A 540,375-nucleotide genomic window follows, 5' to 3' on the forward strand; every position below is an offset into this window, starting at 1 on the left:
TGGATGGTGTATCAATACACCCAGTCACTACAAAGATACAGGCGTCCTTCCTATATCAGTTGCTCGAGAGGAAGTAAACCGCTCAGGTGTTCACCATGCGGTCAATGGTGACTTTAAAACAGTTACAGAGTGATAGGAGAAAACTGAGGATGGATCAACAACATTGTAGTTACTCCACAATACTAACCTAATTGACATATGAAAAGAAGCAAGCCTGTACAGCAACAACGCACAAGGAAGTAATACTGCAAATAATGTGGCAAAGCAATTAACTTTCTGTCCTGAATACAAAGTGTTGTGTTTGGTGCAAATCCAATCCAACACATTACTGAGTACCACTCTCCATATTTTCAAGCATAGTGGTACAGTAGCTGCATCATGTTAAGAGTATGCTTGTAATTGTTTAGGACTGGGGAGTTTTTCAGGATAATAAAGAAATGGAATGGAGCTAAGCACAGGCAAAATCCTAGAGAAAAACCTCGTTCAGTCTGCTTTCCACCAAACACTGGGAGATGAATTCACCTTTAACCTAAAACACAAGACCAAATCTACACTGGAGTTGCTTACCAAGAAAACAGTGAATGTTCCTGAGTGGCCAGTTTTGCAGTTATGCATTAAATCTACTTGAAAATCTATGGCAAGACCTGAAAATGATTGTCTAGCAATGATCAACAACCAATTTGAGAGTGCTTGAAGAATTTTGAAAAGAATAATGGGCAAATGTTGAACAATCCAGGTGTGGAAACCTCTTAGAGACTGACAGCTGTAATCAATGCCAAAGGTGCTTCTACAAAGTATTGACTCAAGGATGTGAATACTTACAGTACCAGTCAAAGGTTTGGACACACCTACTCATTCAAGGGGTTTTCTTTCTTTTTTACGAGAAACGTACATTAGACCGGTGGAAATCTGTCCTTTGGTCCGATGATTCGAAATTTGAAATTTTTGGTTCCAACCACCGTGTCTTTGTGGGATGCAGTGTAGGTGAACGGATGATCTCCGCATGTGTGGATCCCACCGTGATGCATGGAGGAGCTGGTGTGGGGGTGCTTTGCTGGTGACAATGTCTGTGATTTATGTAGAATTCAAGGCACACTTAACCAGCATGGCTACCACAGCATTCTGCAGTGATACTTGGGCTTAGTGGGACTATCATTTGTTTTTCAACAGGACAATGACCCAACATACCTCCAGGCCGTGTAAGGGGTATTTGACCATCAGATGACCCATCCTCCACAATCACCCAACCTCAACCCAATTGAGATGGTTTGGGATGAGTTGGACCTCATAGTGAAGGAAAAGCAGTGCCCAGCATATGTGGGAACTCCTTCAAGACTGTTGGAAAAGCATTCCAGGTGAAGGCGGTTGAGAGAATGCCAAGCGTGTGCAAAGCTGTCATCAAGGCAAGGGTGGTTACTTTGAAGAATCTCAAATATAACATATATTTTGATTTAACACTTTTTTGGTTACTACAAGATTCCATTTGTTATTTCATAGTTTTGATGCCTTCACTATTATTCTACAATGTAGAAGGCAGGCACATGTACAATGTACATGTGACAGGCCAGTACATCAGGAGACGTGGAGAAGGCCGTAGGAGGGCAACAACCCAGCAGCAGGACCGCTACCTCCGCCTTTGTGCAAGGAGGAGCACTGCAAAATGACCTCCAGCAGGCCACAAATGTGCATGTGTCAGCATTTGGTCTCACAAGGGGTCTGTGGATCTCATGCACATTTGTGGCCTGCTGGAGGTCATTTTGCAGGGCTCTGGCAGTGCTCCTCCTTGCACAAAGGCGGAGGTAGCGGTCCTGCTGCTGGGATGTTGCCCTCCTACGGCCTCCTCCACGTCTCCTGATGTACTGGCCTGTCTCCTGGTAGCGCCTCCATGCTCTGGACACTACGCTGACAGACACCGCAAACCATCTTGCCACAGCTCGCATTGATGTGCCATCCTGGATGAGCTGCACTACCTGAGCCACTTGTGTGGGTTGGAGACTCCGTCTCATGCTACCACTAGAGTGAGAGCACCGCCAGCATTCAAAAGTGACCAAAACATCAGCCAGGAAGCATAGGAACTGAGAAGTGGTCTGTGGTCACCACCTGCAGAACCACTCCTTTATTGGGGGTGTCTTGCTAATTGCCTATAATTTCCACCTTTTGTCTATTCCATTTGCACAACAGCATGTGCAATTTATTGTCAATCAGTGTTGCTTCCTAAGTGGACAGTTTGATTTCACAGAAGTGTGATTGACTTGGAGTTACATTGTGTTGTTTAAGTGTTCCCTTTATTTTTTTGAGCAGTGTATTTTACCTCTTGGGGATGTCATCCGGAAACAAGGCAAGGGCTGATTTCAAGGTTTTACTGCAAATCTACAAAGCATTACATGGGCTTGCTCCTACCTATCTTTCCGATTTGGTCCTGCCGTACATATCAACAACATACGCTACGGTCACAAGACGCAGGCCTCATTGTCCCTAGAATGTCTAAGCAAACAGCTGGAGGCTGGCCTTTCTCCTATAGAGCTCAATTTTTATGGAATGGTCTGCCTATCCATGTGAGACGCTGACTCAGTCTCAACCTTTAAGTTTATTGAAGACTCATCTCTTCAGTAGGTCCTATGATTGAGTGTAGTCTGGCCCAGGAGTGTGAAGGTGAACGGAACTGCCTGGCCGGTTTACCTCTCTCCAATGGGATTCTCTGCCTCTAACCCTATTACAGGGGCTGAGTCACTGGCCTACTGGTGCTCTTCCATGCCGGCCCTAGGAGGGGTGCGTCACTTGAGTGGGTTGAGTCACTGACGTGGTCTTCCTGTTTGGGTTGGTGCCCCCCCTTGGGTTGTGCCGTGGCAGAGATCTTTGTGGGCTATACTCAGCCTTGTCTCAGGATGGTAAGTTGGTGGTTGAAGATATCCCTCTAGTGGTGTGGGGTCTGTGCTTTGGCAAAGTGGGTGGGGTTATATCCTGCCTGTTTGGCCCTGTCCGGGGGTATCATCGGATGGTGCCACAGTGTCTCCTGACCCCTTCTGTCTCAGCCTCCAGTAATTATGCTGCAGTAGTTTATGTGTCGGGGGAGCTAGGGATAGTCTGTTATATCTGGAGTATTTCTCCTGTCTTATCCGGTGTGAATTTAAGTATGCTCTCTCTAATTCTCTCTCTGAGGACCTGAGCCCTAGGACCATGTCTCAGGACTACCTGGCACCTCTTCAATAACTCCTGACTCCTTGCTGTCCCCAGGCCACCTGGCCGTGCTAACCTGTTGCACCCTCGACAACCACTGTAATTACTATTATTTGACCATGTTGGTCATTTATGAACATTTGAACATGTTCTGTTATAATCTCCACCCGGCACAGCCAGAAAAGGACTGGCCACCCATCATAGGCTGGTTCCTCTCGTAGGTTCTGGCCTTTCTAGGGAGTTTTTCCTAGCCACCGTGTTTCTACACCTGCATTGCTTGCCGTTTAGGGTTTTAGGCTTGGTTTCTGTACAGCACTTTGAGATATCAACTGATGTAAGAAGGGATATATAAATTTGATTTGATCAAAATCACAAACTGAATCCCACTGAAATGTGGACAATGTGGTCTCTAATGCAGGACACAAAGCTGAAGTGCTTTAGATTAAGGATATGAGGTATCAGGTGTTGTGTGTATCTTTCTGTACTTGTCTGTCTCACTACTGTAAAAGAAGCATTCCTTTCATAGAGAAATTATCCGTATAAATTGTCAAAAATAGCTTCCTTTCCTTCATCCATATTAATATTTGAAGTATTCTGACATATTGGCTTTACTGTGTATTCAGTTCAGCAAAGATGGTGTACGAGCCCTACTGAGATTTAACACTTATGACAAGGAAGTTTCTAGAATGTTTCTTGGGTTCTAGGAAGGTCGAACTGAAACTTTAAAAACAGGTCTAGTGAGTTCCAATGGTACTGATGGGTAACAAACTTAACAGGTCTAGTGTGCTGTGGGGGGAGGGGAGCTGTGGTGTAGAATTATTAGAAACAATAAATTGTTTGAGGGAGCAGTGTTTAAAACTTGTCTACTATAGCTGAAATCTGTGGATTGTAAATGTATATTTAAATGTGATGTCATAATGCTTTCTGAAACGTGGTCATTTCCAGGGTTTTGTCAGCTTCTGTTCAGATGAACTTTATTGCATAGCAGAGCCAGTACTTTCTTATGAGGAAGTAGATTGTGTAAAGAAAATATGAGAACAAAATTAAAAGAAATACTGTAATATGAAATGTGTTTGAAGGGTCATTTCATGTGAGCTCCTGCAAATGTTTTGAGACACAAACTTGTGTGTATCTTTCTGTACTTGTCGGTCTCGCTACTGTAAAATAAGCATTCCTTTCATAGAGAAATTATCCTTATGAATGGTCAAAAGTAAGGTCCTTTCACATGAGCTCCTGCAAAAAACTTTAATTCATCCATAAATGTAATTTATTTTGTACAGATATTCAACATTTAAAAAGTTAGGTACAGAAATTCATAAGCATTATACCATCTGTTTACAATATTTTATTCTCTTAAATGATTTAATTAAGCAATGTTCTTGTCAAGGCCACTTAAAAAAGAACCAAGGATTTTAAACTGAGGAGAAATAGAGTGTGTGCAGTCCTTTAGGTTTGTTTAGCGGTTTCAACCTTGACCACGATCCCACTGTCCCATTCTGCCGAGGTTAGGTCTTTTTTACTGAAAGTCAACCAGCGTTGGGTTTCACTGTTCCAACACTTCCAGGCAGCAGGAACCAGCCATGCCCCTCTGCATACCTTTCCACCACACAATTATCACACAGACAAGGCAACCTTTTTCAAAGTATAAAGTATGCTCAAGCTTAAAAAAATAAACTATAGCCTTTCATCTTATGCACACTGAAGAGGATAGCAAACAAACCGTGGATTTTATTTCAACACAAGTCCTTTACAATTCCCAATTAAAACCTTTTATCACAATACATATGCACTCCTGCACCTTTTACCAGTCAATGATGTGAACATAGTGTGGGTAGGGATAATTACGTTTATTGTTTTGAGAAAACATTCTCCCATAAGAGCGCTTAGGGGCTTGAGTAAGGGACTTTCTCCACAAACAAACAAACATGTGGACAAACCCATACAGTAGAGAACTCATGTGAATTTGATGTGAATTTGATTCATGTGCAAAAGTTGAGATTGTGCCAAAGATGGTTCTCGAAGGCTTTAGATTAGAAGGTCTGGTCGTCGTTACAGGAGTCAGTCCAGTGGCCAAAGGCCTCACAGATGTCACAATAAGCTCTCTCCTCATCCTTACTGCCGTGGTAGGTGGTGTGGGGTGGGGAGTCCGGCATCTGCATCTGAGTGGGACAGTCTTCTGTATCATGGAGGTCGAAGCAGTCACAGATGTCACAGAAGAGCCTTGGTGGGACCTTCTTTTTTGAGGGGCCTTTGTTAAAACCGCTGAGAAGATGGTGGGAGACATACAGGGTCAGGGTGTCAGCATGTACATTAAACTAGACAAATGGAAAAGTACTTTACAGGGGAGGGGACAAACTAAGACTGATGAAATGTTAAGATAGAAATAATGCTTCATGCTCTGAACTAGCTTCATGTAATTAACAAAAAAAAAAGCATGAGGTTAGTTTGGGCTTTAACTTGTCTGACTCAGGGTTACAGTTTAAGAGCATCGGAGAAGGCTGACCCATCATAGTTGTCAAGCTCGCTTGCATTATTCCCATTGAGGGCAGCCTCTGCCATCTTCTCCAGCTTGCCTGTAAGTTCCTCATTCTTCATCTGCAGGTCCACGATAACCGAGTTCAGGAACTCAATCTGTCCCAGACAAGACGGGATATCACAGACATTGCCACAGTTCAGTAAAAAATAAATGTGACATGTAACTTACAACTATTGGACACATGAACAACAGGTCATCCAACTGTATCCACATCTCATTGAGTGCCAATATCACACAAGCAGTTAGTAAATTCACCCCTTTCCCCAACCCATCATGCTACAAGAACAGTGAACCACAACCTTCACCAGTTCCTATGTTGTGAAAACAAACCCCACATCCTGGCTTGAGCATGGGAAAGGGTAATGAGGGCGACACTGAACAGTACAACTCTGGATCATCCACCATGAGAAATTGTGGCATCAAGGCATGTCAATTTGCTGGAAAGCATACTCTGATAAATGTCCTTCTTGAATAGGATATGAGAAAAAAATGTAACCCCTGAAAGCTATTGTAAATAAATCCTTTGAAGTTTTTGCAGAGGTTTTAGTCCGCAATTTTACATCCAACTTAGATGTTTAGTGCAGTATTTCTCAAGTGAAAACATTTGCAAAGAAACGAGTAGTCTCTCGTTGAATGAAAACAAACAATTAAAGAATGCCTAATGTTGACCAATCACCAACGAAGGGGCATATACGTCGGCTTCAGAACTTCTGCTTGCCTCAAGAAAATAACACAAACAGCAAAAAAAATTTTTTTTTTGCCGAAAACCAAAACAAACAAAAATATCACAAAATGTTGTCATAACATACACTGGAGTGTACAAAACACCTGCTCTTTCCATGTGTTACGGGATTTTTGTGTTTAATGACTAAAATATGTATACATTTGACTTATTATAACCAAACAGAATACTACTATATTACTGTAAGAATGAATCTTATTATAAACATAAGGTTGAATGTTATGTGTTCCTTGTTAGAAAGAATGGGTTTATCTTCAGACAGGCTAGAATGATGTCGCTACACAGGGAGGGGAAAGACCTTGGGTTGGTTGCAGATAGTTTAACAGGTGGCAGACAGTAATGAGAACTCTAACTGTATTGCCATTGTATTCTAGAGGAGGATGGACATTAAAACCTATGACATCATCTTTATTATATAACCTGATGTAAATTTTACTATGATTCAGTACTCTCGAGAATAAACGCTATTGATTGATTGAAAGACTGGTTTCTGTCCATTTAATGCTGATAATTATCTTACAAATTCTTATTTATGGGCAGAGTGTTTTAATTGAATTGGTTGATAAACATAGGAATTAAATTCCTTTAACACCATGACACACAATGACCAGGTGAATCCAGGTGAAAGCTATGATCCCTTATTGATGTCATCTGTTAAATCCAATTCAAAACAGTGTAGATGAAAGATAGGAGACGGGTAAAGAAGGATTTTTAAGCTTTGAGACAATTAAAACATGGATTGTGCATGTGTCATTCAACTAGTGAATGGGAAAGAAAATATTTAAGTGCCTTTGAACAGGGTATGGTAGTAGGTGCCAGGTGCACCGGTTTGAGTGTCAAGAACTGTAAAGCTGCTGGGTTTCTCACGCTCAACAGTTCCCTTTGTGTATCAAGAATGGTCCAATACCCAAAGGACATCTGGCCAACTTGACAACTGTGGGAAGCATTCGAGTCAACATGGGCCAGTATCCCTGTGGAACACTTGACAACTCGAGTCCATGCCCTGACGAATTGAGGCTTGAAACTGTTTCGAATGGGAAGTATGCGGACGCCTTTAGGAGACGACCAGAAATGTAAATCAACAGGAACATTCAGGAATAATTTTTCAGAACATAGAACAGCACAGACAGAACAGGAACCGAGGGGAAATCTACAGACAAATAGACATGCATGAGTGGAGCTGATGAAAAACAGTAACAAACCGCTGCCTGATTTCCGGGTAGCATGGCCAACATCAGTGACAGAGGAGGAAGGAGGTAAATGAGGAAGTGGAGATGGAGGAGACAAAACAGATCAAAATTAGGACCCACCTAATGGCAGACAATAGATTCAAGTCATCACTGACAGATGTAAAAATACTAAAACAACCTAAGAGATAAGTGGGTAGGCAAGCATTACAGCTTCATCACTGTACAACCTCTGACAAACCTATTCAAAGCCTGTGACAGTAAGTTAAGGGATAAAGACAGATCTACATGGTAAGCAACTTCAGTGCTCATTATTGTTTTTGGTTAAAGCTGTTTGAGGCATCTCAGCACACCTGTGATAAAACAGCTTCCTAAATCAATTGTCAGAGGTTCTCCTGTGAGTTGAAATAAATTCTGTACACTGCCAGTCATGGACTTTGCAGACATTGACATGAGCAAAATTGCATTAATTTAGAGGGAATTTCCATACCACTGATAGTATGAAAGTTGCCATTGTCGTAGTATGCTAAGCAACCACAGCATGTCATATGGCAATAGTATGGAAACATATCTTAAATTAATGCACAAGTACGACTTAGGTTAGGTACTTCTTACACAATCTTGCCAAACACACAATGAAACACTGTACATATCAATAAATAACCCACTGAATGACATACCCAAGCGGTCTCTTATTCACCCGTTTTTTCTAAATTGGTCCATTATAAAAGTAATGTATACCTGGCTTTCTGCAGTCTCCTTGTTCTCCCTTAGTTGATTCAGAGCTGCGTCACCTGAAGGGAAAACATGCATATAAAGCATTCAGTGACAGTGAAGTTCAATCTGTAGACATGAGTTAAGCTTCAACTACCCAGTCATACCTGAGGAGCTGGTAACAGTCTCCTGTCCTCCTGAAAGGCTCTTCTCCAGGCTCTGAACATGCTCCTGTAGCCGCGCCTTGTCCTTCTCCAGTAACTGGACAGTAAACTTCAGTGTCTTCGCTGTGGCGATCTCCCCACGCAGCACTGATAACTGCTCAGAGGTTAAAAAAATAAAATAAAAATGTCATATACATTAGACAATGGATATACAGTTGAAGTCGGAAGTTTACATACACTTAAGTTGGAGTCATTAAAACTCATTTTTCAACCACTCCACAAATGTCTTGTTAACAAACTATAGTTTTGGCAAGTCGGTTAGGACATCTACTTCGTGCATGACACAAGTCATTTTTCCAAAAATTGTTTACAAACATTATTTCACTTATAATAATTCACTGTATCACAATTCCAGTGGGTCAGAAGTTTACATACACTAAGTTGACTGTGCCTTTAAACAGCTTGGAAAATTGCAGATAATGATGTCATGGCTTTAGAAGCTTCTGATAGGCTAATTGACATAATTTGAGTCAATTGGAGGTGTACCTGTGGATGTATTTCAAGGCCTATCCTCAAACTCAGTGCCTCTGCTTGACATCATGGGAAAATCTAAAGAAATCAGCCAAAACCTCAGGAAAAAAATTGTAGACCTCCACAAGTCTGGTTCATGCTTGGGAGCAATTTTGTTAGTCTGTACAAACAATAGTATGCAAGTATAAACACTATTGGACCACGCAGCCATCATACCGCTTAGGAAGGTTCTGTCTCCTAGAGATGAACGTACTTGGGTGCGAAAAGTGCGAATCAATCCCAGAACAACAGCAAAGGACCTTGTGAAGATGCTGGAGGAAACAGATACAAAAGTATCTATATCCACAATAAAACGAGTCCTATATCGAAATAACCTGAAAGGCCACTCAGCAAGGAAGAAGCCACTGTTCCAAAACCGCCATTAAAAAAGCCAGACTACGGTTTGCAACTGCACATGGAGAAAAATACCGTACTTTTTGGAGAAATGTCCTCTGGTCTGATGAAACAAAAATAGAACTGTTTGGCCATAATGACCATCCTTATGTTTGGAGAAAAAAGGGGGAGGCTTGCAAGTCGAAGAACACCATCTCAACCGTGAAGCACGGGTGTGGCAGCATCATGTTGTGGGGGTGCTTTGCTGCAGGAGGGACAGGTGCACTTCACAAAACAGATGGCATCATGAGGATGGAAGATTATGTGGATATATTGAAGCAACATCTCAAGACATCAGTCAGGAAGCTTTGTCGCAAATGGGTCTTCCAAATGGACAATGACCCCAAGCATACTTCCAAAGTTGTGGCAAAATGGCTTAAGGACAACAAAGTCAAGGTATTGGAGTGGCCATCACAAAGCCCTGACCTCAATCCTATAGAACATTTTGGGCAGAACTGAAAAAGCATGTGCGAGCAAGGAGGCCTACAAACCTGACTCAGTTACACCAGCTCCGTCAGGAGCAATGGGCCAAAATTCACCCAACTTATTGTGGGCTACCCGAAACATTCAACCCAAGTTAAACCGTTTAAAGGCAATGCTACCAAATACTAATTGAGTGTATGTAAACTTGTGACCCACTGGGAATGTGATGAAAGAAATAAAAGCTGATATAAATCATTCTCTCTACTATTATTCTTAAAATAAAGTGGTGATCCTAACTGACCTAAAGACAGGGACTTCTAACTAGGATTAAAATGTCAGGAATTGTGAAAAACTGATTTTAAATGTATTTGGCTAAGGTGTATGTAAACTTCAGACGAAAAATATAAATGCCCTAATCTATTCTCTGAAAATGATATTGAGGCAGATTATGGTACAGAAATGAACATTCAATTCTCTGGCAATAGCTCCGGTGGACATTCCTGTAGTCAGCATGCCAATTGAACGCTCCCTCAAAACTTGAGACATCTGTGGCATTGTGTGACAAAACGGCACATTTTAGAGTACCTTTTCTTGGCCCCAGCACAAGGTGCACCTGTGTAATGATCATGCTGTTTAATCAGCTTCTTGATATGCCACACCTATCAGGTGGATGGATTATCTTGGCAAAAGAGAACTGCTCACTAACAGGGATGTAAACAAATTAGTGCACAGAATTTGAGAGAAATAAGCTTTGCGTGTGTATGGAACATTTTGGGGATCTTTAATTTCAAACATTGGACCAACACTATACATGTTGCGTTTAGATTTTTGTTCAGTGTAGTATGCAAATGAAAAACAATGTGCTGAAAATGAACTCAAGTTCGAATAAGACTAGTCCAATGCTTTTTGGCTTAGAATTAGTGCCAGGGAGCCTGCATGAGGCTAGGGAATTAAAATGTCTAGAAATAGGGAAGAGCACCAATTCTTACCTCACTCATCAGGGTCTCCAGCTCCTGATCCTTCTCAGAGATCAAGGCGCTGCTTTTATGGATGGACTTCTGGAGGGAGGCTTTCTCCTCATCTAACTGTTTCTTCATTGTGGTCTCTCTGTCAAGAGCAAAACAAAATTATGATATAGTCATGAGTTTAACCACTACAAAAGGGAATAGTGAAGCATTGACCATGCATAATCTGAGTGAACTCTAATGTCTACTGGAGTACCACCAGCAGCCGACTGGTTTCTTAAGTTCGGTTAAAAGGTGCACTATGAAGAAATCCCTCCGCCATTTCCTGGTTGTAAAAATTCTAATAGTTTGCTTAATTTCAGTTTATGTGACAATGGGAAGCATAGTAATAGTGCACATAGAACAGTTACCACTTCTTAGACTTGCTTTCAAAGAGAATGACAGATCTATAACTCACATTTCTATGTGAATTTGGTCGGGTCGCCCAAAACGTTGCTGCTTTAAACTCCATCTTTATATATACACATAGAATTGTGCTTTTGAAACTTTAATTCAGAAGCACGGAATAAAAAGGTGAAAATCCCCCCCCCCCCACATCCCAACCAGAAGCCATGGATTACAGGCAACATCCCCACCGAGCCAAAGGCTAGAGCTGCCGCTTTCAAGGAGCGGGACACTAATCCAGACGCTTATAAGAAATCCCGCTATGCCCTCAGAAGAACCATCAAACAGGCAAAGCATCAATACAGGACTAAGATTGAATCCTTCTACACCGGCTCTAACGCTTGTCAGATGTGGCAGGGCTTGTAAATTATTACGTACTACAAAGGGAAACCCAGCCGCGAGCTGCCCAGTGACGCAAGCCTATCAGACAGGCTAAATGCCTTTTATGCTCGCTTCGAGACAAACAACACTGAAACATGCATGAGAGCGTCAGCTGTTCCGGACAACTGTGTGAACATGCTCTCCATAGCCGATGTGAGCAAGACCTTTAAACAGGTCAACATCCAACAGACATATTACCAGGACGTGTACTCTGAGCATGCGCGGACCAACTGGAAAGTGTCTTCACTGACATTTTCAACCTCTCACAGACAGAGTCTGTAATACCTACAAGCAGACCACCATAGTCCCTGTCTGTAGCCATGAAGTGCTTTGAAAGGCTTGTCATGGCTTACATCAACACCATGATCCCGGAAACCCTAGACACACTCCAATTCGCATACCACCTGAACAGATCCACAGATGAAGCAATTGCACTCCACACTGCCCTTTCCCACTTGGACAAAAGGACCACCTATGTGAAAATGCTGTTCTTTGACTACAGCTCAGCGTTCAATACCACAGTCCCCTCAAAGCTCATCACTAAGCTAAGGACTAAACACCTCTCTCTGCAACTGGATCCTGGACTTCCTGACAGGCCGCCCCCAGGTGGTAAGTGTAGCCAACAATACATTTGCCACGCTGATCCTCAAGACTGGGGCCCTTCAGGGGTGCATGCTTAGTCCCCTCCTGTACTCGCTGTTCACCCACGACTGTGTTTCCAAGGACGACTCCAACACCCTCATTAAGTTTACTGACAAAACAACAGTGGTAGGCCTGATCATTGACAACGACGAGACAGTCAATAGGAGGTCAGAGACCTGGAAGTGGGATGCCAGGACAACAACCTCTCCCTCAACGTCATCAAGACAAAGAAGATGATCGTGGATTACAGGAAAAGGATGGCCGAACACACCCCCATTAACATCAACGGGGCTGTAGTGGAGCGGGTCGAGAACTTCAAGTTCCTTGGTATCCACATCAACAAACTATCATGGTCCAAACACTCCAAGAAAGTCGTGAAGAGGGCACGACAACGCCTTTTCCCCCTCTGGAGACTGAAAAGATTTGTCATGGGTCACCAGATCTTCAAAAGGTTCTACAGCTGCACCACCGAGAGCATGCTGACCGGTTGCATCCACTTGAATGGCAACTGCTCGGCCTCCGACTAAGGCGCTGCAGCCAGTACATCACCGAGGCCAAGCTTCCTGCCATGCAGGACCTATATACTAGGTGTGTCAGAGGAAGGCCCAAAACATTGTCTAAGACTCAAGTCATAGACTGTTCCCTCTGCTAACGCACTGCAAGTGGTAGCGGAGCGCTTGCCGTGCGGGAAGTGCGGTCAAAAAGGCTGCTTAACAGCTTCCACCTCCAAGCCACAAGACTGCTGAACAATTAATCAAAATGGCCACCCGGACTATTTACATTTGTTTTTAACACTGCTGCTACTCGCTGTTTATTATCTATGCAGTCATTTTACCCCTACCTACATGTACAAATGACCTCGACAAACCTGTACCCCCGTACATTGACTCAGTACCGGTACCCCCTGTATTTAGCCTCATTATTGTTACTTTTTATTTCATTTTTTATTTAATTTGGTAAATATTTTCTTAACTCTATTTCTTGAACTGCATCGTTGGTTAAAACCTCTTAGGGATCTCTTAAGCTCGAATCCCGCTCGAATCCTGTTACCGGGATAGATTTGACAACATCCGGTGAAATTGCAGCGCACCAAATTCAAACTACAGAAATATGAATATTTAACATTCATATAAATACAAGTGTAATACATCAAAATCAAGCTTAACTTCTTGTTAATCCAGCCGCTGTGTCAGATTTCAAAAAGGCTTTACTGCGAAAGCACACCATGCGATTATCTGAGGACAGCGCCCCGCATACAAAAACATGAAAACCATTTTGCAACCAGGCAGGTGCAACACTAAAGTCAGAAATAGCAATATAATAAATGCCTTTTTTTGCAATCCCAAATGTCTCACAATCCCAAATGTGACACAATGAATGGTAATTTTGTTTGATAAATTCCTTCTTTATATCCCCAAAATGTCCATTTATTTGGCACGTTTGATTCAGAAATACACCGGTTCCAACTCGCCCAACATGACTACAAAGTATCTAATAAGTTACCTGTAAACTTGGTCCAAACATTTCAAACAACGTTTCTAATCCAACCTCAGGTACCCTAAAAGGTAAATAAATCACTAAAATTTAAGACGGAATAAACTGTTTCCAAAACCGGAGAAAAATAACAAAAGACTGTCTGAGTGACACATGGAAAGAATAGGACTACTTCTTCATTTCTCAAAGAAAAACATCGAACAATTTCTAGAGACTGTTGACATCTAGTGGAAGCCATAGGAACTGCAAACTGGGCCCTAAAAATCAGGTTTCCCATAGAAAAGCATTAGAAAACACAATGACCTCAAAAATAAAAATTCCCTGGATGGATTGTGTTTCACCTGCCAAATCAGTTCTGTTATACTCACAGACATTAATTTAACAGTTTTAGAAACTTCAGAGTGTTTTCTATCAAATACTACCATGCATATCCTAGCTTCTGGGCCTGAGTAACAGGCAGTTTACTTTGGAGACGCTTTCATCCGAACATGAAAATACTTCCCCCTAGCCCAAAGAGGTTTTAAGGGCTTGTAAGAAACATTTCCACTGTAAGGTTGTATTGTTGCTGTTGTATTCGGCGCATGTGACAAATCAAATTTGAAGTGGTTTGGACTCTACCATTTAGCTTGAAAAAATATATATAAATACAGTTCCCTTAGAAAGTATTCATACCCCTTGACTTACTCCACATTTTGTTGTTACAGCCTGAACTCAAAATGTATTATTTTCTCACCCATCTACACACAATTCCCCATAATGACAGTGATTCTTTTAAAAGAAATTTTAGCAAATTTATTGAAAAAGAAATACAAAATCTCATTGACATAAGTATTCACACCCATTGACTAGGATACTAAAAAATGTGCTCAGGTGCATATCATTTCCTTTGATCATCATCGAGATGTCACTACAACTTGATTAGAGTCTACTTGCGGCCAATTCAATTGTTTTGACATGATTTAGAAAGAAACACACCTGTCATTATAAAAGGTCCCACAGTTGACAGTGCATGTCAGAGCAGAAACTATACCATGAAGTCCGAGGAACTATCCGTAGATCTCAGAGAGATTTGTGATGAGGCATACAGTGCATTCGGAATGCATTCAGACCCCTCTACTTTTCCCACATTTTGTTACGTTACTCTTATTCAAAATTGATTAAATTGTAAAAAGCTACGCCACCCCATTGAATTCTGCCAAAAGGCACCTAAACGGCTCTCAGACCATGAGAAACAAGATTCTCTGGTCTGATGAAACCAAGATCGAACTCTTTGGCCTGAACGCCAAGCTTCACGTCTGGAGGAAACCTGGTACCATCCCTATGGTGAAGCGCGGTGGTGGCAGCATCATGCTGTGGGGATGTTTTTCAGCGGCAGGGACTGAGATACTAGTCAGGATCGAGGGGAAAATGAACGCTCCCCATCAAACCTGACAGAGCTTGAGAGTATCTGCAGAGAAGAATGGAAGAAACTCCCCAAATACAAGGGTGCCAAGCTTGTAGCGTCCTACCCAATTTGACTTGAGGCTGTAATCGCTGACAAAGATGCTTGAAGAAAGTACTGAGTAAAATGTCTGAATACTTATGTAAATGTGACATTTATTTTAATAAATTAGCTAACATTTTTTAAATCCTGTTTTTGTTGCGTTGTATATAGATTGATGAGGGGAAAAAACAAAATCATCAATTTTAGAATAATGTGGAAAAAGTCAAGGGGTCTGAATACTTTCCGAATGCACTGTATATCTGGGGAAGGGTATAAAACAACTTCCAGAGTGTTGAAAGTTTCCAAGAGCACAGTCGTTTCCATCATTGGGAAATTGGAATAATATGGAACTACCCAGACTCTGCCTAGAGCTGGTTGTCTGACCAAACTTAACAACCAGGCAAGAATGACCTTGGTCAGGGAGGTGACCAAGAACTCAATGACCACCAGAACTACAGAGATCCTTAGCTGAGATGGGAGAACCTGCCAGAAGGACAACAGTCTGCAGCACTTCACCAATCTGGGCTTTATGGGAGAGTGGCCAGACAGAAGCCACTCCTGAGAGAATGGCACACGACAGAGCGCCTGGAGTTTGCAAAAAGGCACGTGAAAGATAGTCTGATGAGACAAAACTAACTCTTTGGCCTGAAAGGAAAGCGGTATGTCTGGAGAAAACCAGGCACAATTCATCACCCGTCAAACACCATCCCTACCGTGAAGCATGGTGGTAGCAGTATCATGCTATGTGGATACTTTTCAGTGGCATGGACTGGGAGACCGGTAAGGATAGAGGGAACAATGAATGGAGACAAATACAGGCAAATCGTTGATGAGAACCTGCTTCAGAGTGAAAACGACCATAGACTGGGGGCAAAGATTTACATTCCAACAGGACAATGACCCCACGCATACAGCCAAAGCAATGCTGGAATGGCTTCAGAACAAGAATGTGAAAGTCGTTGAGTAGCCTAGCCAAAGCTCAGACATGAATCCCATTGAAAATACGTAGACATACTTGAATATTGCTCTTCACTGCCACTCCCCATCTTATTTAACAGAGCTTGAGAAAATCCCCAAATCCAGATGCGCAAAGATAATACAGACATACCCAAGACGATGCAAAGCTGTAATCGCCACCAAAGTTGCTTCTACAAAGTATTGACTTAGGGGTGTGAATACTTATGTCAATTATATACTTCATTTTCAATACACTTGTGAAAAAAAAAAAAAATGTAATCCATTTTGAATTCAGGCTCAAACAACAAAATGTGGAATAAGTCAAGGGGTATAAATAATTTGAAGGCACTGTAAATATACTGTGATGACAAAAAGCAAGTGAATTAGAGGGATTACTCATTAAACAGCAACCTCTCTATGGTAACAGAGTCAAAACATGTTAGAATCACCTTTGGGAGAGATTACAGCTGTGAGTCTTTCTGGGAAAGTCTATAATAGCTTTCCACACCTGGATTGTGCAATATTTGCCCATTATTCTTCTCAAAATTCTTCAAGATTTGTCAAATTGGTTGTTGATCATTGCTCGACAACCATTTTCAGATCTTGCCATAGATTTTCACGCAGATTTAAGTTAAAACTAACTTGGCCACGCAGGAACATTCACTGTCTTCTTGGTCAGCAACTCCAGTGTATATTTGGTCTTGTGTTTTAAGTTATTGTCCTGCTGAAAGGTGAATTAATCTCCCAGTGTCTGGTGGAAAGCAGACAACCAGGTTTTCCCTCTAAGATATCTGTGCTTCGCTCCATTCCGTTTCTTTTTTATCCTGAACATTCAGTCCTTAGCAATTACATGCAGCCATCACTATGCTTGAAAATAGAGAGAGTGCTACTCAGTAATGTGTTGTATTAGATTTGCCTCGAACATAAAATGTATTCAGCACAAAAAGTTAATGGCTTTGACACATTTTTTGTAGTATTACTTTAGCACCTTTTTATTGTGTACAGGCTTCCTTTTTTTCACTCTGTCATTTATGTTCACAATGTTGTTGAGCCATCCTCAGTTACCTCCCATCACAGCCATTAAAAACGCTAACGGTTTTAAAGTCCCCGATGGCCTCATGGTGAAATCCCTGAGCGGTTTCCTTCCTCTCGGGCAACTGAGTTAGGAAGGACGCCTGTATCTTTGTAGTGATTGGGTGTATTGAATCACCATCCAAAGTGTAATTAATAACTTAAAACATGCTCAAAGGGATATTCAATATATGCTTTAAAAATTTGTTTTACCCATATGTGCCCTTCTTTGCGAGGCATTCGAATACCTCCCTGGTCTATGTGGTTGAATCTTTTGTTTGAAATTCACTGCTCGACCTTACAGATAATTGTATGTGTGGGGTACAGCGACGAAGTAGACGTTCCAAAATCATGTAAACACTATTATTGCACACAAGAGAGTCCATGCAACTTAAGCAATTTTTTTGTCCTTAACATATTTAGGCACGCCATAACAAAGGGGTTGAATACTTATTGACCCAAGATATTTCAGCTTCTCAATTTAAATTAATGTGTAAAAAAAGGCAAAAGAGGATGTTAGCAGACAGAGTATGTAGACAGAGCACAAACATTACATGCCACGTTGATGAATGGAAAAGTGATGCAAACATCCATGCTTAATTGCAGAACTGTTGGGAGTGTCTATTTTCGACTAGAAACGGCAAACAATTTTCGGACACTTGATTTGGATGGAAATGAAAACAGCATTATAGACACGGCTAGCTAAATACACCATGTTTCTACACAGTTTCTCACCTCTGCTTCATTTCTTGCAACTGTTTATTGAGCTTGGACCGCTGAGCTTCCAGCTAAGAAAAAAGAACATACATTATAGGATGAATTGCTTGGTTGGAAAGTTGTAGTAATTCAATGTAAAATGTTACATTCTTAAAATCTAGAGGCAGTTTGAGGGAGGAGGTAACACATCAGTAGTCCAGTGGTGGTACCTTCTGCTGGCCACTGGTCTCCTTCTTGCTGCTGCCAAGCTCCTTGGTCAGCTTGTTGTTCTCCTCCTGTAAGGCCACCAGGGACTTCACAGAGGCAGCTTGCTTCAGCTCATCACTAAACACACACATTATTATAATTCAGTAAAAATTCGGGTCTTGAGGTTGGGTATGAAGACAATGTCTGACACTTCAATGTCTGAATATTTAAAGTCTGAAGACTGTTGAGAGCAATGAGCTACCCAGTGTGTGCATGTGTGTAATGTATTTTCACCCAGAATAAGAATGTCAGAGCGAGGACGATTAAAAGCATGGACTAAAGAAAGCAAGTTTGCATTTCTTTTAAGTAAATGTATTAAGAAAAATAAATAAATCAAGACAGGTTCAATAATTATCCTAGCGATCAACTGCATTTAACTGCTCCCTGCATCAAGGGTTAATTACTGCGATAGTACCCCCTCTGCCCCAACCCCGCTGTCGGATGTTGGCACTGAGCCAGGACCTGCCAGATAGATACACAGCTGACTATCAAGGCCCATCTGACAAAAATTGAGAAAATATTCAACAGGGATATTCCATTGATGACAAATGGAAGGTAGGGCTAGTAAGAAAATTATCTGGGCTGCTGTGATGGTCTTCACACATACAGTGCATTCTGAAAGTATTCAGACCTTCACTTTCTCCACATTTTGTTAAGTTACAGCCTTATCCTAAATGTATGTATGTATGTATGCATGCATGTATATATTTTTTTGTTGCCCTGATCAAATCTACACACAATACCCCATAATGACTAAGCGAAAACAGGTTTTGTGAAATACCTTATTTACATAAGTATTCAGACCCTTTGCGATAAGACTCGAAATTGAGCTCAGTTGCATTCTGTTTCCATTGATAATCATTGAGATGTTTCTACAACTTGATTGGAGTCCACTTGTGGTAAATTCATAAATTCATTTGAACAGGGCAGCACGGCTGGCCCTTAAATGTACAGGGAGAGCTAATATTAACAATATGAATGTAAATCTCTCATGGCTCAAAGTGGAGAAGATATTGACTTCATCATTACTTGTTTTTGTTAGAAGTGTTAACATGCTGAAAGCAACGAGGTGTCTGTTTAAACTACTAGCACACAGCTTGGACACCCATGCATACCCCACAAGACATGCCACCAAGGGTCTCTTCACAATCCCCAAGTCAAGAACAGACTATGGGAGGCGCATTGTACTACATAGAGCCATGGCTACATGGGGGAATGATGCATGCAGTAGAATCAGATAAGACACACACGTGCACATTGTATTGTAAATATGTAGTGGTGGAGTGGTGGCCTGAGTGAACACATTGAATGTGTTGGGTAAGGTGTTATGACAGTTACATACATACAGTTTAAAATACTACATGACATATGTTGCTGGATCCCAGGAAGTGTAGCTGCTGCATGGGGATCCATAATAAACACAAAAATGTAACCCGTTGGCCTGAATGCAAAGCGTTATGTCTGGAGAAAACCAGGCACAGCTCATCACCCATCTAACACCATCCCTACCATAACGCATGGTGGTGGCAGCATCATGCAATGGGGATGCTTTTCAGCAATGGGGACTAGTAAGGATAGAGGGAACAATGAATGGTCCAAACATGCGATATTTCTTTATTTCATTTTCAATAAAATAGCAAAAATTTCAAAAAATGTTTTCACTGTCATTATGAGGTATTGTGTGTAAATCAAATTAATAATTTTAATTCAGGCTATAACACACCAAAATGTGTAATGTGGAAAATCAAGGGGTATGAATACTTTCTGAAGACACTGTAGGCAAACACACACACATCACAGTATACTCACATCTCTTGGCACAGGCCGCTGATTTTCTGGTTCTCTGAGCTGAGCTGCTCTTTAGAAAGGTTGAGCTCCTCTTTGTATTTGGAATTCTGTTGCTTCAAGGAATCCAGCTGTGCAATAACAAAAAACATAGATCACTTCAAATGTACTGTATATAATACAGATTGTTTGAATCCTGTGAAAGTTGAAGTTGAGTGCATTTTTCTCACTATAGCTTTCAGTCCCTAGTGAACTTTACTTTTGCCGGTATGAGTATTGAGAGTACATAAAGGACTGATGCAATTTCTTATTTTATGTTGGGCAATGAAATGAACAAAAAAAAGAACATTTCAAATTGTATTTATCAAATAAAAAAATATGGGGCTGAAAAATCATGTTTAACGTGGAATTGGCTATGTGATCTTGGAGTGTGAGCATGCCAGCATCTGTGGCTAAAATTCTGTTTACATATATCACTCTATTATACTGTAAATACTAATTTATAAAAGTGGTTTGCAACCATTACACCCTGAAAGCAAACTTCTGTTAAGTTTACAAGGAGCCCCTTCCACAGTCCTTAGTGAGAGCCCTATATGACAGTGACAAAGCCATCATTCCTCACCCATACAATTTCAACAAATCTCCATACCTTATTGAAAATCCATGCTGCTCAACCACTATAGTATACCCCATCGGAGGCATTACATACTCCATATACCTGATTGGTAATTTCCTGCTTGGCACTCCTGAACTCCTCCAGCAGAGACTGGGCCTCAATCTTCTCCTGCTGCAGAAGGCCCTTCTCTTGTGTCAGCAACTCCACGACCTCAGCAGTCTTCCCTGAGGACTCCGCTGCCTAGGTAGTGAGGAAGAGGGGAGCATGTCAACCAGACATACATAATGAAATACCTGTAACTTACTTGGATAGGGGTTGGTTGAGGTGAACCCCTATGTCCTGAGATATCATCATTCGATGGAGCCTTATTTTACACAGCCCAAATCAACTCTAACCAGAGGATCACTAAAGGATCACTCAATTTTCTCATATTATGCAGAATTAATTTGCATGCTTTGCATGTCAGTCATCCAAATCATTCCAAACCGGATTTTGAAGCTCTAGTGGGTTAGAATGATTTTTTCTCCTATGCAATTAGTGTAATCCTCAGGAATCATTGGAATGCCCACATCTACTACTACTACTTACTATTTTCAAACCAAATTCTAAGGGAGTGGATGTAACCATCTACCCCAACCAAGGAACTTCTCAAATCATTCTATCGTTCTAAGCCCAAAGGAATTTACATTTCATAAATAAACTTTTCGCAATGGACTAGAAGCAAGAGAGCAGTTAGTAAAGGAGATTAAACAAACATTAAGGTAAATAGAAGACCGGAGTAGCATGCAGTGAGGTTGAAACATGACCACAGCCAGCTCAACGTGAGGGTTAGTTACGGGGTTTGTTAGTAATGGAGTACCTCAAGCTGCTTGGAAAGAGCATTTTTTTGTTGAGCCTCAAGCTGGGTGACCTGCTGGGTGGCTTTGTCCCTCTCCTTGAGCAAGGCATCCTTCTGGACCTTCAGGTCTTCCAGGTTGGTGGCCATTTCTTCTCTGACCTTGGTAGACACAGATGCCTCCTCCACAGAGGCTTTGTGCTGTCCCTCCATCACTGCCTTCTCAGCACGTAGGGCCTGGGCATCTGCTTCAAGCTGTGTCTGGGTAACTTGCAGCTTCTCTACCTCTCCCATGAGCCTTGAGTATTCCCCATCCCTACTCTCTTGGCTGCTGTGGAGGAAGGAAAGGTCTTGCTCCAGGTGGGATTGTATAGCTAGGAGGTCTACCTTCTCCTTAGCCAGGGAGGAGACCTCGTTGACAAGTTTCTTCAGTCTGGCAGACAGGCATACTTGGTCTCCAGCCAAGTCACCCTTTTCTTGGTCCCTCTCCTTCAGCTGTGCCTTTAAGTTCTCAACCTCTCCAGCCAAGGCTTTTCTCTCCACTCCAATATGCGTAAGGTTGGCAGACAACTCATCCATGGCCTTCTCTCTGGTGACAGATTGTTGAGTGAGGTCCTGCACTTTGACTTGCATCTGGGCATTCTCCTCAAGCAGACCCTGTCTCTCACCTAACAATCCAGTGTGGGTTGTCTTAAGTTGCCCTAAATCACTACGCAAACTATTTCTCTCAGAGGCCATTGTGTCTCTTTCAACACAAACAGAGGCAACCTCTGCCTTCAGGTTGGATTCAGACTGCAGGAGAGTAATCTTTTCCTGTGTCAGAGTGAACAACTGTGTCCGTAAGTCCTCTCTCTCTCTGGAGAGGTCATCCTTTGCAGAGGACAGTTTACTTCGGTCACTTGCTTCAGTCTGCTGCTGCGATTCAAGAAGCATTTTTGCCTTTTCAAACAGAATCACTTTCACTTTGAACTCCTGGACCTGCAGAAGCAGATCCTCTTTGTCCTTCTGCAGGCTCTTGTTAAGCTCAGTCTGCTGGGAAAGCAGGAGATCCCTCTTTTTTGTTAGGGTATCGTTCTGCTGAATGAGTTCCAAACGCAGCTGCTCAGAGTTGCCTTTTAGTTCATGATGCTCCTCTGCAAGTTCAGTTTTGCTTTTTTCAAGGGCCTCCCTCTCTGAGCAAAGCTTCTGTAACTGTGCCTGTAGATCAACCATTTCTTTTTTCAAGGAAGCTCCCTCAGTCTCCACCTTTTCTATCTTCTGTTTTAATTCCTCCAGCAAGGACGTGAGGTTGGAGTTGGCTTGCTTCAGGTCATCATTGGCCGTAGAGGAGCTGTCCAGCTGGTCCTTCATACGGCGGATCTCACCTGCTAGCTTGTCACGCTCTTTTGTTAGAGTACACTTTTCAGAGATCTCCTTTGTGTGCTTTTCTTCCAGCTCTTCCTTTTCATGTACCAAACGGTCACTCTCCATGTTCTGCTTTTCCAGTGTTAATTCCATAGCCATCTTCTCTTTGCGTATGGAGTGGAGCGCCTTCTCAGTCTCTGCATTCTGGAGACAAAGTGCTTCCTTCTCCTCACCAAAAGATGACAACAGCTCTTTGACTTTCTCCTTAGAGGTTGCCACTTCCTCTGTAGAAAGTCTGAACTTCTCCTTTAACTCTTCTCTCTCCTTGATAAGTTCATCTTTCTCAGAACACACCTTTCGCTGGGTAGCAAGCAGGTCCTCTTTCTCCTGCAGGAGGTGAAGCCTCTCAGAGTCGGTTACCTCACTGCTGGTCTTGGACTGGTCCAGCATTTTGGCCAGGCTCATTTTTGAAGCATGTAGCTCGACTTTGTCACGGACAGACTTCTCAAGATCCTTCTTAGTGATATTCAGCTGATTTTGAAGCTCTGCATTCAAGGCTTGGAGGGCCTCTTTGTCAAAAATGGCAGCATTAATTTGAGTAAACATCTCCACTTTATCTTTGCCCAAGGTCTCTGTCTGTCCCTGCAGCTGAGTGTTTTTCAGATAGAAGTCTTCTTTTTCCAAGCTTAAAGACTGACACCTTGCCTGCAACTCCACATTCTTTGCATCAAGGGATTTCTTAGCATTTCTGGCTGCATCCCTCTCCAACAAAAGGCTATCCTTCTCAGAGGTCAGCTTCTCCCTGCTTTGCTTGAGCTCCTCCTGGAGCTCGTTCCTCTCCTCACAGGTCTTCTCATAGACCTCTGCAAGCAGCTTCCTCTTAGTTTCCTGCTGCAGGATCTCCTGTTGGTACTTCAAAAGGACCTCATGCTTCTCTGCATTTGTCTTTTGAAGCTCCTCAATTTGGGACTGACGCTCCGCTTCAGATTGACTGAGGGATTTGTTATTGGCCTGTGCCTCCTCAACAGCAACTCTAAGCTTTTCCACCTCTCTGGATAGTGAGGCATTCTCTCCATCTAGCTTCCGGTTGGTGGTCCAAAGTTCCTCCTGCTCTTTTGTGAGCTTGTCCCTCAGTGTCAGAAGTTCTTCAGTCTTACCTGAGAGCTCCTGGTGACTAGCCTCCGAGGCTGAGAGCTTGGCCTCGAGTTCAGAGAGTTGATTTTTGAGACTTCCTTTCTGAGCTTTGAAATCTGAGCTTTCCTTAGACATGTGCGCCAGCACTGAGATTTGCTTCTCCAGGTCTGTGGACAATCGCTCAATATGCTGCCCGGACGAGTCGAGCTCATCAGAAAGAAACTGAGGGAAAAAAGTTGAAAGAAAAAAAATGGGCATATAAAAAGTGAAAACAAAATAAGTCAAGCATTTTATTACAAAAGTTATAAAATGCAATTGGAAAAGTTAAGCTTGTGCAAGCATAAAAGACAGTTGGGAGAAAAAGAAACTTAAAGCTGACACCATGAAAACTTGAGAAAACATTGAAAACAGAGGTATACCAATGGAGTGCTTATGATTGCATGTAGGTGTGTGTGCCTTCTAAGTGGGCTCTAATGATTCAGGTTTTCAATCAGTGTGCACCAGGTGAGGAGGAGTGTGTGCGTAATTGAGTACTTTCCATTGAGAATATATATATATATATTTTTACAAGTAGATAACCCTGTTTTAATTGTCTTATAATGTTTGTGCCACGAAATTCTGCCCTTTTGCATCCCTTTGATATTAAGTAGAAATTGTGCACCAATATTGCATTTTAAAATCCGTTACGTGACCAGAACTCGTTTATTATGGTCAAACTAGTGCAAAAGCAGGTGAGCTGGTTCTACACTTTTTGGCAATTTTCTGTTGTTTTGTGGTGTAAAACAGTGTGTCGAGCATAACACGTCAACCCTGTTACCCATAGATAGACAGGCAATTTAAAAATATATATATACAGTGTAAGTCAGAAGTTTACATACACTTAGGTTGGAGTCATTAAAACGTGTTTTTCAACCACTCCACAAATTTCTTGTTAACAAACTATAGTTTTGGCAAGTCGGTTAGGACATCTACTTTGTGCATGACACAAGTCATTTTTTCAACAATTGTTCACAGAAACAGTGAAATAATCTATCACAATTCCAGTGGATCAGAAGTTTACATTCACTAAGTTGACTGTGCATTTAAACAGCTTGGAAAATTCCAGAAAATTATGTCACGGCTTTAAAAGCTTCTCATAGGCTAATTGACATAATTTGAGTCAACTGGAGGTGTACCTGTGGATGTATTTCAAGGCCTACGTTCAAACTTAGTGCCTCTTTGCTTGACATCATGGGAAAATCAAAATAAATCATTCAAGACCTCAGAAAAAACTAATTGTAGACCTCCACAAGTCTGGTTCATCCTTGGAAGCAATTTCCAAATGCCTGGAGCTACCACGTTCATCTGTACAAACAATAGTAAGCAAGTATAAACACCGTGGGACCACGCAGCCGTCATACTACTCAGGAAGGAGACGTGTTCTGTCTCCTAGTGATGAACGTACTTTGGTGCGAAACATGCTAATCAATCCCAGAACAACAGCAAAGGACCTTGTGAAGATGCTGGAGGAAACAGGTACAAAAGTATCTATATCCACAGTAAAACAAGTCCTATATTGACATAACCTGAAAGGCCACTCAGCAAGGAAGAAGCCACTGCTCCAAAACCACCATAAAAAAAAAAACGGTTTGCAACTGCACATGGGGACAAAGATTGTACTTTTTGGAGAAATGTCTTCTGGTCTGATGAAACAAAAATAGAACTGTTTGGCCATAATGACCATCGTTATCTTTGGAGGAAAAAGGGGGAGGCTTGCAAGCCGAAGAACACCATCCCAACCGTGAAGCACGGGGGTGGCAGCATCATGTTGTGGGGGTGCTTTGCTGCAGGAGGGACTGGTGCACGTCACAAAATAGATGGCATCTTGAGGAAAGAAAATTGTGGATATATTGAAGCAAGACATCAGTCAGGAAGTTAAAGCTTGGTCACAAATGGGTCTTCCAAATGGACAATGACCAAGCATACTTCCAAAGTTGTGGCAAAATGGCTTAAGGACAACAAAGTCAAGGTATTAGAGTTGCCATCACAAAGCCCTGACCTCAATCCCATAGACAATTTGTGGGCAGAACTGAAGAAGCATGTGTGAGAGAGGAGGCCTACAAACCTAACTCAGTTACACCAGCTCTGTCAGGAGTATTGGCCAAAACTTATTGTGGGAAGCTTGTGGAAGGCTACCCGAAACGTTTGACCCAAGTTAAACAATTTAAAGGCAATGCTACCAAATACTAATTGAGTGTATGTAAACTTCTGACCCACTGGGAATGTGATGAAATAAATAAAAGCTAAAATAAACCACTCTCTCTACTATTATTCTGACATTTCACATTCTTAAAATAAAGTGGTGATCCTAACTGACCTAAAACAGGGACATGACATTTAGGATTAAAATGTCAGGAATTGGGAAAACTGAGTTTAAACGTATTTGGCTAAGGTATATGTAAACTTCCGACTTCAACTGTACATTGTGAAGCTTGTATTCAATTGCCCTTCCTTGTTGAACACAAGAAGATACCATTCCCCCTGTCACAAGGGGTTTATGGCTGATTTAAGATTAAATCGTCAACCCCGTTACGGTCAACTCTGTTACTTTCCTTGGCACTTAAAAATACACTTATTATAGTAAATGGGAAAACATGTTTTTTTTATTGAGTTGAAGATCTGTTCTTCATGACAGAATGTTAAAATTAGGTGAAATAAAAAGCTTTTTTTAAACAAATTACGCTACCAAAAAGGGATTGAAATTGTGGAACAACCCATAAATGGTGAGCACAGACTGAAGCCCTACACTTTACATACCGGCTACTCATCGTGAAACGACACTAATTAAACCACTAACAATTATGTGGTTACTACATCCAGTTAATCAAGATTATTGAAGCATGAATTAAAATGTCAACATCAGTTTTTTTTTTTATATCTAAGGTGTGCCTCTGCTTTCAAAGTAGGCCCAAAAACCACACCACAACATAGCCACACAGTCAATGCTGAAATGAAGATGGTGCATATATGACAACAAATATGATATATTACATGGTGCAATGGGCTTGAATAAACATTTATTATCAAAAAGCAATAATATGAGCAGATAAAACACTAACATGAATCTTGGGCTTAATGTGTTTTTTTTATGATTCAATTTGGTTTTAATGAATTCAAAGAATGAGGTCACTGTGCTATGCCATAATTGTTCTAACAGTCAACCTTTCATGAAAGTAATACGGACTTCAGCTACTTCTTACCTTCCTTCCTCCTTCCTACAGTATGATTACTACCCAGACATTAGAAGTGAGGTGGTCTAATTACCATCAAGTGAATATCAAACCTAACCATAGACCACTTCAGGAAACACTATTTGACTTGGAAACAACATAGTCAAATGGTAATGACATAATAATAACCAAGTCATTTCTGTACTGTAAAATAAGGTGCTACTGACATCTCTTACAGAAAGTGGATAGGACTACACTGGAAAAATTCTCTCACTTAATACTTCAGTCAACCTAAAGAAACCTAACGCGAAGCAGCACGATTTTTTTGTACAAAAAGGCAGCTCCTCCTGAGAACATTAAACATGGTGGTCCTGATAATTATATGGTGGGTGCTCACCTGAGCCTTCTCTTTGTAAGGCTGCAGCTCAGTCACCAGCCTCTCCAGCTCCTGGGCCTTCTCCCTGGAGACACTCAGCTCCTGCTTGGTCTTGTCAGCCTGACCCTGCAGCTCCTGGAGCTGCTTGGCATGGTGCTCTGAGGCCTCAGACAGGGCCTTCTGCTGGGAGGTTTGAAGATCCTTGGCCTGGGCCTCACCCTGCTGCAAACTCTTCTCCTACACACAACATAAAATGAAGGAGACAGTAACTAACAGCAATCATTTGCTGTTTGGTAGGGGGACAGTGGTAGATTATTTCAGTGTTTGGGTTAGAGACAGTAAAACGTCTATTTCTGAAAAATATAGGCCGTTTTACAACAAACCTCTTCTCTTTACATCTAATCATCTACTTTATCCCAATCATCAACATCTCAAAGCCATGTCTGGATTTTCAATCACCAGTTGTGTGATCTTCCCCTGCAGGTTGCTTAGCTGGCCCTGATGCTCGTCTCTGGCCCCCTTCAGCTCCCGCTCCTTCTGGGCAACTTCCTGCTGTTGTTGCTCCTCAGAACATGCAGCCCGCTCCTTCTCCTCTGTGAGTTGGGTCTGTAACTCTTCCAACCTCCTGGTAAAGGGGAAGGAGGGGGAGATCAATCTCTGACCAAATGAGACCGGTGGCATTCAAACAAACTGTGGCTTCATTGTAGAGGACAGATTCAAACCGTTTTAGACTGAAACTGAAGAACTGATAAACCAGGGCGAAGGAAAGGTTTTGTGCATTGTTGTCATACTCTCATTAAATATTGGCACTGGAGGAAACCGGATTGTGAATTTCTCAGATGAGAGTAAGCCATTTAACTACTTTAATATGTTTGAGAACACCTTTGTTTGTGACATTTCATTGTGTACCTTTCTTTCTGAGTGATGTCTTCATTCATTTTGGTAAGCTGTGCTGAACTGTCGCCTGATGACTTCATCATGTCTGAGATGTCACTTTGGAGCTTGGCCTTTTCGTTTGCGAGCTGATCAAGCCTCTCCTCTCCAGCCTTTAGCTTCCTCTCCAGCCCTGAGTGAGAGGATAACATAATTCAGTCATGGGTAACAAGCCTCAATCCACATACACAAGCACACATACTGTACACAGCCAATTTGTTACACAATATAAACATCATGACTAACTCAGACTCTATAGTGATTATTTTTGTAAAACATTGGTGATATTTTGTGGTGTTGGTCAGGGATAACTTTCTCAAAACAGGTTGTGGTTGCCCTTTTGATTCAGACATTGATTCAGTAATCACAACCTGGTTTATCTAGCAGAAACTCAAGACTACAAAAACAAGCAGGTTTGGAAACCCCTGGTGTAGGTTGCAAAGTTACATTATTGAATGTACGTAGGGAGAATGGTCATATTGAGCTGTGTGTACTGAAGGGTAGTGCTGGCCAGTGTTCTAACCTGCAAGTTGGCTTCTAAGAGCCTCTGAGTGGGGTGTGCACTGCTCTTTTTTTTTGCTAAGCTTCTGAAGCAACTCTGACAGAATTTAGACTGACACTATCAGCTTGCATCATTCAAGTTCTTAGCACTAAGCAAGACACAATTACATGCACTAATCTACTGTCTACTGCTTGGCCATGTGGACCAATATAATGAATTATTTGCAGAAAACCACATCGTTGCTCGTCATTAGATTAGCTTGAAGTCAACATTTTCTTTCTAGGAAAATATGTCTTGCAGATAAAAACCCACGTAACCCAAGTAATAAGAAAACAAAGACTAATGTTGTTACAGGTCAAACATCCTGTAACGTTGATACATGAAAAAAATATATATATATTTACCTTGAATAGTTTGTGTTGACTTAGCCTGATTGTCTGTGCTTTCTGACAGTTTTTGTTTCTGAGGAAATAAAACTTTATTGAATACATTTGTGCATGCTAAAGTCAAGAGTTTTCCATGACAAACCTCAAAATGATTGACAACTAATAATAATGTTCTACACAAGATATTTAACCAACATTTGTATTTAAGGATTATATCTTTGATGGTATCGTAAGTGTGTAATAGAAGGTAGATACTTTTTATCATTCCCATGAAAACAAAAAGCAAGAATTTCAATGCTATGCTCTTCCTTACCTGAGCTTACCTTGAGCTCTACAGTCCCATCAGTCATGCAAGGCCACCCATTCCCAACCCCTGGCGCCACAACACCAGTCATAAGTCCTAGTACTCACCAGGCTGCCCAGCTCTTGCTCCAAGGAGACCTTGTCCTGCAGCACAGAGGTCAGGCTCTGCTGCAAGGAGAGGAGCTCCTGCTGCTTACCCTCCAGCTCAGAGTTCAACTCACTGACCTACAGCCACAGTCCAGGGGGCGACACCATGGACATGGAGAACATTTTGAAGGGGGAAAAAATGATGAGTGACAAAATGAAGGAAAAGCTAATAATGAATAAAATGAAACAAAAGTAAATTGCTTTGAAGGTAGGGATAAATTATTACAACATCAAATACCACAGGTGTGTCTCACGCTTATTTTTCTGGAAAACTCACAAAATAGAAACTGAATATGGTCATGGACAATGGTAGTATGGCGTGGGTATGGACCTACCCTGTTGCCCTGTGAGCGAGCTTGGCTCTGGGCCTCCTCCAGCTGGGTCCTCAGGTTCTGGAGAGCTTGGTTACCTTGGCCTGCCTGGGACTGCAGGGCCTCCATAGCTGCCACCTGCTCCTGGACCTCCTTGGCACTGTCCTGGGTCTGCTGGACAAGCTTAGCTTCATGCTCCTCCAGCTCATTTACCTTCAGCTCAGCAGTGTGCAGTTTGCCCAGCACATCCTCCATCTCCACCAGGTGCTGCTCCTCAGCACTCTCCACACTGGACCGCAGGCTCTCCTCCAGGCACTCCTTCTCCTCCGACACGACCAGCAGCTGTTTGTTGAGCTCCCCTGTCTCCCGTGCCCGGGCTGCAGCCTCTGCCTCACACCTGGCTCCCGCCTCCTCCAGTGCCTGCTTGTGCTCCACCTTCAGCCTCTCCAGGGCACTCCTGGTCTCCACCAGCTCTGTCGTCTTGGAACCGGCCCCTTTACTGAAGGACACCTTCAGCTCCTCCATGGCCTGCTGGTGTGAGGCGATGGCAGATTCCAGCTTGGAGCGCCACAGCTCTATGACGTCTGCTTTCTCCTTCTCGTTCTGGCTGAGGCGCAGCTTCAACTGCTCGTTGTCTGTGGAGATCTTGGTGGAAGAGACTTGGAACTGAGACACTGCCTCACTGTGGGCCTTCTCCTCCGCTGCCAGCGTCTCCTTCAGCCCAGCCAGCTCAACCCGTTGCTGGTCTGCTTGAGAGGCCAGCTGAGCCCTCAGAGAGCTCACCTCTTCCAGGAGAGGGGGGGTGGTGGAGTCGGAGCCCTCCGTGCTTTGCTGGACCTCCAGACGCAGCCGCAGGTCAGCCACCTCCCTGGTCCTCAGCACCAAGTCCCTCTCCAGTTCCATGATGCGGGACTTCTCCGACACCGTGGCCACCTATGGGATGGCACAACTCTGGCTCAAACAAAACCATGTTCTTCAACCTATGGAAACATTGTGATTGTGTGTGTACTGGCAGGACAAGAGGGTAGCTGTTGAAGCTCCTTGTCATCAGACAGGTTTACATGGGTCAATATTTTTCTAAGAAAGTCCTTTACACACGTCCTTCATAGTTGCAGTAGTAGCGCAATGAAAGTAACAGTGCAGACCCACATTAGCATAAAATGCCCACAGTTGAAGTACTACACCGCCCTCTAGTGGATATAAGCTGGAACCATATCAGTCATCACACATAATTATTGTGTATTGAACTACTGTCCCCAAATGCTGCAGCTTCTACTGGTTTTCATCCTTACGTTTATATCAGGGGTCAATTTAGGCCAGAGAAACTTGATAGTTAAGACTCTCTCCCCCAACTAATGACGTCAAATGATTAATTAAGAACCAGGGGAAAAACTAAACCAGCAGAGACTATGGCCCTTGAGGATGGCAGTTTAATACTCTATCATTGGCTGTGAAACCCCTGACAGACGCATAAAAGCATTGTTAAGGGGTGGGAGCAGGAAATAGACTCGCAAGAGTTGGGGGATCCCAGATGGGCAGGACAATTGGGGCTGGTAGGATTGGGGGGGACAAAGGCCAACTGGGAGCAACGGATGGTTGGGTATAGGGGTGCTGTCTGGCTACCATGTTGCACCACAAAAGCTGTGGAGACAGTGGGCAGAAGAAAACATGGAGAAAGAGGCAAGTGAATAACCCCACGATGGAGAACCCTAATGATCCTATATGTAGTGGGGCCCTGACATGGCCAAAGTGTAAGTCTAGGTTTTACCCAGAAAACAGCAAATCTAAAAAGAACAGGATTGTATTCTAAATACAATTAATAGCAATTAATATTCTTAATTGCTACCAAGTAAAAAGATTAGTCAACTACACCATTCAATGTTTGCTTAGAGACATTCAAATGCAGTTAAATACCAACTCCCCATCCACAAGCCTCTATGGCAGAAATGGGCAGAAAAACAGCATATGGAAGCCAGTGCAACAGGTATTTGGAGATCCTCTGTAACCCATTGTACACCCTCCCAAGAGTTGCAACATTACCCCTGGTACCATCCACACTCCACCCCTCTTTCCAAACGCACCACTGTGCAGAGCAAGATCCATTACCCTAGTGTCTTCTAACTCTCTCTGGAGTTTCTCAGCTTTGGTCTTTTCAAAGAGCAGGCTCTGTTCAAGCTCCTTAATGTGGGCATGCTCCAGTTTGGTCTGCGTCTGTTAGTAAAGAAGGGGAGAGGAAGAGAACAAAACCAGTGCCACCATCACATGCCAGCCCAACGCAGACAGAGGAAGAGGGAGGGAGGGGAAGGAAAAGGGTACCCCATGCAGATCCCATGTCTAGCACAGGCGAGCATTGGGGATGTAGCTGGAGGTGGTGATAAGAGGATATGATAGAAGCAGCAGGGGAGATGTGCTATGCTTATAGATGTGCAGTTGTTGGTTGTGATTAGAGGAATCCATGCAGAATGACCTTGTGAACAACCAAAGGGAAAGACTAGGAAGGAATGCATAGAAGTATGTGTGAACTACTGAGTGAGTGAGCCAGCAAATGAGTGCAAATTGAAATGGACGTGACTGCACATAAAAAGAGAAAGCACTGTTGGCATGTTTTTGCCCCCCCCCCCCCCCCCCCCACCACTTTACTCTATGATTTTGAGGTCCTTTCTGCACATTTATGTGAACAGGAAAGGGAGATGAAACATAACTATTTACATGAAATGGCAATGCCGTGGCAGGTTGTAACAGCAACACTGCGCTCGCTCTCTTTTGTGATCACGCCCATTTGTTTAGTGAGTATAAGATCACTGATCAGCTGATAAAACAATATCAGAAACCATGTACATTCATTAAACTACTTAGAACAGAAATCAGTAAAAAAATATATATAATAACTGTAGAATGGGGCAAAACGTATTTAAAAAAATATACTAGTTCAACCCCAGGACCGATTCATTAAGTTTAACATTAAAATGCACCTAATTGAATTGCTACCAAGTGCAGAACATTTACTTCTGGTTTCAACAGATGGCAATAGGAAGGTTGGAGCTCAAGACCGTGACTAGGCTGTGAGATGGTGGAGGGGAGCATCTCCAGTGGTTCCATGCTTAGCACTGGGCCAACATGAACAAGAGGAGAAGAAAAAGAAGCAGTAACGTCACTGACTGAAGCAGTTACAGGACAACATTAGTACACTGTTAATTGCTTGAAATCAACAGAAAACATTTGCTGTGTTGATTTGGTTTGTTGTTGTTTTTTTTAAGCTGCATGCATGTGAAAAATATTTTTTTTGCAGTAAGTAGTACAGAGACCGTTAGTATGCAATCAAAGGAAGATAAAAAAGGGGTATTACTTCTAACCCTGTAGCACTCATTTTTAAAGATAACATTTGATGTGGGACGCCATCAGGGTAATTGGGATGGTCCCCTGATTGGAGTTGCACTGTGGGATAGATAATGACACAAATCCTTTGATCAGACGTGTACATATTAAACAGCCCCGGGTCCACTTGCTTCCCAGTCTCTGCTCCGTAAACAAAAATATGGTTAGCCAAGGGAGAGGCAGAAAAAGTAAGTTGTTTTCCAAGAAATAGCCCACATTTCCATCAAATAGCACTAGAGTGATGGTGAAAAACAGTGTGCAAACCTTACAGTCTGATGTGCCACTGACATTTCTTAGCAAGAGGGTAGCAGGAAATAAATAAACACCAACTAATTCCTAAAATTATCCTAGGCTCCTGTGTTTATTTCAAGCAAACAGTGTTCCAAAAACACGTTGGGAACATTCAAGCTGTGTTAATATCCACATGCTACATAATCATGAAATGAGGAAGACCTCCAGGTTTGTAAAGATCGGTCTAAGCAAGGCACTGCGCATATTTGGAAGAATGACAATACACGGATAATAGTTTAGTTATTTGTAGATCAGCGAGTCTGCACAGTGCCGTGCTCAGGCAGATCCTCTACAAAAGCATGACTTCATGGACACTAAAAGAACATCAGAGCCAGGCTCAGTCAGGTCTGATTCTGACAGCTCTGCTCCATGGAGGACCTTACTGTCACACGATAGAGAGAATGAGATTTCAGTCTTGTGTCTCATTTTACTGGGCATATGAGATGGCATCGATCATGCCATGCAACAAACCTAATAGGACTGTGGGCACTGGGCAGGACAGATCTCTGGTGTAGACAGACTGCAGAGAATATTCATGCTCAGTACTTGGCATACTAGATTAAGGACATGTCACTGACAAGGACACCAATCACTCACTTGCCAACTTAAAATCACAAGCCGGTGGCCAACCTGTTGATGAAATGTATACAGAGTAGCCAAATAGGGACCTTCAATAAGATTTATTCATTCATTATGTTAGAATCTAATGTATACCCTACCACTTTAATCTCAGGGATCGGGAGCAGGGATGTTGCGGAGTGACTTTTAATTCCAGAGATGGACTCTAGTCTGCACTCTCATCAGAACAGGATGCTTTTACATCAAAATGTCTCAGTTTGACAAGTCAAGGAGTTTCAACGGCAGTCCTGATGAGTTGCAGTGTTGGTGGATTTCTGATTCACCTCAGCATCAAATGGATTAATTCCAGTCACTTAGGGGGCGATTTTAACTTGAGATAGGGACATGTAAATCAAAGATGCTCCATAGCATTAGAAAGGAAAACTGTTTACATATTTTTGAGTTTGTGTAGAAGTGTGTGTGTGTTTACCTCCAGGTCTCCTTTGGTAATGCAAGCTTCCTCCACACGGAACTGGAGGTCTTCCACTTTCCTATCACACAGAGCACACTTCAGATTATAGTTCAGTAACATTTAACATAAGAGGTCTGAAAAGGAATCATGGATCAAGGGTTTGAAACAGGGTTTCAATCTGACCTACATAATTCATGTATTTTCCCCCTGTGATACTGTACTGATAACCTTATAACACACCATCAGAACATAGTTATACCCATAGTTAGACCCCATACCCCCTGGACTCCCTTCACCCCACACCCCTCTGAAGCCTCACCTCTTCTCCTCCTCCAGCTGATTGAGCAGCTCAACCTTCTCCTTGTCAGCAGCCTCCACCAGGGTGCGTAATTGGTCCATCTTGGCCTCCATCTTCACAACACATGAATATGCATTCATTAAAACAGATCATGAATATAAGTTGAGAGACACTCATGAAAAAACAACATTGTGGGAGGCCGCTATGCATCCGGCAGTTGGCTGTAAAAACAAGTGTTTTCTCATTGACAGCAGATGGCAGTGCAGAGGTTTTTGTGACATGAGTATGTGAGGTACAGCATTAAGGTGTTTTCATGGGTCCTCCTCACATTAGGTTTGTCATGGTCATGTATGACATAACACACTTTTGCAGATGAGAGTACAAGTTCCAAAACTGGAACGTCCTGAGACTTATGTGGGGAAATGTGTGTGTAAATAATCCTGAGGGCGAATGTTCGTGTGTGTGTAAACCATGAGGAGGAACTCGGTGTGTATTGACCTGCTCCTGGTCCTCTCTCAGCAGGGTCAGTTCCTGCTCCACCTCGCCCACATGGGTGGTTGCCTTGGCCACCTCTGCCCTCTCCATGTCACGCTCTGCCATCAGCTGCTCGATGTGCTGCTGTTTCTCCTTCAGCACCTCCTGAACTGCTGTGGTGCCAGAGATCTTTCTCGAGTACCGTGATGACGTTTCTGTCAGCTGTGGTGGGGGGGGTAGGTAGAAGAGTGTTTAGACTGGTTAATGGGGGGGGGGGGGGTTCTACTCAGGACAACAAAAGACAAGACCAATTAAAGAACAGACATCTTGTTGCTCTGCAGTTGTGTATGTGGATGCACTTATGAGTGTGTGTGCGCGCCTCACCAGGCCTGTGCGGCTGGGCTTGGCGCTGACGGAGGAGGCCACAGAGCTCATGGAGCTGATGGATGAGGCACTGGGGCTGCGTTTCAGGCTCGAGGGAGTGGCCACCAACTTCCGCACCGTGGTCTTTGCCTTGGCTGGCGTGGTGGAGGGGAAGCCAATGCGCGTGACCTTGTGGACTGGGGCAAACAGGCCATACTTGGGTTGGCATTGAAAGTATCTGAGGAAATACAAATGAAGGGGATAAGAAAAAAACATAATTGCGCCCCCCCCCCCAAAAAAAAGTCTTATATACAAATAACACCCATAAGACTTGGCGGTACTTAACTCTCTTTTAAACAAACTGGTTGCCAGAGTGGCATGTTTCTCAAGCCTGTGTGATAATCCTCTCTGGTCTGATTACCTGGTTCCTGCCACTGCCCCATCGTTCTTTCCCAGGGGCTCATCCAGTTCCACACCACACCACTCTCCCTTGGCAAAGTCTGTTTCACCAAGAAAGCGAACCACACCAGCTTTTGTGCCACCAACCTGCAGAGAATGTGCAAAGAAAGAGTTCAGAAAAGCCTAAAAAAAAAAAAAAATGCAAGCTGACATCTACCGCTCAGATTTGTTTTAAACAAGGCTAAAAAAAACGTAAGCCTATGCAACATTAACCTATTAAAAACAGTTCTGTAACAATTAGGTTTGTGCAGTAGGCTATAGGCCCAATACATTATCACTGCATATTGGATATGCTTGAATTACCCTGTTGTTCTTCTCAGACCATTTAGAAAATATTTGGTAATAGATCATTTGTTGTATTACTTGTGAGGCACAGCTAAGTGAGCATAATAATTAGCGTTATTATTTTTGGGGGACTGATCTGTCTGAGGGGAGGGAAGGAGCAGCAGTGAGGCTGCCTCTCAACCGACTCACCGTCCCACCGCTCTCTCTCCATTTGCTGAGAAAGGGGGACAGTCTTCCAGCTGATGGTGAAACAAGTCACACTGCCTCATGCACAAATTCATATGGTTACTCCTATGACCAGAGACAGTTAAATATTCATCAATATTAAAAAAGACAAGCTACTAATAATAACCCAAGCTTATCGGAACACTTGGCTATACTAATTCATTGCAGCTGCAATGATGATGATTGTAGCGTGAGTGGAAGTAGGAAGAACACACATTTTATGGCTTATAAAATCTTTGAACAAAGTGTTGGCAGTGTTGAATAACAATTTAAACATGACTTACTCATTAAAAACAGCAGCTCTTTGGTGTACTCGTTAAGTCTCTCTCTTGTCATGGGTTTGGAAGTTTTGAAATGTCAGTGTCAACTTTGCTGTGATTGAGGCTTCTTTTTACAGTCTAGGGCTTGAGGGAATTGTACAAACACGGTGATCTGAGCTACCTGATTGGCCAGTGGTAGGCCTATAGGTGCACGTGATTTGCTCTCTGGCCCTGCCGGGTAGGTGGAGTTCTCTACCTTTACACAAATGAAACTGTTAAAAATGGGAACACTTTGCCATCCTGGCACTAGAGCTGCTGAATCAAGTGCACCTAGCAACAACAGCGCAAAACAAATTAAGAAAATAGCAACGGAACGCTTTATCCTTCGTTTTTTTACAGAAACGTTTGGTGATCAACTAGTAATGCCTTGGGAGATCGACCAGTATCGCAATCTACCGGTTTTTGACCACTGCTCTAAAGGGAGAAGTGAGGAATACTGTGGTGAGAAAAGCACCCTCCCTTCCTGAGCGTGGGTGACACTTCCTCTTAACACAATGTGTTACACAGCCCGAGGCTGACGGAGAGAGAGAAAGAGGGGCCTTGGACAACACACTCAGGACGGAAGGTGCTCATACGAGGACAGAGCTTGGCTGTGAACAGAGGGACTATACACAGAAACTGAGCTCACTGAGGAGTGTTAGAACGGATGTTCTCATTGGTCAATGAGAAGTTGAGAAGGAGGTGGGAGGAGGTTGTGTTCCGCAGACACATTCCTGAGAGATTACCATGTTGAGAGGGAGGAGTGGTCAGTCGTGTGACTCTGAGACCAGCCTGTATTTACAGCATTTGTGGTCACACAAGGGGCAAGAGGGGGTGGGGATGGGGCGGGGGCTTAGACCTCTCTAACCTGGAACAGGGGTAGGAGGCGAGGAGGAACATTTGAGACAAACTTGCATAAATGGACGAGCAGGCAGGTGCTTCAGGATAAAAGCTACCTGATCCAAAATAACAGCTTCATTCAAAGTGTAAATGAACTAAGCCTTACCAAAACACGGTCTCCATTCTTCAGCTCCCTCTCCCCCTTCTTGACCGAGCTGGTGTCTGAGAGGTTGGAGATGGACTCGCTGTTTGTGCGTGCCAGGTTGGAGGCTGGAGTGACTGGCGTTGCAGTTGAGGCTTTTTTGACAGAGGGGGTGTGAGAGGCCAGGCTGGCGGTGGAGGGGGTGGGCGACCCAGCCCGGGACGGAGGTGCTGTCTGAGTCCCGTTGGCCTCGCCCTCTGTGTAGGACAGCTTGGAGGGACGGGTGAATATCCCTTTCATGGCCTCGCACTGGAAATAGCGCACCCCTGCCACCGAGCCATCGTTCTTCCCAATGGGCTCATCCAACACTATGCCGGCCCACTGTCCTGGTGCAAACTGAGCCTCCCCCAGGAACTGCACCACGCCAGGTTTGTTCCCATTCACCCACACTCGCTCCCCAACCTGGAAGTTCTCCCCGCCATCTTGTGTCCCAGCTGCACCGCTACCTGGAGTGGACTTGTCGGCTGCAGCTACTTTGGATCCGGCTGCATGGAAACAGGTGGAAATCCTCCAATTACTGCCAGTGTGCCAACTCCACTAAAGTTGGTCCATGGCAAGCTGAGCTAACAGGGCTAACATGAAGGAGTTAGCTCACAGAACATGACACCTTTACCCTGCTATTCAATAGTTCCAAGAGTGAAATATGTTACGTACAGTGCCTACAGAAAGTTCACACCCCTTGACCCCTTTTTCCACATTTTGTTATTAGCCTGAATTGATCATGTATTCATCTGCAATTGTGTCACTGGCCTTCACACAATAGCCCATAATGTCAAAGTGGAATTATGTTAGACATTTTTACAAATTCATTAAAAATGAAAAGCTGAAATGTCAAGTCAATAAGTATTCAACCCCTTTGTTATGGCAAGCCTAAATAAGTTCAGGAGTAAAACATTGCTTACAAGTCACATAAGTAGCATGGACTCACTGTGTGCAATAATAGTGTTTAACATTTTTTGACTACCTCATTTCTGTACCCCACACATACAGATAATTGGAAGGACCCTCAGTTGAGCAGTGAAGGAAGATTGTTAAAAATAAATAAATCAGACATTGAATATTCCTTTGAGCATGGTGAAGTTATTAATTACACTTTGGATGGCGTATTAATACACCCAGTCACTACAAAGATACAGTTGTCCTTCCTAACACAGTTGCTGGAGAGGAAGGAAACCGCTCAGGGATTTAACCATGAGTCCAATGGTAACTAAAACAGTTAGAGTTTAATGGCTGTGATAGGAGAAAACGGAGGACGGTTCAACAACATTGTAGTTACTCCACAACACTAACCTAAATGACAGAGTGAAAAAGAAGCCTGTACAGATGAAAAATATTCAAAAGCATGCATCTTTTTTACAATAAGGCATTTAAGCAAAACTGCAAAATATTAGGCAAAGAAATTAACTTCATGTACTAAATACAAAGCGTTATGTTTGGCGCAAATCCACCAACATCACCGAGTACCACTCATCATATTTTCAAGCAGGGTGGTGGCTGCATCATGTTATGGGTTATGCTGTTCATCTGCAAGGACTAGGGAGTGTTATTGGATAAAAATAAACGGAATAGAGCTAAGCACAGGCAAAATCCTTATGGAAAACCTCGTTCAGTCTGTTTTCCAACAGACACTGGGAGACAAATTCAACTTTCAGCAGGACCATCACCAAAAACACAAGGCCAAATATACACTGGAGTTGCTTACCAAGACGACATTGAATGTTCCTGAGTGGCCTAGTTACAGTTTTGACTTAAAGATGCTACACACAGGATTTCTTAGAATAATTGCATTGTTATTTCAGAAAATGTCCATAATATATCTGGCGCAAATAGTGGAATGATGGTGTTTCACAGTATTACTTACCCGTCAGTGTTGTAATTGGCTGTGAAATTCGCCTATTGATTTCTCCCGCCGGAGTGGCATCTGTTGTCAAACTGGGAAAGCTGTTCTGACTTTGTGGACGTGTTATCTAGTGGAAATCGTAATTTCCTGGTTGTTAAAATTCTACACTGTTTATGTGAGAAAACATGCACTAATAGTGTAGGGAATCATTGTACCATCAAAATCGTTGTGGAAAGATCTTTTTAATTACAAAAAATAATATTTCTAACAGCTTTTTGAAGCTGGTGGACCAAAAGAAAAGTTACTTTCGGTTTTGGTCCACCAGCTTCAAACCGCTGTAAAAATGAAAAACTATCTATTTTTTGGACGGCTTTAAAACTATGGCCAGACTTGAAAATGGCTGTTTAGCAATGATCAACAACCAACTTGATAAAGATTGAAGAATTAAAAAATAATAATAATATGCTAAATTTTGTACAAGCCAGGTGTGCAACGCTCTTAGAGACTTACCATTAAGACTCACAGCTGTAATTGCTCCCAAGGTGATTCTAACATGTATTGACTCGTGTGAATACTTACGTAAATTATGTACAAAAAACATGGGTGAGAAATATTCAGGCTGTAACACAACAAAATGTGGAATAAGTCAAGGGGTATGAATACTTTCTGAAGGCACTCTACAGTCAACATTTGATCAGGCCCAAAAATTAAGGTTGCCTGATTTTCTACATATAAATAAACTGGCTCATATGTTTACAGCCGAGCAATGCACAAAGAAATAGTTGATTGGATGACATTTACACGAGGCCAAACTACAGTCGCATTTTCACATGACCTGACTGTCAATGTTTTGAAACAAAATACCAGCACAGGGATCACATTTTACACAGCAAGCCTGCTGTGTCTAAAGCCTCTAGTGAACTCAATTCAACAAATTTCTCCTACTTAAAAATATAGTTAATCCATCATATTGGAGAGATTTTGGGGGTAAATACTATAGCCTACGGAATCAAAATGGCCAGTGACCGATCAGCATGTCTACATCAAATCTAGTCAAGCCGCATCAGCAGATCCAGACTGATGAAGCAGTAAAGCCCATTTTATTGCAACCTTAAGCTGATTGATTACATCAAAGTCAGAGGTTAGGTGCTGTAGCTACCACAGCCCTAATGAGAAGCAGCAAGGACAGGAGAACTGCTGGTGCTAAGGGGGACGAGGACCTCTTACCAGTGGAGGGGGTGGTCTTGGTGGCTGGCGCCCCAGTTGACCTACCCATCTTGCTGGGCGCTTTGAGCCCGCTGGGCTTGGTTGTGCTCATGTTTCTTCTCTGTGTGCTGTGAAATCTACAGGGCCTTTCTGTCCATCAGTGGGCGCCGGCTGACCCCAAATCATTGACGTAGTTGTGCTCAGACTTTGAGATGACAAAGTCACAGCACCAAAATAAATCAAACAAAAATAAAAATGTAGGAAAAGGGGTGAGGGAGAAAAAGATGCCCCTCAAAAAAGGACCCTGTTAAGAGAGAGGAAGACAAATTAGTGCAACAAACAGCTTTGTATAGTATGCATTTGCTTTAGCCTAGTTTTTTCATATTATTTACTTTGCATAGAAGACTACTAATGATAAAATCCTGTTCCTTTCAGGATATTAACAGAATAACCAGATATTTCAGTCTTCACTTAAATGGTAATTAGGAGGGAGGGTTGTTTCACTGGTCCAATTTTTCCTTTGTGGACATGACTATTCAAACACTGGCGTCTTATATTGATTTGTTCACTTGGTATAATTGGTTCCACCTCAACATCATGGGTGGCACTGACAAAGCTTATTGTTTAAAACAGATTAATGGTGAGCATAGATGGGCTGAATAGCCTGCCTTTGACATTCAAATTATCTTGTGTTCTTATGACAACAAGCAGTGCTCCCCCAACTGACTCATCACAGTGAGTCCTATACTAAAAATACTCTGTCACAAGCCAGGCCACATTCAAGTGTCTCTGTGTGTGCATGTATTTGTCACCACCATACAGAAACAAACTCTCGCTTTCCCTTTCTCTCCCTCACACACGCAAAGTTGATCAGTCTTCGATATCAACGAACCTAGTACCATTCAGAAACACAGGCAGGGAATTCTTAACGAAAGACCTGCGCATAAATACATTTCAACCCCAGACATGAAGACTCGAAGGCCCGCATGTCAGAGTACAATCATTTTGTTTTGCTCAATAACATTTCGTTCTACCCTCCCTGCTTTAATAAGCAGTTCTATTTAATAACATGTTTCCAAATTCGGGGCGGCAGGTAGCCTAGTGGTTAGAGTGTTGGGCCAGTAACCGAAAGGTTGCTAGATCGTATCCCCGAGCTAACAAGGTAAAAATCTGTTGTTTTGCCCCTGAACAAGGCAGTTAACCCACTGTTCCTAGGCCATCATTGTAAATAAGAATTAGTTCTTAACTGACTTGCCTAGTTAAATAAAGGTTAAAAATAAATAAAAATATCTCACATTCTCACCACCAGTGCTCTGCTGTATTAGTGTGTGTTTGCCAGGGTTTACCAATCAATCAGGCCTAGCCTATAGCTCTGTCCTCATCAAAAACAAGTCAAGAGTCTTAGGCCCTCCCTCTTCACCATAAACCGTAGAGCCAGCTCGTGTGAAGCTACAAACTCTAAGTAGAGAGGGAGGGATTAGTAAACAAACAGAAAATGATTAAAGTGTTAAGCACCCCTCCTACAGGACAGACTACTAGATTAGCTAATAGCTAAATATGCTACAAGGGTCTAGCCTACCTGTTATTACCAGACTGACAAAATGGTGGCCTTAGCATAATCCGGCAACATTTGTGTTGTCCTTCAAAGACTTCTCAATAAGGTTACCTGTTAATATTAATGTTTGAGAAATAGCATTAATAAATGTAGTAACTAAGGGAGCCTTAGGCCAAGGAGTGGCAACATATGTGTTCTACTGTTAGCTAGCAATGTAGGTAGACTGAATTTTATTGACAGTCTTTGCTCTGACTTGCAGCATGTTAGGGACTCCCAAGTGTTGAAATAATGCATGTGGTTGAGAGAGCCCAGAGCAGCAGGTGAACAGCAAGGCCTTCACATCAAGTTACCGCCTTACCCCTGGAGGTCAACCACACTCCACTGTTGCTATGGCAACACAAACTATTTTTTAAATTTGATTTCACATTTATTTAACCAGGTAGGCTAGTTGAGAACAATAACTAATTCTTCTCATTTACAACTTTGACCTGGCCAAGATAAAGCAAAGCATTGCGACACAGACAACACAGAGTTACATATGGAATAAGCAAGCATACAGTCAATAACACTATAGGAAAAAAAAGAGTCTATATACAGTGTGTGCAAATGGCGTGAGAAGGTAGACAAATATGTCATAGTAGCAAAATAATTGCAATTTAGCAGATAACACTGGAGTGATAAATGAGCAGATGATGATGTGCAAGTAGAGATACTGGTGTGCAAAAGGGCAGAAAAGTAAATAAAAACAATATGGGGATGAAGTAGGTCGATTGGGTGGGCTATTTACAGCTGCAGCAATCAGTTAGCTGCTCAGATAGCTGATGTTTAAAGTTGGTGAGGGAAATATAAGTCTCCAGCATCAGCGATTTTTGCAATTCGTTCTGCTGGAGCGCATACTACGGGTGGGTGTTGTTATCGTGACCAGTGAGCTGAGATAAGGCGGAGCTTTACCTAGCATAGATTTATAGATGACCTGGAGCCAGTGGGTCTGGCGACGAATATGTAGTGAGGGCCAGCCGACTAGAGCATACAGTTCGCAGTGGTGGGTGTTGATGAGGGGCTTTGGTAACAAAACGGATGGCACTGTGATACTCTACTCAGCAAACTGGATGTAGTCTATTGGAAGCTATTTTGTAGATGACATCGCAAAAGTCGAGGATCGGCAGTTTTACTAGGGTAAGTTTGGCGGCGTGAGTGAAAGAGGCTTTGTTGCGAAATAGAAAGCCGATTCTAGATTTCATTTTGTGTTGGAGATGCTTAATTTGAGTCTGGAAGGAGAGTTTGCAGTCTAGCCAGATACCTAGGTATTTGTAGTTGTCCACATATTCTAGGTCAGAACCATCCAGGGTAGTGATGCTAGACGGGCGGGCGGGTGCCGGCAGCGAACGGTTGAAAAGCATGCATTTGGTTTTACTAGCATTTAAGAGCAGTTGGAGGTCACGGAAGGAGCGTTGTATGAGTATTGAAGCTCGTCTGGAGGTTAGTTAACACAGTGTCCAAAGAAGGGCAAGATGTATACAGAATGGTGTCGTCCCTCGTAGCGGTGGGTCAGGGAATCACCAGCAGCAAGAGCGACATCGTTGATATATACAGAGAAAAGAGTCGGCCCGAGAATTGAACCCTGTGGTACCCCCATAGAGACTGCCAGGGGTCCGGACAACAGGCCCTCCAATTTGACACACTGAACTCTGAGAAGTAGTTGGTGAACCAGGCAAGGCAGTCATTTGAGAAACAAAGGCTATTGAGTCTGCCGATAAGAATACGGTGATTGACAGAGTCGAAAGCCTTGGCCAGGTCAATGAAGATGGCTGAACAGTACTGTCTTTAATCGATGGCGGTTATGATATCGTTTAGTACCTTGAGCGTGGCTGATGTGCCCCCGTGACCAGCTCGGAAACAGGATTGCACAGCGGAGAAGGTACGGATCTGTTCTTAGTTCAACATTTTTTGAAAGGGGCATGCGGGATGAGGTCAATATCCTTCCAGAATACCCGGGCAAGGAGTGTTTGACAGTGATGAGGGGTGGTCGTTTGATCGCGGACCCATAGCGGATGCAGGCAATGATTGCTGAGATCCTGATTGAAAGCAGCAGAGGTGTATTTGGAGGGCAAGTTGGTCAGGATAATATCTATGAGGGTGCCCATGTTTACAGATTTAGGGTTGTACCTGGTGGGTTCCTTTATGATTTGTGTGAGATTGAGGGCATCTAGCTTAGATTGTAGGACTGCCGGGGTGTTAAGCATATCACAGTTTAGGTCACCTAACAGAACGAACTCTGAAGATAGATGATGGGCAATCAATTCACATATGGTGTCCAGGGCACAGCTGGGAGCTGAGGGGGGTCTATAACAGGCGGCAACAGTGAGAGACTTATTTCTGGAAAGATTGATTTTAAAAATGAGAAGTTCGAACTGTTTTGGCATAGACCTGGAAAGTATGACAGAACTTTGCAGGCCATCTCGGCAGTAGATTGCAACTCCTCCCCCTTTGGCAGTTCTATCTTGACGGAAAATGTTGTAGTTGGGGATGGAAATGTCCAAATTTTTGGTGGCCTGTCTAAGCCAGGATTTAGACGCGGCAAGGACATCAGGGTTGGCGGAGTGTGCTAAAGCAGTGAGTAAAACAAACATAGGGAGGAGGCTTCTGATGTTAACATGCATGAAACCAAGTCTTTTTTGATGACAGAAGTCAACAAATGAGTGCATGGCGACACGCAGGGCCTGGGTTATGCAATACTGTATAGAGGAATGTTCTGAAAGTTGAACAGCTTCAGTTTTACATCTGGCCAACTGTTTAGGCAGCGGTGAAGTAACATCTGTAATGGAATAGGCTAGTTCAACTTCATACGTCCAGTCCCCTCACTACGCTGCCAGCAAAAATAAGTAATATTACATTCCAGCTATTGACAGAGGTCTCCCTGCTCTGAGTGAGAGCACCTAACAGTATCAAGATGCCCTGGAATACGGAAAACTGATAACTAAAGAAATTCTAAATGGATCTTGCTGCTAAGTCACAGACACATACCTTCCATTTCTCTGAAGACCTAAGCGCTATGTTAAATAAAACAAACTAGATCTCTCTAACGCACATCTACCTGAACGCAAAAAGGGGTTTCTCAACAGCACAGAATAAAGGGTGGGTCAGCAGCATTGACCCAATTTACATGCCGCACTCCAGTTTTCCCCCTCTGTGGCTGAATGACATCAATTAGTGCCTTGAGGTCAGGACCACGACCAAAGGCCCTCGAGGAAAAAGCACAGAAATGATTGATATCTTCATGGCAGTGAATCATCAGAGGATACAGAGTAGAGTAGAGGGTATCCATTGACATGCCTGTTCTATTTACGATAAATTCACTCTTCTCACTAATAGTGTACTCTATAAAAAAATAGAAGATAGCCGATTACAACAAATGTCCAGAACTATATTTCCAAAGCTGACTTAAACAAAAACAACCCCACAAAAAAATAGGACTATGCCTCCTCCATTGCTTCACAAACGTCATCTGTTGATTCCATGGCATTGTTTAGAGAAAGGCTAAAGTCAACTTGGGGAAGAGAGCGGGCTTTCCCAAATAGACCAGCAATTTCTAGACTTGAAACCGGAGCCTTACATCTATAATTATAAACTATGGACAGCTTTCAGCTTTCAGTTTAGCACTGGTGTAGTCAGCTGAAAATGATCATCCAATTATGCAGAAGGAGATGTTTCCCACTGGTAAAGCTAATCCTTTGCTCCAGACTCTCACTTTAATCTCTATTCAGGCAGACAGCCAAATACCAATGTTCTGTCAATGCAGGTTTTGGGCAATTCACTTATCCTTACAAACCCAAATGCCCATCACTGTCATGCACTGCACTACAGCTGTTGGCTAGCCTACTTCTGTTAACACTACAGTGATGAATGTGCACAATGACATGGTATTTTGGGAAAGTTACCATATCAACATCTTAAACTATGTTACTAGTCAGGATATTTTCCTAAAAATAATTCCCATCCACATTAGAGATGGAAATTTCGTTCAATTTTATTGCCGACTAACTGACCCTTATTAGCAGGTCAACAAACGGTTAAATTGTTTCCAAACAGTAGAATGACATGACCAACAGAAAATACTATTAGAGATCTGTATGCAAGGATGAGATGCTTATGTTTCCGCCCTAACAATGGGAGTCGGCCCAAGGCGGGAAGGCAGGCGACAAGACTAGGCCCAAAATAAACCCATAGAAACATATTGGGCTTATTTTGGACAGATTTTGGCGAGAGTGAAACCACTTGCTTTTGTCTCTTCCTCTCTTATACTATGCATGCATACAAGGACCGGATATTTCTCATTAAGAGCTTAAGGGAAACGTGTAGCAATAACACGCCTATCATCTTACAGCCTATCATTAAACACTCCTGTAATCAAGCAGATAATAAAACATAATTTTCAAACATTTGCCAAAATGCAATTTGTGGAAAACAGAGTTCTAAACCTAATGCGAGCAGTCGTGATAGAGATGAACATTTTCGTTAGAAATTTAGAAAGAGAGGGAATCTAATAGCAACAACTATGATGGATTGCTAATATGACTATTATCATTTCCTCTAAAGACACAAAAGACAATAATACAAGAAACAACACTTCTATTGACTCTCCCTCTACGATACGCACTTCCGGGTTGGAGTGAGTAGTTGCATTCCGCTTTGCTCCACAGGTAGTATTACATTTCATTTCATTACAGTACAACAGTTTGATTTGTTTGATCTTAGCTGGCTACATAGCCGTCTTTGTATCCAAGATAATTGTGTAGTCTAGAGTAATTGTCGAGGTTACCTAGCCAGCTACACTTTCTAGCAAAGTCAACAACGCAGCCACTGCTAGCTAGCCTATTTCACCAGCCAGCAGTACTATATCATTTTAGTCAATAAGATTTTTTGCAACGTAAGCTTAACTTTCTGAACATTCGAGACGTGTAGTCCACTTGTCATTCCAATCTCCTTTGCATTAGCGTAGCCTCTTCTGTAGCCTGTCAACTATGTGTCTGTCTATCCCTGTTCTCTCCTCTCTGCACAGACCATACAAACGCTTCACACCGCGTGGCCGCTGCTACTCTAACCTGGTGGTCCCAGCGCGCACGACCCACGTGGAGTTCCAGGTCTCAGGCAGCCTCTGGAACTGCCGATCTGCGGCCAACAAGGCAGAGTTCATCTCAGCCTATGCTTCCCTCCAGTCCCTCGACTTCTTGGCACTGACGGAAACATGGATTACCACTGATAACACTGCTACTCCTACTGCTCTCTCCTCGTCTGCCCACGTGTTCTCGCACACCCCGAGAGCTTCTGGTCAGCGGGGTGGTGGCATTGGGATCCTCATCTCTCCCAAGTGGACATTCTCTCTTTCTCCCCTGACCCATCTGTCTATCGCCTCCTTTGAATTCCATGCTGTCACAGTTACCAGCCCTTTCAAGCTTAACATCCTTATCATTTATCGCCCTCCAGGTTCCCTTGGAGAGTTCATCAATGAGCTTGACGCCCTGATAAGTTCCTTTCCTGAGGATGGCTCAACTCTCACAGTTCTGGGTGACTTTAACCTCCCCACGTCTACCTTTGACTCATTCCTCTCTGCCTCCTTCTTTCCACTCCTCTCCTCTTTTGACCTCACCCTCTCACCTTTCCCCCCTACTCACAAGGCAGGCAATACGCTTGACCTCATCTTTACTAGATGCTGTTCTTCCACTAATCTCATTGCAACTCCCCTCCAAGTCTCCGACCACTACCTTGTATCCTTTTCCCTCTCGCTCTCATCCAACACTTCCCACACTGCCCCTACTCGGATGGTATCACTGGACACCACTGGTGTCCCCCAGGGCTCTGTTCTAGGCCCTCTCCTATTCTCGCTTTACACCAAGTCACTTGGCTCTGTCATATCCTCACATGGTCTCTCCTATCATTGCTATGCAGACGACACACAATTAATCTTCTCCTTTCCCCCCTCTGATAACCAGGTGGTGAATCGCATCTCTGCATGTCTGGCAGACATTTCAGTGTGGATGACGGATCACCACCTCAAGCTGAACCTCGGCAAGACGGAGCTGCTCTTCCTCCCGGGGAAGGACTGCCCGTTCCATGATCTCGCCATCACGGTTGACAACTCCATTGTGTCCTCCTCCCAGAGTGCTAAGAACCTTGGCGTGATCCTGGACAACACCCTGTCGTTCTCAACTAACATCAAGGCGGTGACCCGTTCCTGTAGGTTCATGCTCTACAACATTCGCAGAGTACGACCCTCCCTCACGCAGGAAGCGGCGCAGGTCCTAATCCAGGCACTTGTCATCTCCCGTCTGGATTACTGCAACTCGCTGTTGGCTGGGCTCCCTGCCTGTGCCATTAAACCCCTACAACTCATCCAGAGCGCCGCAGCCCGTCTGGTGTTCAACTTTCCCAAGTTCTCTCACGTCACCCCGCTCCTCCGCTCTCTCCACTGGCTTCCAGTTGAAGCTCGCATCCGCTACAAGACCATGGTGCTTGCCTACGGAGCTGTGAGGGGAACTGCACCTCCGTACCTTCAGGCTCTGATCAGGCCCTACACCCAAACAAGGGCACTGCGTTCATCCACCTCTGGCCTGCTCGCCTCCCTACCTCTGAGGAAGTACAGTTCCCGCTCAGACCAGTCAAAACTGTTCGCTGCTCTGGCACCCCAATGGTGGAACAAACTCCCTCACGACGCCAGGTCAGCGGAGTCAATCACCACCTTCCGGAGACACCTGAAACCCCACCTCTTTAAAGAATACCTAGGATAGGATAAAGTAATCCTTCTAACCCCCCCCCCCCCCTTAAAAGAGTTAGATGCACTATTGTAAAGTGGTTGCTCCACTGGATATCATAAGGTGAATGCACCAATTTGTAAGTCGCTCTGGATAAGAGCGTCTGCTAAATGACTTAAATGTAAATGTAATGACTAGGATTGTGCATTTGGCTTCTGGACAACAAAAGAGAGTTGATATGAAAAACACTAGAACGGGGGAGAAATGCTGGTTAATGGCATGAGGAAGTCTTTATAAAATAAATTGCCTCCACATTTCTACGGATGGATTTTTGCAAGGCTACTTTGAAGCAAGGTAAGACATGCCTCATTATTTGTAAAGTAAACTTTCCGGTTTCAATTATACTGCCTCAAGCTCACATTGCAAAGTGGTGGGTGACTCGCTGATAGTCAACGGTAGGCAGGCTATGGCCTATACACCCGAAATGCGAATGGGAGGTGCGCTTTAATTACGAATTGAGATTGAGAAATAATTCCCCAAAATAATGCAAATTACCCATAGACCGATAAGCATGACCGGACATATGTATTTTCAGCAGCTAACCGAGTAACACCCCTATTATTTGAATGTAATTTGACTTGTTTCAATTTAACAAACTTACTTTCAGACCAGGATAATTTCCTTTAGCTGTTGGACCCACTTCCTGTAGTGTGCAGACATTAATTATTTGTGTCTAATTACATGTTTCCTATGGCTCTGGGTTCATGCCACCTACAAAATGTAAAGCTCTAATGACTCATTTGCACTATGAACTCAACATTACAGTTCCACCAGTGCATGCTGTAAATTTAGGAGAAATAAAATCCGATAGCTTGCTGCCATCCTTCAATATTATTGCTAAATAGTTTTTTAACAAAGCACACACTGTAAAAGGAAATATAACCTTACTGCTCTGTTGGGATACATGAAATGGGTGGGGACTGCCTATTTATAATTAATTTAGTGTGTTACCATTACCTTTTTTTATTTTGCTAATTTCTCTTACTTAAAAGCTTTGCATTGTTGGGAGAGGGCTTGTAAATAAGCATCACAGTAAAGTCCACACCTGTTGTATTCAGCGCATGTTACAAATACAATTTTAATTTGACTGGTCGAGGATGTGTTCTGTAAAACAGATTTAGTTCTGAAACCGATTTGAGGGCCCAAACCATAGAGATAATCGACTTTCATGTACGATTACTTGTGGCAGCAGCTTATCCACAGCATATCTGGTTTAGCTAAGCCATGCAGAGTAGGGAAGCTTCGCTCAGACAGACTGTATAGCTCTCTGAACGCAGGGAAAAGGCCTTTTTCTTCACTGTGCAATATACTTTTGCTGACGTCAGTAGTGCAAAAAGCCTCACTAAATGACATCTCTCATTTGCAATGTATTGTATCCTACACTTCCCTCTGACTTCCCCTTTCTTTTCCCCATTCCTTTCATTAAGGGCAAATAAAGTAATTCACTCTCAGCTAGTTGGAAGCACTTGGAAAATAGGAGAGAGTCGATTTGTCTAAGGGCAGAAATAAGTACCACTTGGTACTACAGACTTTGGTTTTGGAAGGTTAAAGAATTTGGCTATTTGAAGGTGATAACGTTCGAGGGGACATTTTAAATCCAAGGACAAGATCAAACTAGAAATAAAACAATTCCCGAAATTGGTTTGGTTTCTAGCTTGAATGGTTCAAGAGTTACCATTACTGTTGGTGGGTTAGTCTATGATGCTAATTTATGCAAATGTCAATAGTTTTACATTTATAGACTTGAAAATTATAGTTTTAATGTTTGCAGCTGAGATGGTAAAAGATCAGTAGCATTTAAAATGGTCTACCACTTTTTATGGTTGGCATTATTCCAATTTACGCAAATTCAAATTGAGTATATTTTAGAGGATCATTTGAAGTTAGGATAGCTTGAATGTTTTAAAGTTGGTCTTGTAGCTTAATTGGCTGAGGAGCAGGACCATTTTCAATAGCTACCACTGTATTCCTATGGTTCTCATTCAAACCCATGTTATTTATGCACATTTAAAATTGTTATAATTCAAAAAGTATAAATACTATCAACAAGCTGTATGCAAGACATCGAAGTTGAGTCAGTCTGCACATTTCAACATTGGTTTGGAGTTGATAGCTTACACGGTTCAAGAAGTAGCATCTAGAACTTTTAAAATGTTACCATTCAAGTCTATAGCCACTGAAATGCATAGAATTTTATGCAAATATGGTTGTAGAACAAAAAGTTAAGTATAAAAAATATTTCTCAAGCTACCTGCAGACAGCCAGTCTACAAGTTTTACATTTGTTTTCGTGTTGATAGCTTAAGCGCTAGAGTGAGGGGAATAATTAATATGTAAGAGCGCTAGAGTGGTCTTGTTTTCAGCAAGCACACTAAATACACTGCTCAAAAAAATAAAGGGAACACTTACACAACACAATGTAACTCCAAATCAATCACACTTCTGTGAAATCAAACTGTCCACTTAGGAAGCAAAAATGATTGACAACAAACTTCACATGCTGTTGTGCAAATGGAATAGACGAAAGGTGGAAATTATAGGCAATTAGCAAGACACCCCCAATAAAGGAGTGGTTCTGCAGGTGGTGACCACAGACCACTTCTCAGTTCCTATGCTTCCTGGCTGATGTTTTGGTCACTTTTGAATGCTGGCGGTGCTTTCACTCTAGTGGTAGCATGAGACGGAGTCTACAACCCACACAAGTGGCTCAGGTAGTGCAGCTCATCCAGGATGGCACATCAATGCGAGCTGTGGCAAGAAGGTTTGCTGTGTCTGTCAGCGTAGTGTCCAGAGCATGGAGACTCTACCAGGAGACAGGCCAGTACATCAGGAGACGTGGAGGAGGCAGTAGGAGGGCAACAACCCAGCAGCAGGACCGCTACCTCCGCCTTTGTGCAAGGAGGAGCACTGCCAGAGCCCTGCAAAATGACCTCCAGCAGGCCACAAATATGCATGTGTCTGCTCAAACGGTCAGAAACAGACTCCATGAGGGTGGTATGAGGGCCCGACGTCCACAGGTGGGGGTTGTGCTTACAGCCCAACACCGTGCAGGACGTTTGGCATTTGCCAGAGAACGTTCTGCTGTCTGCAACATCCTCCAGCATGACCAGTTTAGCGGTGGGTCAGTCATGGTGTGGGGTGACATTTCTTTGGGGGGCCGCACAGCCCTCCATGTGCTCGCCAGAGGTAGCCTGACTGCCATTAGGTACCGAGATGAGATCCTCAGATCCCTTGTGAGACCATATGCTGGTGCGGTTGGCCCTGGGTTCTTTCTAATGCAAGACAATGCTAGACCTCATGTGGCTGGAGTGTGTCAGCAGTTCCTGCAAGAGGAAGGCATTGATGCTATGGACTGGCCCGCCCGTTCCCCAGACCTGAATCCAATTGAGCACATCATGTCTCGCTCCATCCACAGACTGTCCAGGAGTTGGCGGATGCTTTAGTCCAGGTCTGGGAGGAGATCCCTCAGGAGACCATCCGCCACCTCATCAGGAGCATGCCCAGGCGTTGTAGGGAGGTCATACAGGCACGTGGAGGCCACACACACTACTGAGCCTCATTTTGACTTGTTTTAAGGATATTACATCAAAGTTGGATCAGCCTGTAGTGTGGTTTTCCACTTTAATTTTGAGTGTGACTCCAAATCCAGACCTCCATGGATTGATAAATTTGATTTACATTGATAATTTTTGTGTGATTTTGTTGTCAGCACATTCAACTATGTAAAGAAAAAAGTATTTAATAAGAATATTTCTTTCATTCAGATCTAGGATGTGTTATTTTAGTGTTCACTTTATTTTTTTGAGCAGTGTATATATAAATACATTAAAAAAATAAAAATATCGTCCGATTAATCGTTATCGGCTTTTTTTGTAGGTTATATAAGTATGCACGTCAGCTTTGACATCGGTTTTGCACATTGGCGTTAAACTAGACATTGGGCCTGAAGACTAATCACACTCTACACAGCCGATATGAGTAAGACCTTTAAACAGGTCAACATTCACAAGGCCACAGGGCCAGACGGATTACCAGGACATGTACTGCGAGCATGCACTGACCAACTGGCAAGTGCCCTCACTGACATGTTCAACCTCTCCCTGTCCGAGTCTGTAATACCAACATGTTTCAGGCAGACCACCATAGTGCCTGTGCCCAAAAACACTAAGGTAACCTGCCAAAATGACTACCGACGCGTAGCACTCACGTCTGTAGCCATGAAGTGCTTTGAAAGGCTGGTCATGGCTCACATCAATACCATTACCCCAGAAACCCTAGACCCACCCTAATTTGCATACACCCCCAACAGATCCACAGATGACGCAATCTCTATTGGTTGAGGGCTTCAAATTCCTTGGTGTCCACATCACCAACAAACTAACATGGTCCAAGCACACCAAGACAGTTGTGAAGAGGGCACGACAAAACCTATTCCCCCTCAGGAGACTGAATAGATTTGGCATGTGTCCTCAGATTCTCAAAAGGTTCTACAGCTGCATCGTCGAGAGCATCCTGACTGGTTGCATCACTGCCTGGTATGGCAACTGATCGGCCTCCAACCGCAAGGCACTACAGAGGGTAGTGCGAATGGCCCAGTACATCACCGGGGCCAAGCTTCCTGCCACCCAGGACCTCTATACCAGGCAGTGTCAGAGGAAGGCCCTAAAAATTGTCAAAGACTCCAGCCACCCTAGTCATAGACTGTTCTCTGCTACCGCATGGGAAGCGGTACCGGAGCGCCAAGTCTAGGTCCAAGAGGCTAGTGCGAACTGCCCAGTACATCACTGGGGCCAAGCTTCCTGCCATCCAGGACCTCTATACCAGGCAGTGTCAGAGGAAGGCCCTAAAAATTGTCAAAGACTCCAGCCACCCTAGTCATAGACTGTTCTCTGCTACCGCATGGGAAGCGGTACCGGAGCGCCAAGTCTAAGTCCAAGAGGCTTCTAAACAGCTTCTACCCCGAAGCCATAAGACTCCTGAACACCTAATCAAATGGCTACCCAGCCTATTTGCATTGCCCCCCCTTTTACACCGCTGCTACTCTCTGTTGTTATCATCTATCCATAGTCACTTTAATAACTCTACCTTCATACACATATTACCTCAACTGTACAGGTACCCCCCTGTATATAGTCTCGCTATTGTTATTTTACTGCTGCTATTTAATTACTTGTTACTTTTATTTCTTATTCTTAACCGTATTTTTTTTTTTTAACTGCATTGTTGGTTATGGGCTCGTAAGTAAGCATTTCACTGTAAGGTGTTGTAGTTGGTGCATGTGACTAATAAAATTTGATACCGATCTTGGCATTTTTAACTAATATCGACCAATTCCGATATGTTCACCGATATATTGGGCATCCCAAACCCTAATACTTAACAAACATGAAGCTGTGGGAAATCAAGGTGCAGAAAAAATGAATGGTTAACAATGAGTGGTTAACAATGGCATGCTGCAAAAGAGATTCAGGGACATGCTGGGACACTCAGCCCTCTCAGTATGGGACTCAAGGCTCATGGTCTAAAAGTAATCTCCTGAATATCACTTCACTAGTCTCAACTTGTGCACCAGCCAGTGGGCAGGTTTAGCCTATAGAAAAGTCTTGGCACCACATATCTTTTAGAGCCTGCCCTGGCAAGTGGCTTTAATCACAAACAATGACAGGAGCTGAGCTGTGTGCCCTTTGCACTCTCATTGGTTGTCTTGGCAATTTGTCTAATCATAAAGGTCTACTATGCCCCTGTTTGGCAGCACACAAGTCTCCCTCATCACTTACTAGTATTTGTACACTACATCTGCAGAAAGTGTGAACACATCACACATTCAAAACAAACACTCCCGCTGCCCCCTCACATATTAAGTGCACTAAAGACATGTTCCAGTTCTTCTCTTTGGACTAAACATCTGCTGGGGTCATTATATAGCCCCCCTAGCACTGGTAGCAGGCAGTGCAACAAAAAGCCAGGGTCTTTCCGCCCCCAATACCTCCCCACTCATAGCCTCTGATTGTCCAACACTAACACAAGCAGCCTTGTTCAGCACTCGTCTCCTAGAGCTCGAGTTGAGTTATGCCTAATGCCCCCCAAAACGTCAAAGTTTAGTTTTAATAGCTTGGTTGACAGATTTGTGAAATAATCATTACAGTTTCGTTTTACCTCCAACACTGAATTTACTTGAAAAACTTAGCAAGGAGAAAATAGCCTAAACTTTAAGACATTAAAACGCAAGCATTGTTGTCTAGCCTACTTGTCCTAACAAATACTTGTATTTTTGATAGGGAGAGCAGGTATAGAAGAGACAACTGACCTTCAGAGAATGGACAATTTGCTAACTGACACTTCATACACATCAACACAATAACAGCCACACAGCTCAGTTTAGGATAGCCTCAATTCGGATTCATCATCAAATGATTAACTATAGGCTAACTGTTTATAGTGTCTGGAAGCTTGTGTAGTGGTTTGTTGTGTTTGATGATATGGGTTTGCTGTAAATCAGTGGAGATGTTTGTCAACCACCAGACACAATGTCCTTGATATCAATCAATAATAATTTCTTATTTGCAAACTTTTTCTGTTACACATCTTACTCTAGCAATTCAAATGGATATCATAAGGTGAATGCACCAATTTGTAAGTCGCTCTGGATAAGAGCGTCTGCTAAATGACTTAAATGTAATGTAAATGTAAATGAGCCATCAGAGCAGGGCCTGGCACAGGACACAAGAGAATGCTAGGTTAAATCATCCTTGGTGCCCCTGCTTCCTTTACAGGGAGAGGCAAAACTTCTTGTTAGTGGAGTTGGATCTGTGCATAAAAAGGGTGCAGACACCTAAGCCCGAAGTTCTGTTTTGCTGAAATGTAGAAATTATGAGGCCAAAAACTATGCCGATTGTTCATGATCAAATGTTAACCACTACTGAATCATTTCTATTGAGCATTGTCAAACACACTGAAACCAACTCAAGGTCACAGTTTACACATAGCTAAATCATAGAATAGATTACCTTGACCTGAGTTTAGGTAAAAACTATAAAGTGAATTCAGTCACTAACATGTTAGGATATTTGGCAAGAGACAACCACTTATGAAAGGTATCTAGCAGAGCCAATTACTAAATATAATTTCCTTTCAGTTAGCGAGCAAGCTGACAGACATAGGGTTTGTTGAGTTTGCCGTGTTCTTCATGGGACAGGCAAAGGTGAACATATTTATGATTGACCAGTCGAAAGGTTCCCTGGGAGATTCCTACTGACGTATTGCATTCCATAGATTTTTAGTGTGGTCGATGAGGTGGCACATCTGGATATCATGACAGTAGTTGCGAATGGAGCTACTGTATAAAACTAACTTAAAGAAAAGTCGATTGGGTTAACAAACTCATGTCTAGTTGAAACAATCCAAATGTGTTAAAACACTAACGTGTCGGTGTCGCGGACTTCGCTAGCCAGTAGCCATATGGTTCATACTATTTGAGCTTTCCGAAGCCACATAAACATAGCACACTGACAAGGTCTTGTTGCTCGTATAGGAAAGCTAGCTAACGTCGAGGGAATTCCACAGGTCCGAACGTCGACTCGTACCACAATGTCGCCCCTGAATGACATGTCTTGAAAACTAGCGGTTTGGATCGCTTGTGATCTTTTATTTAAAATATAATCTCCAAGTCAAACCATGTTAAAAATGTGAGATCAGTATCTAGCCTTAAGGCCCAGACAGGTAGTGGCTGGCTAAACGCGGTATATACTAGCAGCTAGCTAGCGTTACGTGAGCTAAATTGGCGCTTAGTAACTGTTTATCCGTGGGTTGTGGGCTCCCTGCCTTGACTGAGGGCCCGCAGGGCTACCTATAAAGCAAACGTGAGATAGCCGGGTTCAAGCCTTTTCAACCAATCCTTACCTGTAGCACTCTCGTATGAATTGTTATTTGACGAACAGCTAGAAACAATCCCAAACAGGCACAACCCTCTTTCGAGTTGTCTTCCCAACCGAAGCCTTGTGTTCCGACGGACTCGCGTTCACGAGGTGCTGATTGAGCGAAGCAATGACGTAAAATGGTCTCGCCCCTATAGACTAGAGGGGGAAAAAATAACTAAACTAGTCTAAAACCCAAATTAAAAAATAAACTACCACAATTATAATATTAACACAAAGGTCATAAAATGCATTTGCTAAAAAAAAATCTACTAAACTTGAATTATGTCTGTCAAACTTATATTCAGGATAAAGATAATTGTATTACTTTCAATTAGAAACTATTTACTCAGATTTGTATCTTTCAGCATGCAATTTCTGTAAAAGATTAAGAATAAAGATTGCTTCAATACAGACAAAAGGTTGCCACCCGGGTACGGTTGTTCCTTTCCCTGTACCTGTTAACCAACCGAACAGATTTTGAAACCGTGTGTCGGCTTTGTGGAACTTGCTTATTTTTACCATTCAAATTTTGGTAAATTCAAATACGGTACTGACATGATTTGAATGGTGAGATTAGGAGTTGGGCGGCAAATTGGAAAGCATCCAAACACACTATACAGATCAATCATTATATTAAAGGAGGCTGTATTCGAAAAGCATACGTATTAGAGCAGGGCAGTTAATTAAAGTCACGAAATAGGACAGACAACGCTTCAGACCAACAGTCAATTTCCATCCAGCAGCAGCATGACACCACCCGAAACATCAGCCCTCCAAATGGTTTATAATCTTGAACACATATTTAGATTTAATAACAAAAACACGAGAAATGAATTTACCGAAGCCTTACTGTGTACTTTTAAATGGACTTCCAATGGCAAAACAACTACGGTGACAAACTCCGATTTGGAATAACGAAAACAAACCATTGCATTGTAAAACGTTGGTCCATCTCCTGTGACACTTCTCTAGAGACATGATGGTCTATCACTTCTTAGTCTTGTAGGAAGCTGCTATAGACTACCCAGTGCTAACAGTCGGTATCTGGATAACGTGTGAAATGCTTGATATATATTTTCTGGCTGATTTAAATATTGACTGGCTTTCATCAAGCTGCCCACTCAAGAAAACGCTTCAAACTGTAACCAATGCCTGCAATTTGGTTCAGGTTATCATTCAACCTACCAGGGTAGTTACAAACAGCACAGGAATGAAATCATCATGTATTGATCACATCTTTACTAATGCTGCAGAAATTTTCTTTGAAACAGTATCCAAATCAATCGGATGTAGTGATCACAATATAGTAGCCATATCTAGGAAATCTAAAGTTACAAAGGCTGGGCCTAATATAGTGTATAAGAGGTCATACAAATACGTTTTGTAGTGATTCCTATGTTGTTGATGTAAAGAATATGTTGGCCTACGGTCTGTAATAAACAACCAGACCCTGTACTTGACACATTTTTGAATTTGCTTATTCCATTTACTAATAACCATGCACCCATTAAGAAATGGGTGAATGACCCATTTCTTAATGAGTGAAAACTGTTAAATCCCTGTGGCTAGATGAGAAATTGAAAAATTGTATGCTTGAGAGTTGAGGCAAAAATAATTGCAAATAAAGTGCATTGGGAAAGCATTCAGACCTCTTGACTTTCTCCACATTGTTATGTTACAGCCTTATTCTAAGCTTTATTCAATCGTTTTTTCCCCCTCAACAATAAACACACAATAACCATAAGGACTAAGCAAAAACAGGTTTAGAAATACTTACACATTTAAAAAAAATATATATATATATCACATTTACATAAGTATTCAGACCTTTTATTCAGTACTTTGTTGAAGCAACTTTGGCAGTGATTTCAGCTTTGTGTCTCTTGGGTATGATGCTGCAAGCTTGGCACATCTGCATTTGGGGAGTTTCTCCCATTCAACTATGCAGATCCTCTCAAGCTCTGTCAGGTTGGATGGGGAGCGTCGCTGAAAAACATCCCCACAGCATAATGCTGCCACCACCATGCTTCACCGTAGGGATGGTGTAGGTCTCCTCCAGACGTGACGCTTGGCATTCAGGCCAAAGAGTTCTATCTTGGTTTCATCAAACCAGATCATCTTGTTTCTCATGGTCTGGAAGTCCTTTAGGTGCCTTTTGGCAAACTCCAAGCGGGCTGTCATGTGCCTTTTACTGAGGAGTGGCTTTCCGTCTGGCCACTCCACCATAAAGGCCTGATTGGTGGAGTGATGAAGAGATGGTTGGGCAAACATTCCAGAAGGACATCTCCACAGAGGAACTCTGGAGCTTTGTCAGAGTGATCATCGGGTTCTTGGTCACCTCCCTGACCAAGGCCCTGCTCCCCCGATGGTTCAGTTTGGCCGGGCGGCCAGCTCTAGGAAGAGTTGGTGGTTCCAAACTTCTTCCAATTAAGAATGATGGAGGCCACTGTGTTCTTGGGGACCTTTAATGCTACAGAAATGTTTTAGAACCCTTCCCCAGATCTGTGCCTCGACACGCCCTGACTCGGATTGCGTCAATTCCTTCAACCTCATGGCTTGGTTTTTGCTCTTACATGCACTGTCAACTGTGGGACCTTATATAGACAGGTGTGTGCCTTTCCAAATCATGTACAATCAATTGAATTTACCACAGGTGGACTCCAATCAAGTTGTAGAAACATCTCAAGGATGATCAATGGAAACATGATGCACCTGAGCTCAATTTCAAGTCTCATAGCAAAGGGTCTGAATACCTATGTAAATAAAGGTATCGTTTTTTTTATTTTATTACATTTACAAAAATGTCAAAAAAATTGTTTTCAGTTTGTCATTATGGGGTATTGTGTGTAGATTGAGGAAAATGTTTTATCTAATCCATTTTAGAAAAAAGCTGTAATGTAACGAAATTTGGAAAAAGTCAAGGAGTCTGAATACTTTCTGAATGCAATGTATGTCTGGCTGCACAACCGATTGGCAAACGTGCTGCAACTTGAGAAATTGTGTGACTAAACAATCAAAATACACCATACTATCAAACAAAGAGAAATTATAAAAAATAATGATAGTAAAAAGCATTGGAGCACCTTAAATTACATTTTGGGTAAAAAGGCAAACTCAGCTCCATCATTCATTGAATCAGATGGCTCATTCATCACAAAACCCTCTGATATTGCCAATTACTTTAATGATTTTTTTCTTTGGCAAGATTAGCAAATTCAGGCATGACATGTCAGCATCAAAACACTGACACTACATATCCAAGTATAACTGATCAACTTATGAAAGATAAGCATTGTAATTTAAAATTCTGTAAAGTGTAGTGTGAAAGAGGTGATTTTTTTTTCTCTATCAACAATGACAAGCCACCGGGGTCTGATAACTTGGATGGAAAATTAATAGCGGACAATATAAGATAATAACGGACGGCCTCCCGGGTGGTGCAGTGGTCTAAGGCACAGCATCGCAGTGCTAGCTGTGCCCCCAGAGACTCTGGGTTCGAGCCCAGGCTCTGTCGCAGCCGGCCATAACCGGGAGGTCCATGGGGCGACGCACAATTGGCCTAGCGTCGTCCGGATTAGGGAGGGTTTGGCCGGTAGGGATATCCTTGTCTCATCGCGCACTAGCGACTCCTGTGGCGGGCCGGGCGCAGTGCACGCTGACCAGGTTGCTAGGTGTACGGTGTTTCTTCCGACACATTGGAGCGGCTGGCTTCCGGGTTGGATGCGAGCTGTGTTAAGAAGCAGTGCGGCTTGGTTAGGTTGTGTTTCGGAGGACGCATGGCTCTCTCCCGAGCCCGTACGGGAGTTATAGCGATGAGACAAGACAGTAACTACTAACAATTGGATACCACGAAATTGGGGAGAAAAAGGGGGTAAAAAAAAAAAAACTGAAAACTTGAGCGTGCATAACTATTCACCCCCCAAAGTCAATACTTTGTAGAGCCACCTTTTGCAGCAATTACAAATCTGCAAATCTCTTGGGATATGTCTCTATAAGCTTGGCGCATCTAGCCACTGGGATTTTTGCCCATTCTTCAAGGCAAACTGCTCCAGCTCCTTCAAGTTGGATGGGTTCTGCTGATGTACAACAATCTTTAAGTCATACCACAGATTCTCAATTGGATTGAGGTCTGGGCATTGACTAGGCCATTCTAAGACATTTAAATGTTTCCCCTTAAACCACTCGAGTGTTACTTTAGCAGTATGCTTAGGGTCATTGTCCTGCTGGAAGGTGAACCTCCGTCCCAGTCTCAAATCTCTGGAAGACAAACAGATTTCCATCAATCATTTCCCTGTATTTAGCGCCATCCACCATTCCTTAAATTCTTACCAGTTTCCCAGTCCCTGTCAATGAAAAACATCCCCACAGCATGATGATGCCACCACCACACTTCACTGTGGGGATGGTGTTCTCAGGGTGCTGAGAGGTGTTGGGTTTGCGCCAGACATAGCATTTTCCTTGATGTCCAAAAAGCGCAATTTTAGTCTCATCTGACCAGAGTACCTTCTTCCATATATTTGGGGAGTCTACCACATGCCTTTTGGTAGAACACCAAACGTGTTTGCTTATTTTTTTCTTTAAGCAATGGCTTTTTTTCTAGCCACTCTTCCATAAAGCCCAGCTCGGTGGTGTACGGCTTAAAGTGGTCCTATGGACAGACACTCCAATCTCCACTGTGGAGCTTTGCAGCTCCTTCAGGGTAATCTTTGGTCTCTTTGTTGCCTCCGATTAATGCCCTCTTTGCCTGCTCCGTGAGCTTGGTGGGCAGGTTTGTTGTGGTGCCATATTCTTTCAATTTTTTAAATAATGGATTTAAATGGTTCTCCTTGGGATGTTCAAAGTTCCTGATATTTTTTTATAACCCAACCCTGACTTGTACTTCTCCACAACTTTGTCCCTGACCTGTTTGGAGAGCTCATTGGTCTTCATGGTGCCACTTGCTTGGTGGTGCCCCTTGCTTAATGGTGTTGCAGACTCTGGGGCCTTTCAGAACAGGTGTATATGTACTGAGATCATGTGACACTTAGATTGCACACAAGTGGACTTTGTTTAACAAATTATTTGACTTCTGAAGGTAATTGGTTGCACCAGATCTTATTTAGGCGCTTCATAGCAAAGGGGTGAATACATATGCACGCACCAGTTTTCTTTTTGAGAATCTTTCAAAACAAGTTATTTTTTTAATTTCACTTCACCAATTTGGACTATTTTGTGTATGTCCATTATATGAAATCCAAATAAAAATCCATTTAAATCACACGTTGTAATGCAACAAAATAGGAAAAACACCAAGGGAGATTAATACTTTTGCAAGGCACTGTACCTGTCTAACATAAGTGTTTTTTTTTGTTGTTTTTAAATTGAAGCTTCTCCAACATAATACAGGTAGAATCAGGAATTCCCCAGGGCAGCTGTCTAGGCCCCTTACTTTTTTTTCTTCTTTTCAATCTTTACTAATGACATTCCACAGGCTTTGCTTCTACATCTACATTGCTTGCTGTTTGGGGTTTTAGGCTGGGTTTCTGTACCTACTGATGTAAAATGGGCTTTATAAATACATTTGATTTATTGATGTATGAGGAGGACTCAACACTATACACGTCAGCTACTTTAGCGAGTGAAATCACTGCAACACTGCAGTTAGTTTCAGAATGGGTGGCAAGGAATAAGTAAGTCCTAAATCTAAAAAACTAAAAGCATTGCATTTGCAACAAATCATTCACCAAACCATAAACCGCAACTAAATCATGTAATAAATAATGTGGATTTTGAGCAAGTTGAGGTGACTAAGCTGCTTGGAGTAACCCTGGATTGTAAACTGTCATGGTCAAAACAACAGTAGCTAAGATGGGGAGACGTCTGTCCATAATAAAGCACTGCTCTGCCTTTTAACAACACTATCAACAAGGCAGGGACTACAGGCCCTGATTTTGTCGCACCTGGACTACTGTTCAGTCGTGTGGCCAGGTGCCAGAAAGAGGGACCTCGGAAAATTACAATTGGCTCAGAACAGGGTAGCACGATTGGCCCTTAAGTACAGAGGGAGCAAACATTCATAATATGCATGTAAATCTCTCATGGCTCAAAGTGGAGGAGACTTCATCACTACTTGTTTTTCTAAGACGTGTTGACATGCTGAATGCACTAAGATGTCTGTTTAAACTACTAGCACACAGCACAGACACCCATGCATACCCCACAAGACATGCCACCAAGGGTCTCTTCACAATCCCAAAGTCATGAACAGACTATGGGAGGCGCACAGTACTATATAGTAGAGGTCGACCGATTAATCGGAATGGCCGATTTCAATTATTATTATTTTTATTTTTTTTACACCTTTATTTAATCTTTATTTAACTAGGCAAGTCAGTTATTTTCAATGACGGCCTAGGAACGGCAGACAGATTTTTTACCTTGTCAGCTCGGGGGATCCTGCATTGATTACATTGCACTCCACGAGGAGCCTGCCTGTTAGCGAATGCAGTAAGCTAAGGTAAGTTGCTAGCTAGCATTAAACTTATCTTATAAAAAACAATCAATCAATGACTGTCATTGCTCCAATGTGTACTTAACCATAAACATCAATGCCTTTCTTAAAATCAATACACAAGTATATATTTTTAAACCTGCATATTTAGCTAAAAGAAATCCAGGTTAGCAGGCAATATTAACCAGGTGAAATTGTGTCATTTCTCTTGCGTTCATTGCACGCAGTCAGGGTATATGCAACAGTTTGGGCCGCCTGGCTCTTTGCAAACTAATTTGCCAGAACTTTACGTTATTATGACAACATTGAAGGTTGTGCAATGTAACAGGAATATTTAGACTCATGGATGCCACCCGTTAGATAAAATACGGAACGGAATAAACGTTTTGTTTTCGAGGTCATAGTTTCCGGATTAGTCAAAGGTATATGGTTTAGAGAGAAATAGTCGACGCGTTATAATTCCTGTAATAACTTGCGGCTGAATTTGAAAGGTGTTCCTTCGTTATTTTACCGTTCATGTCTTCCATAGAGAATGTCTTGATCTACTTCAAATAAGGTCTGTGTTTTGTGCAGGCTTAAACCGCCTCGACGTTTTGATACCCGTGTAAATCTCACTAGGATAAGGTAACGTTTGTCAACATATTTTCATAAATCCACTCTACAATTTTTTTTATCTTCGCTTATATTTAGCCAATATTGATCAGAGTTACCTTGTCCTATGGATATCTACACAGTTATAAAATTGGTACGGTGATGTAAGCCTACACGAAACACAGACCTTATTTTACGTGAATCTAAAAAATATCCCATGGAATAAATGAAGGAACCGCTTTCAGATTTTGCTAGGTATCATGGGAATTATGACTCGCACTTTCAATTCTTACCATGCCCATTATTAAAATAGGATTTCCTGCATATAGAAATTAAAGTTTGTTTTCAACATTCATCGCAGGTAACTTAAACTCTATTTTTATTCAAACAATTGAGAGTATTTGTCTCCTAAGCAGACTCTTCAGTATCATTGTCACTTCAGAGCTGTGTGCGTGTGTGTATTTATGTGTTATATTAAGTTAAAATAAAAGTGTTCATTGAGTATTGTTGCAATTGTCATTATTACAAAAATTTGTGTGTGATATATATATATATTTAAAAATATATATTTTTATTTTTTATTTCTAATAATCGGCCGATTAATCGGTATCGACTTTTTTGTCCTCCAATAATCGTTATCGGTATTGAAAAATCATAATCGGTCGACCTCTACTTCATAGAGCCATGGAACTCCATTCCACATCAGGTAGCTAATACAAGCAGTAGAATCAGATAAAAAATATATAAAAATACACATTATGGAACCGTGGGGACTGTGAAGAACAAACACACAAGTACACATGGATTTGGTATTGTAGATGTGTGATAGACTAGTGGCCTGAGGGCACACACTTAATGGATTGTGAAAAGTGTTATGTCATGCAATATTTTAAATGGTATATAACTGCCTTAATGTTGCTGGACCCCAGGAAGAATGGGGATCCTTAATAAATATAAATAGTCAAATGTAATGTAGTGGTCAAATGAAGTGTTGCTGCCATCTAGTGTCATTCTGTAGTAGCAATTAGAGCATAGATGTATTTGATGCTGACAGCAATGGTTGTTACTTAAAAATAAATCAACATCTAGAGAATCTGGGTTGAGCCCAGGCTCTGTCGCAGCCGGCCGCGACCGGGAGACCCATGGGGCAGCGCACAATTGGCCCAGTGTCGTCTGCGTTAAGCGAGGATTTGGCCGGCAGGGATGTCCTTGTCCCATCCCGCACTAGCAATTCCTGTGGCGGGGCGGGCGCAGTGCACACTGACACGGTCGCCAGGTGTACGGCGTTTCCGCCGACACATTGGCGAGGCTGGTTTCCGGGTTAAGTGGGCATTGTGTCAAGAAGCAGTGCAGCTTGGCTGGGTTGTGCTTCGGAGAACGCACGGCTCTTGGCCTTCGCCTCTCCCGAGTCCATACGGGAGTTGCAGCGATGAGACAAGACTAACTACCAATTGGACACCACGAAATTGTGGAGAAAAAAAATAGATACTTTAAAAAATATATAATAAACATGAGATTATGCACAGCCATATTGCTGTAGTGAGATTCTGAATGCAGAGACTCATTTCCTGTGTCAAGATAGAATTGTAAAAATCAACGAGTTTCAAATTAACTTTAAAAGAAGATCAAAATGAATGTCCTTATTTGATAAGAGTAGCCAATGGGAGGCTTCTTGAACCATGAGAAAAGGAGGCGCACCTAGACAGCAATGAGACCATGTAACTGTAAAATTATCAATTGATGGTAAAAACAGAAAGAGGAAAAACATTTTATAAAATCTTTACACCTAAAAAGTGCAATATGGATGTTGTCATTGCTACAAAAATGATTCTGTGAATGTCAAAACAGACACTACCTAAACTAGCAATGGGGTTTCCTGAAAGAAAAACCTTGCATCTTTAGACCCCAGCTAACTCATACACAGAAAAAACATTCAGTTTAGTACAAAAAATAAAATATTAAAAAGGATGTTTGAATGAGGTCACCAAACTGTTCCGCTCCAATTTCTGTGGCACACTTACAGAAAGGAAAGTGTATGAAATCAACAGACTTGTAAAAAAATAAAAAATAAAAAAAGGTTTATGCAAAATAATCCCTGGATTTGAATTCAAGCCAGTCTTTTCTCACTTTTTGATTTTCGCCATATTTCGGGGGGAACCTTTCAGCAAGTCTCGGATTCGAAGGTATGTCCCGGTGGCCTCAGCAACTTCTGTGAATTCTGGCGTGTCCTCAAAGGGAATAATGCCCTGTGCAAACCTACTCCGGTGAGGCACGGCCATTACATTCCCCAAAGAGTCAGACAGATCTCCCTCCATAGCATCTTGACCTGAGGGATCCGACTGACGACTCACTTGTTGCACTGGCGTTTGCAGCAATCTGACCTTCTGTGCAAGCACATTGCCTCCATCTGTGGCAGCTTCAGGGCTCTGAGGGCTCTCTTCTTCATCTGGTGATTGCAGTAAGCTGCTCTTGTCTTCAACCACCTTGCCTTTATCTTCAGCATCTTCCTCATAATCCTGACATTTGCTAGAAGATGTCTCAACACTGATCTGCACATCACTGTTGTGGCTGGCAGCCTCTATAAATCCCTCCTTTTCCTCATAATCTTCAGCCTCACCATCCTCCAGTTCAGTTTCAGTGTCAACATGGGCGGGTGTGGAGACGCTGGGCGAGCTGGGGAGGGGTGTTCCAACAGCTTGTGTCTCAGATTCACTGTTGGTGGCGGTGTCAGCATTTTCCAATGCTGCCCAGATCAGCCTCTGCTGCTCCTCCAGCTCTTCCAGTGTCAGCTCTTCCTCCCCCCCGCCTGCAGACTCCTCACTCCCTCCCACAGTGCGTCCCCGCAGTGCCCTTGAGCCATTAGTGGGCGTGGGGGGAGGTGTTCCCTTAGGAAGAGGTGGTGTGGGAGTAGCTGGCGGAGTACCATGAGGTAAGGGAGGGGGTGAACCAAAGGATGGTGAGGAAGGGGGCAGTGGGGGCTGGAACTGGAAGCTGTCTGAGCTCCGGTGGCGGCGGGGTGTAGTATCCTGGTCTGGAAACAGACACTGACAAGTGTTATGCACTGCCAGAGCACGGCCATTGCACACATACAGCATAAGTGACGCAAAATAATTTTCCTGTTTTTGCAGACAGAACGACCAGTCATAATGACAGTGAAAAGTTATGTAAAGCAGAATATATTCATCTGCTGGTCGCTATAGCGTAATTGTTTTCTCTTTGTGTTAAGACACCTGGAATTATAACACTTCTACCTGAATCAATGTCCATATCTGAACTCCTGGCATCAGATCTCCTTTTCTTTGTCTGCCGGGGAGTTGAGTTGGATTCATGTGGTCTTTTATTGCAGTTGGCACCAGGCTATTGGCAAAATATATTAATTTATAGTGCGCACACAATACAGTGGCAAAGAATTGATTAAAAAGTTAAATAGGATAATTTTTAACTTACCATTGGAAAATTGTTAGACAGATAAGCAGCAAAATTCTGCTTCATGTGATTATGCTGCATTGGAATAGAGCCATATAGCCTGTAGTCCTAAAAATCATGGGGGGAAAATGTCAGTGCAAAGGTTTACAAGTGGCGGCAAAGACCTCTGTGCTTGTACCTTAATGATGGCCAGATATCAAACTGCTTTCAAGGAGACTTACATCCTTCACACTAGGGGGTGAAGATATATTGAAGCCTGGGAAATCTACAAGCTTGGAAACATCATAGGAGATTTTTTGTCCATTGTCCCCAGTTGGTTCTTCATCACTTGAAACTATATAGTGAACACAGCAGTGCAATATGAATGAGAATCATGAAAGAGCAGTGCATCAACCAAAACTGAAAGGCTAGTGTTTGGTAAAGTGGCTATGGTCTCTCTGGGTGAAATCTTACCCTTCCCATCATATAGCATGAGACCGGAGTTCTCCATCTCTGCCTCCTTAAGCCAACCAGGTGGGTAGCCTAGCTGCCTCATGCGGTAGATGTGAGGTGGTAGTGTGTTCATATCAACTCCCAGTGCAGACAGCAGCTTCTCACTGTAAGAAAACACAAACCCCAATGGGTAAGAGATATGGGATATCAAAAACCCAAGCTCAACAACAACTTCACTTTAGCCCTGCAACAACAACTGATAACAAATTGGTATCTTATTATGTCAAGGCCATCAGACATTTTCAATCTGCCTTGCCTTATGAATCCAGGTTTGTATTTGGCAAATCGCTCCTCCACTTCCTCAGCATGGTAGCGCTGATTGCTCAGGTTTCCCTGGTTACCGTGACAAAACTCCTTCCGCTTCTTGTTGATTCTGGCCATGTCCTTTGGCTAAAGGAGCAAACATGAACAGAGCTGATCACGTCAAACCTGATTTTAAGCTCTTCTGTCTGGCCATAGTAAGTGAGCAACTTCCCTGTTACATGATGCACAATAAAGTCAAAAGTTATTCAAGACTTACCTGAGGACAGTCTCGAAGTTGATGACCATCCAACCCACAGTTGAAACAACAAGGCTTAGCTCTACAGAGTGGGCACAAACGGCACAGTAAGATATATTATAATTTAGATATTTCTTGCAATATTTTTATATCAAAAGAATGTCTGCTATACCTTTTCTCTTTCATCTGTACTTCTTGTCCATCTAAGGCAATGACCTGGCTGAAGATCTGCTGATATCTTTGCAACAACTCAGAAACTCAATAAATGATGCAACTGTAGTTTCAAAGTGGGTAACAAAACACACTTTTTTTTTTACTCATATAACGACTCCAACATACATTCATATACACACAATGAAAGACAAGGAAGATAATGGTTCAAGGTTCAAAGAGTGGCAACTGAGATTCCTCTCCAGTTGATTTTCTCCAACAATCAAAGCTTGACTCTACACTGAAATGTGTCATTGTTGAAGATGGGAGGGAAGGACAGAGGGAAGAGAAAGCAGTGTTGAGGATACTTTGGAACCTCCCATCCTTCTGTCTGCTGGGGGTTATCATTTAGCAGCGGCTGTCCAAGTTTGTCCAGACAGAAACTGGTGAAATACAGGACACTTCCCACCATCTGTGAAAAGAGAGAGACAAATATTATATCCAGACAAAAAAAGCATGGTCTGGACACTTAGATTGTCCCCATTCCCAAAAAAACTCACACTGAAGGCCTCCTTAATCTTTTTGATTCCACAGGAGGTCTTGGTCTTCTGATCTTCTTCCATAATGAAACTTGAAGACTGCATGGGGAAGAAAAAAGAGATGTAAAATATTTTAATTGTAATTAACTATTCCTTCTTTGAAGCTTGAGGAGGAAATCTGGAAATGCACCTGAGGGTTGACATTTCCGTAGGGATTTCCTTTTTCAACTACTCCCTGCTGCTGATGTTTCTGAACAATACTACAGATGTAGTCTTCAATTTCTTGACGGCATTGCCTGGGAAAAGAAGATTAACAGTTCACATGTTAATACCCAAAGATCATATAATCAAGTAAGAACATTTCTCCGATTATGGTTCTAAAGCCCAAAAAATACCTACTTTGAGATGTTATTGTTTGCAAAGAGGATGTGTAGAAGAGGACCATCAATCTTGATGTTTTCAACATTAATGCCACTGGAAGAAAAACATTTGAATGAGGACATTACTGTCAAAATGTATCTAGTCTAGTGAGTTGTGTATCAATAACTTACCTTGGCCTTGTCAACACTTTCAATTTTCTTTTCAACTCTTGGTGTGGACAATAGGTTAAGGAAAGAAGAGGTACTTCATATCAAAACAACATAGCTAGACATCAAACAAGTCAGTCTGCTAACGTTTGTTTGTTTGGAAAAGGTTCTGTCCTAGCCAAGCTATTTATAATTGGATGAATGGAAAGTGACTCTACTTCTAGCTATGTACATAAAATCTGCAGTGCTTCATTGAAGAGTGTGACCAAATCTAACATTTTTGGGTAACCATTCACTCCACCAGACTTGGGAGTTACTACAGCTTGGCAGATGGCAGGACAGAAAACATTACTTTTTGCATGGGTTCTAGCTAGTATAGTATTTAACTGCAATGACCAAAAGTATGCAAGGTAGTGATCTTAAATGCTCTCAAGGGGCACATCCAACCAATGACATACATTTTCTCTTTTGCTAGCTAGGTCCCTAGCTAATGTTAGGCCAGACCTGATGGTGGTTGTGACTTGGAGTACAGCTACTACCAGAAGTAACTTTTCGTAGCAATAGAGTCCCGAAGTATGAGTCATAATACCCATAAAACCTAGCGGTCAAACAAGGAAATGGTTCCAATCGTTTTTCTACCATTGTGTTTCGTGTAGGCTTACCCTGGCGTGACATTTTGATAACTGTGTAAATCTCTCTAGGACAAGGTGACTTCTATCAATATATTCACCTGTATTTACCCCACAAAAATTAAATGCTAGAAATACAAACGACATGATGATCTGGACGAGAATGCCGAATCAAGGCAAAAGGTAAGAATCTCTGGATTAACTATGAATAAATTGGCAATTCTGTGAACTCTTGTGCAAGCTTTACATTGACAGTCTTTTAGCAAAGGTGTCAGCTAGAGATTCCATGCAGGAGCTTGCAGGGATTTGTAGTCTTGCATAATATCTACTTTGATGTTAACATTTTTGAATCTGAACGTAAATTGAGACAAATATTGATAAGTCACCTTAACCATATAAATACGTATTGGACATCAAAACGTCATGCCAGGGTAAGCCCTACACGAAACACAGAGCTTCCGTGTTTCTAAATCCCTGATGGGGAAAAAGATTGGAACCATTTCCCTGTTTTACCGCTAGGTTTTATGGGTATTATGACACCTCCACTGTGGGGCTCTATTTAGGAGCGCACTTTAGACAATCCTCCTAATGGTGCTTTCAAGACAAATGGGAACTCTGGAAAAACGCAGTCAAATCATGACGTCAGTTGAAGCGCTAGAACAGGATTTGTTTTTTGCCCTAACACTACACAGCTTTCAAGCTGCAATATGTAACTTTTTGGGCAACCTGACCAAATTCAAATAGAAATGTGTTATAGCTCTGTCATTCATACTGAACGCAAGTCTAAGAGGCGGTAGATCTGCCTGTGAACTACTATGCTTCCCGGTCTTAAGTTTCGTTTTTGCGTCTTGCTTTTGTACACAAGCTTCAAACAGCTGAAAATACAATATTTTGGATGATGGTTAATATATTTCATAGCGCTTTAGATGATACAATGATTCTCTACACTGTACTTGTTTAGTCAAACTGAAATTACAACTATTAGAATTTGTGCTACCAGGAAATGGGAGCGATTTCTGTATAGTACATCTTTAAAAGAATAAATGCATGATGAGTTGGTTATTGAAATCAGCTGTGTAGTACTAGAGTAAAAACCAAATGTACACTCAGGGGGAGGACCCCAAAACCGAGTTTGGGAAACGCTGCTATAGAAAGACGCCCAAGTTCCCGACTTGACATTCTGAGTTGGATGACCGTTCAAAACGATTTCAGTTGGCACTCGTTTTTTCCCCCCCGAGTTCCCAGTTGTCTTGAACACGGCATTGGCTTTTTCCTAACCTGCCACGTTAATTATCCTAGGCTGTTGCGTACATTCTAACCTGCTACGAAAGTCACTACTGGTCTAGCTGTACTCAATCTAATTTAGAACCTATGACCGTGCCTAGCTAGCGAACACCTGCTAGCTTCTCACACACACAAGGATATTCTCTTCTATCAAACTCCGTATTGTTTCCTCACACTCCCCCAATCTTCCCTTGAGTTCAGAGCCTTCTTCTCCATCCTCCTCTTCCTCCGTGAACCGAATGTGAGTTGCAGTAGGCATACTCTCTCCCAATTGTTCAAAGAGTTCACTGTCACCAAAATCTACTTCGGCCATCTTCGCTCTGTTGCTTAACGTACTCCCGCACGAGCGTTGATTGGTTGTTTTATGTCACATGTTCAGGATGTTTCCTTTCACCAGCATTTCTCTTGTCGTCATCAACATTAAAGCATGAGAGGACCTGCATAATATTACAATAATGTTGTTCAATTGCTGTAACTAACTTTCTGGTTTATAATGTCAACATACACAACTATCCAGTTACCGTGTTGGGATGGTGGCAAGTTGAAAGTTCGCTTCATATACTTGTCAAATAGAAGCTCTTTCAAAGTGACGAGCTGTCCTATCGAGGTGAGTTACATAGCTGCATAGCTAACGTTAGCGAGCGAAGAGCCTGCGTCAGCTATCTCTCAGTACATTTAAAAATTGGGACTTATTTTTGCTCTTCTTTAGGGACCAATGGTTCCTCTCTTTTTAGGGGCTGATATCTTCTCAAACACTGATATCCGCACAGAGAACCATCCCAGATATCATGCAAAGTTTGCAAAGAAAGGATTGGCAACTAAACTACATTTCTCCTCAGGTAAGTTTTTATCCCCAGATACAGAACATCATAAAGCAAGTTGCATGGTTTATGGATATCATATCTTGTTTGCAATTCACAGCTTTTAGATTCCATGGACTGAGGGTACCCACTGCCAACAATTGCATGTGGTTCTACAGCATCCAAGGTGTTTTTCGAGTGGCCTTTGAAATGTATAGTAAACAAGAGCAGCTCTCTGTGTTGGAGAACTTTCAGGTAACATTTCAGACTCCTAGTTATATAACAAATCCACCCATAGAGGCTACAACCTACAATTTCAATGTCACCTGATGAATACTTGAAGTAGGCCAACAATGTAATGTACTGATACTTAATGGTCACTCATACTGTAGGAGGTATGGAAGTCCCGCCTAAATGACATCCCACTAAAGATGAACTACAACCTGAGTGTCCAGCTGGATCCTCCACCACCCCAGATCGTTGTGGAGATGTATGACCAAGACCTAAAGCTCAAACTGATGTCCCGGAATCCCCAAGGTTACCCATCTCAATCTGTGGAAATCCCAGAGGCAGACACAGGCCCTTCAGGTGACACTTCAGCAGACCACGATTACTGCTTTCTGACAAATGAGAGTATGCCAGCACAGCCAGTCTATCTATGTCCCTCCATCTTAAGTCAAAAACTGCAGGGCTTGGAGGAAAAGCTGAGCTCTGAGAAACAGCTGGGGACTGACCAGCAGGAGACCATACTGCTTCTGTTGGAGAGCATTGAGCGCTGTGTGAGCAGGCCCCTGGAGGAGAGGGATGTGGCGGACATTGTACTAGCTCTGCTAGAGGCTCGGAAGTGGGGCTCTGTGTACTCCAGCCACCTGCTTCACTCCATAGGCTGCTGGCTTGGCCAGCAGTTCCATGGAGCCAACAGTAGCATCAGCCAGCAGGTAGAGGGCTTCAAGGTGCGGCACATAGAGCGAATCACAGATCTGCCACCCGCAGAGGAATTGGCCTCAGAGCTTTTTCCAGAGGCCATGCGAACACTGCTGCTTCACTGGATGGGTCTGAGTGATGACTCATCCCTGTGGAAGAGACAGAGCGAGTACCCCATCCTGCTCCTAATCCTGGAGTTTGCCAACCACAACCTCATCACTGGTGTTGCACATGTGCTTTACTCAAGTCTTAAGGTGAATTTAGATTTAGCCAACTCAAAAGAGTTAAGTACCGAAGAAAGTAAAACTACTGTTGTAAAAAAACTACTCAAGTAAAAAGTAGTTAATTTAAAAAGTACTTAAGAGTAAAAGTAAATGAGTTACTTTTAAAATTAAAACATTGAACTAATTGATATTTAGCAATTGTTTTCTACCCGAATGTTGTTACCATAGAGATCATGTTGAATTTATATTATTAGTATTCTAGTTCCTAATTTGTTACACATGATCTTTTCCATGCAATTACTTTAAAAGAGGAATTGAATGTAAAATCTCATTAGAAATTTGTGTTTTTTGGTGTAACGTTATAGGCCTACAATGCTATGGTATGTATTATAGTCGGTTCTGTTATGTAAAATGCAAATTATCAATGTGATCTTGCAAGACATTGATTCAGCTTTGATCTAACTTTACTAATTGAGCACCATTGTGAGAAGTGATCTTCTATTTGTAATAATAATGTGAGTATGACTATTAGGCATAGGTAATAGATCTTGATTATGTCTTTTTTTTTTCTTTTTTTTTTACAGTATTTTTTGGAATTTCACAATTTTCACCCATATTAAAGAGATACAACAACAGAGACAAGGCAAAAAAAACAACAAAGAGAAACAGCACCCGCCTACACATACCTGCGCATACATATATATATACACATATACATACACATACATACGCACACCATCTCCCTCCCCCTGCTTCTCCCACCCTATCCCCATCATTGCGTCTCTCAATACACACATTTTAAACAAACTTACAAACCGAAATTAAACAAAAAAGCTCGGTTTAAACTAAGAAGTTAGGTTCCACACATGGAACATACAGTGTAATTCTGAGTACATAGATCACCACCATTCTAAGAGAATCCTTGCAGCATAATAGCTGATAGCTCAGGTTCTAGGTAATTTAGATAGGGTTCCCACACTTTGTAGAACTGATCTGTTTTAGAATGCAATGTACATGTCAGATATTCCAGAGGCACCCATTCAAAAAGTATCTTATGCCAATCTTTAATAGAAGGAACCTTATCACTAATCCACCGTAAAAGGATGTTTTTCCTTGCAGCAAAGGTAAGGATGTTGTAAAGCCTCCTCTTACTCACAGAAGTAACATGCCTACTAGGGAGACCTAACAGTAACGAAACTGGGTCCAATTCTAGATCAACCCCTAGGATCTTTTCAATTTCTTGCAGAACACCAGACCAGTATCGTTGTATTTTGGTACATGACCATAAACAATGTGTTAGGGTGCCTGTATCAGTTTTGCATTTAAGACACTGAGGGGAAGAGGAAGAGGGGCTAAAGGCATGTCTGCGATTTGGGGATATGTGCAATCTGTGTATTATTCTTAATTGGATTGCTTTAGTACGATTACATATAGATATTGTTTTTGCATATCTCCAAATGTCCTCCCACATCTCTTCGTCAATAGTCACAGACAATTCTTTCTCCCACACTTGTTTCACCCTCTGTGTGTTGACAGCAGGAAAGGACCTTAAAGCATCATAAAACAGACTTACAGACATTTTCCTTTGTGGAAAAAAAATCATTCTCTCAATGACAGACATATCAGGGTTACCAATTAAGGTGGTGCTCTTCACAATATAATGTCTTACTTGTAGGAAGCGGAAAAAGTCCTGCTTTGGGAGTCGATATTTCTCCACCATCTGCTCAAATGACAATAGAATCTTATCAGCAAATAAGTCATTTAGTCTGCGTATGCCCTTATTAAGCCAAAAGTTAAAGCCAGCATCCAGCAATCCTGGACCAAAATCTGGGTTGTTAAGAATTGGGGTAAGAGCAGAGGTTAGTTTGGACCTTCCCAGGAAGCGCTGAACTGACCTCCAAACCTTGAGTGTGTTAAGTGTAATAGGATTATTGCAGTGATCTTCTACAGACTTGAAACTTCTGAAAAATAAAAGATCCTGTAAGGGGTATTTTGAAAGAGAAGTCTCAATGTCTAACCAAATAGAGGAGTCATCGTTTGTGATCCAATCAGAAATATAACATAGGTGGGCAGACCACTGATAGAACCTGATATTGGGCAGATCCAAGCCCCCCATAGAACTTGTCAGCTGCAATATTGCCATCTTAAGCCTTGGCTTGCGTTTACTCCATATGAAGGAACTTAGCCATCCGTTTACATCCTTTATTATCTTATTGGAGAGTAATACTGGGATCATTTGGATTGGGTAAAGTAGTCTAGGTAAAATGTTCATTTTTAAGAGGGATATTCTACCCAACCAAGAAATCGGGAGAGTTCCAGCGCCCCAGATCCTGTCTTATTGTATCAAACAAGGGAACAAAATTGGCTTTGTACATTTGCTGGAATTTAGGAGTTACAAATATACCCAGATACGTAAAGCCTGAGGGAGACCATTTAAAAGGGAAGGGGGGAGAAGTATTAGGTACAGAGAGAAGGCTACCAAGTGGCATAGCCTCTGATTTAGTTAAGTTAATCTTGTAGCCTGAGAATTCGCTGAATAATTGAATAATATTAATAAGAGATGTAGTTGAGGTCTCGGGATTAGAGATGAATATCAGGACATCATCAGCATACAAGCTTATTTTATGGTGAACATCACCAATGAGCAGCCCCTGTATAGCAGGCGTTACCCTGATGGCCTCGGCCAGCGGTTCCATAGCGAGTGCAAATAGGAGGGGGGACAAAGGGCAGCCCTGTCTGGTACCCCTGTATATAGAGAAGCTATTTGACCTTAGCCCATTAGTAAGGACAGCAGCCTGAGGATAAATATAAAACTTTCACCCATAAAACTTCACCCAAAAAAATAAAACTATAAAACTTTCACCCATTTTATAAAGTTGTCCCCTAGACCAAATTTATTTAGAGCAAAGAGTAGGTAAGACCACTCCACACGATCAAATGCTTTCTCAGCATCTAGGGAGAGCACAAGAACATCCCTAGCACTTTGTTGGTAGGCTTGAATTACATTAAGAAGCCGCCTGACATTGTTGCACGACTTACGGCCCTTAATGAAGCCAGTTTGGTCTCTTTTCACAATTAGTGGCAGTGAGCCCTCTAATCTTGTGGCTAGAATTTTAGAAAGTAATTTTCTATCCACATTCAGAAGGGAAATTGGTCTGTACGAGGAACAAGACTCTGGACATTTTCCCTTTTTGAGAATAAGTGATATGTTGGCTTCCCTCAGCGTTTGAGGGAGCTGGTCATTTGAAAATTAGTGGTTAAACATATCACGCAATGGCTCAAGGAACAGGCCATGAAACTCTTTATAGAATTCACTACCAAACCCGTCTGGTCCTGGGGCCTTACCGTTTTGCAGATTCTTAATTGCGAACATTATCTCTTCCTCGGTAATAGGGGCATTAAGGAGAGACCTCTGTTCTTCGGAGATAGTAGGGAGCTCAATCTTAGAAAATAAATTCTCCATTAATTTGGGTGCGTCATTTGGCATAAAGATTTGCATAAAATTTCTTAAATGAGTCATTTATCAATTTATTTTCATATAAATGATTGCCATCCGAATCAGTAATAGTAGCAATTGACTGTGAGTCAGCTCTCTTTTTAGCTTGGTACGCCAAGTACTTTCCTGGCTTATCGCCATGTTCATATAGTTTTTGCCTGACAAATCCCATTTTCTTTTCAGCGTCCTGTGTTAGGAGAGAGTCCAACGTTGATCTGAGAACTGATATTTCCTTTAATAGGGCAGGAGTGGGAGTTTTAATGTAGTCCTTCTCTTTAGTTCCTAATTCAACCTCTAACCTTTTTTGCTTTTCATGCTTTTTCCGCCTCTTAGTGGCTGTGTATGACATAATCAGACCCCTGGCGTACGCTTTACAGGTTTCCCAAAGGAGCGAGGGATTATCTGTTGATTGAGAGTTAATAGAGAAAAATGCTTTAAACTCTGTAATAAAATATGATGTGAACGTATGTTCTTTAAGGATGGTTGTATTCAACCTCCAATGTCTTGACAGATTGAATGCCCCGTTGAGTTTTATGTCCAGGATCACCTCCGCATGATCAGATATGACTATGCTTCCTATCCTAGTGGATAAAACAGACTGCAAAGACGTCCTGGGCATAAAAAAGTAATCTATTCTAGTCTGACATCCATGAGGTGCAGAGAAAAAAGTGAACTCTCTGTTGGAGGGGTGAAAAGTTCTCCAAACATCAGCATACCCCAGATCATCACAAATAGCTTTAAGTGACTTAGCTCGAGGAGAGAGTGAAGCTATACCGCTGGGCAACTTATCAATAAGGGGGTTCAACAAACAATTAAAATCTCCTCCAACCACTGCAGTGTCTGAGTTTAATTCTGAAAAGTCTAGAAACACCTTAGTAAGGAAATCAGGGGGGTGGGCAGGGGGGAAGTAGATATTCATTATGGAGATGTTCTGCCCTTGTAAAGTACCATTAATTATAACAACGCGACCAAGTTTATCTTTCACACAATTCAAGACCTTAAGTGGTAAGTTCTTTTTCACAAGAATTGCTACACCTCTACTTCTGGATGTAAATGATGAGAAAAACACTTGACCAAACCCCCCTTGTTGTAATTTCAGATGCTCCTTATCATCCAAATGAGTTTCTTGCAACAGGGCAATATCAATATTTTCTTTCTTCAAAAAAGACAGTACCTTCTTCCTTTTAATGGGATTATGGCTCCCTCTAATGTTCCATGTACATACACGCAGTGTGTTACCTGCCATTGCACTTTGACCGTTTCATATTCAGACTGAATCCCACTGTAAAAATGGGGTGGTACCTTTTTCCATGTGCTGAACTCTCTTCTATCTCACCGAGCATAACCAAACGATATGAACCCTGAACTCTAACTATACCAAACCCAAAAATTAAACATGTAAAGATCCAAAAGGGGGTTTTCCCACTAGCTAACATGCAGGGGATTTCAACTTTCCAATGTAGACTCTTAAGTCTGCATTGCCACTCAATAGCCTCGTCCTTTATACATATGAAAATGAAAATCAATATATGAAGATTGAGGCTCTTCCACCTAAAACCAAGCCCGGGCACCAATATAGATTCACCCATGTCTCAGCCTGAGCTATAGCGGCAGTTACTTTAGCAAGAAAAATTATAAAAATACGAATATTACTGAACCGGAGCATGTGAGAACTCACACCACTGTTTCCTGATCAGATTCAAATAAGATAATAAAGTTATCCAATGCTGCGGCGGCGCAGCTTAAAGTTATTTACCCGAGAGAGTCAATAAACGCAGCAGCCTCCTCAGGTGTGGAGTTTCTTAGGCGATCCGTTGACCATAATCTTCAAAGTGGCCGGGTACAACAGAGCGTAGTCCATCTTCATTCTCCTGAGTCGAGCCTTCGCCTCATCAAACCCTTTGCGTCTTCGTACAACCGCTGTGGAATAATCATTGAAGAATGAGACCTTTGGACCTTTACGTTGACTACCGTCAGAGCCGATGTTTCTAGCCGCATCCATAACGCGCTGCTTGTCGGTGAAGTTGTGGAACTTTATAACCACTGGCCGTGGGCGCTGGTTGGGACCGGGTATCGGTGCTTGAGAGCGATGGGCTCTGTCCAGCTTCACACGACCAGCCTTATAGTGTCCATTTGTAAGTAGTCAGGGATCCATTCCTCAAAAAAATTTACTGAACGTGTCCCTTCAGAATTTTCTGGGAGTCCCACAACCCGAATATTGCATCTGCGTCCACGATTATCCAAGTCGTCAATGTGCTCCGCCATTTCGCGCACCTGTTTCTCAAGTGCTTTCATCTTAGCGTCCATAGATGTAGTTGAAGCTTCCACTGTAGCAATTCTTCCTTCCGCCTCATCGACACGTTTGACCACCCTCTGTAACTCAGCTGAATGGCCTGCTATTGCTTCCAAGACCGTTCTTATCTTAACATCGATCACTTTAGTAATGTTGTCCGTCATCTTTTGAATCACCAGGTCCATTGTGCCTGGATCCGTAACGGTGTTAGCTTCGCTAACGTAAGCTAGCTCCTCCTGTACATCTACAGGGATGGTGGTTTTGGTCGAGTTCTTAGTAGCTCTGCTGGGCATGTTGTCGGAGATTTTTGAGAAATAACCGTCAAGACTCATTGCAGGATAACTTATTTAGCAAATTCTACCATTTTTTCAAGCTAGAAGATTAATGAAAGAATATAAATTTACGAATGCCACGGGAGCTCGCTGGAACACAGTGTTCTCTCTACGGCGCCATTTTGTCCCCCCAGCCATTATATGTCATTTTAAGCAATTGGAGCACCCTTCATGGTGCTGAAAGGACAGCGCCAGGATCGCACTGTTGGGGAAAAATGGCTTTGTTAGTCTAATGCTATGTAAATGCTTGAATTGAATAGTACTTTACACTGGTAATTTTCCCTGCAATTGCTTCAATAAACTCTTATTGCTGTTTCCTGGAACAAGTTTTATTCAAGCAATTTACCCAGACAAAAAAAGTCCATGATTTATGGGATTTTCACAAAATGTAGTTTTGTTGTAATTGTTGACAAATACAGTGCATTCGGAAAGTATTCAGACCCCTTGACTTTTTCCACATTTAGTTACATTAGAGCCTTATTCTAAAATGGACAAAGTAAAAACTGGTTTTTACACATTTTTGCTAAGAAAAAAAAACAACCTGAAACGTCACTTTTAAATAAGCATTCAGACCCTTTACTCAGTACTTTGTTGAAGCACCTTTGGAAGTGATTACAGCCTTGAGTCTTCTTGGGTATGATGCTACAAGCTTGGCACACCTGTATTTGGGGAGTTTCTCCCATTCTTCTCTGCAGATCCTCTCAAGCTCTGCCAGGTTGGATGGGGAGCGTCGCTGCACAGCTTTTTTCAGGTCTCCAGAGATGTTAGATCGGGTTCAAGTCCGGGCTCTGGTTGGGCCACTCAGAGACATTCAGAGACTTGACCCGAACCACTCCTCTGTTGTCTTGGCTGTGTGCTTAGGGTCATTGCCCTGTTGGAAGGTGAACCTTCGTCCTAGTCTGAGGTCCTGAGCGCTCCAGAGCAGGTTTTCATCAAGGATCTCTGTGTACTTTGCTCCGTTCATCTTTCCCTCTATCCTGACTAGTACCTCAGTCCCTGCTGCTGAAAAACATTTATTTTATTTTATTTTTATTTTGCCGTTATTTTACCAGGTAAGTTGACTGAGAACACGTTCTCATTTGCAGCAACGACCTGGGGAATAGTTACAGGGGAGAGGAGGGGGATGAATGAGCCAATTGTAAACTGGGGATTATTAGGTGACCATGATGGTTTGAGGGCCAGATTGGGAATTTAGCCAGGACACCGGTGTTAACACCCCTACTCTTACGATAAGTGCCATGGGATCTTTAATGACCTCAGAGAGTCAGGACACCCGTTTAACGTCCCATCCGAAAGACGGCACCCTACACAGGGCAGTGTCCCCAATCACTGCCCTGGGGCATTGGGATATTTTTTAGACCAGAGGAAAGAGTGCCTCATACTGGCCCTCCGACACCACTTCCAGCAGCATCTGGTCTCCCATCCAGGGACTGACCAGGACCAACCCTGCTTAGCTTCAGAAGCAAGCCAGCAGTGGTATGCAGGGTGGTATGCTGCTGGTCATCCCTACGGTGAAGCATGATGCAGCCACCACCTTGCTTCACCGTAGGGATGGTGACAGGTTTTCTCCAGGCGTGACATTTGGCATTCAGGCCAAAAAAGTTCACTCATGGTTTCATCAGACCAGAGAATCTTGTTTCACATGGTCAGAGTCGTTAGATGCCTTTTGGCAAACTCCAAGCGGGCTGTCATGCTTTTTACTGAGGAATGGCTTCCGTCTGGCCACTCTACCATAAAGGCCTGATTGGTGGTGTGCTGCAGAGATGGTTGTCCTGGGAGGTTCTCCCATCTCCACAGAGGAACTCTAGAGCTCTGTCAGAGTGATCATTGGGTTCTTGGTCACCTCCTTGACTAAGGCCCTTCTCCCCCAATTGGCCAGCTCTGATGTAGGCCACAGTGTTCTTGGAGACACTTCAAGGCTACAGACATTTTTTGGTACCCTTCCCCAGATCTGTGCCTCGACACAATCCTGTCTGGGAGCTCTACGGACAATTCCTTCAACCTCATGGCTTGGTTTTTGCTCTTACGTGCACTGTCAACTGTGGGACCTTATATAGACAGGTGTGTGCCTTTCCAAATCATGTCTAATCAATTGAATTTACCACAGGTGGACTCCAATCAATTTGAAGAAACATCTAAAGGATGATCCATGGAACAGGATGCACCTGAGCTCAATTTCAATTCTCATAGCAAAGGGTCTGAATACTTATGTAAATAAGGTATTTATTTTTGAACTTATTTCTTTTTGCAGAAGATTCTAAAAACCTGTGTTTGCTTTGTCATTAAGGGGTATTATGTGTAGATTGGTTGTCACGCCCTGACCTTAGAGATCCTTTTTAGGTCTCTGTTTTGGTTGGTCAGGGCGTGAGTTGGGGTGGGCATTCTATGTTTTTGTTTTATGTTTTCTATTTCTATGTGTTTGGCCGGGTGTGGTTCTCAGAGGCAGCTGTCTATCGTTGTCTCTGATTGAGAACCATACTTAGGTAGCCTTTTCCCACCTGTGTGGTGTGGGTAGTTGTTTTCTGTTTTCTGTCTGCACCTGACAGAACTATTTCGATTTCGTTCTCCTGTTTGTTGTTTTTGTTCGATTTGTTTTTTTTTTGATTAAATCATGAACACTTTAAACGCTGCACCTTGGTCCAATCTTCCTTCAGCCCACGAGAACCGTTACAGAACTACCCACCACCAAAGGACCAAGCAGCGTGGCCAGGAGGAGCAGGGATCCTGGGCCCGGGAGAAGAGAGAATGGAGGACATCGTGGACATGGGAGGAGGTGATGGCAGGGGACAAGACCCTGCCATGGAAACAGGCTGAAGTAGCGAGGGAGGAACAACTTCGCTACCAGGAGTCACGGCAACAAAGCAGACACGAGAGGCAGCCTCCAAAATCTTTTGGCAGAATCAGGATTCAGACCTGAGCCAACTCCCTGTGCTTACCGTAGGGAGCCGAATATGGAACCAGAGCCAGTCGGGGTGAAATTGGAGGTGAGCTAAGGGATCGAAGTAGAGACAGTGAAGTAGTTGATGGGGAGATTGGATGAGAGAGTTGCTGTGTTGGTGCATGAGGCACGACATCCACCGGACGGAGCCTTTCCTCGATTTGATGTCACCTGAGTCAGCTCTCCATACTCGTCCTGTGGTGCGTGCTAGTCGTCTGGTGAAGACTGTGCCAGCCCCACGCACCAGGCCTCCTGTGCACCTCCCCAGCCCTGCACGTCTTGTGCCAGCTTGGCGCTCCAGACCTCCAGTGCGCAGCCTGGTGAGTCCTGCGCCGGCTCTAGGCAGGGTTTTTCAGTTCGCCAGGAGGACCCAGTACGGCCTGTTCCAGCTCCTCGTACGTGCCGGGCTAGAGTGGGCATTCAGCCTGGAAGAGTGGTGCCAAGGCTACGCACCAGATCTCCAGTGCTCCCCCACAGCCCGGTCTATCCTGTGCCTCCTCCACGGACCAGGCCTCCAGTAGGTCTCCACAGCCGGGTGAGTCCTGTGCCTGCAGCCTGTCCGGAGCTGCCAGAGTCGCTCTCCCGTCCGGAGCTGCCAGAGTCGCCCTCCCGTCCGGAGCTGCCAGAGTCGCCCTCCCGTCCGGAGCTGCCAGAGTCGCCCTCCCGTCCGGAGCTGCCAGAGTCGCCCTCCCGTCCGGAGCTGCCAGAGTCGCCCTCCCGTCCGGAGCTGCCAGAGTCGCCCTCCCGTCCGGAGCTGCCAGAGTCGCCCTCCCGTCCCGAGCTGCCAGAGTCGCCCTCCCGTCCCGAGCTGCCAGAGTCGCCCTCCCGTCCGGAGCTGCCAGAGTCGCCCTCCCGTCCGGAGCTGCCAGAGTCGCCCTCCCGTCCGGAGCTGCCAGAGTCGCCCTCCCGTCCGGAGCTGCCAGAGTCGCCCTCCCGTCCGGAGCTGCCAGAGTCGCCCTCCCGTCCGGAGCTGCCAGAGTCGCCCTCCCGTCCGGAGCTGCCAGAGTCGCCCCCCCGTCCGGAGCTGCCAGAGTCGCCCCCCCGTCCGGAGCTGCCAGAGTCGCCCTCCCGTCCGGGGTCCGCTGCGAGGCTCCCCGCTCCAGAGGCGCCACATAAGTGGGCCAAGCTTAAGGTTGAGCGGGGTCCACGTCCCGCACCAGAGCCGCCACCGCGGATAGATGCCTACCCAGACCCTCCCGTTTAGGTTTTGCGGCCGGAGTCCGCACCTTTGGGGGGGGGGGGGGGGGGGGGGTACTGTCACGCCCTGACCTTAGAGATCCTTTTTATGTCTCTATTTTGGTTGGTCAGGGCGTGAGTTGGGGTGGGCATTATATGTTTCTGTTCTATTTTTTTCTATTTCTATGTGTTTGGCCGGGTGTGGTTCTCAATCAGAGGCAGCTGTCTATCGTTGTCTCTGATTGAGAACCATACTTAGGTAGCCTTTTCCCACCTGTGTGGTGTGGGTAGTTTTGTGTCTGCACCAGACAGAACTGTTTCACTTTCGTTCTCCTGTTTGTTGTTTTTGTTCGATTTTTAAAAAAAAATAAGTTTTTTTTATTAAATCATGAACACTTTAAACACTGCACCTTGGTCCACTCTTTCTTCAGCCCACGAGAACCGTTACATTGATGAGGAAAAACAATTATTTAATCCATTTTAGAATAAGGCTGGAACGTAACAAAATGTGGGAAAAGTCTAGGGGTCTGAATACTTTACAAATGCACTGTATGTGTACTTATGTTAGCAAATGTTGTATACAATAATACAGTTAAAAAGTACACACAATAGCCTCCCGGGTGGCGCAGTGGTCTAGGGCACTGCATCGCAGTGCTAACTGCGCCACCAGAGTCTCTGGGTTCGCGCCCAGGCTCTGTCGCAGCCGGCCGCGACAGGGAGGTCCGTGGGGCGACGCACAATTGGCATAGCGTCGTCCGGGGTAGGGAGGGTTTGGCCGGTAGGGATATCCTTGTCTCATCGCGCTCCAGCGACTCCTGTGGCGGGCCGGGCGCAGTGCGCGCCAACCAAGGGGGCCAGGTACACGGTGTTTCCTCCGACACATTGGTGCGGCTGGCTTCCGGGTTGGAGGCGCGCTGTGTTAAGAAGCAGTACGGCTGGTTGGGTTGTGCTTCGGAGGACGCATGGCTTTCGACCTTCGTCTCTCCCGAGCCCGTACGGGAGTTGTAGCGATGAGACAAGGTAGTAATTACTAGCAATTGGATACCACGAAAATTGGGGAGAAAATAAATAAATAAACATTTTTTTTTAAAGTACACACAATGTCTTTTCTTTCTCCTGGAGGGAGGGTGTGCAGGGTGTGCAGGCTTCTGTTCCAGCCCAGCACTAACACACATGATTCAACTTATCAAACATAATAAGTTGATAATAATGTGTATTATTGCTGGGATGAAATAGAAGTATCCTCACACAGTAGATCAGGGAGTGGAGCAAGGTTTGCCACCTCTGGTATCAACTTTTTTGTTCACTCAAAATGATGCTTTAGTAATAATAGCCTAATTACTAAGATGTCTAACATTTACAAACAAGTTAGATTATTTGTACATTTTGAAATTATATATATATATATATATATTTTTTTTTTATACCCTTTTCTCCCCAATTTTCGTGGTATCCAATCGCTAGTAATTACTATCTTGTCTCATCGCTACAACTCCCGTACGGGCTCGGGAGAGACGAAGGTCGAAAGTCATGCGTCCTCCGAAGCACAACCCAACCAAGCCGCACTGCTTCTTTAACACAGCGCGCCTCCAACCCGGAAGCCAGCCGCACCAATGTGTCGGAGGAAACACCGTGCACCTGGCCCCCTTGGTTAGCACGCACTGCGCCCAGCCCGCCACAGGAGTCGCTGGAGCGCGATGAGACAAGGAAATCCCTACCGGCCAAACCCTCCCTTACCCGGACGACGCTAGCCCAATTGTGCGTCGCCCCACGGACCTCCCTGTCGCGGCCGGCTGCGACAGAGCCTGGGGGCGAACCCAGAGACTCTGGTGGCGCAGTTAGCACTGCGATGCAGTGCTCTAGACCACTGCGCCACCAGGGAGGCCTTGAAATTATATTTTGATTCATTGAAGTGTTTAAACTTGTTTTAATTGTTAACTTAACATGATTCAAGATTAACTAGTGGCAATGTTCATTCATCACAGATCACAATTCTGCAATAAAAAGGTGTGAAGGGGATCTGTCTCTAATTTGTCTGTGCTTCTGTGTTGCTTTCTCAAATGAACATTACCTTTTTGTCCAGTGTTAAGCTCTACAATCAGCTTCATTTGATTGTCGGTCTGTCTCAGGATATCAGCCATGTGAACCCATTTATCAAATTTTATTGATCACATACACATGGTTAGCAGATGTTAATGCGAGTGTAGCGAAATGCTACACTCGCAGCTTATCATAATGAATGACATGCATCACCAATGCTATCATGACACAAGGCAAGACCCAGTTGCAGACACAGGAGGCAGATGGTTGGAATCTTACAGTGTTTAATATTCCAAAAGAAGTTGGTAAGAGAATAGTTGTGGACAGGTAAAAGGTCAAAACCAGATCAGAGTTTAGGAGGTACAGAGTAGCAGAAAGGCTCGTGGTCAAGGCAGGCAGAATGGTCAGACAGACGGGTACAGAGTCCAAAACAGGCAAGGGACAATACCAGGAGGACTAGAAAAAAGAGAATAGCAAAGGCAGGAGTACGCGAAAACCGCTGGTTGACTTGGAACATACAAGACGAACTGGCACAGAGACAGGAAACACAGGGATAAATACACTGGGGGAAATAAGCGACACCTGGAGGGGGTGGAGACAATAATGAGGACAAGTGAAAAGAATCAGGGTGTGACAAATGCAGCCATAGGCCTACAGTATGATGGTATAACTGGCCTAATGGGCACATAAAATCAATGTGCCCCTTGTCATTGTACATCTGAAGCAGAGAATAGCTAAACTCACACATAATTTGCATATTTATGAGCTAGCTATATGTTCTCAATTTAAAATGATAGACGTAGATAATGTATATGAGGCTAAACATAAGCCAGATTTTCTACATGATTTTTCTGCCATGAAATTGTTTAGTGCAAATCCAACCCTTGTATTCCAGGTACAGTTCTGTACATGAAAATAAGAACCTGGCAATATGTAGGCTAATTAAAAATGTCGAAAAGGAAAATAATGTGGCATGGGGAGCATTGTAATTCTACCTCCTTTATTTGCCAAGAATGATTTTAGAATATAGAGACAAAATCAGAAGGTCAATGACATGGAGGAGGATTGCAGAGATGTTGGTGTTGATGATGGGTAAAGGTAGATTTGCAAAGCCACAATTTCCTTTACCCCAATTACCCATTCATGTGAATGTAGGCCTATGTATTTTACAGGAAGTGAGCTAAAATCATCCATGTCATGACACAAGTATAATGAAAGCGCTGCTCACCTTCCCACAATCCCCTGCTCATTGGTCCTCGTGCTCCCGTTGAAAATGAATGAGGACGGAACTTTGTCTTGCGAATTCGTAAGTGGTGGAAACCCGATGTAAGTTACTCAAATCTGGCTTGTGAGGTCAATAAGTCCTAAAAATAGCTACATCATGGGCATGAAACAGTTTTTATTAAAATAAATTATGGATAATTTGATGAAGACCAACAGCCTATGGTCACACTTGATATTGCCGATAATTTGATGAAGACCAACAGCCTATGGTCACACTTGATATTGCCACCCAGTGGAGTATGAGAGATATGTAGCAGCATTAGGCACACATCGATATACAGCCTAACAAACAACTAATTCTAAAACAGAAATATAGACATTTCATAAATTACAAATTACATGACCCTCTCCTGGACTAGACTACAAAAATACTAAACTCTCCCCCTGACTGAAATGTTTAAATATGGCCCTCCCCCATTTTCCTCTAGGGCCCATTCTGTAAATTTCGAACCATATCTAATTCCACATATTGTTGTGTTACAGCCTGTATTCAAAACAGATTAAATAGATTTTTGGTGTGGGCAGCATCATGCTATGGAGATGCTTTTTAGTGACTTGGACTGGGAGACTGGTAAGGATAGAGAGAACAATGAATGGAGCCAAATACAGCCAAATCCTTGATGAGACCAGATTCAGAGTGCAAACAACCTTAGCCTGGGGCGAAGATTTACATTCCAATAGGATAATGACCCCAAGCATACAGCCAAAGCAACACCGGAATGGCTTCAGAACAAGAATGTGAAAATCCTTGAGTTGCCCAGCCAAAGCCCTGACTTGAATCCCATTTAAAATCGGTGGAAAGACTTGAAGATGCCTGTTCACTACCGCTCCCTATCTAATTTAACAGAGCTTGAGAAAATCTGCAAGAAAGAATGGGAGAAAATCCACAAATCCAGATGTGCAAAGCTGATAGACATAACCAAGATGACTCAAAGCTGTAATTGCTGCCAAGGTGCTTCTACAAAGTATTAACTTGGGTGTGAATACTTATGTAAATGAGTTATTTCTGTATGTCATTTTTTATAGATTTGTAAACATTTGTAAACATGTTTTCACTTTGTCATTATGGGGTATTCTGTGTAGATGGGTGAGATTTAAAAAAATATTTAAACCGTTCTTAATTCAGGCTGTAACAACAAAATGTGTAATAAGTCAAGAGTATGAATACTTTCTGAAGGCATTGTATATACAACAGTACAATACACTAGAATGCAGTTAAATCAACTAGCCATGGAAATTTGGCTAAACCATGGATAACTGTACATGCTGGACATACAACAGACTTATTTTCATAATGAAAACTAAGTGGGGTCTGATTCTGACAGTTCTAAATAATTGATAATATTCCATTTTCCCAATATTCCATTCCAGATTCAATGATTCCACATGTCAACCTCTTCAATTGAGTAACACAGTATAACAAGATCATGTAGGCTATGAAAATACCAGTCAGTTCCTATTTCATCTGTTCCAACTCCAACTCAATAAATAGTATGTAATACACTGTTGTAGTGTACTCTGTTGTGTACTCTGTAGTGGATTCTGTAGTGTTGTCGTTGCTGGATCACTAATGCTCATTGATTTGACAGACCCCCTCCCAAGAACCAAATGTGTGTGATTTGACTGGATGTCTGAAGTGGTCGTTTTTTTTATTCAATATAAAGACAGGCAGTTGGATTCAGGCAGGGGTGGAAAGAACGCTGAAATACACTACTTAAGTAGAAGTACTGTTACTTTAATGACATTTTACTAAAATGGAAGTAGGATTTAGCCTGATACAAAAAGTGGGCTCCAGAGACCTACCTGCACCTGAAATTCCGATAATGACCATTTGGGACTGCTTGATGACAATAGAATGAATTTCAGCACTGGGTTTGACATAGTCATGAAATGTAATTTATCCTCCAGACATTTCACAATGCTATTGTGAGAATTGATGGATATCCTTTACCAAATGTATTTAATTATCAAATTTGCAATTTAAATTACACTACACGACCAAATGAATGTGGACACCTGCGCGTCAAACATCTCATTCCAAAATCATGGGCATTAATAAGGAGTTGGTCCCCCCTTTGCTGCTATAACAGCCTCCACTCTTATGGAAAGGCTTTCCACTAGATGTTGAAACATTGTTCTTCCACACCGATCTCGACAAACCATTTCTATATGGACCTCACTTTGTGCACAGGGGCCTTGTCATGCGGAAACAGGAAAGGGCCTTCCCCAAACTGTTGCCACAAAGTTGGAAGCACAGAATTGTCTAGAATGTCATTGTGTATGCTGTAGCGTTAAGATTTCCCTTCACTGGAACTAAGGGGACTAGCTCGAACCATGAAAAACAGCCCCCAGACCTCCTTATTTCTTCTCCACCAAACTTTACAGTTGGCACTATGCATTGGGGCAAGTAGTGTTCTCCTTGCATCCGCCAAACCTAGATTCGGTCGGACTGCCAGATGGTGAAGCGTGATTCCTCACTCCAGAGAACGCGTTTCCACTGATCCAGAGTCCAATGGAGGCGAGCTTTACACCACTCCAGCCGACACTTGGCATTGCGCATGGTGATTTTAGGCTTGTGTGCGGCTGCTCGGCCATGGAAACCAATTTCATGAAGCTTCCAAGGAACAAATTATTGTGCTGACGTTGCTTCCAGAAGCAGTTTGGAACTAGTTAGTGAGTGTTGCAACCGAGGACGCGCTTCAGCACTCGGCGGTCCTGTTCTGTGAGCTTGTGTGGCCTAGCACTTCGCAGCTGAGCCGTTGTTGCTCCTAGACGTTTCCACTTCACAATAACAGAACTTACAGTTGACTGGGGCAGCCATATCAGGGCAAACATTTTATGAACTGACTTGTTGGAAAGGTGGCATCCTATGACGGTGCCACATTGAAAGTCACTGAGCTCTTCAGTAAGGCCTTTCTACTGCCTATGTTTCTCTATGGAGATTGCATGGCTGTGTGCTTGATTTTATACACCAGTCAGCAACGGGTGGGGCTTATCCACTAATTTGAAGGGGCGTCCACATACCTCTGTATATACAGTACCAGTCAAAAGTTTGGACACACCTACTCATTCAAGGGTTTTTATTTATTTAGACTATTTTCTACATTGTAGAATAATAGTGAAGACATCAACACTATAAAGTAACACATGAAGTAACACATGTGGAATCATGTAGTAACCAAAAAAGTGTTAAACAAATCTAAATAGATTTTATATTCTTCAAAGTAGCCAACCAGCTTCATGAGGAATGCTTTTTGAACAGTCTTGAAAGAGTTCCCAAATATGCTGAGCACTTGTTGGCTTCTTTTCCTTCATTTGACCAAAAAGGAGAGTGATGGAGTGCTGCATCAGATGACCTGGTCTAACTCATCCCAAACCATTTCAATTGGGTAGAGGTCGGGTGATTGTGGAGGCCAGGTCATCTGATGCAGCACTCCATCACTCCTTTTTGGTCAAATTGCCCTTATACAGCCTGGGGGTGTGTTTTCGGTCATTGCCCTGTTGAAAAACAAATGATAGTCCCACAAAGCGCAAACCAGATGGGATGGTGTATCGCTGCACAATGCTGTGGTAGGCATGATGGTTAAGTGTGCCTTGAATTCTAAATAAATAACCGTGTCACCAGCAATGCACCCCCACACCATCAAACCTCCTCCTCCATGCTTCATGGTGGGAACACACATACAGAGATTATCCGTTCACTTACTCTGCGTCTCACAAAGACATGACGATGGGAACCAAAAATCTCAAATCTGGACTCATCAGACCAAAGGACAGATTTCCACTGGTCTAATGTCCATTGCCCGTGTTTCTGGATTGACTGACCTTCATGTCTTAAAGTAATGATAGACTCTCATTTCTCTTTGCTTATTTGAGCTGTTCTTGCCATAAAATGGACTTGGTCTTTAACCAGATAGAGCTATCACCCCTCCCTTGTCACAACACATCTGATTGGCTCAAACGCATTAAGAAGGAAAGAAATTCCACAAATTAACTTTTAAGTGACTACCTCATGAGCTGGTTGGGAGAACGCCAAGTGTGGCTATTTTGAAGAATCTCAAATATAAAATATATTTTGATTTATTTAACACTTTTTCCAGTTACTACATGATTCCATATGTGTTATTTCATAGTTTTGATGTATTCACTATTATTCTACAATGTAGAAAATAGTAAAAATAAAGGAAAACCCTGGAATGAGTAGGGGTGTCCAAACTTTTGACTGTTACTGTAGCGTGTCAGTGATTGAGACTAATGTGTTTTATGTCCCTGGTAGCAGTCATGTAATGTGTTGTTAATTGACTTTGGGCCAGTTAGCCATTGCCAGATTATGCCCCCAAAAAATAAATAATTTTATCATTCATGTTCGAGTTTTCAAATCAAATCTTATTGGTCACATACATGTTTGGCAGACGTTATTGCGGGCGTAGCAAAATGCTTGTGCTTCTAGCTCCGACAGTGCAGCAAAATCTATCAAGTATTATCTAAGTTTCACAACATATACCCAAAATACACATAAAACTAAGTAAGGAATTGATTAATTCAGAGCGGCATTGGACTAAGATACAGTGGCGTAGTATAGAGTACAGTATATACATATGAGATGGGTGATGCAATATTTACAAACAATTAAAGTGACTAATATACCATAGAATAGAGTACAATTTACACATATGAGATGAGTAATGCAAGATACAGAGACAAAGTGGCTAGTGATTCCTAATCTATGTCTTTAGGCAGCAGCCTCTGATGTGCTGGAGATGGCTGTTTAACAGTGGTGTAGTATTGAACACAATACAGTATATACATATGAAATGGGTGATACAATATGTAAACACAATTTAAAAGTGACTAAGATACCATAGAATAGTGTGGAGTGCATTTTATACATATGAGATGAGGAATGCTAGATACAGAACATTCGCTAGTGGCTAATGATCCATTTCTAAAAGTGGTCTGACCCAGGCGGTGATACAGCCCGTCAGGATGCTCTCAATTGTGCGTCTGTAAAAGTATGAGGGTTTTCTTTAGCCTCCTGAAGTTGAAGAGGCATTGTTGCGCCTTCAACACCACGCTGTCTGTGTGGACCATTTCAGTTTGTCAGTGATGTGTACGCTGAGGAACTTGAAGCTTCCACCTCCTCCACTGTGGCCCCATCTATGTGGATAGGGAGGTTGCTCCCTCTGCTGTTTCCTGAAGTCCACAATCATCTCCTTTGTTTTGTTGACATTGAGTGAGAGGTTTTTTCCTGGCACCACTCCCAGAGCCCTCAGCCTACAAGGAGGCGTCTCATCATTGTTGGTAATCAAGCCTACTACTGTTGTGTCGTCTGCAAACTTGATGATTGAGTTTGAATCATGCTTGGCCATGCAGTCATGGGTACTTAGTCAATGATGTATGCATCCTCTCTCAGAAAAAAGCCATTCGGAAATACGTGTTTGCTACACCCACAAAAAAATGTTGTAGCTGTGTATAAAGCATTCATGGCCAAAACAAACACCAAGCACCACTTCTCAACACAAAGGGACTTTTATTTAAAGGACATATGTAACACTATTGTTCACTCCTTCCATGAAACCATCGGATGCCTGCTAAACATCTTAGTAGTATGATCCACTCTTACATTTCCATTCAGTAGAAAGGAAACGGAAAGATAATATAACGGCTACATTTTGAGATTATGATCTGAAGCCATTTGTAAAGACTCCTGGTAAATATATGTTAACAGAATTATTTCACTTGATCTACCATTAAAAATGTATACAATTTGAGTAAAAAACAATATGCAATCACATTTCTAACAGAAGTCTAAATCTAGCCAGCATCACTCAAACTATTGCATCATTCTGAAAAGATGTCCAGATTTCTTAACACTCAGTATCTATTTACATGGGAATGTTCCAAGACGTGAGATTGTTTCTAAATAAATTACAGATCCAATGCAACAACATCCATGCAAGCTTGAGTGCTAGCTATGATGAGAGACCTATGAGGAAGAAAGCAAGGGCAAGCCAGTGCATGGTTTGGCATTAGATCGCATCCATGCCCCGTGAGAATGAAGAGCCAAAGCCTAGTCCCATGCCTCTCTGAGTGTGGGTCTGGGACCTGGCCATCTCGTACTGAACGTCAAGGTTATGGAACATCTCCTCCTGCTGCTGCAGGGTCTTCAGGCCTTCGTCGTTGAGTGGCTTTGAGGCCTCACCTTCCTCTTCCCCCTGACAGGACAGACATCTCAGTGTTAGAAATACAAGGCTCTGCGCAGCATGGGCCCCAATTAAATTAGAAAATAAAAGGACTCGGTTATACATACTTTGATGCCCATCAGTTTACGAAATTTAACATTTTGGTCCTTATTTCCAAAGTTCAGCTTCTCCCACAACTCAGCTGTCTGGGATTTGTCCTTCAAAACCAAACAATTTGAATGTATTAGTAATTTGCAACAATCGAGCCACCATGAGCAGAGTTGCATGTTTTTTTCGTAGCGTTTTCTTTTCATTAAGTCACTAGTTGTACATTCCGGACAGAACAAAGCACACTAACAATAATCGGCCCCATCAGATAATAAACAGCGTAGACTTATTGCACTACATTTTCTGTATTGCGTACAAGGGATTCAAAAATAAAATCTTACCCCTTCCTTCTTTCCCTGCCAGAGCTTCTTCCTTTTCTTCTCCTGTTCTGCAAACTTCAGGGGGTTGACAGCTGAGGGATTGTAATAGCTGGGCACAGCAATGCCAGTCTCTGCTAAGGTTTTGGCTTGTAGGGCTGCCATCTGCGCTGCCATGGCGATCTGGGGTGTGACCTGTGTCCCAGAGGCCAGGAGAGCTGCCACATTGAGGACAGGGTGGGTAGCAGCTGCAGCAGCAACTACTACTGTGTCAGACAGCAGGGGGGCTGGCACTAAAAACAATACAAAAAAAAAGGTTTGAGGTTAGTGATCAGTTTAAGTCACTTTGAATTAGGTGCAATTGATAGCCGAGAAGTGTCTCACCTGGAGGTACCTCCTGATGCTGTTTCTCCAACATCTCCTTTTCTTTCTGCTCTTGCAGTTTCTTTGCCCTTTCCAACCTGGAGATATAGAGAAAAGACAGTGAAGGGTGTTCATATTTGTCAGCTAGGCTTTGGGAGCAGAATGATAGATTGTCCACTATCAAATAGAGATACTCAAGAAACAAATCATGAACCCCACAGTTCCTCTAAGGGTGTTTTCACATATAGTCCCCATTAAAAGAATCGATCTCAGTCCATACAAAAATGGTGTGGAAGAACTTGACTGACCTGCACAGAGCCCTGACCATAACCCCAGTGAACACCTTTGGGGTGAATTGGAACGCCGACTGCGAGCCAGGCCTAATCGCCCAACATCAATGCCCGACCTCACTAATGCTCGTGGCTGAATGGAAGCAAGTCCCCGCAGCAATGTTCCAACATTGCTATGTTTAGAAAGGAACCAAGATCTTTTTCCAACAGTCACTCAATACACACTCAATACACTCAAGCCATTCAAATCAGAATGTGTTGTCGGACAGCTAAATATACCCACTTATATTTTGGAAGCTAATAGACTGCATTTAGTTAAAATATGAGACAATTGTAATTAGAAGATACTATTAACCCTGTCTAGAGTCTAAGCCAGGGGAGGGGGGAATTATTTTGACGGTCATACCAAGGAACATTTAGCTATTTGATTGTAAATTTTACATTTGATTATACATTTTTTAAAAGGTACCTGGGAAAAAAATTCATATTGGATGAAACATTGAATTTGGCATTACTGCTATTAGCCAATAGAAACACATTGAATAACAGATTCACTACATGGAACAGTCAAAAAAGAATATCAAACGGAAGTTTGTTCCGAAGTGTCTGTCCTATATCTGAGATAAGAAAGATCAGGAAACTTTTAATGACCTTTTTCTTTTTTAACATGTATTTATCCCCTATTTTAGGGACTAAACTATCTCCACATAAGGTGCCCTCAGAAAGTATTCAGAACCCTTGACATTGTCCACATGTTGTTACGTTACAGCCTTACTCTAAAATAGTTACTTAAAAACTATTCCTCAGCAATCTACACACAATACCACATAATGACAGACGTAAACAGATTTTGAAATTTTTGCAAATGTATAAGAGATACCTTATTTACATAAGCATTCAGAACCTTTGCTATGAGACTCGAAATTGAGCTCAGGTGCATCCTGTTTCCATTGATCATCCTTGAGATGTTTCTACAACTTGATTGGAGTCCACCTGTGGTAAATTCAATTGATTGAACATGATTTGGAAAGGCACACACCTGTCTATATAAGGTTCCACAGTTGACAGTGCATGTCAGAGCAAAAACCAAGCCAAGAGGTCGAAGGAATTGTCTGTGCAGCTCCGAGACAGGATTGTGTCCAGGCACAGATCTGGGGAAGATTACCAAAAAATGTCTGCAGCATTGAAGGTCCCCAAGAACACAGTGGCCTCCATCATTCTGGGTCAGGGAGGTGACCAAGAACCCGATGGTTACTCTGACAGAGTTCCAGAGTTCCTCTGTGAAGATGGTTGTCCTTCTGGAAGGTTCTCCCATCTCTACAGAACTCAACCAATCAGGCCTTTATGGTAGAGTGGCCAGAAGGAAGCCACTCCTCAGTAAAAGGCACATGAGAGCCAGCTTGGAGTTTGCCAAAAGGCACCTAAAGGACTTCCAGACCATGAGAACCCAGATTCTCTGGTCTGATGAAACCAAGATTGAACAAAGAGTTCTATCTCACGTCTGGAGGAAACCTGGCACCATGTCTATGGTGAAGCATGGTGGTGGCAGAATCATGCTGTGGAAATGTTTTTCAGCGGCAGGGACTGGGATACTAGTCAGGAACGAGGTAAAGATGAACGGAGCAGAGTACAGAGAGATCCTTGACGAAAACCTGCTCCAGAGCTCTCAGGACCTCAGACTGGGACGAAGGTTCACCTTCCAAAAGGACAACACAGGAGTGGCTTCTCTGAATGTCCTTGAATGGCCCAGCCAGAGTCCGGACTTAAACATGATTGAAAATCACTGGAGAGTCCCATCCAACCAGACAGACCTTGAGAGGATCTGCAGAGAAGAAAAATCGCCAAATACAGGTGTGCCAAGTTTGTAGTGTCATAACAAAAATGACTCAACACTGTAATTTCCTGCCAAAGGTGCCCGAACAAAGTACTGAGTAAAGGGTCTGAATATCTATGTAAACTGGTACCGGGGACCATCAGACGAGTCTTGTGAGTGTCCTAGAGCTAAACGGAGAACACCATTGTGTTCTTGAGTCTTGGCTGTCAGAGGGGTCATATTAGCAGATTAGTGTGTAGCCCAAACAGTTCGGATGCTACAGACAGAAATTGGCAGAGGAGGCTGTACTGACTTCAGAAAAGTCTTGTGAGGGTTGTGGACATCCTAGAGCAAAATGAATGCCATCGTGTTCGTGAGAGTCATCTTTCAATAGAGTGGTCATAACCGTTCGGACGCTACAGACGTTTTTGTGACAAGACCGATTTGAGATGTCTTATGGTCTGACAAACACCGCTCTAGCTCTGCCACCTTTCACTGCAGATGCGGAAGGGCGATATCAGTGGTTGCGGTTATTTGAGACACAGACCATGCAAAAAAACATCGCTCTAGCTTAAACAGACCGATTTTGATGGGGATTTTCTATTACGTTAATTTGATTTCCACGGGGCCGCGGAAGTTGTAGGCTAAGGGTTAACATGCAAATATTATTGGTGAGAGAATAAATAGCAAGAGAACAACTGCAGACTAAATAATGATGTTACCTAAATTGTTACTACTGCACCTTTAAGAGCTAGAATAGATTTGTACCCTATGTTGCGATTCTCACAAAATATATGTTGTCTTCTCACACTATTAAAACCCCACAATAAATAAACAGCTCTCTTAGCCTATAGATCATATATTGCAAACAAACTGAACTAAAAATTCTAGACATTTTGGAATTTCTGTGCATCTTTGACAATCGCTAATCAATATCCAAAAACAGGACACTTTTTCCTGCGAAGCTGCACATCACCAGCTTTCTTTTCTGGCACCAATGTGAGGGTTTATGGCAGGGGAAACGGTGTTGCAGTAGTCTAGTGTGGTGCCGGAATACTGACAAGCGAACCTAGGGAGCTTTGTGTTCACAATGGAACCGGAACACGGAATTCAAACAAGCCGAACTCAGACCAACTCTCAAGATGGTCTCTGTTCGGTTTGAATCAGGGGGGGGGGGGGGCTCTTTTGAAAGGTACGAGTTCCTTTGGGGTGATCACACTGCACAAAATATTAAGCAAAACCACACTGAGTTAACAAAAATTGTCTGAAAGGGACCAAGTGTGAAAACACCCTAAGATGCTGCGGTACCTTCTGGCCAGGGCCTCTTGTGCGTCCATGGCAGTGTTTCTGCCCCGGAAAGCCTGGGGGCTCACAGACCTGCTACGACTCTTCTCTTTTCTGTGCACTTTCTCATTCTTCTTCTTCCGCTCCCTAAAGAGACATTATAGCATTTCAAGATCCACAGAAAGATCTGCATTTAGTCACACACACACAACACAATTTAAGAGACACATGGTGACTAACTGACAAAGAGTGGCAAATGTGAGGGACACAGGAGTGGTTACTAAAGACAAACACAGAAAATGGTAGGGAAAGAAGCAAGCGAAACGCACCTGCTTTTGCTCCTGCGGCGGTGTTTGGTCTTTGAGCCCGACCGGGACCTGGCCCTCTTCTTCTTCTCCCGCGGAGAACGCGATCTCAGTTTGTCCCGGCTTCTGCTGCGATGACGCCTAAAACCAGACAAAATGCAAGTTTTATTCTTATAAAAGAAAACATGCAACTCACTCTACCCAGTTTACTGTGACCAATCTCAATACATCAAGTCATCATGTAGCATCTCACTGAGCCTAGACCCACCTGTCGCATGAGTGTGACCTGGAGTGGCTCCGTCCCTTCTTGTCTTTGCGCCGGTGTCGCTCCTCCCCGTTCTCTGCAGAAAGTCTCTCCCTGCCCCGCTCAGTCTGCTCCGGCAGATCATCCTGCTTGCTGTGCGATTTTGATGGCTTCTCAGAGTCCCTCCTTTGTGCCTGTTTTAAGAAGAAGGTGTCTCTTTCAGGAAAATAGTGCAACAAAGAGTTAGTACAACTGTTTGATACAGAAGATACCAAAGCATGTTGAGAACTCATGCTCACTTCAGACATACATCCCCCTCATATTTAGAACGACTAAACACCAGAAACCAAACATTTCTTTACAACATGACCGGATATGTCAGAAGGGTAAATAGCTTGACGGAGCTACACTGCCAGTCCATTTTTTAACTGCTTGTTTAAATGTTGTTTTTCCCCACTTTGTGAGTGCAACTTTTTTATTCATATTATTTAACGAGGCAAGTAAGTTAAGAACAAATTCTTATTTACAATGGCGGCCTACCCCCAGCCAAACCCTAACCCAGACGACGCTGGGCCAATTGTGCGCCACCCTATGGGACTCCCAATCACGGCCGGTTGTAATACAGCCTGGAATCGAACCAGGGTCTGTAGTGACACCTCTAGCACAGATGCAGTGCCTTAGACAGCTGGAGATAAATTTGATAATGAAATGCCCTCCAATGTACCAAGACACATACTCAAACTTGTAGCACGTAGGTTGTCAAATCTACCACCTACTCAAGTGCACCAAGTACAGTCACTTCTTAGTTTTCTTTCAATCATATTATGGAAGGCACATAAATTAAACACCTTATATAGTACCCAAAACTCAATGTAGATTATCGTGGATCATCACCTCTGAGACAGCTTTAATACATACGTTTTAATTCAGCACTTTATTCCCTCCCCAATCTACAAGTGCATGCAGCCAGGAAGATGTCAAATGGTGGGCTCAGAATGACTTTGGATTAATAAGGTTACAGCCAGCAGACTTCTTTGACTTGAGCTTGAATTGAACCCAGTAATAGGCAATTGAACCCAGGAAAAGGCTAATGTTAATTTCCTTTATTTGCAATTATTTTCTAGGAGGCAAGTATAAGTTTGAATGGCTGATAGTTACCTGTCCGAGTAGTAGGCATATAATTTTGCTATGTCAGCAGCGTCTTCAGTTCAGTGTCTCTTCGTGCTTTAGCACGCTGAGTATGATTTATTGTAGAAATGTTATCATGTGATCTACACACAGGATTTATTTAAAAAATAAACTCATATACAGTACCAGTCCAAAGTTTGGACACCTACTCATTCAAGGGTTTTTCTTTATTTGTACTATTGTCTACATTGTAGAATAATAGTGAAGACATCAAAACTATGTAATAACACATATGGAGTCATGTAGTAACCAAAAAAAGTAACCAAGTGTTAAACAATTCAAAATATATATTTGAGATTCTTCAAAGTAACCACCCTTTCCCTTGATGACAGCTTTGCACACTCTTGGCATTGTCTCAACCAGCTTCATGAGGTAGTCACCTGGAATGCATTTCAATTAACAGGTGTGCCTTGTTAATTTGTGGAATTTTTTTCTTTCTTAATGCGTTTGAGCCAATCAGTTGTGTTGTGACAAGGTAGGGGGTATACAGAAGAAAGTCCTTATTGGTAAAAGACCAAGTCCATATTATGGCAAGAACAGCTCAATTAAGCAAAGAGAAACGACAGTCCATAATTTCTTTAAGACATGAAGGTCAGTCAATCCGGAACATTAAGAACTTTGAAAGTTTCTTCAAGTGAAGTCACAAAAAACATCAAGCGCTATGATGTAACTGGCTCATGAACCACCACAGGATTTTTATTTTAAAATGTAACCTTTACTTAACTAGGCAAGCCAGTTAAACTTCTTAGGGATAGCCCCCTTTTCACAATTTTTTTGTTGCCTAAAATGACATACCCAAATCTAACTGCCTGTAGCTCAGGCCTTGAAGCAAGGATATGCATATTCTTGGTACCATTTGAAAGGAAACACTTTGAAGTTTGTGGAAATGTGAATTGAGCGTTGGAGAAAAACAATAGATCTGGTAGAAGAAAATCCAACCATCTTTGAAATGCAACAAAGGTCCCAGTTCTAGCCATCACTCTGGTTGTAATTCCGATGGTGTCCACAAGATGGCAGCAGTGTATGTGCAAAGTTTGACAGATAACTTGAAGTATGAGCTAACTACATGACATTTAGTGTGCAGTCACCCAGGTACATTTGGGGAAATCGTGAGAGACATATGTATTCATTTTACATTTTTCTGCAAGAATATTGTCAAATCTGTATACTTGGACTGATTCGCTTTTCCAGTATTTGTAGCCATATTATAAGTTCCACATTTGCAAAAGAACCAGTTTTCATAACTCTGAATATTCTTATTTTTGTCCAAAAAGAAAACGCATGCTGTCGCACAAGGTTAGCAGCTACATTTTACGACAGACACAGGGTTTCCGGATACTCCCGCGAAGCCCAGCTCATTGGCTAACTAGCTAGCTTTGTATGACCCCAATTGATGCTTATTTGACAAAGTTAGTCGATCAAGTGAAGACCGCCCGTGTCATCGGCGTGCTATGAAGGCATCGCTCTCTGACCAAATACGGTGTCCTATAGAATTTTCTACACCCCTAATAACATAGTGAAGTCTGGTTACGTTCTAGGATCTCTGAGGAATACATACAAACGTGATCTGACTGGTTGAACCAACATTTAGGGGGAGATTTTCAGATTCCTTTCTTTGAAAATTGAACGAGTGGAAATACAAAATCAAACGTGCATGCTAGATGGACCTTTTTAAGGATATGAAAAAGGATTTTATTTAACAAAACGACACTTCATGTTATCTCTGGGACCCGTTGGATGATAAATCAGAGCAAGATTTCAGAATGTAAGTACACATTTCACCTTCAGAGGTCAACTTATCACGGTGAAAAAAAAAGTGTTTTGTTGTTAAGAGCTCTACTCATACAATAGCATGGCATTTTTTCGCAGTAATAGCTACTGTAAATTGGACAGCGCAGTTATATTAATAACCTCTTTGGGCTCAAGGGGCAGTATTGAGTAGCCAGATAAAAGGTGCCCATTTCAAAAAGGCCTCGTACTCAATTCTTGCTCGTACAATATGCATATTATTATTACTATTGGATAGAAAACACTCTCTAGTTTCTAAAACCATTTGAATTATATCTGTGGGTGAAACAACTGGACTTAGAGCAATTTTCCTATGTGTATGTCAGAATGCAGAATTTTGCTGGCTGTTCTGAGACCTGTGTATTAATTTGCCTGTCTTCTATTGGTTGAGATGCACTGCATACGCCTTCCCCTGGTTGTTAGCGAATAGGGAGACTTGAAATGGAGTCTCTACGTAGATCTCAAAGGTTATAAATCACTTGGCAAAGACGTGTATGTTCTTTTCCCTCTTCGCTCTGACGCACTGAGGACCTTGGCATATTGTACTAGAACCATCGGTTATAGATCTTAGACATTTCCGGCTGTGTTTTTATTCGATATAGGCTTTAAAGACATCATAATCTTGTTATATTAAACCGAGTTATCAGTTTATATCGGTATATTGCGATTTTCGGATATTTATTTGTACTGCGTTTTAGTGAGTCGGACACGTCTTTGCCACATGGCTAATGTTTACTGCTAATTGCTACATTGAAGAGGACGTTATACAACCTAGCAACGATTCTTTTGGACAAAGGACACATTTCCCAAGATTGATGGGAGTTCATCGAAAAGTAAGAACTATTTATGCTGATAATTCATTGTTCTGTTGAAAAATGTCAAATGCATAAGACGCCATTTCCTGCAGTGTAGCCTTGCGTTATCGCAGCCTGTATTGCGCAGTAAGGTTAATTTTAAAAATGTAATTCAGCGATTGCATTAAGAACTAATTTGTCTTTCAATTGCTGTCCAACCTGTATTTTTTTTAGTCAAGTTTATGAATAGTTTTCGATAAGAAAAGGTGCCTTTACAAGATGGCGCCGGACAGAAGCGCTTGACGTTATGGACACTATTCTCATTGTATAAGCACGATTTGTGCCGCTAAATATGCACATTTTCGAACAAACTCTATATGCATTGTGTAATATGATGTTACCGGACTGTCATCTGAAGAATTCTGAGAAGGTTAGTGAAACAATTAATATATTTTGGTGGTTTATACGTTATAGCTATTTTTGCCTAGAATCAATGCTGTTGTTATGTTTGCTATTGTGCTAAGCTAATATAACACTATATTGTGTTTTCGCTGTAAAACACTTAGAAAATCTGAAATATTGGCTGGAATCACAAGATGCCTGTCTTTCAATTGCTGTACACTATGTATTTTTCAGAAATGTTTTATGATGAGTATTTAGTTATTTGGCGTTGGTGTCTGTAATTTTTCTGTCTGCTTTCGGTGCAATTTCTGACTGTAGCTGCAATGTAAACTATGATTTATACCTGAAATATGCACATTTTTCTAACAAAACATATGCTATACAATAAATATGTTATCAGACTCATCTGATGAAGTTGTTTCTTGGTTAGTGGCTATTTATATCTTTATTTGGTCGAATTTGTGATAGCTACTGATGTAGTAAAAAACTGATGGAGTAAGAAAAGTGGTGTCTTTTGCTAACGTGGTTAGCTAATAGATTTACATATTGTGTCTTCCCTGTAAAACATTTTAAAAATCGGACATGTTGGCTTGATTCACAAGATGTGTACCTTTCATATGCTGTAGTGGACTTGTTAATGTGTGAAAGTTAAACATTTTGAAAAAATATCTTTTGAATTTCGCGCCCTGCACTTTGAGCTGGCTCTTGTCTTAAGTGTACCGACGTCGGGCTTGCACGACAAACAGGTTAACAAGAATTTAAGCTTTCAGCCGATATAAGACACTTATTTGTACCGACATTTGTTGTTTCGCTGCATGATTTACAACTGTCCCGTTGACGGGACGCCTATCCCTAAGAAGTGTTTAAGAACAAATTCTTATTTACAATGACGGTCTACCGGGGAACAGTGGGGTAACTGCCTTGTTCAGGGGCAGAACGACAGATTTTTACATCAGGGATTCGATCCAGTAACCTTCTGGTTACTGACCCAACGCTCTAACCACTAGGCTACCTGCCGCCCCAAAGGAAAGGAAGACCCAGAGTTACCTCTGCTGCAGAGGATAAGTTAATTAGAGTTAACTGCACCTCAGAATTCAGCCCAAATAAATGCTTCAGAGTTCAAGTAACAAACACATCTCAACATCAACTTTTTAGAGAGTGCGTGAATCAGGCCTTCATGAGAAAATTGCTGCAAAGAAACCACTACTAAAGGACACCAATAATAAGAAGAGACTTGCTTGGGCCAGGAAACACAAACAATGGACATTAGACCGGTGGAAATCTGTCCTTTGGTCTGATTACTTCAAATTTGAAATGTTTGGTTCCAACCGCCGTGTCTTTGTGAGAAGCAGAGTAGGTTAACGGATGATCTCCGCATGTGTGAATGAGAGGGATGGAGTGCTGCATCAGATGACCTGGCCTCCACAATCACCCGACCTCTACCCAATTGAGATGGCTTGGGATGAGCTGGACCGCAGAGTGAAGGAAAAGCAGCCAACAAGTGCTCAGCATATTTGGGAACTCCTTCAAGACTATTGGAAAAGCATTCCAGGTGAAGCTGGTTGAGAAAATGCGAAGTGTGTGCAAAGCTGTCATCAAGGCAAAAGGTGGCTACTTTTAAGAATCTCAATTATATTTTGATTTGTTCAACACTTTTTTGGTTACTACATGATTCCATGTGAAATGTCATAGTTTTGATGTCTTCACTATTATTCTACAATGTAGAAAATACTAAAAATAAAAAACCTTGAATGAGTAGGTGTCCAAACTTAACTGGTACTGTATATATTCTTCACAATCTACTATGGCTACACTCAAGTGACCAAGGATAAGTTAATGAGACATATCAAAATAAATTTTTAAAAACATGTCAGTTTTTCCATTTAAGTAATTCCATTAAGTCTCTTAGTATGCTTTGATTCAGGTTTCATTGCCATTGCCTACATTGTTGTTTGGTACTTACCATGGTCAACAAAAAACAAAAAAGACACTATTGACATTCAAGATGGTGACAGTACTCCAGCCTACTTTTAGTTCACTAAAATTAACTAAGATTAGTTACCTCTTTGCTCCTGCTCCGACTTCGTCTGTGCTTTTTGTCACCTGTAAAAGTAAAACGATGAGAACATTGATGAAATTCTACTGCACTATTAAATTAGGATTGACTCCGATGAGTCACCTGTAGTGCTTGACTATTTTGGACTGTTCTATCAACAAGGTACAGCTGCTCTAAGCTTATGTCAAATCCAAATAACATGACCAGTTTCTGGGATGTGACCTACCAAGTGAACATAACAAAAATGTATTACCAAAACTACAAACATTATTCTGAGTTATCAAATTTAGTGCATTTAACTCACTTGATTTGCGTTTCCGGTCCCTGGAGTGTGACCTTGATCGTGAAGGATGGTATTTGGAGCTTCTGGGGGATTTGGATGATTCCATAGTGTGTTTTCTTCTGTCCGTGTAAAGAGAGCCCATCAAGGGTAGCAGGTTGGTCGAGTCGGCATCACTTGCCTAAATTAAAGTAAACACACTGATCAACCTTACGGTTTATTTGTTCTTTAAGCAGCACTTCGGGAAGACAATGTTTCAGCACAAAACAGCATCCCAACCAGGATCAGTGGTGTAAAGTACATGAGTAAAACTGCACCGATATGACATTTTTGGCCGATACCAATATCCAATATATTCCTTGCCAAAAAAACGAAACCAGTAACCAAAATCCAAAGTTTTAGCAGCCTTTTAAGAATTCTAGTACAGTTAAATAGGTACACACAGCGGTCTAAGGCACTGCATCTCAGTGCAAGAGGCGTCACTACAGTCCCTGGTTCGAATCCAGGCTGTATCACATCGGGCAGTGATTGGGAGTCCCATTGGGCGGCACACAATTGGCCCAGCGTCGTCCGGGTCTGGCTGGGGGAGGTCGTCATTGTAAATAAGAATTTGTTCTTAACTGTCTTGCCTAGTTAAAGGTTACACACACACACACCACACTGACAAAAAAGTTATTTTGTTGGCATTTACACATGTCCCCATTACCAGTAAAACATAATCAAAACCCATTTCTTTCACTTGCTGTGCTGTTTCGTTGTTCATTTGATCAGTCGTTTCATTCTCAACCAGGATTTCTATGGAACGCCGTTGGGTCTTTGCGTGTCAAAAAAGATACATGCCAAATAATTATCGACATAATCTGTTTCAGTAGCTATAGTTAGCTAGCTAACTATATAGCTAGGTGTCATCTTCTAAAATAACCCTACTTTATAAGACAGTTCTTATTTGATTAACTTCTTATGGCTGGAGGCAGTATTGAGTAGCTTGGATGAATAAGATGCCCAGAGTAAACTGCCTGCTACTCAGTCCCAGAAGCTAAGATATGCATATTATTAGTAGATTTGGATAGAAAACACTCTGAAGTTTCTAAAACTGTTTGAATGATGTCTGTGAGTATAACAGAACTCATATGGCAGGCAAAAACCTGAGAAACAATCCAACCAGGAAGTGGGAAATCTGAGGTTTGTAGGTTTTCCTATCCAATAAACAGTGTCTTTGGGGTCATATTGCACTTCCTACGGCTTCCACTAGATGTCAACAGTCTTTAAAACCTTGTTTGCTGCTTCTACTGTGAAAAATGAGTGAAGGAGAGCTCTGAGTCAGGTGTCTGGCATGAGCTGACCACGCGCTCTCCCGTGAGAGTGACCTGCGTTCCATCGCATTTCTAAAGACAAAGGAATTCTGTGGTTGAAACATTATTGAAGATTTATGTTAAAAACATCCTAAAGATTGATTCTATATATCGTTTGACATGTTTCTACGAACTGCAATGGAATTTTTTGACATGCGCGTCATCAATTTGGATTTTGGAACTATACGCGCAAACAAAAGGGAGGTATTTGGACAAGTTGTGTTGGCGTTATCGAACAAAACAAACATTTATTGTGGAACTGGGATTCCTGGGAGTGCACTCTGATGAAGATCAAATGTAAGTGAATATTTATAATACTATTTCTGACTTCTGTTGACTCCACAACATTGCGGATATCTGTATGGCTTGTTTGGGCTCTGAGCGCTGTACTCCGATTATAGCATGGTGTGCTTTTTCGGTAAAGCTTTTTCAAAATCTGACACAGCGGTTGCATTAAGGAGAAGTTTATCTAAAGTTCCATGTATAATACTTGTATCTTTTATCAATGTTTATTATGAGTATTTCTGTAAATTGATGTGGCTCTCTGCTAAATCACCGGATGTTTGAGGCAAAACATTACTGAACATAACGCGCCAATGTAAACAGATTTCACCCACGACATCACCCACGACGGAGAACGGTTGATTGTCAAGGACAACGAATTCCATTATCTTGGCTTTAATGGACTTTGTAACACGAAGTCCTATCAGTGTCATCTGATATCAAAGGTTAGTGATTCATTTTATCTCTATTTCTGCTTTTTGTGACTCCTCTCTTTGGCTAGAAAAATGGCTGTGTTTTTCTGTGATATCTTTTAGTCAAGTGGTATTTTACTGGGTGACCTTCACTTAAGTAATTTTCTATTAAAAGGTATCTTTACTTTTACTCAAGTATGAGAATGGAGTACTTTTTCCACCACTGACCGGCACCACTACGTTCTAGGGAAGATGAACGATGACTCAACCGGCTGTGTTATCCCACTGAGCTAAAGACATTAATTCAGAGGGCAAACACTAGTTTTCAGGTCTCAGGCAAGGTTACTCATCAGTCACATCAACTGGGCCCTTACAGACTTTGATTTGCTTCAGATTTCCCAACATAAAATGCTGGTCGTAGCTATATCGCTAACGTTAGCTAATTGTCTCCAAAGTTACCAACCCGCCTCCTGGACAGCTACTGGGTATGCAGGCGTTTGCGCTAAGTCAACCAAACCAACACCTATTAAAGTACCCGATGGGCATTTAGTTAGATACAAATGGAGGCTGCAGGTGGCAAATCAACATAATTGCTAACGTTAGCTAGCTAAGTTAAATACGGGTGTTTTTACAGTCAGTCCTCTTTAAAATAATCGATCTCAGTCCTCTTTAAAGTGAACTCCGGGGTAAAATAAAAAGCTAAAGAACTCTGTTCTCTTTGTATTCACACTGCCCTTGAATTTGAATGAGGACTCAACTCTTTTGCCAGTTCACTTCACCTATTTCTTGGTCCGAGTCCTCTTTGCATTCACATTGCTATTAGAAAGGAACCAATATGTTTTTCCAATATTCACTCAATGTAGTGGGTTTTTACAAAGTGCAGGACAAGCCATTCCATCAGAATGTGTGGGAGGAGGAGGAATAATGGCCATGGGCTGTTTTCCATGGTTCGGGCTAGGCCCCTTAGTTCCAGGGAAGGGAAATTAACGCTACAGCATACAATGACATTATAGACGATTCTGTGCTTCTAACTTTGTGGCAACAGTTTGGTGAAGGTTCTTTCCTGTTTCAGCATGACAATGCCCCCGTGCACAAATCGAGGTCCATACAAAATGGTGTGGAAGAACTTGACTGACCTGCACAGAGCCCTGACCAGTGAACACCTTTGGGATGAATTGGAACGCCGACTGCGAGCCAGGCCTAATCGCCCAACATCAATGCCCGACCTCACTGATGCTAGTGGCTGAATGGAAGCAAATCCCCGCAGCAATATTCCAACATATAGTGGAAAGCCTTCCCAGAAGAGTGGAGGCTGTTATAGAAGCAAAGGTAGGACCAACTCCATATTAATGCCCATGATTTTGGAATTAGCTTTTCAACAAGCAGGTGTTCACATACTTTTGGTAATGTAGTGTACCTACTTACATTTTGGAAGCTAATAGATTGCATTTAGTTAAATGGTGAGACAATTGTAATCAGAAGATACTAATAAAATGTTATTAGTAACAATAAATTGCAGAAAAATAACTGCAGATTAAATCATGCTGTAATTTCAAATTGAACACCCAATGTAGTCTACGGCCCTTTTGACTCTGTCAATCACCGTATTCTTATCGGCAGACTCAATAGCCTTGGTTTTTCTAATGACTGTCTCGCCTGGTTCACCAACTACTTTGCAGAGTTCAGTGTGTCAAATCGGAGGGCATGTTGTCCGGACCTCTGGCAGTCTCTATGGGGGTACCACAGGGTTCAATTCTCGGGCCGACTCCTTTCTCTGTAGATATCAATGATGTCACTCTTGCTGCGGGCGATTCCCTGATCCACCTCTATGCAGACGACACCATTCTGTATACTTCTGGCCCTTCCTTGGACACTGTGCTAACTAACCTCCAAACGAGCTTTAATGCCATACAACTCTCCTTCCGTGGACTCCAACTGCTCTTAAACGCTAGTAAAACCAAATGCATGCTTTTCAACCGTTCGCTGCCCGCACCCCCGACTAGCACCACCACCCTGGATGGTTCCGACCTAGAATATGTGGACAACTATAAATACCTAGGTGTCTGGTTAGACTGTAAACTCTCCTTCCAGACTCATATTAAACATCTCCAATCCAAAATCAAATCTAGAATCGGCTTTCTATTTCGCAACAAAGCCTCCTTCACTCATGCCGCCAAACTTACCCTAGTAAAACTGACTATCCTCCCAATCCTCGACTTCGGCGATGTCATCTACAAAATAGCTTCCAATACTCTACTCAGCAAACTGGATGCAGTCTATCACAGTGCCAACCGTTTTGTTACCAAAGCCCCTTATGCCACCCACCACTGCGACCTGTATGCTCTAGTCAGCTGGCCCTCGCTACATATTCATCGCCCGACCCACTGGCTCCAGGTCATCTATAAGTCTATGCTAGGTAAAGCTCTGCCTTATCTCAGTTCACAATAACAACACCCACCCGTAGCACAAGTTCTAGCAGGTACTGATCATCCCCAAAGCCAACACCTCATTTGGCCTGCTTTCCTTAAAGTTCTCTGCTGCCAGTGACTGGAACGAACTGCAAAAATCGCTGAAGTTTGAGACGCATTTCCCTCAACAACTTTAAACATCAGCTATTTGAGCAGCCAACCGATCGCTGCAGTCCATCTGTAAATAGCCCACCCAATCTACCTACCTCATCCCCATACTGTTTTTATTTTCTTTCCTGCTCTTTTGCACACCAGTATCTCTACTTGCACATCATCATCTGCTCATTTATCACTCCAGTGTTAATCTGCTAAATTGTAATTATTCACTCCTATGGCCTAATTATTGCCTACCTCCTCATGCCTTTTGCACACACTGTATATAGACATTTTTTACCCCTACTGTGTCATTGACTTGTTTGTTTTTGGCTTGTTTATTGTTTACTCCTTGTGTAACTGTGTTGTTGTCTGTGTCACACTGCTTTGCTTTATCTTGGCCAGGTCGCAGTTGTAAACGAGGACTAGCCTACCTGGTTAAATAAAGGTGAAATAAAAAAATAAAAAATAAGAGCTAGAATAGGTTTTGTACCCTGTTGCGATTCATAAAATAGGTTGTCTCCTATTCAAACTCCACAATCAAATAAACATTTTACGAAGCTCTCAGCCTTTAGATCACAAAATTGCAAACAAATAATCTGAACTAAAAACTCCACACATTTTGTAATTGCTATGCATCCTACATTTTTGGGGGAATTGCTGACAATCCCTAAAAAATATCCAAAACAGCACACGTTTTTTCCGCGACCCTGCACATCATAAGTGTCTCTCTTTTTTAGTACCAATGTGAGGGGCTATGGTAGGGGAAACGGTGTTGCAGTAATCTAGTGTGTGGTGCGGGAATAATGACAAGCGAATCTAGGGCGTTGAGTGTTTACATTACCCTAAAAAAAGGGAACCGAACCTAACTCAGATCACCTCTCGAAATGGTTTCAGATCGGTTCGGGACTCGAGGGGTCTGAGTTCATTTGGAGTGTTTTCACTGCACAAACAATTAAGAGAACCGCACTGAGTTCACAAAAATTGGCTGAAAGGGACCGAGTGTAAAAACACCCACAAACGTATGATACCTAACGACGTTGCTAGTTTGCAAAAGACTCCTGCAACTCAAGGTACATAGTTAACTAGCGAACGTTAAATTATATAGCTAGTTAGGTAACTAGTTAACACTAACATAAACCGATAAAGTAGAATTTCCATATATTTCCAAAATCAACAAGACAAAGCTATGAACTACTACAGCAACTAGCTACTGACGTTAACTCGCTAGGTTGTCGACATGGCTGCCACGGCAAAGACGCCATCTTGATTAAACAAAACATCTTTAAAATAGAAACAGCTAGCATAAATGATTATATGAACTTGATGGTAATGTATTTGGTGAACACTTACCGCCATGAGTAACTTGAAGAACCCCCGTAAAAAATAAATGTGAGTTGTTCTTTCTGTGCTGTCGTTGAGCTTCGTTCGGTGTTCCAGCAAATTCCTCCCACTTCCAGGCCGTTCTGTTACAACAGAGAGCGGAAGTGGCGGAGTAAGAGGTTTTACTCCGATCACAATTTGTCCACGACAATAAACCCATGAAGTGAGTAATTTTTGTATGGTGGTCAATGAGAGTGTCGAATTTGGTCAACAAACAATAATTGCAAATTTTCTGGATGAATCTTATTTGATAGAAAATAAATTTCGTAATGGTTAGTTTGTTACGAATGCACAGATATAAGTGGACGCACTTGGAAAAAATACTTTATATTGGAGTTAATTAGGTCAACACCAGCAAGGCCTGGGGCCCTGACAGTATTCCAAGGCGCAATCTCAGCACATGTGCAGATCAGCTGGCAGGCATATTCTTGGTCATTTTCAACCTCTCTGTAATCCCCACATATTTTATGATGACCACAATCATTCCTGCTTTCCACACGGCCCTCACCCACCCAGATAAAAGGAATACCTATGTGAGAATGCTGTTCATCACCATTATCCCCTCCAAGCTCGTCACCAAGCTTAAGACTCTGGGTCTGAACACCTCCCTCTGCAACTGGATCCTGGACTTCCTGACGATCTGACTCCAGGTGGTGAGGGTAGGCAACATCACCTCCACCACGCTGACCTTTAACATAGGGTCCCCACCGGGGTGTGTTCTTAGTCCCCTCCTGTACTTCCTGTTCACCCACGACTGTGTGGACACACATGACTCCACCACCATTATCAAGTTTGCTAACAACAAAATGGTGGTAGGCTTGATCACCGGCGTTGATGAGTCAGCCTACAGCGAGGAGGTCAGTGACCTGGCAGTGTGGTGCCGGAGCAACAACCTCTCCCTCAACATCAGCAAGACCAAGGAGTTTATTGTGTGTGGGGGGGTCGAGCATGCCCCATCCACATCAACAGGGCGGCAGTTGAGCAGATAGACAGCTTCAAGTTCCTCGGTGACCAAATCACTAAAGATGATCCAAACACACACGCACAGTCGTGAAGAAGGTGTGACAGTGACTCTTTCCTCTCAGGAGGTTGACAAAGTTTGGCGTGGGCTCTTAAATCCTGAAAAGGTTCTATAGCTGTACCATTGACAGCATATTGACTGGCTGCATTACTGCTTGGTATGGCAATAGCACCACCCTCGATCACATGGCGCTACAAAGGGTTTTGCGGATAGCCCAGTACATCACTGGGGCCGAGCACCCTGCCATCCAGGACCTCTATATCAGGCGGTGTGAAAAGAAGGCCCAGAAAATCGTCAAAGACTCCAACTACCCAAGTCAGACTATTTTCTCTGCTAGAACACAGCAAGAGGTACCGGTGCATCAAGTCTGAAACCAACAGGCTCTTGAACAGCTTCTATCCCCAAGCAATATGACTGATAAATAGCTAACAAAATAGATACACGGACTGTTTACCCTGTATCTTTATTGATCTTTTATTTCAATATTTGCACTGTCACTCCAACACACACACAAACACCCACTCCATTGTTTGTTTACTCACACATAATATGCACATACAGTGCATTTGGAAAGTATTCAGACCCCTTGACTTTTTCCACATTTTGTTACATTACAGCCTTATTCTAAAATTGATTAAATAAAAACAATTCCTCATCAATTTACACACAATACCCCATAATGACAAAGCGAAAACAGGTTTTTAGAAATTGTACCAAATGTATAAAAAACAACAGAAATACCTTATTTACTTAACTATTAAGACCCTTTGCTATTGTAACAGTTTTGCTTCCGCCCCTCTCCTCGCCTCTACCTGGGCTCGAACCAGGGACCCTCTGCACACATCGACAACAGCCACCCTCGAAGCATCATTACCCATCGTCCCAAAAAAAGCTGCGGCTTTTGCAGAGCAAGGGGATCAACTACTTCAAGGTCTCAGAGCGAGTGACGTCACCGATTGAAACGCTATTAGCACGCACCCCGCAATCCATTTCACACCGGTTACACTCACCCCCCTTTGACCTCCTCTTTTTCCGCAGCAACCAGTGATCCAGTTCAACAGCATCAATGTAACAGTATAGCTTCCGTCCCTCTCCTCGCCCCTACCTGGGCTTGAACCAGGGACCCTTTGCACACATCAACAACTGCCTCCCACAAAGTATCATTACCCATCGCTCCACAAAAGCCGCGGCTCTTGCAGAGCAAGGGGATTAACTACTTCAAGGTCTCAGAGCGAGTGACGTTACCGATTGAAGCGCTATTAGCACTCACCCCGCAAACCATTTCACACCGGTTACACTATGAGACTCGAAATTGAGCTCAGGTGCATCCTGTTTCCATTGATCATCCTTGAGATGTTTCTACAACTTGATTGGAGTCCACTTGTGGTAAATTCAATTGATTGGACATGATTTGGAAAGGCACACACCTGTCTATATAAAAGGTCCCACAGTTGACAGTGGATGTCAGAGCAAAACCCAAGCCATGAGGTCGAAGGAATTGTCCGTAGAGCTCCGAGACAGGATTGTGCCGAGGCACAGATCTGGGGAAGGGTACCAAAAAATGTCTGCAGCATTGAAGGTCCCCAATAACAAAGTGGCCTCCATCATTCCTTAATGGAAGAAGTTTGGAACCACCAAGACTCTTCCTAGAGCTGGCCACCTGGCAAAATTGAGCAATCGGTTGTGAAGGGCCTTGGTCAGGGAGGTGACTAAGAACCCAACGGTCACTCTGACAGAGCTCTAGAGTTCCTCTGTGGAGATGGGAGAACCTTCCAGAAGGACAACCATCTCTGCAGCACTCCACCAATCAGGCCTTTATGGTAGTGGCCAGACGGAAGCGATTCCTCAGTAAAAGTCACATGACAGCCCGCTTGGAGTTTGCCAAAAGGCACCTAAAGGACTCTCATACCATGAGAAAACAGATTCTGTGGTCTGATGAAACCAAGATTGAAATCTTTGGCCTGAATTCCAAGTGTCACGTCTGGAGGAAACCTGGCACCATCTCTACGGTGTAGCATGGTGGTGGCAGCATTATGCTGTGGGTTTGTTTTTCAGCGGCAGGGACTGTGACACTAATCAGGATCGAGGGAAAGATGTACGGAGCAAAGTACAGAAGGATCTGCTCCAGAGTGCTCAGGACCTCATACTGTGGCGAAGGTTCACCTTCCAACAGGACAACAACCCTAAGCACACAAGCCAAGACAACACAGGAGTGGTTTTGGGACAAGTCTCTGAATGTCCTTGAGTGGCCCAGCCCGATCGAACATCTCTAGAGAGACAAGTCTCTGAAAATAGCTGTTCAGTGACGCATCCCATTCATCCTGACAGAGCTTGAGAGGATCTGCAGAGAAGAATGGTGGAAACTCCCCAAATACAGGTGTGCCAAGCTTGTAGTGTCATACCCAAGAAGACTCGAGGCTCTAACCACTGCCAAAGGTGCTTCAACAAATTATTGAGTAAAGGGTCTGAATACTTATATAAATGTGATATTTCTGTTTTTTTTAATACATTCAAGGGGTCTGAATACACTTTACATTTATACTGACTCTATACACCTGCACACCCACTCACATGCAAGCTGCTGCTACACTGTTTATCTTATATCCTGTTGCTTAGTCCCCTTATCCCTATACATATCTACCACCATCATTCCAGTATCCTTGCACATGTAAATATGGTATTGGAACCGACTTTTAAAATATTTTCTATATGTAGTAGACTTACTTACTTTATTGTGTATTTAATATTTCCTATTTTTATTTATTGTGTTTTATTCTAATAATACATTGTTATTATTCCATTGCTGGGTTTTGAGTTTGCAAGAAAGGCATTTCATTCTACTTGTGTAGAATGTGACATTAAAACGTAACCTTTGTTTTGCTTGTTATCGTATAGATACAGTAGATAGAGGACTCATCGCTATAGACACAGTAGGTATTAGAACGTCACGACCCTGCAGGCCTGTGGAGAAACAAACAACCTGTGGTTACCCCATTGGCTCACAGCAAAAACGTGACATTTTTCAAACAATTTTCTTGTCTGCTTGTTTTAGTCAATTATAAAACTACATTTAAGAAATGTCTAAAGATTACTTTTCAACATTGCCTGCTCCCTATCGTTCGCACAACTTAGAAAAACTACATTTTAGGGCTTCACTCATGCCCTTTTTCATTACAATGCTAGCAAACACTGAGTGAGTGCTAGGTATCCACCGACCAGAACATTAAGGGTGTGTTCATAAACTGGACGCTCTGGCCGAGTAGGGTTAATCCGAACTTTCTGACCTCAAAGGAACTCAAGAACTGGCTAAAATTGGCTAGCTTGCTAGAGCGCAGAATAACTAATGACTTTAAGAACTCGCAACACCTGTTGTATATGACCGGCGTCAGTAAAGTCGGATTTTTAAATATTTTTTTTTGCCAGCTGCACAATTACAGTCACCAATGCTCAATATAACATGAAAACTGCCTAACCAGCTCTACTAGGGCAAGTAAATTGGTCAGAGTGAGGTGTTCTCTAATGTGTGTCTGGTAGTAGCTAGCCAACTTTAGCAAGTTAGCTTGATTGTGATGGTGAGAACGGAACGCTCGGATCAACCATACTTGTCTGTCAGAGTGTCCAGTGTGAGCTTGGAACACTTCGAATTTACGAACGGACAATTTGACACTGCTCTGTATTTACGAGCGCACTCTGGCACTCCCGTGTGAATTTTAGGAACGCACCCCTAATAGACAATATTTGGTTACAAGCGAGAACTCGGATGACCAATCACTGATTCCGCACGCCTACTAAAGATAGTTGGAAAGGAAAAAGAAAGCTATTTGAATCAGCTTCCTCTTGGCTTTAGAACGACTTCCATTCCACCAACTCAATCTGGGGAGTGCAAATAAATATACAAAGAACACTATCAGTTCACTATTTTATAATAACCTTTTATCATTTTGATTGAATGCTTCAAATTAACTTTATCAGTTTGAGTTCAAGTATGCTCCTGTAACTACACAGGAAGTAAGTAGAGTTGTGCTTCTCTCGTTAGGGTCTTTGTTTTAAACCGCCAAATTCTGATCCCGCATAGTAGGGTGGTGTTGTGCTCAGTTTACCAGTAAACCGTTGTCAGGGTACCTGTAACTGGTGAGTTTTACCTCGATATAGTCCAAATTATTTTATAACATGTCTATATACCTGTATGTAGTACTTTTTGTATATACATTTTTACCTAGCTAATGTTAGCTACGGTACTCAGTAGTTGAGTGTCACTGACGTGACAGCAAAGAGTGGTGACAGCTCTGCAGTACTAGCATACCAAGTAACTAGGTATATGCTAAGTAACTAACTATCTAGCTAGCTTCCTAGCTATAACTGACCTGTTAGTGTCCCGATTTTCATCTAGGTAGGTGGACGGAAAAACAATGTGGAACGACGTTGAACTTCTAACCAATGAGGATACCAACACAGGTCGCCTTTGCAATGTTCGAGAGGAGAATAGTGGTTTGTACCAAGTGGATACTTTGGTCAAAATTGCCTCACCTGAAAAGGTAAGACCAAAAGTAGCCGATTAAACTCAGCTCCACGATTTACGTTGGAGTTGAGCGGCAACTACTCTAGAGTAGCGGGCTGGAGCTCAGGCGTCACATAGAAACTACCGTGCGCGATATTTTGTACGGTCCTGAAATCAATAGTTTTTGATAAAAACGTAATTTTATATGCTGTCAGACGTCTAGTCCACCTCCACCCACAGTAGTCGTCGCTCAACTCCATCGTATGTAGGGAGTTGAGTTTAATCGTCAGGACGAAAAGTGAACGACTCTCTAACCACATGATTGATTACCTATACAGTTATGATCACCTTCTACGTGAACACAGTATACAGTGCCGGTGTTGGGCCGAACATCTCCCCCCTTCTAATTTCCTTAATTTTGGGGCTAGAGTCAAATACTTTCTGTGGCACACAATAAACATTTCAGAACAACTATGGCTCAATTATTATCCTTACACTTATAAAAATACTAGTCGAATAAGACATGGGAGAGATGACAAATTCTGGCGAAGAGATTTATTTAGAGACTAATACAAAAAATCAGTAGTAGTTTTAGGTACGTGTGACATGAGCAGCCGCCCAGGGCGGCATCTTGCCGGAGGTGGCTCGGGGCGCTGAAGGAGGGATTCGCCCAGGGTGCCATACAAGCTTGAACCGCCACATACACTTGAAACAAATACACAAACAGAAAATGCTTTCTGCTACTAAGATCAGTGAAATGTAGGTTAAACTGACAACTGAGTGAAGAGCAGAAATTTCAACTAGCTTTCAAGTCGCAGCAATAAAGAACGCGAAAGGGGGGGGGGGATTCTGTCAGGGGGGAGATTTTTGGCATAACACCGGTATTAATGCTCTTGACTCTTCAGTGCAAGTTGTTCACATTATTGTTTTCCTGCAGGTGTTGTCAGATCCTCAGCTTTACTCCTCCAGCAGTTCAAACTGCAGCATTGTTGTTGCTGATTCAACTGTTATCCTGTTCGACCTCAGCTATCAGACTATCTTGCTGCATCTCGACTTTGGTTAGTATCTCTTTTGTGTTCTGTATGTAGATGTCTAATCGAGTGATGTGTTGCATTAGGTGGATGATGATGTTAATTAAAAGCATGTTTATTTCAGACTCTGATGTGGATACTGTGGATGATTGTCTGGACGGACAGTTTCTGGTGGTTTGCGAGAGAAACGGAAACCTCCATCTTATCTATGTGCCTCAAAAGAGCACTCTTCTCACCAGAGTAAGAGATGGGGCTGATCTCATATCCCCCATGATATTTCAGCGATTTAAATGTGTCAGTGTCATAAGTGTCCCAAAAGTGCTTGCATGCTGAGACTACAATACTTTTCTTTTTCTTCTTTTTTTTCTTTACTCTAGGCTATGCTGAAGAATGTCCCCTCTGGAAATGAGAAAACATATCGACATCTTATCCTACAGGAGGATAAGACATCTTTAGGTGAGTTGTTCATAGTTTGTCATTACTTTGGAATAAAATGATACATGATACTGTATCACAGTGTGTTGAGGTGAAAGGTTAATCCTTATCTTTGTTGCCAGGGATGTACCACCTGTTCCTTCTTACTCAAGATGGATTTTTTCACATCACAAACCTTGCCCTGGAGAAGATTCAAAGAGGTATTTCATTTTAATTAGGTTTTCAGATAGTTTTCTTTTACTTGAGACCTGTTATATTTAACTTTCAATTATTTTAAACCATATTCTCTCATCTCTGTAGCTATTGAGAAAATGGACATTGGGGCTTTGAAAGAGGTATTTGGCTTTAACTATGTTGCAGATGGTAAAATAATGATTTAAAATGATATGAAGTCAGAATAATCAACCCCTAACCATCACATTGTTTCTCTCCAGCTTCAGTCTCTAATTAAGACAGACTTCTGTTCCACCAAGGAGATCCATGGAGGGGGATGTAACACAGCAGTGATGTGTAACCTTGGCAATGAAATCCACCTCATGATTGGGGTATGGTTGTGCGCAAGTAACTGCACTGCTTTGTTACGAAAGATTTGTATGTAAAATGCAAAGATAAATCCTTGAAAGCATAATGAGAGAACTGCTGCCGATAATAGGAAGTTAGACATTTATTCATCAAGTAGGCTATTCATACAATATTTATTCAATTGTAACATTTGAACTGTATAGCTTCTCGCATAACTGATGTGGTTATGCATTCTTTTTGCGTAGGCGGACGGGGAAGCTGTTCTAACCCACTGGAGATTGGATCATAGTCAGGGAACAATGTCTCTCTGTCAGTCCCTGGACTCCAGCCTAATACCAGGTAGCTTTAATAACATTTAACTGTCTGGCTTTGGTTAAAGCTACACTACTTTTCTCCCTGAATTGCTCATGTATGTTATCAATAGTTAGGCTATAGCATTATTTTGAATTGTTGTGTAGTAATGTTGCAGTCAAATGTTGCCCTTATCTGTATTGTAGGGGTGAGAAAGATTCTGGTGGTGGACAATCTCATGTATGTTCTTAGCGCAGAGGTGAGTCCAGCTGTATGAATCTCCATCAATCAGTTTATAATTTTATTCTTTAACTGTTTTGGTCATTCCAAAATGTTAAAGTTGGACATTTAATCTTTCTCTACCTTTCAATTGGTCTTAGAACATTCTGAGTCTTTGGGACCTGCATTTCCTGGTGATGGTGAGCTGCTGGCGTGACCTCTCCATCCATGATTTCCTACTCATCACAGAGTGTGACTCTGCTTCAATAGCCACGTATGTATTCACTTCAATGCTATACTATTGTTAGAAATATACTATTTCTATTAACATAATGTAATGTTTCATTTTTAAATGCTTGTGCTGTAATGATTTTGAAAACAAAACCTCTCCTCTTCATAGGCAAGAAAGTGCCAGCACAAAAATCATTACATTGACCATGCAAGACAAAAGCCAGGTAACTCCAGTCTGTCTCTATGGTTTTTAGACAGCTACTTGTTAGTAGTAGTCCCATCATGTACATACATTAATGCTCCTCTGGTTGAAATAGTTGTAAGAATCATCTGAGGTCCTCTCTGACTGTGTTTGTTTGTTTGTTGATGGCAACACCCTGTTTTGTTATCCTTAGATGAAGAGCCTGCAGGTGCGCTCTCTTCCCTCCATGACTGTCCTCTATTCTCTGGAGGTCTCCTCTACAGCCTGCCTGGTCCAGACAAGAATAAGCACGGTAAACCATAAACAATTATAGTCCACTCTGATTGCATCAGATATCAGGTTCAGAAAGTACACCAAATCTTTAAAAAAAAATCCTGATTGTAGAGCATATGAATGGAATTTCAGTGTACTTCCTGAATTTAAATGGAATTGACTTTCCCAACCCTGTCAGATATCACACCATATTACAATACCCACGTAGCGAAGGATAATGGAACAATAAGTCATTGTTATTTTATTTTAGATTATGAAAGGATGCTGAAGCTCTGACAGACTATCCAACCTCAGTACATTTGTTTTTATCCTTCTGAATTTCAGGACACTATATATTTACTAGAGGGGATTTACGAGAATTCACAAAAGTAGGTGTTTCTTTGGTTGTTTAAGGACACTAGAGTTTCCCTGAGTAAATACTCAGGTGGTGGAGTTTTACAAATAACTTTGAATAACAGTGAATTGACGTGTGTAAATCCAATTCTTTTTTTCTTTCTTTTTTCTGACAACTAGCTCTGAGGAGCATATATCCTCTGTCGTCATGAGATGCTTCACAGAGGCTTTGCCTGAGAACAGGTACAGTAGTGTCATCGCACACACTGCATATTTCCATATCCTTGCACTAGTTACGTACAAGATGTCAGTATCAGTAAACGCACTTTATTATCCCCAGACTCAGCAGACTTCTCTACAAACACAAATTTGAGGAGGCAGAAAAGTTTGCCATAGCATTTGAGCTTGATGTTGAGGTTGGTGTAATTTTTCTGGCGTTGAAAATTTATTCTAACTAAAATGAATGATAAATGTACCTGACTGACCAGCCATCCTCCCTCCCTGTCCACCCAGCTTGTCTATAAGGTGAAGCTGGATTTTGTGCTGGAGCAGCTGGCGTCAGCCTCTGTGGGTGGCTATGGGCAGGACGTATGGTCTGACCTGGTGGAGGAGGCCAAGACCAACCTGATGAAGATCATGGTGAGTGTTTTCGGGGGGGGGGTGTGTGTATATAACAAAGCAAGATAAGTTAGCCAGCTAACTTTCCTTAATATTGTGGAATATAAACATTGAATCTATAAACAAATAGACTTGAAAATGGATATGGTATAATTCTCAAACTCTGACTGGTGTGGAGAGAAGGGTATACGTTTGAATCACAAGCTGGCAAACCTACAGTGGATGTGTTATTTAACAGTGTGCAGGCCTAATTGTTCTATACCAGTGCTCTTGAACAAACCATCTACATTTTCAAATGTAAAAATTTCCTGAAAGGTTGAGATCAAATAAGTACACTGTGCTCATTGACGAGTGTGTTTGTGTGTCAGGATGTGCAGTATGTGGTGGAGTACTGTCTCAAGGCTCCGTGGCCGACCTTTGACACTGCAGAGAAGATGCTGAACCATGCTGCCTCCCGCTGCCCCTCCTCACAGATCCAGGAGGCTCTGGCCAGACTCGCCACCTTCTGCTGTCTCCACAGCCTGGACAAGTTCAAGTATGTTCAATTTGACTGTAATTCTATGCCTTGCTTGCTAAAGGGTATTGAGTATGTAGAGTATATGTATTGTAACTGTGTAAATTAGTGCCGTGCCTGTACTTACATTCGGAAAGTATTCAGACACCTTGACTTTTTCAAAATTTTGTTACATTACAGCCTTATTCTAAAATGAGGAAAAAACAATTTAACCCACAATGACAAAGCGAAAACAAGTTTTTATACGCTTTGCAAATGTGTTAAAAATAAACTGATACCTTATTTACATAAGTGAGAAGAGAATTTAGTTCTCAAGGTATATAACCCAACCCTCAGTCTGCAAACAATAATTTGTAAATCCTGGTCGAATGAAACAGATGGAGGCCCGGCTAAAATAGTCAAAAAGGTTTATTCACGGGAACGTTCTAAAGTCAAGAATACAAAACAATACATTTTATACTGACTTCTCACGCCCACACATTCACACAACCACACGCGCACACACACACACAACCATACGCACACACATGTCCTGCTACCCAGCCGACAGATTTTTTTTATTTTTATTTCACCTTTATTTAACCAGGTAGGCTAGTTGAGAACAAGTTCTCCTTTGCAACTGCGACCTGGCCAAGATAAAGCATAGCAGTGTGAACAGACAACAACACAGAGTTACACACGGAGTAAACAATAAACAAGTCAATAACATGGTAGAAAAAAGAGAATCTATATACAATGTGTGTAAAAGGCATGAGGTAGGCAATAAATCGAATAATTACAATTTAGCAGATTAACACTGGAGTGATAAATCATCAGATGATCATGTGCAAGAAGAGATACTGGTGTGCAAAAGAGCAGAAAAGTAAATAAATAAAAGCAGTATGGGGGTGAGGTAGGTAAATTGGGTGGGTAGTTTACAGATGGACTATGTACAGCTGCAGTGATCAGTTAGCTGCTCGGATAGCAGATTTTTAAAGTTGTTGAGGGAGATAAAAGTCTCCAACTTCAGAGATTTTTGCAATTCGTTCCAGTCGCAGGCAGCAGAGAACTGGAAGGAAAGGCGTCCAAATGAGGTTTTGGCTTTAGGGATGATCAGTGAGATACACCTGCTGGAGCGCGTGCTACGGGTGGGTGTAGCCATCGTGACCAGTGAACTGAGATAAGGCGGCACTTTACCTAGCATAGCCTTGTAGATGACCTGGAGCCAGTGGGTCTGACGACGAACATGTAGCGAGGGCCAGCCGACTAGGGCATACAGGTCGCAGTGGTGGGTCGTATAAGGTGCTTTAGTAACAAAACGGATGGCACTGTGATAAACTGCATCCAGTTTGCTGAGTAGAGTATTGGAAGCTATTTTGTAGATGACATCGCCGAAGTCGAGGATCGGTAGGATAGATTAGTGACCTTGTCCTTGAGCCGTACTCCCCGTTCTCTCCCAAGTCTCTAGTCAGGTCGGCACCAAGCTCAGACAGTCTGTGTTTAAAATACCATAAAGACATATTGTCTTTACCCTAATTCTGACTAGGACTACACATTTATTGATTATGATTTTATACATTCCAATCAATTCCATACCGCCATATGTTTCATGGCGGAATATTCTAATCATTCAATTAACAGATAACTTTCACCGAACAATAAGTATTCAGAATCTTTGCTATGAGACTCGAAATTGAGCTCTGATGCATCCTGTTTCCATTGATTGTCCTTGAGATGTTTCTACAACTTGATTGTAGTCCACCTGTGGTAAATTCAATTGATTGGACATGATTTGGAAAGGCACACACCTGTCTATATAAGGTTCCACAGTTGACAGTGCATGTCAGAGCAGGTTGAAAGAATTGTCTTTAGAGCTCTGAGACAGGATTGTGTCGAGCCACAGATCTGGGGAAGGGTACCAAAATATTTCTGCAGCAAGAACATAGTGGCCTCCATCATTCTTAAATGTAAGAGGTTTGGAACCAACAAGACTCTTCCTAGAGCTGGTCGCCCGTCCAAACTGTGCAATCGGTTGAGAAGGGACATGGTCAGGGAGGTGGCTAAGAACCCAATGGTCACTCTGACAGAGCTCCAGAGTTTCTCTGTGGAGATGGGAAAACCTTCCAGAAGGACAACCATCTTTGCAGCACTCTTCCAATCAGGCCTTTATGGTAGAGTGGCTAGATGGAAGCTGCTCCTCAGTAAAAGGCACATGACAGCCTGCTTGGAGTTTACCTAAAGGACTCAGACCATGAGAAACAAGATTCTCTGGTCTGATGAAGAGGGGTCTAGTCAGGATCGAGGTAAAGATGAACGGAGTAAAGTACAGACAGATCCTTGATGAAAACCTGTTCCAGAGCGCTCAGGACCTCCGACTGGGGCAAAGGTTAATCTTCCAGCAGGAATGTCCTCGAGTGGCCCAGCCAGAGCCCGGACTTGAACCCGATCGAACATCTCTGGAGAGACCTGAAAATATCTGTGCAGTGACGCTCCCCATCGAATCTGACGGAGCTTTAGAAGCTCTACAGAGAAGAATGGGAGAAACTCCCCAAATGCAGGTGTGCTAGACTTGTAGCGTCATACCCAAGAAGACTCGAGGCTGTAATCGCTGCTAAAGGTGCATCAACAAAGTACTGAGTGAAGGGTCTGAGTACTTAGTTATGCTAATGTGATATTTCAGTGTTATTTTTAATACATTTTGCAAAATTTTCAGAAAACCAGTTTTTGCTTTGTCATTATGGGGTATTGTGTGTAGATTAAGTAAAAAAAGCAATTTATTCCATTTTAGAATAAGGCTGTAACGTAAAAATATGTGGAAAAAGTCAAGGGGTCTGAATACCTTCCAAATACACTGTTTAATTGTCTCTCCTGGTTGTTTCCCTCCAGTGGGATCTCCTGGATTGAGTTTCTGAACATCACAGACTACGTTGGGGACATGCTGTCCCACTTGAGAGATGGAGACCTGAAGGGGGCCCAGCACCTTTGGCTTAGACATGAGGTAACACAAATTATCACACAATCAACTGTTGCACCATAAGACATCTAATGGAGTTTCATATTTTGCTTTTGTAATATGTGGCTTTTACTGGAGGATAATGGATCTTTGTCTGCTGTTTTTGTGGTTGTCCTGTAGGGAGAGATTGCAGTGCAGTTTGATGAGAGAGGTCTTGATGCTCTGCTCAGCTCCATTCCAGAAGACCTTCCATCTCAGGACCTCTGTCTCTGGCTTAGGAGTGTCATTGTTCCCTTTGTAAGGAGAGTGGTACCTAGAGGACAGGTACAGTGGGCACTCACCATATTCTGTCAGGGCAGAAAACAGATCAGGATGACAAATATGTTTTTAACAGTTTGTATTTCCAGTATCTTTGTTGACAAGGCTTTTGAATGATGTGTTTGTAGAAAATCCTTGCGATGTGGTTGGAGCAGAGGGCCAGGATTCTGGAGTTAACAGAAAAGGTAAAGCCAACACCTTTTCATTGCTAGACTTGAGGAATAATTCTGAGTGCTCTAGTCAATAACTTGACTAATGTAGGTGATTACACACTTCAACATTTCCAAATTTCTTCTGCCCCTTCACCCAATTCTGTTCCTGTAGGGAGACTGGCCCCAGAATGGACTGAACTTGGCAGAACTTGGGTTGCCCTCGTTATGGATGTGGATACCTTCTGTAAGCTGCATTTTCTCCCCAGCTTCATTTTATCAGCTCTTTCCTTTGGTTACTTTCACTGTCATCCCCCTCACTTCCTATTCCCCTCTGCACTCTCAATTCATGCTCACTTTCAAACACTGGATGTCAAAATGTATATGCTTAGTCATTGATTAGCAGGAAGTAACCTATCCTCCTGTAAATGTGATTGGTGGTCTCAGGAGGATGACTATGGTTCAGAGGAAGTGGAGCACCTCAAGTCCCTGGTCTCTAATCTCCGCCAGCTGCTGGACCTCTACAACAAGTACAACTGCAGGCTCTCCCTGTCAGTCTTCGAGAAGGTCTGTGTGTGAAAGCCATCTGGGGATTGTCTGGTTTGGGTTCTTATCTTGTCGTTTTATATCTTGTTGAAATTCTGTATGTTATTGTACATGGTATCTCTCTATCTGCCCTGTGGGTATGTTTAGGCAAGTATCCGCAGCGTAGCATTTCTCATGCTGGATAAGGTGCCTGCCCCAGAGCTGATCCCTGCCACGGTGGAGGGCAGTGTCAGGCCCTACAGCCTGGAGCACCAGCTGCCCCTGGATGAGCTGCTGCTTCAGTATATCAAGGTGTCTACCTATCTACCAGGAGACACACTTTACTATGCATTCTCCTTGGCTGCAAATTAACTTAGCTGCTCATATTGTAAATGGTTGTCACTCTGGATTGTTGATTGTCAGACATAATCTGATTTGAGTCATTGCGTGGGATTTTTGGCTTATTTTTCTCTATCCCACTAGGATCTGCTGGAGCGCTGCAGCTCCCAGACCACTACGTTGTTCACAGAGTGGGAGGCCAAAGCTGTGGCTGTGCTAGGCTGCATCACGGACACTGACGTGAGTTTATACACACTCATTAATAACCACTTCTTGCCCTTCAAGGCTTGGCTACCAAATGAGATTGTAGACATACAGCGCACATAGTATTCATCTGTGCTGTACCGTGTACAGCTGGTGGTAGACGCTGTGCTGGAGATCATGCAGAAGGCCGTGGTGCCCTGGACTGAGGTAGTGGAGAGGCTGGTCCAACAGCACCTGGAGATGATGGGACCCAAGTAAGACTTACTGATCTGATCCTCCTCTGGTAACAGAGAACCCTGACTCTCACTTGTCACAGTTGTAGGCTTGTGGACTGCTTGGGTTCTAATCTTCCATATCCCATCCCACAGGCAGGAGCTTCTGAAGGAAAGCTTCCGTCTGATGGAGATGAGGAAGCTGCTCAGAGGCTACGGGATCCGCAACTTCAACCTCTCCAACAACACTCAAATCATGGTAGGAGTTTCAGGGTGTGTACAGGATGTAGATGTGTATATTTATGTAATTTCTGATCCATGTTGATTCTCCCCTTGTAGACACTGGTGAGGTACATCCTCAAGCAGGACCTCCCCACCTCCCTGGAGGACTCTCTGAAGCTGGCTGGGGCCTACAAACTCCCCACCTCCCAGATACACATCTTATACCTCATCCAGCTGATTAGCCAGAGCAAGGTACAGTATGTGAGCCCAGCCTATAGCTCCTCCCATGGTGGCTGTTGCTTTCTGATGGGTAATATCTTTTGTTCTGTGTGTTTCATGTGTGTAATGTCTGTGTGTTGCTTCGTAATTGCAGAGCGAGCCATGTGTGACACTCCTGAAAAAGCTCGCCCCCGAGGAGGCAGAGTGTGTGATCGAGAGGCTGGCTAACTGGGCACGACTGGAGCTGCAGGACAAAGACCATGTGTCTGAGGAGGTGAGCCTCTTTCAGGAGCAGTAGGGGTGTATTTGCATTCAGCAGATTTAAGACTATTCCAGTTCTATCATGGTACGTTTATATTAGCGTTGACATCTGCTTTTAATAGGTTTGACATCATTTAGAAATACAGTGCTTAGTAGTGAGGTTCTGTACATGCCATTTCTCAATAGGAGTATACTCTTCATGCAGAGTCACTTGGGTTCTTATTGTGGCCAATTTCTAACAGCACAAGAAGCACCAGATGGTCATAGCACAAGTGATGGTGGAGGCACTGACGTTCTTACAGAGGATCCAGAAAGGTTGTGGCAGCTTTTAAACTCTATCAATGTAGTACTTGAAAAGACTGATTGCTAAAGCTCCCAATATTGACATCATCTCTCGAAGAAATTAACATTCAGTGTCTGAGGTCTTGATAAACTGTTAAGGTACCAGAGTTTGTGTGGATGTGCTAAGAAACTTTTATCCGTTAATGTTAATTCTCTCCCGTTTAGGGGATGCCTTTAAAAGTGTGGATTGCGAGAACAATCTGATGATGTTTAAGGCAATTGCTCACCTACAGGTAAGGTTCAATCATGGAATGATTTTGCAGTATGAGAGATGAAGGTCTCACCTGACTCACTGTTTCTGGTCTTTGACCTCCTGTGCTGAAAGGATCCTAATCTACATTTACAGGAGGACTTTGACATCTTCCTCACCCCTAACAACTATGAGGACCCCAAGGTGCGAAAGCAGTTCCAGGAGTATCACATCACAGCCTATGAGAACACCCGTGCTCGAGGTCCCTCCAAGAGCAAGGTCACAGCCACCCCTATGGTGGCCAACGACCCTGACGGCAAGACCAAGAACATCTCTACTGAGGCTGGCCTCCGCCGCTTGGCACGGCAGCTCCAGCGCACGGAGCAGGAGCTGTGGGCTGACTTGGCCCTACGTGCCCTGGGGGTCGGCAAGGTCGACAAGGCCCTCAAGATCCTCAGGTCAGGGGGAAGGGGAACCAAGTTTAGGGGGGGGTAGTAAAGGAAAGCAATGCCCATATTCCTCACTTTTTGTAGATTTTTATGAAGGCTTGCCATAATCTGAATATCTCATCCACAACATTGAAGTGTTTGATGGTATTGTGGGCCTTTGCACTAAATGAACTCTGGGTACCTTCCTAACTTTGTCTCTCACTCCTTTCAAACCCATGACCCTGTTCCCCATAGTGAGCTGTATAAGCACCATGGTACCACCAGCACAGGGAAGGTGCTTTTCAGTGCTGCCCAGAAGCTGTGCCAGATGCTGGAGGCAGATGTGCCCATGATCCTCCCTGAAGGGGTGGACCTCCCAGCAGTCATCCACAAGCTGGCCTGCCAGGCCGTCACTGTCTGCCACTCAGGTACTGTATAGCACTAACACCCTGAGCCTGGAGGCTAAACCATTGGAGGCCAAGTCTTTATGGGAACTCAAACATTTAATTTTAGAAGGAGCTTGTCCTCCAATGGTTTAAGTGTAAGTAGTTCACATAAAGTGACACTATATGACTTTAGCACCCTGGTAAGTGATACCTCTGACTTGAGTATTTGCTCCCTATTGTTTCTTGTTTCTCTCAGACCTGCTCCTGGACTGTGTGGAGCTGTGTAAGAGCACACGGGCTGCCATGGATGTCTACCACCAGTGTCAGCTGTCAGACAACTATGGCTTCATAGCAAAGGTGAGTGCCAGTACTACACTTCAATTTGCCCCATCAGGCTACCAGATTCCTACCAGAGTCTTCAATGACAACCCTAATCAATAGATTATAATATTAGACATTCACTTAGTCTTTGTTCATGTTAGGTCATCAGGCTTTAATGTCACTGCCATGTGTTCAGGATTTGTCCCTGGCGGCTGAAAGAGACCCGTACTCCCAGTGGAGCTTCCAGGATGTCTTTAAAGAGGACTGCATCATCCTGGACCCCGTGTCTGTCCTGCCAGTCCAGTATGAGATCACCAACTGTCTGCTGCCCTTCTCCTCAGGTACCTAAAATCCTGCAGACTAGGTGTCTGGTATCTTTTTTACATTGTATCACGTGTGATGTTATGCTACTTTATAATGCCCAAGCATTAAGTTATTAATTTGAATTTAATTTAACTCATGTTAATTCATGTTGCAGATAGAAAGCTTTACCCATTGGACTGCTCCTGTCTTTCTCACTGCTCTTTCCAACAAGGTAGCTACTGCAGTTTCCTCCAATTTAATAGATGGATATAAATGCCGTTTTTATGCAGCCTTACCCTCATGTGTCCTTGTCCACATGCAGATGCCAACTTCCTGAACCCGCTACTGGTGCCCCTGGCCTCCATGCATCAGATGCTGCAGGAGTGTAGTCAATTGGAGCTGGCCCTCAGACTGCTGGTCAACTCCTTTGGCAGCTGTCTGCAGCACGTCACCTCCAACATCATGAACATCAAGCTCGGCATTCAGGTATGATGACTACAGTACCAACGTCAAGATTGTTTTTCAGGTGTTTTTAAGTGTTTTGTATAGCAAAGGTATAAATGTATACTAATGTGCATTTGTTGAGTGAGCAATTTTTTGTTGCGTAAATCACAAACATACAAAAAATGGCACCTGAAGTATAACAGTAGGATATCAGTGCAAGAGTTTTACCACATTTGAACAAAATAGGAAAAAAAAATGTATGAAAAGTAAAGGAAAAAACCAGACCCAAGAAAACAGGAAAAAATCCAGTGTGGTACCCCTGTATGCCTCCCCACCTGGTGTTTTGTACAGATAGTCTACTTCACTAACACATGAAACTAAGGAAAGTGAGGGGTGTACTGTAGTGTCTCACCTGGAACCATGAGCATGCAGTCCTTTGATCAGTCTTTGCATTTCTGTTGATGTTCCTACATATCTGTCTAGATTTACACTTGTCTCACTGTTGCTCTGTCTGTTCTCTGGACCACTACTCTATATTGTGAAGGGAAGTATTTACATTTTACCTGTTCCCTTTTCAGCTCTATGGCCCGCAGGCCCTGCAAAAATATAAGGCGTGCTTGAGTGATTTGAGAACAACTACTCTGTCCTCTATCAATGCTGTTGCAGTTGCCCTCCTGCACAAGGTGATTTGAGACTATTGTCCTGGATTTCAGGGGAGGATGTCTGACATTCTTCTCTTCAATACAATGACATTGTATTCTGGCAATGCTGTATGTGTAATTTACAATAGACCTAACATGATTACTATAACAACTGGTGTTTTTACTCTGTGCAAAAGGTGTTTAACTGGAGAGTGGTGGATTGTGACCTGGCTATTGGACTCTGCACTCTCCTGTCCAAATCCGAGGTGTTTAAGATACTGTGGAAGGTGATCGACAATACTTGGCAAAACTATGATAAGATCTTGGTAAGATCATTATACTTATATACTGTCATTATCTGTTCCATCTTGAATTGTTTGTCATTGTTTTGATTCATGTTGTATGTGACAAAGTCGGTATATCCATGATTTTCAGGCTGTGGCTATGGTGGGGGCCCATCTCTGTAACTTGTACAGCGAGCAGGAGGAGCGGAAGAAGTTTCTCTCGGTCATCACCGACGCAGAGTGGGGAATCGAGCTGGGCAAATTAGGGGTGTGTTGATCTTCAATGTTTTTTTCCCCTATCTATTTAACATTTGCAGTCTTTCAGATATGGCTGGTTTTCTGAAGAAATCACAATGTTAAACTTTGCGTTAATACCTGCTAATTAGGTGCATTCTTAACGTTATCTACCCTCCCTGCCTTGCGAAAGGACTCGGTTTAAAAGCCATGTCTCTCTCTCTCCCCAGATATCCATCCAGTCTGTGTTTCGTCAGTGTCCAGAGATGAAGAGTAACCTCATCCCTACCCTGGTGAAGAACAAGAACACCACCCCTGAGATTATCCTCCAGTACTGCAGGTGAGCTGTTATAGAAAGTCAACATGCTACGTCAATCTTTAGTTTTTGGGTCTGATACAACTGCATGATTTGTAGTTGCCTAATACTGTCTTGTGACGTTACGCTGTAATTAATGAGTGTATGTATGTCCTGTGTGTTCCTCCTACCTGCAGCACCTTTGGTCTGAACAGAGACGAAGTGATAAACCAGTACATCACCACCCTGCTGCTGCTGCAGGAGGAGGAGGAGGAAGAGGCGGCAGGAGACCCTGGGGCGGGCCAGGGGGAGGAGCAGCCTCTAGGGCATGCAGACGCCCTGGAGAGAGCTCTGCAGATCATCCCTATGCTGCACAGCACAAGAAACCTCACCATCAGCCTCAGTGCTGCCATACTCAAGGTCTGAGCATTCGCAACTCTCAGCCTACGTTTAGGGGTTGGTGGTAGGATGTTATGATGTGTAGAGGAAATGCAGTGTTTAACTAACTCTTGTGTTCCCTTTCCTCCTCAGCTAAGCCCATATAACTATGAGAGGATTGAGGGGGTGCTCAGGATCATACAGACAGCTGATGAGCAGATCACCAGCATCTCAATCAGTCAGGTGTGGTGTCTTGATTTCTACTGTGTCTTTGTGCTACATACCTCTGCTAAATAAGTGTAATCCTCAATGTCAGATTTTCTTTGGCATTACGATCAAGTCTCGTCCACACGCAATACATTTCCCTCATCTCCAGGCAATAGGTCTGCTCCAGCACCTGAAGTCCTACAAGCGCATCTCTCCCCCTACAGACCTGGAGAGCAACCACCTTCTGGAGAATGGCCTGGAACCCTCGGCCCTGGCCAACATCAGACTGCCTTTCCACCTGCTCATGCAGACCACCAGCTACTGGAAGATCATCTGTGAGTACCATACTCAGTTTAACCTCACTAGGTTATGTGGGACGCTAGCGTCCCACCTGGCCAACATCCAGTGAAATTGCAGAGCGCCAAATTCAAAAACAGAAATACTCATTATAAAAATTCATAAAACAATCTTCAAACTGATGTTTAACACGTTTTAACTTCTTGTTAATCCAACCACGGTGTCAGATTTCAAAAAGGCTTTACGGTGAAAGCATACCATGCGATTATCTGAGAACAGCGCCCAGCAGACAAATCATTACAAACAGTTACCAGCCAAGTAGAGGAGTTACACAAGTCAGAAATAGAGAAAATGAATCACTTACCTTTGATCTTCATATGGTTGCACTCACAAGACTCCCATTCATTCAATAAATGTTTGTTTTGTTCGATATATCCAATTACCTCCGTTTTGTTCAGTAATCCACAGGCTCAAACGCAGTCACAACAGGCAGATGAAAAATCCAAATAGTATCTGTAAAGTTCGTAGACACATTTCAAACGATGTTTATAATCAATCCTCAGGTTTTTAGCCTAAATAATCGATAATATTTCAACCGTACAATAACTTTGTCATATAAAAGGTAAACAAGAAAGGCGCGCTCTCGGTTGCGCATGAAAAAGCTCTGGGACACTAGGGTCCACTCATTCAGTGGTCTTACTTCCTCATTTTTCAGAATACAAGCCTGAAACAATTTTGTTGACATCTAGTGGAAGCCATAGGAAGTGCAATTTGAGTCCAAAGTCAATGGATATTGTAATGCACAGGTGTCAAACTCATTCCACGGGGGGCCGAGTGTCTGCGGGTTTTCGCTCCTCCCTTATACTTGATTGATGAATTAACATCACTAATTAGTTAGGAACTCCCCACACCTGGTTGTCTAGGGCTTTATTGAAAGGAAAACCCCAAAACCTGCAGACACTAGGCCCTCCGTGGAATGAGTTTGACACCCCTGTTGTAATGGCATTCAATAGAAAACTACAAACATGAAAAATCTCACTTCCTGGATGGATTGTTCTCAGGGTTTCGCCTGCTAAATCAGTTCTGTAAAACTCAGACATTATTTTAACTGTTTTGGAAACTTTAGAGTGTTTTCTATCCAAACCTACCAATTATATGCATATCCTAGCTTCTGGGCCTGAGTAGCAGGCAGTTTACTTGGGGCATGCTTTTCATCCGGAAGTGAATATAATGCCCCCTACTAGAGGTCGACCGATTATGATTTTTCAACGCCGATACCGATTTATTGGAGGACCAAAAAAGGCCGATTTTTATTTTTTTTTATTTTATTTTTTTTATATTTTTTTTATTATTATTGTTTCTTTTTCTTTTTATTTGTTTGTAATAATGACAATTACAACAATACTGAATGAACACTTATTTTAACTTAATATAATACATCAATAAAAATCTATTTAGCCTCAAATAAATAATGAAACATGTTCAATTTTCTTTAAATAATGCAAAAACAGTGTTGGGGAAGAAAGTAAAAGTGCAAAATGTGCCATGTAAGAAAGCTAACGTTTAAGTTCCTTGCTGCAACCTCGACAACTACTGTGATTATTATTATTTGACCATGCTGGTCATTTATGAACATTTGAACATCTTGGCCATGTTCTGTTATAATCTCCACCCCGGCACAGCCAGAAGAGGACTGGCCACCCCTCATAGCCTGGTTCCTCTCTAGGTTTCTTCCTAGGTTTTGGCCTTTCTAGGGAGGTTTTCCTAGCCACCGTGCTTCTACACCTGCATTGCTTGCTGTTTTAGGCTGGGTTTCTGTACAGCACTTTGAGATATCAGCTGATGTAAGAAGGGCTTTATAAATATTTGATATGATTTAACATGAACATATGAAAGCTGGTGGTTCCTTTTTAACATGAGACTTCAATATTCCAAGGTAAGAGGTTTTAGGTTGTAGTTAATATAGTATTCTTTGATCAATTTCTCTCTATACCATTTGTATTCCATATACCTTTGACTATTGGATGTTCTTATAGGCACTTTAGTATTGCCAGTGTAACAGTATAGCTTCCGTCCCTCTCCTCATTCCTACCTGGGCTCGAACGAGGAACACATCGACAACAGCCAACCTCGAAGTAGCGTTACCCATGCAGAGCAAGGGGAACAACTACTCCAAGTCTCAGAGCGAGTGACGTTTGAAACGCTATTAGCGCGCACCCCACTAACTAGCTAGCCATTTCACATCAGTTACACCAGCCTAATCTCGGGAGTTGATAGGCTTGAAGTCATAAACAGCGCAATGCTTGAAGCACAGTGAAGAGCTGCTGGCAAAACGCACTAAAGTGCTGTTTGAATGAATGCTTATGAGCATGCTGCTGCCTACCATCGCTCAGTCAGACTGCTATATCAAATCATAGACTTAATTATAACATAATAACACACAGAAATACGAGCCTTTGGTCATTAATATGGTCGAATCCGGAAACGATCATTTCGAAAACAAAATGTTTATTATTATCGCATATACCCTGACTCTGCGTTCAATGAATGCAAGAGAAGTGACACAATTTCACATGGTTAATATTGCCTGCTAACCTGGATTTCTTTTAGCTAAATATGCAGGTTTAAAAATATATACTTCTGTGTATTGATTTTAAGAAAGGCATTGATGCTTATGGTTAGGTACACGTTGGAGCAACGACAGTCCTTTTTCCGCGAATGCCCACCGCATCGATTATATGCAACGCAGGACACACTAGTAATATCATCAACCATGTGTAGTTAATCAATCAATCATAATCACTAGTTGTTTTTTATAAGATAAGTTTAATGCTAGCTAGCAACTTACCTTGGCTTCTTACTGCATTTGCGTAACAGGCAGGCTCCTCGTGGAGTGCAATAAGAGGCAGGTGGTTAGAGCATTGGACTAGTTAACTGTAAGGTTGTAAGATTGAATCACCGAGCTGACAAGGTAAAAATCTGTCATTCTGCCCCTGAACAAGGCAGTTAACCCACCGTTCCTAGGCCGTCATTGAAAATAAGAATGTGTTCTTAACTGACTTGCCTAGTTAAATAAAGGTGTAAAAAAAAAAAATGTATTTGCCAAATCGGTGTCCAAAAATACCGATTTCCGATTGTTATGAAAACTTGAAATCGTCCCTAATTAATCGGCCATTCCAATTAATCGGTCGACCTCTACCCCCTACCCTAGTGAAGTTAAGCTTACAATGTTCCTGTGGTCAATAAGACTTCATAAATAAATGATTGAGTGGACTCTTTGCATACTCTAGCTCCTATAAGGATTTGACGGATTCTCTTACTGTGTTTAGCTCCAGAGCTCAGTGAGGAGACCTTTCCTACTCTGCTTCTGATAAGCAAGCTGATGAAGGTACAGTACTCTGCTCCACTGGTGGCTGTGGTTTATACTGTACATTACTGTTATGTTTGTTTTTAGATATGAGTGATAAGCCTACCAGAATTTGAACTAATATTAGCGGTGTATTATTAGTTGTTTCTATTGACTTTAATTTGGTCACCTGTGAATTTGACCCTACTTCTTCCTGCCTTCTGTCAGGTGAGCGTTGACAAGCTGTACATGTCAGCAGTGAATCATGTGTTTGAGAGGAGTATGAAGCCCTTACTCCTTGAGCAACATAAGAGGAGGCAAAAACACACCTCCAGCAAGGAGACCTTCAAGGTGGCTAAGACCATCATGGGGTACATCCACTGCATCCAGAACCCAGAGTGGGCCGCTGCCACAGCCCATAAAATTGCTCAGGAGCTGCCTCCAGGTCAGACCGTTAGCCAGTCACACTGCCATGCCACTGTTCATGGAGGAGACAGCCTCTGCATCAATGTTCATCCTATTCACTGTTTTTGTTGTCTCTGCTGTAGGCACTGAGAAGACCCAGTCATTAAAGTTCTGCCTAGCTCTTGGTGACGCATGGCTGAAGGACCCAAAACTTGAGGTTAGACCACATGTTTTGTGTTTACATTGTGTTGATGCTCTGCGGTCCTTAATGTTCATCCATGTTTAACTATTACAGATGTAGTTATGTCTGGGTCAGCTGCTTGAATTCAGGATACCCAGTCTTGTTTTCCCTTTCATGCTTTGATTCTTCTTATATCTAGTCCATTCTTGTAGGATAAAAATTGTCTCTCCCCTCCATCTTGTCCCCTGAGCAGGAGGCAGCGCGGACCAGGGTGGAGACCTTCCTGTCCAAGCTGAAGCTGCAGTTCCAGCGCTCGGCCACAGAGAACGTCCTGATGTCCAGCCAGCTGAACAGCCCAGAGCACCTAAAGCTGACAGGGCAGCCCGCCCGCCTCATCGTCATCCTTTACGAACACAGCAGTGTAGAGCAACGCTTCAGGGGCTCTGCTGGCCAAACCCACCCTGGTGAGCCCTCCACCATGACCAGACCAACCACATGCAGGCCCACTCTTATTGCCATATGGCTCCATGTACCTGTCTGGAGGGCAAAGTGGAGCTACAGAATCACTGTATTGATGTACTATAGTCCTTTTAGAGCTAAATGGAACCAGACTATTTTCATATTAAATGTTTCTTTTTTTGTATGACTAGACATTCACGCTGTATGCAAAGAAATAGCAGCCATCAATAGTGTGGATTTTCTGAAGATCAGAAGCATGCTGCTGGAGAAATGGATCTGCAAAACCGGCCCAGCTGCAGCCAAGGTAAGTCCAACCTTACACTGTCTCTGATCTGCCACAGGTAGACTGGATGGGCTCATCACTAGGGGGGAAAATAGTCATTTTGCACAACATTTTGGAGTATGTGATACATCCTAACCGAAGGCTCTTTATTTTGAAGGACATCAACAACCAAGATTGTGTCAATGACATTCAGGAGGATTCAGATCTTATGAGGTAGCTCCCTGCATTCATCACTTGACTATCATAGCCTTACATTTCACTATAGACCATTAACAAGAGATGTCCCCCACTCTCAGGGTGGTGTACCTACTGCAGATCTATTCCATGGATGTGGGAGTCTGTCTGTTGAGCCCTATCCTCTCAGCAGAAACATGGGTGAGTTGGTAGATGGGATGGGTCAGAATTGATCAATAAGTTCCTATATTAATCATTACATGTTCCACATTTAGTTTGGAATTGGTGGGCTGGTGGGAAACAGTAGGGGGCCTTACAGAATTGGCTAACACTTTACTTAACGCCATGTCATAACAGCAGACATAACTTGTTGTGACCCATATTTTTACACCTGTTGTGACATATTGCGTTATTTTATGGCTGGTTATGACACTTAAAAATGTGGGTTGACACATGTTTCAAATAAGTGTATTTTCCCTCCCAAGAATTTTCCTTTCATGGAAAGTTTGTTTCTTAAATCATTTTGTTGTAATGAATTCTCTCTTTTTTTTCATCATATTTTAAATAATTTGTAGAAAATACACTTTATGACACTGTAAAGAAGCATTATGACCATCATAATCATATAAGCCAGATAGGCCTATCACGTACATGACCTTATATCAGTCATCAGTCAAAAAGAGGGTGTCTTGTCCTGCTCCTGCATTCATATCAGCAACAGAGCATTGGGGTAGATGCATGTCTGTCATCAATGTGTGTGCAATGACAATTTAACATGGTACATAAAATAAAATTTAAAAAAAATATATATATATATCATAAACACACTGACACATAGGCTATGATGTAATGGAATGTTTTGCCTTGTGTGGTTTTGACACTTGGTGTTATAACCAGCCATAAAATAACTCTGTTACAACAGGTCTATTATATAGGTCATGACAGTGTTATGACCATATAACAGGTTATGACATGGTTTATGACTGTTATGATGCTCGGTGTCACGTAAAGTGTTACCCAGAATTGTGTATGTCAAAGTGTTGAATTCCCATTGTTGATATCTTCCTAGCCCCTCAGCAGTTCTGGGCCACGTCTTACTTTCTGCCACCGGAGTCGGGCCCTGCTTTGTCTCATCCACATCGCTGACCCCACCACCCTGGAAACACAGCTACACATCCCCAAGACACAAGTCCAGTAAGCGCTCCTCGCTCTAATAAAGGCCAGTAGCCATGACTGATTCAGTCTGTACCTGACTGCTGCTGTTCTGTTGCTGTTTTTTCTCCTGCAGGTATTACCTGAAGTGCTACATCTACCTGTCTCAGCTGGAGGACCTAAACATCCCTTACACAGTGGAGTCATTCCTCAACAGTCCCAAAGAGGGCATGGTCAAGGGACTGTGGAAGAATCACAGTCATGAGCCACAGGTAGGCCGACTCGATCAATGTACTGGATGCTTTAGATGATTTCAGTCGGTTTCATTCAATGTGATGCAACCAAGACGAGGTAGTCAGGTTTGTATTGAGCTGAAGTTGCCTCCTGTCTATGCAGGCTGTGCGTCTGGTGGCAGACCTTAGCCTGGAGTACCAGGTGTTTGACCCTCAGCTGTGGAATGGGTTACTGCAGAAACTACTGGGCTTCAACATGGTGAGAAGAGGCAGTCTACACAGTTTCAAGAACAATACTACTGCTAGAAATAATAGATTCTGCAGTCTGTCATGTCAATGAAGTTATATGGCATTAAGACAGGATATGTTGTGGTGGCACCAAATTTGGTGTTCCCATCTGCTCTTCAGATAAGCGACTTGCAAAAGGTATTGGAGGCACTGGGAGCTGTCCCCTCTCTTTGGCAGGTAATTACAACCAGGTTCAACGTGTCTCAAGGAGCCCATTATGTACATTTTAGGGAGAGAACATTCACAGCCACCACCTACTCTTTTGGCTTGGACAGTTCTTGTTAAAGCTGCATTTTTTTTTTCATCCAGGTCTCCAGTTTTTCCAGGACCTGGAGAAGTATGATCCTGGCCCCATTTGTATCAGGTAAATTAATATATTAGACCACAACTCAAAAACATGAAGGTGAGGTGAAGAAAGTCAGCAAAATCATTGGTTATGTTCTCTCACACAGCGTCTCTTCCTCTGAGCCCCCAACAGCAGGCAACCCTCTACAGGACCTTTGTTCTCCTCCTTAAGTATGTTCTGTTGCTTTATAGAATAGGTTGATAACAATTTCTAGAACTGTCACATAGGGATCAAGAATGGTGTCATGGCATTACCATGGTAACATTACTACACAATAATTCCTCAAATCTTTGACAAAGTGCTGATTCATCCTTTATTCTCCATGTCCCACTCATCCCAGCATCTTCCCTGGTCTCTGGCAGGTGCCCGTTCCTGTTGAATCTGGACCTGATAGGCATCGCCAATCGCTTTGCCCAGTTCAGTCTGCCAGGCTTTGCACTAGGTGCCCTCCTGCTCATCCCCTGTGCCAAGAGGAAGGGACAGCAGATTCAGGTGATGCAGCTGGGTCTGCGGGTTCCATAAGGATAGTGGTGGTAGTGGCACACCACCAGCCCCCTAACATATCTGCCCTTTACCAAATTCTTCTCTGCATCTTTAGATGGAATTACATTCAAATGTTTTGGTTTAACAATAGCCACAAACTGTCAAAGAATCTGAGTAAAACTATTAAAGGTATTGGGAGTGTCTATGCATGAGTCTCTTCCCCTTGTTTGATGTGCTTACTGTGTAGTGTATATGATTGCTCCCTCCCAGGGCCTCCTGTCAGCATGTAACCCCATCACCATCCTGGAGCAATTGGATGAGCATATGAACACTGGGGAGTTGGCAGGGGTTCCTTCACAGGTAAGCTGCAATCACTTTCTCTTATTGCCTTCATTAGTCAACCACTCTTGGCTCTACTGTATTTGTGATTCCATCTGTTCTCCATAATCTTTAACACATTGGATTATTTTGTTTAGTTTTGATAAATGTATGGAATTCAGAATGTGTCATTAACTAATTTCTTTTCCACCCCAGATAAGGGACACCGTCTTGACGTTCATTTGCCAAAACAGGCAGTACCAGAAGCTGTGGAAGACCAAGCACTTTAATCTTCTCAAGCAACACATTGTGTCAAGTGGTGACTGCAACCAGGTGAAGAACCTGGTAGATTATTTGATCTCCCACAGCTGGTAAGTCCTCAAAGCAGTAATTTTACAAGCATCATTTTATGTATAATAGAATTGAATGAAAATGTTAACATCACACTCCAGGCAGGTATGAGCAGAGAAATGTTTGTTTCTAATATACGTAATTACTTTAATCCTTACCCTTTGACCTCTGGTGTTCAGTGAGGAGGATGCCAACTCCCTGGCCCATGAGTATCTGAAACACAGGGAGCGTAAAGGGAAACTAATACTAGACATGTCCCCTGCATCCAGTGCCCTGAAGGTAACTATAGTCGGCAATCCTATATAACATAAATTGTTACTAATGTGAAACAAAATAAATATATGCCATTTGGCAGACACTTTTATCCAAAGCAACTTAGTCATGCGCGCATACATTATTTTGTATGGGTGGCCCCAGTGGGAACCAAACCTAAGATCCTGGCATTGTAAGTGCCGTGCTCTACCAACTGAGCCACACAGGAGCACTAATGTCATTTCACTTTTATTTGTTATTTTTTGGCTTTGTTTTGCAGAAGTTTCTCAGCATCGATATAGATAAGTAAATGGTGTGGATATGAACAGGATGAAGAACACATATGGGACATAAAATATATTCACAGAATGTTTATTCAAATGTGTCTGTCTTTGGGCTAGAAATGCAATGTTTGCACTTACTGTCTCCTTACTCAAACTATTCGCATGTAATATTCACTATCTATTTTATAAATAACTACACACTAAACATTGTTTCTGGTGAAATGCTTCATTTTCAAGACAAGGGAATGTTATAGTGGAATGACTAATGACATTTTTATTACAGCATACAGTATTATCAAGCAATATAAAAAGTTGTCTACAGTTATTTTAGTTAAAGCATCAATTAACATTTACATTTTAGTCATTTAGCAGACGCTCATATCCAGAGAGACTTGCTTTTTACCTTCAATTTCCTGTCACACACCATACCAGTCTCTGTTTTGCTTACATGTGTGAGAACATTGATTTTCTACATTCTGTAGTAAAAAATATAGGAAGTGAAGGCCCAGTGCAATCAAAAGGAGTTTTTCCTGTGTTTTGTATCACATTATACAACACTTGATGAAACTAACACAACGTGTGAAACAATTTGATCAGCCATCACCAGGGTGTAAATTAGTTATTAGATCAATAAGAAAAGTTCAAAACCTCTGCCAATAACAGCTAGTTATTCATTTTTCTCTCCCCACTCATGCCACTCATAGACAGTCCTAGCAAAATTCTTGCTTGAGATATTGCTTTCTTGCTAAGAAGCTATTTTTGTTACTTGTCTGTTTTTGAACATTACAAACCATCTACTTGGTACTATCCAAATAAAGTTTTCCCGAAATAATATTTTCAGGCTGTGATTTATATGTTATGATGTTCCTGTCACATAGGAATTATACAGCATTGCGCTGTGAACCACAGTACAAAATGAATTTTACCATCTCAAATGGAAAACAAAAAATACCAACGGCATGTTCAGAAAAAAATGGTCCACGGGTATGATCATTTAAAGGAAATTCTATTACATTTACATAAGTAATTTAGCAGTCACTATCGACACGTTAATATCTGATTTACAGTTTGAAGTCGGAAGTTTACATACACCTTAGCCAAATTCATTAAAACTTCGTTTTTCACAATTCCTGACATCTAATCTGAGTAAAAATTCCTTGTCTTTGGTCAGTTAGGATCACCACTTTATTTTAAGAATGTGAAATATCAGAATAATAGTAGAGAGAAGGATTTATTTCAGCTTTTATTTCTTTCATCACATTCCCAGTGAGTCAGAAGTTTGCATACACTCAATTAGTATTTGGTAGCATTGCCTTAAACAATTTAAACTTAGGTCAAATGTTTCGGGTAGCCTTCCACAAGCTTCCCATAATAAGTTGGGTGAATTTTGGCCCATTCCTTCTGACAAAGCTGGTGTAACTGAGTCAGGTTTGTAGACCTACTTGCTCGCACATGCTTTTTTAGTTCTGCCCACACATTTTCTATGGGATTGAGGTCAGGGCTTTGTGATGGCCACTCCAATACCTTGACTTTTGTCCTTAAGCCAGTTTGCCACAACTTTGGAAGTATGCTTGGGGTCATTGTCCATTTGGAAGACCCATTTTTGACTAAGCTTTAACTTCCTGACTGATGTCTAGAGATGTTGCTTCAATATATCCACATAATTTTCCTCCCTCATGATGCCATCTATTTTGTGAAGTGCACCTTTCCCTCCTGCAGCAAAGCACCCCCACAACATGATGCTGCCACCCCCGTTCTTCACGGTTGGGATGGTGTTCTTCGGCTTGCAAGCTTCCCCCCTTTTTCCTCCAAACATAACGATGGTCATTATGGCCAAACAGTTCTATTTTTGTTTCATCAGACCAGAGGACCTTTCTCCAAAAAGTACGATCTTTGTCCCCATGTGCAGTTGCAAACTGTAGTCTGGCTTCTTCCTTGCTGAGCGGCCTTTCGAGTTCTGCCGATATAGGACTTGTTTTACTGTGGATATAGATACTTTTGTACCTGTTTCCTCCAGCATCTTCACAAGGTCCTTTACTGTTGTTCTGGGATTGATTTGCACTTTTCGCACCAAAGTACGTTCATCTCTAGGAGACAGAACGCGTCTCCTTCCTGAGCGGTATGATGGCTGTGTGGTCCCATGGTGTTTATACTTGCGTACTATTATTTGTACAGATAAATGTGGTGCCTTCAGGCGTTTGGAAATTGTGCCCAAGGATGAACCAGACTTGGAGTTCTTTTGATGTTCCCATGATGTTAAGCAGAGGCACTGAGTTTGAAGGTAGGCCTTGAAATACATCCACAGGTACACCTCCAATTTACTCATGATGTCAATTAGACTATCAGAAGCTTCTAATGCCATGACATCATTTTCTGGAATTTTCCAAGCTGTTTAAAGGCACAGTCACACTAAGTTATGTAAACTTCTGACTCACTGGAATTGTGATACAGTGAAATAATCTGTCTGTAAACAATAGTTGAGTAAATTACTTGTCATGCACAAAGTAGATGTCCTAACCATCTTGCCAAAACTATAGTTTGTTAACAAGAAATTTGTGGAGTGGTTGAAAATCAAGTTTTAATGACTCCAACCTAAGTGTATGTAAACTTCCGACTTCAACTGTACGTTTAAGTGTTTTGGCTTTATAAAATGTCTGTTTGGTCATGGCAGGAGCTTTGTTCCTCTCTGGCAGTTATTTCCTTTGGCTTGTGAAGTGTCTCTGTGGATAGATGTCTGATCACCAAACACTTGCAGACACTTTCGCACCTCACTGAGGCATTGAGAGCCTTGTGATTTATTGACCACTGCGTTGCTCATGCCTACTCTGTTCTGTCTCAGACTGAACCTTAAGACCTTTTTATAGATCCTCTTGAAGGATGGGCTTAAGAAGTAGTAGACTATATAATCCAGCATGTTATTGAAGTAGATCAGACTGATGGTGATATAGAATGCAGTTCCAAGTCCTTTTTGCTATCGTGGAAGCAGTTCCTGTGTTCTTCATCCAGATCAGTAGCCGTGTGATGTTGCTTGGGAGGATGCAGACAACAAATATGGCTGTACTGATGCCTAGGCACAGATGCACTCGATGCATCCTAGCCGCCTTGTCCAGACGTCTCGCCCGCAGCTGGACTGAGATCTGCTTGGTGCAGAAGACCATGATCCCAAGAGATACCAGGAACCCCAGAAAGAACACAGCATTGTGCAGTTTATTCTTGTTGGTGAAACTTTCACACTTTTTGTAGAGTTTCCAGCTTTGAACTGGTGTGAGTTGATCAGGAAGTGTGAGCTCAGGGAGATGCTGAGGACCCACAGGCTAATTGCACCACTCACTGCCTTAGAGGCTCATGGAGTTGAATTGGTGGCGGGGATGGACCACACGCATGTACCTGTCCAGTGCTACAGCCATCAGGAAGAAAACAACACTTTCTCCATGATTCATAGCCAACATGAAGAGGGACATATGACAGGGTATCTCCAAGTTTCCAGTCCATCCCTGAGATGTAGTAGCTGGAAGTGCAGGGCTATGTTCAGCAGGAAGACAGTGATGCTCTTCCAGGGCTTCAGGTGGAAGCAGAATATCCAGAGAGCCAGGCCGTTACCAAGGACACCCAGAACAAATTCCAGCAACAGCAGTGGGGGCAGCATCCTGGTGAGGTCGCACTCAACTACACAGCCTCCCATTATTGATACAGTTAGTCCTCTGCTTCTGTCGCACTATTAGATTACACAGACAAAATATATTTTACACTTTCTGTCTATGCGGTCATTGTAATGCAAAAAACAATCATCCTTTTTGTAGCATCTGAAGAGAAGGTCAAGACAACCAACACCCATGAGAAGTCAGCTCCTAAATCATTACCCGAAGAGCCTAAAGAAATTCCTCTCAAAATGATATGTAGTGATTCTTGTGTCCAGTAGTTTGTCTCTGAAAGGAAAGTAATCTGTGAAGGTTGATAGATTAGCAAGACAAGATAGGGGTGGGTACATGCTCAGTTTCCCTCTGTGTACAAAGAAAATCTGCTGTGTTGTGACATCGACACATTTTGTGTCTGTAAGGAGTTAGTTGGATTACATGGGTGTGACTTCAAAGTTGCCAAGCTAGCAACTTTGCAATGTAACTTTGCAACTAGCAATGTCTACGCATGCGTTTGGTTGTCGTGTGTGTGTGTCTTGTATAAAATCTTTCTACCCCCTCACCTAGTTTGTGTAAACTACAGGTTGTAAGTAAATTGTCTTTAAGGCAAGTCTGTTTGTGAGAACAATTCATAAAAAAGACTTGTGGCATTGTTGTTTTGATTTGATATTCTGTTTGTTGTATCCAGGTTGGCTCCCCAAATTTGTTAGAATGCACTTTGAAATATCCCATCTAAAATAGATTTATTTTACCCAAAAATTCATACAAAGTTTGGCAAAAGCCAGACAAAAAAACATTTAAGATCTTGTGTTCATAGACCGCTAGGGAGATGTGGATAATTTCTCATGTTTTGTTTAACAATACTGCTTTCTAGTGAGTAAACTGTGAAAGTGCAGTTTATCACTGCAATGCTGAAGATGGCCACCATTTTTTCCACACCCCAGAATCTTTCTTTAGTCATATTTTTGTGAATTCAACAAAGCAGACAATTACTTTTAATTACAATTCCTAAGTAGTCTTGCACATACCAGAGCGGCTCATAGAAGTAGGAGCTTATCTTCTGTTTCTGTGGCGTGAGGAAGCTTGATTGTTCAAGTACACCACCTGGATAGGACACACAGGTCCTTATCCCCAATTTATCTCCTTTGGCGGAGTGCCAAGCAGATGTAACAGGGTTTTATTGGTGATTCCCCTTGCCACTTTATTGTTAAGCCAATGGGTTTTTGGTTTTAGTTTTGTCTTGCCGTCACCTACTCAACATGGCATCTTATTGGCTGGTTTGCGTAGCTTGCTTACGAGGGAGGATGTTTCATTAGAATCGTCCCAGTGAACAAGCACCAAACCAGCGGTAAGTTGTTGGTTGCAAAGCACTGTACATCAAAAGTGATTTTTATACTCCCAAGTGATGATTTAAGTGTACAATTTATATACATTTGTTTGTAAATGTTATTCGAACATCACACATAAGATGCAATGTTTTTTGGAGAATATTGGTTGTGCATTTTGTTTGTAAAGAATTCCCGCCAGTACTAGCTAGCAACTTACTGTGTCTAGTGGGGGGGGTTCATATATTTTGTACAGTGCGTGAGTGCAGAGTTGGATGGTGAGCCGTGCATTGCATGACGTGCAATTTTGTGCTGTTCCTACCAGGTACATTGTTAAAGATATTATATTGTATATTGTAATTGTATTATTTTGGTAACTATATGGCCCAGTGAACAAGCACCAAACCAGCGTGCGTGAGTGCAGAGTTGGATGGTGAGCCGTGCATTGCATGACGTGCAATTTTGTGCTGTTACTACCAGGTACATTGTTAAAGAATAAATCTCCATGACTGGTGCTACATGTTGGAATTCGTGTCGAAGATTGATTGTACACAACGCAAGAAGAGTACTGTTACACAGAGACTCATCGGGTCCCATTTTTACAGTCTTTGGTATGACTTGGCCAGTGATCGAACTCCCAACCTTCCAAACTCAGGGCAGACACTAACCACAAGGCCACTGAATTAGGAATTTTAGTGTAGGTTTATAGGAGTTGCTCATATTTCAGAGACAGACCTACACATAACTGCCAATGTAAAGAATTTCTAGTAATCGAGTGACACAACGTATATTGAAAGAAGGTGCTTCCACACAGGTGTAGTTCCCAGTGAGGTGTATTCATGGATGCCAAGGAAAGTCGGGCTTCCCCAAAAAATTGACAAAGAAAAAAACATACCAAATAATTTTGCTTTTGTCTCTGTGTTTCATAAATTTCCTTCAAGTCGCAAAAGGCTGAATGGATCTCACCGGAGGAGTGAACAAAACGGTTGCACTCTGGGGGGGGGGGGGGGGGGTTAATTGTTTTGTCGTCCTCTGGTAGATAACTAAAAATGTCCCTTTTCTAAATTCGCCATGGTTGGAGATAGGGTTTTGGACTTGTCATTTTACTTAATTCTCCGTACTGGCCAATAATTATAATGGCGATTTACTGATCCAACCATAAATTCATACATTGTGCCCCTGGCCTGAGAGGATGAAGTTCAACATGTAGCTAGATAATTGTTTTATTTATCCGCCCCTTTTTTATTTTTTCAATTTTCTCCCAAGATTTGGGTATGTCATTTAACTGCCTGTAACTCATGCCCTGAAGCAAGGATTTGCATATTCTTGGTACAATTTGAAAGGAAACACTTAAGTTTGTGGAAATTTGAAACTAATGTATGAGAATATAACAATAGATCTGGTAAAAGATAATTCTAAGAAAAAACAACCGTTCTTTTGTAAAAAAAAATTGTACCATCTTTGAAATGCAAGAGAAAGGCCACAATGTTCCAGCCCAGGCGCAATTTAAACTTTGGCCACTAGATGGCATTAGTGTATGTGCAAAGTTTTAGACTGATCAAATGAACCATTGCGTTCCTGTTAAAATGTTTGTATCAATACTGCCCAAATGTGTCTAATTTCTTTATTAATAACTTTTCATGTTCAAAACTGTTCTCTCTCAAACAATAGCATGGTATTCTTTCACTGTAATAGCTACTGTAAATTGGACAGTGCAGTTAGATTAACAAAAATGTAAGCTTTCTGCCAATATCAGATATGTTGATGTCCTGGGAAATGTTCTTGTTACTTACAACCTCATGCTAATTGCATTAGCCTACGTTAGCTCAACCGTTCTGTGGACGTGACACAGATCCCGAAGAAGCTTTAACTAGGCAAGTCAGTTAACAAATTCTTATTTACAATGACGGCCAAACCATCCCCTAACCCGGACAATTGTGTGCCGCCCTATGGGACTCAATCACGGCTGGGTGTGATACAGTCCGGGATCGTACACCGGTCTCTAGTGACGCCTCTAGCGCTGCAATCCAGAGCCTTAGACTACTGCACCACTCGGTCCCCCAAAAATGTAGTATGGTAATGTTAACTAGCTGGCCTGGCACATCGTTGCCCATAGTGGTTAGAGCATTGGACTAATAACCGAGAGGTTGCTAGATCGAATCCCCGAGGTGACAAGGTTCTGCCCCTGAACAAGGCAGTTAACCCACTGTTCCTAGGCTGTCATTGTAAATAAGAAATTGTTCTTAACTGACTTAACTAGTTAAATAAAAAAATGAAAGTGGGTTAGCGAGTAAGAATTTTAGAATTTATTCTGCTACTGTCGGCTTATTGTCTCGGCCTTAAGCCTATTTATCACGGTCTCAAGGCATAAGAACTAACCGGTTATCGCGCAAGCAACGCAATTATCGCAACAAGTTGTGATATGGCTTTATTTATATTTTTGGCTTCCCCAGTGATTTTACCCACGCACCGTTACTGGTGGTTTCGGAGTTAATTAAGTAATTAATATCCCATCATGCTTAAGCTTAGTGTGCTTTCCAGTCAACAGTTTGCATATATTATGGCGTTTTTGCGTTAGGCTGTTAGAGCACACAAATTTTCTTCTTGAGTAGCCGAAGTTCAGTAGCCAATGTCTACGCCCCTTCGTCGGTGATTGGTAGGGGTTCTTCAGGTAATTCTTTTTTTGTCATTCAACGAGACTAGTTTTCATGCACAATTTTTTCCCCTTGCAATAATACTGCACAAAACATCTATGTTAGATGTAAAATTGCACGACTAAGACCTAGCAAAAACGTCAATTGATGATAAATCACAATCCTTTTTTGATTAATTGACTATTTTAAAGTAGTTAGACTAAACATTAGACTCAATTCTAATTATATATGTTGGCTCATCAACTGTTCAGAGGAGACTGCGTGAATCAGGCCTTCATGGTCGCATTGCTGCAAAGAAACCACTACTAAAGGACACCAATAAGAAGAGACTTGCTTCAGAGAAGAATCACGAGCAATGGACATTAGACTGGTGGAAATCTGTCCTTTTGGACTAAGTCCAAATGTGATTATTTATTTTTTTCAATTTTTTTGTTCTTTGTGAGACGCAGAATAGGTGAGCGGATGTTCTCCGCATGTGTGGTTCCCAGCATGGAGGAGGAGTTGTGACTGTGTGGGAGTGCTTTGCTGGTGACACTGTCGGTTATTTATCTTCAAATTCAAGGCACACTTAACCAGCATGGCTACCACAGCATTCTGCAGTCATACGCCAACCGCATCTGGTTTGTGCTTAGTGGAACTATCATTTGTTTTTCAACAGGACAATGACCCAAAACACACCTCCAGGCTGTGTAAGGGCTATTGAGTGCTGCATCAGATGACCTGGCCTCCGCAATCACCTGACCTCAAACCCAATTGAGATGGTTTGGGATGAGTTGGATTGCAGGGTGAAGGAAAAGCAGATTCAGTCTTCCCAGCCTGGTGCAGGTCTACAATTTTTGTTTCTGGTGTCCTTTGACAGCTCTTTGGTCTTGGCCATAGTGGAGCTTGGAGTGTGACTGTTCAAGTTCAAACAGGTGCCATTAATACAGGTAACGAGTGGAGGACAGAAGAGCCTCTTAAAGAAGAAGTTACAGGTCTGTGAGAGCCAGAAATCTTGCTTGTTTGTAGGTGACCAAATACCTATTTCCCACCATAATTTGCAAATAAATTCATAAAAAATCCTACAATGTGATTTAAAATTTTTTTTTTTCTCATTTTGTCTGTCATAGTTGAAGTGTACCTATGATGAAAATTACAGGCCTCATCTTTTTAAGTGGGAGAACTTGCACAATTGGTGGCTGACTAAATACTTTTTTGCCCCACTGTATAAAGCATATGTGGGAACTCCTTTCAATAATGTAGAAAATAGTAAAAATGAAGGCCTGATTCACGCAGTTGCCTTTGAACAGTTGATGTTGAGATGTCTGTTACTTGAACTCTGAAGCATTTATTTGGGCTGCAATTTCTGAGGCTGGTAACGCTAATGAATTTATCCTCTGCAGTAGAGGTAACTCTGGGTCTTGCTTTCCTGTGGCGGTCCTCATGAGAGCCAGTTTTATCATAGCGCTTGATGGTTTTTGCAACTGCACTTGAAGAAACTTTCAAAGTTCTTGAAATGTTCTATATTGACTTACCTTAATTTCTTAAGTAATGATGGACTGTTATTTCTCTTAGCTTATTTGAGCTGTTCTTGCCATAATTTGGACTTAGCCCTGTTTGGTAAAAAGACCATCTACTGTATACCACCCCTACCTTGTTCCTAGTTGCTCCTCAGCCTCTAAGACCTTATCCATTCTGATATCCCGCTCAAACATTGCAAACTCATAATTTGCCCCCATCAGCTCACAACTTTTTTTCAGTCTGGTGCCTGTTTGGTTTTGGTATGTTTACCACTCAAATACCATCCTCAGCTTCCTTTATTTCACAACCACACACTCCACCTATAGGAGGTTGTCTTCTCTCTTTGTATCAATGGTCTTAAAGTATGAATCCCTCTCATATCACTGAAGGCTACTATCTTTGTGCATTTCAAGGCAATTTCAAGAAGCAATTTAACTTACCTGGCACTTCCTTTTTCTTTTACTTACAACTCTGTTCTGCTTTGTGTGCATATGGAGTCCCTTGGTAAGAATGGTCTATCCATCCTATCCACAAATTATTTATTCATAGTACACAGGGACTGGTCTCTAAATTACATTCTCTGCTAGTTAAATTACTCATAAACCAATCCCTTCCCATGCATCATGGAAAAAAGACCTTTCAGTATGTAGTACTGTGACAAATTGGACCAGAGTTTGGTCCAACATAACAATTTCATCAAGAAACTCCAAACACTGTTTTGTCATTTGTTTTTCTGTCCATGTGTATCTTCTTTTTTTGTTGTACATTTATAAAAAAATTAAGCATTTCACAAAATTGTATTCTCGTTTTCATAACTTGGAGAAACAAATGCATATCTTCACTCATTCATGTGAATTGCAATGAGACAGACTCTGGAGTTTTAAGTTAAGGAAATTCATAAAATAGTTCTTAGATCATCTAAGGCTGCATAATCTACTGGAGGGTTATACATAATGATTTGTAGACATATGCTTGTTCACAGGAGGGTGGGTGGAGAGAAATCAAGGAAGTGGGAAGGACCATCTGCTTTCCTTTTCTGAAGTCTTGAGCAGCCCTATTTTCACAGAATAATTATTTGTAGCCATAGCTTACCAGGCCAGAGGAGGAATGTGAGGGAGCCAGTTTTTCCTGTGGTGCAAGCAGACCTCTGCTGGCTTTTTTTGTTTTCCTGAAGTCCTGTGATCTTTCCTGTTTCCCACACCTGCATACTCTACTCTGGAGTGTCATAGTTCCCGCTCCACCCGGTGCAATGAACATGAAAGTCCTGTCCTGCGACCATGAAGATGTTTAATTAGCAGACAGGCTCTAATGGAATGGAAAACAGCAAAGACATTCTTATAGTATCTGTCACCTTCAACCTGAAACATCTCAATCTCATCAAGGTCCTTATCCACTGGTAAAATAAATAAACATAATTGCAGACAGTGCTCATACCAGGGAGGATCTGTGATTGCTTAGTGACAGACTTGAATAAAATGTTATATAAACAATATTTAAAGGCTGTGAAGTGAAGGAAAAAAGTACTTAGTCAGTTCCCCAATCTGGTATCTCAGCGTGCCTAAAGTGATTATTAGCATTTTTTCCACCATATCAAGTAGGTTCAGTGAAATCTCCATGTGCACCTGCCTGGTAATACAACATTTCAATTGAGTCGAAGTGAAGTAAGAAATAACCTATTGGTATCTCACTTAGCTTTCACATACACTGATGATACTTTCATGATGCTCCAAATCTAGTCACTCACTATTAGTTGCCACTGTCTGAGCAGTGGCAGCTGGATCAATGCACTTTTGCATCACGCGCCGAGGATTAACAGAGTCAGTTAGACACTGATAAACTTTCACTATAATCCCCTAACTACACAAAAAAAGTTATTGCCTTTCATAGGAGCAATCATTCAGTCCTCACATTCCTTACAAAAAGGTGTGGTGTTTACTATAACAGGAAATTATCCTTTTGTCACAATCATAGTATACAAGATGACACTTTTATATTTTTCTAGAATGGTTCATATTCAACATTGTACTAGCTTCTCCTATGGTGTCCATCAAATCACTTTCATTTCTTCTGTTTCCTCTGTTATTACAATATATCCCCCACTATAAAGAGTGACAGTACATTCTCTGGTGTTTGGCTTTCTTGATCAAACTGATCTTGTAGTCTTTATAAGCCTCTTTATTAAAAAAAAGCTGTTTTTTTCCCCCATCTACATTTGATGGGTGTTGTTTTCTATTATATCGTTTTTTTCTTCCTTCTTTAAATTACCTGGTGAACTGTAGAGCTGCATTTAGGCCTACTGTTAATCATATTCCATATTAATTTTCTTGGGTGTCATTGAGTGCACTGTCCTATTGTAATCCTTTACCTCAGCTTCTCCCTGGGTTTAAACCAAGATTCATTTTCTGATACATCCATTCACTGTTTTAATCCTGTTGACCTAAAAGCAGGCAATGATTTTACAAGTGCCTCCCCTTTTATTTACACACAGAAAATAGCATTCTTAGCTTAAATGTTGTGGTACTCAAGTTTGACACAAGTAGGACAATATCTGCATATTGACACTTTTCACTTTAACTTTTATGCTGACTTTTTTTTTTTTTTTTTCACCTTTATTTAACCAGGTAGGCTAGTTGAGAACAAGTTCTCATTTGCAACTGCGACCTGGCCAAGATAAAGCATAGCAGTGTGAACAGACAACAACACAGTGTTACACATGGAGTAAACAATAAACAAGTCAATAACATGGTAGGAAAAAGAGAATCTATATACAATGTGTGCAAAAGGCATGAGGTAGGCAATAAACTTGATCTAAGTTAGCTTCTTGGGTATAGTAGTTGCTGGTCATTCCTCGCTTGCAGTGATGAGGATGCTGTTAAATGTCATCCCACAATGAAAAGAGCAGACAGGCTGTTTCCAAAACAATGGCGTGAGAGGTGGCCTAACCAGATATGCTGCTGTGTACTCACAGGACAGGCCCATAAGGGTAGGCTATGATAAGCAAATTAAGTAAATGTATGTAGCTGTGTTAGATGGGTAGAATTGGCTTTTGCATTGATGTGGCTGTGCCTGAAGAGAGTTGTTGGCTACATGGCAAGCATACATTGCTCTGTTCCATGCACCTCAATTAGCCCATTGCACCTTGTAAGGCCAAAAAGCATTTTATTAGGCCATATGTACCATTATCTAGCCTGTAGTCCCTTTCTTAGTAACCACAATCATAATACAGGCAAAAGCACAAAATCAGATGGATAATGGATTGCACTGTAGTGGTGGAGAAAATACATCAATTTCACCTCATCCAGATTGTTTTCTTTATTATCATAATAAAATATGATCTTAACAAGCATGCAACAAATAATGCATTAAACTATTTACAAATATTTTCTATATGGGAAATTGCTTGTTCTGAACGGTAGGTAGCATGCTATACCATAACAAAAGCGCTATATATAGCCTTATAACAACGTTTCAGGTGGGGTAGAAAATAATCCTGTCCTTTCAGTACTGCATGAGTGACGTCAACAGCTTCCCTGACGCATGGGCTCCCCCCGCGTTGCTATGTGCGAACTACTGTTATATCCTTCCGTAGACGAGGCTCCACGTACAGCAAACATAGCATTCATTTCGCGTTTTCCTCCTCTGGCTGTGATCTCGCCATTGAGTTCGCTGCCTACAAATGCCACTCGTGGACGCCGAACCGGTTGTTCGCGCGTTGCTTCTACCAAAAACGACAAGGAATGTCTTACTTTGACTGCTTTATAATAGACAATTTTCCTCAATAGCGGGTATTTGTTACAAGCATTCAATATCTTCGAAGATCCCGTAAGAATTTCGCCGGGTGCCAAGACGTGAGGATGAATTCCATACGACAGGTGCCTTCAAGGGTGAAAACAAAAAGGACCGAAACGAATTTAGGTGCTGAGAGGGAACATTTTGATAAGCAGCAGGTAAATATGAATACCCGGGTGGTGGTGGTAGAATTTGCGGTTCATAGCTGTTTGTTTTGCGGCTTGTGATAAAATGCAGTGTTTCAAATAGCATGTGAGGCCTTTCATTTATCGAACGTATTTGTTATTTGCGCACACGAAAATAAGAAAGTTATGAACTGTAATGTTGCTCTTATTAAAAACGTTTTGATGCAAAATCCGCACCTGGCCCATCACCTGAGTTCCAAATTTGATAGGCCTATGGGACCCCGTATGGTCGAATCTAGAATAAAAAGAAACGCACACCTATTTAGGTGAGGTGCTGGCTAGCAGAGTAGAAAACTTAAAAATAAAGGAGAGCCGCACACTCTAGGAGCTCAGATGCAAAAATATTTAATTTACCAACGTTTCGACAGGCAGGCTGTCTTCATCAGGGTATGGTCCCGGATGGTCGAAACATTACTCACAGTAAATAGGTTGACGATTTTAATTTAGAGGCTAATGGAAAGTCCTGTATGCCATTGAATCAGCTGTTTGTCCCTGTGGTTGTCTGTGATAAATATTTGATTGAAAACCGGAGAATGAATGCCCTCCCTTGAGATTTAGGCCTAATAACTTGACATTGATCAGCCATGTATGTATTTTTGGATGGAGATGTCTTACTGTCCAGAACTTTTAACTGTAGCATCACCATTACCATCATCCAACAATGAACAATCATCTATTTCCAAAGAATTTCTTAGAAAAGGACACTCCTTCACAGTCTGGGAGCTATAGGTCATGTTTATGACATCATCAGTGGTAGACCTTTTTTGTTGAAACATTTTAGAAAATAATTAGTATTTTTACCTTGATTTTATTTTTCTGGCTTCAGTGTCATTTACTTACTACCGGGGAGCTAATTGGCAATATATTGAATCCTTAAGATGAGTGTCTGCCTCTCAGTGAAGTCCTAGGTCTTAATATAAAGCCTATCATGTTCAACTAGAAGGTCTTGTTTGGCTACCTTGTCCTGACTTCCTTGCTCTTAGTGTATTGAAATAGTACAAAGTAGCTTTGAAATGAACTTCCTGTGGATGGATCAACAAATGGCAAATGCAGAACCGAAGTTGAAATAACATTTTAACCTGCTGGTCTCCTCCATCGGAAATGACTGGACAACCAGCAGAAAGCAAACTGTCAACACAGTGTGACCCTGGCATGAGGCAAGAGAATTCTCTGCCATCTTGTGCCTTCGATTGATGCAAAAATACAGAGCCTATTATATTCACACAAGGTCAGCCAGACAAAGTTAGGCAGTGATGATACTAAACTGAATCAATGAGAAAGAGGAAACCAATTCCTTTGGCTGGCTGGATGGAGGAAGGAGTGGGAGAGAGAGATTGTGTGGTCCCTTTGACTGCATTGTAAACTGGATGTTTAAATCCGGCAAAGATAAGTACATCAGATCATATCAGAGGCGCAGTCACATTCCCTTGGCACATGCGCTGGTCAGTGCTGCCATAGACATGAGAACCTGACAGATGTTACACCCAAACAGTGACTGGCATTATGTCCAGCCATTAGTCAGGCCCTTTGTACTGCTGTCCTGAGGGAGCCCTGTTTTTCCTTCCCAATCTATGGTCTACTTGACCTGTCTCAGTTAACTGTCAGCTTGTGACATTCAACTCCTGATATGACAGTGCAAATGTAGAGACCGTTATGTAACATGCTACAATGTCCCGGTACTCAACTCGATTCCAAGGACAGGCAGCTCCACCATATTGTCTTTCCATAGAGGGTGCTGCAGAGTCGCTGTGCTGCAGTACTTTACCATCCATATAAAGCTACCCGAAGTCTGTGCGCTTGGCTTACTGTCCCCCCCTCCCAAATTTAATTTCTGTATGCCACTTTGACTGTTAACAAGTCTAGCCTAATGTACAGCACAATAGTGTAGCTCTATCCCAGTCATCAAAGGTACGTAACTGGAAAGATATAAGAAGGCACTGCTATACTTGCTATTCTTTCAATACTGCATTACATGATGGATCTAGTTCTTGCCATTGACCTGAAGAGTTCTGCTGATTCTGGTGTCTACTGTAGGTGTAATGTTGCACCCTATTCCTCTCTGTTTTTTCCCCCTCCCCCTCGTTTTATCTGTGTTGACCTCCCTACCAAGGTCAGATGTCCCACAAAGCACCTGTTGTTCACACACTCACCAAGTGGTGTGGTGTGCGACTCTTTGTTGCCAGTGTACAGTTCCCTGGGGTGTCCATGGAAACCAAGCATCTACAGGAAAATTAGGAAACCAGGGGAACCATGGTGAGGGTTGTTATTATTTACAGCTGACGTCATCCATTTTGGGAGGCACAGCATAGAGTGAGTGCACAAACATCAGCTAGCATGGTCATAGTGCTGACACGCAGGGTTGATGCGACTACTTTGGAGATGATAAAGAGGCGACTGGAATGACTGTAGTACTGTCTGAGGATGACAGAGCAGTATTAGACTTCTGCCTCCCTTGAGTGGATGTGTGCAAGACCTAACCCAAACCACCTCTCAATCTCACAGGCTTGTTGTCTGAGAGAGGAAGTGTCTCTACAGCACAGAACACTCCCCTTAATATCCAACTATTGTAGGAGGGTTTGAAACAATGGCAAGTCCTTGTGTCCACTGTCGAAATCTTCAATTTTGTCACCTAGATATCCGTGTAGGATGTCAGGCTAAGGAGAAGAAGCAGCAGGGGCGAGGACAAAGTCGTTTCATCAAAGGCAGGAAGGGCTAGTCCAGTTGCGGCTCAGGTTTCTGTCTGTATCAACACTGTAAGTCACTGAGCCAGCTATTGTTGTGCTGCCTGGGAGGCAAAGCAGGAGACAAGGAGAAATTTAACACAATGGGGACATTTCCAGTGGGTTTCCAGAATAGCCATTAAAAGGGTGTTCGATGAAAACAGCTAGTATTTGATGTTGTGAGAATGATAATTGAAACTTGTTGAAATGTCACTTTTTTTAATGTTGATAATCTTTCCAAGTGATTACAGTGAAGTCTGTTTTTCAAAATCAGTGGTTTGATATAACGACTTATCCAAACACCCCAAATTACTCTATCCAGTTTCCTGTTTGCCTCCAAACAATGTAGTGTTGGATAAAGGAGAAATTCAATGTATTCCTTGATGCATTTGAACTGCAATTTGTTGGTGACTGAGTTGGCCTCTTGCTATCATCAGCACCTTACTGTCTTATTCTTCTTCTCACCACTCCCAGTGAATTAGTGCAAGACTAGTTAATGCTAACATAACCAGACAATGCGTTCAGCCTCATTAGCAGTGTGTTTACACTAGTTTAACAGCATTAATAGTGGCAGCTGTGCGGTGCTTGGGTATGTGTCTGACCTTGACAACCAGAGCGGCAGCAACAGTCTGTTGAATTAAGCTGATAAAGAACTGCAATAGCTAGTCACTGCAGGGCACCTGACTGACTGCCCAGTGTGGAGTACACTAGACGTGTTGCTGCTGTGTCTCTGCCAGCTATAGTCTTCCTGGCAGTGATGTCCAAGCACATAGACACACTGTTAAAAGGCAAGAAGGGAGAAGATGACAAGGTAAGAAAGGAGCAAACAGGGATGGGAGGGATGAGCACTGTGTGTGGCGTGAGTTCAGGGATTAGGCTGGGCTCATCACTCCCGCTCTCTCCCTACAACTACCTCTCCCTCAATTGGGGGATTAAGACTTATGTTTTCGGTCCAGGTTCAATGTTGTATCTGTCGAACAGCTAAATAGCGTCAGATTGTCTGTGGTCCACTTAGATCATAGTTAAGCCTGGTTTCTCCTGTGGCCAACCAGATGATTGTACACCTTCCTGACCTTCTTAAAGCATTGCTGTTTGAAAGTTTCAATGACAGTGGTGGAAAAAGTCATACTTGAGTAAAAGTAAAGATACCTTTTTTAATAGAAAATTACTCAAGTGAAAGTCACCCAGTAAAATACTACTTGAGCAAAAGTCTAAAAGTATTTCTTTTTAAATATACTTAAGTATCGGAAGTAAGTGTAATTGCTAAAATATACTTTAGTATCAAAAGAAAAAGTAGTAATTATTTTGCATCATAAGGGGAAGATTTCTGTATTTTGAAAGTTACATATCTTAAACATGATTGCTGACAAGGAAAACATTTTGTGAATATGTCAACAATGGACTAATGAAACAAATACCAGAACATTGTTTTGGGATGGAATTGTACTTTAACTTCTTTGGGCTGCAAGCCCGAAGCCGGGCACAATATGACAACAGCCACTTCAAGTGCAGGGCGCGAAATTCAAAATATATTTTTTAGAAATATTTAACTTTCACACATTAACAAGTTCAATACAGCATTTGAAAGATAAACATCTTGTGAATCCAGCCAACATGTTCGATTTTTAAAATGTTTTACAGCGAAAACACCACATATATTTATGTTAGCTCACCACCAAATACAAAAAAGGACAGACATTTTTCACAGCACAGGTAGCATGCACAAAGCCAACCTAACTAACCAAGAACCAACCAAACTAACCAAGAAATAACTTCATCAGATGACAGTCTTATAACATGTTATACAATAAATCTATGTTCGAAAAATGTGCATATTTGAGCTATAAATCAGTTTTACATTGCAGCTACCATCACAGCTACAGTCAGAAATAGCACCGAAGCAGCCAGAGTAATTACAGACACCAACGTCAAATACCTAAATACTCATCATAATACATTTCTGAAAAATACATGATGTACAGCAAATGAAAGACAGGCATCTTGTGATTCCAGACAATATTTCCGATTTCTTAAGTGTTTTACAGCGAAAACACAATATAGTATTATATTAGCCTACCACAATAGCCAGAAACACAAGCCATTTACCAGCAGCAAAAGTTAGCGATCGTAACAAACCAGCAAAATATATATAATTTTTGACTAACCTTGATAAGCTTCATCAGATGACAGTCCTATAACATCAGGTTATACATACACTTATGTTTTGTTCGAAAATGTGCATATTTAGAGCTGAAATCAGTGATTATACATTGTGCTAACGTAGCATCTTTTTCCCAGAATGTGCGGATATTTTTATGACACTCAACTATTGTGACCAAATAACTATACATAAACGTTACTAAAAAATACATGTTGTATAGGAAATGATAGATACACTAGTTCTTAATGCAATCGCCGTGTTAGAATTCTAAAAATATCTTCATTACGACATCCAGCTTAGTTATAGCAAGAGAGTGCCCAAACTCTGGGCGCAAACGACTAGTACAACATGTTCGACAGATATATGAAATAGCATCATAAAATGGGTCCTACTTTTGACGATCTTTCATCAGAATGTTGTACAAGGGGTCCTTTGTAATGAACAATCATTGTTTGGATTTAGTATGTCCTCTTCTCCAGTCAATTAGCACGGAAAGCTAGCAAAGTAGCGCAAAGCTCTCCTTCCTGAACAAAGGCACACAACGCAGCACGCCTAACGTCCCGAAAAAATTTCAATAATCTAATAAAACTATATTGAAAAAACATACTTTACCATGATATTGTCACATGTATCAAATAAAATCAAAGCCGGAGATGTTAGTCGTCTATAACGACAGCTGTACAGAAGGCAAAACCAGGTCCCTTTGCACGCTCTCCAGAAAACAGGAAACTGGTGACACGTCATACAAAGAGCTTTTGTTCGACCCCAGATCAAGTTATACACTCCATTTCTTCTCTCACTGCCTGTCGACATCTAGTGGAAGACGTATGAAGTGCATGTATACTGATATATATCAAGGACATTTATAGGCAGGCCCTAGAACAGAGCATCGATTTCAGATTTTCCACTTCCTGTCAGGAAGTTTGCTGCAAAAGGAGTTCTGTTTTACTCACAGATATAATTCAAACGGTTTTAGAAACTAGAGAGTGTTTTCTATCCAATAGTAATAATAATATGCATATTGTATGAGCAAGAATTGAGTACGAGGCCGTTTGAAATGGGCACCTTTTATCCGGATACTCAATACTGCCCCTGCAGCCCAAACAGGTTAAGTACTTTACACCACTGTTTAATGGTTTTTGTTTCTTTGTATGAATGAGGGAGTAAATTGAGGGATTGTGCCAGTGGGAGACGGGGTAGGTCTTTTGTTGGTTTGTGACATTGCCAACCTTCAGTTCTAGACTTCAAGCAGTTCTGTAAATTGTATTGCTCACACTTCGCTGGACTATGCACTGTATGCAGTCTCTGATCAGGTTAGTGTAACAACGATCCCACTTCCCTCTTGCTCCCCCCCCCCCCCGTCTCGTTCTCTCCTCTGAGTGACAGTCAGTTTGAATGTATTATGGAGCCTCCCTGCAGCAATGCTGCTCTATGGCCAGTTTGAATGTATTATGGAGCCTCCCTGCAGCAATGCTGCTCTATGGCCATCTGTTGAGGCCTCTGTGCCAGGCGCTGTGTGCCAGAATGTGGCCCCCATCAAACCCAATCTTCTACCCCAGCTGACAGGCCTTCCTACTCCCACAAATCCCTCATTGTCAAGCACCCCTCTAACCTAGGGATGGGCATTTTGAAATTATTTCAGTATTCAAGTTATCATGATATTGTTTTGGATATCCGGATGGTCGAAATATATAAAAAAATTAGTTCAACTTCATTTTGTTTCGGCAGGAGGGTGGGGGAGGGGCGAAAGGAGCAGGGGGCGATGTGACAGTCTGGCATGGAGGGAGGAAGAAAGTAGCCAAAATGACTCGCTCTAGTTAAACAAATTTGTTGCTGCCATACGTTAGCTATCACACCATCTGGTAGTACCTGTCTTGACTGCATCAAATCATTGTAAAGAAGCTAGCTAGCTAAAGTAGCAAGGCTAATTGAGGCTATTTTGCTGCGCTTCCCTGTCCAATGTCTAAAACGACTCCATTCATGGTTGATCATTGTAGCCTACTCCTTCACAGTTAGCCAATTCTGTAATTTTAATTCCATTTGGCATTGATTAGAAATCTCCCACTTCACCAGTGGTGTGAAGTACTTAAGAATTTTTGGGGGGTATCTGGACTTGACTAATTTTTTTTTGTACTCCACTACATTCCTAAAGAAAATAATGTACTTTTCACTCCATACATTTTCTTTGACACCCAAAAGTACTTACATTTCGATTGCTTAGCAGGACAGGAAAATTGTCAAATTCTCACACTTCAAGAGAACATCCCTACTGCCTCTGACCTGGCGGACTCACTAAACACATGTTTTGTTTGTAAATTATGTCTGAGTGTTGTCATGTAGTTATATTCGTAAATATAAAAACAAGAATGGTGCCATCTGGTTTGCTTAATATAAGGAATGTGTAATGATTCTATACTTTTGATACTTAAGCATATTTTAGAAATTACATTTACTTTTGTTACTTAAGTATAGTTAAAACCAAATACTTTTAGACTTTTACTCAAGTACTATTTTTACTGGGTGACTCACTTTTATTTGAGTGATTTTCTATTAAGGTATCTTTAAGTATGACTGTTGGGTACTTTTTCCACCACTGCACTTCACTTGCTACACATGGAACCTCTGACTGTAGCACGACTTTGATTGACGACAATAACAAGCTACACGTGTGAAACGTGTGTAGGCAACCGGTGCATCTTTTTTATGGGGCGCACTCATAACTGTCATAAAACTGTTTTATAGAAATGTTGAGTGTAATGGTCTATCCTTGTAGGCTATGTAGCAATGTCACAGATAATTTCAGTTCATTTTAGACAAAGCTAAGTATACTCTCCCAAGTAATCGAATACTAACGTCTGTTCGGATATTCAAATAACCTTGTCCATCCCTAATCCAACCCACCACTTGCTCTGGCCCCTTAAGCCAAGGGGGCTAGCAGTAGCCTCACAAGAAGGGTTCTTCATTAACCAGGACACCTTTCTCTTTTTTTTTTTCTCCAACTCTTCCCTCGCTCTGAGTGGTCCCCTTAAGCGCACAGTAGGCCCTCTGTGCTTTGTTTAGTGACTGCGTGTTTTGGTAGAGGGTAGGTTGTGGTGGCTCCAGAGTTTCACTAACTAAATGAAGTCTTTATGCATTTGTGGGATTGCTGGCCAATTTTGCCAGGCCTGCCTCGGATATCCGATAAATGTGAGGATTGTAATTCCTCCCTCCCTGTGTTTACGATAAGATGTAAGTGTGTGTATTCTAGGAAGAAATGTCATGTAAATACCAGAGTGAGTGACTTTATATCACTGTGTATATACAGCCAGAGGGTGAAGTAAAAATGTGTGTTGGTCTGTATGAGCCTGTGTTTGTGGGATTCTTTTGCGATTGAGTGACTGTGTGTGTGCAGTACCAGTCAAACGTTTGGACACACGTACTCATTCAAGGGGTTTTCTTTTTTAACTTTTTTCTACATTGTAGAACAATCGTGAAGACATCAAAACTATGAAATAACACATATGGAATCATGTAGTAACCAAAAAAAGTGTTAAACAAATCTAATTATATTTGAGATTCTTCAAAGTAGCCATCCTTTGCCTTGATGACAGCTTTGTACACTCTTGGCATTATCTCAACCAGCTTCATGAGGTAGTCACCTGGAATGCATTTCAATTAACAGGTGTGCCTTGTTAATTTGTGGAATTTCTTTCTTAATGCGTTTGAGACAATCAGTTGTGTTGTGACAAGGTAGGGGGGTATACAGAAGATAGCCCTATTTGGTAAAAGACCAAGTCCATATTATGGCAAGAACAGCTGACATAAGCAAAGAGAAACGACAGTCCATCATTACTTTAAGACATGAAGGTCAGTCAATCCGGAACATTTCAAGAACTTTCTTCAAGTGCGGTTGCAAAAACCATCCAGCGCTGTGATAAAACTGGCTCTCATGCGGACCACCACAGAAAAGGAAGACCCTACGTTCATTGCCTCAGAAATTGCAGCCCAAATAAATACTTCAGACACATCTCAACTGTTCTCGTGAATCAGGCCTTCATGGTCGAATTGCTGCAAAGAAACCACTACTAAAAGACACAAATAAGAAGAAGAGACTTGCTTGGGCCAAGAAACACGAGCAATGGACATTAGACTGGTGGAAATCTGTCCTTTGGTCTGATTAGTCCAAATTTGAGATTTTTGGTTCCAGCCGCCGTGTCTTTGTGAGACGCAGGGTAGGTGAACGGATGATCTATGCATGTGTGGTTCCCACCGTGAAGCATGGAGGAGGTGTGGGGGTGCTTTGATAGTGACACTGTCAGTGATATATTTTCAAATTCAAGGTACACTTAAACAGCATGGCTACCACAGCATTCTGCAGCAATACGCCATCCCATCTGGTTTTCTCTTAGTGGGACTATCATTTGTTTTTCAACAGGACAATGACCCGAAACACAACACCAGGCTGTGTAAGGACTATTTGACCAAGAAGGAGAGTGATGGAGTGCTGCATCAGATGACCTGACCTCAACCCAATTGAGATGATTTCGGATGAGTTGGACCGCAGAGAAGGAAAAGCAGCCAACAAGTGCTCAGCATATTTGGGAACTCCTTCAAGACTGTTGGAAAAACATTCCAGGTGAAGCTGGTTGAGAAAATGCCAAGTGTGCAAAGCTGTCATCAAGGAAAAGGTTGGCTTCTTTGAAAAATCTAAAATCTATTTAGATTTGTTAAACACTGTTTTTGGTTACTACATGATTCCATATGTGTTGATGTCTTCACGATTGTTCTACAATGTAGAAAATAGTCAAAATAAATAAAAACCCTTGAATGAGTAGGGATGTCCAAACTTTTGACTACTACTGAACATACAGATGTACATTTGTCCCTGCTCAGTGTAGCATACCATTGTCTCTTTCTGTGGGTTATTGAGAGGGAAGTAGGGCGAGAGAGAGGCTGGGATAGTACCAGATAATCTGTATAAATTAACCATAACAGCTCATGCATGTTACTGCCAGCTGGATTAGTCAGTTATGTAATTAGTTGAACTGAAATGGAACAGCAAGCTGTGAGTGAACAGGGGCTCCAGAGCTTTTGACTTCCTCCATCATCTTGTCCTTTTCACCTGCTGTGTTCTACACATGTATAATATGTGTCTGCCAATCCTGGGCCACAGGGAGAGAGTGGGTGGTGAACTCAGAATGAGGAGCTATTGGCCAATGCTTCCGTGTTCTTGTGTTGTGAGGAATGCAACGGTAGTCCATTGTTTGGTGCGCTTGCTCCTACCCTCCGTCGTGTCTGGAGATATGTGACAGGTTTATCTGAACTAGTCGGCTAGACAAATGTGATATTTTACACTTATTTCCCTCATTTATTAATTACAATCGGTAGCGCTAGTCTTCAGTGGCTCTGTATGGGTCAGTCAAAATATAGCTTGTCCTCAGACTGTTCAGAACTGTTGATTCAATGCAGATCTTATGTAAGGACAAGTTAGACTGAGGGTTACTATGACAAGACTGGCTAAAAAGACACTTATTTGTATCAGAGGTCACAATATGCTTGTCATGTTTTGGATTCAGAGTGTTCCCTTATCCTCTAGCGTTACTAACTATGCCTTTATCAGTGATGGGCCAAGCCTATGTAGTGTACACAACCACGTTCAGGAAAGTGTTGAGACCTAGCTCTGACGATCTGCTTCTCTCCCTTCCTCCCTCCATTCACTTGGACTTGTTCTACCTGTTAGCCTAGTTGCCTGAGGGACAGGACGCTTGCGCTGTGTTGCTGGTGACGACATGTCTCTTTCCTCCATTGTCATTATGGACAACAAAACATGTAGAGAGGATGCCCTGATGCATGTAGTGTTTTGGTAGCATGTAGGGTTTCAACTGATAGGAATGCTCATTTTGACAGGTATTGTAATCCCTCTAATGCAGGGATCCGGCAATTACGTTTGGAGTGCTGTAAGCATGTGTCATGTGTTTTAAAAAGAATGGACACACCAAAGTAAATGGAACAGAAGCCAATGGGCTTGTTCAGTCTTCTTTACTCACAGGAGCCTAATGAAGGAAAAACAGAGGGGTTATTGAACCCTTATTACATGAGCCTCTGCTTGTAAACATACACAATCATTTTTCTGATTCTGTCACAATGCAATCTGCTGTATTCTCAGCATCTCCAGTACAACTCCTCTCTGGCCTTGTATTTCAAAACACATAATGGCTTATCAGTAGCCTTTGTTGTGTTTAAAAGACTACTCCCTCCCTCTGTGCTGTTGAAACACGGGTTGCCTTGTCAACTGCTACCACTCCACCTGATAGTATGGGTGTGTGGAGACTTGCTGATCACACGTCTAGTGAACACAACCTATCACTCTGACTATACTGTACATGAATATACTGTACACAAACATGGGACATAAAGATTGGCATGGTGGTGTGGCCCTAAAATAAAACCAAGTAAAGGGATGATCAGTATGGCTTTTATTTGTATACGGTGCTAGTTCATTATTCAAGTGTTTTGACATTTGATTTTGTTTATAGAAATGGCGCTCTTTTTTTATTAATTCCAAATTTCACGTTTTGGATTGTCTTGTGCTCAAGTTGAATCTAGCTCCCATTAAAATGTTTTTGTTTTATGTCACTGAGTGGTAGTTCGGTAGCCATAGTGATTTATGACCTGAACCTGTTCTCTCTCTACTCTCTCCTCCAGCTCAGCAGCATCAGCAAAGCCATCAACTCAAATGAGGCGCCTGTGAAAGAGAAACATGCACGCCGTATCCTTCAATATAACCCCAAACTGGAAATAGCCAACCTTTTACTATTATTTGCTCCAAACTTTGTACGCCTGATAACCCACTGTCTTCCAACTGGGCTGTTTTTAACCACTCGTGTTGTTGAATTAATGTACTGTAGAAGGTAATTGCTTTTTAGAGTTGACATTTGCCATCATGTAGGCTATACAGCCACCTAGTATATTTTACTGTTGCAGGCATTGATGGAAACATTGCTTATTTTAATCTCCTTAGATTGAAAATACTGTGATTTGTATCATCGTACATGAGCAAAAGAAAATGAAAGAATATGTGAGGGAACGAGAGGTATTTTTTTGGCTTTGTGTTTTGCATCTTGGCTTTTCCTTGACGGCCCTACAGGGATCATTCTGGGGACCCACAGAGAGAAGGGAGCCTTTACCTTCTGGTCCTATGCCTTGGGCCTCCCTTTGTCCAGCAACTCCATCCTCAGCTGGAAGTTCTGCCACGTGGTGCACAAAGTGCTGCGGGATGGCCACCATAATGTAAGATCTGCTCTCTGCTCTATACACTCTAGTACAACTGCGGTTCTGTTTTTTTAATATATAAATATTAAAGAAAAATGGAGAGACAAAAGGAAAATACATGTGCAGGTTTTAGGTAGAAAATTTGAGACAGACCTTAGATGAAAATATTGCATAATTGGTAGCCTATAGTATATTTAAAAAAAACATGCAATATTTCTTTGAGCAGAGCTCACAAACTCACTCATCGCTGCAACTCCCTAACGGGCTCGGGAGAGGCCAAGGTGGAGTCATGCGTCCTCCGAAACATAACCTGCCAAACCTCGCTCCTTAACACCCGCTAGCTTAACCCAGAAGCCAGCCGCACCAATGTGTCAGAGGAAACACCATTCAACTGGTGACTGGGGTCAGCCTGCAGGTACCTGGCCCGCCAAAAGGACTTGCTAGAGTGCGATGAGCCAAGTAAAGCCCCACCGGCCAAACCCTCCCCTAACCCGGACAATACTGGGCCAATTGTGCACCGTCCTATTGGGTTGTGGCACAGAATGGGAATGAACCCGGCTGTGTAGTAACGCCTCTAGCACTGCAATGCGGTGCCTTAGACCGCTGTGCCGCTCGGGAGACCCAAGCATGGAGGTTTTTATGCGGACCTCACGCCGTAATTAGTCCAGTCAAATTAGCTTAATGGTGAAATGTTAATTGTATAATTGAACATTATTGAGTGACTGTTTCAATACTATTATTGAATTGACCTTATCTATCCCCTTTTTGCCCTCCAGAGCCTTCAGGACTGCATGAGACATCACAGTAACATAGTTGAAACAGGGCAACTATGGGTGAGTCTGGAGATTGTGCTGTGTTTTTGTTGGGGGGTGCTTGAATAGGTTGAATACGTTTTGGGTGAACAAATTTAATGTCAAATGGCTTGAAATGGGGGAAAATCCCTTGCTTTTAATGATTTAGTTTAGGCAAAAATGCAGGACATGTTTTGAAATCCTCTTTTCAAACATCTTCCCCCTCATACCGTAATTGTGCTTCCTGTGCAGGCAGAGTTAATCTGTCTGCTGCAGATTAGAGAAGAAAGACTAGAATGGAAGATTTTTCTTGCTGTGTTGAAATAAAGCACAGCTTAATGCTTGTTGCTCGCTCACTCTTGTTTCCAGGGCAACCTTCATGACAGATATGGCCAGCTGGTGGCTCTGTACGCTAAGCTCCTCTGCACAAAGATGGAGTTCCACGTGAAGGTAAGCCTACCCTCTTTAGCCCTCAAACTGAACTCTGGACCTCAAAGCCAGTTCCACTGTGTTTTTTCATTGTTCCCTCAAATCAGGGACTGATTTAGAACTGGGACACCAGGTGGGTGCAATGACTTATCAGGTAGAACAGAAAACCAGCAGGCTCCTGTCCTCGTTGAGTAATAGTTAAATACCCCTGCTCTATAGCACGTGTCAAACTCTAGGCTCGTGGGCCGGATCCGAGCCCATTCAATTCAGCCCACGGGTTGTTTGCGTATTAAAAACATTTATATAAAAAATTCCGGGAAACAACAATCTCAATCCACATTGAAATGACTAAAACCAAATCAAAACTATCTATAGATGATAATGGACCTTTATTCTCTCTTATTGTCTCTTCCGATTTGCTAAAAGTATCAAAATGAAAGCTAGACAGTCAGGTAGCATCGATAATTCCAAAAGCAATGGGTAGAGAACTGTTTTCTGTACATTTTGACAGCGAGGAAATATTATCCATTTTATGTGCGGCCCTTCAGCCCTCGGTGAAGACCGAAATAAGGCCCGTGCCAGAATGAGTTGACACCCCTGCTCTACAATTTTGGGGGACTGCATGCTTTACCATAAGGAGACATTGGCTAATCTTTCCACTGTATGCATTGCCACAAGTGCTTTCACAAAATGCCACCTAATTAAACAATGTATGCCATTTGAAATGATTTACATGTGAGATCAGTAGATATTTCTAATGTTTTACCATCCTTGAGAAATTATGTACAAGTTAGGTCATTTTTGCAATCCTTTTGTCTTCTGTGCAGCATTCTGAAATCCGAGCCAACCTAGAGGTAACAGATGAGGTTCTGGAGCGCGTTGCAGGAACAGACATCAATAATGTGTGAGTGTGTTCTCTACTCCTCCCTCTCCAGTCTCCACACATCCCTGGCACTCTGACGGTGCACTCCCTCTCCTGTTAAGGAGTTATCAGAATATCATACAGGGACATCAAACAAATGTGTATACATTTAATTGACATAGCTCAAGTGAAGTAAATTATTGATATTAAATATAAACTTAACATTCTTTCTGATTCAAAGGAAGCCATCATACCATTTTGTCGCCATTTTAAGTAGAGATGGAGAACTGTGGAGACAAGGGAGAGAACCTGCTGCTCTTTTCTTAAGGAAGCCATTAGCCTTGTGTTACTAAGGGGGGTATCAACTTCACTCCTGCAGGTTCCAGCTCACTGTGGAAGTGTTTGATTACCTGGATACAGAGCTGAGGCTAGCCGAGACAGGTGAGAATCCTCTGCTTCGCCCCTACCTACCTCCACCTCTCAAGGGATGGGTAACCTGAGGTACAGGGCTGTGGTCTGTTTCCATTAACTGTTTGTGTGCCTGAAATGGAATAGGGACAGGATAGTGGCGAGTTAAATAGAGACTTGTGAGCACACACTTGTTCTGCTGTTGAGGGAGTGAGTTAATCTCTCCAAAAGTTAAGGGAAACGCATTTCTAAACCACTTTGTTTAGTATGATTAGGTACCTCATGTCATTTCACCAAAACCCTATAAATAGGTTATACATGTTTGCTATTAGAGGACATTCATTGTTTTTCTTCTGATTGGCTGTAATTGCATCATGTACCTCCCTGCCCTGCAGGATGTTGTCACAGCCTGTGATCCTGAACAACTATAAACAAACCCTACAACTGTAAACAACCCTGCCTGCCTCCGTGACTAACTGGGCATCTTGTACTCAGGAAACATGGGAGCTCCTAACCGCCTTGTGCTTTCACACATCTACCCACCCTACTGCTAGATCTGCTGATAACTGTTTTCCACCCACAGAGTGGATGATTCATAAATGTGTGAGCCATTGTCCAAGTGCTGTATTTCTGAACTAGTGACAGTGAAAGGTGTTTCACCCAAGCAAGCCAGCGATACCAAATCCTCCCCATTTTTAAGATTGTTTATTATGTGCTATGTGTTATACATTGGCGTGTGATCTGCAGTGATCCGGCAGCTCAACACGTCCATTGCCATCTCTACGCTGACGTCAGGCCAGTGTCGCCTGTCCCCCCTCATCCAGGTCATTCAGGACTGCAGTCACCTCTACCACTTCACCGTCAAGCTGCTCTTCAAGCTGCACGCTTGTACGTTGGCATCTTAATCTCAATTGCATGACATATTTTTCAACATGTACTGTAACATCAAATTGTATTAGTCGCATGCGCCGAATACAGCAGGTGTGGACCTTAAAGTGAAATGCTTACTTACGAGCCCCTAACCAACAATGCAGTTAAAAAAAATACACATAAGAATAAAATATAAAAGTAGCAAGTAATTAAAGAGCAGCAGTGAAATAACAAGGGGGGGGGGGGGGGGGGGGGGTGCACTGCAAATAGTCTGGGTAGGCATTTAACTAGATGCTCAAGAGTCTTATGGCTTGGGGGTAGAAGCTATTTAGAAGCCTCTTGGACCTAGACTTTCTGGTACTGCTTGCTGTGCGGTAGCAGAGAACAGTCTATGGCTGGAGTCTTTGACAATTTTTAGGGCCTTCCTCTGACACCGCCTGGTATAAAGGTCCTGGATGGCAGGAAGCTTGGCCCCAGTGATGTCCTGGGTCGTTCACACTACCCTCTGTAGTGCCTTGCGGTCGGATGCTGAGCAGTTGCCATACCAGGCAGTGTTGCAACCAGTCAGGATAATCTCGATGGTGCAGCTGTAGAACCTTTTGAGGATCTGAGGACCCATGACAAATCTTTTCAGTCTCCTGAGGGGGAATAGGTTTTGTCGTGCCCTCTTCACGACTGTCTTGGTGTGTTTGGACAATGTTCCTTTGTTGGTGATGTGGACGCCAAGGAACTTGAAGCTCTCAACCTGCTTCACTGCAGCCCTGTCGATGAGAATGGGGGCGTGCTCGGTTCTCTTTTTCCTGTAGTCCACAATCATCTCCTTTTGTCTTGATCACGTTGAGAGAGGGGTTATTGTCCTGGCACCACACGGCCAGGTCTCTGACCTCCCTATAGGCTGTCTCGTCGTTGTCGGTGATCAGGCCTACCACTGTTGTGTCATCTGCAAACTTGAAGATGGTGTTGGAGTCGTGCCTGGCCATGCAGTCATGAGTGAACAGGGAGTACAGGAGGGGACTGTGCACGCACCCCTGAGGGGCACCTGTGTTGAGGATCAGCGTGGCGAATGTGTTGTTACCTACCCTTACCACCTGGGGGCGGCCCGTCAGGAAGTGCAGGATCCAGTTGCAGAGGGAGGTGTTTAGTCCCAGGAACCTTAGCTTATTGATGAGCTTTGAGGGCACTATGGTGTTGAATGTTGAGCTGTAGTCAATGAATAGCATTCTCACATAGGTGTTCCTTTTGTTCAGGTGGGAAAGGGCAGTGTGGAGTGCAATAGAGATTGCATCATCTGTGAATCTGTTGGGGCGGTATGCAAATTGGAGTGGGTTTCTGGGATGATGGTGGTAATGGTGGTGATGTGAGCCATGACCAGCCTTTCAAAGCACTTCATGGCTACAGACGAGTGCCACGGGTTGGTAGTCTTTAGGCAAGTTATCTTAGCGTTCTTGGGCACAGGGACTATGGTGGTCTGCTTAGAACATGTTGGTATTACAGACTCAGACAAGGAGTGGTTGAAAATGTCAGTGAAGACACTTGCCAGTTGGTCAGCACATGCTCACAGTACACATCCTGGTAATCCGTCTGGCCCTGCGGCCTTGTGAATGTTGACCTGTTTAAAGGTCTTACTCACATCGGCTGCGAAAAGCGTGATCACATTCTTCCGGAACAGCTGGTGCTCTCATGCATGTTTCAGTGTTATTTGCCTCGAAGAGAGCATGTAGTTTAGCTTGTCTGGTAGGCTCGTATCACTGGTCAGCTCTCGGCTGTGCTTCCCTTTGTAGTCTGTAATAGTTTGCAAGCCCTGCCACATCCAACGAGCATCAGAGCCGGTGTAGTACGATTCGATCTTAGTACTGTATTGATGCTTTGCCTGTTTGATGGTTTGTCGGAGGGCATAGCGGGAATTCTTATAAGCTTCCGGGTTAGAGTACCTCTCCTTGACAGCGGCGGCTCTAGCCTTTAGCTCAGTGCGGATGCTGCCTGTAATCCATGGCTTCTGGTTGGGGTATGTACGTACAGTCACTATGGGGACGACATCATCGATGCACTTATTGATGAAGCCAATGACTGATGTGGTGTACTCTTCAATGCCATCGGAGGAATCCCGGAACATATTCCAGTCTGTGCTAGCATAACAGTCCTGTAGCTTAGCATCTGCTTTCTCTGACCACTTTTTTTTATTGATCTATTCACTGGTGCTTCCTGCTTTAATTTTTGCTTGTAAACAGGAATCAGGAGAATATAATTGTGGTCAGATTTGCCAAATGGAGGGCGAGGGAGAGCTTTGTCTGCGTCTGTGTGTGGAGTATAGGTTGTCCAGACTTATTTTTCCTCTCGTTGCACATTTAACATGATGATAGAAATTTAGTTAAACTGATTTAAGTTTCCCTGCATTAAAGTCCCCGGCTCCTAGGAGTGCCGCCTCTGGGTGAGTGTTTGCTTATGGTGGAATACAGCTCATTCAATGCTGTCTTAGTGCCAGCCTCTGACTGTGGTGGTATGTAAACAGCTACAGAGAATACAGAATACAGATGATAAACTCTCTCGGTAGGTAGTGTGGTCTACAGCTTATCATGAGATACTCTACCTCAGGCGAGCAATAGCTTGAGACTTCCTTAGATATCGTGCACCAGCTGTTGTTTACAAAAATACATAGACTGCCACCCCTTGTCTAACCAGACGCCGCTGTTCTATCTTGCCGGTACATCGTATAACCAGCCAGCTGTATGTTGTTGATGTTGTCGTTCAGCCATGACCCCGTGAAGCATAAGATGTTAATTTTTTATTTCCTGTTGGTAGTTTAATCAATGAAAGGAAAATAACTGGAGATCACAAATGTGATTCTTTGCATGTTGTGATATCATGCAAAGTATTATTAATAGTACTTCCATGTGTCTACTTGCTCTAAACTACGCTTTGCTAACATGATTAGACTCAACTTGTTTCAAAGTATTTCTTGTGACTTTGTCTATTGCATGTCCTGGATTTCAGGTCTCCCAGCAGACACCCTGCAAGGACATCGTGATCGTTTCCATGACCAGTTCCACAGGTAAGTCACCCAGGAGCTCAGGCTGCTAGTAAATGAGGGAGTAGGAAAGTGAGGGAGGAAGGGAGCCTCAGTATAACAGGGAAGCTGCAGCACAATCCTGCCTTTCCCTCCCCCTGGCCTGTTACCCTGAGCCACTGCAAATATCCTGGTGCCTACCACCCAGCTTCCACCCATTGTAATGTGTCATCATCATGTCGTCACAGTCAGACACACATCTGTGAAAGTGAGAAGGGGCTGAATCTGAGCATTTCAGTTAGTGTACCAGTGACATAGTAATAATACCGACCTGCACAACAATCACCCCAGAAAGAAATTAGAGGGAGCTTGATGTGTTAGTGGATACCTTGGCATCAGTGGTGGTCGGTACTGCTTATGAGCATGGCCTTATTTCTATTACAGCATATTGGATGACTGTCATTCATATTCCATTCACCCAGTTCAATGTAACATCAATAGGTTTAGGCTACTACGTGATACTCACATTTTCCCTGTACCCATCATGAGGTTGCTACAACCTAGCCTATGAATAGTGACACATTCAATACCACCTTGAACACTCCTTACAGTTATAAACAAGAATTTCTACTGGACAAATTCAGGTGTGTTTATCCCTGTTTCGTTCCATTTGCTTCCGTTTTAAGATTTTTTTTTCAATAGAATCGGTGGAATGGATACGCCCCTGATCACACGTAAACACAGTTCACATTCTTTTCCAAGCCAAGCCATATTATAACCGCTACACAGCCAACATCATTGTCACCATATTTGCTAAAGTAATGTCATAGTCAACATAGATAATATAACTAACACGTTAGTAAACCCGCTACAATCAATCAGTAACGTTAGTGTACAGTCAGTAAGTAGTTTAGCACTAACACTGGCGGGCCCCAGTGGCAATAAATTTGTCAAATCAAAAGCTTACCTTGACTTGGAAGAGTTCCAGTGTTGTTGGATAGTCCAGCTAGGTAACATGGCATCCCTCTGAGTAGGCTAAACTATCTAGCTGCATTTGCTAGCTAAGTAAGTGAAACTTGGTTCTATTTGTTTCATTTAATTCTGTCCTATACACACCCCCCTCTATTTTAGGGATACAATAATACAACACAGTTTAGAAAATGTTATGTTCTTGTAGATTGTAGTGGCATCATTCAGATCAGTGATTGAAATATTTGCCTTACAGCCTCAAGACCTTCTTCAACAAAGCCAGAGACATGATGTACTTCAAGAGACTCATCCAGATCCCCAAGCTGCCAGAAGTAAGAGCATAGACCGACATAGTAGGGGAAAGATACTGTATTGGGACTCAACCACACTTCCTAGATTGTGGATTCATCTGTGTTTATAGTCCTGTCTTATTTATTTGTGTGTGTGTTCATCCTCAGTCCCCTCCTAATTTCCTGCATGCGGCTTCCCTGGCCAAGCATGCGAGGCCGGTGGTGGTCATCCCAGACGAGGATGAGCCCGAGCAGGTGGATGATGACGATGATGACCCTGAACCGCTGATCAATGTCAGTGACGTCACCATGCCCAGCATGGCGGTGCCACAGGTACGACTTATAGGGCACAAGGTCATGACCTCTGAGGGCAACAGCTATGGCCCATTGAATGTGTATGTCTTATCATTTTTTTATTTTTAAAGTAGCACTAATTTTGGCTGTAGATTGTATAAGCATTCATGCGTCTTCTCTGACTTTTCCTTTAGCAGTTCGACATATTTGATCAAACCTTTGGACCTGCCAATGGTGGTTTTGATGACAGGTTAGTCATTGGTATTTTAGCATCGGTGTGTTTGAAACAGAAGGATATGTAAACTGGTGATGTTTTTTGAACTGACATTTCTGGATATCTTCTTGTGAATTGAGTTAGTAGTGTGTATGTGTGTATCTTTAAGGTTAGTGGCTGTATGTCTTCTGGTCCACAGGGATATTCAGATTGAGAACCTCAAGCGGGATTTGGAGCTATTGAGGACAGATCTGGAAAGGGTCAAAGGAGAGGTAAATAGACATGCGTTTTAATTCCTTTAAACAGATTTTACAGATGTCATACCTAGCTAAAAATAAATGACTTGTACCTCAAATAATACTATTTAAGGGTTAATTATTCCTGTTAACAATGTATATCAATCAAATGTATTTATAAAGCCCTTTTTACCTCAGCCGATGTCACAAAGTTCTATACAGAAACCCAGCCTAAAACCCCAAACTGCAAGCAATGCAGGTGTAGAAGCACGGTGGCTAGGAAAAACTCCCTAGAAAGGCCAGAACCTAGGAAGAAACCCTAGAGAGGAACCAGGCTATGAGGGGTGGCCAGTCCTCTTCTGGCTGTGCCGGGTGGAGATTATAACAGGACATGGTTAAGATGTTCATAGATGAGCAGCAGGGTCAAATAATAATAATCACAGTAGTTGTAGAGGGTGCAACCGGTCAGCACTTCAGGAGTAAATGTCAGTTAGCTTTTCATAGCCGATCATTCAGAGTTAGAGACAGCAGGTGCGGTAGAGATCGTTGAAAACAGCAGGTCCGGGACAAGGTAGCACGTCCGGTGAACAGGTCAGGGTTCCATGGTCAGGGTTCCATAGCCGCAAGCAGGACAGTTGAAACTGGAGCAGCAGCATGACCAGGTGGACTGGGGACAGCAAGGAGTCATCTGACCAGGTAGCCCTGAGGTATGGTCTTTGGGCTCAGGTCCTCAGAGAGAGAGGGAGTTAGAGGGAGCATACTTAAATTCACACAGAACACTGGATAAGACAGGAGAAATACTCCAGATATAACTAGCCCCCCGACACAAACTATTGCAGCATAAATACAGGATGCTGAGACATGAGGGGTCGGGAGACACTGTAGCCCCGTCCGACAATAACCCCGGACAGGGCCAACCAGGCAGGATATAACCCCAGCCACTTTGCCGAAGCACAGCCCCCACACCACTAGAGGGATATCAACAGACCACCAACTCACTACCCTGAGACAAGGCTGAGCATAGCCCAGGAAGATCTCCCCCATGGCACGAACCCGAGGGGGGCGCCAACCCGGACAGGAAGATCACGTCAGGGACTCAACCCACTCAAGTGACGCACCCCTCCTCGGGACGGCATGGAAGAGCACCAGCACATTGTTTTCCCTAAACACCAAGCTACTTTTCCCACTTCAAAAAATAACTATTACTTTTCATTTAAGTTTCTATTCGCTAGTCAGAAAGTCTGTCAAGCCCTCTCCCGCCAAAATGAACGCTATACATCTTCTAGCGATCTATTGATAGGACAGGCACCTGTAAGTCACAAAGCGATCAATGACCGGGAAACACTGCTGGTTTGACAGTCTGCTGTCTGTCCCACCTTCCTGTACCTTTATGATTGGTGTGCGCTTGTGGTAGGTTGCAGTCAAATTTATTTACATGGCTGGAGAGCGCAAGAGAAATCTGCCCATCCCATTTAATGTAAGTGGTAGCAATGAGTCAAAATCCACGTAGCCTAATTATTGTTCATTTTATTTATTTTCTTTCACGTGTTTCCTATAGCCAGCCACAGAGTCATGGTGCGTTGGCTATTGACTGTCCTTTGATTGACGACCGAACAGCAAGTGTTTAGTTTATAAAAGGTGTCGAAATGACTGAATAAAGTCGATCTCCCTAATTTGCGTACTGGTATACTTTTTGGCAATTATCTGCAGATAAATTATGAAAAGCCTGGGGACGCCTGGCTGGCTACTCCGTGAACTTAGGGGAAACACTGATAACCAAGTTTTGACAGTGGTAGACATTGTTGATTTGTAAAGGGGAGAGGAATTTAGGTCATGTGTTGGGCGGATACAAAGTTGAATCGTGGAATGTGGCAACTTGTCTCTGAATGGGAAATGACGTTTGTCTGTGGTCAGAGAAGACCAGAAGGTGTGTCTGGGACAGTGTGAAATATACTGTTGACCCCAATTTCTGCAAATGACTGGCTCCTAATGTGGCCTGTATCTTAACTGTTGCTAAAAGTTTAGGTTTACACCTGTGATATTGAATTGAGCCATCCTAACCTGAAATTGAATACATTTTGTAAAAATAATTTGTACCACTTAACACTTTTGTTTCCCCTGTCTGAGGCCCTCATCCACTCGTGCCGTGTCATGGTGTCCTGTGGTGGTAGTGATCATCTACCCAGGGGAGGTTTACTATGGTGACTGACTGACTACCTACCTCCTCCCTCCTGCAGGCCCAGCGCTACATCACTCAGCTTAAGTCCCAGATCAACAGTCTGGAGGCGGAGCTGGAGGAGCAGCGGGTGCAGAAACAGCGTGCCTTGGTGGAGAACGAGCAGCTGCGCATGGAGCTGGAGGCCACGCGCCGCCGCAATGCTGAGCACGAGAGCGTGCAGGCCACCTTCGGAGAGGCTGAGAGTAAGAGAAGCCAGCCATGCACTAAGTCTGGCATACATGTTCAGTCACATTGTATTGAACACACACTGACGTCTCCCTCTTGTCTCTGACCCCCACTTTGCTACCCAGCGAGAGCCCAGGCCACAGAGCAGCGCTATAACAAGCTGAAGGAGAAGCACACTGAGCTAGTGTCCAGCCATGCAGAACTGCTCAGGAAGGTACAGACTTATGAGGAACCTCACTCACCTCTGTTTTCATTGTGGTTTTCTCCATGTATGCTCATATAGACTCAACTGAGCGATATTTTTCTGTATAGTGTGAAGAGAATGTTTAACAACGTATATGTGACATTGTGTTGGCAGAGTGCAGACACAGTGAAGATGCTGTCAGCCACCCAGCAGACTCAGGAGGAGGTGGAGAGGACCAAGCAGCAGTTGGCTTTTGAGGTGGATCGCATCAAACAGGACGCTGACATGAAGGTTAATGTTATTGAGTATTAGCAATAGTGATCCAGTACTGTTAATGTTATATTTCAGTACTGTATTAACCTTTTGTCTAAATGACTGAATAATGTTATTGTCTTATCATTGCAGCTTGAGGAGCAGAAGTTTGAGATGGAGAAGCTTAAAAGGGAGTTTGAGGAGAAGAAGGCAGAAGTGGAACGTGTCAAAGGCACTCTGCAGAGCAACGAGAAGGTGTGTGTGGTGATGATGCAGTAAATACTGAATAAAGTGGGTTCCCTCCCCTGTGTAATGACACAGGGGACTCATCTGATTCACCATCATGCAAAACTAGATGCAAAAAAATCGCCCCACTTTTCAGACTTGCAAATCAGAATTGGCTGTGAAGGCTATAGGAACCTGCACTGTGTGAGGAAGTGATATGGAAGTCTCACAAACATCAGAAAATACTTTTCTCCACAAAAGTTAATGTACCCATTATTCTGTTATTTGCCTTCTCCCTCTTCCTGTCTCTTCTCTACCCTCTCTCTCTCTCCTCTCCCCCTCTCTCCCAGGTGGGGGAACAGCAGACCAGATCCATGTCCGCGCTGCAGGCGGAGAAGGAGCGACTGATGCACTCTGTGAGTGAGAAGGAGGCAGCACTGTCAGCCCTGCGCCATGCTGCACAGCTGCAGCAGTCGTCCCTGCAGCAGGAGAGGGAGAGGAGCAGCAGGGAGCTGGGAGAGCTGCAGGGCAGGCTGCAGGAGAAGGTCAGTCAGGACAGGACTGCACAGAGTTCATTCAGCTGCTTTGTCTGTCATTTGTTGATTGCAAAAGAGAAAATAGACAAAAGCTATACTGTTGGTCAAATCCCCTATTACATCCCCTGTGCATTGCAAAGTGACAGATTTTATTTAATCATTGAACTATTTGGCTGTCTGCACAATAAAAGATAAACCATTAGTATGTCTGTGCCCATCTTTTTTTCCCTCTGACTGTATGTCTGACTGTGTCTCAATGCATCTGTGTAGTCTAGCCGTGAGGAGCAGCTGCAGCAGAAGCTGCTGGAGGAGCAGTTCTCTCTGCTGCAGGGAACGGTCTCTGAGGCTGAGAGCATCATCCAGGATGCTGTGGCCAAACTGGACGACCCCCTGCACATCCGCTGCACCAGCTCCCCAGGTTAAAATGAGTGAACGTGCACATACACACAGAGATGCTGTTCATGTCACTTAGAACATAGTGAAAGATGACTCATCCATGCATGTGTGTAAATCTATCAAAAGAATGCTTTTCAAGCTTTTTTCTTTCTCTTCACCACCACAGATTACCTGGTCAGTCGGGCAGAGGCCACTTTAGGCTCCATTGACAAAGTGAAAAGGGGTCACTCAGACTACCTGACGAACATGGGAGGTGAGTTGCTCATTACTTTGTGCTCAGTGTTTTTGATATAATTAGTCGTCTTTGAGCAAACCCAGTGATAATGGTCATGAGTGCTCGTTAGTGACAGAGCTTGGCTGTGTTACTGGCAGTGATGCATCCTTTCCACTGTTTACCAGATGTTGGTGGGCTGCTGAGGGCCCTGACCCAGTTCTCCCACCTGGCTGCTGACACCATCATCAACGGCAGTGCCACAGCGCACATGGCTCCCACCGACCACGCCGACCGTAAGGACTTTCTCCTCAAATAGAACGGATTCCTGTTAGAAACGGATCTTGTATCTTATTGGAATTTTACTGAAATATGATATTGAATCCATTTGGTATGTGATTACTGTGTCAGTGTGTATCTTGCACTTTTGCACCCTGCAGGTCTGACTGAGAATTGCAGGGGCTGTGCCACTCAAAGTCTGCAGTTCCTGAAGGACCTCAAGTCCAAGGCCTCTCTCCAGAGGGCAGATCCAGCCTCCATTCGCATTGTGGTCCAAAAGATCCTGAGGCTGGGGAAGGTAATGGACTACTGGGCAGTCTTCTCAATTTTTATTCCTGTCCTTTTACTGTTTTTCTTAATCTCATCTCCTCTTCCAATGCTTAGGAGCTGCGACCTAAAGGTGTGGATGTGCGACAGGATGAGCTGGGAGATCTGGTGGACAAGGAGATGGCAGCCACATCAGCAGCCATTGAGGAGGCAGTGCGCAGAATCGATGTGAGGATCACAACCATGTAGAACATCCCACTGTAGCGGGGAATGACATCACAAGCTCAACACTATCTATACAATATATCTGTATTCATACCCAGGTTTTATCCACATTTCTCAATTGCTGTTTTTCTATATCGAAAGGAAATGATGAATCAGGCACGAAAGGACACCTCTGGTGTCAAACTTGAGGTCAATGAAAGGTCAGTAGTATGTTTGACTTACGCTCTGTATTTTAGTTTAAATACTTGTTAATGCATTTTCCCCCTTTAACTCATCATGATATTACTCCTTGTTTCATAGAATCCTCTACAGCTGCACAGACCTGATGAAGGTAAGATGGCTGCTATTCTACTGTTTTGATTGACTTACTCAAAAGGTCTCATCGAAATCCTAATAATGCTGCGTTCCCTCCTTTCGTCTGTCCTTTTAGGCCATCCATCTACTAGTCCTGACATCAACCGACCTACAGAAGGAGATTGTTGAGGGAGGGAGGGTGAGTCTTGACATTTAAAATTTAATGTTGAAAACTTTGTAAATCTAGCCTGTCATTAGTTTGCCAACGACAACGGTGGTAGGCCTGATCGCCGACAACGGTGGTAGGCCTGATCGCCGACAACGGTGGTAGGCCTGATCGCCGACAACGGTGGTAGGCCTGATCGCCGACAACGGTGGTAGGCCTGATCGCCGACAACGGTGGTAGGCCTGATCGCCGACAACGGTGGTAGGCCTGATCGCCGACAACGGTGGTAGGCCTGATCGCCGACAACGGTGGTAGGCCTGATCGCCGACAACGGTGGTAGGCCTGATCGCCGACAACGGTGGTAGGCCTGATCGCCGACAACGGTGGTAGGCCTGATCGCCGACAACGGTGGTAGGCCTGATCGCCGACAACGGTGGTAGGCCTGATCGCCGACAACGGTGGTAGGCCTGATCGCCGACAACGGTGGTAGGCCTGATCGCCGACAACGGTGGTAGGCCTGATCGCCGACAACGGTGGTAGGCCTGATCGCCGACAACGGTGAGACAGCCTATAGCGAGGAGGTAAGAGTGGTGCCAGGACAACAGCCTCTCCCGCAACATGATCGTGGACGACAGGAGAAGGAGGGCCGAGTACGCCCCCATTCACATTGATGGGGCTGTAGTGGAGCAGATTGAAAGCTTCAAGTTCCTTGGTGTCCACATCACCAACAAACTATCATGGTCCAAACACACCAAGACAGTCGTGTAGAGGACACGAAAACACCTTTTTCCCCACAGGAGACTGAAAAGATTTGTCATGGGTCCTCAGATCCTCAAAAGGTTCTACAGCTGCACCATCGAGAGCATCCTGACTGGTTGCATCACTGCCTGGTATGGCAACTGCTCGGCATCCGACCGCCAGGGCCTACAGAGGGTAGTGCGTAGGGCCCGGTACATCACTGGGGCCAAGCTTCCTGCCTAAAAATTGTCAGACTCAAGCCACCCTATTCTCATAGACTGTTCTCTCTGCTGCCGCACGGCAAGTGGTACCGGTGTGCCAAGTCTAGGTCCAAAAGGCTCCTTAACCGCTTCTACACCCAAGCCATAATAAGACTGCTGAACAGTAAATCAAATGGCTACCGGGACTATTTGCCATGACCCCTTTTTTTACTCTGCTGCTAGTCTTTTTATTCATTTATTTAACAAGGCAATTCTCGCTGTTTATTATTTATGCATAGTCACTTTACTCTACCTAGATGTACAGTACCAGTCAAAAGTTTGGACACATACTCATTCAAGGGTTTATTTTATTTTTACTATTTTCTACATCGTAGAATAATTGTAGAATACATTGTAGAATAATAGTGAAGACATAAACTATGATATAACACACATGGAATCATGTAGTAACCAAAAGTGTTAAACAAATCCAAATGCATGTTAAATTCTTCAAAGTTGCCACTCTTTGCATTTTTTTTATTTATTTAACTAGGCAGGTCAGTTAAGAACAAATTCTTATTTACAATGACGGCCTACCAAAAGGCGAAAGGCCTCCTGCGGGGAATTAAAGTAAAAATAAATTAAATAAAAATATAGGACAAACACACAGACGACAACATAGCATGGCAGCAACACAACATAACAACATGGTTGCAGCACAAAACATGGTACAAACATTATTGGGGGCAGACAACAGCACAAAGGGCAAGAAGGTAGAGACAACAATGCATCACACAAAGCTGCCACAACTGTCAGGAAGAGTGTCCATGATTGTGTCTTTTGAATGAAGAGATGTTCAGTTGGAGGGTTTGTTGCAGCTGATTCTAGTCACTAGCTGCAGCAAACTGAAAAGACGAGCGACCCAAGGATGTGTGCTTTGGTGACCTTTAACAGAATGTGACTGGCAGAACGGGTGTTTGAATGTGCAGATTGAAGGATGCAGTAGATATCTCAGATAGGGGGGAGTGAGGCCTAAGACGGTTTCATAAATGAGCATAAACCAGTGGGTCTTGCAACGGGTTTACAGAGTATAGAGTGCAGTGATGTGTCCTATAAGGAGCATTGGTGGTAAATCTGATGGCCGAATGGTAGAGGACATCTAGCCGCTCGAGAGCACCCTTACCTGCCGATCTATAAATTACGTCTCCATAATCTAGCATGGGTAGGATTGTCATGACTACCTCAAGCTCTAAACCCTCAGAGGTAGTAATCACACCTGTGGGGAGAGGGGCGTGGAGTTCCTACATATGCTGAGCACTTGTAGTCCAACTCATCCCAAATCATCTCAATTGGTTTGAGGTTGGGTGATTGTGGAGGCCAGGTCATCTGATGCACCACTCCATCACTCACCTTCTTGGTCAAATAGCCCTTACACAGCCTGGAGGTGTTGGGTCATTGTCCTGTTGAAAAACAAATGATAGTCCCACTAAGTGCAAACCAGATGGGATGGTGTATCGCTGCAGAATGCTGTGGTAGCCATGCTGGTTAAGTGTGCCATGAATTCTAAATAAACCACTGACAGTGTCATCAGCAAAGCACCCCCACACCATGATATCACCACTTCCATGCTTCATGCTGGGAAGTACACGTGGAGATCATCCGTCCACCTACTTTGTTTCTCACAAACACACGGCAGATAGAATCAAAAATCTCAAATTTGGACTCATCAGACCAAAGGTCAGATTTCCACTGGTCTAATGTCCAATCCTCGTGTTTCTTAGGCCAAGCAAGTCTCTTCTTCGTATTGGTGTCCTTTTAGTAATGGTTTCTTTGCAGCAATTTGACCATGAAGGCCTGATTTCATGCAGTCTCCTCTGAATAGTTGATGTTGAGATGTGTTTGTTACTTGAACTCTGTGAAGCATTTATTTGGGATGCAATCTGAGGTGCAGTTAACTCTAATGAATGTATCCTCTGCAGCAGAGGTAACTCTAATGAATGTATCCTCTGCAGCAGAGGTAACTCTAATGAATGTATCCTCTGCAGCAGAGGTAACTCTAATGAATGTATCCTCTGCAGCAGAGGTAACTCTAATGAATGTATCCTTTACAGCAGAGGTAACTCTAATGAATGTATCCTTTACAGCAGAGGTAACTCTAATGAATGTATCCTTTACAGCAGAGGTAACTCTAATGAATGTATCCTCTGCAGCAGAGGTAACTCTAATGAATGTATCCTTTACAGCAGAGGTAACTCTAATGAATGTATCCTTTACAGCAGAGGTAACTCTAATGAATGTATCCTCTGCAGCAGAGGTAACTCTAATGAATGTATCCTCTGCAGCAGAGGTAACTCTAATGAATGTATCCTCTGCAGCAGAGGTAACTCTAATGAATGTATCCTCTGCAGCAGAGGTAACTCTGGGTCTTCCTTTCCTGTGGTGGTCCTCATGAGAGACAGTTTCATCATAGCGCTTTATGGTTTTTGCAACTGCACTTGAAGACACTTTCAAAGTTTGACCTTCATGTCTTAAAGTAATGATGGACTGTCGTTTCTCTTTGCTTAATTGAGTTGTTCTTGCCATAATATGGACTTTGTCTTTTACCAAATAGGGCTATCTTCTGTATACCACCCCTACCATGGCTCAACACAACTGATTGGCTCAAACGCATTAAGAAGGAAATAAATTCCACAAATTAACTTTTAACATGGCACACCTGTTAATTGAAATGCATTTCAGGTGACTACCTCATGAAGCTGGTTGAGTGTGCGCAAAGCTGTCTTCAAGACAAAGGGTGGCTACTTTGAAGAATCTCAAACATAAAATAACACTTTTTTTGGTTACCACATGATTCCATATGTTATTTCATAGTTTTGATGCCTTCACTATTATTTTACAATTTAGAAAATAGTAAAATAAAGAAAAACCCTTGAATGAGTAGGTGTGTCCAAATTTTGGACTGGTACTGTATATATTACCTGGACTAACCTGTACCCCCGCACATTGACTCTGTACCGGTACCCCCTGTATATGTTTTTGTTTCTATGTTCCTTCATTTTATTTAGTAAATATTTTCTTTAACTCTTTAAAAAATATATATTTTAACTGCATTGTTGGTTAAGTGTTTAAGTGAGCATTTTTAGCTGTTGTATTTGGTGCATTACTTTTTTTTAAAGTAATGTCCTGATCACTGCTAGACTTAATCTTCTCTCTCTAGGGTGCAGCCACTATTAAAGAATTCTACGCCAGGAACTCCCGTTGGACTGAGGGACTCATCTCTGCCTCCAAAGCTGTGGGATGGGGAGCCACACAGATGGTGTAAGTGCATTATAGGGGGTCGTCTCAACTTTTTATACGAGTGTGGTAATTTGTGTGTGTGACTCAGAGATCCCTCATGTTATAGGACGGGATGATGGTGTGATGTTTGTCTGGTTTCTCCCACAGTGAGTCCGCTGATAAAGTGGTGCTGCACACTGGTAAATATGAGGAGCTCATCGTCTGCTCACACGAGATCGCTGCTAGTACAGCACAGCTGGTTGCTTCCTCCAAGGTGAGAAACAAACACACAAGCTTTTTAACTCTGTGTTCCCTTTCCCCTTGCCAATCTGTTTATTCTATTTTATATTCAAAGTATGTCCCTATCACTGTTTTCTTCATTCTCCCCCTCTCCTTCTGCATTTAGGTAAAGGCAGACCGCAACAGTACGAAACTGACAGCTCTCCAGCAGGCTTCTCGCCGTGTGAATGAGATGGCAGCCAACGTGGTGGCCTCCACCAAGACAGGCCAGGAGAACCTGGAGGACAAGGGTTAGTGTGGTTGGTTGTGTGTCTTCACAAACAGATGTGAATCCTCTCAGGCCTTATGAGTCATATGGCTGTGTTTGATGAGTTTCCATTTTTTTCTGCAGATACCATGGACTTCTCTGGAATGTCCCTCATCAAGTTAAAAATGGAGGAAATGGAGTCGCAGGTGAGTCACCAGGCCTGTGTGTGTGTTTTTGAGCCTCTGCATGCCATGTGTTTGTTCTGTGTGAAAGTAACCTTTCTCAAATGTATGTTTGTCTCAGGTGAAGGTGTTGGAGCTAGAGAATCAGCTGGGTAATGAGCGTCTACGTCTGGGAGAGCTCAGGAAGAAGCACTATGATATAGCAGGTGTTCCAGCAGCAGACCTCTCAGAGGACAATGGCCTGGCCCCCTCATCTGCCTCTGAGCCCTCCTCACCCAAACCCTCCAAGCCTAGCATTATGAGGAAACCTGCCTTGGCTCAGAAACCCAACTTACCACCTAAAAATATGGTAAGGGCCAAAATGGCTGGATTTGTGTTCATGTTTAGGGTAGTACTTGCTAAAGAAACTGACACATTTAAAAAAAATCCCAACTAACTCTTATGCTTCACCAAATACAAAATACTCTAATGCTATTTCAAATATGTGTGTTGTCTGTCTTATTGCAGTTCAGGTAGACTGATGCAGGCTAGAGAAGGACATCTCCATGCTGGATGGTCGGGTTGATCTGAGACACACAGCCATCATATGAAGTGAACACAGGGTCCTTTTGAGCTGCCTCTAACCAGACGATCCTCTTTCCCAACCCCAACCTTACCTCTGTCCCTCTTTCTTTTCTTTTGCCAAACTGGAACTTGTGCTCCTCTTCTTCAGCCTGATTTTATCCCTCAGTGCTTTCTGCCTCTGAAGGAGAAATGCTCTATCCTTCTTTTATAGATTAAACATCATATGCCACCAAGGTGGTATTCTTTGTTTTCGTGGACATAATGGTATTAAAAACTGAAAGGGAAAATATTTGAGGAAATCATGCAAAATCATCTTTTTTTTGCAGCAATGCCATTTTGTGTCTGAACTTTTTACCTATAGCCTACTGTATATTAAAAATACTAATTTTATTAGTATGGACAGGATCACTGCAACATCACAAAATGACAGCAACATATTGAACTAGGCCATATCTGGGACAGCCTCATGTTGCTGTAATTTTCTATGTTGGTTGGTGTGTAGGAAAGGAAGGAGACATTGGCACACAGATTATGCGGAGAAGAACATATTTCCACACAGGAAGTCCTGTTCGGTGTCTGTATTAGTTCCAGGTTGTCATTCCTCCTATAGCTTGATCTATTTCTAAGTGGGACTGTGGTCCCGTGCTCAACTCATTCCATATCACCAAATGATCATCAGTAAGACCAGGGGGTGAGAATTTTCAGACAACCCTGTTTAGGTTAGTGTTTGATTCTAGATTTGACCAATTTAACCACTGGTACAGGAACAGCTCCCATCATTAAAGCATTCACTAGTTTAGCTATACACATGGTCATAAGGAAGTATAATTATGCATTTTTTATATCTATATACAATTGGAAATTCACTCAATGGGGATTAGCAATCTGCACATCACAAATTATTCTTTGCATCTCTTCTACGTGCTCCCTAGCCACTGAATGTCTCACACTGGGTATATAAAACTGGCTACGCAGTCAAAGGATGTTGGTGAAGATGTTGGTACACACGGAATCTCTGTACTTGACAAATAATTATCACCTTGAATTTTTAAAGAGGAAGGCTACTTTCCAAAGCTGAAAATGGACAGGGGGGCTGTACAGTATGTGGAACTCTTCTTTTGCTTCTGGGAGCTTTTCTTATGATTACTTCTGTGCTTTCATTTGTAATAAACATATTTATACATTCAAATCTATTAATATATTTTAGTAAAGATTACTGTGGTTCCTCCATGTGAACAAAAATATAAATGCAACATGTAAAGTGTTGGTCCTATGTTTCATTAGCTGAAATAAAAGATCCCATAAATGTTCCATAAGCACAAAAAGCTTATCTCTCATTGTATGCATACATTTGTTTACATCCCTGTCAGTGAACATTTCTCCTTTGCCAATTGAATCCATCCACCTGACAAGTGTGGTATATCAAGAAGATGATTAAAAGGTATGATTATTACACAGGTGCACCTTGTGCTGGGGGCAAGAAAAGGCCACAAGAATTTGCAGTTTTGTTATACAACCCAATGCCACAGACATCTCTAGTTTTGAGAGAGTGTGCAATTGATATGCTGACTGCAGAAATGTTCATCAGAACTGTTGCCAGAGAATTGTATTTCTCTACCATCAGCTGCCTCCAATGTCATTTTAGAGAATTTGCCAGTATGTTCGACCAGCTACATAACGGCAGACCACGCGTGGACATGCCAGGACCTCCACATCCAGCTTCTTCACCTGTGAGATTGTCTGAAACCAGCCACCCGGACAGCTGATGAAACTGGGTTTGCCGTCTCAGGGGAGCTCACCTGCGTGCTTGTCGTCCTCACCAGGGTCTTGATCTGACTGCAGTTCAAAGTCGTAATGGACTTCTGTGGGCAAATGCTCACCTTCGATGGCCACTGGCATGCTGGAGAAGTGTGCTCTTCATGGATTAATCCTGGTTTCAACTGTACCGGGCAGATGGAAGACAGTGTAGCGTGCAAGGTGTCGTAAGGCCAAGCAGTTTATTGATGTCAATGTTGTGAACCGAGTGCCCCATGGTCATGGTGGGGTTATGGTATGGGCAGATATAAGCTATGGACAATGAACACAATTGCATTTGAATGCACAGAGATACTGTGACGAGATCCTGAGGCACATTGTTGTGCCATTCATCCACCGCCACACCATGTTTCAGGATGATAATGCACGGCCCCATGTCACAAGGATCTGTACAGAATTCCTGGAAGTTGAAAATGTATCAGTTCTTCCATGGCCTGCATACTCACCATACATGTCACCCGTTGAGCGTGTTTGGGATGCTTTGGATTGACATATGACAGCTTGTTCCAGTTCCTGCTAATATCCAGCAACTTCGCACAGCCATTGAAGAGTGTGACAACATTCCACAGGCCACAATCAACAGTCTGATCAACTCTATGCGAAGGAGATGTGGTGTCCTGCATGAGGCAAAAGGTGGTTACACCAGATACTGACTGGTTTTCTGATCCACGCCCTACCTTTTTTTAAGGTATCTGTCACCAACAGATGCATATCTGTATTCCCAGTCATGTGAAATTCATAGATTAGGGCCTAATGCATTTATTTCAATTGACTAATTTCCTTATATGAACTGTAACTCAAAATCTTTGAAATTGTTGCATGTTGTGTATATATTTTTGTTCAGTCTTTATTCACTTTCATATTAACATTGGGCAAGAACGATTAATTCAGAGAGGATAGAAAGAAGAAAAACTTACTGACCTGAAAGTGCCAATCACACAAGTACACTTCAACAGGAGAACCAAGAATAACTTGACATGCGCAGTGGGCTACACAGAACGTTCATAGTTCGTGATAGGTATTGGATTGCACTCTGGGGAATCTGGAAGTTGAGAATTATTTTTGAAATAGGCCTACATTCAAAGAGTTGTAAGAAATATCGGAAAGAATAGCAATAAGAAGTAGGCCTAGATCATACTACAAACGTTACACAATAATAACTGTCAGATAACTGTCCTTGTTGATTTCGGAGGGGAGAAACAGACATGGAAGACTTCGGAACACCCCTGGACAAAAATGCTACGGAGTTAACCGTTATGGACGTCTATGACATTGCCGCGGTTGTGGGACAGGAGTTTGAACGCATTATCGATCAGTTTGGATGCGAGGCTTCACTGCGGCTGATGCCCAAAGTGGTCCGGGTTCTGGAAGTTCTAGAGGTGCTGGTCACCCGAAACAATATCAACCCAGAGACGGAAGAGCTACGGCGTGAGCTGGACAGGTTGCGAATGGAACGGAATGACAGATTGAAGAAAGAGCAGCTACATCAAAAGGTGTGTGTTTACCGAAATATTTAGCTCACGTGTGCAACACGAAGAGTAGCCTACTACACCAAGTATTGGCTTTTCATGGCATTCCTCTGCTCTCTGACACGCGGTGTCACATTGCACAAGACCATGTTGACAAAAGTTACATAAGAAATGTTTTACACATGCTGGAGCCACACTGCACCAAATACCCTGGTTTCAGACTCTTAATTATCCTTACTACTCTAAAGACTAGCCACTTCCATGCCAGTCGGGAGAATGTAGGTGTTTTAAACACGCAAAACACTTGTTTCTCCACCGACAGTTGGATAAGGGAACTAACTATAGGTTGTTACAGCCCCCACCCTCTTGTCAGACTCCATACATAAAGTGTACAACATCAGACAAAATAAAATATACACCGAATAAATTGCAAGTGTAACGGATGTGAAATGGCTAGCTAGTTCGCGGTGGTGCGCGCTAATAGCGTTTCAATCGGTTACGTCACTCGCTTTGAGACCTTGAAGTAGTGGTTCCCGGGGCGAGGGGACGCCATAAAGTTAAACTGTTACACAAGCACTAATAGTGCAATACACATTTTATAAAAAAAATAAATGCACAATATCAATACATTTATCACCCAAAACGATATAAAGGGAAGAAAAGATAAGGGGGTAATGTTCTGTGTGTGTATATGTAAAGGTGAGTCGGTGCAAAAAGTTTTGAGAATCAGGTGTGAATAGTTCTTAAAGTCTGGTCAAATAAAATAACTTTTGATTTGTCACATACTTCGTAAACAACTGGTGTAGACGAACAGTTAAATGCTTACTGGTCCTTTACCAAAAATGCAGAGTTAAAAAAAGAAATAGTGACACGATTAACAAATACACAGTGAATAATGAATAACAATAATGAGTAAAAATAACATGGCTATATATAGGGAGTACCAGTATCAAGTCGATGTGCAGGGGTACGAGGTAATTGAGGTATCTAGTATGTACATGTAGTAGGGGTGAAGTGACTAGGCAAAAGGATAGATTAACAGCAGCAGTATATGTGGTAATTGAAAGCTTGTGCGTGTGAGTGGTGTCAGTATGCATATGTGTGTGTGGGCATTTGTAGTGTATGTGTGTGTGCATGGAGTCAGAACAAGAGAGTTGCAGGTAGTCCGGGTAGCCATTTGATTAGCTATTTAGCAGTCTTGTTTAGTAGTCTTAAGGCTTGTCGCTGGAAGCTGTTTAGGGTCCTGTTGGTTCTGGACTTGGTGCACCGGTACCACTTTATGTGCAGTAGCAGAGAGTACAGTCTATGGCTTGGGTGGCTGCAGTCAGAATTATTTTGGGGCTTTCCTCTAACACCGCCTGGTATAGAGGTCCTGGATGGCAGGGAGATCGGCTCCAGTAAAGTACTGGGCCATACTCACCACCCTTTGTAGCACCTTGTGATCGGGTGCCTTGCAGTTGCCTGTCAAGCGGTGATGCAGCCAGTCAAAATGCTCTCAACGGTGCAGCTGTAGAACTGAGGGCCCGAGCCAAATCTTTTCAGCCTCCTGAGGGGGCCGAGGTGCTGTTGTGTCCTCTTCACGTGTCCCCTTGCATACCGCACCAACAGATCCACAGATGATGCAATCTCTATTGCACTCAACACTGCCCTTTCCCACCTGGACAAAAGGAACACCTATGTGAGAATGCTATTAATTGACTACAGCACAGCATTCAACCCCATAGTGCCCTCAAAGCTCATCATTAAACTAAGGTTCCTGGGACTAAACACCTCCCTCTCCAACTGGATCCTGGACCACCTGACGGGCCGCCCCCAGGTGGTAAGGGTAGGTAGCAACACATCCGCCACGCTGATCCTCAACACAGGGGCTCCTCAGGGGTGCGTCCCCTCCTGTACTCCCTGTTCACGCATGACTGCATGACCAGGCACGACTCCAACACCATCATCAAGTTTGCCGATGACACACCAACAACGATGAGACAGCCTATAGGGAGGTCAGAGACCTGGCCGTGTGGTGCCAGGACAACAACCTCTCCCTCAATGTGATCAAGACAAAGTAGATGATTGTGGACTACAGGAAAAGGATGACCGGGCACCTCCCCATTCTCATTGACGGGGCTGCAGTGGAGCAGGTTGAGAGTTTCAAGTTCCTTGGTGTCCACATCATCAACAAACTATCATGGTCCAAACACACCAAGACAGTCGTGAAGAGGGCATGACAAAACCTATTCCCCCTCAGGAGACTGAAAATATTTGACATGGGTCCTCAGATCCTCAGAAGGTTCTACAGCTGCACCATCAAGAGCATCCTGACTGGTTGCATCACTGCCTGGTATGGCAAGTGCTCGGCCTTCGACCGCAAGGCACTACAGAGGGTAGTGTGAATGGCCCAGTACATCACTGGGACCAAGCTTCCTGCCATCCAGGACCTCTATACCAGGCAGTGTCAGAGGAAGGCCCTAAAATCATATTTAAAATATTGTTAGTTAAGGATTTGTAAGTAAGCATTTCACTGTAAGGTCTACACCTGTTGTATTTGACTTTTAATCAATGACACCTTTGTTTTATGTGCAATTATGCAGAAAGAAAAAGTTAAAGATGCTATACCTGTGTGTGTGTGTATGTATGTATGTACAGTTGAAGTCGGAAGTTTACATACACTTAGGTTCGAGTCATTAAAACTTGTTTTTCAACCACTCCACAAATTTCTTGTTAACTATAGTTTTGGCAAGTCGGTTAGGAAATCTACTTTGTGCATGACACAAGTAATTTTTACAACAATTGTTTACAGACAGATTATTTCACTTATAATTCATTGTATCACAATTCCAGTGGGTCAGAAGTGTACATACACTAAGTTGACTGTGCCTTTTAAACAGCTTGAAAAATTCCAGAAAATGATGTCATGGCTTTAGAAGCTTCTGTTTGGCTAATTGACATAATTTGAGTCAATTGGAGGTGTACCTGTGGATGTATTTCAAGGCCTACCTTCAAACTCAGTGCCTCTTTGCTTGACATCATGGGAAAATCAAAAGAAATCAGCGAAGACCTCAGAAAATAATTGTAGACCTCCATAAGTCTGGTTCATCCTTGGGAGCAATTTCCAAATGCCTGAAGGTACCACGTTCATCTGTACAAACAATAGTACGCAAGTATAAACACCATGGGACCACGCAGCCGTCTTACCACTCAGGAAGGAGACTCGTTCTGTCTCCTAGAGATGAACGTACTTGGGTGTGAAAAGTGCAAATCAATCCCAGAACAACAGCAAAATACCTTGTTAAGATGCTGGAGGAAACAGGTACAAAAGTATATATATCCACAGTAAAACAAGTCCTATATCGACATAACCTGAAAGGCCGCTCAGCAAGGATGAAGCCACTACTCCAAAACCGCCATAAAAAAAGCCAAACTGTGGTTTGCAACTGCACATGGGGACAAAGATTGTACTTTTTGGTGAAATGTTCTCTGGTCTGATTAAACAAAAATAGAACTGTTTGTCCATAATGACCATCGTTATGTTTGGAGGAAAAAGGGGGAAGCTTGCAAGCCGAAGAACACCATCCCAACCGTAAAGCACGGGAGTGGCAGCATCATGTTGTGGTGGTGCTTTGCTGCAGGAGGGACAGGTGCACTTAACAAAATAGATGGTATCATGAGGTTGGAAAATGATGTGGATATATTTATAAGCAACATATATAATATATATATATATGTTATTGTGGCCTGCTGGAGGTCATTTTGCAGGGCGCTGGCAGTGTACCTCCTTGCACAAAGGCGGAGGTAGCGGTCCTGCTGCTGGGTTGTTGCCCTCCTACGGCCTCCTCCACGTCTCCTGATGTACTGGCCTGTCTCCTGGTAGCGCCTCCATGCTCTGGACACTACGCTGACAGACACAGCAAACTTTTTTGCCACAGTTCGCATTGATGTGCCATCCTGGATGAACTGCACTACCTGAGCCACTTGTGTGGGTTGTAGACTCCGTCTCATGCTACCACTAGAGTGAGAGCACCGCCAGCATTCAAAAGTGACCAAAACATCAGCCAGGAAGCATAGGAACTGAGAAGTGGTCTGTGGTCACCACCTGCAGAATCACTCCTGTTTTGGGGGGTGTCTTGCTGATTGCCTATAATTTCCACCTTTTGTCTATTCCATTTGCACAACAGCATGTGACATTTATATTCAATCAGTGTTGCTTCCTAAGTGGACAGTTTGATTTCACAGAAGTGTGATTGACTTGGAGCTACATTGTGTTATTTAAGTGTTCCCTTTATTTTTTTGAGCAGTGTAAATATATATATATATATATATATATGTGTGTGTGTAAATATATATATATAAGCAACATCTCAAGACATCGGTCAGGAAGTTAAAGCTTGGTTGTAAATGGGTCTTCCAAATGGACAATGACCCCAAGCATACTTCCAAAGTTGTGGCAAAATAGCTTAAGGACAACAAAGTCAAGGTTTTGGAGTGGCCATCACAAAGCCCTGACCTCAATCCCATAGAAAATTTGTGGGCAGAACTGAAAAGGCGTGTGCGAGCAAGGAGGCCTACAAACCTGACTCAGGTACACCAGCTCTGTCATGAGGAATGGGCCAAAATTCACCCAACTTTTTGTGGGAAGCTTGTGGAAGGCTACCCAAAACGTTTGACCCAAATTAAACAATTTAAAGGCAATGCTACCAAATACTAATTGAGTGTATGTAAACTTCTGACCCACTGGGAATGTGATGAAAGAAATAAAAGCTGAAATAAATAAATATTATTCTGACATTTCACATTCTTTAAATAAAGTGGTGATCCTAACTAAGACAGGGAACTTTTACTAGGATTAAATGTCAGGAATTGTGAAAAACTGAGTTTTTAAATGTATTTGGCTAAGGTGTGTGTAAACTTCCGACTTCAACTGTGTTTGTGGGTGCGGTTGATGCATCCCCCAGGAGTTGGAGCTGGTGGAGGACGTGTGGAGAGGGGAGGCCCAAGACCTGCTGTCTCAGATCACACAACTGCAGGTGGAGAATAAGAGCCTTCGGAAGAGCCTGTTCCTAAAAGACTCACCTGTGACTGAGAACCTGCAGAGACAGGAGGGTATGTGCAGCACATTGGCATTTAGCAGCAATGTGGTCTCAGAGCATTTCGTATTATTCTTTAAGTAAATCCGAGACTCCTAGTCAGTTGTACAACAGAATGCATTCAACTGAAATGTGTCTTCTGCATTTAACCCAACCCCTCTGAATCAGAGAGGTACTGGGGGCTGCCTTAATCGACATCCACGTCTTAGGCGCCCGGGGAACAGTAGGTTAACTGCCTTGCTCAGGGGCAGAATTTAGTATGATATGTCACATTTCTTATGGTATTTGTCGATCATCCATTTTATTTTTTTTCACCTTTTATTTAACCAGGTTGGCCAGTTGAGAACAAGTTCTCATTTACAACTGCGACCTGGCCAAGATAAAGCAAATCAGTGCAAATCAATTTTTGTTTTAGATTCCGTCTCTCACAGTTGAAGTGTACCTATGATAAAAAATTACAGACCTCTACATGCTTTGTAAGTAGGAAAACCTGCAAAATCGGCAGTGTGTCAAATACTTGTTCTCCCCACTGTAGTTGGGTGGGCTATTTACAGATGGGCTGTGTACAGGTGCGATGATCGGTAAGGTGCGATGATCGGTAAGCTGCTCTGAACGCTAATAATAAAGTTAGTGAAGGAGATGTAAGTCTCCAGCTTCAGTGATTTTTGCAATTCGTTCCAGTCATTGGCAGCAGAGAACTGGAAGGAAAGGCGGCCAAAGGAGGAGTTGGCTTTGGAGATTTTTTTTATTTTTTTTTTTATTTTTTTTTTCACCTTTATTTAACCAGGTAGGCTAGTTGAGAACAAGTTCTCATTTGCAACTGCGACCTGGCCAAGATAAAGCATAGCAGTGTGAACAGACAACAACACAGAGTTACACATGGAGTAAATAATAAACAAGTCAATAACATGGTAGGAAAAAGAGAATCTATATACAATGTGTGCAAAAGGCATGAGGTAGGCAATAAATCGAATAATTACAATTTAGCAGATTAACACTGGAGTGATAAATCATCAGATGATCATGTGCAAGAAGAGATACTGGTGTGCAAAAGAGCAGAAAAGTAAATAAATAAAAGCAGTATGGGGGTGAGGTAGGTAAATTGGGTGGGTAGTTTACAGATGGACTATGTACAGCTGCAGCGATCGGTTAGCTGCTCGGATAGCAGATTTTTAAAGTTGTTGAGGGAGATAAAAGTCTCCAACTTCAGAGATTTTTGCAATTCGTTCCAGTCGCAGGCAGCAGAGAACTGGAAGGAAAGGCGTCCAAATGAGGTTTTGGCTTTAGGGATGATCAGTGAGATACACCTGCTGGAGCGCGTGCTACGGGTGGGTGTAGCCATCGTGACCAGTGAACTGAGATAAGGCGGCACTTTACCTAGCATAGCCTTGTAGATGACCTGGAGCCAGTGGGTCTGACAACGAACATGTAGCGAGGGCCAGCCGACTAGGGCATACAGGTCGCAGTGGTGGGTCGTATAAGGTGCTTTAGTAACAAAACGGATGGCACTGTGATAAACTGCATCCAGTTTGCTAAGTAGAGTATTGGAAGCTATTTTGTAGATGACATCGCCGAAGTCGAGGATCGGTAGGATAGTCAGTTTTACTAGGGTAAGTTTGGCGGCGTGAGTGAAGGAGGCTTTGTTCCGGAATAGAAAGCCGACTCTAGATTTGATTTTGGATTGGAGATGTTTGATATGAGTCTGGAAGGAGAGTTTGCAGTCTAGCCAGACATCTAGGTACTTATAGATGTCCACATATTCTAGGTCGGAACCATCCAGGGTGGTGATGCTAGTCGGGCGTGCGGGTGCAGGCAGCGAACGGTTGAAAAGCATGCATTTGGTTTTACTAGCATTTAAGAGCAGTTGGAGGCCACGGAAGGAGTGTTGTATGGCATTGAAGCTCATTTGGAGGTTAGATAGCACAGTGTCCAGGGAAGGGCCGGAAGTATACAGAATGGTGTCGTCTGCGTAGAGGTGGATCAGGGAATCGCCCGCAGCAAGAGCAACATCATTGATGTATACAGAGAAAAGAGTCGGCCCGAGAATTGAACCCTGTGGTACCCCCATAGAGACTGCCAGAGGACCGGACAACATGCCCTCCGATTTGACACACTGAACTCTGTCTGCAAAGTAGTTGGTGAACCAGGCAAGGCAGTCATTAGAAAAACCGAGGCTATTGAGTCTGCCGATAAGAATATGGTGATTGACAGAGTCGAAAGCCTTGGCCAGGTCGATGAAGACGGCTGCACAGTAATGTCTTTTATCGATGGCGGTTATGATATCGTTTAGTACCTTGAGCGTGGCTGAGGTGCACCCGTGACCGGCTCGGAAACCGGATTGCACAGCGGAGAAGGTACGGTGGGATTCGAGATGGTCAGTGATCTGTTTGTTGACTTGGCTTTCGAAGACCTTAGCTAGGCAGGGCAGGATGGATATAGGTCTGTAACAGTTTGGGTCCAGGGTGTCTCCCCCTTTGAAGAGGGGAATGACAGCGGCAGCTTTCCAATCCTTGGGGATCTCAGATGATACGAAGGAGAGGTTGAACAGGCTGGTAATAGGGGGTGCGACAATGGCGGCGGACAGTTTCAGAAATAGGGGGTCCAGATTGTCAAGCCCAGCTGATTTGTATGGGTCCAGGTTTTCCAGCTCTTTCAGAACATCTGCTATCTGGATATGGGTAAAGGAGAAGCTGGGGACGCTTGGGCGAGTAGCAGCGGGCCGGGCGGGGCTGCTGGCAAAAGGTTGGAGTCGACCGGTGGAAGGCATGGCCAGCCATTGAGAAATGTTTGTTGAAGTTTTCGATTATCACGGACTTATCAGTGGTGACCGTGTTATCTAGCCTCAGTGCAGTGGGCAGCTGGGAGGAGGTGCTCTTGTTTTCCATGGACTTTACAGTATCACAGAACTTTTTGGAGTTAGAGCTACAGGATGCAAATTTCTGCTTGAAAAAGCTGGCCTTTGCTTTCCTGACTGACTGCGTGTATTGGTTCCTGACTTCCCTGAACAGTTGCATATCACGGGGGCTCTTCGATGCTATCGCAGTTCGCCACAGGATGTTTTTGTGCTGGTCGAGGGCAGTCAGGTCTGGAGTGAACCAAGGGCTATATCTGTTCTTGGTTCTGCATTTTTTGAACGGAGCATGCTTGTCTAATATGGTGAGGAAGTAACTTTTAAAGAATGACCAGGCATCCTCAACTGACGGGATGAGGTCAATATCCTTCCAGGGTACCCGGGCCAGGTCGATTAGAAAGGCCTGCTCGCAGAAGTGTTTCAGGGAGCGTTTGACAGTGATGAGGGGTGGTCGTTCGACCGTGGACCCGTGGCGGATACAGGCAATGAGGCAGTGATCGCTGAGATCTTGATTGAAGACAGCAGAGGTGTATTTGGAGGGCAAGTTGGTCAGGATAATGTCTATTAGGGTGCCCATGTTTACGGATTTGGGGTTGTACCTGGTGGGTTCCTTGATGATTTGTGTGAGATTGAGGGCATCAAGCTTAGATTGTAGGACTGCCGGGGTGTTAAGCATATCCCAGTTTAGGTCACCTAACAGAACAAACTCTGAAGCTAGATGGGGAGCGATCAATTCACAGATGGTGTCCAGGGCACAGCTGGGAGCTGAGGGGGGTCGGTAGCAGGCGGCAACAGTGAGAGACTTATTTCTGGAGAGATTAATTTTTAAAATTAGAAGTTCAAACTGTTTGGGCATAGACTTGGAAAGTATGACAGAACTTTGCAGGCTATCTCTGCAGTAGATAGAACTGCCAAAGGGGGAGGAGTTGCAATCTTGACGGAAAGTGTTATAGTTGGGTATGGAAATCTCAGAGTTTTTGGTGGCCTTCCTAAGCCAGGATTCAGACACGGCAAGGACATCAGGGTTGGCAGAGTGTGCTAAAGCGGTGAGTAAGGCAAACTTAGGCAGGAGGCTTCTGATGTTGACATGCATGAGGCCAAGGCTTTTTCGATCACAGAAGTCAACAAATGAGGGTGACTGGGGACATGCAGGGCCTGGGTTTACCTCCACATCAACCGAGGAACAGAGGAGCAGTAGGATGAGGGTGCGGCTAAAGGCTATCAAAACTGGTCGCCTAGAGCGTTGGGGACAAGGAATAAAAGGAGCAGATTTATGGGCGTGGTAGAATAGATTCTGGGCATAATGTGCAGACCAGGGTATGGTGGGGCACGGGTACAGCGGAGGCAAGCCCAGGCACTGGGTGATGATAAGAGAGGTTGTATCTCTGGACATGCTGGTCTCAATGGGTGAGGTCACCGCATGTGTGGGGGGTGGGACAAAGGAGGTATCAGAGGTACGGAGAGTGGAACTACGGGGTCCATTGCAAACCAAAACAATGATAACTAGCCTGAACAACAGTATGCAAGGCATATTGATATTTGAGAGAGACATACAATAAGGCATAAAGTGATTGCAGGTCATGATTGGGAGAGCTAGCTAAAACAGCAGGTCAGATAACAGCAGCTAGTCGGCTAACACAGCAACAGAAGGTAAAAAATGGCGACGACTGGGCAGAGAGGGTCGGATTAACTACACACAGATCCTGAGTTAAGGCACAGAGCCGACAGATAAAACACAAATAAACAGAATGGAGTACCGTGAATTAATGGACAGTCAAGCAGGCATAAGCTATGTAGCCAAGTGATCATAGTGTCCAGGGGCCAGCCGTAGATGAAGTAGTGAGGCCTCCACTAAGCTAGCCCGCGTCGTTTAAAGTTAGTAGCCCGGGGGGGTGGTCTGCTCAGACGGAGGCCGGTTGAGGGCACAGCGGATGGGGTATTTGTCTGCAGACCAGACGTGGTCGTGTCGACAGAGAATCCAAGCCGGATGGCGGTGGCGAAAGAGAGGTTGTGAGTTGTAGAATTGTGTTTGCTAACTGGTGCTAGCTTCGTGATTCAGACAGCTAGTCATGGGTAGCAAGCTAGCAGAAGATGGAGGTCTGTTTTTAGCCACGCCGTGCAATTCCGTCGGTAGATTAGTGGGGTTCCGTGTGGTAGAGGGGACCAATCCAGTTGTCAAAATAGTTATAGTGGCCTAAGAAGATTGTTCGATAGACCTGTTCAGATAGCAGCCGATATGCTCAAGACAGCTAACGATTAGCGGGCCGCAGTTAGTATATGGACGTTCAGGTTACGTCGCGATGGAGGGGCCGGTTGAAATACTCCCTCGGGTAGATAACGTCGGTATCCCAGTCGTGAAGGCCCGGTGGGGCTCCGCATCGGCAGTAAAACGGGTCCGGATAGGTGATTGTAGCCCAGGAGTGGCTGATGGCACTCTTCAGCTGGCTAGTTCCGGGATAATTGGTGTTTGCTCCGGAATTGATGTTAGCCGATAGACACTCGGATAGCAGCTAGTTAGCTGCAAGATCCAGGTGTAAATGTCCAGAGCTTGAGGTAAAAATCCGGGGATAAGGAGAGAAAAATAGGTCTGGTATGCTCTGGTCTGAGTCGCGTTGTACAAAACTGGCAATAGTTTTCCGAGCTAAAGGATAGCTGATGAGCGCTAGCTGTGGTTAGCTGAACTATTAACGTTAGCTACTAACGTTAGCTTGTGAGCTGGCTAACTTCTGGTTAGCTTGTTAGCTTCTGTTGTAGATTTCGGATACGAGGTGAATAATACTTTTGAGGAAGAAAAAAAACAGATCCGCACCACATTTGGTGAGGTGGGTTGCAGGAGAGTGTTTTGAAGTTGAGTTTTTAAGAAGAAAATAATATATATATAAAAAAGATATGCGAAGAAAAATATATATACACGGGACAAGACAAGGACAATGGACATCTGACTGCTACGCCATCTTGGATGACCAGTGAGATATACCTGCTGGAGCGCGTGCTACGGGTGGGTGCTGCTATGGTGACCAGTGAGCTGACATAAGGCGGGGCTTTACCTAGCAAAGACTTATAGATGACCTGGAGCCAGTGGGTTTGGCAATGAATATGAAGCGAGGGCCAGCCAACGAGAGCATACAGGTCGCAGTGGTGGGTAGTATATGGGGCTTTGGTGACAAAACGGATGGCACTGTGATAGACTACATCCAATTTGCTGAGTAGAGCGTTGGAGGCTACTTTGTAAATGACATGGCCGAAGTCAAGGATCGGTAGGATAGTCAGTTTTACGAGGGTATGTTTGGCAGCATGAGTGAAGGATGCGTTGTTGCGGAATAGGAAGCCGTTTCTAGATTTAGTTTTGGATTGGAGATGCTTAATGTGAGTCTGGAAGGAGAGTTTACAGTCTAACCAGACACCTCGGTATTTGTAGTTGTCCACATATTCTAAGTCAGAACCGTCCAGAGTAGTGATGCTAGACGGGAAGGCGGGTGCGAGCAGCGATCGGTTGAAGAGCATGCATTTAGTTTTACTTGCATTTAAGAGCAGTTGGCCACGGAATGAGTGTTGTATGGCATTGAAGCTCGTCTGGAAGTTTAACACAGTGTCCAAAGAAGGGCCAGAAGTATACAGAATGGTGTCGTCTGCGTAGAGGTGGATCAGAGAATCACCAGCAGCAAGAGCGACATTGATGTATACAGAGAAAAGAGTCGGCCTGAGAATTGAACCCTGTGGCACCCCCATAGAGACTGCCAGAGGTCTAGATAACAGGCCCTCCAATTTGACACACTGAACTCTGAGAAGTAGTTGGTGAACCAGGCGAGGCAGTCATTTGAGAAACCAAGGCTATTAAGTCTGCCGATAAGATTGCGGTGATTGACAGAGTCGAAAGCTTTGGCCAGGTCGATGAAGACGGGTGCACAGTACTGTCTTTTATCTATGGCGGTTAAGATAACATTTAGGACCTCGAGCGTGGCTGAGGTGCACCCATGACCAGCTCGGAAACCAGATTGCATAGTGGAGAAGGTACGGTGAGATTCGAAATAGTCGGTGATCTGTTTGTTATTTTTTATTTTATTTTTTTTAATTTTTATCCCATTTTTCTCCCCAATTTTTCGTGGTATCCAATCGCTAGTAATTACTACATTGTCTCATCGCTACAACTCCCGTACGGGCTCGGGAGAGACGAAGGTCGAAAGCCATGCGTCCTCCGAAGCACAACCCAACCAGCCGTACTGCTTCTTTAACACAGCGCGCCTCCAACCCGGAAGCCAGCCGCACCAATGTGTCGGAGGAAACACCGTGTACCTGGCCCCCTTGGGTGGCGCGCACTGCGCCCGGCCCGCCACAGGAGTCGCTGGAGCGCGATGAGACAAGGATATCCCTACCGGCCAAACCCTCCCTACCCCGGACGACGCTATGCCAATTGTGCGTCGCCCCACGGACCTCCCGGTCGCGGCCTGTTAACTTGGCTTTCGAAGACCTTAGAAAGGCAGGGTAGGATAGATATAGGTCTGTAACAGTTTGAGTCTAGAGTGTCTCTGTCGTGTCTTTGACTATGCCAGATTAATTGCTATGACATGCTATTCTATAAAATAATTTCTCCGTAATTAATATTACCTGATTGAACTAATCATTACATTTTTTTTACATTTAAGTCATTTAGCAGACGCTCTTATCCAGAGCGACTTACAAATTGGTGCATTCACCTTATGACATCCAGTGGAACAGCCACTTTACAATAGTGCATCTAAATCTTTTAAGGGGGGGGTGTCAGAAGGATTGCTTTATCCTATCCTAGGTATTCCTTAAAGAGGTGGGGTTTCAGGTGTCTCCGGAAGGTGGTGATTGACTCCGCTGTCCTGGCGTCGTGTGGGAGTTTGTTCCACCATTGGGGGCCAGAGCAGCGAACAGTTTTGACTGGGCTGAGCGGGAACTGTACTTCCTCAGTGGTAGGGAGGCGAGCAGGCCAGAGGTGGATGAACGCAGTGCCCTTGTTTGGGTGTAGGGCCTGATCAGAGCCTGAAGGTACTGAGGTGCCGTTCCCCTCACAGCTCCGTAGGCAAGCACCATGGTCTTGTAGCGGATGCGAGCTTCAACTGGAAGCCAGTGGAGAGACCGGAGGAGCGGGGTGACGTGAGAGAACTTGGGAAGGTTGAACACCAGACGGGCTGCGGCGTTCTGGATGAGTTGTAGGGGTTTAATGGCACAGACAGGGAGCCCAGCCAACAGCGAGTTGCAGTAATCCAGACGGGAGATGACAAGTGCCTGGATTAGGACCTGCGCCGCTTCCTGTGTGAGGCAGGGTCGTACTCTGCGGATGTTGTAGAGCATGAACCTACAGGAACGGGCCACCGCCTTGATGTTAGTTGAGAACGACAGGGTGTTGTCCAGGATCACGCCAAGGTTCTTAGCGCTCTGGGAGGAGGACACAATGCAGTTGTCAACCGTGATGGCGAGATCATGGAACGGGCAGTCCTTCCCCGGGAGGAAGAGCAGCTCCGTCTTGCCGAGGTTCAGCTTGAGGTGGTGATCCGTCATCCACACTGATATGTCTGCCAGACATGCAGAGATGCGATTCGCCACCTGGTCATCAGAAGGGGGAAAGGAGAAGATTAATTGTGTGTCGTCTGCATAGCAATGATAGGAGAGACCATGTGAGGTTATGACAGAGCCAAGTGACTTGGTGTATAGCGAGAATAGGAGAGGGCCTAGAACAGAGCCCTGGGGGACACCAGTGGTGAGAGCGCGTGGTGAGGAGACAGATTCTCGCCACGCCACCTGGTAGGAGCGACCTGTCAGGTAGGACGCAATCCAAGCGTGGGCCGCGCCGAAGATGCCCAACTCGGAGAGGGTGGAGAGGAGGATCTGATGGTTCACAGTATCGAAGGCAGCCGATAGGTCTAGAAGGATGAGAGCAGAGGAGAGAGAGTTATCTTTAGCAGTGCGGAGCGCCTCCGTGATACAGAGAAGAGCAGTCTCAGTTGAATGACTAGTCTTGAAACCTGACTGATTTGGATCAAGAAGGTCATTCTGAGAGAGATAGCAGGAGAGCTGGCCAAGGACGGCACGTTCAAGAGTTTTGGAGAGAAAAGAAAGAAGGGATACTGGTCTGTAGTTGTTGACATCGGAGGGATCGAGTGTAGGTTCATGTAAATGAATGTAAATGTAAATGTTGTAAATGTAAATGTTAATTAACTAGAGAGGGACACCACGAAAGAATATTTATAGAGCTGTTATCTTTCGAATAAACTCTTAAAGATTTAGTAAGATTTTACATCCATAAGTCACATTAATCGTCATTTTATTCAGTCTCATCTGAAAGTTGTAAATCCTTAGTTATCTGCAAGAATCCTGGCTAACAAGTTGAATCAGCAATACAAAATTGGGTTTAATTATTTAGTTACTAAATACCTAACTAATCACACAGAATCACACATATACAATTAAATCATAACTTGATCACAAATTACGTCATACAGAAAAACGTCCCTAGCGGGCGGAATAGATATGACAGCTTGTTACACAAAGGGAAGGGGTTGAGTCCTAGTGAAAGAGCGGGAGACGAACATAGGCGAGCTGTGCTATCGTAAATACAGTATCTTATGCATTCTAAATTACCGCCCATTTGAAGAGGAAAATGCAATCAATATTTACTCTGAGCTGCGCTTCAGTAGGTTGGTGGTAGATGGACCGTGTCGCCAACCCGAGTCCTCTGTCCTTTGAAGAATGTCTCTGGTAGTCACGGGATACGTTGGAGTAACGTTGGTGTAGTAGACGGGATACTTGGACTGTCCTTCCTAACCTGCGTTTAGCTGTTCCTAACTCAACGGCTAGGAGATATCACTTCTGTAGTGAATACGAGTTCAAAGTTCATACCATTCACAATCAAAGTCCATGCTGATGTTGGCTTCATCTGTAGTTATTATCTGAACCATTCTGACACGTGACCGTCATCCTGGTGTACCCGGAACAGGAAGTTATATTCTTGTTCTTGGCTTTTATAGTGGAGGGAGAGGGGTGTGTCTGAAAAGTTTATAACCCATGCCTCTTCACAGGGGTGGACCACTGTGAGCAGAGGAAAACTTATGAAAGCACAGATCTCTCATTTGGAAGCTAAAATTACATTTCACCTCTTCACAAATAATGTCATATTCAAACATTTGAATTAAACAACAATTCCATGTGAATCCGATACCTCTGACGTTTAGACTTTCCACAGTAGAGTTTATGTCATTCTATCATTGATGAGAATGTGTCAGAGGGCAACCGAACTGACATAATATACCTTAAGTACCACCGCATATGTTCAGCTTGTCGGATTACCAGAATATAGTTCATTTCCCCCAACTTCTGATGTTACCCAGAATCTCTATGTTAACCAAGGGGTTTTCTTATGTCACATCAGTTATAGTAGGGAGAGAGAAAAAGGGGGAAAGAGGTATTTATGACTGTCATAAACCTACCCCCAACCCAACGTCATGACATCTCCGATGACCGCGGCAGCTTTCCAATCTTTAGGGATCTCAGACGATACGAAAGAGAGGTTGAACAGGCTAGTAATAGGGGTTGCAACAATTGTGGCGGCTCATTTTAGAAAGAGAGGGTCCAGGTTGTCTAGCCCAGCTGATTTGTAGGGGTCCAGATTTTGCAGCTCTTTCAGAACATCAGCTATCTGGATATGGGTGAAGGAGAAATGGGGGAGGCTTGGGCAAGTTGCTGTGGGAGGTGCAGAGCTGTTGACCGGGGTAGGGGTAGCCAGGTGGAAAGCATGGCCAGCCGTTGAAAAATTATTATTGAAATTCTTGATTATCGTAGATTTATCGGTGGTTACAGTTTCTCCTAGCCTCAGTGCAGTGGGCAGCTGGGAGGAGGTGCTCTTATTCTCCATGGACTTTAGTGTCCCAGAACTTTTTTGAGTTTGTGCTACAGGATGCAAATTTCTGTTTGAAAAAGCTAGCCTTTGCTTTCCTAACTGCCTGTGTATATTGGTTCCTAACTTCCCTGAAAAGTTGCATATCGTGGGGGCTATTCGATGGTAATGCAGTATGCCACAGGATGTTTTTGTGCTGGTCATGGGCAGTCAATTCTGGAAGGAACCAAGGGCTATATTTGTTCTTAGTTCTACAGTTTTTGAATGGGGCATGCTTTTTTAAGATGGTGAGGAAGCACTTTTAAAGAATAGCCAGGCATCCTCTACAGACGGAATGAGGTCAATATCCTTCCAGGATACCCGGGCCAGGTCGATTTAGAAAGGCCTGCTCGCTGAAGTGTTTTAGGGAGCGTTTGACAGTGATGAGGGGTGGTCATTTGACCGCGGACCCTTACGGACACAGCCAATGAGGCAGTGATTGCTGAGATCCTGGTTGAAGACAGCAGAGGTGTATTTAGAGGGCAAGTTGGTCAGGATGATATCTATGAGGTTGCCTGTGTTTATGGATTTAGGGTTGTATCTAGTAGGTTCCTTGATATTTTGTGTGAGATTGAGGGCATCTAGCTTAGATTGTAGGATGGCCGGGGTGTTAAGCATATCACAGTTTAGGCCACCTAACAGTACAAACTCTGAAGAAAAATGGGGGGCAATTAATTCACATATGGTGTCAAGGGCACAGCTGGTGGCTGAGGGGGGGTCTATAACAGGAGACAACAGTGAGAGATTTGGATTTTGGATTTTAAAAAGTAGAAGCTCGAACTGTTTGGGCACAGACCTGGATAGCATGACAGAACTCTGCAGGCTATCTCTGCTTTCGATTGAAACTCCACCCCCTTTGGCAGTTCTAACTTGGTGGAAAATGTTGTAGTTGGGAATGGAAATGTCAGAATTTTTTGTGGCCTTCCTAAGCCAGGATTCAGACACGGCTAGAACATCAGGGTTGGCGGAGTGTGCTAAAGCAGTGAATAAAACAAACTTAGGGAGGAGGCTTCTGATGTTAACATGCATGAAACCAATTATTTTACGGTCACAGAAGTCAACAAAAGATAGCGCCTGGGGAATAGGAGTGGAACTAGGGGCTACAGGGCCTGGATTAACCTCTACATCAGCAGAGGAACAGAGGAGGAGTAGGAAAAGGGTACGGCTAAAGGCTATAAGAACTGGTTGTGTAGTGCGTTGGGGACAGAGAATAAAAGGAGCAGATTCCTGGGCATGGTAGAATAGATTCAGGGCATAATGTACAGCCAAGGGTATGGTAGGATGTGAGTACAGTGGAGGTAAACCTTGGCGTTGAGTGATGATGAGAGAGGTTTCGTCTCTGGAGGCACCAGTTAAGCCAGGTGAGGTCTCCGCATGTGTGTGGGGTGGGACAAAAGAGCTAAGGCATTTTGAGCGGGACTGAGGGCTCTACAGTGAAATTAAACCGTAAGAACTAGCCAAGACAGCAGTAGACAAGGCATATTGGCATTAGAGAGAGGCATAAAGCAAACACAGGTTGATCAGGAGAGCTAAGACAACAACGGGTAAATGTCGATGAATGGGCTGAGCGGGTTAGTTAGGTACATACAGGACCTGAGTTCGAAGCTGGGGCCGACAGGTAAACAAAGTTAGGTACTGTGTTATTGAAACAGTCCAGGGGGTGTCAGCTGTGTAGCCGAGTGATCATAAGGTCAAAAGAGCAGCAATAGGTGAGTCAGGGTGGCGTTCGGTAGTCACTACTACGCTAGGCAAGCAGGGTACACAGCGTTCAGAAAAGCTAGTGGGCCGGGGCTAGTAAATGGTTCTTCGGCGACATCGTAACCGAATCGCCTGTTGATTCGTCAGTAGACCAGTCGTGATGGATCAGCGGGGCTCCGTGTCGGCATTAAAAGGGTCCAGGCCAATTGGCAAAATAGGTATTGTAGCCCAAGAATTGGCTGAAGGACCTCTCCGGCTAGCCGAGAGATGGGCCTAGCTCGAGGCTAGCTGGTTCTTGCTTTGGGACAGAGATGTTAGCCTGGAGTAGCCACTTGAATAGCAGCTAGCTAGCTGCGATGATCTGTTGTAAAGGTTCAGAGCTTGCTGTAGGAATCCGAAGATGTGGTCGAGAAAGCAGTCCGATATGCTCTAGGTTGATATCACGCTGTGCAGACTGGCAGGAATTGACCCGGGCTGTGGCTGGCTGATGTCCAAGTTAACGGCGATGACTGCTATGTAACGGCTTTCCTCCTCCTCTTCTGATGAATCGAAGGGATCGAACCAAAATGCAGCTGAGTTTGTTGACATGATTTATTAAAGAAAAAAACACGAACTCGACTATACACTAACAAAACAAATAAACGGTGTAGACAGATCTGAACGACGGACTCACATAAAACACGAGAACGCACGAACAGGGAAAAAAGCCTACACATAAATGACACTGAACAAACAAACCGAAACCAGTCCCGTGTGGCGCAACGACATACACAAACACAGGAGACAATCACCCACCACGAACACTGTGAAAACACCTACCTAAATATGACTCTTAATTAGAGGAACGCCAAACACCTGCCTCTAATTAAGAGCCATACCAGGCAACCCATAAACCAACATAGAAACAGAAAACATAGAATGCCCACCCAACCTCACGTCCTGATCAACTAACACATATAACAAACTAACAGAAATAGGTCAGGAACGTGACATAACCCCCCCCCATAAGGTGCGAACTCCGGGCGCACCAGCACAAAGTCTAGGGGAGGGTCTGGGTGGGCATCTGACCACGGTGGTGGCTCAGGCTCCGGGCGAGGTCCCCACCCCACCATAGTCAATCCCAGCTTCCATCTCCCCCTATGAATGTCCACCCTCATCTTACCCCCACAAAATCCTTTTGGTAACATCAACAACCGGGGCAGCACCGGGACAGAGGGATAGATCAAGACAGAGGGGTAGATCAGGATATAGAGGTAGCTCAGGATAGAGAGGGAGATCAGGATAGAGGGGCAACTCCGGACTGAAAGGCAGCTCCGGACAGAGAGACGGTGGTATGAGGAGGCAGCAAGGAGACGTGGCTGGAAGCCCGAGAGGAGACCCCAAAAATTTATTGGGGGGGGGCTAAGAGGTAGTGGGCCAAGGGCAGGTAGGAGACCTGCGCCCACTTCCCAGGCTTACCGTGGAGAGCGGGAGTACGGGCATGCGCCGTGTTACGCAGTAGAGCGCACGGTGTCTCCTGTACGAGTGCATAGCCCAGTGCGGGTTATTCCACCTCCCCGCACTGGTAGGGCTAGATTGGGCATTGAGCCAGGTGTCATGAGGCCGGCTCAACGCGTCTGGTCTCCAGTGCGTCTCCTCGGGCCGGCTTACATGGCACCAGCCTTACGCATGGTGTCCCCGGTTCGCCTACATAGCCCGGTGCGGGTTATTCCACCTCCCCGCACTGGTCGGGCGACGGGGAGCATTCAACCAGGTAAGGTTGGGCAGGCTCGGTGCTCAAGGGAGCCAGTACGCCTTCACGGTCCGGTATTTCCGGCACTACCTCCCCGCCCCAGCCCAGTACCACCAGTGCCTACACCACGCACCAGGCTTCCAGTGCGTTTCCAGAGCCCTGTTCCTCCTCCACGCACTCTCTCTATGGTGCGTGTCTCCAGCCCGGTGCCTCCAGTTCCGGCACCACGCACTAAGCCACCTGTGCGTCTCCAGAGCCCTGTACACACTGTTCCTTCTCCCCGTACTCGTCCTGAGGTGCGTGCCCTCAGCCCAGTACCACCAGTGCCTCCTCCACGCACTCTCCCTATGGTGCGTGTCTCCAGCCCAGTGCCTCCAGTTCCGGCACCGCGCACTAAGCCACATGTGCGTCTCCTAAGTCCTGTGCACACTGTTTCTCCCCGCACTCGTCCTGAGGTGCGTGCCCTCAGTCCGGTACCACGCACCAGGAGTATAGTGCGCTTCGAGAGGTCAGTGTGTCCTGTCCCTGCTCCCCGCACTAGGCTTGAAGTGTGTGTCCTCAGTCAGGTGCCTCCAGTTCCGGCACCACGCACCAAGCCTACAGTGCGTCCCAGCCGGCCAGAGTCTGCCGTCTGCCCAACGGCGCATGAACTGCCTGTCTGCCATGAGCCTGCTAAGCTGCCCGTCTGCCATGAGCCTACAGAGCCTTCCGCCAGACAGGAGCAGCCAGAGCCTTCCGCCAGACAGGTGCAGTCTGAGCCATCCGTCTCCGCAGCGCCATCTGAGCCATCCGTCTCCCCAGCGCCATCTGAGCCATCCGTCTCCCCAGCGCCATCTGAGCCATCTGTCTCCCCAGCGCCGTCTGAGCCATCTGTCTCCCCAGCGCCGTCTGAGCCATCTGTCTCCCCAGCGCCGTCTGAGCCATCCGTCTGTCCTGAGCCATTAGAGCCGCCCGTCTGTCCCGAGCCGTCAGAGCCGATAGTCAGTCAGGAGCCGCTAGAGCCAGTTATCAGTCAGGATCTGCCAGAGCCGCCAACCAGACAGGATCTGCCAGAGCCGCCAACCAGACAGGATCTGCCAGAGCCGCCAACCAGACAGGATCTGCCAGAGCCGCCAACCAGACAGGATCTGCCAGAGCCGCCAACCAGACAGGATCTGCCAGAGCCGCCAACCAGACAGGATCTGCCAGAGCCGCCAACCAGACAGGATCTGCCAGAGCCGCCAACCAGACAGGATCTGCCAGAGCCGCCAACCAGACAGGATCTGCCAGAGCCGCCAACCAGACAGGATCTGCCAGAGCCGCCAACCAGACAGGATCTGCCAGAGCCGCCAACCAGACAGGATCTGCCAGAGCCGCCAACCAGACAGGATCTGCCAGAGCCGCCAACCAGACAGGATCTGCCAGAGCCGCCAACCAGACAGGATCTGCCAGAGCCGCCAACCAGACAGGATCTGCCAGAGCCGCCAACCAGACAGGATCTGCCAGAGCCGTCAGCGAGCCATGAGCGTCCAGAGCCGTCAGCGAGCCATGAGCGTCGAGAGCCGTCAGCCAGCCATGAGCGTCGAGAGCCGTCAGCCAGCCATGAGCGTCGAGAGCCGTCAGCCAGCCATGAGCGTCGAGAGCCGTCAGCCAGCCATGAGCGTCGAGAGCCGTCAGCCAGCCATGAGCGTCGAGAGCCGTCAGCCAGCCATGAGCGTCGAGAGCCGTCAGCCAGCCATGAGCGTCGAGAGCCGTCAGCCAGCCATGAGCGTCGAGAGCCGTCAGCCAGCCATGAGCGTCGAGAGCCGTCAGCCAGCCATGAGCGTCGAGAGCCGCCAGCCAGCCATGAGCGTCGAGAGCCGCCAGCCAGCCATGAGCGTCGAGAGCCGTCAGCCAGCCATGAGCGTCGAGAGCCGTCAGCCAGCCATGAGCGTCGAGAGCCGTCAGCCAGCCATGAGCGTCGAGAGCCGTCAGCCAGCCATGAGCGTCGAGAGCCGTCAGCCAGCCATGAGCGTCGAGAGCCGTCAGCCAGCCATGAGCGTCGAGAGCCGTCAGCCAGCCATGAGCGTCGAGAGCCGTCAGCCAGCCATGAGCGTCGAGAGCCGTCAGCCAGCCATGAGCGTCGAGAGCCGTCAGCCAGCCATGAGCGTCGAGAGCCGTCAGCCAGCCATGAGCGTCGAGAGCCGTCAGCCAGCCATGAGCGTCGAGAGCCGTCAGCCAGCCATGAGCGTCGAGAGCCGTCAGCCAGCCATGAGCGTCGAGAGCCGTCAGCCAGCCATGAGCGTCCAGAGCCGTCAGCCAGCCATGAGCGTCCAGAGCCGTTAGCCAGTCATGAGCTGTCCCTTAGCCCGGAGCGGCTATTTACCCAGAACTGCCCCTCAGTCCAGAGCTGTCTCTCTGTCCGGAGCTGCCTTTCAGTCCGGAGTTGCCCCTCTATCCTGATCTCCCTCTCTATCCTGAGCTACCTCTATATCCTGATCTATCCCTCTGTCTTGAGCTATCCCTCTGTCTTGATCTATCCCTCTGTCCCGGTTCTGCCCCTGTTGTTGATGTTACCAAGAGGATTTTGTGGGGGTAAGATGAGGGTGGACATTCATAGGGGGAGATGGAAGCTGGGATTGACTATGGTGGGGTGGGGACCTCGCCCGGAGCCTGAGCCACCACCGTGGTCAGATGCCCACCCAGACCCTCCCCTAGACTTTGTGCTGGTGCGCCCGGAGTTCGCACCTTATGGGGGGGGTTATGTCACGTTCCTGACCTATTTCTGTTAGTTTGTTATATGTGTTAGTTGGTCAGGACGTGAGTTTGGGTGGGCATTCTATGTTTTCTGTTTCTATGTTGGTTTATGGGTTGCCTGGTATGGCTCTTAATTAGAGGCAGGTGTTTGGCGTTCCTCTAATTAAGAGTCATATTTAGGTAGGTGTTTTCACAGTGTTCGTTGTGGGTGATTGTCTCCTGTGTTTGTGTATGTCGTTACGCCACACGGGACTGGTTTCGGTTTGTTTGTTCAGTGTCATTTATGTGTAGGCTTTTTTCCCTGTTCGTGCGTTCTCGTGTGTTATGTGAGTCCGTCGTTCAGATCTGTCTACACCGTTTATTTGTTTTGTTAGTGTATTAGTCGAGTTCGTGTTTTTTCGTTAATAAATCATGTCTACAAACTCAGCTGCATTTTGGTTCGATCCCTGCTAGCCGTTACATGCTAGCAGTGACTAACTAGTTAGCTGGCTAGCTTCTGATGGGGGTTCCTGTTCTAAAGTGTAAAACAATAGCAGATCCATACCACATTGGGTGAGGTGGGTTGCAGGAGAGTATTTTCAGTCCGTAGATGGAAATTGAGCTAAAAAATATATACGAAGAAAACTATATATACATGGGACGGGACAAGACAAATAGACGTCTGACTGGCACGCCATCTTCAAATTTTCAATTCATATGATATGTTACGAATTACAATTCGTATTAAATGTTACGAATTGCAATTCCTACAATATATTACGAATAGCAATTCCAACAATATGTTAAGAATTTGCAAAACGTACAATATGTTACGAATTTGCAAAACATGTATGTTACAAATTCCAATTTGTTGTGGCTAACATTAACTTGGGGTGGCTAACGCTAACGTTAGCTAGCTGGCTAACTTTAGCTAGGCTAGGGGTTAAGCGTCGGAGTTAGGCTAAAGGGTTAAGGTTAGCGTTGGAGGAAGGGTTAGCTAAAAGGCTTAAGGTTAGGGGAAGGGTTAGCTAACATGTTAAATAGTTGCTAAAATGATAAAATTTGATGTGATTTGAACACCAGTCTGAATTAGCACCTTGTCAAAAACAGCACAAGTTATAACACAGGCCTGCATTCATATGTAACAGAGTTAAATGGATACTCTGGGATTTTGGCAATGAGGCCCTTTACCTAATTCCCCAGAGTCAGATGAATACGTGGATACCAATTTTGTGTCTCTGTCTAGTATGAAATAAATTGGAGGTTGTTTTGTGAGCCAAAGCTAACAATAACTTCCGGTCATTGCGCTAACCCAAGTTAGCAATTGCGCTAGCGCTTGTTAGCAACTTCCTTCAAACTGCACGGAGAGACACAAAAATGGTATCCAAACATAGATAAAGTGCCTCGTTGCCAAAATCCCGAAATATTCCTATAAGAATGTACCTTAAACTCACTCCACAACTAGCTTGAAATGTCACCAATGGAGCTGTCCAATTGGATCCTTTTTTTTTTTATAGCTCAGTCGGTTGGTATGTTGTCAAGGAAGGAGGTCACGTGTTCTAGCAAGGCAGAGGTCCTGGGTTAGAGCCTTGTGTGAGCCGAATCAGGAGGAAGCAGCCTACTCGCTAAGCAAGCAGCATGACGTCTGTTACACATAAGTTCTGTCATGAAAATTCTTACACAGGGACACTCAAAGTCAATCTTAAATGAATCATTGTTTATTGTCAGCAAGCTGGAGAGGTCACAGTCAAACTTGGATGCATAAAGTACCGGTCTGAAGTGAGCTATTAAAGGGACTTCCCTACATAGAGCCTTATATACGGCTACCTAAACCTACATAAACATGCTTAATTTGATTGCCCAAAATATGTTCTTGTAGGAACCATTCGGCCAGATGCCCCCCCTCTTATCTTGACCAGAAACAGGTAGGAACCAAGGATTGTTTATGACACCAAAGATAAGATGCACAAAGTAACATTTACTTTACAGTTCTATTTAAGTTACCAGTCAACTTCAATTAAACTCAAATTCTCAAATAGCCGCCTGTTCTTTTTTAACGGCACACGTTACTGCAAACCCATACGGAAAAGTAATATATTTATACAGTGTGTACTTATATACATATGTGTGGATACATATATAAGCATATATGGGCATGTATGTTTCCACCATATATGCCCATATAAACATAAGTAATATACATATATTGCCATATATTACTTTATCTTATGGGAATAAACATGTTTCAAATAAATGCTGGGTCTAAATTAATTGTTTACGAGGTTACTATGAATTGTTTTATGAGGTTTAATATTTGATTTGTTACATTAAATAATTCAGTTATGACTCCGTTTTTATCGGCAGTAAGCTGAGAACTGTTTGCTAACTGGCAAGCACAAAATCAGTCAACAACTTTGGGAGTACAGACCCTTAGAAATCATTTTGGGTTGTGATTAAAAACCTTGCCTGGTTAAATGGGACCACATTCTAAGCGTTCAGATTGGTCCCAGAAACCGATGGGTTGGGCCAGAGCCAGAACACACGTGGGTAAAGCAGCATTTTTAAAATTCGTCATTGGCTTTGATACTCTGATTGGTTAGAGACGATCCAATCGCTGATAACTGTTTTGTTCAAAACCCCTAATTTTGACATCACCACAAACAACTTCAACGATAGCAGTCTGACTGAAGTATTTAGAGAACGATAATATATATGCCATTTAGATGACACTTATCCAAAGTAACTTAGTCTTACGTGCGTACATTCTTCGTATGGGTGGCCCCAGTGGGAATTGAACCCACAAACCTGGCGTTGCAAGCGCCATGCTCTACTGATCCACAGAGGACCACTTATGTTATTCACAACAGTAGTTATAGTGATTAGGAACTTGGCAAGTCAATGTCATTTAGGGTGATTTAATTGTGCACTCCTACAATTAAACTCATGCCTCATAACAAGGTATATGTTTTGAGTGCAGAAGATCTGAGGTGATGTGTTATTGGTGTGTAACAGACAGAGCCGGAGAACATACACTACAGAAAGTAGAGCATTGCTGGCAACTCTGATCACTATGTCAGTGGCACGAACACCTGAATCTAAATCCAGTAGGAAGACGTGGTCAGGTGATGCACCATAAATGGGACTGATTTATACGTTGAAGTGTCATTTGACCTACATGCTACCAGGTGCCTCTGGAACATGCGTGTGTATGTTTTAGTGTGGGTGTTTGCATTTGATATCAGGTATTAGCATGTTATGCAGGGTGTGACAGGGACCCATCTCATTGTTTGTGTCTTGTGTTAATATTTTTTGTCTATCTCTGTATGTTTTGACAAAACAAAGCATTGCCCACGACAGATCAGATTTAACTTGCGTTCCTTTTGATGAGGGTTAGGTCTTATTTGACTTTTATAGGATGTGAATGAAGCCATGAGTCATCCTCCATCAGAAGTGTGATGTCAGGTTCTGCATGTGAGCCAAAATCTAATCTTTTAGTGTTTGTGTCCACTACATGTGTGAACATGCTGACATCAGAGACAGAGGAGGCAGTAAAGGGAACTATTTTAAAACCAGACAAATACAGCTCTTGTGCGAGCCTTTCATTGGACACCATGGCTATATTTACTCACAAGGCCAAAACACACACAGCCTAGAAACACTGATCAAATCAGGATGATCAAGCAGCTGTAAAACTGAACATATACGGACACATACAATTTCATGTATGCATGACATGAGAAAGCTCTGGTAGATATACTGCTGACTCAACATGCATTGTACAGTATGTGCTATTTAAGACTGAATTCCTTTGCCATTTACATAGTGTTATTGTCTCTTGGTAATACTCTGAATAAAACTACATAACAGCAGCATTAGTTCCACCTGTTACATCACCACAGTATGTGCAGATATACACTACCGTTCAAAAGTTTGGGGTCACTTAGAAATGTCTTTGTTTTTGAAAGAAAACATTTTGTCCATTTACAATAACTAATTGATCAGTAATACAGTTTAGACGTTGTAAATGACTATTGTAGCTGGAAACGGACAACTTAAAAAAAAAAAAAAAAGTAATATCTACATATGTGTTCCAATGGCACGTTGTGTTAGCTAATCCAAGTTTAATTTAATAAGGCTAATTGATCATTAGAAAACCCTTTTGCAATTATGTTAGCACAGCTGAAAACTGTTGTTCTGATTTAAAGAAGCAATAAAACTGGCCTTCTTTAGACTAGTTGAGTATCTGGAGCGTCAGCATTTGTAGATTCGCTTACAGGCTCAAAATGGCCATAAACAAAGAACTTTCTTCTGAAACTCGTCAGTCTATTCTTGTTCTGAGAAATGAAGGCTATTCCATGCGAGAAATTGCCAAGAAACTGAAGATCTCGTACAACGCTGTGTACTACTCCCTTCACAGAACAGGGCAAACTGGCTCCAACCAGAAGAGAAAGAGTGGGAGGCCCCGGTGCACAACTGAGCAAGAGGACAAGTACATTAGAGTGTCTAGTTTGAGAAACAGACACCTCACAAGTCCTCAACTGGCAGCTTCATTAAATAGTACCCGCAAAACACCAGTCTCAATGTAATGATGGAGCGGTGAGTTGGAAGCAGGTGAAAAGTTTTAATAAAACAACAAAACCAAGAACACGACACTAACATAAGGCAGAACACCGATCCACAAGAATAATACCAACCGGTGAGTGAACCTGGGAGAGTGACATAAAGGGGAGGAAATGACGGTAATGGAGTCCAGGTGTGAATCATAATGAATCACAGGTGTGTGTAATGATGAATCGCAGGACCGGTGGTTACTACTCTGGCGACGTCATACGCCGGAGGGGAGGACCAGACAGTACCCCCCCCCCCCCCCCCCCCCCCCCGACATGCGGCTCCGGCCGCATGTTTTAGCAAGTGGGCGATGGTGAAACGCGCCTTGAGACAAAAGGCCTCGTCGGCTGCTGGAGACCAAACCAACCTACGAGGCCCACCCTTGAGGAGAGAGGGGCGGCGACAGCACTGAAGTTCCTGATGAAGCGGCGATAAAAGTTGGCAAACCCCAAAAACCGTTGTAACCCCTTGATAGTGGTTGGGACTTGCCATGACCTTACCGCATCTACCTTCTTCACTCCCTCCATCCTCACTCCCTGCAGGCTGATTTGGTAGCCCAAGAAGGAGACAGCCCTCTGGTGGAATTGGCACTTCTCTGCCTTGACGAACAGGTGGTTAGCCAAGAGGCATTCCAGGACTGCTCGAACGTGAGTGATGTGATCCTCCAGGTTGGTCAAGAAGATCAGGATGTCATCGATGTACAAACACCTGACGTCCGAGCATGTCCCTGAACACCTCGTTGACAAATACCTGGAACACTGGGCATAACCAAGGGCATAACCAAGTACTTGTAGTGACCAAACATCGTGCTGAACGCAGTCTTCCACTCATCTCCTCCCGGATGCGAATGAGATTGTAGGCACTCCACAGGTCCAGTTTTGTGAAGAAACGGGCCACGCGGAGCTGCTCGATGGCTGACGGCAACAGCGGAAAGGGTAACGATACTTCGTGGTGATGTCATTGAGTCCACGGTAATCGATATAAGGGCGTAATCCACCCTCTTGGCCACGAAGAAGAAACCAGCTGATATGGACCTGCGGATGAAACCCTGTTGGAGCGCCTCTTGAATGTAGTGTTCCATGGCCTGCGTCTCAGCCACTGACAGAAGGTAGATGCGTCTGCGCGGAGGTGTAGCACCGGAAAACAGGTCAATGGCACAGTCCCAGGGGTGATGAGGGGGGAGACGGGTGGTGAGGGTCTTGGAGAATACCTCCCTTAGATCCTGATATTCCTCCGGGATGTTGGGCAGGAGGCCAAAGCACAAGAACAATACCAATTGGTGAGTGAACCTGGGAGAGTGACATATAAAGAGGAGGAAATTGTATAGGTAATGGAGTCCAGGTGTGAATCATAATGAATCACAGGTGCGCGTAATGATGAGTGCCAGGTGTGCGTAATGATGAATCCCAGGACCGGGGGTTAGTACTCTGGCAATGTCGTACGCCGGAGGGGAGGAGCAGACGTGACAATCAACAGTGAAGAGGCGACTCTGGGATGCTGGCCTTCTATGCAGAGTTGCAAAGAAAAAGCCATTTCTCAGACTGGCCAATAAAAATAAAAGATTAAGATGAGCAAAAGAACACAGACACTGGACAGAGGGACTCTGCCTAGAAGGTCAGCATCCCGGAGTCACCTCTTCACTGTTGAGACTGGTGTTTTGCTGGTACTATTTAATGAAGCTGCCAGTTGAGGACTTGAGGAGTCTCTTTCTCAAACTAGACACTCTAATGTACTTGTCCCCTTGCTCAGTTGTGCACCGGGGCCTCCCACTCCTCTTTCTATTCTGGTTAGAGCCAGAGAACTTCAGTTTCTTGGCAATTTCTCGCATGAAATAGCCTTCATTTCTCAGAACAAGAACAGACTGATGAGTTTCAGAAGAAAGTTCTTTGTTTCTGGTCATTTTGAGCCTGTAATCGAACCCACAAATGCTGATGCTCAACTACTCTAAAGAAGGCCAGTTTTATTGCTTCTTTAATCAGAACAACAGTTTTCAGCTGTGCTAACATAATTGCAAAAGGGTTTTCTAATGATCAATTAGCCTTTTAAAATTATGAACTGGATTAGCTAACACAACGTGCCATTGGAACACAGGAGTGACGGTTGCTGATAATGGGCCTATGTAGCCCATGTAGATATTCTATTAAAAATCAGCCGTTTCCAGCTACAATGGTAATTTACAACATTAACCATGTTTACACTGTATTTCTGATCAATTTGATGTTATTTTATTGGACAAAAAATTTGCTTTTAAAAAAACAAACAAAGTGACCCCAAACTTTTGAACGGTAGTGTATGTTTATGTGTTAATGCCTGTGTGGGCTGTATGTGTGTATATCTTGGACAGGTGTGTCAGAGAGAGAGTGTCAGGTGATGAAGAAGCTAAAGGAGGTGGTAGACAAACAGAGGGATGAGATCCGGGATAAGGACCATGATCTGAACCTCAAGAACGAGGACCTGGAGGCGGTGAGGCTTGTCTCTTTCCATCTAGTAGCATTCCACACTACCTGAACTACATAACACATCCCTCCTAGGCTTCCTACTGTCTGTAGCCTAATGCTTCAGCACATAGGTGTCTCGTCGAGGAGGACAACAACTTCCACCAACAATCTGGACACTGTTTCCATCAGTTCATTACAGACAAATGGGTAGGATTAAATGGACTCCTTCCTCCCCTTATAGCTTCAGCTACAGCAGCACCGTCTGATGAAGGTCAACCTGGACCTGCGGCACATGATCAGTGTGGTAGAGGCTCAGGGCAAGGCAGTGATCCAACAGAAGGTTGAGCTGGAGGCTATGTCCCAGGTGCGCCAGCAGGAGCTGGGGGCCCTGCGGCAGGAGGTGGCAAGGCTGAAGGAGGAGCGCAAAGAGTGGGAGCTGGACATGAAGAGGTCAGCCGAGGAGGTACCATCCCCATCAAAGGCTGTGATGACAGTGCTTACACCAGTGTCAGCCAAGGTAACCACAGCTACAACCCCCTACCTGATCAAGTCCATTACATTTCTCTTTAAGACACCATTACATATCTGTACGCATCACCTTATAGAGTTAAGAAGATTATACCCAAATTACAGGGTTTTAAGTTCCCTATTGACAAGAACACAATAACATGACATCCACCCAAGGCGGGTCAGTCAATCTTGTAGATTAGCCATTGAGTATCATTGCCACTGCTCACAAAGCATGTAAGTGACCATGCTATTTCCCAGATCCAGTCCTTGGTACCAGCATCAGCAGCCTCCATCGTACACAATTCTTTTTGGGCGGAATGCAGAAGTGACCATGAATTCCTGGCACAGTGCTTTGAGTCAGAAGAGAGCCCTCCTTTCCTCCCGCTGTGTGATGAGGAGCAAGAGGAGGAACCTGATGTCCTGGACCAGAAGGAGTCCGACAGGCCCCACTTCACCCTCGAGGAGCTACGGGACGTCCTGAAGGAGAGGAACGAACTCAAAGCTCAAGTGTTCATGCTGAGAGAGGAGCTCATCTATTACAAAAGGTTACATCGTATGACATCTGCTATGTGATAAAACAAAGTGAAAAAAAAAGAATAACCTGGAGTTGAGGGACTAGGGATTTATCATCACTTTTTAATACCCCTGTCTCAACTGAATCTTATGTTATTACTATACTGAACAAAAATATAAGCGCAACATGCAATAATTTCAAATATTTTACTGAGGAAATCAGTCAATTGAAATAAATAAATTAGACCCATATCTATGGATTTCACATGACTTGGAATACAGATATGCATCTGTTGGTCACAGATACCTTAAAAAAAAAGGTAGTGGCGTGGATCATAAAACCAGTCAGTATCTGGTGTGACCGCCATTTGCCTCATGCAGTGTGATCTCCTTCCCATAGATTTGATCAGGCTGTTGATTGTGGCCTGTTGTCCCACTCCTGTTCAATGGCTGTGCGAAGTTGCTGGATATTGGCCGGACCTGGAACATGCTGTTGTACACGTCGATCCAGAGCACCCCAAACATGCTCAACGGGTGACACATCTGAGTATGCAGGAAATGGAAGAACTGGATCATTTTCAGCTTCCAGGAATTGTGCACAAGTCCTTGCGACACGGGGCCATGCATTATCATGCTGAAACATGAGGTGATGGCGGTAGATGAATGGTATGACAATGGGCCTCAGTATCTCGTCACGGTATCTCTGTTGATTGAAATTGCCAATCGATAAAATACAATTGTGTTCATTGTCCAACGTTTATGCCTCCCCAAACCATAACCTCCCCACCACCATGGAGCACTCTGTTCACAACTTTGACATCAGCAGTCTGCTCGCCAACACGATGCCATACACATGATCTGCGGTTGTGATCCTGGTTGGACATACTGCCAAATTCTCTAAAACGACATTGGAGTTGGCTTATGGTAGAGAAATTAACATTGAATTCTCTGGCAACAGCTCTGGTAGACATTCCTAAAGTCAGCATGCCAAATGCACAATCCCTGAACTTGAGACATCTGTGGCATTGAGTTGTGACAAAACTGCACAATTTAGAGTGGCCTCTTATTGTCCCCAGCACAAGGTGCAGTAGTGCACCTGTGTAATGATTATTCTGTTTAATCAGCTTCTTGATATGCCACACCTGTCGGGTGGATGAATTATCTTGGCAAAGGATAAATGCTCACTAACCGGAATGTAAACAAATTTGTGCACAAAATTTGAGAGAAAAAAGCTTATTGTGCATATGGAACATTTCTGGGATCTTTTATTTCAAGCTCATGAAACATGGTAACAACACTTTACATGTCGCGTTTATATTTTTGTTCAGTGCACATGTACAGTTGAAGTCGGAAGTTTACATACACTTAGGTTGGAGTCATTAAAACTCGTTTTTCAACCACTCCACATATTACTTGTTAACAAACTATAGTTTTGGCAAGTCGGTTAGGACATCTACTTTATGCATGACACAAGTAATTTTTTCAACAATTGTTTACAGACAGATTATTTCACTTACACTGTATCACAATTCCAGTGGGTCAGACGTTTACATACACTACGTTGACTGTGCCTTTAAACAGCTTGGAAAATTCCAGAAAATGATGTCATGGCTTTAGAAGCTTCTGATAGGCTAATTGACATCATATGAGTCAATTGGAGGTGTACCTGTGTATGTACACTGCTCAAAAAAATAAAGGGAACACTTAAACAACACAATGTAACTAAGTCAATCACACTTCTGTGAAATCAAACTGTACACTTAGGAAGCAACACTGATTGACAATACATTTCACATGCTGTTGTGCAAATGGAATAGACAAAAGGTGGAAATTATAGGCAATTAGTAAGACACCCCCAAAAAAGGAATGGTTCTGCAGGTGGTGACCACACACCACTTCTCAGTTCCTATGCTTCCTGGCTGATGTTTTGGTCACTTTTGAATGCTGGCGGTGCTTTCACTCTAGTGGTAGCATGAGACGGAGTCTACAACCCACACAAGTGGCTCAGGTAGTGCAGTTCATCCAGGATGGCACATCAATGCGAGCTGTGGCAAAAAGGTTTGTTGTGTCTGTCAGCGTAGTGTCCAGAGCATGGAGGCACTACCAGGAGACAGGCCAGTACATCAGGAGACGTGGAGGAGGCCGTAGGAGGGCAACAACCCAGCAGCAGGACCGCTACCTCCGCCTTTGTGCAAGGAGGTGCACTGCCAGAGCCCTGCAAAATGACCTCCAGCAGGCCACAAATGTGCATGTGTCAGCATATGGTCTCACAAGGGGTCTGAGGATCTCATCTCGGTACCTAATGGCAGTCAGGCTACCTCTGGCGAGCACATGGAGGGCTGTGCGGCCCCACAAAGAAATGCCACCCCACACCATGACTGACCCACCGCCAAACCGGTCATGCTGGAGGATGTTGCAGGCAGCAGAACGTTCTCCACGGCGTCTCCAGACTCTTTCACGTCTGTCACATGTGCTCATGTGCTCAGTGTGAACCTGCTTTCATCTGTGAAGAGCACAGGGCGCCAGTGGCGAATTTGCCAATCTTGGTGTTCTCTGGCAAATGCCAAACGTCCTGCACGGTGTTGGGCTGTAAGCACAACCCCCACCTGTGGACGTCGGGCCTTCATACCACCCTCATGGAGTCTGTTTCTGACCGTTTGAGCAGACACATGCACATTTGTGGCCTGCTGGAGGTCATTTTGCAGGGCGCTGGCAGTGTACCTCCTTGCACAAAGGTGGAGGTAGCGGTCCTGCTGCTGGGTTGTTGCCCTCCTACGGCCTCCTCCACGTCTCCTGATGTACTGGCCTGTCTCCTGGTAGCGCCTCCATGCTCTGGACACTACGCTGACAGACACAACAAACCTTTTTGCCATCGCTCGCATTGATGTGCCATCCTGGATGAACTGCACTACCTGAGCCACTTGTGTGGGTTGTAGCCTCCGTCTCATGCTACCACTAGAGTGAAAGCACCGCCAGCATTCAAAAGTGACCAAAACATCAGCCAGGAAGCATAGGAACTGATAAGTGGTGTGTGGTCACCACCTGCAGAACCATTCCTTTTTTGGGGGTGTCTTACTAATTGCCTATAATTTCCACCTTTTGTCTATTCCATTTGCACAACAGCATGTGAAATGTATTGTCAATCAGTGTTGCTTCCTAAGTGTACAGTTTGATTTCACAGAAGTGTGATTGACATGGAGTTACATTGTGTTGTTTAAGTGTTCCCTTTATTTTTTTGAGCAGTGTATTTCAAGGCCTACCTTCAAACTCAGTGCATCTTTGCTTGACATCATGGGAAAATCAGAAGAAATCTGCCAAGATCTCAGAAAAAAATTGTAGACCTCCATAAGTCTGGCTCATCCTTGGGAGCAATTTCCAAATACCACGTTCATCTGTACAAACAATAGTACGCAAGCATAAACACCATGGGACCACACAGCCATCATACCGCTCAGGAAGGAGACGCGTTCTGTCTCCTAGAGATGAACGTACTTTGGTGCGAAAAGTGCAAATCAATCCCAGAACAACAGTAAAGGACCTTGTGAAGATGCTGGAGGAAACGGGTACAAAAGTATCTATATCCACAGTAAAACGAGTCCTATATTGACATAACCTGAAATGCCGCTCAGCAAGGAAGAAGCCACTGCTCCAAAACCACCATTAAAAAAAGCCAGACTCTGGTTTGCAACTGCACATGGGGACAAAGATCGTACTTTTTGGAGAAATGTCCTCTGGTTTGATGAAACAAAAGTAGAACATTTTGCTCATAATGACCATCATTATGTTTTAAGGAAAAAGGGGGAGGCTTGCAAGCCGAAGAACACCATCCCAACCGTGAAGCACAGGGGTGTTAGTATCATGTTGTGGGGGTGCTTTGCTGCAGGAGGGACAGGTGCACTTCACAAAATAGATGGCATCATGAGGTTGGAAAATGATGTGGATATATTGAAGCAACATCTCAAGACATCAGTCAGGAAGTTAAAGCTTGGTCACAAAGCCCTGACTTCAATCCCATAGAGAATTTGTGGGCAGAACTGAAAAAGCGTGTGCGAGCAAGGAGCCCTACAAACCTGACTCAGTTACACCAGCTCTGTCAGGAGGAATGGGACAAAATTCACCCAACTTATTGTGGGAAGCTTGTGGAAGGCTACCCAAAACGTTTGACCCAAGTTAAACAATTTAAAGGCAATGCTACCAAATACTAATTGAGTGTATGTAAACTTCTGACCCACTGGGAATGTAATGAAAGAAATAATAGCTGAAATAAATAATTCTCAACTATTATTCTGACATTTCACATTCTTAAAATTAAGTGGTGATCCTAACTGACCTAAGACAGGGAAGTTTTACTAGGATTAAATGTCAGGAATTGTAAAAAACTATGTTTAAATTTTTTCATGTATTTGGCTAAGGTTTATGTAAACTTACGACTTCAACTGTATGTATTTATTAATGATGTTGCATCCCACTTTATCCTTTTAATTTTTTGCATTTGTTCATAATACAAGTACACTTTCTTTAAATTAATCACTTCTCCCTGCCTCAGTGAGGAGTTAGAGAATGAGATTTACGGCATCAACTTGGATCCATCACTTCAGTCACAGCCTGCAACCACTGAACAGCCTGACTCAGGGATCAAACGTCTGTAAGTACTGCGACCCACTAGACCTACGCCAAAACTCATCAGCCACCCCACTCCATCTCTCTTGATGGTATGTGCTCAGGCCACACACATATAGGTGCACAGCCTATCATTCCCACAATCTCTGACATTTTCAAACAAGGTTGTCACTAACCACGTTTCCATACAGTTTTTATGCAAGTAAAGTAATCATGACCGCTGTGATGGTAACAGGAATTTTGTTCGTTCGACATGGTGGGATCTTTTTGTGTCTGAAAAATGAATTATGCAAGAAATGGCGTTGGAAATGTCTTTATGGTCATCCCACTACGACTCGAGAAACCAGGCAGTTTATTAGGATACAGATTGAATAAATAATGATTTACTTCACAGGGTGGTGAAAGTGCAAGGTGATCTTGATGCTACTTTCCAGTAAATATCGAGGTTCTTATTCTGGTGACATGATGATCGACGCTTGACTGCCGTTTTTGACAAATTTTTTGTATTTTTATTTAACCTTTATTTTGACAGGGAAGACATATTGAGACCTAGGTCTATTTTCCAAATGTGCCCTGTATAATACAATATAAAATACACATTAAACACAAAATATATACACTACATGACAAAAAGCACAAAAATGTACAGTTGGCACTATGCATTGGGGCAGGTAGTGTTCTCCTCTCATCGTGAACCGTGATTCATCTCTCCAGAGAATACGTTTCCACTGCTCCATAGTTCAATGGTGTCGAGCTTTACACCACTCCAGCCGACACTTGGCATTGTGCATGGTGTTCTTAGGCTTGTGCCTGGCTGCTCGGCCATGGAAACCCATTTCATGAAGCTCCCAACTAAGTTATTTTGCTGATGTTGCTTCCAGAGGCAGTTTGGAACTCTGTAGTGAGTGTTGCAACCGAGGACATATTCTTTTTACGGGCTTCACTTGTGTGGTTCACCACTTTGCGGTTGAGCCGTTGTTGCTCCTAGAAATTTCCACTTCACAATAACAACCCTTACAGTTGACGGGCCGCTCTAGCAGAAATTTGACGAACTGACTTGTTGGAAAGGTGGCATCCTATGACGGTGCCACGTTGAAAGTCACTGAGCTCTTTAGTACGAGCCATTCAACTGCCAATGTTTGTCTATGGAGATTGCATGGCTGTGTGCTCGATTTGATACACCTGTCAGCAATGGGTGTGGCTGAAATGTAATTTGAAGGGGTGTCAACATACTTTTGTATATATTGTGTAAATATATACACACACATTAGAATACAAACACACAGTCATGGTAAACACAAATAAAACAACACAAATCACCCAGAAAAACAGTTCATAAAAATGTTCTTGCTCTTATCCATAATAATCTCATCATGTAGACTAGCCTACCTGCAATAGATTTGTGAGCTGTTGGCTAGAATGCACGTGCCAAGACTAGAGTAGGAACATTTGCAATTTAACACAACAGTTTGTGACAAAACTATCAGGTTGAGTTGAAAATTGCGATGGAAACATATTGAACTTTAGATTTTTATTCGGTACATGAAAATGCACACTTACTTTTATACTCAACAAGTTAGTTTGGTGGAAACACCACTGTTGGGAAAATGTACATATTGTCTTTATGCGGACTCTAGAATATTCACATTAAAATATTTCAAATTGGGTGGAAACCTAGCTATTAACCAGGTTTTGATCCAACCTTTTTAATGCAAGTGAAGTATATGTTGGATAAAAAATGTTTATGACAGGCCTGATGGACACAAATTGTCGGTAAACTTCCCAAATCTCGACAAAACAAAATACACTAGACAGGGTGGGATCTTTTTGTGTCGGTAAAATGTTTTATGGGAGAAATGTCGGTGGAAATGCTTTTATGCGCCAATATTGGTATAATAACTATCATATCAAAGTAAACTTGGAGTCAAGCGATGACGTGTGGTCCTCCCACTATGAGCAGTCCGTTTATTAGGATACAGATGAGTTATTAAATTATTATGAACTTCACAGGGTAGTGAAAGTGCAAGGTGATGAGCTTGATGCTCCTTTACAATAAATATTGAGGGTCTTATTCTGGTGACATGATCATCGATGCTTAGCTGCCGTTTGTCAAATAAAAATAATCTTGCTCTTTTGTCCATGATAATCCTCATCATGTAGGAAATACGAGCACTATCTGCGAGCTGTTGGCTAAAGCACACGTGCCAATACCAGAGTATACACAGACTCACTAAATAACACATTTTTGTTTGAGAATACATCAGTAGAGTTGAAAATGCGATCGAAACCCATTTAACTTTTCTTTTTTATTCGGTACATGGGAATTTAAACGCAAAAGGTATTTATGTGCACTACATCATCACGTAAATACTTTTATCACCAACAAGTCAATTTGATGGAAATACATCTCTGGTGGATAAATTGTTTTTATGCAGATTTTAGAATATTCGCATGACAATCTGTCGCCAATTGGATGGAAACCTAACTAATGTTATGTTTCCTGTCATGGTGGTTAAGGCTTGCAGTCAGGGATTTGACCTAGCTTTATATATGTATGTCACTGACCAATATGCTTGCGTGAGCACTAAAACAAATAATGACAATTTAATTTCCACAATGCTTGTTTGGGAATGTTATATTTGTAGAAGGACCAGGACGAAGGGATGAAGTTTCGCTTCTGTGACATTTTTCAACTACCATAATAATTTCTTGAAGGTCATTTACAAATAATTGTGAAGAGAAGAAAAATGACCACTCCATTAATAAATGGTTTATTATTAATTATTTATGTAGCTTACTTCGTCTAGATGTGGCTTGCCTCCTTTGCCAACCTGGGTGCTGCAAAGTCACTTTGCACCAAAACTCTGACTACTTTTTTCCGCTTATGTCTCTTCATCTGTACTTCTTTGGACAGGATATTCACTGCAGTAATGCCGATGGTAGCAGCAGGGTTGATTGCAGACGATCCAACGTTACAGCCGATCAGACGACTTATGTCCTGTGTATGAACTTTTACATTTATTTCATCTCTTTTTGTGATGTCATTGTTCTTGAGCCAAGCACTGCCACTGTGCCAAAGCCCCTCGACCGCCTGTCATCTCAAATGCAATACTTCCTTGTGATCGTGTGAGTAGGATGTGAGAGTATTCTTAATGGCTGATAATGTGTAGATCTTGAACCAGCTCATCATAGAAGATGCCACAATCATTAAAAATTGGCACCTTTTTTGCCAATATACTAATCCAGCAACTCACTATTACAAGTACAAATCCACATATGCATGTTGTCTGAGTTAGGATTTTCTCATAGCATGGATATTCACTGTTGACAGCTCTTCATTTGTTGAATAAAGTGGAGTGACTAACTAGGTTAACCTCTGACAGGGCAAAGCTTATGCACCTCCCCAACCTTTTGTTAAGCACTTTTCCTCAAGCATGCTCTCATTCTGCTTTTGTCCTCACTCTGAGTACTCAATGTTCTCACTCACTCTTCATGAATAATCTGAAGTGTAACCAATGTATTTTATTGATCTATTTTAGCAGTGGTACTGTCATGGCTAGTTTATCTTTTATTTTTTTGCATGGTGTAACCTAAATTCTTAATTTCTCTCATTGCACCTATCCAGGTTTAGCATCTTCTCTGGAGAAAAGATGTGACCAGAAGAAGTGATTTGTTATTTGCACACAGAGCAGGCTCAGGAGGCACTGAAGCATCCATAACCAGGGACCTACACTGAATGCACAAAACATAAGGAACACCTGCTCTTTCATGACAGACTGACCAGGTGAATCCAGTTGAAATCTATGATCCCTTATTGATGTCACCTGTTAAATCCACTTCAAGCAGTGTAGATGAAGGGGAGGAGACTCCTTAAAGAAGGATTTTTAAACCTCGAGACAATTGAGTATGTGTGCCATTCAGAAGGTGAATTGGCAAGACAAAATATTTATGTGCCTTTAGAACGGGGTATGGTAGTTGGTGTCAGGCGCATCGGTTTGAGTGTGTCAAGAACTGCAACGCTGCTGGGTTATACCATGCTCAACAGTTTCCTGTGAGTATCAAGAATGGTCCACCGCCCCAAAGAACATCCAGCCAACTTGACAACTGTGGGAAGCATTGGAGTCAACATGGGCAGAATCTCTGTGAATGCTTGACACTGTAGTCCATGCCCTGACAAATTGAAGCTGTTCAGAGGGCAATAAGGGGGTACAACTCAATATTAGGAAGGTGTTCCTAATGTTTTGTACACTGAGTGTATAATGTCCCATGCTGGTGGTCTCCAAGTAAAAACATGAAGAGCTTTGTGCCAAGAGGGATTGTCAGGACAAAGTTGTCTTGTGGGGACAATGGAGAGATGGATTCAGGAGAGAATAACGTGCAATCTGAGAGATATCCTGTCCCTTTTGAATTCATTTTTAGTTGCGCGGACTATGGTGCTTTATACTAGCAATAAGTATTAGTGTAACTTCAGAGATCGCTCACATGTTTATTTTATCTATAAAAGGAAACTTATACCAAGTCTGAGGCCCCAAGTTAGACAAAAATATATTGAAGGCATTTTGACATGGTTTGATGTGATATAACTATCGGCCATATTTAAATTGTATTTATGTTAAGATTTTTTGACTGCTGCACTTGAGTTTTCTAGTGTCTGAATAAAAAGCTGGCATATTGTTGACTATCTGTGATGTGAATATGTTCACCTGCCATTTTTCTTATAGATATGGGTTTTTCAACCAGTTTTCAATGTATGCTCAATATTAATTGTAGACACCTAAAAATATGAAATGGCACAATGTTTTAATGCCTGTCAGTTCTTGCATTAAAATGTGAGATATTTTGGCCTTGTTCAATTTGATAGTTTTATCCCTGATTTTCCAGGGGCCCCTGCAAACTTTGAGACCCCCAAGGCCCCCCAGGTTCACGGAGTGTCAATCAAACTTCGAAATTCAAAGTATAGTGTTGAAAATACCGGGGAAATATCACGTGCTGTTTCACATGATTAGTGTGTCCCTACTGGATTATGTGCATTATTATGCGCTGTTTCACCTGTCGCCAGGGAAACTTTCATCTTGTTACAAGCTGCGGGGAACAGGCCATTTGCTATTGGCTTATTTGTATGTCACTTATACACTGGATACAGCAAGTCAACCATTCAAATTTAGAAAGAGGAGGGTTTATTCAGTTAGCCTACTACCGGTAACTTGAAGTGGCTACTGTAGCATGCAAGGAACTAAACTTAAAAGTTCATAAGTATCTTGTATGTTAAATGTCACAACGCTCGAGTTGAGAAATCGGTCCCACCGTTTGAGAAAACAACTTTTGTTGAATTCAGTGCGTTTTTGGAGTACGAGCAATGGAAGAGTTGAGCGAGTCTTCACCCGCTTTGGCGTTCGAGAAGGAAGCATTTGAGCTGACGGTGGAAGATGTTTATGACATTTCATACGTGATTGGCAGAGATTTGCTGAAAATAAGTACTACAGGTGAGGAAGTCTCCGATTTGCAATTCAAAATTGTCCGGGTTTTGGAGATGTTTGAAACGTTAGTGAATAAGTATAACCTGTCATTGGAGGAGCTGAAAATGGAACGAGACAACTTGAAGAGTGAACTGGATAGAATCGTGAGAGAAAGTTCTGCCGGGCAGGAAGCGGTGAGTTTGATCTTTTCAAACCAGGAAAATAACTGATCAAAATCGATACCTTTTAAATGTTCCATAAAGTCTTTAACTGGACTACGTCTGTTAGGGTATGTTCAAGCATGTTGTGACGTTTCACTGGGTTGCTATACACTACTGTGCAACATAGTTGTGGACCCCTTTTTGTTCGACGTTTAGCCCTTTAATCAATATGTTCTCAGCAAACACTAGGACCAAACAAACTGGTGGTGGACCTGAAAGATCCCAATAGACCACGCTTCACAATGCAGGAGCTGAAGGAGGTGCTTCAGGAGAGGAACCAGCTCAAGGCCCAGCTACTGGTGGCGCAAGAAGAGTTGCAACTCTACAAGAGGTAGAATACATAACCAGACTTGACCAGTCCCCATGCAACCCGCACCACCTCACCCCAACCCACACAAAAATGTAATGTAGTGCTTTGTACTTGCAGTGGGATGCTGCCACAGGGTGAACAAGCCATGGTAGAGGTTGACTTAGTATCTCCATCCCCTTTGAAACCTGTCCCTGACACAACAGATGAGACTAAAGAAGAGGTACCTAACGAAGGAATGACCACCATCAGAAAGCTGTGAGCAGTTAGCTTTTTTTACCACTCAACTTTGCATAATCATAGTGAATTGCAAGACGAGCATGCAGTATGACATTGTTTACACCCTGAAAACAAGTATTTCAGAGACAACCATAGTATCACACAGGAGACAACCAGGTGGTTTGTTCTCACGGTCTGTCTCTGCCCTCTTAATGACCTGCTTGTGACCGGCTGGCTGTGTGTGTTTGTGCTGATGCTGTGTGATTGGGAGAATCTGCCTGAAGAGGGGGAAAGCGAGAGCTGATACCACTTCACCAAGCCAGCATTGTTATTGTCGGACTTACGTGACTCAGTCAAGCCTCGGCTGACACTGCAAATTCACTCAATCCCCCGTCGCCTCCTCTAAGACTAGGGATGTACATTGTGTTGTCAAACTATTTGCAGAGCAAGTTCTCTAAAATAAACTAATTCTTATTTCTTTTTGTAGGTTTTCATTCAGACGGAAATAAGGACAACCTATGAGAACAAGGACCTAAGGCATTACTAATGATAAACCAAACATTTTTATGCACATGCTTTCTATCAAGGCTTTGTATTAGATCAGTTGTTTTCAGTAATGAATGAAAATGTTTTTAACTGGAATAATTTTGGCTTTTGAAACAATAACTCAGTGTTGTCTTTTTATAGATTTAACTGTTGTCATTAATACAGGTATGGGAAAATAACTTGATGCTCATTAAGGTCAAATAACATGGTACAGACCAATGATTTCTCCAGTGCATTCAGAAAGTATTTGGACCCCTTACAGCCTTATTCTAAAATTGATTAAATTGTCCCCCCCCAATCTACACACAATACCCCATAATGACAAAGTGGGTTTTTAGAAATGTTTGCCAATGTATTAAAATGGAAATATAATTTACATAAGTATTCAGAGACCCGTTACTCAGTACTTTGTTGAAGCACCTTTGGCAGGGATTACAGCCTCGAGTCTCCCTGAGTATGATGCTACAAGCTTGGCACACCTGTATTTGGGGAGTTTCTCCCAAATCCTCTCAAGCTGTTAGGTTGGATGGGGAGTGTTGCTGCACAGCTATGGGCTACTCAAGGATATTCAGAGACTTGTCCCTAAGCCACTCCTGTGTTGAATTGGCTTTGTGCTTAGGGTCATTGTCCTGTTGGAAGGTGAACCTTCACCCCAGTCTGAGGCCCTGAGCGCTCTGGAGCAGGGTTTCATCAAGGATCTCTCTGTACTTTTGCGCCATTCATCTTTCCCTCAATCCGGACTAGTCTCCCAGTCCCTGCTGCTAAAAAACATCTACAGACGTGACGCTTGGCATTCAGGCCAAAGAGTTCAATCTTGGTTTCATCAGACCAGAGAATCTTAAGGTACCATTTGGCAAACTCCAAGCGGGCCATTGTGTGCCTTTTCTTGAAGAGTGGGTTCTGTCTGAGCGCTCTACCATAAAGTCCTGATTGGTGGAGTGCTGCAGAGATGGGAGAACCTTCCAGAAGGACAATCATCTCCACAGAGGGACTGTCATGTTCTTGGTCACCTCCCTGACCAAGGCCCTTCTCCCCCGATTGCGGAGTTCGGCCGGGCGGCCAGCTTTAGGAAGAGTCTTTGGTTCCAAACTTCTTCCATTTTTAAGAATGACGGCCACTGTGTTCTTGGGTTTCTTCAATGCTGCAGAAATGTTTTGGTACCCTTCCCCAGCTCTATCCCTCGACACAATCCTGTCTCAGAGCTCTACTGACAATTCCTTCAACCTCATGGCTTGCTTTTTGCTCTGATATGCACGGTCAACTGTGGGACCTTATATAGACAGGTGTGTGCAATTCCAAATATTGCCAATTGTTAAAAATAAATAAAAATGAATTGCCCCACAGTGGTGTCATAATACCCATAAAGTCTAGCGGTCAAACAGAGAAATAGTTCCAATTGTTTTTCCACCATTCATTTTTCTCATAGGGGATTTTAGAAACAGTTAAGGGGTGTGTCATGAAGGCATAATTTGGAGTGACGTTTTGTTAAACATCTAAATTGCTTTCAGGAAAGGTGACTGAAATAGATTTTGTGCTATTTACATACTCAAATGCTAATTAGCATCAAAGTAGACCTCATGCAAGACTACAAATCCCTGGAAGCTCCTGCACGTCAACGCCTTTGCTAACAGGTAGTGTAAATTTAACTCCAGACCATTCACAGAATTACCTATTTATTACATTTAGCAAACGGTTAATCCAGAGATTTTTACTATAATTCGTCAGTCTCATCCATATCATTGCATTTGTAGTTCTTAATTAGCAACTCATTAGCGTTTCATTTGTTGGGGGTAAATACAGGCAAATATTTTGATGCATCACCTTGTCTAAGGAGAGATAAACCTGGTTATTAAAATGTCACACCAGGGTAAGCCTTCATGACACACAGCTCTTCTAAAATCCCCCATGAGAAAAATTAATGGTGGAAAATCAATTGGAACCATTTCCTGGTTTGACCATTAGGCTTAATGTGTATTATGACTCATACTGTGGTACTCTAGAAATGCATTTGTCCAGGTTAGTTTGCCACATTTATTCTATTTAACACCAATATATACCTTTAAATTATGAGCTAAACAAAAATAAAGTATTGAGATGACTTACTGTCCCCACAATTCTTTTTCTTTAACATTTTAATTGAAATACTGTTGGCTTCAAAATATAGCATTAGCAATCCAGGGTTAATATACACATCATTGGTACAGACTCACAACTGTGTCCTCAAACAAAGGAACTGTAACAGTTCCTTTGGACACGTGGTTGGACGTTGTGCCAAATTGTGATGATGGAACCCTTCAAAGACCAACATTCAAGACTGGTTGCAACAGTAGCCCTAGTAGAGACAAAAAGAGGACCTCCAAGGGCTTGATTCTATCACAGTGCTAAAGAGATGCAATCAACATTAAGACAAACGCTGCATGTCAGTTCAATATGAAATGGCTTTTTAATTCTGAACTTCAGCGATACTGATGGAAATCGAGCCCCACGACCACTTTACTGCCCCAGATTCACTATACCTAACTCATACACCTGAATCCCATCAGCATAATCTGCCTCTACCTGGGGGTTGAGTAGCACAGATCATGGTAATGAATCCCTCCCAAAATTATTTGTGGATTAGATAACTATAGGCTCTTGTAGCAAATATAAAAGTGTTACCAAAATTGTTCCTTGTCCAGAAATTGCAGAAAAATTTACATTTTAGTAGACATTTAATAAGTTACCCTATTCATTTCTGGTTTATTTTCCCGTCTTATTTTTGACCTGAAGGGTTTCCTCGGGTCTATTGTTGGTAGTCAGCACTTTTTTCTTCCCTTTTGAAGGCGAACATGTCAGGAGGTTAGCTTAATAGCCTACCATCTCTACAGTATATCCAACGACGTCTACGATAACTAGCTAGCTGATAGTTAAATGAGGGACGCAGCTTGCTAAGGAGTAACGTCGTTGTCAAGCTGACTTTACTACTCATACGTTTCCCTACTTAACTTTTGCCATGTCAACACTCACACAACTAGACAGTATATGCACAAGTTTAAAGTTTTGCAATGTTCTCATGTGCTTCGTTGTATTTTGCTAGCGAACAACTGTATTGCTAGAAGCCGAATAGAAACACCGCCACCACGCCAGAATAACAAGACATGGACTTCCTGTCATTTAAAAAGCTACTGCATCCCTGATTGGTTAAACGCTACTTCTAGTAGAACATGATTGGCGTGGCGCGAAACATACTTTAAAAGCCCATCGTAAATTCACTCTGGACTGCAAGAGTGCGCTCTAAGCGTTCGTCAATTCTGAGCGTTGTGACTTCACAAAGTCAGTCAAGCACCCAAGCTAACTGGCTAACGTTGGCTAGCAACATCCAGATACAATGAGAGAACACCCCACTCTGACCATTTTACTCGACCTAGCAGAGCTGGTTAGGCTGTTTTCTTGTTATCCAGAGCATTGGTGACTAACTGCTGCTGGCAACAATTTAATTACGCCTTTTATTCCTTTTTTATTATTAATTAAATTGTTGCCAGAAGCACAGTTACAGTACTAACACTCTAGATAACATGAAAACAGCCTAACCAGCTCTGCCAGGTCGAGTAAAATGGTCAGTGAGGTGTTCTCTCATTTGTGTCTAGAAGTAACTTGCAAGCTAGCCAACTTTAACCAGTTAGCTTGGGTGCTTGTCTGCCGTTGTCAAGTCGCTTGGATCATAATCTAATAAGGTGCTGGATTTACAAACGACCCAGACCACACTGACCAACTGGAGGCAATTTGCAAACGCACCCTTAGGATATCCTGAGAAGGTATTTAATTTGAGATGTCTGCCCTTTATGTGATAATTAAAAAAAATATTTTGTGCAATGCAAATCTTTTCGAAATCTCAGTAAGCGAGTAGGCAACATGTTTTCATTCAGTGTGTGTGTGTATATATACATTGTAATGAAACGGCAGGGAGCAGGCCTCGAACCCTCGAACTTATAGCCCGAAGTCCAGCGCGCTATCAACCGTCTACGTCTTATAGGACCGCGCTCACTGGCCAAGCACACGCACTGTCGTTGATGCAAGGTCCGATCACTTCTGACACCAGTTTTTTATTTTACCAGGTAAGTTGACTGAGAACACGTTCTCATTTGCAGCAACGACCTGGGGAATAGTTACAGGGGAGAGGAGGGGGATGAATGAGCCAATTGGAAACTGGGGATTATTAGGTGACCATGATGGTTTGAGGGCCAGATTGGGAATTTAGCCAGGACACCGGGGTTAACACCCCTACTCTTACGATAAGTGCCATGGGATCTTTAATGACCTCAGAGAGTCAGGACACCCGTTTAACGTCCCATCCGAAAGACGGCACCCTATACAGGACAGTGTCCCCAATCACTGCCCTGGGGCATTGGGATATTTTTTAGACCAGAGGAAAGAGTGCCTCCTACTGGCCCTCCAACACCACTTCCAGCAGCATCTGGTCTCCCATCCAGGGACTGACCAGGACCAACCCTGCTTAGCTTCAGAAGCAAGCTAGCAGTGGTATGCAGGGTGGTATGCTGCTGGCTAATGAAACGGCAGGGGGCAGGCCTCGGACCCTCGACCTTCTAGCCCGAAGTCCAGCGCGCAATTGCAAAAGCGCTTTTAAACCCAGGGTCATTACAATATATATATATATATAAACTCAGCAAAAAAAGAAAAGTCCCTTTTTCAGAACCCAGTCTATCAGAGATAATTCGTAAAAATCCAAATAACTTCACAGATCTTCATTGTGAAGGGTTTAAACACTGTTTCCAGTGTAGGCAGTGGCAGTGCTGGCAACACTAGCTGCAGTAACCCATGGGGAGGGGGTCACACTCGGACATTCAGAGAGGGGGTATATTATTGTGGCCCCGGTGGCACAAAATCAAACTCTGACTGCATGGAGATGCTTGGGAATATGGTCAATACGGGTGACCGTATTGTGGGTGTTTCAGGGAAAAGGTGTACATTTGACCTTCATCTAGGATGTGAAAATGGTTAATAAAATCTCTCAATTTCTGCCCATTCTTTGCATGGTCTTGCAGGCCTTCTCATGCAACTGTAAGTGCATTTGTAAATTGGGCTGGGCTCTGGGATGGTGCAATGTTGAGAATGTGAGCTTATGGTTGTGTGGGAGGTAAGGGTTGAGTGTGTGTATGTGTGTATCCCACAACTGTTGCGAAGGAGTAAAATATGTTAGGGACAATAGAGGATGATCCACAGCTATATATAATAAAAATCGAGGTGAGGGCGATGGAAATGCATTTGGCAGTTGATCTACTTCAATTCGGTAAATGGCACTGTGTGCTCTTTGAGGGATGGATCCCAGTCCTTTCAGGGCTATGGGATATGGGGGGTGGGGGGTGGTCTGCCGGACATTGGGATGACAACCCAACTCGGGATGAGGAGGGCTTTTAGCGGGTAGAATAGTAGGGACCAATTTGAGGTTTACTTAGTAGCAATGCAAATATCATGGTACAGCTATATAGACACTCAATCATCATTTTACTTTTTAATGGTACGTTTACAAACATATATTTTGATAAAAATAATCGAAAGTTGTATCTCATTATGGTAAGTGGTGAAATAAGTATAGCCAGTTACAATTGTAATGGCCTAGCAGATAATAAGAAAAGACGATCAGTATTTTCCTGGCTAAAAGAAGGAATATAATATATATTGTTTACAGGAAACCCATTCAACAGTTTTAGATGAAGTTTTGTGGAAAAATAACTGGGGGGGGGGGGGGATATATTTCTCCCATGGGCAAAGAAATTCAAAAGGGGTGATGGTTTTAATTAACAATAATTTTGATCCAAATGTGCAAATTGTCCAAACTCAAGGTAGATGGACTATTTTAAATATGTTGTTGGACAATAAACAGATATGGCTTATTAACCTATACGGTCTGAATAATGATGATCCAAGCTTCTTTGAAACTATATATAAGAATATATCAACTCTACAAGCAACACTAGACTATTATTATGGTGGGATATTTTAATATGGTCTTAAATCCCTCTATGGACTGGAAAGGAAATTACACTACAAACTATCACCCTCAGGCACTTAAGGAAATCATGAATGTCATGGATATATTGGAATTAGTGGATATATGGAGACTTAAATACCCTGACCTAGTGAGGTATACATGGCGGAAGCTTAATCAAGCTAGTCGTCTTGACTACTTTCTTATGCCATTCTCTCTGGCACCAAAAGTTTAAAAAGTGTTGATAGGGGACAGAATGCGGTCGGAACATCACATAATTGGCATATATATTACTCTTACAGAATTTCCACGTGGGCGAGGATATTGGAAATTTAATCAAAGCCTACTAGATGATAAATTGTTTAGAACTAGGACAGAAGAATTTATAACTGACTTTTTCAGACATAATAGGTACAGATCCCGTATTGTATGGGACACTTTTAAGTGTGCCTTTAGAGGCCATGCAATTCAGTACTCATCTATAAAACAAAAGCAATTTAGATCAAAAGAGTCCATATTAACAAAGGAAATTGAAGGACTAACAGTACAGTTAGATAGCAATAAAAACTGTACCATCGAGGCACAGAATAAGTTAGAGGAAAAACAAAAAGAAATGGAGGAACTTATTCAAGAAAGATCCAGTGTAATAAATTATAAAAATAAAGCGAACTGAATGGAATATGGGGAACAATGCACCAAATTATTTTTCAATATTCCAAGCACCACCCTCCTTTTGAAGCTTTCCAGTCTGTTATTCGAACTCAATCAGCATGACAGAGTGATCTCCAGCCTTGTCCTCGTCAACACTCACACCTGTGTTAACAAGAGAATCACTGACATGATGTCAGCTGGTCCTTTTGTGGCAGGGCTGAAATGCAGTGGAAATGTTTTTTGGGGATTCAGTTCATTTGCATGGCAAAGAGGGACTTTGCAATTAATTGCAATTCATCTGATCACTCTTCATAACATTCTGAAGTATATGAAAATTGCCATCATACAAACTGAGGCAGCAGAATATGTGAAAATGTATATTTGTGTCATTCTCAAAACTTTTGGCCACGACTGTACAGTGAGCACCATAATTCATTGGACAGTGACCATTTTGTTGTTGATATTTTGGTCCTGTACTCTAGCACTTTGAGTTTGAAAGGATACAATGACAATGAGGGTGAAGTGCAGACTGTAAGCTTTAATTTGAGGGTATTTTCATACGTATCGGATGAACCGTTTAGAAATTCTAGAAGCTTTTGTACATTGTCCTCCCCCATTTTCGGGCATCAAAAAACATTGGACAGTTTAACATAATATAGAATAAAGTAATCATTGATAATATTTGGTCGCATATCCTTTGCATGCAATGACTGCTTGAGGTCTGCGATGCATCGACATCACCAGACGCTGGGTATCTTCCCTGGTGATGCTCTGCCAGACCTGTACTGCAGCCATCTTCAGTTCCTGCTTGTTTCGGGGACTTATTGCCTTCAGTCTCCTCTTCAGCATGTAAAATGCATGTTCAATTGGATTCAGATCCGGTGATTGACTCGGCCAGTCAAGGACTTTTTTGCTGGAGGTCATTTTGCAGGGCTCTGGCAGTGCTCCTCCTGCTCAAAGGCGGAGGTAGCGGTCCTGCTGCTGGGTTGTTGCCCTCCTACGGCCTCCTCCACGTCTCCTGATGTACTGGCCTGTCTCCTGGTAGCGCCTCCATGCTCTGGACACTACGCTGACAGACACAGCAAACCTTCTTGCCACAGCTCGCATTGATGTGCCATCCTGGATGAGCTGCACTACCTGAGCCACTTGTGTGGGTTGTAGACTCCGTCTCATGCTACCACTAGAGTGAGAGCACCGCCAGCATTCAAAAGTGACCAAAACATCAGCCAGGAAGCATAGGAACTGAGAAGTGGTCTGTGGTCACCACCTGCAGAATCACTCCTTTATTGAGGGTGTCTTGCTAACTGCCTTTCATTTCCACCTTTTGTCTATTCCATTTGACCAACAGCATGTGAAATTTATTGTCAATCAGTGTTGCTTCCTAAGTGGACAGTTTGATTTCACAGAAGTGTGATTGACTTGGAGTTACATTGTGTTGTTTAAGTGTTCCCTTTATTTTTTTGAGCAGTGTATATACATAAATACACACACACGTACATACATACAAATGCAAATATTCTTTGTTTTCACCTTCTGTTTCTATTTTAGAACTCGCTTTCCCAGTTCCAGATTCCGCCACCACCACAGCCTCAAACTGGCTAAATTCCCAACGAACCCTTATACCATCACGGTCACCTAATCGTCGCCAGTTTACAATTGGCTCATTCATCCCCCTCCTCTCCCTCTAACTATTCCCCAGGTTGTTGCTGTAAATGAGAATGTGTTCTCAGTCAATTTACCTGGTAAAATAAATAATATTTTAAAAGTGAAGCACTTCAATGCGTGTCATTCATTACATCGTATAGGCTATCATGATTATGTAGCCTGGTCTTTAATTATTTGTTACTTTAATTTTTTATATATTTTTTTACTTAACACTTTTATTAAAACTGCTTTGTTGGTTAGGGGCGTGTAAGTAAGCATTTCACTGCAATACCTGTTGTATTCGGCACATGTGAATTAACATTGGATTTGAAATGTTTAAATAATTAACGTAAGAGTAGGCATAGGCTATATATTTTTTTATTAAACATACGATAACAATGTGTATGATATTTAATTGTAATAATGTCCTTTATCCTTATTAGGCTATTAGCACAGGCTACAGTAGATGTGTACATAATCATCAGCAGCATTGTATTTCATTCAATAAGTCATCTGAGTTTGACATTTAGGCTTTAGAAATATTGTGTTAAAACTATAACCTATTACAGTAAAACAAAAGGTGAAAAGAAAAATTCTAAATAAAACGTGTATTATTTGGTAATTTTGTAAAAGTTATTGTTAGAAAGTAGTTTTTGGCCTTTAATAAACATGGATTTGCTATTTTGAGGATATATTCCATTGTGGGTGTCAATATAAAATGACGGCCATATTTGCCGATGCCGCTTTTCTGTAAACAAAGTGTCTGAATTCCAAGACGATTTTTCTCTCTTTAATTTGTTTCTGGAAATGTCTTACAAGCCCAATATTTAGTCTAGACTCTGTTTTGTCAGGCGTAAAATTCGATATTGTAATGAATACCTGGGGAACGCCGGTGACTGTAGTTTTCCCCCCAGTTATATACAGTATATATAGGGTCTGATCCTGAGAGCTGATTTATATCCGCCATTATTAGGCTACTAATTTTATTTTTATTTATTTATTTTTTATTTATTTTACCAGGTAAGTTGACTGAGAACACGTTCTCATTTGCAGCAACGACCTGGGGAATAGTTACAGGGGAGAGGAGGGGGATGAATGAGCCAATTGTAAACTGGGGATTATTAGGTGACCATGATGGTTTGAGGGCCAGATTGGGAATTTAGCCAGGACACCGGGGTTAACACCCCTACTCTTACGATAAGTGCCATGGGATCTTTAATGACCTCAGAGAGTCAGGACACCCGTTTAACGTCCCATCCGAAAGACGGCACCCTATACAGGACAGTGTCCCCAATCACTGCCCTGGGGCATTGGGATATTTTTTAGACCAGAGGAAAGAGTGCCTCCTACTGGCCCTCCAACACCACTTCCAGCAGCATCTGGTCTCCCATCCAGGGACTGACCAGGACCAACCCTGCTTAGCTTCAGAAGCAAGCCAGCAGTGGTATGCAGGGTGGTATGCTGCTGGCCGTATCATAGCTAAAACCCTTTCCCTGTGCATCCGTGAAGGTAAGAATTATGTTGTTCACTCGTCTACCTAAACAGAACACGCGCATTCTATTGTCGGATTTTCTGTCAGGCTGGATGCTGTAACAATGTATACAGACAATTTATCACTTTGGCTACTTTAGTCTACCCATACGGTTCCATGATTGTTTCCCCATGCCTATTGATTGATTGGGAAGTGGACGGTTCTTTGACTCTTATGACACCCAGTGTTCGCTGAACCAAATTGCATCTCATCCCCCATACAACCTACTATGATAGGCAACATTAATTAATTAGACAGACCTTGTATTTCAAGATAAAATTTACAAAAGTAATGCAGCATACCCATTGAAACAATACCTTAAATAAAAATAGAATAAAACTACGCAAATGTTTCAGCCACTTATTCCTGGTCAATTTCAAATGATTAATTTCAAATCAATTTCATAATGCATATCGTATTATTACTGAAATCACCAGTAAAGATGTATTAAATGTAGCATATGGTATATTATATATAATTGTATTTTTTCCCCTCCAACAGTTGAGGTTGTTCACTCTTCTTCAACAAGCATATCAACACCGCAATCTTACAGGCCAGTAGTGAATGACTATGGACCATCTTTGGGATTTTCACAGGTAAAGACTGAAATTGTCAAATGTTCTAGATGACAACAATCATTATCTAATGTGATAGATTATACCACACATTTTAAATGCTGCGAAATGTATATATTTTTTTGCAGCACAACGCATGAGTGTCCATAAAACGGATTTCTGCTATAATTTCAGTTGGTGACTAACGACTAACGGACATAAATCACACTGTTTCATTTGCAAACCATTCTTTCATTGTATCACAGTGTTCAAGTGGAAGTCAAGTGCCTCAGAGTAAATATGCAGAATTGCTAGCCATTATTCAAGAGGCAAGGGGATAAGACCAATTTATTAATGGAGAGACTAAAGCAAGGTGTGTACTTGCCTTGCCCATTCATGTACTGTAATGCAAGAGCCTTCAAGTCCATTCACAAACGTACCTACTGTGCGGGGGGAAAGCCCAGACACTGTTTAAATGTTAATCTTCACTTGCAATATGGTTTAATCCTCACTTGTGGATGGGAAAAAAATGTAACACTCAACTTAATTGTCATCTAAAAATAACGTAAACACATTTTTGATGTTAATGCTATGGCGTGATGTCGATGCTAATGTTCAGTCCCTGGACAATAAAGTAGACGAGCTCAGGGTGAGGATCTCCTTCCAGAGAGACATCAGGGACTGTAACATACTCTCTTTCACGGAATCATGTCTCTCTCCAGATATACTGACTCCGTCCATACAGCCGGCAGGGTTTTCCATACATCGAGTGGACAGGAAAAAATAACTATTTGGGAAAAATAAAGGAGAATGTGTATGTTTCATGATTCATTATTGTGGTAACATACAGGAACTCAAGCCCTTTTGTTCTCCCGTTCTGGAATACCTCACTATCAAATGCCGACGCATTACCTCCCGAGAGAATTCTCTTCGGTCATCGTCACGGCCGTGTATATTCCCCTCAAGCTGACACCTCAACGTCTCACAAAGAACTACACTGGACTTTGTGCAAACTGGAAACGGCATATCCTAAGGTTGCATTTATTGTAGCTGGAGACTTTAATAAAGCAAATCTGAGGAAAATGCCACCAAAGTTTTATCAACACATTGACTGCACTACTTGCTCATAAAGAATTCTTGACCATTGCTACTTCCCCTTCCGGGATGACTAGAAGCCCTCCCCAACCCTCCCTTCTGCAAATCAGATCGCACCTCCATTCTGCTCCTCACTTCCTATCGGCAGTAACTTAAACAGGCAGAACCGTGGTAAGGACCTTGTCATGTTGGTCCGACCAATCGGAATCTATACTTCAAGATTGTTTTGATCATGTGGACTGGGATATGTTCTGGGTTGCCTCTGAGAATAACATTGACATATACACTGACTCGGTGACTGAGTTCATCAGGAAGTGCATAGAGGATGTTGTTCCCACTTTGACGATTAGAACTTATCCAAAGCAAAAACCGTGGATAGATGGCAGCATTCACACAAAACTGAAAGCGCAAACCACTGCATTTAACCACAGCAAGGTGACTGGGAACATGGACGAGAACAAACAGTCCAGCTATGCCCTGCGTAAGGCAATCAAACAAGCAAAACGTCAGTACAGAGAAAAAGTGGAGTCACAACTCAACGGCTCAGGCACGGGACTGATGAGGCAGGGACTCCAGATAATCACGGATTATAAAGGGAAAACCAGCCACATCGCGGACACAGATGCCTTGCTCCTGGACAAGCTAAACACTTTCTTTGCCGGCTTTGAAGAAAACACAGTGACGCCGACACGGGCCACCACCGCTCATGAGGACTGTGAGCTCTCGTTCTCTGTGGCTGATGTGAGTAAAACATTTTAAATGTGTTAACGCTCGCAAGGCTGCCAGTCCAGACAGCATCCCAAGTTGTGTCCTCAGAGCATATGCAGACCAGCTGGCTGGAGTGTTTACAGACATATTCAATCTCTCCCTATTCCAGTCTGTTGTCCCCACTTGCTTCAAGATGTCCACCGTTGTTCCTGTAACCAAGAAAGCAAAGGTAACTGAAATAAAAGACTATTGCCCTGTAGCACTAGTTAAGGATCATATCACCTCCACCTTTCCTGACATCCTAGACCAGGGGTGGGCAACTCCAGTCCTCGGGGGCCTAATTGGTGTCACACTTTTTCTCCATCCCTAGCAAACACAGCTTATTAATCAAATTGCACTCTAAACAGAAAATGATTAGGTGATTATTGGAGTCAGGTGTGTTAGCTGGGGCTGGGGCAAAACTGTGACACCAATCAGGCCCTCAAGGACTGGAATTGCTCACCCCTGTCCTAGACACACTACAATTTGCATACCGCCCCAACAGATCCATGGATGACACAATCACCATCGCTATGCACACTGCCCTATTCCATCTAGACAAGCGGAATACCTACAGTTGAAGTCGGAAGTTTACATACACTTAGGTTGGAGTCATTAAAACTTGATTTTCAACCACTCCACAAATTTCTTGTTAACAAACTATAGTTTTGACAAGTCGGTTAGGACATCTACTTTGTGCATGACACAAGTCATTTTTCCAACAATTGTTTACAGACAGATTATTTCACTTATAATTCACTGTATCACAATTCCAGTGGGTCAGAAGTTTACATACACTAAGTTGACTGTGCCTTTAAACAGCTTGGAAAATTCCAGAAAATGATATCATGGCTTTAGAAGCTTCTGATAGGCTAATTGACATCATATGAGTCAATTGGAGGTGTACCTGTGTATGCATTTCAAGGCCTACCTTCAAACTCAGTGCCTCTTTGTTTGACATCATGGGAAAATCAAAAGAAATCAGCCAAGACCTCAGAAAAAAAAATTGTAGACCTCCACAAGTCTGGTTCATCCTTGGGAGCAATTTCCAAATGCCCGAAGGTACCACGTTCATCTGTACAAACAATAGTACGCAAGTATAAACACCATGGACTCACGCAGCCGTCATACTGCTCAGGAAGGAGACGCGTTCTTTCTCCTAGAGATGAACGTACTTTGGTGCAAAAAGTGCAAATCAATCCCAGAACAACAGCAAAGGACCTTGTGAAGATGCTGGAGGAAACGGGTACAAAAGTATCTATATCCACAGTAAAACGAGTCCTATATCGACATAACCTGAAAGGCCGCTCAGCAAGGAAGAAGCCACTGCTCCAAAACCGCCATTTAAAAAAGCCAAACTACGGTTTGCAACTGCACATGGGGACAAAGATCATACTTTTTGGACAAATGTCCTCTGGTCTGAGGAAACAAAAATAGAACTGTTTGGCCATAATGACCATCGTTACGTTCGGAGGAAAAAGGGGGAGGCTTGCAAGCCGAAGAACACCATCCCAACCGTGAAGCACGGGGGTGGGAGCATCATGTTGTGGTGGTGCTTTGCTGCAGGAGAGACTGGAGTGCTTCACAAAATAGATGTCATCATGTGGGAGTGAAATTATGTGGATATATTGAAGCAACATCTCAAGACATCAGTCAGGAAGTTAAAGCTTGGTCGCAAATGGGTCTTCCAAATGGACAATGACCCCAAGCATACTTACAAAATTGTGGCAAAATGGCTTAAGGACAACAAAGTCAAGGTATTGGAGTGACCATCAAAGCCCTGACCTCAATCCCATAGACGATTTGTGGGAAAAATTGAAAAAGCATGTGCGAGCAAGGAGGCCTACAAACCTGACTCAGGTACACCAGCTCTGTCAGGAGGAACGGGCCAAAAATCACCCAACTTATTGTGGGAAGCTTGTGGAAGGCTACCCAAAACGTTTGACCCAAGTTAAACAATTTAAAGGCAAAGCTACCAAATACTAATTGAGTGTATGCGAACTTCTGACCCACTGGGAATGTGATGAAATAAATAAATAATTATCTCTACTATTATTCTGACATTTCACATTCTTAAAATAAAGTGGTGATCCTAACTGACCTAAGACAGGGAATTTTTATTTGGATTAAATGTCAGGAATTGTGAAAAACTGAGTTTAAATGTATTTGGCTAAGGTGTATGTAAACTTCTGACTTCAACTGTATGTAAGAACTACAGTTCAGCCTTCAACACCATAGTGCCCTCAAAGCTCATCACTAAAGGGCTATGGGTCTGAACCCTGCCCTGTGCAACTGGGTCCTGGACTTCCTGACGGGCCAACCTCAGGGTGGTGAAGGTAGGCAACAACACCTCCGCTACGCTGATCCTTAACACGGGGGCCCCACAAGGGGGCTCGATGTTCACCCATGACAGCATGGCCACGCACGTCTCCAACTCAATCGTCAAGTTTACAAAATACATTAGTTCCTCGGCACATCACGGACAACCTGAAATGGTCCATCCACTCAGACAGTTTGGTGAAGAAAACACGACAGCGCCTCTTCATCCTCAGGAGGCTGAAGAAATGTGGCTTGGCCCCTAAGACTCTCACAAACTTCTACAGATGCACCATTGTCGAGCTGTATCACTGCCTGGTACGGCAACTGGACCGTCCGCAACCACAAGGCTCTCCAGAGGGTGGTGCGGTCAGCCCAACGTATCACCGGAGGCACACTGCCTGCCCTTCAGGACATCTACATCACCCGTTGTCACAGGATGGCCAAGAAGATCTTCAAGGATCTCAGCCACCCGAGCCACAGCCTGTTCACCCCACTACCATCTAGAAGGCGGAGACAGTACAGATGCATCAAAGCTGGGACCGATATACTGAAAAACAGCTTCAATCTCCAGGCCATCAGACTGTGAAATAGTCACCACTAGCCGGCCTCCATCCAGTACCCTGCCCTGAACTTTAGTCACTGTTACTAGCCGGCTACCACCCGGTACTCAACCCTGCACCTAGAGACTGTTGCCCTATGTACATAGTGATTGATCACTGGTCACTTTAATCAAATTGTATTAGTCACATGTGCCGAATACAACAGGTGTAGACCTTAGTGAAATGCTTACTTACGAGAGCCTAACCAACAATGTAGTTTTAAAAAATACGGATAAGAATAAGAAATAAAAGTAACAAGTAATTAAAGAGCAGCAGTAAAATAACAATAGCGAGACTATATACAGGGGGGTACCTGTTGAGGTAATATGTACATGTAGGTAGAGTTATTAAAGTGACTATGCATAGATGATAACAACAGAGAATAGCAGCAGTGTAAAAGAGGAGAGGGGGGGGGGGCAATGCAAATAGACTGGATAGCTATTTGATTAGGATGTTCAGGAGTCTTATGGCTTGCGGGTAGAAGCTGTTTAGAAGCCTCTTGGACCTAGACTTGGTGCTCCGGTACCGCTTGTCGCGTGGAAGCAGAGAGAACAGTCTATGACTAGGGTGGCTGGAGTCTTTGACAATTTTTAGGGCCTTCCTCTGACACCACCTGGTATAGAGGTCCTGGATGGCAGGAAGCTTGGTCCCAGTGATGTACTGGGCCATTCACACTACCCTCTGTAGTGCCTTGCGGTTGGAGGCCGATCAGTTGCCATACCAGGCAGTGATGCAACCTGTCAGGATGCTCTCGATGGTGCAGCTGTAGAACCTTTTGAGGATCTGAGGACCCATGTCAAATCTTTTCAGTCTCCAGAGGGGGAATAGGTTTTGTCGTGCCCTCTTCACGACTGTCTTGGTGTGCTTGGACCATGTTAGTTTGTTGGTGATGTGGACGCCAAGGAACTTGAAGCTCTCAACCTGCTCCACTGCAGCCTCGTCGATGAGAATGGGGGCGTGCTCGGTCCTCTTTTTCCTGTAGTTTCCAATGTTTTTATTTTTATTCCCTCTCGAGTTTCCATTAGCTTATGAACTGTCGTTGTAATTCAGGTAAATGTGCAACGCAAAATACATAGGTGGAAACCTGTTAAAGGCGCACAACAAGTATATATTTTGTATTGGTAAAATTTGTTCTCTGTGATATGAATGTTCCAAAGGTTTCCAAAAGCATATCACAAGCAGGGATAATTCATGTTTCTAAACATTTAAACAGAGCATCAGGACTGTAGTACACATTGGCCCAGCAGTGGTCCATATGTTTCACTGAAAACAATAGGGAAGGCTGTATGCCTCCTTGGGTTCTCGCGATCTAGTACTTGCCGTGTGAAATCTACTATGCACCATTGGGGTCTGTAAAGTTATAATTTGACGTTTCATGGACTCAAGAACTTAAGTGTGTTTTTATCTTTTCTTTTTCATTTGAAGGTATCATTCACGCCAGGGGGCTTATACGTGAATGCTTTGCAGAAACCGAGAGAAATGCAAGGCTCTAACAGGCAAGGTGCAAACAAAGTTATTGGATTGAATTGGACCAACTCTCCAGCCTGAAGATCAAAGACTCAAAAGACCTTTGATTTTATTGGTCCAATAAAAGTATCTTAGACAGATTGATGACAATATAATGGATTTCAATAGGTGCTCTTTATTTACAATACAGATCACGATGAGGTAGGACATATTTGTTGATCAGACTAAATGTTATGTTCATGCATACTTTTCATCCCCTGTCATCCCCTGGTTTGGAGTCTGTCATCAGTGCCTCTTTGAAAAGTCTCTTCTTCTCCAAATTCTCATTTGCCTTTTTCCTCTTGTCTTGTTTCCTCTGTATAGACTCCTTCTTATTCTTCAGAATGTCGCTCTCTTCTCCCTTGTAGGTGACCTCAAGCTTCTCCCTCATTATCTGCCGAGCTCTTTTGCGGTTTGTTTCTACCGATCTGGTTTGATGGCACTGAATTATGAGAGAGGAGTTAGCAATAAAAATGTACAGATTACGGTACCTCCTAAAGTGTCTAGTGCTGATGGAGCGTTGATGGAGCGCTGATGGAGCGCTGATGGAGCGTCAATTTGAGAATACACAGAAAATGTATTCGGATCAATTCTAAATAAATTATTTAATTACCACAAATTCCATGAAAAACAACAGAATGACAATCCAAATAAATTCGTAGTCTATAGCAGCCTAGAGGCATGTAAATGGTGGCTTCTTCCCTGTCTTCTCTCTGGCGGTGGTGAGAATGATGAACTGTAGGCTACATGTGTGTACTGCGGAGGCCCGTTGGAGGCTTGACAACTTTGGCCAATAAGATTTTTTTTTTTAAATTCAGCTGTGTCTGCCTTGATGTTCATAAATCTCCACCAACCCTCTCTTGCGCAGTCGAACCCAGAACGATATGTGACCACTTGGTTACGGTGACACCGTTCTGCCGAGGACACCCAAAACAGAGTGGCCACTGCAAAGCCCAAGAGCCTGACCACCTCTGAAAGTTGCTGAAACCCTGCTTGGGATATTTAGCCTATATTGAATATTGGTTGAGATTCAGGGCCCGTTCTACCTTGGTATGTCAGGGTGGGAAATTGGAAATGTGAATTTTGGACAAATTGGAGGTAATAATGCATTTAAGTTATAGTTTATTGAGATGCATGAATACACCACATCAAAAGCTTGATTTTATGATTGTTTTAAAACAAATTCCCTTCAATTCTACCTAGTAATGATATATGTTCACTTCTTGGTCAATTGATTTGATGATTAAATCTATGCAAATAAATTCTATGAATTGATAGTTCCTCTGTTTTATTTTATTCTGTAATAGGGTATATTGAAACCAAGTGTTCAAGCTAATTAAAAGTTAATTTAGCTCTGTCCTTTAAGAACCCGAAGGGCGCTCCAATAGTTTAAAATAACTTTTGCCTACACATAGTTAGATCAATGTCTCACAAGATCACAATCTCTTAATTTGTATTTTACATAAATAACAGAACCGACTATAATGCATACCATAGCTTAGTAGGCCTATAACATTACTGTTACACCAAAAACAACACCTCATTTCTAATGAGATTTTAGGTTATTTAGCTGAAGCTGAATAGTCCAGAAAAAGATATCATGCACCGAAACTCAACAGAGCCACTAGGGAGGATATATGTTTTGATTGAAACAAAATAAAAGGCTAACATTTTTAACATAATGTGCTCTAATTTACATAAGTCCAGAGAGGACATATAAATAGGAAACAATTGTTCCCTCATGGCGAGATCACAGGAACCACTTCATCAGAGCCCTGTGGCTACGTTGATAACAATGCGGGGTATTTAAGCCCTGAACGATGCCTGACAGGCAGCACCGTCTCTCAGGCTGCGCCGTCTCTCAGGCTGTGTGCCACCCCCAAGACCACAGCCAATCGCATGCAAGGAACAACGCAGCTAACTTTGCTAGTCTTGTGAGCAAGCTAGTTAGCTATGTAGTCTTGTTAGCTAGCTATCTAGCAAGTGTAGGGGAAAATTCATGACTATGGGTGATTTTCCAGTACATATATTATGCACTAATATAAGTAGTAAGCAGAATGAATATAAGTTTAATTAATAGATATGTGCAAGCAGAATAAAGGCTGAGCTCAGGTGAATGAACAGAGCTGGGTCAACATGGAGTTAATCACTAGACATGTAAAAACAGAAAGTAGGCAGAAAATGTATGCCTGTGCAGTTGTAGGCCTGAGGGAAGTCATTACCTGGTCCTGTGACTAGCATTGAGACATGCAATTGCATTATGTATGTATGCCTGTGTGGTTGTAGGCCTGAGGGAAGTCATTGCCTGGTCCTGTGACTGGCTTTAGGGCATGTAGTTGTATTGTATATGTATGTCTGTGCCATTACAGGCTTGGGGAGAGCCATTGTGTAGTCGTATGAGTATAATTGGACAGACACCTGCAGTACGTGTGTCTTATTTTTTGTATCATTGCTATTGATACGCCACCAATAGAATCTGCAAACAAGCAAGAATTGAGACAGAAAGATAATGGTGGCGAGAGGCAAAGGGGTGTTAATCATCTACATAGAGGGGAGTGACCATGTGTGTTATCTGAAGGTGGAAACCTATAAGGCCTGAGGTCTGTGGCAAGAGAATTTAGTTATTCCATGGAATTGCTCGGTTTTGTTACTTTTTGTAATAAAGTCTATTTGAATTGACAAGCTCCGGTATCTGAGAAACATTTGATTCAATATTTCCACGACACAAGCTAACTTGTTATCTATACTGGTTGTTAACTTGCATAACTGGATAATATTTACAGTGGGTGAGCTCCATTCCTGACAGGCTGATCAGATTAAATTTCAGCCTTTGAGGCTGATAAATCAGGATGCTGCTTTGTAGGCGGTTTCATAGTTCCGGCTCCTTGCAGGCATATTAGCTGTGAAAGTGCTTTAGAGGCAGATGCATATCTGATCCAAGGGGTGAGCTCTATTCCTGGCCTCTGAGACTGCTATTGAATCTGATCAGCCTGTCAGGAATGAGAGCACACCCACTCTGTAAATGTAAATATTATCCATAAAACATGAAGTGTCTCTTACAATTATAGAGATCAGTTATGCAAGCTAACAACCAGTATATTTAAAATCTACAAGACTTGCCAAGTTACAGTGCTTTCAGAAAGTATTCACACCCCTCTACTTTTTCCACAGTTTGTTGTGTTACAGCCTGAATTTAAAATGGATTAAGTTTTGATTTTTTTTTGTCACTGGCCTACACACAATATCCCATAATGTCAAAGTAGAATGTCTTTTTTTTTTATGTTTACAAATTAATAACAAATGAAAAGCTGAAACGTCTTGAGTCAATAAGTATTCAACCCCTTTGTTATGGCAAGCCTAAATACATCCAGGAGTAAAAATCCGCTTAACAAGTCATATAATAAGGTGCATGGGTCTCACTGTGTGTGCAATAACAGTTAACATGATTTAAATGATTACCTAATCTCTCTACCCCACACATACAATTATCTGTAAGGTCCTTCAGTCGAGCAGTGAATTTCAAACACAGATTCAACCACAAAGACAGGCAAGGTTTTCCAATAAAATAAAAAAAATGAAGCAGACATTGAATATCCCTTTAAGCATGAAGTTATTAATTATACTTTGGATGGTGTATCAATACACCCAGTCACTACAAAGATACAGGCGTCCTTCCTACTTTAACTCAGTTGCCGGAAAGGAAGGAAACCGCTTTGGGATTTCACCATGAGGCCAACAGTTAGTCACAGAGTTTAATGGCTGTGATAGGAGAAAACTGAGGATGGATCAACAATATTGTAGTTATTCCACAATACTAACCTAACTGACAGAGTGAAAAGAATGAAGCCTGTACATAATTCAAATATTCCAAAACATGCATCCTGTTTGCAACAAGGCACTAAAGTAATACTTTATCCAGAATACAAAGTGTTATGTTTGGGGTAAATCCAATACAACACATTACTGAGTACCACTCTCTATATTTTCACGCATAGTGGTGGCTGCATCATGCTATGGGTATGCTTGTAATCGTTAAAGGACTGGGGAGTTTTTCAGGATAAAAAATACAACGGAATGGAACTAAGCACAGACTCAGGGGTGTGACTACTTACAGAAATATCTAATTTATCTATTTCATTTTCAATACATTTGCAAACATTTCTAAAAACATGTTTTCATTTTGTCATTATGGGATATTGTGTGTAGATGGGTGAGAATTCAAGCTATAACAACAAAATATGGAATAAGTCAAGGGGTATGAATACTTTCTGAAGGCTCTGTAGCTGCGTTGTTGCTTACATACAATTGGCTGTGGTCTTGGGGGTGGCATACAGCCTGGGAGACAGTGCTGCCTGTCAGTCATCATTCAGGGCTTAACTGCCACACGAGGGCTTAGCTGCCCAAGAGCTCTTAGCTCAAGGTAAGGGACATTTAGCTTGCTAACATTCAAACTTATAAACTGATGAGCTCCAGAAACACAAATGAACGCATGATGTTAGCATGAAATGTATCATCCCTTAGTGTAGCAATAAATTAAAACAAATGTGCAGATGGACCGTGGGTTCTGACACCTCAGACATACTGTCAATCTATCATCAATCCGCCCTCTCCTATTTATAGAGTTTATCTCATGATCTCGACAAAACATATTTTGAAAAAGCTACTTTTTATATGTCATGATCATGAGATAAAGTTGTTCACTCACAAACAGTAATTCAAGAAGATTGAAATGCATAGGCTATTCCCATTAAACTGATTGAGATAAATAAAATGATTGCCATGCAGATGCAGTTAGACCCGGTAAAACACATAATTATCATTCATGATTGACAATGATGATGGTCTATTTTGAAATTAGGTATGCCTAACTTGGTGTTTTAGGGTATAAAAATATAACATTTTCTTGAGACAATATGTGTGGGCATGGGCAGACGTTGCAATTGGAGGATGCATTTTATGCATATTCTATAACAGGGCTCTCAAACCCTATTCCAGGAGAGCTATCCTGTAGGTTTTTCATTTCAACCCTAATCTAGCACAGCTGATTCTAATAATTAGATGGTTTATAAAATGAATCAGGTTTGTTACAACTGGGGTTGGTGTGAAAACATAGAAGACGGTAGTGCTCCAGGAACGGAGTTGGAGAGCCCTGTAATGATAGGTTATTCAAAAGGCTACATCTGTCCATACAAACTTAGATTGAGGAAATTAGGACGTAATTTATATTTCTTTTGCGCTCCCTCACCTAAAAAATGAGCACGACACCACTGCTCCTAAATGGGGCACCTTACCTACCTTTATGGGGGACCTAAAAGACCCCCATACATCATATGCATATGGAAGTATGGCCCAGGAAAAATAGCCTATCAAAAAGTTAATGTATTTCGTGTTGTCCATGTGTAATATTGGTTGTCTTATGGTCATCATGAACTAAAAAAGGCTTAATGTAATATGTTAGTCACCTTAACGACAATGCCAGTTGGGATGTGCCTGAGCACCACACAGTTGCTGGTTTTGTTGGTCGCCTGACCACCAGGTCCTGACCCTCTTACAAACTGCTCGTCCAGCTCGTCTTCATTTAGGACAGGGAGATCAATGTAATCTTTCTTACCGGCGGTCTGAACATGTGCTAAGCTAACGGGTGGCACAGTAAAAAGTGGAGGTCGTCCTGAGGTTCCCCATGTTACCTTCCCCGTCACTTGAAAGATCATGTTAACGAATAATCTTGACATTTCGCTCCCGAATTACGTGAGAGGGCTCAGATTGCATTTAGACTAAAAGTGATATCTATCTTTACAGTGTTTCAATAATACAGCGGACAAATTTAGGCGAAAATAGGATTGTTTACACGTGTAAATACAAAATAAACAATCACTTCCTCTTCAGCCTCAGCAAATCAAGTTCACCGTTTACTTTTTCCCCGTCCTGGATTGGTGGCTATGAACCAACAGTGGCACACTATCGCCACCTCATGGACTGAAGTATAAGGAGGACCAACCCCTGAATGCTATCGTGGCTGTCTGACATGATTTCCTTTCACGATTACCTTTTAATGTATTCTAGAGCATAATCAAATGGTAAAAAGGATCTAATTGGGAAAACAGAGTCAGACAACACCCTCCATATGCAACAATTCCTTTACCTTTTCACGATCAAATGTTGGTCTGTGGAAGTAGATTTATCATGTGTGCCGTTTCTACAGTGCCTTGACTTATTCCCCTTGACTTTACCACATTTTGTTGTTTTACACCGGGAATTTAAATTTAATTGGGATTTTATACCCCATAATGTCAAAGCGGAATTTTTTTATTCAACATTTTTACAAATTATTTAAAAAAGAAAAGCTTAAATTACTTCAGTCAGTAATTATTCAATACCTGTGTTATGGCAAGCCTAAATAAGTTCAGGAGTAAAAATGTGCTTAACAAGTCACATAAGTTGCATGGACTCACTCTGTGTGCAATAATAGTGTTTAACATGATTTTTAAATAAATACCTCATCTCTGTACCCCAAACATACAATTATCTATAAAGTCTCTCAGTGGAGCAGTGAATTTCAAGCATATTCAACCACAAAAACCAGGGAGGTTTTCCATTGTCTCGCAAAGAAGGGCACCTATTGATTGGTAGATAGAAAAAAATAAAAACTTGAATATCCCTTTGAGCATGGTGAAGTTATTAATTACACTTTGGATGGTGAATCAATACACCCAGTCACTACAAAGATACAGGCATCCTTCATAACTCAGCTGCCGGAGAAGAAGGAAACCGCTCAGGGATTTCACCTTGAGGCCAATGGTGACTTTAAAAAAGTTAGATGTTAATGACTGTGATGGGAGAAAACTGAGGATGGATCAACATTGTAGTTACTCCACAATACTAACCTAATTGACAGAGTGAAAAGAAGGAAGCCTGTACAGAACAAAAATATTCCAAAACATGCATCCTGTTTGCAATAAACAGTAAAGTAAACTAAAACTGCAAAAAAATGTGGCAAAGAAATTATCTTTGTGTCCTGAATACAAAGTTATGTTTGGGGTATATCCAACACAACACATCGCTGAGTACCACTCTTCATATTTTCAAGCATGGTGGTGGCTGCATCATGTTATGGCTATGTTTGTCATCGGCAAGGACTAGAGAGTTTTTTTAGGATGAAAAGAAATGGAATAGAGCTAAACACAGGTAAAATCCTAGAGGAAAACCTGGTTCAGGCTGCATTCCAACATACACTGGGAGACAAATTCAACTTACAGTATGGCAATAACCTGAAACATACACTGGAGTTGCTTACCAAGATTACATTGAATGTTCCTGAGTGGCCTAGATACAGTTTTGAGTTATAAACGCTTGAAATCCTATGGCAAGACTTGAAATGTCTGTTTAGCATTGATCAACAACCAAATTGACAGAGCTAGAATTATAAATAAAAAAATTATGAGCAAATATTGTACAATCCAGGTGTGCAAAGCTCTTAGAGACTTAACCAGACAGAATCATAGCTGTAAATGCTGAAAAAGCTGATTCTGAAAAGTATTTACTCAGGGGGTTGAATACTTATCTAAACAAGATTTTTTACAAATGTTAGAATTTTTCTTACACTTTGACCTTACAGAGTATTTTGGGTAAATCACTTACAAAAAATTACTACACATGTTTTGCAGATGCTGTCACAGGTGCAGCAAAATGCTTATGTTTCTAGCTCTGGCTCCAATAGTGCAGTAATACCTAACAATACACACAAATCCCCAAAACAATTTAAAATATAATTCAATTAAGATATATCGAAACAAACAATGTCAGAGTCCAGATTATAAATATACACTGCTCAAAAAAATAAAGGGAACACTTAAACAACACAATGTAACTCCAAGTCAATCACACTTCTGTGAAATCAAACTGTCCACTTAGGAAGCAACACTGATTGACAATACATTTCACATGCTGTTGTGCAAATGGAATAGACAACAGGTGGAAATTATAGGCAATTAGCATGACACCCCCAATAAAGGAGTGGTTCTGCAGGTGGTGACCACAGACCACTTCTCAGTTCCTATGCTTCCTGGCTGATGTTTTGATCACTTTTGAATGCTGGCGGTGCTTTCACTCTAGTGGTAGCATGAGACGGAGTCTCCAACCCAAACAAGTGGCTCAGGTAGTGCAGCTCATCCAGGATGGCACATCAATGCGAGCTTGTGGCAAGAACGTTTGCTGTGTCTGTCATCGTAGTGTCCAGAGCATGCAGGCGCTACCAGGAGACAGGCCAGTACATCAGGAGACGTGGAGGAGGCCGTAGGAGGGCAACAACCCAGCAGCAGGACCGGTACCTCCGCCTTAGTGCAAGGAGGTGCACTGCCAGAGCCCTGCAAAATGACCTCCAGCAGGCCACAAATGTGCATGTGTCTGCTCAAACGGTCAGAAACAGACTCCATGAGGGTGGTATGAGGGCCCGACGTCCACAGGTGGGGGTTGTGCTTACAGCCCAACACCGTGCAGGACATTTGGCATTTGCCAGAGAACACCAAGATTGGCAAATTCGCCACTGGCGCCCTGTGCTCTTCACAGATGAAAGCAGGTTCACACTGAGCACATGAGCACGTGTTGTTTAAGTGTTCCCTTTATTTTTTTGAGCAGTGTATAAAGGTCTGGCTATAAACAATGCAACATGTGACTGCAAGGCCCCATCTTGTTTTAAAGCATACAACATTAAGCGTATAAGGAAAGGACAAAGGAAAAGAGACCACATTTCCAAATATTTCACTTTACTTTATGGTTTCTTTCGGCTTTTAAAAGGATAGTTCACCCATATTCCAAAATTACATATTTGTTTCCTTACTCTGTATGCAGTCAGAGATATATGGTCATCATCAACTGTAGGCTGGGTTTTCATGGTGCTTCCTGTAGAGCACCACTGTGGAGGTGTCATAATACCAATCAAACCAATAGTTTTTCCACCGTTCATTTTTCCCATAGGGGATTTTAGAAATACTTAAAATAAGGGCTGTGTTTTGTGTAGACTAACCCTGGTGTGACGTTTTAATAACCATGTAAATCTCTCTCGGACAAGCTGACTTTTATCAGTATATTCGGCTCTATTTCGTCTCAGATTCGAAAATGCTAATTAGCGTCAAAGTAGACATCATGCAAAACTACAAATCCCTGTAAGCTCCTGCATGTCATCTCTAGCTGATGTCTTTGCTAACGGGTATTGTGTCAACTTAAAATTTGCAGAAGACAGTTCACATAATTGTCCATTTAAAGAAATGTAGCCTATTTATTAATTACCACTTTAGCTAACATTTGATAGTTAATCCAGAGATTCTTACCTTTGCCTCGATTCAGATCATCATGCCATTTGTAGTTCTTTATGATAGCTACATTAGCAGCTAATTAGCATTTCATTTTTTGAGGGTAAATAAAGGTGAATATATTGATAAAAGACACCTTGTCCTAGAGAGGTTTACACAGTTATCAAAACATCACACCAGGGTAAACCTACACAAAACACAGCCCTTATTTGAAGTGTTTCTAAAATTAATGCTGGAAAAATGATTGGAACCATTTCCTTGTGTGTCCTCTAGGTTTTATGGGTATTTTGAATCATACTGTGATACTCTATACCAATTGAATAGATTTTACATTATTTGAATTTAATGTTAAGCCTTATTTCCCTGTCGTATGCACAACCTACATTTTCCTTGACATCATTCGATCTTTTCATAAGTATGCATCATATAGAGAGAAATAGTAATGGCATCTTTTTGTATGCAGTAACTCCGCCATGGGTCTTTGTACAAAGCCTATTGGGAAATTAATGGTGTTTTTGGATTAACGCCGAAAATAAGGACTGTGGTAAACACAGGCTTAGGAGATGTTCTCTTATGAGATAATCTTCATCAGGTATTGTCACTTTTTGTCAATTTTTAAGCATTTATGTAATTAAAAAAAGCACATAAAGAACATAAAAGCTTCATAATGCATAAAGCTCATGTTAACTGACTGATATTATCTCATATATCAAAACGCATAGGATCTCCTAAACCTGTGTTAACCTCAGACTTCATTTTCCGGCGTTTTTCCTTAAACCCTATTCTTTCCCCATTAATTTTCCCCATAGGAATGGCTGAACGAACCAGAGGTAACTCATTTCCGCTTGCGGAAATGCACGAGCATTTGGCCAACAGGGGGCGCAATCCATTTGGCCTGAGCGCGAGAGGGAAGCAAATTCATAGTTGTGGTTCACGTTCACTTATGTAGCAAACAAGACTAGAGGCAACCCTCAGAAGCTCAGGATTGCGAGTATCTTCACCATATTGTCGCAATACTCTTGACTCAAGAGGATTTACGGACTTCGGTTTTATCGGTGTTTGAATCCAGAGCGTCTCTTTCGCTCGAGCGGTAACTGAAGTGATGAAGTCAACTCGCGTGTGAATTGCTACTGGATACAATAACGTTTCAGTAGCCTACATGGATTTTTGTCGGTTGTCATAACTTGACCCCGCTTTTTATCGGTTTACTACCATACAGTTTAGGGCCAACGTAGTTATTTGTTCAAGGAAATGTGAGGACTCGGATGCAGCTCAAGAAAGATGATGACCTGAGGCTGTCCCTAATTCCTGTTTAAATGAAGTAGTTCAACTATCAAACGTCCTCAAGACAACGGAAAGGAAATGGACAAAATTAACTGTGGGCTACATTGTAACATTTCAAGCTGGCATGTAATGTCACTTTTTATTTTCTATGTCTGCTGAGTATCCCACAGAGGAACCAAACCGCGCTCGTGACCGAAAGAGGGAACGGCCAATTAACTTTGATTTTGGGTGAGTCCTAGACAGTATTCTATTTCAGCGCATCTTTTTTATGCATGTGATGAGCATTGCGAGCCATCAATTTGTGATTACCCTGCCGCGATGTTGCTAGGTAACTGACTTGTGTAAAGATGGTGGGTTCACTTTGGGTCACAGTGAAAAGCTTGGAACAATTTCAATAATTTCCTCCACAGACAGCAGCAATGGAGGAAATTCAAGGAAATCATGCTTGGTTCCCTTGACTTGTTACATTGTTACCACTATCAACAATCTCTTTATCAGTACACAAGCGATCAATTAATGCAGGAGAGAGTTAGTCAACAACTCTGGATTTGTTGTATGCTGTTGAAAAGAGATGCATTATAACACTAAAAACAGTTCCCTATGTCTGGTTTTTGGGGATTACTTGTTGCCATTGAGTGATTTAAAAATGAGCCTGTTTGGGCAACTTTTACATTGTAGCCTGTCACTTGTAGCATGCTTGTTATAAATCTGAAGATTGGGAAATTGGGATACCTAGTCAGTTATACAACTGAATTCCTTCAACTGAAATGTGTCTTCCGCATTTAACCCAACCCCTCTGAATGAGAGTGGTGCGGGGTGCTGCCTTAATCGACGTCTTCGGCGCCCGGGGAACAGTGGGTTATTGGCCCAACGCTCTAACCACGAGTACCATGTTGCAACATACTGTATGTACCTTTCCACTGTACCTTTCCTTTCTTGAGGTATCTGCAGTTATGGATTCAGTACTGATTCATCATGCAAGTGCATACCTTAGCCCAACCCATGCTTATCTCTACAATATTGAGAGTTGTTGCAGGTTGCCCTTTGTGTTGTCCTTTTGTCTTTTAGGTTGTAAATATTAGTCAGTTATCTTCTGACACAGTGGCCCATCTGAGTTGCTGTGTTCATAGTTTGTCATCTTCTATTTTCAAATGATGTATTTTCCAACAAGGTTTGCAACTGAACTGTGCCTGTTGTTGTAACAGGATAGTAATGGTATTGATTGGAACAGTCACATATGGTAGTCTCTTTGAGTGATCTTGTGTTTTTCGTCCAGGTTTTGTAATGGTCTCTCGTCAGTCTTTTAATAATTTGAATTAATATGCTCTGACTGCAGTATCACCTGCACATTTGTTCCACTTTATTTGTCTGTCAAACTGAAGAGAAATGGTGTGCTGTTTGTCCATCAATGCCTCTTAATATGTGAATTGCAGCTGTCAGTTGGTCAGGTTCTGTGGGCTTCCATGGTGAGGTGCACTCCCCAGTCTACTGTAATTGAGGCCATTGTGACTCACTATCCAGTGCTGACAAGGGCCTGTGACCACTGCTGCCTAGATGGTGGTTCTGCACTGAAGGGCAGCCCTGACGCAGTGCCACTGTTCTGGAGGGCGGCCGCACTACCACGGCACACTACCCAAGGTTGCCCCCTCTCTCAGTGGCACTGTACTGAAAACATGCACATTTTTTCTGCAAATGTATGATTGTTGGGCCAAAAGGCGCAGGTTTCTCTTTAATTATTTGGTTGACAAAGTATCTGAACCCCCCCCTACTGTAGCAGGTTGTGAAGACATGTGGTGCCTCCCCCTCAGGCCTGTATAAAGGACAACATGGCATCACTCCAGCCATACACCATCAACACACTGATAGAACTTATGTCCTCCTCACATACAATGACATCAACAATACACCTCTACTACCAGAAATAGATAAAGGGATTAAAAGTGCATAGGCTACTTTGAGGAGATGTGAGGTAACTGTTATGACACAGCTTTTTATTTTTAGGGTGTAGTAAACAGTGGAATTCCTGCCTTTCAAACATGGACGACAGACGCACTAGATTCTTAAATGGCAAGTTGTTATTTTGAGATGATTCTGTAGGTGTTGATGTGTGTTTTTTTATGTGCACAGGATCTTTGCACAGATCAATTATCCTCCATGCTGGGCTTGTGGGAACTTGTTTTGTATTCTGATATACAGTCATTTTTACTTAATTCAGTATCTGTAAAGAGAGTGACAACAAAGCCAAATGCAATAAGAGACTTGAAATAAATAGTATGTACATTTTTTGCTGTCTGAATTGAATTAGTGGCATGTCTTTGCCTTTATTTCCCCAGTGCACACCCAGATGCATGTACGGGTAGTTCTGACACATGGTCAGCTTCATTATACGCTGCAGATTGTTATGTTTGCGTTCCCTGTTCAAAGCACATGTCAGATAAACTGATTTATAACAGCATAAAGTGTGAAAAGGAAAATTAGTCACTGGGTATCTTCTCACTTTCTCTCAAATGTTTCCCTGTATCATGAGGCTGAGATGACTGTGTTCTCCAACCTCTGGAGTGGTGTCTGATGATACTTAAAATAAATAAAATTCCACTCAAACTATCTTTTGGTATTTGTTTCATTAGTCCACTGTTGATACAGTCCCAAAATGTTTTGCAAGCCAGCAATCAAGTAGTTTTCATGATAAAGAACTTTCAAAATACAGAAATACAGCCAGTATGATGCGTTTTGCATCATGTGATGCATTTTGCGTCATACCGGCTGTATTTCTGCCCAACGTGGACGGCAAGAGCTCAGACACACATGGAAGAGCTCAGACACATGGAAAATGAAATGACCCCGGGAATCGATAGAACATCGCTCAGAGATGCCCAAAAACGATATAACATAAAAATTGGGTGAATCTTTGCTTTAAGGATGAGGATGACTTGAGGTGAAGAAGATCTATTATAGCCATCAGGATAACCACTAATACCCACTGATCCAGGGAAACTCCTCACTCTCACTTGATTGTAGGGGTGTAATGGTACACATATTCATACCGAACCGTTCGTTACTGGGACCTCAGTTCGGTCCACACTGTGAACCGGAATGAATACATAAAAAAAACATATTTACAAAATAAAACACTAGGTCTATAGATAATGCCGACACGGTTGTAGGCCTATGCATCTTGAGTAAATCTGGCTATTCAGGCTATTTTGTTAAAGATCGAATCAAATTTTATTTGTTGCATGGGCCAAATACAGTGAAATGCTTACTTTACAAGCCCTTAACCAACAATGGAGTTTTAAGAAAGTACAAAAACAAATAATAATAAAAGTAACAAATAGTTACAGGGCAGCAGTAAAATAAAAATAGCGAAGCTATATACAGTGGGTACCATTACAGAGTCAATGTGCGGGGGCACCGTTTGGTCGAGGAGATGCTGTGACTATGCATAGATATTAACAGAGGGTAGCAGCAGCATAGAAGAGGTGGAGGGGGGAAAAACAAACATTCTGGGTAGCCATTTGATTAGATGTTCAGGAGTCTTATGGCTTGGGGGTAGAAGCTGTTTAGAAGCCTCTTGGACCTAGACTTGATGCTCCGGTACTGCTTGCCGTACGGAAGCAGAGAGAACAGTCTATGACTAGTTGGCTGGAGTCTTTGACAATTTTTAGGGCCTTCCTCTGACACCGCCTGGTATAGAGGTCCTGGATGGCAGGAAGCTTGGCCCCGGTGATGTACTGGGCCGTTCGCACAACCCTCTGTAGTGCCTTGCGGTCGGAGGCCGAGTAGTTGCCATACCAGGCAGTGATGCAACCCGTCAGGATGCTCTCGATGGTGCAGCTGTAGAATCTTTTGAGGATCTGAGGACCCATGCCAAATCTTTTCAGTCTCCTGAAAATTTCGAACTGTCCTTTTGTGAGTTACACCTGGGCGACAGGTAGCATAGTGGTTAGAGCGTTGGGCCAGTAACAAAGGTTGCTGGATCGAATCCCTGAGCTGACAAGGTAAAAATCTGTCCTTTTGCCCCTGAACAAGGCAGTTAACTCACTGTTCCCTAGTAGGCCATCATTGTAAATAAGAATTTGTTCTTAACTGACTAGTTAAATAAAGTTAAATAAGTTAGTTAAATAAATGTAAAAAAAATAAAAAAATAACTAGTTCTGTACGATGGCGAGTGATGGGGTCGATAAACCAGAATTGGAGTATCCTTCATCATTGTTTAAATCTCCAGTTTTGTTCAACATTTTGGCTTCCAAGTAAATTACATCGGCGATGGACAGACAGTTGTGGATAAAACGTTAACGTTATGTCGCCATGCTCAACGAGCTGCCAACACCTCAAACATGTCGAAACATTTACGCCGACATGACCCCAGTATACCGGAGCAAGATGGAAATGCAAACAAACAACAACACATAATCTCCACTCTGTATTCAAGCAGCCCTTGGCAGCTGCTTCTGACCTGTCCGAAAGATTAAAAAATATATATATTTGTACTTTTCATTCTTTTTTAGTTTTACAATTTTTACCCCTTTTTCTCCATCAATTTCGTGGTATCCAATTGGTAGTTACTGTCTTGCGTTATCGCTGCAACTCCAGTACAGACTCGGGAGAGGCGAAGGTCGAGAGCTGTGCGTCCTCCGAAACACAACCCAACCAATCCACACTGCTTCTTGACACAATGCCCACTTAACCCAGAAACCAGCCGCACCAATGTGTCGGAGGAAACACCGTACACCTGGCGACCGTGTCAGCGTGCAATGCGCCTGGCCCGCCACAGGAGTCGCTAGTGCGCAATGGGACAAGGACATCCTTGCCGGCCAAACCCTCCCCTAACCCGGTCTACGCTGGGCCAATTGTGCACCGCCCCATGTGTCTCTCTGGTCGCGGCCGGCTACGACAGAGCCTGGACTCGAACCCAGAATCTCTAGTGGCACAGGAGGATATTGCATATTTCTACCTTTGTGTACCTATTTAGGATACATCACCATGAAGAGAGTGACATTTATATCCATAATTAGGCAGTTCTGTGTTGTATAGATCAGGGACCCAAAATGAAATTCTGCAATTGTGTTACATGGTGTAAATCCACTTCGCTTACGGTAGATCAGTGATTCCCAAACTTTTTATAGTCCCGTGTACTAGAGGTCGACCGATTAATCGGGGCCGATTTCAAGTTTTCATATATATATATATTTTTGACCTTTATTTAATCTTTATTTAACTAGGCAGTCAGTTAAGAACACATTCTTATTTTCAATGACGGCCTAGGAACGTTCTGCCTCGTTCAGGGGCAGAACGACAGATTTTTAACCTTGTCAGCTCCGGGGATCCAATCTTGCAACCTTACAGTTAACTAGTCCAAGGCTCTAACACCTGATTACATTGCACTCCACGAGGAGCCTGCCTGTTACGCGAATGCAGTAAGCTAAGGTAAATTGCTAGCTAGCATTAAACTTATCTTATAAAAAACAATCAATCAATGACTCATTGCTCCAATGTACCTTGAAATCAGTATTACAAATGACCATAAATTCATTATCCAAATGGCTTTCCAATGAGGGTGATCAAGCCACAACGGAAAGTCATGATAAAGGTCATAGGTCATACAAAACCCTTCAAAGAAGTGTTTCATACTATATTAGACAAATGTAAAAAAAAAAAAAAAAAAAAAAAAATAGTCAAACATTTCCTACATGTTGTATCCCAGGTTCCCAGAGCAGTCCTTTATCAAAAGAATTCACGTGTTTAAAACTCAGAAAATAAAAACTCATAGAAATTCCATGTATGCCCCTTTAACTTCTTATGGCTGAAGGGGCAGTATTGAGTAGCTTGGATGAAAGGTGCCCAGTGTAAAAGGCCAGCTCCTCACTCTCAGTTGCTAATATATGCATATTATTAGTAGTAGTGGATAGAAAACACTCTAAAGTTTCTAAAACTGTTTGAATTAAGTCTGTGAGATTAACAGAACTCATATGGCAGGCAAAAACCTGAGAAGTTCCACTTCCTGTTTGGATTTTTTCTGGGGGTGCCATATTTTCAACCAAGCTCTCATTGAATATGAAGAGAGATATTGATGGGTTTTCACTTCCTACGGCTTCCACTAGATGTCAACAGTCAATAGAACTTAGTCTGATGACTCTAATTTGAAGGGGATTCGAAGGAGACAGGAATGAGTAATCACTGCCATGAGGTGCCCACGCATTGAACTGGCGCGTTCATGTGAGAGTGAGCTCCGTTCCTTCTCTCAATTGAAGTCGATTTAATTCTCCGGTTGGACCGTTATTCAAGATGTATGTTAACAACATTCTAAAGATTGATTCAGTACTTCGTTGAATTGTTTCTACTGACTGTAACGGAATGTTTGGACATTTCGTCACGTTATAGTGGTCGCGCTTTGAGACTTTGGTTAGGGTATTTGGGAAACAAATCGAAAGTAGCTAATTTGACATAAATAACGGACATGAACGAACAAATCAAGCATTTATTGTGGACCTGGGATTCCTAGGACTGTATTCTGATGAATTCATCAAAGGTAAGGAAACATTTATCATGTATTTTCTGGTTTCTGTTGAGTCCAACATGGTGGCTAATTTGGCTAATCATCTGAGCTCCGTCTCAGATTATTGCATGGTTTATATTTCCGTAAAGTTTTTTTGAAATCTGACACAGCGGTTGCATTAAGGAGAGGTATATCTGTAATTCTATGTGTATTACTTGTATTATCATTTATATTTATGTTGAGTATTTCTGTCGAAACGATGTGGCTATGCAAAGTCACTTGATGTTTTTGCAACTAGTGAATCTAACGCCTCAATGTAAACTCAGATTTTTTTATATAAATATGAACTTAATCAAACAAAACATGCATGTATTGTGTAACATGAAGTCCTATGAGTGTCATCTGATGAAAATAATTGAAGGTTAGTGATTAATTTTATCTCTATTCTGGTTTTTGTGAAAGCTATCTTTAGCTGGAAAAAATGGCTGTGGTTATTGTGGTTTTGTGGTGACCTAACATAATCGTTTGTAGTGCTTTCGCTGAAAAGCCTATTTGAAATCAGACACTTTGGTGGGATTAACAACAAGATTACCTTTAAAATGATATAAGACACATGAATGTCTGAGGAATTTTAATTATGAGATTTCTGTTTTTTGAATTTGGCGCCCTGCACTTCGACTGACTGTTGTCATAGCGTTTCCGTTAACGGGACTGCAGCCATAAGAAGTTTTAAGATACCTTGGCACTAAAACAAATGAACCACTCACCAAACCCAAAGGAAATTTTAAAACAAATCAAACATAGTATTTTAAAAACACCAACAAATAGTCAGAACAAATGTGTTGTGTGTTTGCAAACCTTAATGTAAAAACACACTAACTTCCAGGCCCTCTTCAATTTGGTAGTTTACGGCCTCAATCTCACTCACTCTCCCCACGATTATAGTCCCAGGAAACATTTCAAAGAGAGACAATGACACCCCCATTTTCCCAGAAAAAACACAAAACACTTCGTTAGCATTCATTATACTACACTGATTCAGAAACTCAAAAGTTAATTATAAACAAGACCTAATAATAATGATATTTCCACTGTACCTCAAATCATTAATCATACATTTTAATCAACATCAATGTATATGACTGCTTAATTGAACATACACTACCTTTTAGATACAATTATCCTGGTATCATTACTATCTAAATGTAATTATTTTTTCCTCTGTCGCAAATGTAGTACATTTCTCAGCGTAAGGAATCAGTGATATTTAATCCCAGGCATTTAATAAAAATGTACAGGTGTTCTCCCATGTCTCCTTTAACTTACATACTTTAGATAACTTCCATCCATCCTGGAAGAAAGAATCCTACTCAAACACATCAGATAATACAATGTTTAATTAAGTAAAATCAACACCTAAAATCAACAATAAACAGTAAACAAATAAACAAACCCATAACCCCTTTAATCAGCAATCTAATCATTTCAACCTGTTGATATGTTTAGTAAAAACTATCCAGATTTTTTTTTAACAAATCAAAAATCTTTCAAACGTTGGCGCTGTCTCATCAGCGTAAAAATCAAAACTAACTTTTTTCCACTCATATCCACAAGGTTTTCATTCCCCAAAGGTCAATACTGTTCAGCTTGTACATTAATTATCTTCCTTCTGTCTGTACAGGGTCTGAAGTTCCAATGTATGCAGATGATACAGGGATAAATGCATGCAAATAACAAACAACAACATACACAAGAACTCACTACTGTAATGGTTCAGATGACAAAATTGCTCAGCGACTCATGTTTGCATCTCAATTAAAAAAACACAGTCTGCATGTTCCTCACAAAGAAAACAACTGATGCCCCTGAGACAGATGTCTATGTATCAGGGGAAAAGCTCCAGGTGGTATCTGATAAGTAACACGGCATCATACTTGATTCCAACCTTTCTTTTAAAAAGCTAAATAAAAAAAGGTAACTCAAATAACCCAAATTCAACCTAGCTAATTTTCCAAAACATATTGTCACGATCGTCGTATGGTGGAAGAGAGGAGGACCAAGGCGCAGCGTGATATAAATACATTCTTCTATTTATTATAACGTAACGAAGAATACTTAAACAGACTTACAAAACAACAAACAAACGTGAAGCTATATAATGACAAGTGCAGACACAGGCAACTTACACATAGACAATCACCCACGACATACCCAATGAATATGGCTGCCTAAATATGGTTCCCAATCAGAGACAATGATAAACAGCTGCCTCTAATTGAGAACCAATCTAGGCAGCCATAGACATACAAACACCTAGACTAGACAAAACCCCATAAACATACAAAACCCCTAGACATGACAAAAACACCTACATCCCCCATGTCACACCCTGACCTAACTAAAATAATAAAGAAAACAAAGATAACTAAGGCCAAGGCGTGACACATATGAAATTGTTTTGACTACAGAGGTATCAAAACTATACTTCAAATCTATGATACTCCCCCACTTAACATACTACCTTACTAGTTTGTCCCAAGCTTGCTTTACAACATTAAAACCCATTCAGTCTGTCTGCAAACAGGCTCTCAAAGTACTTGATAGGAAACCCAATAGTTATAGAAAGCATAAGCTCCTGAGTTGGAAAAAATCTCATGCAATACACTGACGCCTATCTTGTATTCAAGATTCTAAATGTTAAGGCTCCCCCTCTACTCAGTACTTTTGTTGAACAGAAAACCCAAACCTTATGGCAGCAGATCCACAAGATCCGCCATGAGAGATGATTGTATAGTTCCATTAAGGAAAAGTACTTTTAGTTAATCTGCTTTCGGTGTGAGAGCTTCCCATGTCTGGAATACCCTGCCATTAGACACACACAACTGTGATTAATGTGCACTGTCCCTGTAAAAATAAAAATTACTCAAACTGCAGTCAACTTTAATGACCTGACATTGTTCCACGTAATGGAAACAGATTACAATGTTAGAATACATGAACGGACGAAAAGTTAAAAAAGTTATATTACAGTCCGTAAAAACATGACAAAGGAAGTATTGAATCAATATTTTGGATGTTTTTAACATAATTCTTCAATAATGTTCCAACCGGAGTATTCCTGTGTCTTCAGAATTGCGATGGAACAGAGCTCGCTCTCACGTGAACGCGCATGGTCAGAGCATGGTCACCTCATGGCAGACCTCATTCCTCTCTCCTTCGGCCCCACTAAACAGTAGAGGCATCAGACAAGGTTCCAACGACTGGTGACATCTAGTGGAAGCCTTAGGAAGTGCAACATTAGCAATATCCCACTGTATCTTCAATAGGAGCTGAGTTGATAATCGACCAAACTCAGATTTCCCACTTCCTGTTTGGATTTCTTCTCAGGTTTTTGTCTGCCATATGAGTTCTGTTATACTCACAAACATCATTCAAACAGTTTTAGAAACTTCAGAGTGTTTTCTATCCAATACTACTAATAATAGGTTAGCATCTGGGACAGAGTAGGAGGCAGTTCAGTTTGGGCACGCAATTCATCCAAAAGTGAAAATGCTGCCCCCTATCCCTAAAAAGTTAAGGAGAAGTGCATCTAAAATTCAATGCATAACAGTTGTATCTTTTAGCAATGTTTATTATGAATATTCCTGTAAATTGATGTGGCTCTCTGCAAAATCAAAGGATGTTTTGTGACTTCTGATCGTAAGGCGCCAATGTAAACTCAGATTTTTGGATATAAATATGAACTTTACCGAACAAAACATACATCTATTGTGTAACATGAAGTCCTATGAGTGTCAAAGACATCGTAAATCTCCTCTGTCAGTGCTATCTCATAGAGGCCCATCCTCAGTGGAACACTGAACACACAATAGTCGACAGATTCTATTTTGTCGAATAAAACAACCATTCTAATGCAATACAAAGATTATAATATAATCTTACAAGCACAATAACATAATCTCGCAATTTTCCACGACAAGATCAATACCAAAACAGATGTTTTCAAAGACAAGATGTCATGTCATAGCTGACACCCCATTCTTCTGCAGACATCTTTGAATCTTAATTCGGAGCAGATATTTAAAGAGTTTTTGGAATTTACCGTAATTCTGTGTTATGAATTTTATGAATAAATGACTAAACAATGTATACATTTAACTATAACTATAACTAATTGAATTCTACCCTGTTTTTCTATATTGATAAATAATGTTAGTTCATAAGGAAGAGGTTATGTAGCATGTATGAGGGAAGAAAGGAATGTCTGTGTGTACCTAAAGAAAACTAAATGGATCATTAACCTATGTTTGAACCGACTAAGCTATAACTCTGTGGAGATAAGGGAAGACAGTTCAAGCCCCTCTGGGTTTTCCGTATCTGGGGGGGGACTGGAACTGTCAGCTAAGTGGTAATAAACTGAGGAGAGATTTCAGGAGATAATCCAGATATTGTGTGTAAGGTATGTGCGTAAGTGTGTTGGAATGAACTTTTGATCAGCTTTGTCCTCGTCGGAGGGGGAGGGACTCTATGACGCTGTGTGTAATATATAATGTGATGTACATGGTTTTTGGAGGAGAGCTCTCTCGAGAATAAATGCTATTGATTAATTTGGTGGCTGGTGCTTGTCCATTTTATGCAAATAAGGATCTTACAAATTCTTAGAAACGGACAGAGTGTTTGCTTTATTATAATTAAATTGGTTAATGAACATATAGGAAACAAATTCCTTCAACATTCTGTTACCAAACTTTGCATCTGCACAGTTCTTCCAGTAAATATGTTTTGTAAAATGTTCAGTGTAAATTGTTAAAAGTTGTCCTTGTGCATGGAGTTGTATGGTTTGTTAAACTTTGAAATCAATGGTTTTTGTTTGGCATACATTTTAAATGAAAAACCTGAGTCTCAGTGCAATTCTGTGGAATTGCCCAAAGGTTTTGTGGCTTCACCCCTCATCTTCTACATGTGGTGTCTGCTGTGGAATTAGTGTGTTATATGATTTAGCGATGACCGAACACCAGACTGCTCACTGTCGGTCCCGCCTCTCTCTATCTGTGACAGTGTGTCACGTTCCTCACCTGTTTTCTCTTGTTTTGTATTTATTTAGTATGGTCAGGGTGTGAGTTGGGTGGGTTGTCTATGTGTTGTTTTCTATGTTGGGGTTTTGTGTGTTCGGCCTGGTATGATTCTCAATCAGAGGCAGCTGTCAATCGTTGTCCCTGATTGAGAATCATACTTAGGCAGCCGGGGTTTCACGTGTGTTTTTGTGGGTGTTTGTATTTCGTGTCAGTGTTCATGCCACACAGGACTGTCTTTCGGTTTGATTCGCTTGTGATATTTTGTTTTGTGTAGTGTTCAGTTTATTGTTAATAAATCATGGACACTTTCCACTCTGCGTCTTGGTCCGATCCCCGAAATCAGCCGTTACACAGTGTTTATGTTCCAGCCTGCCAATCCTCAGCCAGGGGAGAGGACAGGACCTGGTGTGCTCTGCTGTGCTGTACATAGACAAAGTCAGGTGCCACAGCGGGATCTTGCCCAGGGAGAGGAACCCCCTAGACTGCATTCTGCACATAGCCTACCTTCATTAAGACTGGGGTTTGGCCCAAGTTTGTTGAGCCTGTTGAGCTTGTTTCTCACACAGTAGATACAGTATACAGATGTGTAGCGCTAGGATCCTTTCTCCCTCTGTTAGTTTTTGTCACACCCCTCAGAGACAGTCTTAACCTTAAAAACGTAAACCTTTCAAAGTCCTGTCATCACAATTTCACATTCTGTTCAGGCCCTCATTAAAATTACAGTAGGCTAAATAAATGTTTTTTACTTTTGCAGTGTCTGATACTTTTACTCCTGATTCTGTGTTGTATTGATGTTGCCCAGACTTTGCTGTTAAGATGTGTTTTTTTGTGTTTCCTGCAATCAATATTTAACATTCTAGGACATTTTGATGAAGATTTAATTGGAGGTCAGAATGTGATATGTCCACGCTAAAGCTATTTATAAACTGGGCGGTTCGAGCCCTGAATGCTGATTGGCTGAAAGCCCTGGTATATCATAGGTATGACAAAAAAGTACTGTTCTAATTACATTGGTAACCAGTTTATAATAGCAATAAGGCACCATGGGGGCTTGTGGTATATGGACAGTACACCACGGCTAAGGGCTGTATCCAGGAACTCTGCGTTGCGTCGTGCGTAACAACAGCCCTTAGATGTGGTATATTGGCCATATACCACACCTCCTCGGGCCTTATTTCTTAAATACACTATATACACAATATATACAAAAGTATGTGGACACCCCTTCAAATTAGCGGATTTGGCTACTTCAGCCACACCCGTTGCTGACAGGTGTATAAAATCGACCACAAGGCCATGCAATCTCCATAGACAAATATTGGCAGCAGAATGGCCTTACTGAAGGCTCAGTGACTTCCAAAGTTGCATCGTCATAGGATGCTACCTTTCCAACAAGTCCGTTGGTAAAATTTCTGCCCTACTAGAGCTGCCCTGGTCAACTGTATGTGCTGTTATTGTGAAGTGGAAACGTCTAAGGCAGTGGTTCCCAAACTTTTTATAGTCCGGTACCCCTTCAAATATTCGTCTTCGAGCTGAGTAGCACCAGGGTCAGTGCACTCTCTAATGTTGTTTTTTTCCACCATTGTAAGCCGGTCACACACACACAATACATTTATTAAACATAAGAATGAGTGTGAGTTTTTGTCGCAATCCGGCTCGTGGGAAGTGACAAAGAGCTCTTATAGGACCAGGGAACAAATAATAATAATCAATAATTTTGCTCTTTATTTAGCCATCTTACATATAGTGGGGCAAAAAGTATTTAGTCAGCCACCAATTGTGCAAGTTCTCCCACTTAAAAAGATGAGAGAGGCCTCTCCAGAAAATCACATTATAGGATTTTTAATGAATCTATTTGCAAATTATGGTGGAAAATAAGTATTTGGTCAATAACAATACTTTATCTCAATACTTTGTTATATACCCTTTGTTGGCAATGACAGAGGTCAAACGTTTTCTGTAAGTCTTCACAAGGTTTTCACACACTGTTGCTGGTATTTTGGCCCATTCCTCCATGCAGATCTCCTCTAGAGCAGTGATGTTTTGGGGCTGTTGCTGGGCAACACGGACTTTCAACTCCCTCCAAAGATTTTCTATGGGGTTGAAATCTGGAGACTGGCTAGGCCACTCATGGACCTTGAAATGCTTCTTACGAAGCCACTCCTTCGTTGCCCGGGCGGTGTGTTTGGGATCATTGTCATGCTGAAAGACCCAGCCACGTTTCGTCTTCAATGCCCTTGCTGATGGAAGGAGGTTTTCACTCAAAATCTCACGATACATGGCCCCATTCATTCTTTCCTTTACACGGATTAGTCGTCCTGGTCCCTTTGCAGAAAAACAGCCCCAAAGCATGATGTTTCCACCCCCATGCTTCACAGTAGGTATGGTGTTCTTTGGATGCAACTCAGCATTCTTTGTCCTCCAAACACAACGAGTTGAGTTTTTACCAAAAAGTTCTATTTTGGTTTCATCTGACCATATGACATTCTCCCAATCTTCTTCTGGATCCTCCAAAATGCTCTCTAGCAAACTTCAGACGGGCCTGGACATGTACTGGCGTAAGCAGGGGGACACGTCTGGCACTGCAGGATTTGAGTCCCTGGCGGCGTAGTGTGTTACTGATGGTAGGCTTTGTTACTTTGGTCCCAGCTCTCTGCAGGTCATTCACTAGGTCCCCCCGTGTGGTTCTGGGATTTTTGCTCACCGTTCTTGTGATCAATTTGACCCCACGGGGTGAGATCTTGCGTGGAGCCCCAGATCGAGGGAGATTATCAGTGGTCTTGTATGTCTTCCATTTCCTAATAATTGCTCCCACAGTTGATTTCTTCAAACCAAACTGCTTACCTATTGCAGATTCAGTCTTCCCAGCCTGGTGCAGGTCTACAATTTTGTTTCTGGTGTCCTTTGACAGCTCTTTGGTCTTGGCCATAGTGGAGTTTGGAGTGTGACTGTTTGAGGTTGTGGACAGGTGTCTTTTATACTGATAACAAGTTCAAACAGGTGCCATTAATACAGGTAACGAGTGGAGGACAGAGGAGCCTCTTAAAGGTTACAGGTCTGTGAGAGGTCTGTGAGAGCCAGAAATCTTGTAGGTGACCAAATACTTATTTTCCACCATAATTTGCAAATAAATTCCTTACAAATCCTATAATGTGATTTTCTGAATTTGTTTTCTCATTTTGTCTGTCATAGTTGAAGTGTACCTATGATGAAAATTACAGGCCTCTCTCATCTTTTTAAGTGGGAGAACTTGCACAATTGGTGGCTGACTAAATACTTTTTTGCCCCACTATATAAAGCCTTATTTGTTCATCAAAAATTGTGAATAACTCACCACAGGTTAATGAGAAGGGTGTGCTTGAAAGGATGCACATAACTCTGCAATGTTGGGTTGTATTGGAGAGAGTCTGTCTTAAATAATTTTCCACACACTGCCTGTGCCTGTATTTAGTTGTCATGCACCTATGTGAGAGAATCCACTCTCACATAGGGAAGTGGTTGCAAAGGTCATCAGTGTCTTGACAGCCGATTTGCCAAGGCAGGATACTCTGAGCGCAGCCCTATCTAGAAATCTGGCAGTGGCTTCTGGTTAAATTTTCACAGAACCGCTTGTTGCAATTTCCATGAGGCTCTCTTGTTCAGATATCGGTAAGTGGACTGGAGGCAGGGCATGAAAGGGATAACAAATCCAGTTGTTTGTGTTGTCTGTTTCGGGAAAGTACCTGTGTAATCACGCACCCAACTCACTCAGGTGCTTCGCTATATCACATTTGACATTGTCCGTAAGCTTGAGTTCATTTCCACACAAAAAACTCATACAATGATGGAAAGACCTGTGTGTTGTCCTTGTTAATGCAGACAGAGAAGAGCTCCAACTTCTTAATCATATCCTCAATTTTGTCCTGCACATTGAATATAGTTGCGGAGACTCCCTGTAATCCTAGATTTAGATCATTCAGGCGAGAAAAAACATCACCCAGATAGGCCAGTCGTGTGAGAAACTCGTCATCGTACAAGCGGTCAGACAAGTGAAATTTATGGTCAGTAAAGAAAACTTTAAGCTTGTCTCTCAATTCCAAATAAGTGTCAATACTTTGCCCCTTGATAACCAGCACACTTCTGTATGTTGTGAAAGCGTTACATGGTTGCTGCCCATATCATTGCATATTGCAGAAAATACACGAGAGTTCAGGGGCCTTGCTTTAACAAAGTTAATCATTTTCACTGTAGCGTCCAAAACGTCTTACAAGCCGTCAGGTATTCCCTTGACAGCAAGAGCCTCTCGGTGGATGCTGCAGTGTACCCAATTGGCGTCGGGAGGAACTGCTTGCACGCGCGTTACCACTCCACTATGTCTCCCTGTCATGGCTTTTGCACCATCAGTACAGATACCAACACATCTTGACCACCAAAGTCCATTTGATGTCACAAAGCTTTCCAGTACTTTAAAAATATCCTCTCCTGGTTTCCAGTGGTTTGCAGAAGAGGATGTCTTCCTTAATTGACCCCCCCATAAACGTAATGGACATATACCAGGAGCTGTGCCAGGCCTGCCACGTCTGTTGACTCATCCAGCTGTAACGCATAGAATTCACTGGCTTGTATGCGAAGCAGTAATTGTTTCAAAACATCTCCTGCCATGTCACTGATGCGTCGTGAAACAGTGTTGTTTGATGAAGTCATTGTCTGTATAGTTTTTTGGGCCTTTTACTCCAGCATTGTCCCAGCCATATCCATGGCAGCAGAACAACTTGTGTCGTCGACAGGTGCATGTGTAGTACTGCTGGTAGTAGCAGTACTATCAGTAGAGCTGGTATGTGTTTCTATGGACGCGGGCCTTACTTTTTTTGAACCATTTATCAATTTTTGAGCAGACGGAATGAGCAGCAGCTACGTTTGGCTACATACGGACCGTTAGTGGAATTCCCGCGAGAGAGTAACGGTTAATGTGATTGGATGTTAATTATTTCACTAGGCTACCTGTATTGGACATTGTGTTATTTCGCTGAACACTAGTGTCTTGTTTTGCACACTTTGTACAAAATAATAAAATGCATTACTACAGGATATTTCTTAACGTAGCTCTTTAGTAGCTAGCTATAACTGGCATGTTCACGTATCGCCAACCAGGATCAAGCTTACCATGACCTAACCATTTGGGTGGTCTTAACCAATCATAGCACAGTATTATATGGCGGTAAAATGCATCCAATTATAATTCAGTATGTTTACATATATGAATGTTACATCCCCCTTATTTTAAAACAAAATAAAAATGTTTACATATTCTAAACGGTTCTTTTGAAAACATGCTCTGCAGTTTGAACTCAAGGTAAGTAACCATTTATATTGCATACTACACCAACTGAATCAACATAGACTCTGAAACAATGATCCAACATACTGTTACTTTTCGAACAAGGGATTCTCAGCAACTCAGCTTTCACAGTAGAAATACATCTTAACATTTCAAACAAATACAATTCCAAAGTATTTCAAGTGAACTTTCATAAACAAGTTTACAGTCTGGAACTCTTTTAGGGCAGCGATCCGCCTACATCCTTTGGCATTTCACAGGTCAAGGACAGCTCTGGGCTTGACCTCTCTTCCTGACCTTGTGCGATATGATGCTGAGTATGCTTCTTTGTCAGTCAACAGTTCTTGTGGTGTTGCAGGTAAGTATGGTGTATGTTGTGCTGTGTGTGTGTTTAGTCCATCACGTTCTCTTTCAGGGGAACAGTTCATCTCATCAGTGTGTTCTTTTGTGTTCAGTAGGTGACGACGATTGCGGCGGTACACCGCTCTTTCTGCGGTGCGGACGTGATATGAACGTTCAGTGTCAGCTGGCTGGATGACGACTGCTGGCTTCCAGAGGCCATGCTCTTGGATTCTAACTGACTCTCTGTCGATCAGTGGTGGCAGTGGTCTAGCTGACCTGTCGTAGTATCGCTTTTGTTGTTGTTGTCTCTGTGCACGTTTTCCATGCATTTCCTTGTAGCTGACGACCTCAGGTTGCAGCTGCTGGTTGGTGCTGGGAAGGATTGAGCGAAGTCTGCGGCTCATCAACAGCTGGGCTGGTTATTTGAAATTGTCAACTGGAGTGTTGCGGTATTTAAGGAGACTGAGGTAGGGGTCTCTCTTGTCTGCGTTTGCTTTATCCATGAGTGATTTAGCAATCTGCACAGATTTTTCAGCAAGGCCATTACTTTGAGGGTATGCGGGCTTGTGGTGACATGTGTGAACTCCCATGCTTTTGTGAAGGATTCAAACTCATTTGATTTGTAACAGGGCCCATTGTCAGATATTAAAGTCTCTACAATGCCATGCCTGGCAAAGGCTGCTTTCAGCTTGTGTATCACAACTGCAGATGTGGTGCTGTGAAGCTTGTCGATTTCGAAGTATCTGCTGTAGTAGTCCACTGTTACGATGTAGTCCTCGTTGTTCCAGGTAAACAGATCGGTTGCCACGACCTGCCAGGGTCGGTCTGGGATACAGTGAGGTAACATTGGCTCTTTGGTGTTTGAGGGGCGTCGTTCAAGACCATATGGCGCATTTACCAACAATATCCTCTATTTGTTTGCACATTCCGGGCCAAAACAAAATGTCCCGTGCTCTCTGTTTGCACTTTTCCATGCCCATGTGTCCAGCATGGATCTTTGTCAAAATCTCTTCTCTGAGACTGGTAGGAATAATGATTTTCTCTCCTTTGAAAATTATTCCATTGATCTGTGATAGTTCATCACGATGGTTCCAGAATTCTGAGACGCTCTGAGGGCATTTTCTCCTCTCCTCAGGCCATCCATCCTGTATGACTTTCCTCAGCTGTGCGAGTTGCGAGTCCTTTTCTGTTTCTGCTTGGATCTCCTTCAGTTTTGTGTCACTAACTGGTAAGTAGTTGAAGGATCATTCTCTGTAGCCTTGGCGGGGCTGCGGCTAGTGGTTTCCTCATGATTGACTCATGGGGCTTGTGGTCGGATTCCACAATGACTTGTCGTCCATATATGTACTGATAGAAACGTTTACATCCGAACAGAATGGCGCAGAGCTCCTTTTCGATTTGAGCGTAGTTGATTTCACAATCTGTGAGAGATTTGGAAGCGTAGCCGATGGGCTTTCCTTCTTGCAGTAGCACTGCACCTAGTCCATACTTCGACGCGTCCACTTGGAGTCTGAGCCCTTTGTCGGGGTCGTAGTAGGCAAGGATTGGTCCTGGTTCTCTCGTGATCAAGTCTTTCACATTCTGGAAAGCAATGTCGTGTTGCTTGTCCCAGAGAAACTCACTGGACTGCTTTAGCAGTTGACACAGAGGTGCATTAGCATTGGAGAGGCTGGGTGCGAACTTGGCTAAGTAGTTGACCATGCCAAGCACTGTTTCCAGCTCTGCACGGTTCTTTAGTGGCTCCATTTCTTTTATGGCTAATATCTTCTGTGGATCTGGCTTCATTCCAGTCGCTGTAAGAAGATGTCCGAAGTAGCTGACCTCTGTAGAGCCGACTGTGCTCTTCTCGGGGTTGAGCCGGACTCCTCTCTCGTGGCACCTTTGCAGCATCGCGCAGAGGTTTTGGTAGTGCTCCTCTTTGGTTCGACCATAGACAAGGATGTCGTCCACAATTGCCACAACTCTGTCGAGGCCTTCGTACACTTCGACGATCTTTTGCTGAAACTCGTCTTGGGCTGAGATAATCCCAAAAGGCAAGCGACGGAACCTGTAGCATCCAAACGGTGTGTTGAATGTTGTGAGCTTAGATGACTCTTCTGTGAGCTTGATAGCCCAGTAGCCTGATCTAGCGTCCATGACACTGAAGTAGTGTGCTCCCGCTATCTTGTGTGTGATGCTATCTAGCGTCGGTAAAGGATAATGGCGGCATTTGATAGCCTTGTTCAAATCTCTTGGGTCGAGACATACTCGGAGCTTACCTGTGCGTGGTTTCTCCACCACCACTAACGCATTTACCCAGTCAGTCGGTTCTGTAACCTTGGTGACTATGTCAGATTGCTCCATGCCCTCCAACTCTTTCTTCAGACGGGCACAGAGTGCAAGGGGAATCTTTCTCGGTGGGTAGACCACAGGGATTGCGTCTGGGTCAAGGTGAATGGTACATTCTCCTGGGAATAATCCTATTCCTGTAAAAACATCAGCAAACTCCTCCAGTACATTGTCTGTCTCTACTGGTGCTGTCACTGATGAAACTAGCTTGATGAGGTCCATGTCTAAACATGCTTTAAGACCTAGCACTGCAGGTGCTCTAGTGTCAACAACATAAAAGTCCAACATCATGTCACTTTCCTTGTATTTGCATTTGAAAGTGCATGTGACTTTTACTGGGAGCTGTTCACCACCATAACCAGTCAGTCTGCACGTGGTGGGCTGTAGCTCGCACTCAGATGTCAAGCTGTGGTACTTATTCAGAGGAATAATGTTTACTTGTGCACCAGTGTCTAGTTTGAACTTTAGCTCTGTGCCTTGTGTTCCTATCTCAATGTCAGCAAAGGCTTGCTCTGTCTCTGATATTTGACTTTTCTGTGTCACTGAATCAATAAACAGTTCATCAGCGTTTGACTCTTTGATTGACAATTCATCTTCACTCACTGTGTGTACTGTTTTTCCACGGTAAGCTCTGCACACTTTAACAAAATGATTCCATTTTCCACATTTAGTACACTGTTTGCCTTTAGCTGGGCAGTTTCCTTGTTCGCCATGCACTTTGTATCCACAATATCCACATGTTTTGGGGCGTTTTGAGTCTGTGTCGCTCTGTTTTGGAGTTATGTCTCTCTCCGTTCTAAAACGCGCTCTCTGCACCGGAGGTGTGCTTTGATGTCTGCCTGACTGCGTGCACTGCTTGTTCACGTGATGCGCTCGTGCTGCCGTGCTAAATGGTTTTCATCTGAGCCAGTGCTAGCTCGTGAGATCTGGCTATGACGATAGCTTTTTCCAGCGTTACCTTAGACCCAACATTCAAAAGTTTCTCTCTCACTCGCGGTGAGTGTATTCCAAATACAATACGGTCCCTGACCATCTCATCCTTGTTTGCATAATCACAGTCTTTCACAAGCAGACGCAGCTCTGTCACAAACTGTTCAAAAGACTCGCTAGCTCCCTGTACTTTCTCATGGAATTTGTACCTAGCGAAAATCGTATTGGTCTTCGGCACAACATATGCTTCAAAACGATCATAGTATGTTTTCAGTATCTTTGATTCAGTCTCGATAAGTGTCCATGTGTTGTAAATATCTCTCCCTTTTTCACCGATCCAGAGGAGCAGATAGCTACACTTTTCCTCTTCTCCTCTTTCCCTCAGAGGACCCGTGAACATTAGCTCCACATGCTGTTTGTACTTACGCCATGCATCGGGTAAGTTTGTAGACTCCCAGTCCATTCGAGGTGAAGGAACTGAGCTGGGACCACAGTCTCAAAGAAAACCATGAGTAACACACTACGCCGTCATGGATTAAAATCCTGCAGCGCACCCAAGGTTCCCCTGCTCAAGCCAGCGCATGTCCAGGCCCGTCTGAAGTTTGCCAATGACCATCTGGATGATCCAGAGGAGAAATGGGAGAAGGTCATGTGGTCTGATGAGACAAAAATAGAGCTTTTTGGTCTAAACTCCACTCGCTGTGTTTGGAGGAAGAAGAAGAAGGATGAGTACAACCCCAAGGACACCATCCCAACCGTGAAGCATGGAGGTGGAAACATAATTCTCTGGGGATGCTTTTCTGCAAAGGGGACAGGTCGACTGCACCGTATTGATGGGAGGATGGACGGGGCCATGTATCGCAAGATCTTGGCCAACAACCTCCTTCCCTCAGTAAGAACATTGAAGATGGGTCGTGGCTGTGTCTTCCAGCATGACAACGACCCGAAACACACAGCCAGGGCAACTAAGGAGGGGCTCCGTAAGAAGCATCTCGAGGTCCTGGAGTGGCCTAGCCAGTCTCCAGACCTGAACCCAATAGGAAATCTTTGGAGGGAGCTGAAAGTCCGTATTGCCCAGCGACAGCCCCGACACCTGAAGGATCTGGAGAAGGTCTGTATGGAGGAGTGGGCCAAAATCCCTGCTGCAGTGTGTGCAAACCTGGTCAAGAACTACAGGAAACGTATGATCTCTGTAATTGCAAACAAAGGTTTCTGTACCAAATATTATAAATAAGTTCTGCTTTTCTGATGTATCAAATACTTGTGTCATGCAATAAAATGCAAATTAATTACTTAAAAATCATACAATGTGATTTTCTGGATTTTTTAGATTCCGTCTCTCACAGTTGAAGTGTACCTATGATAAAAATTACAGACCTCTACATGCTTTGTAAGTAGGAAAACCTGCAACATCGGCAGTGTATCAAATACTTGTTCTCCCCACTGTAGTTGGGTGGCTATTTACAGATGGACTGTGTACAGGTGCGATGATCAGTAAGAAATGGAGCCACTAAAGAACCGTGCAGAGCTGGAAACAGTGCCTGGCATGGTCAACTACTTAGCCAAGTTCGCACCCAGCCTCTCCAATGCTAATGCACCTCTTTGAATAACATCAACTACGCTATATGTAGGCTACTTAGCTTGTCTGATGCTTTAAGCACTGTGATTATAAAGAGGGAGCCAGAGATCAATCTAGTCTAACCAGAAGAAAAAAACCTGTTCCCAACCCTCCTCCTCCCGCTGCTGCTGCCTTCGCAGATTCTGCCTTTCTGCTCCTGAAGTTGCCAGTAATAGGCTACACCAGCGGTCTGCAAACCTTTTCATTTGGAGTGCTAAGTTGTTGTACCATTTCTACTGATCTGTGTGCCAGTTCGGATTTTTTTCATACACACATTTTCGTGGAATAGTTTAATTTAATTTATAATAAAGTTTTGAGAATTGAAGACTTTCTCAATTCTCAAAATAATATAATGTGGTTAATCAAAATTCTATCTTTTGAAAATTATACAAATCTAAAAGTAATTTCTATTGCCATTGCCAATATGTAAAAATAGCCTACATAAAGCCAACAAATAAAAACATTGCAGCCTGCAGGTAGAAAATATCCTGATACAAATAAATATCCTATCAATCACATTGGCTATGTGTGGGCTGTCTGCAAGGAACTTGAAACATTGCTAGCACAAGCTTCAGTTGATACAAACTTTCAACATTGTATAAAATATTCTGGTCCCTCAGTTTCCCACACCAGTGAGCTACAGACAGACAGCTTAGGCTATTTGCGCAAGGGATAAGAAGTACTCAGTTAGGCCTTTTTTAGGACGTTCCCAAAGATTTTTCAAATAGGCTATGTTGAGGAACTATTGTCAATCTCAATGGATGTAAAAACAGACTTTGTTTACTTGCTGTTTGAGGCGAAGAAAAAAGTACTTTGAGAAGCTCCACAGTGGTGGCGAGTTAAGACAATCAGAAATACTATCAGATCCTCAAATGAGCACATTTATAGGCCTACATTTGCGCGCAGGCCAGGTAGCCAAGGCCTACTTCTATGCGTAATCAGGTGTGTGTCCTTACTCAAGATTGACAGGAGTGCTCCAAACAAAAGACAATTAATATATTGACAACTCATAAATGGAATGAAATAAACCCAAACTTGTTTCTCACAAGTGTAGCCTCGGGTGTGCGCTCTGCAAACAACGTGTCCACTGTTACAATGACAACGGTAAGACTGTAATAATAATATATTGAATGCATCAACAGAAATTAATGGTAATTTAGGTAAATGTACTACTGGTGATACTGGTGTGCCGTCCCCGTGTTCATATGCAGTTTATAAGATTCAGTTGATGGCCTAGTGAAAAGTCATCAACCTGAATTGTTGCTATGCTAATGTTTGAATTAGGCCACTGCTTAATTCATGCTATTTCTGTAGGTGTACGATGGGCCTACATTGTAACAAACTTGTATTAAATATCACTCCCCCCACTAAGCCTAGAACACCCGTGTTTTCTACACTACTGGTATAACTAGATTTGTATACAGGACACAAAATGAGACTCACTTCCTAGCAGTTGACATTTTATAGACTTTTGTGGCCATGCGGTGCATGTTTTTGTTCATTTTGAAACTGTATAATTAGATAGAAGATACCATGAGATCACTGAGCATGGAGAGTTGAGAGAGAAAAATGAGCATAGATCGCAGTAGATTTTACAGGGCACAGACTCAACACAAATAAGCTTACAGCCTAAATGCTCATTCTTGGGGAAACTCCTTAGATGGTATATAAGAGGTGCTTCATGTTAATTGCAACAACCTTTTATGTACATGTTATGTACTCTGTATTTGCACAACTGGTGTCAATATTTGTTCCAATTGTACTGAAGTAAAAAAAATGTCAATGTGTTTGTTTACTCAGCGACCATTTACTGTCAATTTCTTCTCCTGCCTTGGTTAGTCAGAGGCTATCACTGTGTAACTGAATCATTTTTGAGTAACAGCCCTTTCTCAGTTACCAGGTTCACATCAATAACTTACTAGGCTGTGTTCGTGTCCCTCTGTGGGTTTATGCTTGTGTGTGTAGGTCTGTGTCTTAATTTGCTTGTTGATTTGTGTGTGTGTGCTGGGTGTGTCTGTGTAGCCAGCAGGAGACCGGTAGACCTGGAGTGCCTCTAATTCCTCAAGTGTATTTCTGGCTTTGACATGTGGAATTTCACCCTAGCACTCATGCACGTTCTATTTGGTACCAGTCGGAGCAAAAGATCAGCGAGAGGGGCAGGAGAGATGCAGCGTCTTGGCCTGACCAGACCAACCTCAGAAAGACTGCATCCTGAGCCCCACCATTTAATTAATTAATTTATTTTATTTAACCTTTATTTAACTTATCAAGTCAGTTAAGAACAAATTCTTATTGACAATGACGGCCTACCCCAGCCAAACCCGGACGACGCTGGGCCAATTGTGCTCCACCCTGTGTGACTCCCAATCACGGCCGGATGTGATACAGCCTGGATTCAAACTGTAGTGACGCCTCTTTTGCCCTGAGATGCAGTACCTTAGACCGTAGTGCCACTCGGGAGCCCTTCCCCTACTCTCACCCCTGAAGGCTGCATTATCTCTATGGGCCAGATGATAAGATGCAGTTGAGAGTGTCTGAGAGACAAATGCATTAGTGTAGCTTGTTGTTGAACTGAGAAGGACCACTATCTCACTTTTGTCCACATTCCATACATTCCCATGGCCTTGTCGACCTTATTGACCAAAGTCAGTGGCTCTAACAATTTTGCATGGTGCTAGTAAAATATTAGCTACGGGCGATGATGATGACAATGGCACATGGTTCTTTTCTTACCACAGTTCATTGTAAGTAATTAAAAAGTGCATTGTTCAACTGGTTAAAAAAATAATGTGTTATGAGTTGAATGAAAATCTGTTGATTAGGAAGATGGACCACAGATGTAGATACTGTTTCTTCCTGTGTGCTGTTTCTATATTGTATATGAATGTTTGTATGTGACACTTGTATTAGTGCCTCTGTGTACCAGAGTCTATTACAGCAAGCCTGCTTGTTTTGATGTTTAATTTTTACCTCGGTTTGTCCTTGAGGTGGTTGTCTTGATGATATTTTAAATTAACCTCCATTTGCTCAGTGGCCAGGTCCTGAAGGGAACATTGTGTTTTTAGCACATTTAATATGCCAAAATCCCTCCCCGTCCCTGTACTGGTACCCCTACCAGGATTTTCCCCAGCTGCAGTGGTAAAGATTGTGTGGGGGGGTAGTGGGCTTGGGCTTGGCCAATAGCGCGGTTTTAGAGACCCTTCTCTTGGCTGTAGAGACAAAATGCTACTGTTTTTAAAGCACATTTTCTTCAATTCTACAATTTTGCCATGGTACTGAGATAACATTTGCAGATTTTAAGCTAATTTCCTGCAGTTCTACACATCTACAACCACAGCCGTTCCCTGCCTTCTCCCTCTCCCACCTCCCATCAACAGAACATGTGATGCTAATGCTGGCATGGTGTCTCTCAGCTCATGACAGGGGACACGTTCGACATTGCAGCCAACTTTAAAGGCGAGTCGAGACTGACTGATCTAAAAATCACCTTGCATCAAAAATAACTACTCAATATTATTTGTAGATCAGTCAGTCACAATTTACCCATGGTGCATCATTGTTTTGATGTTCTCGAACATGGCCAGGGAGTACGGAGATGTCTCCACGCATAATGAGACCACTGATTAATGGGCACATCCCTACTATTGCTCCCACAGAGGTACAGTCTGGGAAAGGAAGAGTAAGAAGGTGGGGTGTTGGTGTTCTGCCTTCCCTTCCTCCTGAGTCCTGGTTGTTCTAAAAAGGGGAGAGGGGGTGCCTAAGCTAAACTAACGATGGCTCTTTTGATCCCTCTCTCCCTCCGCACTGAAGTTTTAGCCTAAGTCTGTGATGGAGGGGTATAATGTGCCTTCTGGACTTATTCCACATTTTGTTGTTACAGCCTGAATTTAAAATGGATTAAATAGATACTTTTTCTCTCTTACTCATCTACACACAATACCCCATAATGACAGTGAAAACACCTTTTTAGAATAAAAATACAGGAATATCTCATTTACATAACTATTCAAACCCCTGAGTCAATATGTTAGAATCACCTTTGGCAGCATTTACATCTGTGAGTCTGAGTAAGTCTCTAAGAGCTTTGCACACCAGGATTGTACAATATTTGCATATTATTATAGCTCTGTCAAATTGGTTGTTGATCATTGCTAGACAGCCATTTTCAAGTCTTGGCATAGATTTTCAAGACAATTTATGTAAAAACTGTAACTAGGCTACTCAGGAACATTCAATGTCATCTTGGTAAGCAACTCCAGTGTATATTTGGCCTTGGGTTTTAGGTTATTGTCCTGCTGAAAGCTGAATTTGTCTCCCGGTGTCTGTTGGAAAGCAGACCGAACCAGGTTTTCCTCTAGGATTTTGCCTGTGCTGAAACATAACTCTTTGTATTCAGGACATAAAGTTAATTTCTTTGCCAATTTTTTTACAATTTAACTTTAGTGCCTTATTGCAAACATCCATGTTTTGGAATGTTTTTATTCTGTATAGGGCTCATTCTCTTCACTCAGTCATTTAGGTTAGTATTTTGCCTGTTGATCCATCCTCAGTTTTCTCCTATCACAGACATTAAACTCTTAACTATTTTAAAATCACCATTGGGCTCATGGTGAAATCCCTGAGCGGTTTCCTTCATCTCCGGCAAAAGAGTTAGGAAGGATGCCTGTATCTTTGTAGTGACTGGGTGTATTGATACAATATCCAAAGTGTAATTAATAACTTCACCATGCTCAAAGGGAGATTAAATGTGAGAGGTTTTTATTTTTACCCATCTACCAATAGGTACCGTTCTTTGCAAGTCATTGGAAAAACTCCCTGGTCTTTGTGGTTGAATCTGTATTTGAAATTCACTGCTTGACTGAGGGACTATAAGGGCACAAGGCGAGACCCATATGCAGACACAGGAGGCAGATGGTTGGGCTCCGATATTTATTATAACACAAGGGGTAGGCAAAAGGCAGGTCGGGTACAGGTGAGAGTTCATAAACCAGGTCATAGTCCAAACAGTACAGGGCGTTAGGCAGGCTCGAGGTCAGGGCAGGAGGAATGGTCAAGCAGGCGGGTTTGGTGTCAGGACAGGCAAGGGTCAAAACCAGGAGGACTAGAAAAAACAGAAACTGGGAAAAATAGGAGCTAGGAGATAAACACTGGTTGACTTGGAAAACAAGACGAACTGGCACAGAGAGACAGAAAACACAGGTATATATACACCGGGGGTGATGAGCAACACCTGGAGGGAGTGGAGACAAGCACAAGGACAGGTGAAACAGATCAGGGCGTGACAGGGACCATACAGATAATTGTATGTGTGGGGTACAGAGATGAGGTAGTCATTAAAAAAATAATGTTTAACACTGTTATTGAACACAGAGTGAGTCCATGCAACTTATTATGTGCCTTGTTAAGCACATTTGTACTCCTTAAATTATTTAGGCTTGCCATAACAAAGGGGTTGAATATATATACACTGCTCAAAAAAATAAAGGGAACACTTAAACAACACAATGTAACTCCAAGTCAATCACACTTCTGTGAAATCAAACTGTCCACTTAGGAAGCAACACTGATTGACAATAAATTTCACATGCTGTTGTGCAAATGGAATAGACAACAGATGGAAATTATAGGCAATTAGCAAGACACCCCCAATAAAGAAGTGGTTCTGCAGGTGGTGACCACAGACCACTTCTCAGTTCCTATGCTTCCTGGCTGATGTTTTGGTCACTTTTGAATGCTGGCGGTGCTCTAACTCTAGTGGTAGCATGAGACGGAGTCTACAACCCACACAAGTGGCTCAGGTAGTGCAGCTCATCCAGGATGGCACATCAATGCGAGCTATGGCAAGAAGGTTTGCTGTGTCTGTCAGCGTAGTGTCCAGAGCATGGAGGCGCTACCAGGAGACAGGCCAGTACGTCAGGAGACATGGAGGAGGCCGTAGGAGGGCAACAACCCAGCAGCAGGACCGCTACCTCCGCCTTTGTGCAAGGAGGAGCACTGCCAGAGCCCTGCAAAATGACCTCCAGCAGGCCACAAATGTGCATGTGTCTGCTCAAACGGTCAGAAACAGACTCCATGAGGGTGGTATGAGGGCCCGACGTCCACAGGTGGGGGCTGTGCTTACAGCCCAACACCGTGCAGGACGTTTGGCATTTGCCAGAGAACACCAAGATTGGCAAATTCGCCACTGGCGCCCTGTGCTCTTCCCAGAGGAAAGCAGGTTCACACTGAGCACGGGACAGACGTGACAGAGTCTGGAGACGCCATGGAGAACGTTCTGCTGCCTGCAACATCCTCCAGCATGACCGGTTTGGTGGTGGGTCATTCATGGTGTGGGGTGGCATTTCTTTGGGGGGCCGCACGTGTGCTCGCCAGAGGTAGCCTGACTGCCATTAGGTACCGAGATGAGATCCCCAGACCCCTTGTGAGACCATATGCTGGTGTGGTTGGCCCTGTGTTCCTCCTAATGCAAGACAATGCTAGACCTCATGTGGCTGGAGTGTGTCAGCAGTTCCTGCAAGAGGAAGGCATTGATGCTATGGACTGGCCCGCCCGTTCCCCAGACCTGAATCCAATTGAGCACATCTGGGACATCATGTCTCGCTCCATCCACCAACGCCACGTTGCACCACAGACTGTCCAGGAGTTGGCGGATGCTTTAGTCCAGGTCTGGGAGGAGATGCCTCAGGAGACCATCCGCCACCTCATCAGGAGCATGCCCAGGCGTTGTAGGGAGGTCATACAGGCACGTGGAGGCCACACACACTACTGAGCCTCATTTTGACTTGTTTTAAGGACATTACATCAAAGTTGGATCAGCCTGTAGTGTGGTTTTCCACTTTAATTTTGAGTGTGACTCCAAATCCAGACCTCCATGGGTTGATAAATTTGATTTCCATTGATAATTTTTGTGTGATTTTGTTGTCAGCACATTCAACTATGTAAAGAAAAAAGTATTTAATAAGAATATTTCATTCATTCAGATCTAGGATGTGTTATTTTAGTGTTCCCTTTATTTTTTTGAGCAGGGTATATAACATACATACATACATACATACATACATACATACATACAGAACATGGTAATTTCTCACTTCTCACCAGATACCTCTGCAACCTTTTTGGCTGGGATAGGGGGAGGGGGGGGGGGGGGTTATGGAACCTGTAGATATCCCAGCTGAAAAGGTTGCAGAGGTATCTGGTGAGAATATACCATGTTCTGTCATGTCAAGCCTGCAGTTTATCTCTCTGTAGTGTTGTTGTGCCCTAACAGGTATTTTGTTTGGGAGGTGGGGGTGCAGTAAATTAAAAAAATTAGTCGTTTAGTGTCTCAAACCATTGGTGTGTGTTTTGTCTTGTCCGTCCTTGTAGAGGCATCTGTGCTTGTTTTGTGAGGTAGGTTCTTGTCAAATTTGCAGACAAATCCTTTGTGGGAGTGATGTGTCTTGTCCAATGGAGCTGTGTTATGTGGGGACATTCTGAAGGACTGGTGGGAGAGAGGTGATTAGCCCAGGGACTCAGGGGCCCACCATCTTCATCAGGGAAGTGCACAGCTATCAAAGCAGAAAAATGCAATTAGGCCTCGCTCAATTGAAGAAAAGACCTCAATCCCCTGGTAGATGCTGGATTGGCAAATCTAATCAGCAAGTGCTCTGCTCTAGTGATGCGCTGGTTGACTCATAACCCGCAGTCCCTGCGGTTATATCCGTGGGGCAAGCTGATTTAGGGTCATGAAATATTGTGTTGATGAAGGACGGGTGGCGGGCGGGTTGAATAAAGAGAAAACAATGCATTCAAAATCCATAATTGTACAATTCTTGTGCAATTCATATCTATAGGTTACAGTTAGATTTTTCTTTCATAATTGTTTATCTGCCGCACAAAATACACGCCAATTGCCAAATGCTTTTGGGAACTTGGGCAGAAAATTTTGATCCACTAAGGCAAAAAGGACAATGTCAGAGTTTGTTTGATTCATTCAGAGAAAAGCTGGGAAATAGAGAGTTGAAAATTAACCAGACCAGTAATGTAATGTTTAGGAAAGATTTTGTGAATTGTGAAAGAGGATGGTAGCAGTGGTTATATTATGTGTGATGATTGGGAAAGGGAAAGGGGGATACCTAGTCAGTTGTACAACTGAATGGATTCAACTGAAATGTGTCTTCCGCATTTAACCCAACCCCTCGTCGTTATGCAAATTTGACAATAACAAGATGGGACTTCAAAATGGCACGTCAACGGAATTGTACTGTTCAGATGGGATAAATGGAATAGTAGCCTAACTGAAATCTGGACACTGACTGTAGGTCTATAGCCTCTCACATAGCCTTAATATTAAAATAATTAAGCATTTCTTGCAGTAAAATTATACCCCAAATGTACAGTTTAAGTCGAACGTTTACATACACCATAGCCAAATACATTTATACTCAGTTTTTCACAATTCCTGACATTTATTCCTTGTAAAAATTCCCAGTCTTAGGTCAGTTAGGATCACCATTTTATTTTAAGAATGTGAAATGTCAGAATAATAGTAGAGAGAATGATTTATTTCAGTTTTTATTTCTTTCATCACATTCCCAGTGGGTCAGAAGTTTACATACACTCAATAAGTATTTGGTAGCATTGCCTTTAAATTGTTTAACTTGGGTCAAATGTTTCAGTTAGCCTTCCACAAGCTTCCCACAATAAGTTGGGTGAATTTTGGCCCATTCCTCCTGACAGAGCTGGTGTAACTGAGTCAGGTTTGTAGGCCTCCTTGCTCGCACATGCTTTTTCAGTTCTGCCCACAAATTGTCTATGGGATTGAGGTCAGGGCTTTGTGATGGCTACTCCAATACCTTGACTTTGTTGTCCTTAAGGCATTTTGCCACAACTTTGGAAGTATGCTTGGGGTCATTGTCCATTTGGAAGACCCATTTGCGACCAAGCTTTAGCTTCCTGACTGATGTCTTGAGATGTTGCTTCAATATATCCACATAATTTTCCTACCTCATGATGCCATCTATTTTGTGAAGTGCACTAGTTCCTCCTGCAGCAAAGCACCCCCACAACATGATGCTGCCACCCCCGTGCTTCACGGTTGGGATGGTGTTCTTCGGCTTGCAAGCCCCTCCCCCTTTTTCCTCCAAACATAACGATGATCATTATGGCCAAAGAGTTCTATTTTTGTTTCATCAGACCAGAGCACATTTCTCCAAACATTACGTTCTTTGTCCCCATGTGCAGTTGCAAAACGTAGTCTGGCTTTTTTATGGCGGTTTTGGAGCAGTGGCTTCTTCCTTGCTGAGCGGCCTTTCAGGTTATGTCGATATAGGACTCGTTTTACTGTGATATATATAGTTTTGTACCTGTTTCCTCCAGCATCTTCACAAGGTCCTTTGCTGTTGTTCTGGGAATGATTTGCACTTTTCACACCAAAGTACGTTCATCTTTAGGAGACAGAATGCGTCTCCTTCCTGAGCGGTATGACGGCTGCGTGGTCCCATGGTGTTTATACTTGCGTGCTATTGTTTGTACAGATGAACGTGATACCTTCAGGAGTTAGGAAATTGCTCCCAAGGATGAACCAGACTTGTGGAGGTCTACAATTTTTTTTCTGAGGTCTTGGCTGATTTCTTTTGATTTTCCCATGATGTCAAGCAAAGAGGTACTGAGTTTGAAGGTAGGCCTTAATACATCCACAGGTACACCTCCAATGAACTCAAATGATGTCAATTAGCCTATCAGAAGCTTCTAAAGCCGTGACATCATTTTCTGGAATTTTCCAAGCTGTTTAAAGGCACAGTCAACTTAGTGTATGTACACTACTGACCCACTGGAATTGTGATACAGTGAATTATAAGTGTAATAATCTGTCTGTAAACAATTGTTGGAAAAATTACTTGTGTCATGCACAAAGTAGATGTCCTAACCGACTTGCCAAAACTATAGTTTATAAACAAGAAATTTGTGAAGTGGTTGAAAAACACGTTTTTTTGACTCCAACCTAAGTGTTTGTAAACTTCTGACTTCAACTGTATTTAGACCTAGGTCTCTATTCAAAATGTTTAATATAATATAAATATACAGATTATACACCAGTCAAAATTTTGGACACACCTTCTCATTCAAGGGTTTTTATTTATTTTCTATATTGTAGAATAATAGTGAAGACATCAAAACGATGAAATAACACACACACATCATGTAGTAACCAAAAAAGTGTTAAACAAATCATAATATATTTTTATTTTAGTTTCTTCAAAGTAGCCACCCTTTGCCTTGATGACAGCTTTGCACACTCTTGGAATTCGCTCAACCAGCATCATGAGGTAGTCACCTGGAATGCTTTTCCCAACATGCTGAGCACTTGCTGGCTGCTTTTCCTTCACTCTGTGGTCCAACTCATCCCAAACCATCTCAATTGGGTTGAGGGCAGGTGATTGTGGAGGCCAGGTCATCTGATGCAGCACTCCATCACTCTCATTCTTGGTCAAATAGCTCTTACACAGTCTGGAGGTGTGTTTTGGGTCATTATCCTGTTGAAAAACAAATGATAGTTCCACTAAGCGCAAACCAGATGGGATGGTGTATCGCTGCAGAATGATGTGGTAGCCATGCTGGTTAAGTGTGCCTTGAGTTCTAAACAAATCACAGGCAGTGTCACCAGCAAAGCACCATCACACCTGGGAACCACGCGTGCGGAGATAATCCGTTCACCTACTCTGCGTCTCACAAAGACACAGCGGTTGGAACAAAAAATCTAAAATTTGGACTCATCAGACCAAAGGACAGATTTCCACCGTTCTAATTGCCATTGCTCGTGATTCTTCGCTGAAGCAAGTCTGTTCTTCTTTTTGGTGTCCTTTAGTAGTGGTTTCTTTGCAGCAAATTTACCATGAAGGCCTGATTCACACATTCTCCTCTGAACAGTTGATGGTGACATGTGTCTGTGAAGCATTTATTTGGTTCTGCAATTTCTGAGGCTGGTAACTCTAATGAACTTATCCTCTGCAGCAGAGGTAACTCTGGGGCTTCCTTTCCTGTGGCGGTCCTCATGACAGTCAGTTTCATCATAGCACTTGATGGTTTTTGCGACTGCACTTGAAGAAACTTTCAAAGTTCTTGAAATGTTCCGGATTGACTGACCTTCATGTCTGAAAGTAATGATGGACTGTCATTTCTCTTTGCTTATTTGAGCTTTTCTTGACATAATATGGACTTGGTATTTTACCAAATAGGGCTATCTTCTGTATACCACCCCTACCTTGGCGCAACTCAACTGATTGTCTCAAACGCATTAAGAAGGAAACAAATTCCACAAATGAACTTTTAACAAGGCACACCTGATAATTGAAATGCATTCCAGGTGACTACTTCATGATGCTAGTTGAGAGAATGCCAAGAGTGTGCAAAGCTGTCATCAAGGCAAAGGGTGGCTACTTTGAAGAATCTCAAATATAGCATTTATTTTGATTTTGTTAACACTTTTGTTGTTACTACAGGATTTCATATGTGTTATTTCATAGTTTTGATGTCTTCACTATTATTCTACAATGTAGAAAATAGTAAAAATAATGAAAACCCCCAGGTGTATCCAAACGTTTGACTGGTACTGTAAGTGTTCAGACCTTTTGCTATTAGACGAAATTGAGGTCAGGTGCATCCTGTAGCTATTGATCATCCTTGAGATGTTTCTACAACTTGATTGGAGTACACTTGTGATAAATTCAATTGATTGGACCTGATTTGGAAAGGCACACACCTGTCTATATAAGGTCCCACAGATGACAGTGCATGTCAGAGCAAAAACCAAGCCATGAGGTCGAAGGAATTGTCCCTTGAGCTCCGAGACAGTATTGTGTCGAGGCACAGATCTGGGGAAGTGTACCGAAAAATGTCTGTAGCATTGAAGTTCCCCAAGAACACAGTGGCCTCCATCATTCTTAAATGGAAGAAGTTTGGAACCACCAAGACTCTTCCTAGAGCTGGCCGCCAAACTGAGCAATCGGGGGAGAAGGCCCTTGGTCAGGGAGGTGACCAAGAACCCGATGGTCACTCTGACAAAGCTCCAGAGTTCCTCTGTGGAGATGGGGGAACTTTCGAGAAGGACACCCATCTCTGCAGCACTCAGGTCAGGAGGAATCTTGGCACCATCCGTACTCTGTCTTTCGGGAAAGATGAATGGAGCAAAGTACAGAGAGATCCTTGATGAAGACCTGCTCTAGAGCGCTCAGGTCCTCAGATTGGGGTGAAGGTTCACCTTCTAACAGGACAATGACCCTAATCACACAGCCAAGAAATCGCAGGAGTAGCTTCGGGACATGTCTCTGAATGTCCTTGAGTGGCCCAGCCAGAACCCGGACTTGAACCCGATCGAACATCTCTGCCGATGTGCCAAGCTTGGAGCGTCATACCCTAGAAGACTCAAGGCTGTAATCGCTGCCAAAGGTGCTTCAACAAAGTACTGAGTAAAGGGTCTGAATACTTATGTAAGTGTGATATTTATGTTTTTATTTTTAATTAATTTGCAAAAATATCTGAACCTGTTTTTGCTTTGTCCTTTTGGGGTATTGTGTGTAGATTGATGAGGGGAAAAAACAATTTAATACATTTTAGAATAAGGCTGTAACGTAACAAAATGTAGAAAAAGTCAAGGGGTCTGAATACTTTGCAAATGCACATTAAAATACAAAAACACAGTCATGGTAAACACACACATAAAACATCACAAATCACCCAGAAACAATACAAACAATACAACAACAAAAATAATGTGTGTGTTCAAGTGTGTGTGTGTCCCCTCACAGTCCCTGTTGTTTTTAAAGGTAATTTTGCTGTTTGCAGGGAGTTCCATGTAATCATGGCTCTGTATAAAACTGTGCATGTACGTGAATTCATTTTGGACTTGGACTATGTAGAGACTCGTTGTGGCATGTCTTGTGGGTTATGAATGGGTGTCTGTGCTGAATGTTATTTGATCATGCAGATAATCTGGAATTTCGTAGCAGTAATATTTCTCATAAAAACTAGGAGAAGCAGTTAATCCCTCGTCAACCCTCAACCAGGAAAGACTGGAATGCATGTTGTTGATGTTAGTTCTGTATATGCATGATGCAGCCTGGATAATAAGTGAACTTAAATGAACTGTGCCATTAGGATTGTTTAGGCCTAATCTTTGTGCAGGTGAACAGTCTTATAGCCTACACTCATGGTTTCTATTCAGAGCAAGACTGTGATTATGTATAGGCCTTTGTCAACATGCCAAGACTTTTCTAACTAGATCTAAAATTGTTTTCTATATCAATAAATTGCTTTGCTCGTCTCCTGAAGAGACCATAAATAACCAAGTAGAGATAAGTACTCATTCTGTTCAGTGTTCCGTGGTTGACTTTAAGCGGATGGATGAGTGTGCTAGCCTATTGCATAAGCAGCCAGTGGGTTGTTGTGGTGCTGCTGCTGTGTTTGGTGCAGCTATGCCGCTCCAGAGCCTGGGAGCCCAGTGAGAGGAGCAGCGGTTTTTAATAGCCCTGAATAGTGGCACACTGTGGGGAGCTCTGAGCTCAAATATTTAAAAAACTAAGAAGTAAAAGAGGCAATGCAGCCCCTCATCTCTATAAATAAACTATCATCCACCCTTCTCACCCATCCCTCCCTCTCTCTTTCTCTCTCTCTCGCTCTGACGTTGGTCTTGGCGTCGCAGCCTGATGTGCGCTCCTCTGTCTTTCTCCTTTTCTTCCTTCTTCTCTCTCTTTATCCCCCTTCTTATCTGTCTCCTTCCTTTGTCTTGTCTGCTCTCTCTCTCTTTGTCAGTATAATCTATTAATTTCTTCTGTTGCACACATCTTTTTCTCCCTCGTTCTCTCCCTCTGTCCCCATTGCACTCTCCTTCTCTCAAATACTTTTTTTTCCAGTTCCAGCGCAGGAGAATTTGGGACACTATGGACTATGTTCTTTTCAGAGACTGAATACAAGAAGTTTGGGCTTCGTACGTTTACTCCAGTGCGACAGCGCTTTCCACTCACAGTTAAGACTTTCAACAGCACATATTGCACTATTCTGCAACAGTTATGCAAAAAGTTAAAATTATCAAATGCACTGTAATAGCTCCATTACCTGACAGCATAGTGTAATGACTGGCTGCCAGTGGGTACTGTCAGGGTTTGCCTTAAGGTGGCTCTCCTCTCTTTCCTCTTCCAGGTGGTGCTGGAGGACAGCCAAACTAACATGAGTGTTCGTTCCGCTTCACCTTCACATGCTTTTTTCTCTCTGTTTGTGTCTCTTTGTCATGCCCTGACCATAGAGAGCTGTTTATTCTCTATGTTGGTTGGGGCGTGACAGTGACTAGGGTGGGTTATCTAGGTGATTAATGATCTATGTTGGCCTGGTATGGTTCCCAATCAGAGGCAGCTATTTATCGTTGTCTCTGATTGGGGATCATATTTAGGTAGCCATTTCCCCATTGTGCTTTGTGGGATCTTGCCTAGGTATAGTTGCCTGCGAGCACTACATTGAGCTTTACGTTTTGTTTAACGCTTTATTGTTTTTTCTTTGAGTTTCTTTTCCTAATAAAGAGGATGGAAACATACCACGCTGCATCTTGGTCCACTCCTTATAACGATCGTGACACTCTTTGTCCTGATTGTTAACATGTGAAGTAGTCTAGGATAACCTGTCTGTTTTATGTGCTTACTACGTGTACCAGTGGATGGGATCTATTTGTTTGAAATATATCATTTATGGTGTGGTATGATATAGAGACAGCGTAAATAAGTAGTGAAGGAATTTCCTACATTCAATTATAGCTTCTTTTTTCAGATAAAGACTTCACAGGGCAGACTTTCCAACAAGTTGCATAATCACTAATCTTGGTTAACCCAGATCTAAAATCTAACGTAATTGGTCAGCTGCTCATTTAAGTTTTGGGTCCATACATGTTAAGAGAAGAGATGAATAGATGCTAGAACAAGGAACCCGGAATGAGGAGCTCCACCCTCTGGCTTTGCAAGTTACTGGGCAAGTCTATGGGCCGAATGTCTTCTCCCCCTTCCGAAATTCGAAGATGCTATACACCTGTGAAATCGGGATCTGTCCAAATAACCGGTGATAAAACCCAAGCACCGGAACTATTGCTGCTCGTTAGCTATCGGTGCCCATAGTGTAAAGACAGATCTATGGACCATTTATGTTGACGTAGTCTGCCCACAAGAGATTACAAAATCACAATAACATCAATCACGTTTTCGGGATCATCAATAGAACACCAATGTAGTTATGGTCGTCTGACTCATACTGCGCCTCTGTCTTCCATTTGATTTTTTTCGAGAACTAGACACGACAACAGTGCAGACAGTTATATATACCTATGAAGTAGGATGCTTTCCATGCAGCTACAAATGAAGCGTGTTTTGCACTGTGTTCATGAGAGAGATGTTGTGTAGTCCCCATGGGACGTCTAATGGTTAAGATTTGTAGTCTTTATGTTGTACAACAAATAGGCCTACAAGTAGGGTTCTATTTGTGAAGTTATTCCCATGTTATAACACACAGTCAGAGGAAAGTTGCATTGTGTGGATATACAGTATGTGGACTACACTGTGAGACCAAGACAATGAGCATAGAGCATAGAGGAATGAGCATAGAGGAATGTTATAGAGGAATGTTAGAATCATACTATATACAGTCACACAACATAGAAACAAGAGGGATTACATGGAAATGAAATGGAACTGATTAACTTTGAGGAAGAAGGGGAAGATATATCAAGTGAGAGGGAATAAAGAAAGAGGCAGGCTCTGGCAGGGTCTGGTTTCCACTTTCCTCTTCACTCTGACTGCATCCCAGCAGCCAATCATGGCAGAGCCTTCTATGTCTCCATAGTAACCTCCTGTTGAAGCAGTGACTTAGAGGATAGAAACTGAGTTTAGGGGCTCAATGTAGAGGAGAAGAGCAATACTTTCTGCCCTTTCAAAAACATTAGTCAAAAATCAAACAAAATATGCACAATGTTGTCTCTCTTCACCTCCTACATTGTCTGTATGTTATTAGAGTTGATTGCCAGGCCACAGCAGCAATATCAATAACAAGATGTATTAGGCTATTGGTGGTAGAGGACCTCAACTCAAGGCAACGATGAATACATGAGACAACTGGGGTAATTGAATGAATTCATACATGAAAGAATATGTAGAATATTTTTTCTTGACTGCATTATAAAGCCCATTACACATCTAACACCAATAGTCAGACCTGCTTAGCCGGTTCAGGTTCCCTTTTTTATTATGCCCTCAAACAAAGATTCATTGAGGTCTTTCAAAGTTCTTTGTATGCCTTCATGGTATGCTGTTTTTAAGTGAAAATGCCATGATGTACTGCTAAATGCCTCGAAGATGTGTTTGGAACTTTCACCTGTGGAGAGGAATGAGGAAGAGTATGGACGAGGCTGGGGTATGAAATTACAGGCTTAAAATACAGCTCTTTTTAAAAGCGTTTTTGACATGGGTACAGGGAAGCATCCGCATGACGAGATCTAGTCTGATTGGTCTTGGGCACTGCTCTAATCAGCAGTGTGATTTCCCTGCCCTTTACTTTGTCCAAGCAGGTGCACTGTCAGTGGTGGAAGCGTTCTCAGTAATAAGCCCCATGACAATGGAACCCTGCTGAGTTTGCCTTTCATCAGCATCAAGTTGGGGCTGCATTTCTTGGATGGACAGATGATGACATAAGCGGGATTATTGAGGAGGGGTGGGGGGGGCAGCAGGGATGTTTTTCCCTTCCGTCTTTGAGTTACGTAAGGCTGTTCTCTGTTACGCAGTTCATTCCAGCTCTTCGATTAAGCTACCCGGACAGAATTTCACCTATGGGAGTTTTCATACTACCTCAACACTTACCTGATTTGCACACAAGGTCACCTCATCTCATCCAGTGTTTCAGAGCAGGAAGGGGAGGACCATCTTCCTCAGTGAATTTCATACAAATATAACTTTTTACATAAAACTATACAAAATATATTCACGTTACCAACTAATTGATTCAAACACACTGTTCTGCAATCAATGTCTACAGTACCCTAGGGCTGGGTGGTATACCATATTTTACAATATATCGGTATTGATGCACGGACCGGTTTGGGTTTTTACTTTACCTTCTATAATGGTATTTGAATGTTTGGTTTGTTAAATGTGTGTAACGTCCATTTTTATAGTTTTCTAAGCTAATTGAGTCATCTCTCCGCTCAATCTCTCTCCATATCGCTTTCCACACAGATGTAGCCCCGCCCCCTGTAACTCAAGGAGGCAATTTTTAACCCTCGACACTTGTTCAGTCTCTGCATGGTCAACGCAGCACATGCAACAGTGTTGATGACAACGATGCTGTTTTCACTTTGCTTCTCAATATATAAATCCACTAGCGTTCTATAATAACACTATTAGTTTGTGTTTCTTACATCTGCAAAAAGCTAGTTTTCTTTTCTTAGTAAATTGGGCCTAAATCTTGTTAGCCGCTAATGCTAATAGCTAGCTCACTAATAAATTCAGAGCAAACATAACTAGTTATACAGCCTGATAATACCAGTGATAGTGTAGACCTACATCTGATTGTTTTTTGTGCAACAGTATCTTCTAAATCAAAGTAATACGCAATGCCAGAATATGTTAGCTATATGAAGTAGCTAAGAGAAACCATTCAATTTACCCAAAGATTATAGGGTTCCCTGGGAAACACTTGTCAACACTTTGGTTCCTACCCTGTCACAATAACTCCTCCCTGACTTTTTAATTTGTTGTCACGTCAAACACTGTATTCAAAGTGCCCATTATTATATTCTAACTATAGAATTAGAATAATCATTCTATTTCCATGATCCCAACCCAAGTGTTTTGCTCTAAATCACAAGTCAAATCGCAATTACAACATTTGGTTAAACACAAGGCCTAGATTTGTTTTCCCATATTGTGCACCCCTACATGGCAGTGTGGAATTTACCTCAAATAAGTACAGGAAATGCAGAAATTGATGAAAATGCAGATTTGTTTTTTTTGGTCTGAGTTGGAATTGAACAGTATAAAACAATCAGAATAGAGAAAGGTTAATTGAAATCACTTAGAATGTACAATATGTGTTGCCAAACTAGGGTCACGCACTACTCCTAAAGCACATTTAGAACTTTTATTACTCAGAAACATGAGAAGAAATAAGAAACGTCCACACTGCTCTTGCTAGTATCACTGCTCTTTATTTTAGCTATCTTTAATCAATGCATGCACTTTAATTAACATATTTGTACTATGTGGCCTGGCAGTGGGATACTGGGAGCTGCGGTCCACAATAACTAATCACTGAGGTCTAATTATAAAAGGTTATCCCCTTCCTCCATTGTAGGACAATTAGTCCTGCCTTACACCCCTCTACTTCTTCACCCCCTGATGTTTACAGCCATTCTGCATCTAATTGAACAGAATAAGGTGTGTTTTACATTAGAGTACTATAGTGGATAGCTGGTTTAGCAACAGGATTTGATTTGCTGTGAGAGATCATGGTTGGTGGATAATTTACAACCTGCTTGTTGCTCAACTTGAGCTGCATTTCATGGAAGCTTTCAGAAGCTTAACACATACATACAATTGTAGCAGTATCAATATCCAGCTCTGTTTCTTTCTTTTGTCTCTATGTAAACCAGACTCATTTTTCGAAGCAGGCCTGACTTGTTGGGTAGGAGGAGGAGGAGGTACATGATGGAAGAGATGCTCCGTGGGAGTAGAGTATTTTTATCTCTCCTCGTAGCGGAATAATGAGAAGAGGACCAGGCCAGGGCAGGTTGTGCTGTGAATCCCTCCTGCTCAGCTTGTGGAGGGCATGGGGAGGCGATGACTGACTGCTCCATGGCACACCGTCTGGACCATGGGAGGCTGCCCTGTGGGAAAGGCAAGAGCCTGGCCCCTGGGCTGCCATGGGTGTTAAATATTCATTAATTTTCCTACTTGGATCTTTCTAGTCAAGGTATGTCCACATGTCTGTTTTCCTCCTAAATGTTCATAGGAGATCGGTACTGCAGGTAGCCTAGAGGTTAAGACCATTGGGCTAGTAACCATAAGGTCGCTGGTTCGAATGCCTGAACCGACTAGGTGAAATAAATCTGTCGATGTGCTCTTGAGCAAGGCACTTAACCCTAATTGCTCCTGTAAATCGCTCTGGATAAGAGAGTGCTAATTGACAAAAAATGTAAAATGGTCATGGGAGGCAGATGGCAATACTGGCAATTCTTACCACGAGTCACACAGACGAGACTGTATTGTCCTAAGCCCTTTGCCATTTTAACAGGATTGGGAGATAAGCCCACAGAGCCACTAATGGGGTTCTTACTATACACTGAGCTGTGTTTGGAGTGGTTGTCATGGCGTTGCTCTTGCAACGTCAAGGCGACTGTGAAAGTGATCTGTGGTATTTTAGGCTGACTCGGGCACAACATTTTACACTTGTATTTAAAGGGATTTTATTAATGGCACGTCATGAGGGAACCGCCTTGCCGCCTTACGTCGTTGTGACGATGGCCAGCACCAGCTGTTCCACGCGGCTCCCTCTACAGTTTGTTAGATGTGTTTACATGTACAGTAATTGTTGTGTTCACTATGATAAGAATTATGTGAAGAGAGAGGTCAATGCTGAAACATTTGTTTTGTATTATTTAGATTGTTTTAATCATAGCTTTTCTTGCTATTACATGAATATCCCTTCCCTAGTAGGTCTATTCCTCTGTGGGAGTTGATGGTTGTTTGATGATACCATGGAATAGCCACAGAGCAGCACTACCTGGAAAAGATTAGTGGGGTGTAGTAGAGGTTGTTTAAGGGGAACTGTGTTATGCGGCACTGAGATAGAGATGGTTCTGGCATTAGATTTTGTGCTTTACTGTGCCACAATCCCGTATTAGTGGGAGAATGTCACGTGTGTGTGTGTGTGTGTGTGTGTGTGTGTGTGTGTGTGTGCTGTTACCCAACTGTCAGGATGCGTAGATGGTTTTGTGTTTACTGGACCTGTCCTGCTGATTCCAGTAGGGCTACTAAGCATGTTATGTGAGGCTTAGGCCCAGGATCTCTGAGTCACTCTGGAACCATGGAACGTTAGATTTTCTCATTCTTAAAGAGGTGTTAAGCTCTCACAAAGTGCCCCAAGCACAAGTGTAGTTAAACATAGAACCTTCTCAGGAGTGTGTTCTGAATGACCTCCCTGGGCCTCAGGGACCCTAGCAGACACTGAGGTTGTATCAGTCTCATTGCAAACGCAGCCTGTGCTCTTCAAAGTCTAACATCTTAAAGAAAGATACAGATCTGAAACCAGCACAAATAAAAATGTTACATTAGATGTTACTCCCTTGCTGCTGGCCACCACTATTCAACTATCCGATGACACATGCCCAGCCACAGTGGTACAGTTAGCCTAGTTTGAGTAGAGCAATCACAGCCCCTTAGATTAGTGCTGTGGGGCCGCTGTGTGCTGCTATTACGTCACTACCCAGGGTGTAGCAGAGACTGTATTTTTAGACATGAATGGGCATATTCTACCAATGTACAGTGTCAAGCACTCTGCTTGCGTATGCTAGGATTATTATGACCATTCTATTTTTAGACCTTGTGTGTGTGAGTTAGGGGGGGGCGGTCAAGCATTGTGCCAGCGGTTTATGTGAAGGTTGCTAGTGTACATGAGTGAGAGGTATCTGCATAACCGCCAATTTATTCTAGTTGGGGAAAGATTACAGTGTGTTCTGTTATGACATTTTCTGGGTAGCATCTGAGCAGGAAACTCCCAACACAAAATGTTCGGGGAAACTACTAATCCATTATCAGAAAGATGATGGTCGTCAGTTGAGGAACAGTGCTGATTTACACTGTTCAGTAGAAAAGACTAGGCCTAAGCAGAGGAACTAAAGTAAATCCCTGTTTGATGGGGAGGTTTTCTAGGATGCTGCTCTCTGTTTTCCTTCAGTACCTGTGTCAGTCAACCATCAGTGCACCAGGCCAGACAATCTCTCTCTCTCCAGCTTGAGTGTTTAACAAGTGCACAGAAAGGTTTTTAGAGAAGTTTAAATCAATCAATAAATCAAATGTATTTATAAGCCCTTTTTACCTCAGCCGATGTCACAAAGTGCTATACAGAAACCCAGCCTAAAACCCCAAACAGCAAGCAATGCAGATGTAGAAGCAGGGTGGCTAGGAAAAACTCCCTAGAAAGGCAGGAACCTAGGAAGAAACCTAGAGAGGAACCAGGCTCTGAGGGGTGGCCAGTCCTCTTCTGGCTGTGCCGGGTGGAGATTATAACAGTACATGACTAAGATGTTCAAACGTTCATAGATGACCAGCAGGGTCAAATAATAATAATCACAGTGGTTGTAGAGGGTGCAACAGGTCAGCACTTCAGGAGTAAAGGTCAGTTAGCTTTTCATAGCCGATCAATCAGAGTTAGAGACAGTAGGTGCGGTAGAGAGAGCGAGAGAGTCGAAAACAGCAGGTCCGGGACAAGGTAGCACGTCTGTTGATCAGGTCAGGGTTCCATAGCCGCAAGCAGAAACTGGAGCAGCAGCACGACCAGGTGGAGTGGTGACAAGCAAGGAGTCATCAGGCCAGATAGTTCTGAGGCATGGTCCTAGGGCTCAGGTCCTCCGAGAGAAGAGAGAAAAGAGAAAAGAGAGAGAGTTAGAGGGAGCATACTTAAATTCACACTGGACACTGGATAAGACAGGAGAAATACTCCAGATATAACAGATTGATCCTAGCCCCCCAACACACAAACTACTGCAGCATAAATACTGGAGGCTGAGACAGGAGGGGTCGGGAGACACTGTGGCCCCGTCCGACAATAACCCCGGACAAGGCCAACTAGGCAGAATATAACCCCAGCCACTTTGCCAAAGCACAGCCCCCACACCACTAGAGGGATATCTTCAACCACCATATAGCCCACGAAGATCTCCTCCACTGCACAAGCCCGAGGGGGGCGCCAACCCGGACAGGAAGATCACGTCAGTGACTCAACACACTCATTCATAGGACCTACTGAAGAGATGAGTCTTCAATAAACTTAAAGGTTGAGACTGAGTCTGCGTCGCTCACATGGCTAGGCAGACCATTCTATAAAAATTGAGCTCTATAGGAGAAAGCCCAGCCTCCAGCTGTTTGCTTAGAAATTCTAGGGACAAGAAGGAGACCTGCGTCTTGTGACCATAGCGTACGTTGTAGGTATGTACGGCAGGACCAAATCGGAGAGATAGGTAGGAGCAAGCCTATGTAATGCTTTGTAGGTTAGCAGTAAAACCTTGAAATCAGCCCTAACAGGCTAGTGTGTGTCAGTTTGTAACTTTTTTCCATGAGGCTCTAAAAAAGTTGAGTAGAGACAGAGAGCGAGAGATAAAGAAATGATTGAAAGAGACAGTGACAGTGAGGGAAAATATGGGAAGGGAGGAGAAGAGTAACTGTGACAGAGAAGGAAAGCCTTCCCTTTCCTCAATCTCTGAGCGGTGAAGCAAGAGGCTAATGAATCTTGTATGTTGATGGCTGTGTGGCAGATGGTGACGAGGGCTGGGCCGATATCCGCATGCGTCAGCACAAACCCTTTCTGCAGCGTCATCATCGCTGCCCACAGGCTCCCGTCAGGTCCCCCAAGATAGAGCCGCACTGTGACATTGCACCGGTCTGTTGGAATCTCTCTATCTCTCTCGCTTGCTCTCTTTCTCAGACACACTCATACCCTGTCATTCACTCTTCCCCAAGGGAATTTTGACTGCAGAGGTCTGTAGGGACAAAGACACAGGGGCCTTTAGCTCCACTGGTTTGAACAGTCAACCGTGTGCTTTCAGCATGGCAGACCATTTCTGTCAGTGTGTGGGTTACAGTATTCAAGACTGCATTAGCATCTGTGGGTGTGTTAGCACATGAGTGTGTGCGAGAGGGAGTGTGTATAAGCTGTATGTGTGATGGGTGTGTTTCATCAAATAGCACTAGAGAAGTAGGGTTACATTTGTCAGTAGTGGCTCAGAGACTTGACAATCTCTCACACACTCTCCTCTGTGTAGATTTCCCCCTGTTCCACTACCCCTAGATAACCTCTAAACAGTGTCTGCCTCGTGACCCTATGCTGCATCACAATTACATTTACCGGTATGCACAGGCCCTACCCTTGCTATAGGCTATTTCATGAATTTTTTTTAAATAATGTCTCACATCCTTTCCTGCCTATTTGTCCAACCAGATGCATTACAACACAGTATGAACCAGTCGTATCTAACATAGCCCCTCCTCAACACAAGTAATACGCATCTTTTCGTGATGTGTGTTTTGTCCTATATTTTTTTTTTTTCATTCCCCGTCCCCGCAGGAGGCCTTTTGCATTTTGGTAGGCCGTCATTGTAAATAAGAATTTGTTCTTAGTTAAATAGAGGTTAAATTAAAAAATCTAAATAAATGAACCCCCTTTCCCAAAGCCTCTTTTATGAGTTCTCAGGCCTAATGGGAGGATGACATCATCTTGGACAGGGCCCGGTTTCCCAAAAGCATCTTAAGGCTAAGTTCATCGTTAGAAGCTTTTGTAGGAGCGTCGTTAAATCTCCGAGCTGTTTCCCAAAGCGGTGTTATTAACTCTGAACATGAAAACCCTCGTAATCTAACGCCTGTCTCCGACCACTCGTAGAACAGCTAAGTGTGTTGTTAGATGCTTTTTTGCCCTCCCGCGTCACTTTATACACAGAAGATCTCCGCTAAACATAAAATCTCATTGGTTTATCAGTCTCTCTGTGACCTTCTATAACTTCAGAACAAAGTTGATTACAAATACAAAGTTGCCAATGTCTTTGCAATTGATAGAAACAAGCGATTTATAAAAATATGTTTCAAATGAAAACCAAGGTGACTGCGTTAAAATATAAGCAGTAGGCTATAGGCCTATTTCAGTCCTATTGAAATAGATTACATGTTCAATAAATGTAGTTATATTCTGCTACTTGTAGGCTACTGTCTGTAATTTGTCCCAATATATTTAATGTGTAGCCTAACGTGCCAAATTAGGGATTGAGTACATTTTTATTGGGTAAGCATTAGAATAAGCTGCCTCAAGGTGGTAATATCTCTCTAGGAGCTGAAACGTCATCAGTATTGCAAAATAATTATCATTTTAAATCAAGATTTGAATGAGAGCAACACTGCCTTTCTTTTGATCCCATCGGTATCGATACATGCTCCAACGACACCCTTACAACCATTCTCTCTACGTGGTGTTTTGGGAAAAGCATGTTACATCTTCGGCCGTTATAGGAAAGATGCATCTTTAAAACACTTGTAAGTTCCATTGCTATCGTGTAACCGGGCCCTGGACTGTAATGAAAGGATCAGTATGCCTGCCTGTTGTATCTAGGGTGCATGAGTTGAATCAGCCCTGTCCTGTTAACTGTTGGTGTGTTGACTGACATTGGTTTCACCTCATTATGATTTTGACTGCAAGAGCAGGGAGTTCTGAAAATTGATTTCACAATTTTTGTTTCTACATCAATGATCCATATTACAAAAACTGCAGGGATTAGATTGTGTGTTTTGGCACAGTGGCACCAGGCTTAAAAGAAAATAACACTCAGACTATATTTTGGTTTTTGTTTCATTAGTCCACTGTTGATACGGTCCCAAAATGTTTTGCAGCAATCAAGTTTTCAGGATATAGAACTTTCAAAATACAGAAAGACACAGTATGGTGCTTTTTACCTCATTTGAAAATTCTATATCTTGAAAACTTGATTACTGACATGTAAAAATTTGGGACTGTTATCAACAGTGGACCAATGAAACTAATACCAAAATATATATTTTTCGTGGAATTTTCATTTTAAGGTCTTTGTAGACTGTAATATTTTAGCCGTCTTATGCCACGTTTTGCATAAGGGCCTTGCCCAAGAGCACATCGACAGAGCTTTGTCGGCTCGGGGATTCGAATCAGCAACTTTTCAGTTACTGGCCCAATGCTCTAACCCAGGGCTGCCCAACTCTCTTCCTGGAGATGTACTGTCTTGTAGGTTTTCAGTCCAACCCTAATTTAGCATATCTGATTCAGCTAGTTAAGGTCTTGTTGAGCAGGTAATTAGAAGAATCAGGTGTGTTAAATTAGGATTGGACTGAAAACCCACAGGACTGTAGATATCCAGGAAGAGGGTTGGGCAGCCCTGCTCTAACCGCTAGGCTACCTGCCGCTGACACATGCTCAGATCAAATACACCGCTGCAGTTGACGCAGCCTACGTCGGCAGACATAGCCTCTCAAGCCAATCGCAGAATGTGACGACAGAACGGAAGCAATTCATACAATCTGGCCAGGTTGATATCAAGATTTTAATTTGGTAACATCGTACAGTGTGATGTGATAATTGTAAAAGACTGAATCTGACATAGTCTGTAAAGACCTTAAGGGTGATTGAAAGGTGGTGTTCAGCTACTGGACTGTTAGCATGATGAGTGGTGGTTTGATTTCTATTCAATTACATTTACATTTAAGGGGCTTTATTGGCATGGGAAAGCTATGTTTACATTGCCAAGGCAAGTGAAATAGATAATAAACACTTCGTGAAATAAACAAACAAAAAATGTACAGTAAACATTACACTTACAAAAGTTCCAAAATAATAAAGACATTTCAAATGTCATTATGTCAAAATACAGTGTTGTAATGATAAAGTACAAAAGGGAAAATAAATAAACAGAAATATAGGTTGTATTTACAATGGTGTTTGTTTTTCACTGGTTGCCCTTGTGGCAACAGGTCACAAATCTTGTTGCTGTGATGGCACACTGTGGTAATTCACCTAGTAGATATGGGAGTTTTTCAAAATTGGGTTTGTTTTCAAAGTATACATTTGGCAGGAGGTTAGGAAGTGCAGCTTATTTTCCACCTCATTTTGTGGGCAGTGTGCACATAGCCTTTCTTCTCTTGAGAGCCAGGTCTGCCTACGGCGGCTTTTCTCAAAAGCAAGGCTATGCTCACTGAGTCTGTACATAGTCAAAGATTTCCTTAATTTTGGGTCAGTCACAGTGGTCAGGTATTTTGCCACTGCGTTGTTATCTCTTCTCCCCCCACGATGTTCCCCTCTGCTTTTGTGGATGTGTCGTACCATCTAGAGCAGGCTGCTGTGCATTGTGTGTAGAGTATAAAGAAATAGCGGAAGAGGAGAGAAGGAAGAGTTAAAAATCCCACAGCTCAACTGCCCTCCCACACTGTGAACCAGTGCTGCCTGCCTCTCAGTCAGACCTGTTAAGTCATCAAATCTATATCTAATCTAATTGTATTTGCTTCGTTAACCACAGGTGTAGACTGACAGTGAAATGCTTACTTGAGGGCCATTCCAAACAATGCAGAGAGAAAAATATAGAAAAATAATAACATGAGGAATAAATACACAATCAGTAACGATAATCTGACTTCATACAGTATTCAGACCCTTTGACCTTTTCCACATTTTGTTATGTTACTGCCTTATTCTAAAATGGATGAAATTGTTTTTTTAACTCATCAATCTACACACAATATACAGTGGGGCAAAAAAGTATTTAGTCAGCCACCAATTGTGCAAGTTCTCCCACTTAAAAAGATGAGAGAGGCCTGTAATTTTCATCATAGGTACACTTCAACTATGACAGACAAAATGAGAAAAAAAAATCCAGAAAATCACATTGTAGGATGTTTAATGAATTTATTTGCAAATTATGGTGGAAAATAAGTATTTGGTCACCTACAAACAAGCAAGATTTCTGGCTCTCACAGACCTGTAACTTCTTCTTTAAGAGGCTCCTCTGTCCTCCACTCGTTACCTGCATTAATGGCACCTGTTTGAACTTATTATCAGTATAAAAGACACCTGTCCACAACCTCAAACAGTCACACTCCAAACTCCACTATGGCCAAGACCAAAGAGCTGTCAAAGGACACCAGAAACAAAATTGTAGACCTGCACCAGGCTGGGAAGACTGAATCTGCAATAGGTAAGCAGCTTGGTTTGAAGAAATCAACTGTGGGAGCAATTATTAGGAAATGGAAGACATACAAGACCACTGATAATCTCCCTCGATCTGGGGCTCCACGCAGGATCTCACCCCGTGGGGTCAAAATGATCACAAGAACGGTGAGCAAAAATCCCAGAACCGCATTTCACTGTCAGTCTACACCTGTGGTTCTGGGATTTTTGCTCACCGTTCTTGTGATCATTTTGACCCCACGGGGTGAGATCCTGCGTGGAGCCCCAGATCGAGGGAGATTATCAGTGGTCTTGTATGTGACCTAGTGAATGACCTGCAGAGAGCTGGGACCAAAGTAACAAAGCCTACCATCAGTAACACACTACGCCGCCAGGGACTCAAATCCTGCAGTGCCAGACGTGTCCCCCTGCTTAAGCCAGTACATGTCCAGGCCCGTCTGAAGTTTGCTAGAGAGCATTTGGAGGATCCAGAAGAAGATTGGGAGAATGTCATATGGTCAGATGAAACCAAAATAGAACTTTTTGGTAAAAACTCAACTCGTCGTGTTTGGAGGACAAAGAATGCTGAGTTGCATCCAAAGAACACCATACCTACTGTGAAGCATGGGGGTGGAAACATCATGCTTTGGGGCTGTTTTTCTGCAAAGGGACCAGGACGACTGATCCGTGTAAAGGAAAGAATGAATGGGGCCATGTATCGTGAGATTTTGAGTGAAAACCCCCCTCCATCAGCAAGGGTATTGAAGCTGAAACGTGGCTGGGTCTTTCAGCATGACAATGATCCCAAACACACCGCCCGGGCAACGAAGGAGTGGCTTCGTAAGAAGCATTTCAAGGTCCATGAGTGGCCTAGCGAGTCTCCAGATTTCAACCCCATAGAAAATCTTTGGAGGGAGTTGAAAGTCCGTGTTGCCCAGCAACAGCCCCAAAACATCACTGCTCTAGAGGAGATCTGCATGGAGGAATGGGCCAAAATACCAGCAACAGTGTGTGAAAACCTTGTGAAGACTTACAGAAAACGTTTGACCTCTGTCATTGCCAACAAAGGGTATATAACAAAGTATTGAGATAAAGTATTGTTATTGACCAAATACTTATTTTCCACCATAATTTGCAAATAAATTCATTAAAAATCCTACAATGTGATTTTCTGGATTTTTTTCTCTCATTTTGTCTGTCATAGCTGAAGTGTACCTATGATGAAAATTACAGGCCTCTCTCATCTTTTTAAGTGGGAGAACTTGCACAATTGGTGGCTGACTAAATACTTTTTTGCCCCACTGTATAAGGACAAAGCAAAACAGAAATACCTTTATTTACATAAGTATTCAGCCCCTTTGCTATGAGACTCGAAATTTAGCTCAGGTGCATCCTTTTTCCATTGATCAATCAATCAAATGTATTTATAAAGCCATTTTACATCAGCCGATGTCACAAAGTGCTATACAGAAACCCAGCCTAAAACCACAAAGAGCAAGCAATGCAGATGTAGAAGCACGGTGGCTAGGAAAAACTCCCTAAAGGGTGGGAACCTAGGAAGAAACCTCGAGAGGAACCAGGCTCTGAGGGGTGGCCAGTCCTCTTCTGGCTGTGCCGGGTGGAGATTATAACAGTACATGGCCAAGATTTTAAAATGTTCATAGATGACCAGCAGGGTCAAATAATAATAATCACAGTGGTTGTAGAGGGTGCAACAGATCAGCACCTCAGGAGTAAATGTCAGTTGGCTTTCCATAGCCGATCATCCTTGAGATGTTTCTACAACTTGATTGGAGTCCACCTGTGGTAAATTCAATTGATTGGACAATATTTGGAAAGGCACACACCTGTCTATATAAGGTCCCACAGTTGACCGTGCATATCAGAGCAAAAAGCAAGCCATGAGGTCGAAGGAGTTGTCCGTAGAGCTCTGAGACAGGATTGTGTCGAGGGATAGATCTGGGGAAGGGTATCAAAACATTTCTGCAGCATTGAAGGTCCCCAAGAACACAGTGGCCTCCATCATTCTTAAATGGAAGAAGTTTGGAACTGCCAAGACTCTTCCTAGAGCTGGCCACTTGGCCAAACTGAACTATCGAGGGAGAAGGACCTTGGTCAGGGAGGTGACCAAGAACCCGATGGTCACTCTGACAGAGCTCCAGAGTTCCTCTGTGGAGATGGGAGAAGCTTCCAGAAGAACAACCATCTCTGCAGCACTACACCAATCAGGCCTTTATGGTAGAGTGGCCAGACGGAAGCCACTCCTCAGTAAAAGGCGCATGACAGTCCACTTGGAGTTTGCCAAAAGGCACCTAAAGGACTCTCAGACCATGAGAAACAAGATTCTCTGGTCTGATGAAACCAAGATTTAACTATTTGACCTGAATGCCAAGCGTCAGGTCTGGAGGAAACCTGGCACCATCCCTACGGTGAACCATGGTGGTGGCAGCATCTTGCTGTGGGGATGTTTTTCAGCGGCGGGGACTGGGAGACTAGTCAGGATCGAGGGAAAGATGAACGGAGCAAAGTACAGAGAGATCATTGATGAAACAACGACCCCAAGGACAACGACCCTAAGCACACGGCCAGGACAACGCAGGAGTGGCTTCGGGACAGGTGTCGGAATGTCCTTGAGTGGCCCAGCCAGAGCCCGGACTTCAACCCAATGTAACATCTCTGGAGAGACCTGAAAATAGCTGTGCAGTGACACTCCCCATCCAACCTGACAGAGCTTGAGAGGATCTGCAGGGAAGAATGGGAGAAACAACCCCAAATGCAGGTCTGCCAAGCTTGTAGCATCAAGTCTGTACAGAGTACAATTACCAAGTACAGAGTAAAAGGTCTGAATGTGATATTTCAGTATTTGTTTTGTACATTTGCAAAACTGTTTTTGCTTTGTCATTATGGGGTATTGTGTGTATGTTGGTCAGGGAAAAAATTTAATCCATATAAAATAGGTCTTTAATGTAACAAAATGTGGGAAAAGTAAAGTGTGAATACTTCCCGACTGCACTGTATACAGGGTACCAGAACCGGGTCGATGGGGTACAAGGTAATTGAGGTAGATATGTACATATAGGTAGGGGTAAAGTGATTAGGCAACAGAATAGATAACAGTAGCAACAGTGTATGTGATTAATCAAAAGGGTAAATGCAGATAGTCCTAGTATCTATTTGGTGAACTTTTTAGTAGTCTTATGGCTTGAGGGTAGAAAGTGTTCAGGGTCCTGTTGGTTCCAGACTTGGTGCATCGGTATTGCTTCCCGTGCGGTAGCAGAGAGAACAGTCTATGACTTGGGTGGCTGGAGTCTTTGACAATTTTTAGGGCCTTCCTTTGACCCCGTCTGGTATAGAGGTCCTGGATGGCAGGGAGCTCGTCCGCTCTACCCTCTGTAGCTCCTTGCAGTCGGATGCCTAGTAGTTGCCATACCAAGCGTTGAGAGAGCTAGTCAAGATGCTTTCAATGGTGCAACTGTATCCCTTTTTGATGATCTGAGGGCTCATGCTAAATGTTTTCAGCCTCCTGAGTGGGAAGAGGCATTGTCATGCCTTCTTCACGACTGTGTTGGTGTGTGTGTGGACCATATTAATTCCTTTGTGATGTGAACACCTAGGAACTTGAAGTCTCAACCCGCTCCTCTACAGCCTCGTCAATGTGAATAGGGGCGTGCTCAGCCCTCCGTTTCCTGTAGTTCACGATCAGCTCCTATGTCTTGCTGACGTTGAGGGAGAGGTTGTTGTCCTGGCACCCCGCTGCCAGGTCACTGACCCAGGGCTGTGGTCATAACATTTTGTCAGACGGTTATTGTCTAATAAATCAATTTAATATACACCATCACAATAAATCCATTCTTTATTTTGGGCAAGTCTAAAGAAACATGATAGGAAGAAAATGTATTTCAGAAGAACAGAATATGAGTTGGCTTACTGTATGTTATCTGGCTGTACGCTTGTTCATTTAGAAGACAATATATGCTTAGAAGTCTGGTACCATTATTTTATATTATATGATTTTATAGTAAGAAGAATATAATTGAACTTAGCTGAATAAAATAGAAAGGATATTTTTCCCATTCTGGAGCGAGTGCGTATATGAAGTGGCTATGTTGAGTGTAAAAGTGATCATTTTGAACAGGTCCTATATGTTAGTTTTATAGTTATTTTGCAACCAGTTGTGAATGATACAAACCTTAGAATGTCTTAGAAATGAAAACATATGCATGATGCTATAGGCTATCAATGATTTGAGAAAATTGCAAAGAAATCTTGCGATCTGTTCCTTGCCTCAGGCTGCACACACTGTTCTTTCATCAAGTGATCATATTTTCACCCATCAGACTATTCTCAATTTAATATTGTCTTTACTAATATGTCAAATTAGTTTAGATTTAGAATGGCCCGTTATCAAATGGGCAGAAACAGGGGCAGGGGAAATAAGACATGTCATCAGTATTCACTGGAATAGCGAATGTAGGCCGCTTTCCCAATGGCTCGTTTTTCAATCGGCTACTCCGGTTATTTCACTCCATGCATCAACCACTGTTTGAGGAGCATGCAGCCTCTATTCCTCCAAACTCTGTATGCCATGGGCTCTCCAACCCTGTTTCTGCAGATACCCAGTGCTTTATTTGGGAAACCAAGTGAAATCTGTTTGGGAACATTAATAGTAACATGTTACACAACAAAACACATTTAATTCAACTGTTGATGCACTGGAAGAGGGACAATAGAGCCCTGAGTACCAGGCTATTAGCGACCTAATGGTCGTGAGTTGGGCACTACCATATTTAGATGGGATGGCTGGGAGCCATATACGACCACAGTTTCTGCTATTGGGGGGAGCGTTATGGTTACGCAATGCTGGGGTAATCAGTAGTGGATGCTCTGGGTTCTCTCCCCAGGTTAGGCCTCAGGAGAATGGGGAAATGGGATTGGATCAGTGGAAACAATCTAAAGGCTGGTTTACAGTCAGTCTATCGACATTTTTGTAGACAATTGTCATAACGACATCATGAACATTCTATTGTAGTCCGACATCAAACTTGTATTTATAAAAAAGTATAAAGACAAAACAACAGCCTCTGCATGACATCAGTAGCCTGGTGCTCCAAATAGCATACTTTCTCTATTTTAACACCAATAAACATATATGTTTGGACATTTATAAGTGAATGTGAACAAGGGACAATGTGCAAATGTACAAAGTTTTGATGCATGCAATACTGGCTCTTCAGCAGCATGTCTACTTGCTGTGTCTGTGTGGAGTCTGGGGTCACTAAGGCAATGGGCCTGCCTGCTCTGCTTTGCGAAGAGGGGAGAATCAGACAGGCCTGGAATGGGGAGAAGAAAAATCAAGTAAATCAAAATAGCAGTGGCAGCTGTACAAATAACTAATCCAAAGGGCTTTTCCTTCCAAACAAGGTAACGCCACGTCATCTTATTAATTCAACCACTAGCAAGTTAAACTAGGGCTCGTGTTAATGCATAATGCTGCGTTTTTTATGCAGGAAAAAAATATAAAACGTTAAAGAAATATCTTGCTGCGTTTTGTAAACACATCTAAAATGCTTCTTATTGTGATTTCTGCTCGGCATCAGACTCCTGTGCATCAGTTGCACTTTTTCACTGGGATGAAAATTTAGGAACGGGAGTTCTATCAGCAGACAGCGCTTCCACTGATGTGGAGCTTCTTTTCTCTGGTGCTGTTCTCAGTGTAGCCAGCCTATTTTTCTCAGGTAAAATGCAAGATTAACTTTAAGCAAAACATTAGGAAATGTAGCTGGCTACATTCTTTCTATGATAGGCCTAAACATTATGATGGCCATACATCGTTTTTGCAAAAAATACCTTGCTTTTCCATTTTAAGCTCATTTACTTGTGTGACTGCCAGCCAAATAGCATTGCACTTCTGTTTTCATCTGATGAAAATGACACTGTTTTATGCCGAATGTATTGCACTATAGTTACACCTCCCTGATCATTTTATTGAAGCAAAAAAACACTGTTGACTTTCAATATAAAATGCAACCCTTGTCAATACACAGCTGGAAACACCTGCTCCTGTTTCTCCTGTTGTGACATTTACAAACAAACACGTGACTGGCTCAACTGTGCTGGGGAACTAAGTAAGCTTCATAATGTAAAATAATGTGGTGAAATAAGTGAAATAAGAACGTGATCTGCTTTATCCCCTAATGCATTGCACAAGTTGACTGCAGGTATTTACGTAAAAAATTGCTACACATATTAAATGGTATTGAAAAACTTAAAAGAAAGTTTTGATGGTATTGAAAGAGCATCATGTGGCTATTTCCAAATACCCCGGCATACGGTATACACGGTATACCGCACAAGCCTACTTTAACTGTTCAGCGATCTTACCATTATGTCTCTCTTCTCATCCACAGGCAACATCGATGAGGACGCAGCAGTGAACTGACGAGTCACACATAGAAACCACCCAGTCCCTCCCACCACCAGCCCCCCTCCCCTCCCTCTGTCCCTCTCCCCTTTTCCTGGCCCCTCTCCTCCACCCCAGACTCACCATGCTGATCAAGGAGTACCGGATCCCAATGCCAATGAGCGTGGACGAGTACCGCATCGCCCAGCTCTACATGATCCAGGTGAGGCCAACAGACACACGCTCCACCTGTAACTCCTGACCCCTCACCTCCAGGTCAACACTTCCACCCCAGAGTTCAATAGAACACTCACTGGACAACAAATCTGTAGTGGAGTGGAGGGGGAGGTTTTGTAATACAGGGGATTTTCTACCGCGGTTGGTCATTAAAGTGCTCAATTATACATTGATTGGTCACACAGTGTTTAATGTTGGGATACAGCCTGGTTCCCAAACTGGTGGCCCGCGCTGAAAAATGTTGTACCCCAAAGTTTTCTGAGCAAAAATAAATAAGTAATAACTTTTTGGGTGGTTTAATTTTCTTTGTTTGACATAAAATACTGTAAACACACCAGGAAATCAACTCTAAGTGATTTTCATTTAAGAAATCTGTTCCCAAGTATTCCCGCACATAATAGAGAGACACGTGATCGTATTCAAATGTAAGCAAGGTTTTAAAATATTTTTTTTGTCAACAAATGATTTGTTATTTTGTTCCGGCCCCCGACCATCCACTCAAGTTAAGTCGTCCCGCGGCTGAATCTAGTTGATGATCCCTGGTATACAGGAACAATAGGAGCTGTGTACTGATGGATTATCTCTCCCTCACTCCCTCCCTCCCTCCCTCCCTCCCTCAGCTGGGTGTGTGTTTTGTCCAGGGAGGGAGGGGTACTCTGCTACTCTCTTACAGCCTGCAGAAACTGCTGTGACGTGAAAGCCGCCAGTCTGAAGCTGCTAGGAAAGACCATACTCCCCCGGGAGGAATGTCTCTAATGGATTAATTTGTTCTGTTGTTTATTTAGACGCCAGAAATATTTTGCTTGTAGGCACTAGGTAGGGATGATGAAGAAGCTGCTAACACAGGATATTGAGAATCTCAATCAACACTCCTCTGAATTATCTTATGTCTACTATTCAGGCTGATTTAACTGCAGCTGTTCCTACTTAGCTGCATTACATGTAGCCAGCCCAGCCCTCTTCCCCTGCCTACCACTGTACACTAAATACAGTTTGTAAAGTTTGCATTATCCTCGGGTGTACAGCACTGGCCACTAATCCGGTTGAGCTGCATTTCCTTCTAAATGGGTTTGAACATGGTCATGTGAACAGACATGCCCCAAGGCAGTCATAAAAGTTGTGTCCCTGCCTTGTTAGTGCTTTGTCAGTACTGTATTAAGGGTGTTGGGTACTGTATGGACTTGTACTAGCCTGTTTTAATAGAACTGGATCAGAGGAAGGGCTTTGACACTAGAAGGAAGAGGGGCTGATCAGTCATTTCCACAATTGGGGTTGAGCTCCAGAGCCATTGATTCTGGCCCAGTTCCATAGGTACTTGTGAACCTCAGCAAAGTGAACAGAGGGAGAATCCAAAAGGATAGAGTGTTGACAAGCAGGCTGAGGCAGGCAAGGGAGGAAGGATGGTGTTAAATTGACCTGTTGGATTAGTGACCCATAGTTACTTTCCCCTTTTCCACCTTTTCAGGTTGCACAGCAAAATATTTAGGCGCATATACGAGTAAAATGGTCACACTGTAGAGCACTGTTACCATGGCAACCATGACGTCAGCAGCATGCCGGCAGGTTTTGTTAGAGAGAGAGAGAGAGAGAGAGAGCGTGTGAGAGAGGCGAAGAAACGGTGAGGAGAAGAAACCGAGAGCGTGAGGGGAAGAGTTAGAGATGGAGCGGAAGAGGGGAGGATAGAAACAGAGAGGGAAATATATTTTAGGGAGAGTAGGAGAGGCAGGGTGTGGATGGATACCCTGTCTTCATTACTGCATGTTACCAGGGCAACCCCAGGCAGAATTCCTGCCCCTGATTTATCCCCAGTGTAACCATGGTGGCTCAAGCTTGGACCTCTCAGCGTATGACCTTTGCTTTAAGAACTCATGAGGAGAGAGGCCAGGAATACTGGGAAAAATGGGTTTTGTACTTCAAAATTCAAAGATGATGAACGTATGATGTGTGCTGTACCTGCCAGACCTTTTTTGTTGTTCTTTAACTGTATTTGTATTATCTTTGTGTTCTTCAATAAAAACATAGAAAAAAAAGAAAAAAATACCATGAGCCTCTCAGTATAATTGTAACGGCTGGTGCTCTCCTCATCCTCAGATGAGGTGAGGAGAGAAGGATCTTCAGACCAAAACGCAGCTTGAGGGAAATAAGCCATCCTTTTATTTACACGACGATGGCAACACGAAACACAAAACACTTTCAAAACTACAAAACAAGAAAACGACGTTGACGAAACCTGAACATAAACTTACATAACTAAACATAAACTCACGTACAGGAAACAGACGACATCGAAACGAAACGAAACAAACAAACGCTACAGTCCCGTGTGGCACGAACATACATACTGACACAGGAGACAATCACCCACAACGAACACTGTGACAACGCCTACCTAAATATGACTCTTAATTAGAGGAACGCCAAACACCTGCCTCTAATTAAGAGCCATACCAGGTAACCCAAAACCAACACAGAAACAGAAAACATAGAATGCCCACCCAACCTCACGTCCTGACCAACTAACACACATAACAACTAACATAAATAGGTCAGGAACGTGACAATAATGAAGAGCTTCTCTGTACTGTATGATTGTCTTCACTCCAGCAGGCCAGACTCCTCCTGACTCCATGTTCCACACTGCTGTCTCTTGTTTACCTTTAAACCTTATCACGCTGCCTCCTAAATTGATAGTTAATTGTGAATGTATTATCGCGACTGTGATTTGCAAAGATATCACAAACGCAGGGTGTAAGTTAAATTAAGTGGGCACTTTCTCTCTCACTCTCTCCCTCCCCTTCCAGCATTTATTCACCACCCACCATTTTGTTCTTCCAGTTTCCCTGATCGGATGTAATGAGGGTTATGCCAGTCAATACAGCCGGCCAGGTAGTTATGAGGAAGCTGAACAGATAGATTACAGACAGACTGTCCTCTATATTTAGTCCTTCCTGAATAACTTCATGTAATGTAGCTTCCTTTCTGAATGTAATTTATCCTTTAGTAACCATACCTCTCTCGGTCAGTTTGGGTTTAACTCCTGGAAACATGTCAAACCAATGAGGAAAGAGACATAAATAGAAATAGCAATGGAATGCCCCTGCCTGCATTCCCTTTCTCTTCACCTTTTTTTCAGTTCAGTTTTGTTTGGAGACCCTTTATGGTTTGCACACAGATCCAAGCAAAACATTAGGCCTATTCCCTAAGGGGAGGGCTGAGCCGTGGCCTGGGATTTTTAATCTTCCTGATGGTTTCTTGTGAGCTGCAGAGCACCAAGAGCCAGCCTCTGGCAGGAGGTTAGGATTGATACTGGCCAGTGGCACCCGGGCTTGCAGGCCACAGGCACCTGTCAGCAGGATAATGAAGTGCCTTGCATGTGTGTGAGTGTGCGTTTCTGTGTGTGGGTGTGTACAAACTACAGTATGTTTGTGTAAGCGTCTGGCTGTGTCTATATATGGGCGTGCGTGTGTGTGGCTATGCGCACATAGGCCTATACTGTATGCGTTGCAGAGTGTTTTTGAGCATCTGCTTGTGTTTGTGTGTATATTTGTGTGTGTGTGTGTGTATTGTGTGCTTCTGCAGTCAGTCAGTCAGTCAGTGTCTGTGCTGTGTCTGAGGAGCTTTGTCCGGCTGTTGAGAGCAGGGTAGGTGGCTAATGAACAACCTGTCAAAGGTAATGGGGGCTGGAGGGGTGGATGCCTCGCCGCACACATCTCCCCACTACCTCACTGATTCACTGTCTGCTGTCCTGTTCTCCCTCTCCCTACTGTTGTCCCTCTCCCTACTGTTCTCCCTCTCCCTACTGTTGTCCCTCTCCCTCCTGTTCTCCCTCTCCCTACTGTTGTCCCTCTCCCTCCTGTTGTCCCTCTCCCTCCTGTTGTCCCTCTCCCTCCTGTTGTCCCTCTCCCTCCTGTTGTCCCTCTCCCTCCTGTTGTCCCTCTCCCTCCTGTTGTCCCTCTCCCTCCTGTTGTGCCTCTCCCTCCTGTTGTCCCTCTCCCTCCTGTTGTCCCTCTCCCTCCTGTTGTCCCTCTCCCTCCTGTTCTCCCTCTCCCTACTGTTCTCCCTCTCCCTCCTGTTGTCCCTCTCCCTCCTGTTGTCCCTCTCCCTCCTGTTGTCCCTCTCCCTCCTGTTGTCCCTCTCCCTCCTGTTGTCCCTCTCCCTCCTGTTGTCCCTCTCCCTACTGTTGTGCCTCTCCCTACTGTTGTGCCTCTCCCTCCTGTTGTCCCTCTCCCTCCTGTTGTGTCTCTCCCTCCTGTTGTGTCTCTCCCTCCTGTTGTGTCTCTCCCTCCTGTTGTGTCTCTCCCTCCTGTTGTCCCTCTCCCTCCTGTTGTCCCTCTCCCTCCTGTTGTCCCTCTCCCTCCTGTTGTCCCTCTCCCTACTGTTCTCCCTCTCCCTCCTGTTGTCCCTCTCCCTCCTGTTGTCCCTCTCCCTCCTGTTGTCCCTCTCCCTCCTGTTGTCCCTCTCCCTCCTAGAGCATTATGTAAAAGCTGGTAGTAGCTAAGGTATTACATGCACATGTAATATTGACTCGCTGGTATTAACTCAGACTGTCTGGGAACGTCATACTGTAGTCCTTGCCCTTACCCTCACGTTTTCACCATCCTCAGCACATGGACTCTGTTCCCTAGTGTACCTTTAGCACGCCTGTTTGCCTTGTTTCTACATAAGCAGGAAGCCTCTCCCTGGTGGATCCCACTGCGTGATGTTTGAAAAGTAAAGTCATCAAACCATTAAGTCCCCTATGACGTCTCCTTCCAGCCCCCTCCCCTCCCCCATTACTGTGGTGTACCTGGAATGTAAATATGGGAAAGGTGTGTTTCACTGAGCTGGATCGGCAGCTTTCCTGACTTAGCAGTGTACGTCAACAGCATGTCTTGGTGATTCACCTATTCTGTTGAAGCTAAATGACAACATCCTCTGTGTTTAAATTCATAAAAATAACATTTGTTTTGGTTTTTAAATCAAATTTTATTTGTCACATGCGCCGTGAAATGCTTACTTACAAGCCCTTAACCAACAATGCAGTTTTAAGAAAAATACGCTTTAAGAAAGTATTTAAATAGACAAACAAATTATAAAAAAGCAACAATAAAATAACAGTAACTAGGCTATATACAGCGGGTACCGGTACAGAGTCAATGTGCTGGGGCATAGGTTAGTTGAGGTAATTGAGATAATATGTACATGTAGGTAAAGTGACTATGCACAGATAATAAACAAAGAGTAGCAGCAGCATAAAAATGGGTGTGTGTGGGGGGTCAATGCAGATAATCCAGGTAGCCATTTTCTTGACTTGTTTTTGTCTTCACATCAGGGTGCTTCACCTGACCTCCCTTGTTTAACCTCGTTTCAGTCCTCAGTTGACCTTTGACCTATGCTGCCTCACCTAACCCATAACTGTATTGTGATCTAAACAGAAAAAGAGTCGGGATGAGACCTGTGGCGAGGGCAGCGGAGTGGAGATCTTGGAGAACAAGCCGTATGAGAACGGCCCAGGGGGAATCGGACAGTACACCCACAAGGTTTACCATATCGGCATGCACATCCCCAGCTGGTTCTGCTCTATCCTGCCCAAGGCAGCGCTCCGGGTGGAGGAGGAGTCCTGGAACGCCTACCCCTATACCCGCACAAGGTGTGAGACTATTGCCCCCACACAGGAGTACCACCCTTACAACCCCCCCTTCAGGAGTAGCACCCTTACACCCCCCCCTTCAGGAGTACCACCCTTACACCCCACCCCCTTCAGGAGTACCACCCTTACACCCCACCCCCTTCAGGAGTACCACCCTTACACCCCACTCCCTTCAGGAGTACCACCCTTACACCCCTCCCCACACAGGAGTACCACCCTTACCCCCCCCCCCCTCTTCAGGAGTACCACCCTTACACCCTCCACACAGGAATACCACCCTTACACCCCCCACACACAGGAGAACCACCCTTACACCCCCTCACACACAGGAGAACCACCCTTACACCCCCCACACACAGGAGTACCACCCTTACACCCCCCACACACAGGAGAACCACCCTTACACCCCCTCACACACAGGAGTACCACCCTTACTCCCCCCCTTCAGGAGTACCACCCTTATACCCCCCCTTCAGGAGTACCACCCTTACACCCCCACCACACAGGAGTATCACCCTTACACCCCCCTCACACAGGAGTACCACCCTTACACCCCCCCCCCCACACACACACACAGGGGTACCACCCTTACACCCCCCCACACACAGGAGAACCACCTTTACACCCCCCCACACACAGGAGAACCACCCTTACACCCCCCCACACACAGGAGAACCACCTTTACACCCCCCCACACACAGGAGAACCACCCTTACACCCCCCCCACACACAGGAGAACCACCCTTACACCCCCCCACACACAGGAGAACCACCTTTACACCCCCCCACACACAGGAGAACCACCTTTACACCCCCCCACACACAGGAGAACCACCTTTACACCCCCCCACACACAGGAGAACCACCTTTACACCCCCCCCACACACAGGAGAACCACCTTTACACCCCCCCACACACAGGAGAACCACCTTTACACCCCCCCACACACAGGAGAACCACCTTTACACCCCCCCCCACACACAGGAGAACCACCTTTACACCCCCCCCCCATACACAGGAGAACCACCTTTACACCCCCCACACACAGGAGAACCACCCTTATACAGCAGCCCCTACAGTACAGTTGGTGAGACCGTTTACTCTAAGCTTATACCCATGCCGATAGTTTGAGCTGTCTGATGGGTTGTTCTCAACATCAAATCTTATCCATAGTGGAGTGATTGTTTATCCAATCTGCCCCTTCAGGAAAATACTTAGCCAAGTAAAGAGCCAAGCAAAGCTAAAAGATTCCAGAGCAGTTATCAGAACACTGCAGAGCGTGCCAACCAAGACATGGGCAGTCATCCAGTCAGCAGCTCTGCTAGCCAGCCTATCGTTAGGAGTTGATGACCCCATAGACTTATGGTGCGTTTGTTTGTCTGTCTGTCTGGGGCCTGGGCAGAGCTACAGGCGTGAGGCTGCTGAAATGAGAAGCGCCCCTTGAAAACACTGTCAAGGTATTGATAGACTGGAGCCGTCTGCATCAAAGCAGTGACAGCTCTGCTGCAGACGACAGATGGGCTAACAGCTCTCCACCTCGCCTGGAGCCAGAGACAGAGTGTGAGGGTGAGAAAGATCTAGAGTGACAGACATAAACAAAGACGAACAGTAGTTAGCTCTTGCCAGGTAGACATTTTTTAGACTTGCCCATCATTTAACCCAGAACCTACTAAATAACAGAGACATTGGCAGGTAGCATAGTGGTTAAGAGCATTGAGCCAGTAAGTGAAAGGACGCTGGTTCAAATCCCATAGACGACTAGGTGAAACATCTGTCTGTGCTTTTGAGCAAGGCACTTAACCCTAATTGCTCCTGTAAGTTGCTCTGGATAAGAGCGCCTGCTAAATGACTGAAATGTTTCCACCATACACAAAGTATTTTTCTATGGGGATATACTGTGTCCAGGTCAACATATTGTGCTTATTTATTACTGACGCCTCTCAGCTTACTCTCCTCTCTCCTCCAGGTATACATGTCCCTTTGTTGAGAAGTTCTCCATTGACATTGAGACGTACTACAAGCCAGACACAGGAAACCAGCCAGACGTCTTCAACATGTCCCCAGCCGAGAAGAGGCTAAGGACTCTGGGTAAGGTGGTGCCAGTATGGGACAAATAGGGGGATATTAGAAGGACAATAGAGCCTCAGACCACATTGACAGCACTGTTAGATGATGGTGATGATTTCTCCTCACTATGGACAACTTTCAACTACCTGCAGCAGTAAAGTCAAAATGACAGGTCTAGGTTAGTGGTCTTGTTTGAATAGCCATGGTTATTGTTAAGGGCTTCCTGATGCATGACCTCCACCAGAGTTAGAATGAAGCTCCTGGGCTCACACAGCAGCCAGTAGAGTAGAGGCCCACTGGTGGCCGTTTGCTTCCACTTTTTTCCACATTTTGTTGTGTTACAGTCTGAATTTAAATTGGATTAAATTGTGATTTTGTGTTACTGGCGTAAACAAAATACCCCATAATGTCAAAGTTGAATAATGTTCTTTTATTTTTACAAATAAAAAAAATTAAGCTTAAATGTCTTGTCAAGTATTCAAACCCTTTGTTATCACAAGCCTAAGTTAGTTCAGGATTCTAACATGTATTGACTCAGGGGGCTGAATACTTATGTAATCAAGATGTATTAGTGTTTTATATAAGAAGCAGTGCGGCTTGGTTGGGTTGTGTTTCAGAGGATGCACGGCTCTCGCCCTTCGCCTCTCCCGAGTCCGTACGGGAGTTTCAGCGATGAGACAAGATTGTAACCACCAATTGGATACCACGAAATTGGGAGAAAAAGGGGTAAAAAAAAAAAAAAGAACTACTGAATTTATTTAAGCACCATAGATCACAGCGGGACGAAACCTAAACGCTGTTGTGCTCAAAATATATCTTCATAAACAAAAAGGCACAGGGTGAACCCAAAGTGCAAAATATAAAGTACTCAGGAAATAGTAGGAGAGATTCCTCTCAGTAAAACAAGTAACATTTACAATGGCCGACAATGACAAATGGCAGAGGGAGTATATATACAGTGATAGAGTGGGGATTGGAACCAGGTGTGTGTAATGATGATGAGATAAGTCCGGGGTTGATGAGTGAAGGGCGTTTGCCAGCAGTAGGTTCAGCAGGAACTAGAAAGCCTGCGACGCCGAACGCCTGAGCTGGACAGGAGGGGGAGCCAAAGCGAAGGCTGGTTTGACAGATGTGAATACTTTCTGAAGGCACCTTAAATGTTATTTGTGGCACATGTTGAAGTCAGACTCTCTCTTGCAGACCCCATCGACATTGTCAAAGATCCCATCACTCCACATGAGTACTTACAAGAGGAGGACCCTCGAATCTACAGGTCAGACAAGACCAAGAGAGGGCCTCTGCAGGAGGACTGGATCGAGGAGTACAACAACAACCCGGGGAAGACGCCCATCATGTGTGCTTACAAACTGTGCAAGGTGGAGTTCCGCTACTGGGGCATGCAGTCCAAGATTGAGCGCTTCATCCATGATGTAGGTGCGTATGAGATGGGATGAGCCATTGGAAGAGTAGTTTGAACAATACCTTAATATATCCCTGCTCGGTGCGGGCAATATGAGTGCTTGGTCCAAGGAGCAGTAGTGTTTCCATACTACAGGCATGCTGCTGCTGACTTGTTTAGCTAGTAAACGTCAGCTGACATCGTGTCAAGATGTTAGAGGTGGCGGCCTGATGGGATGCCCTGATGTTTTACATTTACATTTTACATTTAAGTCATTTAGCAGACGCTCTTATCCAGAGCGACTTACAAATTGGTGCATTCACCTTATGACATCCAGTGGAACAGCCACTTTACAATAGTGCAGTTTTCTAGTGCTGTCTGTCCAAACTCTCTCCCTCCCCTTTCCCAGGGCTGAGGAAGGTGATGGTGCGGGCCCACCGGCAGGCCTGGTGCTGGCAGGATGAGTGGTACGGCCTGACCATCGAGGACATCAGGCAGCTGGAGCTGGAGACCCAGTTAGCCCTGGCCCAGAAGATGGCCCATTTCAGCCAAGCAGAGGAGGCCACCGAGGCCAATGGAGCTGTTTCATCCCCAGACAAGAATCAGGAGGTCAAAGATACCATCAACTCTTTAGAAGCTGAGGAGGTGGTCAGTGCAGGGGGCGGGGGAGACACTCTCCAAACAAAACGAGCAGGGCTCACCAAGCAGTGGTCCACCTCCTCGCGATCCTCCCGCTCATCAAAGAGAGGAGGTGAGATGTTTGAGCTCAATCGTCTGTATCTGTGTGGAGGTATTGGACTGTTTGTTAAGTTCATGTTTTAAGTATCCCTATATTCCTGTTATTACGAAGCTATCACAGAGTGCGCATGAAGTCTTGTCGTTGATGGACCTGGCCTTGAGTGTAATGGCTACTTGTAGTGTGTTCATATAGTATAGTAAACTTTGTTAAACTGGAACCTTGTCGTTGTGTCATTTCGAGTTAACATTGGTAGCAGAGGATGGTTTCTAACTACAATGTGCCACCTCGCTTCGACGAGAAGAGGTCGTACGAAAGTTGGAAAAATGAACTTGGAATCTGGACATGCGTTACTAATCTGGACGCGAAAAAGCAAGCACTTGCGGTGGTATTATCGCTGGAGGGAAGAGCGAGAGATACAGCACTGGAAATATCCGTTGAGGATTTGAACAAGGATGACGGTATGGGAACTTTGATCACAGCACTGGATTCTGTATTTCTTAAAGAAGAGAAAGACCGTGGCATATAAGAGGCATATTCAAACTTTGACAGTGTTACGAGAGATATTTCGGTTGCAATGACAGACTACATCATTGATTTCGAACAGAGGTACAATAGAATGCGCAAGTACGACATGGTTCTCCCGGATGCAGTGTTAGCGTTCAAGTTGCTAAACACTGCCTGTCTAGATGGTAGGGAGAAACAGTTGGCTTTGACTGCTTGTACTATGCTGACTTTTGCAAATATGAAGTCGGCACTAAAAATAATATTTGGTGAAAAGACGTCTGTCGCGCCAATAACAGATGGAATGCAAGTGAGTGACGCAGCATATTACATGGAGCAGCAGAGAAAAGGCGCCAACAAGTCACGTTCTCAAGACAACCAGAAGAGGGCGCCATTTCCCGGCACAAATCCTTTGGACAAATATGGAAGGAGATCGAAATGTGCTATTTGTCAAAGCACTTACCATTGGGTTAAAGACTGTCCTCATAAAAATGAACAAGTTAAACTAACAGAGGAAAATGTAAACACAGAGATAGAGCAGTGTAACATTACACTGTTTTCAAATGAATCTGATACTGAGATTTTTATAGTTGAATCCTTAGGATCTGCTGTGATTGATACTGCATGTACACGGACAGTGTGTGGTGCAAAATGGCTTGATAGCTATGTCAGTGAACTAAATATGAAAGAAGTACAAAATATGATTGACACACCAAGCAAAAGAGCTTTCAAATTTGGAGATGGGAGAATTGTCCATTCTACCAAGAGAGTTAAGATACCAGCAAAAATTGGTCAGACTAAGTGTCACATTGAAACAGAGGTGGTCCCTACAGATATCCCCTTACTATTAAGCAAAGCTTCCCTCAAGAAGGCAGAGGCTGTACTAGACATAAAAAATGACAAGGCAGTGATGTTTAAACAACCAGTGACTCTTGAACTTACTACCTCAGGCCACTATTGTGTAAACATTTTAGACAAAGACATCTCACAGAGTCCATGCAAAAATGAGATTCTGACTGACACAGAGCACATGGAGATTCTGACAGTCACAGAGAACATGAGCACTAAAGAAAAACACAAAGTATTGCAAAAGCTTTACAAACAGTTTGGACATGATACAGTTAACACTTCAGAAGTTACTCAGCAGTTCAGGTAATAATGATGATGAGAAGTACGAAACTGGAAACAAAGTGTACTACAAACGAGTTGACTGTCAAGAGTGGAAAGGACCGGGAGTAGTCATTGGTCAAGATGGTGTGGTGATATTTGTGAGGCACGAAGGCATGATCGTCAGGGTGCATCACTCAAGATTGGGGAAATTAAATGATCAACAAGATAGAGGGGCTGTAGCTGAGAATCAGTCTCCTAATGAAAATGACAAAAAGGACACAGTAACAGACACAAACCTACCAGATGTCACATCCAATGATATGGACACTGAAACTGACACAGGAAATGGAGCAGAGACCTTTAACCATGCCACAGGTAATACTATTGAGCGTTCAAATGAGGAAAACATTCAACAACAGCCATATGTGTTAAGAGAACATGGTTGTTCCAATCTGAAAACAGGACTAACTGTTAAATACATGGACAGAGAAAGTGGTATTCCAACTTGCAGTACTCTGAACCAGCTACACTTTCTGGTACAACAGGGTCAGCTGACCTGTCACTTGTAGATAATATCAGAATTGAATCAATGGAAAATCGAGAAACAGAATGACATTCAAAATGATGATGTACTTGAAACAAAGGACGTGTCATTTGACTCAGCTAAGCTAGATGAGCTCAGTAATTGGAGGAAAAATTGAGTGTTTGAGGAAGTCAAAGACATGGGCCAAAAATGCGTCTCAACAAGGTGGGTGTGTACCCTTAAAGAATCCTTAACTGGAATAGTGCCTAAAGCACGTCTAGTGGCTAGAGGTTTTGAGGAGCTGGCTGCTAAAGAACTCCCAAAAGACTCAACGACATGCGCCTCAGAGTCACTCAGATTGCTGATGTCAGTGATCTGCCAGAAAAAATGGAAACTTAATTCCATAGACATCAAATCTGGATTTTTGCAGGGAACAGAGCTGTCAAGGGACATTCACATCCAACCTCCGCCTGAAGCTAAAAGCGAAGGAACACTGTGGAAACTAAAAAAGTGTGTGTATGGACTGGCAGATGGATCGCTCTACTGGTACAACAAAGTCAAGGCAACAATGCTGAATACAGGTGGAAAAATGTCACAAGTGGATCCTGCAGTCTTCTATTGGCTTGATCAAGACTGCAATGTGACTGGAGTACTTGCCTGTCATGTTGAGGACTTTATCTGGGGTGGCTCAGAGACCTTTGCTTCAACTGTGATTCCACCCCTCAAAGCTGTTTTCTAGGTTGGCCGTGAGGAGCATGATCATACATTTTTGTTATGTTGGCATAGAGTTTATTACAGTTGATGGCAAATACTGATGCAACAGGAGAGCTATATCAAGAATCTTCAACCCATCCACATGGATTCTTCAAGAGCCGTACAAAGGAATTCCCCTCTATGTGGAATTGAAGCTGATAAATTGAGGTCAAAGATAGGACACATTTTATGGGTTGATAGACAGAGTAGACCTGATGTAATGTTTGATGTTTGCAACTTGGCATCTAACACAAAACACGCCACTGTACAAACCATTCATGAGGCAAACAAAGTTGTTCGTAATCTGAAATCACAACAAGTGATTTTAAAGTTTCAGCATGTTGGATAAGATGACTCTTTGAAACTAGTTGTCTTCAGAGATGCTTCGCTAGGGAACCTTACAGATGGAGGCACACAAGGTGGACATCTAATCGTGTTAATGGGTGAAGGAGGAAGATTCTCACCTATCTGTTGGCAGTCAAAAAAGGGACACAAGGGTTGTCCGAAGCGGACTTGCTGGAGAAACCCTTGGTCTTGGGGATGGAGTTGACAATGCTATCTTTCTTGCAACTCTGTTCTCAGAGCTTACCACTGGTGAGACAAAACAGCACTTTCTACCTGTAGTTTGTGTCACTGACAACTACTTATTAGTTGATGCTGTGAAGTCAACCAAGTCTGTCACAGAGAAAAGACTCAGCATCAAGGAACTTATTCAAGCACAGAGAATCCAGCGGATTCTGTGGTCGACCACAAAGGAACAGCTTGCTGACTGTCTGACTAAAAAGGGAGCATCCGGTTTTGTGCTCCTACAGGCTCTCGCTCCTACAGGCTCTCAGTAATGGAAAGTGGCAGCTTGAGTAATACAAATAAGAACTGTCACACAACCCATTTGTAATGGGGATCTTGAATAATACTTGAACATTTAATTATGTTGTTGATGTTTTATTTGTCTTTAAAGAAAAGGGGGAGATTGTTAAGTTCATGTTTTAAGTATCCCTATATTCCTGTTATTACGGGGCTATCACTCAGTCAAGAGTGTGCATGCGCATGAAGTCTTGTCGTTGATGGACCTGGCCTTGAGTGTAATGGCTACTTGTAGTGTGTTCATATAGTAAACTTTGTTAAACTGGAACCTTGTCGTTGTGTCATTTCGGGTTAACACTGTTGACAATTAATTTTCCAAAATGTAATTTTACAAGCAGGTGGTGTACAGACATGTGTTAGTGAGTATGTATCTAGGTGCTGTAGCTTCAGTACCACTGTCACAGCTTTATCCAGATCTTTTGCACCTGCTTAAAAAAACTATTTTACAGACAGTACAACCCCTGTCCTCATCCCCACCTCTAAGCAGCAGTCAGAATCCTGCCTGCCACCTGGACCCTCTGTCTCTCCACCAGACAGACTCATTTCACCCAGTATTACCCCCCTCTCCAGAGCTCTCCTGAGCTATTTATAGGCTAGAGGAGGCTGACGCTCTACACACTGACCCTCCTCTCCCGTCTATGGGCTGACAGGCACAGCTACACTTCCCAGCCCATGAACATCTAGCATGTGCCAGCCAGGGTTTCAAAGAGACCCCCTCCCCTCCCCACTCCTCCTCAGTGATCATATTGGAGGCAAACAACAAAGATACACTGCTCAAAAAAATAAAGGGAACATTTAAACAACACAATGTAACTCCAAGTCAATCACACTTCTGTGAAATCAAACTGTCCACTTAGGAAGCAACACTGATTGACAATAAATTTCACATGCTGTTGTGCAAATGGAATAGACAAAAGGTGGAAATTATAGGCAATTAGCAAGACACCCCCCAAAACAGGAGTGATTCTGCAGGTGGTGACCACAGACCACTTCTCACTTCCTATGCTTCCTGGCTGATGTTTTGGTCACTTTTGAATGCTGGCGGTGCTCTCGCTCTAGTGGTAGCATGAGACGGAGTCTACAACCCACACAAGTGGCTCAGGTAGTGCAGTTCATCCAGGATGGCACATCAATGCGAACTGTGGCAAAAAGGTTTGCTGTGTCTGTCAGCGTAGTATCCAGAGCATGCAGGCGCTACCAGGAGACAGGCCAGTACATCAGGAGACGTGGAGGAGGCCGTAGGAGGGCAACAACCCAGCAGCAGGACCGCTACCTCCGCCTTTGTGCAAGGAGGTGCACTGCCAGCGCCCTGCAAAATGACCTCCAGCAGGCCACAAATGTGCATGTGTCTGCTCAAACGGTCAGAAACAGACTCCATGAGGGTGGTATGAGGGCCCGACGTCCACAGGTGGGGGTTGTGCTTACAGCCCAACACCGTGCAGGACGTTTGGCATTTGCCAGAGAACACCAAGATTGGCAAATTCGCCACTGGCGCCCTGTGCTCTTCACAGATGAAAGCAGGTTCACACTGAGCACATGAGCACATGTGACAGACGTGACAGAGTCTGGAGACGCCGTGGAGAACGTTCTGCTGCCTGCAACATCCTCCAGCATGACCGGTTTGGCGATGGGTCAGTCATGGTGTGGGGTGGCATTTCTTTGTGGGGCCGCACTGCCCTCCATGTGCTCGCCAGAGGTAGCCTGACTGCCATTAGGTACCGAGATGAGATCCTAAGACCCCTTGTGAGACCATATGCTGACACATGCACATTTGTGGCCTGCTGGAGGTCATTTTGCAGGGCGCTGGCAGTGCACCTCCTTGCACAAAGGCGGAGGTAGCGGTCCTGCTGCTGGGATGTTGCCCTCCTACGGCCTCCTCCACGTCTCCTGATGTACTGGCCTGTCTCCTGGTAGCGCCTGCATGCTCTGGACACTACGCTGACAGACACAGCAAACCTTTTTGCCACAGTTCGCATTGATGTGCCATCCTGGATGAACTGCACTACCTGAGCCACTTGTGTGGGTTGTAGACTCCGTCTCATGCTACCACTAGAGTCAGAGCACCGCCAGCATTCAAAAGTGACCAAAACATCAGCCAGGAAGTATAGGAACTGAGAAGTGGTCTGTGGTCACCACCTGCAGAATCACTCCTTTTTTGGGGGTGTCTTGCTAATTGCCTATAATTTCCACCTTTTGTCTATTCCATTTGCACAACAGCATGTGAAATTTATTGTCAATCAGTGTTGCTTCCTAAGTGGACAGTTTGATTTCACAGAAGTGTGATTGACTTGGAGTTACATTGTGTTGTTTAAGTGTTCCCTTTATTTTTTTGAGCAGTGTATATTATGGACAGTCCTACTTTTAGTCCAGGCTCTTTTTTCTGTGTGCTAATTGGCTGTCATGGTGTTCGTGGTTTATGTGTTACATTGTACTCCACTCTTCACACCCCCTCCTGACCACTGAGCAATCATTCTGTGATCAAATCAAGCATTACAGACACTGTTGAGTGTTTATATAACACTGTGTGTGTGTCAGTTTGAGCATATGTCAGTAAGAATATGATTCAGTTGGGTCTTAAAATAACAGCGGTACTGTTTGTTTCCCTCCCCTATTTGTGTGTCTCAGCGAGCCCGTCACGCCACAGCCTCTCTGAATGGAGGATGCAGAGCATTGCACGAGACTCCGAGGACAGCTCAGAGGAGGAGTTCTTTGATGCTCATGGTAAATCCACCATTTTGATAAAGTCATCTTAAAAGCCCAGAGTAGGTTAGAGTAGACAATACTAATAGTGTGTTCCCTTTCCCATAACCCTCCTGGTGCTTCCTCTTCTGACTCTACATGTCTCTTCAACACAGATCAGTTCTTAAGCTACCCAAATACCCAGCATGCTTTGGGCCTGAGGTTGAAATAGGGGGGTGTAGCTCGACACACAGTTGTTCATCTGTTGGGTGAGCCCAGGAGATGACTCAACACGGGTTGGCTTGTCTTGAAGAAGTGCTAAAATCATCACCCTCTACCTTCACCTGTTCCCCATTGCCAAAACTGTCTCACCCTGCCCTCACACACGCACACAAACATGTGCACACACATTCGCTGTGGTGAGTCAATCATCCCATCATGTCAATCCATAAATTGATGTTCTACTGTGTGTAGGGGTATGTTTGGCAGCATGGTTAACTTAGTTGTTCTATATGACATAATGAATTAAGAAGTATGAATAACAGGTCATTCAATAAGAATAATAAAGTATTGCATGTTTTCTTTTTATCTATTTATTTCTATCTACATGATGAAACTGTTCATGATATGTCATGAATTAACTGCATTTGCATTTAGCTGCATGTTCAAATATACACTGCTCAAAAAAATAAAGGGAACACTTAAACAACACAATGTAACTCCAAGTCAATCACACTTCTGTGAAATCAAACTGTCCACTTAGGAAGCAACACTGATTGACAATAAATTTCACATGCTGTTGTGCAAATGGAATAGACAAAAGGTGGAAATTATAGGCAATTAGCAAGACACCCCCAAAAAAGGAGTGATTCTGCAGGTGGTGACCACAGACCACTTCTCAGTTCCTATACTTCCTGGCTGATGTTTTGGTCACTTTTGAATGCTGGCGGTGCTCTCACTCTAGTGGTAGCATGAGACGGAGTCTACAACCCACACAAGTGGCTCAGGTAGTGCAGTTCATCCAGGATGGCACATCAATGCGAGCTGTGGCAAAAAGGTTTGCTGTGTCTGTCAGCGTAGTATCCAGAGCATGGAGGCGCTACCAGGAGACAGGCCAGTACATCAGGAGACGTGGAGGAGGCCGTAGGAGGGCAACAACCCAGCAGCAGGACCGCTACCTCCGCCTTTGTGCAAGGAAAGAGCCCTGCAAAATGACCTCCAGCAGGCCACAAATGTGCATGTGTCAGCATATGGTCTCACAAGGGGTCTGAGGATCTCATCTCGATACCTAATGGCAGTCAGGCTACCTCTGGCGAGCACATGGAGGGCTGTGCGGCCCCACAAAGAAATGCCACCCCACACCATGACTGACCCATCGCCAAACCGGTCATGCTGGAGGATGTTGCAGGCAGCAGAACGTTCTCCACGGCGTCTTCAGACTCTGTCACGTCTGTCACATTTGCTCATGTGCTCAGTGTGAACCTGCTTTCATCTGTGAAGAGCACAGGGCGCCAGTGGCGAATTTGCCAATTTTGGTGTTCTCTGGCAAATGCCAAACGTCCTGCACGGTGTTGGGCTGTAAGCACAACCCCCACCTGTGGATGTCGGGCCCTCATACCACCCTCATGGAGTCTGTTTCTGACCGTTGAGCAGACACATGCACATTTGTGGCCTGCTGGAGGTCATTTTGCAGGGCGCTGGCAGTGCACCTCCTTGCACAAAGGCGGAGGTAGCGGTCCTGCTGCTGTGTTGTTGCCCTCCTACGGCCTCCTCCACGTCTCCTGATGTACTGGCCTGTCTCCTGGTAGCGCCTCCATGCTCTGGACACTACGCTGACAGACACAGCAAACCTTTTTGCCACAGCTCGCATTGATGTGCCATCCTGGTGAACTGCACTACTTGAGCCACTTGTGTGGGTTGTAGACTCCGTCTCATGCTACCACTAGAGTGAGAGCACCGCCAGCATTCAAAAGTGACCAAAACATCAGCCAGGAAGCATAGGAACTGAGAAGTGGTCTGTGGTCACCACCTGCAGAATCACTCCTTTTTTGGGGGTGTCTTGCTAATTGCCTATAATTTCCACATTTTGTCTATTCCATTTGCACAACAGTATGTGAAATTTATTGTCAATCAGTGTTGCTTCCTAAGTGGACAGTTTGATTTCACAGAAGTGTGATTGACTTGGAGTTACATTGTGTTGTTTAAGTGTTCCCTTTATTTTTTTGAGCAGTGTATATATACAGTGGCTTGCAAAAGTATTCACCACCCTTGGCATTTTTCCTATTTTGTTGCCTTACAACCTGGAATTAAAATTGGTTTTTGTGGGGTTTGTATCATTTGATTTACACAACATGCCTACCACTTTGAAGATGCAAAATATTTTTTATTGTGAAACAAACAAGAAATAAGACAAAAAAACTGAAAACTTGAGTGTGCATTACTATTCACCCCCCCCCAAAGTCAATACTTTGTAGAGCCACCTTTTGCAGCAATTACAGCTGCAAGTCTCTTGGGATATGTCTCTATAAGCTTGGCGCATCTAGCCACTGGGATTTTTGCCCATTCTTCAAGGCAAAACTGCTCCAGCTCCTTCAAGTTGGATGTGTTCTGCTGATGTACAGCAATCTTTAAGTCATACCACAGATTCTCAATTGTATTGAGATCTGGGCTTTGACTAGGCCATTCTAAGACATTTAAATGTTTCCCCTTAAACCACTCGAGTGTTGCTTTAGCAGTATGCTTAGGGTCATACTCCTGCTGGAAGGTGAACCTCCGTCTCAGTCTCAAATCTCTGGAAGACTGAAACAAGTTTCCCTCAAGAATTTCCCTGTATTTAGCGCCATCCTTCAATTCTGACCAGTTTCCTAGTCCCTGCCGATAAAAAACATCCCCACAGCATGATGCTGCCACCACCATGCTTCACTGTGGGATGGTGCCCTCGGGTGATGAGAGGTGTTGGGTTTGTGCCAGACATAGCATTTTCCTTGATGGACAAAAAGCTATTTTAGTCTCATCTGACCAGAGTTCCTTCTTCCATATGTTTGGGGAGTCTCCCACATGCCTTTTGGCAAACACCAAACATGTTTGCTTATTTTTTTCTGGCCACTCTTCAGTAAAGCCCAGCTCGGTGGAGCGTACGGCTTAAAGTGGTCCTATGGACAGATACTCCAATCTCCGCTGTGGAGCTTTTCAGCTGGTCTCTTTGTTGCCTCTGATTAATGCCTTCCTTGCCTGGTCTGTGAGTTTTGGTGGGTGGCCCTCTCTTGGCAGGTTTGTTGTGGTGCCATATTCTTTCCATTTTTTAATAATGGAATTAATGGTGCTCCGTGAGATGTTCAAAGTTTCTGATATTTTTGTTATAACCAACCCTGATCTGTACTTCTCCACAACTTTGTCCCTGACCTGTTTGGAGAGCTCCTTGGTCTTCATAGTGCTGCTTGCTTGGTGGTGCCCCTTGCTTAGTGGTGTTGCAGACTCTGGTGCCTTTCAGAACAGGTGTATAAATACTGAGATCATGTGACACTTAAAACTTCTTATGGCTGCAGGGGCAGTATTGAGTAACTTGGATAAAGGTGCCCATTTCAAACGGCCTCGTACTCAATTCTTGCTCGTACAATATGCATATTATTATTACTATTGGATAGAAAACACTCTCTAGTTTCTAAAACCTTTTGAATTATATCTTTGAGTAAAACAGAACTCATTTTGCAGCAAACTTCCTGACAGGAAGTGGAAAATTTGAAATCGATGCTCTGTTCTATTGCCTGCCTATAAATGGGCTTCATATATATTAGTATACATGCACTTCATACACCTTCCACTAGATGTCAACAGGCAGTGAGAGAAGAAATGGAGTGTATAACATGATTTGAGGTCGAATAAAAGCTCTTGGCATGACGTGACCCCAATTTCCTGTTTCCTGGAACGCGCGAGAAGGGACCTGGTATTGCCTTCTGTAAAGCTGTCGTTATAGACGACTAATATCTCCGGCTTTGATTTCATTTGATAAATGTGACAATATCATCGTAAAGTATGTTTTTTCAATATAGTTTTATTCGATTATTGAAATTTTTTCGGGACGTTAGGCGTGTTGCTTTGTGTGCCTTTGTTCAGGAAGGAGAGCTTCGCGCTACTTTGCTAGCTTTCCGTGCTAATTGACTAGAGAAGAGGACATTCTAAATCCAAACAACGATTGTTCTGGACAAAGGACCCCTTGTACAACATTCTGATGGAAGATCATCAAATGTAGGACCCATTTTATGATGCTATTTCATATATCTGTCGAACATGTGAACTAGTAGTTTGCGCCCAGATTTTGGGCACTCTCTCGCTATAACTAAGCTGGATGTCGTAATGAAGTTATTTTTAGAATTCTAACACGGCGATTGCATTAAGAACTAGTGTATCTATCATTTCCTATACAACATGTATTTTTTAGTAACGTTTATGTATAGTTATTTGGTCAGAATAGTTGAGTGTCATAAAAATATCCGCACATTCTGGGAAAAAGATGCTACGTTAGCACAATGTATAACCACTGATTTCAGCTCTAAATATGCACATTTTCGAACAAAACATAAGTGTATGTATAACCTGATGTTATAGGACTGTCATCTGATGAAGCTTATCAAGGTTAGTCAAAAATTATATATATTTTGCTGGTTTGTTACGATCGCTAACTTTTGCTGCTGGTAAATGGCTTGTGTTTCTGGCTATTGTGGTAGGCTAATATAATACTATATTGTGTTTTCGCTGTAAAACACTTAAGAAATCGGAAATATTGTCTGGAATCACAAGATGCCTGTCTTTCATTTGCTGTACATCATGTATTTTTCAGAAATGTATTATGATGAGTATTTAGGTATTTGACGTTGGTGTCTGTAATTACTCTGGCTGCTTCGGTGCTATTTCTGACGGTAGCTGTGATGGTAGCTGCAATGTAAAACTGATTTATTGCTCAAATATGCACATTTTTCGAACAAAACATAGATTTATTGAATAACATGTTATAAGACTGTCATCTGATGAAGTTGTTTCTTGGTTAGTTAGGTTGGCTTTGTGCATGCTACCTGTGCTGTGAAAAATGTCTGTCCTTTTTTGTATTTGGTGGTGAGCTAACATAAATATACGTGGTGTTTTCGCTGTAAAACATTTTAAAAATCGGACATGTTGGCTGGATTCACAAGATGTTTATCTTTCATATGCTGTATTGGACTTGTTAATGTGTGAAAGTTAAATATTTCTAAAAAATATATTTTGAATTTCGCGCCCTGCACTTGAAGTGGCTGTTGTCATATTGTGCCCGGCTTCGGGCTTGCAGCCCAAAGAAGTTAATTGCACACAGGTGGACTTCATTTAGCTAGTTATGTGACTTCTGAAGGTAATTGGTTGTGCCAGATCTTATTTAGGGGCTTCATAGCAAAGGGGGTGAATACATATGCACGCACCACTTTTCAATTTTTTATTTTTCGGAATTTTTTGTAACATGTCATTTTTTTCATTTCACTTCACCAATTTAGACTATTTTGTGTATGTCCATTACATGAAATCCAAATAAAAAATCTATTTAAATTACAGGTTGTAATGCAACAAAATAGGAAAAACGTCAAGGGTGGTGAATACTTTTGCAGGCACTGTAGCTGTATGCTTTTGGTGTTTGTGCCATTATTTATGTTCACAATGAGATGATAAATTGTTGTTTCATACATGGATTCATCTGTTTTTCACTAAGCATCATACAGTGGTTTATACATCATGCATACCCCAGTATGTGGCTATCGGGATTCTTCAACTTCTCATTGGACACCTGATTAGTTAATTTAAATCAATTACAATGTGGAAACTAAATGCTGAAACACAATGAATAATACTTCATTATAACTCTTCTTTTATAAAAGCTACTCAGTCGCTTCATGAGATAATTCCTTAAGAAAGAACTGAGCCAACTGCCATATGAGGAAGGATTTCTAGTATGAGCAACAATTTCTAGAGCGGGTGTCTTGTGGGGTTGTAATGTAATAGGACAGTAAGCACTGAGCACTGATATTGGCTCCACTGAATCTTTACATTTTCCTTGTGAGTACTGTAGTCATTAAGATGACCATGATCAGATGGTGATGCGATCATAGAGATTACAAGGATGACAAAAGCGTACATACAGGCATATGTAGTACAATGTCAAGTCATATAGTAGGCATAAACACTGAGTGTACAAAACATTAGGAACACCTAGCTAATATTGAGTTGCACCCCCATTTTGCCCACAGAACAGCTTCAATTCATCGGGCATGGACTCTAAAAGGAGTCAAAAGCGTTCCATAGGGATTCTGGCCCATGTTGACTCCAATGCTTCCCACAGTAGTATCAAGTTGGCTGGATGTCCTTTGGGTGGTGGACCATCCTTGATACACACGGGAAACTGTTGAGCGTGAAAGACCCAGCAGCGTTGCAGTTCTTGACACAAACTGGTGTGCCTGCACCTACTACTGTACCCTGTTCAAAGGCACTTAAATATTTACCCTCTGAATGGCACACATACACAAATCCATGTCTCAATTGTTTAAAAATTCTTCTTTAACCTGTCTCCTCCCTGTCAGTTACACTGATTGAAGTGGATTTAACAAGTGACATCAATAAGGGATCATAGCGTTCACCTGGTAGTCTATGTCATGGAAAGAGCTGTTCTTCATGTTTTGTTCACGCAGTCTAAATAGCCATAACATTTCATCTATAATCATAGTGCCACTACAGAACCAGTCAAAGTTTGGACACATTTACTCATTCAAGGGTTTTTCTTTATTTTTACTATTTTCTACATTGTAGAATAAAAAACTATGAAATAACACATATGGAATCACGTAGTAACCAAAGAAGTGTTAAAAAATCAAAATATATTTTATATTTGAGATTCTTCAAAGTAGCCACCCTTTGCCTTGATGACAGCTTTGCACACTCTTGGCATTCTCTCATGAGGTAGTCACCTGGAATGCATTTCAATTAACAGGTGTGCCTTGTTAAAAGTTAATTTGTGGAATTTTTTTCTTTCTTAATGCTTTTGAGCCAATCAAACGTGTTGTGACAAGGTAGGGGGGTATACAGAAGATAGCCCTATTTGGTAGAAGACCAAGACCATATTATGGCAAGAACAGCTTAAATTAGCAAAGAGAAACGACAGTCCATCATTACTTCAAGACATGAAGGTCAGTCAATTCGGAAAATTTCAAGAACTTTGAAAGTTTCTTCAAGAGCTGTCGCAAAAACCATCAAGCGCTATGATGAAACTGGCTCTCATGAGGACCACCACAGGAAAGGAAGACCCAGAGTTACCTCTGCTACAGAGGATACATTCATTAGAGTTAACTGCACCTCAGATTGCATCCCAAATAAATGCTTCACAGAGTTCAAGTAACAAACACATCTCAACATCAACTATTCAGAGGAGACTGCGTGAATCAGGCCTTCATGGTCGAATTGCTGCAAGGAAACCACTACTATATAAAAATAAATAAAGGAGAGAGAGAGAAGAGAGTTGCTTGGGCCAAGAAACATGAGCAATGGACATTAGACCAGTGGGAATCTGTCCTTTGGTCTGATGAGTCCAAATTTGAGATTTTTGGTTCCAACCGCCGTGTCTTTGTGAGATGCAGAGTAGGTGAACGGATGATCTCTGCATGTATGGTTCCCACCGTGAAGCATGGAGGAGGAGGTGTGATGGTGCTTTGCTGGTGACACTGTCTGTGATTCATTTAGAATTCAAGGCAGACTTAACCAGCATGGATACCAAAGCATTCTGCAGCGATACGCCATCCCATCTGGCTTGCACTTAGTGGGACTATAATTTGTTTTTCAACAGGACAATGACCCAAAACACACCCCCAGGCTGTGTAATGGCTATTTTTCCAAGAAGGAGATTGATGGAGTGCTGCTTCAGATAACCTGGCCTCCACAATCACCCAATCTCAACCCAATTGAGATGGTTTGGGGTGAATTGGACCACAGAGTGAAGGAAAATCAGCCAACAAGTGCTCAGCATATGTGGGAACTCCTTCAAGACTGTTGGAAAGCATTCCTCATGAAGCTGGTTGAGAGAATGCCAAGAGTATATAAAACTGCCATCAAGGCAAAGGGTGGCTACTTTGAAGAATATCAAATATATTTTGATTTGGTAAAACACTTTTTTGATTCTTACATGATTCCATATGTGTTATTTCATAGTTTGGATGTCTTCACTATTATTCTACAATGTAGAAAATGGTACAAAAAAACAACAACCTTGAATGAGTAAATGTGTCCAAACTTTTGACTGGTACTGTACTTACACTGTATCCATTCATGACATTTTATGTTAGTTCATGATGACATGATTAAACCAATGTGATGCATGGATACTACTGTTTTGTAGCATCATTCTGATCAATTTGTGCTTGAACGTGTTTGATTGAACTCAGATAAATGCTCATGTAAAAGCTGTTCTACTGCTCAGCTCCTTTAACTGGTCTGAGCTTCTCCCTGATCTGTGCAACCGAGGACCAGTAAAAAAAAATGATGGACTTTTATGAGTGGTGACCTTTTGATAAAGCAGACGTGCTTAGACTACAGTATGTGTAATGGGATTTCACCGAAGGATCCAGTGGCTTGTTGATTCAATTGAGCAGGCTATGCCATTGCAATACCACTGGTTTTCAGATGAACATGCAGGGGGGCAATTACTTTATTAATCAGTATTCATATTTATTTATCTTAAAGGACTGGTCACATGGCCACATAATGTAATATGGTAGGGATCAGGGTGTATGTTTGTCTCTATCTATACTCAGACAGTACATGGAGGACCCTTTCACATTTGTGAACATATAAATGTCTAAAAGGTTTGGTGTTACATACTGAATATACTGAAGATGAGATAAAGTGGCACATTGACTTAGTAGGTGTTATGCTTGATAATTCCCCCCAAAATTTTTTTACGTCTGTCCCTTCTCCCCCACAGAGGACTTGTCAGGTGATGAAGAGGTCTTTCCCAAGGAGATTGCCAAGAGGAACTCTAACGACCTCATGGACAAGATTGAGTCGGCTGATGCAGAAGACACCACTGGTATGGAGAGGAACGCTGTGTGTGTTGTATGATGGGAGATGTAGTTTGTGTCAAAGTTTCATTTTACTGACAGTATTATATTACTCTGATTCTCAATGGTAAAGTGTGTCTGTGGATGTTTCTGCAGGAGAGCTATACAGGGACATGGCAGGGGACTATGAAAGGGAGGCCGGTGACGAGAGACTAGATGAGGTAGGTACCTGTGAGGGTAAATGGCTTTCTAACCGAACATTGGTATACCAACAACACCATGACAGCCATATTCTGACAAAATATCAACATTGAACATACAGGAGGAATAAGCTAAAAGGAAACTTCAATCCCAGTCACTAAAGTGTTCTAGCTTAACAGTAGGCGTTGATGTGTAATACTCTGCTTAGGGCTTTAGTTGTGAAAGTCAGAGAGGGGTCCACTCCAGCCTCTCTGTCCTCTTATGTTCAGATGCGTGGCTCTGTTAGCAACCAAGCCGATAGCTCTGCCATTCCCACCATCACCATAACAAAGAACCAGTCAGAAGTAAACTTCCTGTCCCATTGCATTATGGGCCAGAGTAGATCCACAGAGACCCTAACAGACCCAGTACTAACCGCCCTGGCCCAGCCCCAGCCCCAGCCTACCCCCTCTCTATCCCTTGTGAAATGTCCTCTGTACTGTAGTCTTGCCGTGGAGTTTACAGTGTACAGCCTCTGTGAAGAATGTGAGTTTTGGATCCAACAAAAAAAATTAAAATGGAAAACTGCACATTATGTTTTCCCTTTTTATATGAGTGTGGTTTTGTATTTGTATACAAATGTGTCTTTACCCTTGGCTCATGTTGTTGTTCTTGGCTTGTTGTTGTGGTTGGCTAAAGTTGGAAGCGTTTGCAGTGTGACCAGCTGGGGTGTTGGTTGGTCCAGTGTCTCTTAATGATGCTCTAATGCTGTCTGAGTGTGCAGATGAAAGCTGAACGGGCATGCTGTTGTGCTGCTACATTACTATTGCTTTACTATCAATATTGCGTTACCAGAAGGGTGACATCACATATAGACTTCCTGTGATTCATGTCTGAAGGAAGTGGAAGTGCACACTGAACACACAATGAGATGTATCAGTATACACTGAGTGTACAAAACATTAAGAACACCTGCTCTTTCCATGACGTAGACTGACCAGGTGAATCCAGGTGAAAGCTTTGATCCCTTATTGATGTCACTTGTTAAATCCACTTCAATCAGTGTAGATGAAGGGGATGAGACAGGTTAAAGAAGGATTTTTAAGACTTGAGACAATTGAGACATGGATTGTGTATGTGTGCCAGTCAGAGGGTGAATGGGCAACACAAAAGATTTAAGTGCCTTAGAACGGGGTATGGTAGTAGGTGTCAGGCGCACCAGTTTGAGTGTTTCAAGAACTGCAGCGCTGCTGGGTTTTTCACACTCAACAGTTTCCCGTGTGTATCAAGAATGGTCCACCACCCAAAGGACATCCAGCCAACTTGACACAACTGTGAGAGGCATTGGACTCAACATGAGCCAGCATTCCTTTGGAACGCTTTCAACTCTTTGTAGAGTCCATGCCCCAATTAATTGAGGCTGTTCTGTGGACAGAAGGGGGTGAGTTAAAAATATGCTCTCATAAACCCAACATTTTCCAGAGTGCCTCATACCTTCTCTTCCCCACACCGAGAGCCCACATATTAAACCGGCAAAACGGGGGTTATCGCTGATGTAGCGAAATGCTTATGTTCCTAGCTCCAACAGTGGAGTAATACCTAACAATACAAAACAATACACGCAAAATAAAGAAATTAATATAGAAATATTAGAACGAGCAATGTCAGAGTCCGGAATATAAATATATAAGAGTATGATGGTTTGTATAGACATTATGGACAGTATATGAATAGAAAAGGTGTGTACAGCAGTAGTTATATAGGATAGGCCTTGACTAGAATATAGTATATACATAGGAAGTAGGTAAAACAGTATGTAAACATTATTAAAGTGACCATTATTCAATGACTATGTACATAGGGCAACAGTCTCTAGTTGCAGGTTTGAGTACCGGCTAGTAACAGTGACTAAAGCCAGCTAGTGGTGACTGTTTAACAGTCTGATGTCCTGGAGATAGAAGCTGTTTTTCAGTCACCCGGTCCCAGCTTTGATGCACCTGTACTGTCTCCGTCTTCTATATGGTAGCAGGGTGAACAGGCCGTGGCTCGGGTGGCTAGTTTTGTGAGTAAGTCATGAAGCATATTGTCAGTGGTCATGAATCATTAGCAGCCAAGCCAGAAGCATGGTTCTATGGGTGAATGGCTTCATTTCCCTTAAGTTTAACAGATCTCTCTAATGCCCCTCATCCTGCCTTTCCTCTTTACCTCTCATTCACCCCATCAATTCCCCCTCCTTTCCTCTCCCCATAATAGGACCTCTCCTCTCAGCAGTGTCTGCAGCCTTCTAAGATCCACGTGCTGATCCTGGTGCTACATGGAGGCAACATCCTGGACACAGGAGGAGGGGACCAGACCAGTAAGCAGGGCGATGTCAACACCATCAGCACTGCCTTTGACACAGTGATGCGCGTGCACTATCCCACCGCGCTGGGACAAATCGCCATCCGCCTGGTGCCCTGCCCTGCCATCTGTGCTGAGGCCTTCTCCCTGGTGTCCAAGTGAGGGACACACACACACACACTACACAACCATAGATATTGTAATGTGTACATAACTACAGTACACACACTACTACTATTACGAACAATTTCCCCTGTGTGTGTCCGTCCCTGGCTTCAGTCTGAGCCCGTACAGCTATGATGAGAGCTGTCTGTCAAGCAGTCAGGACCACATCCCCCTGGCTGCCCTGCCTCTCCTGGCCACCTCCGCCCCCCAGTACCAGGAGGCTGTGGCCACCGTCATCATGAGAGCCAACCAGGTGTACAACGACTTCATCAGGTCCCTGGATGGGACAACCTTCTCTGGCCAGGTGAGGTGCTGCCACTGGCCTGTCAGCCTCTCCATTGTTCCAGGTGTGGGCATGGGCTGCTCTTTATTTGGAACTCTCAAATGGCAGAACATAATATCTTCAGTCCAAATACTAAGATTCAAGAGCATGTTCCCTAGTCAAGGAGGAGATACACTTGATTTCTTGTGAAGAACATCAGTGTTGAAGCCGTTTAGCAGCAATGAATTATGTGTGTTTTCTGTTTCTGAATTATGTGGGTGTGGATGTTTTCTGTTACTCAATGTTCTTTTAGATAACCAAAATGAAGCTAGCATTCGATATTTGACACAGGTAAAATTTTGTATAAATTCAAGCCTTTTTATAACAAATTGTCAGAAGCTCACATAATTTAATAGATTGCTCATTCAATACAGGATGTATTTTCAGCTAGCTTTAGATTTGTGTGTAGGTGTGTGTGTATGTTTGTTTGTGTTTTTGGTTTTACTATCCTTGTGGGGACCAGAAGTCCACTCAAGGATAGTAAAACAAGGACAATTCGGACATTTCGCTACAAGCAAAACAGCTATTTTAGGCATAGGGGTTAGGTTGGGATGAGGGTTAAGGGGGGTTAAGGTTAAGGGTTAGGGAAATATTACTTTGAATGGGAATCAATTGTTTGTTTTACTATCCTTGTGGGGACCAAACGTGTGTGTGTGTGTGTTTGCTCGGGCGGGTTTGTTTGATTACGTGGTTATGACATCTGATTAGTTTTAAAAGGATTGGACCCTCTTATCTGCATCCTGCTTGATTGATATCTAATGATCTGATCTGTTTTAGTAAATTGACCTGTGACCTCTATGTAGGTGTGCCTGATTGGGGACTGCGTGGGAGGGATCTTGGGGTTTGACGCCTTGTGTATCAGCAACCAGACTATTGGTGAGAGCCAGAGCAGCAGCCGCAGGGGTAGTGTAATCAGCGTACAGGTAAGACCCAAACCTTAATGCTTAACTACTCTCCCTGTTCCTAAGCTTTGCCCCTACCCCAAATCCCAGACACTCAACCAGTAGCTCTTATTCACCCTAAATACAAGTTACAGCCCTCCACTATTTCACCACCACATTTCTCCTCAAGAAAGGACACTTATCCAACACCCATCCTCGTTCTGGTGCCGTTTGCTTATCGGTCAAGTTCAATGTCCATTCCCCAACCTCTGTCCTTCTCCGCATACATCCCTGCAGGACCAGGACCTCCTCTCTCCAGGGATCATCATCAACAGTGGTTATGGCTCTGCCTCTCCCACCCTGGAGAGCAGCCGCCACCTGAGCCGCAGCAACATCGACATCCCCCGCTCAGGAGGACCAGATGACCCCAAGAGACTGCTGCCCCGCAAGACGAGCGACTCCTCCACATATGAGTTGGACACCATCAAACACCACCAGGCCTTCCTGACTAGGTGTGACAGGGGTTACATTACTACAGTTACATGACATCATTGATGTAGCTGATGGTTAATATTGTTACTGTACTGAGAAGGGTATATGGCTATGCATGTGATATTGTAGAGTCATGGGTTGCTATAATTGTTTACCTACATTGGTCTCTGTTTCTCTTACTGTGTGCTGTGTTTGTGTGTATACAGTAGATGTGGATGTGCTTCCCTCCTTGTGACCCTGACTGTTTGTCTGTTGTCGCCTCAGCCTCCACTCCAGTGTTCTGCGGACCGACCCATGCTCGCGCAGGTCCAGCAGCAGCACTTTTCAGGATGCAGGCTCTCTGGGGAAGTTTGAATTTGAGGTGGCAGACTTCTTCCTCTTCGGCTCTCCTCTGGGCCTTGTCCTTGCCCTGAGGAAGACTGTCATTCCTGTGCTGGATGGTAAGCCCACCTAAACAGAGGTAAAATTAATAAAGTACCTTAAAAATGTGTTATTTAAGCAATAAGGCACGGGGGGGTGGTATATGGCCAATATCCCACGGCTAAGGGATGTTCTTATGCGCAACGCAACGCGGAGTGCCTGGATACAGCCCTTAGCCGTGGTATATTGGCCATATACCACAAACCCGCTAGGTGCCATATTGCTATTATAAACTGGTTAGCAATGTAATTAGAGCAGGAAAAATAAATGTTTTGTCATACCCGTGGTATACGGTCTGATATACCAGGGCTGTCAGCCAATCAGCACTCAGGGCGAGACCACCCAGTTTATAATTAACATTTAAAAGTGGTGTGGTCTGAATTGGGTAGTGAAAACCTAGAAGGTACTGTGGGGTCTTATCTTCTTGAAATCCCCTTCTCCTTTACACGCCGCCACTAGTTACCACAAAGTCAGAAGTCTCGCCTACTCGACCAATCAAATGAGGGAGTGTGATGACACGTATTTCGGTTCTTGGGAAACGCCTAATTTTCGAAATGGCTTATTTTGAGTTGAAGTTTGTGGACTAAATACATTCGGGAACAAGGATTGGCAACGTCCTTAAAATTAATAACATTGAACAAGGACAAAAGTTTTGGGCAAAAGGGTAAGTTGTCTTTTCTTTTTTAGATAACTAGTAAGGAACTTTTGCTACTCTCGTCTAAAATGAGATAGCTAGCATAAGGGATTCCATTCCAAGCACAGAGTTATTCTATTTGATAGAGCAACATTGTTAGTTTCCCTACAAGCCTTTCATTCTAATAGTAATATATCATTGTTGACCTTCAACAGATGCACAGCCTTTGGCAGGGAAAAAACTCAGTCTCCCATTCAATGGTGTTCCATTTCAAGTTGTGGGTACAACGACGTATGAATGCCACCAGGGGAAAGACAAACAAACAAAAGCCAAAGAGAAATATGCTGGTGAAATGAACAAGAAGGCAATAAGTTCAAAGACAGATCTTCAAATCTCCTTTGTGGAGACTCAATGTGAAACAGAAATCTGTCAGTACAAGGGCCAGATATCCAGCACCACTCTCTGTTTTGAAACCCCTCCGCAGGGGTACATATCCCCTCCGTAACGTGTACATATCAAACTGTATTCCTATCATGTAATTATGTGTATAAATGTACCATGTATGTAAAGTGTATGAATAATGTACACTGAGTGTAGAAATCATTAAGGACACCTTCCTAATATTAAGTTCCACCACCCCCCCCCCCCCCTTTTGCCCGTAGAACAGCCTTAATTCATCGGAGCGTGGACAAGGTGTTGAAAGCATTCCACAGGGATGCTGGCCCATGTTGACTCCAAGCTTCCCACAGTTGTGTCAAGTTGGCTGGATACACACAGGAAACTGTTGAGCATGGAAAAACCCAGCAGTGTTGCAGTTCTTGACACAAACCGGTGTGCCTGGCACCTACTACCATACACCATTCAAAGGCACTTAAATATTTTATCTTGCCCATTCACCCCCTTTAGCCAGCAGCATACCACCCTGTATCCCACTGCTGGCTTGCTTCAGAAGCTAAGCAGAGTTGGTCCTGGTTGGTCCCTGGATGGGAGACCAGATGCTGCTGGAAGTGGTGTTGGAGAGTCAGTAGGAGGCACCTTTTCCTCTGGTTTAAAATAATAGCCCAATGCCACAGGGCAGGGATTGTGTAGGGTGGTGTCTTTTGGATGGGACGTTAAATGGGTGTCCTGACTCTCTCTGGTCACTAAAGATCCCATGGCACTTATCAAAAGAGTTGGGGGGGTTAACCCCGGTGTCCTGGCTGAATTCCTAACCTGACCCTCATACTATCACAGTCACCTAATCATCCCCAGCTTACAATTGGCTCATTCATCCCCCTCCTCTCCCCTGTGACTATTCACCCAGGTTGTTGCTGTAAAATGAGAATGTGTTCTCAGTCAACTTAGCTGGTTAAATAAAATGTAAAAAAATAATGACAGGTGTACACAATCCAAGGCTTAAAAATATTTCTTTAACTTGTCTCCTTCCCTTCATCTACACTGATTTGAAGTGAATTTAACAAGTGACATCAATAACGGATCATAGCTTTCACCTGGATTCACCTGGTCAGTCTGTCATGGAAAGAGCAGGTGTCCTTAATATTTTGTACCGAATAGCTGTAAAAAACAAAACATTTAAAACAATGTTACTTTTGTCTTCTGAAGAGGGGGGTGGATGGTACAATAAAATAAATAAAAATGAAGAGTATGTAAGTGGGTTCAGGGTGGCGAGTTTCCACTTAGACTGTAAAGAGCTTTGGGTGTCATGTTAAGTCCAATCAATTGCAATTATTAAATTTTTTGTCATCTTCCATAGCTTGAAGACCATGCCTTTGTACAGAGATTGAAAATGGTACAAAATACCAAAAAGGTGGACTGCAAGGCTATGTTATGTTAAATAAATAAATAACTATATTAAGTGCCTTGATGTCAAATAAAGTAACAGGGTTGAAGTTTTAATCTTAAATCAGCCCAAAAATTGCCAATTTCAAACATTTTAATTTCTGTGAACATTTCTATGAAACTGTATGTTTTACTTGTGGATTTGGAAAATTAAAAATCTAAAATCAAGATGGCAATTTGTTTGTTTACATGCCATTTCAAAACAATGCAGATATTGGAGTAAAAATCTAAACACAACATGCAACAATTTAAATGATTTTACTGAGTTAAAGTTCATAAAAGGAAATAAAATCATTAGGCACTAATCTATGAATTTCACATGACTGGGAATGCAGATATGCATCTGTTGGTCACAGATACCTTAAAACAAAAAGTAGGACGTGGATCAGAAAACCAGTCAGTATCTGGTGTGACCACCATTTGCATCATGTAGCGTAACACATAGAGATGATCAGGCTGTTGATTGTGGCCTGTGGAATGTTGTCCCACTCCTCAATGGCTATGCAAAGTTGCTGGATATTGGTGGGAACTGGAACATGCTGTCGTACACGTTGATCCAGAGCATCCCAAACATGATCAATGGGTGACATATCTGGAGAGTATGCAAGCAATGGACTGGGACATTTTCCTTGCAACATGGGTCCGTGCATTATCATGCTGAAACATGAGGTGATGGCGGATGAATGGCACGACAATGGGCCTCAGAATCTTGACACAGTATGAGCTTTCCTGAGACGGTTTCCAACAGTTTATGCAGAAATTATTGGCTTGTTCAAAACCACAGTTTCATCAGCTGTCCGGGTGGCTGGTCTCAGACGATCCCGCAGGTGAAGAAGTCAGATGTGGAGGTCCTGGGCTGGCGTGGCTACAGGTGGTCTGCGGTTGTGAGGCGGGTTGGACGTACTACCAAATTCTCTAAAACGATTCTGGTGGACATTCATGCAGTCAGCATGCCAATTGCAGGCTCCCTCAAAATGTATGTGGTATTGTGTTGTGTAACAAAACTGCACATTTAAGAGTGGCCTCGTATTGTCCCCAGCACAAGGTACACCTGTGTAATGATCATGCTGTTTAATGAGCTTCTGGATATGCAACACCTGTCAGGTGGATGGATTATCTTGGCAAAGGAGAAATGCTCACTAACAGGGATGTAAACAAATTTGTGCCCAAAATTTGAGAGAAATAGGCTTTTTGTGCGTATGTGTAACAGTATAACTTTTAGTACGTCCCCTCGCCCCGACCTCGGGCGCGAACCAGGGACCCTCTGCACACATCAACAACAGTCACCCACGAAGCGTCGTTACCCATCGCTCCACAAAAGCCGCGGCCCTTGCAGAGCAAGGGGCAACCCTACTTAATGTCTCAGAGCAAGTGACATAACTGATTGAAATGCTACTAGCGCGCACCCGCTAACTAGCTAGCCATTTCACATCCGTTACACTCACCCCCCTTTCAACCTCCTCCTTTTCCGCAGCAACCAGTGATCCGGGTCAACAGCATCAATGTAACAGTAGAACTTTAAACCGTCCCCTCGCCCCAACACGGGCGCGAACCAGGGATCTTCTGCACACATCAACAACGGTCGCCCACGAAGCATCGTTACCCATCGCTCCACAAAGGCCGCGGCCCTTGCAGAGCAAGGGGCAACCCTACTTAATGTCTCAGAGCAAGTGACGTAACTGATTGAAATGCTACTAGCGCGCACCCGCTAACTAGCTAGCCATTTCACATCCGTTACATATGGAAAATATCTGGGATCTTTTATTTCAGCTTCCAACATGGGACCAACACTTTACATGTTGCGTTTATATTTTTGTTAAGTATATTTAGTTTAAGACAAATAACTATGAGTAAGGGCAAACATCATTATAAGCTTGCAAGCTGAGTTTGAATAAGACATCCGATTACCACTTTGCATTTAGAACGGTTGGTTTTATTACAGATAATAAATGACCACATCGTTGATGGATCACTATATAAAATAAATGCATGTCTCTCGTCATAGGTGTCATCACACTCCCTCATCTGATTGGTCAACCCTTCTGACTTTGTGGCTGTGGTAACTAATGACGACCTCTTTCCGCCTGTTAACTCTGTCTCCCCCTAGTGGCCCAGCTGCGCCCTGCCTGCCAGCAGGTCTACAACCTGTTCCACCCAGCCGACCCCTCGGCCTCGCGCCTGGAGCCCCTCCTGGAGAAGAAGTTCCACCTCCTGCCCCCTTTCAATGTTCCCCGCTACACACGCTTCCCCCTGGGGGACGGCAACTCCGCTCTACTGGGTGAGTACACTGGACTGAGTGCTGGAAACGTGTACACACACACACACACACACACACACTCTTGTACCTGTATGAGTGTATAACTGTTGTGTATTTATATGCAAAGAAAAATGTACACATTTTGTTACATTCATAGGTTATATAACCCGTGTTTTGATTATCCATAGGGGACTCTGTGTGATGTAACAGGGTGTGTAGAAACTGACAAATGTGATGGATTATGTAGTTAGTTTTCTTTCCCACAAGGAATGTCTCTGAGACATTTTGCCAGTGGTCTGTGGATTGCTATTAGAGGCCGAAAAGTCCATCAAGTTAAGAAAAATGTAACGTTTTTCTATTGTTTGTGCTTCAAGTCTTTGTGAAGCAATGTTCTCATCTATATGTTTTCATGGTCCTGCTGGTTTCTGTTGTGGCTGGCTAGCCCTTACAGTAGAGTAACCTTACAGGCTACACTGCACCCTTTCTGTTTAAGTAGGGCTCAATGATACACTATTATTCTGCTATTCAAGAAGTAATGCTAGAGACTCAATCTCTCCTTTGCTGATAGTCTTTTCCATTCATGGATATCCTTTAATCAGCAAGAGCAGCAAGGGAAGTGCTAGTTGTGAATGGCTACTAGCTGTGATTATTTTTATCTTAGATATGATGTAATAGATTGTTAAGTAATATGATGATAATTTTGATCTAATGAGCTGTCAGCCCATATCCTCAGGTTTACTGTGCAGCATTGAGAAAGTTTTAAAGATTCATTTTGGTTCGTTAATCAGTGTGTGCTGAGGTACATTTTAATATGAGTTAGTCAGCCTAGTCTGAATTAGAATCCAATAACAGCATTCCCCTTCTACTGCTCATTTTAGCTCTATTCTAGAACCTGTTGTTGCCTTAGTTACTGCTACTGCAGTATTTCCTGGGCTTGACTCGCCTTTGCTGTCTTTTCTGTGTCTTCATTGTCTCCTTTTCCCCTCCTCTCTTGGCCTCCTTTCCCATCTCTGCAAAACCTGCCCCCTTCCCCTGCCCCCTTCCCTCTGACCCCCCACCTCCCCCTCTAGTGGAGACAGTCCAGAGCAACCCTCAGCTCCTGCTCGATACTGGGCCCCCCCTCTCTTTCCGCTGTCAGGAGCCCATCAGCGAGACCTGCATCCCTGTGCCGGTGCTAAACTGTCAGGAGGGCTCCCTCAAGGCCACACCTGCTGTTCTGGAGTGTGTGTAGCGTCTCCTCTTCACCTCTCGGGGGGAAGTCTCTCACTCTGTGTCGTACACGTGTATTTTTGTGTTAGTTGCAGTTCCACCTTCCCCTTCCACACTGACTGTGTCTGTGTGTATGTTTTCAGACCCTTACCAAAACTGGTGCATGAAAATGCTGTGAGAATGTTACCCCAGTCAAGAGTTGGGGTCACATTACTGACTGTTCCAGGTCAAACATGTCCTGCATGACATGTCCTGCCCTGTTTCTGCAGTATTCAGTCCATTACCTTTATTATAGCTCATTAGCATGGCTCTCAGAGCCTGTCTGTTTACACTATCTCTACGAAAATGAGGTAATTTTGCTAATCAAAATGTAATTGTCATTATTGTTGTTTGCATTTTAGTGATTTAGAGAGACAGCAATGGCTGCTACAGTGAATGATTCAGATAGGTACTTGTAGGAACCCTTGACCTGGAAGAGTCTGTCCTTGTTTTGCTGTGTTGTGCTTGCTGTTACCATCAAGTATTAATGTCCTTTGTAATGGTATGAAAATATGGTACCACTACATGCATTCATTGTTGTGATGGTGTTTCTTTGCTGCTGCAGCATCTCCTTAACGACAAATACAAGCGTTGGGGAGTGTGTAAAGGTGATAGGCAAATGTCTCCATATAAACCATAACACTGTGACTGGAGCACTATCTTCTCCTAGTGGGTGATTTTGCCAAATCGGAGGCTTGGAAGCTATACTGACTGTGTTGCTCAGATGTCTGCTTGAAACATGGAACCCTGCCACTTGCATTGTAATTGTGTATCCTTGTGGTCAATATAGTATCTCCTGACCTTTCTGTTACAACATTTTGATTACACATACTAAATGGAACTGTTATCACCTTAGTGATACATGCTAATAATAATCCAGCTAATCATTTGACAGACATTACACATTTTGAGACATAGTAATGTGACCACCAATGGAGTAAAAGTTTCCACACGTCACTTTTCACATGCTGTTGTATTCATCAGAACACTATTTGACCACGCACTGATTGTCCCAGAAATCTGACGTTGGCTCCTGCTGGTTTCACGCCCACTAACACCATGGCCTGGCCCATCACATTTCTTGGATGCAAACCCCTTCCTTCTCATCCTGTTACCTCCCTGTTCATCCACCTCTCCTCTTGTCTATGTCTAATGGGATATCCTTGTTTCGGCTCAATAGCGGATTTTGTTCAGTCTCATGGTGGTGTCTTCATGGACAGTTCGTACCCCTCCTCCCCCGTTACGGGCCCCCAGTGCCGGGGCCTGCGGAGGGCCAGTGAGGTCAGCATTGCCAGCCAGGTCTCAGGAATGGCAGACAGTTACACTGCCACCAACATAGCCAACAGTAAGTGTTCTCCTTACCACACGTATCTCTCACTCACACGGCTCCATCTCAACTCCTCTTTCAGTCAATCTCTTCTCTAGTTTTTCTCTCTCTCTCATTCACACACACACTGCTCCATCTCAACTCCTCTTTGTCAATCTCTTCTCTAGTCTTACTCACACACACACACACACACACACACACACACACACACACACACACACACACACACACACACACACACACACACACACACACACACACACACACACACACACACACACACACACACACACACACACACACACACACACACACACACACACACACACACACACACACACTGCTCCATCTCAACTCCTCTTTCAGTCAATCTCTTCTCTGGTCACTCACATCTCAACTCCTCTTTCACTCTTCTCTAATCTTTCTCTCTCTATTTCTCTGTCTCTCTCCTTTCTCTTTTCTTCCACCCCCTCTCCTTTCTCTCTTGCTCATCCTACTCCACTTCACTCCTTCATTCTCACCCCAATCCTCTCTCTCTCTGATTCTCACCCTCCTTACTCACACATCACTCAGTGCGCCGGATCCCGAGCAGCTCTGTAGTGACCCAGTTGTGCCTGCATTCACAGAATAACCACTTAGTTACCTGCTAGCTCAGCTCCAACTTATTACGACACCTGTGATGGATTACACTGCTCTAAGCCCCTTCATCAGAGAGGGAGCATAACATCACCACAGACATATCCATTGTTCAAATTCAATGTGCCAGAAGATTAAAACATGACTACTGAAGAAGCAAAAGCTCACGCCCTGTCACTGTGTGTTCGTCCTACTCTGAGCCATTGTTTGAATGTAAATGCAAAGGAGGAGTAATGCATTTATTTAATGTGTTTGCAATGCATGTAAAAAGACCCTGTTTCACTGAGTCATTCCTGCATCGTTCGCACCTTGTCACACTGTCTACCCAGATGCCCAAGCTTCTTTTGTGTTTGATGTAAAGAAGAATGTCTCCCAAAGTCTGGCTTTCTCTTGTAATCTCTGTCTGAAGTGGATATGTCCTAAATAAGGACCAATAACACAGCTTTCAAACATTTACTAATGTTCTACTCAGTTGGGAAGTTGTAATAGTGTGTTGATGAGGTCATTTCCAGTCTTTGAAAGAATTGCTCATTGCCATGGAATGCTTTTGTCGCTGTTCAGAAATGCAACAAAACAGAATATACACACACAAAATAAGTATGAAAATGGGTTTTGTCAAAAGATAATTCTAACCTTCCTTTTTCAGTTTAAATGAAGACCAGTCGGACACTTAATTGATTACTTTATTTTGAAGCCAGTTTCAGGTTGTGAATGCAGCTTGTAGCAGAAGTACTTTACACATTTTTGCAAACTGGAATTAACTGCACTATAAGGAACTGTACTCAACAGTATGAAAACAATTCCTTTTGACATTATCCATCATTCATTTTCACGTGGTTTTTCTTTTTGTTTTGTTTCCCATAGCACAAGCATGGCCAAATTAACCAAACCAAAAACTCCCTTTGGGACAAAGCCTTTTGTCCCAAATCGCCCTGACATCACAAACCAAATTCTCCCTGAGAAGCCCCCTCAAGTCCCCTAGAAAATAAATGAGTGACCCAGTCCCAGGAACTACCAATACAGATCCAGGAAATGGGCCACAACTAGACCTAGAGACCCAGAAGCCAACGGAGGTGTGAGCCCCTGTGGCTCTGGTCAGTTAGAGAGACACTTGTCAGCTGGCCTGGAGTATGCCATATATGACCTGGTCTCCCTGGACTCTCAGGCAGAAGTGGATCAGGGTATTCTTATAAAACACTGGATCCTATCAACTATGTACCAAATCCAGGCTCAGCCTACTACTGACTTCTCTTATGGGAAATCTTAATATATTGGACAATCAATCTCTTTTTAACATTGTTCTTGTCTACCAGAAATTTCTCTCAACTTTTCTCGGTTTATTCCTTTCTGTTTCTATGACGATCCTTTTCCCTGGTAGACTATGTTTTTTGAATACAGCACAGTCCCATTAACTTCACAAACCAGACCGATAAGAGAGACCCTCTACATACTGAGATGATATTGTGACTTTAAAAGTGTAACATAGCCATCATCCAAATGATATAGCAGGAAGGCTACTTGCCCAACTTCCCAGTCTCTGCCTCATAGTTGACACCATTCAACATAGGCACGTTTGTGATCAGTCCACAAGAATAAATTGTTATTCAGATATTTGTGCCCTAGCCTGTTCTGGAGGAAAATATTAATGCATCAATGACAGTCCCAGTGTGAATCCACTTAGTGAAGTGTTATTTGGCAAAATCATTGAACCATCGTCCCTTTTCTTCATATTTAATACAAATAACTGCTGGTTTGTTGCTATTTACGTTGACTCTTGTCTTGAACCAACTTTAACAATGTAATTCTTGCATAATAATGGTTCTCTTCCTTATGTATATGTATTTCAACAGTAACAATCTTCAACTCCTGCCTTACTTCCATTTTAGCTAATGAACTGCTGTGGACGATCTGGGCTTTGATAGTGGTTTATGATTGAGTACAGCCTTCAATACAGCCTAAAGGTTTATGGTTGAACTTTTCCAGGGGTGTGTATTGGGATGTTTTGCCCCTCTGCCTTACTCACAATGCAACCATGCTACCCCACCCCAACCCATGTACCCCCTCTCACCATGCAGTCGCAGCCCGTTGGTGGGGCACCAAGCGTGTGGACTTTGCCTTGTACTGCCCTGATGCCCTGACAGCCTTCCCCACAGTGGCACTACCGCACCTCTTTCATGCATCCTACTGGGAGTCCACTGATGTAGTGTCCTTCCTGCTGCGACAGGTGAGCTCACATCACAATCTTCCATGGCCTGTGCTTCTGGCCCCCTTTAAAATGTACACTAGTGTGGCTGGTGAGTATGTGTGGTGTCATCTATATGTTTATTTTAGGTTATGAGACATGAAAACTCCAGCATACTGGAGCTGGATGGTAAGGAGGTGTCAGAGTTCACTCCATCTAAACCCCGGGAGAAGTGGCTCAGGAAGAGAACCCACGTCAAGATCAGGGTACAGTCTGCTGCAGCTAGAACAGTGTTGACCACTTGAAGAGATTCACTCTTGCTAACACTGTAATTGTGTCTCAATCTATTCATGTGTGTGTATTTCTTTGACAGAATGTGACAGCCAATCATCGTGTAAATGATGCAGTGCTCACAGAAGGTGGGCTGCAGATCGTGACTGGCCGCTTCATGTACGGACCTCTGGACATGGTCACACTGACTGGGGAGAAGGTAGGCTCTCTCTCTCGCTCTCTCTCAGCAATCAGTATGATCATTTTCCATTACAACAATGCAAACAGTAGGTTTGTACCACACAAGGTCCTATATACAAATGTACTTAACTCTCCATCCACCTTATCCCTATGTACTTATCCCTCCATCCACCTTATCCCTATGTACTTATCCCTCCATCCACCTTATCCCTATGTACTTATCCCTCCATCCATGAGTCTTATCTGTATTTGTTTTCAATTCAAAATACGCTACATGTATGTGTGCATCTTCAATGTGTTTGTGTTCAAAGTGGTTGTATATCTATCTCTATGTTGGTCCTTTGTAGCTCAGTTGGTAGAGCATGGCGCTTGTAACGCCAGGGTAGTGGGTTTGATTCCCGGGACCAGCCATATGTAAAATGTATGCACGCTTGACTGTAAGTCGCTTTGGATAGAAGTGTCTGCTAAATGGCATATACAGTATATATTATATTTACAGGTGGACATCCACATCATGACCCAGCCCCCTTCTGGAGACTGGGTGTACTTTGACACGGAGCTGACCAACAGCAGTGGCCGTGTGTCCTTCATCATCCCAGAGAGCAAACGGCTGGGGGTTGGCGTCTATCCGGTCAAACTGGTGGTCAGGTGAGACTGGCATCTATGGCATGCTCTTCTATGGTCTCTTTCAGCCAATCCAGTCCTGAGGCTTCAGAAATGGTGCCCTTTGTTTTTGGAGGGTTTTAGGTGACTCTGTCAAAAAACACTTACATCTATTTTTTTATTCTGTTCCTCTGCCTCTTTATTTCTTTCCAATTGTCTCTGTCTCTTCTCCTCTATCTTCCAATTGTTTTGTGTCCTATCACCGACAGGGGGGATCACACATTTGCAGACAGCTACCTGACAGTGCTTCCCCATGGGACAGAGTTTGTTGTGTTCAGTATAGACGGCTCATTCGCTGCCAGCGTGTCCATCATGGGGAGCGATCCCAAAGTTCGAGCCGGAGCAGTCGATGTGGTCAGGTAACATGCACCTGGCATCACCTGGGATTGGACAGTCATAAGCACCAAAATTATTTCTGTCTCTATAACCTGTTGTGTTGCACTCTCTCCACTCTTTCTTATACCTTTTGATTTCTTTCCAGGCACTGGCAGGACCTGGGCTATCTGATCGTCTATGTGACGGGGCGTCCAGACATGCAGAAGCAGAGAGTGGTGGCCTGGCTGTCTCAGCATAACTTCCCCCATGGCATCGTCTCCTTCTGTGATGGCCTGGTCCACGACCCACTCAGACACAAAGCCAACTTCCTCAAGTCACTCATGGAGGTCAGGATGGCAGTGGGGGTTGGGTGGTAGGTTTGTTGAGGGAGTGGGTAACAGAGGCTGGGGGTAGGTTCAGGAGTAGGTGAGGGCTAAGTGGAATGGTGCAGAAGACAATGAAGGGAGAGGAGATTGAAGAGATGGTGCAGACAAAAAGATTAGGAAATATTGTCAAGAAAATACGTTTTCTTGGTCCGAATTTATCGATGACACTTGATTCGCTGGTTCCACAGGCTCACATGAAGATCTTTGCTTGTTACGGTTCTACCAAAGACATCGCGGTCTACACCTCCATCGGCCTCTCTCCCTCCCAGATCTACATCATTGGCCGATCCTCCAAGAAGATGCAAGCTCAGTGCCAGGTACGATATACATGCACTGACTTTTTAATTTAGTCCTGGTCCTCTAGTTTACCATATGCAGCACTTCATTACATTATAGGACTGTCTCTTTCCCTGCCTGTCCCAACAGTTCATTACAGAGGGCTATGCAACCCACCTCTCTCAGCTGGAGTACAACCAGCGCTCCCGGCCAGCAAAGACTAGCAGTGCCCGCATGGTCCTACGGAAAGGCAGCTTTGGTCTGGGTGCAAACAGCGACTTCCTACGGAAGCGGAACCACCTGCTGCGCACCATCTCCGCCCAGCCGGCCTCCAGCTTGCCCAGCGGCAGCGGCCACAGTAGACCAGAGCGCACACAGAGCCAGTCAGACAGCCACAGCCAGCATGGCCCTGGACCAGCCCAGCGCAGCATGAGCATTACAGCAGGCTGCTGGGGCCGCAGTGGCAGCACCAAGCTGGAGCCTGGGGTGTTTCAGCCTGGGGTGAAATTGAGCAAGGACAAAGGTGATGAGGAAAGGGAAAAACTGCAGAAAGAGAAATTCAAGAAATGAAGATTGAGATGACCAGAGAATAATTTAAAGACAGGGGAGAGTGAGATGCTAGTCGTAGGCTTTCAAAGCTCTAAATACAGAGATAGGAAGAAGAATGAGAGAATATATGCGGTAAACAGGTCAATGGAAAAAAAGCTGATCTAACAAAGTGGATATTCGGCAAATCCATCAGGATTTATGTATTCTAGCAGGCCCACAATGTGGTTACTGAAATCCGATTTGGATATATTTGGCTGTTTTCGCTGCATAATATATAAATATCTGATAAATGCTAACTCCGGCAGATTTGTTTCACCAATATACCACGGCTAAGGGCTGTGTCCAGGCACTCCGTGTTGCGTCATGCAAAGGACAGCCCTTAGCCATGGTATATTGGCCATATACAGTTGACGTCGGAAGTTTACATACACCTTAGCCAAATACATTTAAACTCAGTTTTTCACAATTCCTGACATTTAATCCTAGTAAAAATTCCCTGTCTTAGGTCAGTCAGGATCACAAAATGTCAGAATAATAGTAGAGAGAATTATTTATTTCAGCTTTTATTTCTTTCATGACATTCCCAGTGGGTCAGAAGTTTCCATTCACTCAATTAGTATTTGGTAGCATTGCCTATAAATTGTTTAACTTGGGTCAAACGTTTCGGGTAGCCTTCCACAAGCTTCCCACAATAAGATGGGTGAATTTTGGCCCATTCCTCCTGACAGAGCTGGTGTAACTGAGTCAGGTTTGTAGGCCTCCTTGCTCGCACATGCTTTTTCAGTTCTGCCCACAAATTGTCTATAGGATTGAGGTCAGGGCTTTGTGATGGCCACTCCAATACCTTGACTTTGTTGTCCTTAAGGCATTTTGCCACAACTTTGGAAGTATGCTTGGGGTCATTGTCCATTTCAAAGACCCATTTGCGACCAAGCTTTAACTTCCTGACTGATGTCTTGAAATGTTGCTTCAATATGTCCACATAATTTCCCTCCCTCATGATGCCATCTATTTTGTGAAGTGCACCAGTCCCTCCTGCAGCAAAGCACCCCCACAACATGATGCTGCCACCCCTGTGCTTCACGGTTGGGATGGTGTTCTTCGGCTTGCAGGCCTCCCCCTTTTTCCTCCAAACATAATAATGGTCAAACAGTACTATTTTTGTTTCATCAAACCAGAGGACATTTCTCCAAAAAGTACGATCTTTGTCCCTGTGTGCAGTTGTAAACCGTAGTCTGTTTTTTTAAATGGCGGTTTTGGAGCAGTGGCTTCTTCCTTGCTGAGCGGCCTTTCAGGTTATGTCGATATAGGACTCGTTTTACTGTTGATATAGATACTTTTGTACCTGTTTCCTCCAGCATATTCACAAGGTCCTTTGCAGTTGTTCTGGGATTGATTTGCACTTTTCACACCAAAGTACGTTCATCTCTAGGAGACAGAACGCATCTCCTTCCTGAGCGGTACGACGACTGCGAGGTCCCATGGTGTTTATACTTGCGTACTATTGTTTGTACAGATGAACGTGGTACCTTCAGGAGTTTGGAAATTGCTCCCAAGGATGAACCAGACTTGTGGAGGTCTACACTATTTTTCTGAGGTCTTGGCTGATTTCTTTAGATTTTCCCATGATGTCAAGCAGAGGCACTGAGTTTGAGGGTAGGCCTTGAAATACATCCACAGGTACACCTCCAATTGACTCAAATGATGTCAATTAGCCTATCAGAAGCATCTAAAGCCATGACATAATTTTCTGGAATTTTCCAAGCTGTTTAAAGGCACAGTCAACTTATGTATGAGTTATAGTGTACAGTGTATGTATAGTGTATGTAAACTTCTGACCCACTGGAATTGATACAGTGAATTATAAGTGAAATAATCTGTCTGTAAACAATTGTTGGAAAAATGACTTGTGTCATGCACAAAGTAGAAGTCCTGAACGACTTGCCAAAACTATAGTTTGTTAACAAGAAATTTGTGGAGTGGTTGAAAAACAAGTTTTTTATGACTACAACCTAAATGTATGTAAACTTCCGACTTCAACTGTACCACATCCCTCGGGCCTTATTGCTTAATTTTACCCCAACATTGTGTGAAATACATGTATAAACAATAGCATAAATGTAGGTTAATTTTGATGGGCAATAATGAGGAGATTGGGAAGGGGGGGTTGTGTGCGTGGTGTTTCCAATGTTTTGGTCATATTCCATTGATCTCTTTACCACATCTATACAGCATTGAAAACCTTTGGTGCTACGAACCAGTCTGTATTAAAGCAAGACCATCAATATACCTGAATCAACAAAAACAACAACAGGTAGAGGCAATGTCTCTTTTTTTTTCGGACATTGATACAATGGAGAAAAGCCTTTTAAGAAGCATCTTATTTAAGCAAGGAACATGCATGCACAATACACAAACAAACCTCTGGCCAACAATAGGAAGAGACTCCTAAAGAAAGAGACTTGGACTGTTTCCGAGTTGCATATTGTTCTAGTTTTTATTTATCATATTCATCATATATGTCTTTAATACCATATCGATATACACAGTGTGTCTCCTGGACTCCAGCGTCCTCATGCTGCCGGTTTGGTTTAACTCCTGATAGATCCATGTCCCCCATCTCCCACCCTGGGTTATGCAGGTGGGTTGTATCCTCCCTGCACCATGACACAGTCTACAGTCTCCAGAACCACACACATACAGCCAAAATAGAATTATAGCAGTGCTTCAGCAGCTGCAATACTCTTAAGTCTGTACACCAATTGCACTTTGATTACAGTTGAGACGCCAATCATTGTCTGTTTTATCATACAGAACATGTTACATTATAGTCCACTGTAATCATAGCCTATACAACAAAGTATATTTATGTATATCACTTGCAGGGCAAACTTGTATCAATGTAAGGTGATGTGCCAAAGTAGGCAGTATGCTCAATTTACTACTACACCTGAAGGGAGAAGCTGAATGGAAGATGTCTGTTGAGACAGACTGAAACTGCTCTGTGGACCTTGTTTGGGTTGATTGATTGTATAGTTGAAGATAACCGAGGCTTGTATATAATATTGTATGTAGAGCTGAAGTCAGGCCTACCAAGGGGCAATTCTCTAGTATCCTCTTCACACTGAGGAGATACACATTCAGGATACACCTTTTCATTATTATTTAACAGGATACATAGATATAAATGTATATATTCATTTTTTTGTGAACACAAAAACAATTGTTTTAGTTCTTCTAACTACATAGTGTTTCATTTTTTATGTTCGTATCTCATGCAATCATCCGCAGCAGCCAATACACAGCAGGGCTATTTGCCTTGCATAGTATTGCATTTCTACTACATCAACTGATGACGCAAATGGCAGGACTTGTGTTAATGTATCTGCTATCTTAATGTGTCATGTTTATTATGATATACACTACATGACCAAATGTATGTTGACACCTGCTCGTCGAAAATCTCATTACAAAATCGTGGGCAGTGATATGGAGTTGGTCCCCCCTTTGCTGCTATAACAGCCTCCATTCTTCTGGGAAGGCTTCCCACTTAAATGTTGGAACATTGCGTCCATTCAGCCACAAGAGCATTAGTGAGGTCGGGCACTGATGTTGGGCGATAATGCCTGGATCGCAGTCGGCGTTCCAATTCATCCCAAAGGTGTTCAATGGGGTTGAGTTCAGGGCTCTGCAGGCCAGTCAATTTCTTCCACACCGATCTTGACAAACCATTTCTATATGGACCTTGCTTTGTGCACAGGGGGCATTGTCATACTGAAACAGGAAAGGGCCTTCCCTAAACTGTTGCCACGAAGTTGGAAGCACAGAATCGTCTAGAATGTCATTGTATGCTGTAGCGTTAAGATTTCCCTTCACTGGAACTAAGGGGCTGATCCCAAACCATGAGAAACAGCCCCAGACCATTATTACTCCTCCACCAAACTTTACAGTTGGCACTATGCATTTGGGCAGGTAGCGTTGTCCTGGCATCCGCCAAACCCAGATTCATCCGTCTGACTGCCAGATAGTGAAGCGTGATTCTTCACTCGAGTACGTGTTGCCAAAGCTCCAGAGTCCAATGGCGGTGAGCTTTACACCACACCAGCCGACTCTTGGCATTGCGCATCGTGATTTTAGGCTTATGTGTGGCTGCTCGGCCATGGAAACCTATTTCATGAAGCTCCCGACGAACATTTCTTGGCCTGACGTTGGTAGTGAGTGTTGCAATCGAGGACAGACGATTTTTACACTCTACACGCTTCAGCACTCGGCGGCCCCGTTCTGTGAGCTTGTGTGGCCTACCACTTCGCGGCTGAGCCGTTGTTGCTCCTTGACGTTTCCCCTTCACAATAACAGCACTTACAGTTGACGGAGCAGCTCTAGCAGGGCAGGAATTTGACAAACTGACTTGAAGTTTTGTCTATGGAGATTGCATGGCTGTTTACTCAATTTTTTACACCTGTCAGCAACGGGTATGGCTGAAATAGCCGAATCCACTAATTTGAAGGGGTGTCCGCATACTTTTGTATATATAGTGTATTTTGAAAGTCAATCACTTCCTGAGCTGTAAATGAGGCATTCATTGTTATTGAGCACGTAGACAATACTATTTAGGTTCAGTTGGGAGTTATTTGTTGAAGCCTCCGATGAAAAGTCTGTAGATATTTGTAAAAATATGCTTTGGAAAGAAGGAACATACAGTAGTTAGATTAATCTTAGGTTTATTCATGCAAATGATGTTTACCTCTTCCCTGTTTCAAAACTGTGTAGAACTATGACTGTAATGGACCACGGAGTACTGAAATGTTAGTGAGAAGGTGCAATATTACCCACAATCATGCCACAGCAGCAGATCCACCATATAGAAAGAATGCCACAATGCATTGACAATCAGTTAAGCAGGCACATGCAGCAGCAGAGACAGAACCTCGTGCTAACACACTCACAAAATGTCTAGGTGCCCTGTGATGAGACGGGTAGAAACATTTTCAAAGCACATGATAATCATAGCAAATTGTTTAGACAGATGGGATCTTGGTTGAACGGTCATTACATTTCTGGTGTGATCCAGGGACAGCAAGGAAGACAGTGTGAGGGGTGTATGGGGAGGGAGGACCATCATGGTGAAGTGGTGTCCTCGCAATCCATACAGATTGCTCTGGTAGGGAATGAATGAGGCATCAGACTGTCTATAGCCCTGTTTATACCTGGTACTAACATGTGCCCCAAGTCCTAATCTGGTCCACATTCTGATTGTGCCGACATTTTCAGATGGGTGTAGATTATTAAAAGACACATTGTGATCAGATCTTCCTGACCCCCTCCGGAGGTAGTAAGGCACACACTGTGTCTGGATATCAATCAAGTGAAAGCAGATATGGATGGTCAAACCATATAAATCATTATACCAGCCTCTAAAATCATTGACAGGTAGCACAATTGGCTTATGGCATCAGTAATTAAATGTAAAGAAACATTTAATTCGTATTATTTTGAAAGAATATCTCAAATACTTCGCATACAGGGAGGCATCAGCTAATCTGGTCACAATACGGACACTAGAGCTGGGCGATATGGACAAAAATCTATATTACGAAAGATTGACTAAATGATCACGATAAATTGAATGATACGTTGAATGAAATGTATAAGCACCAGTAATTATTTTACCCTTTCAACTACCCCTACAACTTTGAATGTTATCAATTGTCCCATTAGCAATATTAGCAGACAGGCCTATTTCATTACAACTTCACATTCCTCTAGTAAAGGCTATCGTTATCAGTAAAATGTTCTCGATAAACTGAAAATTATCAAAACCGACCATTTATCGTCCCAGCTCTAGTAGGCACGACTAACCTTAAGAGTGATTGGATCACACAACTCACATGTTAGAGCAAGGTTTAAATGAGGCTATTGTGAACCCAATGTTCTAGAATCTTTGCTTTACCACCAATCCATGTCATACATATAATATGAGATCATGCTATTCCTGTCCATTGCCCTACTATAGGCATATTTCAGGGTGACCCAGAAAGCATCGCCCCAAATACACATGAACATGCAACAGGCATGGTAAAGGATGCAGTCAGTTGAGCTGGAAGGGCTTGTGTTGTGAAGCAATGCCATTGTAACTGATACTTTGGGCTACGAGTCACTGTTCATATGATATGCTTTTGACCTTTTTTTAAAAGTGGCACATAACTATGGGCAACCCATATGGATTTCTCTGTGCATCCTAACAGTGAAATTGGAGAAGACTGGTTAGCACATCCAGCTAAAATAAAACATACACCACAATTATTACATGGCTGATCTTTAAAGCATCGTCCTGCTCCAGAGATACTGTATCAGTCAACTGGACATTGACACCCCAAGAATGTAAAGATAGACTTGTCCAATCATCAGTTAAACTCAGACACATCTGGACAAAGACATTCCCCATAGTTCTGCTACTGGCAGATGCAGATATTACCAGAGGCCTTAGAGTACATTTCCCTTTTTGCCTTAAATTTTCTGTTTCAATTATCTGACTCATGCCTCCATGGAATAATCCTCCAATAGAATTTGCTGTACGGTCACTGAAAGGGGCCATTATTTCCCAATGAGACTTTGGTATGACTTGTGGTTGGTTGGTTTCATCCCCAGGGAAATAGTATAAATGTACATAGGAATATATTAAATAAAACTACTTGAACTCTGCGCTGAAAAACAGGTTTCATCTCACACTCTTTTTGAAATGGCAATGCTGACAATTTGATCACATCTAAAACCTGGATGTAAAAATGTCCCAATACCTTGGCTTTGTTAAAGCTTGGTATATACAGTATCAATATACTTTGTGTTCCTCCAAAGTTTGACAGTTGTATTTACCCATTCCCTGTGTTTACATATACAGTGTATAAAAAGTAAGTATGAAGAACAGAAATTAAAAATGGGTGGTTTCATGTCTCTAAATTATTTTAATGGTGGGTGTAAGATTAGATTTTAAATTTGTAACTGAAATAGTAAATACCCGATGGACACAGCAATGGTCAAGGATAATTATCTAAGAAAAATACTTTATTACATGGTAAAAAAGTAAATAGCATTACACAGTTGACTGTTTTTGGGGTCAGTTTGAATGCATGTTTAATTGAATTGAATATTAAACTGACAGTTGGCCATCATGAATTTCTGATACATTCAGAGAAATTCCAAAGTGAATTGTGATATAAGGATGCTGGTCAACTAAAATACAAATTTAATTTGATTACATTTAATTTGAGCAATTAAACAAAAAATGTGGCCAAACATGATGTATATGATTGAGTCGCACTCGCAGTACAGTACAATCATAGATAGGCACAGAAAGGGTTGATTTTCATTTTGGAGACATGTAGGGATCCTGTCATGTAAAAATGAGGCACAGCACAACTAACTGGAGACCTATTCTTCTGTCCTATCTATACAGAACAGTATAGATGTCTCCTTCCTACCGTAGCCTTTACATTAGGGGGAGACCCTCTACCTGTTCAGTCCTAGTTTCTTCTGAAAGGTGTTTCCGTCTCCCTTTGTGGCTTGCTGTAACAAGAGAGGAGGGCAAGTGTTAGGTAGACATTTTTATAGGTAGAGGACAATGCTTTAACCCCCTAAAAGCACACATAGCTGCATGGTCTTTGATGGTTTTCCATTTACCTTGTTGATGTCTTTGTGTCGCTCTTTACTGACAATCTCCTCAATGATCTCTCCCTCTCCCCTTATCAGCCTGAAAAACAAAAACAGAGGGAATAAAAACCAGCACACACCCATATAGGAATAGAGATTGAAACTACCAAACCATAGATGCCATGGGGACACTGTTGTATATAGCGTTGGTGTACCTGGTGCGTCCACTCTCAGGGTCTACCACCCTGCGGATGACACTCTGCTTGGCCTCATACTCCTCCTTTGTTAAGGGTCTCTTGGTGGATAGCCTGGCTTTCTGCTCATCTGTCATTGCTACAGAATGGACAAAAACAAAACATCCATCCATCTGCTCAGCTTTATATCTGGTTTCATCTTCCATTCTTTGTTTAGCTAGTTAACAAATAAACATTAGCTATTGATGACATATAACAAAATATGAGACCAACATACCTGGTCCATGATCTTCTGTGCAATCATCACTCTGCCACAACTCCAGGAAGGGCTGGGGGGTGCTGCCTACAGGCTGAGGGGGGGCGGGAGGGGGCATCAAATCTACAAGCAGGGATGCTCTCCTTTCTTCCAATTTCTTTATCTTCTTCTTTTTCTTCTTCTCCAATTTCATCTCTTTCTTCAACTTTCTTTTCTTCTTCTTTAACTTCTTCTTGAATTTTCTCCTTTTCCTTTCCTTCCTCTTGGACTTTTCATCACTTGATGAGGAGGATGAGGAGGATGAAGAAGAGCTTGACGATGAAGATGAGGAACTTATTTTTTTCATGTTTTTCTTCCCTTTCCGATCTGAAGCAGACAAATGTATACATTGTAAAATTGATAGACATACAAAGATATTTCATTATCTTATTCTGACATTAGATATCTGTATGTGAGGATGTGAAGTGCTACACATACGTGTGTAACGTTAGCTATCTACTACTACGTGTGATTTAATAATTGAGTCAAGAAAACCTTGGCTCTTGCTGAGGGAACGTGAGGCTTTCTTTGAAGGGGTCGGACTCGCACTGCTGCTGGACGATGAGGAAGATGAAGATGAGGAATGTCTTCGCTTTTTCTTCTTGGACAATTTTTTCTCTCCGACTTGTCTGCTCGTGCTCTTGGTCTTATCCGCGGAACTGTCGCGCGATCTACTGCGGTCCATAGTCGAAAATGTACGCTGTGTATGCTAGGGCAATCAATTCATCGTATTCCTTTAAAACTTTACTGAAGATTCTGTAAATCAATTGGGAAATACTTTGCTAACTACAGCTGAAAGAAAGTGGCGACAAAAGATGTCCACCCCCGATAAATAAGTTGTGCAGCTGTTTTTATTCCCCCGTGCATTTCCGGATCGTTAGGAAGTGTGTCCGCTTCACATTGTTGTCCTCTTGCACACTGATCATATACTTTCATGGGCCGCCTATCATATTGGCAATTCATTACTTGAATAAACATTTTTATTTTATGAGACTGATATAAAATCAAGATGCATATCATACTCAAAACTATGTATCACCTCTGAGGGTTGAAGTAGAGGGTTAAATGTATTGCATTGTGATATTTTGTATCATTCCTATACAAATGTAACTAGAGTAACCTAATCTTTACAATGGAAATTATATATCATAGTAAGATTGATGTGTCTGTTGCAGAGCTATGCTATAAACACCTGTTCATCCAAATAAACAAACATGAAGACCATCCATTTGCAATAACATTTTATTTCAAAATAATTTTTACAAAGGCATTTTTGAAAACAAATGTTAATGTTATGGTGTTTAACAGACTTGATTGTTGCTGACATTTCATAACTAGCCCTTAACCCACTTAGCTCACAGTGCTTGTGTGACCTAAAGCAGGAATGGCCTTTTATTTATTTTCTACTTACTGTTGCGAGTTAGAATAGTAAAATGCACATTGTATGACTTGGACTAAAATAGGTGCCGGTTCATTTTGGGTGCCGGTACTGTTTATATTTAGGAGCAGGAGCTCCACAATAGTTTTGAGCTAATATTCTAAGAGGAACAGGAGCTTAAGCAGTCGAACATTTAAGGTGTCAGTGCTCAGCTCTGGTGAGCTCCTGCCCAAGTCAAGCACTGAGAATACATAAGGTACATTTTGAAATTTGGTTGTGCATCAGCAGTTCCCTTATGTCAGTGAAGTTAGTCAGTGAAGTCATCTAAAATTGATTAGATAGCAAGCCATTAAACAAACTTAAGCAATCTAAACTTATCATTTTGGTGGTGGTTAGATGTGGGTACGCAGACTCGCAATCAAATGCGGCCCCTCGTGATGAGCAGATTTATTTGTGGCCCCCACCCCCATCAAAGTTGCCCATCCCTGATCTAAAGGGTATTGTAGAGATGGGAGATAGACAAAACTGCCCATAGAATAAGGATGTTATAATTCATTTAATAGTATATCTATGTAACGGTCTATTTTTTGCTAATTGAAATTGACTGGTTCACCTTGAAATTTTGTATGCTTTTGACATATTTGATAAATGAATGCATTGAAATAAATAAACACACGGGTAGTTCAAATTCACGTAAAACCAAAAGGTCTCATAAAAAGGACATGAGAAAAAATAAGTCTAGCAAAAAATAAATATGTAGTAGCTGCATGGGTGAGTTGTAACATTCTGAAATGGCGGGTAGAGGTTATGTAAGTGTAAGGTACCAGCAACCTTAAAGCTATCACATTTCCATCCATGTCTGTGTGCAAGGGAGTTTGCTGAGTTGCTCAGTGTTAAAAGGGGAGGGGTGGCGGGAATGGAATGTGTCACTGTTGACAGGGTTAGGCATGGCCTGTTATGAAGAGGCTACCATGCGGATCCTCTCAGAGGGAGTCAGCAGGAGGTTCTTAGCTGCCTTGATGGTGTTCTTCATAAGCATGGCCACTGTCATGGGTCCTACTCCTCCAGGCACTGGGGTAATGAAGCTAGCCTTTTGCCTCACACCTACAAAAGGAGAGATAAAGGGTGAGAAAATGTAGCAGAGAAAATGTGTGCAAGAACACAGTACATCTGAGGACTAATGCAAATTTAGACAAATTGCTGTCTAGATTAGAAACTTGTACCTTCAAAGTCCACATCCCCTACAAGTCTGTCCTTGCCAGTCAGAGGGTCATGCACTCTGTTTATTCCAACATCAATGACGGCTGCTCCTTCTTTGATCATGTCTGCAGTGATGAGGTTTGGAATCCCTGAGATTAGGAGAGGATTTAGAGGGTAGTAAATGACCACACACCACACACACGGTTGTAACAGTAATTTCTTCTAATTTTATATATATTTTTAAATAATAAAAAAAAATATATATATTGTACATAATAATGACAATCAATTACAGGTCAATGTCTACATTTTGCTCCCAGCGTTGATCAAAGCCCAGAACGTTTATATTCTTGATCTGATTGAGTTCTAATTTGCACCTGCCTCTTTGCGAACGAGTGGAATCATGAACAGTGGTTTCTTCGTTATGCTCGCCTGTGTCCCCCGGATAAGCCCTTTTTAGCAGCACATTCAGGACTCTTTCAAATGGCTAACTCCACCCTCTCCCGGCACAGGCCGAGGGCGAGGTGAAACGAACTACCTGAAAAACGAACAGTTTTTCAGCTTGCGAGATGCCGGACAAAAGGCCATTTTAAAACCATCCTGCGACTCCTGCCGTGTCTACAGACATTCTCCAAACAAACACAAACCGACTCCCGGAGAATGAGTGCACAACTGCTAAAGTCTCTTATAGATATGTCAGACAGGTGGCTATCTGCCGGCAGAGACGTCTATTGCAGTAACGTTGAAGGGCTCTGGCTAGAATTACTTAGCCTGCTAGAAGGATGAAGTAAGAAGCTAACGTTAAACGGAGCCTACCTCAGCAGGAACAAAAAATACACTACTACTGTAAGTTCCCATAATAACTTTGCTTTACAGAGAGTAGGCTACTGAGACAGATAGTGATGTGGCGCTCACTGGTGAGGCTGAGGCAGGCTGCAATGCATGCAGGAGGAAGCAGAGGAGACAGAGAGAGCGGAAGCAAGTAGAGAGAGGTTAGTACAGTGGTTCCCAAATCTGGGGTCGGGCCCCATGTTGGGTCCGTTGAGAACCTGTACTAATCTTTTCTAACAAGTTTGGAACTTATAAAAAAACAAGATATGCTTCAATATGAACATCTTCCATATAGGCCTAAATTAAAATGCAATCAAAATGGAAACAATATAGTTTAAAAAAGTATATATATATAAAATATGTGTGTGTTTCGTCGCTGATGCTACGCGTCAGTTTGAAACATTGCTCATATTTCCTCCCTTTCAGGAGTATAACATTACAATTGTATAGCTAATAGGCTATGTATTTTTTTGTAGATCGACTGAGGTGGTGATAGTGGCTGTGGTCATTTGCTGCTCTCCAAATAGCATTTACATTTTGTTTAACTGTATAGAAATGCAGTAAATGAGCGTCACCTTTCAAAGTCGGTTTACTAAGTACTCTCTGCCGGCAAACGCTACCTGTGTGTCCATGCCTCAAGAGACCCACCCAGGACAAGCTACTCAAGAGATACAAAATAGCTCTATGAGCCAGCTAGTAGCTCTCAGTCACAAATGATAAACTTACAAATAAGCGAGAGACAGGTAGTAGACAAGGTAACGATATATCTTCAATAGGAGCAGATGATCCATACCTGCAGCAGCAACAACGATGTCTGCAATTCTTGTGTGCTGACGGAGCTGTTCCTTTGGTGTGTAACGGTGAGAGATGGTGACTGTGGCATCACCTGCAGAATCAAAAAATAAGTAAATGCGAGGGCCATGATCCACATATTCAACTTCATAATTTCAGCTTTAAGGGAAACCTCAGTATTATCTCTTTTACCCATTGTTAATCTACTTTTACATAATGAATCATAATTAATTAATAATAATTGAAATGATATAGCATCCACCCTATCACTGTAGCCCCTAAGTCATCCAGACTCACCCCCAGGCCTCTCATGACGCCCATCTGAATGCAGCAACATGGCAATGGGCATGCCCACATTCTTGGAGCGTCCCGCCACCACAACATTCTTCCCAAGGGTAGGAATTCCTGGGAAACGGGAATGAACAGTCAGTGACAGAGTTGTCATTTTGCCCCCATAACAGTCTAATTCCATTCATATAACAGAGGGAGGTGAGAGCTGCCCTCCCACTACCTCACCTGTGCGTTTGATGATTTCCCAGACTCCCCAAGGAGTGGCGGGCAGCATGGTGGACTGGTCCAGGCACATGCGGCCCACATTGACCACGTGGAAGCCATCCACATCCTTGCCAGGGAACACAGCATTACAGACGCGCCGCTCGTCAATGTGTTCTGTGAGAAGACAGTGGGAATGATGTTTACAAGACAGTACGTATGTAAATGGCTGTTCTACAGTAAATAGGCCAAAGGCCAAACCATTCAGGGATATGCAAGTATTAGCTATAAATATTAAAAACAACAGCTTCAAACGGTCATTCTTTCTTTGTCTACAAAAGGTTGTATAACTGTTTGCTCACCAAGAGCAATAACTCTCCTACCCAACTGCCCTTTCCAACACCATGCATCGTCTCCTCACCCTAAAGCCACTCCTTACCTGGCAGAGGCAGCTGCACCAGCAGGCCGTCCACCCTGTGGTCGGTGTTGAGTTTGTAGATCAGGTCCATGAGTTCCTCCTCAGAGATACAGGAGGGCTTCAGGATGGTCTCACTGCTGATACCTGCAGAGAAGAAAAAAATAGGGAGGAATTATGAACCCATTCTATCCCAGATAAATATAAACAGTGACAGAGAGAGGGGCGGTGACCAGGAAGAAAGAGGGAATTGGAAAGCCACGTTCAACACTCATAGAATAGTTTCTTAGTCAAGTATGTCCAGTTGTGCAACAGAGTTCATCTCCAGCACAGGTAACATGTGTGTGTGTGTGTGTTTACATACCAACATCAGCTGCAGCTCGGGTCTTATTCAGGACGTAAGAGTGACTGGCTGCATGATCTCCTACAAGGACCACGCTCAGGTGGGGTCTCCGATTGCCAGTGGAGACCCACTGTTCAACATCGGCCCTGGCCTCCTCCCGGATCTGACGGGCCAACTTCCTGCCTGAGATGACCACTGCTTCCTGTCTGGAGAATCGAAGAGCAGTGAGGCAGATGTTAGAGGACAGAGGAACATGTAAACTGTCAGGAGAAGGTATACACTGGGGCTGGCACGTGATTTATAGTCCTGCAGACTAGTTGTCAATCCCAAAGTGAGTGTGTATGGCAGTCAGCCAGCAAGGAGTGCTGGTAGGCAACCATGTAGGGTTCCCCATAAGCTAGCGATGGCCAAGTAAAGTCAAAACAAGTACAGGGCTCCTGGTGTTACCCATGCATGAGGAGTGTGGCGGCTAAAAATACCAATACATGAGTTACACTGTGGCCATGCTATTAAATAAACTTCTTGGAACCCCTGGCCTTCAGGCCAAGTTGTTGGCCTCGTTGTGGAGTACAGAGCGGAGCAGGTGAAGATGAAACCTGAGTGCTGCTCCCATTTCATTTTCAATGTGTTAAACTAGATAACATCCCTTATGTAAAAGCATGCACACAGAGGAGTAATACCAGAGGAGTAATGAGCCGTCCATAGTGATGTAACCATCCCTTGATTCTACCACGAGTAATTAAACAACCCCAGAAACATTCAGCTCTTCAATGGGGCCACAATAGCAAGTCCTGGAGGAGACCCCAGCAGGGCATGACATTTGACAACACCCCCACTGCCCAGCTTTCAATGTGTACACAAAGCATGAACATAATTATTTTTTTTGGTCTCCATAGGAGGACAACCTTGTTGTAAATGTGTTGAGTTTTCAGCAAACAGTTGACCACAGACCATGTTAATGATTAGTTAGTCTCTGACAGGATAAAGGACATAAGTTTTGCTACCTTTCCTCCCAGACTAGTTATCCTTCACACAGTGCCAGTACCATGATAGGGAAAGGACTGTCAGCAGACCCAAATAATAAATACTGTCAGCTCTGAACTAGAACCCTGAACTAGAACCCAAGCCATTTCCTAATTACCAATCAGCAAGTCTGTGCCAGCTCTGTTCCCAAGTATGGGCTTTGTCCTGAGTGTGAAATGTAAATAGAACAAACAATGCAACTTGTTTGGTGTTATGGTTTTATAAAGTAGGCTTTGCTCATCCGAAGTGATGATAGGAAACTGTTCTGAAAAAAACCCACTGTCCTATGTTGACCCTAACCTTCTACTCAATACAGTGCACCTTGAATGTGCACGCTCCAAATGAGACTCATCTGTGCTGGCTTAAAAGTGGCTAAATCAGTTGTGATGTTAGTCATGTGCATAGTCACAGTGCATACACAGGCGGTTTGTGTTTCTAGATGTCTGGAACATTAATTATCTTAAGGAACGTGCTGCTGCAAGGCATGCCTCAAATCAAACATGGAATTAATCAAATACATTTAGGCAGACAGTAGAAGGGGGAAAAAATTGTCTGCAAAAGCTAGGTATATATATATATATATATATATATATATATATATATATATATATATATATATATATATACACACATACACACACATATATATAGTTGTTTAAACACATTTTATATGTAAAACTACAGTCTGAATACTGATTCATTAGTTGGTTTGTGACCCCCATTGGTAACAACTGTCTGAATACTGATCACTTTAGTTGTTTGGTGACCCCCAATGGGAACTTGCCTGCCTTTATGCAAGTGCCCTGAGCGATTTCATCAGCCATGCAGCACTGCAATGATACCGGCATAACGTTAGGGGCGCATTACGACGATCATTGATTCAAGACCCCTCGTCGCTACAATGTATCGTTTAAAACGTTACATAATTGTCCTCAGTGCACAATCAGAAACGTTGTGTCCACAGAGACTTTAAGATGCCGGGATACAGTGACACATAGAAAACAAACATAAAGGAAAGTGCCATAGAGAAGCAGAAAAGTAATACCTGGTAGGTTACCTTCAAAAAGAAGAGGGCGCATTTTTCATATAGAAAGCAACCTATCATAGTCCACCAAAATAGATTATTGTTACTTATCTATCTTAAGTATATAGGATTACTAATACATACCTTGATGCTGACATATGTAGACTACACACTTGATGCTGCGATTGCTGGCATAATTTTCTCAGAGCTCTCAGCGTTGCCATGTTTACTGATCTAGTAGATAGGCTAAGTAATCCAACAATGAGAAAGGGGGAGAGAGAAGTGAGGGAGATTGAAAGATGAAGCAAGCCGAGTCTGACAGACAGACCACCGTCTGTGAAAAAGATTGAGAAGACTCGAGATGTTTTAAAGGCTACAGTCCCCCCGCCCGCATATTGTATATACGTCAGTTTCCAGGCAAAAGGGCCACACCTCTAAATGCAAAGCTGCCCAACCCGGTGGTGTAGTACTTTATTTTCCCTCACTCACTACCCTGGCGTATGTTCTGAAAAACTATCCTTGACTAGTTTGAGTTCATCACTGATAACAATAGAAAAGTAAAATCACATGTTTTATTGGTAATGCCCATTTGGTTTGGTTTACAATCGCCAAACGTATGGATTGCAATCGGCTTGTGACTGGTGAAAACATCCAAACGCAAGCACGTGGAGCCCATTGTAATTTAGCATGTACCTCTGGCATAAAAAAACTGAGGTGCATCCGGAAGTCATGAATTCTCTGACACTTAAATATTTTTTATAAATGCGTATGGCATGATGTGTAATTGCGTATCAATACTGCTAGTGCTATCCGAAATCCTTGTGACGTCCCCACATAAAAACCTAAGCAATTTTAACTTAAATTGTGTAACCTCAGAGTTTGAACGTCCCAAGAAACCAGCATTGTAAGGACCGTATAAATACTGCTGAACCATCCATATTACAACAATTACTGAAATAATTTCCATGAGAGTCCATATGAGGGCGACAAACGTACATGTCAGCAAAATGTTGCGCTAACTATCTACGTCAAAATATTATTTCTTCAGGGTACGACTACACAGTGACAAGTGTGATAAGGGTTATAAAGTTCGGAGACTTTTCACCAGGGAAGCTAGAAAGGCTGTATATTCACCAAACAACCAGTGAAACGTTCGACACGACAGTTTTCTTTTGAGCTTCGATATTCTTTGGTCTGCATTTGTCTTCGTTTTTCGACCGAAACTAAGTTAACGATGAGCTTCCTATTGTAAGTAAAGCTAGTTATATGTCACGTTTTTACTCGTAGTTAGCTAACGTTATCTAACTGGCTAGCTAGTTATGGTTTTGCATAACTTTAGATGCAGACAGATATACTCATTAGTCATGATGTAACCACAGATTGTCATAGCTGTCGCTGTAACTTTTGTCTTACGTTTAATATAGTTAGCTAAATGTGACTAACGTTATCCAGCTAGCTAGATGAGCTAACGTTAGTTAGCTAAATAACACGATCATGTCACGTTATAGCTAGCTTAAGTTAGGTGTCACTCATCATGGGAACTGCTCATTGACGCATTTTTAGCATGTCGACAACTAACGTTAGTGAACAAGTTAACTAGCAAACAATTATAAATAGCATGGGTTCCTTCCTGTTTTGTTGCTGTCTGCTGATTAGAGGACAGTGTTTAACAGGAAGACTCTCAGACTAGTATGACTTCATATCTGAGCAGTGAACACATCAACTCATCACTAATAGCTCAAACGTGGAACATCAGTTTGACTCGAGCTCCCTCTCCTCCATTGATCCAGTGGCAGTCGCTCGTCTAAGACCTTCAAGCCGAAGAAGAACATCCCAGAGGGCTCCCACCAATACGAGTTGTTGAAGCATGCAGAGGCAACGCTGGGGAGTGGGAACCTGAGGCAGGCTGTCATGCTGCCAGAGGGGGAAGATCTCAATGAGTGGATTGCTGTTAACAGTGAGTAAAGGGAGATTGAATTGACACCTGTTCTTAATGACAGCCTTTAGGTTTCACAGGTGACTGACTGCACAGTCTAGTAGCCTAGTGGTTAAGAGCGTTGTTTCAGTAACCGAAAGGTCGCTGGTTTGAATCTGTTGGTGCCCTTGAGCAAGGCACTTAACCCTAATCGCTCCTATAAGTCGCTCTGGATAAGTGCGTCTGCTAAATGACTCAAATGATGCACAATTTCTTCCAGAAAACTGGTTAAATGAAAAAATATTTTGGTATCCACATATGTATGTCTTTGGTTTGCAGTTGAACAAAAACCCCAAAATCTGAATAATTTACTAAATCTTACCTTATTCCACAAAGAAATCCTAAAATGTCCCGGACAATATTGGCAGAAGTAGTCAAATAATTCGATTTCAAGCAGGTGATTCACCTTTACTTTGGAATTGAACTCACCTCTGGTGAATTGCAGGTGCCTGCAATATAAAAATCCCTCATTCAATGAGTTTGAATAGAGAAAAGGACTCATTCTCCTCTTGTTGATGTGTGTACCTCAATGAACATGGAGAAATTAAAGAAACCAGATCATTATCTGAGGTCAGTCATACGCAAGATTGTAGCCAAGCATGGACAATCTCGAGGCTACAAGTCCGTCTTCACAGACCTTGATGTTTTTTATTTCCACTGTACGCAATGTCATCAAGATGTTTAAGGCCCATGCCACAGTAGCCAACCTCTATGGATTTGGCCGCAAGTGAACTTGATGGATGATTGTAGCGAAGGATTGTTAGAATGGTGGAGAAAGTACCTCGATCAACTGCCACACAGATTCAAGCTGACTATCAGAAACAAGGTATCACAGTTTCATCTCGCACCATCCGTTGCCAACTCAATGAAAGGGGATTATATGGTAGGAGATCCATCTGTCCACAGGACATTCTCCCAGAAGGATTTTGGCATTTCCAGGTGTGTTGGCAAATTGCCGTCAGGCTTTCTTATGTCTCTTTCTCAGCAGTGGGGAGAAAGAGACATAAGAAAGCCCGACTGCAATTTGCCAAAACACACCTGGAAATGCCAAAATCCTTCTGGGAGTATGTCCTGTGGACAGATTAGAGTATTTTGTTAAAGAACACCATATGTATGTTTTACAGAAAACAAAATGAAGCCTTTGTAGAAAAAAACACCTTCTCTACAGTCAAACATGGAGGTTCAGGGATGTTTTCGAGTTGCTTTGCTGCCTCTGGCACTGGGTGCCTTGAATGTGTGCATGGCATCGTGAAATCAGGAGAATACCAAGGAATTTTGGAGCGCAATGTTTGACCCAGTGTCGGAAAGCTGGGTCTCCTTAGGTCATGGGTCTTCCAGCAGGAGAATATTTTTAGGGAAAATAGTGACTTACTTGAAAAAAGTACAAGGGTGCCAATATTTGACCACAAGTGTGGGTGGGTGTGTGCCCACGCATTCGGAAAAGTATGCAGTTCACTTTTTCCACATTTTGTTATGTTGAAATTGTTTTTTCTCTCCCCTTCATAAATCTACATACACAATACCACATAATGATAAAGTGAGAACGGGTTTAGAAATGTTTGAAAATGTATAATTTTTTTTATAAAAAAGTATTCAGACGCTTTAATGTAAGACTAGAAATTGAGCTCAGGCGCATCCTGTTTCCACTGGTCATCCTTGAGATGTTTCCGTAACTGTCCACCTGTGGTAAATTTCAATTGATTGGACATGATTTGGAAAGGCACACTTCTGTCTACATAAGGTCCCACAGTTGACAGTGCATGTCAGAGCAAAAACCAAGCCATGAGGTCGAAGGAATTGTCAGTTGAGCTCAGAGACAGGATTGTGTCGAGGGATAGATCTGGGGAAGGGTATCAAAACAGTTCTTCAGCATTGAAGGTCACCAAGAACACAGTGACCTCCATCATTCTTAAAAGGAAGAAGTTTGGAACCACCAAGACTCTTCCTAGAGCTGGCCGCCCGGCCAAACTCCACAATCGGGGGAGAAGGGCCTTGGTCAGGGAGGTGACCAAGAACCCAACGGTCACTCTTGACAGAGCTCCAGAGTTCCTCTGTGGAGATGGGAGAACCTTTGAGAAGGACAACCATCTCTGCAGCACTCCACCAATCAGGCCTTTATGACGGAACGCCAGACGGAACACCACTCCTCAGTAAACGGCACATGACAGCCCGCTTGGAGTTTGCCAAAATGCTTAGGGTCAACGCAGGAGTGGCTTTGGGACAAGTCTCTGAATATCCTTGAGTGGCCCAGCCAGAGCCTGGACTTGAACCCGATCGAACAGCCCTGAAGAGACCTGAAAATAGCTGTGCAGCAATGCTCCCCATCCAACCTTACAGAGCTTGAGAGGATCTGCAGAGAAGAATGGGAGAAACATGTCAAACTTGTAGCGTCATACCAAGGAAGACTCGAGGCTGTAATCGCTGCCAAAGGTGCTTCAACAGAGTAAAAGGTCGGAATACTAATGTAAATGTGATATTTCAGTTTGTTTTGAATACATTTGCAAACATTTCTAAACCTGTTTTTACTTTGTCATTATGGGGTATTGAGGGGGGGGGGGGGCTATTTAATCAATAGTAGAATAAGGGTCTGTTCTCCGTTTCAGCTGTGGACTTCTTCAATCAGATCAACATGCTCTACGGCACCATTACGGAGTTCTGCACTGAGACCAGCTGCTCTGTGATGTCTGCAGGGCCCAGGTAAGATGGGCAGGGAGATAGACTATTCAAATGGAAATGGGAATTCCACACACACCTTTTTGCTGTGGATGAATTTGACCAACCTTTGACTTAAGAACCTTCATCAGACACATTCCATGCATGTTCCCTATTTTTAAATTGTAGTATTCTCTGAAATGACCTGAAGAGTGATAATGCTGTTCCACTTAAACAAAATTAAACTACTTTGCAGATATGAAACAGACAATCATATCAGTCAAAATATAAAATTCCCAGTTCATGCTACAAAACCAACTTTATAAGAGGTTTTTAAAATTAAGTTATATGACTCAAAATGACAGAGTAAGGCATTGTTGGCAGAATATATGGATGCAGTTCAATGCATGGATTCATTTAATAAACCAATGCATGTTTGTAGTCCAACAAATATTGCTACCAGGTTGTAAATCACAGCTGACCTGGTACATTGTTTGCTTCCTCCAGCCATTCGGGATGCCCTGTTTCAGTTTCAATGACTCTATTTTGGACAAAAGCGGACGAATGTAACTAAGGCTGGGAATGCCAACACGATCAAACTACCAAGGGAAATGATCACAAGTCAGACATAACGTGGCTAATAGGCTAGCTTATCTATTTAGGTAGCTATGTATTTAGCCTAACGTTAGATACTTTTGTACATATCGTGTAGCTAACTGTGGCCACCCTTTCAAATTAGTGGTTTCGGCTATGTCACCCACACCCTTTGCTGACAGGTGTATAAAATTGAGGACACAGCCATGCAATCTCCTTAGACAAACATTGGCAGTCGATTGGCTTTACTGAAGCGCTCAGTGACTTTCAGCGTGGCAAGCCTAAGATCAGCATGCGTCGGCTGGAGTGGTGTAAAGCTTGCCACCATTGGTCTCTGGAGCAGGGGAAAAGTGTTCTGTGTAGTGATGAGTCACGCTTCACCATCTGCCAGTCCGACGGACAAATCTGGGTTTGGTGGATGCCAGGATAACGCTACCTTCCACAATGCATAGTGCCAACTGTAAAGTTTGGTGGAGGAGGAATAATAGTCTGGGGCTGTTTTTCATGGTTCGTGCTAGGCCCTTTAGTTACAGTGAAGGGGAATCTTAACGCTACAGTATACAATGACATTTTACATGATTCTGTGCTTCCAACTTTGTGGCAACAGTTTGGGGAAGGCCTTTACTATTTCAGCAATGCACCAGTGCACAAAGGGGGATCCATACAGAAATGGTTTGTCGATCGGTGTGGAAGAATTTGTCTGGCCTGCACAGAGCCCTGACCTCAACCCCATCGAACACCTTTGGGATGAATTGGAACGCCGACTGCAAGCCAAGCCTAATCGCCCAACATCAAATCAAATTTTATTTGTCACATACACATGGTTAGCAGATGTTAATGCGAGTGTAGCGAAATGCTTGTGCTTCTAGTTCCGACATTGCAGTAATAACCAACAAGTAATCTAACCTAACAATTCCACAACTACTACCTTATACACACAAGTGTAAAGGGATAAAGAATATGTACATAAAGATATATGAAGGAGTGATGGTACAGAACGGCATAGGCAAGATGCAGTAGATGGTATAGTGTACAGTCTATACATATGAGATGAGTAATGTAGGGTATGTAAACATTATATTAAGTGGCATTGTTTAAAGTGGCTAGTAATACATTTTTACATAATTTCCATCTATTCCCATTATTAAAGTGGCTGGAGTTGAGTCAGTATGTTGGCAGCGGCCGCTAAATGTTAGTGGTGGCTGTTTAACAGTCTGATGGCCTTGAGATAGAAGCTGTTTTTCAGTCTCTCGGTCCCTGCTTTGAGGCACTTGCACTGACCTCGCCTTCTGGATGATAGCGGGGTGAACAGGCAGTGGCTCGGGTGGTGGTTGTCCTTGATGATCTTTATGGCCTTCCTGTGACATCGGGTGGTGTAGGTGTCCTGGAGGGCAGGTAGTTTGCCCCCGGTGATGCGTTGTGCAGACCTCACTACCCTCTGGAGAGCCTTACGGTTGTGGGCGGAGCAGTTGCCGTACCAGGCGGTGATACACCCCGACAGGATGCTCTCGATTGTGCATCTGTAGAAGTTTGTGAGTGCTTTTGGTGACAAGCCGAATTTCTTCAGCCTCCTGAGGTTGAAGAGGCGCTGCTGCGCCTTCACAACGCTGTCTGTGTGGGTGGACCAATTCAGTTTGTCCGTGATGTGTACACCGAGGAACTTAACTTTCCACCTTCTCCACTACTGTCCCGTCAATGTGGATAGGGGGGTGCTCCCTCTGCTGTTTCCTGAAGTCCACAATCATCTCCTTTGTTTTGTTGACGTTGAGTGTGAGGTTATTTTCCTGACACCACACTCCGAGGGCCATCACCTCCTCCCTGTAGGCAGTCTCGTCGTTATTGGTAATCCAGCCTACCACTGTAGTGTCGTCCGCTAACTTGATGATTGAGTTGGAGGCGTGCATGGCCACGCAGTCGTGGGTGAACAGGGAGTACAGGAGAGGGCTCAGAACGCACCCTTGTGGGGCCCCAGTGTTGAGGGTCAGCGGGGTGGAGATGTTGTTACCTACCCTCACCACCTGGGGGCGGCCCGTCAGGAAGTCCAGGACCGAGTTGCACAGGGCGTGGTCGAGACACAGGGTCTCGAGCTTGATGACGAGTTTGGAGGGTACTATGGTGTTAAATGCTGAGCTGTAGTTGATGAACAGCATTCTCACATAGGTATTCCTCTTGTCCAGATGGGTTAGGGCAGTGTGCAGTGTGGTTGCGATTGCGTCGTCTGTGGACCGATTGGGTCGGTAAGCAAATTGGAGTGGGTCTAGGGTGTCCGGTAGGGTGGAGGTGATATGGTCCTTGACTAGTCTCTCAAAGCACTTCATGATGACGGAAGTGAGTGCTACGGGGCGGTAGTCGTTTAGCTCAGTTACCTTAGCTTTCTTGGGAACAGGAATAATGGTGGCCCTCTTGAAGCATGTGTGAACAGCAGACTAGGATAAGGATTGATTGAATATGTCCTTAAACACACCAGCCAGCTGGTCTGCGCATGCTCTGAGGACGCGGCTGGGAATGCCGTCTGGGCCTGCAGCCTTGCGAGGGTTAACACGTTTAAATGTTTTACTCACCTCGCCTGCAGTGAAGGAGAGGCCGCAGGTTTTGGTAGCGGGCCGTGTCAGTGGCACTGTATTGTCCTCAAAGCGAGCAAAAAAGTTATTTAGCCTGTCTGGGAGCAAGACATCCTGGTCCGCGACAGGGCTGGTTTTCTTTTTGTAATCCGTGATTGACTGTAGACCCTGCCACATACCTCTTGTGTCTAAGCTGTTGAATTGCGACTCTATTTTGTCTCTATACTAGGACTTAGCTTGTTTGATTGCCTTGCGGAGAGAATAGCTACACTGTTTGTATTCGGTCATGTTTCCGGTCACCTTGCCCTGGTTAAAAGCTGTGGTTCGCGCTTTCAGTTTCACGCGAATGCTGCCATCAATCCACGGTTTCTGGTTTGGGATTGTTTTAATCGTTTAATCGTTGCTGTGGGTACGACATCGTCAATCAGTGCCTGACCTCACTAATGCTCATTGCTGAATGGAAGCAAGTCACCCCAGCAATGTTCTAACATCTAGTGGAAAGCTGTCCCATTATAGTGTAGGCTATTATAGCTGCAAAGGGGGGACCAACTCCATATTAATGACCATGATTTTGGAATATGATGTTCGACAAGCAGGTGTCCACATACTTTTGTTAATGTAGTGTAGCTGCTGGTTAGGATGATGACATTGGGGGAGTGGCCAACTTTGTCCCTCATATTGTTTTTCTGTGGCTAGGCAAGACATGGTGTCATTTGGTTAGCTAGCAAGAAATGTGAATCACTTTGCTTGCTAGCTAGGCTGAACTTGAACGACTGTCATCCACAGTTTAGCATAGCTCTTAGTTGTCAATCAAATGTATTTAGCATCGTCAAATGGGCGGAGAGGCAAGTTCCCATTCAGTCGTCAAAACGTGGCTTGGGACAAGCATGCATTGGCGGGCGAGCAGGCTACTATTCCCCATCGTTTATCAGTGCAATTTTGACCGCCAACTACAAGCTGAAAAAGTGAGGGTTTATCTACTGTTTCCTCGTTTAGATCATATCGGTCTTGCTAACATTAGTTGATATTGTTGATGTATAGGCAACTGAGGGAGAGGGAGCCTACCTTTTCATGGTTGTTTGATCAATAGGACTGTAAAGTTTCCAAATGTAAGATATATTTGCAGAAATCCATTCAGGTGTAGTTTGGCTTTTTGTCCATTTAAAAAAAAAAACTAAAAACTAAAGTCGCACTGTTGCTACTGCCTGTAAACAAACAATCCAGTTAAAAGTGAATGATGGCAGGCCCGTGTGATTAATGGCTTATTTGCCTATAGCCCTATTGTATCTCTGATTGGCTATAGCGCATCGGTCTGTGTATACTCCTGTCCTGGACAAGACATGTTTTATTTGCTGCAGTGTTTATTAATTGTCCAAATGCATAGCCGCTTTCCCACTATATTGCTATAGAATTTTCACAAATGCCTTACTCAACGTCATTCCCAAACATTCTATGAATGTGTGAAAATGACCATATTTAAGTGCTTGCTTGTCAGAATGTAAAAGCTGTAATATTCTTCCTGGGGGTGTATATTATCATAATACGATTTCATGTTGCTAAAACGCTGTCAGTTCCACTTAAACTTGAATATGTCAGTTATTTACATGCCACTGCTATGGTCAGCCCAGGCCTGACTTCCCCCACACACACAAATGTTACATTTTGATACCTAGTTTTAAACTTTTGTTCCTTGCGTTAGTTTCACTTCATGTTTTTAGTGTTAATGCAGTACATAACAAATAATTTCTGGAGTTTTCTGTGCCCATATTCACAAATCGTCTCACAGGAGTGCTGACCTGATTATATAATCTTATTCATTATGATTTAAAGGGGAAGATGAAGCCTAGTTCATCAGTCCTTCTCTGAGACACTTGATTGATTCTTGTCAGCTAAAAAATGACAAACGCAACACTTTCAAATATTTTACTGCGTTACACTTCATATAAGGAAATCAGTCAATTGAAATAAATTCTTTAGGCCCTAGTCTATGGATTTCACATCACTGGGAATACAGATGTGCATCTTGGTCACAAATAAAAAAAATTTAAGAAAAAAGGGTAGCGGTGTGGATCAGAAAACCAGTCAGTATCTGGTGTGACTGCCATTTTCCTTATACAACCACCATTTGCCTTATGCAGCTTCTCCTTCGCATAGAGTTGATCAGGCCATTGGTTGGCGCCTGTGGAATGATGTCCCACTCCTCTTCAAAGTTACTGGATATTCCCTGTGCGAAGTTACTGGATATTCCCTGAACCTGGAACACGCTGTCGTACACGTCGATCCAGAGCATCCCAAACATGCTCAATGGGTGACATGTCTGAGTATGCAGGCTGTGGAAGAACTGGGTTATTTTCAGTTTTCAGGAGTTGTGTACAGATAGATTTTTGCAACATGTGGCCATGCTTTGTCATGCTGAAACATGAGTTAGCGGTGGATCTAAGGATCTCGTCATGGAATCTCTGTGCATTCAATTCTCTGTTAACAGCTCTGGTGGGCATTCCTGCAGTCATCATTCCAATTGCATGCTCTCTCAACTTGAGACATCTGTGGCATTGTGATGTCTGACAACCAAATTTGTGTGGCCTTTAATTGTCCCCAGCACAAGATGCACCTGTGTAATGATCATGCTGTTTAATCAGCTTCTTGATATGCCACAATTGTCAGGTGGATGGATTATCTTGGAAAACGAGAAATGCTCACTAACAGTGATGTAAAAAAAAAAAAAAAAAAAAAATGTACACAACATTTGAGATAAATAAGCTTTTTGTGCGTATGAACGTTTTTCTAGGTTATTTTATTTCAGCTCGTGAAACACTTTACATGTTGCATTTTATATTTTTTTCTGTGTAGTTTTGGCACTTCCTCAGAGTTCCTCCTTGTTCTATTTTCGGTCTCAAGGTCACTGTAGTGTTAGACCGCTAGTCAATCAAATTTAGTCAATCAAATGCATTTATAAAGCCCTTCTTACATCAGCTAATGTCAAAGTGCTGTACAGAAGCCCAGCCTAAAACCCCAAACAGCAAGCAATGCAGGTATAGAAGCACGGTGGTTAGGAAAAACTCCAGAGAAAGGCCAAAACCTAGGAAGAAACCTCGAGAGGAACCAGGCTATGAGGGTTGCCCAGTCCTCTTCTGGCTGTGCCGGATGGAGATTATAACAGTACATGGCCAAGATTTTAAAATGTTCATAGGTCAAATGACCAGGGTCAAATAATAATAATCACAGTGGTTGTAGAGGGTCAGCACCTCAGGAGTAAATGTCAGTTGGCTTCTCATAGCCGATCATTCAGAGTATCTCTACCGCTCCTGCTGTCTCTAGAGAGTTGACTGGGACAGGTAGCACATCTGGTGAACAGGTCAGGGTTCCATAGCCGCAGGCAGAACAGTTGAAACTGGAGCAGCAGCACGGCCAGGTGGATTTTGGACAGCAAGAAGTTCAGGCCAGGTAGTCCTAAGGCATGGTCCTAGGCCTCAGGTCCTCCTCCGAGAGAAAAAGAGACAATTAGAGAGAGCATACTTAAAGACAGGAGGGGTCGGGAGACACTGTGGCCCCGTCCGACGATACCCCCGGACAGGGCCAACCAGGCAGGATATAACCCCAACCACTTTGCCAAAGCACAGCCCCCACACCACTAGAGGGATATCTTCAACTTACCATCCTGAGACAAGGCCGAGTATAGCCCACTAAGATCTCCGCCACGGCACAACCCAAGGGGGGGTGACAACCCAGACAGGAAGATCACGTCAGTGACTCAACCCACTCAAGTGACGCACCCCTCCTAGGGACGGCATGGAAGAGCACCAGTAAGCCAGTGACTCAGCCCCTGTAATAGGGTTAGAGGCAGAGAATCCCAGTGGAGAGAGGGGAACCGGCCAGGCAGAGACAGCAAGGGCGGTTTGTTGCTCCAGTGCCTTTCCGTTCACCTTCACACTCCTGGGCCAGACTACACTCAATCATATGACCTACTGAAGAGATGAGTCTTCAGTAAAGACTTAAAGGTTGAGACCGAGTCTGCGTCGCTCACATGGGTAGGCAGACCATTCCATAAAAATGGAACTCGTCCGTGTTGGGTTCAGTGACATTTTTAATTCTGTCAATTTGGGGGGGTAATACATTTGATTCATAGGTAGATTTAAATTTTGTTGAATTTCAGAATTGCCTCCAGCTGTTTGCTTAGAAATTCTAGGGACAGTAAGGAGGCCTGCGTCTTGTGACTGTAGTGTGCATGTAGGTATGTACGGTAGGACCAAATCGGAAAGCTGGGTAGGAGCAAGCCCATTTAATGCTTTGTAGGTTAGCAGTAAAACCTTGAAATCAGCCCTTGCCTTAACAGGAAGCCAGTGTAGAGGCTAGCACTGGAGTAATATGATCACATTTGTTGGTTCTAGTCAAGATTCTAGCAGCCGTGTTTAGCACTAACTGGAGTTTTAGTGCTTTATCCGGGTAGCCGGAAAGTAGACCATTGCAGTAGTCTAATCTAGAAGTGACAAAATAATGGATACATTTTTCTGCATCAATTTTGGACAGAAAGTTTCAGATTTTTGCAATGTTACGTAGATGGAAAAAAGCTGTCCTTGAAGCAGTCTTGATATGTTCGTCAAAAGAGAGATCAGGGTCCAGAGTAACGCCGAGGTCCTTCAGTTTTATTTGAGACGACTGTACAACCATCAAGATTAATTGTCAGATTCAACAGAAGATCTCTTTGTTTCTTGGGACCTAGAACAAGCATCTCTGTTTTGTCCGAGTTTAAAAGTAGAACGTTTTCAGCCATCCTCTTCCTTATGTCTGAAACACAGGCTTCCAGCGAGGGAAATTTTGGGGCTTCACCGTGTTTCATTGAAATGTACAGCTGTGTGTCATCCGCATAGCAGTGAAAGTTAACATTATGTTTTCGAATGACATCCCCAAGAGGTAAAATATATAGTGAAAACAATAGTGGTCCTAAAACGGAGCCTTGAGGAAAACCAACATGTACAGTTCATTTGTCAGAGGACAAACCATCTACAGAGACAAACTGATATCTTTCCGACAGATAAGATCTAAACCAGTCCAGAACTTGTCCGTGTAGACCAATTTGAGTTTCCAATCTCTCAAAAAATTTGGTGATCAACGGTATCAAAAGCAGCACTAAGGTCTAGGAGCACGAAGACAGATGCAGAGCCTCGGTCTGACGCCATTAAAAGGTAATTTACCACCTTCACAAGTGCAGTCTCAGTGCTATGAAGGGGTCTAAAACCAGACTGAAGCATTTCGTATATATTTGTCTTCAGGAAGGCAGTGAGTTGCTGCGCTTTAAAATTTTTTGGGAGAGGAATGGGAGATTCGATATAGGCCAATAGTTTTTTATATTTTCTGGGTCAAGGTTTGGCTTTTGCAAGAGAGGCTTTGCTACCTCCACGTTTGGTACACATCCGGTGGATAGAGTGCCGTTTTATTATGTTCAACATAGGCGGGCCAAGCACAGGAAGCAGCTCTTTCAGTAGTTTTGTTGGAATAGGGTCCAGTATGCAGCTTGACGGTTTAGAGGCCGTGATTATTGTCATTATTGTGTCAAGAGAGATAGTACTTAAACACTTGAGTGTGTCCTTGATCCTAGGTCCTGGCAGAGTTGTGCAGACTCAGGACAACTGAGCTTTTGGAGGAATATGCAGATTTAAAGAGGAGTCTGTAATTTGCTTTCTAATGATCATGATCTTTTCCTCAAGGAAGTTCATGAATTTATCACTGCTGAAGTGAAAGCCATCCTCTCTTGGGGAATGCTGCTTTTTAGTTAGCTTTGCGACAGTATCAAAAATAAATGTTGGCTTCTTATTTTCCTCAATTAAGTTGGGAAATAGGATGGTCGAGCAGCAGTGAGGGCTCTTCGATACTGCACGGTACTGTCTTTCCAAGCTAGTCGGAAGACTTCCAGTTTGGTGTAGTGCCATTTCCGTTCCAATTTTTTGGAATCTTGCTTTAGAGCTCAGGTATTTTCTGTATACCAGGGAGCTAGTTTATGACAAATGTTTTTAGGGGTGCGACTGCATCTAGGGTATTATGCAAGGTTAAATTGAGTTCCTCAGGTGGTTAACTGATTTTTGACGTCCTTGGGTAGGTGGAGGGAGTCTGGAAGGGCATCTAGGAATCTTTGGGTTGTCCGAGAATTTATAGCACGACTTTTGATGATCCTTGGTTGGGGTCTGAGCAGATTATTTGTTGCGATTGCAACGTAATAAAATTGTGGTCCGATAGTCCAGGATTATCAGGAAAAACATTAAGATCCACAACATTTGTTCCATGGGACAAAACTAGGTCCAGAGTGTGGCAGTGAGTAGGTCCGGAGACATGTTTGACAAAACCCACTGAGTCGATGGCTCCGAAAGCCTTTTGTAGTGGGTCTGTGGACTTTTCCATGTGAATATTAGTCACCAAAAAAATTGAATATTATCTGCCATGACTACAAGGTCCGATATGAACTCAGTGAGAAACGCTGTATATGGCCCAGGAGGCCCTTAAACAGGAGCTTTAAAAAGTGATTGAGTAGGCTGCATAGATTTCATGACTAGAAGCTCAAAAGACGAAAACGTAATTGTATTTTTTGTAAATTGAAATTTGCTATCGTAAATGTTAGCAACACCTCCGCTAGTCTCTTATGCTCTTTTCCAGCTCCTGAATCTTACTCTAGTATACTCTGTACTAATCATCTATGGTAAATCTCCTCTTCTAAGAACAGAAAGTAAATCTGTGCACTGGTTAAATGCTCTGTCTAATAGGACAACCTTTTTATACTCCAAACTGAGTCTTGTTAGGAAGATGCCCTCTTCTAGCCATGTGTGACTGTCCAACAAACAGTGATGATGAATTGTGCCAAAAACATTCAGAGAAAGCCAGAATTTCACATTATTAAAACTAAACTAAAATTCTCATTCCATCTCGCTATTGGTCCATCTCTACCTCTCTCAAGGTATGAATACCACTGGGCGGATGGCACCAACATCAAAAAACCCATCAAGTGCTCTGCTCCCAAGTATATAGACTACCTGATGACCTGGGTGCAGGATCAGCTGGATGATGAGACACTCTTTCCCTCCAAGATAGGTTAGTTAAATTCACTTCGTATAAATTAGAAACCTTCATAAATTTAGCCTAGACCTTTGGCTTTTAGATAATAGAACTCCCGCTCTGTCTCCCTTAGGAGTGCCCTTTCCCAAGAACTTTATGTCTGTGGCCAAGACTATTCTGAAGCGCCTGTTCAGAGTCTATGCCCACATCTACCATCAGCATTTTGACTCTGTGATGCAACTGCAGGAGGAGGCTCACCTCAACACCTCCTTCAAACACTTCATCTTCTTTGTACAGGTGCCAATGCTAATACATTCCAAATATCAAATGTTCTCTTTATTGCTGTTTAGAAATGATTGTCATGATTCTATCAGAGGAGTCTTGTCATAAATCATGCTTCCATGAATGTAGTAAATTCTATTCTATTCCAATTGATGTATTGTGCAATTATAATTCATGGTTAACAGCATACTTGTTACTATCCTGTGTAAATATAGTATAGCAGGTAAAATTATGTTTTATTACATATGGCTTGTGTGGTATTTTACTGTGTGTCTGTGTAGGAGTTCAACCTCATTGATCGTCGTGAGCTGGCCCCTCTGCAGGACCTCATTGAGAAACTGGGCTCCAAGGACAGATAAACACCTTCGTCTCTCGCTCTCTTACCCCCCCCTCCCCTTCTCTCTCTGGCTTTCTGTAACTTCTTCACTTTGTCTTTTTCTTTCTCCCATAATTCATTACCTGTATGTTTTCTCTTATAGTTTTTTGCTCTCTCCATCTAGTTGTCTGTTGACATTATTTCAGAGCTTGTTTTGTTAAAGCTCACTCTAGTCTTTAAGGTAATGTACCAGGGTGTAGTATATTAAATGTCTTTTTTTTTGTAGTTTTGGTTAACAAATTCTATAATTGGGACCTACTGACCTGTACTGTGGACCAATATAATTTAGGAGTTTAAATGGAAACCAGCATTTCTTTCCTATAGGATTTACAAGCACATAAAACAAAAAAACAAAAAACGTTTTAACTATCATGGTTTCAGGTGAGTTTTTAGTCAATGTACTTAAATACTGTTTTTTGGATCTTGTATCTGCAACAGTTTTTGTATTTTAGATTTTTTTTCACTTAAGATGAACAAAGTTGCAAAAGTCAGGGGATATTGATCAATAAATATTTGCAGCGTCACTTTTGATATACTTGTGAAATAGATAATCTTCCATAGTTCATAAACAATCAGTGCTCGACTTGACTGCTTAGGTGTTATACGGTATTTTAAGAGAACGCAATCAAAATATCAGAGGATGACATTTTGAAAACAAATGAAATGTAGTATAATGTGAATATTTTGATCTTACTCATTCTCATTTCACTCATAGCACAATGTGCCTCAGTTATGTTTTTACTATGTCAAATTCCTTGGTTGTCTTTGTCCTTATGCTGGTACTTAATTGTAATATCAAGTAAATTCTTGTTTTATTGTTTATTAAACATACCTTTACTCAAGCATGCAATAATAGCAATAGTGCTTGCACCAATACATGACAAGGTTGAGTGTGTGATAGGTCATTTTTGTTTTTTTTGTCTTATCTGAGTGTGTGACATGTTAACTCACCGTAGTTATTATGTGTTCAATCCAGGCACAGTGCTAAAGCAGCAGGGCTGTTGGTTGTGCCACCTTGACGCAAATTAAATTGATCCCATTCCATCCAAATTCCTTGCCACAAATGGAATGTTATTTAAAAAAAAAAAAAAAAAGTTATTAGTATTTACCCTCTTCCTGATTTGGACTGAGTATAAAGGTCTAGGTGCTACTCCATTTGATACCCTAGACATGCTCCGAAACCTTCGTGACTACTAAGTTTTGTTTTTTTAAACCTGCTGCTTTGGGCTGGATGTGTTAATGTGTGGTTCATACATGCATAATCTATGAGCAGAATTACTGTCTTACCTCAATTAGCCACGATATCCCAAGTTTAAAAGCGACTGTTTTATGGAATCAGTGCTGTGCCATTTTCCCCCAAGTGGGTCAGTCCCCTAGCAATTTGAGTTCAACCAATGAGCTCCAGCCCCTTCCCATATGAGTGACAGCTAGCAAGAGGCACGTCATGCTCACACAGCAAAGTGAGAGAGGTCAATGACGTGTTGCACATACTTGATGTAGTATGTCATTTTCGGGGACCACTTGGCTCGTTAGTGCTACTTTCAGAACTACTGGCAAAAAAATATAGAAAAGTACAGGATAATCTTTAATTTAATGCAATGTAAATAAGCTGTGTAAAAAAAAAAAAAACTTCTCATTTGGCCCCTTGGTTGGAAAATACATCCATGTAAAAATATGGTCTACTAGTCAACACATGGTTTTAAGCAACTGTAAGATTAGTGTTTTTTACAAATCTCCAGCATGTTTGTAATATTCATAAGTTTTCCTAATATGTGCCTATGTTTGATCTGTCACCTGATATACCGCCAGTATGTGTGCTTATAGATTTGATTACGTTCAACATTGATTTTGAATGTGCTGTTACATTCCCCATAGGCAATGATATGTTGGGAATAAGACAATACACACCATATGTTTCTTGAACAAGTCCAGTGTACTTTTTTGGGGTAGAGTGGGGGGCTATTTTTTTCCTTCCAGATATCCAATGAAAACAGTTTGGCATGCCATAGATTTGGAGTTAGATTTTATCATATTTTTGATATTGCTGTTAAACAATTAATTTACCTTTGGTTAAGGAATTTTAAAAAGTGTGACCTTTTTCTATATATATATATATATATATATATATATATATATATATATATATATATATATATATATATATATATATATATATATATATATATACATACACACACACACACACACACGGTAATTTGTGGGCAATGTGATTGTTACAACTGTGAGTCCAATACTCTGCTGTAAATAGGATAATTTACAGAGCATTTATCTGAACAAAACTGTGCCTTAAAAATATTGTCTGAAATTACATTATTCATAGCTTAATTAACATTAAAATGAATTTGTGGAGATTGTTTGTATTGAAATTATTTAAAATGGGTATGAGAGTTTTTTTAAAGACTAAATTACACCTTTTCTTGATAACCCATTTTGACCATTCACTGCTTCCACTCTCCCTCTGCCTGGCATAAGATCACATCTACTACTACTTTTAACAACCACTCCCATCAATATGTCCTAGGCTATTGGTTATCAAAATCAACATTCGGCAATTAAATGTTATTATCAGAAGACAACATTCACAAATACTATTCATTTTGACGAAGTGTTTGTTGACCGTTTTGGGTGGTCTCATTGGTCAACAGTATTTCGATTAGCGAATCAGATACTAGATACTTGTGCGTCACTCGGTAGCTACTTTCAGGAAACGCTTGCTAACATGGTTTGCATTAACGTTCTTGGAAATCAGCAAGCTAGCTAGGGTGAAACTAAAATAAAGTAAGCATAAGGGCTTTCTTGTCGCTCAGGAAGTTTATTCTCACATTAGCTATTGAAAACAGCGATTTAAAGGCTCATCTTTAGCTAGCTACTAGCCAACTAACGCCTAGCTACCAGCGAAGTAAACAAACAAGGGACCAAGTCACAGCAGCTGGAGGTATGTAACTTTCTCATTCATAGATACGGGTATATGTGGCTAAATCGAAGCTATCGGCATTGAACAGAAACGATAGCTAACTACGTTGCATATTTGCTTTGTCATTGTCATCCAAATGACAATACAAAATGGGAACGTTTTCGAGCTAGCCTGTGTGCTAATTATCGAACGTTAACGTTCACGATACGATTCTTTATTTTGGGAAGATACTAAGAACTTTCTAGAAATAATTTGGGTAGTTATCGCTATCTAACAAACTAGTTATAACAGGAGATCTTTGATGCCACAGATTTCTTAAGTGGATTGGTTGCCACCCCAGTTTCAAATGTCACTTGGCAATTGTATCCTCTTTTTTTCTCCCCTTTTTATGTCCCTGCAAGCCATGGCTAATGAAAGCACACAGTTCTGTGCCAATTGGTAAGTACGCTTTTATATACAAAAGTATGTGGACACCCTTAGTCGATTCGGCTGTTTGTGTATAAAATCGAGGACACAGCCATGTCATCTCCAAAGACAAATATTGGCAGTAGAATGGGCCGTACTGAAGAGCTCAATGACTTTCAATGTGCACCGTCGTAGGATGCCAGCTTTCCAACAAGTCAGTTCGTCAAATTTCTGCCCTACAAGAGCTGCACCTGTCAACTGTAAATGCTGTTATTGTGAAGTGGAAACGTCTAGGAGCAACAACAGCTCAGCTGCAAAGTGGTAGGCCACACAAGCTCACAGAACGGGACTGTTGAAGCACATAGTGCATACATTTATTTTCCCTCGGTTGCAACACTCTACCAGATTCCAAGCTTCCTCTGGAAGCAATGTCAGCATATCGAACACCTTTGGGATGAATTGGACCGCCGACTGCAAGCCAGGCCTAATCGCCCAATATCAGTGCCCAACCTCACTAATGCTGTTGTAGCTGAATGGAAGCAAGACCCTGTAGCGATGTTCCAACGTCTAGTAGAAAGCCTTCCCAGAAGAGTGGAGGCTGTTATACCAGCAAAGGGGGACCAACACCATATTAATGCCCATGATTTTGGAATGAGATGTTTGACGAGCAGGTGTCCACATACTTTTGGTCATGTAGTGTATGAAGATTCAGGCAAGTTGAGAAGTTGTTAATAGATACATTCTGTCTGACTCCTCTTTCTTGCTCATTTTCTTCTCTCTCACTCTCTAGTCAGCATGACATTCCAGAGGCTAATTTCACTACTCATGAGATTCACTGTCGCCGGAATATTGCTCTGTGTGTTGTGTGCCAAGAGCCAGTGCCCCGTTCAGATCTGCAGCAGCACAAGGAACAAGAGCACATGCAGGTATGGTGCTAACGATGGAGCGGGCAGGAGCCAGGAAGTGGGTGAACTAGAAACTTGAGTGAACATCATCCCAAAGATTCTGTACAATTGTTATACAGGAGGCTTCACAAACATTTTATTTTAATTTCAGGTGAAATGTAAGTGTGGTTTAAAGATTGAGAAAAGCCTCATGGAATCCCACCAGGTATGTACAACTTGTATTAGGATGGAGACCTTGTGATGGTCACATTATGTATTTCATTGCATTTTCATCTGACTTCTCTTTTCCAGAGATCTGAGTGCAATCAGCGGATGGTGCCGTGTCAGTACTGTGAACTGGAGCTGGTTTTCAGTCAGTCCAAGGAGCATGAGGATTATTGTGGGACGCGCACAGAACCCTGTCCATTCTGCAAGTGCAATGTAATGTTGAGGGAGCAAGCTGTCCACCCAGCCTTGTGTGGTAGCCTCACACCACCTCAAGAGAGAAACAACAGCCGGGCAACTCACAGCCCAGCAGAGACCCAGTCTCCAGGAACATGGTTTGAATCTCACTCCATCCGTAACCTGCTGAGGGCCCAGAAGGGAGAAGGCCACAAGAACAACAACGCCAGTGCGTCTGACCGCAGGGCCCTGCCACGGCCACTGGAGGCCAGAGTGCACAACAGCACCCGGGGGCAAGTGGGCCTGGGAGAAAGGGGGAACATTGCCCCTAGGAATACAGACTTCAGCCACTGTAAGTCTGCCAATGGCTCATACAAAGTGTTCAAGTTTTCACATTATCCCAAAAAACATTTACTTCAACTTAGTCTGGTATTTTTATTTTATTTATTTCACCTTTATTTAACCAGGTAGGCAAGTTGAGAACAAGTTCTCATTTACAATTGAGACCTGGCCAAGATAAAGCAAAGCAGTTCGACACATACAACAACACAGTTACACATGGAGTAAACAAACATACAGTCAATAATACAGTAGAAAAACAAGTCTATATACAATGTGAACAAATGAGGTGAGATAAGGGAGGTAAACGCCAAAAAAGGCCATGGTGGCGAAGTAAATACAATATAGCAAGTAAAACACTGGAATGGTAGATTTGCAGTGGAAGAATGTGCAAAGTAGAGATAGAAATAATGGGGTCCAAAGGAGCAAAATAAATAAATACAGTAGGGGGAGAGGTAGTTGTTTGTGGTAAATTATAGATGAGCTATGTACAGGTGCAGTAATCTGTGAGCTGCTCTGACAGCTGGTGCTTAAAGCTAGTGAGGGAGATAAGTGTTTCCAGTTTCAGAGGTTTTTGTAGTTCATTCCAGTCATAGGCAGCAGAGAACTGGAAGGAGAGGCGGCCAAAGAAATAATTGGTTTTGGGGGTGACCAGAGAGATATACCTGCTGGAGCGCGTGCTGCAGGTAGGTGCTGCTATGGTGACCAGCGAGCTGAGATATTGGGGGACTTTACCTAGCAGGGTCTTGTAGATGACCTGGAGCCAGTGGGTTTGGCGACGAGTATGAAGCGAAGGCCAGCCAACGAGAGCGTACAGGTCTCAGTGGTGGGTAGAATATGGGGCTTTGGTGACAAAACGGATGGCACTGTGATAGACTGCATCCAATTTATTGAGTAGAGTATTGGAGGCTATTTTGTAAAGGACATCGCTGAAGTCGAGGATCGGTAGGATGGTCAGTTTGATAAAACGCCCTGGCCTATATTAAAGTAGAAAACTGTTTAATTGAATAACTTTTTTGTGTGACTGTAAAAACATCTCATGTGTTGACCCCAGTACTGGAACAGGAAGCTGCAGTGCTGGGCAACAACAATAACAACATGGCATCATTGGCATGGCCTGCAGACCAATCACTGGGAGAAGACTCTGCCAGCCTGGACTACCTTCTGGCCCTTAGCCTGCAGAGTGATGGAGACACAGGGGATGTAGGGGGAGGAGCGGGGGCATTGTGGACAGATGTATGGGACCACAAATTTGGAAGGATGTCCAGCAGCGGCTCTCCTATCACTCCCCCTAATAACAACTACCAACATATCACCACTGGCACCAATACAGCACCAGAACATGACCAGACAGGTCAGATGCTATACTAAAATACCAGTTATTGTCCTTGTTTGTTTTCATGTGAGATTGATATTGTTACAGTATGCTGCCCTCCTCTCCCTTTTACATTTTGACTATCTTCAACCCTGTCATGATCAAAAACAAGTTCGGAATAAAATCATATTTCTAACTTTACCCATTATTTCTCTGCTCTTTTTCTCCCATGTAGACACCATGTTGCCCTGTGAGTTCTGTGAGGAGCTGTTTCCTGAAGAGGACCTCATTTTACACCAGGTTAGAAGGATCTTTTGCTGCTTAGCCTACAAGTCACGCTAACGCCATGGAGGCTGAGCCTGAGCCGACCAGGGAATCAATTTCCTTTACATGCTGCAGCAGTTGGTTATAAACTCATGCCCCTTCCTTACTGTGAGTGCACATTGTTTCGTTGCTCTTGTTTGCTCCCTCTGGACTAGTTCCCTAGAATCCCCTCCTGAGTACAGTTAATTATTATTTTTGTTTTTGACAATTTGTTTTGCATTGTTTTTCTACAGAACTCAATCAAGTCAATATACATTCCCTCTCCACACACACAAATCCACATACATTCATTCTCACAGAGGGATCCACAAACTAAGGACGAAGGCAAACAATCTATCCAAAACAAACTGACATACAGAAATAACACAACACAAAAACAATTTATTATTGGTCACTGTCCAGTTTGTGTCTTGCACTTGGTATCCCCTTTAAGAACATAATTATGTAACGTAAATAGTTATTGAGGAATGCCAAAATGTGTAACTGTTAGAACTGTTAGTAATTTTCCATCTCAGGGCTCATTGATAGTGTGTATCATGTGGTAATCACCTGAGGGTAGCTAGCCACGGCCTATCTGGTTAGCAGAAATACATTACCCCCCCTCACACCTGTCTTTGTTGGCTTTCAGACTGGCTGTAGTCCTGCCTCAGCCTTTGCATCTTTCAGCAAGCGACCTCCGTCTCCATGCTATGATGACAGGATTGCTAGGGGTGCTGGTGGTCTTCTGCACATCCCACCTGACACCCCTAGCTTCCCCAACTTCCCCCGTTCAGTCTCCCCGCTCTCCTGTAGTCCACCTGCCAGTCCACTACAGAGAGACGTGGTCATTCCATGTGAGTTCTGTGGAGTAGCCCTGGAGGAGGCCGTTGTCTTTCACCACCAGGTACATTATTTACACTGCAAGAGATGGTGCTGTATAATGTAGATCATGTTCAAATAGTGTATGCCATTAAGGTCAAATAGTCCTGTCACATTACCAATGAGAGAGAAAACAGTTGTTTTGACAGGGGTAGAAAAAATCCAACAACACTTTGCTCCCATTCCTGTGTATTAACATTGTAATTACTCCAGTATTTTCATTGCGGTAACATGCTGTTCCATAGTAATTACCTAGTAATTGAGTATAGCCTGACACTTTGTTTACAGGATAAATGTGACTTCCGACCTCGCACGGCTCCCTTAGTGGATAAGGTCAACAAAGTGTCCTTTCAAAAACCATCTCTTCCTCTCAAAGAGAGCCGTGGATGGAGCTCCTCTGAGGTGCAGAGGAGACTCAAGCACCAATGTAAGACACTGAACCCCATGTTCACCAATGCACAATCATTTTGAACAACACTGATTGCTTTAAAACAAAGTCGATGTTGCTTGGGTTCCATCTATCCACCGATGTAAAAATTTTACATCAAATTTTGTGTGTTCATGCTTGCGTCTAAAGCGGTCCCCTTGAATGGGCTGGAAAGAGAGAAGCCCCAGGTGCAAAGCCCAAATGAATGGCAGAGAGTCCACAGTGGGCTACCCATTCCAGGGAAGATCTCAAACTGTGATCCTCAGGTGAAGAACAGGCCCCAGCATGGGAGTGAGGCAGAGGGGCGCCACTTGGTATTCAGTGAAGGCCACAAATCCAACTCTGCAGCAGCTGTGGGGTAAGAACAATGACACTTGCTGTAATAATATAATTTTAACGTTTGTTTAATTTGATTTGGCACAACTTCATTTGAAATTGTTTGGGTACATCATATTTGGATTACGTCTTGTGTTACAGAACTAGGGTTGAAAGTGTTTTATTTTGTATAATATAGTGATAAGGCTTCCAAATGTAATGAAATATGTTGTATCCATCTGCCAGACCTCCCCTAAGAGAAAATAATGAGGGACCAAGGATTAAAGGACCAAGGAATGCAGGGCCATCAAAGGTAAACAATCCTTATTTCTTTAGAGCCTCTATGGTGGCCGTAATTATTTGTTTATAGTTGAATGTTTTTCTGTATCAACATTCATTTCTAGGTGCCTAAGAAGCAAAACAAAGAACAGGAAGATGAGTGAGGGCAAGGCTGTCGATGGAAAGAGCTGCAGACAATCACCAAATGCTTTTTGTGTGTGCTGTAGTCTGTCACTCTAACAGTGGTGGCGTTACTGGCTGGCTACATTGCCGATGCCTGCCAGATCTCACTACACTTGGGAAGGTGTTTAACATATCAGCAAACCACATTGTTTAACAATCTGATGCCAGATTGTGCAACAGAAGATGTGGCGCAAACCAGTGGTTGATGCAATGCAATGTAGTCCTCCTGGAACACGACCAGAGTCTCTTTATTGCCTGTGTGTATGTTTCAGTTGCTCTTCCCTTTTAAAGTCTAAAGAATCAAACTTAAATATTTGAATGATTCCAATAGTTTGTCATATACCTTTCAGCTTTTTGTAATCTTTTAAGTTTTAAACTTTTAATATCAATTGTATAGAATTTAGGAAACCCACCTTAATATACTCTTGAAAAACCTATGTAAAAATGTATACAGGTATGTAAGAAATCTTAAAGCTCCACAAAGAAATTGTACTCTTCACTGAATAATACAAAATCAATGACACATACAGTATCAAAGCATTATTTGTATTTAGGGCTGCACCTATTGAACTGTTTGTTTTTTGTATGCTTTGTGATATTATCTTCATACTTTTAATAAATCCTTAGTATCAGTGTTTTGGTGCTTGTGGATGACTGTTAATGTAAAAGAGTGTCCTCAATACTAAGTGTTAATCACATCGCTATTTTCCTATAATCATAATTGGCTATAATGCTTTGAACCCTCCACATGTAAAAACTGCACATATCACATATGTTGCTGGTTACTGTAGTATGACCGGAGGGAGCTTTGCTGAGATTCAAGTGAGTACTTTGTCAATGGTTCTCTATTTTCCCCTTCTTTAGAGATACTGATGTCGGACTTTCTGAAGGCACTTTAGCCCCCATAGGGATGGCCATCGGCGATTGCCTTCAGGTAGTTCTCATATTGTTCACTGGTGGGCGCACTCTACTCAGCTATTTGTGCCGCTGCCTTTGAAACATCCACAATTCAGCATATTCATTTGTCTGCATGAGGTTGACATCCTATAGCTGGGTTTCCCAACCTCGGTCCTGCCCCCCCCCCCCGCACGTTTCGGCATAACAGGACTTTCCAAGTTACATATACACTGCTCAAAAAAATAAAGGGAACACTTAAACAACACAATGTATCTCCAAGTCAATCACACTTCTGTGAAATCAAACTGTCCACTTAGGAAGCAACACTGACAATAAATTTCACATGCTGTTGTGCAAATGGAATAGACAAAAGGTGGAAATTATTGCCAATTAGCAAGACACCCCCAATAAAGGAGGGATTCTGCAGGTGGTGACCACAGACCACTTCTCAGTTCCTATGCTTCCTGGCTGATGTTTTGGTCACTTTTGAATGCTGGCGGTGCTCTCACTCTAGTGGTAGCATGAGACGGAGTCTACAACCCACACAAGTGGCTCAGGTAGTGCAGTTCATCCAGCATGGCACATCAATGCGAGGTGTGGCAAGAAGGTTTGCTGTGTCTGTCAGCGTAGTGTCCAGAGCATGGAGGCGCTACCAGGAGACAGGCCAGTACATCAGGAGACGTGGAGGAGGCCGTAGGAGGGCAACAACCCAGCAGCAGGACCGCTACCTCCGCCTTTGTGCAAGGAGGAGCACTGCCAGAGCCCTGCAAAATGACCTCCAGCAGGCCACAAATGTGCATGTGTCTGCTCAAACGGTCAGAAACAGACTCCATGAGGGTGGTATGAGGGCCCGACGTCCACAGGTGGGGGTTGTGCTTACAGCCCAACACCGTGGAGGAAGTTTGGCATTTGCCAGAGAACACCAAGAGTGGCAAATTTGCCACTGGCGCCCTGTGCTCTTCACAGATGAAAGCAGGTTCACACTGAGCACGTGACAGTCTGGAGACGCCGTGGAGAACGTTCTGCTGCCTACAACATCCTCCAGCATGACCGGTTTGGCGGTGGGTCAGTCATGATGTGGGGTGGCTTTTCTTTGTGAGGCCGCACAGCCCTACATGGGCTCGCCAGAGGTAGCCTGACTGCCATTAGGTACCGAGATGAGATCCTCAGACCCCTTGTGAGACCATATGCTGGTGCGGTTGGCCCTGGGTTCCTCCTAATGCAAGACAATGCTAGACCGCATGTGGCTGGAGTGTGTCAGCAGTTCCTGCAAGAGGAAGGCATTGATGCTATGGACTAGCCCGCCCGTTCCCCAGACCTGAATCCAATTGAGCACATCTGGGACATGTCTCGCTCCATCCACCAACGCCACGTTGCAATACAGACTGTTCAGGAGTTGGCGGATGCTTTAGTCCAGGTCTGGGAGGAGATCCCTCAGGAGACCATCCGCCACCTCATCAGGAGCATGCCCAGGTGTTGTAGGGAGGTCATACAGGCACGTGGAGGCCACACACTACTGAGCCTCATTTTGACTTGTTTTAAGGACATTACATCAAAGTTGGATCAGCCTGTAGTGTGGTTTTCCACTTTAATTTTGAGTGTGACTCCAAATCCAGACTCCAAATCCATGGGTTGATAAATTTGATTTCCATTGATCATTTTTGTGTGATTTTGTTGTCAGCACATTCAACTATGTAAAGAAAAAAGTATTTAATAAGAATATTTCATTCATTCAGATCTAGGATGTGTTATTTTAATTTTTTTGAGCAGTGTATATTAAATAAGTTCATATTTAAGAACTAACATTCACCAGAATAAACACTAGACAGGGAGAATCAAAAATGTCATGGCTTGGGGCCCTTGTTGATGTTGTTATGTTGAGTCACTCAGATGGCATAAGAACTTGGCACAAGCCATGGGAAAATGTATAGAATTTTAGGACATTTTCTTTAAAACTGCAAGTTCTCAGCCCCGTGCCAAAATGTGTAGAATTGCAGGAAACTAGCTTAAACTGTACATTTCTCTCCACCCATGTCAAATGTGTAGAACTGCATGAAATTAGCTTTAAAACATTACAATTTTGTCTTTGAGGCCAAGAGGACGGCCTATAAATTTTTATTTTTTAAATCCGCTGTTTAAAAAAATCCTAGGAGAAACACGTGTTGCAACTACCCCACATTTTGTCAGGAATATTCAGAAATATGTTTATGAATGTATCCAGAGTATTTTCAGATTTAGTTCAACAAATGCGGCTTAAAGTACAGTAAATGTGTAAAATGAACATAAAATCAACAGTCAATGTTTAGATTCAGTCTTGTCAGGTGAACTGTTGTGTCTTCACCTTTTGGTCTAATTTTCCCATAATCTCAACTGTTCCCTTTTCAATTGCTGCCATGGTTATGCATTTCATATTTACTCTAAGAAACATTTAAATTAAACCCTATCCATATAGGCCAATTCCCACACGTGTAAAGGGTTAAGACGTCTCCTCTCCCGTTAAAGGCAGAACCAGTCTGCTGCACTGCACAAGTTGCAGCAGACTGGCATTGCAAGACTAGAAAGAGAAGAAAAAACATGTTTTTGATTAAAGCTGACCATTGAGGCATCAAGAAAACCAGCCCCTCCTGAGTGTGGGAAAAAATTGCAGTTAATGCTTAAGTGTTTTCCGTGTAGGCCCCGGATTCAAGCTGCTGCGTGCTTTACAGATACAAGGCTGCCACACACGCTGGTAGAGAGGATTCCAGGTAGTGTCAGAGCAGAAACCATTGATAACACCCATTTTGAGTCTTTGTTTACAAAAACCCAGAAAACTCCTGATTGGTAGATGGAATTACCTTTGAACGTTTTATGGCTGATGTTTACCTCACCCAGAGTGAGGAAAGCTGTACATTTGTATGAGCAAACGGCACACCTGATTCACTCCACTGGACCTTTTGTCATTATCAGGTGTTTCTAGTCGTGTCATGTTGGACAAATCTCCTCTATTCTCAAGTAGAACAAATGGCCATTGTCTTACATCAGACAATGCCCAATGACTGTGTTGTCGCTGTCATTAGACTTGTGTGTACCCTCTCATTCAGTATTACAACCACAGTTCTATGTCCCACTACTCAACTGACGACAGTGTGTCACATCATTGACTGACAGCAGTGTGGTGGTGGCGCCATATATACTGACTATAATGTTAGAAAACACTGGAGCCAGACAGATCAGGCGGAACATGTTTATTTGATAAGACAGGAAACTTCTGTCTCTCTGACAAGTGCTTAAAATGGTCTTTTTGGCCCAAAAGTAGCAACAACAAAAAATGCAATGAACTTTGAGATGGGCGACATTTTTATAGTCTGGGTTATTTTTAGTCCATTGTATTGCACAATGTTTTTGATACACAAACAAAAGCTTTGAGTAAATATACTATGGATGTTTAGTTTCATTTATCAAATATTATAGGCCATATGCTATAAGGTGAAACAAATGACATGATATTCAGTCAAATATGTTCTATTTGTAAATTCACGACTTGTAAACCATAAATGTATTTGAAGTTCTTTATGTATTTTCAACAGAATAAGTTATGTTACCCATTTTCTTTTGTCCTGCAGTGCCTGGAGAGCTAGCAGGAAAAAACTAGGCTTGAGAAATAAATTGACACATGGACATCTGCGTGCTTCCCACTCTGGACCACACTGCAGCTAGCACAGGGATAGTGTTGACAGACTAAAGGGAGGACATCCAGAGAGCTGCAGGTTGAAGTGCAAGAGACCTCTCCACAGCTGGTCTTTTCTGCAAGACTGTTAAACTAAACCACATCTGTTAGTGTCCAACTCGGTTTAGTTAATAAATAACTGAAAATATAATTACATAAATGCAGAACAGCATGAAAATAATCCCTCTTGAGAGTCCTAATAGATCTTGATATTCCACTGTCAGGGTTCTGGTCAGGCTCTATAAAGTAAAGCGGTAGGTAGGGCTTTGGGGGGCTGCTTGTCTGCAGCAACAACCGGCCAAACGGGAAGCTCTGGAAAAGGGATTTGAGGCGTTTTCCTCATCCTCCGGGTTTTTCCAGGACGGCTATATAGGGGTCATGTGGGGCAAGGTGTTACAAGTCTGATCTCACACTTTGGGGATATTGAGTTTGGAAAAATGTCTGTCTTCTGCGTTCTCTGGCAAATACCTGCTTCAGATTTCATGAAGCAGGTGTTGTGATCCCAGCAGGGACGTTTGACAGATGTTTACAGTCTCCTGTGAGACAACCCTCAGCCAGCTGTTGTCAGTGACTGCTGGTCCCCCAGCCAACCTCTCCCCTCAGCCTTCCCCAGGCCATGACAGCCCTGCAACTTCACGCCCAGCCTGGAAGCTTATTGCGTACGTTTGGGTAATGATGATGGACGAAGATCTCTCCCCTGTCCTCTTACATTCTCTTTTTGTCACCTCTACCATTTATATACTCGGTAGTTATTATTGTTATTTTTTTAGGTATACCACCGCGGTCACAATTGGTTCGCTCCTACAGACAGTGAGTCACGTGGCTTGCTATATAAAGCAGGCTGACGGGCATCGATGCATTCAGTTACTGTTTGCAAAACGAGTGGCCTAAGTCACTTTGAGCGTGGGATGATCGTCTGTGCCAGGCGCTTTGGCTCCAGTATCTCAGAAACGTCCACCCTCCTGGGTTTTTCACACATGACACTGTCTAGGGTTTACAGAGAAAGGTGCCACAAACAAAAAACATCCAGGCAGTCCTGTAGGCGAAAACAGCTTGTTGATGGGAATGTTAAGAATCGTGAAAGCAAGCGTGCCACAAACAGGAAAATAACGGCACAGTACAACAAATCAAATCAAACTTTATTTGCCAGATACAACAGGTGTAGACTTTACCGTGAAATGCTTACTTACAAGCCCTTGACCAACAGTGCAGTTCAAGAAGTAGAAAATATTTACCAAGTAGGCTAATATAAAAGTAATAACAAAAAGTAACACAATAACAATGAGGCTATATACAGGGGGCACCAGTACCGAGTCAGTGTGCTGGGGTACAGGCTAGTTGAGGGGAATCTGTACATGTAGGTGGGGGGGTGAAGTGACTATGCATAGGTAACAAACAGCGAGTAGAAGTAGTGTACAAAAGGGAGGGGGGGGGGGGGGGGGGTCAACGTAAATTGTCCGGTGGCGATTCTTATGAATTGTTCAGCAGTCCAATGGCTCGGGAGCATTTTGGTTCTAGACTTGGGGCTCCTGTACCGCTTTGTACATTTGTACATTTTAGTCATTTAGCAGACGCTCTTATCCAGAGCGACTTACAGTAAAGTGCATACATTTTATTACATTTTACATATTACATACTGAGACAAGGATATCCCTACCGGCCAAACCCTCCCTAACCCGGACAACGCTATGCCAATTGTGCGTCGCCCCACGGACCTCCCGGTTGCGGCCGGCTGCGACAGAGCCTGGGCGCGAACCCAGCCCAGCCTGGGCGCGAACCCAGAGACTCTGGTGGCGCAGCTAGCACTGCGATGCAGTGCCCTAGACCACTGCGCCACCCGGGAGGCTTTCTGTGCGGTAGCAGAGAAAACAGTCTAACTTGGGTGACTGGAGTCTCTGACAATTTTATGGACTTTCCTCTGACATTATATAGGTCCTGGATGGCAGGAAGCTTGGCCCCAGAGAAGTACTGGACCGTTCGCACTACCCTCTGTAGCGCCTTACGGTCAGATGCCCAGGCGATGATGCAACCGGTCAGGATGCTCTCGATGGTGCAGCTGTAGAACCTTTTGAAGATCGGAGGACCCATGCCAAATCTTTTCAGTCTCCTGAGAGGGAAAAGGTTTTGTTGTGTCCTCTTCACGACTGTCTTGGTATGTTTGGACCATGATAGTTTGTTGGTGAAGTGGACACCAAGGAACTTAACTCTCAACCCGCTCCATTACAGCCCCGTTGATGTTAATGGGGGCCTGTTCGGCCTGCCTTTTCTTGTAGTCCACGATCAGCTCCTTTTGGTCTGCTTGAAACATGGTATTACAGACTCGGTCAGGGAGAGATTGAAAATGTCAGTGAAGACACTTGACAGTTGGTCTGCGCATGCTTTGAGTACATGTCCTGGTAATCCATCTGGCACAGCAGCTTTTGAGAATGTTGACCTGTTTTAAAGGTTTTGTTCACATCTGCTACCGAGAGCGTTATCACACAGTCATCTAGAACAGCTGGAAAGGCATTTGGCTCATCTGGTAGGCTTGCGTGACTGGGCAGCTCGTGTCTGGGTTTCCCTTTGTAGTCCGTAATAGTTTTCAAGCCCTGCCACACCCGACGAGCGGTCAGAGCCGGTGTAGTAGGATTCGATCTTAAACCTGTATTGACGCTTTGCTTGTTTGATGGTTTGTCTGAGGGCATAGCGGGATTTCTTATAAGCATCCGGATTAGTCTCCCACTCCTTGAAAGCGGCAGCTCTAGCCTTTAGCTCGATGCGGATGTTGCCTGTAATCCATGGCTTCTGGTTGGGATATGTACGTACAGTCACTGTGGGGACGACGTCACCGACGCACTTATTGATGAAGCTGATGACTGAGGTGGGTTATTCCTCAATGCCATTGGATGAATCCTGGAACATATTCTAGTCTGCTAGCAAAACAGTCCTGTAGTGTAGCATTCACGTCATCTGACCACTGTATTGAGCGAGTCAATGGTACTACCTGCTGTAGTTTTTGCTTGTAAGCAGGAGGATAGAATTAGGGTCAGATTTGCCAAATGGAGGGTGGGGGAGAGCTTTCTATGCATCTGTGTGTGGAGTAAAGGTGGTCTAGGATTTATTTTTTCCTGGTTGCAAATGTGACATGCTGGTAAAAATTTGGTTAAACTGATTTAAGTTTGCCTGCATTAAAGTCCCCGGCCACTAAGAGCGCCACTTCTGGTTGAGCATTTTCTTTGCTTATGGCCTTATAGAGTTGGTTGAGAGGTCTTAATTCCAGCTTCGTTTTGTGGTGATAAATAGACGGCTACTAATAAAACAGATGATAACTCTCTTGGTCGATAATGTGGTGTGCAGAGCGGCATCTCGGAACGCACAACTTGTCGGTTCTTGTCCCGGATGGGCTATTGCAGCAAACGACCACACAGCAGAACATATTTTTGTTGTGGTCCTTGAGAAGCACATCTGATTCTACTTAACTAATCATCAAGCACTTGACAAGTTGAATCAGGTGTTTTTGTCCAGGGCAACAACACAAATGTGTGCTTTTGGGGGTACTCGAGGACCGGAGTTCAGAAACACTGAGTGTGAAAGCACATAACTGGGGTTTAAGCTTTCCTGTCTGGAGTCCCTCAGAGGCATTTCCTGAGCTCCACCAAAGACGTCCTCTAGCGGATGCTGATGTTTTGCTTTCCTTGTTAGTGTTTAAAATGGTGGCGCTCCCTAGATATACACAGCTGTTTTTGTAGATTGTGTTCGTTTTGCCTGCCCCTCTCTCTGCTCCTGTCCGTGTTGCAGTGTTATATAGGCTGGACTCTCTGGGCATATGGATCCAGCTGAACACCATGTTCCAGTTTTAGAACATCCCATTGTGCTACAAGCTCCATGTTCCATCCCATGGGACTTCCGTCTGTTGCCTCCCTGATTTAACCCTTTCACACGTACAATCACATGGTTGTGATCATTCTACAGTGGTCCCTGAAGCTACAATCACACCCGTGTGATTAGAAAGCTTATTTAGAACGGCCAGTTTCGAATGACGCAACAATCAGCATTTGAGCTGGCCACTCTTTTTTTAAGAAACTATTTACACAAACACAGTCCTTACAAAGTTATGTCAAGTATGTGAGCAGTTTATTTTTGGGTGCAATGTTCAGATATTCACAGAAGTATCTATAGCTTAACACAATCATCCAAACCAGAAAAATGTAGGCTACATTTGTCCTAGCACTAACTGAGGAAAGATTGATGCAACAAAAGAGGTTGTATTTTTAAAACTCTTGGCTAACGTAAACTACAATATGAATTAGCTAATAGCAATTACAATGTATAATTAATCACATCATGGGTGAGCTCCCTATTGGTCGAAATCGAGTAAAACACTTTCTCGAAATCGAAAGTAATCAACGATGATTATATTCAGCGCGCCACCATGCTTTTTTCCCCCTTGAAGAAACCAAAGATAAGACAAGATTTTTAACATTTTATTTCACCTTTATTTAACCAGGTAAGCCAGTTGAGAACAAGTTCTCATTTACAACTGCGACCTGGCCAAGATAAAGCAAAGCAGTGGGACAAAAACAACAGAGTTACACATGGGATAAACAAACACGATAGAAAATCTGTATACAGTGTGTGCAAAGGAGGTAAGGCAATAAATAGCTCATAGTGACAAAGTAATTACAATTGAGCAATTAACACTGGAGTGATGAATGTGCAGATGAGGATGTGAAAGTAGAAATACTGGTGTGCAAAATAGCAGAAAAAAAGAAATATGGGGATGAGGGAAGGTAGTTGGTTAGATGGGCTATTTACAGATGGGCTGTGTACAGCTGCAGCGATCGGTAAGCTGCTCTGACAGCTAATGCTTGAAGTTGGTGAGGGAGATAAGTCTCCAACTATAGTTGTTCTTGCAATTCGTTCCAGTCATTGGCAGCAGAGACCTGGAGGGAAAGGTGGCCAAATTAGGTGTTGGGGGATGACCAGTGAAATATACTTGCCGTAGCGCATGCTATTGGTGGGTGTTATCGTTACCAGTGAGCTGAGATAAGGCGGTGCTTTACCTAGCAAAGACTTATAGATCACCTGCAGCCAGTGGATTTGGCGGCGAATATGTAGCAAGGGCCAGCCAACGAGAGCATACAGGTCGCAATGGTGGGTAGTATATGGGGCTTTGGTTACAAAACGGATGGCACTGTGATAGACTACATCCAATTTGCTGAGTAGAGTGTTGGAGGCTACATTGTAATGACATTGCCGAAGTCAAGGATCGGCAGGATAGTCAGTTTTACGAGGGTATGTTTGGCAGCATGAGTGAAGGATGCGTTGTTGCTAAATAGGAAACCGATTCTAGATTTAATTTTGGATTAGAGGTGCTTAACTTATGGCTGAAGGGGCAGTATCAAATCAAATTTTATTTGTCACATACACATGGTTAGCAGATGTTAATGCGAGTGTAGCGAAATGCTTGTGCTTCTAGTTCCGACATTGCAGTAATAACCAACAAGTAATCTAACCTAACAATTCCACAACTACTACCTTATACACACAAGTGTAAAGGGATAAAGAATATGTACATAAAGATATATGAAGGAGTGATGGTACAGAACGGCATAGGCAAGATGCAGTAGATGGTATAGTGTACAGTCTATACATATGAGATGAGTAATGTAGGGTATGTAAACATTATATTAAGTGGCATTGTTTACAGTGGCTAGTAATACATTTTTACATAATTTCCATCTATTCCCATTATTAAAGTGGCTGGAGTTGAGTCAGTATGTTGGCAGCGGCCGCTAAATGTTAGTGGTGGCTGTTTAACAGTCTGATGGCCTTGAGATAGAAGCTGTTTTTCAGTCTCTCGGTCCCTGCTTTGAGGCACTTGTACTGACCTCGCCTTCTGGATGATAGCGGGGTGAACAGGCAGTGGCTCGGGTGGTGGTTGTCCTTGATGATCTTTATGGCCTTCCTGTGACATCGGGTGGTGTAGGTGTCCTGGAGGGCAGGTAGTTTGCCCCCGGTGATGCGTTGTGCAGACCTCACTACCCTCTGGAGAGCCTTACGGTTGTGGGCGGAGCAGTTGCCGTACCAGGCGGTGATACACCCCGACAGGATGCTCTCGATTGTGCATCTGTAGAAGTTTGTGAGTGCTTTTGGTGACAAGCCGAATTTCTTCAGCCTCCTGAGGTTGAAGAGGCGCTGCTGCGCCTTCACAACGCTGTCTGTGTGGGTGGACCAATTCAGTTTGTCCGTGATGTGTACACCGAGGAACTTAACTTTCCACCTTCTCCACTACTGTCCCGTCAATGTGGATAGGGGGGTGCTCCCTCTGCTGTTTCCTGAAGTCCACAATCATCTCCTTTGTTTTGTTGACGTTGAGTGTGAGGTTATTTTCCTGACACCACACTCCGAGGGCCATCACCTCCTCCCTGTAGGCAGTCTCGTCGTTATTGGTAATCCAGCCTACCACTGTAGTGTCGTCCGCTAACTTGATGATTGAGTTGGAGGCGTGCATGGCCACGCAGTCGTGGGTGAACAGGGAGTACAGGAGAGAGCTCAGAACGCACCCTTGTGGGGCCCCAGTGTTGAGGGTCAGCGGGGTGGAGATGTTGTTACCTACCCTCACCACCTGGGGGCGGCCCGTCAGGAAGTCCAGGACCGAGTTGCACAGGGCGTGGTCGAGACACAGGGTCTCGAGCTTGATGACGAGTTTGGAGGGTACTATGGTGTTAAATGCTGAGCTGTAGTTGATGAACAGCATTCTCACATAGGTATTCCTCTTGTCCAGATGGGTTAGGGCAGTGTGCAGTGTGGTTGCGATTGCGTCGTCTGTGGACCGATTGGGTCGGTAAGCAAATTGGAGTGGGTCTAGGGTGTCCGGTAGGGTGGAGGTGATATGGTCCTTGACTAGTCTCTCAAAGCACTTCATGATGACGGAAGTGAGTGCTACGGGGCGGTAGTCGTTTAGCTCAGTTACCTTAGCTTTCTTGGGAACAGGAATAATGGTGGCCCTCTTGAAGCATGTGTGAACAGCAGACTAGGATAAGGATTGATTGAATATGTCCTTAAACACACCAGCCAGCTGGTCTGCGCATGCTCTGAGGACGCGGCTGGGAATGCCGTCTGGGCCTGCAGCCTTGCGAGGGTTAACACGTTTAAATGTTTTACTCACCTCGCCTGCAGTGAAGGAGAGGCCGCAGGTTTTGGTAGCGGGCCGTGTCAGTGGCACTGTATTGTCCTCAAAGCGAGCAAAAAAGTTATTTAGCCTGTCTGGGAGCAAGACATCCTGGTCCGCGACAGGGCTGGTTTTCTTTTTGTAATCCGTGATTGACTGTAGACCCTGCCACATACCTCTTGTGTCTAAGCTGTTGAATTGCGACTCTATTTTGTCTCTATACTAGGACTTAGCTTGTTTGATTGCCTTGCGGAGAGAATAGCTACACCGTTTGTATTCGGTCATGTTTCCGGTCACCTTGCCCTGGTTAAAAGCAGTGGTTCGCGCTTTCAGTTTCACGCGAATGCTGCCGTCAATCCACGGTTTCTGGTTTGGGAATGTTTTAATCGTTGCTGTGGGTAGGACATCGTCAATGCACTTTCTAATGAACTCGCTCACCGAATCAGCGTATTTGTCAATATTGTTGTTGGACGCAATGCGGAACATATTCCAATCCGCGTGATCGAAGCAGTCTTGAAGCGTGGAATCAGATTGGTCGGACCAGCGTTGAACAGACCTGAGCGAGGGAGCTTGTTTCTGTTTGTAGGCTGGAAGCAATAAAATGGAGTCGTGGTCAGCTTTTCCGAAAGGAGGGCGGGGGAGGGCCTTATATGCGTCGCGGAAGTTAGTATAACAATGATCCAAGGTTTTACCAGCCCTGGTAGCACAATCGATATGCTGATAGAATTTAGGGAGTTTTGTTTTCAGATTAGCCTTGTTAAAATCCCCAGCTACGATGAATGCAGCCTCAGGGTGTGTGGTTTCCAGTTTACAAAGAGTCAGATAAAGTTAGTTCAGGGCCATCGATGTGTCTGCTTGGGGGGGAATATATACGGCTGTGATTATAATCGAAGAGAATTCCCTTATTAGATAATGCGGTCGACATTTGATTGTGAGGAATTCTAGATCAGGTGAACAGAATGACTTGAGTTCCTGTATGTTGTTATGATCACACCACGTCTCTTTAATCATAAGTCATACACCCCGCCCCTCTTCTTACCAGAAAGATGTATGTTTCTGTCGGCGCGATGCGTGAAGAAACCAGCTGGCTGCACCGACTCCGTTAGCGTCTCTTGAGTTAGCCATGTTTCCGTGAAGCAGAGAACGTTACAATCTCTGTCTCTCTGGAATGTTATCCTTGCTCGGATTTCATCAACCTTATTGTCAAGAGACTGGACATTGGCGAGTAGTATGCTAGGGAGTGGAGCGCGATGTGCCCGTCTCCGAAGCCTGACCAGGAGACCACTACGTTTGCCCCTTTTACGGCGTCGCATAGGGTCGCCGGCTGGGATCAGATCCATTGTATTGGGTGGAAGGCAAAACACTGGATTCGTTTCGGGAAAGTCATATTCCTGGTCGTAACGATGGTTAGTTGACGTTGCTCTTATATTCAGTAGTTCCTCCCGACTGTATGTAATGAAACCTAAGATTACCTGGGGTACCAATGTAAGGAATAACACAGTATTGAGTAGCTTGGATGAAAGGTGCCCATATCAAACGGCCTGCTCCTCAGTCATAGTTGCTAATATTTGCATATTATTATTAGTATTGGATAGAAAACACTCTAAAGTTTCTAAAACTGTTTGAATTATGTCTGTGAGATTAACAGAACTCATATTGGCAGGCAAAATCCTGAGTTGAAATCAAAACAGGAAGTCAGAAATCTGAGCTTGTATGTATTCACCAGAGTCCCTAAAGAAATCCCCTTGAGTTATGAATGATTGTGCACTGCCTAGGGGTTCCACTAGATGTCAACCATCAATAGAAATGATAATGAGACTTCTATGATGTTGTGGGAGAGAATGATAGAATCAGTCAGGTGTCCATCAAGCAGCCATTTTCTGATTATGCTTTTTCCTCGTGGAAGTCACTTGCGTTCCATGGCTCACGAAGACAAGAAGGAATACTCCGGTTGGAACTTTATTGAAGCTATATGTTAACATCCTAATGATTGATTGTGTACTTAGTTTGAAATGTTTCTTCGACCAGTAATATCAGTTTTTGAAGTTTTTGTCCGATATAACGCTGACCAGAATTAGCGTTTGGATATGTAAACCAGACGCGCTAACAAAAGAAGGTATTTGGACATAAATAACAGATTTTTTTCTAACAAAACAAACACTTATTGTGGACCTGGGATTCCTGGTGTGCTTTCTGATGTAGATCATCAAAGGTAAGGGAATATTTATCATGTATTTTCGTGTTTATGTTGACGCCATCTTTGCAGCTGTGGTATTTTACTTTTGAGCGCCGTCTTAGATTATAGCGTCCGTTTATTTTTCCTTAATGTTTTTTTGAAATCTGACACAGCGGTTGCATTAAGGAGATGTATATCTATAATTCCATGTGTATGACTTGTATTGTCATCTATATTTATGATGAGTATTTCGTTGAAACGATGTGGCTATGCAAAGTCACTTGATGTTTTTGCAACTAGTGAATCTAGTCGCCTCAATGTAAACTCAGATTTTTTTATATAAATATGAATTTAATCAAACAAAACATGCATGTATTGTGTAACATGAAGTCCTATGAGTGTCATCTGATGACAATAATCGAAGGTTAGTGATTAATTTGATCTCTATTCTGGTTTTTGTGAAAGCTACATTAAGCTGGAAAAAATGGCTGTGATTATTGTGGTTTTGTGGTGACCTAACATAATCGTTTGTAGTGCTTTCTCTGAAAAGCCTATTTGAAATCGGACACTTTGGTGGGATTAACAACAAGATTACCTTTTAAAAAGATATAAGACACATGAATGTCTGAGGAATTGTAATTATGAGATTTCTGTTTTTTGAATTTGGCGCCCTGCACTTCGACTGGCTGTTGTCATATCGGTCCCGTTACCGGGACTTCAGCCATAAGAAGTTTTAATATGAGTCTGGAAGGAGAGTTTACAGTCTAGCTTGACATCTAGGTATTTATAGTTGTCCACATATTCTAAGTCAGAACCGTCAAGAGTAGTGATGCTAGGTGGGTGGGCGCGGGCAGAGATCGGTTGAAGAGCATGCATTTAGTTTTACTAGTGTTTAAGAGCAGTTGGAGTGTTTTATGGCATTGAAGCTTGTTTGGAGGTTAGTTAACACAGTGTCCAAAGAAGGGCCAGAAGTATACAGAATGGTGTCGTCTGCGTAGAGGTGGATCAAAGAATCACCCACAGCAAGAGCGACATCATTAATATATACAGAGAAAAGAATCGGCCCGAGAATTGAACCCTGTGGCACCCCCATAGAGACTGCCGGAGGTCCGGACAAACAGGCCCTCCGATTTGACACACAGAACTCTACCTGAGAAGTAGTTAGTGAACCAGGCGAGGCAGTCATTAGAGAAAACAAGGCTGTTGAGTCTGCCGATAAGAATACAGTGATTGACAGTCGGAAGCCTTGGCCAGGTCGATGAAGACTGCTGCACAGTACTGTTTTTTTACATTTTTTTAATTGATGGTGGTTATGAAATCGTTTAGGACCTTGAGCGTGGCTGAGGTGCACCCATGACCAGCTCGGAAAACTGGACTGCATTGCGGAGCCTTTTCCGGTGGGATTCGAGATGGTCGGTGATCTGTTTGTTCACATGGCTTTCAAAGACTTTAGAAAGGCAGGGCAGGATGGATATAGGTCTGTGACAGTTTGATTCTAGTGTCTCCCCCTTTGAAGAGGGGGATGACCGCAGCCGCTTTCGTATGGAAAGAGATGTTGAACAGACGAGTAATAGAGGTTGCAACAATGGCGGTGGATAATTTTAGGAAGAAATAGATGGGTTTGGTCTGTTTATAGTATGCATGTTGAAGGGGTGTGTCGTCTTCCATCGTTCACATCCCACCATTCACTTCCTGAACTTCTCAAAAAATGAGTGAACTCTTACTCACCTAATTTTGTTATAACATCTTTGGTCCGACAGACAAATACGTGAAACCCAGAATGCATTGCAAGTCAACAAACATGGCTCCACACATAGCTGGAATTAGCTTAGCTCATCATAATCAGTACAACTGTCAAAAAAGTATTTTACACACATAATATTACTTTCTTTGCAAGAATCGGAATGCATGATTTATCACCGGAACTTGAAAACATGTGAATAAAACAGTAACTATATCAATAATTACCACACAAAACACATTTTCTGATAGTGATTTATTGATACAAGTGGCGTATGCTGGCAGTCAATCACGTGACCTCTCACTCCCACTGTGTTATGTATGTAGCTACTGAGCTAAGCTGTAGCATTAGCAATGTCTTTGAAAGGAAACAACTCACAAATGCGGACATTTTGTAGATAAAAAAAAAAAATCTGAGTATGAAAGTCAGGAAACAGATTCTGACAGTGACGGTGAGTAGCTGCACCCCAGCCATTGAGAACCCTGAATCTGAGGACCCCTTGTCCACTGACAAAGTCCCAGGTCCCTTTGAAGATGCTGGCGGTGATGGAGGCAGACTGACATTGGATGACGTAAAGGAGTTCTGTGGTAGCTGGAGGGCTGCCAGCCAGTTCACCCCTCCTGGCCCTGCTGTTTGCTTTGAGTTCCAGTCTGGAGTGCAACGCCCTTTGCCATTTCCATCTGAGGCAGTGTTTCAAGTTGTGTCTGGCAGAGGAGTTGGTGGGAGACAGCGAGACCAATCCCTATGCCTTGGCGCTACAGGAGAAGAGAGAGACAGGAGTGGGTGGAACAACCACAATTATTGAAATGTATACCTTCCTGGTGACAGTCCTTCTCCCGGGGATAGTAAAGAAGAACTCCCTAAGAGAATACTGGAGCACAGATACTATGTTTGCAACTCCCTTCTTTGCCAAACCCTTTTCCCAAGACCACTTCCTAGTTCTGCTGTGATGCCTGCATTTCGGCAACAATGTTTCTGCCATCCAAAATGACCCGTTATACAAAATAAGAAATGTTCTTACCAGCCTGGCAATAGCGTTTGGTTGAGTCTTTGTGCCATACAACAACCTATGCATTGATGAGTTTGAGGGGCTTGGGGTGTCCGGGTCCATGATGATGACCATGCTGGCTCCTCATCTCAGCAAAGGACACACTTTGTATGCAGACAATTGTTACAGCAGTCCCAACATTCTTCCAGCATCTGCTCTCCAACAGCACAGGGGCCTGTGGTACAGTCAGGTCAAAAAGGAAGGGGGTGCCTGCTTTCGGATGCAGAGGGGAGGTGGAGTTCAAGGAGAACGGTCAACAGCTGGCAGTAAAGTGGCATGACAAACGAGATATCCATGTCCTCTCCACTGTCCAAACAGCAACCATGTCGGCCACAGGGAAGGTGGACCACCTGACGAGAGAGAGAAATCAAACCAGACTGTGCTTGACTATAACCTCAATATGGGGGCAGTGGATAAGGCGGACATGATAAACAGCTTTGTGGAATGCACTCGGAAAACGACCAAGTGGTATAAGAAGATATTTTTCCTTCCCTCAGTGGCCACATAGTTACTGAACAAGGTATTTTTTGTAATTGAACGTTCAGTTCACATGTAAATCACATACAGAAACTATTATAACGTAATAAGGCACTTACTTTGATAGAAACGCACACATATCCAAAGTTATTATTGGTAACGAAAACAGCTATGACTGCGATGCAGGCAACAGACGGAATGTGTGTGTGTGTGTGTGAGTGCAGGATGGGAGATGCGCAAAATGTCTGCAGACTTGAACTGTTTGGGGAATTTTGTCCGTGTCAAATGTCCAAAAAATAATTGGGCCGCAAAAGTAAAAATTACTACTTATGTAAATTAATGGGGAGGCGGAACACACCTCAATTCAAACTGTAATTAGAAAATAAAAAAACGTGTTAAATGATTTGAAATTTAACATAGCCTATAAATTAAAACAGGCTGCGTGCCTTGGCTTGAGTGCAACACGGATTAAATGTACTGTTGCGTACCAATCACATTCTGGAATGGAGAGAACATTCTAACGTGCATAAAAATACTCACGCTGGGGCGACCGTTAGATATTTGGAACTCACGCATGAAAGGGTTTTAAGTCCAACAAATCGGTCGTGCAGAGATTCAATTAGAATGGTGTCGTGAGGGTAACAACATGTTCCATATTTGGAGTAGGGCTACCCATCATGTTCCAAGTTGCTGTTATCAGGGATTTCAGAGAGGACGTCAACAGGAGTAAAGAACCAGGCCTGCTTAGAAAGCTTGTGACATGGTGTACAATGATGTTCTGTACAATGAGGGGTCCTCTTTCTTTTGTGCCTGTCCACTCTAATCTAAATGCATTACAATGGTTGCTCTAAGCTGCATGTAGGTGTGAACTCCCCTCATGTGTTGTGCAATACTTTTAGGATCAGATATGGAGATAAAGGTCTGAAAACAATAGGAACAAAGAAATTGGAAACTGAGAACGTGGTTGTTTTGAATAGGAGGCAGAAAATGGATTCGGCTATTTCAGCCACACCCATTGCTGACAGGTGTATAAAATCGAGTGCACAGCCATGCAATCTCCATAGACAAACATTGGCAGTAGAATGGCCTTACTGAAGAGCTCAGTGACTTTCAGTGTGGCACTGTCATAGGATGCCACCTTTCCAACAAGTCAGTTAGTCCAATTTCTGCCCTACTAGAGCTGCCTCGATCAAATAAGTGCTGTTAATTTGAAGTGGAAGCATCTAGGAGCAACAACGGCTCAGCCATGAAGTGATAGGCCACACAAGCTCACAGAATGTGAACGCCGAGTGCTGAAGCGCTTAAGAATGTTTTTTCCTCGGTTGCAACACTCACTACCGAGTTCCAAACTGCCTCTGGAAGCAACGTCAGCACAAGAACTGTTTGTCAGGAGCAGTTTCAGCATTACAATGCCGCTGTGCACAAAGCAAGGTCCATTCAGAAATGGTTTGTTGGGCGCCCGAGTGGCGCAGCGGTCTGAGGCACTGCATCGCAGCCAGCCACGACCGGGTAGTGTCGCAGCTGTCCTCAACCGAGAGACACATGAGGCGGCACACAATTGGCCCAGCATTGTCCGGGTTATGGGGGGGTTTGGCCGGCTGGGATGTCCTTGTCCCATCGCGCTCTAGCACTCCTTGTGGTGGCCTGCCGCATGCACGCTGACTTCGGTCGCCATCTGTACAGTGTTTCCTCCGACACTTTGGTGCGGCTGGCTTCCGGATTAAGCAAGCAGTGTGTCAAACAGTGCGGCTTGCTGGGGTCATGTTTCGGATGATGCATGACTCTCGACCTTCGCCTCTCCAGTGTCCATACGGGAGTTGCAGCGATGGGACAAGGCTGTACCTACCAATTGGCGAGAAAGGGTAAAAATGAATAAATAAATATAGAAATGTTTTGTCGATTTGGTGAGGATACACTTGACTGGCCTGCACCGAGCCCTGACCTCAACCCTATCGAAAACCTTTGGGATGAATGGGAACGCCGTCTGCGAGCCAGGCCTAATCGCTCAACATCAGTGCCCGACCTCACTAATGCTTTTGTGGCTGAATGGAAGCAAGTCCCCGCAGCAATGTTCCAACATCTAGTGGGGGGACCAACTCCATATTAATGGCCATGATTTTGGAATGAGATGTTCGACGAGCAAGTGTCCACATACGTTTGGTCATTCATATTTTGGAATACTTTTTATTACGTACAGGCTTCCTAATTTTCACTGTCATTTAGGTTAGTACTGTGGATTAACTACAATTTCCTAATTTTTTGCCTATCATAGCCAAATGTTTTAAAATCACCATTGGCCTCAAAATGGATTAAATAGATGTTTTTCCCCTCACCCATCTAAACACAATGACATGGTAAATGATGGAATTTACATAATCATTCACACCCCTGAGTCAATACTTTATAGAAGCACCTTTGGCAGTGATTACAGTTATGAGTTTTTCTGGGCAAGTCTCTTATAGCTTTCCACACCTGGATTATTATTTTCAAAATTCTTCAAGCTCTGTCAAATTGGTTGTTGACCATTGCTATACAACCATTTTCAGGTCTTGCCGTAGATTTAAGTAAAAACTGGGCCACTCAGGAACATTCACTGTCCTCTTGGTAAGCAGCTCCAGTGTAGATTTGGCCTTGTGTTTTAGGTTACTGTCCTGCTGAAAGGTAAATTCATCTTCCAGTGTCTGGTGGAAAGCACACTGAAACCCTAGGATTTTCCCTGTGCTTAGCTCCATTCCCTTTCTTTTTTTATCTTGAAAAAGTCCTCAACGATTACAAGCATACCCATAACATGATGCAGCCACCACTATGCTTGAAATTATGGAGAGTGGTACCCAGTAATGTGTTGAATCGGATTTGCCCCGAATATAACACTTTGTATTCAGGACACAAATGTAATTGCTTTTCCACATTTTTTTGCAATATTACTTTAGTGCCTTGTTGTAAACATGATGCATGTTTTGAATTGTTTTTATTCTTTACAGGCTTTCTTTTCACTCTGTCAATTAGGTTAGTATTGTGGAGTAACTACGTTTACTATCACAGCCATTAAACTCTAACTGTTTTAAAATCACCATCGGCCTCATGGTGAAATCCCTGTGTGGTTTCCTTCCTCTCAGGCAACTAAGTTAGGAAGGATGCCTTTATCTTTGCAGTGACTGGGTGTATTGATACACCCTCAAGTGTAATTAATAACTTCACCATGTTCAAAGGGATATTCAGTGTCTGCTTTTTTTGTTTATTTTTTTTACCCATCTTTGCGAGGCCTTGGAAAACCTCCCTGGTCTTTATTATTGCATACAGTGGGAATCCATGCAACTTATGTGACTTGTTAAGCACATTTTTTTTACTCCTGAACTGATTTAGGCTTGACATAAAGGGGTTGAATACTTTACTGACGCAATACATTTCAGCTTTACATTTTTTTTAATTAATTTATAAATAATTCTAAAACCCAAATTCCACTGACATTTATGGGGTATTTTGTGTAGATCAGTGACACTAAATATACATTGAATCCATTTTAAATTCAGGCTGTAACAACAAAATGTGGAAAAGGTCAAGAGGTGTGAATACTTTATGAAAGCACTGTATTTCTATAATGGAACATACCGATATGTAGCTTTACCCAGGGGCATCATATAATATAATGATCCAAGAAGGCGTAGCAGTCGGACGTGTATTTGTCTTGTCTTGTCCCGTCTTGTCCCGCGTAAATAGTCCTCGTATTTTTTGTATACATTTCGTATATATTTTAATTTCACTTTCCATCTTGGAACTGAATATACATTCCCGCAACCCGCCTCACCCAATGTGGTACGGATCTGCTATTTTTTATACTTTAGAACCGTAACCCCAATCAGAAGCTAGCCAGATAACTAGCTAGTAGTCAGTTAGCCACTGCTGCGGTCTTCGCCCTTAACTCGGACACCAGCCAGCTTCAGCTCGGGCAAATACCTGCCAGTCTGCAGGCGCGATATCAACCCAGAGAATATAGGACTGCTTTTTCTCTACCACATCACCGGATTCCTGACGCAAGCTCTGGACAATTACACCGGATCATCGTCGCTAGCTAGCTGCAACCAGGTGGCTACTACTGGCTAATACCTCTGTCCCGAAACAAGCACCAGTTAGCCTTGAGCTAGCCTCGAGCTAGGCCCATCTGCCGGCTAGCCGAAGAGGCCTACCAGCGAATTATTGGGCTACAATACCTCTTTTGCCAATTGGACTGGACCCTTTATTGCCGAAACGGAGCCCCGCCCATCCATCACGACTGGTCTGCCGACGTAATTGTCCGAGGTGGTTTCAACAGGCTTTTCCATTGCGACGTTTCTGAGTACCCATCTGCTAATTATTAGCTGTCTTATCGGCTGCTAAATAAATATACCGGACAATTTTTTTTAAAATGTTTTCCTGGGTCACTATATCTATTTTGCCAATTGGATCGATCCCCTCTACCACACGGAACCCCACTAATCTACCGACGGAAACGAACGAGGTGACTAAAAAAATAAATTAAATTAAATAAAAACAGACCTCCATCCTATGTTATCTTGCTACCGATAGCCAGCTACCCGGCCAGCTGTCTGGATCGCCGTGCCCCCAACCAACCTCTACTCACTGGACCCTTATGATCACTCGATTAAGCATGCCTCTCCTTAATGTAAATATGCCTTGTCCATTGCTGTTCTGGTTAGTGTTTATTGGCTTATTTCACTGTAGAGCCTCTAGCCCTGCTCACTATATATCCAACCTCTCAGTTCCACCACCCACATATGCGATGACATCACCTGGTTTCAATGATGTTTCTAGAGACTATATCTCTCTCATCACCCATTACCTAGGTTTACCTCCACTGTATTCACATCCTACCATACGTTTGTCTGTACATTATTCCTTGATGCTATTTTATCGCCCCCAGAAACTTCCTTTTACACTCTGTTCTAGACGTTCCAAACGACCAATTCTCATAGCTTTTAGCCGTACCCTTATCCTACTCCTCCTCTGTTCCTCTGGTGATGTAGAGGTGAATCCAGGCCCTGCAGTACCTAGCTCCACTCCTATTCCCCAGGCGCTCTCTTTTGATGACTTCTGTAACCGTAATAGCCTTGGTTTCATGCATGTTAACATTAGAAGCCTCCTCCCTAAGTTTGTTTTGTTCACTGCTTTAGCACACTCTGCCAACCCAGATGTTTTAGCCGTGTCTGAATCCTGGCTTAGGAAGACCACCAAAAATTCTGACATTTTCATCCCTAACTACAAGATTTTCAGACAAGATAGAACGGCCAAAGGGGGCGGTGTTGCAATCTACTGCAAGGATTGCCTGCAGAGTTCTGTTTTACTATCCAGGTCTGTTCCGAAACAATTTGAACTCCTACTTTTAAAAATCCACCTCTCTAAAAACAAGTCTCTCACTGTTGCCGCCTGCTATAGACCACCCTCTGCCCCCAGCTGTGCTCTGGACACCATATGTGAACTGATTTCCCCCCATCTATCTTCAGAGCTTGTGCTGCTAGGCGACCTAAATTGGAACATGCTTAACACCCCAGCCATCCTACAATCTAAGCTTGATGCCCTCAATCTCACACAAATTATCAATGAACCTACCAGGTATCACCCCAATTCCGTAAACACGGGTACCCTCATAGACATCATCCTAACCAACTTGCCCTCCAAATACACCTCTGCTGTTTTCAACCAAGATCTCAGCGATCACTGCCTCATTGCCTGTATCCGTAATGGGTCAGCGATCAAACGACCTCCACTCATCACTGTTAAACGCTCCCTGAAACACTTCAGCGAGCAGGCCTTTCTAATCGACCTGGCCGAGGTATCCTGGAAGGATATTGATCTCATCCCGTCAGTAGAGGATGCCTGGATATTTTTTAAAAATGCCTTCCTCACCATCTTGAATAAGCATGCCCCATTCAAGAAATTTAGAACCAGGAACAGATATAGCCCTTGGTTCTCTCCTGACCTGACTGCCCTTAACCAACAGAAAAACATCCTATGGCGTTCTGCATTAGCATCGAACAGCCCCCGTGATATGCAACTTTTCAGGGAAGCTAAAAACCAGTATACACAGGCAGTTAGAAAAGCCAAGGCTAGCTTTTTCAAGCAGAAATTTGCTTCCTGCAACACAAACTCAAAAAAGTTCTGGGACACTGTAAAGTCCATGGAGAATAAGAACACCTCCTCCCAGCTTCCAACTGCACTGAAGATAGGAAATACTGTCACCACCGACAAATCCATTATAATTGAGAATTTCAATAAGCATTTTTCTACGGCTGGCCATGCTTTCCACCTGGCTACCCCTACCCCGGTCAACAGCACTGCCCTCCCCTCTGCTACTCGCCCAAGCCTTCCCCATTTCTCTTTCTCCCAAATACAGTCAGCTGATGTTCTGAAAGAGCTGCAAAATCTGGACCCTTACAAATCAGCCGGGCTAGATAATCTGGACCCTTTCTTTCTAAAACTATCTGCTGAAATTGTTGCCACCCCTATTACCAGCCTTTTCAACCTCTCTTTCGTGTCGTCTGAGATTCCCAAAGATTGGAAAGCAGCTGCGGTTATCCCCCTCTTCAAAGGGGGAGACACTCTAGACCCAAACTGCTGCAGACCTATATCTATCCTACCCTGCCTTTCTAAGGTCTTCGAAAGCCAAGTCAACAAACAGATTACCGACCATCTCGAATCCCACCATACCTTCTCCGCTATGCAATCTGGTTTCAGAGCTGGTCATGGGTACACCTCAGCCACGCTCAAGGTCATAAACGATATCTTAACCGCTATCGATAGGAAACAGTACTGTGCAGCCATATTCATTGACCTGGCCAAGGCTTTTGACTCTGTCAATCACCACATCCTCATCGGCAGACTCGACAGCCTTGGTTTCTCTAATGATTGCCTCGCCTGGTTCACCAACTACTTCTCTGATCGAGTTCAGTGTGTCAAATCGGAGGGTCTGTTGTCCGGACCTCTGGCAGTCTCTATGGGGGTGCCACAGGGTTCAATTCTTGGACCGACTCTCTTCTCTGTATACATCAATGATGTCGCTCTTGCTGCTGGTGAGTCTCTGATCCACCTCTACGCAGACGACACTATTCTGTATACTTCTGGCCCTTCTCTTGACACTGTTAACAACCCTCCAGGCGAGCTTCAATGCCATACAACTCTCCTTCCGTGGCCTCCAATTGCTCTTAAATACAAGTAAAACGAAATGCATGCTCTTCAACCGATCGCTGCCTGCACCTGCCCGCCTGTCCAGCATCACTACTCTGGACGGCTCTGACTTAGAATATGTGTACAACTACAAATACCTAGGTGTCTGGTTAGACTGTAAACTCTCCTTCCAGACTCACATCAAGCATCTCCAATCCAAAGTTAAATCTAGAATCGGCTTCCTATTCCGCAACAAAGCATCCTTCACTCATGCTGCCAAACATACCCTTGTAAAACTGACCCTCCTACCAATCCTCGACTTCGGTGATGTCATTTACAAAATAGCCTCCAAAACCCTACTCAATAAATTGGATGCAGTCTATCACAGTGCCATCCGTTTTGTCACCAAAGCCCCATATACTACCCACCACTGCGACCTGTACGCTCTCGTTGGCTGGCCCTCGCTTCACACTCGTCGCCAAACCCACTGGCTCCAGGTCATCTACAAGACCCTGCTAGGTAAAGTCCCCCCTTATCTCAGCTCGCTGGTCACCATAGCAGCACCCACCTGTAGCACGCGCTCCAGCAGGTATATCTCTCTGGTCACCCCCAAAACCAATTCTTCCTTTGGCCGCCTCTCCTTCCAGTTCTCTGCTGCCAATGACTGGAACGAACTACAAAAATCTCTGAAACTGGAAACACTTATCTCCCTCACTAGCTTTAAGCACCAGCTGTCAGAGCAGCTCACAGATTACTGCACCTGTACATAGCCCATCTATAATTTAGCCCAAACAACTACCTCTTTACCTACTGTATTTATTTATTTTGCTCCTTTGCACCCCATTATTTCTGTCTCTACTTTGCACCTTCTTCCACTGCAAACCAACCATTCCAGTGTTATTTTTTTTACTTGCTATATTGTATTTACTTCGCCACCATGGCCTTTTTATATTTTATTTATTTATTTATATATATTTTTTGTTTGCCTTCACCTCCCTTATCTCACCTCACTTGCTCATATTGTATATAGACTTATTTTTCACTGTATTATTGACTGTATGTTTGTTTTACTCCATGTGTAACTATGTGTTGTTGTATGTGTCGAACTGCTTTGCTTTATCTTGGCTAGGTCGCAATTGTAAATGAGAACGTGTTCTCAATTTGCCTACCTGGTTAAATAAAGGTGAAATAAAAAAATAAAATAAAAATAAAATCATGTGTTCTTGCATTGCAATTATTTTTAAATTCTGCTTATTTCATGGTACACCACAATAAACAAAAACCTCTTATTTAACCAGGTTATTCAATTAAGAACATATTCTTATTTGAATTCATCCTGTTAGAATACCCATCTTTGAAGGCAGTGTCTGCATTAGCATTGGACCCAACACAGAACTTTTGACGTGGGAAACAAAATGCTGCATCTGCAGTAACCAAGTATTGCATTCACTCTCCTATGAACCAGTTGCTTTTAAATGAATGTTTTTGGACTGAGAACCTGCGGCTAGTGTAGGATTCTAGGCTAAGCTGGGCTGGCTCCTCTTTTCCAAGATCGTCAAGAACAGTTGGAGGGGGCTGTGGAGCCATTATCCTGGCAACGCTTGTGGAAGGGTGGGTAGGCTTGGCAAGTGGAACTAGCTGGAGCTCCACAGCATCGTCGCTGCTGGATTTGCTGGTAGCCTTGGTGATTTGATGCTGCTCTCTTCGAGCTAGCTAAATAGGCTAAGGCTAATAACACTAACACTTTACAGCGAGCTAAGAAGCTAACTAAACTCTGTAGTGGTGAAACAAGAGTTGAGTGAAGCAACTTCAACGTTAAGCTTGACCCCGCCCTTATAAATCTAAATCAAATATTATAGGCGGAGGCGTATCACGTTATTCATTTAGCCTACCACAGATGAGTTTTCCCCCGCTTTTTATTGAAACCCAAAGGAGTGATCGCTAACCAGCCTAGAGGCTTTCCACAGCCCCCGTACACCCACTGCGACGCGCTCTGTCCATTGTGCTAACACAGCACAGCGAATAGACAGATTTTGCGGCAACCTGTCACTCAATTTGTACTTTTTTTTATTATATAGGGACATAAAACCAAAACTGACGCGGGCACACGTTTCAACTGAGGAGGCTAGGCCACCTTTTGCCTCCTTGTGGAGCCGGGCCCGCCCACGCATGGAACTCATAACAGACCCTGCATGAAGAGGATCCCTTCTCTATCTCCCTTTCATCACAATTCCTCTCCCATCTTTCTCTCTGTTACCCCTCTGAAAACAATGTCTGCACAGTATAGTGAGGTGTAATCTGGCCCTGGGTTATTCAGTGCATATTAAACTCCTTTATTTCCCCTTGGAAGCTACAGGCTGGGGCCAGGCAGGAAACCAAGTCTTTCAGCCGTCTCATATGCAATAAGGCTCATATATACTATGATCATATTTCCATTTTAAATGGGTGTGGTATGTATTACTCATGTTGTTTGCCAGTGGCATTGGGGAATGGTTCAGAAGCTTTTCCCTGTCTGTTATGATGGACTTTCAGTTCTCTTTTATGACAGCCAACAGCTAGCTAGTGGTGGGATGCCAAGAAAATAACATGATATTGGACAGCAGGACACCTGAGACCCTCCAGTTACATACGCAATTTATCTCTACTGAGTCCATCACTCTCACCTCTTTGTTCCTGTCTATCTCTCGGTTTGTGTCAGGCTGGCTTCCTCAGTGGCAGCTGGTAATCCGCTCTGAGGAGTGTGCTATGCCCTTATAAGGACAAACTAACTCTGGGCCTCACACTGGAGTCTGAGGCACTGATCCAATCTGCTGCTTTGGCTACACTCTAACCCCCGTTCTGGAAATTATTACACCCCCCATACACACAAACACACTTTTCATCCTTTGTTTTGAATATTTTTTCAGCCGTAAACACTTGAGCTCTTACTGGATGCCCGTCAGGATGCCTACCCAAACCACACGTTTGATATACCCGTCAAATGAACAAAAACAGTTTAACGGGAATTGAGACATACGCGCACACACCCACTGTCAGTCAAAAGGTTACAACACAGCCTGAGGGTTTGTTGTGCTCTGAGACTGGGCTGGGGGGAGGAGGATTAGAGTGGGATTCCTTCCAGAGGTAGGCTGTGATGTGGAGGAGCAGCAGGACGTTGCTCAGGCCGTGTGATTAAGTCGCTCGGTACCTTGGGGAAGCTGGTGGCTGGTCTTTCTCTGCCCTGACACACAGCAGAGAGAGACACTGTCTCTGCCTGCCCGTCATCCTACAGCAGGGATGGGCAACTCCAGTAACTCCAGTCCTCAGAGGCCTGATTGGTTTCACACTTTTGCTTCAGCTAACACACTAGACTCAACTAATCATGATCTTCAGTTTAGAATGCAGTTAGTTTAATGAGCTGTGTTTGCTAGGGATGGAGAAAAAGTGACACCACTCCAGCCCCTGAGGACTAGAGTTGCCCATCCCTGGCCTACAGGGAGAGTGACCAGAGCATGGCAATATGCATTTTCCTCTGTGGTTAAGACCTGGAGTGCACTGGCCAGAAGTGTTATGGCACTGAGTTCAAGACAGCATCACTGTATGTGATCGCAACACACACATCTCCATGTATCCCTTGCCAAGCCGCTCTTCTTAGTGGCTGGTCTACATGACTTCTGACACTTGGCCATGCCTATAATTCGTGATCAACTTTTCAACTAAATCTTGACACTATATTTACTATAACTTTGTAACAAGCAAGCTGAAACTGCTCAAGGGACTACCCTTGACATGCAATCCTCCCCTGACCTCATAATCTGAGACTTAGCTACAAGGCTTCATTCTGGAGATAAGTAGGTGACACAATGTAACTAACTGTGGTACCATTGTTGTGGTGATATTAAGGCTTGGACTTTGGTTTGTTTTCCCTACTGTAGTGTTTCACCACAGACCGGCAGAGACGGACGTGGGCTTGGTGCTTTATACCGTGGTGTCCTCAGGAGCCTGTCCCTAGCTGGTGGGCATTATGAGCAGGGCCTGGTACGTCCTAATCGTCCGCTAATTGACAGCGATTGATTGGGCTACTTCAGCTGAATTACTTTTTGGGCGAGTTTGAGGTTTTAATTCCATGGAAATGTGCCATTAGTCTATAGGAAGTTGACTCACACGGGGCTGCATTTCTTTAAAAGGCTGCTTATTAAAACGTTTTAAGCTCGTTTTAACCACAGTACATTAAGTAATTTGACATGTTTCCCATGGGCAGTGAAACAGGGCTCCCAGCTCTGCTCATAACTTCAGATCTTTGGTGTATTTGATGGAGGAAATGAAAAGGGTTCAAATGTCACAGGATCGCCTGCTTGCCTTTTTTTCTCGGCCTCCTCCCTCGTCTCTTCTGTCTGTGAGAACCACCCACGTCCTGTTTCCTAATGCACCACCTAATGAACCTCTAACTGCCTGGATCTTGAGACTCCACCTTCCTTTCCCACCAGTGTCATGGTGATCTGTACAGAACATCCCGGGAGAGCGGAGTGCTCTCGGTCCAGCAGAGAGCTATATACTGGCTACAGAACATTCAGTACTGTGAGAGTAGTGTCTCGGCTCAGGAAAGCCTCCTTTCTTCATCAGTGTTTTTGTTTGACCAAAGTGACAGTTATTAACCTGTGCACTACAGTTTTCAGTTTGAAAAATGCACATTGGTACAGGGAGCCCTTACTAATCATCTGGACGTGTCCCTGTCTACACCTCCTTTCCTTCTCCCTTTCCTGCCATACAGTACCTTCAAAGTATTTACACCCCTTGAATTTTTCAAAATGTTGTTACAGCCTGAATTTAAAATGGATTCAATTGGGATTTAACACCCCATAATGTCAAAGTGGATTTTTTTATATTTTTAATTACTACCTAGTCTCTGTACCCCACACATACAGATAATTGTAAGGTCCCTCAGTTGAGCAGTGAATTTCAGACAAAGACCAGGGAGGTTTTCCAATGTCTCGCAAAGTGCGCCTATGGGTAAAAATAAAACCTTGAACATCCCTTTGAGCATGGTGAAGTTATTAATTACACTTGAGGGTGTATCAATACACCCAGTCACTGCAAAGATAAAGGCATCCTTCCTAACTTAGTTGCCTGAGAGGAAGGAAACCACACAGGGATTTCACCATGAGGCCGATGGTGATTTTAAAACAGTTAGAGTTTAATGGCTGTGATAGTAAACGTAGTTACTCCACAATACTAACCTAATTGACAGAGTGAAAAGAAAGCCTGTAAAGAATAAAAACAATTCAAAACATGCATCATGTTTACAACAAGGCACTAAAGTAATATTGCAAAAAAATGTGGAAAAGCAATTACATTTGTGTCCTGAATACAAAGTGTTATATTCGGGGCAAATCCGATTCAACACATTACTGGGTACCACTCTCCATAATTTCAAGCATAGTGGTGGCTGCATCATGTTATGGGTATGCTTGTAATCGTTGAGGACTTTCAAGATAAAAAAAGAAAGGGAATGGAGCTAAGCACAGGGAAAATCCTAGGGTTTCAGTGTGCTTTCCACCAGACACTGGAAGATGAATTTACCTTTCAGCAGGACAGTAACCTAAAATACAAGGCCAAATCTACACTGGAGCTGCTTACCAAGAGGACAGTGAATGTTCCTGAGTGGCCCAGTTTTTACTTAAATCTACGGCAAGACCCGAAAATGGTTGTATAGCAATGGTCAACAACCAATTTGACAGAGCTTGAAGAATTTTGAAAATAATAATCCAGGTGTGGAAAGCTATAAGAGACTTGCCCAGAAAAACTCATAACTGTAATCACTGCCAGAGGTGCTTCTACAAAGTATTGACTCAGGGGTGTGAATGATTATGTAAATGTTATCATTCAGTATGTCATTGTGTTTAGATGGGTGAGGGGAAAAACATCTATTTAATCCATTTTGCAATCTGGGTGTGGAATAAGTCAAGGGGTATGAATGTCTCGAAGGCACTGTATACCACTACAGTGGGCTCCCTGTATCGATTACACACACCTAGGAGTAAAAAGTTAAATAACTGTTTCCGTGTCTGGTTCTTTTTGTTATTTTGTGTTTTTCTTGGCAGGCGCCCAAGTCAAAGGTATGTTTTATTTGCTCTCTTACTCATTACTTTCCTGTACCGGCCCAGTCGTTGGCACAAGTTTTTATTTTCCTTCCCCCTTTTTCCAAATGGACAGATGGAGGGAAAGACGGTTACAGCTGCTGGCCTGCTGCCAACAGTCATTTTTCGCCCTGCATGTCTGGACCTATCAGGGTTGAACATATTGGCCAGTTGGAGACTCTTTGGAACCCACCTGATGCTGTTACTTAGTAACGTGCTGTCGGCATGGGGAGTCCTGATGATCACAAGTTATTGTTTCATCTTGTGATCTAAATGTCTGTGTGTGTGTTGTCAGGATTGGGGTAATTAATCTGGACAGCTGGTAATGCCAGCCAGACCACCGTCCATCTGCAGTCCATCACATTCTCTGTTCATGGGATGAAGAAAGTTTTTTAGGCATTCTTCCTCTTGATCAACAGAATTGACTCCCTCCCACACAGGCAGCGTGTGGGGGAGTATTTGGTGTGCTTAATTTGTGCTATAGTTGTAGCCTAGCTCTCACCTGTTTTCACTGGTTTCTCTCTCCGGCTCCAGGTGCTCTCTGTTATCTGAAAAATGAATAAATAAATCTCTAAATTACTCAAAGTAAAACATTAAATCCTAGTTAAGAACTTGGCAGAATATTGGGATATGTAATAATATGATAGCATTCACGCAGCAAAAAGCTCATTTTAGATAAAGGGACCGCCCTGTGTGTGTCTGTGATGGAAGTGTGTGAGAGAGACACTGCGTGGAAGTGAACACGTGCATTTTCATTTCCTCCTCTCCCGCCTGCGCCCTTGACCCTGTCCTACTCTGGACATGCTTCCAGCCCATGTGTCATCTGTGTGAGCCTGCCTGTCTGTCCCAGTCCCTGACTGTGTGTTGTTGATTGCCCTCCTCGCCTCTCTCCACTCCTGAGTCAGCAGGAATGTGAGGAATGACCTGGCTTTTCCCACCCTGCTCTTGTCTGCCCATTTTTAGTCATAATGACGCCCTCTTTTTCCTTCATTTCTCTCCTGTCATCCTTATCCCACCATTAACTACTATTTTTTTTGTTTTTTGTCTCCCCTTCATATCTTGTCTTTCCTTTCACTCACATACATACATACATACATACATACATACATACATACATACATACATACATACATACATACATACATGCATATTTTCTCCTCCTTAAAATTATACGGGTGCCCCCTTGAGCAAGAGGCGCTTAGCTCTGTATTTGACCAAACCGCAGAGAGGCCTCAAACTCGGTGACCCTGTGCCTCCCCCATGAGTAGTATTGTACCTCCTGGTTCCTCCTTTACCAGTTACAGGGGCTGTTCAGGGTGGCTTGTTTAAACCCCAGTTTACAACCCCTGCTACCCATCACACTCCTGTAAGTTAGGGGGCCATTGGCACACTTATGATGTGCCTGAGCCATGTGGGCTGTTTCAGGAACGTTTTAGGTCTCCCAATGCAGTCTGTCTGCCAGAGGAGATGGGGGTCTTCATCCCTGCGTGTGTTGCCAGGTTGCTGTTGTCTGCTGGAGTAGAGTCCTGCTGCCTGTCCCACCTGACGGGAGACTGCTTTCTCTCCACTCTCCCATACTCTTTGTGCTGCTGTCACTGATATTTTAAAGCACCTGGTTTACACATTCTGTGTGCTGCCTGCAGACACACACACATACACGCACACACACTTTTCATCCTGCCTTTGTCTAATAAAACACCTCTAACTGATGAAGCCACTTGAGGATGTGTAAAGGCTCCGTGCTTTGGGATGAGAGCTCTAAGTAGCCACTTCATCGGCGGTCTGTCAACCGCCATCCACAGCACCCAGGGAACTGCTCCATAGCAGAGAGAAGCTACATGCCCGTAGATGTGAATGTCTATGGGATAGTACCTGGGGCTCAGAGAGAGCTAGAGAGCTGGGCTATCGGTTTACAGTCAGCCTGGCCCAGCCTCTCTCCTAGAGCCCATTAGGTTTACGGTTGGCCTGGCCCAGCCTCTCTCCTAGAGCCCATTAGCTCAGCAGCAGCTGGGACGCTGTCTGTTTCTCATTGTCCGCTACATGCTCAGGTGGTCCTCACTGTGCTTTATTGAAGTTAAATGACTTGTCGCCAAACTATAAAACCTCCCATAAGCCCTGCTGACCCCGTGACCCCACCACATTATGGATGCTAAGCCATGACCCAGCAGCAACAACAATACAAACCTGCCTGGCTCTCACAGACTAATATACAGCTAACACTTCCTACTGCTCACTCTCCATGTTGAACTTCCTTTGATTATTTAACAAAGCAAGGGAAAGTTGCACACTGAGCACTCATAAAAGAAGGATTACGTTTAACTCTGGTCTACGACAGATCAGGCATAACATTTTCAAGATGCTGGGGATTCTGATGTGTGTTCGGCGGCGCAGGGTGGCCATAACTGCCCTCTCGTCTGAACGCACGTCTTAAGAGTTCCAGATGGGGCTACCGTGCGGGGCAGGCCGGAGAGAAGAGGGTAGGGCCTGTTTCCCATGGAGAGGCTGGGGTGAGCATGGAGCCATTCCAGTGGTGCTTTGACTCTATTGCCACAGTTGTTTGACTTTTTAGGGCAGAGGAAGGCCAAAAGGCTCCAGCAGCACAGCCAGACTGGCTAATTACCACTCTGGAAATAGAGCATGACCCTCTGTTTTCATGTTGTCTGTTACAAACATGTGTTTGTGTGGGTGGGTGTTCTTAAATGGTGGTGGAAGAGTGTCGGCTCTTGGCAGCTCTCTTAGATGTGTGTGTTCAAATGTGCTCTCCATTGCTGACCCTCCCGCTCTTTTCCTCTGTATGTGTGTGTGTGTAGCTGGATGGGACGATGGACCTGGATGAGCGACGGCTGATCCGTTCAGCCATCAGAGAGCTGAGGAGGAGGGAGATGGAGGACATGGAGGCAGCCATGGCCAGAAAACGCTTTCGGCCAACAAATCTCAGCCAGAACGACAACAAAGAGAACCAACTCACACACAGGTGAGCCTCCTGAATCTGAATATAAACAAACACACACGCATACCTATTACAGATTGTACCAGTCCAGGTGAGCTGCCTGGAGACTGAGACAACAAGCACACAAACCCATATAAAGCATTTCCTCTCCTTCTGGGGTGACAGGTAGCCTAGTGGTTAGAGCGTTGGACTTCTACCCGAAAGGTTGCAAGATCGAATCCCCGAGCTGACAAGGTCGTTCTGCCCCTGAACAAGGCAGTTAACCCACTGTTCCTAGGCCATCATTTGAAAATAAGAATTTGTTCTTAACTGACTTGCCTAGTTAAATTAAGGTAAAATAAAAAAATAATTCTCCAGGGAGGCCTTCTGGGAATTTGGGCCATGACACTGTAGATCGGGAAAAACCATAGAGACGGGAGGTGGTAGAACTCATTTTCTATTTTTCGTTATGCAAATACACACCTGTGTAGGCATAACATTTATGTATTCTCATACATTTATTCATACCTCTAATTTGATATCCCTAACAATATCGCTGGCATAGCCGACAGACGAAAGCACACCCATTTTATTAGGCAGCTGGAAGCCATATCCTGGAGGTAAAGACGTCAATGCAGTCGTTTGCGTGCATTTTATTTATTTGTATTTCATTCGTCGATATTGACCCGTTACAGCAGGCTTTAGTGTTTTACTGGTTCAATGATTTGCAACCACCAGGACCCGTCATGCCACTCAGCCGCAGCAGACGGACGAAAACTGATGACTTTGCCTTAGCGCCACTTCCGCTTCCTGTCTGTTTATTACACCAGTTTGTTTTTATTAGAATCCTATTAGGAACAGGGTTAACAGGCTTACATCCTTTTGTGTGCCCATCATCATCATTGGTTTTTATTTGTTTTCTTTGGGCAGTAATGGTAGCGAGTGAGTTGAGACTGGAGCCTTCTAGGCCAAGCCCTGTGTGCGGCTTACTGCTCCTCTACTAATTAATGACTGGCTTTACTACAGCAGCTTTCCTGCAGCCAGCCAGGGCTCCAGCAGCCTAGCTGACTCCTGTTCTGGGCTGCACTTCAGACCTCCCAGATCCCCAACATGAGGACAATGGCCCTAAGCTCCTACATCTCTACTCCTACTAGATCACATTAGGAACAATGACTGTTAAATTAGTTATATTTGCTTTGGTAGTTGAATTACTTAGGTAACAAAAGTAACAGGACATGCCCCGTTAAAGCTGGTGGAATATGTGTATAAACCACATGTGCACGCATGGGCGCACACACACACAAACAAAAGCCTTCTGAAAGCAATATTATTCTTTGCTACTCACTGCAGGAATGTAAAATATATATTATCTTCCAACTTCCACACTTCCTCCAATCCCAATAAGACGAGGCGAGAGGGAAAGAGGCAGATAGATATACAAGGATGGAGAGGAGGAAGAAGTCTTTGCCAGGCTGTGTTTTTCTCTCTCCTTTACGTGTTTCTCATGCTGGGGAATCTCTTTTTTCGAAGGATGACATTTTTTTCCCGGCCAAGAAAAACTGTCTGGCTTCTTGGGTTACTCCACCGCCTGCCCGTCACACACTATAGTTCCAAGTGGAGCAGTGAGGCCCACGACTGCATGATGTCTCCCAATGTGGATTACACTGCCCCTCGGGCAACCCTAACATGTGCAGGTTCAAGCATCACCAACTATCATATAAGCAGCACTCTGTGTCAGTGTGTGTTTCTGTATCTCAGGTCAGAATTGGGGGGCTCCCTAGACGTGCTCTCTGTGAAACTACAAGCCATCCAGGACATTGAGGAGCTGACTGGACTGGTGAGGGAGTGGATGTGCACCACACACACTACTTGTGAATTTACTGTTAGACATCCTCAATACTAATATTTCACAAGCCTCCATAGGCTATAGACAAACCTCCCATAGGCCATAGACTAACCTCCCATAGGCCATAGACGAGCCTTCGGTAGGCCATAGACGAGCCTCCGGGAAGGCCATAGACGAGCCTCCGGGAAGGCCATAGACGAGCCTCCGGGAAGGCCATAGACGAGCCTCCGGGAAGGCCATAGACGAGCCTCCGGGAAGGCCATAGACGAGCCTCCGGGAAGGCCATAGACGAGCCTCCGGGAAGGCCATAGACGAGCCTCCGGGAAGGCCATAGACGAGCCTCCGGGAAGGCCATAGACGAGCCTCCGGGAAGGCCATAGACGAGCCTCCGGGAAGGCCATAGACGAGCCTCCGGGAAGGCCATAGACGAGCCTCCGGGAAGGCCATAGACGAGCCTCCGGGAAGGCCATAGACGAGCCTCCGGGAAGGCACACACTTTCCTAGACTAGTGACTAGATGGTTACATTACTAGTCAGCCTGTCTTTCTCATCCGTTTCTGCATCTCTATATGTTCTTCTGAGTTTGTCATGAATGGTTCTGAGCATCACTGTCCCTGTGTTGTATTGGCTGTCCTGTCTGTCAGCTGCAAGGGGCCAATGAGTATGAGGAGAGGAAACTGATCGGAGCTGCCATCCGCCGGCTCCGAGACAAGGAGCATCAGGGTGAGTACAGAGGAGGAAGTGGAGGTAGAAAGCACAGCATGTAGATCCTGGACAGATCCCTGGTGGACTAGGTGGGACCCAGTTTCAGGGGTGAGGCAGCGCTTCTCTACCTCTGACGTGTGAATCTGTACAGCACTCATGGGCAGCGGTGCAGATCCTACCTGTGATGGTGGTGCAGTTTGCAGTGCATTCTTGCCATTCCTTGCTTCTGTCTGGTATGTATGAGTCCCCCAGCACACACACCCTTCCTCCAGGGGGCAGGTCCACAGCGCTCCCCTGCTGCCTGATGAGAATATTTGATAGGTTTGGATCCTCTTCCCCCTTATCAATACTCAGTCATCACCAGATTAACCACACAGGCCTCCTTGTCTCACTCTGTGCTCAAGTTTTATGGCTATAGCTGAGGTGTGTGTGTGTAACCAGTTGCTTGTGGTGTGTGTTTCAGGTACATGGGAGAAAGGGAAGACCACCGGCCAATGTCTGGAGTCTGAGGCCCTGGAGCTCCAAAGCAGCCTGGGAGCAAGGGTGAGTACAGAGATGGAGGAGAGAGGGAGGTGGTGGGGGAGCAGAGAAGTACAGAGAGGGAGGTGGTGGGGGAGCAGAGAAGTACAGAGAGGGAGGTGGTGGGGGAGCAGAGAAGTACAGAGAGGGAGGTGGTGGGGGAGCAGAGAAGTACAGAGAGGGAGGTGGTGGGGGAGCAGAGAAGTACAGAGAGGGAGGTGGTGGGGGGGAGCAGAGAAGTACAGAGAGGGAGGTGGTGGGGGGGAGCAGGAAGGGTACAGAGAGGGAGGTGGTGGGGGGGAGCAGGAAGGGTACAGAGAGGGAGGTGGTGGGGGGGAGCAGGAAGGGTACAGAGAGGGAGGTGGGGGGGAGCAGGAAGGGTACAGAGAGGGAGGTGGGGGGGGAGTAGGAAGGGTACAGAGTAGAGTAAACTATAAAAACAGATCTTGCGATTATGGATATTGCACGTCATTATTTCGATTCATTGTGCAGCCGTACTCCAAACTTTTACAAAAAAACCTTTAGAAATAAAGGGAGAACATGTTGCAACTTTAATTTTAATTTATAAACCCAGCACAGACTAATTTGTGGGTGGGTATACACTGAGTGTACAAAACATTAGTAACACCTTCCTAATATTGCGTTGCACCCTCTTTTGCTCTCAGAACATCCTCAATTCATCAGGGCATAGACTATACAAGGTGTTGAAAGCATTCCACAGGGATGCTGGCCCATGATGACTCCAATGCTTCCCACAGTTGGCTGGATGTCCTTATTTAACCTGTCTCATCCCCTTCATCTACACTGATTGACATCAATAAGGGATCATAGCATTCAGTCTGTAATGGAACGAGCAGGTGTTCCGAATGATTTGTACACTCGGTGTATATTTGCAGGGAACTGGGACCATTGAGGTTTTGTGCTGCCACAATGAAGAATGCAGAAAACAACAACACCCAGGCATGTGACTGTCAGACCACGTCCCGAACACAAATTGTCTGTGTCATTTGAGACAGACGCGCACACACATACACATGTGCTTACGCCACAGTGGCTGCCACGACACAAGGAATATATTTTCATTCTTTAAACCCCATTCATTTCTGGCTAAGTAGAGACAGAGAGGAAATTTGCTCTGGTGTTTAGTGAAGTCAGTAAATCCTTGGTAATATGAACACCCTGCGAGCCAGGCCTGTCATTTTACACACTACTATTTACCCAGGCTGTCACTCTCCACACACTTATGTCAGTCACACTGAAGGGAAATAAAAATATTTGGTTATGTGTGGCAACCAGAGCTTTGACCTGTGTGTGTGTTTGTCTGTTTCTAGCTGTGTCGGAGAATGGAAGAGAAAAGCAATGTAGTCTCTCTCCCATTCAATCCCCCCCCTCTCTTGCTTTCTCTCTCCTTTCAGAGGCTTGGGGCTTTGCATGTCAGAAGCCCTTTAAAAATGTGGTCAGTAGAACCCCCCTTGTGGTCAGTGAAGTGAACTACTGTATTCACAACCGTAATACTTCAAGATGAAATCATATATTTTATCCTGTGAAAGCATTGCAGGTTGCCTGATGAGCTTAATGTGTTGATAATGCTGAGAGACATCTCTGTTAAACAACAACAGTCTCTAAGAGCAGCTCGCCTGAGCCCAGATGCTATCTTATTGTTGCTTGATCAGTTTGTCTGCACTCACCCCGCACTCCAAGACAGCATCCCTATTGGGAGAACAGTTTTTTTCTTATTGTATGCCGTCATTCCTGTAGGAATTGGGTTGGTGATGGGGGTTAGGCTACATGCTCAGCTGGAGTCCTGTATACAGTTACTATGACAGAACAATGCTTAACGGTCTAGTACCTGCGGCGGCAGGTAGTGTAGCGGTAAGATAGGCGAGCCAGCAACCAAAGGGTTGCCAGTTCGAATCCTGGGTCCGGTGGGAAAGATCTGTCAGGAAGTGAGCAGGCAACCGGAGAGTTGCTGCTATCAAATCCTAGATGCCATTGCCTGTCATTGTGCCCTTGAGCAAGGTACTTAACCCCCCACAACAGCTCCCCCATCCCAGTGTGGCAGCCCCCCCCGCACTTCTCCATTAAAAAAGCAATATGTCTTTCGGAGGGGTTGGGTTGAAAGCGGAAGTCAAATTTCGGTTGGACCTTGTTGGGCATTTGACCAATAAAGTGATCTTAATTAGAAGTCCTGTGTTGGTTCATAACAAAATGTTTTAGGGTCAGTTAATGGCTTAGGTCACCTTTTTTGATTCTTCGTAAACTGTATTTCCTTAATCTGGTTTTGTTTGTCATAGATGTTAGCATCAAATACTGACTTTAGTATTGTGTTAAACTATGAAATTGTAAGAGGCTGGGGGGAATAGTTCAGCCCACACATCTAGCAGATGAGAATTAGTGGCTGGCACCATCTATAAAGGTTGTATGCAATACTATGTATGTGCCTGTTCTTGTTCTTGACTGTGTCTGTAGTTGATCAAATACAATTTTATTTGTCACAATCGTGTTTAGCAGATGTTATTGCGTGTGTAGCGAAATGCTTGTGTTTCTAGCTCCGACAGTGCAGTAATATCTAACAATACACACAATCTAAGGTAAAGGAATGGAATTAAGAATATATAAATATTTGGAAGAGGAATGTTAGAGCAGCATAGACTAAGATAGGGTAGAAGACCATATATACATATGAGTAATGCAAAATATGTAAACATTATTAAAGTGACTTGTGTTCCAATTATTAAAGTGACCAGTGTGTCCCATATGCATTGTATATTTGAGCCAATGTCTGAGCTCAGTGTGTGCGTGTGTTTCTTTGAGTCTGTATGTTTGGAGTCTGGCGTTCTAGACTAAGGTTAAAAGGATTGTAATATCCCATAACTCTTAAGTAAATTAGGAAGAATTCTGAACAATGGGACCAGCGATGCTAGTTAGCAATGGCGCTGGCACTATGAATCTGAAAAGCTTCCTCGTGAAATAAATAGCTTATCCTTACCTGGGTATCTTCAACTGAGGTTCTAGACAGGAAGTAGCAATAGCAGTTTTGGGGTTGTAGGGCACACTGCCTGCTTCCTCTCAGGTGGAGGGACTGTTCTTGCCATGCTGGGGCTACAGGTGGGGTGAAGGGGAGAGGGTGAGGTAATGGGGCAGACGGACACCGCCAGCCCACCAGCTGTGCTCCAGCGGTCTGTCTTCAGTCAGTCTGCTCCCTCTGTAATGGGGCCGTGGCCAACAACAACAACCGCAGCCACCAGCAGCAGGGCTCCTTCCACACATCACAGGAGCGGATCTCTTTGAGCTGCGCTTGATTGTCCTGGGGCAGATGGCGGCCCCAGATAATGGTCTATAGTTGAGACAAGTGCGCACACACACAGGGAGTAGAGGTCTATGGCAGCCAACTACAGACAACTGAGTGTAGCAAGCAGCTGCTGACACATACACCGAGTGTACAAAACATTAGGAACACCTTCCTAATATTGAGTTGCACCCCCTTTTGCACTCAGAGAATAGCCTCAATTAATCAGGGCATAGACTATCCAAGGTGTCAAAAGCGGTCCACAGGGATGCTGGCCCATGTTGACTCAAATGCTTCTCACAGTTGGGGCAAGTTGTCTGGATGTCCTTTGGGTGGTGGATATTCTTAATACACATGGGAAACTGTTGAGCGTGAGAAACCCAGCAGCTTTGCGGTTCTTGACACACTCACACCAGTGCGCCTGGCACCTACTTCCATACCCTGTTCAAAGGCACTTAAATCTTTTGTCTTGCCCATTCACCCTCTGAATGGCAAACATTCTCAATTGTCTCAAGGCTTATAAATCCTTCTTTAACCTGGTTCCTCCCCTTAATCTACAGTGGATTTAACAAGTGACATCAATAAGGGATCATAGCTTTCACCTGGATTCACCATACTACGTGTGTCAAATCAATGAGGTATATCTCTTCTATCTCACATTCAAATGAGAAATAGGTATACACATGTCTAGCTGTGGTGGGAGTTTTTGTGTATTTATCATAGCTGTTGCTGCATTTATTATTATTTATTATTTACCGTTATTTTACCAGGTAAGTTGACTGAGAACACGTTCTCATTTGCAGCAACGACCTGGGGAATAGTTACAGGGGAGAGGAGGGGGATGAATGAGCCAATTGTAAACTGCATGCTGTTTTTTCGCCAGACACCAGTGGGCCTGCTAGTGGTTATTGATTACTATGTTTATAATGAACGTGCTTAAATTGAGGGGGGATAGCTGAGGTAAAAGTTTATTTCTGGCCAGTAAGGAAAGTGCATTTTGTACACGTTGCAGGTCTAAACTGTAATTACTGTATGGGTGAAGGAATTTTGGCTTGAAGAAATAACTTGTGGGACAAAAATAATATTTCTTTGTTTAATGTAGTCTGAATTCTAAGTGCAGCGGTTTAATTCTAAATTTCTATTTTGTCTGAAGTAACATGCCAATTAAGGCAGACTCTGTACTTGCAAGAACAATGGAGCATAATTTGGTAGAAACAAAGAAAGTGTGTCATGTAAATTTTCAACCAGGCCACCTGCTAACTTGTATAGAGCCCCTAGGTGAAGGTGTCATAATACCCCTAAAACCTAGCGGTCAAACAGGGAAATGGTTCCAATCAGTTTTCCACCATTCATTTTTCCCATAGGGGATTTTAGATGCACTTAAAATAAGGGCTGTGTTTCGTGTAGGCTTACCTTGACGTGACGTTTTGACAACCATGTTATTCTCTCTCGGACAAAGTGACTTTTTTATCAATATATTCGGCTCGATTTACTCTGATTCTAAAATGATCATTCACATCAAAGTAGAAATCATGCAAGACTACAAATCCCTGCAAGCTCCTGCACGTATCTCTAGGTAGAGGACACCTTTGCTAACAGGTATTGTGTCAATTTAAAACATTGCTCAAGACCGTTCACAGAATTGTCCATTTTAAATACATTTAGCTATTTCTGCAAAAATATCCTCTGTGTACAACCTAAAACACCAAATAATGCATGCAGAGCAGAATTAGTCCAATACCCGCTAATTATCCAAATCCAGAAAAGAGCCACTAAATTCTACAACCACCTAAATCAAATTTCAAATCAAATGTATTTATATAGCCCTTCTTACATCAGCTGATATCTCAAAGTGCTGAACAGAAACCCAGCCTAAAACCCCAAAAAGCAAGCAATGCAGGTGTAGAAGTGATTCCCAAACCTTCCATAACAAGGCTATCACCTACAGAGATGAACCTGGAGAAGTTCCCTAAGCCAGCTGGTCCTGGGGCTCTTTTCACAAACGCAAACAGAGCCCCAGAACAGAAACCCAATTAGACCCAACCAAATCATGAGAAAACAGAAAGATTATTCTTTCTAATGTGTCAAGTAATTAACAAAAAAATAGAGCAAACTAGAATGCTATTTGGCCCTAAACTGAGAGTACACAGTGGCAGAATACCTGACCACTGTGACTGACCCAAAATTAAGGAAAGCTTTGACTATGTACAGACTCAGTGAGCATAGCTTTGCTATCGAGAAAAGCCGCCGTAGGCAGACCTGGCTCTCAAGAGAAGACAGGCTATGTGCACACTGCTCACAAAATGATGTGGAAACTGAGCTGCACTTCCTAACCTCCTTCCAAGTGTAAGACCATATTAGAGACACATATATCCCTCAGATTACACAGATCCACAAAGAATTTGAAAACAAACCCGATTTTGATAAACTCCCATATCTACTGGGTGTATTACCACAGTGTGCCATCACAGCAGCAAGATTTGTGTCCTGTTGTCACAAGAAAAGGGCAACCAGTGAAAAACAAACACCATTGTAAATTCAACCCATATTTGTTATTTTCTCTTTTGTACTTCAACCATTTGCACATCGTTACAACACTGAAAATATACGTAATTTGACATTTGAAATGTCTTTGTTCTTTTGTAACTTCTGTGAGTGTAATGTTTATTGTTCATTTTTATTGTTTATTTCAGTTTTGTATATTATCTACTTCACTTGCTTTGGCAATGTTAACATATGTTTCCCATGCCAATAAAGCGCCTTGAATTGAATATAGACAAGGACGGAAGGAGGGAGGGTGTGAGAAGGAACCCGTGGTGACAGAAAGGGAGGGAGGGGATGTGGAGGGAGTGGCCTGTTGGTGAGTGTGTGTGTGTGTGTGTGGTGACTGAGAGTAGAGGCAGGGTATAGGACATCCTGACTACGAGAGTGAGAGAGGGTGACAGACAGGCAGCGGAGCCAAGAAGGTAAATGACATATTCTAGTTCTTCCACTCTAACAGACCTAGGTCTACTTTTTTTCTTCCTTATCAATTTCCATGTACTTCTCTTTACACAAACTCATCCATGTTTCTTGTTTCTCTTTGCGTTGAGACCTGAGGACCTGGCTGCCTGAAGTTTAACTGAGGTTTAATTTTAGGATAATTGGGCAGTCCTTTTAGGTAATTTATTTCTATTGGTTTCAGAAATCCATACAAAATAGTATACAGGTGTGTGTATTTTGAGCACATTATTGTTAAAGTAAATGGCAACTTCACAAATGGTTATTCATCAGATCTGTCTCCGTGGTCAGATGTGTGCAGTATGGATCAGGTGAGGTGGCAGAGACGGACAGAGAGTCTTGTTTGTTCTCTAATCTGATATGATCATAAACCTGTAACCAACTGAGACGAGCAGTTTACGATGACTGGTATAATGGCAACCAACATATTCTGTACTGAGTGAATATGTGCTGGAGAAAGGGTAAAGCAAGACAAAGGGAGATGGATGGAAGAAGGGAGAAACTGCTTTAACTGGGCTTTGAATGAGGGCTGGGTAAGGGAAAAATGGGAATGAGGCTTATGGGTAAATTCTCTGTGGGTTGTCTCCCATCCAGGCTTTGTGTGTGTGATGCAAAAATGATTGCTACTTAATTCCTGCTACTGTATTTCACTTACTGGAGGTGGACCGTGTATGTGGTTCCTCAGGCTTTGCCATGCAGTCATGGAAAAGAACCCTGTCTCTCAGCGAGCCATGTGCAGGCGTGGAGAGGAGTGCCTGACCTCATCGCATTCTGATCTCATCTGCAGACTGATGGATTCAGTTTCCATGGAAAATTAGCCAATTCTAACCCAGGTAGCTGCAGTAATCCCTGGTTTAGCTGAGCTGCCTCTGCTCTGCATGGTGAAGTAATCTATAGTAGTCTGACACGGCTCCGTGCCTCAGTCTGCTCCGCCTCATTGTTGTTTCTGTGGCTCTGAGGGTTCAGAGGAGTTCAGATGGCCCACGCCTTGCTGTGGTCAGGCCAGTGGACAGTTGCCATTTTTGTGTGTTTACGGGGCAGTTTTTTCACATAACCCTGACCGAAACAAACAGCCTCCTGAACCCTTATGGTGAGACCATGAGCATCACAGAAGGAAATGGGAGCGCAGCTCAAACTGAGGCCACAGAGTTGATGAGGCCAGGGCACTGGAGTGGGTCTGCCTCTGCTCTGGTTCCACTCTGTCAGGTCTGCTCTGTTAGCCTGGGCCAGTCACCAGAGACCAAAGAGAGCCTGCAATGACAGTTTGGGATTGACAGGTCGTGGGAATGGATCGTTTGCTCTTTCGCTCTTTTTTTCTGTCTCACACACCATTTTATCTCCGTTTCCTTCTGTCTGTCTCTGACAAGTATGTTCCCTGTGGTTTAGTGGGAGCTGTGAAACCATCACTGTCTGTTTCCTGGTCGTGGCAGGGGAGGGGGAGAAAAGAGGGGGAAAGGGGAGGAAAGAGAGGGATAGCGGAGGAAAGAGGGGGAGCGGTGTTTCCAGCTCAAATGTCATCTCCCCTCAGCTTCTGAATGAAGAACCTTCCTGGGGGAGAGAATATTTTAAAGCAACTTCTCATTCTTCTATATTTTCTCTCTGATATATTCTCTGAATCAGCTGTTCAGGTTTGGGGAGATTTTTACGACCTGCAGTCACAGGCTGGTTCTGGCTCGTCATTAAGCTGATCTGAGAGCAGTGCTCCACCTCAGTAAACAGAGTATAAAGCTTCTGTTTGTGTTGTCTGCTGGTGCTGGGTGACTGTGGCACATGACACAGAGGCTGTTGATTAGCCTTTCTGTTTGTGTGCCAGCCACTCTGTCCTCTAATCAAGGGTTTTCCAAACTGTCCTGTCCCCCACCCCACCCCGGGTGCACATTTAATTTCTTGCCCTAGCACTACACAGCTGATTCAAATAGCCAACTCATCATCAAGCTTTGATTATTTGAATCAGCTGTGTAGTGCTAGGGTAAAAAGAGAACGTGCACTAGGTGGGGTGTAGCTAGGCTAATTGAGGCCACATAATTCACTTTCTCCTCAACCCCATTCAGATTAAACAGCCTACCTGTTGGTTGCTTGTTGAGCCTACTCCTTTTCCTTTCGCTAATATTTCTGCAATTTTATTCCATCTTGCATTGCATTATTGAACTCACTCCACTTGCTACACCTTGAGTCTCCTTGCCACTTTGATTTGAATAAATTCATAATTTGAAATGGTATATCTTTGTATGTAACATGGATATTTTTATTTAGATAAATACTTTTCAGTGTTAAAATGGGCCTATACATTTTCTCTGCAAAAATGATTTCTCACAAAAGTATTGGAATACAAAAGTCCGTTCGGATATTCTAATAACCGTGGCCATCCTTAGTTTGTGTGGTACCAGGCTTTGTTCACTCTCACCTCCCTCTGATCACAGCCGGATTTGATTAATTATTTTCACAAGGCTGTAATTTTCACCCTTCTCAAACTGCTGACAGCATTATCAACCCCAGGATAACTGGCATTAAGCAAATATGTGCTGTGTTTGTGTGTCCCAGATTTTATGAGTTTAGAGGTTTGTGGATTTGAGTCAAATATGCTCTAGGCATGTCTTGTAGTTCACATGTCCCTCCCTAACCACCACCTCTGTGTGCTTTGTTACATTAGGTAGACCATGTATTAGTAGTGGCACTCTGTAATTCTCGCACAAACATGATGACATTGTAGTTTCAGGGCATTTTAAAGATGGAATCGGCATTAGGGAAAACCGCACCAATGTCCACCCCAGCACCTTTATTGCAAAAACAAGTTTTTAGAAATGTTTGCCAATTTATAAAAAAACATGTAAAACTGAAATATCACATTTACACAAGTATTCAGACCCTTTACTCAGTACTTTTGTTGAAGCACCTTTTGGCAGCGATTACAGCATCTTCTTGGGTATGACGCTACAAGCTTGGCACAACTGTATTTTGGGAGTTTCTCCCATTCTTCTCCACAGATCCCCTCAAGCTCTGTCAGGTTGAATTGGGAGCGTCGCTGCACAGCTATTTTCGGGTTTCTCCAGAGATGTTTGATCGGGTTCAAGTCTGGGCTCTGGCTGGGCCACTCAAGGACATTGAGACTTATCCCGAAGTCACTTCTGTGTTGTCTTGGCTGTGTGCTTAAGGTTGTTGTCCTATTGGAAGGTGAACCTTTGCCCCAGTCTGATGTCCTGAGCGCTCTGGACCAGGTTTTCATCAAGGATCTCTGTTATTTGCTCCATTCATCTTTGCCTCGATCCTGACTAGTCTGTCTCTGCCGCTGAAAAACATCCCCACAGCATGATGCTGCCACCACCATGCTTCACCATAGGGATGGTGCCGGGTTTCCTCCAGATATGACACTTGGCATTCACGCCAAAGAGTTCAATCTTGGTTTCATCAGACCAGAGAATCTTTCTCATGGTCAGTCCTTTAGGTGCCTTTTGGCAAACTCCAAGCGGGCTTTCATGTGCCTTTTACTGAGGCTTCCGTCTAGCCACTCTCCCATAAAGGCCTGACTGGTGTAGTGCTGCAAAGATGGTTGTCCTTCTGGAAGATTCTCCCATCTCCACATAAGAACTCTGGAGCTCTGTCAGAGTGACCTTCGGGTTCTTGGTCACCTCCCTGACCAAGGCCCTTCTCAACCGATTAATCAGTTTGGCCGGGCGGCAATCTCAAGGAAGATGATGGAGGCCACTGTGTATTTGGGGGCCTTATGCTGCAGACAGTTTTTGGTACCCTTCCCCAGATCTGTGCCTTGACAATCCTGTCTCAGAGCTCTACGGACTTTTCCTTCGACGTCATGGCTTGGTTTTTGCTCTGACATATACTGTCAACTGTGGGACCTTTATATAGACAGGTGTGTGCCTTTCCAAATCATGTGCAATCAATTGAATTTACTGCAAGTGGACTCCAAGTTGTAGAAACATCTCAAGGATGATCAATGGAAACAGGATGCATCTGAGCTCAATTTCGAGTCTCATAACAAAGGGTCTGAATACTTATGTAAATATGGTTTTTGTTTTTTATTAGTAATACATTTGCAAACATTTCTAAAAACCTGTTTGCTTTGTCATTATGGGTTTATTGTGTGTAGATTGCTGATTTTTATTTATTCAATCAATGTTAAAATAAGGCTGTAACGTACATTTTTTGGGGGAAAAGTCAAGGGGTCTGAATACTTTCTGAAGGCATTGTATATTGTTCAATTTCATTTGATTATCAGCAGTTGTCGAACACACATGGGTGTCAAGAATATTCTCTTCAATAATGTGCAGCGAATTCTACCAAAGATTTAATTTTATATTGACAAGTGACCGCTCTAACAATGGAAATACATGTCCTCGAAGATGGCAGGCTGGAGGAGGGGAGATCAGGTGGGACCGTTCTAGCCAATGAGAGGGCAGATGCGGGTGTGAACAACAAGCACAACACAACTTCCATATACATTTTTCCCCCCAAAGTTGCCAAAATGCCACGTTCATCCACTTATCCGTGCATTCATAACAGCCTAACCATTACAAAACTAATTTTCCATCAAATTAGTAATTACATTTTTTGTTGACCAAATTTGACTCTCTCATTGACCTCCATACAACAATTCCTCACTTCATGGTCTTATTTTCGTGGACAGATTTTGGGCAGAGTAAACCCTCTCGCTTTGCCTCTAACTCTTTGATTCTACTAGATTAAAAGCCATAATGAGTGTGATATGCGGCCATTTAAAGTATACTTGATTTTTGAAATTTCACATACTATAAAACACAAACAGCCTACTATTTAGGATGCAAGTATGGGTATTCGTATACCAACTCAGTGGCACGGGGGTTAGTGTCCGCCCTGAGTTTGGAAGGTTGTGAGCAATGTTCCTGCACACATGCGCGCTGCGCAGAATAAATATCAGCCCACGCAGAGAAGTACTAGATTGAACTTCACTCAACTTTCTAGAGGTTTCCCCGTTAACACTATGAACGTTTACTCTTAGAACTGTGTTTGAATCAACGCAATATTAGCCACTTTCAATGCAACAAAACAAACAATGCAAGACACAGTTTTGCATACGATCTGCAAGAGATTTTGTTGTAGGCAGAGCGCATCAGAGTAGGATTCTATTACATTGACAGGCACGACTCATGCCCACACTCTACACAGACCGGTGCGCCATAACCAATCAGAGCTGTAGTAGGCCTATATGGGGCGGCAGGGTGGCCTAGTGGTTAGAGCGTTGGACTAGTAACCGAAAGGTTGCAAGTTCAAATCCCCGAGCTGACAAGGTACAAATCTGTCATTCTGCCCCTGAACAGGCAGTTACAGGCCACTGTTTCTAGGCTGTCATTGAAAATAAGAATTTGTTATTGACTGACTTGCTTAGTTAAGTAAAGATTAAAAATAAATAAAGTATATGTGCACATTTGCTAGTTAGTGAGTTATTAGCCCAGTTATAGGTCATTTGTAATCAGCAGTAGGGATTGCTTCCTACAAGTGCATTTCTAGCCTCTTTGAAAAGTGAGTCAGGTAAAGAGCTTTTTTTGTTTTGTCTTAAATGGGCAGTGTTGTATTTTGAGACAGGCTTGAATAAGCTGTAGCCAATAGGCAGAGGGTAACATAATTTGTCTGATTTTCTGTAATGACGGTATAATGATGTGGTTTCTTGAATCAAACAAAACATTTTCAGTCACCTCCTTGAAGGACAAGTGGATAAACATATCAAGCCCAGCATGTTTGGAATGTAGGCCTACATTGAACACCACACGTTGGCTGTTACTGTAAGTTGAATGATATAACCACCATGTTAAAATGTTATGGGATTAAAAAAAATCTCTCCATTGTTTTTGTTGGTAGGATATATTGAATAGGCCTACATTATGATCAAATAGCCTACTTGACCACTGTTAAAACTAACTTAAGGCAGATACAGACTCAGTGTTCACAGTAAATGCGCACTGGAAGTTGCACAGAATTTTGACAATGTTAACGTTTGCGCACAGCAGACCTGAAATTTGCTCAGTGCCGATAGAAATTGGTTGGCAGTTCAATCCCTGGACGAGACATACCATAGACTGTAAAAATGGGACCTGATGCATCTCTGTTTGGCACTCGGCATTAAGGAGATCGATCGGGGGTAAGGCCCAGCAACAGACTAGCATCATGTCCAAGGTGTGTACTTGTACATTAAGCTGCATCATGCTACAGAAACAGGAGATGGGCTCCTGCCCTATGAGCTAATTACTATGGGTATTCAGACACGGCCACTGTTCGATGTTTGCAGTAACTTCTTTGTTGTAATATGAGAAGATTAAATTGTGTTTACAGTGCCTTCAGAAAGTATTCGTACCCCTTGACTTATTCCACATGTTGATTAATTTATTAAACAAAACCCAAAACGTGCAAATGTATTGAAAACCAAATACATAAATATCTAATTTACAAAAGTATTCAGACTCCTGAGTCAATACATGTTAGAATCACCTTTGGCAGCGATTACAGTTGTAAGTCTCTAAGAGCTTTGCACACCTGGATTGTACAATATTTGCACATTATTCTTCAAACTCTGTCAAGTTGGTTGTTGATCATTGCTCGACAGCCATATGCAAGTCTTGCCATAGATTTAAGCAGATTTAAGTCAAAACTGTAACTAGGCTACTCAGGAACATTCAATGTCGTCTTTAATCAACTCCAGTGTATATTTGGGCTTCCTCTAGGATTTTGCCTGTGTTTAGCTCTATTCTGTTTATTTTTATTCCCTAAAAAACTCCCTAGTCTTTGCCAGTGATGTGTTGGTTTTGCCCCAAACATAACGTGTTGTATTCAGGACATAAAGTAAAGAAAATTGCCACATTTCTTGCAGATTTACTTTAGTGCCTTATTGCAAACAGGATGCATGTTTTGGAATATTTTTTATTCTGTGACAAATGTACAATTTCTCTTAACGTTTAAACTGACATTTCTTTATTTTTTAAACATAAAAAAAAAGAATGACGTGAATTCACGATTCAGACGTGGTTTTGCGTACGACCGTTAGGGGGCAGTGTGTTCAATCTACTGCAGTCCTGGCTACCTACCTACCGGTCGTCACTAAGTACCACAGCCACAAAGTCATAAAGCCTATTTCTAAAATGTATCTTCTTAAGGTTAGTATTAAAACCACATTTTAACCACACTGCTAACCTTATGCCCAACCTTAAATTAAGACTAAATATATATTTTTTCATAAATTCTTATGTTAGACTGTGGCTGTGGTAACTAATGGAAACCCTACCAGATGGTGCTGACGTTACTACTGTCCCCCACTCACTCAGCCACCATAGCATTAATGTTGTTTTAGGTTCTCTGTTGTGTGAGCCTCCTCCATGTTGTCAGTACGTACTGTACTTCAAGTCACACTTCTTATCAATGTGATGGCTCGTTGCAGTGATATATATGACAGCATGTTCATAGACGCATACCAATCTGTTAACGCCATGTATGGTGTTTGAGAGCTCGCGCTTTGTACTTGCACTTACAGAGCCATCATTGTACAATTTCTCCATCGGGGCCGACATGGCATCTTGCAGTCTGGTTCTAGATATACCAATAGGGTATTGAAGCCGACATCCTCTACCATTGACAATGGCTGCATATCAACTGCAATCATTTCTGTAATCAGCGCTGTGATTTCCTCACTCCGTCCCTTATCTCACTGCTGCCAGCAACAGGTTGGGTCGTCCCTTTCAGCACAGCCCGGTCTCATAGACTAGAGGTAACACAGTAAACGTAAATCCGGGAGACTGAAATTAGTATGATATTTCACGTTTGGTATGGTTACCTAAGACAGATGGTTACTTAAAGCAAAAACATATAATGCGAGACGCGAACGTCTAGTAACCAAAAGGTGGTGAGTTTGAATCTCGTCACAGACAACTTTAGCATTTTCGCTTATTAGCAACTTTAACACCACTTTTTAGCTACTTTGCTAGGCTATGGGTTCTTTTCTTTTCACTCTAATTTAGTTTAGTATATGCTACTTAGCATGTTAGCTAACCCTTCCCCTAACCTTAAACCTTTAACCTAACTCTTAAACTTAACCCTAACCTTAACCCATAGCCTAGCTAATTTTAGCCAGCTAACTAACGTCAGCCACTTAGCTATAATTCGTAAAATATCATATGTTTTGCAAATTCGTAACATATAGTACGTTTTGTAAATTCATAACAAATTGTAATTCGCAACATACAGTATCATACGAAATGGGTGATGGACATCACAAATTAATACATACCATACAAAATGGAACGTATCACACTGAATAATACAAAATGCTCTGAGACCAGGTTGTTCAGCATTACACCTGAACTGCCACAGCAGCTCAATTCCACCTTGCAAAGTTTGCTTTTCATCACCTTCTCATTTAACTTCTCAAAGTATTGCCATACAGGACTTCACTGCTGTGTCTCACTATGCCATTTTCCCAACTGTTAACGAAGATGACATGCATGGCAAGTAATTTGAATGATTCATATCGCCTCCTATTAAAATAACAGCATTGTTGCATTAGGTATTTGTAAAAAACTGATGATCAGGACCTGTTGTGGTAGTTTTGTTTAAACTGCACTGTGATTTTAATTTTGTATAAAAAAATTATAATTGGTTACAATGTCGTTTAAACCTTTATACCCCTAGTACAGGGATCCTTCTTTTCACTCTAATTTAGTATTGTGGAGCAACTACAATGTTGTTGATCTAGCCTCAGTTTTCTCCTATCACAGCCATTAAACTCTGTAACTGTTTTAAAGTCACTATTGGCCTCATGGTGAAATCCCTGAGCGGTTTCCTCCCTCTCCGGCAACTGGGTTAGGAAGGACGCCTGTGTCTTTGTCGTGTCTGGGTGTATTGATACACCATTCAAACTGTAATAACTTCACCATGCTCAAAGGAATATTCAATGTCTGCTTCTTTTTTTGTTTTACCCATCTACCAATAAGTGCCCTTCTATACGAGGCATTGGAAAACCTCTCTGGTCTTTGTGGTTGAATCTGTTTGAAATTCATTGCTCGACTAAAGGGACCTTACAGATAATTGTATGTGTGGGGTACAGGGGTGAGGTAGTCATATATTCTCATGATATCCATTTTTAAAGACCAGTGAACCAGACACAGCTCTGGTTTTACTATTCCTGAATTTATTATACCAAATACCTTTATGGTTAAAAATAAATTACTTACTATGAAGTTATTTATACATTTCTAAATAAGCGTGTATAGAAAATCCATATAACCACATGTTCCTTTTCCACACACTATCACAGATGCACTATAGTGGAAAGGTTTGTGGGGCACTGGAGCTTTCTGGACAAGGGAGAGTGTGTGCTTATGCAGGAGGAAAAGTGTGTGTGTGTGTGTTTTGGCCTTGGTGTCTGTACAGCTGATCTTCCTGTGGAGTAGCTCAAAGTAAGGCACCAGTGGCAGCATCTACATGTCTCCCTCTCTTCTTCTTCTCTCTCCCTTTGTCTCCACCTCCCTGCATCTCCCATTTCCTCTCCATATGCCAAAACGTTGCACTCTACTCTATCGTCTCCCTCCTAGTGTGTCTTTCCTCTATTATTGTAGATTATGAGACTCAGTGTGTTTTACTGGCTGTGCAGATTACTTATTTCTCTACCTGTACTGAGGATCAGACGTTACTAACACACTAGGCCACGGTGGAGGACTGAGGGGTCAGAGAGGTCAGGCACACTTCAATCATTACTCAACAGAAGGCTATGTCCTGGGCTGTTACAGCTGGGTCACTAACTCCCTTGGTGTAACATTTAGGTTCAAAGCATTATGGGTTGGTTGATTTACCTGGCTGGCTCTTAGGGCGTGTTATGGTGTATTGTGTCTCTCCCGGGGTGAGCAGGGACAAGGTGGAGGCATGGCAGTAGCCATCTTATCTCAGCTGGTAGGCAGGGCCTGGGCCTCATCATGGCCTCTCTTTGAGGAGCGCTTGATACGGACATCACACACACTGTTCTGATTGCCCCATACAGACCGAGGACTTTTGTGTACCTGATGGTTTGACTTATTTGCTGATCAGACCACTGAGAGGGATGGGATGGTTGGGGTTCAGCTCAGTGTTGTAGCTGGGCAGGGGCTGACTGAATGACTGTACCCAATCTATGTCATACTGCATGGAACAGCATGTGAGAACTGAATACCCCTTTCTTGACTCTTTCTGCATTGAAGCAATTATACACTGCTCAAAAAAATAAAGGGAACACTTAAACAACACAATGTAACTCCAAGTCAATCACACTTCTGTGAAATCAAACTGTCCACTTAGGAAGCAACACTGATTGACAATAAATTTCACATGCTGTTGTGCAAATGGAATAGACAAAAGGTGGAAATTATAGGCAATTAGCAAGACATCCCCCAAAACAGGAGTGATTCTGCAGGTGGTGACCACAGACCACTTCTCAGTTCCTATGCTTCCTGGCTGATGTTTTGGTCACTTTTGAATGCTGGCGGTGCTCTCACTCTAGTGGTAGCATGAGATGGAGTCTACAACCCACACAAGTGGCTCAGGTAGTGCAGCTCATCCAGGATGGCACATCAATGCGAGCTGTGGCAAAAAGGTTTGCTGTGTCTGTCAGCGTAGTGTCCAGAGCATGGAGGCGCTACCAGGAGACAGGCCAGTACATCAGGAGACGTGGAGGAGGCCGTAGGAAGGCAACAACCCAGCAGCAGGACCGCTAACTCCGCCTTTGTGCAACGAGGTGCACTGCCAGCGCCCTGAAAAATGACCTCCAGCAGGCCACAAATGTGCATGTGTCAGCATATGGTCTCACAAGGGCTCTGAGGATCTCATCTCGGTACCTAATGGCAGTCAGGCTACCTCTGGCGAGCACATGGCGGGCTGTGCGGCCCCACAAAGAAATGCCACCCCACACCATGACTGACCCATCGCCAAACCGGTCATGCTGGAGGATGTTGCAGGCAGCAGAACGTTCTCCACGGCGTCTCCAGACTCTGTCACGTCTGTCACGTGTGCTCAGTGTGAACCTGCTTTCATCTGTGAAGAGCACAGGGCGCCAGTGGCGAATTTGCCAATCTTGGTGTTCTCTGGCAAATGCCAAACGTCCTGCACGGTGTTGGGCTGTAAGCACAATCCCCACCTGTGGACGTCGGTCCCTCATACCACCCTCATGGAGTCTGTTTCTGACCGTTTGAGCAGACACATGCACATTTGTGGCCTGCTGGAGGTCATTTTGCAGGGCTCTGGCAGTGCTCCTCCTTGCACAAAGGCGGAGGTAGTGGTCCTGCTGCTGGGTTGTTGCCCTCCTACGGCCTCCTCCACGTCTCCTGATATACTGGCCTGTCTCCTGGTAGCGCCTGCATGCTCTGGACACTACGCTGACAGATACAGCAAACCTTTTTGCCACAGCTCGCATTGATGTGCCATCCTGGATGAACTGCACTACCTGAGCCACTTGTGTGGGTTGTAGACTCCGTCTCAAGCTACCACTAGAGTGAAAGCACCGCCAGCATTCAAAAGTGACCAAAACATCAGCCAGGAAGCATAGGAACTGAAAAGTGGTCTGTGGTCACCACCTGCAGAATCACTCCTTTTTTGGGGGTGTCTTGCTAATTGCCTATAATTTCCACCTTTTGTCTATTCCATTTGCACAACAGCATGTGAAATTTATTGTCAATCAGTGTTGATTCCTAAGTGGACAGTTTGATTTCACAGAAGTGTGATTGACTTGGAGTTACATTGTGTTGTTTAAGTGTTCCCTTTATTTTTTTGAGCAGTGTATATTGAAATCACTGATTTACTGTATTGTTTCTGCAGGACACCGAGAAGGAGAGGCTTGGCGAGCGAGAGAGAATCAAGTCTCAGATCCGGAAGCTACGGAGCCACCAGATGCAGCAGGGCAGTGAGCTGTACAGGACAAGTGAGCAACGGCACTGTTCAAAGAGCTGAGCTTAGAGGTTCAAAGACCATATGAGTGGTTATTTATTTATTTATTTACCGTTATTTTACCAGGTAAGTTGACTGAGAACACGTTCTCATTTGCAGCAACGACCTGGGGAATAGTTACAGGGGAGAGGAGGGGGATGAATGAGCCAATTGTAAACTGGGGATTATTAGGTGACCATGATGGTTTGAGGGCCAGATTGGGAATTTAGCCAGGACACCGGGGTTAACACCCCTACTCTTACGATAAGTGCCATGGGATCTTTAATGACCTCAGAGAGTCAGGACACCCGTTTAACGTCCCATCCGAAAGACGGCACCCTACACAGTGCAGTGTCCCCAATCACTGCCCTGGGGCATTGGGGTATTTTTTAGACCAGAGGAAAGAGTGCCTCCTACTGGCCCTCCAACACCACTTCCAGCAGCATCTGGTCTCCCATCCAGGGACTGACCAGGACCAACCCTGCTTAGCTTCAGAAGCAAGCCAGTAGTGGTATGCAGCTGGCTGACTGTTGGTTGGTTGACTGTTCCTTTTACATAGCCGGTCACACAGACACACACACACACACACACACATACACACAGACAGTTAATTTTCTTCCTGCTCTTCTATATATGGCATGCTTATATGATCGTGTTTGCCTTAACTTAAGGGTCAAGTTTGGATAGGCACTTGTACTTAAACACAACATTGATTCAAATATTGCTAGTACCTCCACACCTATGCACCTAGATGCAATTTCCTCTGGCATGCTAGTGAAAATAGCCAGCCAATAGAGTCATGCTGCTGTAGAGGGCGGCAGGGGAGCTGAGGCTGTCTCATTGGTTTACACTGTTTTTATCTCCATCTTTATTTTCAGGTTAGAGGCACCACAGTCATGGAACTCTGGCTTTGGGTGTGTAGTGATTTTCATTAACCACTGTTAGAAAACCTACATTTAAAACACAGTGAATACTTTACTATAGGTGTACTATCTTTAGCGAAGGCCTTACGACTTGTAAACACACACTCCCACTCACAGAAAAAACAAATGCTAAAGTGAATGAGAGAAGACCGGTAAAGGGCTTTGAGATAGAATGTGTTTACAGCCAGACTGATTTGAATGCCTCTGAAGTGAGCAAGTGTTTGTTGAACCAATATACTCTGTCTCTACTGCGTTATTTTTACTCTAAGGCTAAAGCCAAGTATTTTTCTGATCAAGGAACCTACCCCAATGTTGACCTGAACCTGGCCAGTCCCTGGCTGGGTTCTTTGACCGTAATTACCTTGGTTTACCCTTAGCTCACAACACCCCGCTCATCAGCCAGTGTCTGATAGTAGTGGAGTTATGAGACGCAACAGGAACATCACCCGTTCAAAGGGGAACCCACACCCAGTAGTAATACAGCTGCTATTTTAAGCACATACCAGAACAGAACCCTTTCTTGACATGTCCCTCACCATGCAATTTGGTCCAGGGTGAAGGCAGGGCCAGCGGCAGACAGGAGCAGACCTCCACAGAGCAGAGGGATTGTGGGTAGGAGCTGTTTGAAATGGACGCCAATACAGACACAGGAAGTTAGTGGCTGGGAACGGATAGGGTGGGGTGGGCTCATTTTTAACAGAGAGAAGGAGAACGTTGTTTAGAGAAAGGACTAAACTTGGAAGATTATGGGGGTACTGTGGCCCACTGGCTGTCACACACACGCACACACATGCTACCTCTCTCTCTCTTTTCACACACACTTAAATATACAGCACAGTCTTGCACACATATATACACTCCATAGTTTGGTGAAAAGCAATCTTGTGCTCAGTTCAGAATTGAATTGAATGCTGCATAAATTTTAAATTCTTGAATTTGAATTTAAGTAGTAAACAGGATACAGAATTTCAATTATAATTTGAATTAAATAAAATAGAATTCAATTACATTCTAATGCCTTTTCTATTCTGTTTGGTGTAGTCTATACAAATATACATCTTATACCTAAAACATGTCATGTCATTATATACATGCATATAAAATATTAATTAAAAATCGATTTTCAGGACTAACTTAAAATGAACGATCAAGGAAAGGAAAGTCGAAGTTATTATATTTCATGAATCACTGAATTCAATTCTATATCCTGTGGGGTGTGGCTTATTTAATTAGAATTTGGTGAATGGTGAGTCAATTCTGAATTGAGCACAATCCTGGTAACAAGGCTGTAATTTAGGAAATTACCCGTTTGTGAGTGGCTCAGTGGAAGGGCCTCCCGAGTGGCGTAGCGGTCTAAGGCACTGCATCTCAGTGTCAGAAGCGTCACTACAGACCCTGGTTGGATCCCGGGCTCCAGCACAACCGGCCATGATCGGGAGTCCCATAGGGCGGCGCACAATTGGCCCAGCGTTGTCTGGCTTAGGGGAGTGTTTGGCTGGGGTAGGCCATCATTGTAAAATAAGAATGGGTTCCTAACTGACTTGCATAGTTAAATACAAAAATAGACATTTTTAAATGTGATAGTCCCAGGGGAGCCAGCCTCCTCAACTTTGAACTCGACAATGAAAAGACCCCTTTTGTTGTTGCTGTTTTTTGTTTTTGTGTGTTTGTTAAGGGGAGAGGGGAGGGAAGTCGGCATTATGCACTATTGTGGTTATTTAAAGCCATCCTCTCATTATCCAAGAGCAGTAGGGGGTTTTCCCAGAAATCCTCACAACAGCACACAATGGACTGGACATGATGTACAAACGGCAACAATTTCAATCACTAGTTTGCAACTCTTTGGCTGCTCCTCCCTTCAACTATAGTTCTCTTTTTAATTGGACTTGACTGAGGCCTTCATTTGATGTCATGTGGTCTATTTATAGGGCCTTTTAGTTTGTTGTGATGTTTGAAGTGAATGCGTATCATAAGCATGTTTCTTATTCAAACCCCATTATATAACCACTCCCTTAAAGTAATGAGCTAAAGCTTCACCTAACCCCAGCCTTCAGAGAGTGTTGAAAAAGCTGCTGTGGCTGTCTTAGACCAGAATGGGGCTCTCCTTCACAGATTTGGTTTGAAAATGACAGACCTGGATGCTCTGTTTGGATAGGGCATACAAAGGGTACGCAGAGATGTTATCATACAATGATGTGTCTCTTGTAAGGACACTGTGATTTTCCACTCTGTGGCCTATCTTTATGCAGCATGTCTGTGGTTCCTGTACAGCACCCAGAGTTAAAGATGCTGAGCAATGAGCATCACGGGGAGAGCTAGAGACTGGCTCTGAGGGGGAAGATGTGGGCACTGCAGTATTTGGAGTGTGGTTTCCTGATGAGAGGAGGAATGAAGGAGGTTGGATTCAGACCGGGGGAAGGGGAAAGTACTTGTCCTATTCTCCATTTCACCCCACTTCCAGTTCCCCTTACACTTCCTGCTGGTTGGTAACCACCTAGTGTTCTAATCTCTTTTACACACACAGACATCTGGTCCAGGAATTGAGTCAAGCGTGGAGGAAATGCCTTCATCCCCTTGTCTCCTCAGTGACGCTCACATGTCTCTCACACTGTGCTCTTGGGGATTTGGCCTCTGCGGAAACCTTTAATTTTCATCAGCAGTTCCCAAGTTGTCCAGCAACTGCTCACATGATCCTACATTCCATCTTGTTTATGTTAGGTCAGAGAAACTTAAAAAATGCAAGAACAGAATTGTACACAACAGTTGTATTTTCATGGTATGTGTTCCTCGGCACCATAATAGATTTACTCATGGGTATGTTCCACTCACTGTATTGTGGTCTTTGTGTTCTGTAGGCTCCAATTCAGGCATGGTTCTGGTTCTGGACCCCCTGGTGAGGGACGAGGTCCCTCTGCTGACCCACCCACAGACCCGGGACCCTGTGACATCATCAGAGCCGGACGTGGTCCTATCTCACCGCCAGCGTTCTGACTCGACATCCTCAGAACGCAGCCTGGCCTCCAGGCCCTGTCTGAACTCTGGAGCCTCAGAGAAGGGTCTGGGCTCAGCCTTCCGGACCAGGGTGGACTCTGGAGCATCAGAAAAGAGCCTGGGCTCAGCCTTCAGGACCAGGGTGGACTCTGGAGCATCAGAAAAGAGCCTGGGCTCAGCCGTCAGGACCAGGGTGGACTCTGGAGCATCAGAAAAGAGCCTGGGCTCAGCCTTCAGGACCAGGGTGGACTCTGGAGCATCAGAAAAGAGCCTGGGCTCAGCCTTCAGGACCAGGGTGGACTCTGGAGCATCAGAAAAGAGCCTGGGCTCAGCCTTCCGGACCAGGGTGGACTCTGGAGCATCAGAAAAGAGCCTGGGCTCAGCCTTCCGGACCAGGGTGGACTCTGGAGCATCAGAAAAGAGCCTGGGCTCAGCCTTCCGGACCAGGGTGGACTCTGGAGCATCAGAAAAGAGCCTGGGCTCAGCCTTCCGGACCAGGGTGGACTCTGGAGCATCAGAAAAGAGCCTGGGCTCAGCCTTCAGGACCAGGGTGGACTCTGGAGCATCAGAAAAGAGCCTGGGCTCAGCCTTCAGGACCAGGGTGGACTCTGGAGCATCAGAAAAAAGCCTGGGCTCAGCCTTCCGGACCAGGGTGGACTCTGGAGCATCAGAAAAGAGCCTGGGCTCCGCCTTCCGGACCAGGGTGGACTCTGGAGCATCAGAAAAGAGCCTGGGCTCAGCCTTCAGGACCAGGGTGGACTCTGGAGCATCAGACAGAAGCCAGTGTTCTGCCCACAGAGGCAGACTGGACTCTGGGGCCTCAGAGTCCCACTTCAGACAGAGACTGGACTCTGGCACGTCAGACTCCAGTATGGGACCGCCAGCCCCCCTGGGCTCTGAGACCTCCGACGGCACAGGGCTCCTGTCACGGAAACGGCTGGACTCAGGGACGTCTGACCAGAGCGTGGGCGTGTTGTCTGTGGGCCGGAGCCGAGAAGAGCAGCCAGAGGTGACCATGAGTAGCTCCTCTTCCAGCACAGACTCCGAGGCTGAAAGCACCAACCACCATCCAGACCAGCCCCATCAGGACAGCACCACTACCAACCATTATCAGCCTGATGGGGCCGTCCTATTCAGGAAAGCCCCAGACTCCCACAGTGGCCTGATCAATGGCAGTGCCAAGGAAAGAGGAGACATCCAGGAACAGAAGGTACAGTCTTGTTGAATCTACCTGGGTAATGCTTGCTGACATGATCTGCTGTGTCTCTAGGTAGAACAGTAGAATATATAGGTTATCATACCACTAGAGGGGGATGTTGAGCTATGATGGCATGTCTCCCTCTCTCCCTCCCTCTCTTTTGCAGCACCAGTTCTCAGCAGCATCTTTGTAAGTCAAGAGCTATAAACATATAAAATTTCTCTGTACGTGTTTTAAAAGCTCTGTTTGACTATGGTTACTTGGCTACACAAATAAACTCAGCACCTCAGAGCCGGCCCAAATCCTTTCTTGTGCTCAGCTGGTTCTGGTTCCCCTCAGATCTCGGTTTTCCTCACCTGCTGTCAGAGGAAGAGCCGCTGGGGCTGGCCAGCAACAGCCAAAACACGCAGGCAGGAGATGGCTGCTGAAGCATTCTGAGTCTCTATTGTTTGCTCAATGGCCTCATCAGAGACTTGGGTCACCATGACGCCACGTTGTTGCCCTTATGGGGAGTGTTTAACCAACGCAGTCTCCAGGCTCTTTTATAGAACTCTGCAATATGGTATGCTTATCTTCCATGTATTTACATTGCGCTGTGGAGGCTCAGGCACATCTTGGCCCCATGGCCCCTCAGCCAAAAAAAGAACAGCCCCAAACGTGCCTCCCTTGCGCCAAACTGTTACATAATGTTGACGATCCTCCCTGCCATCCCATGGATCTGCACTATTGCCCTGTGTTGCTTATTGCTACGCTCTAATTGAATGTTCTCTTTTCTCTCTCTCACCCCCCCCCCCTTTCAGGTCAGATATACTTTACTCACTCCTCTCAGAAAATCAAATGATGCAGGTGAGCATGTTTGCAGATACAAACCTTATCTATGTGTGTGTGTGTACACTACCGTTCAAAAGTTTGGGGTCACTTAGAAATGTCCTTGTTTTTGAAAGAAAAGCACATTTTTGCCTCACAATAGTACCCGCAAAACACCAGTCTCAATGTCAACAGTGAAGAGGAGACTCTGGAATGCAGGCCTTCTAGGCAGATTTGCAAAGAAAAAGCTATATCTCAGACTGGCCAATAAAAAGAAAAGATTGAGATGGGCAAAAGACCACAGACACTGGACAGAGGAAGCCTGTAATCGAACCTCCAAATGCTGATGCTCCAGATACTCAACTAGTCTAAAGATGGCTAGTTTTATTGCTTCTTTAATCAGAACCACAGTTTTCATCTGTGCTAACATAATTGCAAAAGGGTTTTCTAGTGATCAATTAGCCTTTTAAAATGATAAACTTGGTTTAGCTAACACAAAGTGCCATTGGAACACAGGAGTGATGGTTGCTGATAATGGGCCTCTGTATGCCTATGTAGATATTTCATAAAAAAATCTGCCGTATTCAGCTACAATAGTCATTAACAACATTAACAATGTCTACACTGTATTTCTGATCAATTTGATGTTATTTTAATGGACAAAAGCACATTTTTCTTTCAAAACAAAAACATTTCTAAGTGACCCCAAACTTTTGAACGGTAGTGTACATGTAATCGCCTGACATTAAGTGGGAGCCAGGGTGGATTTGTGGCTCATTACTGGTGCTCTACTGTGAAACTCCACCATCAGTGTTGATAACAGACATCTCACCAGAGGATCAATGAACTGAGTCCCTTAGCACTGCTGAGTTATAGCTGTTCCTCTAATATCATCAAGATGACTTGTTACCTAACTCCTATCAGTTTAATGGCTTCCATCCAGAGGAGCATTGTAGGGCCAGCATGACCGTATAGGGCCAGTCATACAGGGGAAGGGGTGAGGGCGCACCGCTAGAGGACTGAATGGTAAGCTATAAGAAGGCCCTTTATATTCTCCTCTCTGTGGCCCCAGACTCCTGAAAGCTTGTTATTCTCAAAAACACTAAATCGTGATTATTAAGAGGGAGGGAAATACTTTTCTAAATGAGTGTGGAGCCTTTCCCTATATGTGAGGAAATCAGACCATCGCTCTGCTGTACAGAAAGGAGCATGAATCCAGAAACACTCAGGCAACCTAGAAATGGAGCAAATCTGTCAGCTAATGGCCTAAGCTGACGCACTGAAGATGAGGGAGAATGAGGGCGGGCAAGGGGGATTGAAGAAAAGGAGGGGGGCTGGAAAAAGGGAGGGGGGAGAGCGAGAGAAGGGAAATCAAGTCAAGGGATTTGCAGAGTGCTTTAGCATGAGACAGTCAGTAAGAGTGCTGCTTTGAGTTTGAGGACTTTTAGGCATATTGCCCTGCTGAAGACTTTGAAATGTTTCCAGTCTTTGTGTGTCAGCTGTACCAGGCGAGCTGGGTAATTAACTACTGAGTTTGTATTATTTGACTGTCTGTTCTTTGCTACTGTGTGTAAATAATTTCCACTCATGCTTTCTGTCTGTTTTGCAGTTCCTGAGAAGAAAGAGCCAGTTGTCTTGGCCCCGTTCGGCCGGGCTAACTCTGTGCGGGACCGTATGCTTAAGTTCACGGAGCCCAGTCCCAGTGTCCCGGTCCTGAAGAGGGGCTCTCAGTCTCTGAGGAACGCGACAGCCCCCAGTGCCCGAGTCCTAGGCAGAGCCACCCAGCTGAGTGAGGGGCCAGTAGCAGGGCCAGCCAAGCAGACAGCAGTGACCACAGTAGTATCCATCACCACCCCTACAGACAGGCCCGGGAGAACCCATGTAGGCTCTACATCCTACTCTTCATCCGCCTCCTCCTCAAAGAACCATGTCCAATGCCAGGGCACAGTTCATCCAGGGGGCGTGGCCACCAAACCTCTGCAAAGTGCTGCTCAATCCTTGAACGCTTTAGGCGGGGCAAAGCAGGCGGCTGAAAAGCTGCGGCACTCCTCGGGCGGCTCAAAGGAAGACAAGACCCCAGGGAGAGCATCTGCACAGCGGGACAGCAAGGGAGCGGCAGACCCCGACATGAAGACCTTCCTAACTATCGAGATCAAAGATGGGCGCACCACCACCACCACCACCACCTCTTCATCCTCTAGAGGCAACCTGGCCCCACGCATCACCACCAACCCCATAGGACAGAGAGCAGGTAGGAGCACTACATAACACTCCTCCCTCCCAAACATCACTCACTACCGTCTGGGCACATTAGAGACATGATGTGCTAGGTGGTTTACTGTGGCATTTCTTTGAGCTGTGTACTTGGTGATGGATATGCTAGATAAGACTTCTGGTTCCAGATTCTTTATCTTTACAGACCACAGATTTTGATGGATATGGATATGCGTTAAATTCAAAAACAGAAGTTGATATTTGAAATTATATAAACCCCCTTGAATTTCCCCCTGAATCTGAACATTACCAGTGGAACATAGAGGGATATTTTCCATCTCTCCAGCCCAGTGTACTGCAGCAGATCAGATGCACTGTGCCTGTGTGTGGACTGGAGGCAGACAGTGTAGATATGTATCCTGCTCTGTCCCAGCTCCACCTCTACATGCTAATATCAGCCTTCAGACCCCACTGGAATCCCTGTTGCCATGGGAGACCAGAGACACCACAGGGGCAGGGAGCAGTCAGCAGCAGGGCTGTACCCCAGGCTGAGGACAGGCCAGGGTCAGGGAGCGTGTGTGGGAGCAGGGGTCTGCTGTGGATATGGAGCAGCATTGTGTCTGTGATGGACAGGCACACTGTGTGGAAGGGGGTGGGAGAGTGGTATGGGAATAGGGACACACAACAATGGGCAGTTATAGAGTGTAGCTAGCTACCGTATGTTCGACATTACAATGCGCTGTGGTCTCTCTGTGGCATCCTGCAGAGTTGGCGATGTCCACAACAGACTATGGTTTCTGTACCACTGTAAATGCCATTCAAACACTCACACTGTACCGTTGTATCCAGAAAAACGTTGTCAACGTAAAAGTAGAAAAACAGGCATTAAAACTGCATTTCCAGGACACATACTTGATTGTGTCTGTCAATACTGTATGTGTTTCTGCATGTGTATGTTAGTGTCTTGGTGCATCTCAGAAGCAGCCTGCTGTGGAGATCTGTCCAAAAAGCCAGTCTTGTTCTCAAGCACTTTCCAGCCACCAGGACCTCCAACCCAAACAGTTTAAATAAGGCCGTGCCTGTACAGGACTACTACAGCCTCTGATTACCCCTCCCCTCCTCCCAGATCCTCCGACAGCTCCACTTGGCATCTTCAAGAGGCCGGCATTGTTGCTTTTAAGCCTAATTTGCTCTAATGGCTTTGGGGTCCTTTTTTGGAAGCTCCCTGACTGACTGAAGATAGGCTAGGATAATGACTAGTTCTCCCAGCAGCTCTGAACAACAGTCCTGGCTGAGTGTGCAGTACAGAACACTGGAACGGATCAAACAGGCACTTCTGTTTTATAGCTGCGATTAAACTGACAGATGCTGTCTTATGATGGCCTCCAGCTTACTGTGTGGGTGGGGTGTTAGTGCACTGGTCACATGAAAATATGTGTATCCATACAGAGAGGGATAGAACATGAGTGTTTATATTAGCGGCTGCTTTGTCCATAGTGTGACTCACTGGTTAGATATGAGACCTGCCATCACCATGGCTACTCATGTCAGTGAGTGATGGCCCCCTCAACACACTCAGGGACATGGGAACATCATCATGTCCAATATACCAAAAGAAAGGTTTAGGGGCCTTAAGTCTGTTGTAAATATTTATGGATACACACTGGTGGTGTGCTGTGACATTGTTTTTAAATGACAGTGTTTTTATAGAGCTTTTGACATTTCAGCTCCATGTAAGTCTCTTCCTGTATGTCTCCCTCTCTCTCCCTGGCAGAGTTGACTCTGGGCCTAAGAGCGACCCCCTTCAAGATGTCCTCCTCCAGCCTTACCTCCGGATCATCTTTCAAGGTAACTGTAACACTCCACTCCTCCTGACGTGGCAGATAGACCAAGTGTGATGACCATAACATAACCTGTCAAACAAGAGTTCTGCATGTCATGCCTATAGCAGCTATCAATGTTGGACTGTAAGTTGAACAGTCATGGTTTACCACTTGCCTTGAAGTTTCAATTGCAGCTTAATTTTATTGAATTGAACACCAACCCAAAGGCCCCTAAAAGCAAGTGCCTCAGATGCCGATAGAGAGATTTTATAAAAGTGTACACTCCCTTTCACTCAATCACCTCAAGAGCTTTTTCCTTAATGGAAGGAGGGGAGAGTAGGCACCCTGAGGACACACTCACCCTCGCTGAGAGGTCAGGGAGAGAGGCTCCCAAGGGCGCAGCAGTCTAAGGCACTGCATCTCAGTGCTAGAGGCGTCACTGCCATGATTGGGAGTTCCATAGGGTGTCGTATGGGTTTGGCCGGGATAGGCCGTCATTGTAAATAAGAATTTGTTCTTAACTGACTTGCCTAGTTAAATAAAAAAATTAACAAGGTGTCACATCTGTCCTTGTATGATAAACATACAGCGAGAGGGAGGGAGGGATGTGCACTGGGCACTCTTCATTCTCTTTCTGTCTCATCCCTAGCCACTCAACTAGACAAGGACACAGATTCTTCATCTTTTCTCATACTGTAAAAAAATAACTGAGCCCCTTTACCATCAACCAGGGTTCAGGCACTGTGATTGGTGGAGAGTCATCAGTTTCGTTGATGATTGGTGCTGATGTCTCCAGTCAGATGGGTTAGTTGAGGTGGTAAGCAGAGGGAATAGACCACCCAGGCCCTGCAGTGCCCTGACCTCTGTGAGGGTGAGACTCTGTCATCAGTCTGCCTACTTTCCCTTCCTTCCATGAAGGAAAAAGCTCTGTGGCGATTGAATGAAAGGCAGTGAATGGAGGGTAAGGGAGAAGTGTAGTCAAGTTTACTCACTCATTAATCGTCCTGTATTCCACCCCCCATGAAGGGCGGGGCAGTAATCTGATTAGGGGATCAGGGCACTGACTGGTTTATCAGGGCCGTGCTGGGAGGACGCTGGCTGGGCTTGGGGGGGGGTTAAAGATTTTGCACAGAAACTGTCTCCATCAGTAAACCCTGTAGTCACACACATCCAGACAGATAGACACAGATTGGTGGCTCTTACACGCAGACAGACTGAGCCAGTCTGACCGAGGAAGAGGCAAGACGGCATACATTCATTCTGCAGAAGATGAGGTGTATACTTGACTGATCTAAGTGTCGTCAGGACAAGTAGGTAACTACGGTGGAGAGTGAATAGAGTATAATATGTCTGTGATGTTTTACGATTTCATTTAAACTTTTCCAAATATCAGTAGTGAGTTTTGGTGCCTCTTGATTGTCATGGATAGAACCACTGCATACCGGTACATCCACTTTTGATTGTTTACAGGTATTTTAAACCATGTGCTGAGGTTTAGAATGTGTACTGCTGTAATCCACACTGTTTGTGAATAAGATCACAAGGCCAGTGTTCATTTTTGTGTAGACACACTGGGTACTCTTTTCTTTCAGCCCAAGTCACCAGCATGGTGTATCAGTTACCGTTACTTAAGCCCTAAATTGTTATTATGCTACTAATGCGATTGTAATACAGCGCTGTCAGGGTAGGGGTTAAGCCTTTGAACTTGACACATGCAGCAAAAGTGTAACACGCTGTACGTTCTGCTTGCATTGGCATGTTGCATTAGCATATTAGCGTGTAGGTAATGCAGACGCAAACGTGGCTGAACAAGCAAGCAGAAAGAACACTGGTACTGACTTTCGCATGAGGTTTCATGTCTTCCATGATTACTGTGAGGATGGGAGAGCCACCGCTGGGCCTCCACTCTTTCCCTGGGTTCTGAAAGTGAGCAGGGTCCCTGAGTTATCCTTACAGCCCCCTGGGAGCTGCCGTCAGGCTTATTCTGGTTATTAGGCAATCGTGGAAATTGCTCTACTAATGCGATTGTGGGAGATGCTGGCAGTCGCTGTTTTCACTCTGGGTTAGCATCAAGCAGGGCCCAGACCCCACCACCTGTCCACACAATCTCTCAGGCCCATGGAAGTTCAAGGGTGCGTTACAACGACGTTACCAGGATGATGGATTGGCTTCCAGTGCCACCATCAACAGGAATTGACAGTGATCCTCATTCACAGTCCTCTTTCCTCTATAGGATTGTAGGGTTGTCTGATGTATACACTCTGATGGAACAGTCCTATTATGGATGTCCTGCAATCAGAGATTTGTGACAAGAGGGTTGTTTTGGATTAGTTGGTCTTTATTGGTGTTTGGTAAATGAGCCTACAGACTATGTGATCTGTGTGGGTGGTCCTCTGCGCCTCTCTGGTGGTCTGTCTTCAAACCTTATTACCATTTTCACCCCTATACACAACCAGTTACTTAATGACAGCTTACTTTAGGTCAGATAAGCTTTGAGACTGGGATAATGCAGATAGGGTAGCATAGATTCTTACAATGGGCAGAGTAATAAAAACACATAAACTCTGAAGAAAGCGAGCAAGAAGCATGTGAGGGAGAGGTAAATTAGTGATGGTAAGTAGAAGGACATTAAAAGAGGAAGCATTAAGGATAGAAATGGAGGGTAAGTAAGATCGACAGATGGGTAAGTAGGGGAGACAGTGAGAGAGAGAACAGAATATTGAAAGAGAGAGTACAGAAAGGCAAAGGTGAAACAGACTGAGGCTAAGTGAAAGTGAAAAAGAGGGAGTGTTGTAAAGAGTTGCTGCCACCCACACGTCCAGGCTGTCTGCTGCCACCGTGCCCTCGGTTATAAATAATGCCATCTCTCTGTCTCTGTGGCGATGACAGACAGGCAGTAAGTAGCTTTCCCGCGAGCATGGAGATCACAGCAGAGCCTTGGGTCACTCTGGCAACACTGTACTGGGTTTTTGGCCATGGTCCCACAGTGAATGATTAACTGTCAGTCCTGCCCCATCAGTCAAATAGTCCACTAATCTCCCTATTGACAGCACAGCCTGAACATACTCTCTGAAGATAGGTTACCCCCAACCAGCACACATGTGCCCCATTTGTATGAACTTTGTAGAGGAAAGGAGAAGGTGGGGGGGGGGGGGGGTAAATCTGCCTATTTTGGAGATGATCCTGATCTGTGGAGCCATGAAAGTCAGAAGCAGTGTGTTACTGTTTTATCCCTGGAGTTTTATGGCCATGTGATTTAAAGCTGTGCTCTAAGAGCATTTATCCCATTTTGCTGTTCTTCCCATGGAGGTTGCCAGGGTGAAGTCCCAGCCAACCTTGATTGGTGCGTTCTGGATAAAGCTGCTGACTTTTAGACACTCGTAAATAACTGGAGCGGGGTCAAAACGGCCAAAGACATTTTCTCGTCTCTGAGACACACAGAATTATTGTCCATCTGATTCACACAGGCGTGCCTTTTGGCATAAATACATAAATTATTTTTTATTTTTAACAAGCATGCACACACACACAAACCTTGTCACAGTGTTCAGATGCCGCTCTGTGTGTGCCAGACTAGGGGGATGTCCCTGACGGAGACCCACTTCTCCTGGCATGCCTTGCCACAGTTTCTCTGTCCGGCTCCCTGTTCCTGGAGGCTGCTCTACTCTCCTTTTAAATCCCAGGACAACAACACTCCAGGGTCATGCAGTGAATAAACCACCATGTTAAATGAATAAAACAGCTTTCTTTAAATGTTTGATTGAGTTACGATTCCTTGTTTTCAGTGAACAGAGTTTAATTGAGTAGCTATTTGAATTATATCTCATTCAGTTGTAGCTTTATTACTTAGTCAAGCACCATTTAGGCGTGTGTACCAGGGGTAAAGAACAGCTTTTAATGCAGAGGGCATAGTTGTGTTGCGCTAACATTGTTCACCTGATATACTGTAGTTTGAGCTATTAAAATGATTTGATTCATGCACACCTACAGTACTGTAATATTGTGGAATTGGTATAAGCATTCGATACACGTACACAAACAAACACATACTGGACTCACACATTCTCATGAAGACACAGACTATTCAGCTCTCTCAAAGCATTCAACGTGACAGACAAAGCACTTGAAGCATGCACAAGTAACAGCAGCTGGTCCGATCACTGTGATATTCTATCAGCAAGTTCCAAAGCAAGCACACTGCAGAAAGCAGCTGGCCTTTTGCAAGAGCCTTCCGTACAGCCACGGTCAGCCAGAACCAGGTTCCGGTTTTCTATAGCCCAACGCATTCACCACCCTCGGTCTCTCTCTCATGGCTCTGTGTGCTTCTTTGGTTCTACTTACCCTTGGTGGCCTGTCCTATGACCTGACCCATGCAGCTCAACTGACTCATGATGTCAAGCCTGAGAGGCTAGCTGAGCCCTCCCAGTCGGCCATGCCCAGAGCCCCATCCAAAGCCCCAGTCGCCTGCCAATCAAGGTGTAAAGGACAAAGGCTCTAAATAAAAGTTGAGGGAGGGAGCGTTTCTGAATTGGTGCCACCAGTATTCCTCCTCTGGCCCCCACAGGCCCCGACTGGCTTAGTGGAATAATAGATGGGCCCAGTGATAAATAGACACGTCTATGGCACCTGAGGGGGAAAAAAGGGGGTGGGGGCCTCTGCTGCCTTAGAAACTGTATTCCGTGCATGCTCATTGGCTGTCTGGGACCAGGTCCCTGAAGAGTGGAGATTGGTGAGGGGTATAAAGAACGAGAGTTGTTTTGGAGGGTTTTTATAAACAGGCTGAATGAGAGAGAGCCTACTGTCCTCTTCTCCCAGGGGATACATACTCAAAATCTCAACACCCAGCGCCCGATTTTAGAGCCCGATTCCAGTACTTGGTTCCTAGCGCTGAGTTGACAGTGAAGGTTTTGCATCTCATTGTAACAGTATCAGACTGTCAGTGTGACTGGTGATATTGAGAGCATTTACACACCATGCCTGGTGTGAACGTGGACTTTCTGTCGGCCTCAGAGGCTCTCTGGTGGGCAGCCCAGACAGCCTATGTGCGCAGTCTGATCTGGAGGAGGTGATCGGGGACCTGCTAGCCCAAGAGCAAGCTGAGGAGGAGGGTGAGGGGGGCGGCCACAGGAGGCTGCGGAACGCGTGGCTCCTCTCTCCGCAGCTCTGCAGGAGGAGAACCTGAGGCTGCCTATCCAGCAGGAGAGGCTGGCCCGCCAGGTGGAAGCTCTGTGTCAGGCCATGGGGCTGCCTGAACCCCCAACTTACACAGCCTTTGTCGCGGAGCCCACACCGAATGACCTCCAACTTCCACCCAGCACACCCCTCATCCCTAAAATGCCTGATGGGCTAGACTGGGAACCTGAGGCTGTCCCTGTCCCCCACCTTTGCCACACGTCGCTCTTCCTCCACCTCCTGTCTGATAGGACTAGGAGGCATCTCACGCAGCAACAGCATGGTACGCCTCTCTCTCTCTGGCTGTATGGACCCCCTCCCGCCATCATATTTATCGGCATCATTTCCAGCCTTTTACTCTTTACTGACGCTCTCTTCCCTCTTTGACGCCTAGGTTTTTTCATATGATCTGAAGTCTTGAATGACACATTTTCCCATGTCTTACTGGTACTAATGAACATCTGATCAGTCTAGGTTTGTTTATGTTTTTTTTGGCTGTACTATTGCTCTTCTTGACAGCTTAACTCTGCATATTAGAGAACATTGTAACCAGCCATTAACACTGACGTCTCAGTGTTGGTTATCATGGGGGTATCATTGTGTTGGAGGTGTATTTACCTGAAACTAACAAGCTTTATCTTCATGCTTTTCTGTCGTCCCTGCTTCTTTCCTCCTGTCTTTTTCCACCATCCATCATGAGGACAATTCCAGCAGGTTATTTTATCATCCCACATCATCCACAATGCATGACCTTTTTTCTCACTCTTTCGTGCCAGCTCCTCTCTCGTTGTCTCAGTGTGACACCTGCGTTTGTCACTGTGCTTTTATCCCATTGTGTAGATGATGGGGTTTGTGCATGTGGCAGAGTACCTGGCAGAGTATTTGTTTGTGCATGTGTTCCTGTTTGTCTGTGTTCTGTCAGGGAAATGTGTCAAGGGACACACTTCCTGTGCTGGGAGGAAGTATCCTGTTTGCTGTCATTTAATCTTCTGAGTAACAGCCTGGTCATGATGATAGCCTCTGGTCTACTGCCGAAACACTGGGCTCCCTAAGTTTCTTTGGCACTCTCCTCAAAAAGAAGTCCCAAACATTGTTGGACTTGGACTACACTTCAATCTATTAGAAACTCCTCACCTCTACTCGTCATTACGGGATATGTGGCTCAGAGTTCACACTTCACAGTGCTCTTGGTCAGATGCTGAACAAAACCCCTCTCTGATGGTTCACAGCCAGGGTGTGCTCTCTGATTTACATCTCAGTTGTGGAACACCAATGTCACACCATCAGGCTCCCTCTGATCCAGACCCTTTGTGATTAGGGCACTAGTAGATTGGGCCTGACGTGCTCCTCAATCTTTGAGAGGCAGTCAGAGTGATCTTGAACCCTGTAGCCTGCTGTAGTCCAGGTCAAGAAGGTCAGCTCTGTTTTGACTGGGGTAAAGGGAAAGCCAGCCAAGGAGCTGTGAACTTAGAGGTTCTCTTTCTGCCCTCTGTTACTTACAGTTGAAGTCGTAAGTTCACATACACTTAGGTTAGAGTCATTAAAACTCGTTTTTCAACCACTTCACAAATTTCTTGTTAACAAACTATAGTTTTGGCAAGTCGGTTAGGACATCTACTTTGCGCATGACACAAGTAATTTTTCCAACAATTGTTTACACACAGATTATTTCTCTTATAATTCACTATCACAATTCCAGTGGGTCAGAAGTTTACATATACTAAGTTGACTGTGCCTTTAAACAGCTTGGAAAATTCCACAAAATGATGTCATGGCTTTAGAAGCTTCTGATAGGCTAATTGACATCATTTGAGTCAATTGGAGGTGTACCTGTGGATGTATTTCAAGGCCTACCTTCAAAATCAGTGCCTATGCTTGACATCATGGGAAATCAGCCAAGACCTCAGAAAAATATTGTAGACCTCCACAAGTCTGGTTCATCCTTGGGAGCAATTTCCAAACGCCTGAAGGTACCACGTTCATCTGTACAAACAATAGTACGCAAGGATAAACACCATGGGACCACGCAGCCATCATACCGCTCAGGAAGGAGATGCGTTCTGTCTCCTAGAGATGAACGTACTTTGGTGCGAAATGTGCAAATCAATCCCAGAACAACAGCAAAGGACCGTGTGAAGATGCTGGAGGAAACTGGTACAAAAGTATCTATATCCACAGTAAAACGAGTCCTATATCGACATAACTTGAAAGGCCGTTCAGCAAGGAAGAAGCCACTGCTCCAAAACCGACATAAAAAAACAGACTACAGTTTGCAACTGCACATGGGGACAAAGATTGTACTTTTTGGAGAAATGTCCTCTGGTCTGATGAAACAAAAATAGTACTGTTTGGCCATAATGACCATCGTTATGTTTGGAGGAAAAAGGGGGAGGCTTGCAAGCCGAAAACATCATCCCAACCGTGAAGCACAGGGGTGGCAGCATCATGTTGTGGGGGTGATTTGCTGCAGGAGGAACTGGTGCACTTCACAAAATAGATTGCATCATGAGGTTGGAAAATGATGTGGATATATTGAAGCAACATCTCAAGACATCAGTCAGGAAGTTAAAGCTTGGTCGCAAATGGACAATGACCCCAGGCATGCTTCCAAAGTTGTGGTAAAATAGCTTAAGGACAATAAAGTCAAGGTATTAGAGTGGCCATCACAAAGCCCTGACCTCTAGCCCATAAATGTGTGGGCAGAACTGAAAAGGCGTGTGCGAGCAAGGAGGCCTACAAACCTGACTCAGTTACACCAGCTCAGTCAGGAGGAATGGGCCAAATTCACTCAACTTATTGTGGGAAGCTTGTGGAAGGCTACCCGAAACGTTTGACCCAAGTTAAACAATTTATAGGCAATGCTACCAAATACTAATTGAGTGTGTGTAAACTTCTGACTCACTGGGAATGTGATGAAAGAAATAAATCATTCTCTCTACTATTATTCTGACATTTCACATTCTTAAAATAAAGTGGTGATCCTAACTGACCTAAAACAGGGAATTTTTACTAGGAATAAATATCAGGAATTGTGAAACTGAGTTTAAATGTATTTGGCTAAGGTGTATGTAAACTCCTGACTTCAACTGTACCTTCTAATGGTCATAAACACAGCTAACACTGATAGGCTCTGAAACCTGCCGACCTCTCTGCTGTTTTGGTTAAGAGTGTCTGTGTTGAGGACATTTTAAGGGATATTGAAGGGTATTTATTCTGTATTACCTCTAGTTATTCAGCTGGACCGGGTTCTTAGGCCCAGTAATGCTGCCAGTCCAGCTGGTCCTGTCCATCAGACTTTCCAGGCCCAGGAAAGCTGTTCTCTTTGAGTTCAGCCATGTCACAGATGGATGAGTTGGGTGCATGGAGGCTAACCTTACCCGACCCCTACTCTCCACAACAAGGTACTATATAGGTACACTTCTGTCTCACCAGCTTACATAACCTAGTTCTGTAGGTCTATACAGACACTCTCATGCTCATTAAAGAAAACTGAATACACATCTTTTTTCCCAGCGTTTAATTATTCATCATATATGCAGTTCTGTTTCCCCAGTGCTTACATAACCTAGTCCTATGGGTCTACAGACACTTTTACACACTAGCATAGTGTTAGGCACACCAGCCACTCTGAATATGAGGTCCATTCTCATGTTGGAACTCCTAGAGAGAAAAATAAAATATTTCTCCCTAGGTCACTATTAACTGTTACCCTACTCACCAATGAATTATATAACCATTTAAAGTGAATCTGTCCTCTCCCTCACCCTTAACCCCACCATGGCCACACTCTCTTTCACTCTCTTCCAGTGAGGCCGTGTTTGTTTGGCAGGGCCATGTCCAATAACATTCCACTGCGGTCAAGTGGCCGCGGTCTCACTAGGACCTGTCCCATGGGTCAGACCCCTGAGTCTCAGTCCAGACCTCCAGAACCAGAGGCCACCCTGGATCACACTGGGTGGGCACCCTCTCCTTGGCTAGACTCTCTGAGAAGAGCAAGGGGGTGAGCTGATGGGGACAGTCTATTGCCAGCAGTCTGGGGCTAAATCTGGACCTGGACTTGTTAGGGTTGCGTCAATTCAATCCGGTATAAGGATAAGTATGACAATGAGTCACCAATTGTATGCTATGTATTTTTTATTAACTAAGTAATAAATGGCAAATGCAATTTTTGTATATACGGGTTCAATGTATCATCACGCAGGATAAGACAGAGAACTGACCAACACCCCACTCCCTTTCCCTTTTATACTTCAACAGAGTTAGTTCCTGTTTCTGAACAGGCCTGTTAGAGTAGAGGCACAGCATGGTTTAAACTTACTGGCCTATCGCTGGTGTTGGCGCTTAAGCTAGTCCAGCCCCGTAGCGCATTTTGGTGTCCCGGCGCTGTTGCTGTGTAGATTACGCTCCCTCACCCCAGAGACTGAGGTCAGACAGCTCTGCAACATTGTCTGAGCTATTTGCACCTGTATACGAAGCCCACTGTTCTCGCTCAAGGCTAACCACAGCTTCCCAGCACACTTATCTGAGGTGAACTGTTACTTCCAGCACACACACACAGACACCCAGGCTCCCAGGCCAACAGTTGCTAATATTCAATCACATGTGTTATAGTATTGGGTTATAGTGCATAACTCAACCTCACAGATGTACTTCGTGTGTATAGTTTATCTGTTATTGTCTATTGTACACCACAGTCAGCAGTCTCCTGATTCACCCCCCTCCCTCTACACCCCTCCTGTGCCTCTCTAAGATTAGCACAGTTTCGGTCACACAGAACAGAGCCCTTCTTGCCACACACACACACACACACACACATTATTGTTCATATCTTAGGCCTTGTACATTGTTGCATACACACACATATTTCAGGCTGTGGCCTCATGGTTAGGCTATGAGAACTGTTACACCTGAGAACAAAGACAAATATCAGGCCTACATGAGTCAGTAGCTTAAACTTGAATTAATGCAAAATCCTTCTAGTTTATAGTTATTTTAGCACGCTAAGCTTAGCAAAACCCCACAGACTCTGTTACAACAAAAGCAGCAGTCTAGAGGCAGATGAGCCCAGTCTCTGTAGTCTGCAGAAGGCATGTGGCACCATATGGAAATCTATTCAAGATGTCTATAGGCTGTATGGCCCTTAAAATACACTGTTAAAAAGACAGACAGTGGTATCTTAATGGAAGACTATGCTGTGTTTATGTCCATGACTCATCTCCTTTCTTCGCCCGTCCGCAGTGGAGGCACACAAAAACCCTACATCTCTCAGCGCACCCAGTCAGTGCTGTATCTGCTTCTGGACAATGTGATTGTGCTTTTACAGTGCTGTAGTGTGTATAGTCCTGTATCCTGTGGGAGAATGGAGCTGGCGTCTATCCTACACAATTTACATTAATGCAGCTCTCTGGGCCCATAGCCAAAGTAGTGCTTTACCCCTGTGACATGACATGAGCCCTCTGTTCATGGAAGCCTCGTACTGTTTAGACCGACTGAGAGGGTGTTAGTCAGAAGGGGTCAGTGATGGGTGAGCTAACTTTTCGGCAGGATATCGTGCCCCTGCTGTATACTAATCCTCACTCTCTGTGACAAAGACTGAAGAGCTGGAGGGCCTGGGGAGGAGCTGGAGGGCCTGGGGAGGAGCTGGAGGGCCTGGGGAGGAGCTGGAGGGCCTGGGGAGGCATGAGGGTGTGAAAGTGTACATGTTCCCCCTCCCACCACCGAAGATTCCAGGAAGTTTTTTTGAAATCCTCCGGTGCTCATTCCATCCTAAATGTCAGCAAGCCTCTGTCTTTTCTGTAAACACAGCTGTAGGGATTGATGGATTGGAAGCCTCCCTTTTTTGTCTGTCCCCTGGCTTGGTGTGTCCTGGTCCTATGGTTTCTCACCAGCTGGGGAATTGTTTGAGTATGATTGACCTCCAACGCTAATGGGCTTTTGTATGTGTTTATCTGTGCTGCCACTGACATTGACCCTTAAATGAGGATTAAAAGATGGCCATGGTTTTCACTCTAAAATGGATGACAATTCTGATTTAAAAGCTATATAACCTGAAAATAATTAACAATTCCCTCATAGATGGCCTCAGAGCCAGTGTTGGCGGTGGAGCCCTCAGTGCAGGTGGCCTGCTGTCAGCCCCCGGCTGCTGTACCCAACGGCTTCTCTGCGCCACCTCGGGACAAATTCGAAGAGTGCTCCAGAAAACTGACCGCAGAACAGCTGGCCGCCATCGACGATGAGGAGCTCCTGGATAAAATGGTACTTTCCCCTCCTCATATCACACACGCACTTAGTCCTCAAATCCCCAGATTTGTTGGAATCTGGTGTTTATGTGTATTAGTGAGGGGTTAAATCTGGTCTGCTGGGAAAATGTACATTTGTTATGGTCATACCCTTACATTTCTGTGTGTGTGTGCGTGCACTACACTGTATGAGTGTGCTGTATGTGTATATTTGGAGCTATGTGACAGTTTGTCCGAAGACCAACCCCTCTCATTCCTTCCGTCTGTCCTGTTCTTTCCCACAGCTGGATGAGTCCAAGGACTTTGAGGAGAGGAAGATGATCCGACAGGCCATGAGAGATCTGCGTAAGAGGAAGAGAGGTGAGTGAGACCACAGCCAGACTAACCAACCTCCTGTCCATTCCCCCTCTGCAACTTCTAGCACCTTGCTCTTTCTCAATCTCTCGCTCTCTACTTACTTGACCACTCTATGCCTCAACCTCATTTCTTCATTCACTGCTTTTTTTCATTCTACCTTATCCATTTCTTTGTTATTTCTGCATATTTTTTGCCGTCTTGTCTTTTCTCCATCGTTGTCTTCCCCTTATCATTATTTTAACTGCTGGGTCTCTGCTGGTAGATGACCTTCATCAAATCTAGTCTGCATTATGTACCTGCCTCGTCTTTCGCTATTTCCATCCTCTTATTTTCTGCTCTTATTTTCACATTCTCGTATCCTGCTCTCAGAGGCCGAACTGGGATGTACTCAAGAGGAAATAAGTAGGAACGTCCTGTGTGTTTGTGTTGATTATATTAATACAGTATGCATCTGTTTTTGTCATTTGTCAATGTCCCACTTGGTTGTATCCCCTCATTGTCAACAATACTGTCCTACAAGTGCTGTTATTGTGCTTGAAGCTCATTATTGAGTTTTCTCAGTGATACACATTGATCATGAACTGACCAGCAGAAACCAAGGCCATGAGGAGCCTGTATGGTGGACAATGAGGGATATGCTTATACATCTGTTAAAACGCATGAGTCATGATGTTTGCCATGATGTCACTGCCACAGGGCAAACACACCTCATGTTGTTCCACATAACGGCTGGCTGGGTGCATAGTGCTGCTGACTGTTCTTTGATACTCCAGAAAGGACTTAGAACTCTGTGTCAGAGAATGTTCCTTGGGCTCAGTAGCTAACCAGCCAGTTCATCCCTGTATTGCCCTTAACCCTAGCCCGTAAATGAGAGAACTGAGGAATATAGTTCAGTGATAATGAGTTATTTGGTGGGTCTGGTGCTTAGGAAGGTAAATGGACAGTTAAGACTGCTAGAACCCCCGAGGCATCGGGTCAGTACTGGTGTTATGGTATCAGTGTGTTGGACAGCGTTTAGTAGCCTTTCTATGCCAGTGCCTCAGCGGTCTGACGTGATGTTCAGAGTCTTTGTTTGCACTTTGATATGTTTGTCCAGCATGTGCTCCACCACAGCACAGCCTGGGGTTGGTTGTGTTTGGCTTTCACCTCTGGGTGGCTGTCTGTGTTCATAGGCTTTTGATGGTACTTTTGAAAGAATGTTGAAATGTACCTCTAGCTTTGTAGCAGAGAGGCTGTCATCTTGAGTGCCTTCCGCTCCCTCTTTTTCCACTGACGTTCTCCCTCCCATCCTCTATCTCAGACCAGAGAGAAAAGGAGCGGGAGTTTCGTCTTGCGGAGCTTCGGCAGCAGAGAGCGGAGCATACTCAGAAGGGTCGTATGGGAGGAGGAGGAGCTGGGGAGGTGGTGATGAGGAAGGTGGAGATGTCAGCTGATGGCTCCACCCTCAGCCAAGTCACCAAGACAAACCGCTTTGCCAAGTCTGGTAAGCCAATCATACACCATGTATTAGGCTGACAACATGGCTGACATATTTTAGGCACTACAATATCTCGTATTTAACCGTGCATGGTCTTCCCAAGTCAGATGAAATACTTCAAATGTGTTTCTATGTTTGTGTGTCTAGGTGATGGCAGCAGGACAGCTCACAGCACCATCATGGAGGCCAGTTATGCGAAGAAAACAGACGGTGAGTCAGCACATCTGCCTCCTACTAATTTAAATCAGCATTTTCATCATCGTCATCATTTGACTACTATCACTGTTTTTATCCATATATGGTGTTGTGTGGTCTCACAACCACCTCCCTGTGTTTTCTAGTGGGGATAGTTCAGTCCAAGTCCTACAGCTGCTCCTCCTCTACCTCCAGCAGCAGCTCCACCAGGAAAGTGGGCAGGTGAGCACTGAACCCATAGCGATACAATATAATACTGTGTTCTATTGAATTCTGTGTCTTAACCCTCCTTCTCAGCAACCCCTATAGGATTAACTGACATTGTGTTGAACGGTAATTTACCCATTCTCTCTCTTCCCTTCTCTCTCTTCCTCCCTTCTTCCATCCATCAGTGTGTTTGACCGCGAGGACGACTCGGCGTCCCGTGCTGCGGAGCGCCGGCAGGCAGAGAAGCGCAAGGAGCTGATGAGAGCCCAGACTCTGCCCAAGATGTCTGCCGCACAGTCCCGCAAAGCCATGATCGAGAAACTGGACACGGAGAGCGGAGGGTAAGGATATAAATAACTAAGAATAGTAAAGAAGGAGAAAACGTCAATACTAGCATAAACCAATCCCCCTTCAGGCCAGGAAATAAAGCAGTTGCCAAGGTGAACACAGTCCAGCGCTCGGCTAGCTGCGTGGTGCCCAATGCCAACTCCATCAAACAGATGCTCCTGGACTGGTGCCGCGCCAAGACCCGCTCATACCAGGTGAGCCAACCCACAATGGCACCGTCCTGAGTGTCCAGTCTACTCTAAAATCTGAGGCATTCACACTTTAGTTCATCCTGGAATGAGGGTTAGGTATTTTATTTAACCCCTCTACTGCATGCAAAACATTCTGCCATGTGTTCTCTGTCAGCAATGCTGTGTTCTCTCACATACTCTGAAGTCTGTTGGGTGACCATTGGCTCATGCTTTGTGATTGAATAATTTCTCTCCCCCTCTCTTACCCCCTGCAGAATGTGGACATCCAGAACTTCTCGTCCAGTTGGAGTGATGGCATGGCGTTCTGTGCCCTCGTACATAACTTCTTCCCAGAGGCCTTTGACTACTCCTCTCTCAGCCCTGCCAACCGCAGACACAACTTTGAGGTGGCCTTCAGCACTGCAGAGTGAGTACACACATACACAAATACTTACACTTGTAAAGTGTACGTCATGCATACGCTCATAGATGTACTGAATGTCATGTCTTGGAGTATAACATTTAATCAGAACTTCAGACCTGGGGTAAATGGAAGCTTCACTCTTTGCGTTGCCCCGTGGCCATTTACAGCAGAATGGACCAGGATCTGAGTGCACCATCTTCTAAACTTCCTCCGTCCCCAAGACCATCAATCGTCTGACCACCCCAAGGCTCTGTTTTTGGGGAAGTAGATCCACTGTAGCTGTCTAACCAACTCTTTGCCCACCCATTTGAACTCAAAATCAGTCAAACATCTTGAGAACCCAAAGACAAGCTACTTCCCTCGCCTTTGCCCAAAACCAACACACTCCTCTTTCTCGGAACAGATTTGATCCCTCTTGGGTATGTTTGTTTGACCTCTGTAAGATCAACACTGAGCTGCCAGTCTATGGATTCCTCAGGCTCAGCAGTACAGGACCTCTGGGTTCTCACCACCCTTTCTTAGCCTTGCTACCACCTAACTACCCATCCACGTACAGTAGTAAGACTGTCTGCCTGAGGGAGGAAGAGAATGTGCGTCCACAGAATTCAGCCTTTTGGATGCATCAGATTCACCTGTTTTACTCAACTCACTGTGTGTCAAAGGGCCTACAGTGAGAGGGTTGTGATGGGCCTGGGCCCACTGCTCAGTTGTATCCTTCCTCTCTCTCTCAGGTCAATCAAGTCAGCTTCTGGATCTACTACTACTATGTCCTGTACCTCTAAACCTCCACTCTCCATCCACTCTCTCCTCTCAGAGATGCTCTCCTCAGTAAGCGCTGTGTGACGTGACCCTCCATCCACCAACCCTGAACTAAACCAGGAAACTCCTGAGACTGACCCCTTCCCAACAACCACCAGGTTACTACAGTACAGGAAGAGCACTCGACTGACTGCCTCCCAGACCCCTCTCCTTTAATCTCTCCATCTCCTCTTCCTCACTCTATCTCTGTCACCTTGTCTTTTGATGAGGTCATGTACTGTCAACCTTTGCCCTATCACCCACCAGTGTCTGCTGAGTTCACCTGTTACGACCATGATGACGTAACCACCAGATGTGTCAAACACGTGTTCCTCCCAGCTACCCCCACAACCCCCTCTTTGTCACTCTGCTGCACTGTCACTCCTTTCCCTGGGCACCAACCTCACCCCCTCCTCCCCCACAACCTGCCAGTGTGCCTCAACCTGACCCCTCTCACACACCCCTCCAACACACACTCACCACCAGTGTGTTTCTCTTCTAGGTTCACCCTGTGGTCCATGTCTTTGTGATTGTAGAATTCTTGTTGTTTTTTCCTTGTCTCTTGTTTTTGTACTGAACAAAACAAAGCCAATGTTCTATGGTTGATGTCCCTATACCCCCATGTCCAAGTCTTTTGTCTCAGTGCACAGAACAAACAAACAAAACGTCGCCTGACGCTTCATTTTCCATTTTGTGTCTGCGTGTGTACGCGCCCATATGTGTCACGTTTTTCATGAAGCACGTCAACTCATGGATATGTCTGTCAACACAGACAATGTAATGTTATGGTTTGTTTTTGTCTTTTCTCTCTCTCCCTCTCCACACCCTGGGTATTCCTCTTGTTTGGCTGCTCACTGCTTTTCTCTCTCTCATCCTCCTTCTTTCCTTCTGTCTGTTGATTTATATCTGTACCTTCTCGCTATATATTTTCTGCACCTTTTCTGTCTCTCTCTCTTCCTCCCTCTTCTCACCCCTTTCTCCCCCTGCTCCCTCTCCGGGGTGCGGGTGCAGGAAGCAGGCTGATTGTCCCGAGCTGTTGGACGTGGAGGACATGGTGCGGATGCGTGAGCCGGATTGGAAGTGTGTGTACACGTACCTGCAGGAGTTCTACAGGGGCCTGGTGACCAAGGGCCTGGTTAAAACCAAAAACTCCTCCTAGAGTCACACCCCTAGGACCCCAAATGCACTCATGGTGAGAGAGGGAACAGGCCCACGGAGGAACCTCACGCTGGTGCTGGGGGTTTATGGGGTGGGAGATTGGTGTGAGTGGGAGATTCTCAATTGGGGAAAAGTCCATCCTTTACTCGACTCCTCCGTCCTCCTCTCGGCCATCACCCGGAAACCGATAAGTAGTCGCCATATGTAGGAGAGTTTAAATTTGTTAATAGGTGAAGGGAGGAGTTTAATTAGCTCCTAAATTGCATCCTCCGGCGGAGGGTACCGAAGTGTTTCCTGCACAGAAGAGTTTTGAAATCTACCTCATCCCCTTGAATCAGCCGTTTGCTCAGAGGAGAAAAGCATGCATACATTTACAAGCATAAGTAGCATATCGTTTTTATCTATAAACATTTATTTTTACCATTTTATACATGTATTTTGCAATTCCTCTGCTGTAAACTTAATCTTCCTGATGACGAGCTAGTCGGAGTCATTTTATACAAGCACATTGGTTTCTTCTCCTTGACTCCTATTCTCGATTACCTTTTGACCTTTTTCAACAGGAGAGGATAGAGGACAGGATGCGAGGAATTGAGCAAACCCAATTGAGATTTTCCCAGTGTGTGACTGTGGGTATAGGAGTTAATGTTGTGGAGTGGGGCGGTGAATGGCAGGATCAACAACAGTTCCACCGGAAATTCCACTGGTTATTCATATTATGAGGAGAACAATGAGTTATCCATTAATATAAACATGATCATTAACCTACAGGAAGTCATATGAAGTGTTGGAGTGTGTCAAGGTATAGGTTAGAGTGCAGTTTTCTACACCCTGTGAGCCTGGTGCTGGGGTCCCGAGGCCCAAACATGGACTGTGAGTGTGTGACTGCACTCAGAGCCAGGCTCCAGCCAGGCAGAGGGCCAGCCATCAGCACTCCCCATCTGCAGATCCACACTTTAAAAGGAGCTGCCACAACACTGGAGTGGAAACAGAGATTGGAAACAAAGTGGAGAGGAAAAAGAAATGTCAGACCTGTGGTGTGTGAAACATGTGTATCATCTCCTCTCATTTAGTGACTTCAGAATTGTTTTTCTACTTAAAGCCTGGTCAGTTTATAACAGCCATCGCTGAATTTAGCTCTTCAGAATCTAAAACATTAAAGGGGAAACTTAGAGTTTTACAGTGTTGACATTTGTCTCTTTGAGGGGCTAGGTTACCATCTGCTGTTCTAGTAGTTGTGCTCACTCGGTCTCCCACCTTGCATCTGTTTCCCAGAGGTCTCTCTCCCCTGCTCTCCCAGCTGGGCAGCTCGCACTATTTTAAGTCAGTCAGCTGCAGTACTGTCAGTGATGAGTAGTTTTTAAAGTGTGCCACCCTGTGGTTATATGCATGCATTGCACATAGTTTATTTCGTTTAGCTAATGCCAAAATATGTTTGGAATGATCTCTGTACATCTCCTAAATGTATGCCTAGAATGCTTTTTTGAAACTAATGCTTTTTAGAGGGGCTCCCTCGTATCTGGTTAGTTTGGGTGGATAAAAAAGCTGTTATGAGAGCAGTGTTTGTGGAGAGAACATATTTTATCCTTACCATCACTCTGTTCATCTCTTTCTCCATCTCCCCACTGCTCCCTCTTTCCCTTTCTCTGTCTCACCATATGTCTCCGTCCCCTAGGGAATGTGCCAACTGTATGCCCCTGTTGGAGGTAGAGGACATGATGATCATGGGGAGGAAGCCTGACTCCAAGTGTGTGTTCACCTATGTGCAGTCACTGGTCAATCACCTGCGCAGGCACGAGATGAAACTCGCCAAACTCCAGGGCACCAACCTCTGATCTGCTCACTGTATCTTCCCCCATCGCACCCCTCCTCTCCTCCTGAGCACCACCCATGTCCCAAAAGACAGCAGCCCCGACTCTGAGTGAGGGGTGTTACTGATTTGCACATCTCTGATGGCCAACGTGGTGGGGGGTGTGTTTGTGTAGGTGTTGGCATCTGTCTTATGATTATCTTTGTTGATGGTGGTGGCATGTCAGACAGATAAATTCCCTTCCTCTGGACGCATTTGTTTAGGCTGTGCGAACCTTCCCATCTTCCAGAAAGAGAATTCCAAAGTTTAATAGAGAATCTTTAAGCTTTAATTGATATTTTTATTTTATACTGATATTTAGTTGTACAGCCTATCAGTCATAAGGCAGTTCTATACGTGGTTTGGAAGTCTGAAGATAAACCACCAGCAAAACCCTACATGAAATGTACATGAGAAAAATAGGAATTTTACTGTATTCCCTCACCCACATTAATGCCTAAATGTTTTTGTTTTCTGTGACAATTGAAAGATGTTACTCAAGCTGTTGGCGATGATGAAGAAAACAAATATGATATGAGGCATTAATATTCCTTCCGTCCCCACTCTCGTACTGTTAAAGGTGTTGCTAAACACATGTATTTGAATTGTTTTAAATAGTGCTTTGTATGGAGGGATGTTAATTATTATTTGGTGGGTGCTTATATTTATTCTATTACACACACGTACAAGTATTTATTAATACGCATGTGTGAATTCGATTATCTTTTGCATATCACAACTCTCCCTGAGACATCCTCGAGAAAGTGGGATCACAACCAGGGTCTGGACACTAGACCAATTAGGATTAAATGCCTTGCTCAAAGGCACAGACAGATTCTTCACCTTGTTGGCTCGAGGATTTGAACTAGCGACCTTTCGGTTACAAGCGCAACACTCTAACCCAGGGATGGGAAACTCTAGTTCTCAGGGGCCGGAGTGGTGTCACTTTTTCTCCACCCCTATCAAACACAGCTCATTAAACTAACTGCATTCTAAAATGAAGATCATGATTAGTTGATTATTGGAGTCAGGTGTGTTTGCTGAAGCAAAAGTGTGAAACCAATCAGGCTCCCAAGGAATGGAGTTGCCCATCCTTACTCGAACCACTAGGCTAGCTGCCGCCCGATGTTATTCAGTAGCTGGCATTATGAAATTGGTGGATCCCGTCTATGCAGCCCTAACGTAGCAGGTGTAAAGAAACGCCTGAGCAGGTTCTGCAGAAACCAGAAGCATCTGGTTCAGGCTATGCCTCTGCTTTTCCCCTGAAAACCGTATGCTTCCGGGTTCTGCCGACCAACTGAAGGTGATGCAGCCCTATGCTGCGCAAAACCGATATCAATCTACAGACCCACTGAGGTTGAAGCCAGACTAGGTTGTAATAGCCATGTTGTGATACTAGTTGTGAAACTATAATTGTGTATTTACACCACTCAGAAAATTTACATAATTTTGGTCTGTGGAGAAACACCAGTGTTGAAAAGTAGTTTCCAAGTGCCTCTCAGACAGGTAAAATCACACATTGGTGTTTGTAGATGATCACATCTCTTTCCTCCTTGTCCTTGCCTCAGTTCGCTACATTGCATCTAAAAAAAAACTTGGCATGGGGTTGTCGCATTCACACTGCCAGCAACACACAGCTCTTTTTGTGGGCTCTTTAATTATGCTTGGGTAACATTTCTGTTGGTGGTCGTACCATATGCTTTACAGTTTTGTTTCATGAGTCCATCTATAGGTTATGGTAATGTCAGTATTTGTTGGCTCTCGATTGGCGCAAGGCACTGCTTCTCAGCTCTAGAGGTGTCACTACAGACCCTGATTTGATTCCAGGCTGTATCACAACCAGCCGTGATTGGGAATCCCATAGGGCAGCGCACAATTGGCCCAGCGTCATCCGGGTTTAGCCGTCATTAAAAATAAGAATTTGTTCTTAACTGTCTTGCCTGGTTAAATAAACATTTGTTGGAGGCCAACCAATCAAATGTATTTATAAAGCCCTTACATCAACTGATGTCAAAGTGCTGTACAGAAACCCAGCCTAAAACCCAAAGTAATGCGGGTGTAGAAGCACGGTGGCTAGGGAAAAACTTCCTAGAAAGGCCGGAACCTTGAGGAACCAGCCAACTTCCCTTCTCTAAATTCTTGGGCCCAATGAAAGCTGGCTTTCGGTTCAGTTGATTATGACAGACAGGTGAACAGGAGATTATTAATGATAAAGGCTGAAGGTACATTTTCTGAATTCTAGCTAAAAATGTTTTATGGTTTCTTTATCAATAATTTTAAGACTGCGGTTGGTTTTAGAACTGGTTTTGATTTAATTCACTTTCTCTAATTTGAGACTAGAGAAATGTACTAAATCTAATTTTGTTACATTTTGTAAACCGGTGTCGACTAACAATGAAATGCTTACTTATGGGTCCTTTTCCAACAATGCAGAGTTAAGATAAAATATGGTTACGACAGTTTAATATTCCGCAACCAGAAAGTTTTCACAAACTAGTTAATCCTGTACATACATGCTTGGACACAGTCAATTAATGTTTCTGTACACCACAATGAATGTGAATTAACAATTAAACCAATTTAAGATAGTGTGTCTTCTACTCTAACACTTATTTTTTTCCCTGTGTGTGTGTGTGTGCGCAATGGGAGTTTGATTTTAAGATGGACATTCTACAAATGGCACATACAAAAATATTGAAAGTTAAACTTTTTATTGTTTTACAATTGTCATCCCATCACTTGAATCCCCTTGTGTGCCTAAGCCCTATGCACCAGGACACGTTGCATCGGCCCCAAGCCAATCAGGAGATTTTACAGCCAGGGACGTCATTCAGTTCCACAGCGGACAGGAAGTCATTAGACACACGAGAGAGATTATCAGAGGAGAGACTCATTAAGACACTTGACACCTAGTGGTAAATCATACACATCACCTGAAATAAATGGACGAACGGAAGATAAAAATTGTGTAACCTTTTCTGATGTTACAGAGAGACAGTTACCCCAAGTGCTGAACCAGGATCTGATTGTGCCGTGTTCTGATCCCCAAAAATTGTTTAAGCTACAGAAATAAACTGGTCATGGACCAGCACTGGAGGAGAGTAACCCTGTCTGTCCAGGTCCACACAGACTGCAGACTCTTTACTGCTGTGAGGATTACAGGTCAGAGTGCTTGGCCTCTGCGTCAGAATCTGAGGAAGCGTTGTCTGCGGGGGCTGAAGAAGAGGAGGGAGTTGCTTTGAAGGGGCTGTCCTTGGCGGGGGAGAAGCGGAACTCCTCTGGGACCTGGTCCTCAGGCTGAGCCTTCTTGTAGAAGCCCAACTTCTCCAGCAGCTCGTTGATCTCAGAGCGGGTCATGTCAGACAGGGCAATCCGCTGAACAGGGCATATACATTTAGGTGAGATGCCTATCCTCACAAGAGCTCTCTATTCTTCCACAAGCTGTAGCATGCACAGATGAGTTTGTCATACCATTTCTGTGCAGTAGTAGGCCCACCCTTTACATCTCTAGATAAGTAAGCCTGCAACGTTTATGACCAATCCTTATTTAACCATTATAGTGCACTAGTGAGAACCTACAGTAAATCATTAACACCAGAGATGTGTTAAAGGTACAGTAAAAGTCTGTTTCAGCAGCTCACTTACGTCCAGCTCTTCGTAGTAGTGGTTGAGGAGGACAAGCTCGGGGTCAGCCCCAGGGATGTGCTTCATTACCAGGTTATGGCTGGGATGGCATGAGTCAAGGGTTACAAACAGGCAAACAAGGAAATGCAACGCAAACAGAGTGCCCGCACACAGTTGACAAGTGTCTGACACCTCAGGCCAGGACGACTTCCTCCACGTGTAACAGTATAGCTTCCTTCCCTCTCCTCGCCCCTATCTGGGCTCGAACCAGGGACCCTCTGCACACATCAACAACTGACACCCACGAAGCATCGTTACCCATCGTGCCACAAAAGCCGCAGACCTTGCAGAGCAAGGGGAACAACTACTTCAGGTCTCAGAGCGAGTGACGTCACCGATTGAAACGCTATTAGCGCGCACCACCGCTAACTAACTAGCCATTTCATATCGGTTACACACGCACCAGTGCCCCTGCTTGCTGTCTGCCATGACACCAGCTAGTGGGGAAGTATGGTCATGAACAGCTTGGACTTTGTGCTCCAGCCTCCATACATGACAGGGAAATGCATGAAGCACTTCAGTTATGAGATCACTTCAGGACAGTCTTACATGCTGGAGCTGTGACTGCTTCAGGACAGAAAGCTATCTGCAGGGTAAAGGTATGGCTTTCTTTATGGCTATCAGCATATATATATATATATATATTTATTAGGCTTCTGTCTGCAGAAATAGCTTTCAATTACTTGGTCAGATGACGAGTACAAATGTGTAGTAAGTTTAGCTGCTGTGTAACTGTTCTTGTTACTCCATTTGGTAGCACAACATCCAAGGGGCAGTTGCTACATTCATTTTTGGACTTATAAATCAATTATATATCCACCATTGATTCTTCAAGAGTATAACTGAAATAAATTAGCTTAGTTCAACTGTCGTACCCCATCAGAACCCAAAATCAAAGCTTGTTTTACTCCAATGTTTGTAAACAAACACTGTTTAGCCTCAAAACATGGTTAAAACTATAATTTTGATATCATGGATGGTCAATGGAGGGTACATTTGATTGGTTACAGTTCTCTAGCCCCATCCCTCAGCTTTTTACCAAAACAGTGGTGAGGTTACCTCTTATTCTTTCAACTGCGGATTGGCCCCTTACATAGTTTATAAAACAGTAAGGCTGTTAATTATTTATTCTGAGATGGTTGAATCAGTTAAACGTTGTCAACCAGTGCATGACTTCCACATCACGGCAGAGGACCTACCTACCACACCTCTGCACGTCTGCTATCACCAAAATGAAAGGATACTAAAGAGGAATGTCCTGGGTCACAAAGGCTTTGACCTGAAGGGTTGAAGAGTTGATGGTTAGTGTAACTCTGCTTTGTTGGGCAGGCAGTGATATTTCTGAGCATTTCATCAATTGCAAAATAACAATAATACTGTACATATACAGAGAAGACTGTTGATAACAATAGGCCGACTTAAGTGCTTACCTCTCTCAGCCTGTTCAGCTGTCATCCACCGCAAGACTGAGAAAAAGATTAAGCAGGATAGTGGTTATAAATTCCACTAGGACAGGAGCAGGGCAGTGGGTGACTGACTGGGTATGATTCAGACCACGGTGGTCCTCCTGACCCATTAGTACTGTAGGAGTCAGGACTATCAGCAGATAAAGGGACTTATCGCACCATCTGGACACAAGTGAAACACTCACTGTCGGAAAAACATGTTGCCTCTTGTTGATTAGAGGTCGACCGATTAATCGGAATGGCCGATTTATCAGGCCGATTTCAAGTTTTCATAACAATCAGAAATCAGTATTCTTGGGCGCTGATTTTTTTTTTTTTTACACCTTTATTTAATCTTTATTTAACTAGGCAAGTCAGTTAAGAACACATTCTTATTTTCAATGACGGCCTAGGAACGAGGCAGAACGACAGATTTTTTTACCTTGTCAGCTCGGGGATCCAATCTTGCATTGATTACAATGCACTCCACGAGGAGCCTGCCTGTTAGCGAATGCAGTAAGCTAAGGTAAGTTGCTAGCTAGCATTAAACTTAGCTTATAAAAAAACAATCAATCAATGACTGTCATTGCTCCAATGTGTACTTAACCATAAACATCAATGCCTTTCTTAAAATCAATACACAAGTATATATTTTTAAACCTGCATATTTAGCTAGAAGAAATCCAGGTTAGCAGGCAATATTAACCAGGTGAAATTGTGTCATTTCTCTTGCGTTCATTGCACGCAGAGTCAGGGTATATGCAACAGAGTGGCTCTTTGCGAACTAATTATGACATAACATTGAAGGTTGTGCAATGTAACAGGAATATTTAGACTCATGGATGCCACCCGTTAGATAAAATACGGAACGGAATAAACGTTTTGTTTTCGAGGTGATAGTTTCCAGATTAGTCAAAGGTATATGGGTTAGAGAGAAATAGTCGACGCGTTATAATTCCTGTAATAACTTGCGGCTGAATTTGAAAGGGGTTCCTTCGTTATTTTACCGTTCATGTCTTCCATAGAGAATGTCTTGATCTACTTCAAATAAGGTCTGTGTTTTGTGCAGGCTTAAACCGCCTCGACGTTTTGATACCCGTGTATATCTCACTAGGATAAGGTAACGTTTGTCAACATATTTTCATAAATCCACTCTACAATTTTTTGTCTTTGCTTATATTTAGACAATATTGATCAGAGTTACCTTGTCCTATGGATATCTACACAGTTATAAAATTGGTACGGTGATGTAAGCCTACACGAAACACAGACCTTATTTTACGTGAATCTAAAAATATCCTATGGAATAAATGAAGGAACCGCTTTTCAGATTTTGCTAGGTGTCATGGGAATTATGACTCGCACTTTGGTTGTCAATTCTTACCATGCCCATTATTAAAATAGGATTTCCTGCATATAGAAATTCATTTTTGTTTTTAACATTCATCACAGGTAACTTAAACTATTTTTATTCAAACAGTTGAGAGTATTTGTCTCCTAAGCAGACTCTTCAGTATCATTGTCACTTTAGAGCTGTGTGCGTGTGTGTATTTATGTATTATATTAAGTTAAAATAAAAGTGTTCATTGTTCATTCAGTACTGTTGCAATTGTCATTATTACAAAAATGTGTGTGTGTGTATGATATATATATATATATAAAAATTAATTTAAATAGTTAATCGGTATTGGCTTTTTTTGCTCTCCAATAATCGGTATCGGCATTGAAAAATCATAATCGGTCGACCTCTAGTTGAGATACCATAGGCCTATACTATATTGTAGGCCCTATGTAAGAAAGAGTTCCCCAACTGGCGGCCGCAGGTGGTTGAGCAAAAAAAATAAGCATTTTTATTTTCATTGTTGGACATGAACGACTAAATATGCTCCAAGTGATTTTAATTTGGGAAATCTGTTCCCAAGTATTCCCACGCATTATAGAGAGACATGATCGTATACAATGTAAGAAAGGTTTCTAATTATTGTTAGTGAAATATATCTGTTTGGGCTTCTTGAGGTCAATTTGCAGTCTACATATTATTTGTAATGATGTTACGACCATCTGCTCAAGAAAAAAAGCCTCGGCTGAATCTAGTTGATGATCCCTGCCCTATGTAATGATATTTTGTTTAGCCCATGGGAGAGGGATGTGGTTTGCACATCCATGGGTACATAGATATGTGGCCAAGCTTACAGCTCTGCTCTGAGATTCATTACTACCTGCTGATAGGTAGATATCCCACAGGTAAATGCCAACTTGACAACACATTTTTCGCTCAAAGATCCTGGCAGGTGTGATGCACCCTGAATGATATGTTCTCACAATGAGAAGAAAGTCTGAAAAAGGCATTGTTAGTCCACTGTAATTTGAGGTGTCATCTTGCAGCCACATTGAAGTAATTCACTGGCGTTCTATTGTAACACAGAATGATTACAGAGAATAGCCTGTAATATACTCCTATAAATGCCCATGAGTCTCAACCCATTAGAATAGTATAATGTGCAGTAGAATCACTATTGCACTTAATTTTATTTACCAAAATGTTTGATCAAAAGCCAATAACATGGATAGACACCCATAGGAGCAGATGCGAGGAGGGTTTAAACTTTCATTCATTCATTTTCCTCCTCCCAAAAACCTACGCATGCGCACATATGACAACAGTTAGGCTACCCAATATTTCCCTTAATACGAATCAAAATGTATTGATCTATACGTGTATCCAATAATACCAAAACATGATCAATAATTATATCGACAAATATGTTTATAAAAGCCTGCTTCTTATTCATTCTTGTTATCTTAGGCTACTTGAAGTGGCTTTGTTTACGAATCTAATTGCAATTACGTTAATAATCTTACTCAAGCCTACCTCCACCTTCGCTTTTGCGAGACCATCCAGTTTCTTCAGATCTACATCATAGGCGGACACACAGTTAAGGAAGCTGACGAACATGAAGAACCACATAATTTCCTTTGATTGCAGAACGTTGAGGAGTTTCATGTTTTAGAGCAGACGGTCTTGGTCGTTCGTGTCGCTCACCTATTCTGCAAACCTATCGTTACTTACAGTAGGCTATACTTGAATAGCAAGACGTAGCAGGCTAGCTGCGGTGATGTTCAACTATGTCATCTCCGGCCTCTATGCCACGTCAAACGCTTTCTGCTGTCTTTGGAGAGGGCGGGGAATGAACGAACTGCTTCTTAAAGGCGCAATCTGTAATAGTTTCTGCTGTTAAATTGTTAAATTAATGATTGCCATAGGGCTGGCGAGGCTAAAATAATACCTATAATTTTCAAGAATATCAGCTTAGCAATTGTCGAGCAGTTTCCCCATTCCTCATTTTACAAACAAAAGTGTCAGGGTCAGACTGTTGAAATTACTAATTGTACCTTAAAACATAAACTCATTGGTAGATTAACAAGGGAGAGCTGGAAAACAACCACCTCAGGTTGAACTGCACTGTGGCTACACTGCATGTGCCCTCGGATGAATTAGAAGAATGTGTTTCGCTAAATATGATCTTGACATTTTCATTTTAGGTCATTGATTTGATTGATAAAGTTATTGATATTTGTTTCTATTATCAGACTACATTCTGATGGTGTATTAATAGCTACATCAGTAAACATGATCCATCTATAATACTAGTATTAGGGTATTATACAAGTATTTCTAATACAATATCACAACATTATTATGGTAATTAACTCCAAATCAAATCAAATCAAATTTTATTAGTCACATACACATGGTTAGCAGATGTTAATGCGAGTGTAGCGAAATGCTTGTGCTTCTAGTTCCGACAATGCAGTAATAACAACAAGTAATCTAACCTAACAATTCCGCAACTACTACCTTATACACGCAAGTGTAAAGGGATAAAGAATATGTACATAGAGATATATGAATGAGTGATGGTACAGAACGGCATAGGCAATGGTGCAGTACATGGTATAGAGTACGGTATATACCTATGAGATGAGTACTGTAGGGTATGTAAACATAAAGTGGCATAGTTTAAAGTGGCTAGTGGTCCATGTATTACATAAGATGGCAAGATGCAGTAGATGATATAGAGTACAGTATATACATATACATAAGAGATGTGTAATGTAGGGTATGTAAACATTATATTAGGTGGCATTGTTTAAAGTGGCTGGTGGTACATTTTTACATAATTTCCATCAATTCCCATTTTTAAAGTGGCTGGAGTTGAGTCAGTATGTTGGCAGTGGCCGCTAAATGTTAGTGGTGGCTGTTTAACAGTCTGATGGCCTTGAGATAGAAGCTGTTTTTCAGTCTCTCGGTCCCTGCTTGGATGCACCTGTACTGACCTCGCCTTCTGGATGATAGCGGGGTGAACAGGCAGTGGCTTGGGTGGTTGTTGTCCTTGATGATCTTTATGGCCTTCCTGTGACATCGGGTGGTGTAGGTGTCCTGGAGGGCAGGTAGTTTGCCCCGGGTGATGCGTTCTGCCGACCTCACTACCCTCTGGAGAGCCTTACGGTTGTGTGCGGAGCAGTTGCCGTACCAGGCGGTGATACAGCCCGACAGGATGCTCTCGAATGTGCATCTGTAGAAGTTTGTGAGTGCTTTTGGTGACAAGCCGAATTTCTTCAGCCTCCTGAGGTTGAAGAGGCGCTGCTGCGCCTTCTTCACAACGCTGTCTGTGTGGGTGGACCAATTCAGTTTGTCCGTGATGTGTACACCGAGGAATTTAAAACTTTCCACCTTCTCCACTACTGACCCGTCGATGTGGATAGGGGGGTGCTCCCTCTGCTGTTTCCTGAAGTCCACAATCATCTCCTTTGTTTTGTTGACGTTGAGTGTGAGGTTATTTTCCTGACACCACACTCCGAGGGCCCTCACCTCCTCCCTGTAGGCCGTCTCGTCGTTGTTGGTAATCAAGCCTACCACTGTAGTGTCGTCCGCAAACTTGATGATTGAGTTGGAGGCGTGCATGGCCACGCAGTCGTGGGTGAACAGGGAGTACAGGCGAGGGCTCAGAACGCACCCTTGTGGGGCCCCAGTGTTGAGGATCAGCGGGGTGGAGATGTTGTTACCTACCCTCACCACCTGGGGGCGGCCCGTCAGGAAGTCCAGGACCCAGTTGCACAGGGCGGGGTCGAGACCCAGGGTCTCGAGCTTGATGACGAGTTTGGAGGGTACTATGGTGTTAAATGCTGAGCTGTAGTCGATGAACAGCATTCTCACATAGGTATTCCTCTTGTCCAGATGGGTTAGGGCAGTGTGCAGTGTGGTTGCGATTGCGTCGTCTGTGGACCGATTGGGTCGGTAAGCAAATTGGAGTGGGTCTAGGGTGTCCGGTAGGGTGGAGGTGATATGGTCCTTGACTAGTCTCTCAAAGCACTTCATGATGACGGAAGTGAGTGCTACGGGGCGGTAGTCGTTTAGCTCAGTTACCTTAGCTTTCTTGGGAACAGGAACAATGGTGGCCCTCTTGAAGCATGTGGGAACAGCAGACTGGGATAAGGATTGATTGAATATGTCCGTAAACACACCAGCCAGCTGGTCTGCGCATGCTCTGAGGACGCAGTGATTGTAGACGATAAAGTAGACTCTAGCATTCCTCAGAAGAAACAGCTGTGTAGACTAACTGCTTTTTGGTCTACTTTGTGACAGAACCTTTTTGACAGTTTAACTAATTTAGTGTCAGGACCATACAATTAGGAATTAGAATACTTAACAAACTGAATAGGATCTCTATGGTCAGGACACTGTCAAACAATCCTAATTCTAAATAATAAATGGTCTGACACAGGGAAATATGTGCCCTTTAAATCTGCAGGTACTTGGCTAAATCCTTTATTTGGTCAGTCCTGAGGGAGGCAGTCAGACCCGTAAAGAATGTCCAATGGCAAGGGGAGGGGGAGAGTTTCATGCGGTGACTTATTTCAGTACCCATGGCAACTAAGAGTATGTGAGCGAAGCGGAGTTGGAGCAGAGAAAGGAGCGGAACGTGCCCAATTTGATTGGAGCGTTGATCGAGATTCCCAAAGGCTGAAGTGTCGGCCTTCTCGTGCGCTCCAATTTCGCTCCAGTAGCGCTCACTTCACGAGCTCAGGGCATGCCCTTCCCAGCATGCATTTGTAGTCTACTTGTGTGCCGCTTATAGCCCCTTGCTGTAGCTATTGTCATGGAGTTTGCTAAATATTTTCATAAAGAAATTGCTAAAACACACAGGTGCTAAATCAATGTGACTAACAAAGATGAGGACCAAGAGCAAGAGAGGGAGTGCCGTGATGTAGTGTCCAGAACTAAAGAATCATTGTGGAATCTGAAAAGGCACATATCCCAAAGGCATGATGGTGTACTTACTCCGTGAACATGCTAAAAGAAATGAACTAGGCGGGTAGATAACTAAGTGTGTCATTGTAGCAAAGTATTTATACACTAAAAATCTAATCTCTTAAACGTTTCGTTCATTTTCGTTCTATTATCTATACATTAGGCCATAATTGATTTGGCCCAATAGGCCTGGCATATTCCCACGTCCAAGGAGCTTTCCGTTTTGATTGGGTTACTTTGCCTAAAAACTTTTAGGTCTATACATATTTTGTTTTTAAAATGCATCTCTGCCCAGCCCGGCAAGAGTGGCCAAAAGGGTGTCCCAGTGGCTCTTGTTTCTAAGTGAATTCAAAAGCACTAATAAATCATTATTCGTTTAATTTGTATTTAATTATAAGTAAGTCACAGCCTATTATGCGCAATTTATAGACTATAATGATTTAATACAACGAAATGTTGTTTAAATGCTGTAAGCTTATGTCCCCACCAGCCTATTGTGTAGCATTCACAAATGCTTCACAATTTATTTATTTGTAGGCTATTGCCTTGAAATAATATAGCCTAAATAATTGTCTCCTGACCTATTTAGTGTTTATATGCTGTTTAATATGACATATAGGGTACTAGGGGGTAACTGCCCCCCCCCCCCCCCCCCCTGTAATTCTCATTAAGACCACAAGATGTCACCAAATTATTTGCCCAACACTTTCCCTGGCTGCTCTTGCTCAACAACAAAATTCCTCTGTGTGATCACATCTTTTGGAGATATTTTTAAATGATCTTGTTGTAAATGAATACGTTTTTTTTACATTTTGAAAAAGTTGTAGATATATTCCAATGAAGTTAGATCTATATATTTGTTTTAAATATACAAGTAGGAAAGCCTTAAGATAAATAATCCACTTGTTTAGAGCAAATAATGTAGAAACGTTTTGAGTAATGTATAGTTAGCTAACACATATTTGTACATCGCGCTCTAACGTACAATTGACCTTATTTTAGCACCCAAAAAACGTAATACTTCCAGGTCAACTGTAATATGAATACCATTGTAAAGCACAATTTCTCCCCTTTACAGCAAAATCATGATGAGACCTTCATGCTGCCCATCTCTGCATGATTAAAGAAGGCAATGAGCTCTGTCGGGTGGGGAAGCGAAACCTACTGCGTGATAGGGAAAGGGGGAGATAAACTGTGTGGGGAAATGGCTTTTTTCACCATATCTGTCCAATTTATCACCTCTAAAATGTAAATAAAACACTATGAAGAGTTTATATAATGTGTCATTACATACCTATTTGAAGGTTTGTGTCAAATTTGAATCGCGTTTTTAGGGTGGCGGTAAAGTTATTTTCATAAGTAAACAGAGGCTGTTGCGGCTTTGAGAGTCATGATGGCTTGCAGTGATGACGCAAAAAATTAATGCATTCAGTTGTACAATTGACTAGCTATCCCCCCTGTCCCTGTCCCTTTCTTGTTTTAATCTGCCAGAGAAGCACTACACCTGGTGGAGATGCTGTACGACATAGAATGAGTTGCATTATGCTTGCTGTACATTACGTCATGACACGTCACAATTTAACGTACAGCATCAGAGGGGTCAGTTCTTTTTACTTTTCTCTAATACTATTGGGCCATTACTATGTTAATCAACGCTTGAGTAGAAACGTAGTTCACACCCCAGATTTTGATGCCAACACAGCTGGGGTAACTAGCCCCTTGGGGTTGCGTCAATTCAATCTGGTATAAGGACAAGTATGACGATGAGTCACCGATTGTATACTATATACTTTTTATTAACTAAGCAATAAATGGCAAATGCAACTTTCGTATATACGGGTTCAATATAACATCACGCAGGATGAGACACAGAACTGGCCAACACCCCCCCCCCCCCCCCCCCCCCCTATATACTCTAACAGTTGTTAGTTCCTGTTTCAGAGCAGGTCTGTTAGAGTAGAGGTCCAGTGTGGTTTTAGATTTACTGGCCTATCGCTGGTGTTGGCGCTTAAGCTAGTCCAGCCCCTTAGCGCTTTGGAGGGTTTGCTGATATCTTGATAGAGTGTTGCTGTCTGTCCCCTCATTCCTGTTGTTGCACTCACAGTTCCTGTTATTGTGTCTTTTCGGTACTTTCCCATCCCTGCTACCCCTCGTGATGTGCACCACTCCTCTCCCAAGATTAGTCAAGTCATGCGATATGTCTAGCCACACTTTGTTGACATTTAGACAATGACTAGCCTGGTTAGTGCTAGTTTATGCTAACTTGCTAGCTAGCAACTTCACTAGCAGTAAATGCTAGCCATCTAGCTAGTTAGCATAAGCTGATAGGAGTGCTAGCTAGCAACATTACTACCAGATCTTCTGAGGTAAAATACATTAAAAAAGATAACGTAACTTAATTGCAGTTGTAAATGTTTCCACTAGTGCCTGATAGCTTTACAGTTAATGCTACTTTTTAGCCTTTTAGCTATATCACACAGCATTTTATGTCATATAGCTAGATAGCTGGCTACGTTTTTAAGAGACAGCTTTTCAGTTGGCATCTCTCCAGTTTTTAGTCACAGGTGGGGGCTGGATTAGGAGTGAGTTGTGCAGAAGGGGGGCTCATGAGTTGTGCTCCAATTTTACTGAGTTATGAGTTATTGTTATTAAATGTTATATTCCAACGTTATTTCATGTTATTAGTTATATTCCATTCCAATATCCCAATGAATCTTTATTTTATTAATTCAAAACAACTATTGGAAACCTTTTGCTCCTGAAAGTCATTTTATAGACTGCTGGGATTTAAAATCTTACATTATTCAAATAATATTTAATACAATTGTAAATAATGGATTGTATGGGAAAAGAACAACAAAGAGAGAACAAGGGAAATTAATGTGCAGGTGAGATAAAAAGAGGGACTTTACATCAAATCTCCTCATAGTGCGGATATTAATAGTAACATGTGCGACACCATTTCCCTCCATATTTTATTTAAATAATTAAAATAAGACAACTAGGCTTAGCTTAGTATTACTTACTAAAGCATTTCTAAATAAAACAGATTAAATTGATTTTAACACACTTGTGTGAAACCCTACTGTCACGTTCCTGACCTATTTATGTTAGTTTGTTATGTGTGTTAGTTGGTCAGGACGTGAGGTTGGGTGGGCATTCTATGTTTTCTGTTTCTGTGTTGGTTTTGGGTTGCCTGGTATGGCTCTTAATTAGAGGCAGGTGTTTGGCGTTCCTCTAATTAAGAGTCATATTTAGGTAGGCGTTGTCACAGTGTTCGTTGTGGGTGATTGTCTTCCGTGTCTGTGTAATTGTTTGCACCATACGGGACTGTTACGGTTTGTTCGGTTTGTGTAGTCTAATTGTCCTATTCGTGCGTTCTTATTGTTTTATGTAAGTTCGTCGTATAGGTTTGTCTTCACCGTTTTGTTGTTTTGTTAGTTTATACAAGTTCGTGTCTTTGTTAAATAAATATGTGTTCAAACTTCGCTGCGCCTTGGTTCCCTCAATACTCCTCCTTTTCGGTCGAAGAGGAGGAGGACCGCCGTTACACCTACAGTGTGCCATAATCTTCTACGGGGTAACTGGCACCCCCGTGTGTGTTACCTCGGTACTTAAAAAAAAAAAATCCCTTTTCTAAAAACAGCATTTCATGAAATAACTAAAGTGTAAACTGTAGCCATTTATTTCCCTTTATAGTTTATTTGCCTAAGCATGACATTCATCCACATACCATTTTTTCCCCAAGCTTTGCTTTTTTGTGTCAGCAATTAGACATTGTTCTTAGGGGGTGGCTAGTTACCCCGTAGTACCCTAGCCTATTTGAAATTATGTTTGCTTCTTACATTCACTTTTTTAATGTTAATTAAAGTAATTTTCATTCAAATCCATATGGTTTGGTTTGAATACTTAAAAAACAATTGGTAGGTCCAGGTAGTCACAAAAATAGATGTGTGTCGGTTAAATTTTGATTTTAATGAGTGGAGCGAATTTGGAGCAGCAGTTTTTTTCCTGTGAGCGCAGAGCGGTTTTAGTGGAGCAGCAGGAAAAGACATGGAGCTCTGCACCTAACCACTAAACTCTGCTCACATGCTCTGATGGCAACATAGGCTTTTGGTTCCAACATTTTAGCATTGTTGCTGAGGTTTTTCCTTTTGCAATGGCAGTCATGCCAGTGTTGGGTTCTTAGTGTTGGGCTTTATGTTGTCATAAGATGGTGTTATTGTCGCATGCTGTGGTTGAGAGCGAGGTTTCCATCGGTTTAATGCCATTCCATCTGCTCGGTTCTAGCCATTATTATGCGCCGGCCTCTCCTCATCAGCCTCCACTGAGGTCAACACATTATATTTTCATCACAAGAGCCTTGTTAACTGCAGACACTATTTCAAACAAACAAGTACTATGTGGAACTGAGCCAGACCCATTCCCATCCACAACAATCAGTGGGGGAATTTCACTAACATTTGACGTTTTACAGAGGTTTTACATTGTCATTCAGGAGGTCCAAAATGGGGGACAGGAACATCCCAGGGTTGGACCACCCAACATCCCAGGGTTGGACCATTTTGGACCTACTGTATGACCTCCTGAATGACAATATAAAACCTCTGTAAAACGTCAAATGAGCCAGCTACCCAAGGAGGATATTTTGATGAGGATGAGATTAAACGCATGATATGATATGAGAAGAGAGGATATGGATAGGGCTATCCATTGTAGGTTTATATACTGAACAAAAATATGAATGCAACATCTAAAATTTTGGTCCAATGTTTCGGGGGGGGGGGGTTAAAAGATCCCAGAAATTTGCCATTTGCACAAAAATCGTATATCTCTCAAATTTGTTTACATCCCTGTAAGTGAGCATTTCCCCTTTGCCAAGTGTTGCATATCCAGAAGCTGATTAAACAGCACGATCATTACACAGGTGCACCTTGTGCTGGGGACAATATAAGGCCACTCTAAAATGTGCCAGATAATTGAATGTTCATTTCTCTACCAACATTGTTTTACAGAATTTAGCAGTACGTCCAACCAGCCTCACAACCGCAGACCACATGTATGCCGTTGTGTGGGCAAGCGTTTTTCTGATGTCAACATTGTGAAAGGAGTGCCCCATGGTGGCGGTGGGATTATGGTATGTGCAGATATAAGCTATGGACAATGAACACAATTGCATTTTATCGATGGCAATTTGAATGCACAGAAATACCGTAATGAGATCCTGAGGCCCATTGTGAGGCCCATGTTTTTTTAAGGTATCAGTGACCAACAGATGCATATCTGTATTCCAGCCATGTGAAATCCATATATTAGGGCCTAATGAATTTATTTGAATTGACTGATTTCATATATGAACCTTAACTGGGTAAAATGTTACATGTTGCGTTTATATTTCTGTTCAGTATAGCTCATTAAGAGGGATAATTGCATTAATGGTGATGCTGATAGGATTCGGTTTTATAAAGGTTTATCTTAAACCTGGAGTTTATTTTGTGTCATTTTAGCTCAGCACTTAATAGCTATTTGTCAGAGGAAATACACAGTGCTTATACATACAGATAGTGGGTAAACCTATTAATGCATGTGACTAGGATACTGCCTCTGGTAGCCTAACTGAGAAACCCTTAGAAACACAAGTAGTGGACCACTGATAAATAATAGGGCACATCAGACATAATAAAAACCTAGGATGACTACTGAAGTAACAATATAACGTTTAAATGTGGAGGGGCGCGCGCCCCTGGAGTCGGTGAAGGGATGCAGGTGTATTGGGCGCCTATAGTTTACGGCCCATGTACACTAGGGGTCGGCGCCGCACGATGAAACACTGCTTCCCATTAGGTAGCCTATACAGGCGCCTGTGCGGGTATAGCATAGCTAGGGCACCTATGGCACGGATAGGACTGATTGTAATAAATGGTCAATAAGAAGTATTGAGGCACATTTATTCTACTGTTAATGTTCGTGAAAGATTGGAAAGCCGCGAAAAGATGCACGTTCCACCTCACCAAATTGCGCGACATTGAGCAACCTTCACAGTTCCATTTCTCTAAATGGCCAGTCCACAAATCTAACCGCTGTGCGGCGGTAAAGCTCGGAGATATATAGTCTACTGTAGGCTGTCTGCTCGCTGACACTGTCGGTGTGATCAAGGCGTAACTACGCATCATCAAAAGAACGTTGTGTATGCATAGAGTGGACGTTCGCGTACAGAACTGGCCGAACGAGTGTTCACAATTTGAAGGGCATAGGCTACCAAACAGTCCAAGCCACGTCGGTGTAATCGACTCAGCATTTGCATTCGCCGTGAAAAGGTTGTTTTATCATTCAGAAGCTAATAAGCGCATCGGGTGAATATGAATGTACGCCTCGTTTGTTTATGAAATGTATCTGCCTCCCGTGAGCGTGAAAGCTCGAAGTACTTCACTTGGCAGCGTACCTGTCCTCCACTCGGACATCGCCAGTGTGGAACGGGCTTGGATGCCTATAGTTATATCTAAAGAACGTCAGGACAGGCAGGTCTGATATTTTAAAAGTATCGTAACGGGGAAAGGCTATTTAAACCTCATCCTCTGACAAGCCTTAAACACAATAATAGCCCAGAACTATTCATCCGCAGGAGAGGTAGGCGCCGAACAAGCATCAGACTATACTCAACTAACCAAGTCTTCATTCGGACCGTCATTTCGTCGTCTGACATCATTTCATCTCTAATCTTTACTGAACAGGTGATGTAGTTATGTAATAACATATTAACTACTGTACTTATTGTAAAGACATGTCGTTGCATGCTGCTGCCAATGTAGGCGACCTGAGCGCAACACTGAATCGAATCCTGAATCCTGATCATAATTTCTGATGATTTTATGTATTTAATCTGGTGTCCTTTGATTGTCACAGAGTTATTACATTGAATAAACATGATCACAACAAGCAGTCAAAACAAATGCTTGCCCACTTGGTGGTGACATGCAATCTGAACAAATCCTGTCAGTGTTCTTGTTTACATTATCAAATCAAATGTATTTATAAAGCCCTTCTTACATCAGCTGATTATCAGTTGGAGTTGTCTTACTCAGAAAAGCAGTGCAACGCACCATGGGTTGTTGGTACAAGTCATGTTATGCTAATATGAATTGTATGTATTATAGTGCTCCCATTGTATTTACCCATATGCCACTGTATGAAAGCATGGCATCCATCCATACTCTGCTTCTCTATCATGTTACATTTTGCTCTGATTGAGTCACAGTTTCAGGAAGGGAAGAGAGAGGTTGGGGTTCAGATACGGGAATATAACCACTGACACATGTGGGTAGATGAAAAGTCAGTAAGTTGTTTGTAGATTGATTGTATCATAATGAAAACCTCCTAGGGCATTGTTATGTGCAACTAGACTGGTGTTCCCCCATGCATCAGTGTTTGTACGCATTTGTACTAATTAACATGGAGTAACTCTTTTGATTGAAATAGGCACTACACCCATATTCTGGTCATTATTTGCAATCATGTTGTCACACACATTCACTGATGAAGACACACAGATGTCCTCTCTCTATCATAATCTCTTTAACACACACACACACACACACACACATGCTCTGAGATAAGATCTGAGACTGAGACACCAAATTAAACCAAACTTTTTTCTCTCAGAAAGGCCTTGAAATAGGAGCAGAATTAGGCCACACAAGCGACTGGCTTCATTCAGTCATTGGTTGATTGGATTCCTTAATAAATCAATTTACACATTTACATCTCTTCAGTCAGTAACTTAATTTAAAACATTAGGACCAATGGATGTTGTATACACAAGTTAACTTGCCAAGATATCTGTGATATGCTAAAGCACATAAGACTGAAGATATGATCTCGTCTCAGAATGGCTTTTTTCATTCAGTTTGGTCTATTTGGTCATTTCAACTATAACTTGCTGTAGCTTTTAGTTTGACATTTTTCCTCTCTGACTGGTCAGAAAAACACATTGCAAACCCTGGTTATTGCAATTCTATTACCTTGGCCTATGCCCTCCGGCATGATAAACTGGTGAACTCACAGACATTTTTCACATTAGATGGATACAAAAATAAGTATTGACAATAGATTGATGTGGTTTCCTGCAGACATAAGGTTAGTTTTGATGCTAAAAAAGGGATACATTCAGTATATTTTGAAGTGGTAATAACCCATGTATATGTAATTGATACATGTGTTGTTATAAGAACATCATTTTTTTTTATATATATATCATAACTTCACAAAGGCATCTGCAATTCAAATAATCTAGAGATATATTTGCATTTCTATACCATGAATATGGTTATTGTACTTGATCTTATTGCTCTCAGACGTTTACACCCCTAGTGTCTCTTATCATCAGCCTGTTCGACTCCTTGGCTGGGTCCCTGAAGCTCCTGCCAATACCTCTCAATCCTACAGGCCTCTCATGGTCTCATTCTGCAGCTCACAGACTCAACAACCCTCAGAAGATAGCGACTTAGGCAAAGAGTACTTTTTTCATCTTAAAGTGCAGCTGTACGCCTTCGTTTGCCTAAAGAGAAAGAGATTCATTATTTGAGTGTGTCCTAATTTCTGTTAAAACAAAACCCAAAGGATTTTCTGAGTGGTACAGTGGTACAGTGGGACAGTTGTCTAAGGCCTAAAGGCTGTGCCACTAGAGATCCTGGTTCGAGTCCAGGCTCTGTCGCAGCCGGCCGTGACCGGGAGACCCATGGGGCGGCACACAATTGGGTTATTTGGAGGGTTTGGCCGGCAGGGATGTTCCTGTCCCATCGTGCACTAACGACTGCTGTGGCGGGCCGGGCGCAATGTACGCTGACACGGTCGCCAGGTGTACGGTGCCTACTCTGACACATTGGTGCGGCTGGCTTCCGGGTTAAGCGGCCGTTGTGTCAAGAAGCAGTGCAGCATGTCTGGGCTCTCGAGCGGGAGTTGCAGCGATGGAACATGACTGTAACTACCAATTGGATACCACAAAATTGAGGGGGAAAAGGGGTAGAATAATAAATAATATTTTTTTATAAAAAATATAACCCAAAATATTGTACACCATCACACAATCATACACAATCATGCTCCTGTAACCCCAGACCCACCGGTTAAATTGTAGGCTGTTGGTCCCACAGTTCAGTCAATGTCGAGATTATGATGTCAACCCTCTTCGCACTCATCCACTCACACAAACCCAAAAGCATGTTGTGTTGTCGCATCCTCTGGCAAGGCCTTTTGAAGGGATTTCACATTTCTCATTAAAAAGATAGCAGCGGGCAGGACGGAACACTTGGGCATTTAATTGACTTTGCTTTGAGATTGCATAAGCCTTTAAATCGTCCAGATCCATGGGGCCTGTCTAATGTTCCAGTCATCCAAGCACAGCCGCCTTGTGTTCTGCCTCTACTGATTCTCCTTAATGACTGGAGCACTTTTTTTCTATGTTGTTACTCTCTGTACAATTTGTTGGATTCCGTCAGGTTACTGGCTCAGACATGGTGCCTCAGACATGCTGCCTCTGCAGAGAGATAGTCACCAGATCCTATTACCCAGACGTTAATTGTCCTTCACTGTTAACATCAGAAGGAAAGTCTTCTACTACCCTGTTCAGCCAAAGTATACCAGCTTCTCAAAGCCACCTGAGGGTTTCATCCATCGCTGTTATAGAATACCTACTCACTTTCACTTTACAGTCATGTGGAATAATGTTGGTTCAGGACTGCATGCAGTGGTTCTATAGTAGTTAGACTAGTTAAGTGAGATCGGTAGGGCCTGCGGTCTTGTGACAAAGGAGGATACACTGTTTCCATGACGAGGTGATCCTTTGTATTTGAGGTTTCTGGAACCCGAGGTTCAGGATGTGCGGGTGGTGGGTGGGGGTGGTTTCTTCTGGGTCCCAGTAGCTCTAGGACCTTAAAGAGGTCTGTCTACAATTGTAGCAGCAGCAGGACATAATTTGTATCCCTGTGAGGAGGGACATATAACCCTGGAGCGCGGCAGAGCAAATCAGCACGCTCTTCAGCTGTAATTTAAACCATTAACTTCTTATGGCTGCAGGGGCAGTATTGAGTAGCTTGGATGAAAGGTGCACAGAGTTGCCCAGAGTAAACGGCCTGCTCTTCAGTCATAGTTGCTAATATATGCATATTATTATTAGTATTGGATAGAAAACACTCTGAAGTTTCTAAAGCTGTTTGAATTATGTCTGTGATGAATATAACAGAACTCATATGGCAGGCAAAAACCTGAGAAGTCCCACATCCTGTTTGGATTATTTCTGAGGCTGGGAGATTTTCAACCAAGCTCCCATTGAAATTACAGCGAGATATGGATGAGTATTCACTTCCTACTGCTTCCACTAGATGTCAACAGTCAATAGAACTTTGTCTGATGACTCTAATGTGAAGGGGGGCCGAAGGAGACAGGAATGAGTAACCACTGCCATGAGGTGACCATGCATTCACCATGCGTGTTCACGTGAGAGGCAGATCCGTTCCATCGCTCATCTGAAGTCAATGTAATTCTCCGGTTGGAACGTTATTCAAGAAGTATGTTAACAACATTCTAAAGATTGATTCAATACATCGTTTGACATGTTTCTACTGACTGTTACGGAACTTTTGGACATTTCGTCACGTTTTAGTGAACGCGCTTTGTGACTTTGGAATTGTTTATCGAACAAATCAAGCATTTATTGTGGACCTGGGATTCCTGGGAGTGCATTCTGATGAATATCATCAAAGGTAAGGGAATATTTATCATGTCATTTCTGGTTTCTGTTGACTCCAACATGGCGGCTAATTTGACTCTTGTTCTGAGCTCCGTCTCAGATTATTGCATGGTTTGCTTTTTCCGTAAAGTTTTTTTGAAATCTGACACAGCGGTTGCATTAAGGAGAGGTATATCTATAATTCCATGTGTATAATTTGTATTATCATCTACATTTATGATGAGTATTTCTGTTGAAACGATGTGGCTATGCACTATCACTGGATGTTTTTGGAACTAGTGAATGTAACGCGCCAATGTAAACTCAGATTTTTTTATATAAATATGAACTTTATCAAACAAAACATGCATGTATTGTGTAACATGAAGTCCTATGAGTGCCATCTGATGAAGATCATCAAAGGTTAGTGATTAATTTTAGCTATATTTCTGCTTTTTGTGACTGCTATCTTTCGCTGGAAAAATGGCTGTGCTTATTGTGGTTTGGTGTGACCTAACATAATCGTTTGTAGTGCTTTCGCTGAAAAGCATATTTGAAATCGGACACTTTGGTGGGATTAACAGCAAGATTACCTTTAAAATGGTATTAGAAACATGTATGTCTAAGGAATTTTAATTATGAGATTTCTGTTGTTTTAAATTTGGCGCCCTGCACTTTCACTGGCTGTTGTCATATCATCCCGTTACTGGGATTGCAGCCATATTAACATGGAAGATGTGGGCTGAATGTGATCAGTCTTAACAATGCTGCCAGAGTCATTGACTTTAATGAAAATCTGCAGATTTTCACCACTGTTCACAATATCAGCTATATTGTTTTGGTTTATGTTATGATAGGCTACATCAGAACGCATATAGGAAATATTAAGAATAACCTGGAATAGAATGAAATACAGTATTGCATTATTTCAATCCTTTATCTGCGCAGGTCACCTCTCGTAGTGAAGCTTTGGTTATGACTGGTATTGTAGGTGCCATTTGTTTTTGCTATTTGTTCTACAGCCTATAAATACTTCTGTTTCTACTTTTTAGAGCTGTATGTATTCTTGTGTGTTGTTTGCTGTAATGACTGCCTCTCTTTTGCTCCTGCTGTCCCTCTTGCTCTTGCTCTCTCGGGGGGGTGCATGTAAACATCATGACAGATTTGCTATTATCAAATCATTACGCTATTTCTCCCTGTAGAACGTGTTTGTAATGAGAAGTGGTTGCTGTCAGTCAGTGTAGTCTGTCTATTCAGGCCCATGTGTAGTTCTCAGGGAAGACATGTAGCTACAGTAGATAGCTAACCTTGTCCTGCTCATAATATAGTGTGCACTCTCCTTTCCCTTACACTAGCAGGTGTTAGTCAGTCAGTGTGTTTCCTTTTTCCTAAATAATGATCTTATTATAATATTTTCCGGCTTTTTGTATTGCTCACTATCAGTCCTACTACCTTCTCTATCCTCCCTTTCTAGTTATCCAGTAATTCTGTCCAGACCTCACCCCCCCATTACTCCATTGGCTGCTGATACTGTAGTTATCTCTACCTGTATGTGACAGCGGCCATCGGGACTGTGACATGTTGACGTCACAGATAGCGACTGTGAGGGGGTTGGCTGAGAGGCACAATACAGCTCATGTTAGATAGCCAAGTGCACAGCACTAGTGTCACCGCAGAGTGTAGAGAGATAGAGAGGCAGAGAGTGAGTGTAGCCATCATTTTAGGTGTAGAATTAGATAGACAGGCAGAGTTAAATAGAGTGAATAGAAAATGACAGGGAAGAGGCAAAATATAGGAGAATAAATGAGAGAGGAACAGTGTGTGTGAAATGGAGATGAACAATGGCGGGAAAGGCTAAGGAGACGATGGAGAGAAAAAGGAGCTAAGGAGTGGAAGTGAAGGGGATTATGTCATGGAGAATGAGATAAAACTAGAGAGAGACAATGTGTACAAATGGGAAAGGAACAAACATGATATAGGCTACTGTGTATGGTTGAGAGACATAGGATGATATAGTCTAGCCTGCCTGACTCTCATACCCAGTCAGCGCTGCTCGTTTTGTACCCACCCTCTCCCACGTGCGCCGTATCACCAGCCACCCTCCTCCTCATTCCTCTACAAAAACACCATACATGGACTATAGACATGTGTCCAGGGACCAGGCTATTGGTCCACATAAGCACCACCATGTTACCATGAATGTACAGCTCAGGGGGACATGGCACGTGAATTGGATTGACCTTCAAGGAGCTGTAGGTCTCATATCTGCTCTCTGCATAGAGGTCACGACTCTGGCTTCAGAATGTCATGTGACTTATTGTGAGACCAGATAGAATTTGTTTATGTTTTTGGTTTAAGAGACGTGTAAATATTAGTGGATGATAAAGATCTAGCCGCTTTGTTTTCACACCATCCCTCCTTGTTTTCCTGTCTTGTTCTTGATCATTTGCCTGCAGTTAAGATCTGGACCTATCTTACTATTACACTGCACTGCCATTTGCTCTGTGATATAGATACAGTAAGGTGTCTGTACTTTCAGATAGACCTTATAGAGGGTGAGTGAATGTTGGGTTGGATGGATGCCCAATGATCTTGGGAGTCAAGAGGTGCCCTCCTTGTTTCTCCTCGGCCAGTCTGAGAGATGGCGTCTCTCCTCCAGCCAGGCATCTCTCCTCATGTCTCTGTCTCCTGACCCCTGTGGTTGAGTGATGGGAATGGGAAGGGGGCCCAGACTGGCCCTGAGTCATGTCTCCCAGCCCCATGGTCACTCACAGGCCAGAGGCTGCATCATACTACATGTTAGAGGTCTTCACGGTTCCAAAAACCTGGACCCGTTCTGAAAAGGATTTGTAGCTTTCCCACACGACCCGATATGCATAATATATTTTTTTTTAACGGACGCCCGTTCCCGAATGTGCCTGAGGACAATGGACCCGAGGACCCGTTCAGATAGATAGAAAGAAACCTCAGACTGGGCACTGCCAGTGCCATCAATAAACAAGTGATATTGGTCCTTAAAAACTGCCTATAACAAATGACTAAAAATGATTAGTGTTTTTCAATGTGTAGCATATTCAAATGTTTATAGCCTGGTGTTTTATTGTTTTTTACTTTTCTAAAGCAATAATTCAGATTTGAGCACTAAATCCATCAGGGCACTACATGCAGATAGGCCTAGGCGTCTCCACTCTACAGTATATTTATATATTTTATAAATATAATGCTTAGGCCTAGCCTTAGATACCGAGAGAAATATAAACATATGCCAGCGCCATGTTCCTATTATAAAGATAGGCGTACAGAAGGGGGCTAATTTTCTATCCAAATGTTTTTAATAAAGATAAGCATTATATTGTTAGATTAAAGGAGTAAATCTGGTAGACCTGAAACATTCTTCCTCACCTCAAGTTCAATTGTCAGAGAGAGTTGGAGTGCCACTGCGCACTGCCTTCACAGGCCTGCAGTAGTGAAACCTAATAATAACTACACCACACCAAACCTTCCCAAAAGTTTCTTAACTTTATTAGAGTAATACCAAAAGTCAGTCAAGTCATTATTTATAGGGAAAATACGAACAGGTTATTATATGGCGGCATTCAATTACATTTTGCATCTCGCCGTCTTTGGCTTTTCCTATTGCGAGTAGCCCTACATACTGTAGGCCTACCGGTAATTCTATTATATTGCGGCAAACATAACGTTATAGTTGGAACTTCATTTGACCAAAGAAAATGGCTCAACAGAATAAAACAAAACACATATTTAAACTGAACAGGTGTAAACCTTCACGAAAGTTTTGAAGTTTTGAACAGGCTTGTATTGCAGCAATTGCCAACAAAGGCGTGTTCCTACCGTAGGCCTACTTTTAACCTATCTTAAACTAAATACAGAGCATAAAATTAAAAAGACTGTTCAAACTTCATTTAGCCAACGAAAATCTCTCAACAAAATGAAACAAAACACTCTTAGCATATTTAAAGAACTGGTTTTGATTCTTAAATAGGTCTAAAATAATAATAATGATACACAATAAGTATAATTATAATAAATACCAAAATAAATAAAAGTTTGAAAATTGCATCAAATAGCGAGTTGCACACAGTCCATTTGGCCGCGCCAACGTTCTTCTCATATTTGTCCACCCACAGAGGACATTCCCCCTGTTGACTTCTTTTCACTATACACTTTCTTCACTAACTTTTGTTTTACTTCAATGAAAAAGGCCTCCATTTTCGCAATCAACAGTAGCCTCGGCCAAGCCTCCTTTCACTCGCTCTCGCTCGCCCTCCTCAGCAGCAGGCGCACGTGAGGTGAGTGGCCGGAACCAGTTTCAGGTGGGCATAAGCTATACGTTTTATTGATTTGCAATTGGCTGACACAGATAACAAACTTGCATAGTTCTCATTACTTCACACATTAAATGAACAGGTCCAATCGGGTCTAGTCGGTAAATGAATTTTGATTGCACATAGCCGAGACCCGTGGCAATTACATCAGACCCAATCCAGATCCGAGACAAAAGTAAAAATTTAGGACCCAGATCTCAGAATTTTGGGTCTGTTGGACCTGTGAAGACCTCTACTACAAGTGCCCTCTAGGGTTCTCTTTCCATCTCTCTCTCTCCCTTTCGCTCTCTCTCTTTCTCTCTGTTGTCATTACCATTCTATCAGGTTGTATTGCTGCAGACCCTACAGTGGTTTCCGTCGCTTGTGTCTAGCAGGTGTTCTGAGCTGATATGAATTTACTCTGCGTCTCCGTGGTTACCGGAGGAATGGCAGGCGAGGTGGCTCCTGTACAAAGAGAGCTGCTGAGATAAGCGGCACACCGGCGTGTTCTCCTCGCTCTATTTCTGAGTTGGTCCAAGAGCTGTGAGAGGTGTAAAGTGTAGGAAGGCATAAATATGAGTATGAACTGTTGCCGCCTCCTTTACGCTCTCTCTCTCTCTTCTCTCTCTCTTCTCTTTCTTCCTTTCTCTCCTGTCTCTACCTCCTCTGCTCCACACCTGTTGCATCTTTCCCTCTCCTCCCCACCCACCTCCTCTTATTCCCCTCGGTGCTTTGCTTTCTCTAAACACCTTCACTCTTCTCTCTCTCTCTCTCTCGCTTCCATTCTCTCTCTTGCTTTCTCTCCTCCTGGATGACTTAATTACCTGTTTCAGATGCTCTCAGTCGCACACAAGAGTGCAAACAGCCAAAAACTCAGGGCTGGCCTTATGCTGCCAGAGCACCCTCGGAATAGGGGTAATGTGAACTGCTCAATCACATCAACGGATGCGTCAATGAGAGCACATAATAAATAACCCTCCCCACCATCACCAGACATGTAGAACTTTGGTCTTCCATTGCTAAACATCTAAACATCTGTCTATACTGCCTGGGACACTCTGATGGAATATGGTGATCACGACTTTCTCCTGCTATTGTTTTTCAGTGAGTTTGTGGGAGATGGATCCAGACAACCAGAACCAAAGCCAGCCACAGCCTGAGAACCCATCTGGACTAGCAGAGGTTTTAACCCCCACTCCAGCAGTAGTTCCAGGCACAGAAGCCCCAGCCTCCGACCCTTCTGCCTCTGCTCCTGCTCCTCAACTGTCAGTCCCAGTGCGGCCTCGGCGGCCTCAGAGAACCCCCAGAATAGAGGGCTCTGTGGACGTCTGTGATCCCAAATCTGACCCTCCAGAGGCCAACCAGGACCGATCCACCACTCATGATGCTCCAGCTGGGGCCAGCCATCCTAAGCACCTGCAGCCTGAAGCAGCCAAGCCCCATGGGGTGCATGGAGGGGCCACTGAAACGACTCTGAAGGCTGGCCCTAAAGTCCCAGGCCACCCCCCAGGGGCCAGGAGCCCCATCTCAATGAGGGCAGCCTCAGTTCCCCAGCCACCGTCCTCCAGGCCTATACCTCCCCATCTCAACCCTCATGCCCAGAGGGCTTTCTCTGTGGTGGGCACCGCGGACACACAGTCTCAGGTGGTGGAAGACTTCAGGTGAGCTCCTGGCTCTGTGTGTTTTCTATCAGATCCAGCTTTCACTACAGCATAATAGTTGTTTTGAACATGAACAGGAAACGCTTTTTAAGAGCATGCTTCAGACCTTCAGTGCTGTGGTGGTGACACAGTAATTTGTCAATATATGGCCCCAAGCACCATAGTACAGGTTGCGGTGGCATGTGACCAACTAAACTTTTACTGGGGAGTCATTTCCTTTTATCACAGTGGCAGGAAACTGTTAAACCACATCTACCAGAGTACAGCCGGATGGAAATGGTTTTGACTACTTCTAAAGGTCTTTTCCTCTTTTAACTCAAGACAATGTGTCTTTGCCACTGAAACTCCCAAATTGAGAAGCTGTAACAGTCAGCAGTTTGAGATATTCCCACTTCCCACTCTGTGTTATTTTCTATACTCACAACACATACCCAGTGTCCCCAAGGCTTTGTCAGAGCTCTCTGATAACCTCTCTAATTTATGATGCTAATTAAGTTAATGGAGAGAGTGCATACTTAGAGAATCAATGGAAGTGTATCAGATAAAGACGTATCTTCCTTACTCTGTTACATGGCAACAGAGTAAGGATGTGCCCTCCCATGTCCTGACAAATTTGTTGTATTTAAATGGTCTGCAGATCATTAAGAATCTGTTGCCCAATTATTTCGTTACGGGTTGAACCAAGCTTCTATTAATTGTATACTGTATGAGATTGTGAGATTCTGGGTTCCTTCTCTCTGATAGGGTGCACCTAATCACATGGAATGTGGGCGGTGCCATGCCGCCAGATGACATCACTGCTCTGCTGGGGTTGCACATTGGAGATGGAAACACAGACATGTATATAATTGGGTGAGCTTTTGCCTAGTGGCAGTCAGCCAACCATCTTCTCATCGCCAAGTATTCCAGAAGATCTCTCTTATCCCTTATATCCATCCGCCTTCCACAGACAGTCCCCTAGGTTGAGTGGTTGGCTTTACTGTTAAACAACATTGATCCATCTATTTAACTGTCTTTATATTTCCCCCTACATATGTTTTATTGTCCATCCATTTCCTTGTTACAGTCCTTTCCCACTCTCTCTCTCTCTCTTTCTCACTCTCTTCCTCCTCCCCTCTCTTTTGACTGTGTGTTACTGCTGCTCTCTCAGGCTACAGGAAGTCAACTCAATGATCAACAAAAGGCTGAAAGACGTTCTCTTCACAGACCAATGGAGCGACGCCTGCATGGAGAGACTCAGCCCCTTCGGATACATACTGGTCAGTAAAGGGCTGACACCGACACAGAGAAACACACACACTGGTGCACACACAAAAAGAGAAATAATTCAGAGCAAACAAATAGAGCTTATGTTATGTACATTTGTGAAAACTGTTTTGAAATGTAAGTGCAGTGAGAGCCAGTCTCTAGACTCTGCTGTTCTCTCTGATCATATCTCTCCCAGTCTATGTGATGTGTATAATATGTGAGGGCATAGTGAAGCGGATGGGCTCATTACTCTCTCTCTCAAATTCAAATTCAAGCTGCTTTTTGGCATGAAAAACATTGTGTCAATATTGCCAAAGCAACAATGTATACAATATACATTGTAATAAAATTATAAACAATGACAAATAATAAAATAGAATGGCAGTAAATAATAATACAAAATTAAATATAAAAATAGTAACAATAAAATGGTAACAGTCAATAATCGAATGTAATGTAATAAAAAATGAAACTATAACTAACTTAAAACTAAATAACGGTCATCTTCACCATTACATCGGTACTACAACTACTATCATCATTACCACCACCACCACCACCATCATTAAACTGCTACCATTACCATTACCACCCATACCATTACTACTTGGAATGATAAACAACAATAATAATAGTATTAGTATTAGTAGTTATTAGTAGTATTAGTATTAGTAGTAATAATAGTATCTCTCTCTCTCTCTCTCTCTCTCTCTCTCTCTCTCTCTCTCTCTCTTTCTCTCTCTGTCTCTCTTTCTCTCTCTTTCTCACTGTCTCTCTCTCTCTCTGTCTCTCTCTCTGTCTCTCTCTCTTTCTCACTGTCTCTCTCTCTCTGTCTCTCTCTCTCTCTGTCTCTCTGTCTCTCTCTCTCTCTGTCTCTCTCTCTTTCTCACTCTCTCTCTCTCTCTCACTCTCTCTCTCTCTCTCTCTCTCTCTGTCTCTCTTTCTCTCTGTCTGTCTCTCTTTCAGCTCTGTGACTTGCTGCAGCACTATTGGTTAGAGAAATTTTTAAATCCATTTCCAATGTGCTTATTTACGCTCCATCTATTCAAACGTGTGTGTGTGTGTGTGTGTGTGTGTGTGTGTGTGTGCGTGCATGTGTGCGTGCGTGTGTTTGAGAGAGAAAGAGTAAGGGAGAGGAGGGGGTCCTGCCACAGCTGGTGCAGTGTGGTTGGTTGGTGTTTCTTGGCCTGTCAGTGTCTAACACATTATTCCGCACTGTTGGAGAGGTAGGTAGAGAGGATGAATCAGCTGCAGAGAGACAACAGAAAGCTAGACGAGAGGGTGTCTCCCAGGGTTCTGGTTTATTTCTGGACTGTAAGGCTCCCTCTGTGTTGATGGCTCTGTGACAGTGAGACTGATTCTGTCCCCTGGCCTTCATCTCATGCCCTGCTTGACTCCAAAACACTCTTATAATGTTGCTCATGAGAGCTTTTTATGTGCATATGTGTTCACATGCATGCATGGGTATTTGTTAGGACTGTATGTCTGAGTGGTTGTTAGTATCTGTACTCTATGTGTTACCGCTGAACTTCAACCATAACAGTATTACTGTAGTAGTCTGTCTAGTCATGGAATGTTGCACAGACATAAGGTCTCCAAGAATGACCTGTAAGCCAACATCCCCTCTTTTCTCTCCCTAAGGTCACTGTCAGTAATATCCCCCTCCCTTCTTTCCGCTCTCACAGCCCACTGTCAGACTTGGCTGGCAATTAGACCTATCAGAAGAGAGCTTGCCAAACCATCCACCCTACAGACAAATACGTCAATCAAGTCTTTTCTAATCAACACCCTCTATTGAAGCTATTGTAGGCTGGTCCCAGATCTGTTTGTGCTCTTGCCAACCCCATTACTGTCATTTTGTTGGCAAGAGAGCAGAAACAGACCCAGGCTACCTCTATTGCTATTTTGGTGGACATATCAACCAATCAAAAATGTTGTTTTTTAGAGACGAATCACAGGAAACAATGTAATGTAGTTGAAGTAAAGAAAAAGCTTGTGAAAGATGAAGGGCACATGAATATTCCCACGGTCTTCAGAGCTGTGGCCCGGCATTACACTATGCTGTGTAATACCTTTTTTGCACTATTGGTTAGAGCCTGTAAGTAAGCATTTCACTGTAAGGTCTACACCTGTTGTATTCGGCGCGCGTGACAAATAAAAGTTGATTTGATTTGCTGGATATGCGCTTGACTTCCTCTGCAAAACTACTGGCTAACAGCTCATCTCAGGCCTAAGTCAGGCACGTACACACACACACTCTTATGCCTAATGTATTTTGTATTATCAACCCAAAATGTGGTTTGGCAGCCCTCAACAGCATTCCCAAATGTTCCCTGAAGTTAATCAGAGATGTCTTTCAACCCCACACACACACTGACGCATACACGCATCTACACTTATTCACACTGTCATTTACACACAATCACGCATACAGAACACACAGGCTCGCATTCACTATGTCCTTACACAGAAACATACACACACATAAATACATAAACCTAGTCCAGTTTATGGTTCAATAGAGCCCATTACACAACCAAGCCCTCCAAATAGCCAGTGAGTATGCAAGCGAGAGGGGCCTTCTCTCTCGTGGAGATGTGTGCCTCTGTTAATGCCTTGAGGGCACCACAGGTCCCAGCGATGCGAGGTCAGGCTGCTTATGGATGTGGCTGGAGTGTATTTACTGGGGAAGGGAGTAGCATTACTTTAATCTCTGGTCTAGAGTGAGGACATGTTTACAGCATTTCCCCCTTTATTAGTAGATAGAAATATCACAAACTGTATTACCTGGTATCTAGACCAATAAAATACAAGTGAAATACATTTGCAGGCTGGGTAGGCTCAATATGATAATTGTGAGTACAGGCCTTCTGTGGTGTATGCTGTATCATGTATTCCACAGTGCAGGATTGTCAAATCATGCATCATGTTTTTCCCTCACATGGGTTTACTGTTTAGACAGAGAGGGTAGGGGAGGCTATGCCCTCCTTTTGGTTCGCTGCTTCATGAAAAACAGTGGGAGAGCTGGACCACTGAATCCTGATGAGAGAGAGACATCACTGGTACACAGTAGAGAGACAGACATACATACAGTTATATCCAGTCGTTCAGTTAGCAGGCTTCAGGCAGACAGCCCAGAGAGGATGTGTATATAAACTTGCCGATATAAAATAGAGGTGTTCATTTGCCTAGAGATTACAGTAATCATTATCCCACTGAATGGTGGACAACAAGAACATGGGTGAATACAACCAACTCATGTCCACTTATCAGTAGGCTTTATAGGCAATCAGCTCATCTATAATGGCTCATGTACTTCTAACTGTCAAATTTATCAGGAGACAATTTACCTTCCCCATCACCTTACATTGTGACTCATTATCTCACAACTTCTCTCCTTCTCTCCCATTTCTGTCTCCCTCCCTCCATTTTCTTCCCCTCTCTCTCGCTCTGTCTCAGGTGACGTCCCAGCGGATGCAGGGGGTGTTGCTGCTGGTCTTCGCTAAGTACTACCACCTCCCCTTCCTCCGAGGGGTGCAGACAGAGACCACCCGCACCGGCCTGGGGGGCTACTGGGTAAGACACCTGCCTTCTGAGACTACATTCTACAGAGAACCACAAAAAACTGTCCACAATGACTAGTGATGGGCAAGAAATCGCTTGTTACATATCGCAATATAATTTTTGGACGATATTATATTGATATTTGACTAATTGTATCATCCTCTCTCTTGTCTCTCTGCAGCAGACATATAGTGAGCGATATGTTTTGAACATCAAATCGCAATAAAATCACAGTATTGAATCGCAATACATATAGAATCGTGATAATCGCAATACATATGGTATCAGCACCTAAGTATCGTGATAATATTGTATCGTGAGGTCCCTGGTAATTCCCAGTCCTAACACTGACTTATCCTAATGACCAACTGACGGAGAATCAGACAGACCACATTAATGAAGACAGCCCCAACACTCCAGGCTAAGATATAGAAGTGGGAATGTCAGCGCTATTGACCTGAAGTGCACAATCAGAACTGTCCCACCCTTAAAGCTAGAATTTTTCATTGCATTTTACATTTGTCATTTAGGAGACACTCTTATCCAGAGTGACTTACAGCAGTGAGTGCATACCTTTTTTCTTTCACTGAAACAATAACAAAGCAGTCACCCCACCTCTTTAGTAAAAAGCTGACGGATGGGCCTGGAGGAATTTTACCACTCTCAAACTTATAGACAGAGCTATGGATGCAAGCACTGACCATACATTTACAGTACATTGTTTACAAACATTGGAGTAAAACAAGCTTATATTTTGGGTTCTGAAAGTTCAAAAATGTATCTAGCAACTTCTAGCTTTAAAAAGCCTTCCCACAGCCAGTCAGTCTAAGGGCAACAAGGCAGTGGTAAGGATGAAAAATGACCTTCCCTCCAGGGTTGCTTCTGTTGGCCTCTGTTTCCCTTACTTCTCATTATTTATCAGGAAGGGTTATGTTTGAGCAGGCTGTACCCAGAGCTTGTCTGGAAGTCTGCCTCCATACCTCTGATGTCCAGAAGGTGCTGCTTTACTATTCTCAAAGAGAGAATGCCTTTATGGTTCACAGCATTAAAGGTAGACTCAGCGATATGACATAGATGTAAACACGTCAATTTGCCGCAACAACTAAGAGCGTTGATGCGCAAGGTTCATCTTCTCCTCTGTTTTGGTGCCCTGGCTTCTACACCGTGAACAGTGTGAAGCGAACCCGTGCATGTGCACAGATTCTCTGTGTGACTGTGTGAAAGTGAAGTCTTGCGTCTCGCTCATCTCAATATCTGCGGTGCTGCTTGTGGCAACTCATTTCGCTGAGTCTACCTTTAAAGGGATACTTCAGGATTTTGGCCATAAAACCCTTTATCTACTACCCCGGAGTCAGATGAACTCATGGATACCATTTGTATGTATATGCATCCAGTATGAAGGAAGTTGGAGGTAGTTTCGTGAGCCAATGCTAACTAGCATCTGTCTGCCTGTTTTGCTGTAGTAATGCACTGTAAAGTCTTTCTATTGTCCTCTCTGTATGAACTCAGATAAGCATCAGCACATTCTGCAGTTCTCCCTCTGCTGTATCATCTCTTGTATTTTAGTAGGTCAGAGCTGTAGAGGCTGAGCAGCAGGAGGAAGCACACGGCTCCATCCTGCCTTCAGTCACAGAGCACTGCACGTTAAATATTGATCATGTCATTCACTGGTCATTCATGTATCCACAAACTTCCTGCACACAGATAGGTTTCCGCACTGGGGGTTTGTCTTATAGGCTAGGTTACTATTCGTACCATTTGTTCTTTCAGTTTGCAAATTTAATGTTTTATTACATCATACTAATCTTGCCATTCTGCTCCTGTCCCCAATCGTCAACCTTATTCTGTTCCTCTCTTTTTCTCTCACTCTACCCCTTCCTTTATTCTCTCACTCCCTCTCATTTCTTCGGTCCTGTTGTAGGGTAATAAAGGGGGTGTGAGTGCCCGCATGTCTGTGTTTGGTCACACCATCTGTTTTCTGAACTGCCACCTGCCGGCCCACATGGAGAACTCTGAGCAGCGCATGGAGGACTTTGAGAGCATCTTGCAGCAGCAGCAGTTTGAAGGCCAGGCTTCCACAGGGGTGCTGGACCATGAGTTAGTCTCTATACATATGAACACTGGACCACGAGTTAGTCTCTATACATATGAACACTGGACCATGAGTTAGTCTCAATACATATGAACACTGGACCACGAGTTAGTCTCTATACATATGAACACTGGACCACGAGTTAGTCTCTATACATATGAACACTGGACCATGAGTTAGTCTCTATACATATGAACACTGGACCACGAGTTAGTCTCTATACATATGAACACTGGACCATGAGTTAGTCTCTATACATATGAACACTGGACCACGAGTTAGTCTCTATACATATGAACACTGGACCACGAGTTAGTCTCTATACATATGAACACTGGACCACGAGTTAGTCTCTATACATATGAACACTGGACCACGAGTTAGTCTCTATACATATGAACACTGGACCACGAGTTAGTCTCTATACATATGAACACTGGACCACGAGTTAGTCTCTATACATATGAACACTGGACCACGAGTTAGTCTCTATACATATGAACACTGGACCATGAGTTAGTCTCTATACATATGAACACTGGACCACGAGTTAGTCTCTATACATATGAACACTGGACCACGAGTTAGTCTCTATACATATGAACACTGGACCACAAGTTAGTCTCTATACATATGAACACTGGACCACGAGTTAGTCTCAATACATATGAACACTGGACCACGAGTTAGTCTCTATACATATGAACACTGGACCACAAGTTAGTCTCTATACATATGAACACTGGACCACGAGTTAGTCTCTATACATATGAACACTGGACCACGAGTTAGTCTCTATACATATGAACACTGGACCACGAGTTAGTCTCTATACATATGAACACTGGACCACGAGTTAGTCTCTATACATATGAACACAACACCCACTTAAGTTTCCCTCTCTGGCACTTGCACAAATAAACAACGGTGTAGCTTTTTTATTTTATTTTTGGACCGGCTAAAGGTCCCGAAACTTCTGTGCATGTGTGAGATTCTCCATGTAGATTTTTTACATAGATGTTGCTCACTGTGCTACCGCTTCCCCCTCCTTCCTCCCTGCGGCGATGATCTGACGTCTTTATCTAGTGTAGCCTAGTCTAAAACCTTTCACATGTTGTACAATAGACATTACCGACGTGTTGTACAATATACAATACCTACATGTTGTACAATAGACATTACCGACGTGTTGTACAATAGACATTACCAACGTGTTGTACAATAGACATTACCGACGTGTTGTACAATAGACATTACCAAACGTCTTTGTCTGTTGTAACAGTAGGCTATTACTAACATAAGCACAACACAAACAGGCAGTCTAAATAGCGATTGCATTTAATTTTTTCATCGTCATTGCAAACATTGTCTAAGCAGGAATCAACAAACACATAAGAAAGCATACTTGCAGCAGTCCACCCTCCCTTGTATCCAGTAAAGATATAGAGGGTTTACAGTAGTTAAGGTTACACTAAAAGTACCTGATTTAGCCATCGATATACTGTACCTAACCAAAGCAAATATTTTGTGTGATTTAGAGGACATACCTTATAATTAAAAGCATCTTTACAGTTCCACTCTGCCCTCAGTCCACTCCATACTATTCTCCTCCTCCACAGTGTGGTGTTCTGGTTTGGAGATCTGAATTTCCGCATTGATGAACTGGAAATTCCGGCTGTGAAAGCAGCCATTGATAACAACAAACTCACCATGCTGTGGGAGAAAGACCAGGTGAGATGCATGTTCAAGATGAAGGCTCACTATTAAACGGAGAGTGTAATGTAGAGGATGCCACTAGAAGGCATTCAGAGACCAACATAACAGAGACACATAATTTAACCTTATTCACTGTTATCTCCTATTCTACAGCTGAACATGGCCAAAGACAGCGAGTCAGTGCTGGAGGGGTTTCTGGAGGGTCCTCTCAAATTCCCCCCCACTTACAAGTTTGATGTGGGGACAGATACATACGATACAAGGTTTGTGGTGACATGGGCGTCTTTCTTGCACCTAAAGATCAAATGAGAAGAGTGTTCTTATCATCACAGCTCTTACCCCCCTGCTTTCTCTTTCTCTATCTCGCTTTCTCTCTCTCTCAGTGGGAAGAAGCGTAAGCCTGCGTGGACAGACAGGATCCTGTGGCGTCTGAGGGCCACAGTTCCCTCTGGGCCGACCCCTAATGCTGGGAAGAGAGGCTCTATTTTAGGGTTGAGCAGCGGGACCAAGGTCACCCAGCACTTCTATCGCAGTCACATGGAGTACATGGTCAGCGACCACAAGCCTGTCTCTTCCATCTTCACCCTCCAGGTGAGACACAGCCCCTCCCCCCCCCCCCCCCCCCCCCATGTCCCAGTTGTCACCGGAGTTGTGACATGCACATAACTTTACCTAAAACGCCGCTGTAACCTGTAATAAACAGGGATAACCATTGTTGTAACAGATTTCTACAGACTGTATGTTGATGCTGTATTATGTCAGCGAGAGATGTTGATGTTGTGTTCTATTGATTATATACCATGATGATATTGACCTCCAGAATTATGTGTGTAGTTCCCCTATAAGGTGGACATGCCCCTGGTGACGATCATGGTGGAGGATGAGTGGAACAGCATTGCAGATGCCACGTGCACATTCAAGGCTGCACCTAATTTCGCTCGCAGCTCCTGGGACTGGATTGGGCTGTACAAGGTTCTCACTCTCAACCTTCTAGAGCAGATTTCAATGTTTAACAAAGCGTGAAGTAACCCAGATAATGTGTCATGATGAAGTCATAATTAGGAAAGACATTAAGTGTTTTTGTAAAATCAGGGATTGGTGTTGCCTTTGCCTCCCCAGGTGGGATTCAAACACCATAAGGACTATGTAGGCTATGTGTGGGCCAAGCAGGAGGAGGCAGATTACTATAGAGTAGAACACGAGGTAAGGGCGACTTTTAATAACAAACATGAATGAACTGGAGAACCTTGTCATGGTACTGTATCTATGTGTTTTGACTCTTCTCTCCCTCTTTACCTGTCTTTACCTCTGCAGGTGACCTTTACTGAGGAAGAGTTGCCCAAGGGCTCAGGAGACTTCATCTTGTGTTACTATAGCAATAACACGAGCACCCTCGTGGGTGTGACAGAGCCTTTCCAGGTGCTTACAGTGATGCTGTGTAGTTTTTATGGTAAATATATAAAACATTGAAGTATAATGGGATTGGTCATTTAACTCTCCTTTGGTTCTTCCACACCCATCCCCACTCCTTCATTTTGTTCTACACCATTTCCTGTGCTACTTCCCTATGCTCTTTTCCTTGGTCCTTTGCTCTTCTTTCTCTATCTCTTCCTCCTCTCCTCTCCCTCATCTCTCCTCTGCAGATCCAGCTCCCCACCTCCAGCCCTGCCGGTAGCCCCTCTGACGACAGCTCTGATTTCACCTCTGAGGACGACAGCGTGGTTGGTATGAAGACCATGTCCCGCAGTCCCAGCCCCCGGAAAAAGAAACACAGAGCCCGACACAGCCATAGCCGCAGTCCCAGCCACAGCCGTAGCCGCAGTGGCAGCCCTGCGCTTCCCGAAATGAAGGGCCTCAAGCTGCAGCATGGCTCGGCCCACAACACCACAGATGGGGAGAAGGTGAAGGCCTCATCTGAGGCTGGGGATAGAGGGTTGTGATGGAGCCTCTGTTATTCTGTGCTCACATGACCAACTCTGTGTGGTTTCTTAGTACATGATGCACTGTACTGTATTGTATGTTTCCTTTATTGAAAATGTACATTTTCGGGTGCCATTTGTTTCAGGACTGGGGTTAGGCTTCTCGTACTGGAAGACTACTTTGTCTTGTGTGATTTTTCTTCAGCTGTTTTCAAATGTATATCTCCCTGTAGATTCTCTCATTCCGCTCACACTCTCTCTCGCTCTCTCACTCGGTCACTCTTCCCTCTCAGGTGTAGAAAATACAGGGAGTTTTTGTCTGATTTTAAGAGAACCTTACAGGGCAAATCATTAACAAATCTCAGGCAGAGGGAATTGGCCACCAAATGCATATCGCCAGTTGTTTCACAGATATTTTGAAGCAGCATAATATTTACCCCTCTGTATCAGCCCTGGGGGCTTAGTCAGCAGGTTAGCATGTGTGACAGCATGAGCAAATGCTGTCTTTTGATGTGGAGAACGATTAGTTTGACTCCCAAAGGGAACATTCCTCGCAAATAGTAATAATCCCTATTTGCTTTAGCGCAAGTCCTGTCCTACATTTTGATACAGAAGTGTGTCTGCTGCTACATATATTCTCTAAGAGACCTGGTCCACAAGTGATTTTTATGAGTTTTGGATTTAAAAAAAAGTTGAATCACCAGGAATTCATCAGAAAAGGTGTTTAATTTAGTAAATCTATTCCAAACTATTCCCACGAATAAAATAAAAAAAGAGACATATGTGATTGGGTTTCAATGTAATCAAGGTATGAAATGTATGTTATTTTCAAATGTATTTTGGAGCTTAGTTGTGGTCAATTCGCAGTGTACAAATTATTATTATTATGCTCCCGACTATCCGATCTGATAAACATCGTCCAGCGGCAGAATCGAGTTGCCTACCCCTGCCTTAGGAATTGGGCCAAGGAGATGTAGATAGAGAGCCAACCCTTAATGAAATGTGATTCCAATAGCATCCACTGTGTTAGACAGAGTTCTAAATGCTAAGTGTAGTATACTACCAGTATATGGATACGTGCCCTTATTCATAAACCCTTGTGAGTTGGCTTGACTGCATGGATCACTTAAATGCCATGATGAAAAAAAGAAGTTTAAACATTTTCACCTTCAGGGTACTGGTGTTTCCAGTTCTCTTATTTTCTTCCCTGCACCTCTCTTTTTCCCTCTTTCTCTCTCTCGTGTCCCCTCTCTCCCTTTTCTCTATTGGTGATAGTGATTAGCTGAAACTGTTCTGTCACTAGTAGTGATGTGTTGGATTGTTAGCCTGTGACCTCCAATGCAACACCCTAGACACTTTCTACCTATGGGCTGTTTGCTTAGGACAGTGTGTGCTGTTGTACTGTAACCTCATTGTGCGTGTGTTCATGTATGTATGCCACTATGAGTGTGTTTTATGAAAGTGTGTGTGTGTGTGTGTGTGTGTGTGTGTGTGTGTGTGTGTGTGTGTTTTGGGTTTACAAAAGTGAGTGTGTAATTGTGTATGACTGATAGTGATGTGTGTATGTGGTTGCATGGTTTTCTGGACATACTGTACATTCCGGTACTGTGATTTTGTGCCGTTAAAAGTGCTGTTTTTGACTTTTGACTGTTTGGAAAAAATGTTATGACGACACTGTAAACACAAAATGACGTTAGATGTAGATACATAAGGAAAATGAAAGGCTGAATCAGTTTGCTTGCAGAACAGCAAGAAAGACAATTTCTTTCATCCTATTTAAACGCTACAAAATACACTGTAGATAGTCTGAAGCTCATCCAAGGTAAATGATCAGTACTGCATATGTACAAGTGAAAATGGCTTTCTATTGTTGTTATCCATTGATTATGTGTATCAATCAATATAACTTCATTGATCCAAAGCATGTTTATAGAAAAGGTGATAAGAAAAGATCTGAAAGTCTAATTCAATTGTCTTTTGCTATTTTAGTCTTTGGAAATGTCTCTCTCCCACACTGTATGTGGAATTTTAAAGATATGAATAAGGAATGTTATTGAAAGCTTTTAACGTGTTTAAAACAGGTGAGAGTAGGCTATGTACTGTATGTAAATGACAAATATCAAATAGAGAACATAGGACAATCAATGCCAAAAATGATGCATATATTTTCTTATTTTATTGTGTCAAATGAGAACCTGAATTCTGCTGGCAAGTGTGGGAGAAAAATGTTAAAGCAAAAGGGTTTAAAGTCAAAGTTCTATTTAATTTAATAGACTATATAGTGTATACATATTTGTTTTTTATTTATTTTAATTTTATATTTATTCAGAAACAACCTCTTGACTTTGTTTATCTCTGATTTCAGATCAAATGTCATTTTTTTTTAAATTGTATTGTCTCTGCAAGCTTTATGTGATTGGGATTAAAACAACTGGAAAACATTGCAACAACATTGTAAGAGGCTTGAATTGGCTAGTTGTTGAACGTTGATGTTAGAGGGTGTGTTGTGGACCCGTCCATGGGGGTCAGGGGAACCTCTCTGCTTTCCAGCTTAACACCTCTGTCATACACGTTGTTTAGAGAACAAAAAGAAAACTCCTCTTTAAGCTGTACAGCTGGTCTGCTCTTTGAGTCTCTTGTTTTCAGTCGGCCAGATCAAAGAAGCATTTCGCTACACCCACAATAACATCTGCTAATTATGTGTATGTGACCAATAACATTTTATTTAATTTGACATTAATAAGGAACTAATTATATTGCAATACATTGATGTTGTTGCAGTATATTGTAAGAAACAGCTCTATTATAAAACATACAATGCCTAGACACCTCATTGTGTTGGGGGTGGTTTGTTACAGTGGAGAAGACCACTAGAAATGTTACAAAGGAAAAATACGCTATGAGTACTTTCAGTGTTGGTTGTGATTTAACAAAAACCAGGTCAGATCTACAATAGTCATTATAAGCTCATCACTAAGCTAAGGATCCTGGGACTAAACACCTCCCTCTGCAACTGGATCCTGGACTTCCTGACGGGCCGCCCCCAGGTGGTGAGGGTAGGTAGCAACACATCTGCCACGCTGATCCTCAACACTGGAGCTGCCCAGGGGCTCAGTCCCATCCTGTACTCCCTGTTCACCCACGACTGCGTCGCCAGGCACGACTCCAACACCATCATTAAGTTTGCAGACGACACAACAGTGGTAGGCCTGAACACCGACAACGACGAGACAGCCTATAAGGAGGAGGTCAGAGACCTGGCCGGGTAGTGCCAGAATAACAACCTATCCCTCAACGTAACCAGGACTAAGGAGATGATTGTGGACTACAGGAAAAGGAGGACCGAGCATCGCCCCCATTCTCATCGACGGGGCTGTAGTGGAGCAGGTTAAGAGCTTCAAGTTCCTTGGCGTCCACATCAACAACAAACTAGAATGGTCCAAACACACCAAGACAGTCGTGAAGAGGGCACGACAAAGCCTATTCCCCCTCAGGAAACTAAAAAAGATTTGGCATGGGTCCTGAGATCCTCAGAAGGTTCTACAGCTGCAACATCGAGAGCATCCTGACTGGTTGCATCACTACCTGGTACGGCAATTGCTCGGCCTCTGACCGCAAGGCACTACAAAGGGTAGTGCATACGGCCCAGTACATCACTGGGGCTAAGCTGTCTGCCATCCAGGACCTCTACACCAGGCGGTGTCAGAGGAAGGCCCTAAAAATTGTCAACGACCCCAGCCAACCCAGTCAGATTGTTCTCTCTACTACCGCATGGAAAGCGGTACCGGAGCGCCAAGTCTAGGACAAAAAGGCTTCTCAACAGCTTTTACCCCCAAGCCATAAGACTCCTGAACAGGTAATCAAATGGCTACCCGGACTATTTGCATTGTGTGCCCCCCCCCCCCCCCCCCCAACCCCTCTTTTACGCTACTACTACTCTCTGTTCATCATATATGCATAGTCACTTTAACCATATTTACATGTACATACTACCTCAATCAGCCTGACTAACCGGTGTCTGTATGTAGCCTCGCTACTTTTCATAGCCTCGCTACTGTATATGGCCTGTCTTTTTACTGTTGTTTTATTTCTTTACTTACCTATTGTTCACCTAATACCTTTTTTGCACTATTGGTTAGAGCGTGTAAGTAAGCAATTCACTGTAAGATGTAACTGTAATTCACTGTAAACTAAAGGTGTGTTTAGAATAATTTTTGTTGTATTAATGCTATTTAATCTCTCCTCAGACTAATATTATTCTGTTTGTCCTGTGGCTACCTTTGCCACTGTTCCACCCCTTGTGTATTGCGCTGTCATGGTGTATTTGTTGTATTCGGCGCACGTGACAAATAAACTTTGATTTGAAGAAGCATTAACATTATTTTGTAATTCTACCAACATATCCTAAACCTAAAGACCCATGAGTCTGCTAATATTCAAATCAAAGTTTATTGGTCATGTACACAGATTAGATAGTAAAAGTACGACTAAAGGTAGAAAATGATTTACTTAGCTTTTACATTGGCTGCATTCATGTAAAGCCCTATCTAAACCATTTACAATTGTCTGTCCCCACTCCCCAGGCTACCATTCAGTCCCAGTTAGACGGGGTATGTACAGGTCTCAGTTATATATCCAAAGCCTGTTGATTTTAATTGTTTATTCTGTACCCCTCTCCTTCTCTCCCTCTCCTCCATGTAGATGTGAGTCTGGTCGAGGCTGAGGTCCTGAGTGTTCCAGTGGAGAAGCGCAGACAGGGAACAGAGCCCTCCAGACGGTTACTCATGCACCTGAACACTGGCCTGATCAAGAAAGACATCAGCGAGATGGACAGGAGGGTAACAAAAAGTAAACAGGAATGATAGAAAGGTTAAGGTCATTTTCCGGACATTTTGAATAAAGTTATGTGCACTACTGGAAGGCCCTGATTCTCTCTTCTCTCCTCTGTGGACGAGTTCAGACAGGGAACTGAGAACAACAGGAGAACAACATTATTTTAGTATGAAGAATACAATTGAACAAAGCTGAATAAAATATAAATATTTTCTCCAAACGATTTGAGGGAGTGTGCACATGCTGCTATTCTATATTGAGCGGTTAACAAAGAAATAGGTACTCCTATATGTTTCATGTAGAGTTATTAATCTAACTTTAGTTGTTCTACAAATGTTGGGCTATATGTTTGGAATACATTGTAAGGCTGCATGATGAGACTAATGATGATTTGAAAAAAGCTTGAAAGTCATGAGCTCCTCTTTGTTTTTTGGCAGGTTGTACACCCTCCAACAGTCTCTCATTCACAATTTTAAAAGTACTTGATAATGCCTGGAATTTCGCGCCGGCTTCCCCTTTGTGGCCGTAATGCACCCTAAAAAAATTCATGCCTTTTGCGACCCAGAGTGCTGCGTTGTGCCCTTCTCTCTGAGTGTGCTGCGCAATCCGAAGCCTCTCTGTCATGTGATCAGTCTTTCTCACAGGCTACAAGTAAAGACAGACACATCAGGGACGCAACTGCGTGTGTCCTTATCCAATTCCGAGGTGAATATTGAAGATATTGGATGAACTGTCCACAATTACTTTTCATCAGCCAACAAGATGAGTAGGCCTAACGAACAGCAAAAGCACTAGCGGATGTCAATCTACTATCCCCCACAGCACAAAAGTCGACCTATTCTATTCTGTGCAATAAATAAATATTCCAAACATAGTCTGGAACAGTTGTGGGATGCGATAGATCCCAAATGAATACAACCACTAGCATCAAAAATCCTTTTTTATGCAATGTGGCTGACACAATATCAGAACGTTTAGCTTGAAATGTTGATAAACTATTAGGCTATTTCTTCACATTATAAGCGCAGCAAATCACACATGGTAGTAGGCTATTAAGCACGAATGTTCCATTAGCGGAAAACACCATTATCAAAAGTGACCACAAATGCAATTATGCATGTGTAACGGCTTCTGTCGGTAGAAGGAGAGGAGGACCAAAGCGCAGCGTGGTATGTATCCATATTTATTAGAATACTTCTTCAATACGAACAAAACAATAAACAGACGAAAACCCAACGAAGCTACAGTCCTGAACTAGAGAACATAGAACACATGAACGCACGAACAGGAACAATCACCCACAAACAAACAGTGAAAACAGGATACCTTAATATGGTTCCCAATCAGAGACAGCGTAAAACACCTGCCTCTGATTGAGAACCATATCAGACCAAATGACAACCTAAACATAGAAACACATAACATAGACTACACCCACCCAGCTCACGTCCTGACCAACTAAACAAAGACTAAACAAAGGAAATAAGGTCAGGAACATGACAGCATGTAATGCTTTTATTATAAAGGTGCATTTTTATGGTGAAAATTAACTTTCCCAAACTTGAAACTACATGCTGCTTATATACACACACACCAGTTAGGCTCTACACCCCTTGTAAAGCGGATTAATGTGCTTAATTTTAAGAAGTTATTTGGCAACTTTAGTTGTGATACATACCTTATTAAAATGTAAAGGCCTATGGGCTAGGCTACATGTGGTGTTTGACTTTGATTAGAAAATGTCCCAAAAAAGCATTATTTCTTATGCTGGGCATCATTCACAAGAGATAATATATCATTCACAAGTGATAGTCTGATGGGTGACAATATTAGCCTATTCCTGATTTAATCTAGTCTTTACACATGCTAAATAATATATGTGACATTTGTTTTGATTTAGAATGGACCATTATCATGGACCTGTATCGAAAACAGGGGCAGTGGGAAAAAATACATGTCATCTATGCACTTACAGTGACTGGAGGACGCTTTTCCATATGGTTTATTTTCATACCAGCCAGGTAGGCTATACTCCTGTTGTAAATATAAGCAATGTTCTTAATATTAGGAAAGTTCAGAAATAAATATAGTAGGCCTAGCCTATAGAAAGCTGATGGGAACCTCCTCTTTTTAGTAGAGGCCATCACTCTGCTTTCTCCCGCAATTACATAGCCTATAGAAATGTTGCACAACATGAGGTCATGGGCTCTTATGAAGAGTTTGATTTGATTTTTGAATACATTTGCATTGGTGTCAGAGTGATTAGAGGGACAATAGAGTGCTGAGTACCAGGCAGTTAGCACGTTTGGTAGGCTACTAATTACCAGCAGCAGCAAAGTTTGGAGAAGCCTAATTACTGTGACTAAACGGCAATGTGGAATTTGACTGCCTTCATGACTCGTGGCCGCCGGTGTGTCGGTAATATGATCACCGCACCAGCCCTATGTATATAGCAACGTGCATGCCCAGCCTACCTGAGGATATGTCTTTTTCAGAAATCCTGTGTTTGAGGGGTGGAAAATCCAATTGTCACAAATCTTGCTGGATTGGTTGCTTAAATTTTTTCCAGTTAACTTTACGAGCGCAGGAAATGTTTTGTAATGACCTGTCAAACACACCCCGGTAAATACTAAACTTAGTCTGGGATTTAACGCATCTTCTCAACACTTACATCACAAAAGATAAAGTTATTTTGATGGGTGTACATTTTTTGTGGAATTGTAAAACTTTATAATTTAATACAATTGAAATGTTTACAAATGAGATGCACCGAAATGAAAGCAACTTCTGAAAATGAACACTCGGATTATAGTGATATTATGTCTGATCTCACAAACAATGTAAAGTACACTACTGTATACAGTGCATTTGGGTGCATTTGGAAAGTATTCAGACCCCTTGACTTTTTCCACATTTTGTTACGTTACAGCCTTATTCTAAAATTGATTACATGTATTTATTTCCTCATCAATCTACACACAATACTCCATAAAGACAAAGTGAAAACAGGTTTTTAGATATTTTTGCAAATTTATTCAAACCAAAAAAATGGAAATATAACATTTACATAAGTATTCAGACCCTTTATTGAGTACTTTGTTGAAGCACTTTTGGCAGTGATTATAGCTTCGAGTCCTCTTGGGTATGAATCTACAAGCTTCGTGTACCTGTATTTGGGGAGTTTCTCACATTCATCTCTGCAGATCCTCTCAAGCTCTGTCAGGTTGGATAGAGAGCGTCGCTGCACAGCTATTTTCAGGTCTCTCCAGAGAGGTTAGATCGGGTTAAAGTCTGGGCTCTGGCTGGGCCACTCAAGGACATTCAAAGACTTGTCATGAAGCCACTCCTGCGTTGCATTGGCTGTGTGCTTAGGGTCATTGTCCTGTTGGAAGGTAAACCTTCGCTCCAGTCTGAGGTCCTGAGAGCTCAGACTCGAGGGGTTCAACCCCGTTTTTATGGCAGGCCAAAAAATGTTGATGGATGTAAAATAAAGATCAACAAGTCACATAATAAGTTACATGGACTCACTCTGTGCGCAATAAAAGTGTTTAACGTGATTTTCTTATGACTACCTCGTCTCTGTACCCCACACATACAGCAGTGAATTTCAAACAAAGATTCAACCAAAAAGACCAGGGAGGTTTTCCAATGCCTCACAAAGAAGGGCATCTATTGGTAGATGGGTAAAAAAATAAATGAAAACAATGAGCATGGTGAACTTGTTAATTACACTTTGGATGGTGTGTCACTACCAGTGGTGATTTTAGCATGTAAATCTTGGTGGGGCAAACAAAAATATATGTTTTTTAGATGCATGCCAGCAAAGCCACTACACTACACAACACATGACATGTCACATCACTAAACAATACATTAATTGCACTATAAAGGTGACAAACGGTGCCCACAAACCTTTTAAATTGATTTTTTATTTAACCTTTATTTAACTTGGCAAGCCAGTAAAGAACAAATTCTTATTTACATACATAAAGCTGTCCCAACAGCAGAGTCCCAACACCTTACAACTGCTACACCTGGCTATCAGCAGAGCCTTGTCTGGTAGCGAAACAGTTCATTCAGCCTCATTTACTGCCTTTTAAAAAAACATAGCTGATATGGCTGACTTGCTTAAACAAATGTGGTTTCTACTGACAATTGAATGTACAAACTATGGAGTAAGAGGACGACAAGCGGATTAGAGGCAATCAGTCATTTCGATTAAGACATTAATGAGTGAGCTAGCACCGACGTAGTAAATATTACTATTTTTTCAGCACTTTTGAAATGTACCGCGATAGAATTCAGAACATGGAACGTTTTTACAGTATTCTCTCCGTACACCAAGTCAGAACCCTAGGATAAATAAACGGGGCATATAAGCAGACAATTTTTATTTTATTTTTATTTACCCTTTATTTAACTAGGCAGACAATGAAAGCTCTTACAATATTCAATGATTACATTTCTCTAAAACAGGCTATAGGCTACATGTGCATCACCAAGTAAGAACAGTAGGCAAAATTAAAAGGGGGAAAAGGGAACAAATTATTAGGGTGAGGCACATGGGCTACCAACAGCTTACTACACAAGTATTACTTTCTTAGCTACAGTATACATATCTCCCTGGCATATTACATAATTTATGCTGCAGCATACAAAACATTTTTGGACTCGTTGTGTTGTGCTCACTTGAACAGGAAGGTGGCGGGGAAGTCCTTTGTGGACAAATTGTTTCATCAAACTTTGTCATCAAACTTTGTCATTCTTTGGATTTATGGTGCTTTCAAGATAACTGGGAACTCTGAAAAAAACAAGGCAGAAGTCATGCTGGATTGACAGCAGAGCCAATGTTGAATGTTCATCCTTTAAAGCTTGGAAAAGAGACCCTTAAATCCAGACTTGGGACCACACACCCACTCCACTGAATAGCAGGCTAGTGATTGCTTTGCAATGCTTGCAGTTAGCCACTGATTCCTTTGAAACCACTCATTGTTGAATTTGTAATCTCCAACTTGTTGTGGAATGTTTTTGTTCAATAGCTGCTGAGCACCGATACATTTTATCTATAATTTCTCTTCATATGACAAGGATTAAAAAGGATTTGCCAGTAGATTGTCGACTTGATTCATGATGATGATTGCTAGCTTGCTAGCTAAGATTTTGAAAGTATGATGTTGTCCAATCAGTACAATCAAAGCTACTGTAGATATATGTCACGCCCTGACCATAGAGAGCCTTTGTTTTTCTATGGGGGTTTTCTAGTTATTATTTTCTATGTGGGGTTCTAGTTTAGTGTTTTTATGTTGGTGTTTGGTATGATTCCCAATTAGAGGCAGCTGTCGTTGTCTCTAATTGGGGATCATATTTAAGTAGCATTTTTTCCACCTGTGTTTTATGAGATATTGTTTTGAGTTAGTGTACGTAGCATCTCTGTAGTTACGGTTCGTTGTTAGTTTATTGTTTATTTGTTTTTATTAAGTTTCACTTTATCATTACATTATGTGGAACTCAAAATCCGCTGCGCCTTGGTCCGAGATTTATTCCAGCAAACGTGACAGGCCACATGGAGCTGGCGGCTGAGCAGAGCGAAGAGCCAGAGACTGTCAGGGAGGCAATAGCGAAGTTGGGAGAGAGTGAGATGAGAGAGATGTTGTGCAAGTGTGTTCTGCTCAACATCCGACCAGATGATCCGGTTAGCAGTCTGGTGCAACCTGTGCCGGTTCCACGCTTCTGGCCTCAAGTGCACCTCTCCAGTCCGGTACGTCATGTGTCTCCTCACGCTTTCTCTGAAGTGCGTGCGCACTCTCCCTGAAGTGCGTGTCCCCAGTCCGGTACGTTCTGTGCCTGCTCCTCGCACTCTCCCTGAAGTGCGCCTTTCCAGTCAGGTACGCCCTGTGCCTGCTCCTTGCACTCTCCCTGAAGTGCGTGTTCCCAGTCAGGTACGTCCTGTGCCTGCTCCTCGCAGTCTCCCTAAAGTATGATGTTGTACAATCAGTACAATCAAAGCTACTGTCGATATATGTCACGCCCTGACCATAGAGAGCCTTTGTTTTTCTATGGGGGTTTTCTAGTTATTATTTTCTATGTGGGGTTCTAGTTTAGTGTTTTTATGTTGGTGTTTGGTATGATTCCCAATTAGAGGCAGCTGTCGTTGTCTCTAATTGGGGATCATATTTAAGTAGCATTTTTTCCACCTGTGTTTTATGGGATATTGTTTTGAGTTAGTGCACGTAGCATCTCTGTAGTTACGGTTCGTTGTTAGCAAAGACAAAAACAAATAAACAATAAACTAAGTTTCACTTTATCATTAAATTATGTGGAACTCAACATCTGCTGGGCCTTGGTCCGATATTTATTCCAGCGAACGTGACAATAACGTGATTTAACTTCATCACCTTGAGCCTTCTGGGATGGGCACTACTATTGTAACTATGGCAGCACCCAAGTGGCTACCCTTATCGTGACTGAGCCAATCATGGAGAAACTTTACAACAATATCAACCCCTACGCTCCGTATTTTCCACTGGCTGCCCCACCACCACAAAAAGCACTGAGGTAAACTTAAGCACTGAACTTAAGAAAGCAAAAAAAGAGACCATGTTCGTATGCAGCTTTATGAACTTTTTTTTTTTTTAATTACATTGTTTGTAAACTGATATGTGACACGTATTAATGCCAAAAAACAGGCAACCCAAGCTTTTGTTCTAGCTAAACAGGTGGGGCTCTGCCCTGGATGACGTGTCACCACTGGTCACTACAAAGATACAGGCGTCCTTCCTAACTCAGTTACCGGGGGGGAAGGAAACCGTCCAGGGATTTCAATGGTGACTTTAAAATAGTTTGTTTATTGGCTGTGATAAGAGAACTGAAGATGGATCATCAACATTGTAGTTACAGTGGGGAAAACAAGTATTTGACACACTGCCGATTTTGCAGGTTTTCCTACTTAAAGCATGTAGAGGTCTGTAATTTGTCATAGGTACACTTCAACTGTGAGATGGAATCAAAAAAAAAAAGTAATTCATTTGCATTTTATTGCATGACATAAGTATTTGATACGTCAGAAAAGCAGAACTTAATATTTGGTACAGAAACCTTTGTTTGCAATTACAGAGATCATACGTTTCCTGTAGTTCTTGACCAGGTTTGCACACACTGCAGCAGGGATTTTGGCCCACTCCTCCATACAGACCTTCTCCAGATCCTTCAAGTTTCGGGGCTGTCGCTGGGCAATACTGACTTTCAGCTCCCTCCAAAGATTTTCTATTTGGGTTCAGGTCTGGAGACTGGCTAGGCCACTCCAGGACCTTGAGATGCTTCCACTCCTTAGTTTCCCTGGCTGTGTGTTTCGGGTCATTGTCCTGCTGGAAGACCCAGCCACGACCCATCTTAGATGCTCTTACTGAGGGAAGGAGGTTGTTGGCCAAGATCTCGCAATACATGGCCCCATCCATCCTCACCTCAATACGGTGCAGTCGTCCTGTCCTCTTTGCAGAAAAGCATCCCCAAAGAATGATGTTTCCAACTCCATGCTTCACGGTTGGGATGGTGTTCTTGGGGCTGTACTCATCCTTCTTCCTCCAAACACGGCGAGTGGAGTTTAGACCAAAAAGCTCTATTTTTGTCTCATCTGATCACATGACCTTCTCCCGTTCCTCCTCTGGATCATCCAGATGGTCATTGGCAAACTTCAGACGGGCCTGGACATGCGCTGGCTTGAGCAGGGGGACCTTGCGTGCGCTGCAGGATTTTAATCCATGACGGCGTAGTGTGTTACTAATGGTTTTCTTTGAGACTGTGGTCCCAGCTCTCTTCAGGTCATTGTCCAGGTCCTGTCGTGTAGTTCTGGGCTGATCCCTCACCTTCCTCATGATCATTGATGCCCCACGAGGTGAGATCTTGCATGGAGCCCCAGACCGAGGGTGAATGACCGTCATCTTGAACTTTTTCAATTTTCTAATAATTGCGCCAACAGTTGTTGCCTTCTCACCAAGCTGCTTGCCTATTGTCCTGTAGCCCATCCCAGCCTTGTGCAGGTCTACAATTTTATCCCTGATGTTCTTACACAGCTCTCTGGTCTTGGCCATTGTGGAGAGGTTGGAGTCTGTTTGATTGAGTGTGTGGACAGGTGTCTTTTATACAGGTAACGAGTTCAAACAGGTGCAGTTAATACAGGTAATGAGTGGAGAACAGGAGGGCTTCTTAAAGAAAAACTAACAGGTCTGTGAGAGCCGGAATTCTTACTGGTTGGTAGGTGATCAAATACTTATGTCATGCAATAAAATGCTAATTATTTACTTAAAAATCATACAATGTGGTTTTCTGGATTTTGTTTTAGATTCCGTCTCTCACAGTTGAAGTGTACCTATGATACAAATTACAGACCTCTACATGCTTTGTGAGTAGGAAACACTGCTGATTTTGCAGGTTATCAAATACCTGTTCTCCCCACTGTACTTCACAATACTAACCTATATCACAATGAAAAGGAAGCCAGTACAGAATATGCAAAACATGCATCCTGTTTGCAATAAGGCATTAAAGTAAAACTGGAAAAAATGTGGCCAAGAAATTAACTTTGTCCTGAATACAAAGCATTATGTTTGAGGCAAATCCAACACAACATATCACTGAGTACCACACTTCATATTTTCAAGCATGGTGGTTGCTGTAACATGTTATTGATATACTTGTCCATCGGAAAGGAGTAGGGAGTTTTTTAGGATAAAAATAAACGGAATTGTAACTAACGAGGGGAGACAGAGAGCTGGTTTCAAGCGCAGGGCGCAGCAGGTGTTTATTGCAAAGGACCACAGGAGGAGGCAGGTAACTGGGTCCAGGGGCAGGCAGAAGGTCATATACAGGGGTCTAAAAGGGCAACAGTACAGGCAGGGAAAAGGCTAGTAATGTAGTCCGGGAGATCAGGCAATGGGTAGATAACAGGAAATACGATTGGCCAAATTATAGGCAAAAGGCATTGTTAGGATTTGCCTGTCTCACTATCATACACATGATGCATAAATCACAGGGAAAAACAGCGCTCTGAAAGCCATGTGTTACAAAACAAACAATACCTCACAGTGATGGGGTGCAAAGAACTGAACTAAATAGTGTGTGATAATGACATACAGGTGATTAGAATTCAGGTGATTGGGATCTGGAGAGTGAGCTGCGTTCAGAGGATCTAGGTGTTTGAGAGTGTGGGCTGGAAAACAAGCTGTGTTCAGGGGATCTACGTGTTTGAGGGTGTGAGTTGGAAGCAGACGTTACAGGACTGGAGCTAAGCATAGGCAAACTGCTAGAGGAAAACGTGGTTAAGTCTGCAACTACTGTACACCTACAAACATGTTTGTTTATTTGTCTGAATGGAGCTGTATTGACAACAAATGTTGATACCAAATATACTTTTGTAATATCTCTTTACATCTTGCCTAACTGATAAGAGAATTATGTTCTCCAGTTACATAACCCAATTTAATTATATTACTCAGTCTGAAAACCAGAATTTGTAAGATCCCGGTTGAATGAAACAGACAGAGGCCCAGCTAAAGTAGTCAAAAAGGTTTATTCACGGGAACGTTCTAAAGTCAAGAATACAAAACAAATCATTTTATACTGACTTCTCACGCCCACACATACGCACACAATGTCCTGCTACGCACACACTGTCTCACTACCCAGCCGACAGAGATTAGTGACCTTGTCCTTGAGACGAGAGTCCCTGCCGATCTTCCGTAATCATCTGAAACCCAACCTCTTCAAAGTATCTTAAATAATCCCACAGGACCCACCACACCACTTCCTCTGGCAAAGGTACAAAGCTGGTCTGCAGGGGTAGGGGCTACCCCAGTTCATCCTTCAGGCTTTTGGCCTTCATGTACTCTCTGGTGAACTACTCCTTGAGGATTTTCTTTTGCAGCTGATACTTCTCTATGGTTGAGATCCTCAGGCCCAGCTCATTCAGCTTGGTCTTTGTCTCTTCCACAATGCGTTACAGGTCATTATTACCTGTAACGCTTTGATGCCTTGTGCAGTCAACTAGTGTTCAGTTGTCTTCTTGGTCAGGGAATTAGACCTACATTTACTGTTGAATTGACCTTTGGTGATGACGGATGGAGGAGTTGTTTTGTTGGTGGGTATTCTGTCTGGCTCTTGGGGAGACACCACCATGTCCAAGGCTTGGAACTCGTGGAGCCTGTTTGGGTTAGTGATAGTTGAGAATGATCTGTTAATTGAATGATTAGAATATTCTGCCCTGAAACATATAATTGTATGGAATAGATTAGAATGTATAAAATCATAATCAATAAATGTGTAGTCCTAGTCAGAATTAGGGTAAAGACAATATGTCTTTATGGTATTTTAAACACACTGTCTGAGCTTGGTGCCGACCTGACTAGAGATTTGGGAGAGAACGGGGAGTAGGTCTCCTAGCTTCAGTCGGAAGCTTGTTCCACTATTGGGGTGCCAGGACAGAGAAGAAATTGGACTCTGCAGAGTGGGAGGGCCAAGAGACCAGAGATGGCAGAATGGAGTTTTTGGGTTGGGGTGTAGGGTTTGAGCATAGCCTTAAAGTAGGCAAGTACCATGGTCTTGTAGTGGATGCGAGCCTCAACTGGAAGCCAGTGGTCTGCTGGTTGTGGCTCCATATGTTATTTTCCTGCTTGGATGCAAGATGCATTAGTTTGTGAAGCTTCACGTCGGCCGAGTTGATAAAAAAGGAATAACGCTATGTCAAGGAGGTCTGTTTTTTCCACATGTAGAGCTTTAGAAAACTCAAAATCCTACGCAATGTACGTAAGCTAATGACAACACTATCTATATTTCCCAATGCCTCAAAGAAAAGAAAATGTATCAACTGAAGCAAACCGGCCATAATGTCAACCTGTGCATGAGAGGAAGCCAAGCGTGCAGAGTAGCCTATGCTAACTTTCAGCATAATAAAAGGCAGAGACTATTCCTCATAATAACGGGCAATAGCATAATTTCGTAATAACCACATATTTCTCATTATAATGTGATCTTTCTTATAATAACGAGGTCTTTATCCTTATGTTCTTTCTCATAATAATGAGAATAGATTATTTCATAATGAGTTATTGAATTATTTCGTAATAGTGTGATCTTATCTCCTAATAATTAGGTGATAAATAGTTTGTGAGTGGCAGCCATACTAAGTAGCCAGAGAAGAAAGAAATGTCAATTTACCAGCCATGACAGCTGTAGCCTAATCGGGTGTTTCTCATGGACAGTGTTGCCAACTATTTTTCAGCTATTGGCTCCTTGATTTGTCTCTAGATGTCGGTCGATGATTTACCGTTTCTGCGACGACATCACATCACAATTTGCCTTGCTGCACAATAATCTGTCTGTGAAATTTAAAAAATAAATAAATAAAAATCTGTCTGTGCGCTGTGACTTTGTGGCACAGACAGTTTCTCCCACTCTCGTTTGCGGCAGAATTGAGTGGGAAAAGTCGCTAAATTTTATCAAAATCATAGAACTCCACAAAGGCAGCCTGAAAGCAGCTGAATTTGTCACTAGACACTTTTAACAATAAAATTCGCTTGAGTGGTCTGAGCCAATGGTGTATGTGTGTGTATATATATATATATTACTAGATGACCAATTGGGGGCACTATGTTGAAGCCACCTTGTCACTCCCCCACCAGTGTAAAAAATATTTTTAAGCTAACGGTTCATTTATCAATAACATCATATTAATTAAAACCTTCCATTCCCAGTTGGGAGACAAGCCCGCAGCCAGCTCCAATGAATTACAGTGTAAAACACAGCTGGAATACACCTTTATCTCTCAAAATTGGCCACCATTTAATTGGATATTTCAGTGATAAAAAATAAAACTGTTTTACCTGACAAGTATGTGTGGTTTAGGTTAATTTTCGGCTCTGTTCTGTCAAGCGGCAGAAGGGTGCATTTGCCCACGTGTGTATCGTGCTAGCTAGCCATAAACAATATTTGTCAGCTAGAAACTTTATAAATAAACATTGGTAAGTTATGGACTTTTTTTTCTCTCCAACCAACATACCTTAGTGAGCTAATATTATACCCCTTTCAACATTGATTTTAAAACTGTTTAATCACGATTGCTGTTGGAAAGCAATTTAAACAGACATTGATGGACCACATCAAATGGGCTAGATAGTTAGCTAATATACACTGCTCAAAAAAATAAATGGAACACTTAAACAACACAATGTAACTCCAAGTCAATCACACTTCTGTGAAATCAAACTGTCCATTTAGGAAGCAACACTGATTGACAATAAATTTCACATGCTGTTGTGCAAATGGAATAGACAAAAGGTGGAAATTATAGGCAATTAGCAAGACACCCCCAATAAAGGAGTGATTCTACAGGTGGTGACCACAGACCAGTTCTCAGTTCCTATGCTTCCTGGCTGATGTTTTGGTCACTTTTGAATGCTGGCGGTGCTTTCACTCTCGTGGTAGCATGAGACGGAGTCTCCAACCCACACAAGTGGCTCAGGTAGTGCAGCTCATCCAGGATGGCACATCAATGCGAGCTGTGGCAAGAAGGTTTGCTGTGTCTGTCAGCGTAGTGTCCAGAGCATGGAGGCGCTACCAGGAGACAGGCCAGTACATCAGGAGACGTGGAGGAGGCCGTAGGAGGGCAACAACCCAGCAGCAGGACAGCTACCTCCGCCTTTGTGCAAAGAGGAGCACTGCCAGAGCCCTGCAAAATGACCTCCAGCAGGCCACAAATGTGCATGTGTCTGCTCAAACGGTCAGAAACAGACTCCATGAGGGTGGTATGAGGGCCCGACGTCCACAGGTGGGGGTTGTGCTTACAGCCCAACACCGTGCAGGAAGTTTGGCATTTGCCAGAGAACACCAAGAGTGGCAAATTTGCCACTGGCTCCCTGTGCTCTTCACAGATGAAAGCAGGTTCACACTGAGCACGTGACAGAGTCTGGAGACGCCGTGGAGAAAGTTCTGCTGCCTACAACATCCTCCAGCATGACCGGTTTGGCGGTGGGTCAGTCATGGTGTGGGGTGGCTTTTCTTTGTGAGGCCGCACAGCCCTACATGGGCTCGCCAGAGGTAGCCTGACTGCCATTAGGTACCGAGATGAGATCCTCAGACCCCTTGTGAGACCATATGCTGGTGCGGTTGGCCCTGGGTTCCTCCTAATGCAAGACAATGCTAGACCTCATGTGGCTGGAGTTCCTGCAAGAGGAAGGCATTGATGCTATGGACTGGCCCGCCCGTTCCCCAGACCTGAATCCAATTGAGCACATCTGGGACATCATGTCTAGCTCCATCCACCAACGCCACGTTGCACCAAAGACTGTCCAGGAGTTGGCGGATGCGTTAGTCCAGGTCTGGGAGGAGATCCCTCAGGAGACCACCCGCCACCTCATCAGGAGCATGCCCAGGTGTTGTAGGGAGGTCATACAGGCACGTGGAGGCCACACACACTACTGAGCCTCATTTTGACTTGTTTTAAGGACATTACATCAAAGTTGGATCAGCCTGTAGTGTGGTTTTCCACTTTAATTTTGAGTGTGACTCCAAATCCAGACCTCCATGGGTTGATAAATTTGATTTCCATTGATCATTTTTTTGTGATTTTGTTGTCAGCACATTCAACTATGTAAAGAAAAAGGTATTTAATTCAGATCTAGGATGTTATTTTAGTGTTCCCTTTATTTTTTTGAGCAGTGTAGATCACGTCAATTTGGCTAGCTAGCGTTCGGTGGATAAACTATCTAGCTATTTATAAATATTGTTTGATTTGCTTGCCAGCTATGCCTAGTGATGACAGTAACTTAGTCAGACAGACAACTTTACCAGGCTGAGTTTAGACTCAAAATAAGGTACTTGCCAATGTAAAGCTCTTTTCAAAAGCCTTCTCTGATGAAGCAAGCTAAATGACACAAATTGTTTGCTAAGCTACATGCCGAATGGATAGGCCTAGGCTACCCTCACGTAGCCTATCTAAAATGACATGTTTACTGATCATAAAAAGCATGCAGTTACTTTCTGAATAACTATGATATAGAGCTAAATGTGCACAATTGTTTTGCATGGAATAATCGGAAATTAGTTGTTCTGATGAGGTGATCATATTACAATCAAATAATTTTTGCATTAATTTGACAATCCCTTGAGGACAGCACGCAGTTGTCAATGGTTTTAGCGGAGGCAAATAGAATGCTCATCACCTTATTGTGACGCTTTATTGATAACGACCTATACAAATGCATTTATCAATGTCTACTTTCATTTTTGACACATTAAATTTATTACAGATACCTTAATGTATACTTTTTAATTATATTATGTGAGCTAAACATTTTTTTTAAATGTACAAATGTTTTCCTTAGTATCATTTTTAGAGATTACTAATGTTACTGTCCCCCACTACAACAAGAAAAATAATTAAATACATGTAACTCAATTTATTCCTATGGAGGACTGCGCCTAATGGAGTGTCAATATGGCTGACCAGTGGCTTCAAAGCCTCTCAATGGCCAATACATAGAATTCGTAATCCAGGGTTCAAATACATCATTTGTTTGGACATTTACTAAATATAGAGACAATTTATTTGTACATCGTTACAACACTGTATATATACATAATATGACATTTATAATGTCTTTATTCTTTTGGTACTTCTGTTTTTTTCTAATGTTTACTGTTCATTTTCATTGTTTATTTCACTTTTGTATATTATCTACCTCACTTGCTTTGGCAATGTTAACATATGTTTCTCATGCCAATAAAGCCCCTTGAATTTAATTTGACGAAGTCGCTACATTGGCAACACTGCTCACGACACGTCGTCATACTGTAACGCATGCGCACATCGCGATACTCGAGTAGGACTGCCAACTCCCTGATGCAATACTGGCGAAGTATTGGGCGATTTGGTTGAGTGACACCAAACCAGGACTTTCCATTGCGCGACATGGCACTACATGGTTTGGTTTGTATTGGAATATATATATATTTTAAAAACTGATTAAGACATTATTCCAAGATTATTTTCTTATCGGATACAATAAGAAAATATCTAAATGGGACGGACACTGAGTAACTGTTATGGGCTTCATTGATAAGAATCTCCTCTGTATGAAGCGAGCCATAAATGAATGGGATTGGTGACACCAGATGTGATTGTTACCTATCCACTCCACGTAGCCTACATGCATACAGTAAAGGAATGATGATAATAGAACACGATATTACATAACGAGGCTATGAGCACAACTCCCATACCTAATAGTGTTACGCTTGACTCCTCTGTGCAACCTGGACTCAGGGGTAGACTAGTCATAATATAATTAGAGGATAACGTTTTTGTTATTTTTCTCAGCTTTGTGTAGGGGGAATGCCAGCTCTCTGGTCTCCCTGATGCAACACCGGGCTGGTGTTGCGGCAGAGGGGAACGTGGCAGTGCTATTGTGTCTCAGCCACAGACCAGACACAATCGCTCTCAAAAAATGCATCGTCATTCTGACTGGGGCAGCTGATATGAAGCAGGATGTTTGGATTTACACATGGCTTGATAATAATAGGATCGCAGTTGACTCATTGTCCCTCTGCTCCTATTATATGACAATGAGTGAAGGAGAAAAGTATCAAACTAAAGATGAGTTTGCAGATTCCTTTCAGATTTAATATGCCCTGCTTGTAACTAAACACATTTTTTGCAGATCAGTTTTGCTGGCACAGATTCTGTTTGGTTTTCACTCACACTGTACTTCACTCGCACTATACTTTTTGCTCCTAAATTTGGATGATTAACTCATTTCTGGCATGGTAGATGTTTATCTCTGTATTGCATGGCATTGAATGAGGGAGGGGTACCACTTTTGCTGTTGACTTCTAGTCACTAAAATACACTGAGTGTACAAAACATTAGGAACACCTTCCTAATATTGAGTTGCACCCCCCTTTGCCCTCAGAACAGCCTCAATTCGTTGGGGCATGGACTCTACATTTTAGTGCCCCCTCCCCTTGAAGGTGGAGAGAAATATATATTTTAATGTTATTGTTTTGCAGTTCTACACCTTTTGCCATGGGGCGGAAATAATAATTTGCAATTTTATTTCAGATTTTGTGCAAATATACTCATTTTGCCATGGGACAGAGACACATGCAGTTTTAATTTTCTGCAATTCATACAATTTTGTCACGGGGTGGAGAGTTTTAAAGCTACTTTCCTGCAATTCTACACATTTTGACACGTTAATGATATCTGAGTGACTAACAAAATCAATGGGGGCCCGCTGGAGGTCAGGGCCCCTTGCATGTGCCTGGTTGGTATTTGGCCATGATTGCTACAAATTTAGATAGCTGACGTGGCTAATTCAGTGACTGACATAACAGAAATTGCAGATGCACAACCCAATTTAGAAAATGCTCCTTATGTATTCTACTATTCCAAAGCTCAACTGTAAATTGGAACCCCGACTGAGTTCCCCACCCCCCCCCAAAAATGCAATAAATGTTGCAGTTTTAAAGCAAGTTTTTTTATTTTTTTATTGACCGCTTATGCCTGGAGCCGGCCCTGTGCCCATTCGTCCTCTGAATGGCACACCTACACCTGTTTCAATTGTTTCTAGGCTTAAAAAGGCCCTCTATTAACCTGTCTCCTCCACTTCATATACACTGATTGAAGTAGCTTTAACAGGTGACATCAATAAGGGATCATAGCTTTCACCTGGTCAGTCTGTCATGGAAGGACAGGTGTTCCGAATAAATTGTGTACAACGCATATCTCAATATTGTGCTAAGCAGTCTAATTTGTATTTCTTGTAATCCTCTCTTAGCGTCCTTACATTGAACCTCAACACCCCTGCTGCACAACCCTGACCCTGTAAAGGGTGCTGTAACCCTTCATTATCAGTAACAATGAGGAAATAATCCCACTGTTAATCCCATATTTTGAGAAAGAACAGAATGGAACATGTTGCAGGCTGAATGAAGGCCCCTCTTGATGCAAGCCCAGGGCCATATTGAACCCTTGTATTAGATAAATAACTTTGGGTGTCATTATGTAGGTCAAGCAGTAATGCCAAACACACACCATACATGCACACACTCATTCTTGACCTAGTTGACCATAACATGGTTAGCTCATGCATCCAGCTATCCCGTGCCAGATTGGCCTTTACTTTAGTATGTATTGCTGAAGTGTTGTGCTGGATGTTTGTCATTTGATGCTGCAGATCTACAGTGCCTTGCTGTGGCCAGACCATCTGTGGTACAAATGCTTTTTACTTGGTAATGGAGCCCTTTTCAACACATCCATGCCATCATGTTCCTAGGTATTGGAAGGAGTAGAAAGTACAGCTGGAAAGCTATACTGTACATGCAGACAGATTTCACATGGCCCAACAATCAATACTAGTGACAATGAATCCACCAGTGAATGAAAGCTGTGCTGGGTTGAGTAGAATGTCTAAAGTTATGTATTTTTCTTCTCTCTCTTATGTCACTGATCTGACAAACATGAGTGGAGGTCCATTTAGAGTGCACCAAGTGCCCCCACTTTCTGATAATAACACATGACATACAATAAAGTGCAACTTAACATAAAAAAAAAAAAATCTTTAATGGAATATGAATCCAAGATTAAGTGGACTGAAATAGATGTCATTGCTTATTTTGGGGTGCCGGTACTCATTATATTTTAGAGCCAATATGCTATAAGAGGTTACAGTAGCAAGCAGTAGCACATTTGAGGTGCACACCGGTTCAACCTCTGCTTATAAAGACATAACAGCCACCCAAAATGTGTTTTACAGTTCTACCAACCATTGCAATGATTAGGGACATGCATGTCCAGGAGCAACCTGATAAACCTGAAAATAAGTTTATGACAAAGTAAAATGGACGATCCTGCGTAGGCTGAGCGTGTTATCACTTGCATAACTGAATTCCGGATTTCACAAAAAGCCCCCTTTTCACCATTCCCCTTCAGGCTAGATTGGTCAGATCAGCCTCTCTGTTTTGTAACTTAATCAAAAGCTCTGGCTTTGAACATTGGATACCCTTTTGAGTGCAGATAACATTAACAATGTTTGTACATTGACTGATTTGCCGTGCCCGTAAAGCAGTTTGGTTTCAAACAGTACTGAGAGGATGCACATTTCATAGCTGGACCTTGATCACCTGTTTGACCAACCTGTTTCTAAATTCGAAAGATTAGATGTAAAATAGAATGTCATAAATCTGCAGTTTACAGTGTTCAAAGAAAAACTAAATGTGAAATGATAATCCCCATCATTGCTTAATGCAAATGTACTGTGCACATTTTATATTTAACTAGGCAAGTCAGTTAAGAACAAATTATTATTTACAATGACGGCATACACCGGTCAAACCCGGACGACGTTGGGCCAATTGTGCACCGCCCTATGGGACTCACAATCACGGCCGGTTGTGATATAACCTGGATTCGAACCAGGGAGTCTGTAGTGACCCCTCTAGCGCTGAGATGCAGTGCCTTAGAGCGCTGCGCCACTCGGGAGCCCAAAACATCAAAATCATACATACTCTTACAGAATTTTGTAAATTATATACAACACTATAGCCTACAAAACCTATTCCCTTACAGTTTATTTTTATACCTCCTTCCCCTGAACATTTCTCTTGGTGACTGGTTATTCAGCTTGTACACTATAGACAGCTATAGGCTGTACTTTAGACTGTTGACATTTTGCCATTCATTTATCGATGTGAAACTGCACATTCACCATTTATTCCACCAATACAGGCAATTTATGTAGCTACAGGAAAACTCGGTAGCAATATTGTGGCCTAATTAATGTAGTTTCCCTAAATTGGTGAAGCAATTCACCAAAACGTGCATATGAATAAACGACGGCTGATGCAATCGAATCCCACAACGATGAATCGATTACACGAGAAGTAGGATGAGGAACCACGATACCCAAAACTTTTGCTGTCAGAGCCACCTCGTCAATGGTGGTTTTGTCAAA

At 43.2% G+C, this 540,375-nt stretch overlaps 17 protein-coding genes and 1 pseudogene across 32 annotated transcripts; 10 read left to right on the plus strand and 8 right to left on the minus strand.

The window, feature by feature from the left end:
* Positions 1-4,408: 4,408 nt before the first annotated feature.
* Positions 4,409-57,787, minus strand: clip1a (CAP-GLY domain containing linker protein 1a). 2 transcript variants are annotated; one of them, XM_055886975.1, is made up of 26 exons: positions 57,637-57,787; positions 41,396-41,678; positions 38,293-38,813; positions 36,440-36,564; positions 36,040-36,256; positions 35,680-35,877; positions 35,203-35,294; positions 34,902-34,962; positions 32,294-32,398; positions 30,212-31,120; positions 29,838-29,954; positions 29,445-29,502; positions 28,515-28,671; positions 28,065-28,230; positions 27,627-27,842; positions 21,567-24,242; positions 20,810-20,947; positions 20,116-20,222; positions 18,270-18,384; positions 18,079-18,131; positions 10,896-11,013; positions 8,524-8,674; positions 8,384-8,436; positions 7,658-7,663; positions 5,681-5,808; positions 4,409-5,439 (listed from the first exon to the last, which is right to left on the minus strand). In XM_055886975.1, exons 2-26 carry the CDS (start codon positions 41,484-41,486, stop codon positions 5,208-5,210), a joined length of 6,810 nt encoding a protein of 2,269 aa, XP_055742950.1. In that variant the 5' UTR covers positions 41,487-41,678; positions 57,637-57,787; the 3' UTR covers positions 4,409-5,207. The 2 variants fall into 2 exon arrangements, with proteins under 2 accessions (XP_055742950.1, XP_055742951.1); XM_055886976.1 differs by lacking the exon at positions 7,658-7,663 and having other exon boundaries at positions 57,637-57,786.
* A 3,033-nt stretch (positions 57,788-60,820) lies between these two features.
* On the minus strand, positions 60,821-72,677 carry LOC129826349 (zinc finger CCHC domain-containing protein 8-like). Its single transcript, XM_055886978.1, has 14 exons — positions 72,421-72,677; positions 70,392-70,433; positions 70,240-70,314; positions 70,031-70,136; positions 69,862-69,939; positions 69,670-69,773; positions 69,324-69,389; positions 69,173-69,233; positions 68,909-69,042; positions 68,614-68,756; positions 68,382-68,494; positions 68,182-68,268; positions 67,986-68,091; positions 60,821-67,765 (listed from the first exon to the last, which is right to left on the minus strand). The coding sequence occupies exons 1-14, from the start codon at positions 72,591-72,593 to the stop codon at positions 66,858-66,860; spliced, it is 2,196 nt and encodes a 731-aa protein (XP_055742953.1). The 5' UTR covers positions 72,594-72,677; the 3' UTR covers positions 60,821-66,857.
* Positions 72,675-76,216, plus strand: si:ch211-110p13.9 (uncharacterized protein LOC562347 homolog). Its single transcript, XM_055886979.1, has 4 exons — positions 72,675-72,887; positions 72,990-73,119; positions 73,202-73,335; positions 73,473-76,216. Exons 1-4 carry the CDS (start codon positions 72,774-72,776, stop codon positions 74,337-74,339), a joined length of 1,245 nt encoding a protein of 414 aa, XP_055742954.1. The 5' UTR covers positions 72,675-72,773; the 3' UTR covers positions 74,340-76,216.
* A 17,081-nt stretch (positions 76,217-93,297) lies between these two features.
* LOC129826351 (arginine/serine-rich coiled-coil protein 2-like) lies at positions 93,298-111,307 on the minus strand. The gene is made up of 10 exons (XM_055886980.1): positions 111,163-111,307; positions 105,226-105,382; positions 104,928-104,968; positions 98,718-98,887; positions 98,474-98,590; positions 98,169-98,291; positions 94,779-94,855; positions 94,419-94,687; positions 94,098-94,187; positions 93,298-94,002 (listed from the first exon to the last, which is right to left on the minus strand). Exons 1-10 carry the CDS (start codon positions 111,166-111,168, stop codon positions 93,817-93,819), a joined length of 1,236 nt encoding a protein of 411 aa, XP_055742955.1. The 5' UTR covers positions 111,169-111,307; the 3' UTR covers positions 93,298-93,816.
* Positions 111,308-116,008: 4,701 nt separating this feature from the next.
* kntc1 (kinetochore associated 1) lies at positions 116,009-140,900 on the plus strand. The gene is made up of 62 exons (XM_055886981.1): positions 116,009-116,344; positions 116,604-116,748; positions 117,649-117,769; positions 117,867-117,982; positions 118,120-118,198; positions 118,300-118,377; positions 118,478-118,512; positions 118,612-118,722; positions 118,945-119,038; positions 119,197-119,249; positions 119,371-119,483; positions 119,610-119,664; positions 119,836-119,934; positions 120,240-120,283; positions 120,429-120,491; positions 120,589-120,664; positions 120,762-120,887; positions 121,235-121,401; positions 124,246-124,357; positions 124,493-124,636; positions 124,759-124,815; positions 124,955-125,026; positions 125,227-125,346; positions 125,473-125,616; positions 125,788-125,883; positions 125,998-126,101; positions 126,216-126,318; positions 126,399-126,533; positions 126,655-126,774; positions 127,004-127,076; positions 127,269-127,336; positions 127,450-127,751; positions 127,977-128,149; positions 128,364-128,464; positions 128,625-128,769; positions 128,907-128,963; positions 129,054-129,217; positions 129,754-129,858; positions 130,014-130,142; positions 130,252-130,368; positions 130,565-130,668; positions 130,821-131,049; positions 131,161-131,250; positions 131,384-131,549; positions 134,841-134,899; positions 135,086-135,302; positions 135,406-135,479; positions 135,697-135,907; positions 136,094-136,206; positions 136,343-136,398; positions 136,482-136,560; positions 137,429-137,553; positions 137,648-137,783; positions 137,908-138,003; positions 138,153-138,209; positions 138,342-138,396; positions 138,485-138,548; positions 138,741-138,870; positions 139,132-139,221; positions 139,396-139,550; positions 139,710-139,809; positions 140,063-140,900. The coding sequence occupies exons 2-62, from the start codon at positions 116,623-116,625 to the stop codon at positions 140,090-140,092; spliced, it is 6,633 nt and encodes a 2,210-aa protein (XP_055742956.1). The 5' UTR covers positions 116,009-116,344; positions 116,604-116,622; the 3' UTR covers positions 140,093-140,900.
* Positions 140,901-142,728: 1,828 nt separating this feature from the next.
* Positions 142,729-143,753, minus strand: LOC129825910 (hydroxycarboxylic acid receptor 2-like; annotated as a pseudogene).
* An 8,992-nt stretch (positions 143,754-152,745) lies between these two features.
* On the plus strand, positions 152,746-185,869 carry hip1rb (huntingtin interacting protein 1 related b). 2 transcript variants are annotated; one of them, XM_055886982.1, is made up of 32 exons: positions 152,746-153,127; positions 164,720-164,783; positions 165,162-165,304; positions 166,063-166,119; positions 166,447-166,527; positions 167,334-167,410; positions 167,748-167,809; positions 168,524-168,664; positions 171,638-171,695; positions 172,876-172,951; positions 173,078-173,242; positions 173,398-173,453; positions 173,617-173,689; positions 175,891-176,074; positions 176,183-176,271; positions 176,416-176,532; positions 176,647-176,748; positions 177,069-177,263; positions 177,525-177,672; positions 177,817-177,903; positions 178,050-178,157; positions 178,302-178,438; positions 178,525-178,635; positions 178,774-178,832; positions 178,933-178,963; positions 179,063-179,125; positions 183,248-183,348; positions 183,475-183,580; positions 183,713-183,836; positions 183,938-183,999; positions 184,097-184,324; positions 184,483-185,869. In XM_055886982.1, the coding sequence occupies exons 1-32, from the start codon at positions 153,035-153,037 to the stop codon at positions 184,489-184,491; spliced, it is 3,207 nt and encodes a 1,068-aa protein (XP_055742957.1). In that variant the 5' UTR covers positions 152,746-153,034; the 3' UTR covers positions 184,492-185,869. The 2 variants fall into 2 exon arrangements, with proteins under 2 accessions (XP_055742957.1, XP_055742958.1); XM_055886983.1 differs by having other exon boundaries at positions 173,401-173,453.
* A 1,389-nt stretch (positions 185,870-187,258) lies between these two features.
* On the plus strand, positions 187,259-227,137 carry LOC129826354 (RILP-like protein 1). Of its 4 annotated transcripts, none has more exons than XM_055886986.1 (8): positions 187,260-187,847; positions 192,767-192,914; positions 216,723-216,841; positions 217,058-217,333; positions 217,585-217,871; positions 222,386-222,484; positions 225,374-225,461; positions 226,085-227,137. In XM_055886986.1, the coding sequence occupies exons 1-8, from the start codon at positions 187,560-187,562 to the stop codon at positions 226,088-226,090; spliced, it is 1,311 nt and encodes a 436-aa protein (XP_055742961.1). In that variant the 5' UTR covers positions 187,260-187,559; the 3' UTR covers positions 226,091-227,137. The 4 variants fall into 4 exon arrangements, 3 of the variants coding, with proteins under 3 accessions (XP_055742962.1, XP_055742961.1, XP_055742959.1); XR_008755023.1 differs by having other exon boundaries at positions 187,261-187,847; positions 225,374-225,585; XM_055886987.1 differs by lacking the exon at positions 225,374-225,461 and having other exon boundaries at positions 187,259-187,847.
* Positions 227,138-227,224: 87 nt separating this feature from the next.
* On the plus strand, positions 227,225-231,306 carry rilpl2 (Rab interacting lysosomal protein-like 2). Its single transcript, XM_055886988.1, has 4 exons — positions 227,225-228,109; positions 228,316-228,467; positions 228,564-228,701; positions 229,150-231,306. Exons 1-4 carry the CDS (start codon positions 227,816-227,818, stop codon positions 229,169-229,171), a joined length of 606 nt encoding a protein of 201 aa, XP_055742963.1. The 5' UTR covers positions 227,225-227,815; the 3' UTR covers positions 229,172-231,306.
* A 14,650-nt stretch (positions 231,307-245,956) lies between these two features.
* mtrfr (mitochondrial translation release factor in rescue) lies at positions 245,957-251,770 on the minus strand. Its single transcript, XM_055886989.1, has 2 exons — positions 251,303-251,770; positions 245,957-246,282 (listed from the first exon to the last, which is right to left on the minus strand). Exons 1-2 carry the CDS (start codon positions 251,570-251,572, stop codon positions 246,052-246,054), a joined length of 501 nt encoding a protein of 166 aa, XP_055742964.1. The 5' UTR covers positions 251,573-251,770; the 3' UTR covers positions 245,957-246,051.
* A 4,272-nt stretch (positions 251,771-256,042) lies between these two features.
* On the plus strand, positions 256,043-361,751 carry LOC129826357 (membrane-associated phosphatidylinositol transfer protein 2-like). 3 transcript variants are annotated; one of them, XM_055886990.1, is made up of 25 exons: positions 256,043-256,660; positions 311,901-312,116; positions 317,545-317,759; positions 319,726-319,847; positions 321,027-321,260; positions 321,635-321,976; positions 328,341-328,436; positions 337,381-337,485; positions 337,613-337,677; positions 339,890-340,134; positions 340,256-340,445; positions 341,267-341,386; positions 341,642-341,856; positions 342,101-342,276; positions 346,837-347,007; positions 348,057-348,209; positions 349,415-349,579; positions 352,273-352,421; positions 352,529-352,645; positions 352,753-352,869; positions 353,350-353,498; positions 353,723-353,872; positions 353,995-354,175; positions 354,403-354,531; positions 354,641-361,751. In XM_055886990.1, exons 2-25 carry the CDS (start codon positions 312,039-312,041, stop codon positions 355,058-355,060), a joined length of 4,104 nt encoding a protein of 1,367 aa, XP_055742965.1. In that variant the 5' UTR covers positions 256,043-256,660; positions 311,901-312,038; the 3' UTR covers positions 355,061-361,751. The 3 variants fall into 3 exon arrangements, with proteins under 3 accessions (XP_055742965.1, XP_055742967.1, XP_055742966.1); XM_055886991.1 differs by lacking the exon at positions 256,043-256,660 and adding an exon at positions 297,302-297,516; XM_055886992.1 differs by lacking the exon at positions 348,057-348,209.
* A 322-nt stretch (positions 361,752-362,073) lies between these two features.
* Positions 362,074-364,071, minus strand: arl6ip4 (ADP-ribosylation factor-like 6 interacting protein 4). The gene is made up of 5 exons (XM_055886995.1): positions 363,671-364,071; positions 363,158-363,502; positions 362,902-363,019; positions 362,717-362,786; positions 362,074-362,602 (listed from the first exon to the last, which is right to left on the minus strand). The coding sequence occupies exons 1-5, from the start codon at positions 363,858-363,860 to the stop codon at positions 362,546-362,548; spliced, it is 780 nt and encodes a 259-aa protein (XP_055742970.1). The 5' UTR covers positions 363,861-364,071; the 3' UTR covers positions 362,074-362,545.
* A 330-nt stretch (positions 364,072-364,401) lies between these two features.
* Positions 364,402-371,112, minus strand: mthfd2 (methylenetetrahydrofolate dehydrogenase (NADP+ dependent) 2, methenyltetrahydrofolate cyclohydrolase). The gene is made up of 8 exons (XM_055886994.1): positions 370,818-371,112; positions 368,648-368,832; positions 368,308-368,430; positions 367,893-368,045; positions 367,674-367,781; positions 367,378-367,470; positions 365,777-365,902; positions 364,402-365,657 (listed from the first exon to the last, which is right to left on the minus strand). Exons 1-8 carry the CDS (start codon positions 370,895-370,897, stop codon positions 365,509-365,511), a joined length of 1,017 nt encoding a protein of 338 aa, XP_055742969.1. The 5' UTR covers positions 370,898-371,112; the 3' UTR covers positions 364,402-365,508.
* A 538-nt stretch (positions 371,113-371,650) lies between these two features.
* On the plus strand, positions 371,651-388,524 carry mob1a (MOB kinase activator 1A). The gene is made up of 6 exons (XM_055886996.1): positions 371,651-371,921; positions 372,464-372,630; positions 375,252-375,345; positions 385,399-385,532; positions 385,630-385,793; positions 386,060-388,524. The coding sequence occupies exons 1-6, from the start codon at positions 371,908-371,910 to the stop codon at positions 386,135-386,137; spliced, it is 651 nt and encodes a 216-aa protein (XP_055742971.1). The 5' UTR covers positions 371,651-371,907; the 3' UTR covers positions 386,138-388,524.
* Positions 388,525-388,830: 306 nt separating this feature from the next.
* LOC129826358 (TRAF-type zinc finger domain-containing protein 1-like) lies at positions 388,831-395,457 on the plus strand. Its single transcript, XM_055886993.1, has 12 exons — positions 388,831-389,110; positions 389,491-389,527; positions 390,285-390,420; positions 390,551-390,604; positions 390,691-391,132; positions 392,174-392,473; positions 392,670-392,734; positions 393,387-393,641; positions 393,905-394,043; positions 394,194-394,401; positions 394,605-394,671; positions 394,763-395,457. Exons 2-12 carry the CDS (start codon positions 389,493-389,495, stop codon positions 394,799-394,801), a joined length of 1,740 nt encoding a protein of 579 aa, XP_055742968.1. The 5' UTR covers positions 388,831-389,110; positions 389,491-389,492; the 3' UTR covers positions 394,802-395,457.
* Positions 395,458-428,099: 32,642 nt separating this feature from the next.
* LOC129826363 (smoothelin-like) lies at positions 428,100-480,439 on the plus strand. Of its 8 annotated transcripts, none has more exons than XM_055887000.1 (20): positions 428,100-428,266; positions 429,980-430,058; positions 430,711-430,789; positions 431,235-431,314; positions 449,394-449,496; positions 453,280-454,625; positions 455,414-455,459; positions 457,030-457,671; positions 459,409-459,482; positions 470,705-470,884; positions 471,153-471,228; positions 471,595-471,627; positions 472,526-472,708; positions 472,850-472,912; positions 473,044-473,119; positions 473,290-473,445; positions 473,520-473,646; positions 473,898-474,049; positions 475,856-476,036; positions 477,678-477,767. In XM_055887000.1, the coding sequence occupies exons 1-19, from the start codon at positions 428,115-428,117 to the stop codon at positions 476,001-476,003; spliced, it is 3,795 nt and encodes a 1,264-aa protein (XP_055742975.1). In that variant the 5' UTR covers positions 428,100-428,114; the 3' UTR covers positions 476,004-476,036; positions 477,678-477,767. The 8 variants fall into 8 exon arrangements, with proteins under 8 accessions (XP_055742975.1, XP_055742976.1, XP_055742973.1 ...); XM_055887001.1 differs by lacking the exon at positions 477,678-477,767 and adding an exon at positions 476,774-477,600; XM_055886998.1 differs by lacking the exon at positions 475,856-476,036 and having other exon boundaries at positions 477,678-480,439.
* Positions 480,440-480,545: 106 nt separating this feature from the next.
* Positions 480,546-486,139, minus strand: selenom (selenoprotein M). Its single transcript, XM_055887009.1, has 5 exons — positions 485,853-486,139; positions 482,966-483,001; positions 482,780-482,814; positions 481,497-481,575; positions 480,546-481,226 (listed from the first exon to the last, which is right to left on the minus strand). The coding sequence occupies exons 1-5, from the start codon at positions 485,982-485,984 to the stop codon at positions 481,008-481,010; spliced, it is 501 nt and encodes a 166-aa protein (XP_055742984.1). The 5' UTR covers positions 485,985-486,139; the 3' UTR covers positions 480,546-481,007.
* A 9,192-nt stretch (positions 486,140-495,331) lies between these two features.
* Positions 495,332-518,991, plus strand: LOC129826364 (inositol polyphosphate 5-phosphatase K-like). 2 transcript variants are annotated; one of them, XM_055887008.1, is made up of 13 exons: positions 495,332-495,610; positions 505,447-506,002; positions 506,747-506,854; positions 507,153-507,261; positions 510,710-510,826; positions 512,736-512,911; positions 514,526-514,637; positions 514,776-514,885; positions 515,006-515,213; positions 515,457-515,594; positions 515,742-515,825; positions 515,937-516,041; positions 516,266-518,991. In XM_055887008.1, the coding sequence occupies exons 2-13, from the start codon at positions 505,461-505,463 to the stop codon at positions 516,560-516,562; spliced, it is 2,106 nt and encodes a 701-aa protein (XP_055742983.1). In that variant the 5' UTR covers positions 495,332-495,610; positions 505,447-505,460; the 3' UTR covers positions 516,563-518,991. The 2 variants fall into 2 exon arrangements, with proteins under 2 accessions (XP_055742983.1, XP_055742981.1); XM_055887006.1 differs by having other exon boundaries at positions 495,334-496,024.
* The last annotated feature ends 21,384 nt before the right edge of the window (positions 518,992-540,375 follow it).

Source organism: Salvelinus fontinalis, chromosome 28 (assembly GCF_029448725.1).
Source record: "Salvelinus fontinalis isolate EN_2023a chromosome 28, ASM2944872v1, whole genome shotgun sequence".
Classification (NCBI taxonomy): Eukaryota; Metazoa; Chordata; class Actinopteri; order Salmoniformes; family Salmonidae; genus Salvelinus; species Salvelinus fontinalis.

Bases quoted from the DNA above. Each gene is read 5' to 3' on its own strand.
- rilpl2 (XM_055886988.1), top strand. From the start codon at position 227,816: ATGGAAGAGTTGAGCGAGTCTTCACCCGCTTTGGCGTTCGAGAAGGAA. The intron at 228,110-228,315 runs GTGAGTTTGATC...ATATGTTCTCAG, and splicing joins GTTCTGCCGGGCAGGAAGCG to CAAACACTAGGACCAAACAA. The intron at 228,468-228,563 runs GTAGAATACATA...TTGTACTTGCAG, and splicing joins GAGTTGCAACTCTACAAGAG to TGGGATGCTGCCACAGGGTG.
- clip1a (XM_055886975.1), bottom strand. From the start codon at position 41,486: ATGAGCACAACCAAGCCCAGCGGGCTCAAAGCGCCCAGCAAGATGGGT. The intron at 32,399-34,901 runs GTAAACACACAC...CTTTACTAACAG, and splicing joins TTACCAAAGGAGACCTGGAG to ACGCAGACCAAACTGGAGCA. The intron at 29,503-29,837 runs GTGAGTACTAGG...TTATTTCCTCAG, and splicing joins AGCAAGAGCTGGGCAGCCTG to AAACAAAAACTGTCAGAAAG.
- LOC129826363 (XM_055886998.1), top strand. From the start codon at position 428,115: ATGGACCTGGATGAGCGACGGCTGATCCGTTCAGCCATCAGAGAGCTG. The intron at 472,709-472,849 runs GTAAGCCAATCA...TTGTGTGTCTAG, and splicing joins AAACCGCTTTGCCAAGTCTG to GTGATGGCAGCAGGACAGCT. The intron at 473,120-473,289 runs GTGAGCACTGAA...TCCATCCATCAG, and splicing joins TCCACCAGGAAAGTGGGCAG to TGTGTTTGACCGCGAGGACG.
- LOC129826349 (XM_055886978.1), bottom strand. From the start codon at position 72,593: ATGGCCGAAGTAGATTTTGGTGACAGTGAACTCTTTGAACAATTGGGA. The intron at 70,137-70,239 runs GTAGGTATTTTT...TTCTTTTCCCAG, and splicing joins GCAAACAATAACATCTCAAA to GCAATGCCGTCAAGAAATTG. The intron at 67,766-67,985 runs GTAGAAGTGTTA...GTCTGTTTCCAG, and splicing joins AGATATGGACATTGATTCAG to ACCAGGATACTACACCCCGC.
- LOC129826351 (XM_055886980.1), bottom strand. The intron at 104,969-105,225 runs GTGAGTTAAATG...TTACTTTTACAG, and splicing joins GGACCGGAAACGCAAATCAA to GTGACAAAAAGCACAGACGA. The intron at 94,003-94,097 runs GTATGTATAACC...CTGTCCTGTCAG, and splicing joins GTAAACTGATGGGCATCAAA to GGGGAAGAGGAAGGTGAGGC.
- LOC129826354 (XM_055886986.1), top strand. From the start codon at position 187,560: ATGGAAGACTTCGGAACACCCCTGGACAAAAATGCTACGGAGTTAACC. The intron at 216,842-217,057 runs GTGAGGCTTGTC...CTCCCCTTATAG, and splicing joins AGAACGAGGACCTGGAGGCG to CTTCAGCTACAGCAGCACCG. The intron at 217,872-222,385 runs GTTACATCGTAT...TCCCTGCCTCAG, and splicing joins GAGCTCATCTATTACAAAAG to TGAGGAGTTAGAGAATGAGA.
- LOC129826364 (XM_055887008.1), top strand. From the start codon at position 505,461: ATGGATCCAGACAACCAGAACCAAAGCCAGCCACAGCCTGAGAACCCA. The intron at 514,886-515,005 runs GTTTGTGGTGAC...TCTCTCTCTCAG, and splicing joins ACAGATACATACGATACAAG to TGGGAAGAAGCGTAAGCCTG. The intron at 515,595-515,741 runs GTTCTCACTCTC...TTGCCTCCCCAG, and splicing joins ACTGGATTGGGCTGTACAAG to GTGGGATTCAAACACCATAA.
- si:ch211-110p13.9 (XM_055886979.1), top strand. From the start codon at position 72,774: ATGTCAACATACACAACTATCCAGTTACCGTGTTGGGATGGTGGCAAG. The intron at 72,888-72,989 runs GTGAGTTACATA...GCTCTTCTTTAG, and splicing joins TGACGAGCTGTCCTATCGAG to GGACCAATGGTTCCTCTCTT. The intron at 73,336-73,472 runs GTAACATTTCAG...CTCATACTGTAG, and splicing joins CTGTGTTGGAGAACTTTCAG to GAGGTATGGAAGTCCCGCCT.
- LOC129826357 (XM_055886990.1), top strand. From the start codon at position 312,039: ATGCTGATCAAGGAGTACCGGATCCCAATGCCAATGAGCGTGGACGAG. The intron at 340,446-341,266 runs GTGAGGTGCTGC...ACCTCTATGTAG, and splicing joins GGACAACCTTCTCTGGCCAG to GTGTGCCTGATTGGGGACTG. The intron at 352,422-352,528 runs GTGAGCTCACAT...TGTTTATTTTAG, and splicing joins TGTCCTTCCTGCTGCGACAG to GTTATGAGACATGAAAACTC.
- mtrfr (XM_055886989.1), bottom strand. From the start codon at position 251,572: ATGTCAAGATTATTCGTTAACATGATCTTTCAAGTGACGGGGAAGGTA. The intron at 246,283-251,302 runs GTGACTAACATA...CTCATAATTCAG, and splicing joins CAACTGGCATTGTCGTTAAG to TGCCATCAAACCAGATCGGT.
- arl6ip4 (XM_055886995.1), bottom strand. From the start codon at position 363,860: ATGGACCGCAGTAGATCGCGCGACAGTTCCGCGGATAAGACCAAGAGC. The intron at 363,503-363,670 runs GTTTTCTTGACT...TGTCTGCTTCAG, and splicing joins TTCCCTCAGCAAGAGCCAAG to ATCGGAAAGGGAAGAAAAAC. The intron at 362,787-362,901 runs GTACACCAACGC...TTTGTTTTTCAG, and splicing joins CCTGAGAGTGGACGCACCAG to GCTGATAAGGGGAGAGGGAG.
- mthfd2 (XM_055886994.1), bottom strand. From the start codon at position 370,897: ATGGCAACGCTGAGAGCTCTGAGAAAATTATGCCAGCAATCGCAGCAT. The intron at 368,833-370,817 runs GTATGTATTAGT...TCGATTCTCCAG, and splicing joins CTACATATGTCAGCATCAAG to ACAGGAAGCAGTGGTCATCT. The intron at 367,782-367,892 runs GTGAGGTAGTGG...CCCGTTTCCCAG, and splicing joins GGAAATCATCAAACGCACAG to GAATTCCTACCCTTGGGAAG.
- kntc1 (XM_055886981.1), top strand. From the start codon at position 116,623: ATGTGGAACGACGTTGAACTTCTAACCAATGAGGATACCAACACAGGT. The intron at 117,983-118,119 runs GTAAGAGATGGG...TCTTTACTCTAG, and splicing joins AGAGCACTCTTCTCACCAGA to GCTATGCTGAAGAATGTCCC. The intron at 130,143-130,251 runs GTAAGATCATTA...CATGATTTTCAG, and splicing joins AAAACTATGATAAGATCTTG to GCTGTGGCTATGGTGGGGGC.
- mob1a (XM_055886996.1), top strand. The intron at 385,533-385,629 runs GTTAGTTAAATT...TGTCTCCCTTAG, and splicing joins ACTCTTTCCCTCCAAGATAG to GAGTGCCCTTTCCCAAGAAC. The intron at 385,794-386,059 runs GTGCCAATGCTA...GTGTCTGTGTAG, and splicing joins ACTTCATCTTCTTTGTACAG to GAGTTCAACCTCATTGATCG.
- hip1rb (XM_055886982.1), top strand. From the start codon at position 153,035: ATGAATTCCATACGACAGGTGCCTTCAAGGGTGAAAACAAAAAGGACC. The intron at 173,454-173,616 runs GTTAGTCATTGG...TCTGGTCCACAG, and splicing joins AATGGTGGTTTTGATGACAG to GGATATTCAGATTGAGAACC. The intron at 183,837-183,937 runs GTTAGTGTGGTT...TTTTTTCTGCAG, and splicing joins GGAGAACCTGGAGGACAAGG to ATACCATGGACTTCTCTGGA.
- LOC129826358 (XM_055886993.1), top strand. From the start codon at position 389,493: ATGGCTAATGAAAGCACACAGTTCTGTGCCAATTG. The intron at 390,421-390,550 runs GTATGGTGCTAA...TTTTAATTTCAG, and splicing joins AGGAACAAGAGCACATGCAG to GTGAAATGTAAGTGTGGTTT. The intron at 394,672-394,762 runs GTAAACAATCCT...ATTCATTTCTAG, and splicing joins GGAATGCAGGGCCATCAAAG to GTGCCTAAGAAGCAAAACAA.